The following is a 484,223-nucleotide window of genomic DNA, read 5'->3' on the forward strand; positions in this document are numbered from 1 at the left end:
CCTAGTGGGGTCTTTAATTTTATTTAAACTCTGTTTTCCGTTATTAACTTTAAAAAAAGAGTAGACTCCTCCCGCAGCAGAGTTCCAGCTCAGTCACGCCTCTGTGGCCACGGGGGTCTGAACACGCTGCCCAGAGAGAACGGGACTTTGTTCGGCTCTTCTCGCTCAGCTACTTATCTGGCCCCACCCCACAATAGCTGAGCGCCTCGTGGCCTGCAGCGTGTTTATGGTCCCTGCTCCTTGTCACGGAGTCCCTGGGCGATGCTCTGGAGCTGCTCCCCACAAAGCCAGGCCGGACTCTGGGGAAGTCTCCTCTCTGGGTGCAGCCTGTCTTCAGGACACACAGCTCACCCGGCTTCCACCTTCCTGGGTCTGACCTCGGAGCATTCAGCATCCTCTGCCCCTCCGTGCGCTTCCCCCAGCGAGTCCGCCCAGGCGGGGTCCTGGGGAAGCCAGATGGTCCTGCCCCCCAACTCCGCAGTCAGACTTGACTCTCAGCCAGCCAGAAAAACAGAAGTTTATTAGGAACACGGTCTAAACCAAAGCTTGTAGGTACAGAGAACAGGACCCCTCAGCTGGGTCCATGTTGGGGGGCCGTGAGCCAGACAACCACATCTGCACTTCACTCCATGTCTCCAGCCAGCCCCAAACTGAAACTCCCTCCAGCCCTTCCTCCTCTGGGCTTTGTCCCTTTCCCGGGCCAGGAGGTCTCCTGATTCCTTTGTTCTCCAACCCTTTAGCTCTCACCTTGCAGGGGGGAAGGGCCCAGGACATCAGTTGCCAGGACACAGTGTCAGCCATTTATGTACACTGGCCCTTTGCTCTGCAACAGTGAGACCCCCTGCTTTATCCCGCCACCTAGAGACTTAAGAAATGCATAGGGGAAACTGAGGCACACCTACAGTATTCAGAGGAAACATTAAGAACAGTCCCACTTCGTCACACCCCTGTGAGGCCAGGCAGGGCCACTCTCCTGTTTGCATAGATTGGAAGGTCCAGAGGCCCAGAGAGACTGAGTGACTTACCAAGGTCACACGGGGCAGAGGTGGTGATTGAACCAGGTCTCCCAAGCACCATCCTTGCTCCTGGGCCCAGCATGGGCTTTCCGCACGACACACGCATTCACCCCCCATTTCCTTTGCTGGCACTAGGGAGCACCTCAGCCTGGCTGCCCCCAGGCTGTGGGAACATAGAGCCCCCGGGAGCTCTGTCCCAGAAATCCCAGAGCAGGCCCTGCAGAGCCAGGGCACAGGTCCCCCCGTGCAGGTCTCCGTTCATCTCCGACCAGCACCGTTTCCCCTTTGCCTGTGGGGTCCCCAGCCAATGTGGCTGTGAGCTCCTGCCCGCTTCTCCAGGCCGACAAGAAGGGGGACTGGGGCATTAGCGCCAGGCCATCGTACGTTTGAGCTCAGAGCGTCTCCTGCTTTCCTCCCCAGCCCCTCCCTGCACAGTCCACCCCGGGTGTCACCCTCTGGGCCCCAGCGCCAACGCGCCCGGGCACTGACAGAGCCCTAGCGACGGTGGGAAGGGTGAGGCCCACCATGTTCCCTGGACCCCCACCGGCCACCTGTGAGCGCAAGCTGAGAGCCTGCGGCCCCGCAGCTGCCGGGTTATGAAAGAAAGAAGCTGGGAGAGGAACTCACGCCGAGCTCCCAGCTAGGCTTCTAGGGTTACAGCCTCATGGGCCAGGGAGTGTGTGGGGGGGGCGCTGCTCCCAGCCCCCAGCCCCTCACAGCTCAGCGCCATTTCACACTCTGCGCTTGGGACCCGTCCGAACCCCTGTGCTTCCGATGGGGTTGCAGGGAGAGAGACTCTGAGACTCCTCTTGAAATGCAGGACACGCCCATGGAGGGGAGGAAATGGAGCAGGAGCTGATCAGGGTGCTTGGGACGGGAGGAGGGGCACAGAGGGCAGGAGAGGGAGACAGCACCCAGACACCTTGGGGAGGGCTCAAGGCACCACCTCCTTTGTGGCAAAGGGTAGTTAAAGTGGTGGGTTTGAGTCCCACGTCCGGCTTGGGCTCTTCCCCAGTCCTTTCATCCTGCATCAGAGAGGATTAAAACACCGTAAAGGCTCAAAACCCTCCCGCTGCAGGGCACAGCTACTAACTTACAGGGTCAGGAGCGAATTTCATCTCTAGGCAAGTTATTCCAGTCGAAGGCTACTCAGCGGCATCTGGTACCGGCCACTGTCTGAGCCAGGACATGGGTGAGATGGATCCCCCGCCGGGCCATTCCCGTGGGGCTAGGCAGGGGGCGGACCATCTCTAAACCGCACCTTGTCCTGATCCTAGGGCAGGCAGCTGGGGGACGGGCCCAGCCGACTCCTCTCTTAATGAACAAGGCTCTGCTGGGGCAGAGCGACTGCTGTGTTTGCAGGTATAGCCACTACCTACCTCTGCGAGCCCAGCGCTCCCCACGGTGCCTGAGCCCAGAGCTGCGAGGAGATGTTCACCACTCAGCAGAGCATTAACATGAGCAGCGGCTCGGGTCCGTCCTTGCAAAACATGTTATTAATTATTTCTAATATTTTTGGTCATCCAATCAGGTGACAGAAACGATGCCATGTGACTTAGGAGCCCAATCGCACAGGAGCTGGGTTAGAAGAATATCGAGATAACCAAACAGTGGGGTTAACGTTGTAACCTGAATTATTTGTGACAAGACCCTGGAAGCAGCTCTGCCTGGCGCTAAGGAGGGTGGTCTCGGGACCGTCTTAGATTTTAAGGCCAGAAGGGACCATTATGATCCCCGAGTCTGACCTTCTGCATAACCAGGGACGGAGACCCTAGCCCAGTGAGTCCCGCTTCCAGCCCATACCTTGTGGCTGAGCTAGCTAGCTGTTGGAACAGTCCATGCTGGATTTCAAGAGTTCAAGTGATGAAGAATCCACCCCGCCCTGGGTAAATTGTCCCCGTGGTTCAGTCCCTTCCCTGTTACACATTTGCACCTTATTTCTAGTCTGAATTTGGCTAGTTTCAGCTTCCAGCCACGGGATCTCGTGCTGCCTGTCGCTGCCAGATTCCAGGGGCCTCCACTCTCCGAAATCTCTTCTCCGAGGGGGGACCAGGCGCAAGGCTCCTCTTCACCTTCTCTTGGATAAACGAAATAGATGACACTTCTTAAGTCTTTCTCCGTCAGGCAGGTTTTGCAGACCTTGAATCATTCTTGTAGCTCTTTTCTGATTTGGATTCCGTTCCCTGCCCTGCTCACACCCTGTGTGAACTGGGCAAGTCACATAATTTCTCTGGGCCTCAGTTTCCCCATCTATATGATGGCAGCTTTTGGGCTGCCTGTGCGCTGCACTGGCCCTGCTCCCAGCCCCCAGCCAAGGGGGCATGGCCAGAATGCACTGTGATCTGCTTCCCAATGTCCATAGGGAGCCATGGAAACAGTGTGTAGTTACAGCAGCCCTGAGGCTGCTCTAACTCACAGCAGGAGCTAGGCAGAATGTGGGGAGCACAAAGGTGTCTCAAGGCCCCCTTAACACTTCCCCCTCCCCCGCCCAAGCACAGGAATGGAGAAACTGAGGCATTGTCTACACAGGGAAGTTAGTGCACAATAAGCGAGGGTGTGACTGTAAAGTGCCCGACAACTCTGCACTAACTCTCTGTGTGGATGCTTGTACTGCACAGGGCGGTTTAGCTTTGTACACGTCCAAACACGCAGCTAATACTGACAAAGACACGCTTAGTGCATCCACCTGGGGAGTTTGTACAAAGTCACCAGTGTGCACCAGCTCCTGCCAGCTTTTCCCTGGGCAGACGAGCACTGAGAACTCAGCCTGTGGCAGGAGAGTATCTCTGAGCTACTGCGGACACAGGGCTAAATGCATCCCTGGCTGGTGTCTGACTTCAGAGGAGTTATGCCAAGGATGAATCTGGCCCCTGATGCAGAAGGGGATGTGGTACTGGCCCCGGCTCCCAGCAAACCAACCGTGGGGTGAGCGTGTGCGTACAGAGATACGGTATGTGGGGAGATGCAGGGATGATGGGTCAAGTGGCATTGGGTTCCTCTGTCCCTGCCCCGTGGAGACAGCAACTGCTCCCTGAGGCCGGCCCATGCCCATAGAATCATAGAATATCAGGGTTGGAAGGGACCTCAGGAGGTCATCTAGTCCAACCCCCTGCTCAAAGCAGGACCAATCCCCAACTAAATCATCCCAGCCAGGGCTTTGTCAAGCCTGACCTTAAAAACTTCTAAGGAAGGAGATTCTACCACCTCCCTAGGTAACGCATTCCAGTATTTCACCACCCTCCTAGTGAAAAAGTTTTGCCTAATATCCAACCTAAACCTCCCCCACTGCAACTTGAGACCATTACTCCTCGTTCTGTCATCTGCTACCATTGAGAACAGTCTAGAGCCATCCTCTTTGGAACCCCCTTTCAGGTAGTTGAAAGCAGCTATCAAATCCCCCCTCATTCTTCTCTTCTGCAGATTAAACAATCCCAGTTCCCTCAGCCTCTCCTCATAAGTCATGTGTTCCAGTCCCCCAACCATTTTTGTTGCCCTCCGCTGGACTCTTTCCAATTTTTCCACATCCTTCTTGTAGTGTGGGGCCCAAAACTGGACACAGTACTCCAGATGAGGCCTCACCAATGTCGAATAGAGGGGAACGATCACGTCCCTCGATCTGCTGGCAATGCCCCTACTTATACAGTCCAAAATGCTGTTAGTCTTCTTGGCAACAAGGGCACACTGTTGACTCATATCCAGCTTCTCGTCCACTGTCACCCCTAGGTCCTTCTCTGCAGAACTGCTGCCAAGCCATTCAGTCCCTAGTCTGTAGCGGTGAATGGGATTCTTCCGTCCCAAGTGCAGGACTCTGCACTTGTCCTTGTTGAACCTCATCAGATTTCCTTTGGCCCAATCCTCTAATTTGTCTAGGGCCCTCTGTATCCTATCCCTACCCGCCAGCGTATCTACCTCTCCTCCCAGTTTAGTGTCATCTGCAAACTTGCTGAGGATGCAATCCACACCATCCTCCAGATCATTAATGAAGATATTGAACAAAACTGGCCTGAAGACCAACCTTTGGGGCACTCCACTTGATACCGGCTGCCAGCTAGACATAGAGCCATTGATCACTACCCGTCTAGCCCGACAATCTAGCCAACTTTCTATCCACCTTATAGTCCATTCATCCAGCCCATATTTCTTTAACTTGCTGGCAAGAATACTGTGGGAGACCATGTCAAAAGCTTTGCTAAAGTCAAGGAACAACACGTCCACTGCTTTCCCCTCATCCACAGAGCCAGTTATCTCGTCATAGAAGGCAATTAGATTAGTCAGGCATGACTTGCCCTTGGTGAATCCAAGCTGACTGTTCCTGATCACTTTCCTCTCCTCTAAGTGCTTCAGAATTGATTCCTTGAGGACATCCTCCATGATTTTTCCAGGGACTGAGGTGAGGCTGACTGGCCTGTAGTTCCCAGGATCCTCCTTCTTCCCTTTTTTAAAGATGGGCACTACATTAGCCTTTCTCCAGTCGTCCGGGACTTCCCCCGATCGCCATGAGTTTTCAAAGATAATGGCCAATGGCTCTGCAATCACATCCGCCAACTCCTTCAGCACTCTCGGATGCAACGCATCCGGCCCCATGGACTTGTGCTCGTCCAGCTTTTCTAAATAGTCCCGAACCACTTCTTTCTCCACATAGGGCTGGTCACCTCCTCCCCATGCTGTGCTGCCCAGTGCAGTAGTCTGGGAGCTGACCTTGTTTGGGAAGACAGAGGCAAAAAAAGCATTGAGTACATTAGCTTTTTCCACATCCTCTGTCACTAGGTTGCCTCCCTCATTCAGTAAGGGGCTCACACTTTCCTTGACTTTCTTCTTGTTGCTAACATACCTGAAGAAACCCTTCGTGTTACTCTTAACATCTCTTGCTAGCTGCACCTCCAGGTGTGATTTGGCCTTCCTGATTTCACTCCTGCATGCCTGAGCAATATTTTTATACTCTTCCCTGGTCATTTGTCCAGTCTTCCACTTCTTGTAAGCTTCTTTTTTGTGTTTAAGATCAGCAAGGATCCCATGGGCTCTGACGGAGGCCAGATCAAGTTAACCGCGTGGCGCCAACAAGGTGGCTTTGGTGGCATTTCAGGATGTGACTGGTGATACGCTGTGGCAGGCGGCGATCATCTCATTAATGTGCCTTGGGCTCCGGCCACCTCTAATTGCCGAGGGGGAAGGTGGGGGAGAGCTGGTTTCTTTTTCTCTCTCTCTCCTTTTTTCCCTTTGCCCATTTTATTCTATTTTGGACATGTTTGACCATAACGAGAAGCAGCTGGGCCCGCCCGAGCCCTGCGCTTTTCACACCGCCCCCAGGCTGCGTTTCTCATCAAGGCCTCCCCGGAGCAGCCCTGAACCGCGCTGGGTAAATAAAGCCAGGCAATCAGCCTCTCGAGCCAGGTCCAAACCGCCGCCACAGCACAGTGAGGCCTCAGAAAGGCCTTCCTAGGGCGCTGCCCCCGTCGGACACGTCCCAACCGTGGCGGGTGGGGCCTCTCGCCGGCCTTGGTGAACCGGCTTGGTCCTTCATTCCTCGGCCGCTGCGTAAGGCCTTGCTCCAAAGGCTTCTGGGATTCGGGCCCCGAGCAGCTCGTGGGTCTGATCCTGCCAGCCCTTGTGGGGAGGGATTCTGAGTTATCGCAGCCTGCAGGAGAGCTGTGCGCAGAGCTCAGGAGGCTTTGGGCTGGAGGCTGCAGGCAACAGCTCCGCCAAGGGAGCAGAAGGGGGCTGCCCCAGACCAACTCAGGTGCTGTGCAGAACCGGTCTCTGCTGGGAGTCTGTTCCCCTGGGCCGAGCCGGTAGGAGTCACTCTGTGCGCACCTCAGTGTCGCCTCCCCCTGGGCCGAGCTGGGAGATGCACTGACCTGGAATCAGCTGGGACTCGTCTGCTTTTGCCCATGTTTCCCCCCCACCCCTTGGGACGGGGTCCTGGCTGTGAACCCTGCGTCGCCGGTAGCGAGTCCCCCAGCAAACCCCGGTTCTGCACGCTCCCCCATTCAGCCGTTGCTGCTTAGCAGCTCCCCATGGGGCACAACAAGTGGGGCCAGAGACGGGGGTGCGAGTGGCCCTGGTAGAGTTTGGAGAGCCCCTCCCTGAGGCGAGAACACACCAATGTCTTCCTGTTGGGCCGGCTGCCGCCTGAGGCTGCTGGAGAGCTCCTGCCCCTCAGGAAGGCATGCCCCTCCCCAAAGGTGGGGAGAGGCAGGTCACTGGGCTGTCCTTGTGGGCTGGATCTGGGGCAGCACCTCCAGGGGGTGGGAGTGCAGAGGCATGAGGGGGGTGAGAGGAGAAAGCAGGGAGAAGGACGCACAAATTCCCTATGCTCAGACGCCTCCCGAGGGAGGACTCAATGCAAAGATGCAGGGGCACCCCCTGGTCTGGGAAGAGCCCCACAGGGGCATGGCAGGACGAAGGGGGTCCCGCAGCACAGAGTTGTGCTGGCTGCCGGCCGAATGGCCGCCATTGCACATGACTAAGGCAGGATCATCCAGTTGTTAGAGCCCTGAAGAAACCTGGGTTCTGTCCCAGCTCTACTACAGAGTCCCTGTGTGGCCTTGGGTGAGTCCTTTAGCCTCTCCAGAGCTCAGTTCTCCCTCCACAGAACGTGGTTAACACCCTGCGCTGCGTCCCTGCGAGGAGACATACATCACTGAGTCTGAGATGCTCTGCTCCTCTGGTAATGGGGGCCAGAGATTGCTCCATCCAGCCCCATGTGCCATGCCCTGCAGAGTCACATCAGACCCTGGGTTTATCTAGCCTGTGTCCTGACTGCAGGGGTGGCCAACAGCACGACTGTGGGGAGGTGTGGGGGATGCTTTTCCTTCCCGAACTGTGCAGCGACCATTCAGGGCCTGAAGCATGGGGCTGGCTGGCCCTTAGCCGTGCTCACCCGCCAGCTTTGCTATTGGCCTGGTCATCATCCAGACCCATCCAGAATCCAAGCGGACAATGACCTTCCCCATCGCAGCCCTGGGCGGTTGGATTTCCGGCGTGGCTCACGAAGACAGTGCAACCCCGAGAAGAACATAGCTGAGTAGGAAGAAGGAGCCTCTCTGCAGGGACCAGCTATTCACGCGAGGAGCCTGTTTTCACCCTGCCAGCCAATAATTGTCAGTGCCCCAACTCTTCTGCCAGCCTCGCTCTACAGAACCTGCCTCTACATGCATCTCTGCACCTCCCCAGCCTCCTCTCCCTGTGAAGCAACCAAAGGCTGACCGATGCTTAGCCATTGCCCATCCAAGATCCCCTGTGGTATCTCCTCTCCCTCCTGTAAGGCACCCATTGGATGTTCTTGAACAGCTGCGGCACCTTGAGCGTTACCTTCCCCCCCACGACGCCTCAGATGCCCCGCCCAGCCTGCAGCAATGAGTTCTGGTCCGTGGCTCTCCAGTGCAGGGGGAGAGATGGTCTCCTTCCGCAGCATCTCTGGGGGCCAAGCAACCAGCCAGCTAACCCTGAGCCGGCTGCTCGTGGTTTTGTGGATTAGAGACAAAGCCATCCCAGCTGGTGGCTTGGAAGGCCAGCGGTATAATCAGAGCGTGAGGTTTTGCAACTCCCGGAGAGCTGCGGCCATGGGAGAGTTTATTTTCATACTTGACGAGGGTTCCTTAGCATGACATCAGAGCTTCAGCTTGTGGGTGGGAGGCATGTCAGGCTGGTTCCAACCAGCTGCGGGAAAGCTCGGCGGGGGTCTCATGGGCTTGGGGCAGCCAGGCGATCTGGATGTAGTCTCCGGGGCACTGCTGGGATGCAGGGGGAACCGTAAGCAATGCACAAGGGGCCGTACAATGAGCCAAGCCCCCTCCTGGCACTCACTGGACGCTACTGCTCTGCCTTGGGGCCACAAGCAGGGCCCAGAGCTTCCAGGGTGAGGAGCTCAGAGGCGTTATATTCCCCCAACACCTCCGCCATAGAGGAGCGTCTCCCACATCCCTGGACATGCAGGGGCTCCTGTGATCCTTCAGGCGCCCTGGGGGGCCCAATGCCCCCTTGGGTGGTGCGCTGGGCTCAGCTTCTCGGTGTTGCTGCTGGCTACACCGGGCAAGCAGCACCCGAACCATCACCGCAGCCTCTGGTGGGGGCTGCTCCCAAGGTCTCCGGCTGGAATGCTCAGCTCAGAGCTTCACCCTGCACAAGTGCTGGGGCTTTTCCTCCCTCTCCTCCAGCCCCATCTCACCCGCTGCCTGCAGGCCACTTTGCACGGTCGGGCTGAACGGATTCTTTAGGGGGAGGCATTGCAGCTTGTGTAGACGCACCCAAGGTAGCTCGACTCTAACGCACCCAGGCACCGGAGCGGTGACGCCGTGGAAGCACCGGCCGCGTGAGTCTGCCGGGAACACGGGGTGGTTGCTCCGGTGGCCAGTCTGCTGCCACCGTCTTCGGGTGCATCACACGTGGGTACCCGCCGGGCTTGAGGGGGAGCCCTCGCTCAGCCGGTGCCAGCACACCAGCGAATGGTCCTGGCTTGATGAGCCGCGCTGGGAGGTAGCTGTGTGATGTGTCTGGGAACGTTCATGTGGCTGGAGCCGGGGACTTGGATTCCTTGTGGGTTCAAGCCCTGCCCTGGCCTGCTGTGCGTGAGCGCTCGGGCAGGCTGGGTGTGGGGCGGGGCGCAGTGCAGCTTGCATGCCAGGATCTACCCGAGTTACAGCGAACCCAGCGGGGAATAGAATCAATATCACGAGCTCCTGGACCAGCCCCACAGCTGGACAATTTTCCCCCCCCCACACACACCCACACAACGGTGACCCTGCCCAGGGGGTGGCGTTTAGGTCCAGTTTCACTGCCGGCACCGGACGCATGAGTGCTGGGATGCCCTGGAAAGGGCGGGAGCCCCTGGAGCTGTTGCTCTGGGGGTCAAGCCATGCTCGTGGTATTTCTGACCTCGCTGGAAGCAGGCCCTGTTGGCTATTATCTAGTGGGTAGGGCCGTGAACTAGCAGTGTGGAGACCTGGGTTCGGTTCCTGACTCTGCTACTCACCTGCTGGGTGACCTTGGGCACCTCATTTCCCTGCTCTGTGCCTCAGTTTCCCCTCCCTCTTCTTTGTCTGTCTTGTCCCTTAGCACTGTAAGCTCTTTGGGACAGGAACTGTCTCTTACAGCTGAGCTGTACGTGGTGTTATTCAGGGATGACGCTGCACGTGGACTCTCTTATTCCAAAGCAAGCGTGCCTCGTTCCAGTTCAGCTAAACCCACAGTCACAGTGTTTATACAGCGCCTTGCATAAGGGGCCCCCCATCTTGGCTGCTGCTGCCGTAATCCTAGACCTGGCACTCCCGGCACCTTCTACAGCTGAGCCGGCGCGTGTGTCCTCCAGGGGTGCTCAGCCCTAGACTGCAGAGCTGGGAGTTCAGGACTCTGGCTGCTTCGGCCACCCAACCACAAACCCCATTCACCCACCCCTCCCGGCCGCAGCCCAGGGTGGGAATAACCTCCCTGCTGAGCCCCCGAGCCGGAGCTGACGCACAGCAGAGGGAATGCAGGGAAGGGCTAAATAAATAGCTCCTGGCACAAATGATCATTCACGTGCAGCTTCCCCTTGAAGGTTTGAATTTCCCCGCCCCACCCCCCTTTGGGTTTCGGAAAAGCTGCATGGAGTCAGCGCCCATTCATTGACCTCCCAGCACTGCCTCTGCCCCCATCCCACCACCCTGCTCCCACCCCTGGTCCCCCTCACCTCCTGGGGGCATGGGGCTTTGCTTCTGTCACTCCTAGTCCCTGGAGCCCAGCCCCCTCCCGTGCCCTGTGCTGAGCCCTCACAGCCTGGCCCTTCCTTTGTGCCTTGGCTCCGAGTGACTGTCCCACGCGGGGTGTTAGCAGGACCCAGCGAACAAGCCCCAGGGGACTCTCGGCAGACCAAGTGAGTGAAGGGTGGCTGCCTGCGGGATGTGGGTCCCCCATAGCCCCTCAGCGAAGGGTGGTTTGGCCGATGGGATGAGGCAGTGACCCAGGAGGTGGCTGGGTTAGGCTGCATGTTGAGTCCTGGACGTACATTTCGGTGCCCGGACTGGTCTGTGATGTTCATGTGGCTCCTTGCTGGGCCTTACCACGGCACCTCCCGAGCCCTGATTTCAGAGCTGGCCCCCTGGCATCATCATAACTGCAAAGAAATCAAATTCTTGTAGGAAATTCCATCCTGTCGGCCCCCGCACTGCACCTGTCCTCTCGGGCTGTGCCAGGTGTCACTGAGTCCCCGGGCGATGCTCTGAAACTGCTCCCCACGAAGCCAGGCCAGACTCTGGGGAAGTCTCCTCTCTGTGAGCAGCCTGTCTGCAGGACACACAGCTCACCCGGCTCCACCTTCCTGGGTCTGACCTCGGAGCATTCAGCATCCTCTGCCCCTCCCTGCGCTTCCCACAGCGAGTCCACCCAGGCAGGCTCCTGGGGAAGCCAGAGGGTCCTGCTCCCCAACTCTGCAGTCAGACGGGACTCTCAGCCAGCCAGTAAAACAGAAGGTTTATTAGACGACAGGAACATGGTCTAACACAGAGCTTGCAGGTGCAGAGAACCGGATCCCTCAGCTGGGTCCATGTTGGGGGTCAGTGAGCCAGACAACCACATCTGCACTTCACTCCATGTCCCAGCCAGTCCCAAGGGCCAGGAGGGCACCTGATTCCTTTGTTCTCCAACCCTTTAGCTCTCACCTTGCGGGGGGGGGGGGGGGGAAGGGCCCAGGCCATCAGTTGCCAGGAAACAGGGTGTCGGCCATTCTCTGTGTCCAGACCCCTGCACACACCTGCCCTCTAGGGCTCTGCAATGATCATACACCCTTACCCCACCCCCTAGATACTTAAGAACTGCCTAGGGGAAACTGAGGCACCCCCACAATATTCAGAGAAAACATTAAGAACAGTCCCACTTCGTCACACCAGGCAACCAGCTACCTGGGTGGGACAAAACCCTTGTGGTGTAGCCCATTGATGGGGCTTGTCAGGCACCAGGGGACTGATTGGGAAACGCAAAGCCACTTGGATGTTTATAGATCACGAGCTTTGGATCAGGGGCTGGTGCAGCCAGGCCAGCCTAGCTGGGAGGAAAAATCTGTGATGGGCAAAGAGACAGAGGAGACTGCGACTGGGAGATAAACGATCCTAGGGCAGGTTTCAGGGTAGCAGCCGTGTTAGTCTGTATTCGCAAAAAGAAAAGGAGTACTAGTGGCACCTTAGAGACTAATCAATTTATTTGAGCATAAGCTTTCGTGAGCTACAGCTCACTTCATCGGATGCGTTCAGTGGGAAATAAACCTAGGGCAGTCGGTGTGTGGGATTTAGCTACCACAGGGCCTTAGAAATGCCAGAGAGAGAGCAACACTAGGAACGAGGGACAGGTTAGATGAGATCTTTCCAAACCGCTATGAAAAATAAACTAAAGCCACAGAGAAGGAGTAACTTCTGCTCTCCCAAGTGATCTGTGAACAGAAAGGGGAGACAGAGGAGCGGAGAGCCAGAGAAAGGAAAACTGCCTGACGGTGCCCACCGGATGCAGCAGGGAGCCGTGTCTCTGCATGGCTGATTGCACTGCTGGGGATGTGGCAAACCCCAGCCTGCTGGAGCGGCCTGGGGGGTTCTTCCCCCTTGTTTCCAGAAGCTGGTTTCCTGCTGGAAGGGCCGAGCCCCTTGTCAGCAAAGCTGCTGTACGTGGGGCAGGCTCCTGGGAGCCCACGGTGGCGTCCTGACCGGGGGCAGCTCACGCTGTGCAGCACGTTATCCTGCCGTCGTGCGGAGCGCTGGGGTCTCTCTGGCGAAAGCGGCTCTGGGGGACGTCGGGTCCCAGCTGGCCACCGTGGGCCAGCGCATGGGGGCCACGGGCTGTACTGGTGCCGACGGACGGGGAGGTGAGTGTGTCACTGTTGCGGGACTGTGTGCACCCATCCCCCTGTGCTCCCTCTGAGTGCACCGGCCCTGGGGTCAGGCCTTGAGCCTTCACCGCTGCTGGGGTGGAACCCTGCATTCCCCTGCTGTCAGACCCCCCCGGGCTGCAGAGCCCTGACTGTCCATGCACCCCCCCAGCAGGTTTAGGACCCCGTCAGGCACCTGGGGCGGCGTGGGACCAGGCAGCCTTCTTACCCAGCCGTGTTTATCTCGACAGGGAATGGAGCCTCAGAGAGGGAGGATTTGCAAACAGCAAGATGTCTACACAAAGGTCTGTCGGAGCTAAACCCTGCTCCCCTAGGATGGCGGCCTAGGTAGGCCTAGCCGCTGCAGCCACCCCAGAGGGTACCTGTCTCCCTCTGGTGCCCCCGAACAATGCCCCCGCTCTTGGGAGGCCCCCCTTTTTAAGCTGCCAGCATTCCTCTGTTTTTCCATGTCCCTGGGCCTTGGCCCTACTTTTGCAAGGGAGGAGATAAAATCTTCCCATCTAACAGCCTGGGCATTGTCTCGTAACAACCCTCAAGTGTTTGTGGAGAACAGCTTATCTTGGGTCTTTCTTCTTCCTTCCTGCTTGTTTTTCCTCACAGCCCCTGTTAAGCCCCAGAGATTCTCTGGGAGCAGGCCAACATACAGCATTCATCCGTCACAGGGCACAGCGGGGCCAGCCAGCGATCATGCCCTGGTCTCTGCGATGGGAGGTGTTGTATTTGCACTAGGCTGCGTCCATCCACATCTGATCACCAGCCCTGGAGAGAGAGATGGGGAGGTGGGAACCAAACAGGGAGGCAAAGACTGGGCACCCCCTCTGAGCCCAATCGCCTTTGGCTTCTGTCTGGATCAGACTAATTGGAGCAGGGTCTGGGAGCCAGGACTGCTGGGTGCTGTCTATGGCTCTAGGATGGGGTGGGGTCTAGTGGTTAGAGCAGGGAGAGTGAGAACCAAGACTGCTGAGTTCTAGCCCTGTCTCTGGCAGAGCAGTGTCATCTAGTGATTAGAGCACAGGACTGGGAGCCAGGACTCCTGAGTGCTGTCTATGGCTTTGAGTGAGGAGCGGGGATCTAGTGATTAAAGCAGGGGGGGATTTCGTGCCAGGACTCCTGGGTTCCTGCTGACCTTTCTGTAGTACCACTTTGCTCCTAGTAGGTTAAAATAAATAACCCCAAAGCCGTAGTAGCTTTCACGTCCATCTGCCCCGGTGTTCGTAAGGGCCTTTGACAAAGCCAAACGGATGGTGGAAAACAATCCCGAGTGCTAATCTGTTCAACACCAGCACTTGCTGTCCCCATGGGTTCTGAGGTCAGTGACGCACACTCCAAACTATTCAGCCACCGTTCTTCTGCAAACACCTCCTCCCCTCTCCATTCGAGACTAGGTCCAGCCCAGGCTGCAGCCCTGCTCACGCACTGGCAGGACATGCCTTCATGTCTGGGCACTCTTCGGAGGCCTGCCTGGAGCACCGACACCATGCATGCAGGGGTGCGCGAGGGGGGTGGTGGGGAAGGGACATTCTCTGCAGGGGTCCCTGGAGAGAGCAGTTTGAATAACAACACTAAAAGCATTCTCCACTCACCACTACATCCCCCCAGGCCCCTTAGAGATGGAGACAAGGATGCACAAATCAGCAAAGTCACTGGCTTGAGGTCACATAGCAAGTCAGTGTCAGACTCCAGGAGTCCCCCTGCTGTGAGCACACACCCACCCAGAGCCAGGATAGAACCCAGGAGTCCTGGCTCCTAATTCCCCAGCCGCTACCCTCTCACCCTTGAAGCCAGAATAGAAGCCAGGAGTCCGTCTCCCATGATCTGAACATTAAACAACACTTGAACCCAGGAGTCCTGAGATCCAGCCTCCGGCTCTGACTGCTGGAGTGAGCTCCCTGCCACTCAAGGAGCAGCTGAGATTCTGCACCCCCTGATCTGGGGCAGCCTAGTGCTGTGTACTGGGATCTCCCTCCAGCGTGAGGTCCCCATGTGGGATCCTTCATGGACAATGAGCTCCAGGCAGGCTGAGCCCAGGCTGACATGGCTTTGGATCCCTGCAGGTGCTGACATGGGGCTGTGGGACTGGGACTGGCTGGCACTCATTGGGGGAGAGCACTTTCTGCCTGGAAAAATCTCAGCCCAATGGCTCGGGCAGTGCCTGTGGCTCATTGGGCAGGGTCCCAGCTCCCAAGCACGTGCAGCGAGAGAGGAAGATGCTCGTGTCTCCAACAGCCCCAGGGGTCACTTGCACAGTCAGCTTCCCACACGTGGATGGGCAGCTGAGGCACACGTGCTGTCCACTCCAGCCCTGGGAATGAGGAGAGCAGGAACGGAGCCATCCCAGCAGCAGGGTGGACCCAGGTTGCCTGGGACCGCAGGTTCAAAGCATCGTGCCAGCCCGTCACCCGTCCAGGGGGCAGTTCACCGTGGGTGGAAACCAGAAACCAGCTCAGCGTGGGCACTGTGAGAACAAGGGGTGGTTCACCTGGTTGTCCTTGGCCAACTTTTCCCCTGTATTGTGGGGGTGCTGAGAACCATTGAACCAAACTGTAAACCCTGTATATGATGGAAACCACTTCAAGCCACGGGGTGCTGCTGCACCCCCAGCACCCCTAGTTCCAGCAGCCCTGGTCCTCCCACACTTGTGCTGGAATGTGCCCCACCCCAGAAGCAGCTGCATTTCTGTAGCAGAGGGAGTCCGCTGGGGCTGGAGCAGTGTGTAATATGGACTGTATGAACTGGAACCATAAACTCACTGAACATTAAATCCCACCAAATGAGGGTAGATCCATCCCCATCATCGTATCCGCTCATTATACTTCAAACCTGAACATAGCCATTATATGGACGACATACCCCCATATCTCAATGTCTGTACTTTGACCGGTTAAACTTTCACCCCCAATCAGGGAGACTGCAGATTATGTATCCCTTACGCCACCCGTTCCTAAACCGAAATCCGAAATAAACTTGATAATCTGTACCTTATTCCCTGATAACCAGAAGCTTCTATGCTTGAACTCTGTACCGTTTTCTTTTTATTTCAACATTATCTTAATAAAATTATTAAGGGATCTGCGCTAGTGACAAAGGCCAGGGCCTACAGCCCAGTCGCTGAGGGGAAGGGACAGATGGAAAGGGCCAAGTGTCACAGCTGGGATGAACAGGCATGGGGAGGGGGAGCAAATTCCCAGAGCAGCTCAGCCCCCAGCAGCTCCCATTGATCTCCCTGGGAGGGGAGGGAGATAGTGATTGTTCTCACGGGGGAGGGAGATTTTCCATTATTCTCCAAGCAGGGGAGGGGGTGCTCCTTTGTTCTCAGTGGCTGCTGCTGGGCATGGAGGGCTATAGAAACCTTGGCCCTCTCTCACTGGGATCACCAGGACTTCGGTAGGGCCAGAGCACAAGCAGCCCCCTATCTAACGCCCTGCGGGCCCAGCACCTGGACCGGGGCCTCTGGGGGCTTTGCTCATACCAGTGAGCTGCCAGGTGGAGCTTGGCTTCTCTGCTGCACAGAACGGGGGCGAGTGGGGAGCTTGTCTGCTGGGAGCACCCATCCGTGCTTCCTCCTTGCCACAAACAGGCTGTGCTGACAGTGTGAACTCGGCCTTCTCACCCAGCAGGAGACCCCTTCAGCATGAATTCCATATGTGGCAAAGGCAAATGGCGGGGAACCTGGGGGAGAGCCCCTCTCTGACACCCTGTCAGGGTTCCCTCCCCATTCTGAACCCTGGGGTATAGATGTGGGGACCCATATGAAAGACCCCCTAAGATTAATTTTACCAGTTTAGGTTAAAAACTTCCCCAAGGCACAAATTCTGCCTTGCCCTTGGACAGTATCGCTGCCACCACCAAGTAAGTTAGACAAAGATTCAGGAAAAGGACCACTTGGTGTTCCTGTTTCCCCAAAATAGCCCCCCAAGCCCCTTCACCCCCTTTCCTGGGGAGGCTTGAGAATAATATACCAACCAAATAACCAAGGTGAGCACAGACCAGACCCTTGGGTTTTTAGCACACTAAAAACCAATCAGGTTTTTAAAAACAGAACTTTATTATAAAGAAAAAGTAAAAGAAGCACCTCTGTAAAATCAGGATGGAAGATAATTTTACAGGGTAATAAGATTTAAAACAGAGAGGATTCCCCTTTAGGCAAAACTTTAAAGTTACAAAAATCAGGACTAAACCTCCCTCTTAACATAGGGAAAATTCACAAGCTAAAACAAAAGATAATCTAACGCATTTCCTTGCTTTATTTACAATTTTTGTAATTTAGATGCTTATTTCCGGTAGGGTTTTAGGAGAGGGTTTGTTTTTTTTCTGCCCTGGTCTCTCTCTGCCCTGGAGAGAACAACAAAAGACCACAAATGAAAAAAAACCTCCCCCCACAGATCTGAAAGGATCTTCTTCCCTTATTGGTCCTTTTGGTCAGGTGCCAACCAGGTCATTTGAGCTTCTTAACCCTTTATAGGTAAAGGAGGGAGTTTATGCTCCCCTTAGCTGTATGTTTATGACACACCAGCACTGCTCCAACAGACACAGGGTGCTGCCAACCTCCCCTGGTTCAGTGCAGAGCTCTTACAGGACCCCCTCACCAACCTGGCATCAACCGGGCAAGGCAAACTCTGGAGAAGTAGGGGTGATGGATTGACAGGACAAGTCTTGCTCTGGTGCCCACATTACCTTAATGAAAAGTCACATTCTCCATGCACCTGGAGGAAAACCCCTGGTCGAGCTGAGCCTTGCAGAGAGTTACTACATGGTGCAGAATGGCCCCTCACTGCATGCAATTCCTTTGGCGTGTGTGTGTGTGTGGGGGGGTGGTCTAAGGCAAGCATGTGAATTGTTCGGCTGACGATCCAAGTCAGATAGCTCAGATCCACTGGCTCAAAATTTTTTGCAAGATATTTATAAGAATCTTTCTCCATGAGAAAAAATAAACAGCCTTCTTTAAGTCTGCTCGCTCCTTGCCATGGGAAGTCAGGGGCCTAGCGCTCTCCAAGGAGCTAGGGAGGTTGTTGTGAGTCATCCAGTGTTTACCCTACTTGCCTGGGGCTGGAGCAAGCCAGGTTTGACTCCCTGCTCTGCCCTCGCCTGCCTCAGTGACCTTGCAGCAAGGCACTGCAGGCTGGATTTCAATGGGGCGCGGGGGCTTTCCAAATCCCAGTTGGCGCCGCTCTGCAGCCTTTGGTGCCTAAACCCCTTTGATACTCTGGCCCTTCGTCTTGTGTTCCCCCTCTGTATAATGGGGATCATGACACTTCCCTGCTGCTCAGGGCAGCCATGTGGCTAAACCTCTCAAAGCTTGGGAGGGCTGGGTCGGTACAGTACGGCATGGTATGGGCTCACTGAGCGGTGCGCATTATCGCCTGCAGCTGCAAAGCATGAGGTGCTGTTGTGGTCATTAACCAAACACAATGTGTGCAGCGGCTTTGATTAGGCCCCTCCCTGGTGTCTCTCCTGCAGCTGCCAGGCCAGCTGTACTTGGGGTGCTCCAGGACTGAGACACGGCCGCCTGTATACAGGTACCCCCAGGTAGTTCACAGATGAGCGCCAAGTAGCTGGCACTCGAGAACACGGCGGGTAGCTGCCTGGGCCAACGAAACGCCGTGCAAACGGCTTCCTCTGAGCAGTAATGACGTGGCAGCCGGCTGAGGTGACCTGGCCCGGCCCCGCACCTTTACTTTTAAAAGCATTAAGAGGCAGCTTTGGGAATTTATTAGAGCAAAAGCTTTCGTGAGCTACAGCTCACTTCATCTGATTCATGCTGTAATAAATTGGTTAGTCTCTAAGGTGCCACAAGTCCTCCTTTTCTTTTTACGGATACAGACTAACACGGCTGCTACTCTGAAACCTTTGGGAATTGTTTACCTCGTCCCCACTGGCTGCCCCATCCCCTTTGATCTGGCAAAGGGCAGCATGGAGAGTCAGGCCAGAAAAATGCTCCAGACCGGCCAAACCATGTTTAAAAGGGAAAACATCGTCCCGTGAAGAGAAGGTGTTTTTCGACCTATAAACACAAGGAGACTTAGGCAGAAATTGGTCCATTTCTTTTTCTTTGAAGCTTTATCAACATCCCAGTCCCCCTCAGAAGCCAGTAACAAGCCGATGCCTCCCAGAACTGTCAGCTGCTGGCAAACTAATAAACTCTTGGGACGTGAGCCACTGGTGCTATCCTTGCTCTGTACAGGGGGAAACTGAGGCAGAGAGTGGGCAAGTGACTTGCCCAAAGTCACCCAGTAAATTAGTGTCAGAGCCGGAAATAGCCCCTGCAACTTCCCAACCCCTGGATTGAGGCAACGCTGGGTTTATGATCCTGTGTAGATCGAAGCCAGTGATATAATGATATCAGGCCCAGTTCTGTCACCCTTATTCCCATGAAAAGGTCCTTAACGTCACACTTCTCCACACGGGCGTGAGGGGCAAGCTCTGGCCCATAAGCAGGTGTACTTCGTGCGTCTGCAAGCCCTGGAGGCTGCTGTCTCTGTTTCTTCCTGTGGCCTGTGGGGACGCAGCAGAGCGAGACGCTTGTGACATTACGGGGATGCTGCTGCTTCTCCAGTGCTTTGAGATCTTGGCTGCTACACACTTGCCCAGGGTGTAATATAGCAGCATGCCCCCTTGCGTGGCCCGCGGCACACGAGCCCCTCGGCTCCCGGACCAAGGCACCGACTAGGAATTTGAATGAGCTTTTCAGGCAGCAGCAGGCATTTAGCCTCCCCATCAGCCAGTGACATTGGGGGCAGGCCTCCAGGCTGCCGCATTCACTCCCAATTACACCACCCCTCGGCTCAGTCAGCTGGAGCTTTGTTCCTAGGTGCGGTAGAAACAGCCAAGCCCCAAATTGTGAATTTAGAATCCAGGCTCCAGTTCAAATTACACCCCAGTTAGGCCAGAGCCAGGCTCCCATGCAATTAAATCCAGCACAATTAAGGCACTTTAATTAAATGCCACCACCGGTTTTTGTGCTTCTGTGGTTAACCCCTTCGGTGCTGGATTGAACCAAGTCCTCCGAAGCTGCACAGTTCTGGCTGTGTTGGGCGCTTCGGTGATGACATGCAGGTCCCATGCTTTGGCTGGTGGCACTAGCCTTTGCCAACATGACCCGGGCCGGGTGAGAAGTCTGCCTCTCCACCTCCACGACAGGTGGCAGCGTAACGCGTTCAGAGCTGCCAGCAGAGGGTGCTGAAGGGAACACAGCTATTTGTCTGGCAGTCTAGTACCAGGTTCTCCAGCCACTGGTATCTGGCATGCCAAGCTTGTGCGGCTGGTTACTTGGGCATTGGCTGTTCAGCCCATTCATGGCACAGCTTCTGGGTCCTTTGGACAGTGGAAACATTTAGCCAGAGCCACACCTTGACTCAAGGGATGGCTGGGTTTAGAGCTTGCTAGCTGGGCAGCGTGGAGCGGGGGTGGGGGGCACAGATTGATGCTCTCATGGGAGCTGTGTGTCTGAATGGGATTGATGGGTGGGGGGAGCAAAGCAAGGCTAGTCCCAGGAACAGGGCCGCGAGAGAGAGAGAGAGAGAGAGAGAGAGCGAGCAGGGTGTATATGGAGATTAGATTAGATATAGGGGGTGTATGAAGATAGATAGATAGATAGGGTTGTGACAAAGTGGGACTGTTCTTAATGTTTCCTCTGAATACTGTAGGGGTGCCTCAGTTTCTCCTATGCATTTCTTAAGTCTCTAGGTGGTGGGATAACTGGGTGTAATTGTTGCAGAGCAAAGGGCCAGGGTACATAAATGGCCAACACTCTATCTCCTGGTAACTGATGGCCTGGGCCCTTCCCCCCTGCAAGGTGAGAGCTAAAGGGTTGGAGAACAAAGGAATCAGGTGAGCTCCTGGTCCGGGAACAGGACAAAGCCGAGAGGAGGAGGGGGTGGAGAGTGAGTCAGTTGGGAGCTGGCTGGGGACGAGGAGTGAAGTGCAGATGTGGTTGTCTGGCTCACTGCCCCCCAAAATGGACCCGGCTGAGGGGTCTTGTTCTTTGTACCTACAAGCTCTGTTTTAGACCGTGTTCCTGTCGTCTAATAAACCTCTGTTTTACTGGCCGGCTAAGAGTCACGTCTGACTGTGAGGTGAGCGGGAGGTTGGATTGCTGGTGAACGGGTGGGAGGTTGGATTGCTGGTGAATGTGGGGTGAGGGGGAGTTAGGAATGGTGGTGAATGGGTGGGAGGTTGGATTGCTGGTGAATGGGTGGGAGGTTGGATTGCTGGTGAATGCGGGGTGAGGGGGAGGTTGGATTGCTGGTGAATGGGCGGGTGAGGGGGAGGTTGGATTGCTGGTGAATGCGGGGTGAGGGGGAGGTTGGATTGCTGGTGAATGCGGGGTGAGCGGGAGGTTGGATTGCTGGTGAACGGGCGGGAGGTTGGATTGCTGGTGAATGGGTGGTTCTGAGGAGCCCAGGGAGATGGACTCTACAGCCCAATCAGCCCTCTAAGAGCGATACCATAATTGCCTCCCTTGAGCCAGCGTCACTGCACGGCTTACAGCTTTGTGCCATGCAGGCACTCAGGTTCCTTCAGTTCCGGCTGGGCTGAGCCATGGGTTGGGAAATACTTAACAAGAGGGAGCCAGGGCCCGAGCAGTTTTGCTGAGAGAGAGAGAAAACGAGCACACACAATGGCCATGGCCGATACCTGCGTTCCAGCCCCGGCTCCAGCTCAGCTTGGGCCGATGCTGCACGCGGCGCAACCAGGGACACACCTCATCCAGACTGATGACAACACAGCCATATATTTTATAATAAATAATGTACAAATCTACACAATTTATCGACATGCCTTGGCAAACCAGACCGACCTACACAGACCGTTATCCCTAGCAGAACCCTGCCCCTGTGTCTCGACACACCAGGAGCAGCCAGGCTGGTGGACAGGCCCTTGCATTAATTCAGGCCAATTGCACTGAACTGTTCCATGGACCAACACTGGCCTGGAGCCAGCCAAGCAGAGCTGCTGGCTCTGGTGTGGGATGGTCCCTGGTTGAGCAGGGTGCTATGGACACAAGGCCGGAGATTTGCAAATCACTGCGCATTAAGGTTGTCTGGGGCAGCGAGTCCACGGATGGTATGTGCTGTATCCAGTTCTGGTGTGGACACCTGCTCAGGGTCTGTTTGCCAAGTGGGATTTTTTCCCCTACACACTTTTTCTTAATTTCCCCTCTTTTCCAGAGGGGAGGAACGTCATTATCAAATGCTGGGAGGACGTATTTTACCCATCCAACCCATAGGAAATTAGGAAAGAAAATAATTTTGGTTTTAATTTGTGGCCCTCCCACCAAAGAAAAGATTGCTTGAAAAAATGGCCTGGTGCCAACTGTCAGTGATGCTGTAGAGAAGCCCGTATCGAGGGGTACTGTGCTCTATTCTAGGGGAGACTCCATTTGCTTTGCTTTATAATTCTACTGCTTTCTGTACCCAGGCAGGGAGGATGGGGGGACACTATGAAATGGATGCCAAATTCCTGGTTTTTTTCCTTTCCCTTTAACACATCCCATGGGGTTTCATTTCTGGCCTGCTCTGCACTGACCCAAATGGAAGCATTGAAGAGGAGGCTGTCCGGCCCAGTGGCTATGGATTTCCTTATCTGCGGCACTCATCACCCTTTAGATCGTTAATATTAACACAGGAAGCATGTAAAAATATCTAATTTGCGTCTCTGTATTGTTCACTTTCCCAACCTGAAAACAGGGGCTGCTGGTCAGTTTCAGGTTTGTTTCTAGTCAGTTTCAGAGCAGGGAGCAGCTTAGGGGCTTGGCAGCACAGATGCTGGCTGCTATTCCTGTCAAATTCACCTGTTTCCACTGAAATTTCCTGTTTAAAAAATAACCTCAGAGGCTGGTTCTCTCCAGGCGAGGGTCTGTGCCCCTTGCTCTGAGAGCGTCCTCTGTAGCATATGATGGCTGGGTCAAAGTAAGTAACAGAAACCACCCTCTGGATCTGGCAGGTGCATGGTGCAAGCGGTGGGGAGCACGGGCATAGTCTGGGAGGAGTGAATGGGGGGCATTGCCCCCCCCCAAACTGAAAGCCTGAGGGCAGGTGCAGCATTTGCCCCTCCATGCACAGCCCCACTGGCCAGACTGGTGCTGCTCCCCAAACACAGACATCAAGCTGCGCCTATGGTGGGGCAGGGGGCAAAGCAGGGTTTGGGAGCAGATGTGTGGGGCTGAGCTAACTGCATGAATGCTGGGAAGCTCAGGCGGCTGGATAACACCGGGCAGCAGCCCTACCCGTCCGTGCTAGAGCAGGGCCATTGAGAGCCCCAGGCATGGGATGTTACCAGCGGGACAGAGAGAACGTAGCAGGGAGGAGTCAGTTTGGAGAGACCAGCAACGGATGCTGACTGTCCCGCTCTGGGCTCCGCTCCCAGCCACGAGGTGCTTCCCCCGTCTCAGCTGATTTTTCTAGTGATCGGGAACAAGGGTCCCCCCGCCCCCCACCGACACTTCATGCGAGGAAAGTCTGTGGGTTGGCGCCCCCCGCTGGCACTAGCAGAGTTTAGGGAGAAGCCATGGGGGACAGTGACTTGGGAGGGGGGACGGTTTCGGATTGGGGGCGAGGTGGTGCTCTGCGTTGGGGACCCCGGGGCATGTTGTGAAAGGGCCTTTAAACCAGAGTGGGGGCGTGGGGGGGCATGTGTGCGTTGGGGGGCAGCAGCACTGGTGCTGCTCATTGCTGAGCCCGGATCAGGCCCATCCTTCTCCGGCTGCTGGGGGTCCGGCGGGTCTGGGTGGAGACCCTGGTCCTGAGGCCAGCGGGGTAGGCCACCACCTGGGAGGGAGCCCGCAATTGCTCGTTGCCTCTCATCTCGCGGCGGATCTCGGTCAGGGTGTCTGTGGGCGAGCTGAGCAGGCGCTGGAAGAAGCTCTGATGGGTGACGGGCTTCTCCTGGCAGTAGAAGGTCATGGCCGTGCCCATGTCAGACTTCATCTCCCGGGAGAAGCCGTCCGACGTGCCGTCAAAGCACCGGCCGATGGCGATCTCCTTGGCTAGCCGGGGGTTCTGGTCGGTGACCGTGTAGATGCCATAGTTGTGGCCCAGCGGGTCCACCGGCGCCAGCATGTTGAAGACTGTGGTGTCGTTGTTCTCCACCACCGGCGGGTGGCGGCCCAGGTACTCCCGCAGAAGGCTGTTGATGGCGGTGCGGCGACAGCTGCCCTGAGGGACGATGGAGACCAAGGTGCGGTCAATCAGGCTCTGGTCGAAGAGCATCCCGCTGCATTTGAACTCCACGCAGGCAGCAGAGCTGTTGTAGATCTCCAGGTCCCGGACGCTGCGGGTGTCCCGTAGGCCGTACAGCCGGCCACGTGTCCGGGGGTGGCTGCCGCCCACGCTCCGGGACCTCACCATGTATTCCTGGGGCCCACTGATTTTCACCTTGATGTAGCAGGCCCTGAACTCCTGGGGGTTGGGCCACCAGGACAGGTAGTCCCCGGTCCAGGAGGCCAGGTCGCTCTCCTTGAAGGGCACGACGTTGTACTCGTACTTGTCCACCTCCACCCGGTAGAAGCGGAAGTGGTTGGCGTCAACAGGTGCCTCCTCACACTCCCTCAGGCTCCGGTAGGCATAGATGGGCCCGTTGACCTCATCTATGTTGTTGGGGTTGGGCTTGGCCAGGTTGATCTTGAAGGCTGTCTTCTTGAGGCTGGGGTCGTCGTGGTCCGTCCGGCGGTAGCCCAGCTTGTTTAGGTAGGGCTGGGACACTCCCACGGCGTTGGGGTTGAGCTTGGGGCTGGAGGGCACGGCCTCCAGCTCCTCCCCGCCCATGGTGGCGGTGACGTAGGCCGTGTAGGCATCTGCCCGCTGGCCATCGCAGAAGGCAGGCAAGCAGGCCCCGTTGGGCCCGGTGAGGACACTGTCGAAGCGCCCCCAGGCTCGGGGGTTGGAGGAGTAGCCGGGCTCGGGCTCCAGGTTGATGAGGGTGACGACCACTCCCTCCAGCTGCTCGCTGGGGATGAACTTCTCGTTGCCATAGGCCCGGACCTTGACGAAGCAGCGGCGGCTCTCGGGCACGTCCAGGTTGAAGAGCCGCCTCTCGCGGATCTCCACGTTGCCGATCAAGAAGGACCTCTCCTCTCGCTTGCCCCGCCGCTCCTTGGCCCGGCGGAAGGCGCCTTCCTCTTCCCACAGGCCTGTCTCAGGGTTCAGGGACCACAGCTTCATCTTCTGGAGGTGCTCGGGCATGTGGATCTGCTCCGCGTCTACCCGCACCTCCACCCGGCCCGTCCGCAGCACTTGGTTGGACTCGCTCTCCCGGAAGTCCGCGGAGAACATGCCGTAGGTCCTCAGCGGGACGAGATCCCCCTCGGCATTGATGAAGTTGAGGTCACTGGAAGCAGCAGCCACCGTGGTGATGTCCCGGGGGTCCAGGAAGGTCACGCTGGCCTTGACGGTGCCATTGTACACCTCCCCGTCGGGCCGGAGGAAGGAGCCAGCTGGTATAACCATCTCCCCCACCGGCTCCTGGCCCTCCAGCTCCCCCAGCAGGATGATATTGGCCTGTGTGGGGTCCAGGTCCACTGGCTCTTTCTTCCGCATCACCTTGATGTCCTGGTAGGTGGCACCACCCCGGGGGTCGAAGGGCAGGACCTTGACCGTGTCCACAAACTTCTGCAGCCGGTCCACGAACCGAACCACGAGCCGCCGCGTGTCCGGGGGCACATCAATGGTGAAGGTGCCCTTGTAGCTGGTGAAGCCAATTTTCTCTTTGCCCAGGAAGATCTGGCTGAAGCGCAGCGGCTCCCCGTCGTCAGCTGCCGTCACCCTGCCGTGCACCAGGATCTTGGGCCGGGCGCACCTCTCACAGCCGCACTCGGCCACCACCTTGATGGGCAGGATGGAGCCGGCGCACTGGATCTCCCGCACCTCCATGCGCCGGACCCTGCAGCAGCGGCCTGCCCCGTCCCGGCACTGCAGCTCATCCTTCAGGCTCCCAGCACAGCGGATGTCAGGGCAACGCCCCACATTGTAGTATGGAGAGCGCCCGGCCTCCTGGAAGCACTCGCTGGGCAGCTTGATGAGATATTCCTCCGGCTCGGCCTTGCAGCTCGGCTGCCCCTGGGCTGAGCCGGGGAGAGAAGAGACAAGTCACGTCAGGGGCTGTGAGACGAAATTCCTCCACCGCGCTTGACCGTTACCCGAGATGCCAAACACAGTGGTCTCTCCCCCACCAAGCACCAGATGCCCCCTCCCTGACCCGGCTCCTTCTACAGCAAGGAGTAAAGCATTACTCACCCTGAGTACGGTTGCTAGGGCCTGCCCCTGCCCCGCCACCCCCTCCTCAATCCCTCTGGGCAGCCAGCCCCCATGCTGCTGAGTGTCTGACCTGGGATCCAGTGGCAGAAGCAACCCTACAATAATAAACCAGGCTGGGTGAAGGCCTGGCAGCTTCAAGTAGCCCTGGGGCAAGCCCCAGTCTCAGCTGCTGGGGAGCGTAGGTGACAGCCCCCCACAGGACAGGAGCACGTCACAACCTAGCCGGGAGCTCCAGCTCATCCTGCAGCAGCTCCTGGTTCTGGCTGTGCCGGTGCTGGGTTCAGGCCCAGGTGGCCACCACAGCTGCCCCCTGCTTCTTGCCCCTCTCAGGGCCTGAGGCTCTACCCTGAGGGCAGCCTGGGCGCTGATCCAGCCCCCACTGGCATCATTGGAAAGTCTCTAACCAGAGTCAATGGCCTTTCGATCAGTGGCCTTCAGGACTGGAGGAGATTCTGTCCCCAGCTCTCCCCAAGACAGCTAGTGCAATGGCCGACTGGGGTGAGCTGGGGGTAGCGATCTGGTCTCCTGCCCAGCGCTGCCCCGCAGGGGGCACGGCTGCCCCGGGACTCACCAGTCACGGTCAGGAATGCAGGGGAGGATTTGATGGAGCCCACGTCAGTGCTGGCTTTGCAGTGATAGAATCCGGCCTGGCGCAGCCCCAGGTCCTGCAGCACCAAGCTGCTGTTGTATTTGTGGAGTTTCCTGTCCAGGAGCGTCCCGTTGTGGTACCTGCAGGAGACCGGCAAGCAGAGAGCGTCAGCAACTGGCGGGGCTGGAGCATCAGGTCAAGCCTGCTGCTCAGTCGGCTCCTGGAGGAGTTTCCCCTGTATGCACCGACCCATCCCTTCCATGCACACCCCCACAACCCCCCATCCCTTAACCCCCCCCACATAACCCCCCCTCCTGACACACCCAACCCCCTTTTAGCCCCCCCACAACACCCATCACCGCTCCAACCCCCACCCCCCCACAACCTCCCACCCCTCATCCTCCCACTACCCACACACTTAAGCCCCATGCACACACAATCCCCCACACCCCTAACACACAACCTCCCCCCCCCCCCCCCCCACACACACTCATGCTGCTGTCTGAACGTTAAAGCTGGTTCTGCCGACAAGAATGGGACACGGGACAGGCTGGTGAAATGCAGGGTTCCTGCACACAGCTGTGCCGGTGCCCCTCACTCCCGACCTGCAGCCCCTTCCCCTGCTATTCCTGTCCTACAACACTGCCCCCACCTCGGTCTGGGAGGCCAGTCTAAGCCGGGGGCAAACCCAGGTCTTTCCCCAAGGCCGATGGTGGTGGCCAAGGGCTGGCTCGTCCTGTTCCTGCAACTCACCAGTAATATTTCGTGGGCTGGGGGGTGCCGGAGGCTTCACAGCAGAGAGTCACGCGCTGGCCTGCCACCCGCACCTTGGACTCCGGGTGCTTCACCACGTAGGGCTTCTCTGCCGGACAGAGGGGGAGCAGAAAAGGTGACGATGCCCCAGCAATAGCAACAACCACCCTCCCACACCACTACTCCGCTCCCCTCCCCCCATCTGCTCCCACCCCACCCCCCGTGTTCTACCTCACTCAGGAATCAGGCCCTGAGTCTGCCCAGAATCCAGCTCCCGGCTCCCCCCAGTTCTGTCTTACCCCCCCACACACACACACTCGCTGTCAGCTCCCCAAGAAGGCTCATGGCGCCTTCAGTCAGGGGGATCCTGTGCTTCAAGGGATTCTTTTTGTAGCAACCCTCCCAGATGGGTCACCAGCAGGGCTTGAACCTGGGGCCTTCGTCCCTGCAGTGCAGACCTCTAGCCACTAGAGCTCAAAGAGCAACCCCGTTAGCTGGCAGCAGTAGCAGGCTGTTCCCCTCTAAGTGGAGCAGTCCCTAGAGGTGGACATGGGACCGCCCCACACACCGGGCAGGGCCCCTTACCCAGCCTCTGCAGCGTGACCTGCACCGATGATGTCCTGGAGCTGTTGGAGACAATCGGAGCCTCGCCCGGGGCGAACGTCTCCAGCTGGACGCTGACATTGGCCCCGCTGCCGGCACAGACCCCCCGGATGCTGAAGCCGCCCCGGCGGTTGGTCCTGGCCAGCACGGCCTGTGGCTTGGCCTTGAGGGAGACCCGGGCATTGGCGAGGGCAGCCCCCTCGGTGCTCAGGACGGTGCCCACCAGGGTGTGGTCCTGGCACATGCAATTGCCGCAGTTCTTGCTCACCTTGCCCTCGGTGCAGCTCATTTGGCAGGCTGAGGGGGGACAGAGGCGAATGCAATGAGAGTGGAACACTCTAGGCCCCCCACCCCACCCCACCAGGACAGAGCAGGAATGGGGACCCTCGGGGTTCTGAGATGGGCCTACGGGACCCATCACCCTCCCCAAAATATCCAGGTGGTAGCAACAGGGCTCCTGACCCTTCCAAGGGAGGATCAGCCCTTCCCGGGCACTTTCACCCAATGATCCTGGGGAATATGCCAGGAGTGGAACAAGGTGGCCCAGCCAGCTGGCCATTGTACGTCATTGGGAACAAGAGGCAGCTCGTGCTTAAAGGAGACCCATGGCTGGGATGCCAGGGTGGTGGTGGCGGGGCTTGGGGAGAGGTGGGGCGCACGCCCCCCGGTTGGGCCTGTGCTGCTCGGAGCTGGGTTCAGGCCTGTCTCTAAGTCCCGGAGTGGGGAATGCTGGGCTCTGCTCCGTGGCAGCAGGGCAGGTGTTTCCCCCTGCTATCACCTCCACCCTCTGGACATCTGAGCTTCCTAGGGTGGTTCTGCTTTCCCCAGGGCCGCAGGGAGGGGAGAGAGATTGGGACAGAGAAGAAACGGGGTGGGGTGGAGAGAGAATGGGGGTGAGGGGGGAGCTCACTTGCTGGGTCGTAACAGTCCTGCCTTTCTTACACACAGGTTTGGGCAAGATCTGAAAAGTGAGAGATTTCAAATTCCCCTCAGAGCTGAGGGGAAAACAAAGGGAGAGAGACGTGGACCTGGGTGAGTGGCTGGATTGGCTGGCTGGCTAGATGGGATGGATGAATGGATGGATAGATGAATGGATGAATGGAGTAGGACCTAGGGTAATAACGGACAAGGGGCTGAGCTCGGGTCCCAACCATCTCAACCAAATTCACAAATCCAGGGGATTTTTGGGCTGTCCTGAAGAACAACAGTTCCCCGCCCTTCCTGGACAGATACCCTGAAATGCCCTGCCAGATACCCCAAAATGCAGGTCAGGCATGACCTGCCCCCCAAACCCTGGCCCCCCTTGCTGTGGGTGGCCCAGGGAGGGAGCCCTGGCACAGCCAGTACCTGAGCAGGGTGTCCGGGCGCATTTCTGCACGTCCGAGGGGCGGCCGACGCAGCGGGACCTCTTGGATTTCTTGCAGCTCCGATGCCGGACTCGCTTCCCACCGCTACCGCAGCTCTTGGAGCAGGGGCTCCAGGCGCCCCACTCACTCCACCCAGCATCTGGGGGTGCAGACCCCAGAGACCCCATCAGGCAGCAGTTCCTCCATGTGCAGGATGCTGCACGGAGAATCCTGAGCCAGCGGCAGAGGCTGCCCACCAGCCCTGGAAACGGACCCGCCAGGAGAGCTCCCCCACCCTGCCCTGTGCATTGCCTGGAGAACACATCTGGTAGGGAAAGGGAGGGATCACCACCTGCAGCCCCCCCACTGCTGAGTCCTACTTGGGGGCAGACGTGACCCTCCAGGGAACCCAAGCTGGGTTTGGCCCTGAGCCCAGGGCATGCTGGGGCAGGGCTTTGAAGGCTCCATCTCCTCTGTCCTCGTTGACACCAGTGCAAAGTGAGCGCGAAACACAAGCAGAGTGCAAGGGCAGCCGTTCTCGCCTGTGTTCGCACTGGTGCAAATGACGACACAAGGAGACTTGGAACGCACCTTGCCTTGAGTCCCATTGTGCCCCAAACTGGGGATGTGACCAACCTTGGTTTCACAAGAACACCCCCACCCCTACCCCGGCACGGCCTGCGGTCCCGGCCCCCCCGAATTGGAGGATCATTCAAACCAAGCCTGGCATGCCTAGTGCCGGGACCCCCGGAACTGTTCGTTCCCAGCGTCAAGTTCACAGGCTCACCCTTCCGCACGCGCCTGCCAGACTGTTTTTATGTCCTAGGCCTGCTACTTCAATTACCCTGAACGGCTCCCAGAGAACAGATGGGGCGGAAGCTGCCCATATGGGCCCAGCGCCGGAGAGCTGCGTGTAAAGAAAACTTGCCATGCATTGGGCTAGGAGGGGGAGTCAACTGAAAAGACCCCCCCAGCTATGCAAAGATCTGGGGCCTGTTCCCACAGAGAACGTATCCAGCGCTCAGAGCTGCCAGCCACCCGAAATGAACACCAGGCTCCCTGAAAGAGTCCATTAAAAAGAGCCTTGGCCATAAAAAACCAGCCGTTCTAGACCACAAGCACATGTCTGACATTCCTGCCTGTTGATGCACCGGCTGCACTGAGGGCCTTTATTGTTTAAAATGGGGGGGGGGGCGGAGGTTTCCCTCCTTATTCCTGTTTTAATGAACGGGTGAAAGAAAAAGTCCTTTAAAATAATTCAGCTGGTGGCTGTAAGAAAAGCTGAATGTGCCATTGTGCCCAGAGGTGGCACGTGCAGGAGTCTGAAATAACTCGGCGTGTGTAGAGTGGGGCAGGCACGGACCAGCGAACGAGGCTGTACAAACAGAACAAAAAGACAGTCCCTGCCCCAAAGATCGTACAGTCGAAGGAGATTAAGTGAGTGTGTGTACGTGTGTGTGTGTACACTGCCCCCTGCTGGCTGAGACTGTTCATGTACGTGTGGAGGTGCCCTGCCCTCCCCGGGATGGAATCGCAGCTGCTCCGCTGAACACCACAGGCCCCATAGCGCGAGATCTTTGTCAGTCGCTTTTTGGTGGGAGGCTGACAACCCTGCTGGGGCCTCGCTGTCCATCCAGCGCGTGTCTCTCACCACGAACGATCGGCGCCCCCAGCGAGCCGGGAGTGCCCAGGCCTCACGCTGCGGCCAGCCGGCCCCACGGTGAACCCGAGGGCTGAGCTCGTATCACGGGACCAGGACCCGGACCCATGCACAAGCCCCCCTGGGTCGCCCAGCAGCACCACGACCCGTTACCTGCGCAGGGCCCACCGCTGCACCCCCTCCGCTGCGTGGCTTTCCCTGCACACTTGGGCAGCTGCAGCAGCGACAGGGGCTGGCTGTTGAGGCAGCTGCGCTGTCGGGTCTGGAGCCCGCTGCCCGCGCAGGCGGTTCTGGAACAGGCGCTCCAGGCTGACCAGTGCGACCAGTCGTCGTGCTCTGGGGAGGCCAGGGAGACAAGAGGGGTTACTGCGGGGAAGCGCCCAGGGCAGAGAATCCCGATGGAGTAATTTCATGGTGAGTAACCGTTCTCTCAAGACACCCGGCTGGCAGAAGGGTCCTCAGCCTTCAGGGCACAGGGGTCAGGAGGGAGGGCAGGGGCAGCCTGGGCCTCGCGCATCACTGGGACGGAGTGAAGCACCAGGGGCTGGCAATGAAGAGTGGAAGGGCCCAGCACCCGTGGGACCGCCCTAGGCTGACACAAAACGGCAGGGTGGCGGGGCTCAACACCCATGAGACCGGGGATCTGGAGGTGGCACTGCCTGGTGACCCTCAGAGCCAGCCCCCTCCCCAAGACACTCACTCACCCATGGGGCACAGGAAGCGGACGTGGTAGTTAGAGCAAGTTCTGCCCCCCGGCTGCTCCCGGTTGATGCACCAGAATCCCTTCTCGGGGCTGTAGTGCACGATCTCGCCCACATCCTCAGGCAGCTCCCACTCGGTGGTGCGGGCTTGGATGGAGACTGGCCGGGTGCACACCCGCTCCCGGTAGTAGAAGCGGACGGCCTCCAGGCTCTCGTAATCGCCCTCCCCGCCAGGGTGGTCCACATTGAACCAGGAGGTCCACTCGGTGGCGCCTAGGGGGCAGGGAAAGGAACCCATTGTTATCCCGCTCGGAGCTTGCGGGTGAGGGTGGTTGATCGTCATGCTTCAGGTCAGATTCCCCACTGGCATCAGGAAGGAATCCCCCCTCCCCCCCCGAGGTATAAGGCCACCCTACCAGGTGCAACAGCTAGGCAGCGCCAGGGCCCCGGATAGATGGGCCACTGCCTTGTTCCAGCCTGGCTGATTTCAGGGCTGGTTTTAATGGTCCCCGCTCTAGGTCAAAGTCCGTATGTTTGCTGGCTCTCTCACCAGCCTGGCAGGCAGCTGTGCTCCCCACAGCAGCTGCCATCACCCTGTGCACCAGCTCAGTGGCCTGCCTGGGCTCTGCCCCTCTGGGTATCCGTGCCCAATGCCCTGTCAGTTACCACCCTGGACGAATGCTTCCGTGGTTCAGTTTATAGCAGCAAATTGCCTCTTAGCGGGGCTATTCGGGGAACTCATTGGGGCAGGGCCTGGCTTTTTGTTTGAACAGCCCCTAGCACCAGTGATCCCGTGCAGGGGTCTGCAGTTGTGCGATGGACACTTGACAAAATTACCGGACTTAGTGAGGACATTGGCTGGGTGTTATGTCATTCAGTCATTCCATTTCTTGAAAAATTACCACAGACCTCAATTTTTTTTACTGCACGGACACGTTGCTGACACCTGGCTCCTGCGCTGGCCCCAGCTCCACAGCTCCTCCATGCCAGGGGACACAGACAATAAACAGCGTACTCTGTCTACGCGCCACACATCACCGCAATGGCTAGGGGACATGGGGACACCTGCAGGCCAGCTGCACCCCCTTTGCATCTTGCCATCGCAGATCCTGGAGGACTGGAGTGGGGCGGGGGGCCTCAGCTGGCACCATCCCGAGGGATTTGCTAAAGCCAGGAGTCAGGACCCGTCTGGGCTTTTGGATCCGGGGCCTTTAAGCTGCAGTTATTCTTTTTAAAATTATTTAAAAATATTTTATGAATTGAAAGGGAGGGGATATTGCTGCTTTGCCGGTGCCCCCAATCCCAACCCACAGCCCCCTGTGTGATGAAGTGGGACTGTTCTTAATGTTAACTCTGAATAGTGTGGGGGTGCCTCAGTTTCCCCTATGCAGTTCTTAAGTATCTAGGGGAAACTGAGGCACCCCCACACTATTCAGAGGTAACATTAAGAACAGTCCCACTTCAACACAGAGGGGGCTGTGGGTTGGGATTGGGGGCACCGGCAAAGCAGCAATAGGGGGTGGGGTAAGGGTGTATAATCACTGCAGAGCCCTAGAGGGCAGGTGTGTGTAGGAGTCTGGACACAGAGAATGGCCGACACCCTGTTTCCTGGCCACTGATGGCCTGGGCCCTTCCCCCTGCCAGGTGAGAGCTAAAGGGCTGGAGAACAAAGGAATCGGGTGACCTCCTGGCCCGGGAAAGGGACAAAGCCCAGAGGAGGAGGGGCTGGAGGGGGGTTTTCAGTTGGGGCCTGGCTGGGACATGGAATGAAGGGCAGACGGGGTTGTCTGGCTCACTGCCCCCCAAAATGGACCCAGCTGAGGGATCCCGTTCTCTGCGCCTACAAGCTCTGTGTTAGACCATGTTCCTGTCGTCTAATAAACCTTCTGTTTTACTGGCTGGCTGAGAGTCACGTCTGACTGCGAAGTTGGGGTGCAGGACCCTCTGGCTGCCCCAGGACCCCGCCTGGGCGGACTCGCTGGGGGAAGCGCACGGAGGGGCAGAGGATGCTGAATGCTCCGAGCTCAGACCCAGGAAGGTGGAAGCTGTGTGAGCTGTGTGTCCTGAAGACAGGCTGCTCACAGAAAGGCGACTGCCCCAGAGTCCTGACTGGCTTCATGGGGAGCCGTTCCAGAGCATCGCCCAGGGACCCCGTGACACCCTCCCAGCCCAGCCCTGGGCTGCCTCGAGAGGTCTGCCGGTGCCCCCCAGTCCCAACCCACAGCCCCCTGCTAGCCCAGCCCTGGACTGCCGCACTAGCTCAGCTGGTGCTTCCCCCCCCCCCCCGCACCCCCCAATCCCAACCTGCAGGTTTGTACTATGCCATCCCCCCTGACCATGGCATTTGGTTACTTCATAACAGGGCAGGCAGTGAACCTGCAAACAGGGCCAGCTATGGACGGCACCGCACCTGCTGTGTCCACGCTGAGAGGCTTTCTGCCAGGCCTCTTTTTCTGGTGTTTCCCCAGCACATTGGTCTTGGCCGGTCGGGAATCATCCTTCAGGGGCTCTGTTGAAAGAATCACACGATGGAAGTGTTTGTATCCCCCACCTCTGCTCCACTCCACTGCCCCACGCCAGGCCCCTCCTCCACTGGCCCAGAGAACCACTCTGAGCACAGGGCCCTTCTGAATTGCCGGATTTCGCCACAGCGAATAAACAAAAGGTTGGTTTCATAACAACAGTTGAGATTTGTTCGTACAGCGCCAGGCACAAGGTGGCCCTGGTAGGGCCGGGGCTCCCCAGTGCTAATGCAGCACCTGCAGTCCGTCAGAACGCATGGCTAAATGTATTTGGCTCGTTGATCTGATGAGCAGTTGCAATGGTTTGTCACGTTCTCTGGAGGGCCCTGACCCCCGGGTATTGGAGCTGGGCAGGAAACTGCACAGAAGTGGGTCCAACAGGAGATATGACCCCACCCACCTTGTCTCTCATCCTGGGAACATTTTCAAGCGATTGAAAAAAAAAATGTCCCTGTCCCGAATCAAGGCAAAAAGCGGAAACCTCAGAAAATTTTGTGAGCCAGAAATAAGAATAAAAAACAAGCTGAGAGTTTGTTCCAATCATTTCAAAACACTGGTTTGACTTTGAATTTCCCCCCCTTTTCACTATAATGAGCTGAAGCCTTGACACCCAAAGTCACTTCACGCTGGACACTCGTTCATTTCGAAAACGGGGCTCACAATTACAAATCTTTTAACGAAAACAAACTTGTAAGCTGAAAAATGTGTCCCAAACGGACCCTTCCCCAGGAAAAGTCTGGGCTTCAACCTGTCGGGGTTTGCCAAAGACAAAGCTTCTGTCAAAAGATTCTGACTTCATCCACTTGCTACTAAATCTCTGCGAGCGGGAAGTCCTGACAGCAAAGGAAGGACCTGTTCCCAAGGGCCTTTGTATTGCGTACAAACTCCAAAACCTGCCCAAGTGGAGAAGGGGCTCCTCAGTGATCTAACTGTAAAAGACACAACGGCTCCCACAGCAGGGACGCGTCTGTCTAGACGGGTGGTTCTCAGCTGATGGGTTGTGACCCCAGGGCTGTCATGACTCCTGGCTGGGGGTCAGGAGGCATGAAACGTTTATTTCAATCTAAAGCGAAATAATAGTCACTCCCAGCCCACACGCTGCCTTCCTGCCCCCAAGGCCCAGCATTCTCTGCCAGCTGCTCCCAATAGGCACACAAAGTCACTGTATGGGCCGAGCAGCCTTGTCAATACCTTTTATCATAAGGATAAGGAGATCGTGAAGGTTTTTGACTGTGAATAAGTGCTCGAGAATCTGGAACGTCTGAGAGACACAGGGCTGGAACTATTGGGCCGATATTGGCGGGAAAGGCGGGTTCCTGTAAGTGATGGGATCTGTGGCCCTGACGGTTCGGAGGTTGTGCTGATCAAAGCAGGATCGCAGCCCAAGGGCTGAACAGGAGTGAGGCCTCCTCGAAAATGCATCAGAGAGATAGGGCTGGATTCTGATTTCAACTGCACCAGCACAAATCCAGAGCCGCTCTACGCGAGTCGATGGGGTAACTCCAGATTTACACCGAAGCCGGCGAACAGGCTGGGAACCTGCAATGAGTTGGACTTCAAAGGCCAACAGGCTCGTGCGATAAGATGAGCCAAGGCTGCTGATGCGAAAATAACCCTCAGAGGGTTTCAGAGTAGCAGCCGTGTTAGTCTGTATTCGCAAAAAGAAAAGGAGGACTTGTGGCACCTTAGAGACTAACCAATTTATTTGAGCATAAGCTTTCGTGAGCTACAGCTCACTTCATCGGATGCTGTGACGAAGTGGGACTGCTCTTAATGTTTCCTCTGAATAGTGTGGGGGTGCCTCAGTTTCCTCTAGGCAGTTCTTAAGTATCTAGGGGGTGGAATAAGGGTGTATGATCATTGCAGAGCCCTAGAGGGCATGTGTGTGCAGGAGTCTGGACACAGAGGATGGCAGACACCCTGTTTCCTGGCAACTGATGGCCTGGGCCCTTCCGCCCTGCAAGGTGAGAGCTGAAGGGTTGGAGAACAAAGGAATCAGGTGACCACCTGGCCCGGGAAAGGAACAAAGCCCAGAGGAGGAGGGGCTGGAGGGGGTTTTCAGTTTGGGGCTGGCTGGGACATGGAGTGAAGTGCAGACGTGGTTGTCTGGCTCACTGCCCCCCAAAATGGACCCAGCTGAGGGGTCCCGTTCTCTGCACCTACAAGCTCTGTGTTAGACCATGTTCCTGTCGTCTAATAAACCTTCTGTTTTACTGGCTGGCTGAGAGTCACGTCTGACTGCGAAGTTGGGGTGCAGGACCCTCTGGCTTCCCCAGGAGCCCCGCCTGAGCGGACTCTCTGGGGGGAAGCGCACGGAGGGGCAGAGGATGCTGAATGCTCCGAGGTCAGACCCAGGAAGGTGGAAGCTGTGTGAGCTGTGTGTCCTGAAGACAGGCTGCTCACAGAAAGGCGACTGCCCCAGAGTCCTGACTGGCTTCATGGGGAGCAGTTCCAGAGCATCGCCCAGGGACTCCGTGACAGATGCATACCGTGGAAACTGCAGTATATATAATGTCTTCTGCAGTTTCCACAGTATGCATCCGATGAAGTGAGCTGTACCTCAGAGGGTGGCATTCTCTCTCCGGAGCCCCCTTGGCTGCTTGTTAATTTCATCTGGGCGGAATCTCCCTGCCAACAAATTGTTTGGCTCTTGATTTTTTAGGATGGGAAGGGGCAGGTCTATTTCTGCCTCCCAGTGGTGTGTATAAGTGATACTGTGCTCATGTGTCCCCCCCACACTGAACTGGGCTGGAGCCCCCCTTCCCATGGGGGTAGGGGGAGTCTGGTGGACACAACTGTGCAGCAGATGGCATCTGAAGGGCACAATGCAGGTCCCGATTGCAGGTGGCATGCACCATACAATTCACCCCTCTTCCCCTGGCAGGAGAGAAGAGCAGAAAAGACCTCACCCAGGGGAGCAAAGGGAGCTATGAGGGGTGAACAATCAATGGATCCTTTGTTTATTACACATCACAGGCCCCAGGCTGGGTTCACTAATGGTTCTGCCCGGTGTCCCTGCTGCGGGAAGCCTCCAAACTCCAATTTCTCTGGGCTTGTGTCCAGTAGGAACCAGAGAGGTTTGAAAAACAACTGATCCGGCTCTGAACCATGAGGGAGGTAACCCAGGGAATGTGGGTCCCTTGCAAATGGATGGTTAGGAGTCTGTGTCTGTGTGCAAGGTGTTAAAGGAATGCAGAGAGTGAGGACTCAGTATATACACACGCACACTCTATCAGAGGGGTAGCCGTGTTAGTCTGTATCCACAAAAAACAACAAGGAGTCCGGTGGCACCTTAAAGACTAACAGATTTATTTGGGCATAAGCTTTTGTGGGTAAAAACCCACTTCTTCAGATGCGTGCGTGTGTCAGTCCGTCGGTCAGTCTCTGTCTGTCTGTCAGTCAAACTGGCCCCAGTCTGAATCTCTGTCTAAAACTGAGTTCCAAAATGACCCCCAGTCTCCAACAGGGGGTGATAGGGTCTTCTGCACCATCAAGCCCTGACCTCAGGAGCCACCTGGCCCCTGCCTTCATGCCAGCAGATTACCGGGATCAGTGCTAAATAATGGAGGAAAAGCCCATTTCCCCATGCTTGACCCCGACACCAGGCATATTTCCATTCCCACACACTAGGGGGACCATACATCTGGTTTCAGCTGGGACGGTCCCTTTTTTTTAGTCCTGTCCCGTTTTTTTTTTTTTTTCTTCCCTTTTCTCCCCATAAGGAGGCATTTGTCCCTGCTCTTGCCGACTGGATCAGCTGACAAGAACAAACGGGACAGATGCCGACTTTTGCCAAAAAGAAGCCAGGTGGAGTGCGAAGGAGCATGCCGGGGAGAGGGGGTGTGAACGGAGACGCCAGTCACTCGCAGCTGGGGGGGGCAGGACTGGGCTGGGGAGGCAGTGTTCCAGCCATGGGCAACGGCCACAGGCAAGGTGAGGGGGCCTCAGGCAAGCAGCTGGGGGTGTCCTGTTTTCTCTTTGGGAAATATGGTCGCCCTGCCGCACACTGCTGGCAGAGCAGGAAGGTGCTGTGCTGGGGATCTCCCAAGGCATATGCCCAGGAGCTCTCCGGGCACACTCATGTCTACGCTACAAAGCCAAGTCGACATAAGGCAGCTTACGTCAACCTAACTATGTAAGCGTCCACACTACAGCCTCCCTCGCGCTGCTGTAACTCGCCCGCTTTGCAGACCTAGCGAATCCACCTCGCCAAGAGGCATCGGGCTTAGGGCGATGTCGTTTGGGTGACCTGGACATGAAAAACCACAGTCATGACTGCAGTGGCTGTAAAATCAACCTCACATAAGTCAGCGCTGCACAGGAGCCCCCTGACCCCCGGGCAGGTCCTGGCTCTTCCCCAGTATATTGAGGGGCTGGGGGAAGCTGCAGCATGGAGAGTCCTCCTGGGAGGCGAAAGTCTTGTCTGGGAGGCAGGTGCTTGGGGGTAGCAGCAGCTGGGGGGCTATCACTCAGGGCTTGGGCTGTGCCCAGCGTCTCCACTGGGGTCATGCCAAGCTTGGGCGAGGAGCAGAAATTGGGGGTCACTGGAACCTGCGGAGCAGCTCGTTCCCCTACCGGGCCCTATTGTGTCAGTTGACTCAACACCCCACCACCAAGCGTGAAGCCTCCCAGAGAGCTCCCCAAGGCCCAGCAAGCCAGAGGCCACTAGCCACAAGGGCCCCCCAGCCAGCCACGCTACCTCCGTGCACCCAGCACTCACCCACCAGCCGATCTGCAGGGGCAGGGAAGCTAAGAGCCAGGCACAGGGGTGAGGGTGGGGTGCAGAGATGGGGGGCCAATATTGCCCCTGCGGGTGTTGGGGTGAAGGGAGTGACCCCGCCAGTGGCTGGGTCTAAGCCGATGCAACCCCCAGCTGGCTAGGGAAGCCCCCTGGTGAAGCGGGAGGGGGGATTTTGTGTTTCTAACCTCGCCGCGCTTTGCATGCACACTCGGTGCACCCCGGGCGCTCCCCGGGTCGGCTTCCCCGCCCTGCCCCTGCCGAGGGAGCGGCGAGACACCCGGGGAGCCGGGCAGCGGCCAGGGATTCCCCGGAGGTCACGTGCAGCGAGTCAGCGACGGAACCAGCCAGGGAACCCAGGCGTCCCGGTGCTAGCAGCTCCCTTCTCTGGGCAGCCCCGCCGGCCACACTGTGAATGGGGGGCGGGGAGCAGCGAGCCGAGGGCGGGAGGGGCGAGGGGTCTCCCCGGCTGTGCCCCCGCCCCAGCCCAGCCAGGGTCCGGGGGTTCCCCAGCCGGGCCGCGCTGCGAGACCCCAGGAGACAGGCAGCCCAGTGCGCTGGGGGCTTCTCCCCGGAGCCGGCTCACCTGGGGCTGCCCCCGGCGGCGCAGGGACCTGCGGGCCCCCGCCGCGACTCACCCCCCAGGGCACCAGCCTTACCTCGGGCCAGGGCCAGGGCCAGGGCCAGGCTGGCGGCGAAGAGCAGCAGGGCCGGCGTGAGTGGCACCATCCCGCTGCGCCGGGCTCCGAATAACCCTCCTCCGGGAGCTCCGGCTGCGCGGGGCGGGGCGCTCCTGGAGCCGGCTCGGGGCGGACTGGGAGCGCAGCGGAGTCTCCGGGCTATATAGGAGGCCTGTCCCCCGCTCCCTCCACCATTGGTTTGCGCTGGGATCCCGCTCTGGCAGGAGAAATCGGACACTGGCCGTCGGGGTTTGTCGGCGCGGCTGGGGCTGGAAAGGTGTCAAGAGGAAAGGGGAGGGAAAAGCCCCGCTGGCGAGGTTTGGCCAGGCGCGGGGCTGCGGACCCTGGGGAGAAGGGGGCCGTGGCTTTGCAAAGGCGCTAAAACTGGCTCTGGGTTTGTGGATTGGAACCTACAGCGGCCCAGATCCCACCAACTCAACCCAGCCCCTGCCAGGACAAGAGATGCAAAAGCTGTCGAGGTCTGATCAGAAACACCCCCCTCAGCACCCCCCACCTTTGGAGACCCATGGGTCCCACACACGCCTGGCACAGGGTGGGGCGCACTTCGTCCAGCACACTGTGTGAAACCAGACAATCACCCCCCCCCCCCGCCCCAGTGAACCTACACAGGCAAACGATAACAGCCGGAAACACCCTGTCACCCCTGGCCCAAGGCGTCTCACAAAGTGATGGTTCTGTAGGGCCGGAGCAGTCAAAGGGAACCTGCCCAGGGCCTTCAAAAGACAAGCCTGAGAGCTTAAATGCATAAACTTTGGTAGACACTAATGATCATGGACTGCACTATCCACACACACACCCTTTCCCTCCCTCCTTCCTTTCCCCCCATCACTGGAGGGGGGTTAACCGGCCACTTCTCCAGCAATGGTCCCTTGAGAGACATTTTCACCCCTTACACTAAACAAGCGGCTCCGCCCGGTGACACAGTGCCCGTGTCCCAGCCCTGCGGGAGAGCTCTGGGGAGCGCCCAAGCTTGCGTCTCTCACCGGCAGAAGACGGTCCAACAAAAGATTCCCCCTCCTCCCCCACTCTGTCCGCTCCCGAGGAGTGAGGTCGTTCCGTGCCCAGGCAGCGCCAGCCTGGCAGGACTGGTGATGCGGTCACTCGCCAGTGACACAATTAGATACCTGCTTTGCCCAGACGGTGCTTCCCGCCCCCGGGCCCAGGGCGAAGAGGAAGGCCAGGGGAAGGAAGTGGCATTAGCAGGCTGGTGGAGAGCTCAACCCTGGGCACAACGGGGTACCCCCGGGGGCGGCAGTCCACGCGTGAGTGGGCATCACTCCGGCCCACATCAGAGGGTTTGTTCTCCATTCGCACTGGGGGTAAGATGCGCCTTTTAAACAGGGAGGGTAATTAAACTGGCTTCTCTGTCCCTTGGCATCTTCAAACCAGCACGGGGCAGTTCTCAAAAAGTGACACTCCCTTCTGTTGGGCGGGATGCAGGAATCCTGGGTACAGTTTGTTGGCCTGGGCGATGCAGGTGGTGGGATTTGGTGACCCAGTTGGCCTTAAGGGCTGTGAATCTCTCTGATGCCACCAGGAGCCTGTCGTCGGGTTCCTGAGAGGAAATTGAACTTTAAAAAAAAACCCCACGGTGCCGGGGGAATCGCTCCTGTTCCGCAAAGCTCCAAGGAATCAAACCCAATCCAACAGGCTGAGGGGCAGAGCGCCGGGCAGGGACTGGGGCATAACAGCCAGCACCCCTGCAAGCCCAGGAGATAGACCTTTTTCCTCCAGTAGGAAACCAGCCTGCAAGGCCTCAGCACCTGCTACCACTTGGCGGGAGGCAACAAGATGGAGTAGCCCCCTTCTGCAGATGCACAAGCTCAGGAGATGTCTGGAGATGATGCATTTCACAGAGATGGGACTGACTGGTTAACAACCCTCTCCACGATCACTCGGCCTTCTGGCAACACCAGGGACCAGGTTCTTTCAGTGTCTAAGCACCACTTGCGACCTGACCTTCAAGGTTAGAGCAGCCTTGGGGTTGCCAGGGCTGAGCAGAGGCTAAGGCGCATTGCTTTGACTTTGGCAGGATTTCAAACGGCAGCCTACGTACAGCCTGGGAGGTGACCCAATTGTTCCCCATCCACAGCCCCAGTTTGGTAATGGATTCATCATGCTCGAGCGGAGGCAAAAAGACAACGAAAACCAGCCCGGGTGGAAATGACAGCCCTGTGCTGTCTTAAGGGCCCCAGACAGCTCTTAACACCCAGCTGACATGCTGAATAAAAAGCCCAGGCACCTTGGGTCGGTTCCAAGCCCATCTTTATTAGCAGCGTTCTCCCCTGGCTCTCTGTCTGCACACAAATGACAAAGCTCCAGGAGCCCAGAGCCACAGAAACATTCAACACCCGCAGGAACAAATCCCAAGGGAGCCATCTCCCCCGCTGTTCTCCACCACACAATGCCTGGCCCGGATTCTCTAGTCCGTTCAGTTCCCCCTGCGGGGCAGACGCTGCTGTCACTGACTTGGATAATCCTCATTAAAAGAGCATATCACTGTCTACACACACACACACACACACACACACACACACACACACACACACGATTCCCCTGGCTCGCCCTGCCCAGCCTGCAGCTTACCTTGCGTGACCTCGGCAGGCGGCAGGGTTGGCAGAGCACAGCGGGTCGTGGGCCTCCCGTTTGTGGCTCAGTGGCATGCTCAGGTCAGGGGAGGTAAAGGCAGGAGCTGGAAAATCAGTGTCCAGACAGTGCCACAGGGCCTCCATCAGACAAACCAGAGTCCATGTGGGGAGTGGCCAAAGCATCCTGGAGCATAACCAGGCCAGAGCTGTGGCCCTGCGGAGCCACTAGGGGCCATCGAAGCAAGTCGCTTGCCTCATGTGCGTGGGGAGAAGGAAGCTGTAGGGAGGCTCCGGCCTTGATCTTGCTTCCAGTGAGGTCGAGGACAAAATTCTGCTTAGCTGCCCTGGTGGAGAATCAGGCCATGTGTGACTCACCCCAGGCCCCACCTTAAATGCTATGGGAGGGTGGGCGGGGGCAGGTCCTGCTGCCTTGGTGCCCCTGGCCTCTGTTTGCCAGAAGCTGGGAATGGGTGACAGGCAATGGGTCACTTGATGATTCCCTGGTCTGGTCACTCCCTCTGAGACACCTGGCACTGGCTGCTGTCGGAAAACAGGACACTGGGCTAGATGGACCTTTGGTCTGACCTAGTAGGGCCATTCTTATGTTCTTATGTTATCTGCTGGCACCGAGGTGTGACGAAGTGGGACTGTTCTTAATGTTTCCTCTGAATAGTGTGGGGGTGCCTCAGTTTCCCCTATGCAGTTCTTAAGTATCTAGGTGGTGGGGTAAGGGTGTATGATCATTGCAGAGCCCTAGAGGGCAGGTGTGTGCAGGGGTCTGGACACAGAGAATGGCCGACACCCTGTCTCCTGGCAACTGATGGCCTGGGCCCTTCCCCCCCTGCAAGGTGAGAGCTAAAGGGTTGGAGAACAAAGGAATCAGGTGACCTCCTGGCCTGGGAAAGGAACAAAGCCCAGGGGAGGAGGGGCTGGAGGGAGCTTCAGTTTGGGTCTGGATGGAGACATGGAATGAAGGGTAGACGTGGTTGTCTGGCTCACTGCCCCCCAAAATGGACCCAGCTGAGGGGTCCTGTTCTCTGCACCTACAAGCTCTGTTTTAGACCATGTTCCTGTAGTCTAATAAACCTCTGTTTTACTGGCTGGCTGAGAGTCACGTCTGACTGCGGAGTTGGGGGGCAGGACCCTCTGGCTTCCCCAGGAGCCCCGCCTGAGCGGACTCGCTGTGGGAAGCGCACGGAGGGGCAGAGGATGCTGAATGCTCTGAGGTCAGACCCAGGAAGGTGGAAGCCGGGTGAGCTGTGTGTCCTGCAGACAGGCTGCTCACAGAAAGGCGACTGCCCCAGAGTCCTGACTGGCTTCATGGGGAGCAGTTCCAGAGCATTGCCCAGGGACTCCGTGACACGAGGGCCCCAAGGCAGCATATTGGGCCAGATTTGGGGAGGCTGTGCAGCCCCCTGGACCGGGCAGTACGCTGCGTAAGCTTCCAAAGACCGAGCCATGCTCTCACTCAGCATCAACGCTCCCTGGCAAAGCAGCCAGGCTAGGAACAGCACCGGCCACCGCTTTGGGCAGGATTCACTGGGGAGCTGCCCAAATCGCTGTTGCCTGCGGTAGTTAGCCTGCTGGCCATGGTGCTAGCCTGGGTCCCTGTTACCTCTAGGGGAATCCTTTGCTAGTGACATGCGCTGGACCCCCGCCCCCATCACTGCACTGAGCCAGCGCTGGGGGACACCTGCTAAGCAGGGCGGTGCTGACCACCCCGTGAACCCACGGCCTTCCTCGGTGGTTACCCCTTGGGCGATGGCCACCCAGCCATTCCCCCAGCTCCGAGGTGGCTCAGTGACCCCTAGCTCTTGGCAGCTCGGGGAGAGCAACACAGAAACCTGCTCGGCCCAATGTCCAGAGCACACCAGGCCGCAGCCCAAGGAGAGCCCTGTTCTCTGGCTGAGGGGCAGCTGGGCAGTTACAGCAAGTGCAGAGGGAGGTCATTTCCTTCCCTTTCCACATGCGGGCAGATCGCCGACAAGAGCAGCAGCTGAGGCCCATGGGGCGAGAAGTAGGAAATCGCCTCCTGATCCTGCCTCTCTCTGCTCTTTCCTCGGCTCGCGGCAGCAGCAACCTGCCAACTGGTTGGCTACAGAGCAGGCTCCTGTTCACGAAGGATTCCTGCGAAAAGGGCACTGAGAAATCCCAACACGTGGATCAGGGCAGTGAGTGATGGGAAAGGCCTATGAGGTCAGCTGGGCCTGTCCTGCCAGGGGCCGAGCGCATGTTTCTTCCTGCTGTACATCCCCCACCTGCCTTTGGGAGACAATTCATCTTGGAGGGACCTATTCAGCAAGGCGCTTACATGGGTGCCCATTGCTGGGGTATCTGAGCTCCTGGCAGGAACAAGCCACCCGGCCTTCCTCACCCTGCCGCAAAATGACACAGTTGCCCCTGTGACTCCACAATTCAACCCCGCGGCCTGGGCTGAGACGCTGGGGGTGTGGGACCCATGGGAGGAGAGGGGTTCGGTTCAGTGCTGCCTTTGATCCCCTGGGCACCCCCCCCGAGTTTAAATGATCAACATGAAGGCTTGGTCACGGTGGCCTGAGGTGCCCAAGGACCTCCTGCCAGCAGACGCCCTCCCTGGGAGCTGCATGCCCTCTGGATGGGAAGCCAGGCCCTGCTGCCTGGACACAGTATCCCAGCAGGGAGTCACCCAGCTGCTCAAAAAATACAAAACGCTTTGAAGCCTTTTTATTCTGAAGGAGCTGGGTGGCTTTTCCTCTCTCCCCACCCCCAACTCCCCTCCCCGCCCCCGCTTCCCCCAGAGCCTTAAAGCGAAACCACACACTCTGTGCCTGAGTATTCGGGCAGGTTGAGCTCAAATTTCTTCTGCACATCGTAGGGCAGGAAGCGGCCAGCGAGGAAGTGGTGCCTGCCCAGGAAGCGGGTTGCGCACTGCTTGGGCGCGGTCAAGGAGACGAGGATGTCAGGGCTGATTCCCTCGCTGTTTCCTGTCTCCACGTCCCACCCTGCCGTGGCAAAGGAGAGAAAGGAAAGGTCAGAGGCAAGCCACAGCAAGGTGTGTCTGAAAGGCATTGACAGGGAGGGAGGAGTTAGGTGGGGAAAGGGGATACTCATTCCTACGTCTGCCTTTCCCCCCGTGTCACTAACAGGAGTGCCCAGAGCTCACGCACCTGCCCAGGGCCACGGGACGTTGCACTCCATCTCCTTTATAAAAACACGCTTATAAGTGTGAATATGATGTAACTGGAATATGCTTTATGCAAAAGTTCTCTTGTAAAGTATCGTTACAAAGCCTATGATCTACTGAGTGTGTTCCTCCTATTTGTGTGAATTTATCAGTCTTGTGTCTGAAACTAGGAATATGAAGTATAACTCTGAGGTCCTATTGTGGGTTAGAATCTCGTTGGCTCCCATTGACTAGGACAATTGGTTGTAAATGGTTTCTTTACCTGCAAGCCTTTCTGCATAGGTGCGGGCCAGCTCTGGAAGAATGGAGGGGGTCTCACAGGACATGTGAACGTGTCACCTGACACTCGAATCCCTCTTAAACCTGGGGCTTTTCCAGTTACAAGGAGGGGTGGGAACCCAGCGAGACAAAAGATTCCCGCCTTGTGCACCTGCTGAGCAGGTTTTGGTTAAAGTCTGCAGCGTTGGGGACGGGGAACAGACCCGGGTCTGGGTTGCAGCAGGCTGGCGTGTCTGGCTCAGCAAGGCAGGGGTCTGGAGTCCCAAGCTGGCAGGGAAAACGGGCTCAGAGGTAAATTCAGCACGTCAGGTAACAGTCCCAAGAGGGGTTCTGTGACCAAACCCATCACACCTCAGCTGGGTGAAGAGCCCCTTTGTGCCCCTCAGGAGCAGTCGGGGACACTGTGCTCTGGCTAGTCTCTCCTGCCTGACATGCAGACACTTCTAGTGTGGAACTCAGCAGCTGCGTGCCCTGCACACAGCAACGCTGCGGGCGAGGAAGCAAAGAAGGAAGTCGGATCCAGTTTTTGCCACTCAGGGAATTTAGAGAGAGGCAGAGTGCCTCTTCCTAGGCTGGAATTCAGCTAGGGTCAGTAAGCTGCGATGCCCCGTCAACCTCACCCAGGGCTATACAAATAAATAATCAGTGCAGAGTGCCAAGCAGCAGGATGGCGGATTTACATCCCACCCGATAGATTAATGAACTGAGTGGGTCCTCTGCCCACACCAGCTGGTCTTGCACCCACAACCCCCCGGACTGAGTGGAAGAGACAGCGGAGCTCCGCAGCGCCGTACCAATGGAGGGAGGCTTGTGTCCCTCCGCTCCACGGCAGCAGCCAGCCTAGGGGATGCGGGGCCAGGCAGAGTCAGAACAGCTTCTCCCTCACAGGCCCTGGCATTGGGTGAGAATTTGCACATTTACATCTCAAGGGCTCCTGTTTGTTCTTCCCCTGGCTGGGCTGCGCGGGGGTTTTCGCTGCAGTCTGATGGCAATACCAGGCCCGGCCACCAGACACGACTGTGTGTTGAAATTACATCATGTCTCGCTTCGGGGAGTGTAGTATTTATTACAAATGCCTTGAACGCAACGCTAGGCAGCTCCCTTTCAGCTGCTCTGCCAGAGCCGCTGGCAAGCAAAGAACGCCCAGGAATAGGGGAAGCTGGCACACAGGAGACAGGGTTCAAACGCTCCCCAGGGTCAGAGCCCTGAGGAGAAGCTAGGTCACTTTTGTAGGGAGGAGAAGGGACTGTTTTCGTGCCACGCATCAGCGCAGCATCCAGCTGCTTGTGTGGATCCCTGTCATGCGCCACCTCCTCCTTCATTTCACACAGGTGGGGAAAGTGCCCACCCATTGACGCGCCAGCTCATCCCTGGGCAAGGCACCAGCTCCAACCTCTGACAACACCCCCCGTCCCGATCGGCTGCACCCCCAAAAGACACGGCAGATTGGCTTTGTAACGTGAATGGATCCCTCTGTGGCTGGATCCCACTGTGGACTCACTTCTCACTAGCCCCCCAAGGCAGGATCCGAACCCAGACCTACAGGCAGCATTTGCACTCCCCGGGCCACCTGCTCAGCCACTCCTACAAACCCCATTGAACATCTCTCGTTAGCCCAGCAGAGACCAAGCAGTGCTTTCTGCTGGCTTTGCTCCCGATAATCTGCTTCTCTCCTCAGCGCTCCAGGTCACAGGCTCCCCACTGCACTGCTGCTTGGGAGGGCCCCAGTGTGGTCCCAGTTAAAGGGGAGGTCCTGGAATGGAAAAGGCTGAGAACCACTGCCCTAGTTCACCAGAATTCAAGGCCCTTTGCAAACATGTACAAATTTAGCCTCATGAGCCCCATTCCATGTTCCCTGGTCTACACAGGAAACTGAGGCACTAACCCACTAAACCTCACTTCCCTCCCAGACCTGAGAACAGAACCCAGGAGTCCTGACTCCCAGCCTCCCCTAGCTATCCCACTAAACCTCACTTCCCTCCCAGACCTGAGAACAGAACCCAGGAGTCCTGACTCCCAGCCTCCCCTAGCTATCCCACTAAACCTCACTTCTCTCTCAGACCTGAGAACAGAACCCAAGAGGCCTGACTCCCAGCCTCCCCTAGCTATCCCACTAAAACTTACTTCCCTCCCAGACCTGGGAACAGCGCCCAGGAGTCCTATCCGTCCTCTGCTCTTATGCACACGATGACATGACTGATCTGGCCTGGGGTTTGCTCTTCTTGAAGCTGCTCTTAGCATGTAACCAGTAACCCCAGGGGTCCCTGGCTGCAGAGGGTGTCAAGAGAGAAGCGGGAGGTGGAGGAGTCCTTACCGGAGTGGCTAGTGATCAGCCCTTCCTGAGGAAATAGTATTGTTAGACTGGCTGTGCCCAGCATTTTGCAACCCAGGACAAAGGCCCTGCCCCATGCCAGAGGACAAGACGACCATCCCTGGATGGGTCAGGGCTGCCTGGTGGATCGGATCCTGCTGGCTATTCCAAGGGCAGGAAAGGACAAGCAGGAAGGGGATGGGACCACAGAGAGGGGGTTGGGAGGACCAGAAGGGGAGGGGGAAGTAAGATCATGTGGCTGGTGGGGGGGAGACCTGCAGCCACATGGACATGATGTGGCGAAAGGCGGGTAACCAGGGCTGAGGACTCTCGGGTGCGCGGTGGGGAGAGCAAGTGCCAATAGGAGAGGATAAGGCGAGATGCGGGGATCCCCCCCGGGGAGGCTCTGGGATCCCCACCTGAGGGCACATCCAGGCTGATGATGGGGATCCGGATCTGTTTCAGGGTGCCTAAGATGCTGGCATAAGGCTCCTTCACCTCCCCCGGCTCAGCGTCGGCTCCTAGGATGGCGTCAATCACCATGTTGTAGGCGTCATTGATCAGCTGGACCTGGAGGGGACGGGACCCAGTCAGAAACCACCCATCTGCCAGCCCGAGCCTCACAGCACCTGGCAGGAAGGCTTCATCCAGCCCATAAGCCCCCTGTGGACTCCCGCGCACACAAAGGCCAAGGTGACCGAGTGCACCCGGTCCAGTGCACAGGGCTGCTGACTCACGGTCCTGGCCGCCCTCCCCCATGTTCTCCCTGTACAGACCCTCCTGCTGGGGCACAGCCCCATCCCCTCTGCCTGCCGAGCTCTCCGTGGCCACTTTCCCTCTCCCTGTTACTCCTATAGAGACAGAACAGATGCTGTCAGCCCACTGGCTCCATGAGAGCTGCAAGCCCCTAACATCTGACAGTACCATTCAATGAGAAAGAGAAGCATCTCACAGAGCCTTCTCCCCTCAGTGAAGTGTCCCCCTACAACATGCCCTGGATGCAGATAAAAGGACCAGCTGCCTTCCAGATTAGCTGGGAACTTTTGCCCAGCCCAGCACTGAAGATCAACCTCTGCAAACAGTCCAGCCAGCTCAGAGCAATGGAGAGAGAACAGCTGTGGGCAGTGTATATCTATTGCAGGGGGCTCAGGAAGGGGCTCGGCAGGAGAAGTAAGCACATGTGGCTTGTATCAAGCATTGTTCGGTGTTAGGGTGCGCACTCTAGCCGCAGGCCGGGTGGGGTGTCGGTAGGTGGTGGCTGCAGCTACTGGGTTCGGTTAGAAGCTGTAGCCATGAGCCATTGCCCCCGGTTGGTGTGACAGCAGTGGACTGGGTGTCATCCAACGGGCATGATGAAAGACCATCAGGCTCCAGCTGTCTAACTGCACGTAGCAACATGGCTTCTGCAGTTTAGGCCAGGAAGTGAAGACTAATCCCATGCAGGGGGCTATAGGAAAGCAAGCTGGAAATTGCCACACCTGGAGTCTGGGCAGCACACTCCGGCTCTTACAAAAATTCCCAGAGGATCTTTAATGATCACAAATGGCCGGGGCCCACAACGAAGAGGAACATTCCCTGGGGGATGTCTCCAAAGACGAAGGCAGAGCAAGAGAGAGCGCTCGGACTTCTGAATGCAGCAAGAAAGCCAGCTTGATTCATCTGTGTCATTTTCGATTGTTGTTCTCCCATGGAGGTTTCTCTTTAAGGCCTGACCACAGGCATTGGAGTGACAGGTGGCTTCCCGGAATGACGAAATCACAAGATTAAAGTTAGCAGGCCTGGTCTCCCAGAGGGTTAGTGAAAGCTGCTAACACCTAGGACGTCAGAGTGAAAACCTGGTGCGCTGGCCAGAAGCAAGGGTGTAAAAAATTATTTTTACAGGGTTTTTTATTTTTTTTCTGTCCTGATGCTGAACTTCTATGGCACAGCTTAAAAAAAACACTGCCCCCAAAAGGAGCCAGGTTGTAACAGGTTTTAAATTGAACATATTTGATCTTATTGTTGCTGTAACTAGAAACTTCTCCTACTGTGCATTTCCAGAGCCTGCGGCAGAATCTGGGACCAAAACCCCAAAGGGTTTTAAAGCAACTGTGCTCTTGCCCATACAGTGGAATGGAGCCACACAGGACAGTAATTTGAGGTCACATTCCTTTAACCGAGTCCAATGTTTAAAAAATAAAATATCTGGCAGTGTTTGTTTGGGAAGGTAGGAAATAAGACTCAGTAATTCCTTTTCCAGCAGCGAGCGGATCACACTCGCCGTTTGGCGTTTTTGGAACCCTGATGCTCGGATCAGATGCCTGAACAAAAGGCCATAACTGTCTCTGCACGGACTACACCTCAAATCTAGTCTGCACTCTCCTTTTCCCCATAATCTCAGCTTTTGGGTTCCCCTCACACCAGTATTAGACCCCGGGTGGTTTAACCTAGGAGCCCCTGTGCCTTCCTTCTTACCCGTATTGAGAGAACTGCATCTAAGTAGGATTATTAATTATTTGTATTACTATAGCGCTAGGAGACCCAGGCATGGCCCACACCCCCATTGTGCTAGACACTGTACAAACACAGAGAGAAAAGACAGTCCCTGCCCGGAGGAGAGTTAGAGCTGAGAGGCTCTGCTCGGACGCATGTGATTGGCACGGCCAAAAAACCCTTCCAAATCCCCCTCACTCCACCCATGCTCTGGGCTGGAGTCAGAGCCCAGGCTGCAGCAAGGCAGCCCACACCATTAGGGGGCGCTCTTTAAAAAGAGCTGAAAACCTGATGTTCTTTAAGCCCTTGGACACACCTGCCTCCCTGCAGCACCACCGTGTGCAGCCGCCAGACAAAGCCTCGCGGGGGCTGATCAGGGAAACCCCCTGGGCCGGCTCCCTTGGGAAAGGAGAGCTCGGCACGGCGCAGTTGAAATGATCCGAAGTCGCTTCCTTTAGGCACAGCAGCAGCTTGGTGAATCCTGCACCGAGGATGCCCCCAATGGCCATTTGAAAGTCTCCCAAGGTCCCCAGTGCCTATAAAGCCCCCACTGCGTCAGGTTGCAGAAACCTGCTCCCCGACACCCAGCACTAGCTCAAGCCAGACTTTGCTGCGGGGTGACGGCTCTAAACCCTGGAAGAACTTTGGCTGTTAAGTTTGGGTTTCTGGTGGGGCGCTTGTGCCTCCCACGTGGCTGGAGAGCGCGTGGGCTGGATCTGAATGGGGGACGGCTCAGCCGGCGGGGTGGGCAGAGTAAAGGGGAGGGGGACCGCGTGCACGCACGCACACACCCCCGTGCTCCGTGCCACCGGGGCGTCGCTCACCTCCGTCGGCAGGTACGAGAGGAAGGGGATGTCCATCTTTTCACACTGGGTGGTGAAATCCCGATACAGGGAATTCAGGGACCGCTTGGGGTAAAAGATGGTCGGCTCGTATTCCTGAGGGAGGAGAGAACACTTTAACCTGCACCCAAAAGGCCTCTTCCCACCCCAGCCCCTTCCTTCCTCTGCCCCACCTTGACTGGCAGCTGCAGGCAATCCAGCACCTTTGGACCTCTGCTTCCCCTCCCCCAGCATCTGAAAGGGCCACAGGCAGAAAGGGAATCTCCTGGGGCCCAGTATCAGAGAGGTAGCTGTGGTAGTCTGTATTCACAAAAACAACCTGGAGTCCGGTGGCACCTTAAAGATGAACAAATTTATTTGGGCAAAAGTTTTCCTGGGTAAAAAACCCCACTTCCTCCCGGGGCCCAGTCCAGCGCTCCCGGCATCACTAGAAAGACTCGCCCTGAGCCCAGTGGGCGCTGGCTCGGGAACCGCCATGGCACTAAGCCAACGGCTGCAGGGGGGTTATTCAGCTGGGAGGCCCACTCGGAATGACTGGCCCAGCAGATGGCTACCAGAGGGGTGGGAAGGGTGGTCTTGTTGCTGTGGAGAAGGGACTCAGGCTGACTCCTGGGTTCCACTGGAAGATGCAATTCCCTGAGCAACTTCAGGCAAGTCGCTTTGCCTCTCGGTGCCCCATCACCCCATTAGACGAGCAGGGAGAATCCTGCACCCCGCAGGGGAGTTGGGTTTTAATCACTCTTTGCAGAGCACTCAAAGCAGGGGCACGGGGCAGTGCTTTTCTCACCAGACCAGCTCCTGACCGTGCCCAGTGCTGGTCCTGGGCTTTTCTCTGGGGCGTGGAAATGGGCCTCTGGGTCGAGTTTGCAGCAGGCAAGTGGATGAGCTTTGTATTGAAAGAAGGAGCTGGGTCTAACCCGCTGGCAGAGCCCCAGGGGCTTGTCTGGGAGGGCTCCTGGGGGCTTCCCACAGCCCCTCAGGGATCAGGGGGAGGAATGGCTGGATGACGCTCGTGGTTACAGGACCCAGCTGGTTCCTCCCTGGGAGCCTGGCGTGATTCTAGCCTGAGTTAGCCAGGATTAATGGAGCAGGAGGTGCTCTTGCCCCTGATTGCTGGAATACAGGGAGCGCTGAAGAGACAGGCAGGTGGCGTTAGCAGGCGTCCAGGGAGATGCTGCATTTGCTCCCATTCGGTGTTTGCCGCTGGGCCTGCCTGGCTTTGCACCACGCTGGGACCTCTCCGACTGACAGCACTTACAAGAGATTGCAGCATGACATGGGACAGATCCCCCCTGCCCTTCCCGGGGTGTGAGAGAGCCGGGAAAGACAAGCCACCCCCGAGTTTACAGGGAGGGCGATCCCCAGCGCCCCCACACACCCCCTAACTCCCTGCTGCTGTGACATCTGGCAGGGAGACCGCTGCGCTCCTGGGACACAGAGAGTGGAGCACAGCTGAGCGGTGGGCAGCCCTTGGTCCAAGCTGGGAAAGTGCCGCTCAGCTAGCGAGCTCCCAGCACCAGCCTCATGCGTCTATCGCAGCAGCGTTCCTGGCCGCATCCTGCAGCGCATTGACTGTAACCGCTGTCCCGACCCCCTAGGAGACATGCCCTGGTCAGACGGATCACGCCACCGGGGCCCGGGGCTCTGGAGGAGCAGCCTGCGCTATTCTTAGCTTTCTCTGCTCCATTCCCTCGCGCCCTGCCCGACCCTTTCCCATGGGATTTTCGCTGAGAGTTGCTGTATTTAGCTTGTCTGATCTTTATTTGTCAGTCAGCTCTGGCAGCGTTTAGCGGCTCCTGAATTTCCTGCAGTGTTGCGACTGGCTTCTAGCCCAGAGCTGGACCCGGCGGACTCTGTGTGCAGCAGTACAGAGAAGGGGTCTCACCTAGAGCATGCTGGGATGCCTCTGCACATTGGACATAAAGGATCTGCACCAGCCCTGGCACTGGGGAGAGCACGCTGACTAGGGTTATCCTCCCATTCCTAGGGGCCACAGGAAGCAGAGCACAAATTAGAGCAGCCCTGGGGCTGCTCTCATTCGCTCTGGGAGCGTGGGGGTGCTCAGAACATGGTAAGCACAATGGTGGCTACAGCTCCTCAGCCACCCCGAAGTCCCACCTCCCCCAGCATGTCCCAGGGTGGGAATGGAGCAGCTGAGAATCGGGCCCATTGAATGCACAGGCTGCTGTCTGCCCTCTAGCAGATGGGATATCAGACCTGCTCATGTCACGCAGCCCCCAAACTGCATTAGCTTCCACTCTCTAGATCTCATTGCAAGATCAGGTTAGCTGCCCCCAGGCCCTTCCCTGGTTGCCCCAGGGCTCCAGTAACAAAGAAAGGTTGCTACAGGGGATTTTAGTACTGGCGAATGGCGCCTGTCCGCAGAACAGGTGGCCAGAGACAGTGAAAGCGGGGGCCTCACCCACCCCTAAGCTCTGAACGGATAGATAAGGGTCTAATCTCTCTGACCCACTCAGTCCTGGGTCTCTCTGCGAGGGCTGCCCACAGAGGTGCCAGGCCCCGCCAGGGGCACCGGTTGAGTTTGCCATGTGGAAATTTGTCCTCTGGGAAATAGTCTCAGCATTTCCTGGGCCCCCAAAGAGCCCCTAAGTGTCTCACCCTGGGCCCTGCGGATCTGAGTCAGGTGCCAACTGGTGATGCAGAACGGGGATCTGTCCCCGTCCTTGCATCTCCTGCTGCAGGTGAAGAACCTCTGATGAATGAATTAACAGGGGCAGCTATGCTGAGGAACCAAAGAGCTGCCTCTGTCCCGGCCGCTAGCATGGATCGAGAGGCCATGGGATCAAGTCTCCTCTCGCTTACACCCATGTTAATCAGGAGTGCGCTCACTGACGCCAATGGGAAGAGAAGAGAATCCAGCCAAGTGATAGTCAGGGCACCGGGAGGCCCAGAGAAGGGCTACTGAGATTGCAGCGTGGGGCCACCCACCCCTAGGAGCCACAAGGAAGGTGGCGGATGATTGATTTGTTAAGGATACTTACAAACACCCGCAAATGCCGCGCGCACACCAAGCCGATGGCACCGTTCTGATCGGGACCACACACCACAAGCACTGTGGGCTGCTTCCTTGGGAGGGATGGCAAAGGGAACACCTGCAGCGCAGAGAAAAACAATGGGATCAAAACCCTGCAGCGTCACTCAATCTGATCTCCGTCCCCATTCATATCAGCTTGGGCCCCATGGTAGGAAAAACCTCCCATGTCTCTCTCTGGCCTTCCATCCCCAAGGTGCCTAGATCCATAAGCAGAGACAGGAAAAACTGCATCCACTGCTGAAATGGAGCCACCTCTGGATTGGAACACAGCAGCTGTTTAACAGGGCACAGCAACGCTACACCAGTGGTTTAGAATAGGAAGTGGAGAAGTGTGCTGTATCCAGATGAAACTGCAATGGAGTGGGGAAGGCAGAATGGCGTTACACCGCCTGGAATTTAGCCAGGCCACCGGGATTCACACCTCAATGGTTGCACAACGTGGTCCCAGAGGGGCCGCCAGACTTATCTGAAAGACGGTGACCCCAGGAGCACGGGACCCGTTAGCCCCCACACTGGGACACGTAAGTCAGGCTGGAAGCACCCCGCGAGACATGATGTACTCCCAGCCCCAGCAGCCATCTAGCAAGCATGGAGCCCGTGCACAAAGGAGCTGATGCAGAGGAGCAGGGCAGCTTGGCAGGCTCCTAACTGTCTCACTCGCTGTGGCCCTGCTGGACGGAGCAAAAGCAGTCTGAAAATTACCCAGTTGCACAGAGACCGCAGGCAAAGCCTCCTATTTATCCATTGGCTGATTTTTCCTGCTCTTGGAGTCTGGCCTCTAGTTCCATCCAAACACCGGACACAACCAAACTGCACAAACTATTTATGGTTCCTGATGCCCTGAACAAGCTTTTCAGTCCCTGGGCCCTGGCTGGCTCCGCTGCACCTTGGCGGGGACTCCAGACTTTGGGCACTGCCATGTTTCCGGAGTCTCCTGGCTCCAGGAGGAGGGAATGTCACCATTGCTGGGAAGGAGGGGCAGAGACAGAGAGAAGACACTGCTCCATGAGCCCCCTCCTTGGGGCCTGAGACCGCTCTTTGCAGCCATGAGGCCGTTCCCGGCAAGCGCCGCGGTCGGGATTGGAGCTCAGGGATCGACGGATTTTTCAGTTCACCAGCAAGTCTGAATTGGTTTTAAACATTGTTTTGGGGCAAACTGAAAACATCATTTTTGGCAAATCAAAAAGTTGGGAAAAAATCCGTTTCAGGTCGAACATGGAGCGCTTCTTTTCTTTTTACATTTTCTAACAATAAAGACAAAGGAAATTTTGAAACAAAAAGTTGTTTCGAGTCAAAAAAATATCTGAACATTTTGATTTTTTTGGTTTGTTTTCAGGGGTTAGCTCAAGACTCAGCTGAAATTGATACAAATTCACAAAATGTTTTGGTGTCACCAAATCTGAATTTTTTGCCAAAACCATCTGGGTCAATGAACTTTGCTCAGTCCGTTCGGGATGTGCCCAGAGGCTTGGCAGGAAGGTGGAGAGTGAACCAGCTCTCACAGTGATGGCTGACTGGTTCTCAAGGTACATGATAGCATTAATGAAGACAATGTTACCCGCATTTCACACCTAGGTAAACTGAGGCAGCACAGCAACTAAAGGCCTGGAGTCCAGAGGGTGTTGAGGATTGCTTTTCTCCCCTAGATGCTTTGAGAGGAAGGCTAGCCTTGAGGGTAAGACACTGGGCTGGGAATCAGGAGCTCTTGGTTTAACCCTGGGCTTTGCCACAGATGCACTGGGTGACTTTGGGCAAGTCACTTTCCCGCTCTGGGCTTCCCCTCTGTCCGAGAGGGACAATGACGCTTCCTTTCTCCCATGGGTTGGCTAGTTAGACTGTGAGCCCTTTGGGGCGGGGACTGTGGCTCACGGTGTGTCTCTGCAGCCCCTGACACAGCAGGGCTGGCAGCTCAGCTGGGGACTTTAGTTGCTCCTCTATTACAAATAACAACAACTGCCCACGGTCACATGGTGGCAAAAGTTTGATTCTAGCCCAGGGGCCCGATTTTCACAGGGCCGGCGCACCCTTTCCTCCAGCTAAGTCCCCAGAGCTCCTGACCCTCAGGTTCCTGACCCCCAGGAGCGTGTCTCCAACCCGCCCTCCTCCTGCACAAATCGGTACCTTCCCCCGCCGCCTGCCACCCTCCCGGGCTGCAGAACAATTCATCGGCCAGGCTACAGAAATAAAGAGCCGCACTACCGGGCATGCGGCTCTCCCGGGGAGAATGCTTGGGCACGCCCAGCCAGCCTCGCGCAGCCAAGGCCACAGAGGATCGAGGAGCTCAACTCCCAAATGTTTCTCTTCCCAAAACAAATTGTTGTGCCCTTAAAGGGGGGGGGGGCACAGGCTGGCACAGAGGCTTAGAATGGAAAAGCTGAGCCAGCCCTAAATACAGTGGCGCTACTGAGCCTTCGCCCTCATAAGACACAAAGCTATCTTTGATCCATAAATCTTCTCTCTCTGTTTATGAAGGCCAAGCTGTACAAACACATGGGCACCTATTTTCTCCTGGAAACGGGGCGAGAATGACCTTCAGAGCTCTGTCCTGTCCTGCGCCATGTAAAAGGCAAGACTGAATCGCGTTTATCCCCCGAGCTTTCGTCGTGACAGAAACACGCAGTTGAGGACCTTACCCTGTCCAAAGGTGTCAGTGCGGTGAGCCAGGGCTCCGGGATCTGGATGCCATGAGACTGAACGGGGCATTGAGAAGCAATTATTCCCTGCCTGACGTACGGAGGAGACTTGTGGCTGGGAGGAAGTTTCTGCTACAATCTGTTCGTTTTTATTCCCCCTCATTAACACAGCTGAGGCCTCGTCTCCAGCAGAGAGGTCACCCTCTAATTGGGCACGCCTAGACGCAGCATTGCCTAGTGGCTAGAACATCAGACTAGGGGACCGCTGATCAATCCCTGGCTCTGTCAGTAAAGTCCCGCTGGGGTGCCTCTGTTTCCCGTCCTACCTTTTGTCTTGTCCATTTAGATTGTTAGCTCCTTGGGGCAGGGGCTGCCTAGGTGTACGTACAGCTCCTGGCACAATGGGACCCTGGTCTCTAGGTGCTGCTGTCATACAAATAAATAAGTTGATGTGGCAGACAAGGGGCGGAAATAACTTTTCACAGCCTGTCCATCAAGTGATTCCAGCCAGGGGTGAAGCCTTACTCAGGGACAAGGCTAGATTTACTCAACCTGGAAAACTTTGGGGCAGGGACTGTCTTTTTGTTCTGGCTTTGTGCAGAGCCCAGCACAACGTGGGCCTGGGCCATGCCTGGGCTCCTAGGTGTTATTGCAATACGGAGCATAAACAGAAACAAGTGGTCACTCAGTTGAGTCTTGGTGGAGAGGAAGTGTGCAAACAGCCCTCCCGCTGTGGTCCCACAATGCACTGCTCACTGCAGAGGTGGCCTGTCCGGTCACCTTTCTGCACTCCGCTGTCCAGGGGTCAGCTGTCCCCGTAGCCCTGGCACGGAGCTCACCTGCTAGCCATTGTCAGAGCCAGCGGTGCATTCCACGCAGCTGCTGGCGGGTGGGGCAGAGCTGGGCTGGGCCGACGATTCTGCCCCGGGAGACAGGGAGTGGGAAGTGAGCGGCTGTAGCCGATAAATGTGGAGCTAGGTCTCGGGGGAAGAGGGGTGAGTCAAATCGTGTGCAGGACAGTGAAGATCAGCTTCTAACTATAACCTTCTTGGCAGCTGCGCTTTGGAGGGTCCTGCACGTTCCCAGGCACTCTCCGCTCGGGAGTTTCCCTGGGGACTGGCTGAGCAGAAGCAGGAGCTGCTTCGAGGGGTTTTAAGCGACAGCTGAAAATAGAAGGGGCTGGTTTTATAAATCCCAGCGGCTGGCGGGTGTGCTTCTGAACAGACGGCCCATTGCCAGGGCCAGAATTAATCCTGCGGCTCAAAGATAGCAGAGGAAGGTGATTAATAAAAGCCTGCCTGGATAGGGAAGAATATCTGTCTAATACTCCTATTAACAACTGTCCGCTAGCCATGCTCTCCCACGGAGGGGTGTGCTTAATGCACCTTCTTTATATTTCCCCCCATTTACGTAACTGGATTTTGACAAAGCTTTGCACACGTGGGGCTGGAAAGAGACACTTTCAGGCCCCTGGGGAAAGGCCCCTGGCCACGTGGGCCTCCCCACAAATGCAAATCTGTTCTCCCCTCCTCTGCCTGCCGTATTCCTTGCCAGATGGCAAGTGAGGTATGCAGCTAGTCCATGGAGCCATGCGTCCCTTTGCTGGTACTCTCTCCCCTCTAATGTGTACTACATGCCCCTGGCGTGTCCTGTCTTTAATTAGATTGTAAGATCACTGGGCAGGGACCGTGCCTTTCTCTTTATCTGTGCAGCTCCGAGTCCATTCCTGACTGGGGCTCTGAGAGCTGCCACAGGAGAAATCCGGAAGGCTGCTAAGCTTCACCAGCTTTTGCAACAAAGACCGGTCAGGTTCAAACAGTCCCCAAAATAGAGCCAAATCTCATCTAGTAACAATAGAATCATAGAATATCAGGGTTGGAAGAGACCTTAGAAGGTCATCTAATCCAATCCCTTGCTTGAAGCAGGACCAACACCAACTAAATCACCCCAGCCAGGGCTTTGTCAAGCCAGGCCTTAAAAACCTCTAAGGAAGGAGATTCCACCACCTCCCGAGGTAACCCATTCCAGTGCTTCACCACCCTCCTAGTGAAATAGTGTATCCTAATATCCAACCTAAACCTCCCCCACTGCAACTTGAGACCATGGCTCCTTGTTCGGTCATCTGCTACCACTGAGAACAGCCGAGCTCCATCCTCTTTGGAACCCCCCTTCAGGTAGTTGAAGGCTGCTATCAAATCCCCCCTCACTCTTCTCTTCTACAGACTAAACAATTCCAGTTCCCTCAGCCTCTCCTCATGAGTCATGTGCCCCAGCTCCCTGATCATTTTTGTTGCCCTCTGCTGGATTCTCTCCAATTTGTCCACATCCGTTCTGTAGTGGGGGTCTCAAAACTGGACACAGTACTCCAGATGTGGGCTCCAGGCTTAAGATCTGCTGGCAATGCTCCTATTAATGCAGCCCAATATGCCATTAGCCTTCCTGGCAACAAGGGCACACTGTTGACTCATATCCAGCTTCTCATCCATTGTAATCCCCAGGTCCTTTTCTGCAGAACTGCCGGTTAGCCAGTCGGTCCCCAGCCTGTCGCAGTGCATGGGATTCTTCCTCAGTGCACTGCACTTGTCCTTGTTGAACCTCATCAGATTTCTTTTGGCCCAATCCTCCAATTTGTCTAGGTCCCTCTGGACCCTATCACTACCCTCCAGCGTATCTATCTATCCCCCCATCTTAGGGTCATCTGCGAACTTGCTGAAGGTGCAGTCCATCCCATCATCCAGATCACTGATAAAGATGTTGAACAAAACTGGCCCCAAGACTGACCCTTGGGGAACTCCGCTTGATAGCGGCTGCCAACTAGACACTGAGCCGTTGATCACTGCCCGTTGAGCCCGACAATCTAGCCAGCTTTCTATCCACTTTATAGTCCATCATCCAATCCATACTTCTTTAATTTCCTGGCAAGCATACTGTGGGATACTGTATCAAAAGCTTTGCTAAAGTCAAGATATATCATGTCCATTGCTTTTCCCTCATCCACAGAGCCAGTTATCTTATCATAGGGCCAACTTGGTGCAAAGCCAGGTGCAACTCGGTACTCTGCTTTGACCCAAGCATGTAGCTGAGATTTGGGGTTCGTTCGACCAGAAATTCAGAAGGCTGCAAACCCAGGTGGGTCAGAACCGCAAGAAAGGGACCGTGGCTTTTTTAGGCTGTTCTAATGGAAAACTGTGACCCTTGCATTCGCACCCTACAGGCCACTGTAATAATCTCTGTACAAAATACACCTGGTGAGGTGAAAACTAATAACTCGCCGCCGATCACTGATAGTCTTGGGACGTGTGTAGGCAGTGGGGAGTAAGCGCTATGGGGATACACACTGGAATGTGTTTGACCCAGGTATGGCGGGGGAGTTGGTAACCAGGCCTTTCCACAGGAACGTGTCTTTAAACTGAACTGTTTGGTAACTCCAGTTAAAGTAGCAAACTGTTGACTATTGACTCCTGAAAAGGGCAACGAACCTTAACATCTGATTGTCCCAGGACTGGGCTGGAGGCTTCAGAACACACCTTTCTGGGGCAGAGGGTGGAGTCACTGTACCAGGTGTGACCCAAGGCTGGGGGAAGCCAGGGGAAATCTGTGGCATTGCAGGCAGGCTCCAAAGCATCAGCCCAGGGCTTCCCAGTAGCAGGCAGAGTGCACACTTGGTGCTGGCTGTGGGCACCCCAGGCAGAGCGCCACCGTGGCCAGGCAGCGGGAGGCACTCAGGGTTACAGGGTAAGAGGTGCCAGCCCCTCACCAGTCTGGATTGCACCCCAGAACGTCACAGGAGCAATTGCAGCAAACGAGTCAAATGCCCCTACCCCTGGATTCCAAAAACATTTTCAGCCACCGGGACAAATCCCTGCCCCACGTGGCCCCGGTAGCAGAACGGGGCCGCTGGGCGTGAGCATGGCGGTGAGCTGGAGGAGTCTGATTTCTAGGCATCCCTGCTGCCGTCCATGAAGACAGAGCGTGCCTGAGCAAGCCCAGAGACCGACGAGCTCACCACTCTCACTCTGTGCACGGCAGCCGTCCTAAGTGGCATTCTCCCCGCCAACCCCAGGGAAACTCGTACATGTCGCCTGTCCCCTTGCAGGCCAGCCCTGTAGCCCGGGGGGCCTTTGCGACCAGAGACTAGCAAGGCGGCACAAGGCAGCCAGCCCCAGGAGCAGCCAGCTTAAGAATGGCCCATTATAAAGAGCGCGATCAACTATTTTAGCACGGACCAGCTGAGCCGTAGCCTCCCTCCCCCGCCTTGCAAATCTGACTGTCTCTACCAGGTTGCCAGGTCAGCGAGCCGTGCCAACTGGGTGAGCAGTAGGCTGGCAAAAGGGGGCCAGAGCAGGTGCAAATGGGGCCTGGAGTGGGCATGCTCCCCCTTTCCCAGATCCTGCAACAGCCTCTTCGTGTGGGGCCAGGGCTCTGTGTGTCCGGGGCAGCTGTGGCCAGGTGGGTCAGATTTCACGTGGCGTGGAACTTCCCCCTTCTCCCACCAGTGTGGTGAGTTTGGGGCAGGAGCCAGTGGAGGAGACAGGCAGCCCAGGGAGTGAAGCAGATGCCCCTGTCCTCTGTAGGGGTTCCACGAAGCCCACAGATCTTCAGGCGTCTGTGGGGTGGAAGGCCCCAGGTGCAACGGAAATCAGGCTCATGTCTCCACTGCCCTGGCATCATCTCCCAAGAGCCTCAAAAGCTCCGGGAGGGAAACAAAGCTCCCCGAGGTAACAGCCTCCTTCCCTGGGAGATCAGCCAGGGCTCGCTTGTTCTAATGCTGCAACCTTCGAGCCAGCGAACGACAAGATGCGGGCATTGTCTGCGGGCTCTTTGGGAAGTCTGCCACTGGCATCAGCAGATGGCACATGGTGCTCTCCATGGGGCTCCTGCTGTGCAATTCCTCCCTCCTAATAAACACAGCTGGGTTTTGGAATTCGTGGCTGGACTCTTGTTAACAATGCTCCGCTCCAAGCAACAAGCGGGGGCCAGGTAGGGATGAGGTGCCAAGCTGCCTTCCCCATGGATTCTGTTGATAGATGGGGAGGAAACTGGGCCATGCCTTCCTCCAGCTCCAGGCTCCCTGCCAGGGGAGGCCTGGTTTGCATGGATACACTGGATCCCCATGCAAGCAGCCGTCTCCCTAGGGCACTGGGTACCCCCAGTTCTGCCACAGGCACCGGGTAACAGGGCGCTGCAGCTGACTCCAGTGCTTGGAACATTGAATGGCTCACAATAAGCTTTGCATCCAGCAGAGACGGGTCCCCTTTCCCCCTCCAGCGGCCGGCCCGGCTCTCTGGGAACGGGAGAGCATTTTCCCCTGGAGTTCGTAACCTCAGATCACATTTTTTTAAAGAAAATAAAAAGTTGACGTCCTGCGCAAGCAGTTTAACCCAGATGAAATAATTGAAGGTGCCCAAGGAATCCAAAAACAACAGCGGGAGGAAGAAGGAGAATGGAAAGCCTTGGTCCCATTGCCATCTGCTTAATGTCCCAGCAAACAGCCAGCAGCTGACAGGAACGGCCACGGCTGAAGCAAATCTCTGCAGCACGACTGATTGCACCATGCAGTCAGGAGCCACCGGGTGCCAGTCCCAGCTCTGGCTGATGGGACCCCTCTCGGTGCCTCAGTTTCCCCATCTGTACGGGGAGGATGCTGCTGCTGAGCTCACTGCAGAGGGGATGCTGCTGAGGGTTAATCAGAACACTGGGCAGATTGTATTCGTGTGCGTAGGGCTTGGAGCTCTTGGGCAAGGACCGTCTTCACTGGGGTGGGGTCCTTAGGGCTCCAAAGGCCACATTTAACCAGGATGGAGCTGAGGATGAACCAGGGAATTCTGCTGTGCATTTCAAATGCCACAAAGTCAGTTTGTGGCTCAGCCCCACCCAGCCCCACAGCTGCACTTTGAGCCGCTGGAGGGTCGCTGACAACCACCCACCTCCATACCGTGGCTCTCTAAGGAGTCACCTTGGGGAAAGCGGACCTGACCACTGGGCTCTGAGCCTCCAGACCTGGAACACCAGACCCACAGCAACCAGGCCCAACCCCCAGCCCCAGAACACCAAACTCCATCTCCCAAAGGCTTGGGAACCTCAGAGCCGTGCCTGGATGTGGAGCCGAACTCTCCAGCTGGGGCCCAGCTGCAAGGCTGATCTGACTCCAAACGCCCCAGTGGCTCCCGGCGTCAGATGCTGATCTGGACCTGGAGCCTGACCTCGTGACTCAGGCCTCTCTCCATTTGGTTTCCAAACCCTTCTCCGCAGGAGAAATTGTTCAGGTGCTCACGTGTCCTGTCGAAAGGACCAAGGGGCCCACATGCAGCGGGGTTCTGGTTTGAAGGGGCTGCACGGGGCTCTCCTAATGCCGCAGAGGAGAGCGGGGGGATCGAATCCCACTTTGCGTATCACGCCGGACAAGTGAAGGGTTCATTTTTCCCCTTGGCAGGTTTGGCCTTCATTTGAGGCAGCGCTGATAGGATCTCGCCCCATCGGCTGTTTCAGGGCCTAGCTCAGCTCCTGGAACCGCTCTGCATGGCCCCCTACCTGTACTCTGCCACCCCAGGCATCCGTCACCCCCTGCAATGAATTTGTGGGGTTTGAGACTCTGAGTCCAGGATAGGGGGAATCGCGGCCCTGACAGGATACTCAGGAGACATGAGCGCTGCCCCTGCTCATTATTTCAGTAGCAGGGAGAAGCCCCACCTGAGCTGAGAACCCCACGGTGCCAGGCCCTGCATAGGCACAGGGGGAAGAGACAGACCCTAAGAGCTCACTGTTTAAATAGACAAGACGGCCACAGGAAGGATCATTAGCCCCAGGGTGGGGTGAGGCCCAGAGAGATGCAGTGACTTGCCCAAGGTCAGGGAGTCTAGCAGAGTCCAGAATCAAACCCACATCTCCTGAGCTCCAGCCCAGTGCCTTAGCCACAAGGCCAGGGCTTTCTGAGCGGAGAAGGGGGCAAAGGGAGGAAGACTCCTCCTCATGCTCTGATCAGCCTTTTAGCCTTTGCTGGAATCACCATTCAAACAGCTTGGTTCTGAGAGAGAAAAATGCAAAAACAAAAAACAAAACAAAAACAACCCCTGGGATATATTTATTGTTTTAGAACTCTCCAAATTCAGGTTCTTTGGTCTAAAAAGATAATTTAAGCTTGATCACACCCCAGCCCTACCCTCCGCCAGCCCCCCAGAGCAGTGATCTCATCAGACTTCCTGTGTGGAAGAGCCCTGTGGAAAACCCAGGTGTTCTGAGACGACGGGTTGGTGAGTCTCCCAGTTCACTGTGACAGCACAATCCTGGGTCCACAGTTCCAGTTAGTAGCTCTGAAGACTGCTACAGTTATAAAACTAACCACGGACCATTGACACTGGGCAGGGAAACTGAATTCTCAGACCCCCGTGCAGAACAGACAATACCCAGCCTGCATCTCTGAATGTGTTTGACATTTTACCACTGAAGTCTGCAGAATCTGGAGCTGCTTGTTAGAGCCGCCTGATTCCAGGTCAATATTTACTTACTGAGTTCTAGTTAAAAAGCAAGGTGTTTGTCGGATGATCTAAAGGTTGGAGGAAATCTTGGGCTAGCAGATGTACATCCCAGCTATAAATGCGGCAAGGGGCCCTCCCACACACAACTGTGATGCACCAAGAAGGAATATTCCCTGCTCGGTCTTGTGTGGGATAATCTCTCCTAGTGACAGACAAAATCCTGCTGAGGCTGAGTTCAGAAAAGCCACCCAAAAGTTTGGACACTTCTTCCAGCCACCGCTGGGCCACAAATGCTCTAGTTCCAAACTGCCCCCAAAATTCAGGGTCTCTGGATCCAGGGTTTGGGCTTGTCTCATTAATTTATTTATTAGCCCTGTAGTGAGTGGAGACTGGGGCTCAGTGAAGAACCGATTTTTCAGTTTGGTGGCCGAGCTGAAAAGAAATTCGGTCCCTTTCAAACCCAAACGGGCCCTTTTCCATTTTTCGCCTGAAGCTGAGAACATTTCATTCGCGTCAAAGGAAGCATCGATTCTGACTGACGTTTTCGAAGGGAAATGGTTTGTTTCTAGATGAAATGTCAAAATGAGCCATTTAGACTTTTAAAAATGAGGAATTTTATTTTATTTAACTGAAACTATTCACCCAATTTGGCCCAAATTCGCAAGTTGTTTCAGTCGCCCAAAATCTGCTTTTTTTTTTTTTGGAGAACTTTACTAAGTGTTTGCCCAGCTCCACTAGAGACCCCAAATAAAGTCACAGCCCCATTGCGCCCAGTACTAGGCCCGGACCCTGAGTAAGAGAATTCAGGACCCTGTAGAGGTCTGAGTTTTGATTTGAATCCCCTTACCCAGCTGTTGAACTACACTACACAGCAGCTTGAGACAGGAAGTGAAGAAGAATCCTACAGTCACTCAAAATGGGAGGAGAATGCTGTGGAGTCTGTCCGTCTGCCAACCTGCTCCGCCTGTCACCGTGTTTGGACTGCAGCACGGGGATGCTAACTCCAAAAAGATGCGGGGTGGAATCTGGTGGCACCAAAGAGCAGTTCCCAAAGAGGCTGCCTGGGCATAATACCTGCCTTGACCCAATTACAAAGAAGTGGGCTGCTAGATCTCACAGCAGCAGGACGGGAAGTGTCATCTCCCAGGTAAGTCAAGATGGGAGGGTCATACTTGAGGAGAACATCTGGCAGACAGATGGACTGAACTCCAGGCCTGACTCGCTACTACATCTCCAAGATCTTACCCAGCCGCTGGGCAAAGAACAAAACTGGCCGCTTGGTAAATACAGGCTCCCTTCTTGTGGGAGTAAAAGCTGATGTTACCGGCTGAGAACTGGAGAGCGTCGGCCTCCGAGCTTTGCAAACAGAAGGGAAAGGTGATGTTAATTTCAACAGAAAAGCAGCTCCCAGCTGCCTCCTCCAGTTTCCATGTAAATCATTTATTCTGCCCTAAGTTGGTATCAGCTCAGTATGGAAAGTGAGCACCAGGCAGGTTGGGAGCAGCTGGCTCTAGTCAGCTGTTGTTCTCTGGTTATCCTCAGCTGCCTTCTCCCTGGGTCTTCCCAGGGAATGGCCATGGCCAGTGGCCTGCTATGTTGTTGACTCAGCCAGTGGGGGCCAGCATTAGCCAAGCTCTGGTCCTGCTGGAAAGCACCCAGAGTTTGCCGTGAAAGGGTTGTAATTTACAGCTGCATTGGCTTCTCTAGGCAATGCAGCTCCAGAGAGGGAGGCCTTCAGAAAAGGATCTGGCCTCATCCCAGCGGTGGCAGAGAGGAGGGGAGGAGACCTTAGACAGAGTAGGCTGATCCAGTTCCTCTCTGACTCCACAAATGATCTCCTCTTTCCTCCCGGGGGGCGCCCGGGCCTTCTGTCTCTCTCTGGAAGCCTGGTGGCGACTGGCTGCTGTCCTGTAGGTTCACTGCCAGATGGGACTCCCCGCCAGCACCCTCCTGAATTGAGCACAGGAAGCACAGGGCCACCCGAGGGGCTGGTGATGCTGCTTCTGAAAGATGGAAGCCACCAGCAGGGTCAAGCTCGCCTCGCCTGGGGGGGACAGAGCTGGGAATTGCAGCCAGGCTGGCACAAGACCATTCCCCGCCGGAAGCTGCCAGTGGGGCGAGGAGGGTTTAGCCGCGTGGTTCACATTGTCTCTGATGGCAGCACCGTGACTGAGCCCCCTGTCCTGCCAGCACATCCCTAAGATGGCTAGGCACTGCCTTGGCATTTGTGGGGCCGGGGTGTGTGTGTGTGTGTTGGACAATGGGTGTCGGGTACACACCACATAGGGCTAGCTGGAAGGTTCAGGGTCCAGTGAGGACAGATTTGCGCTGCATCGCACCTGGGGAGGGGGAGGGCGCTGCTTTCCCAAGCTCCTGCACTCCCAACCATACAAACCCATCGCATGCACAATTAGTGCTCGTTACCCCACTTTACCATGCTCAGCTGGTTTCTGATCAGCTTACACCCCACACGGAACTTTCCCTGCTGCTTACATCACCATAGAATCTGGCCCCATCTTTGTTAAGGAAATATGAACCTTATTCTATTTCCACTAAGACCCCTTTTGCACCACACTGGCAGTGCGAAGGGGCTTTAAAGTGGGTACAAATGCCACATACAAGTGGCAGAGCCACATAGAAGGGCCTGGGCGTGAATGAGAATCAGGCCCCCTTCTCGTTACCTTCTCGCTCTTCACTCTGTCTCAGCCCCTGCTGAGCAAATTTGCTGTGGAAAGATCTCGAGCTAAATATTTATGAGCTGACATTTAGGTTTTGCATTAAAATCTGCTCCAGCAAAGGCCAGCCCGCACCTGGACTCGGGTTTTGCTGCGCTCAGGTGAAAGCAGGAATCAAAGACTGAACCGACTCAGACGTGGGGGCTTGTGACAGTTCGGCTGACGATCCAAAGTGAAAAGCAATAGTGTGTCACGGAACAGAAGTTTCTGCTGCAGTAGTTAGGAGGGGAGCTGACTCACCCACCCCCACACATACCTTTCAGTAGCTTTGCACCTCGCATCCCTTAGGGAAGCTGGGATGCAGCAGGAAAACATCTGTCTGCAGACAGGCTTCTTCCACTAACGAGCTGTTCGCTGCTAGACATCTGTTGACTCAAACCCTTTGAGGTGCGGTAGGGCTCGGGGCATCACACCCTGTGGCCTGGTAGAGTTTCAGTTTGGATCACTGCATTCTATCTCCTTAACTCCCACGCCTCCCTGCCCAGCCCACTCTTTAAATGGGAAGGTGGTATTTCCTTCACTTCCGGCCAGATCCCCAGTGGGTGTAAATCAGTCTATCTCCATTGGCGTCAATGGAGAGACAGGGGAGGAACTGGCCCTTCGGACATGGCATAGCAATGCGGTGTGGCTACTAAACAGCTGCCATGCTCCACGCCAGGGGCGGGTGCATTTCAGTGGCTGGCAAAGCAATGCCTGTACACACATTGGTAATGCACTCTGGTGTCCTTCAGGATGAATGGCGAGCTATAGCTCTAAGTCCTTTAAGCACGATAATAATTCTTAAGCAGGCCAAGGCAAGACTGCCTGTTGCAGATGCATGTGAGGATGCTAGATACTGCAGTATATTGACAGATGTTACACTCCATCCACAGTGACGTCCTCTATAAATCTTCTACATCGTGTCTCTGCAACAGCCCATAAAGCCTTGACAAGTGCCTGTGTCACACGCTATGGAATGACCTGGTCCAGGTAGGTTTGACCCACTTGTTAGTTCTGGCCTGTTGCTCAGTAGGTAGCAGGTGTGCGTGGGAGAGGAGATCTCCAACACATGGTCCTGGGTCAGGACGCCCTGCTCACCTTAGAAGCCGTGGGATAAAGAAGTGCAGAGATAATGCCACTGTTGGACCAGTGGCTGCGTAGTTACCCAGAATCCAGCCCCCAAAGGTGCTCAGTGACTTCCCCAAAACTCTCTTGGAAAGAGCCAGAAGGCTTTCTCCAGCCAGTAAGCACATCTCCAACAGGCGAATGACAGGGTTTTCGTTCGCCAACAATTCCATCCAAATCAGGGGGAAAATCTGTTTGGAGGTCGAACCAAAAATGGAATTTTTCCCTTTTTTTTTTTTGGTAAATTCCAAAAGTAAAAACCCCGGTGGTTCCTTTGATCGGATATTAAACGTTCAGGTTTGATTTGGGGGCACACTGAGATTTTTTTTGCAACCATCTGTGACGATGTGACTCAGCAGGGAGGGGGGACCTGGGAATGTGCCCTGGGGATGGGAGACCTGAGAGCCTGTCACCTGAGCCAGGAGGGGGAGGGGGAGGTAACACCTCTGCCCAGGAATGTGAAGACAGGCTGCAGGAGAGAGCCTGCTGGGGGGGTGGGGGGGGTTAGTTTCAGTTTGGGGCTGGGGGGAGGAACACAGGGAACCCCAGGGCTGGGGTCTAAGCTCCCTGCTCCCCCAGAAGGACTTGACTGAGGGGTCCTGGGTGTACCCACAAGCTCTGTTTTGAACTGTGTTCCTGTTGTCCAATAAACCTTCTGTTTTACTGGCTGGCTGAGAGTCTCAGTGAATCCCAGGAAAGGGGTGCAGGGCCTGGACTCCCCCACACTCCGTGACACCATCAAATCAAAGGAACTTTCCAAAGAGTCATTTTGAACCAAAAAATGGAAACGAATGTTGCAATGGAACATTTGGATCGGGGGGGAGAGGGTTAAAATGAACCATTTGACACAAATTCGTCAACTGCTTCAGGGTTGCTGAATCTGTTTTCTTGCCAAAAACAAAAAAAAGTTTGGGCCTAATAACGTTGCCCCGCTCCAGTGTCTTCCCAGGCCCCCTGGCTGATTCTCCCTGAAAGAGAGAGCGGTAATTCTGGAGCAAGAAGCCAGCTGGCCCCTTTTCTCTCAGGGTAGCAGCCTTGGGACTGAGGCTGCAACTGGGGAGAACCAGCCCCGCTTCGTAAAGAAGATAGGGCATTAAGAGCATTCCCCCACCCCCACATGACACAGGAGACCAGCAAGTGCACAAGACAAATCTTGGCCCTGTGGCAAGTTTATTCCCTCCGGTTTCCTCAGCACGTTTGCCAATTCCCAAAGCAAATCTGTGTGCAATAGCTGCACAGGGGTTACCCTAGCAACGGGCGAATGTGGACAGGTTCGCAGTTCGTGCTTGGTCCTGACGTTAGCCAAAACTTCTCGGAGATGCTGAAGCCTGCTGGAAAGAGCAGCCCTGGATGGAAAGACCACGAAAACGGCCGCGGGCTCAGACATTTCAGTTCTGGTCCCACATGGGAATGACCATGAAAACAGCCGATGCCAAGGGGCTTCGGATCCCGGCTGGCTCCAGGGAAGATGAAGATGGTAAAACCTACCGGTCAGTGCCTATTACATGTCCCTCCCTGAACCAGATCCTGCTCAAGAGTCTGACTGTAGCTCAACCTGTCGAGACTTGTGCTTCCAGCTCTGGAGGTCCCTGGGTCAATCCGTGCTTTGTTGGCCAAACACGGCAATGGAGGGGGAAGAACATTACCCAGACATTTCCGTGCCGCCAACAAACTGCACTTGAAGTTTGGTCCAGAACAGGGAAGCTAACAGAGAAGCCAGGCTGGGAGAGGGAAAGAGACCACAGGAAAAGGAAACACGTTTGATAACAGCCCAGGGGAGCACACTCGCATGACAGCCAAGCCCCTGGCTTTGCAGTCGGGGTCCCTCCAAGTAACGATCCCCAGAGCTCCGAGGGGAGAGCACCCTTGACGCACGCTGCTCTAAATCCTAGCATGCCCCCGTCATGGCACGGCGCTGCTCTTACCTTGGTCACAGCCATGGCGCTGGCGTGTCCCCAGATCTCAATCAGCTGCTGGCGACCAAATCTGTAATCTTCCAGCAGCTCCTTCTCGATGGCTTCCGCCTCCACGCGGCTGCAAGGCAAGAGGCAGAGGGGCTGTGAGGATGATGGTGGGATCCCCCATCACGCTGCAGCTTGTTATTGCACCTGCATGCTCAGGCCAAGACTTTCCAAAGCGGCTGCCTGCAGCCAAGCTCCTAGGTCCATGCGACCAGCTTTTGGCATGTGCCAATCAGCCAGGAACTCCCACTGGAGTCCACACCAGCAACTGGTCGTTTGCCACTTCGCATGCTAGGCCTGTGTTGTGACATGGGGCCCACCAAGCACCAGCCTAGGTAAAAATGATCCTGCTAGTGAGTTGCCTCAAAAGATTCCCTCTTGCAACTAATCTCCAGCCCCGCCGGCTTTCCCTTGTGCTGGGTAACATCACAGCTTGCCTCCCCTCCGCACCGACAGGGCAGTATTTTGTGGAAGAAGGGAATAAGTGGCTACGTATCCCAGACCTCAGCCATGCTCCCCATTGCCCCCTTCCTGCCCTCCCACCCGGCTGGTGCTCGTTCAGGAGTCAGACCTTCTGCTGGATCCTTCTGGGAGAGCTCTCCTCGCTCGTTTGCCAAATCCAGGTTTGGAGGGACCTGAGCTCCCACAGGTACCTGGCAGGGTTAATCTGGGCTCGGCTGTATCGAAAGGCAGAGCTGTGCACCCCTGGACCTTCTCTGCACCCAGCCCCGGCCACCTGTTTGTGGTACCGCGGTGGGAGAACATGGAAATCTGCGCGCCGAGGAATCTGCACGTTGCAAAAAGCTAAACAACGAGTCACTTGGTCATTCACGAGTGATCCCAGAATACTGACTTTGGAATTGGACAACGATTGTTCACATCTGCTGGGTCACCTGACTGCAGGAAGAGACAAGCAGGTGCTGCTTTCAGGACAGAGCCATTTTGCTTGTTACGAACGTGGAATGGGACATCGAATCCGCTGCGACGGCCACCAGACCGGGTTCTTTGGGGACGAGGCACCGGGACCCTGGGGTCACTGGCAAAGTCAGACTCGGTGCAAGCTGGGAAGTGGGGGGAGTCGTATTAATTCACACCAAGGATCCAGTTCTTCACTACCGTGCACACTGCATGTCACTGTCCCAGTGCAGAGCGGGCGTGAGAAGGGTTACCATTCTGAGCTGGTAGCATTTCACGCTCACTTTGCACGGCGGTCAATGGCACACAGTGTGCAAGGCAACAGGGAGTTTTTAAAAATATGTATCTATTTCTGTCTGTTAAACAGCTGCCACCCCCCACCCCCCAGAGGTGGCTGCCTCACTGTAGTGGGTGATCCTTGTATATCAGCCACCATTCACATACACTGCTACTACTCAGCACCTTCCACTTGCAAATCATTTTACGAGCCACACAACACCCCTGTGAAGCAGCCAAGTACCATCCCTGCTGTATCAACAGGGAAACTGAGACAGAGAGGGCGTCTTAAAGCCACAGATGTTGTTAGTGGCAAAAGAGGCAACCCCAGAACTTTTTCACCACAGCGGCGGCTAGGCTCTGGTCCACCAGGAGGGCTCCCCGCTCTGGGTGTTGCAACCCGGCGTAAGGGGTTTCAACACCACTCCAGTTTGGCTCAGCGGCCCCTCCATCAAGGAGCCACTGGCCCAAACCTGAGCAGAGCTGCGACCCCACAATGCCAGTTATGCCACTCGGTTTGGGGGCCCACTCAAACAAGGCAGCTGGGGCAAACTGCTCTGGGCAGCCCTATCCCCACCCATCGGCACCCATGCCAATGATATGCACTGTGCGTAATGCGCATAGGGCCACAGGCACCACTGAGCAGAAGAGCCGGGATTGGAACCCCCGCCATTCTAGCGCCCAGCCTCCTGCTCAAACCACGAGCCTACAATTGTCTCCCAAATAAAATCACAAACTCAGACAGTTAATTAGGCTCCTGGAAAAACAGGCACAAGGGACGCAGCTTCAGTGCGAAATGTCCTTGCTTTCAGTCAGCTTCCAGACCGGTTATTTAAATGCAGCCCTGAGAACTTAATGAGCATCCAAGGCCCCCCCAGACTTCTATATTCTGTCTAATCTGCACCGCGTGTTACCGGTGGTGCGAGGCCCCACAGATTCCGCTGGGTTAGAAACCGAAATATTTCTAGCGGGCGAGAGGCCCAACCTCACTGCTGGAAAGCGCCCGGGGGGTTTCTGAGCTCCAGCTCCAGCAGGTTGGGTTTATGGAGATTATTCACAGGACAGTAGCCCCTAGGCACGGTCTGAGATCAGAGGCCCATTGCAACCCAGACCAGGCCAACCAAGGAAGGGTCGTTATCCGAACTGAGCGACTGATCCAAGCTCACGCACGGAGCCAGTGGCACAGCTGGGAATTGCCCCCAGGGCTCTAGGGTCCCAACCCGGTGCCTTATCCCCCATGAGCTGCCTTCTCTGAAGCTGATGAGACCGTTCCAGCTCCCTGGGGCAGGGAGGGTACGTGCTCAGACACTAGACAGCCCGGAACGAGTGAGGCCAGGGCAGCGTCTCACCCACGCACAGCGCCCAGGTGAACTGAGGATATGCCTGTCTGTTCATGCAGATCCTGGCCCCCCCCCCCCGGCTTAAACTCTGTCCTGAAGGTCACTAAACCTGGGCTCAGACAGACAGCAGGGAGGTGGGGAATTCCACAGGCCCTGGCTTTCATCCCAGCATGCCTGGGGCAGGACCCCAGCCACTCCTTCGGGATCGATGGCAAGAGCTCTCCAGCTTATTTCACGGGCCATGACAGGGCCTAGGAGAAGAGGTCTGAGATAAAGACATCTGCCAGCCCTCCTGGACCAGGATCTTGCCTGCCCCCGCTGCGCATCGGAAGCCGGCGAAGCACCGGGCGGTAATGTGCTCTTGGCGGCCAGACTCAACGCAGAAGACGGGCAGCACCACGGAGCCACAAACACAGGGGCCTTTGGAAACTTCCCAAGCTATTCTCTCGGGTGCTTGGCGGGTTTGAAGTTGGAGCCGTTGTTCTGGCCTGGTTTTAGTTTCTACCCCGGCCCAAAAGATTCCTGTGGCCCAAACCCCCTGCAGAAAGCAGCGTCTCGTGTAACCTGGGCTCACGCCCTGTGGCTCTGCCCCCGCTAATGGCTAGTCGATGGGCAGCACTCTTTGAGCCGGCTGATGCCCTGAGCTAAGGGCGCTCGCTGCGGAGCTAAGGAGGAACGTGCACCCTGAGCCAGGGGTTCGAGCCCCCGACGCCCCTTCCCCTTGCAAACGGGATTCAGCGCCCGCGGTTTTCTAGATCATTAAGTTCACCGTAAGTTTTGCTATTGACAAAACGTCTGCGCGGCTGAGCTGATCCCAGCCCTCTGAAATAGGAGTCATCCCTGCACGCCTCCGCAGCCAGCTGCTGCTGTCGAGCAGAAGGGGCCTGGTCGCGACATTTCCACCATCTGCTTAATCGGCACTAAAATAGCCAACCGCAGCCTCTGCTCACTTGCCGAATCGGGCCCGGCGCACGCCCTGCGGTGCCAGCACGCCCAGCTAAACCTCACAGTGGATTGTCAGGGCCTGCAAACGCTTGGCTGTTTTGGCCTGGCTCCACCGGCGCTCTGGAGCCACGGAATGGTGGCGGTCGAGATCGGAGGCTGCCCCTCTTCTCCTGCGGCAGCTGCTCGGGGACTGGTTTGGGCCGTGCGCGTCTTTCTGGTTCGGACAGGAATCCGTCCCGTTCTCAAATACGGCTACCGAGCGCGGCCGCAGCCACGCCCAGCTCATTGCTGCCCCCAGAGCCAGCAGCCTGAGAAGCCATAAAGGGGCCAGCACCTGGCTCTCCCTCCCTGGAGCTAAAATGAAACAGACAGATCGGGGTCTTTCGCCCTACAGAGCAGTCCCACCCGGAGCCCCCCACCCCGTGGCAGCAAGCGGCACCGCCCCCTGTAGTACGTCAGCCACGGGGCACAGGGTTTTATTATTTATGATTTGTATTATTGTAGCAACCCCTAATGTAAACGGGCTCTGTTTTAGAACAAAATCCACCTGCAGGTTCCCAGATGTTCCGATCCCAGGCAGGGATTTATGCATCCGGACGGCTGGGTGTTTATCTGAGTCCAAACCCCCCTGTTCTCTTTGAGACTCGCCCATCCCAGCCACCTTCCCTGTTTTCTGGCATAGCACAAAGTCAATTCGATGTCCATCTGTTTGCATTTGGAAAGATGCACAAAGTCAATGGCAGCACCGGATCCGGGGTCAACTCTGAATAGCCTCTGAAGGCCCAGATTCTCTTTGCAGGACTCAGGCATAGAGGCATCAAGTGGCATAGCTGGTTCCTTGGCCAGCTGCCCCCTCACACTTGATGGAGTGCAGCGCCCCTGAAGGACTCGAATTCACAGCTGATGTAAGGTCCCCTAGAGACCATGGCCAGCTGGTGTACGAGACAGGGGCCCGAGGACACGACTTGATGGTGATGGGCTGGAGCTTCCACAGATGCACCATGCGAAGCAGGGCCGAGCTGCACTGAGCATATCTTAGTGCAAGAAGAGAGCATCTGGGCCAAAGAACTTAGTCAACAATCCTAGCCACACGCAGACACACACCCCATGGCTGCAGCTGGAACTTTATTGCAAAGGTCAGCAAGCTTTGGCTTATTGGGCCAGCTAGCTGAGAAGTGAATGACAGTCACGAAATAATGTTTGAAACCCAGAGAAAGCTGGAAGCTGCCAAAAGCATGATCAGAGCACGAGCGACCACGTCCTCTAACGAAATTTGGTGATGCAGTAGGATGTGAGCTAATTATCGCACACAAGAGACTAATTGACATACTGCACTCCTCGCTAAATTTATGCATACAATTAGTGGCTTTCACTGCAGCTCATCCCTGGATACAGATTTGTTTGATGAATTTGGGACAGCCAAGTTGAAATGAGTTTCTGAAATTCCTTCCCTACGTGTCTTGATGGGATTCCCTATAGTGCGGTCTACACATGCATCTACTGGGCCAGCCCCATAGCTGGTATGAACTGGTGAAATCAACGGAGCTACAACTGCTTTCCTGGACCCCAGGCCTCAGTGGCAAAGGCTGAATCACAATTAAAGAACGAAGGATACAGGCAGCAATTCAGATGCACTTTGCCGTTCCACTCCAATACTCCAAGAGACAACGTGCTACTGACACGACTCATTGTTCAAAACCTACGTCCGATATTAAGTCCCCATTGTGTGTAGCACTGAGAGGCCCCGGTAATTGCTTCAGAAAGATGCCATGAGTAACGGCAATTCTTGTTGTTAGACTAGATGGTACCCAGGGGTAACAGTAATAACACAGCTTCACAGGCGAAGTGGAAGTGTTCTTTTAGCGTTAATTTGCTGCTAACAACCTGATGCTTAAAGTCAATTCAGGCATTTCTTAGTTGCAAACTCATAGCTTCTTGGAATTTAATTATAAGTCAAAACAACAGATGGGCAAGAGGGTTTCCTCCAGCAGCTGATGTTCTAGCACAATTCCCCAAATTCATCGGCAATAGGAAATTGCAGAAGTTCCTTCTCATGTAACAGAAGGGCAGGCGATGCCCAAAGTGGGTGTCATTCAGAAGTAACTCCGCTGAACATAAAGGTGTTAGATCAGCGTACACGAGAGCAGAGGATTATCATCGCCAGTTGCACATGCTACAGGAGCCCCCGGAAGTCCCCGTTGATCAGGGCCCGGTCGCAGGAGGTACCACACAAAGCCAGAGACCCGAAGACACATGAAGTGGGAGGGGAAAGAACAGCATGGAGAAAGGCAGTGACTCACCTGGGGTCACTGCTGGGAATAGCACCAAGCTCCACAGCGTCATAATCCTCAGATCTCATCTAGCACTTTTCAGCCACGGATTGCCCCCATTTTACAGATGGAAAACTAAGGCGCAGAGAGGCAACGTGACTAGCCCAGTGCCAATATCTCAGTGGCAGAGCCAGGACCAGACCCCAGCTCAGCTAAGGCCCAGTCCCTAGGAGGCTGCATCAGGCCTGCCCTGTTCTCCCATCTCTCTTCCTTCAGAGGCTAACGGGGTTCCTGCTGATGGATGGCTCAAGAAAAGAAGAGCATTTTTCTAGTCCTTTGGTGCCCCCTAGTGAACTCCAGCCCAGGGCGAGCTCCCAATACAGAGACCTTGGCCCCTTAGTGGCATTCCTCTAAATCAATGGTTCTCAAACTTTTGTACCGGTGACCCCTTTCACACAGCAAGCCTCTGTGTGCAACCCCCACCCTTATAAATTAAAAACATTTTAAAACATTTAACACTGTTATAAATGCTGGAGGCAAAGCGGGGTTTGGGGTGGAGGCTGAGAGCTGGCGACCCCCCATGTAATAACCTTGTGACCCCCCTCAGGGGTCCCGACCCCCAGTTTGAGAACCTCTGCTCTAAATCCCAGGTTCGCGGCGCACACACACACGGAAGGAAATTGAAGGTTTGTATCACACAGGAAAGCTTAGTCCTGGCAAAGTGCTCCACAGCCCTGCAGCAATAAGCAGCCACCTGGAGACCTTCTCTGCAGGTTCCCTCCACTCCCAGCCACTGAAAGCCTGGCTTGAAAAGACACTGGTACCCACAAGCCTCCCTGAGCCCAGCCTCAGCGCCCAGCCCGACACAGCCCAAGGTTCAGTGCATCAGGGAACGTTTTAAAGCGGAGTGGATGAGATGGAGCATCATTCAGCTCTGGCAATTCCACACTCGGTCACCGCTGGGTTTTATTTCACAGCCCTTTGTGCCTCCTTTTTGGTTCCAAACACTTGTGCTGAAACCACTCATTGGAGCCCGGAGAAGCAGCCTGGAGTCTCGGAGCCACATGGCAGTTCTACCAGAGGGAAGGAGGATTGGGGGTTTACAGCTGATGAGCTAGATTGAGACTCAATTTCCAGCCCTGCCACTGACTCCCCTGGGTGACCTTGGACAGTCATTTGAGGAGCCCTTTGGAAAATTGGAGCCCTTGAAAATCATTTGAAGCTCCCCACCTGTAAAATGGGGATACTGATCCTGGCTTTCTCCACTCTCACTTCTGTCTTGTCTATTCTCTTACATGTATGTACAGCGCCTAGCACAATGGGCTCCAAACACAGCTGAGGCCTCTAGAGGATACGGTCATACAAATTATAATAATACTAACTAACTAGTTAACCTGGGGCAAGTCACTTAGCCTCTGTGCCTCAGTTTTCCCACCCACAAAAGTGGGATCCCCGAGGGTTGACTCTAAAGAGCTTCGAGATCATTTAGACAAAAGATGTTCTGGAAGCCCAAAGCATTAGTTTTTTGTGAAACGAGGAAAAATGAGCAAGGCTAAAAATAGCTGGATTGGTAGATTAGATAGAAGCTATTATCTCTCACTCCGCCTTACCAGACTCTTAAATACATTTCCCCATTTCCTCGCCCAGCACTGGGCTCTCTAGAGAGATTAATCTCATTCCATTTAATTCGCACAGGGAATTCAAGAACAGCAGAGCACAGAGGTACCTCTCAGCCAGGAGATGAGTGAATGTTTAATGGGTGGGTATTTTGGGATGCTGCACATCAGGAGCTGTAGGGGAGGCAGATATACAAATGTAACATTGAAATAATACAGTAAATGCTAAAGTCAATTTTCAATTAGTGTCAGAGCAGCACAGGGAGGTGGGGTGGGAGGGGACATCAATATTACAAAACCTGCACAAAGCATTTGCTTGCCAAAGATTGATCGGATTCTCCCCCTCCCCCTTCAAAGACAGTCGGAGAAAGGCAATTATTTTGGTCATTATGGGTATTGTTAACACCTGCGTTTGCACTCACACTCAACAAAAGCCCCTTATTACAGCCCTGGGTGTCTTTAAAAAAAGATTTTCTGCCTCCAAACCAGGGGAACCATGTCCTTAACTCCTGTGGGGCAGGGTCAGGCTGGGGAAAAACCCGGTGGCATTCTCCCAGGCTCCGCCCACCCCCCAGGTCTACCTACTGCAGGCACCCCACTCCCATCCCAGCATAGCATGCAGCCCTTCAGAGCATGGTCAACCTGCTAGTGTCTTGTGGGCACTGACAAGCAGTGAAAGAGTTAACAGTGTTGCCATTTACCTGCCCCCATTAGCTTTCAGGGAGCTGATGAGGCAAATGAATGGGAGAGGGATTTTGCTTAACGGACTCCCCCCCCCCCCTCCTTTCGATGGCACTTATTTAACTCGGAGGCCTAATTAACCATGGGGAGAAAAAGAGGGTTGTTAAAAAAAAATCCACACCCAGTATTTCCACCCTTTGCCTTCCAGGCGCAAGAACTCACCCCAGAGGCCTTCCGAGCCCTCCAACAAATGCTGTGCAGCACGGTTGGCTGCAATGCGTTGCCACCAAGGAGTCCTGCCGCCGGGGGCTGTGGCATGGTCCCTTCCAACCCTGATATTCTATGATTCTATGATTGGGGTCTGTGCCTTTAAGGGCTGAGTGCCCCAGACAGCCAGTCTGGACCGGGCGCTGTGAGCTCCTGTTGTCCTCAGCCAGCTGGAGCTGGACACAGCTGAGCTCTTGCAAGGACCTGACTGAGCCCCGAGCAGCACAAGCTGCAGGCCTAGCCAGGAGCGTTAGCCCAAAGGAAATGGCTCCCGCCCCCTGCCAGCCGCTGGAACGTGCCCCCCACCCGGATCCTGTCTCTGCTCCGCAGGAGGGGCTGGATTTGAAGGGAAATTGCCCCAGCGTAGAGTGTGCTCAGGGGGTAGCTGTGGGGGCTGCTCATTGGCCCGGCCCTGTTTTCATCAAGCTGTTTTTCACACCCGTTTCTCCAGCACTCAGCAGCATGGCCAGGTGCTTCGGGCGCAGCCCTAGGACCATGGGCGAGGCCCTTCCCCTCTCCCTGCCTTGCCTGGCTGATCTATTTAGAGTGTGAGCAATTAGAGGCAGAGACTGTCTGGCCCTGCGCCTGTGCGTCACACACCAGGAGTCAGTGGCAGGGATGGGACTCGAAGCCAGGTCTCATGAGTCCTAGCCTTGTACCTTCTCCACAAGTCCGGCCATCAGGTGGGATTTGGTACACCGTTGGGGCAGCATCTGAGCTGTCCAGCCCAGTTAGACACAATCATTCCCCCAAGTGAGCATCCACTGACCAGGATTCTGCTGAGCTGCCAAAACCCCTTTGAAGGGCAGGGCGGAGTAACTCAGGGCCCAAGGTTTTAATGTCCTGCCCATCAGCTGAGCAGCTTGGGCTGCTAATCCCCCACTGATAGGCCTTGCCTTTGCATACATGAATCTAGTAGCAACCAGGACGTGAAATGGCACAAACTGAAACTTCAGATCCCCCTCCCAGGGGCCACATTTGGATGTTCTGTCCCTTTCCCCCCACAAGTTTTGGTTCTTCGGTTCTCCTTTAGCATCCTCCTCCCTGCTGTTTGGAGAAGAGAAGGATAAACTCGTTGGAGGCGCAGGTGCAAACGCTGCGAATGTCGTTGTGTTGTTGTTTTTTAAGGCTGTCAGTTTCAGAACACCCACTAATAGTTGCTGTGGCAACTGACACAAAGGATATGTTAATGGTGGAACTGCACTTTCAGGTCACTCTTTGTAGCAAGGGGGTGTGTGAGTGAGAGAGACTTCTGGGGAAATTCATTACAACAAGGGAAAAAACGCTCACAATAATTTATACCCCTATTTACTCCCTGTTGGTCACTGTTGTTCTTTGAATGTAAGTAACCTCTCCTAGCAAAAGGAAACACAGGGCTGGGAGAAAATGTATTTGATGGATTCCAAATGCCAAACTGCAGCCCAGTTCAAGGAGGGCTGACAAGAGGTCTAAACCACCACCGTTTTCACTGGAAAAGGTTTCTAGACGCTTAGCGACAACGGAAATGTTTTTTTTTTTTAAAAGTCAGTGACGGTTTTCAGAGTTCCCGGCCAGCCTGGTTACAGGGAAAAGCTTGTGGCCTTTAAAGGCTGAAAGGCCAGAAGGCAAATAAACAGAACCCAACATATGTTCTTTTAAAAATCTCACGATCCTTAAGCCAAATCTCACACACTCATGAATGTCACCTAGATTCAAACACCGGCCCCCCCGCCCCAAACACCAGTGGGGCCTGGCTGTTGGAAATGCAGAACAGCCACAGCTCCAGCCAACACCAATGGAAACTGAACTGAAAAAAAAAAAAAAATCACCTGCCCTGTGTTGTGCGAAGTCTGGAGAAGCAGGGGGGCAATATGATATTATACTGGCCCCAGCTAAGTAAAAGGCTCCAAAAAAGCAAACCAAGGCAGCGCTTCATTTGTGCCAGGGCTGAGCCCCGGCACCTCCGGGCTTGCTGCCTCACTTATGAAAGTTAAAAAGACGGCTGGAGCCCCAGCGCCTCTTTCATTACAAATTAAGCCCTGAAGCGAGGCGCATTCCGCCCTGGGGTTGCAGCCAACCGAGCGGCAGGAGTGCAAAGCCCGAGGGTCGACGAGCCTGATGCTAGTGGACCTTGACTGGCCCAGACTCCGCTCACTCTGGGTTCGAACCGCTTTGCCAACCTAGATCCTCTGAGCTGAAAGTGCACCGGGGCCAGGCTCAGTGACAACCGCCCGCCGGAGGTGCTGTCCATCCGTCAGGCTGCTTTGCATGTGCAGAGGCAGCTGCCAGCCCAGTGGCAACCGGCTTACAGGAGACATGGAGACAGGCTCGTCCTCTGGAAGCAGAGCACAGGTCTAAGGGCTGAGCTGCCACCTGGGGCATATTAATGATTAATCAGCTCCCAGAACAGGCAATGGAAATGGAGACTCACGAGGGTCCAAAAGCAGTTTAACCCTGGACGACCAGCATGCAAGCAAAGCAGCCAGCCAGGCAGACCCTCCCTGCTGCCCTGTCCCCTCGGTGGGACGGGAAGATGTCTGGACCCGCCCCGGGGAGGATTGGGCCTGAGAGCCCAGCAGGAACCTATCGTAATGCCAGAAATGCAGATGCCGGGAGGCCTTTGGGGGAGGGGGAGATGGACATGGACGCAGCACAAATGCAAAGGGCACGAGCAAGGCCCCTCTCCCACCGCCTCCTCCACAGGGCGGATTCAGGGGCAGCCGGGGGGGCGGGGGGGAGGGCCTGCAATTCTATACCCAGGGTTTGTGAGATATCAGTTAAAAATAATCCCCCTATTTTAACCTTCAGCCCCTGGCGACAGGGGATCCACAACCTGGCATTACCCAGCCAGGACCCTGCCCCCCATGGCGTTCCCGTCTGCCTCACCCCATCCCCCACAGTGCTCCCCATCACAAACCGAGCCCCCCCCCCCCCCCCCCGAGACACACTCTGACCCCAGCCCTGGGCGAGGAGACGTGGGAGCAGCCTGGGTGTTGTCACGGTAAGAGCTGGGGGGCCAGCCACCCCCTCTCTGCTCCCTCACTGACAAGGAGGGAGCTGGGTGGGCGCCCACCAGCAAACACGCTGGATGAATCCATGGATACCCGGGAAGCAGTTTCCATAGCAACAGCAGCAGCTCCAGCTCTGAGCTCCTCCTCCACCCCCAGGAGGCTGAGGGAGGTCGGGGCTGACCAGTCCTGAATGTGGTGGGCACAAGGCCTTGCGCTGGCATTATCCCCACAGCACTGGGGAGCTGCGTGGTTCTTCCTGAGGCTAAGGGTTGGGGCCAGAGCAAAGGCAGGAGCTCAGGGATTTCTGGACTCTCAAGGGCCCTTTTGCCTGGGCTAAATTCACTCTCCCTGCACATCAGAGCATCTGCCAGGGGGACAGTCCCCACCAGGGTGGACTAAAATATCCAGAGCAACATCCCATTGGGGCGGGGAGCGGAACGGTGGGAGATCAGCCCCAGGAAAATCCTGGAGGGGGGAAGGAATCCACAAGGGGGCAGGACCATGTCTGCAGACACCCCAGGGGCCAGCACTATCCATATTCCCAGTCCCCAGAAGAGTGGGCCCAGCAGCGACGGGGAAGTATCAAGGCAGAACTGGCCGCGCCAAGCATCAGTTGATCTCGGCAGCATTTAGGGCTATGCCTGGGAGCAGCCAGAGGGATGATCAAAACCATCAAGATTTTAAGCAGCTCCGTGGCTGGCAGCCAAAGGCAGCTCAAGAGCTGACGAAGGGCTCCACCGGGGATACCCATCCCTGCTTCCAGTCCATCTGCAGGGACGGCTCCGGCAGCCACACCCCAGCTGGCTCAGCAGTTTCCCCCCGCCCCACTGGTGGCTCACTGCCTCAGAGCACTGACCAGAACGAAGTAACACCACAGCAGGGCACCGGGATTCAGGGTGAGGCAGATGCTCTCAAACCTGAGCCACAGCTCCCCAGCTATCCAGCCCTAGGCCTCCGAATGCCTCCGCTCCCAGCAGCAGCCACAGGCAGGTTCCTCTTTCAGCTAAGCCCGGGTTTGCCTCTCACAGCGAGCTCCCCTTCACATCCATCCATCTCCCCTCAATCGCTTTTTAATTTTGTAATTACAGCTAAACACATTGCAATTATCCGGGACGCTGCACTGCCTCCGGCTGCAGGCAGCAGCACCAAGCTGCTGAGAAGCTTCCACATGGAGTCACCCTTGTCCCTGATACCCGGCGCAGACGGGGGCTAGGGGCTGCCCTGGCTGCTTCCCAGCCTCTGTGCTCAGGTCAGAGGTCCAGCATGGTCCCCAGGCCTTGACTCAGGCAGGGGGAGCTGTGCGGACACTGGCCCAGCCCCCTGGTTCAGTGAGTAATGAAGGATTTGGTCTCCACTGCCCACACGGTCACCCCGAACTGGAGCTCCCAGCTCAGCGGGCAGCATATCTGCAAACCCCCTTAGTGTCCAGGCCCCCAGACCTTGGGCTGGACCAACACAAGACACTTTTGCTGGGGTAGCATGGTTGTTAGGGGGCTGACTGGTGACATTTCTAACCCAGCAAGAGCCCCAGTGCAGGTGCAGTGAGACCCACCCAGAAGTGCTTTTACAAGGATCGCGTATTTTGCTCAGGGAACTGGTCCAAAAGCCCCGTTTTTGTTTTTTTTTTTGGCCAGTATAAACTGCATTTACACCAGGAGAACGTGCTGGTATAGCTACGCTGAAATAACTGGTTCAGCCACTCTTCCCTAGTACTGACCCGGCCTAAGTCTCTCACACCAGAAACAGCATTAAATGGCTCTTCAATCGTAACCCGCAGCCCCTGGTATCCCGTTCCCAACCTAGAGCTCCCTACTCTTGCACTCAGAGGAGGCTGGCAAAGAGCTTTGTTTATAATGCAGACACATTTCCACCATGCACAGAGCAGAGAGGGCCCCCAAGAAGACATGGTAATTATGACCTGAGCCTGTTGATTAGATCTAGCCTGATTAATCACACAGTTCTGCCATGCCAATGTCCTGGTGCCAGGGGCCTCAGGAGAACAGAGCTGCAAGGAGCGGGAGCAACTGCTCAAGATGCTCATTGTATCATTGCCCCAGGCTGGTTCACCATGTGCTCACGCCTGGAGAAGCCCTGATGTGTGGGGAGAGACTTTCCCCTGCACTGCACCTGCTGGGGGCTTGCTCAGCTCTGACGTGCCTCAGCCAGGAGCCCAGTACCACCAGGGGGGCCCCCAACCTGGCACTAAAGGGACCTTTTTACCCGATCACGGCCATAGCAGGAGCAGAGCATCTGGAAATGGCTGCTGAGCGGTTCTGCATCTGCCCAGGCTCCCCCGCAACCCCGTCTGTACCTTGGACAGTTCCCAGAGCTGTTCCAGGCCCACCCACTGTTCCATCCACAGCACAGGCCCATCAGCCAAGGAAGAAGAGAAGCCTGGGAGGCCCAGAGGAGAGAAGGTGCCACCAGCACTCAGTGCTACCTGGAATCCATGTGAGGCAGCTAACAGCTGGCGAGGGGATGTGAGATGAAGTTTGTCCCATCACAACCCCTCACTGGCCACAGCTCTGTGCGTGCTGAGACGCAGCATTATAGGGGGAAGCTGCATTCTTCGGAAGCACCAGTTAGCAGCTGGCAGAGCAGACTGATGCCAAGACAGATGGAGCAGGTGGCTGGAGACTGCTGGGAAGGCCCAATGTGCCATCAGCTTAGGCTGTTATTTAGTGTGTGTATTATAGTCGCCCTATCTGAGATCAGGGCCCTGCTATGCCAGGCGCTGCACAGACAGTGAGCAGCAGTCTCTGCCCCAAAGAGCTCACCCTCTGAAAAGACAGAGTGGGAGGGGAAACTGAGGCACCAGGAGGGGAAGGGACATGCTCAGGGTCACCCAGAAGATCAGCAGCAGAGCTGGGAATAGAACCCCGGGCTCTCGAACCCCAGGCCAGCAGCCCTAACCCCTAGGCCACACTGCCTCCACCCTTTCCGCATCTCCTCTCACATGTTCTGTCCTGCTAGCACCATGGAAACAACATCCCTGCCCCTAGGGTGCCACTTGCCCCCACTGGGTGAGGCCAGGGTCCCATCTTGAGGGTACTGGTATCATCTTTCAGTGCAGCCGGCTGGGAGGCTGAAGAGGCAGCTGCAGGTCCAGAGCTTTCCTAAGGGCCGAGCCCACCCTGACGAGGGTTCCCTGCAGCCCCACCCACAAGGACTTGGCCAGTTCAACCCTCCCTGTGCAGCCAGGTCTGGAGAGGACGCAGCCAGCGCTCCCCAGCCCCATCTGCTGCAGGGACACTGGATTCTTCTCCCCAAGCCGCAGCCTCCGTAGGGGGAGGTCACGCTCCTCCTGAGCATCTGGCCATGCAGGAGCCACTGGTCTGGGTGGATGGAGCAGTGTTCGGGGCCCCACTCAGGAGGAAGCTGCCCCACCACAGCAGACAGAACAGGACCAGCGGGGGCAGAGCCTGGGGCAGGGACCAATCAGAGCCAGGACAGCGATATCTCTCAGTCCCTGCTATGAGTCCAGATGGGGCATGACCCCAGCATACAGCAGGTCCCCCCACCTGCCCTGGGCCAGCCTGCAGGAGTCACCCAGGAGGGGCGCAGCGGGTATCTAAGCAGGGCCCTGGCCCAGCTGGGGATATTCCAGCTCCAGCAGCAGCTTTCTCCGAGTGCTGGGAGTGGAAGAGGGCAGGCTCAGGGTCCCATTTCCAGGAGTGCTTGGCAGGTGGGTCCTTCCAGAGGGCAGGTTGATGCCAGCTGGCCCATCCCAGTAATCCTGGCTTTGAGATGATGCTCTGAGGTGTGCCCCATTCTAGGTCAGCCCATGGGGAACAGCTCTCATCAGGCTGTCCCGTCAGCATGAAGGCTGAGGTACATCGTTGTGTCCCTGATACAAGTGCCACATGATTTCTCTCTCCTTCCCGGAAGAGGTGTCCCTAGGAGAAGGGCCAGGAGCCCCGAGTAGCTGACAGCCCCTCTGCACGTGGGGGCAGGGCTGGGTGACACCCCCAGAGGCTGCAGGCCATACCTTGTGCTTCCTTCATGCCTCCCCTCTGCTTGAATGTGGAGGGGTGCAGCCAATCCTCCCGCCAGGGACAGAGAATGGAAGTCTCCTCTCTCCTTGGCCCTGGTACCCCTCCCTGGGCTCTACAGTGAGATCACAGCGACTGCCCTAATCCAGACCATCCCAGTGCTCTGGACACCTCCAGTGCACCAGAGACAAGGGGCTAACAACTGCTGCCAAAGGTGGCAGCTGGATGGCCCTGGATGTCCCAGTAGGTGCAGCCGATTAAGATTCTGTGCCAGCCCCGGGACCTGTCAACTGTGGAAATTGCTCATTTCAGCTACTGAAGTACTCACGGGGCTCATTGGCACAAGAGACAGCCCTGACTAACACAGCCAGGGGAGTGCTCGGCCCTGGCACCGGCTGCCCTCGGATCAGCCCAGAGCTAGCACCCGAGAACTGTACAGCTCACCCGCTGACCAGGCTCATCAAGGGTGTGGTGACAACAGGGAAAGGGTGCGATCAGAAACAGCAGCCAGTGTCAGCCATTGTGCCCCAGCTAGGGCCAGGAAGGGCACACTCTCATGGATCGAGGCAGCCCTGCCTCACCTGGAGAACCCGAAATAGCTCTGCATGCCCAAGGCTCCCTCAAACCGCATCCCAGTGCCTCAGCGAAGGGCAGGGACACACAGCAGGGGGCTCAGAGGAGAGCATCCAACACTGGCTTGCACCTCACACTAGCGTCTGGGGGCATGGCAGTGGGGGCTCTAGTGGGCAGGGTGGCAGGGCTGCGGCAAGCCCATTCCCTGCCCATGCCCGAGAACAGCTGTGGCATGGAAATCAGGGCAGAGGGTGGCACTTTCTCTTCTCTGTCCAGGAACAAACCCTCCAGCATCCCCAGGACTCCAACCCCTCTGGGTCAGCAACTCTGCTGTGTCCTGCCCGCTCCCTTGCAAGCTAGCCCAGACTGCGCCCACTCTGCCCACATCCAGCCTCATGTGCCCTGAAGAGCCAAACAGGAATTCAGCTTCCTAACCCAAGCTTGACAATAGCAAGAAAGAGGTGCGGGCAGGCAACCAGCAGCATGGGCACCTGCTCCAGCCATCCCTGCTTGTGCAGAAACTTTCCCTGCCCACCCTAATCCACTCTGCATCAGCGATGGAACTGCAGGCTCCCAACTACCTGGGGGTCCTGTCCCTTCCCATGGGCTCACACTGGGGCACCTTCTGATCCCACAGTGCCCGGAGCACCAGCGAGCAGGAGACCCTTTCCTGTAGCCCAGCTGCTCTCCCACCTGCAGCTCCACTCACCTGAGGTACCTGAGTGGCTCGATCTGCTCCCCGCTCTGGGTGGACGGGCAGCTCATTTTCCCTGGCTCAGCACGGGGCAGGGGGTACAGCTGTCCCCTCTCTGCCTTGGCTCCCAGCAGCTGGAGCTCCCTGCACTGCTGCTGCTTCTCTGCTCCTCTTCTTTATGGCTTCGAGAGCAGAGCCACCTTCCAGGAGACCGAGCCAGTCATGAGACAGCAGCTGCTGCACGGAAGGAGGGCGATTGGTTGGAGGAACAAGCAAAATCTCCCTCGCCCAATGGGAAACGGGGAATTGGTTAACTCCTTCCAGCCCACATGGCCATCGAGCAGCTTCAACAAGTCCCGTGGCTGGGTTTGCTCCTTAGACGGCGAGTACCCCAGGTTGAGTCGTGCCCACCCGAGGGAACTGGGGCATCGCTCTGGGGTGGAATGAGCTGGCAGGTCTCAGTACTGTCCTGCTATCACAAATGGAACAGATTGTGACTGGGCAGAGGGGCCAGCCAAGCCGCTAGAATTGGGTTTCCCCATCCACAGAGAGGCATGAAGTGGCACCTGGAGGGAAGCCTGCAACACTGTGCTCCATTCCCAACTGGCCACAGAGCGTGGGGAGAGCCAGAGCGCTCAGCCCGGTGCTGGCTTCACCCCCATGAGCACCAGGGTGGGAGCTCGGCAGATTCCAAACTGCCCTGCACAGAGCAGTTCCCAGGGGCAAGGGAGCCCAGCCCTGCTCGCCCTTACACCAGCGTCACTCCTTCGGCTGCAGTGGAGTCACTCCTGATTGACACTCCAGCGTGAGGTACAGCAGCCGGCTCAAGGCCACAGGGGAGGTTCTGCCCTGGGACGGGGTACCCAGCACAGCCACGGCTGGCAATAAAATAAGGAGAGATTAGTGGGGTCAGTCAAACCCCTGAAGGAGCCTTCATCCCCCACCACTCAGACCGACTCGAGGTCTGGGCATGGTTTGCAGCGAAGAGACCAATAGCCATTTCCTCAGCTGAGTTCTAGCTCCCCAAGGCACCTGCAGAGCCAGCGAGAAGCCGCCTGGAAAGGGCCCTTGCTCAGCTGGTGAAAGCAGCCACCTCGTTACCACCACCCACAATGCACCCAGCCTGGTTCAACCCTCCATATCCCTTCCTGATCCACACAGCAACCCTGAAGCACTATGTCCCCCACAATCCAGCCGGGCAGCTAGCAGGGCCACTCACCGAGCTCCTTGTAAAACGCAGCTCCGAGCCGTCTTCCTTCCCTCTGCAGCTGTTCCCCAATGGCCTCGGAGGCCTGCAGCCCTGCTTGCGGGAGAGAGCAGCAGTGGACAGGATGGGCTTCCGGCTCTGCAGAGAAGACGGCTCCTTCCCCAGCAGATCCTTGGGAGCGGGAGGGGCCTTCCCCAAGTCCCTCCCCCCCAGAGGCAATGCGCCCTCGGGCCCAGCAAGATCTCTTCCACCTGCAATAAGCCTCCTCCAAAGCATGGGGTAGATCATTTAGAACTAGGCAAAGCCCCAGCTACTAGAGTCTAAGGAATCAGACTGCTCCCTGGGTAGGGGCGTAGATGGGGATTTGCTCCTGTAAAGGAAGGGGACCCCAATCGCCACAACACAGAGTAAGTTGCTAAGAAAAGTCTCTCCCCTACGGATGGGAGGTGATTTAACAAAGAGGACGCTGCTGCCTGGACAGCCAAGATCTGACAACCTCCCCGTCGCTGTGAGCAGTTACTGGAGCCTGGCCTGTACGCTGGCTCCTTGCATGGGGGGTGAGTTTCACCCAGCTCAGTCCAGTCCTGCAAACACTTGCACACGTGCTTCACTGTCAGACAGGCAAGCTGCACCAGAGCTATTGTTCCCATGCTTAAAGTTCAGGCCGTTAACCCATCCTCTCTGCACTTGAGCAAGGCTCTTCCCACAGCCCCCGCCCTGGACTCTGACAGAAGCAGGAGGGTGCAGCCACAGCATTCTGAGCATTCAGAATCAGCACAGCCATCAGCGAGGCTACGGGCAGAACACGGTCAGAAATCTTCCCTCTCGGTCCCTAAAATGGGGAGGGTGAAATTAAGCATGTGTATATAAGTGTTTGTAGGATCCAGGCTTCACTATGCGCTCAAAGGGCAAGCTTCAGTTACCACAGCGGAAAGGCAGCCTAGCATCAGCCGGGGACAGCACCTCCTGCTGGGAAGGGTCGATAAAACAGCAGTTCCCACTAGGAAAGAAGCCCAGGACAATACAGGTACTGAAAGAGCAACAAGGTGGGGAGGGGGGTCCTTAAAATAAATTTAAAATTGCCTGTTTTTCAAAATTCATTTTAACAAATCCCTATAATATTTTGGGGGGTGGGGGTGACTGTAGACAGCTGCTAAGGTATTGGCCCTAAGCACTGGGGTTCTGTAGGCAGCACTAACATGCATTTCTAAGTGGGTTAGGCTTTGAATGGCTCTTTCCAGGATTTGCATAGAACAAGCCCCCATTCTTAGCCCCCTCACAGTCCTTTAATAGCCCAACAATGGCCTGCACTACAATTCCTAGAAGCTAAAAGGCCGCACAAGCCTAGTTATTTCCCTCCATGCAGTTCTGCCTGCTGTTAAGGATAAGCGTAAATTCAGTCTGCCAGCTTGACTTTCTCCTGCACTCATTAGATTGTGGCCGTGTTGTTTCAAAGTGAGGCTTTAATCAGGCAGCTGGAGAGACGCGTGCATTTCATGGACCTGATCTTGGTTACATTTTAAAAATACTGGAGCGGAGTTTGAAGTGGGGTTTGTTTTATCTTTTCTTTTTTTAGAAGGATGGAGGTTTCCTCCTTCGTAAGTTCACCACCCCCTTCTTTCCGCTTAACTAATTGCCAACTTGTTCCCTTTGGTTCTGCAGATGGAGGGGAAAAATCCCAGGCTTGCACTGGGTGGGAGGGGGAACCCATCTTTTACATTACACACTCACATCTATGGTACAAGGCAGACTGCTCTCACAGTTAGGACCCTGGTCTGCAATTCAGGAAAGCTGAATTTCTCGCTCTGAATCAGACTTTTCAGGCGACTTTGGCCTACATCTCTCTGGCCCAGATCCTCGAAAGGTATTTAGGTACACAACGTCCATGCCTTTGAGAATCCGGGTCTCTGCACCTAGGCAAAATGAGGACAACACTTCTCCCCACCCCAACTCAGCATTTCTTTCTCGGATGTTTAAACTGCAAAGTCTTCCAGGCAGGAACGGTCTCTCACTCAGTCCTGCACCTAGCACATTGGGGTCTTGATCTCAGCTGGCACCTCGAGACACAACTATAACACAATACTTGGCACTTGCAGATATTAGCCAATTAGCTAATGAAAACACTCGAAGTAGCAGCCTTCCACACCTGCCTTCCATTGCTAGCCCAATTTTGCAGAGGAAAGACTGGACATACTTAGAGGGCTGTGCTGGAAAGCTCCCCTCACCCACGAAGAATTTCAAGTTGACATTTCAGGCAGGTTAGGCTCAGTTGAAAGGAACAAACATTGAAAGAAGCAGAGGGTTATAGGCCCTGATCTGTATAGAAACTATTCGACATTGGTGAGGCCTCATCTGGAGTACTGTGTCCAGTTTTGGGCCCCACACTACAAGAAGGATGTGGATAAATTGGAGAGAGTCCAGCGAAGGGCAACAAAAATGATTAGGGGTCTAGAACACATGACTTATGAGGAGAGGCTGAGGGAGCTGGGATTGTTTAGCCTGCAGAAGAGAAGAATGAGGGGGGATTTGATAGCTGCTTTCAACTACCTGAAAGGGGGTTCCAAAGAGGATGGCTCTAGACTGTTCTCAATGGTAGCAGATGACAGAACAAGGAGTAATGGTCTCAAGTTGCAATGGGAGAGGTTTAGATTGGATATTAGGAAAAACTTTTTCACTATGAGGGTGGTGAAACACTGGAATGCGTTACCTAGGGAGGTGGTAGAATCTCCTTCCTTAGAGGTTTTTAAGGTCAGGCTTGACAAAGCCCTGGCTGGGATGATTTAACTGGGAATTGGTCCTGCTTCGAGCAGGGGGCTGGACTAGATGACCTTCTGGGGTCCCTTCCAACCCTGATATTCTATGATTCTATGAAATTGGTGGGATTTTTTTTTCTTGAATGTCAACTAAAAGGGACACGGTGGGAGAGGGAATATCTTTTATTAGATCAGCTTCTGCTGGTGAAAGAGACAAGCTTTCAAGCTTACAGCAAGCACCTGGACCTGAAGACCTCTGTGGAGCTCAAAAGCTTGTCTCTTTCCCCAACAGAAGTTGGTCCGGTAAATAGACCACCTTCCCCACCTTGTCCCTCTCATATCTGCAACCAACACAGGAAACTACTAAGGACATGCAGTTTAGATACAGAATTTGCCCTGCAGCAGTTATAGCCCAAGCACCAGAGCAGGTGCTAGGGTGGGAGAGCCAGAAAGGGAAACCAACGAATCAACAGACAAGGACCAACATATTCAGAAGCGACTTAGGCACTCAGATTGAAGTCTCACTGAAGTCACTGTTTTAAGTCTGCCTACACTGAAGCCGGGCATGTGATTGGCAGCTCATGTATATGTACTCCTGAGAGCCATGCTCCAGCTCGCTCGCTCGAAAGAGCAGTGAGGAACAGGCAGCATGGGCTGCACAAATGGGGAGGGGTGTGTGTGTCAGGTGGGATTGTGCAGCCCACAGTGAAGCCCCACACCATTGTGTCCTCTCTGCTATTTTTAGTGAACTAGATAGATTAAAGCTAGCACCGGCATGTCTCCACTCGCTGCAGATCACGCCGCCAACTCCAGTGCAGACATACCCTTATTGGCATAGCTGTGTGGGTTAGGGTTGGGGGTAAAAAAGTCACCCCCCGTAACCATAGTTGTGCCAGCGGAAGCCCTCGTGTAGCTGCAGTTACGCTGGGAAGGAAGTCCGAGTGCCATTATGACGTTCTGGGGAACCGGGTTAAGCAAAAAGAACTCTTCGGCATGGTAAGAGCAGCTCCCCCAAGAGGAGGATGTCCTGGGATAGCTTAATGCAGTTCTAGTAAGCCAGGATGGCTCTCCTGGCAAACACTTTTCAGCACAGGCAGAGACTGACACGTTTGAAAATAGGATCTGGACGCCTAAGTGACCCAGACACTTTTTAAAGTTTTACCTCCAAAGCAGAATTGTTAACAAGGAAAACACCACTGGAAATTCCTCCCTGGTGCCATAATTGCAAGTGATGGTGGTAACATAGCTAAGGAGATTTAAAATACCTCTGTGTTTTTTAATGCCACCTGCCCTTTAACACCCCAGGGAAGGGGTTTTAATCCGTTTCTCAGGGTTGTGAAGAACACTGACAGGTGTAATAAGGTGGATACCAGGCTCCCCTCTATCACCCTGGGTACGTGAGAGGGGCCTGCCAGATCCTGTTTAATGAGTCCCTCCACGTCCACCTGGTGCTACACTGGCTTTTTCCCATTTTCTAAAATGCCTATTCATGTCTCCCCTTTGCTCCTATTTCACAGCATCTTAGCTGCCAGCTTGTATTGCTTAGCAACCACACAGCTGTGAGGGTGTGTGTGTGTGGGGAGGGGCAGGCAACCACTCCTTAGATAGAAGTCTTATAGTGCTTTGCCAAGTGGATCCTGGCCAAATCAAGGCACAAGCTGACCTTCTGACTGATGAAAGCATCTGCAGTTTAAGTAACCAATGCTGCTCCTATGATGCACCCTTGCACCCAGGGTTTCAATTCAGCCAGAGCTGTTCGGAGCAGAGCTCCAGTAAATATTTTCAAACCCCATGGAGTTTTTATAGCATGTTGGGAAGGAGCACGGGGGACTCCAGGAAATACTCTCTAAGAATTAAAGCCCAGCCTGTGCCAGCGTGCTGCTCTGGCTAGAGCCCTATTGATTCTCTGAGCACACCTGCCAAGTTTCTGCTCGGCAGACCACATCTGGCCCTGCTGCACAGAAAAGGCAGGCCCTGCTCGTCTCCCTCTGGTGGCGCAAGGCTGTAAGTGAACGCTCAGGGGACAAGCCCGCAAACACAATTCCTTGCCTCCTGTTTGCACAATGCACCCGGGAAGCAACAGCCAGCTCCTCCTCCAGCTCTGCAAAGCCGGAATGACTGCCTGCAGTCCTGCTGCAAAGATCCCCTCCCCATTTCCTGTCTCAGACTCTTGGGTAATGCTGCTCTGCCCTGTTCCTCGCCAGACATGGTAGAAGCAATGCCTGTGTATCTCTAAATGTAGGAATTTCTAGTGCAGGGTCCATCCTGCCCCCTATCCATCAGCACCGGCAACTTCAGAGGAAAGTGCTAGGCACCCTGCAGGGCTAATCTACCCCCAAGGAAAAGCTCTTCCTGATCCCCACTAGAGATTGGGGCTCATGTCCCACAGCAGGAGGGTTTCCAGCTCTTCCAAAGCTGTAGCTATTGGGATAAAAAGATCCCAAATTAATGTCCAATCAACGCTAATCTCTTGGTTTCCAGCTTGTAGCAGTGAGTTGCACAGTCTAGCACCAGTGTGTGAAAGTCTTCCCTTATCCGCTTTTTAAAGTTGCTTTCAAAAAGCTTCTAAAACCCCTTAAGAGAAGGTGCCATGGGGCAATGGAAGAATTGCTTAATTCAAAGAAATAGAGTCAGCTCCTCTCCAACCTGCCAGCAGGATCCAGACCCATCACAAAAGCTACACCCCAGTCCCATAGACAAGGGTACTTGGCATCAGCTACAAAGAGAATTGCTCATTTTGGGGCCTGCATGGACATCTGTCGAGATTATTCCTGCTAAATAAAATTGCCCCTTAAAGTGGCAGAGAGAGATTTCCAGTAGCACAGCCATTTTCATTTCCCCCTCCAGTAAAGCGGCTACGATTGGTCGCACTGAGCCTTAGGACAGACACGTGCTGGGTTTTTAAAGCATACGGAAGAAATGAACATAACTTGGGATTTGACCGATCCTTTCTGACACTAGAAATGTGACCTTCTCCCCTCTAGGAGCTGGGAAGACTGAGCTATTGAAACAAGCCCTGGGATCCCCATGGCTAGGGAGGGGTGTGTGTGTGGGCATGTGTCAATTCTCACATTCGCTCTCTTAATAAGCAAGATCAGGAGGCCTTGACTGCGGGGGGATGGGACCCCAATATGTTGACTGCTGCCCAGACCCTTAGTGAGAGACCATGGCCCCAAAGATACTGCATTCTAAATAGGCCAGCCTGGAAAAGGAAGAATTATCTGTACATTCTGGATGGGGAGGCAGACAGGGAACATAAGGACAGATTAGGGGGCAGATTTAGGAGCTAGCCACAGGGTCACTGGGAAAATGAATCCAGCTCTCCCGAGTCCCAGCCCAGTGGCTTAAACACACACCCATCATCCTTTCTCCACATCTCCTCTCCCCAAGAGATACATAATTGAAGGCAAAGGTAGCTAATGGGTCTGGACAGAGCTGGGAGCGTGGCACCAGGACAGCCTGTTAAAGCAGGAGGCTTCGTGCCAAGGATGAAGAGCCCAGGAAGAAGTGCAGACAGCTGTTTAGGAAATAAATGCACACACACATTTCCACCAGACTGTTTAATGTCACACACTTGGAACACATGGCCTTTGAGCATTGCATCTGACATAGATAATGCTACCAGTGCAATAATTGGAGGAACCAGCGGGCTGGGGAGAGTCCTGGCCAAGCTTCAGACATACCACTGCAAGCCAAACTTCTCGTTGTCCAGCTCACTCATAGGCCTGAGGTAATACAGCTCATCTGATGTCGGAGGAACCCAGCGGTCAGTGTGGAATACAGACTCCCCCACCTAGAGAGAAAGAGCTGGTTACTGCAGCTCCTACCAGTACTCCACAGCAGGATCCCTGCAGCCCTGTGCCCTCACCTAGACAATGCAGAGCAGCATCCGGGGGCCCGTGTCTGTGCAGTAGCACCTCGAGTTTCCAAATGAGGGCACATGAAGAGGCACGGACTTGCTGCCACTCAGTTTCATCTTGAGCACAAAGCAGAGCCTCCACTGCAGAGGGGAAGGGGGGACAGGAGGTGCAGCACCCATAAAACACCTCAAAGAACTCAAGTTACCACAAGATAGGTAAACTCTCCTTCTTGGAGTATATGTCCCTCTGGGGGCTCCACTGGAGGAGACTCCCAAGCAGTAACTCAATGCGGAGGCAAATCCAAGATGCTTCAGAGGACTGCATCATCCCTGGAAGCTGGTGAGATGGCATACTGCTTGGCAAAGATATGAGGGAAGACCAAGGTGGAGTCCTACAGATTTCTGTTACGGGAACGCTTTCAGTAGAGCTACAGTTGTGGACGGAGCTCTGCTGGGATGTGCTGTCACTCTAGGAGGGGACTGCATGCACCCTAGCAGATTCATAAGTTAAAATGCGACCCAGAACCCATTTTGACAGTCTTTGGGTAGAAATATGTTGCGCCTTCATCCTCTCTGAAAATGATACAAATAGCCTAGAAGAGGGCCGGAAAGTCTTAGTCCTGTCAAGATAGAAGGCAAGGACCCTTCTGGCATCTAGCACACGTAGGCTAGTCTCCTCTCTGGAGGCATGAGGCTTTGGGTAGAATACTGGTAGGCGGATCTCTTCATTAAAGTGGCTTTCTAAAGAGATCTTCAGAAAGAAGCAAGGATGGGGATGCAGTGTAGCCATATCTCTAGGGAAGGAAGTAAATGGTGGGTCTGCCTTGAGGGCTCCAAGCTCTCCCATTCATCTAGCTGACATAATGACAATGAGGAACCAAGTCTTGAGGGGCAGTGGGAGGAGAGAACAGGTGGTCATTGGTTCAATGGGGGGTTTCTTCTGGGCTCTGAGAACCAAATGAAGGTCCTAGTGTGGAGCCAGGTTTCCTACAAGGGGAAACAAGTTATCTAAGCTCTTGAGGAATCTGGCCCCATAGAGCGGTGGGGAAAAACTGAGGAGCCCTCAGTGGGTTCATGGAAGGCTGTGACAGCACTATGAGTGAGCTCAATGATAGACCCAGTCTCTTTAAATCCAACAGGTAGCCTAGGATCTTGGAGAGTGGAACCTCTGAGGTTTGAGAAGAGTGAAGAGAATACCAGAAATGAAAACGTTCCCACTTCTGAAGGTACGTTTTGGGGGTACTAGATTTCCTGCTCTAGATAGGAGAACCAACTGAACCTTATTCGCACAGGTTAGCTCCTGACTCGAGAACCACCCAGGGACTACGTTCTCAGGTTTAGGGAGAAGTCGGGAGGGATCAGGGTCCCAGAGTTCTGTGATCCTTCCTGATGTGAAGTCAGAAAGGCATTGCCACTGAGAGGTGGAGGAGGTTCAAGTACCAAAAATTGCCTTGGCCGGTGTGGCACTAGGAGGATAATTCTAGCTCGGATGTGGTTTGATTAGGGTTTTGAGAATTAGAGTTAGAGGTGGACAAGCATACAGTGTTATCAAGGTCACAGTGTTATCAGGGTATCTCCCAATGAGTTGTAGCTATAGCCTCCCTTGGAGCAGAAAAGATGACATTGCATTGTCTGGTCTGGCAGAGGTCTGTTTCTGGAATACCCCAGGTCTGGCAGATGCTATGGATGACAGAATCGTTGAGCTCCCATTTGTGGTCCTGATGGAAGTTCCTGCTCAGGGAGCCTTTCAGGTTACTGGAATACAGCTGCAGACAAAAATCTCATTGGTCTGATGGGAAATGTACCAGTTCCACAGCTTTAGCGACTCTGCGCACAAGGACTGTGATCTTGCTCCACCCAGTCAGTTGTTAGAATACACTGCTGTCCTGTTGTCCTGATTTATCCTGACTGAGTGGCCCTGTGTGGTGTAATGTGAAAGAAGTTTTGACAAGCATATCAAACTGCTATTGGCTCCAGAATGTTGATGTGAAGCATGACCTCTTGTGCAAACTACTTGTCCAGGGCTGGATCCCCTTGGAGGTGAACCCTACATCCCTAAAGAGAAGTGTCTGTTGTGAGGATCTTTGAGGGCGGGAGGTATGTGAGAATGGGGTTTCCACACTTCAGTGGGTTCTTCCACCACCTGAGAGAGTCCAGAACTTTTTGAGGTACTGTGATGCACTGAGGGCAAATGCAGACCGTAACTTCATCTGAAGGAATCCGAGGTCCAAAGGTGGAGGCCAACATGTGGCCCAAGAATTGTACTTGGTTTCTTGCAGTTCTTTGCAGGCTGTGTTGTATCACCAAGATTAGACAGGACAGAGTGGAGAATCTCTCTTTCAGGAGACAGCATGCCTAGAGCAGCTCTGCTTAAGTCTATTCTTTGAACTGGGCTCAATGTAGACTTCTTCTGATTGATAAGAAGGCCCAGAGACTGAAACAGGGCTAGTGCCAAATAGATTCTAGAATTGATCGACCCCTGAGGAGACAGGGTTGGGGAGAAATACTGCCTTACCTGGGGTTGAAGAGGACTTTGCTGTTGGGGAGGAGTTTTCCTCCATCTATGGGTCCTCCTGTTCTCGGTTGCTTCCCAGTGCTGAAGGAAAAGAAGATACTGAGAGGGTGGTGGGGGGGAGGAGGATCCTAAAGTGCTTGCGAGTGATGTGCTACTTGTAGGTATTGGGGTCTTTCTGGTTGGTACATCAGACATAGGTGCCAGTACTGAAGATTGGAGGTCTGACTGCAGTTCAGTCCAGGAGGATTGCAGTTGCAGGAGTCTGAGCTGTACGGGGGAACGCCAATGCTGAGGTGGTGAGCCCAGTAATGGAGAGGCTTGTTGACGAACTTCTCTGACTTCAGAGCTCTGGTGCAGGAAAATCAATGGTACCGGAGCGTGAATAAGAGCCCTGTGCGCATCTTGATGCCAAGAGGTGTCAGTTGGTACAAGGTAGATGGCTCCCTGTGCTGGCTATTCTCCACAGGCTGCTTCCTGTGCAGTACTGGTGTCTCAGAGCTGGCACCAGATGGAGCCTCAGCTGTACCCCTCGAGCAATGTGAGGACTCCTTAGAGTGGGATTTATAGGGTGACCTACTCCTCTTCCTAGTTTCCCTGGTTTCTTCTTAAAAGGTGCTGCTGAAGCTGCCAACAGCCACGGGAGCAGCCTGAGATATTGAGGCCAATGTACAGGCTGGTGAAGCAGATCTCACTGGAGCTAGTGAGCGCTTCATTAGGAGGAGTTTCAGTTTAGCCTCTATCCTTTCAAGACATGCCTTTAAATCCCATGCAGACCTTCCACTTTGATGGGACATCTCTGAGGCAGCGGAGGCAGCTCAAATGGCCATCACTTTGGGGAAAAGCTGCCTGGCAGGGCTTAAAACCTGGGGTCTTCCGCATAACCCAGAGAGGTACTAGACCAAAAACAGGCAGTGTTAAGACTAAAAAGAAATAAAATAACTAAACAAAGCAACGGATAAACTAAGAGAATAGCTAGGTTAAGAAATGTGGGAAGCTGAGAATTAGCAGACATGCAATGGCTCCATCTCGAGCCACAGGCAGTTGCAAGGGAACTGAGTGGCAGCGGCCCTGTGCCTTCTTATATACTGTTGTTTGGAGGCATGAGGCGCTGCTCTGCCCAGGTGCGGCCCAAAGACACTGCTCTGCGTTCTCTGGTGGAGAGCGCATGGGTGCACATGCATCCTACCGTGGAGCACTCATAGGGACACACACTTGAAGAAAAATTCCCTGCTGCTGACTGCACTGTAGCTGCTCCCGGGATAAATAGGACTTCAGTTTGAGCTCCCCAGATGAAACTTTAGCAGGTGTCTCAAACAGCAGTGACCATTGCAAGGCTGAGACCCTGCATGTTCTGCAAACATCCCCTCGGGGCATTAACATACCGCAATCGAGAAGCCCTTGATTTCCCCTGTAGGCTCACAGAACATGCCAGTCTCTCCCAGCACAGAACACTATTTTTCCTCTAATCACATTCACTCCTGTCCTATGTATCAGGGCTCGAATGCAACCCAGCATGACTAGAATAAAGTGTTGGTCCCACCCTGCTTAGTATCAGCTGTGCATGCTCTCATTCATACCCTCTCCTTAGGCGGCCACCTGGCATTAATGCCTTCCTTCATAATCGCATTATCTGAGCCTGCTGAGAAAACCAAAAGGTAGACTGAACCAGCCTCTTGAATTATTAATTTCTACCACTGGTTATAAGTGACCTTTGGGATACTCATTACAAGTCACCTCCTCATGCACTATTGCCAAAAACACTAATGATCTGGTGTCAGTAACTTCCACCAACTTTCCTCCCACCCCACCCTCTATCCCAAACTGTATGTTACTCCCCCTTGCCCTTTGCTACTAGCATTGCAAGGCACAAACCTTCCACCCAGGAACATCTTTCATGATTTTGGCCTCCTCCTCGAGATTCTCCCGTAAGAGCCGCAGTGTCCTTAAGCAGAAAGAAAAGCCTGTGTCTGGATCAGAAGTCATTGGGTGGCAGTCTCTTCCCTGCACCATGCAGAAGTCAGACTAGAGGATCTTTACTGACCCTGCTAGCCCTAAGTTTGTTTCAGAGGCGATCAGGTTGCCATGGGCCACGTTTTAAACAGTATACTATTCTGTTTGAAGTACCCACAAACACCCAGTGAAATTAGCACAGGTACCTGGGGGAGCCTTAACCAACTTCTCTACAGATGACAACAACCAGGTTCACCTTTCATAAGGCACAGAATCCTGGCACAGCAGGCCTCAAGCTACAAAGAGATACTGTTTTTGTGGTCAAAGATTTTGCTCCTGAAGCGGTTTCCACATGCGGTCTGCAGTACTTTCAGGCCTTGCAAAGCAATGGACCTGTCAACACCCTTTGGAGAGATGAAGTGGTGCCTTGTCTCTGTTAACAGGGGTTCCTTCAATGCAGGAAGGAACCTTGCAGGGCTCCAAAGGATTCACATGCAGGGACCCACCAGGGTACCAGCTGGCACAGGTCTTCAGTCTGCATCCAGAATGATATGGGCCTTACACAGACTGGGCTCTGCCCTGAAGAGCTTCCAGTATAAGAGACAAAACAGAACATTGCTGGTGTGGGGGAATGGATACAACATATAAGCAAAATTAACGAGCTCATGTTATGCACCAGCTTTGGCATTTCCAGTCAGGTCCCGTCAGCCTGCTCACTCGCTGCTACCCCAATCCCCTCAAACACATGCCATTCACGGCCAGTAGTTAGGGTCAGGTTATGGAAGGGGGACAAGAAGCTAGGCCATCCCCTTACATTCATCTGCTGAGTCCTCTGGGACGGAAGCTTCCCTCACAGCTCATCAAATCAGAAGCTCCAGTCCCATCATGCAGTGTGAGGCAGAGCTAGTCCTGCATGGTTCTCTGGGTGCAAAAAAAGGACAGCATTGCCCTATGCAGGGGCATGGAGCCTGCAGCCCCTACAAATACCGGGACATCAGCAACAGCACAGTAAACCGCTGTTCAAGATATTAAGGTATACCTGGGTCTTTATACAATAGCTAGTAGGGGTATGACAGTGGTACAGCAACCATGACAAGGGCCCAGCAAGTGCAAAATATTACCCCTCCTTAGGGAAGACTGTTAGTCACCACAAGGCCCTCCCCAAAGCAAAGGCTGAGCAAGGCAGGTAAATGTGGTGGCATGTAGAGTCGGGTACCCTGAATCTAAATGATCAGCTTCAGGGTGGGGATGAACTTACCTTCGATCAGACTCTGCTTGCAGAAGGGGAAACAAAGCGATACGGGTTTCCAGATCCTCAATTTGCAGGCGCCTGGTACCAAAGATAAGGTTTGAAGAGTGGATTTCTTATCTGAGAATCCAAAGGACCATTTCTGTATCTTCATTTCAAAAACGCCTGTACTAAGAACACTAGACTACCACGCCACTCAGTTGTCACACACACATCAGCCAGAATTCCCAGCCTTCTGCAATACATCCTCACACTACACAAAGACAGGAGACCAGTCAGCCTGCGGATGCTCGCCCCTTTCTCCAGTCAGGCCACATTGTATAGCATACGGGGGAAGAACACAAAGATGCCCAACAGACATTTACCTTCTCTCTCTGTTCCACTTGACCAGGTTGTAGTAACCCAGGAGCAGGCTGCCAATGCCAATGGCAAACAAGCTATAACCTACCAGAAGAAAGAGGGAAATTCACTGGGCTGTCCTGGGTCAGAGCTTCCCTTTAGCCTCTCACCCCCTGCAAGCAGAGCCCCTCAAATGGCAGTACCTCATAAAAAGTTGTGGTAACTGCCTCGAAACGGGGGGGGGGGGGCGGGCATGACGATGGGGGCAAGGGCAGTAACAGCCCGGGGGGGTCGACATGGGGCGGGAGAGGAGCAAGACAGTAAGAGCCTGGAAGTGGAGGGAGACTGGGAGAGGTGCAGTAACAGCTCCAGGGGATGGAGATTGGGGGTGAGGGGCGGTAACACCCCCGGGGGGGGGAAATGGAGGGGAGGGGCGGTAACAGCCCGGGAAGGATGAGGGGGATGGAGATTGGGGGGAGAGGCGGTAACAGCCCCGGGGGGGGGGGGGAAGGAGAGGCAGACTACGGGGGGAGGGGCGGTAACAGCCCGGGAAGGATGAGGGGGATGGAGATTGGGGGGAGAGGCGGTAACAGCCCCGGGGGGGGAGAAGGAGAGGGAGACTGCGGGGGGAGGGGCGGTAACAGCCCCGGGGGGGGGAAGGGGAGGGAGACTGCGGGGGGAGGGGCGGTAACAGCCCCGGGGGGGGGAAGGGGAGGGAGACTGCGGGGGGAGGGGCGGTAACAGCCCCGGGGGGAGAAGGGGAGGGAGACTGGGGGGGAGGGGCGGTAACAGCCCCGGGGGGGGGAAGGGGAGGGAGACTGGGGGGGAGGGGCGGTAACAGCCCCGGGGGGGGGAAGGGGAGGGAGACTGGGGGGGAGGGGCGGTAACAGCCCCGGGGGGGGGAAGGGGAGGGAGACTGGGGGGGAGGGGCGGTAACAGCCCCGGGGGGGGAAGGGGAGGGAGACTGGGGGGGAGGGGCGGTAACAGCCCCAGGGGGGGGAAGGGGAGGGAGACTGCGGGGGGAGGGGCGGTAACAGCCCCGGGGGGGGAAGGGGAGGGAGACTGGGGGGGAGGGGCGGTAACAGCCCCGGGGGGGGGAAGGGGAGGGAGACTGCGGGGGGAGGGGCGGTAACAGCCCCGGGGGGGGAAGGGGAGGGAGACTGGGGGGGAGGGGCGGTAACAGCCCCGGGGGAGGAAGGGGAGGGAGACTGGGGGGGAGGGGCGGTAACAGCCCCGGGGGAGGAAGGGGAGGGAGACTGGGGGGGAGGGGCGGTAACAGCCCCGGGGGGGGGAGGGGAGGGAGACTGGGGGGGAGGGGCGGTAACAGCCCCGGGGGGGGAAGGGGAGGGAGACTGGGGGGGAGGGGCGGTAACAGCCCCGGGGGGGGAAGGGGAGGGAGACTGGGGGGGAGGGGCGGTAACAGCCCCGGGGGGGGAAGGGGAGGGAGACTGGGGGGGAGGGGCGGTAACAGCCCCGGGGGGGGAAGGGGAGGGAGACTGGGGGGGGAGGGGCGGTAACAGCCCCGGGGGGAAGGGGAGGGAGACTGCGGGGGGAGGGGCGGTAACAGCCCCGGGGGGGGGAAGGGGAGGGAGACTGGGGGGGAGGGGCGGTAACAGCCCCGGGGGGAAGGGGGGCTCCACCCCCCGCACTGACCCGAGAGCCCCCGGCGGGGCAGGTGCCGCTTGTAGTCGATGGGCCCGTAGCCCCCCGGGGGGGGCATGTCCTGCTTCACCTTCACCGCCGCCATCCTCGCCGCCCCCCCCCCCGCGCGCAGGCGCACGTCACTGCCGGCTCGTTACCACGCTCACCCGGAAGTGACGACGAGACGCTGCGCTGCCGCCATATTGGAAACGTGCTGTCTCGTCACGTGACCGCAGCGTCGGGCTCCTCCGCCTGAAAGGGCCTGCGGCGCTGCCGGCCTCGCGCCTTCCGCACCCCCACGAGCCACGGGCAGTTCGAGACCCGCCTTCCCCGCCCCGCCCCGGCCGAGGCTGCTGCGTTGGCCACAAACAACAACAGCAGGAGCCCGGGAGAGAACCCAGGAGTCCGGCCCCGCCCCCGCTCCTACCACTGGGCCTCGCTCCCCTCCCACAGCCAGGGAGAGAACCCAGGAGTCCGGCCCCTCCCCCGCTCTAACCACTAGGCCCCGCTCCCCTCCCAGAGCCAGGGAGAGAACCCAGGAGTCCGGCCCTGCCCCCGCTCTAACCACTAGTCCCTGCTCCCCTCCCACAGCCAGGGAGAGAACCCAGGAGTCCGGCCCCCCTGCTCTAACCACTAGGCCCCGCTCCCCTCCCACAGCCAGGGAGAGAACCCAGGAGTCCGGCCCCCCTGCTCTAACCACTAGGCCCCGCTCCCCTCCCACAGCCAGGGAGAGAACCCAGGAGTCCGGCCCCCCTGCTCTAACCACTAGGCCCCGCTCCCCTCCCACAGCCAGGGAGAGAACCCAGGAGTCCAGCCCCTCCCCCGCTCTAACCACTAGGCCCCGCTCCCCTCCCAGAGCCAGGGAGAGAACCCAGGAGTCCAGCCCCTCCCCCGCTCTAACCACTAGGCCCCGCTCCCCTCCCACAGCCAGGGAGAGAACCCAGGAGTCCGGCCCCCCTGCTCTAACCACTAGACCCCGCTCCCCTCCCACAGCCAGGGAGAGAACCCAGGAGTCCAGCCCCTCCCCCGCTCTAACCACTAGGCCCCGCTCCCCTCCCAGAGCCAGGGAGAGAACCCAGGAGTCCAGCCCCTCCCCCGCTCTAACCACTAGGCCCCGCTCCCCTCCCACAGCCAGGGAGAGAACCCAGGAGTCCGGCCCCCCCACTCTAACCACTAGTCCCTGCTCCCCTCCCACAACCAGGGAGAGAACCCAGAAGTCCGGCCTGCCCCTGCTCCCACCACTAGACCCCGCTCCCCTCCCAGAGCCAGGGAGAGAACCCAGGAGTCCGGCCCTGCCCCCGCTCCCACCACTAGGCCCCGCTCCCCTCCCACAGCCAAGGAGAGAGCACAGGAGTCTGGCCCCCCTGCTCTAACCACTAGACCCCGCTCCCCTCCCACAGCCAGGGAGAGAACCCAGGAGTCCGGCCCTGCCCCCGCTCCCACCACTAGGCCCCGCTCCCCTCCCACAGCCAAGGAGAGAACACAGGAGTCTGGCCCCTCTCTCGCTCTAACCACTAGACCCCGCTCCCTTCCCACAGCCAGGGAGAGAACCCAGGAGTCTGGCCCCGCCCCTGCTCTCACCACTAGACCCCGCTCCCCTCACAGAGCTGGACATACAAGGACCCCAGGCCTTTCCACCTTCAGAATGAAGTCCAGGCCCCAGCTTTTTCTCCTGCTTTCCCACACTAGCAGTGATCAGCAGGCAAGGCTGGGAACGTATCCGTTGATTGGACAGGATAATTAGCAGAGTCCAACAACCCCTTGGTGGAAAAGCCCTAGAAAATGGAATAGAAAATTATCACCTACCTTGGTTTTTAGTACCTCCTATAAAACGTAACTGAGGATTAAATCCCTGCAGTGGGATGGACTGCAAACCCAACTGTAAGTAGAAGTTACCACCTTTCTCTGTTTGATTAGGCTGGTTTAACAGAATGCTATCGGACGCTTAAGTTGTGCTGTGGCTAGATGGGCTTTCTCCATTTACCACTGAGAGTCAGTTTTGATACAGCCCTAGGCTGTTTATAGACAAGGACTGGTTCCACAGTATTTGTCTATAAACCCAAAATGCCAGTTTGAGAGTCAGATACATGGTGGCCTGGACGGGACCTTCTGTACCTAGGTCTGAGCTTAGCCACTGAGTTTTGGTCTTGACAGTGCATAGAACTGTCTGCAGGACGTAACAAAAGGAAGCTGAACTCATTCAGGTGCTTTTCCGTGGTTCTCAGCCAGGGCTTTGGGGGTCCCCTTCGGGGCCGCGAGCAGGTTTCTTGGGGGCTGCCAAACGGCACCAGTGTTAGACTCACTGGGGTCCAGAGAAGAAAGCTGAAGCGGGTAAGCCCTGAGCCCTGCCACCTGGGGCTGAAGCAGAAGCCTAAGAAACTTAGCTTCTCGGTGCTCCCTGGGGTTTTGGGCCCCGAAATGCCAGCTGTGGCTTTTATATGCAGAAAACCAGATGTTGTGCCACAAGTGGAGTTTTTGCGCAGTCAGGGGCCCTCCGAAAGACAAAGGTTGAGAACCCCTAGTCTAAGCGAGGCTGTGAAGGGTTATAGTGATCTGCAGCTCAGCCAGTGGCGCCTCCGATTGTTCTTTTCCTGGCACTAGATGGCGCCCCTCCCTCACCATTATTGCAGGGTACCCTTGGAATTGAAATGCCCCATGATTTTAAAAAGAGCATTTGCTCGGCCAGGGGTGACTAGGTTCCTTACAGATGCTGTGTTTTGGATGTATGTGATTTTCCAACCCCCGGGTACACACCAATCCGGAAGCTTGACTAAATAAAACCTGCAGGAGCCACAGCAGCCACCCCCCTCTCTCGTCACCCTCCATTCTCGGCACAGGGGGTAAACGTACAGGGCAGCAGAGCTGGGGAGTGGGCAGGAGGGCAGTGTCTCTGCACTAATTGCCTAGGCATGTTGTACACAAGCTTGAAGGCACTGCCTAATACCTAGTGTTTCTAGTGGATGTTAAAAACCCCTGGCTTCCCAAGGGAGTTACAGGAGCCCTAGCAACTCAACAGGGAAGGGGAGGGAATGAAGGAGTCACAGAGGAGCCATGGCTCTGCTAAGGGGAATGGCAAGAAAGGGTTAAAAAGAAGGGGGTAAACAGCCTGCATTTTGGGATGCGGGAAGGGACAATGCATGACCCTCACCATGCACAGATCCTAGAGACCACCGTCTCTGTGGTCTGTGCAGGGAGGGTGCTGCAGATGTGGCTGACCCTTCACCCCTCCCCCCCCCCCCACATGCTGGGGCCCCTCTGCACAGGATCGACTGGGCACCATTGCGCCCCGATGTTTAAAGAGCTGCTGTGTTCAGCACCAGAGGTGGCTGGATTTCAGCAGCAGGCAAATGGTGTAGGTTTGTATAACGTGTCGGGAGCTGGTTGATGATGTTTACATTGCTGTTAAGAGAAAATTGATTTGGAAGCCTGGGATTTTAACGTTATAAAGAGGTTGAAACTGTAGGTCCCAGGTGAACCTTGCTGTCACCTCACTGGGATAAAGGGAGCTGCTGTGTCCCCGAGGAATGTAGTGATGGCCCAGAGCCGTCAGCCGATACCAGGGTTTTGTTTGGTACAGCTCACGAGCCCCACAGCGAGGGAGGAGACCGACGTAGGTTGGAGGTTTGGTAAGGGCAGATACTCGGAGCTAGCCCTCACGCTCTGACTCCTGGTAGGGAGGAGGCTGTGTGTGCACACGTGCTATGCAGGCAGATTGGACAGGGTGCGGTAAAGCTTCTGCCAGGCAGAAAAACCTGGGTGTGAATTTAAGATCCTGACACAGCTGAGAAATGGCCAGAGCGGGGTCACATCTACCAGCTGCCCCGGGCCCTTGAAATGCCAGTGATACCAGGAGCGATGACGGTGTCAGAACAGGACTTTTTGCTGCTTTGGAGTTTAATTTTATCCCACATTATAGACTTATCTGTTCTTGACATTTTGTCACCCTGTTATTCCTGGCAACACTTTAAACATAAAGCAGTAACTCACAAGGGGGAAGGAAGTGTTGGCAGGTGCTTAGAGTGATGAGACCAGGGATCAAGACTGCTGGATTCTGCTGCCAGCCTGGGGTGGGAATTGAGGGCTACAGCAGGAAGATGGCGAGACAAGACTACTGGGTTCTGTTCCCAGCTTTTGGAGGGAGTAGGATCTAGGAAGCTGGTACGGAGGACTGGGAGATAGGACTCCTGGATCTGCTCCTGCCTGACTGTGTGATCTCAGGTAAATACTGTTAACCACTCCGTGCCTCAGTTTCCCCATTTGTACAATGGGGTCTAATGACATGCATCAAGTTCCTGAGTTCCCCAGCTGACAAGCTCTAGCAAAGGGAAAAGTAGTATTCATGCACCATTCTAATCATGCAATAGTGAACCTATCTGACAGCTTAGGGGAGGAGTAAGAGGGGAAAACTGCCATGGCACCTTGTCTAAAGTGCAAGGGTGGTCAAAACTGGTGCCCGACCCTCCCCGCCTAGGGATTGAAGCCAGCAGCTCTCAACAATGAGCCTGCGAGGAACTTTGCCCTGGCCAAACCAGTGGGAGCTGGGCTGAGCTGGTGGCAGGCGAGAGTATCCTTGCCGGAGGGGAGGAGCCAGGCCGAGCTGGCCAAGGCAGATGTCACTCTTTGCACAGCAGGAGCAGAATTAAAAGGAGCGTTCTGCTTGGAATTGGCCTGCAGGCTGATGGCAGCAACTCCCACAAGCAGCAATGGTGTCTGGGCAGGTGCGATCTGCTCCTCCCCAGAGAACTGCTCCCGTGCCCTGCCTCCCGCTCGCCCCCGGGCTCGGCTGGTCACTCCAGAAAACTCATTTTCGCACCTCCTACCCGTCGCTCTTTGGGGTTTATTTAAGGCTTTATTAAAAGCGCCCGTGGAGCGGCGCAGTGTAAACAGGCCCATGCAGTGCCTGGAGCAGCCCCGCCTCTCCAGCGCAGGAAGAGAGCCACGCCGCTGCGCCACTGGCCAGGAATCTCCTTGCACCCTTTCTGCTCCAGCACAGGCCCCACGGCGTGCCACCCGCTGGAAGAACTACATGGGCTTATGCAACCAGCCCTCCCTCCACGGGTTTCCCCTTCCCTCCCTGAGCCAGTGACCTCAGCCATAGCCTGGCTGCAGGGGATGATACAGCTCGAGAAGCCCAAGTCTTCTTACCGGCAGTTGCTGAGCTGCGGAACTCCTTGCCACAGGAGAAGAGACTGAGCCCTCTTCGGCTCCCGGCCACTTTCAGGTCAAGCTGCAGGCCTTCCCTCAGTAACCACACCATGGCCAAACTGCACTGGGGATCAAGAAGAGCAGAAGAGGGGGTAGCCTCTGGCATCTGGGAAGGAGGAGCCACTGGGTGTCAATTAAATCAGCATGTAGGGCACTTAGGTGCCACTGTAATTGGCATTTCACACGGCACTGAACCTGTCAGACAGGTCACTGCTAACCTGGGCTGGCTTTGAACAGCAACCTCCAGGTGAAACTCCCTGAGCCCCGGGTCCCTGAGCTGTCACGCCTCAGTCAGAGGCAGTGACCGTCCGTGGTGGGCAGCATTGCTCTGGGACCCAAGGGAGCAAGAGGAGTCCACAGCCCTTACGTGGCCCTGTATCCCCTACTCAGGGCTAGAGCAGCTGAGGCTGCTTGAGCACCTGCAGCCTGGCGGGAGGCTCCAGGAGGCCTAGAACCCCCCAACTGGAGGGTCACATTTGTCCTTCGTTGGGGGTTGGAGCATTGACCCAGAGCCTAGGGCTGGAAGGATGGGTGTGGGGAGGGAATCATTAAAGCAATTACTGGCTCCGGTTTGATTATTTTTATTTTATAAAAGTTCCTTCTTTGGCCACCAAGCTCCCTGCTGCTTCCTAAGCTGGTGAATGTTTCAGAGCAAGGTCACTCTTGGTTTAGCTCTAATCAGGGCTCATAATCACTCAGCTGCTGCAGACTTAACAACATTGCAGATGGTCAGACCAAGATCTCGCATAGCAGACAGGACCGGGTATCTCAGACGTGCAGCAGGCTCCTTCCCTGCAGGCTACAGCCATGGCTTCGCCGGAGCCCCCGCTCCCAGGGAGACGTGGGGTCTCTCCTGCTCCCCATGGAAGGAGAGGTAGTGACCAGGCATTCCCCAGCCAGCCAGAGCGCCCCTTCCCTCTAGCCCCTCAGCGGTACTGGAGACAAAGCACGCACGCTCGGTTGAGTTTGTGCCTCTGAGTGTGACGAGCACCCTGCAGGTCTGCGCTGTTCCCGCAACATCAGGCGGTCTTGGGGGCTGGGGTGGGAAACCATTGCTTCCTCGTGGGCCCCTCCCCCCCCATTTCTTGAGCACCCCAGGCACTTGCCTGGACGAGACACGGTGCAGCAGGGATGGGCTGCTACACACCACCACAACAACACACACACACACACACACACACACACACACACCAACAAACGTGGCTCTGCAGGGCAGGCAGTGCTGGGAGATGCCCTGCATCCAGCGACTCTGCCCCGCCCCGGATCTGGGCTTCTTGGCGCAGGGCCAAGCCGGTGCCTAGGCTGCAATGCAGCCTGCCTCCACTAGGGGGTAGATTGAGCTCACCCAGCTCAGCAGGGTTTCAGAGGCCACAGGGCTCCAGTTCCGCCCTCCCTCCCCCACCCTTACAGCATTCCCCCCCCCCCCGCCCCATTGTGCTAGGCCCCATGTGCCTGGCTGTGATTTTATAGATGCCACTTCTCCCACCCCCCTGCCCCCATTTCACAGGTGACGGCTAATCTGTGTCAGTGGAGGGCCAGAGCGCACTGTGTTAACCCTTGCACGGCCGGCGTTTTCCAGTCTGCCCGCTGAAGGAGGGTTTTCGAAAGGGGTGGGCGAGCATAGGCCACCATACTCGCAGCAGCCAAAGGGTTAAGCTCTAGATTTCACCCGCTCCTACTGGGCCGCACTGGCCTTTGCCCAGAGCCTGCCTTCTCCCTGGTGCTGCTGGGCCCGAGTCGGGGACGCTGCGACCTGCTCGGCCCTCTCCCGTGTTTATCCACTGGCTGGAAGAATGGTGCAGAGAGACTGGGCTGGAGCCCAAAATGATTTATTGGCTTAATCTATGGGAGCTTCCCTGGAGGGTCATTCCTCAGCTGGCGCTAGTGGCTCTGGATTCCTCCCCGTGGCAGGCTCTGTGTTTCAATCCTGGCTGTGACTTTGGGGGGGGAAGCGCAGGGAGCACTGGCAGCGTGATTGCAAAGGACTTTTGTGCGCTTGATTCCTACAGCTCTCCTGGGCTGCGGCTCCAGGGTGGGGCAGGGCGAGGGGTTGTGGGCGCCTGTGGTTTTCTTCCCCTTCAGTGACGCTGCACAAGCAAGCAGCCGCCTCAACTGTTTCCCGGGTGCGGGAGGGAGTGTTGGGAAAAGTGGGGGAGGGTAAAGGCTTAGCCCTGTCTGAAACTGTAGACGGGAGAGGCAGGCGGCAGAGCCCGTGAGCCCCACAGAGTCACATGCTGTGCAGAGCCTGGGGTGGCTCTGCTGGGCCTGCCCTCTTGGCTGGAGTACAGGAAAATGGAAGGACAAGAGAGCAGCAGTTCAACAAAATGGCTGCAGCTAAGCCCCACCCTTCCACCCTGCAGCTGCTGCCCTGGGGTAACCTCTGACAGGGAGGGGCAAAGGCAGGAGCAAGGCCTCCAAACCCCCACAGTGACTCTGATGGCGCTGCCTGGCTAACGCCCCTTGTTCAAGTAGCCACGGGGTGGAAGCCGATGGCGAGAGCAGCGAGCCTGGTTCTAAGGCTCCCCTGTTACACCCCAGGGCGACAGTCACGCGCCTTGCGGGCTCGCTCTGCCCAGAGGATGTCAGCTCCATGCGCTGTCCTGAGCCTCCTAGATAGTTAGCGGCATGAGCGTAGTGCAAGTCAGGCCCCATGGCACACCAGTGCCACTGGGCTAGCCTAGGAACTGCCTAGGGCTGGAAGAGAAGGGGCAAGGTGAGCTAGTATCCCGGTTAGGAGGGAGAGCGGTTGGCAGCACTGGGGGTGGAGGCCCAGAGCTGGAATAACCCTGGGGCTGCAACTCAGGATTAAGGTGCATTGTCAGAGCAGGATGCTGACATGCTCCAGGCCAAGCTCTGAACAACACCGGCAGCCTCCTACGTGCATGAGGACAGAAATCCAGCCGAGAACTCAGGCCTCACTCCTGCTGAGGTCAGTAGTCGCACCAAGAGGGTTTCCAGGCTGAATTAACTTGCTCCTCCTTCAGGTTAGAGCTGCTACTAGCCCAGCTCCTTTTTTCCTTTCTATATCAAAGAGGAAAGAGCTGAGAATGTGTCCATATAAGACCCCCACAGCAGTGACTCCCCATCCTAGCCCTTGGGGAGGGCAGCCACTGCTGGCTAAGGCATTTTGCTTTTAGTAGAAGGCATCAGTGTGGAAACACCCCATGCAGGAATTCAGGTAAAGGAGAAGTTTACAGCCAGCAGGTGGTTATACATTGATCTGAGAGGAGCCTAATGGCTCAGGAAAACCTGTCTGTCTTAGTCCTTATTTTATCACCCCCTCCCCCAGGACACATGAGCACCTCCCATCATTAAGGAGTGTATCCTCACTGCCTCTGCGGGGTAGTGGTGGCAAACAGAAACCCAGAGAAGTTAAGCGATTTGTCCAGGGAGTCAGTGGCAGAGCCAGGGAATTGAACCCCGCCCAGTTTGCTGGGGAGAACGCTCTGGGCCAGGCAAGCAGCCTTCAGGCTGGGCCCAGTGTGTTTTGCCCTTAGCTGGATGTACTGTTCCCTCAGTGAGCAATAGGACGAGACCAACCAGTCCCCAAGCACGCAGTGCCTGGGCCACTTGCAAATGGCTGAATCCAGGGGAGGCAGCTCTGGTTAATGATTCACGGGTGAGTTGACAGGGGCTTGAATCATGTTTTAGTTTAACAGCTGCTGTAAGTTAATGGCGTTTGGTCAGGAACTGCTACCAGCCCCGTTGTGCCAGCAAAACGGATGGCAACTGAGAACCAGGAAGTCATTTTTCTTCATCTTATGCTCAGTAATGGTTTCCCTCCTCCCTACCTTTGGAATAACACCCCTGCACCGCACACACACGAGTCAATGCCAACCCTGGTCCAGGGCTCACAGTAAAACAGAAAAACAACATCAGGATCTTGGGGTTGGAGAGAGAGGCAAATAAGGGAAGAGTTTCACAGACAAGAACGGAGTCAGGAATGGGTCTGGGCTCCCAGCATCTATGAGTAGCCCTAGAGTGGAGGAATCACTTTGATTCAGTCTAATATAGGAAATAACAGGCCCAGTTGGCACTAGCATGAAGGCCATTTGATTGCTCTCTAGCACTGTAAAAGGGCCTTAAAAGGGGAGACAAGGCCCTCAGCATAGCCCTGCATGCGGCTCCCTTCAGCTCGTGCAGAGCAAGCTTAAGAGCTCTGAGCCAGCCCTGCTCCCAGCCCCTTGCCACAGCTGGGCAGATCAGGGCACTACTAGAGCCATTGCCCTGTGGCTACCTGCTGCTTCCTAGGCTCCCAGGAGGTACAGACAGGCTAGGGCTCCATCTCAGGCAGAGACACTTGAGAAGGAACTGAGGGCAGTGCTCCCAAGCAGCCATATATACCGCGTGCACAGCCCAAAAGCGTATTGGATGCACGCACAGGCCGAATGGATGCTGCTAATGGAAAATCTCCAGTCGAGGGCTGGAGGTGCATGCGGACCTGAAACAGGGTGAGCCCAAGAATGCAGGGAACACTCAGGTTAACACCCCTTCTCCCCCCCCCTTACACACTGACCCCTGCGCAGAACAGCGTAACTGAGAATCAGGCCAAATGATTTTGATTCTGCTCTTACTGCTCTTCTGCTCACCAGCATCAAACTGGCGTGAGGCCACTGAAGTCACTACAACTATCTCCGTGTAAACCAGGTACAAGGGCCTTATTGGAAATCCGGGGAGGTGGGCGGGTACACGCCTGGCCGCGTCTAAAGGCCCCTCCCCCAAGCCTTGCCGGAGGGACCACTGGACCCGGGAACCAACTGAATTCGGGGAATGACTTGCCCAAGATGAGCCAGGAAGTCTGTGGTGGACCAGGGAATTGAACATGGATTTTCCAAGTCTTAGGCTAGTACACAAGCCCCTGGACCAGGTACAAGGGAAGGAGTCTGACCTATTGACTGCGGAGAAAAAGATACAAAGATCAACCCTGTTCACTTGGACCCCCTTCACTCTTCTCTAGAGTAAGTTGCAAACAACCGAAGAACTGTGTGTCCCCAGGGAAGGAAAATGAAATGACTAAAACTAAGCTGTAAAATGCCCACGTCTTGGTTTATTGTTCATGCACCACTTTGTGCCTGCTACTGAAAAATTAAAATGCATCGAGCCCTGACAAAGCAATTCAGTAGCCCCTAAGTTTTGTGGGACCTAGGTAAATACCTCAGTTGCCCCCCGCTGGCTTGGTTTCAATTGTTGCTGCAAATACTAAGTCCAGTGTTCTTCTGAGAAGTTGGATGATGGTGATGGAAGCTCCTTCACGTGGCTGGGGAGAATCAAAGGCAAAGAGCAGTCCTGCGTGGAAGCGTGATTCGAAGGAGGCTCCATGGAAGTTGCAGCCTGGTGAGTCCAGATTTGGTTTGCTGAGTTTACGAGTAGATATCTTTGCAAGTGGCAGTGCTGCAGTCTGGGAGCTGAGAGTCAAGCTGGGTTCGTAAAGCATGTTCTCAGCAAGGAAGATGCTGTAGATAAGGCCAAATTCTTCTTCACTCTCATCTGTGCAGACCCCGTGGCATGGCCCCGTAGGTCTGGGTTAACGAAGCCACCGGGCTCAGCCTCCTCGCGCTGCTGCAACTCTTCTGTGCCCAGGTCACTTCACTCCTGTCACAGAGGCTTCCTCTCCGGAACCTTGCCGCAGGCAGCCCGGCAGGGGGTAGCAAGACACAGTGGCACCAGCTGGATTCCTACCTTGGCAGTTGCGTTTCCTGTGGGGCCCTGGGGTAGTTTCAAGGGCCTGTTGGTTTCTGGGTTGGAGCCTGAACACAGGCTGGCTCTGGGATTTTGGCGTTTTCCCTTGGAGGAAAGCTTCAGTAAACAACCTGCAGGCAGCTACGCCGAGGGGGTTAAGTCATTAAATGCTACTTTGCCATCGCCCCATTCCCTTTGTTTTCCTACTCAGCCTGGTGACGGAGGTGATATAAGGCAATCGCTAGCTCATGATAAAGCTCCTAGAGGCTAAGAACCTAAAGAGTGGGGGTGGGGAGAGGAAAGGAAATAGCCTGGCTGAGCAGTTACCGAAAGCAGGATCTTTGCCTGCCTTGCGTAGAGCATAACCTTGCAGTCACGCCACACAGAGTCATGAGCTGGGTCCTTGATTTTGTCTCCCACGCCAGTCAAGCCTACTGAAAGCCAGAAGCAGATTGCATGTCCTGCTGGGAAGCTCTCCAGAGCCAGGGTGTGAAGAGGAGGGCACTGCATGCCTGTCAGAGGCGTTAGCCAGCTCCAGTGCAGAGAAGGTGGTTTATGGTCCAGGCAGTGAACTAAGAGTCAGTGGGGGAAGAAACGCTGTGTGACCTCACAGCGGACCCAGTGGCAGGAGGAAATTTCTTATGGAGGGTGAGTGTTTTCTGCACCCACATGGAGAGTTCACTTTTGCAATGGGATCCTGGTGAAAGCCAGGCTGTCATTACCACAACCTCCCTGCTCTCAACACCTCCACGCGGTGTTTGGTGGCTACTCGGGTTTTCTGAAAACAAGGACAGTGCTGCCAATTCCCATGAGTCTTGGGCTTTTCCTTAAAGCCCCAGCTCCTGGAGTCAAGGGGATATGTGATTATTTCAGCCTTCATTCTTAAAGGAAAAGTAAGTTTCCAGCCCTCCTGGCTGTGGAGAAAGCTTCAAAATGTAACCCTGGTGCACCCTCGAGGCTCAAAAAGGCAGCAGCAAATCTATTATTATACATAATCTCATGATTTCTGGTGACAATCCTGCAACTAGACCCTAGGTCTCTTGAGACCATAGTTTGCACAGAACAACTGCTAAGGGGAAGAGCATCCTCCCTTAAAGAGAGGGAGAGAAAGCAGAGTAGTTGGTTAATCTGCTCATTCAAAGGAAAAAGGCTCCTTTACCAAAGCCAGTCATCTCCGATGCCATTGCATTTGCCCTTTTCCATGGAGGACAGCTGCTTTTACAGCATCCGTTCGCTCAAAGCGCAGTTCTGCTCTGAGAAGGGACTTTGGAAGACACGGCATTCACTGGTTTTCCAGCCTTAGCGATTTCCCAGGTCAAGTTTGCTCCAGGAAGAAAACACAAAAACCAAACCCACCTTTTGACCTGCAGCCTTCCAGTCCAGCCACTCAGCCTTGGAGCTGGGCTCTTTCGTTAGCACTGATGATAATATGGGTCACAGTGCTGCCCCTTGTTCCAGCTGCGTGAATTCAGGGGAATTCACTCTTGCACTGCAGCACCTTTCTACCTGCTGAACAGGCAAAGGGGCTATAAGCCACTCAGATGTTGGCAGGCCCCACAGACGTTTTGCAGGTCTGTGCTGCCCAGGCCAGAGGCCCCAGTGCCTTGTGGACTGGGCGGTCCTGTACCTTGGTGATTTTGCATCAGTGCAATGGGCGACAACCAGGCCAATATTCAGAGCACATTATGACTTCTGCCCTCCCCCAGGGGATGTTACAGACTGAGCTTAACAGCTGTGCTTCCCAGACATCAGGGCCGCTGCCTCAGTGAGTTACCACCTTTCAAGCTGTTTTTAAATTAGGTTTTCAACGCCTGTCTTGAAATAGTATTTCGGTTACAAGGTGGATCCAGTGAATTGGGGCTGACTCCCAGCGTAGGAATTGAAAACTAAATTCGGTTTGGTAACTTCAGCTCCCAAATACACAGGGGAGCTAAGCTGGGAGTTTTTCACTACAATGCAAATGTTTTTTGTTTTTTTTAAAGTTGGCTCCAGTTCTGGAGGGTTTAGTGCTAGAATGCTGTTTATTAGGAGAAGTGTTCCACCCGGCCAGTGTAAAGTCCAGAGCTACCCCTTAGCAGAAGTGCATGGGAGCATCCTGCTTGCCAGCAGCTGGGAGTTCAGACGATGGTCACATGGCTGAACATCACGAGCTAGTTTCCATAAGCATGTGTTCCATTTCTGCCCTGTAGGAGATGAATGCATACAGTCGATCCGGCTCCCCAGCACTGCCAAAGGCCATTAGCCCTGATTTAGTTCTCCAGCCAGCTCATTGCTACTCCTGCATTTCCAGAAACTCTAGAAATCCTACATGCTTTACAAACAAGGCTATTATGAGACAGTGCACGATATGCATCTGAGGAAGTGAGCTGTAGCTCACGAAAGCTTATGCTCTAATAAAGTGGTTAGTCTCTAAGGTGCCACAAGTACTCCTTTTCTTTTTGCGAATACAGACTAACACGGCTGTTACTCTGAAACCCGCATGTAAACAGTCAGTGTGTTTATCAAATGTACTTGTAACTAGCCATAAACTGGAGGCCAGACTCAGCTCCCGCGTCTAAATAATTTAAGGATAATTTGGGTTACACATGGTTAATTTTGTACACAGTAGTTTACATTTATCCCTGTGTGGAGGCCAGCACAAGGGGTTTAAACAGGGCTTTAGCCTTGTTCTGGGCCCTCTAGACTAGGGTTAATTTCCCTCCTTATGCGTAGGCAAAGGAGAAGGAAACTGTTCTTATTCTTTTCTGAATATTGCTGCAAGCAGTAAGAATCTCTGCAACCCCATCTACAGAGGAGTGCTTGTCTAATTCTAACAGATTTTAAACTGGGCTACTGTGTTATAAAGGGGAAAACATTATTTTGCTTTTCAGAAGTAATTACTTAAAATGACTTTGTAAAACTCTTGTTCTGACATTTTCTCCTCATTAAAAAAGCAGCACCATTTAGTCTTAGAAATGCAATTATTGTGCACACAGAGTGAGAAGCTTGCTGTCAGTTTAAGGAAGATGCCTCCTTACTACGCAGCAGCTCAGCATTCGCTCCCATTCCCCTGGAAGGAGAGTCATCCTAGCTGGGTCTTGACCAGCGAAGTTTGACCTTATGGTCTCTCTGAAAATGTACATACCTATGTATTTGTGGAGCAGTAATTCCTAGAGGCCCCACTGAGAAGACCCCATTTGCAAGGCAATGCACATACAAACCTCTGCCCTGAAAAGCTTACAATTTAAGTAGGGTTGTTAGCCTCATTTTTGAAGATGAGTAACCAAGTGACTTGCCCAAGGCCTCACAAAGACTGTGGGAGAGCTGGGAGTAGAAGCTAGACCACACTCCCTGTGCATCAGGTCTGAAACCTGTCGAGCTGGTTCGGGAAATGCTCAGGAGAGGCAAGGAGTTGGAGCTAGTCTCCCCCTTTCTCTTAAAAGGGGTTTTGGCACAGACTTGAACACCACTGTGTTGAATACAGAAAAATATACTTGGGGAGCTAAGGCCTAGTGCTTCCCTGGCTCTAGCTTACAGCTTCATTTCTGGCCTAAGAGTAACAATGAATGTAAAATGTTACGGGGCAACTTCTACTTGCTCAGTGCTGGCCAAGGGTTTCGCTCTCAAGAGGCAGGACTAGGAATCCCCTTGGCTTTAAAGTTAAACGTCTTATGGGATGCACAATGCCCTAAGCAAGGTAAGAGTCTCCACCAACTTTCTATAGGGGCAGCTGCGTGTAATGGGCTGATGCAATCCTGGCCTGTTCTTGCATGGCAGCCACATCAGGCAAAGATCTTGGGCACCAAGCCAAATGTTTATAAGATTGAGGCAATGCTGGAATTGCTGTGTCCAAAGAGATGCCAGCAGCAGCTCTCAGTAGCAGGGAGAAAGGGTGGAAATCTAAAGCAACAATTGCACTATCCCATAGCGCAAAGGACCTCTTCCTCGTGCAAGTTGTCCTGCTGGATGGAGAAGAGAAGATAGCTGTGTGTTTAGCATCCATTGTGGCTGCTGGATTGTTTTTACAATAGGCAGAAACCTTTTGTATTTGCTAGGAGGAAACAGGGCTGTGGGGAAAGGAATCTGAGACAGGAGGCATTTTAAGCAATTTCCTAATGGAACTTTGCTTGCCAGGTGCAGGTCACCCCCCCGCCTGCAGAATCCCAACTAACCTGCCGCTAGCTGCAAAACTTGTGTGGTTTTAAGGTTTTAAAACCTAATATACAAAAAAGTTGCATTTGGTATTTCAAGGTTTCTAGGGGGCAGGTTACAACACTCCACTTACGCCATGTGCCCTGCCCCGGCTTCCTGGAGCTTGGGGGTGGTCGGGCAGCAGATAAAAGCTGCCGGAAGTGAGGGGAGAGGGCTGCAGAGCTGAAATCCTGTTAACGCTTCAGCGGAAGCACACTGGATTGCTCCAACCAGGTCAGCCCACTGTCAGAGGCTTCACAGAGGGCTGCCTGCCAATCCCAACAGATTCCTATCACATCACCTTTAAGAGTCGGCCTCACTGGTCTGCCTGCATCCACAGCAGACAGACAGAAGAATAATAAAAAGAGGGGAGTGAAATGGGGCACTAGGATTCCACCAAGGGGCTCTGGTGAGGTCACAGGCCTGAGCTGGAATGTTATCCAGGCAGGGTCTGGTTTGTTATTGCTTGGGCTACCCCGAGCAATTTAGCCTCCTTCCCCCACCCCCTCCTGCTGCAGCTGGCGGGTGGCCTCAAAAGGGCTATAATTCTCATTGGCTGAATTCTGTAACTCAGAGTAGTGCCCCACCCCCACATTATAACTCTGGAAGGACTATTGCGCTGGGTTTAACCCTTTGGAGGGTGGCAGATTCACCTGCCAACTAAGTCAAGGCTTAAAATGGATACACCTCAGGGCTTTTCCCACCTCTGCTCATCTGATACTACAGGATCTTCCTGATGCTTGTAACCTGGCTCAGACTGCTGTTCCTGCCTGCCAGCTTCATATATTACCACCTTCCACAACTTCACTCCATGGATCCGATTCCTAATGAGGCCGAAGAAACCTCTTTACCTGAAATAGATATTTTAGCAGAGATTTGTAACCTGCTCCCTGGAGCCTATCAAAGGACTAGGTTATTACAGTAGCATGGCTCTGACCAGGTTCTGTGACGTTATGGCGCTCTGAAGCCAGGCAGCTTCACCAGCTCTGGAAAGGAGGAATCGCTGTCTGCACAGCCCATGTGATTATCTACAGCCCCTAGAGTAAAGAAAGGTCCAGGGAGAAAGTACAAGTTGAGGAAATTGCATAGGAGATGGAGAGACAAGGAGACCACAGGCTTTCACCCTGGTTTGAACAGATTCTTCCATCTTTCTCCTTAATCACAGTTCAGTTTCAAGACTGACGTTACACGCCGAGAAAGTACAACTGTTACTGTGGCAGCAAGTAAACAGCTCTTTCCTTGGTGGTCTGAGGCATCTCTGGAGACAACAAGACCAGGCTCTGGCTAGTTGAAAAATGAGCATTATTGTAGGCCTCCCTGAGATGAAGTCTTCCCTCTTTGTAATAAGGTGAAGTTCCCAGTAGGTGGAATGTACTGTGTGAACGAAACTTTCCCTGGTGATAATCTTGTCCAGGCACAGAAATCTCAGCTGTTGGGAAGACCTGATCCAGAGTGGTATGGAAAGCAACATCCAAAAGTGAACATCAGATAGTCTCCTCAGCCTCTTCCTGTTCCAAGAATTTCTAATGTGAATACAAAATTTAAACCATTCCAAGAAGTTAAAGAGGGAAGAAATGAACTTGTACAAGGTCGTCATCGTCTCACTTTAGGAAACAAGAAAGTTAGAGCTGTCTAGAAGCCTAGAGGGAAAGGGAGTGGATGGAGCCATTAGCGATTGGAGAGAAGAGCATAGCTAGCGAGGGGAATTAATGGAGGACAGTTAAAGTAGGAATTTTGTCTGCTTTTGTAAGTCCTGCTGTAATGATATCCAGCCCACCTGTTTATGGCATTAGCACATTTAGTTTGATCTCATCAAAATTTAACAGACAAGGGACTGAGAGGAAGGTGCGGGAAAACATGTATAGGCATCCAAAAGCGATATGTAGCATTGACTAGAAAGGTGTTTTACTTACAGAATTGCATGTTGTCAGCAGGGTGGATTTAAAATCAAATTGATTTAAATCACTAGTCTGGAAACTCTATTTAATCATGGTTTTCTACATAAGAGTGCATTCTTGTTGGTTGTTATAACCTTAACACACATTCTTCACAACTCAGAGATGTAGGTGTCATTTTTAGAAAGTACACAATACATTTTTAAACAGTGATTTATTTTGAAAACTTTTCAGATTAGTTTTACAGCAATATCAAAAAATGAATGATTGTTTGGTTATTTCATTTACCAAACATAATTAAAGAAGATATTTATGAAATCATTGGGAGGTGAATGATCTCCAATTCAATAGGTTAATCATTAATATTTGGAAGATTTTCTTGCCGTGCTGTGTTAGAAGGAGAACATCGCCAGAGAGACATTTAAATGGTTTTAGTTAACTAAAACAACAACGTTATGGGTTCTGGATTTTTTCTTCAACAAAACAAACACGTCCCTCACTTCTCACACTTATCTCCAGACTTTCTCCTTGCCCAGATCTATTCCGCCCCCAACAATCTTCAATTCATTGAACTTTTTGAAACTTTGCACTTTTAGAGGTAAGGGATTGACGGTGTACATAAATGTGCAGAGGGACAATGGAGTTGAGGTCTGTTATTTCTCACCTCTGTATATTTATTTATTCTTGCTGTTAACAAACACGTTACCTCTGGGGAGACACGTCCACAGTTTGAGAACTGCAAAACTAAGCATCTCTGATGGTAGCTTCTAGACTGAGCACTGTGTCTCGTTGGGTAGATAGAAAGATTCACCTAAATAATCTGTACAGAAGCCTCTGGAACCCCATGAGATCGGGCCCCTAATCCATGAACTATTGGAACTCATTTACAAAATGTTTCTTAAACATGACATGACTGTATTGTCTCAACTGCAGAATTAGAATGTATAATCCCTGTACCATGATGAGGTCTCTTTGAGCTAGAATGTAGCTTTAGATAGGTTATCCAAAAAATCCGATTTAAATAAAAAAAATCCGATTTTTTATCCAGCCTGGCTGTCAGTGTGCTTTATGTTTCATGTTATGAAGTCTGTGGATTTTACTCACCCCCCAGTTCAGAAAAAAGTATTTTTTGGGGTAGGGAAAAAAAAAAACACCACAAAAACCAGCCTCCCTGTTCTAATGCAGAGGTCCTTCCTATGCGCATCCATAGCAATTGTGGACGTCAAGATTTTGAAAGCCTGCCTCATATTCTGCATGTAGTTAAAAAAAGAGCCAGTAATATGAACTGTTTTTAGACCCCTCAGATGAGTGCAGTGCACTGGTAGAACTGGCATGCCAGACCTGCAATGTAGCATCTTGAACTAGACAGCTCCAAAACATTTAAGCCCAAAGTCTGCTCTCAAATGCATACATGTAATTCCCAAGGACTTTGATCAGAGTGGTGTGCAAGCACATTTCTGGGAAAACAGGTCTCTAAAGAATTCAGAGCATGACTTGAATACCAAGCTTAGAAAAGCAAAGCAGACAGCAGTTTGTCCATTTGTTTATTGTCATTCAAATACTAAAAATCCCTCACAATACAATATACAGTTATTGATTTCAGGTTTTTCTTCCATTGAAATTGACTTATCAGGCTTTAGTGGGAATATTTTTTAAAATTTTTGTTTTATTATCAAAGATTTAGAGTCACAATAAATACGAGTGACAAAAAACATACCCTGCGCTTGCGTAACGTTACTCTGTTACAGTTTTTTCTTTGTTAAATGATTATAAATTTTTTTTAAAAAAGCACAATGCAAGTTATTTCGCTAAATGCAATATACAGCGTAACTCTGCCTTAAGCAGACAAACACTACTGCGGTTCCTTGAGGTCTTTTTGCATTATATATAGATATATATATTTATATATTTTCTAAAAAAAAAAAAAGACAACTGTGTCCCCCCCTTACAAAAGGAGAAAGTGACATATGAGCCAAATAGGGTTTCTGATGCGACCACTGTATAAGCCTTTTCCCTTCTACTGTGCTCTGAAACGAGTCTCCCATTTTCATTTTCTTAGCTGTACTTTGGTAAATCTTTTTTTTTTAGGAAGCAAAATTTGGTAACTAAATTTAATAATTAAGAGGTAACTGAATGGTTCCTAAAATAATGATCAAAAGTATCTATAGAAAACAAAACAAGGCTATCCAGAATTTAAGATTAACCAAAAAGAACCCTCCTCAGTATTACAGCTGGAATGCCATTTACAGGAATCCCTACAATACAAAAAAGTTAGCAAGTCAAACTTTACATGAACTGGAAAGCTGTCAAAATCTTCTACACTATAAAAATAAAAGGGTCAGCCAGGCCACTTTTCACGTTTCTGGGCAGAAAACAGGAATCTAGTCAATGCCCAAAATCAAACAGATAATAAATTAGGTTATAAAAAAATAAAATTAAAAAACCACACAGCTCCCAAATTTCAACACTGGTTCAAATGAAAGTCAGGGGTTTATTTCACAAGTTGCTAAAATCTAAGTACAATAGTTAGTCATTTTCATTATTACTGTATTATAAAATCTCGTAGTTGCAACGTCTCAAAGAAAGGTTATATGGCTTGCAAGAACCAACGCTGCTCTAACCCTCTCCCCAGGAGAGGGGGGAAGCAAGCAGCATTTGAGCAATGTCAAACCAGCTCATGCGGCAATTTGCAGCAAAGCAATGCAGGGTTGGGGGAATGGAATATGGGGCATGTTGCAATATGTACCACCTAAAGGAGATCAATTTGCATGTTGTACTATCAAATTGTACATCATCTCTTGCTCGGAGAGGAAGCTTTAGGTAAAATTATGCCTCACTTAAGAGGACTGGGGTGTGGGATACCTCTTTCCAGGCCCGTAAGAATGAGTCAGCAAACTACACTGCATTGGGCAGATCTGTAGGAGAAACAAATAGCCCTTCTGATGGCAGGAATTCCAAACATGACAGTAGTAAAAATAAACTGAAGATTTTGTTCTTACAACATCCCATAAGTTGAACAATAGATGTAGGTGTTGTTTTGTTATATATATTGTGGGAGGGCTGGAAGGGGCAGGTAAGGAGGAGAAATGCAAGTTATTTGGAAAGATTTGTTGCAAATCTTAATAGTTATTCTAAAGATAGTGTATAGAGTTTTAACTGGCCAGGTATAGCACATGCTCAACGGAATATATGCCTCTCAACCTACGGCCCGAGTAAGCCAATCTACCCACGTACACCACTTGAATCTTTTCTTGCTGCATTTTTAGCCAAACTTTTCAGAAACAGCATATGCAATAATTATCTTTAAATTACCTGCAACATCCCAAGAACAATAGATAAAAAACGATGTCAAAACTGTTTTTAGATCCATGCTGCATAATATCTGCAAAATGAGTTTTTGATCAATCTTTTACACTGTGTTCCTAAAATAATTCGGCCTCAGTATATTACTTTTAAGGGGAAAGAGAAAGTCCAAAATTATGCTGATACAATATGGTAGAGGGGGGTAAAGTCTACAAGATGCAATATGTGCAGGCTTTGATTTTTATTTAATCTTCTGGCCTTTGAGAGTTCTCATTATCCTGTCTACTGAAATTAAAGTTTTAAATGCTGCTATACCGATATGGGCACTCTCCAAAACAGCTTTGACATTGCTTTTAACAAGCAACTTTATTGCTTCTTCCCCTTCTTCCATCCCACTTCTGCAGCACTGGGCGAAACTACAGCTGCCCAACATCAGGAAGGGCACGCTTTTTGACCTTAGAAGTTGTTCATACCCTAGGTTTCCAAAAAGCCATTTGCGGGCACAAGATTGTAATTTGAGAAGTGAGATTTAAACTCAAACGCATTTTCGCCCAGGTCATTAAATAGAAATGGACAACTGTATTTGCGAGTGTGTAAGACAGGTATTTGTCAGGAACAAAAAAAATGCAAGGAACTGAAATACTTTCATACTGTGCAAAATAATATGCACGCTTTCTTTCTCCCCACCCCATCAAAACAAAACCCCCCACACCTTGGAATGAAAATAAAAAAAACAAAACAAAAAAAACCCCACAACCCCTCTTATCCTCATCTAGTTCTTAATACATTCAAAACAAAAAAGTCAAACAAATTCTAGGGCTTTATACAGCAAAAAATACCATTTTGCAAAACTAGGTCATCTATACTACTGGGTGTTTAAAAAAAATGTATCTAAATATTGATATTCACACAACAGAAGAGGGGTTAAAATAAACTTATCATAATGTGATAGGTGGATCTGAAAAGGGATGCCCTACACAGTAACTGTTTTAAATTAAGGATCTAACTGAAGCTGCTAAGAAAACAAATACCAGATTCAAAGTAGAAACTGGATAGTAACTCCCCCTTCCTCTATTTTTTTTTTATATATATATATATATATTTATAACTTTGAAAAGAATTCATATCAGCACTAGTTTTAGTACCAATATGCAATACAAGTAGCAAGGTATGTATTTCTGCCACTTGTAACCAACATAAAGTGAAAAAAACCAAACCCAAATGATTCTAAACGTATCCGTGTAATCCCAAAATATATTAAAACCACACAGAATCCTGTCCTTAAAGCAGGGTTACCTAAAGCTCTACCAAAACTGAAATATTGGAGTGATGTGATAGAGGGGAGCATGGAAGAATGGAATTCTAGGGATCAGGGTTAGGCAGTACTGCCTGAAGCATGCCCAACATGTGCTTGTACAGTCATCACACCACTAAAGCATGGACTAGGAAGGATTGCTTCTCCACTGATAACAGAGGGAAGAACCTGTTGCCCGACTCCTACCTTTCATCCTTCTGCTCCCTCCCCTCACCCTCCCCGATTACACACAGCTTCTGGAGCTCCTAGTTTTTGAATACAACTTCTCAAAAGAACAAAAAAAAACAAAAAAAAAAGTCTCTGGGAACTTTTGCAAGGGCCGACGCCTCTGTGCTGGATTAGAGAGACTGAACAAAGTACTGTTTATTGTTCAGAACATCAGGGTTTACACCATCAAGTGTCCACAAAGTCTATTTAACAGAATCCAATGAAAGTGAGAGGCCTACACTGCCTCCCACCTGCTGGGACTGTTGGGGCAGCAACCAGTCCATTAGAAATCACGACCAACTGGAATTTGAGTTTGCGCTTATTTATCATTAGCTCATTATTATAAATTGTAGATTGCCTTTCTGGGGTGGGGGAAAGAGGAGAAGCAAACATGAATTCAACCTGCTAAATGCATCTGCTATCACTGGGTTCATATTCCATTTTTCTTACAAGGAAGTGCATCCTTGATTGCCAGTGAACACTCTATGCTTGGTGACTAGCTAGCTCGTAAAGTAAAGAAACCAAAGGCAGATAGTCCTTTCAGTCCTCCTTTGTGCTGGTGACCACAAAACACCCCCAAACACCTAAATACACAAAGCCAAAAAAATAAGAATTTCTCCCCCTTCCTGACAGCCTTCACCATGAGCCAATCACAAGAATGTAATAGCCAAATGAGCTCAAGTCTGTTTCCACTCTCTTGGTATCATTTTCTCATAGCAAGGACAGCAGCACTCAATGGGATGAGGAACAATCTTCTTGCTTCCTACAAAGCTTGGGCAAATCCAGCTGGGTTTAAAGCAGATTCCACTGTATTGTGGTATTAAAAAAGAATGGCAGAAATAGGTAAGTCTTCCTCTTGGGCATTCCACTGCATTATTTCCATGTTGCAGATTGAGGGATGGATCGTGGGGGAATCATATCCAGGAGATATTCACGTTGACGGTCTACTGCTGAAGAAGTCTTGTGCACAGCTAAACTAGGGTTGACAAAAGCTAGAGCCCCACCTGACAAAATAGAAAAAGAGAAAGAAGTGAGTGTCACAGTATGCTTAGACTGTGAGACAAGAATAGTGGAAAATATACAGCTCAGTAAATGTCACCCAGATACTATGGGGATGGATGCTCTCAAAATATGAACACACCCTACCATCACCCAGAACAGGTCAGTCATTCAAAAGGAAAAGTCTCCACAACCATCTGCACAAATGGTAGCAAAACTTTCCTGATTGTTTAAAAGTCTTGTCATTAAGCTATCTGAGTTGACCAAATAATCAAATATTATTTCAATTCTAAATTAAATGGTATAAAAAGATTTCAATATGGGGCAGAAAAAACAAAGCCAGCAGAGAGCTAGCTGCTGCAGCAGCATCTCTTTCCTGGGGATTCCAAATACTGCTTAAAGGAAGAGACCAGAAGACATAACAGAAGTGAGGTCTCAGACCCTTTAACCTAAAAGGTTAAAATGCTAGTTTAACAGTTAAATATTCTGTGAAGCACATTGACAAGTATGTGTTGTAGCCTTTCCAACAGCAAAAGATCTATTATTTCCCACTTTCAGTAGAGGCAGATGATGTTTGTTTCAAAATTTTTGTTGATATTAACAGTACAGTATTAGCTGCATACCCAGGGCCTGACCCGTTCATTGCCCTACACCTTGGAAAATCATTTACACCGTAGGGTAAAACACAACCAACCATTCTCCTAGAGTAGAACTTTACAGCCACTTTGGACAGGTGTAAATAACTGTACCAAGTGTGAGGCGGTGGAGCAACAGGCCACTGCCCTTTATGCAAGGAGGTGCCAAAGAGTAACAAAGAATTAAGGTTGCTGGCCAACAAAATGCAACTAGCAACTACAAAGAAAAGAACACACAGAAAAAAAAGTCTACCTGTAGTGATGGGGGTCTTCTTCCAGGTAGTAGCATTGCTCTTGCTGACAGGTCTCTCAGCATGCTTACCTGGCCTACTACCAAGTGCTGCTGCAGTGGATGCATTCTGCAACTTGGGTGACTGACTAAATGCATGCAAGACTCCTCGGGTGGTTCCTGGGGGACCTCGGGACAGCTGGCTAGTCTAGTGCAAGAGAAGAATTAATTAGAAGGGCACAGGAATGCAAATTTGTGTACTGAACATTTTGCAAGACAACAGCTATGACAATCTTTTACTGGATTTCTCTTCTTCCTTTCCTCCTCCTACCACACCTGGTACTGGCCACAAACTTTATCTCTAAATCAAAATAAAAGCTGGCTTTTCTAGGTGTCAAAACCAGCTTATTTTTACCTTTTAAAAGTGAAATGCACATAAAAGGTGAGGCAGTCGTACTGAGCAGAAACAGCAAAGAAGGTAAGTACTGCGTAAACTTCCTCTCTCAGAAGCACCACCACACTGCAAGTCTGACCTACATTATCCATCCCTTGCCATTCCAGTTCTGGACTTCCTTGGCAGTGTTCCAATTCCATGGTGCTTTTGTGAGGTGTACAAGTGGGGACTGGGATTAGAAGACAACCAAGTGACTCAGTTTCATTTATGATCAGAGTTGCTATTTGAACCCAAGCCTCTGGCATGGACACGGGTTACACAACAACAGAGATCTTGCATCTCACAGCATCAGGAGTTCCTTTCACACCTCTCTATACGACGTTTCTAAGTGTTTCCTATCAAATTTGTGATTATCTAAATTAGGGAAATTTTTACGAGTAACTACACTGATGTACTTGCACTGAAGCAGAATTTCCTTGATTTAGACAAACCCAAAATTAAAGACATTTTTATATGCTACAAACTGTGCAAGAACGCAAGAACACAAAAACGGCCATACTAGGTAAGACCAATGGTCCATCTAGCTCAGCATCCTGTATTCCAACTGGTCAGTGCCAGATGCTTCAGTGGGAATGAACAGAACATGTCAATCATCAAGTGATCCATCCCATCATCCAGTCCCAGTTTCTGGCACTCAGAAGCTTAGGGTCACCCAGAGCATGGGATTGTGTCCCTGACCATCTTGGCTAATAGCCACTGATGGACCTATCCTCCATGAACTTATCCAATTCTTTTTTGGCTCTACAGTGTCACACAGAGCAGAGTTATTCTGCTCCTCTTGCCACCTCCCCTTCCAAAATAACACCCTGAGAACAACAAATGGACTCATTTTACCAGTGATATTGATTTTAAGTAGTAATCAAGCCATAAGTGAGCTAATCAACAGTTTATTATTTTGTACAAGTTTTTGCCTGTAATAGTTTTGCTGCTCTTTTATTCTTTCATTAATTGCTATTACAAATCTACACAGGGTCACTGGAATGTATCTGATCTGTACCAAGTTATAGGATGGCAGAGAGCTTGGTTGTGGTTTTAAAAGAATGCTGTCCCAAACGTGCTCCTTAGCGTGGGATTCTGGAGTTTACGTGGGAGCAGTTCAGTTGAAACAAGGTGAGAAGAGCGGTCTTTGAAATTGAAATATTTTAACTAAAATTAGAATTTAAGTGTCCTGTTGATACCCAACCTCCTGCCTAAACAACCATGAGTTCTTTAACATTTCAGTCAATATCTAAAAATGGAGCTCTTCCAAGCATTACAGCAATGGCTCTATGACCTCTGTCACTGGGCCCTCCCACTGGTGTTACAGCCAAGGACACATGCTATTTGGTGGCTACTAGAAGGTGGCGTAACACACCAGTGTTGATAAAAACCTTCTCTCCTTCCCTGGAGTGCTGGGGGCACCCTTCCCCTTTGAATATGCAGGCTTATGCCCTTATTTCTTAATAAGAGCTGGATGTGACTCTTCAGATTCATCAGTGTTCCTCCTCAATCTGCCAGAGAAGGTTTTTGAAACAGTGCAAGTGTCTCCCCATGATGCCTCTCCAGAAGTAAGTGTTTGTTCTCTGCTACTTTAGGAGCAGAGCTCACATCTCAACCTTAGGATTCCCTTACCATAGCACACTGGAGTATTAACAGGGCAGCCAAAAACTTAATTCAAAATACGCTTCAGAGCTTATACAACAAGCTCTTCTTGTATCAACTTTCACACCTGTGTGTGGTGCAAAACAAGTGCATGGGCTTTTAAAACGTATGGCAGGAGCACAATGGGCATGTACAGCAGAGGAAGCCTTGCTCGATTATCTGCAATGGCTAATTTAGTACTGAAGGATTCCTACCTGCTTGAGTGAGTGGTGCTGGACTACAGGTTCTGACTTGGTCTGTGCAGGAGAAGCAGTCTGTTGCAGTATCCGCTGCTCGATCTCCTGCTCTTGCTGCAGTGCTTTCACAAAGGCAGCCTTCAGCCGATTAGTGTGCTCAGCCTTGAGGGCCTTTTTCTGATTTGATGTCATACAGGTTTCACACATAATGGTTCCATTCTTCTCTTCCCTCCAGCGGCAAGTGAAGTCAGTCTTACATTGAGCACACATATAGGGCTCCTGAGATGAGGCTGTGACTGAAACTTTACCTGTGGAATGCAACCAGGTTAGCTCACCACTGCAGGTTCTAAAGAGTCTATGCTTTTGTTCACAAGCTCCCATCACTCCAAGTGGGTGTCCGTTTATGTTCCTATTTTATCCTTTTTATCCTCACACACAGTTTCATTTACTACTCTTAGTAATAATTTTAACCAATTTTTATCTGTGCATCAAGCAAGTCTGAATCTTGGCAACAAGGAGTTACTTACCAAAGCAGACTACCTAAAGAATACATAGTGGAGCCACACACCATCCCAGAGCCATGGGAGTTAAATAAAGCCCGCTCCTCACAAAAACTAGATCAGAAGATTTTTGCAAGAAAATACTGGCGTGTAATTCTTCCCTTACCCTTGTATTCAGACTTCTAAAAGTATCATTACTGGCCAGCAACTACTATGGCTTTATGCTTCTGGTTTCTAAATCCTTATCTGTGAAGTAAATTTTCCTCACTTTGTGCCCTCCCTCCTTTCCTACTGCTAAAATGAAAGCCAAAAATTACTATTTTAAACTGCCCCAAAGTATATTAGACACTTGAAAGGCAATATAGTCCTTGTGGCAAGGAAACGAACGTCTAATTTTTTGACATGACAAAATAAGTATGATCATTAAAAAATAAAGATGAGAGAAAGGGTTAAGGAAGGATAAGAGCTACATTTATAAAGTCACATGGCTATTTTGCACATCTGGACAGTTTTGTTCGGTTGGCAATACATCTTTCATCTCTTTTTTAAACTGAGGGACACTCCAGTCTTCATTCTAGACCCTGTCCACCAATATTAGTATAAAATTTTTTTTTAAAAATAGTCTAATTACCAAAATGCGTATATAAATCATGATCTTGGTCCTACCCTCTGCATTACTGTCATCCTTTGTTGCAATAGGTCTAACCTATTCTAGACAGGGACCTGTCAAGTCTATGGCATGAAAACCGTCTATTTAAGGTTATTTACAATTTTTCTCAATATCCAAACAATTGACTAAACCACATATACAACAACATTTGACAATAACCTCACAGGATCATCATGAAAGATTATGCATGGGTTAAAAATGGTCATCCCCCCCCCCCAAGAAACAAACCAACAGGTAGTACACACACGCGGATTCTTGAAGCCCATATAGTACAACCTCAATTTTCTGAAGGGTTTCAGACATCTGAAGTCTTCATAAAAAACCCAGGGTTTAGATGGGAAGCATTGCTGTCAAATGGACATGACCAATATTTAGTTAACCTGAAGTTAACTAAATGGGGTTATATTGTATGCAGAAGTTAGCTATGATGACCTGTATAAAGTCTCATAATACAAAGTAAATGCCTTTTAAAAAGTATTCTCCCTTCCTCATTCTTTAAAAACACTTGTATAAGCAAAACCTCTTTAAACATTTGTTTTCTGCATGTCTTTTCCCATCTCTCTCGGTTACCAATGTGTGTCTACATAAGACCTTCCTAATGTCTCATCACCCTGTCTTATGAAAGGAGACTCAAGGAGCTTTGCTTGTTTAGCCTAAGCAAAAGAAGGCTGAGGGGAGATATGACTGCTCTCTATAAATATACCAGAGGGATAAATACCAGGGAGGGAGAGGAATTATTTAAGCTCAGTACCAATGTGGACACAAGAACAAACTGATATAAACTGGCCATCAGGAAGTTTAGACTTTAAATTAGACGAAGGTTTCTAACCATCAGAGGAGTAAAGTTCTAGAACAGCCTTCCAAGGGAAGCAGTGGGGGCAAAAGACCTATCTGGCTTCAAGATTAAGCTCAATAAGTTTATGGAGGAGATGGTATGATTTTGGCAATTAATTGATCTTTGACTATTAGTGGTAAATAGGCCCAATGGCCTGTGATGGGATGTTAGATGGGGTGGGATCTGAGTTACTACAGAGAATTCTTTCCTGGATATCTGGTTGGTGAGTCTTCCCCACATGCTCAGGGTTTAGCTGATTGCCATATTTGGGGTCGGGAAGTAATTTTCCTCCAGGGCAGATTGGCAGAGGCCCTGGGGGTTTTTCACCTTCCCCTGCAGCATGGGGCATGGGTCACTTGCTGGACGATTCTCTGCACCTTGAAGTCTTTAAACTATTATTTGAGGACTTCAATAGCTCAGACATAGGTGACAGGTTTATCGCAGGAGTGGGTGGGTGAGATTCTGTGGCCTGTGTTGTGCAGGAGGTCAGCCTAGATGATCATAATGGTCCCTTCTGACCTTAATATCTATGAGTCTATCCTGCCCAAGTCCCCACAAGCTAGGATTAACAGCAAAAGAATGGTTTCCAGGAGGAAGATGGATTGTGACATCAGTGAATGGATTAGGTAAGAGACACAAGATTATTAGTAAGGGTGAAAGCTATTCATACCTAAATATTGATTTAAAAAAAGTATATTTTTAAACTTTACTGAAGTGTGGCAATGGATCTTTAGGGAAAAGAACCTTACAGAAGCTGAGCCCACCTAGCGACATACTAATAACCCACTTGTGACTAGCATGACTAACCTGCTAGGAGGAGAGAATAGTAAGAGGGTCACAATTCCCAAGGAAAGCCAGCTGTACTTTGGGGGTGGATTTGATGGCTCTGGATTAGACACAAAGCAGCCAATTGAAATCAGATCCATGTGAAGGGAGTCACTTTTAAGCACAGTTCTAGTAGTCACAAGTATTCAAGTCACCTCTCTGCCCCCACATGAAATCAATCATCATAAACTGCAGTCTTATTGGCTTATTCAGTCTCCGAGGCCAAAGACTGAACAGGCAATAGAAAGTGAACCACTTTCTTATTGTGTTTTAAGAGATGGTTGCCTCCAGGTCAAATTTATAACAAACTAGTGAGGCAGCATGGTGTGTGGTGTCCACTCTACCACCACTGACTGGAACAGTGAGTTTGTTCTTGGGGTGGTTTTTACTTTACTGTGCAAGCACTGCCTAAAAGCCTCAGAGTCAATGACCCAATGTGAAATTGAATAGGTGGTTGAATAAAAAAAAAAAAACACCTTCCAAAGGAACAGGAGGCAGATCTATGGGTCTTCAAGGTTATAACTTCAGAGGTTACCTGTGTAGAAATCTTTGTTGTCTAGCCAAGTCTTAACTACAGTCCTCATACTTAAAGCTCCATTGCAAAACAAAATGATCAGATCTAGGTCACGTTGAACGTGGAGGTCAACTTCCTTCATCTTCAGCAAGCAAATTAAAGCTTTTTCAATTACACAAATTCGGTTAATTTGGAAATGCAAATACTCTTTGCTTTTAGGAACAAGTTGGGATAGAAACCCACTGAGATTTCCAGGTAATGTCCACACCAGAATATTATTCTGAAACACGTCCTCTACCCAGTAAGATTCTCTGAGGAGGGCCACAGAGAATTGAAGATAAGGGCAAGGAAGCTTTCTAGAGCAGGGGTTCTCAAATTTCATTGTACCACGACCCCCTTCTGACAACAAAAATTACTATACGACCCCAGGAGGGGCTGCAGGGAGAGAACTGAAGCCTGAGCCCACCCAAGCCACACCGCTGCCTAAAGGCTTCAGCCCCAGACAGGAAGCGTGTAACCTGAGCCCCAGTGTCCAGGGCTGAACCGCTTGGGCTTTGGCTTCCACCCCAGACCCCAGCAAGTCTAAGCCAGCCCTGGTGACCCCATTAAAATGTTGTTGCGACCCACTTTGGGGTCCCGATCCACAGTTTGAGAACTGCTGTTCTAGAGAAAAAAGTTCTTACAATCAGTATCCAGCACCCAAGAATCCAGGATGATCGTGGGCTTCTAGAAAGCCCAGAATTAGAGAACACAAATTTGAAAGCCACAGAGATTACTGAAACCAATATTACATTTTTGTTCGCAGTTTACTTAACTACTGTGGGAGAACCCAAAATATTTCTTCTGAGACAGCCATGATTAAAAGGCATTACTACTCAAACTCTTCTTAGGAGATAAGGAAGGGCCAGCACCGTCTCTTTTCCCTGAGGCTAAGGAGGCATCCTCCACCACATAAACCAAGAATATTAAAGAAATAAATTGAGTACTTCTGCTGCACTTTGCATTTAAAACTGCTGTGCAAAACCACCACCTCTTTGAGGAAGGTATGTATTATTTCCATTTTTAAGATGAAGAAATTAAGGAAGAGATTGAGCAATTTGGAGAAATCCACATGGTATCAGTGACTGAACTAAGACTAAGTTGCATGCTCTCAACACTAACTCAGGCTGCTTCTAAAACAGGCGAGGGTGGTGAGAGAAGTCACAGCACTTGAAATCAATGTACTTATATTAACGAGTCTAGCATATTTTAAAGCCCTCAATAAGCAAGCCTAAATTATCTGGTACTATCTTACCTTGAGTTTCTAGCAAGTTCTGCACTACTTCCTCCAAACCAACCAGGTAAATGAATTCGTTGTTGGCTGCACTTGGCAGGAAATTCATCTCTGGTGCAGGTGGTTTAGGAGGTGGGATCTCCAGTAGCGTCTTCTCCAGCTGCTTGCGCAGTGCAAGTTTGGCAGCAGCTTGCCGGCTGGCTGGGGATTCACTGGAGTTCACTATAGAAGCAACACTGGTAGTAGTAGCATTAGCCTGAGCTGATGTCACTGTTGTACCTTTTATTGAAGTAGGTGAGGCCTTAAAGAAAATACAAACATGGTTATTGATCAGAATACAACTGCCTTGATAGTTTAATCCCTATAGCCCATTCTAATCTTGTCCTCTCAGAGATAACCAACGAAGAGCCAACTAGTATCAATTGTGATAGTAGACCAGCGTCCACATCACAAAAACTATTTGGAACTGGATTAAGCCACCTCTCACCAAAAAACTAATTTCACATACCCTGACGTCTATTCTGTGGGCTATGACTTGTGCCCTTGATATAAATGGGTCACCTATAAGTGCAATACTAGGCATTCCATTACCAGGCATCTAGTCCTAGCAAATACTTTTCCAGAGTTCTTAACTTTTGCTCATTGACCATTTTTTGCAGTGTATTCTTAGAAGCTTGAAAAGGCCATTTACAGTACTTCCCCTTAATATTTTGTCCTTTTTGATATGACAAATGCTGACTTTTCCCTGCATAGATTATGAATCATAAGCCAATAGTTTGCTTTTGTCTCCGTCACTGGTTCACTAACAGAAATGCACTGTGCATTTTGGGTTCTGCTTAAATAGTGGTTATTTTATTTATGTGAGAAAATGCTTCCTTAGAAGAGAGAAGGGGGTAGAAGGAAGGAAGAGAAGAGAAACTAAAACTGATTCTGGGTAACATTTCCAACTAAACATGCCCAGTATAGTAGCTGAGGCCCAAAATTTGTCCACAACATTTATGTTCCTTCCAAGTCTTGTTGTGTCATACCCCAGGACGTTACATATTTCCTCTGTCTTCTCAGAGACAATACAAAAAATGCACTAAATTTACAGGTTTCAGAGTAACAGCCGTGTTAGTCTGTATTCGCAAAAAGAAAAGGAGGACTTGTGGCACCTTAGAGACTAACCAATTTATTAGAGCATAAGCTTTCGTGAGCTACAGCTCACTTCTTCAGAAGTGTCAAAAGTTAAATGCATTTTAAATTAACTTAAATGAATAGATTTTTATTGGGAATGAACAAATTCATATGGACTGTTCTTTTCCCTCGTATGTGCATATATTATCTAGAGCTTTTGCAAACTTTGAATAAAGATACTGCCTGCAAGCAAAGAACAAAGAGCGGAGTAGTAACAATAATAACCACTTACATCAGTTAGGAGAGAAGACTGCAAACAGAGTAATGAGATGTAGCAACTGGACAAATCAGTAATTGTATTTAGTCTCAAAAGAACAGAAGTGAATAGTGTTCTGTATCTTTTGGATCTCACCTGTGGTATATTGACAAGCAGGCTGGTATTGGGAACATTGGCAATGCGGATTAAACCCTGTTGTATAATTCTCTGTCCCTGAATCTGTACACTGGGGACGGATGCCCGTGGTGCCAGAAGCAGTGGAGGTGGCCCCGTGCTGGAGTGCTGTCGGATGTTGTGGATTTGCTGGGGAGAAACAGAGATGGGCTGATGCAATGGTTCCATGAAGGATGGGATGGAGAGTGTTAGAGAAAGTGGAAAACAGTGCGTGAGAGGTGAGGTAGGATGAAATGATGTGATGGAAATGATGCAAGTCAGGGAACAAAAAACAAAAACACAACACAACAACATTAACATCATTGTCAAAAGCCGCAGCTTCATTTTGACTGTAAATGCATTCCCAGAGAAGCAACATAGAATGCAACATTAGAAAAGATGCTTAGCTTCAGACCATTGTGTTGATCAAGGCCAAAATGGTTAGATTTTTGGCTTAAGTTTTGAAGTCAACAGTTCTTTTCAAAAATGTATAGCTCCTAATAGTCTGTTTAAATTTTAAGATTATTAGTGCAGCTATTCTACTTTAGAGTGAACAAGTTTTTTGCATATTAATCAGGACTGAAAGGAAACTAAATCCCAGGTGCCATACCTTCTTTCTTAACATTAGCCATCCAGCAGGCACAGATGGTTTAGTTAAAAAAAAAAAAAAAAGTAGCCCCATGACTGCAAAATAAATCTGCACTGAGCGAGATAAAAGTTTCCCTGGATCACACAGTGATCACGTAAATTCAGTAAGATCCACTGGAGGCAACTCTCTCCCCTCCCCACCTTGCTTCTTTGGTGCAACCACTACTTTCCCCTCATAGACGACAAAAGGGCTTAAAAACAAGACACCTTCACAGCATTTTCCGTTCTCCAGTTTGCTGTCTCATTCTAGCAGCCCGTCAGTCAATTTGACAATGAAGGCATTGAGAGAGATTAAAACATACATCAGAGGTGAAACTGATAAAACAGGAAAAGTAAGTAGAAAAATGTTTTAAGAACCAAAAACACAGTAGGATTAAGTCTTCTACATTGATCTGCTGGGTAAAGCTTGCCTAATAGTAGTACTCTGCATCACCATAGGAGACCTGGATTAGTCCTCAGCATAAGTCTCTTAGGAGTGACAGTGCATTTAGTCAGCACACATTGGAAGGACCTTGCAACACGCAACAGTAATGCATCCAGTCTATTAAGGAGGGGGTCTTACAAGAACCTTATCCCACCCTCTTGGGTAAGGAGAATGGTGATCATGACTCAGAGCCTTGAAGTTGGAATGTAAAAGTGGAGAGAATTCATGAGACAATCCCCTAAGCCCTGCGGGGAATGGAAAGAAAGAACATACCTGATGCGGTGAGGGAGACCTTCCACCACACCAATTCTTACCTGTGCTCCTCTGACAAGAGGTGGCATTACTATCTGTGTATTCTGCTGAGATCCCAGTTTTGAAGATGCTTGTTGCCCTCCACGGACCAATGGAGGGGGAATAACAGTGCCCGGTATACGTGAAGAAGAGGTCTACAAAACAGAGGAGCATTTACTTTTAAATTTATTTTTTAGAAAAACAGAACATGCTTATCTATATAGATGTTTATATTTAGTTTCTCACAGTGGTATTTGACTGTATGCCTACGTCATTTGCAAACACTGCACTGCCATGCCTTCCTTGTGAATACCCAAAGAAATTTTTCTTTTTTCTACTTCCTCTCTCTCCTCTTTACTTGCCTTAATTTGTCTATCTGCTGAGCTGTTTTTGGTATTGAGGGAACGCTATAGGCGAGTCTCAGACCTTACACTGAACATAAAGGCACAGAGGTTCATTATTCAAAACTGCTTCAGTGAGAAAAACAAAGATTTCAATTATAATAGGGTATCCATTCTAGGGTGGATAACTTTTTACTACATGAAATACAGCTTTATACATCTGGGTATCTGTTCACTTAGAGAAGCCAAAAATTGGCCACTGTTCATGAGTTAAGGTTCTCACAAATGCACTGGAGCTTCCCCTTTCACTATTTATAGTAAGTAATAAAACTTCATACTTTGAAGGGCATAGGGGAAGCTAATGTTCACTTATATTGTGCTTTTCATTCAAGAATTCAAGAAATGCTTTACAAACATTAAATAAACTTTGCAAAATTCAGGAATTATTGCAATTTTACAGTTAAACAGATAGAGAGAGGTAAAGTAACTTGCCCCAAATTCGTACAGCAAGTAAGAGACAGAACAGCAACAGAACCCAGGAGTCCTGACTCTAACCACTAGACTATATGCCTTCCATGACTGAAAAAATTTCCACTGTCTTTGTTACTTGAAAATTTCATTTGTGGTGCAAGTTCCTCCTAAAATGCTGTCTTTAGTGAGGGCAGCTGTCTCTCTGTGCAATAGAAATAAAGAATCTGTCAACCTTTGAGTTGATCATTTTATTCTAGTGCCCTGAAACTTGCTTATGATGGTAGGATAGTTTCACAGCAAAATTAAGCAGCGTGCTCTTTGGCCAAAGGCTCTTTCAGCACCTCTTATCTTATCAGGCCCTAAATCAGTCAGGAAAGTGCACTTGGAATTTGACTAAAAATCAGCCACTGGAAGATATTATTATAGGGGTTTTCTCCCCCACTCCCAGTCTTAAAAGCTTATTGTAACTGGATTCATGGGGTTAGCACTGGTTTAATCAATAAAAAGAATGCCACTTGGAACCAAACTCTTTTTGTGACAACTAACCAGACTCTAGACATCCAGTCCTGTGAAATAAAACTTGCAGGATGCTTTTTGTGTTCATTACCTGCTACTGTACAACTTTGCTGGAATGTTTATTAAGATTAGAAGTAGGAGAGATGTCATCAACATATTACTATGTCTCCACCCAGCAATATATGGAGCAACTTTGCTAGATCTATATTGAAAATTATCCCTCCTATTACTATGCACTTTCATTTCCACTGCGTGCCCCAAACCTGGCAACATCTGAGGCCCCCATGCTAACCTGAAGGGATGGTTTGCCAGAAGGAACATTCTGTGTTCCCCGCACCAATGGGGGAGGGGTGGCCACAGCACTCCCAGAGGAACCAGGAGGCTGTAAGAGAAAAAACCAGAAAGACAGACCCGTGAGAGGGTATGAGCAGAATTGGAGCAATGAAGGAAAATAAAAATATTTGCTTCCTTATAACTCAATGATCTCTCTCTCACACACTCACAGTCTAACTGGCATGTTTAAATCCCTAAATTAGCGTTCAAGTATAGATAAGGGATTCATTCATTCTTACTCGTGTACACACACACACACACACCCCCCTTTGTAACGTCTTTAAAAGTAATTATATAAAAACAGTTTAGTAATTTACAATACATTTTAAAATGAGCTATTTAAAAATTAAATAGGTCTCAATATACAACCTAATTCAGTCCCCAATGCATGGGCAAACGTCATTAATTGTTAAGGACTGTTACCCAAAAACTAATCGGGATATTAAGAAAGCATTCTAAAAATGCGTTGTTCCATTCTACTTAGTCAATTCAATATCCAAAGTTCACTTCATGAGTGTTCAGCAGCAGATTATGTAATGCATGTACCCAACACATCTAATTGGTTTCAGTGAACAAAAATGTGAGTTTAAAAACAAAGGACTCCAAAAGAAAAATATCACAAAAAAGTCAGGGAAATAAAACAGTTCTCCTTTCCCACCTCCAATGTGAGCTGAAATGCATTTAAATATGTACAAAAACTGTTAAGATCCATAAAGTTACACAAATTTTAAAGTAAAGTTAAACAGGAAATGATTTTCAACTATTCATCTGCCAAGACTAGAATTCAGAATTTTGAGTTTCCCTTGCATGGGTTTATCAGTAACATCTAAAGCAGAGTAAGGGATACAGCACTTTGCTACTGGTTCTGTGTGTTTGTGACTCTTAGATGTTCATACCTTTCAAAAGTATTTTGGTGATATTAATGCGGGAAAATATTCTATTAAGGATTTGGATTATTTGTTTAAGGATTTTAAGTGCACAATATTCACACAGATGCTTAAACTGTCAACATGTCTTCAAATTAAAAAGCATAAAACTGATTAATGGACAGTTTTACAGTGTTTTATCAGGAAAACTAAAAACAGCGAAAACACGAAGACTAAGAGGACATGATGCACTAGGGAAGAGCCATATATTCAACAGCAAAGTTCTGGTAAACTATTGTATATAATTTTAAGAAGGGATATACTGCAAAGCTCTTACACTACAAATGCATATTCAAAGTCAGTGGAAAGGATACCACCTTTGAAAAGGTTAATTTAAATAAGTATTCTGAATACAAAGATTCCAAAAGATAACTTCTGTATTTAAAATGGGGAATACCACTGGAACTAGAATGAACTTTTAAAGTGCATTCTCTGTATATACTACCCATTTTGTAGAGAGGAAGAATAGATTTTAAAAGGCCTTTACTTTTACTGTTGTTGGACTGCCAGACTGGATTGTTTTGAGAAACAAGGAAATTCACTTAATGTTTGGAGAAAATAGCTTTTTCTGTTAAAGAGATATTCTGAAGTTTTACAGTACAATTCGATTTGAAAGTTATACAGGGTACCACAAATTATGGCAACAACCATGCTGGCAGTGTTTAGAAACCAAAAAACACAAGTTGTTAAAAATCTGTGGGGAAATCAATACCTTCTGAGTAGTGGTCTCTTTCTGTATTTGACTCTGCCGCAGCTTTTTCAATAAAACAAGTTTTGCTTCTTCTAACCGTAACTCTTCTTTTAGCTGTTTAATCATTCTCTCACGCTCCTCTGGGCTGCTCTTCTGTAAGGCCAGTTAAGATATTTGGGGGTGGGGTAGAAAGGAAAAAAGATGATAAAGTACAAGTAACAACAACCTACAGCAGAATAACTCAATGGGACTAACAGCATTCATCTGGAATCTGTGGACATAAAAACTAAGTGCTGAGAAAGAGCTCAAAGCAAAAGCAGGCTTTAAAATTCATCCTTTACTAAACTCAGAAAATTAACAACTCATTTTGCTTTAAACAAAAAAAGTTTCTACTTCTGAAGAGGGAATACTGTGCTATTTTAAAATACTGAACGGGTGGCTAACAAGTTTCCATATATTTCTCTGAAAAATTATGGGGCCAGGGGAGGAGAGGATGTAAGGAGTAGAAACCCAAACGGACAGACTGACTTCAGTCCTTAATACAGCCTCAAGCCCCGAGAGCTCAAACTGCATGAAGCTGTATATGAAAAAGGTGAAAACATCTGCTGAATCTTACATCCTGTAGTCCCAACTGCAACTCAGAATAATTAGTGCCTGTTTCAATATTTCTAAGTAACATAGCCTCTAGTGTATCAAAAAATGTGGACTCACCATGAGTGCCTCTGTGTTGGTCTCTCTTAATGCTATTTTTGTTAAACCATTCATTCTAGGGCTCGAAGGTTCATTGTCTGATAACACTATAATATCAGGTGAGGGGACTCTCTTTTCTCTCTTTAGATCACTGTAAATCAAAAGAAAGCAAGGCCATTTAACTTTTCCCCATAGCAAAGAACGTTACTTTTTTTAAGCTGTTACTGACAGATTAATCCTGAATGCCTCAAGTGTGAAAAAAGTGTTAAGTATCCAATGCAAGACCAGAGTTCACCCTCAGATTCCAATTTCCATCCGTAAGCATAAGACAACAATCATGATTACTCAATAAATAGCCATAATGAGAGTAGGAACAGGCCTTAATTCAGTGGTTATCAAATTGGGTCACGACCACAAATGTGGATCACACCACCAGCAGCGGATGGGGTCACAGTGATCCCTAGCGTGTAGCATATGGCATTTTGCTTTGCATGGCATGACATGACCTTGCATGCACCATATGTAAGAGGTGACTATGTGTCAAGGACGCCCATTTTGTAGAGTTAATTGGTATCTTTCATGCAGCACAACCTCACACGTATGCTGGGCAGAGGGTGCTATTTTGTTCTTCAAAAAACTGTATCCTCAATGCAGTCTGGAGTCCCAGCAGGAAACACTTCATTAAAATGGAGTTGAAACAGCAAAAAGTTTTGGAATCCCCTGCCTTAAATCCCTGGTGCCTCCATTGAGGCTGCCAAAAGAGGTGCCAAACATGGTGGTAGTTTGTACAATGGGGATACCCTCCCATTAGGAACTGTGCGGAGTCAGCAAATTCATTCACAAGGCAGATGGCAATGACTGTCAGTCACTGGTGACCAAAACTGCAACCAAACCAATGACCCAGAGGTGAAAGGGCCTATATCCCAGGACTAATCCAAAACCATCCCATTTGCTCACTGCACTTCTTTGAATGCTAAAAGGCCGAAAAACTCTTCAGCCTGTATGAGTATTCAATGACCAACATTTCATCAAGTTGCTTTCCTTATCCCTCCCCTAGAACAAATGTTTCTAGGTTATTATCCCCCACCCAAATGACAATTTTATTTACCAGAGTCCTACTGAAGCAGGAATAAAGGTGCACTACACATACAATTCACTGCAACACAGCACGTACAAGAAAAGCATTTGCATTTAAAGATTTTACAGCATAATATTCTATTAACACCACAAGTAGGTGCCCTATTACTTCGCAAGTTAAATGTCACAGCAGCCTAAATGCCCATAAGCATGCCCAATTTATATCCAAATCTATGGAAACTTTTTCCAGGTGTAGATACGATGTTATGCTTCATTTCATTTCACCTTAGAGACAATGTCTGGAATGTTAAGTGACAGAAGAGTCATTAGTTGTTTTGATGTGCTATATTTTAGCATTTGCTGGATTCAGAGACCTGAACTACCTTTTAACTAACAGTCAGACAAGAACATCGTTACTTAAATAACACCAGCCAAAAAGGACCGAGACAGATTACCATGCAGCGTAATGTAACAGCAGACTACAGTACCATTCTTTCCACTGCACCGCACAGCTTTCTGATTGGACAAACACTAACAGCCGATAAAACCTTCCTGGATTGGGATGTCCAGCAGAGGCCATTTGCCAAGTGAATTAAGAACTTGATCCGAAATGAGTCTTTAGTAAAATATAGCTGATCAGCTATATTAATCCACTGGTGCTAGGATTACGGATTTCAGATACCAAGTGTACAATTTTTCACAGCAAGGGTGGCAGCAGATTTAATAGATCGTCTTTTACTGAAACACAATAGCATAGCCTCCACCCTGCTGCCAAAAAAGAGTTACCTTTCTGTAACTGGTGTTCTTGGAGATGCGCTGCTCATGTCCATTCCACATTAGATGTGTGCGCTTGCCACATGTGCCAGTTGCGGTTTTTCCCTCAGCAATATCCGTAGGGGAGCGGCTCTGGTGCCCACATAGCGCGGTATAAGGGGCGCTGCTGGCTCCCCCGACCCTCAGTTCCTTCTTGCCGGAAACTCCGACAGCGGGGAAGGAGGGCGGGTTGTGGAATGGACATGAGCAACACATCTCAAGGAACACCAGTTACGGAAAGATAACTGTCCTTTCTTCTTCGAGTGCTTGCTCATGTCCATTCCACATTAGGTGACTCCCAGCAGTTCCCGTGGAGGCGGGTAGGAGTTCGCGGCTTTGCAGATTGTAATACAGCTCTGCCAAACCCATCGTCGTCTCTGGCCTGCTGAGTGATGGCATAATGAGACGCGAATGTGTGGACCGAGGACCACATCGTGGCTCTACAGATGTCCTGGATCGGGATGTGTGCCTGAAAGGCTACCGAAGACGCCTGTGCTCTAGTCAAATGGGCCCTAGCGATCGACGGCGGCGGCACATTTGTTAGCTTGTAACAGGTCTTCATGCAAGAGGTGATCTGGTTGGAAATCCTCGGTGAAGAAACCGGAAGGCCCTTCATCCTATCCGCTGGAGCGATGAAGAGCTGGGTCGATGTACGGAAAGGCTTGGTACACTCCAAGTAAAAAGCCAAGACCTCTGGTTGTCCAGCATGTGCAGACGCCTCTCCTCAGCAGTCTTGTGCAGCTTGGGACAGAACACAGGCAGGAACACATCCTGGCTCATGTGGAAGGAAGATACCACCTTCAGCAGGAAGGCTGGGTGGGCTGTAGCTGGACCGTGTCCTTATAAAACACTCTATAAGGCAGTTCCGAGGTCAAGGCCTTAATCTCAGACTACTCTTGCCGCTGTCACCACCACCAGGAAAGCGACGTTCCAGGACAAGTAGGAAAGGGAGCAGGAGCCCAGTGGCTTGAAAGGTGGGCAAGTGAGCCTGGAGAGGACCAGCTTAAGGTAAAGCCTCTTGAGGCCCCTCAGGAACCTGGCAGTCATGTCGTGAGAAAAGACCATCTGACCTTGGATCGGCTGAACGGTGGCGGGATGTCCCCTGCGATGGGGAGTGGTACCGTTGAGGCAAGGGTGGACAGAAAGGTCCCAAGGTGGGCTTACCCCAAGATCTGGGCACCGCTGGGGCCAGCATGGGCAGCACTGGGAGCGTCAGGATCTCCTGCGCAGCCTGGAGCGCTTCAGGCGTCGACGGCACCTGAAACTGATAAAGGCCCACCTCTGTGTCTGGGCTTCCAGGCAAGGAACGGGGTGGGCTTCACCACTCGACATGAGCTTAGGCCCGACTTCCTGACAGGGCAGATGAGCCTCCCGGCGCGGATCTTAGCTTGCCCCTAGCCCTGTCCTTCCCCTTGCGGGGAGTAGGAGACCATCCCCTACTGGCCTTCTTCGACTTCTTGGCTGGGGCCGTGGATTGGTGCCGGCTCATCAACGGCGCTCGCGGGGCACTATGCACTGATGCCGCAGTGCTCGGTGCAGAGTTGGACCTTTGCCTCGGGACTGGAGCGAGCCAGACTCCATCAGGAGGAGCATCATCTCATGCTCTTTCTTGGTCCTAGGTTTAAAGGACTTGCAGGTTCAACACTTATCACTTATGTGCCCTTCACCGAGGCACCCGAGACAGCTACTATGTGGATTGCTCATGGACATGGGCCGTTTGCAGCGATCGCAGGGCTTAAAGCCTGGGGACTGGGGCATGCCCCCTCCCCTGGCTAAGTCCCCAACGGGACTAACAAAACTAACTACTGCTAAGGGCTAACTCTCAAAAAGAAAAGGAGTACTTGTGGCACCTTAGAGACTAACAAATTTATTTGAGCATAAGCTTTCGTGAGCTACAGCTCACTTCGTTGGATGCATTCAGTGGAAAAAAAATGCATGCAATGCACTGAATGCATCCGACGAAATGAGCTGTAGCTCACGAAAGCTTATGCTCAAATAAATTTGTTAGTCTCTAAGGTGCCACAAGTACTCCTTTTCTTTTCGCGAATACAGACTAACATGGCTGCTGCTCTGAAACTTAATACTCACTCTGTTCACTAAATTTTACAAGAATTCTAGTTCGTACGAACGAAGCCTAAGCAACGCTAGTAAGCGCGGCGAACATTCTGTGCACCGTCACTGGCGGCAAGAAGGAACTGAGGGTGGGAGGAACCGGCGGCATCCCTTATACTGTGTCTTGTGGGCACCACCCCAGAGAGCACCAAAGCCACTCCCCTATGGATACTGCTGAGGGAAAAACTTCCGGCACCGGACGGTGCATGTGGAGAGCACAAACACCTAATGTGGAATGGACATGAGCAAGCACTTGAAGAAGAACTTACATTGTTTATGGGATAAGTATAATCACTTTAGAAGAGTATATCTTAAGAAATTGTGTTGCAAATCCAAACAAAAACTACAAGAATACAATGAAAGCCTTTTCAATAAGTATCCTGTAAATGAAATAACTTTTCAATGCATTATTGCTGACCAAATAATTTGGCAGGTTTAAATTTTTGAGACACAAACCAAAACAGTTTTTAAAACAGTGAAGCCAAAGGAAGCAAATATACAGGCAGCCATTAAAAAAAAAGCAAGCCTCTTGTGCAGCAAGGTTATGCACTTAACTACCTTTAATCTGTACTTTAGGGGGAAAACTCCCTTAATTCGCAACCTGGAAACATGGCAAATTAGCCCCATGTTCTCCTAAAATGAGGCAGTTTCTCCCCCACCTTAAATTGCAGCTTCGGGAGTTAACTGTAGTACCACCCTTTTTGACATACAGAAGTTACTTCAGGATTCTAGGTACTTAACAATAGAAACAAAAAAAAACATTTTATTTAGTGATGTACCAGATATAAGAGACACTAATACACTCAAAACAGGGACAGATTAACCTCACAGTTGCAGAGTACCTTTACTGTAGCTATATTTCTGTACCACTATTGATAAGTTATGTACTAATGTAAACTACACACCCTCAGTAAAGCCAGGCCAGTTCAAACAGTGTTCTGAAAACTAAAAGCTGGTTGCTACAAAAACACAGCTTTTGGTATCTCAGCTACAGCCCTATATTCAATGCTGCATTTAATGCAGTTGTCCACCTTGGTAAAAAAGGAGCAGAAAATGAATTTCAGTTTCCTCTAGGGGGCACAGTGAGCCAGTGAACCAATCTTTCAACTCTGAAGGGGTTTAAAAATAACCATCAGGGGCACAGGTGAAAGTTTTAAAGCCTGAGCTTTTCTCTGCTTAAGGTAGACTAAATTGGTTGCCTTGACTAAAACAAGATAGGGAGAGAAAAATTAAGAGTGCTTGCCATCAAGAGACTCAAGTTAAAAAGGTCTCAGTATAGACAAAGTCTAAAGTGCATCATCTCAAGTAACATCATTTTACTTTTTTTACCCATCCAGCTAAGAAGTGTGAAGAAAAAAAAAAGTCACCTGAAAATGATTTTTAAAGAATACTTAACTAAGGCAATAATCTCATTACTTAGGTAATGTAACACTTGTATTGATCTGGAAGAGTTGTAGAGTTTTTCATGTAGCTAAACCTAATCCAACATTTTTAAAAGACACAATAAATCTTCTCATAATCTATAAAATAATAAGGGGGATAGAGTTTATGCTTCTGCAGGGGGTAAAGCTATAAAAAGGTTCTTGCATAAGTGCCTTATGTATAACTGGCTTTTACAAGTATACTGTCACAAGGGACCATGCAGACTGTAGTTATTATGGCTGTGAACATAGTGTTGCAGAACTGAAGTTCTCTATCGCCCACCAGAAAAGCCATAAACTATTTGAAGTCATACAACCTTGAAAATTAAACACAATTTTGTAAAATGAAAGTAAATCAGACTACTGACTATCAGTTTCTGTAGCTGTGAAAGAAACAACTTAGGTAAACTTCTGAGTAGCAAGCTGGGCCACTGAAGTTTACTGTGATTGACACTATCAGTTTTTGAAAAATCTCCACGTGAGGACCAATAGATGCGATTTAGGAAAACTGAACCCATTTGAACTGAGTTCAGACTTCTACAACACCAGACTCCGATATGAAAGTTATCTTTTTATCCTCTTGGAGAAGGTCATCTTATCCCCACTAATGCCCTCCACAAGCGCACAAAATATGGCAGAAATTTGGGTTTGAAACAATTGTTGTTTAGAAAAATTTTATTGGCAGACTTAAGTCTGCTGAATCTCTCAGAGGTGATTAGCTACATGTAAACAGAAGATACTTGAACTTCATTTGTCAAAAAGGAAGTTGAATTCAAGACAACATTGCTAATCAGAGAATAGTGCATTGACAGAAAGCTCATAAAGGTCCTGTTTTAACTGTTCAATTCTCAAAGCAACGAGGCACAAGAATAATCAATATGTATGTGTAGCAAGCGTGATGTCACCCCATCAATTATCACAGCATCATAACAACTAGCAGGGAGCTAACTTCCTGTATTCTAATCAGGCCACCAAAGAGTCATGTGAGAAAGGCATTTCCCCCACTGGACATGTGACCCTTTAACTGTTCCTTCCACCCCGTGAAAACCATAGCAACAGCCAGTTCTAACCGGCTTGTGACACATAGCCTTCATTTTACGAAGTGAGGTAGGGTTCAGGTGCTGTAAGAAAATGGAGCAGACTTTAAGCTTAAGGGGCTGCCCTTGCACTATAAAAACTTCCGGGATCAGCTGCCCACTTGAAACTATTAATAAAAAGCACAATGTATTGCACAATAGAAAAACATTCACCCAACTGCACAGGAATGAGTTATGCTCAACTACTCTACTACTTTTTAAAGTTTAAGAACTTTTATAGTTGATTTGCTGGTTTGCTTCAAAACTCTGAAAGTACACACCATTAGTCCATTAGACTTTTAAAAAGCATTATCTATTTAGTCATGGAAACAAGTTTCAAGTAGTCAAATGAAAAAACCCCAAAAGGTGGCTTTTTTTTTTTTTGGACACAAAAGTTCTTTTCTACTTTTTAGGCCAGGTGAGAATGAGAAAGTGAAGTAGAAATTGAGAGACCATGAGTAACACAGAATTATTACAGTAGAACAGTTCTTTAATCAGACCCGCTAATACCACATTCTGTTTAGAAAAGGATGAAATTTCTACGGACTACATTTTGTTCTAGAAGTGTGTTCATCATGGTTTTTTGGATATCAAAATATCTTTGAAAAATTAAGTGATTTGTTGACAAGATTAAGACAGTAAGATAAGCAAGCATTACAGGTTCCAAGCTGAGAGAAGATACTTTGAAGTTCATAGTTAAGAACAGTTTTAACATGATCCACACAAAAGAGGGCCCCATATTAAAACTAATCACGTGGATATCAAAGAAAAATAATCATTCACCAGCTCCATCCCCTTCTACCTAACCAAGAAACAGAATCGGAAATCAGATTGCCTTGTTAACATGAACAGCAGTTTTGGACATTGGAGGAGTGAAGTGTAATCAAAAACACTTCCCTTTTAGAGAGAATACCAACATGCACCTCCATTTAAGTCTTCTGGAGTGCTCATTACAAGCTACGTTTGTCAGGGGGATGTACATGTATTGTAACATTCACACCTTTGGTATAAACAATTGCTTGATAAAAATTCCATTGTTTTGGCATTTTTTGAATAATGGTTTAAAATAGATCATAGCCATATAAAACCCAAAGCATTAAAAATTAAGATTCCACATTGAGAGGTTTTTATTAAATACTCACTAAATAAAAGGCTGCAGGCATTTTTAATCTGTTTTGTGGGTTAGTAGCTCTAATTTTTGAATTGGGGCTTGGCGTGGGAAAAGGTAATTCACAACTTCTGGCTTTGTAATAAGGACCGTGCTCCTTTAGACAGACCATGAAGGCAGAGCAAGTGATTTTTTCTGTTTCGTTTTAAGTTGTATCAAGCTCCACTGGTTAACCATTGCCTCCCTGCCCTTTAAAGTGTTTGCATAGAATCTATGAGATTTCCTCACCACTAGCATAGGTCACGTTACAAAATGGCTGATATTTATACAAAAATGGCACGGTTGAGTCTCACCATACTACACAGTCCACTTCCTACTATTTGTTCAGCTACTACTGGCCTCAAAGTTTCCTTGTTTCTCCTACAAGAGCAAGAGAGCAGCTGAGAAAGGATCATTTGCTTGTTAAATTGGTTTCTCCAAGTTTACACACTAGTACTAATTATTCTGTCAACTGACAGAAATAAAGTACAAGTAATGACAACCTACAGCAGAATAACCTGGTCATTCTTTTAATTTGAAGGGTTGAGGACATTAAAAAAAGGGGGGGCTTTTTCCTCTCTAGTGTCCTGAATTTAAAAGACACCCCATTTCCAAAAAAAACAAACAAAAAAACCCAAACCCCGTCTGCACAGTAAATCTAATTGACTAGATACCTGCTTTCTCAAATTCTGCTAATCAAGTCCAACTTGTTTATTGTTCTACAGAAAGTTAAACACTTAGGAATCCTTCTATAGTACAAAAAGAAAATAAAAAACCATCTACAGTGTTTATTTATGGGTGAGCGATTTAATTCTGATGGTATGAGATCTTGCAGATCTGGTGGAATACTACTTTTCAGTAGTATTTTGCAATAAGTTTTGCTCACAGAGCTAAAATAAGCCAACCATGATATGAAAGAGAAGCTTATCTATTCAGACCTCAACAACGTGACCAATTACATTGTGGATCAAAGTCCAAAAGATTGTGAAACGTATGAATCCAAACTAGATCTTCATAGTATAGTCTTCCTCTTAAAAAAGAGGCTTGCTATACTTTGTGTGTCTCACACACACACACACGTATCAACACTTTGCCAGGTACAACAGTGAACACAGAGACAGTGAATCTTTAGTCTCTGAGGTCAGACCCTTTAGCTGAAAGTGCTATAATGCTCCCAGGAGGTTTTATAAAGCCTCTTTAGACCAGCTTCTATGTTCCCATCCATTTTGGTCTCCATGTTAGAAGCCAGGCTCAGGAGGATGGATCTTTTTTCATCTGCATAGAAATGAATGTACAGCTATCTAACGGGTTACAGCAAGTAAAACATGCTCTTAGGCATAATTCAAAGAGTTTGTTAAGCCTTCTTTTTGAACCCCTTTGTTTTGTGTGGACCTCTCTATATCCAATTGCTTCCAAAATGCTTCTGGGAAAGATTTCCTGTACAATTTTTGAGCTGCTGAAACGAATGGAGCTTCCAGCTAAGATTTTAAAAAGCAATTTGGGTGTTTTAGACATGTAGCTTCCATTAATGGAAGATGCATCTAAATCATTTAGACTGCTTTGAAAATCTTATCCTCCATTTTTGTTCACTGATAGAAATGCCTATGACAGTACAGTCATCATAATACACAGTGCCTGTAAAATAAAATTATGATCAGAACACCCCTGTGAGGTAAGGAAGTATTATTTCTATTTTACAGATTGGTAAATCAGCGTGCTTCAATTTCCCCTAAGTTCACATAAAGTCTGTGCCAGAGCTGGAAAGAGAACACAGACCACACAAGTCACAGCTCAGTATCTAAGGCTGGAGGCCACCATCCCTCTAACTTACATCCATCCATCTGAACATTTTAAAGTTAGACATATTTGTTTTACAAGAAGAAAGATCAATCCGAAGTATCCTAGAGTCTCCTTGCTTCTCCAGCAGAATTTTGGTAGACAACTGCTCTTTAGACAAAAAGCATAACTCCCAACAGGACCAACCTACGTTTGTTGACTTCAGTAAAGAACAGAAGTTCATCCAATTCAACAGACTTCAGGTGGCAAAGTCTATTCTTGGAGGCTTTCTTCCATTTAGTTGGGACAGAAGCAGATTAATTATGCTTTTGTCTTGAAGAGGATACATCTAAGACCCAAAGTACCTTGTGACAGACAACTGCTGTAACGGCTCCCTCTTTCCTCCTAAGAGGTCAAGAATAGACCCTTTTCAAATGTATGGCAGGGGTCGGGAAACACTGTTTATATAATATTAAGCAAATGGAACAAGTTGTGCTTGTGCCCATTAGTGTGTGTATATGAAACTTCGTTAATGGTGATGCTGTTCTGAGATTTAGCTTTTTGGTCATGGTCCCCAATACAAGATTATACTAATCAGCTACATTTGTAAAGCATTAGATAACAGGCTAAACTGAGAAACATAAGGAAGCAGCAGGCTACAAGCTTATGCTGAGAGCTGGGATGGAGAAAAGAGAGAAGGACAACGTAGGAGCCATTGGGTCTGGTGGAGAATAAGTAAATTAAGTTTCATTCCAAAGGAGGGCTACTTCTGGAAAGGCTATGTAGGGAGTCAGAGGTAACTATATGTACCTAGTGGCACATTATTGGAAGAGATCCAAGACCTCTTAACAATTTAACAAGCAAGTCTGCTGTCTCCACAGACAAGTACAGAAGCATATTCCAAAATGGACTGTGCCAGGATGATCAAGATCCTAACAGTGCTACAAAATGCTATTTCACTTACTCTTCCAACTAACATTCCTTCTCACTTTAAAACCTCCCCCTTATTTGTTTCTAAATTACACTTAACTGTTGACCTGCAATGGAAGTAAAAGAAGGGGCCGGGAACATGAAAGTCACAAGTTGCAGTATGGGAGAGGTGAGCTCTGTAGCAAGGTCCAGGTCACAAGCAGTAACCCAAAATTCAGGAGTCCAAATGTCTTCCACCAGCTGGCCATATTACCTGCTTAAAAATTCTGATCTAAACCCTATCCTCCTCCTGGCCCCCAAAAGAAACAACCAACAAACAAATGATGCCTTGTGGTACGTTACCTGGCATAAAGTTCCTTCAGTAAAACCCATACTATCAAAGAGAGGCACTTTTAACCCTCAAAATGACTAGTTTTATAGGATGAGAAAAATAATTTTAGCAGTTTTAGTTTAAGTTAAAAAACCCAAACACATGGGAGAATCACTTCAGCTAGGAGGCTGTTAAAACAGTGATTCTGGATCCATCTTCTCCATTCAGGAAGGCCTCAGTCACAACATCACCATTGCAATGCAAATAGTAATTTTTGTAGCACTCTGTGACATGAACCATGAAATGCCACTAAATACAGAAGTCATGATTTTTTACTACTAGACATCTGAACGTCTTCCTCGTAAAACAGATTGGCAGCTCTCTCTTTTCAGGTAATGGAAAGCTCTGCTTGAGATTGGGTGGTTTTGGGATTATTTCTGTTTTGTTATATTATAGTGGCAATAAAGTACCTTCTTTGAATGTCACTAGGTCAAATTCAGACCTGTGTAAGTAGGCACAGCTCACTTAAGACAGGGGAATGGCGCTCATATAAGAGCTGAATCTAACTCTTTAAATTTTAAGCCTAAAAGAGTTAAAGGGCCCAGTTCCTCATTGTCCATCTTGTGCAGGGCAATAATGAAATGGACACCAAGAGTGACAACCCAATTACAGTGGATTTAACAGAACAAATGCCAAAAGCATATCTTGTTTTTTCAATTCAGATCCCAGACTTTTAAATAGGAACTCAGTAGCAATCCAGAATTAACTGATAACTTATCCAGATTGAGCTTTATGTTACGTTATTAACTGGTTCATATAACTCATGCCACAATGGCATGAAACAAAAAAGGAGAGTTGAAAAAACTCCAACTGTAAGCATAAAAAATTTGTGGAATGTCTAATTTTTTTCATCCAATAATCTACAATTCCATGACATCTGAGCAATACATCTCATTTACTTTCTAGTAGAAGAAGATTCATAGATAGTAAGGTCAGAAGGGACCATTATGATCATCTGGTCTGACCTCCTGCACAACGCAGGCCACAGAATCTCACCCACCCACTCCTGTGATAAACCTCTCACCTATGTCTGAGTTACTCAAGTCCTCACACCATGGTTTAAAGACTTCAAGGAGCAGAGAATCCTCCAGCAAGTGACCTGTGCCCCATGCTACAGAGGAAGGCGAAAAACCTCTAGGGCCTCTTCCAATCTGCCCTGGAAGAAAATTACTTCCCGATCCCAAATATGGTGATCAGCTGAACCCTGAGCATATGGGCAAGATTCACCAGCCAGATACACAGGAAAGAATTCTCTGTGGTAACTCAGATCCTACCCCATCTAACATCCCATCACAGGCCATTGGGCCTATTTATAACTAATAGTCAAAGATCAATTAATTGCCAAAATCATGTTATCCCATCATACCATCTCCTCCATAAACTTATCGAGTTTAATCTTAAAGGTCTTTTGCCCCAACTGCTTCCCTTGGAAGGCCATTCCAAAAAATATCAGAGTAACTGTCACTCAGGACTAATGCCTAACCCACAGCATTATTATATATTGACGTATGGAACAGGTTTCCCCCCATCCCTTATTCCACCCAACAACCTCTCCTACCTCCAATGTCTTCGGGGGGCAGGGGAGATGTAAGGAGGAAGGTGGCAGAAGATAACAAGGAACAACATTAGAGAGAGTTTTTGGAGATGTAATGTCTAAAAATGAATCCAAAATGTCAATGCAAGTCTCTGGATGTAGTGGTACAATACTGAAACAAAACATCAATAAAGTTTACTCCTTTCCCATCCCTACACTCCAAAAAAAAAAAAAAAAATTTATTGGAGCTGGCCTTGCATTTTAAAATAAGGCAGACAAGTTCACAAAAGCAAGAAACCTGTAAATCAGGTTTTCCACAGAATCTTTTAACTCAGATGTTTTGTACCTAAACCTCAGAACACACAATGTATTAGTGAGCCCTGGTAGAGAAATAGGCCATGTTGTAGAGGAGGTAAACTGGAACTATGAAGGTACAATTTATATTGTGCCAGCAGCCATATATTAAAAACTTCAATTATACACAGTTCCAGCTAAACCCCTTACAAACGTGGTTTGGCTAGTCAAAGTGCACTGTGTTAAAAATGCGCTTAAGAACACATTCTAGAGACACTGTTCTAGCACAGTCTGATCGCATGCTCAATGGCTGACCAGAGTTGGAAGCCAGTTTAACAAGTAGTGTTTCTTAATATTGTATTAAGCCTGAAATAGCCGAATTGGAGTGGGTTTTGTTTTTTTGTTCAATAGGGTAAAGCACCATCACTAGACTTGCCCCATTTTAAATGTTTCTTTTTTGAAACAAAACAATTGGCGTATCCTATTTCAAAAAGTACAGCATGTACGCAGTATGCCAGCGTGGCCCAACAGGCAGCCTTGGGCAAAAGTGCAGCATGCTTAAGACAAAAACAAATTAATATATATATATATACACACACACACACACCCCCCCCCCAGGCCATATTATTTTTATATCTATCTCTCTCCCTTAGATGGTTCTTCAAAAGTTTTTATATATAGTTTTGTATCCTCTTCTCTCTCCTTCTTTACTACTGTTCCTCTTCTTCCTACTCTCACTCTGGGGTCTTGACTTCCCACATAACTATACTGATATTGCTCTCCCCCATGCTCTGCTATTAGCTGCGTCACTAGGGAAGCAGAGAGTTGTACTAAAATCCTGTTCTTTGGAAGTGCTGTGTGCAGACACTTCAAGGATCACAATTATTGTACATTTAATTTTGTTCCCAGTCTGCTGTACCTAATGAAGCAGAACACGATAATACAGCATGTTCAAGACCATACCCTGTCAGATAAAAATCAAGACAACTCCCAGGGAAACAAACTCCAGGTTTTTCTGTATTCTGAACTACTTACATACAAAAATGTGTTGGGTTAAGCACATAGCCTTCATTCAGAATTTCATACATTTGTGGGTTTGACTTGACCTTAATTTATATATGCTCCATGTTTCCATCTTAGTCTTTAGAATCTCTCCATTTCCCTCACAATTAAGAGCCCATATTGCAACAACTATCAATCCAAGAACCGTATACCACTCCTATGGAGGAGGTGTTTGATAACAATAAAATTATTTCCCTTTCCCAAATAGCATGGGGAGTCGTGTAGGGGAAGGGCTGGGAATTTAGTGCCATGTCTCACACAACGTAGTTCAGACCACAACCATTACGTTAACTTTAAAATAATTCTGACACCTTTTTGTGTTTAATATGTACAGTTATTTTACATTTCACTGTATAACAAAAGAATGACATGATACTCTGCTGACCATGCGATTTTCCCAGAACTACCCATTGCAGTTCTTAGACAACAGCAACTTTTGCCAACACCTGCCCCCCTGGACGATAGCTAAGTAAACCCTGAAATAAAAGGAGCTATATACAGATAAATACAGATTAGGATGGGCTGGTTGGAAGAAAGCCATAAAACTGTTGGGAAGCCTTCAGATTCCCCACCCTCATTTTTCCTGGCAATTTGCATTTAGACAAACAAGCAGTGGCAAAAGCCAGCCAGTCTGCACGTAATTAAGAAAGCAGGATCTTAAAAACTAGAGGGTGTGTCAAAAAGCAATTTAAAAATAAAGTAAAGAAGTTTGCTGCTAAGGGTATCAATGACTTTAGCCTCCACTACATGAAATGCAAATTGTATAGCTCATCCACACTTTCATTTTTGATCGAAGGAAGAATTGTGCTTTGGGGAAGAAAAAAAAACAAACAAAAAAAACCAAGACAAAAACCACCACCTCAGGATGTTTGAGTCAAATGGAACATAATGGCTCACAGGATTAACGAAAAGTGTTCAATAATTATTTTTAGTTTTAACTACACTTCAGTTAGATATTTACTTCAGCTAATGTACCATTTGTTGCTAAAGGACATGTGTGGAGATACAAGATAATATATATCATGTATGGAGTTTTTAAAACCCATTGCTACCATAAACACGTCACAGAATTTTGACCGTCAAAATTCACAGACAAGTCAATTCCATGAAATTTTTTTTTAAATTTGTGTGTGTGTGTGTGTGTGTGTGTGTGTGTGTGTGTGTGTGTATTTATATATTATACACACACACACACACACACACGAAAAATTAAGACGCTAGAGTAATGTCTGAAGGAATACATTCAGGCATACTAAAGAGAAAAGGAAGGAGGAGATAATGGTAGGACTTTTTTAATGCTATTTTAAAAAAAAAATTTAAAAGGCAGCTTTAAAAAGTAAGGTAATAAATGTTATATTCAGCCTCTGAGGTATCATAGTATGTTCCAGCTTTGCCTTGCAGCCATACTAATTCCTTTCTGGCATTATAGCTTCTTACCTAGTTGCAAAGTTTTGTGACATGCTAAGAGATCCACAAATGTATCATTAGTCACAAACGTACTAACTATATTGGGCTTTACTTCTTAAGTATGTATATATAGTTTCAAACTCTTCCCTCATTCCCAAGTACATACGGTCAACTGGCAAGGACGGAGCTCAGTATAGGAAGTGTTACCTACATATTGTGGCATCCCATATCATAGCAGAATTTCTCTTGGATTACTAGAATTATTGTGTGAATTGAGCACATTATGAAGTTTAATTTGAGCAGGTCCCAGAATTAGCTTGATTTTCATTCATCCCTTGTGGAACACTGCTTTGTTTCTGCAAGGAACTAAGTACAGCGTATGGCTAAATCCTTCACTAACTAGCACAGCAATGGGGAGCAACATCCTCTGTAAAAAAGGATCCTTGCTCGCTAAAATGGGGTTTCTCTTGGAAGGCATAAGGAAAGTTACTCTGCAGTTGCACAAAACAGGAGCAGCGTGCTTCCCTACTGGCTGACTGCTAATACTTGTGTCAAGCGGTCGCACACACATTAACTGAGTTGCAGGTGGGTGGGACAGGAGGGGTCCACACAGGAAGTATCTCCTCAGCCTGCTGACTGTTTGCGTTAGCTGGCTCTCTCGAGTACATAGGGGAATACTGTTCTGCTGCCTGAAGTTTGGGAGAAGAGATAGGGAACTCCTCTCGCAAAGCAGGACAGGATTTAACCCTTGGTCTTTTGGTTAAATTCTGCATGCTTTATAGGAAGAGTTTTCTCGCTTCTTTGTAGGCTATGTCCCCTTTGCATAAAAAGTGTTCATATTTATAAATCCACATTGTCTTATTCTGGGGTATATCTACAGAGAGAAGGATTTTAGAAGGGCCCACTGACAACCTGAGTCTTTTTTTGTTGTTGCTGGTTTTTTTTAAACTGTTTTTAAGAAAGCATTTTGCTGTTCCCCTGCTGATGTTTGGAAAGGTGTTTCTTGCAAAGGAGAGTAGGTGGGGCCAAAAACAATATAAAACTGCTACAAGATGAGCAAGGAAGTTTAAGTTAAGCTTCTTTTTGGTCAAACTGATTATACACAAAGTGCTGTTGAATTCACTAATGTAAACAAACCGGAAGACAGCTGAAAATTTTTTCTTTTTAACTTCCTTAAGCTATAGCAATCTTCGTTATTTGTAACTACAGTAGGTAAAACACACGTTTCACTGAAATGTGGTTTACAAGTTGACAGCGTCTTTTAACATTAGAGCAGTATCATATACTTGAGTTTACACACAGTGGATGCTCTGTAGTGCAGAAGATGCCACACTTCAGAGGGACACTTACAGTTTTCTTGCCCTATGTGCTACAATTCTGTTCAGGAAAAGTGCACTTTTGCCTGAAGGCTGGCTCAAATGATGTTGAAAAAAATCTGGTAAGTTATTGTTGAACCTGAGCAAAAAACCAAACTTGATCGCAACCATACCACAAACATATGAGGTGCTGTTAAAGGTGATGAATTACTATTAACTACTTTGTTCATCTGTAAAGAGTTGACGTAAGCCAAATACTGTCAAACACTGTCCTCCCACTCATTAATGCTTATTTGTCTAAATCAACATATCTGTAAAAATTACTACATTGCAATTTTGCAACATCCACAGTAGAATGCCACTCGTGACTTTCTCAGAAGAGTGCAAAGACTCAAGTCACTTTCCTCAGTTTATTCTCTATAATAAGTCAGACCTAACTATGCAAGCTAAGCAGAGCTAGATACACAGCTACAACACCCCCTACCCTCACCGGCTGGCCTTGTGAGGCCTCATCATAAACTTTCACCACCACAGACTCTTCTGTTGAGCACGTTTTGTGACGCCAAAAGAAAGCCAGATAATTTTTATTTTTAAAGGAAACTAAAAATACTAAGATTAAAGTCAGAAAACTTTCAAAAACATTTTTTTAAAAATTCAGTGCGTCTTCAAGTTCAGATTTCAAATCTGAAAAAGCCAATGAGTGGATAATCTGCTGCAGATCAGGCAAAAGTAACAATCAATGAACGCTCTTGAAAAAGTTTCAGAGCAGCAGCCGTGATAGTCTGTATTCGCAAAAAGAAAAGGAGTACTTGTGGCACCTTAGAGAGACTAACAAATTTATTTGAGCAATCTGTAGCTCATGAAAGCTTATGCTCAAATAAATTTGTTAGTCTCTCTAAGGTGCCACAAGTACTCTTGAAAAAAATACATCTTCAATTAAATAACTTCTAAAGTTGTTTAGTAATGGACAGCATTTTGGCTTTTGATTATGAATTTACCAAAGCAGAAAGTTTTTACCAATGCAACAAAACAATCACTTTAAGAAATAGTTCTGTTTTACCTCTCAAAACTCAAATGTTTTAAGGGCTGCAAGTTATGGGTTCATCTATGTATCAGAAGTCTGGGAAAATATGAAAAGCTGAGTCCAAAATTAAGAGTCCCAATTTGAAACTTTAAGAGCCTTTTACCAAAATATCATGTAGTTACCTACAAAAATGACATCTTTTTTAAAAAAATAAGGGATCAAATTTATTCAGTGGAATCATGCATTTTAGATCAGCTGTTGCACTTGCCAAGATGTAAAGATCCTCTGTGTGCCCAGATATATGTCTTTATTGCCACCTACGTGCCCTACATCACATCTTGAAAGATTAAGAAATTCTCATCTATTTTGGACAGAGAAGTGGGGAGCAGGAAGGCAGAGATACTACTTGTAAAATCTGCAGAATTGTTCAGATTCACCTTCCATATGTAAGAAATGCCAATATTTTACTCCTCCACTTAAAAAGCATGGTCAAAATACAATCATAACCTATACTATCTGTACTTGGTAATCTAGGACCTGATCCAAATCCCATTGAAGTCAACTGAAAGATTCCCGTCAAAACTTCAATGGGTTTTGGATTATGCCTCCAATGCAGGGACAGTCTTATACAAGCAAGCTTTCCCTGCCATTTAGAAAATAGAAAAATCTTATTTGCTGTAGTAGTGATACTATAAAATGAAGGGGTGTCTCAGGTTCTCTAAATAGGATTATTTAGAATACTTATTTTTAAACAGAAGCTCTCTAGAAAGCAGAGCATGGATTCTCCCCCTCAAAGTCTAGTTTGTATAGGTTCTTTCACACCACAAAGGGGGAGCAGAAAGACATTTACCAAAAGATTGGAAAGTATTTATAAAGCCACAAATCATCAAGGGGACTCGGGGGCAGGTGTCACATGAGAAATCAAACGTTTTTAAAAGAAGATCCACTAGACTTCTAGCAGACACTGCCCTTTTAAAGTAACGTGCTTAGGTTTACACAGGAAGTTTGTTACAGAGCTAGGAACAGAACCCTTGGTATTCAGTTTACAACCTTGGTGTTTTAGCCACTAGACTATGCTTTCCCCTTTAAGAGAACTGAACACAACTATGCTAGTTGACAGGGCAGTGATAATGCCACAAAAGGTGTTACTACCTTCTGAAAAGGTTTACCCTTATTTAGCACCTGACCCGCCACCTCCTCTCATTCTTTGAGAAACAGAAAAGAAATTCCCTTACGTAGGAACCATCTAGCTATAGTATTACCCCTTCCTAAAGGATATTGTTATCAACACAGCTTTCATCCTGCTTTGAGCAGGGGGTTGGACTAGATGACCTCCTGAGGTCCCTTCCAATCCTGATATTCTATGATTCTATGATCAGACATACAAGTACATCCTAAATATCATCTTGAGCAAGCTCTGAAGATGCCATTTTTAACCAGTGAATTTATAGATGAAGCAGAACATGTCAAAGAAATTCAGTCAATCCAAGTTACTGGAAGAAATCTAGTATATTTGATGTATTGCTGAAAGTGATATTTGGACAAATTCATCGTTATAAGCAGCAGATAGTTTCTCATTTAAGCAGCAGGAACAGAGGAAAGCTGAATAATTCATACACTAGTTACAATTATGGAGTAAGGGCATATCAGTTTTTCCTGTACTATTTTTTAAGCTAGAGTGGGGGACAAAATACATTTAATATGTGAGAATTTGCATACTCGACAGGAACTTCAAGTTTCTGCTCCAACATATGAAACAAGTTAATAATTTACACTTCTATAGTACCTATCAGGCAAGGAAATAACTTTATACACTTTTTAAGACTTGCAACAATATTGGGAATATTTATTCCATTTTGCAGATAGGGAAACTAACACAAAAAGTTAACTGACTTTACCAAGATTAAACTGTCAGTGGCAGTGCTAGGAACAGGAGCCAAGAGTTCTGACTTCCTCTTCCATATTCCAAAAACTAGACCACATTGCACCCTAAAAATGAAAAATATTCATGTCTGTCCTTTGCGACAAAAAACTAAAAAAAGTCAGCATCACATGACCACCTGTAGTCTTGGCCCATAATGAACCCAAGGATAGGCAGCATACAGAATAGAATGGAAGTCTATAAACCAGTTTTTTGGTGGTGATTATGAATAAAATGTTTTCACGTACTAAAAAGCTTCCTAATTTAATTCTTATGTGATGTGTGTGTTTGAAAAGCCTTAGACTGGAGAAATAAGGAGAAGATTTTCCAAAATGACCAATGATTTTGGATACTTCCATTTTTAGGTGTCTAATTTAAGATTTCTTAAATTAAAAGGGGCCTAATTTTCAAAGTGCTACGCACTTACCTTTTGCAAAACCAGTGCCCTTTAAAGGGATCAGACTGGAGGCACCCTAACTAAACTGGTTAGTCTCTAAGGTGCCACAAGTACTCCTTTTCTTTTTGTTAAGTCATTAGTAACTTTTAAACAACTTTTTCCCACAACAGCTCTGAAGAGAGCAGTAAGATGCACCTAAACCACTTCCCTTGTTAACAGTCACAAAGACAAGTTATCCCTCCTTACCTGTATCACCCACACAATTACGGGCACGAGCAGCCCTTACCACATGGAAGTAATCTCTAGAGTCAGCTACTCAGAGAGTGCGCCCTGCCCTTTATGGTTTGCATCCACTCCTTCACTCAAGGTCATATTTCCCCATTTCAGTATTCATCTTTTATAGCTGCTGTCACAATGACAATACTCATGGGTAGAACAAGCAACAGCTACCTTTTGAGCCTACAGAACCATGGCTGATCTTAAGAGGAATGCTGAACACAAACCAATCTGTTTCAGAGGCTGAATATATACTTCACTCTTTTTGTCATCCCATAGATTAAAAAGTCTAGAAGTCTATTCCAAGTGATAGCCTACTGAATAGCTCGATAGACTATTTCCCCACCTTTTTGTGTGCAGGTAGTTCAAATACGGAAGCATGACAGCAGTTTCTAGGTAGCCACTCACCTTTTTGAGGTACTCATGTCAACAGGTTCATCACCTGTCTGCACCTCCACTTTAATAGTTGCTTTTACCTCCCCTCCTTTTAATAATCCTTGGACTTTCCCAGTTCCAGGATCAGTCTTTATTTTAATGTCACCTTCAGTCTTTATATCTGTTCCCAACAATCCTTTGTCCATTTTAATTTTTTTACTGTCCACGTCATTTTGGGTTATTTCTCGTTCTAGTGCTCGTTTCTGACTTCGTGTCCTGCATGCTTCCTCGGTCATTGTGAAGCTCTGGGGGAGGGGGGAAAAAAAAAAAAAGGAGATAAATCAGTAAAATGCATTTTGAGAAAAATAAATCACCTGTTAATTTCAAAAAAGGCCAAGATACGATGGTTGCTGCAAAAGAAGAAATCCTGAAAGAGCAATTAAAGTTTTGCAATGTGCTTACTCACCCTACCCTCAGAGCAGGTTTTACTCTGAAGTTACTATGGAGTCACTCACTTTTTTTTATTTAAAGCAACTACAGTTGTCAAATATAAACCCTAAAAAATATCTTGTAACAGAATGCAGGCGATTGTACAGGAATGCAACAAACAAAAAAAGTTTGGATGTTTATCAAAAAAGGGAAAAGAATTTCTATTTGCGTCACATGCAAATGAGTAATTTTTTTAAAATCTAGGATTAGAGGTTTTTGGGGATTTCTACCATGAACTTCTTAGCACCTGTATCTGATTACAAATTTCAGGAACCAGACATTGTGGGGAAAGGACTACCACGCCCTGAGTGAAGAGAATCTCTTCCATATTTCCCTATAGTTTGCCACTAGAGATTAAGGCACTGCCATTGTAATATTCAAGTTGATACTTTCTTCTCTCTTAATGAATGAGCCAGGCTTTTCCACTCGCTGCACAGGAAGTGCTTAACTCCTGTGGGATCACAGTTAACTCGTCGTATGCCAAAGTCAGAAACTTTTGCTTTTGGGGAGCTTTGGCATTTCAGTCTGCCACTTCACTGTACCTGCAGACACACATCTGATAAAAAAGCTGAGTCAGTTTTTGATCCCATGACATCACTGGGCTCCACATGACCCTTCCCAGGATTCAGTCTGAGAGACAAAGCACTTTCTAGAAAACCAGTCTGAACCGGTTCCAGACAACAAGCTAAAGTGTTGTTAACCCTCACAGAGACAGGACAGCAGCAATGTGTCTGCAAGACTGCTGCTGGCATTCCAAAACACAAGTCTGGGAGAGCATCACTGCTCTTAAAGGGACAGTGCTTTTCATTTCACATTACAACATAGCAGTGCATCTCTTATTCTGCTTGTCCCATCCCTTCAGGGGGAGCACCCAGCACTCACTTAAAAAAAAAAAAAATTGTTAAAAGTAGCTTAGTTTCTTAGAGATTAAATTAAGCACAAAAACCAATAACTAAAAGTCATCAATAGACCTTAAGCTTCAAAAAAAAAAAAAAATTTTCTAGTGTGTTTTGAAATGAGAGACAGTGGAGTAGTTATACCATATAATTTATTTCCTGTTCCAGTTTACACCTCCTGTTCCCATCAAGTCACAGTCCTATATCTACAGCATACAAAATTGTCATTTCAGACAGCTTTATAGGAAATTTTATGCAAGCAAAAGTAGACTCACAACAAGTTTCTTTACATAAACTTTTGTTTGGAAACTTAGCCAAAAATACTGATTTATATTAACTGACATCAGGTAGTTCACAATGAGGCCACATTTAAACTAAAATCTTTTAGAACAATGTGCTTTTAAATAGGAGACAGGTTGGGTAACGTTGGTGTTCATGAAACAGCACTGTCCAGGAAGAAAGCCAGGTGCGGTCAAGATTTTCTACATAGCTTAGCCAATACACCTCCATTCTAGCATGCAGCAACCCCGGCTATTCTAGCTCTGGGCCTCTCCGTACAGTTCTTCCAAAGCACCATAGTTCTTGCCTGCAGCATCCTTATTGCTCCACTAATATAGCCCAGGAACAATCTCACAAATGATGCCACAAAAAATGGCCCCACACAGACTAAAGCTTGGTCTAGCCTTAAATGTTAGGTCAGCACCATGGTCAGTCACAGATGTGAAAAAAAAAAAAAAACAAAAACAAAAAACCCACCGACATAGCTATGCTGACCTAATCTCCCAGTGTAGAAGACCGCTGCTGTTGATGGAGCTAATTTTGTTTGGGGAGGTGGTGGTCCTACACAGACCAAAGGGGTGCGTCTACATCATAGGGCTCTGCTGGCATAGCTATGGCAACATAGCTATGCTGGTAGTTTCCATTGTGTACAAACAGCCTAAGATGGCACCACTAAAAAAATCTTATCACTAATGACCCAAAGCAAGACAAATTTGAACCCAGGCCTCAAGACAGAAGGCCAGTCTACTAATCCAATGTATTGTCTAGTCTGCTTATACTAGAGTTGTTTGTTTGTCTGAAACCTTTGTTTGTTTTGTTTTTAATGTAAACATGCTGACTTTCTTGGTCAGTATTTCAAAACAAGTGTACTCATTCTATTGGCTATCTGCATTAGAATAAGGAAGGCTTGTGTTTATTTTCAATTTTTTCTTATTCTGTAGTCTAGCACAGCTGGAAGTGCTGCAGAGCTATGGTGTCACATAACCAACCCCTCTTGCCAGTGAAGCAAGACTGACTCCAAAAGTAATCTGGACCTGATTTTTGGTGAGAGATTGTGTTTTAAGTTCTGGGAGGAATGTAGAGCAAAGAAGGTAAATCAGAAGGGAGTGGGAGACAGGTTTCACGGCTCTGAAGGGCAAAAATCAAGACCCCCACCTCACAGAGACTAAGATAAAATTAAAACTCTTTAGCAGATCCAATCATACCACATGCTCCAATAAAGTGCTATGGCAAAGTGTCTAGTAATTAGAGCGTGGGACAAGGAATCAGGACTCTTAGGTTCTACACACAACTCTTATATGGACACACTGCATTACTGTGGAAAAGGCACAGCCCTCTCACACTCTTCTCATATCTCTCTAATACTCATAACACATATCGATATGGAAGCAATGGAAGACAAGGTGGGTGATGTAATATATCTTTTATTGGACCAACATCTATTGGTGAAAGAAACTTTCAAGTTTACACAGAACTCAAGAAGAGCTCTGTGTAAGCTTGAAGGCTTGTCTCTTTCACCAGCAGACGTTGATCCAAAATAAGATATTTCTTCACACACCTTGTCTTAAGATCATGAAACCAACATGGCTACAACACTGCAAAAACAAAACAAACAAAAACTTATGAGTACGATATTTATCTTGATGATTAACGTCAAATACTAAAAAGTGTAAAATTGTCATTGTGGCAGAAGAGACTAATGAGACCATTCAGTGGAAACAGCCTCCTCTTGCATATAAACCCCTCTTTTGAAAAAGGAGGAAGCTCTCTCCCCCACAGCCCTCCCAGCCACAAGTGTCCAGTGGAAGAAACTGGACACCAAAAGCCAGCTTTTCATAGATACTGAGTGCCCGCAGCTTCCTTTGACTTCAACTAAATTTTTATTGCTCAGCACAACTGGAAAGTCAGGCCCCATATTATGCTAAAATATATTCCAAAACATTCACTATTTCAGTTCTTTCATCTTCTCCAGTTACATGATATGGGTGGGTAAACCCAAGTGTTTTGACTAGCCTGTGTGATTCCACAATATTTTAAAAGTCACACGTGAACCCTCATTCTGCAAATGCCACAGTATATTTTCAAGTTCTGTGCATTCTCCTCTATGGCATGTAATACCACAAGCAACAAAAGGAAACCCAACTCTCTCACATGTGCACTTTGTGAACTTCCTTGATGCACCTGCCCCCATACATTTTAGAACAGAATTCAGAGTCATGGTTGTCAGTTTGTTAACAGCTTTTAGATTAGCTCTAGTTATTTCAGAGACCACCTCATTTCTTCTAACCCTCCAGGATAGAGACACTCCAACGATCAGGTGCTGGGGGCAGAGCGTTTTCCATGGTGGACCTTCCCCACACAACATCTCACCAACAGGTCAAACCCAAACCTGGACAGTCTCCACATCAAAATGGGAGATTCACCTTTTCAAGAAAGATTTTCCCACTGTTTTGTTCTGCATGATCGATACCTTAGACATTCAACCAGGCCCAAACTCCCTTTTTTTTTTTTTTGTTTACTGAAGCCACAGCTTCAAATTTTCTTCTTGAAAAGGAAATGTCATGTCATATGTAGATTCTCTCACTTCCAGGACCACACTGACTCTCCTCACATAGGGCTTAAAAATCACAGATCCATTTTCTAGCATGGATGGGACTTTAACTGTGGCCACTAACACAGAACTAAGTTTTAACTATTTCAGGGAACAAAAAAAACCTGTTGCAACTGGATTCCTCAAAATGGTTACAAATGTAGGCCGGACTTATATTTAGCGTGGCATGGGAAGGAGGGAAAGGAAATAAATCAGGAAGGTTTCTTAAAGAAACTGAAGAATAGAGTTTCCCAGGGGGAAGAGGTAGAAACCCCGTAACTTGAGTAGAGAGAATAGAATCTGTAAGGAACAATCCTGCAGGAGTTTGAAGGGATGATTGTTTTTTCTATTCATACTACAATACAAAAGTATATCACCTGTATGTTTTTGATAAAATAATACACAGTGAAATTGTTTATATTGACATTAGGCTTCAGGTTAGTATACAGTTGAAATAAATAGGCAATTCACACTTTTCTGAGCTATTGTTTCTGTCGGTAGACTTTTTGGACAACAACAATGCATCTTTTTACGTTGGGATGGTTATTTCCCCAGCACTAAGGGCTAGAATTTATTTGTCTGAAGGGTTAGATATATAAAAAAGAATGGAATCACCAGATTGTTGGTCCAAGTCACTCTGGACTCTAATAAATTTAGACCACCATTAAAATGTATTTTGAAAGATAGAAGGGGAAAATAGCATTATACAGAAGAGCTTCTCTCTCGCACATATACGCATTACAAATTTGCGCACAGCAATCCAACAGCCCTTTCACTGAACTGTCCAAAAAATTAGAGACACAAGTAAAGTGAAGTAAAATCTTTTATTGGTAAGACACAAAAGCTTTGGAGCTTACAAAGAGCTCTTCTTCAGACCTGAAGAAGAGCTCCAAAGTTTGTTTCTCACAAACAAATGCTGGTTCAACAACAGATCTTACCTCGCTCACCTTGTCTCTCTAATATCCTGGATCCAACACAGCTACAGAAACAAAAATAAAAGGTCTTTTCAATCAGAAATCCATTTATGCTAGTAGGTCAAATACCATGCACATCTATGGCACCAACAGCATTCCCACTGGCAAAGACAGCAACAGAAATGTTTCCTGGAACCTGTCAAAAGTTCTTCCCCAACCCCCTTCCTTCCAAAAAACAAAAACAGCAAAAATACAAGACAAACCTGGTTTGAATCAGCCAGTGTCTTTTCCAACATGGATGTGTATGAGAGACTCCTATCACATACTGCCCAGAACGCCTCCCACTTGCAAAGATGACAAAGGATTGCGAGATCCTGGAACAATTATCCGCTCGCTTTCTTTTGCCACTGTAGGGGAAAGTCACAGAACAGGAAAAAGTAGATAAGTTCCAGTTTAAGACTTGGGAAATTTGTGCTTTCCCCCCACCCCAGGTGTGTAGTCCAGCCAGGAATAACCAGATTCCCAGTGATAGTCTATTTGGAGACCTTTGTATACTAACGTCCTGAAAGACTAGAGCTAAACAAGCATATATCGGATTCAGGGAGTTGGGGAAAAAAAAATCAGACCTTCGCTTTGCTGTATTCCAAGACACACTGCAAATGGAAGTAAAAGTTGTCCAGTTAAAAATGGTCTGATCTGCTTTCATATATCTGCTTCCATAGTTTGGGAACCTGGCCACAGCTCACTTCCAAAAGTTCTCTCTTCGGGTGGCAGGCAAAACAAAGCAACCTCCCACCAGCACCATCACCTCACACCCCACATAACCCACCACACCCAGCTAAAATGCCAGCCCACTTTATGGAGGATTTCCAGATTCACGGTAGTTGTAAACAAGACCGACCCCTACTCTGACCAAAATCTTTCAAGCTTCTAACAAATATCAGTAAGGTCACATCTACGCTACAAACTGTGCAAGCTGCATTAGAATACGGCTGCTGAAATTTATATATCCCTTGGCTGCATCCAGGCTTGGCTGCTTGCATTGGCAATGCATGTACTCACCAGGAGTGCCTGTGTTGATGTACAGAACTCTGCATCACAGATAGGTATCCTAATGTTCCATGCGCAACCATCTGGCACAATGCCTTTCAGGAAATTTTTGCAATGTATTGTGGGACAGAAGTAACTTGTCCAGATCTCTGGGAGCTAGGGATCAAATTCACAGCCTGCAACTTTCTTCATCCCATAACACCATCAATATTGCATAATTTATTTTTTAAATCCCACAAACCCAGGAGGCACTTTTTGGTGTCTGCAATCTCTGACAGAAGCATGGAGTCCACAGAGCTCTGCACTATTCTCATGAACACTGCAAATACAGGACACACTATTCTCTGGTATTTGCAGACCTGCAGGAAAAGCCACAATAACGTGGGACATGAAGATTTCACCAAGGACAGTTTGCTGAGACACAAAGACAGACAATTCAAGATTGTTGTTGAGGTTCATGGAGCAGCTGCAGATGGTAAAGAGCCACTTCCGGGCCCAAGAAATGAGCACTGACTGGTGGATCACATAATGTAGGTTTGGGATGATGGGCAGTGGCTGCAGAACTTTCAGATGCTAGATGCATCCATGTGCTGAGCCCACCCCAGCCCTCTAGCGCATGGACACCCAAGGAGTGCTGCAGTGACAGCGGACAAGCAAGCGGTGATCACACTTTTGAACCCTACAACATCGGATTGCTACTGATCAGAGGGAAATCATTTTGGAGTCGGAGAATCCACAGTTGAAGGCCATTATCCAAGCACATAGGGCCACTAGTCATCTACTGCTATGCAGGACTCAGACTCTCTGCAATGTGCAATAAATCTGGATGGATCAGCAGCAACGGGGTTCCCAAATGGCAGTGGAGCAAAAGACGGCACGCCTATCCCTATTTTGGCACCAGCCCACTTTGCCAGACTACCTAAACAGAAAGGGCTACTTTTCTATGGTTAAGCAAGTATTGGTTGCTCACTAGGGAGCTTGGCTTGTTTAGCCTAACTAAAAGAAGGTTGAGGGGAGATAGGATTGCTCTCTATAAATATATCGGAGGGATAACTACCAGAGAGGGAGAGGAATTATTTAAGCTCAGTACCAATGTGGACACAAGAACAAATGGATATAAACTGGCCACTAGGAAATTTAGACTAGAAATTAGACGAAGGTTTTTAACCATCAGAGGAGTGAAGTTTTGGAATAGCCTTCCAAGACAAGCAGTGGGGGCAAAAGATCTATCTGGCTTTAAGATTAAACTCGATAAGTTTATGGAGGAGATGGTGTGATGGGATAACATGGTTTTGGTAATTAAATATTCATAAATAGGCCCAATGGCCTGTGATGGGCTATTAGATGGGGTGAGATCCAAGTTACCCAGGAAAGAATTTTCTGTAGTATCTGGCTGATGAATCTTGCCCATATGCTCAGGGTTTAGCTGATCGCCATATTTGGGGTCGGGAAGGAATTTTCCTCCAGGGCAGATTGGAAGAGGCCCTGGAAGTTTTTCGCCTTCCTCTGTAGCATGGGGCACGGGTCACTTGCTGGAGGATTCTCTGCTCCTTGAAGTCTTTAAACCATGGTTTGAGGACTTCAATAACACAGATATAGGTGTGAGGTTTTTTTTGTAGGAGTGGTGGGGGAAATTCTGTGGCCTGCGTTGTGCAGGAGGTCAGACTAGATGATCATAATGGTCCCTTCTGACCTAAATATCTATGAATCTATGTTTCACCAATCCCAATGTGGGCTGGTAGGGAATGTGCATGACACTCACCTCTTTAAGAGCACAGGACTCTTCGGAAAGCAGGAACATTCCTTCCCAACCAGGGGGATCACAACTAGCTATACTGAAATACCTATAGTGATTCTAGGAGACCCAGCCTACCCTTTATTCCCCAGCTCAAAGTTGTACACTGGCCACCTCAACAGCCCCAAGGAAAGACTGAGCTACCGGCTCAGTATGTGCAGAACAACTACTGAATGTGCTTTTGGTAAACTGAAGGGATGCTAGCGGTATTTACTCGCTAGATTGGATCTCAGCGAGAAAGATATCTCAATGGTTACAGCAGCCTGTTGTGTCCTGCATAACAACTGTGGGGCAAAGGGAGAAAGCTGCCACCAGGTGGAGGTGTAGCAGTCATCTGAGTTTCAACAGCCAGATACAAGGGCTATTATAGAAGCCTGATATGGAACTATGCGGCTGAGGGAGGCTTTGAAAGAGCCCTTTAGTGGTCAGCTGCAGTAGTGTTCTGTGCTGGAGGTTCTCTGAGCCTGGAGTTGTGGGTGCTGCTAAGAACTGTGTAGGGTTTGCTGTATGTGCACAAATGAGTGGGTATTTTCCTGAAGCTATGAATTCTGTGGTGCTTGGTGTGCATTTACAAGTACTGTTGTCTTTGATAATCACTATCGCAATATTTGTTGCGAACTAGTAAAGATACAGATAAAGTTCTATTTTTGGGTAATTAAATTGAGTGTGTGTGTGTGGTGGAAAACATCAGAAATTCAAAACACAAAAAACCCCACAGGTAATGTTATACAATTTTTAACATAATTAAAGGGGTGATCATTTTAAATTAGAAAGGATGTAAACATTTATATCTATTTGAGTACACAAAAGTAGTTGTATGTGTAGCCACAACAGACAACTGTGTTCTCATAGGTCAGTGCATGTGAAGCTGTGGCTTTCCTTGCTGTCCCCCAGCATAGAATAGTAGGGGACACTGATGGGTCCCTTGATACCATATAGTATGTTGGGGGAGGGAGGGGAAGAGATATAAGGACCAATGCTCATTGAGTTCAAGGGCTGCAAAGGATGAAGAGTCTGAGAGCATTTGGGTTTGCTGACTGAGAAGACCCTTTATGTCCTGCTGCATTTCCCTCTCCTTGCCCTGCCGGGACTCATGGGCCTTTCCTGTCCTCTGGGGTCTTTCTTCATGCTGTCGGTCATGCCAAGCCCTTAGTTCACAGTCTGATGAAATACTGTTTTGCAAGATCCTGAGAGCCATGTCCTCCCTAATCCTATTCTCTCTTGTCCTCATGGTCATGTGTTCTGTGAGTGGAAGGGGCACTCACCAAGTCAGAAGCTGCTGATAAAGACAGACAGGTGTATCACTGGATTTACAGTCAGTGGAAAGAGAAAGTAAGTTTCTAAACTCCCTTTTCTTATTCTTGTAAAAAACACAAGAAATGCTTATTGACACTTCAGCTTTGGAGCCCTTCAGCACAGCATAGCTCTCCAGCTCCAGCCCCAGCTATGGTACCAGGATCAAGGGATGATGGGGATTTTCTGTTGCAAGACGCTATATAATTTCAGTCCCTATTCCACAGATACAACTATAGGGCAGTGGCACTGAATATTTGCACTATTTTCCACGAGCAGTGATAATTTTAGCTGATATCTCATTCTTCAGGGTCACAGAGGCACAAAGAACACAGCTGTTACTGTCATCCTGAAGCTGCCTGGGCCTACATGCCACTAGCTTGTTTACTGCAATGGTGCCAGCTGAACTCCTCATGGAGTGGCATGGCAAAGTATCCTACCATAGAGGAAGAAATAAGGCAGTCATCTCTGGAAACCTTCAGGAGTAGATTACAGAGTATCTCCATGAAAGTTTCATAGAGATTTCTCAGGAGGATAAGAGGAATGTACCTATGCACATAGTGTACTGCATTGCCCACTCCACTTAACCCAACAGGGGAATGAAAAGCAGGTACCAATTCTAGCTCTTTCTTGTACATCTACCTCTTCTCCTAAAACTAAAACAATGAAGAGTGGATACCTTTGGTTTGTTAGCTTAGGGATGGGCTGGTGCCATCTTTAAATTTGATCACAACAAGAAAACACGTGCACAAATACTTGAGTTCCTCCATGTTTGCCTGATTGGACTGGCTACACTGTGGCAGAGCCTCAAACAGGTCCTGGTTTGCAGCATGGCTAGAGTCCTCCACTGTGTCTCCCCTCAACTCCCTTTCTTCCTCACTGTTCACAGTAGGGGTCTCTGGGTCAGGAAGTCTTCCAAGGTATCCACAGCAACGTTCCCTCTAATTTTTAACAGGCCGTGTGCGCAAAAAAACGTCTTCTGTGCAGTCGCTGAAGCAAAAAAAGAAAGCTGCTGCAAAAGCTGGAGTGCACGCAGTGTTTCGCCGTGTGCGCGGGGTTGAAGATCTGCGTGCGTGCGCACACGCGCCCGGCTTAGAGGGAACCATGATCCACAGTAGTCTGTGGGGAGCTGATGGGGGTTTCTGCCAAGTACGGCATGCAGTTCCTTGTAGAAGCGGCAGGTCTGCAGTGCAAGGCCAGATCTGTTGTGCTCCCTTGCCTTGTGGAATGCCTGGCAAAGTTCCTTTACTTTTATGTGGCACTGCTGCTGATCCCAGTCACATCTCTTTGCCTGCATTACCTGTGCAATCTGCTCCTAGATGTACATGTTTCTACAGCTGGTTCATGGCTGTGCTTGCACAGCCTCCTCTCTATGTAGGCCCAGGAGATCAGATACTTCCTGTCTACTCTGGGTGGGAGAGCATCTCATATGTGGAGCTGGTGGTCGGTTCAGCAGTTGCCCACAAGGGTGAGCTACTAGATGAGATTGCCAAGGTGGGTAATCAGGAAAGGTATTACAAAAAACATGGGGTGTGGGTAAAGGGTCAGTTGAGTGGCTTTTGGTCTTTCTGACCTCTGGGCAGTGGAGTTTAAAGTTGTGACAAGAGTGGTCAGTGTCACAGGGAACAGGACATTGTGGGACAGCTCATGGAGGACTGTTAGGGTTGACACAGGTCATGCAGTGTCTATACAGTACTTGCACTGTGTCAACCTCAGTAGGTCGACCATGGCTCTACACCATTCGGGGAGGTGGTTTTACTGTGTCACTGTAATGGAGTACTTACATCAGTAAGTGACAAATTCGAGTGTAGGCATACGCATACGTAGGTTGATTGTAAGTCGCCTTGCGTCGACCTAACTTGGTGGTGTGACTGTCAAAGTTTGCATTGTTGAGGAAACTATATGTAACAGAGGGCCTGTATATGAGAGTTCAAACTGCACCTTTTCTATGGCAAATTTGTTCTCCATTTCCAAAAAATGACTTGTAAATAATGAGCCTAGAACTGATAGAGGGATCATTTTTGGGGTTAGAAATACTTTGTAGTTTATTTCAAATGATTCTTTGGAACCAATATTATTTCTTACTCCTCCTCACCTCCACTACCACAAGAATTGCTGCCAAAATTTAAGAAGTCGTTAAGTAACCAACCCACGTAATTAAAGTAGATAAGCAGAGGTACCAGATGAGGTACTAGGTGATGTGTAATTTTAGGAACTCTTCAACAGTGACCAAATATGAGAGATAAAAAGCACTAGCAATTTATTACTACTGAAAGTAAAGAAGTCATTCTCAATTTATCCCCATAGTGTGGACTATATTTTCAGTGTCTCTCTCATAGGCTACCTGCTTCTCTCCACCCACCCACTTACGATCTCCCAGATCATCCTCTTCTTCCATTCACAACCTGTAACACCTATAGCAAGTACAGTAATTACTTGTACAGAAAAATATTAAGACATATTTAGTGGTCTTTTAGTGCCATTTAGCAACTAGAAAGGAGGAGCAGCTACTGGCATCACACAAGCAGCCAGTTTTCCATAAGCTACCAGAAAATGTTCTGCAGGTCTTCTGTTGCCCATGGACCACAAGTTAGGAAGCTCTGAAGTATAGAGATCTGCCTGCGTCTGTGTAACGCATCTGCGTAATGTCATCGAATGCATCCGATGAAGTGAGCTGTAGCTCATGAAAGCTTATGCTCAAATAAAATGTGTTAGTCGCTAAGGGGCCACAAGTACTTCTTTTCTTTTTGTGGATACAGACTAACATGGCTGCTACTCTGAAACCTGTGTAACTTTGTTACTGAACAGGTGCATAATTCAACTTTTCTTAAAATGATTTTTCAAAAGCCATAAGTCAAAGTGACAGTAATATAAGAAATGAAAGATTTCTCCTCCACACAGAATGCCTTCCCTTGAAGGGTACTGCTCTTTACAATTTGTGATTTCAAGGTTAGTCTAGACAGCAGAATACTCTGTTTGCATCACCTCAGCATGAGTACACCACTCTTAGGCTGCATACACCACCAAACACCAACCAACTAAAAGACCACAAGGGCAATACACAGTGCCATTTTTGTCAAACCTGATCTTATCAGCACAAGATCTATGACCAATAATAAGAACACTGAAGTCCCGACTGTCGACACTGACAGCATTTCCAGCATGCCTGTCTACAAGTTGCCATGGAAGCAATTCAAGTTTGCTAGCCCACAACCTCGAACGTAACAAAACGCAGGTGGATCAATGGTGATCCTAACAGTCACAGTATCAAATGGAACTATAGCATGACTAATGAAAATGGTGAACTAGTTGAGTTGCGGGCAGATTCCTGCTACTTGAACTTAATTCACAACCCTAAGCTCCACAGTTCTTTCAACAGCTGCCCATGGAAACAAGGCTGCAACCCAAGTCTGGCATTTGTCAGCAACAGCATAGCTGGTTTGCTGAACAAACTTAGTTTGGATCCAGTTCTACATTTGCAGCACCAGTACATCACCATCCAACTCCATGCAGCCATAATGCCAAACTCAGTACCATTCTGGCACTGTTTCAATTTAAGAAAGTGGAACGGAAGGGCTTCACTAATTACCTCGATGCCATTGTAAGAAAGACCAAACCAATACCAGAAAACTACGATCAGCTTATCAGCGTGGTTTGCACTCTCTCAAATAATCATATTCCACAAGGCCGGGACTAACATTGAGTTATTGGATTGGTATACAAAATACAAGCGGATGTTCGAAGCAGACCTATTAGCGGAGGAGACCATTGCAACTAGCGAAGACCTGGTCTCTGAACTAAAGAGGAAAAACAGAAGTCATGGCAGAATCTCAGTGTGGACATGACTAACAGCAGTAAGCAAGAAAGGATAGCCACCCAGGGAAGTCAGAGCAACACTACAATATTACTGCAGACCAGTGCCCTGCCATTTTCTAGGAATGTGTGCGCGATCTGAACAAACAGCCCAAGATAGGACTTAAGTGGCAAGAACACCAGAAGAATTATAATTCTGCAACACAGTCAGTGGCGTTGGCTTTCAGCACCCCTACTATAAAAATTGCTCCATTAAATAAAACTGTGAACCCTGTATATGATGGAAACCACTTCAAGCCAGGGAGTGTGCACCCCTAGTTCCAGCACCCCGGGCACATTATATAATGTTCAAATTAACCTCCAGAATTAATGTCCTCAAGAATGGCAAAGCTGCCAGCCTACATGACATTCATATTGTACAAATGAAAAAAACACTTCAGACCAGCAATAAAGAACTGGGTACTCAAATTGTTTAACACATGCTCAGCCACATACAAAGTACCCAAGAGTTGGGGGATGAGCACGTGTTGTGACACTCCTGAAGCCAGGGAAGGATGCAACAGAACCAAAGAATTTCAGGCTTATACCACTAAGTCACCTCTGCAAACTGGATGAGCCTCTCATCCTAACCTATTATCACTCATTGAAAAGCACCTAATCTCAGAGCAAGCTGGATTCCGACCAGTGCATGACTTGCCTGGGCAAGCGCTATACATCACTCAATACATCAAAGATGGCTTTGAAAAGGGGTTTGGTAACAGGTACCGTGTTTGTTGACTTGTCAGCAGCATACAACACAGTAAATCACCAAAGGCTCCTTCGTAAAATACACACCACCATGACAAGAGACCACCACCTCATGACAATTACAATGACAACTGCAACTAGAGAACAGATGTTTTTACCTCCAACTATGCAGGAAGCAGAGCTGACGGTGGTAATAGAAAGACAACCTACCACAAGAGAACATACTCTCACCAATACAAATGATCAGCTGATCCATCTTGGCACAAGAAGTTTTATCTATGCAGACAACTTATGCATCACTGCCCAAGCCAACGATCTTGCCCAGAATGAAACTACACTAACATTGGCAGTGTCTGGGCTCTCAGTCTATTATATCAAGAATCAACTGTGCACCAACCCAGCCAAATCACAAGTGACTCCCTTCCATCTTCACTGAGAGGCCAACAGACACCCCCTTCCAGATGATACTGAGTTATCACTTGCCCACTGCTGGAATCCTGTCTAACTTGGAGTGATGCTAAACCACTCTCTCCTTCAAAGCACACCATGGAGAAGACAAAAGGCAAAGTTGGCACCCAGAACAACATAGTGAGGAAGCTTGCAAGTTCAATATGGGGAACCAACGCAGCAACAGTAAGAACCACTGCACCTGCACTTAGCTATTCAATGGCCAAATATGCACATCCAGCATGGGAAAGATTGGCTCCACAAAGACGCTGGATCCTGTTCTGAGTGACAGCTACCATTAAATCACAGGATGTCTCACACCAACAAATGTGAACAGCCTTTATGTGCTTACTGGAGTTGCTTCAACAGATATCAGGAGAGAGGTCACAAGCAAAACTGAAGGATTACGACAGGTCAGAGATACCAGACATCTGCTACATGGCCACACCACAGCAGTTGGCTGCTTGAAAAAAATTGAGGAAAAGCTTCATCATGGCAACAGAACTGCTTAAATAAAAATCAAAACAAACAATCACTGACAGCTACACAACTAGAACTTTCAGAGTAGCAGCCGTGCTAGTCTGTATCCGCAAAAAGAAAAGGAGGACTTGTGGCACCTTAGAGACTAACCAATTTGAGCATAAGCTTTCGTGAGCTACAGCTCACTTCATCGGATACATTCAGTGGAAAATACAGTGGGGAGATTTATATATATAGAGAACATGAAACAATGGGTGTTACCATACACACTGTAATAAGAGTGATCACTTAAGGTGAGCTATTACCAGCGGCGGAAGGGGGGGGGAGGAGGAAGAGACCATTTGTAGTGATAATCAATGTGGACCATTTCCAGCAGTTGACAAGAACGTCTGAGGAACAGTGGGGAGTGGGGGGGAATAAACATGGGGAAATAGTTTTACTTTGTGTAATGACCCATCCACTCCCAGTCTCTATTCATGCCTAAGTTAATTGTATCCCATCTGCAAATTAATTCCAATTCAACAGTCTCTCATTGGAGTCTGTTTTAGAAGTTTTTTTTGTTGAAGTATTGCAACATTTAGGTCTGTAATCGAGTGACCAGAGAGATTGAAGCGTTCTCCAACTGGTTTTTGAACAGAACCACTAACCCAGGAACCTATCCTTGCAACAAAGCCCGTTGCAAACTGTGTCCACATATCTATTCAGGGGACACCATCATAGGGCCTAATCACATCAGTCACAGTATCAGAGGCTTGTTCACCTGCACATCTACCAATGTGATATATGCCATCATGTGCCAGCAATGCCCTTCTGCCATGTACATTGGTCAAACTGGACAGTCTCTACGTAAAAGGAATAAATGGACACAAAATCAGATGTCAAGAATTATAACATTCAATTGGAATTGTTTCATGTTCTCTGTGTATATAAATCGCCCCACTGTATTTTCCACTGAATGCATCCAATGAAGTGAGCTGTAGCTCACGAAAGCTTATGCTCAAATAAATTTTGAGTCTCTAAGGTGCCATAAGTACTCCTTTTCTTTTTACAACTAGAACTGTGGCGCACACTGCTCAGAATACTCAATGAGGACATCATAATGCATACAGATGTTACCAAATGCCTTCCCTCACGTGTGAAGGATTGGTCAGCCTTGAGATTGTTAAATCACCTCTGAACAAGAGTTGGCAGGTCAAAGGTCAATAAGCAGAAGTGAGGCTATTCCAATGACCCAGAACACATGACTGTGGTGAAATACAAACCATGGAACATCTGTTAGTCTGCTGGCTCCTGGAGGAACCATGCACCATGGAAGATCTCATCAGGGCTACATACCAGGCAGTAAAATGTGCCCTTATATGGTGTAAGCCTATACCACAACCAGCAACCAATATTACCAAAAAAGATACGTAAGCTACTCCTAGGCAGTTCATCTAGATTTTTTTTGGTGGCACTCAAGACAAAGTATTTTCTCTAGCTGCAGATTAGAATATGAATCAGAAGTAAAAAGTTTGATGAGCATCATATTAGGGAGAAGTAAAGCAAAGATGTAAGCCTAGCAATTTCTTGTATATTATTTTCCTCCCTTAACACAAGTGCCATTACTTCAGGCACACTTTTAAAGCTACAATGCAATATTGTTAGGTATCAAGAAAAATAAGCCTGCAGCTAAAATTCATGTGGCTTCCTATAACTAACATGAGGACACAGATCAGAAGTGATTTGGTCTGTGAAATCAGTATCTTAACTTTTGATTTTCATGTACCAGAGGGAAGCAATAGCAATGCTATAGTTAACAGTTGAGGAGACACTTCATTTCAGCCCCCCTTTTTCTTAGTTTTACAAATTACTAAAAAAACCTAACTTATCTCTAGGCTGAAATCCCATGCTTTCTCAGCCCAAAGCTTAAGTTTTCTCTTTCTTTGAAAGTTGGTGGAAGTTTGTTTGGCTGATCCTGAATTATCAGCATGGAGGATGGGGAGAAAAGAGAGGATAGGTATTCTCATGCTTAAAAAAAGTTCAGAGACATGCTTGTGTAACAATTTTTCTTTGTTTTGTTTTTAATCTTGCCCTAGATTCAACCCCAGTAAAGCCAAATGTTTTTATGTGACAGGAGAAATAGTTTCCCTCAGGAACCATGACTGAATTGGACTGCCACATGTAACATAATTACCCATACCCATGTGTCAATGGACATCTGAACATCATTTTAAGTAGGATACAATGTAGTATTTTAAAGTCATAAAACATAAGCAGTGTCTAGGTTCACTAAGAACTGGAGTTGCTTACTAGTTCTTGCTGGACAAAATGAACTTCATTCTTTAATGAACATTCTCCAAGATGAATTTGGAATTTCAGGGATTCTTCTTCTTCTTCTTCTTCTAGCTAAAATGCTTTCTTAGGTCATATATAATCTGTAGGAGTGATATGTCTCCCAGATTTATACAACATACCTCCTCTTCACCTTTCCTATGGAGGAAGAAGAGGAGAACATGTGTTCAAGATTCCTCCTCTTTCCAATTTCCACCATAAGGCATATGGTGGACCACCTATATAAAGTCAAACCATGAGTGGGGCAAAGTACCCCAGAGGCTTCAGAAGAGTATTCCATATACAGTAGAGCCCCTATTTTACGAGCTAATTAGGGATCAAGTTCTTAAAATTAAAGGAGTACTTTGGCACCTTAGAGACTAAACAAATTTATTTGCGCATAAGCTTTTGTGATGCATGAAGTGAGCTGTAGCTCACGAAAGCTTATGCTCAAATAAATTTGTTAGTCTCTAAGGTGCCACAAGTCCTCTTCTTTTTGCGAATACAGACTAACACGGCTGCTACTCTGAAACCTGTTCTTAAAATTGAACATCTCAAAATTACAGTAGATATAGTGCACAAGTTGTTGTATAGTTCACTATATCGCTTTGTTCTTCAGACAATGGCAAAGCAATTTCCAATACATTGAAGGCAGCAGAACGAGCAAGGATGTTGACTTAGAATCATAGAATATCAGGGTTGGAAGGGACCTCAGGAGGTCATCTAGTCCAACCCCCTGCTCAAAGCAGGACCAATCCCCAATTAAATCATCCCAGCCAGGGCTTTGTCAAGCCTGACCTTAGAAACTCTTAAGGAAGGAGATTCTACCACCTCCTTAGGTAACGCATTCCAGTGCCTCACCACCCTCCTAGTGAAAAAGTTTTTCCTAATATCCAACCTAAACCTCCCCCACTGTTCTTGTTCTTCATCAACATCACTTTTGTTAGGCGATTCTCCCCCCCCCCCACCACCACCACCATTAGGAAAAAATAGTTGGTATAACTGGTCGTTTGTAAGACTGGTGTTCATAAAAAAAAAAAATGCATAAAAAAGGAGGTTCTGTGATTCATACATAGATTTCTCATACCTCCTGTAGCTTGGACTCAAATATGAAATTGCTGGAAGAGCATTTTGGGTAGTTTAATGCAAATGAACATATCAAGCATTTTAAAAAGCTTCCCCCTATTTTTTAGGGCTCCTTTCCCCATACCCCCTCCAGCAAAAGGAGTGGATTAAACAAGAGAAGTAAACAACTAAATTGCTGAATTAAGTGGTGGCAGTGTTCCCCGATTCATTTGTCCAGCCTTTGGTGGTAGTCCTATTAGATAGAAAATGACTTGAGATCTACTGATCATTTTGGATTACTATATTTTTATTTACAAAGACTATAGTATTAAGTAAGAAAGTCCCAGTCAACATTATTTCTTTCTCCCCACCTTTATCTCATGTTGAAATTTACAAAGTCTTCTAAACTAAGGCCAGGAATTTGGAATAGCAGTACCCAAGTGAAAAGCCAAATATAGTACTTTTATGCTGCAATTGGAGGGGGGGAAAAAAGATTCGGGGGTGGGGGGAGGGAGGTTAGGGAAATAAGATTAAAAATACAGAAAAAAGATACTGTAAATAGAAATATCCCCATCATTTCAGAGTCTATGGGCAGCACAGAATAGTCTAAGAAACCAAGTCCAGGAAAACAGGAAGCTAGTCTTCGCATGCAAGTGCACAGCAAGTATTTTATATAATGCTGTTTGTCATACAAAGAAATATAAAACTTGAGATGTATTGCCTGCACCACCCATTGGGAAGTAGAGCTCTATTTCACTAAAGTTAATCAGTTGGCTATCAATACTGAGGAGTGAGAAGACAAAGCAGAACTGGTGAAGAGGAGGAGAGGGGGAAAAAGTGAATAAGCTTAGATCGCCAACAGCTGTCTCATGAGAACAGCTGGTGAAATTTCAGCTATATACTGTTTCTACAGGACCAGATATGCTACTGAATGAATCTGCTTAACTTCACTCATGCTTGCCAATAAAAAACAACAAACAAGTTAGCTGTTAAAATAAGTTCTCTCAAGACTTGAAATTGTATATATTTCTATCTCCTTGTGTACTAGGATATTAGCCACTTGCAATTTTAAGAGTACGTAACATATTCATAATATACCCACATGACTTAACTGCAATCATCAATACATACATTTTACAGATCTCAGTACTGCATCAGATGTAGCGTATTTTACATTTTTTTCCACGACCTCATATAAGCCAGGGGCCACCCATGCAGTTCTGTGAATTCCTGTAGCTGTAAGCACATCTGATTCCTAGTCATTATTAGTCAAGAAAAAAATTCAAGCCATACCACAGAATATTCTATAGAAAGCCTCTCATAACCATTACATAAACATCACCTTTTGTGTAGAGTCTAAACCTCAGCTGAAACTGAACAGAAAAAGATTCTCCAGTGCAAAGTTAAGACAGCCAGATTCTGGCAAAGCAGATGCTATAATGGTTCAAACGAGAACAAGGTGCAAGTATTGTTCTGCTATTAATGTACAGACCATCTACAGAAGAGTTTTAGGGATGCCTTTAAAAACTGTATGCTAAGGGTAAGATAAGTTATGTAGAATTTGCTGACAGCCAAAAAAAGGACTGAATACATTTTTTCCTTGGATGCATGAGCCTTATTCCTAGGACTGTTTCAAGGAGGCTGTGGGGGGGAAAAATTTGCTAGAAAAGGAAACAAGCAGGTCAAGCAACATTTGAGTGCATCTCCCTAAGTGAAGATGTTCAAAGAATACTGCAGTCTGTTTACTAAAAGTAGCTGGTTATTGATCAAAGTTAACTTATTGACTTGTAGTACTCCCATACGCCATGTTAGACTCAAAACCTAGAAAGGCTTCCCTTGAAGTGCAGCTTGTGTAAGTAACCAAGAGCTTTGACAACGAGGAGTCCTTGTGGCACCTTAGAGACTAACAAATTTATTTAGGCATAAGTTTTCGTGGGCTAAAACCCACTTCATCAGAAAGAGTGCCCAGGGTCCCCCACTTCACACCCCACTCACCAGGGGAAACAAGGGGTAATAATAACAATGGACTGTTCCAACTTAATTCTAGCCTCATTAAATCACTACTATTGTTTTTCTAATTCCCAGTGAAAGGAACTTCACAGAAATCTGCCACATTAAGTTAAAAAAAAAAAAAAAGAAAGCGCGCCACGATAATTATCAGCCACATTAAAAAAAAGCCAAAGGCCAAGATGCTGCCACTACAATGCCCCACCCCCACATTTATGTATTTATTGTTAAGAAACCCTTTATAAACAAAGCCAATGTGAGAGTTAAGAATTAATTTTTCTTTTTAAAGAAATCAATCTAGGAAATCTAGGACTAGAACACTGGTCACTTTATGCCTTAGACAGACCGTAGATGGATGCAGTCTGGTAACTCAAAATCTTTTCCTTATTTTATCAATTCAGTAATAAGAAAAGTAGCAACCAAAGGCAAGCTGATTAGTTCTATGGCATGAAAGTGACTATCAACAAAAATTTAAAAATGTTTAAAGTTTTTCTGGTATTGTTACTGAAGCAAAAGAACTAATCAGCAGGCCACATGCTACTTAAAACAAATCTTAAAAATAATAATAAAAAAAATAATAAAAATCCAAGTCTCAGTTTTAAAGAACAAACCTAGCTTCTGAGATGCATATTTCTGACTGCAAGGCACTACAGCTCACAAAGGGTTAAGCCCTGCCATTTTGGTGCCATTCACGGATATGTCCATTAAGGGTGTTACATAACAAAATGGCAGACCTTAACCCTTTGTGTCCCATACTTTCACCATGCCTGAGTCAGAAATGAACACACCAATCTGTTCAGGGAATCACCTTTTGGATTATGAATTTTTTATAGGTTTCAGGGGAAATAAGTGAGCTTGTTTAGGCTCATTAAATACCTAGGATTAAAAGCAACAGAACTTGCCTAGGAAGTTGTCATGCACACTTTACACAAAAATGCTAAGACACTTCAAAAAAAAAAAAAAAAAGTTTTAAGTCACCATCACTTTGCTAGCAAAGAAAAAATAAAATGTGCAAGTAGACCATTTATGATCTGCCATTAGATTTCAACCATCGCAGAGAACGTTGTGGTGACCCCAGTCCAACAAATTAGCTAAAGACAGACACGCTGCTCTGGTTTAATGTTTTTTAGGGAAGAATTCAGTCTTCGGCTTTGCTACAGTAAACTCACTACTAATCTTCTTGTGTTTTTTGGAGCACACATCTATGGTAATCCACTCATTCTATAACTTGTTTTTCTATATTGTCAAAGCTAGCTTTATTTCCGTCACAATAACTAAGCATCATGAGGTGGACTTAATATAAACATTGTGTTCACAATGCAACAGCTCACAATTCTTTTTTTTTTTAAAAATTGGTTATTATGATGTAATTCAGTTGTCAAATTTAAACTTGACAAAAAAATTACTCTAGAACATTTCTATTAAGATACCTTAAGTATTTCTTCTGAAATCAAGCTCAGAGCTTCATACTGCTATACATGAATGGTAAAGGGACTTCCCTAGCCGAATTCCCATGGAGTAACAATACCGCTGCCTGTGGTGCAAATTCGGTAACTATTCTACTGGCATGACCCCCTTTAAGCCAGTGGAGCTGCACCAGTACATCAAAAGCAGAATTTGGCACCAAGTTTTAAGAAGCCTATAATCCAATCGACTCTTAACGTACATAGTGATTAGGAGTGGGCCTTCCATTAACGGAAAATTAGATCATCTCATGTAATGTTAGTATCTGTAGTAAACATTTAATACATTTTGTTCTTGTTTTAACTATCATTAATTGCAGAACCCATCTGAAAATGCTAAACATTCTAACTTCAAGATGCCGTTGATAGTACATATTTCTTTCAACTGTGAACTACATAAAAGCCATTAAGTATTTTTCAAATCACATAATACATCACAGACACACATTACCCCTAGATGTTTTAATAACATGGGTGTTCAACACTCAGCCAGAGGACACAGCCTGACATTTTATAACATTCAGCTATGATTGTGTCATCCTGACACACATTTCCTAGCTTGTGCTGGAAAAGGGTTTTTCCTATGTTCTGAGGCAAAGATTTGTACCCACAGGTTTTCACCTCTGGGATGGAGATTTTCACTATGATCTGTTCTCCATTTTGGTAAAGCACCTTAAACAAGCTCAGAGATGACCACCTTACCATAAGACACAGCAAAACAACATTAAAATACTATACTAAGAATTCTATACATAAAGACAAAATAATATAGCTCAGGACACTTGAAATAGGTGGAGTATAGAGAAAACTTTATCAGACATTCTCCAACCATCAAATAAATTTGTTCATATTAATAAGTTAGCCTTCTCTGTAATAAAGCTAAAAATAAACTTTAAGCAGCTACTATTTAATATGTGGCCTGACTTAATTTCTAAGCAACAGAAAACCTCATCCTTAGTTTATGAATGACCGGGAGGAATTCTTTACTGATCTCCATCTCCTTGGTCATTAAAGGACAATTTAGAGGCACTGTCTTTACCTACCTGGTGAGAATTCTCTGAATAGTGGGATTTTGACTTAATAATAAATAATAATAAAGGGAGTCTTTCACTCACATGTAAATTAAAATGTTTAATTTCTTTTTTATAGACCAGTTTAAAGAAAAATAGCAGTGTTTCCTAGACAAACTTCTAGGAAAACATTTAAATATGTTAAGTTCACACTTCCTTATTAGAGACACTGATCAATGAACAGAGCAGCATTAGGACCTTCCATTTTCTTTAGTGAGAGATTAATACGCTCAGCATCCCAACAGAGACTCTCAGTGCTTTGGAAATTTGGGTTTATAGCAAGTGAAAATCTTTGAAAATGTTATAAGTAAAGTCAGAGTCACAGCAACAAATAAATACTAACATGAAGTCAACAGCTTATCTAGCAATCTCTGCAATGCACACTGAAATAAAGAACACAGGGGAGACATTCCCATTTTTGCACACAAGCTGCCTGAATGTGAGCAGAGTATTATCGGAGAAGGACCTGGGCTGGACAGACCATTTTTTAGGATTCATAATTAAGCCATTATTATTTGATCATTTATCTTGTGTATTCAGCACTGTCCAAGACATAAAATGCAAAAAGGTAGAAAGGCAGGGCACACAGAGACCCAGAGAAAGGTGCTGACCCTAAAAGGGATTCTCCACTTCCTCCACCCTCCCTTTTTTTTAATCATTATTAAATAAAATGAAAGCGTTGCCCTCATATTTTTGTCCTGAGACCCATGGCTTTGTGCTAAGGAGTTGTATGTATTTCTAGAAGGCATGTAGTATCACTACTTATGCTGGGATCAATTTGACTCCTTTTCCCCAAAAATAATCTCAGGATCAGGCCAAAAGACAGGTGGGTGTGAAATCTGCTGAAACCCCAAAAGTCTGGGCTGCAGCATTATAAGAGATTTCAAAACACAGAATGGCAGTTATGAAGCACAGTCAAAATTGTTACTTGATCATAGTCTACAAGTACCTGGGGAACTGAAATTTGACAAGAGGACTCTTCAGGCTAGCAGACAAAGGTGTCAGAAGAATCAATGGCTGGAAGTTGAAACTAGACAAATTCACACTAGAAAGAATGTGCAGATTTTTAACACTCAGGATAATAAATCATTGGAATCTCTTATCAAGTTTTGTTGTTGCTCCATCACTTCTTGATTTAAAAATTAAGACTGGACTTTAGAAAAAGATATGCTCTAGTTCAAGCACAGCTAGTGAACCTGAAGCAGGAATTAATACAGAGAAGTCCTATAGCCTGTATTATGCAGGCAGTCAGACTAGACAGTCTCTCTTTAATTGTGCAGAAACACGCTTTTCAGATGTTCTGTAGAGGTCTACATCACCATATGAAAACTCTAGGACTGAAACATTCACATGACCTTACGGTAAAGAATACCGAGGTGTGCCAGCAGAAACAGTTAACTGCAGCCTACTTCACATGTAGTTTTTCCACCAAGAGTCCAGTTTCTTAGTAGCTTAAATGTTACATATTAGTGAAAAATCTTCCCATTTCATTTAACTTTTTGGTCTCATGAAAGGTGAAGAGGTTACTTTTATTTTTTTTTTTTGCCCAGAAGTGTCCACTGCTTCCCGCCCCACTCCAAATTAAAAAAAAAAAAAAAATCATCATTTCTGCTTCTCAAGATTCTTTTCATAGTGCCACACTGTCCAGATTTGGGAACATATGAGAAAGAGAGAATGGGAGTCATACCATAAGGTAAGTAGTGCCTCACATTTGTCAGCTTGTTTGTAACATGTTGCTTTTAAAATTTGGTGCAAAGTTAATTTTTAAAATGCTTGGAAAAAGTGAGGATTACCTTTATGTAACAGGTTTCAAGAGTAGCAGCTGTGTTCATCTGTATCCGCAAAAAGAAAAGGAGGACTTGGGGCACCTTAGAGACTAACCAATTTATTTGAGCATAAGCTTTCGTGAGCTATAGCTGTAGCTCACGAAAGCTTATGCTCAAATAAATTGGTTAGTCTCTAAGGTGCCACAAGTCCTCCTTTTCTTTATGTAACAGATGCTAGCATCTGTGATTTGTTTTGTTAACTGGGAACAGAATCATTCTTAATGCACCTGCAGTCAGGTTTATGGGGGAAAACGCTGCAATTTGTTTTATTAAGATGATGGTCAGAATCATAGCAAGGTCAGACTGGAAGGGACCTCAAGAGGTCGTCTAGTCCATCCCTTAGGGCTGAGGCAGGATGAGTGTGTGTCCAGTTCTGGTGCCCAGAATGCACTGGCAGAGCGGAGATATAAACTCAGGAGTTCATTCCCATTCATACACACTTTCCTTTAAACCATACAGATTACTCTGACCAAGATTCAGGGGGAAGTGGAATTTGTGCTTACATTCCTGCTTCTCATGCTCTCAGGGACTGAAAATATACTGCAGTTGCTGTGATTTGCCCAACTGAAGAAACAGTAAGGACAACTCACTGAAATGTCTTTTGGCCTCAGTTTGCCCACCTGTAAATTAGGGATATTCATCTACTTCACTTGGGTTTTGATTAACTAGAGAGGAAAGATGTTCTTATTGTTACGGCACTGGAGTGGGAATTCAGGATCCACAGACTTCCTCTGTCACATTGGGCAAGTCATTTAACTTCTCTAGGCCTAAGTTCCCTATTTAAAAAAGGGGGAAATTGACTTTTCCCCCCAACCTCCCATGGATGTTAGAGTTTGCAAAATGCTACCTACCATAACAAAACACAGCATTATAGAGCAACTCCTACCTGTCAGAGAAGTTCATGGGTTCCAAAGAGAATCTTGTCCACTTCTCCTGGCTGGGCAATATGCCTGCAATGAAGGTTCTGGGGAGGAAGAAGGGATATTTTAGTACACCCCGAGCTGGACTATAGAGGCATTTGATGAAACCTCACTGGCAACAGAAAATGAATTTAACGGCAGAGTTTGTCCCCATCCTCTCAACGAAAGCGTTGTTTTCAAGCTATAATTTATTTTATTTCTGTAACCTGGTAGCATCAACCACTACCAATTTGCAACAAAAGGATACATCTGAATAGAGAGAAAAAAGAAAAATGCAACAAACATATGTTTTCTAAATTTAGAATTTTAACTGCTCTGATAGGGGAGCTCAAGACTTCCCACATGCACTGCCTGCTGTTAGTTGTAAGTCACTGATGAAGGGAATAGAGCTTTTTAAACTTAGTTACTTGAATCCAAGGATAAAACAAGAGGGTAGTTTTACCTGGACTTTTCTACACTACAGCTTCCACAGGTGGAGAATTACAGGTCCAATTTTTGCCAGTGTAGCCACAGCCTTTGTATTATGCTCAGATTAAAATGATACAATTCTTAGAAGTATTTAGAAGCTACTGTGTTTCTGCGTCACAAAAATCCCAGCACCACATTAGGTTAATATTCCAGGGTGTAGCCCAATGCTCTTAAATTCTTAATAATAAATGGTTTGATCCAAACACCTGTTAGAGTTGGAAACAACATGCCTGTTTCTGATCAACAGCTTCCCTTTAGGTGGATGAGACTCTATGCCAGCATATCGGGTCACACCAACGACTAGCACAGTAGGAGCTCACTACGAAGAAGTCCTGTGGCTTTGTCACTACCCATCTCCACCCATTCCCCCTCCCCTTGGCCAAAGAAAGGGCAAGACCATGTGGGGGATGGGTATTAGAAGACAGACCTTTTTTGTAAAAAAATTAAGTCCCCGTCCCCTAGCCTTGAGACAGTGCCTATGAAACACTGTCCTACACCAGCATGCTTGATTTAGGACAGGGACAAGACTGACGAACAGGGGAAAACAGCTTTATTTCAGGAAGGTTTCCAGCTGGTTTCAGTTGTTATTGTACCCAGTGAACCAGTGGACTCATTTTAGTAGCAGAGACAACTTAGCCAGATGCATGTAACAAGGCAATACTTGTCCAGTGCAGTATCGTTTAGTTTAGTTGGGCCTGTGACATGAACATGGCTGCTAATGGCAGAAGAGACACGAGATTTAAAAATGTTTAAATTTTAAACTGTTAGATTTAAACAGTTTGAAATGGGCCATCCTGATCACCACTACAAAAGGTTTTTTCCCTCCTGCTGATAATAGCCCACCTTAATTAATTGGTCTCATTACAATTGGTATGGCAACACCCATTTTTTCATGTTCTCTGTGTATATCTATCTTCCTACTGTATTTTCCACTGCATGCATCTGATGAAGGGGGTTTTAGCCCACGAAAGCTTAGTCCCAAATAAATTTGTTAGTCTTCAAGGTGCCACAAGGACTCCTCATTAAATTTAAAGGATTTCTCAAGGACAAACAAAAACATAAGAGTCTTTGTACTTAGCCAGATGAACAAAAACCTTGAGCTGTGTAACACAGAAAAGCAGCCTAAAAAACAGGATTTCTCTAATCTCTCCCTCTCTTTTTACCCAATTCAAAGAGTAGGAGCAAAATTTGGTAATGTAATATTTAATAGCTCACCTGACTTTACATCCAGAAGTTTCTATACTACTGAAGCCAAAATCTTAACATTTATTCAAGCATTAACTACCCATATCTCTGAATGTAATGAACAGATTCATCTTTGGAACTGGCAAAACAGCGAAGTACTTGAGAGGCTATACAGTCACCTATTTGGCAGCAACTTCCCATGCTAACACTTTAAATCTTTGCATTTCACTTTTTTGTTTTAAGTGACTTGGAAAGAACGGCTACAAAATGGTAAATGCAAACCACCGCCCCACAGTGCAGATGAAACAGGTTATCTACGTGACTGGTCACATCTGAGATTATAACCACAGTTTACAGTGGGAGTTTCCGTAGTGTCACATACGGAGAAAGGGGGGGGGGGTAACTTCTTATAGAAGCTTCCTCATATAGGAGGAGAAGACAGAAGTGCTAGCTCATGCTCTTTAGACTGGCTCATGTTTCCAGAGCAGTTCAAGGGTTGACATTAGTAGGATTCTACTCATGGAAGAGAATGCATTGATTTAAGGATAATCACAGTCAGTTATAAATGAGGAGACAGACTTGGGGCAGTGAGGAGGAATGGGGAGAAGACCCTTTAATTTTACTGTTCCTTAGAAAGGCATCTCACCCAACTTATTGTTCTACTTTGGATAATTATTTTTAGTACTCTTTTTTTAATTAAATGTTTTGCACCAATACTTTAAAATGAATGCTAACATATGGAAATATATCCTCACCCTAAAACAGCAAGTCTTGCAACAAAAGGGTCATGTGGATTCAGAAGTATGTCCATAGATGTTTATGGTAGTACAGTTTTTTAAAAAATAAAAGTTCTCTCATCCTTCACACACTGCATTACTAAATGCTTTAAAGCACTTAGTAGCCTGATTCCTATTTACACAGCCCACTGAACAGTTAAGTTTTTTTTTTTTTTTTAAATAAAAAACAACAAACTTTGCCATATTATTGGAGGGACAGCCACTTAAGTTGCATAATCTATTCAAACCTTCCCCCCCCACCTTATAGTTTACCATGTGTACTGTATGAAAAGTTAAAAACAAAACCAAAAAGTAAAAAGATGCAACCAGAAATTTAGCTGGGAGTATAACATAGTATCAGTTCCAAAGGTTAAGCACATCAGTACTGGACTGTAGGTGGAGAATAATATGCACACTGAGCACCAAAACTCCTCCTTGGAAGCTTGGCTTACAATTTCTGCTAAGCCACCAAGAATTCTGAGTCATTTCCCTCTTCAGAAAGATCCAGAACCATTTTCTTCTGTCCAGGAAGGCAGGGTAACTGCTGACTGCTCAACTGATGCCAGTGTCTCTCTTTGGATGAAAGAAAAATAGATGGTATGAAAGCAGCACACCTTTTCTGCACATCCCCCTGCACACTTAAATTGGGTTCTATTAGTTTAGTGACCAAACAAGCTACATCACTAAGGGTCAGTGTGCTCAGACACACACAAAACTGGGTCGGGTACTTAGCATCTTTTTTTTTTTAATTTCAAGATGATAAAGCAGAGTCTAACATAGGCTTCAACAGTTTAAAGAAACTGTTATGGAAGCACAGTTAAACAACAAAGTCCCCTGCCTAAGACTATATGAACAAGTATTTATTAGTTTCTGGGTCCTGATTAAACAAAAAGGGCAACCCTTACTAAGTATAGCTCATCCTATTAGTCCAATGCTTTTCTAATTACCGGTCAATTGAAAATCATTGCCATTGCTACTTCAGTGCTTTTATAAGGTTTCAGTAATGCTGTATAGACTAAAGAGAAGCCAGCTGCCTTTGAAGTATTCCATGCTGCATCCCAAACATCTGGCTTAGACAATAATAAATATTTCTTTTGCAATCAAAGACTACAAATAGTAATACACAATACAGCAGTGTAAACATGGAAAGAGCTACTGGACAGACTTGAACTACTAATTTATTTATTAAATTAAAAAGGTAACCACAAGTTGTAACAGTGCAACAGAAATTCATTATTCTACCCCCAGTCAAAGCCTCTTGGGCCAAATTCAGCAACATATGTCCTTGAAATGCCACTGAAGTCAGATGGATTGCAGAGGATAATATATCCCTTAACTAGGCCCACAGTTCATTGATCAATGTTGCCTCAGTTTTGGTATTAAATCCATTCAGCTTTCATCAGAGGACAAAACACTATGTCTCTATTAAAAACTACATTAAGTCATGCATCTTCACAAAGTCTTTACTGAAAGGCACAAGCATAGTTAACTTGATTTTTTTTTTTCCCCAGCAGCAAAAGATTTGTCAGAGATCTTAGTTTGAGGATATGTCTACACAGTGGAGACTATCCTGGCATAACTAAATTACCAGAGCTATGCCAGGACAATCCCATTGCACAGATATAGTTTACACCAATGGGGGGTTGAGGTGGGGAGGAAATCAACCAACCAACTACCTGACCCCCCCCAAAAACTCATCCTATTAGTGTAGGACCACCAGCTCCCTGAACAGCAGCAGCTAGAGTGATGGGAACATTTTTCCATTGACATTACTGACTTAACCCCCACATAGATGCAGTTTAGCTACATTGGTCAGGGCTGTGGATTCTTCATAGCCCTGACCAACAGAACTATGTCAATCCAACTTTTAAGCGTAGACCAGCCCTAAGAATGTGTTGCTCGAAGTGATAATTGCATTGGGTGTTAAGCAAACAAGGCCCAAGGGCAAGAAAAGGTAGAGGCACTTCAAAATGAACTTGAAATCTAAATTTCTGATTCATATCAGGTTTTTGAACTTCTAGCAGTCATCTTCCATCTTGGTGAATTTTGGCACTGGACTCCCATGTTGGCAGCCTCATGAGACTCAACCAATTGCTTGCTGGGTTAGCGGTTTAAGTGCTTCGCTGCTGCTTAACATACATAGGATATGGAACGTGGTCAGCACTAGAAGTGCACTCCCCTACAAAGTATGCCAGAGTTTCCACTGCAATGTTGAGGGTACGTTGGTACTGAAGTTTCAGGGAGGTAGCCTGCTCTAGTGGTCAGATCTAATCCTGCCTCATGCAGGCTCCTTCTGTATTTGGATGAAATCAGTAAGCCACTCTATGGCACCCCCTCAGCCATGAAGCGGGAATGATACCTGCCCCAAGTGAGGTATAGGGAATATATTAGTTAAGTGCTCAAAAGTTATAAAATTGTAATTAAGTAGCATTATTCAAACAATGTTACATTGGAGGCCAGCAGAGAAGTAGTTAACCAGAAGCCCACTTTACTGTTTAAATTAAAACTAGTAAACTTTAGTACTACTTCAGCTAGTAAAGGATCATTTTAAAATGGCATGGAAGTTAGTTTACAGTTTGACAAATGGATTGCACACCACATATAAAAAAAAACGAACAAAAAACACCCCCCCCCCCGCCAAAACTGATAAGGACAGTTTGCCTGCCCAATCTGTGAAATGCCATAACACGCTGTTACTGGCTCCCACGCCATCAATTTCTTCAGAGTTTAGGTTTTAGGATTTTTTTTTTTAAATGAGAAAAAAAATTACATTTCTAGCCTTCATTGCAGTGAAATCAACCCTGTAATTTAACATATGAAAATCACATGTTTATAGACAGAACCCCCCCTCCCAAATCCCCCCCAGCTCTGAAAAGGTATAAATAAATTGTACTCATTTATCCTAATGGGAGAGCAACTCTGAAGCCTAATGATAATGAAAAACAGAAACACAATTTGCTAGATTATTTTAGCTGAAACACCCAGCTACTCTAGAATTGTTTTCAGAGCTTTATTACCATCTTGTCTTCCACACCTCTTCAGAGTGCCTTACTCTTGATCGAAACTGCTGACAGCAGGAATGACTGATACTGTACTTTAAATTTGAAATATAAAATTTACACATTTGAGTTGATATGGTAATGAGGGTAAGTTTACAAGGAATTGTGCTGAATTAAAAATATTAAATATTTCTAGGTTATTGATTCTAAATGACAGCTGAAAAAATATTTTGATTTCCAATGAGGTGACAGAACGGAAGCTCTATCTAGGGATTTATCAAGAGAAGGAGGATGATGCAGGTATAAAAAAAGGATGGTTATCCAACAGCATTAGAGATGTGCACTGGGATTTTTAACATTTTGGACTTCAGAATACAAATCAAAACCAAATGTGAAACATCTCAAGGAGGTGATCTGTAGTCTAATCCCGTGAACTACATGCAGTTTATATGTATATACATATAGCCACCCCTATATCCCCCCTGCACCCCTATATCCCCTGCCCTCCTGCCCGGAAAAAGATTAGTCTATCTTTCAAACAGGAATTCCAGTGGAAGCAGTTTGGAGAGAGATTACAGCTACTGTGCATGCATTAGGATAATCTAAAGGATCACCATGGTAGTTTATGTAAATTGAACCAGATTGTTTCATTTTGGGCAGGTAAAGTACCTTTTTTTGGCCTTCCCACCCAAAAATCTATTTTTATTCAGTTTTTAAGTCAGATTTTGATTTCCTATTAAAATGATCGGGGGAAAAAAAAAAAGGGATATTTACATGAATTCCTATGAAGAGTTTCCATCCCCTATAGAACACATCTTGCAATGCATTTTCACATGCTCTTTATAGTCCTGAGGTAATTTGATTGTGAGAGGCCAGGTACGAACAATGGCAAAAGAACAAATCCTAGAGAGGGTGAAGTTAAGCAGTCACTCATTTTCAGTGCCACTAGTCCTTTTACTGTACTATGTAGTTAATATCAATGTCTGTGCAGGTACAGTTGTTTATGATGCACACACAAAGGGGGTGGGTTAGAGATGAAAGAATTTTTTTGGATTTTTTTTTTTTTTAAAGTATCTTGCTCAAAAGGGCCCAACTGGGACCCCTTTGTCCTAGCTACTTTACAACATACAGTAAGAAAAAGCCCATATCTCAGAGCATAGGGAGGGAGGAAACTGCAGCATGAGAGGCTGAAGCCATGTTCCCATTCCCCCCGTGACAATGTTTTGGTCCCATGAGGCGTTGCCAGCCCTTCACAAAACACCCTGCAACTAGTTGCGTTGAGACAGCTATCCACGGTGCACTGCTCTATGCAAGCACTCCACCAACACAATGAGCGTTGTTTAGACATGCATGACCAACTTAATTACTGCAGCGGCTGGATGTCAACTTTGCAGTGTAGACAAGCCCTGAGTGTCTGGACACACAAAATCTCTTACACACAACTCTCAGTTTCGAATTCACCTCTAGAAAAGTGCCTCACCCTGTGATTACAGGCACAGTTCCCTTTCATATACACTAAAAGTGCTACAATAAAATAATTAGTAACAAAACATCCAAATTTGCTTCTACAGTATTTTGCAATATAAAAAAAATCATTCCTAACAATTACTCCAGAGTCTGTACACTAGTGATATTACATACAATCCACACATGACACTTCTCCCTCTCCCAGGAGTATCAGCAGAATTTGAACTCTTAGCCTTCAGATCCACATCACAAACAGCTTTCCCTTCAGGTACAGATATAGTTAAATTGGGGAAGAAGGGCAGAGAAAAATGAGAAAGATGCTGTCATCCTGTGTGTAGATTAGACCTGCCCATGACACACTTTGCTAGTGGGTTATGCAACTGTTTAGGAGACAGTGGTAGAATGTTGGATTACTAACAGTTCTTTGAGAGTACCACCTCTGCAAATTTACACTTCTGGCTTTGAATTTATGCCAATTCCAAGCCAGAGGACCCAAAAGTGGGACCACAGAGGCCCTCAAAGAAGAGTCCTGGTTCTTATTCCTGGTTCTAGGAACAAAATGGTTTAGTGCTTACAGACAGCAGAACTAGGGCGTAGTAACACCCCTTTGTGGGTCCTCTGTGGGGACTGAACCCAAGACCTCTGGATTTAAAAAGGTATGAGATTACTACTTGAGCCAAAGAATCAAAGTCTATTAACATGGTGGGAGAAAGTCACAAACTTCTCTGCGGACAAATAAAAAGGGGACAGTCACACAGTGGTAGCATGAAAGGGTGCATAGCAAAATGGAGGAGACTTTGGGCTGTTATATTAGAGACCCAGGGTCTATTCCCAGCCCTGCTGGAAGCAACTTTAACTGCTGAGTAATGACATCTGCAACATTAGTGAATGATAGTTACCTCCCCTAACATAACAGTGAGGCCTTGGATAAGGGCTGTAATTGGCACAGAAATATTAGCAGCAATCAATGCAAGGGCAGGGGGATTAGAACTCTCGATCTCCTGGCTTCCAGACCAGTGCACTTTGCCCCCAAGTTACAGGGTACTGGGTCTCATGAGAATCTCTCTCACTTTGTATCCTCAAAATCCTGTTACAGGAGGAGCTTATTGAGCTGTTGCAAGAGTTACTGCATCAGGGGCCACAAGCACATTGCTCATGATCTATTTGAGAGATCTGAAGGCATAGATAGCGTTTTTGTTACATGATTTTTTAAAAAGCACACATTTCACATGATTCATACTCTTACATGCCAAGAATCAAGTTCAGCCCTTCTTTCCCCAAAATACTGCTACTCATGCTCCAGGGCATGGCAAGAAGGAAGAATGAAAAACTCAGATGCTCTAGACTCCCCAAAAGATCTAGGGTAAACCCTTCTGATATCACTAGTATAATCTAGAACCAAAACCTATGATTTCTAGACCCTGACTGCTAATGATTTGGGAGGTTTCAGAGTAACAGCCATGTTAGTCTGTATTCGCAAAAAGAAAAAGGAGTACTTGTGGCACCTTAGAGACTAACCAATTTATTTGAGCATGAGCTTTCGTGAGCTACAGCTCACTTCATCCGATGAAGTGAGCTGTAGCTCACGAAAGCTCATGCTCAAATAAATTGGTTAGTCTCTAAGGTGCCACAAGTACTCCTTTTCTTTTTTTAATGATTTGGGAGTATCTTCTAACACCAAATACATTGCCCAAAACACTACTATTTTACTCATACTGACCAGATTTTCTTAAAATTGCCAAGAAGTCAAAACAAAAAAAATTAAAAATGAAGATATGGGAGAGGCAAAGAGAAAGTTTTCAATAAATAGGGCTTAAAAGAAGGAAAAATTAACACCAACTCAGATTTCTCAGAAAGTTCATTACTCAAAAGTCTGGCTCTAGTTACAAAAAGCCAGGGATGCCCAAGGCTTGCTGCACCAGTCAGCAATTTACAAAGCCAAAGTGTACAGAACAAATGCAACAAAGAGGTCACAGATATTACATGGAAAAATGCAACACTGGCTAACCCCAGACAGAGACCTAACTCAGCACAAAATGGAGTGCATTTCTTTGCAGGTTGATTCAGAAGATCAGGCAGGCTCAAAATACCCAGATCACGATTTGGTTGACTACTCATGAATAGAAACACCCCTGATTGTCTTGGGTTGCGTCTCTATGGACTCCAACAGAAACACAAGCAAGCAGTCTGCTTTTCACTCCAGATGTAATTTGTTTCATGAAATGGGGGAAGAAGAGGGCAGCTTCCCAGGCAATCCCGAGAACAAAATTAGTCCCCCAAACCCAAGCAGTCTATGAGAAGCATCTATTGCCATCCCAGACACTGATACTCAACAAAATTCAGAATATGACATATTAGGTCATTCATCCCCTTGTCAAGATAGCAAAGGTGGCATTTTAGACAGAGGTAGTCTCATGACGACTCATTTTCTTTGGACAGATCAGTTTTGTTTGAACTAAATTTAAAATCAGTTCTCAAAAACAGAAACAAAGTTAACTGTAAAACTATATTCATCCTGCACGATTTATGGGGGGGGGGGGGGAGAGATCTTCTCTCCTCCCAGGGGGTACCCAGATGTCTGATAGAGGGTTTCACCAAAACATTATGTAGTGTACAAATAAATGTAACTGCAATAACATCTTACCCTCAGTGCTAGTTTTACAATTGCTATTTTAAAATTGACACAGTCATGGATAAAGTCAAAGTCATCTTCTCAATTCTGCCATCTAACACAAAAAGATGAACCAAAAAACCAAAACAATCCCCACCCTCTGTCCAAAAAAGGAATAAACAGCTGAAGAAGATCCACAGCCTCTTCAGAAAGGCCAGGTCAAGTCCAAGTCCAAAAAATTATGTACAGCTGTTTCACCTTTGTCTACCCAGATGTAGCTTCCTAGAGAATGTACTAGTAAGACTGAATCATTAACTCACAACAGGTCTTAGTGAGAGGCCGACTCATATGAAAAACAAACAGTTGTATCTTTTTGTTAAAAGAAGACAATAGCTAATAAGCAGACAAAAAAAGCTGTTGATTTAAAAAGAAACCGCAGTGCATTTTGTTAAATACAGAACTAGAGCAGACAGAACTAAAAGCCAGATTATACTTATTTACATTGCAGGAAGCAGTACAGTGTCAGCCTGATTGTCCAAGGGTACAGATCAATCAGTCATATTGACTTTGATCCTGCACTGAGCTCCATTGAAATCAATGCCTCTCATGCATACCTACCTGTGAGAAGCTCCTTGCAGGATCAGGACCTTTGTGACTAAAATACTTCCAAGGACGCTATTCTGGTGATGCTTCAACAATGCTACCAGACAGATTTTTATTTTTACTTCTATATAACTGACCCTGTCAGCTACTCTCTCCACTGGATTGTTGTGTTGACAAAGTGTGTTAGTGAAGGCATAATTAATAAACCTAGTGAGGTAAGTAATCTACAATAGCTATATAAACATTTTTCAAGAATTGGAATAACTATTTTCAGGAACATACATTTTATTTTTGAAGGGGGGGGTACCTACCATTTTCACACACACAAAATAGCTAACTTGACATTACAAAACAAGTCTTCAGCAATAATTTATATTTTCCATTCATATTTAATATATAATTTACTTATAGAACATCCACAGATTTAAAGTGATTAAAGAGAATAGAAGTCTTACTAGTGCAGGCTACAGACAATGGCAACATCCAAAACAAGAAAATAACCAGGTGGTAGACAGGACATTCCAACATGGCTGGCTGTAACTCTTTTTAAATCAGTAAGTGAAAAGAGTTGCTCTTTCATTTGTCTCTAAAGAATCCTCAGGGAATATATTCCATCATTCTCTCTGGTGTCTCCTGCTGTGATAGGCTGGGTTCAAGTTTCTGCCATTGCTCTACAGCCATTTATTGCTTATTGAATGCCAAAGCCTTTAACTAGCAGTCAGATACCAGATAAATCACTTTTCTTGCCACCCTCCTCCATTTAGCTTTAGCAACTGCTTGATTCCTCCTGAAAATTGGGTTTCCACATCCCCAGCTCCACTGCTGGTTACTTGAAATGTGGAAACAAGATTTCTGGAGTTGAGCATAACGCTTTACAGCAAAGAGAGATGAAAAACATTTATCATTAGCACATCAATACTTTTAACCACCCACACTTAAGTCTGAACAACAAATCTAGTTGAGACAACTTAGTGTTAAAATTAAGGAGGGGGGAGGGAAGAGAAAATCAGTAAGGACTGATTTAATGGAGGGAGTCCAAACAAGGGCCTGAGGGCCACACCTATTTGCACAAAATGAAGTTGACTGCAGCCACCATCATTAATACAGGTTTCAGAGTAGCAGCCGTGTTAGTCTGTATCCGCAAAAAGAAAAGGAGGACTTGTGGCACCTTAGAGACTAAATGCATCCGATGAAGTGAGCTGTAGTTCACGAAAGCTTATGCTCAAATAAATTTGTTAGTCTAAGGTGCCACAAGTCCTCCTTTTCTTTTTTCATCATTAATACAAAATTCCAAAATGTGGTGCCTCATCTTGATTCAGATTGCCTTCCAACATCATGATGGAGCACCACAAACTATGAGCTTGTGGTCACCACAGGCCATGCTTCTATATTATAATTAATAGATCTCTGTAGAGCTAGAGGGTTGTGGGTTACATCTGGCCCGTGGACTGCACTTTATCTTGGAGGGGGGAGGGAGACAACATTTTGTTGCCAACGGTTAGGAATTTTACCTTTTGAGGGAGTCTAAATGACGGTGATAAATTTGCAAGCATCCTTTGACACAGAGAAGACAGAGGGTAAAGAGATTCACACAATGAACACAACAGAACTTACAGGTTGAGGTAACTTTTTTCCTAGAGATGTTTGCTAAATAGATTAATGGGAAATGAATATAACTAATACAAAGGGATAAACTAACACCATAGTAATCCAGTGAACTGAACACATCTGATCAGTTATCAGAAGTTTGTGGCAGTCTATATCAACCATGAAACAGAATTTGAGGTTTAACCAATTGATCAGATTTCTTTCTGTAAGAGATGACTCTGAAGCCCCATCTACACTAGACAACAAATCATTACTGAAAAAAGTTCTTTAGGCGTTAGGCTTCATCTATACTGGCTGTTTAGGATCTATAATTCTCCACCAGTTGTAGGGGCTGTGGTGCAGTCAGGGGATGCATGCACTTTTACCTTCAAGGGAATAGAGAAATAATATTTTCTACCATTTGAAATACAGAAATTCAGATGGTCACTGGTTCCTTAAGCCAGCAATGTTATTTTGACACTTGTACAGACCTTGATATAGCAATACACATACCCACCCATCAGACAAATGCCATCTTTTCTCACTGCTAAAGATCAATGCAGATGGAAAGTTGGAGTACAATCTTATTTCTGTAAACCATTTTCATTCAATAGGTTTCAGAGTAGCAGCCGTGTTAGTCTGTATTTGCAAAAAGAAAAGGAGGGCTAGTGGCACCTTAGAGACTAACCAATTTATTTGAGCATAAGCTTTCGTGAGCTACAGCTCTCATCCGATGAAGTGAGCTGTAGCTCACGAAAGCTCATGCTCAAATAAATTGGTTAGTCTCTAAGGTGCCACTAGTACTCCTTTTCTTTTTTCATTCAATAGGATCCCAAACACATCACAAGATGTGGTTTTACAGTAAGCAGTTTGCCCAAAAACAAAAATGCAACCATTTCTGGGGTGGAAGACAGCAACCAGATAGGACATAATTACAAAGCAAAAATGTTCTGCGAAAGGGGTACTTTAATTAGGAGGTTAAGGCAAAACTATACTCTGATGAAGAGTCCTAGAAGACCATTAATGTACATACAAGACAGATTAAAAGAATCTTGCTCCTTTTTTTGTTTTTAAAAAGGTCTTTGGTCTAGTTACTTATATAGTCACAACTGTCATAGTATCTCAACACCTAACAACAGAGGTGCCTTTTCCAGAACTCCTTGAGCAGTGATCCATGTAGTTTAACTCAATTTACCAACTAGCACACCTACTTCAACTTCCAGGATTCAAACATGTGGTTCTAGGTGGTGAAGGGGCTTCATGAACCTTGATGTTTGGCTTGCTTACTAGGCCATCATCTCCAATTAGTGATGATAAATTTTTTTGTTGACCAAAATTGTAATACAACCATCTATGGAGAATTTTTATTAATTCTTATGAAACAATGCAGAACCAGAGGGAAGTTTCAAATGCCTTACGCATATACTACTGAAAAAGAAACTATTTTGAAAGTATACATAAAGAAAAAAAAAATCAATCACCCATTGCGCCTCTTTTCTCTGACCCCAGCTTCCCTGTACTACAGTGAAATACATGACCCCAAAAGTAAGAGTCGGAAGATACATCTTTAAATCAGCAAAGAGTACTAATATGCAAGAACCTTTACCTCTTGCAGACGCTGACAGAGTCCTGCGGAAGCTTTTCTATGTGCAAGTTGCTTTGAGAAGGTTATAAAATGAATGTATAGACCAGATCATTCCAGATTACACCATATACTTTCTCTCCCATCCCAAATATCTGACTTGTGAAGTTGAGAGAGACACTGTACTAAAAGCCTTCCAAAAATCATAAAAACCATTTGCAAGGTTCAGTATATCATTCTTTGGGATATTATGGAGAATCAAATGGGGGGAAGGGGAAGAGGGGCAGGGGGGAAGGAAGGGGAGATACTTCTTGCTTATTACCTATTCCACTAAAGGAAATAAGTAAAAGGTTTGTAGTGTACATCTCACTGTAACAGATAGATATCCAAGAGTATCTGTGTATCAGTCTCACTAGTTACAAACTATTTGGACTAAGGGTCATCCTCTCCTGTAAATGAGAACAGAATTTAAATTTGTCTCATGCATAGTTACACATACTAAAGTTTTAATGAGAACAGCAGTTTCCAGCTGATGTTGACACGGATGATTAGCGGATGATTGGCAGATGCTCAGCTTTGGAACCCTTAATTACACAAATTATGTTTTTCAAATACTGAAAAAACAGGTCATCCACTAGTTGACGCCCTTCCTTTCCAAAAGTGTTTGTTAAGGAAGCAACCTCAGGAATTCCACCTTCTTGAGCCCCTGAAGTCCTGTTGTGGTACTGTTGGTCTTCAAGGACTTGTCTTCATTGGGGAAAAAAAAGGAGCCATGCACATGAACATGTTAAAATCCTAGTGTAATAAGGAAAGTCATAGTTTTAACACATTAGTTGGTTGATATAAACCCCAGGGGGAGCCTAGAGTTTACCTCAGGTTATATTTGTGCAGTTAATGTGTTAAAAATTACACTTTTTCCCTACAGCAGATATGGCCCAAGAGGAAAGGGTGCCACCCACAGAACATCTTCCATGCTTCCTTCTAGCTAGTATCTAGTGAAGAATATACATGGGAGACCTGAGAGGAGGTTGTACCACTCATCTACCAGCACTAGTGTAGGTTTCTAATGAACAGCAGTAGAGCAAGATACTTTGAAACCAATTTACCAACGTAAACTACTTTCAAATATATGCATTTAAAGAGAAATGCATACATAGAGAATTTAGATTGGGCGGGGTGGAAGAGAAAGAGGGATGAGGATGACATCTTCACATTGTTAACCACCTGAGAAATTAAATCTGATCATCAGGGTATCAGGTAAGTAGAGCTTTCACAATTTTTGGAAGACAGGTGAAGGAAAGACTTCCTACCCATCCACTCACACAATCAGATCTAAGGCCAGAGTCCTAAGGAGAAACAGAATAATGGAATAATTAATATCTTAGATGTTTGATAGCATGATCTTGTTTGAAACCTAATGCATAAATAAAATGTGTTTAAGTCACCAAAGTCCTACTGTTGGTACAGCATATTCACCTCAGTGGACATTAGTCAGCTATTAAAAAAACAGAAAAAAGAACAAGTGAAATGGCAAGTCCATGTCAAATATAATTCTACACAGAGTGCCAACCTAATACTCACTTCATCGGATGACGTGAGCTGTAGCTCACCAAAGCTTATGCTCAAATAAATTTGTTAGTCTCTAAGGCGCCACAAGTACTCCTTTTCTTTTTGCGAATACAAACTAACACGGCTGCTACTCTAAAACCTAATACTGTACCCACCATCACCAGATATATAATCTGTTACTCACTATCCGATGAAAATGAAAGATAAGAATTGCAGGGTGATATTTTATATTAAATGTAATAGGTGGTTCTTATGTGTATGTATATACTTGATACATAAACACATTTATGTGGTTCACAGTTCAGTCCAAAACATTATTTGCTGCAAACTTATTAAAACATGAAAGCTTTTGGTTTACTTCCTCCTCTAATTCTAGGAAGTGTCTTAAAGCCTGTCAGTCATGTGACTTTCTGCAATGACCTATAGATTTATCCATGTTAGTTTGTGACATGACTGTCTAGTGATGAAATTAGTCATTTTTATATTGAGACTGTATGAATAATCATTGGCAAGAGACCAAATGATGTAGATCATATTCTAGTCTCCATAAAGGCTTTGGAAGTCCTCAGTATTAACATATATTAGACAAGGAAATTGACTTCTGATGATGAAGCAGCATAGAAAGTGACAACTGCTAGTGCAGATGGGATGGCACTGTTTTCAACAGCATTCTGTAATGGTGCTGGATGTGGTTTAGTCCCATCTACATTAATGGGAAACCCATTTTCAATATTGGTTGAGGGAAAGCGGATGCTGATGACCATTGTCAGTAATAGATCAGTTTTCTGATGCAAATGTAACTAGGGTGTTCATGAAAATATTGGTGGCTCACATCATATTAAGACTGAAGTCAGCGAAAAGAGTAAATTAAAATAACCAGACATCACCCAATTATAATTTCTTTCTCAAAGCCCTTCCCAGATTTATTACTGAAAGCTAACTTCTACAGGCATTGTGAGTTCTGAGGAATTAATATCTGTCCCTGTCTTTTGGCTCCTTCTCCAAGTCAAGTCAGAGGCAATTTCAGTACTGCTGGTGACATCATAAGCAGTTCCCTCCTCCCTCCACAGATAAGCTACAATGTAGCCAATTACTTAAGCAGAGAAAGAATACAACAATTCACTCCTCCTCTCAATTATCCACACTAAACAGAGGGTTCACTGGAAATAGGGAGGGAAGGAAAAGTTACTCTGCACTCACCATAATTGATCTCTAATCAAAGACAATATTTGTGTGCACCAAATACATTCCTTCTTATATTTAAAATATCCTTGTTTGGAAGGGCTATAAGAACAGTGACCACAGCAGTCATTTTAATTGTGTGGTGTGAAGGTATCCATGCTAAACACACACATTCTGAAATACTCCGGTCACACAAATTTCTGAAGCAAGTGGTTCTACCAAGTTTCTCAACAGTTAGCTCTATTAGGGAATGAAAAAATAAGATCAATTGATTTTCTTCTTGGGAAAATCAGTTTAGAATATACATTTCTAGACTTCCCTCCAGCATTCTCTAGATTTATTCCTGTAGTTAACTGGTGCTAGACAGTTTTCACTCTGGTGAAAAAAAAGTAGCAGGGAACAGTACTGTACAGCCTTACTCATTAACAGGTATTTAAATGCAATAAGGTGGTCCTCTTAAAAGAGTTAATTTTAACCAGGAACGCTGGAAATTAAGACATAAAAATAATCTGCACAGTAGAAGTCCACGTAGTGATAGGGCTCAGCCCAATCATGAAGAAAAACAAAGCTCAGTGTGTAGGCTCCCACTTAATTCTCAACTCCTCCAACCCCATATCTGAGCTGCTAGAGATGCAGTGACACATACAGAGCACTCCCTCCATGGATGCCTCTGGTTAACTGGTGGGCTTCAGTGTCTCTCCCAGATGCAAGAATTGTATAATGAGGCAGTAACTTCAAGGGCTTGTCTATAAGGACTAAGTAGAACTGAAATTAGGTCTGAATTTAAAATGAATTAGTTATTTTGGTTCAAGTTTCCATGTAGACAAGCCCTAAGTCAGGGATGATCCTCGGAGCACCAACAAGAACACAAGACCCCAGGTGTCTATAGACTGCTGTTTTTCAGTCTGGAAGAGATAACGGATCCCTCATTAGTTGCCTCCAACTCCATCTAACAATTACTACAAAACCATCCTCTTCCAAGTGCAGAAAAAGCAAAGCTTTTCATGCTGAACTGAAGCTAAAGCCCCACATCAGCTGGAAAGATACATACACCCCCATCCCCAAAAGAAAAAAAAGATTCAAGGGATAATGCAGTGAAGCAACCTTCTCTGAACACTACCCAGAAACAGTGACAACGTCTCACTTGGGCCCGTGCAAGGAGAAGTTGCAAAGGAGAGAGAGACACAACTAGCGCATCTGTATCTAGAATTCTTGTTCAAAAACAAACTGTTTATCTTTTCTGTCCTTCTGCGTGTTTGTGGATAAATTATGACTACACACACACACACACACACACTACTTTAAGCCTGTAGACCTGCAGTGATGCAAAATGTTAATTCTGTTGTCTTTAAATAAGGGAACAGCCAAGGCTTTCTCACTAATCAACAAGACTTATTATTAAGTAACTAAACAGATTTCTGGGTAGATTACTTCTTTTGTAGAAACAGCACAGGGGTGGGCAAACTACGGCCCAGGGGCCGCATCTGGCCCTTCAGATGTTTTAATCTGGCACTCGAGCACCCACTGGGGAGCTGAGTCTGGGGCTTGTCCCGCTCCAGTGCTCCAGCCGGGGAGCAGTGCTGAGGGCCTGCCCCGCTCTGCGCGGCTCCTGGAAGCAGTGGCATGTTCCCCCTCCAGCTCCTACGTGTAGGGGCAAGCAGGGGGCTCTGCATGCTGCCCCAAATGCCGTCCCCACAGCTCCCATTGGCCAGGAACAGTGGCCAATGGGAGCTGCAGGGGCAGAGCTTAACGGCTGAGGCAACACACAGAACCGCCTGGCTGTGCCTCTATGTAGGAGCCAGAGAGGGGACATGCCACTGCTTCCGGGAGCTGCTTGAGGTAAGCGTCGCCCAGAACCTGTACCCCTGCTGCCCGCCCCCCCCCCCCCCCCCCACCTGCTGCCCCAGCCCTGATCTCCCTCCCGCCCTCCGAACCACTCGGTCCCAGCCCGGAGCACCTTCCTGCCTCCCCAACCCATCATGCCCTGCCCCACCCCAGAGCCCTCACCCCCCTCACACCTCAACCTCCAATTTCATGAGCATTCATGGCCCGCCATACAATTTCCATACTCAGATGTGGCCCTTGGGCCAAAAGGTTTGCCCACCACTATAATAGTAACAGGAAAACACACAGTGGATGCTACAGATTCATAGATTTTGAGGCCAAAAGAAACCATTAAATCATCTAGTCTGACCTACACAGGCTACTGAATTTCAGTTACCCCAGTACTGAGCACCAAGCTTACGTATGATTAAAGCATACATTCAAGACAGACAAATTCAAATCAAGACTGGATACAAGATATGGTGCATGGACCACTTTCTTTGATAGTCTGTTCCAATTATTAATTGCCCTCATTGCTAAAAATGTGCACCTTATGTCTAATTTGAGCTTGTCAGGCTCTCACTTCCAGTCATTGTTTTGCCTTTCTCCTCTAGACCCTCCAAGAATTTGCGTTTCCTAAAACTATAAATGAACTTGCCATCTTATGAGGTAAATTCATTAAAATCTGTAAACAGGAAACAAATTATATTATTAATGATTACTAGAAAAATAATGAGCTAGTGGATCACAGGAAGTGCATGCATGCTGGCAGGATAAAGATTAGCTACCCATATCTTCATGAAATCATTTATTTAAAAAAAAAAAAAAGTAGTACTAGATGGAATTTTTGTTCCAAACAGTACTTTGCACTTCTATACTGTAACACCTGAAGTCTTTTATAGAGAAAAGTAGGTATCATTTTCCCCATTTTACAGACAAGTTAACCAAGGCATGGAGAGGTTTAAGCAGCTTGCCTAAGGTTATATAGCAATTCAGTGGCAAAGCCAGCAAGAGAACCCAAATTTCCAAGTTAACAGTCCTGTGCTAAACTAATCCATAAACTAGCCAGTTTTCATGATTATCCTTCATTTTTGACATCCTCTAGGATTGTAGTTTCTTTATTATAACGGAGAAGCAGGTCCTAAGGTCTATAGTCAGGTTGTCTAACACTCTCCATTAGAGAAAATTCCAGAGCCTTTGGGGAAGATGTGGGGGGGGGGGCACCATGGGAGGAGGAGATGGTTTAACACCTTCATTGTTTGTAGCAGAGACAAAGAACATTTGGTAGAGTAAAAGCCCTAGCACCAGAGAATTTTCTTTATCCCATGCTATTCCATTCAGGTTTAGTCAAGAAATAAACTTCTGAAAGTCACCGTTTCCTTTTTGTTGCTTGATATGATGGGGGTGGGAAGTTTACCAGAATGCCATAACAACTGAATTTTAACATTCTAATCTAAGACTGGGCCCACATAGCCACCAAAGCAGGGGCAGCAGCAAATAAACTGCTTACCTGGTTTCCAGTGCAGAGACAGCTTCTCCCGAGTGTGATGGGAGTAGAGAAAGGGCAAGGCCATGTTCCATCTGCCTCCCCTTCCCCTCCGCCCAGTCCATTTCCCCCTCCTGCCCCCAGAAGTCATGACATGGGGAAAGAGTTCCCTGCACCTCCTCAGAGGAGGTTGGCGGGGGTGGGGGGAGAAGAAAAAGACAGGCTGTGCTCCCCACCTCCAATTACCCCCTCGACCATTATATATATGGGCTGTTATACACACCAGATAACAGCTGTCTTCCATCGTCAGCTAGTTTGTCCTGCATTCCTGAAGGCTCTGTGTTCAAACCCTTCCGAAGATGCGTGATCAGGGTTGCAGGGGGGATTTTTTACAGTTGCACATGACATTTGTTCTTACTTTTTTCCTTTAGCCCATTTGAGACACCTGGGGCCTGATATGCAAAAGCATAGAGCTCTAATAACTGCAACTGAAGTCAATGGGAGCTGTGAGGCACAGCACATTGCGCAGTAAGGTAGTGTGGTCTGGAGCAACAAGCACAGAGATAGGAGTCATGAGTTCCTAAATTCTAATCTTGGCCCTGCTTTTGAGTAACTAAGTGGCCTCATGCAATCTCTGTCTCAGTTTCCCCATCAGAAAATTAGGGATAATACTCTTAACTCATACTGTTGATACTAATGTTTGTGATGCATTCAGATATAGCAATAAGTGCCCTAGCAAAGACCATGAAAAAATAAATAATTATGTATTCACTGCAGGCTCTGGATGGCATGCAGTAAATAAGGAAGGGACCACCAATTGAATGATGAGGATAAAAGTACTGAATAGCTACCTCATTCCCTGAGCATGGTTCACCCTATGCACTGAATGAGGCAGGGGTCCTGTGGAAAAACTGGTATGTGATCTTATAATTAAAGACTATATCACAACACATTTGCATGAGGGAGCAGAATTAAGGTCGTCCACACAACCTAAAATCTATCATTTCCCAGGTTTCAAGTGCTTGACTTTGAAACTAAGTAACATTCTTAACACAGGATTTTATTTTTTATATAGTCAATGTGGCATGGTGGAACAAACAAAGCTAGTGTTTCAGTGAGAATACATACAAATCGCAATGTGTTATCTGGTGTCCCAGTTATGTTCTCCTCAGTACTGGTTTGTACAGTAACTCCTGTTAATATTAAGAAAGTTACAGATGCACATCAACAGAATGTAGTCTCAAATATTTAACACTATACTAAGGCAAAGTTAACTGCACTTTTGTCTCAGGAAGGTTACAGGATCAAGTCTCTAGGGAGGACATGCACTCATTTTCAATGTTGGTGAAGAGATGCAACATTTCTGGGGGAGGGTGGGATGTGTCACTGTTAGACTCCAGTTTAATGTCTTGTTTAACAGGCAGATTGTCTATTTCCAATAGTGTCCAAATGTCAGTTAAAGACAACAGGGTGCTGATTTAAAGGGATGAGAGCAACATTTCCTCACCCAATTTTCTAATATCTAATGCCGTGAGGGAGCTACTATATTACGCTTTCCACACTCCTCTTGCAAAACACTGAGATACCTCAAATATGAAAGGCATATAAAAAGCAAGTTTTGGGGTTCCCCCAACCAAGTCTAAAAGCAAATCTACTGTTTTCATAAAGGTAGGGGCAACACTGCTAATTTTGGCTTTGTGAACACAGAGAAAGTGTTTGGGCCTCTTTAGAAATATTAGTTACATCACACCAAGAATTCACAAATATCCAATATGCTTGTCACTATCACTGGGTTGGTTTTTATTTTGTTAATTAATGACCAACTCTCACCCCAGTAAGGACACTGCCCCCAAGAGTCCCCGCCACCAAACTCAAACAGCTTCACAATCACCATTTATTCAACCTTTATTACCTCCTAATAAAAGCACACTGAGATCCTTGTTTGAAAGATACTATACACATTCAAAATGTTTTCTGTCTTGCTTTTTTGTTATGGGACTTATATAATATGTTACGCTAATTATATGGGAATTATAGAAAGTTTGTACTAGAAGGTATCTATATTGAAAAGATTTCCAGGCATGAGTGTCCAGTATATGCCATATAAATACCCTACAGAATTTGTAACCCTCCTCACACAACAGTTATAAAAGCCCCAGCTATAACATCTTGTGAAATATTAGAAAAGCAAGCATATTGTTTCCCTCAGATGGATATGTTACATAAGCATTAAAAAAAGTATCCAACACCTGGGATAGGATCTCTTTATAAATATATTTTTTTAAAAGTGCTATAGTTATTTTGATTTATAAATTAGACAAAATGTGCTCATGCCCAAGTCTTTTAACATGCATAGGTGAAACAAGAATTATTCAATAATATGCCCCAAGTAAACAGATTCAGTATCCCTACAAATGTTTTCAGCACCACAAAACAAAACTACTATAATGTTCTCCACTGGATCTACACATAGGGAATGGTGATGTTTTCCAAGGGCAAGTTAAACACAAAAAACTGACACTGACCTACCCATGAAGTAAAATTAAACTGCGTTCGAAACAGCCACCCTGTTGTCTCAGCCTGACTTCTAAATTTCTCAAGAGGGAGTCACCGAGGACTCTTCCAGTTGCCTAGCAACTGCCTTGGGGACCTCACAACATGGACACCATTTCAGAATGCACAATGTGCCATAATTCAAACAACTTTAAGTTCTCAAATCTGGGCTCATCACATTTGTAGTATTTTAATTTTCACAACTAACAAGTCCCACTTACAATTTTCTGCTTCATTTTATTTTCTTTAGCACTGCTGAAAGATGCCATTAGCAGAAGTTCTTAAAATTTATCCACAAAACAGGTAGAGCACAATTAGTGCATTGAAAGCCCTCATACTGCCCTGCCCATTTACATGAATTCTAGTTTAGACGGGCTCCCTTGGGAGTTAGGTTTATGGAGTTTAAGGCCAAAATGGACTATTAGATCATCTAGTCTTCCCTCCTGTAAATATCACCAGCCATTAAATTTCATTCAGATACCCCTATCCTGGACCCAATGATTTTAGTTTAACTAAAGTTTTTCAGTTCTCAGGAAACTAAGTTACCGTGTGCCACAGGCAGAGAACAGATGAGATCTAGGTATCACCAAAGCCTGAGGCCCCTGAAATGGCAGGGAACCGATTTGGAGAGATATGCCCAGATGATCCTCTGCACGATAGGGCATGGATCGCCTGCTACGGAAAAACAAAACAAAAATGCCAAGGCCTCTGCCAATCTGACCTAGGAGAAAATTCCTTCCTAACCCCGAATCATAGAAATCAGGGTTGGAAGGGACCCCAGAAGGTCATCTAGTCCAACCCCCTGCTCGAAGCAGGACCAATTCCCAGTTAAATCTGGGGATTGTTATGAGCAACCCATAACAGCCTGATATTTAAAGAAAGAGGATTCTCTATGCCATGCAAGAGCACTGGTCAACTCCATCAAGTGTCCAGTCTCTGCCTGTGTCCAATTTCTGATACTTCTGAGAAAGGCAAATAACCCCCAGAACACATCTGATTCCATGTGCCTGGGGAGGCATCCTTCCTCACTCCTGTAGGTGACTGGCTAAAGCCCTGGAGCATGAAATTTGATCTTAATGTAAAGCTGCAAGAGTTATGAGCTTGTTGCAATGTAGGCAGTCTTGTCCTTCCCACCACAGACCATGAAGGAAGGGATGAACTGGAAGATTCATAGATTCTAAGGCCAGAAGGGACCACTACAAACATTCACCTGAATTAAAAGCATATATCGTAAAATATCAGATCTCACTTTAAAGACTCCAGATGAAAAGCAGCTCAACTTCCACATCCACTCAATTCTTAGTCTATATCAGAGGTTCTCAAACTGTGGGTCAGGACCCCAAAGTGGGTCCCAACCCCATTTTTATGGGGTCACCAGTGCTGACTTAGGCTTGCTGGGACCCAGAGCTGAAACCCAAAACTTCAGCCCTTGATGGCAGGGATCAGGTTACAGTGCCCCCTCTCCCTCAGAGCAGTGGGGCTCAGGCTTTGGCCTCCCCTCACCTGGGGCAGTGGGGCTTGGGTGGGCTCCGACATCAATTCCGCACCCTCCAGGGTCATGTAGTAATTTTGGTTGTCAGAAGGGGGTCACGGTGCAATGAAGTTTGAGAAGCCTGGTCTATATGATGAAATCAGCAAAGGTGCCAGTTGCTATGTATATGGTTGTCCACTCAGAAGTGATCTTAGACTATCAGCTCAGTTCATGTAGGACTCTGAGACATTAGATGATAACCATATTCAACTATTACCGCGTTAGCTGGATTTGAACCAACTACTTTGAGGAGATGCCAAAATTAGATCAGTGGTAATCACCAGAGAACACCTGCAGATCACTAAAGGAAGTTGCAGAGAGCCACAAAATAGCTGCACTGAATTGTGATGTTTAGCAAATAATGCAGTACCTGTACATGATGTTGTTGCATTACACATTGATGTAACAACTTAACTCGGCAACATAAGCCTCTTTTCTTACTCTCCATTCTCAAATGCTAGGAAGGAGAGGGTTTTCCCCTCTCTTCCCATCCTACACCACCTGATAGCTACCAGCTACGAATAATCTCATGTGACTTGAGCATCACAAGTCGACTATCATATGCTAAGACATCCAGTCTTCCCAGTTCTCAATACATAACTCATTATATTACAGTCTATAGTCCAAAGACCAAAATACAAGAGCTGGGTTCTATTCCTACCCCTGCCACAGACTTCTTGTGTGATCCTGGCAAGTCACTTAACTTCAGGGTTTCTCAATTTGCAAATGTTTGTGAAGTGCTTTGAGATTTACACATGAAGAATGGTATACTAGTATTATAAAATATCATTCAGGTATATTTAATTCCCTGTAGCCATATATATCATAACCTGTGATAACTAAACATTTGAGTCTTATGCTGGAGAGAAGATAGCAAGCGTGAACAATTTTTCCCCCCACCAAGCTGTCAGATTGATAACACTTAATACAGTCACTGCTTATACTGCAACATGCATGTAGTGTTGTAGCCGTGTTAGTCCCAGGATAGTGTATATTGTACTGCAACTTGGCTTGTCTGTATTCTCCCTGTCTTTCATGCCAGAAGGTGTCACTGTGGCACCACTTCCACAAGAAGTGCAGCAGGGACTCCCAAATTTATATTATGTACCATTTCTTAATACAAAGTCAGTCGCATGGACTGCTCATTCATGGTGACACAACACCCCTGTGTCAACTACAGCATTTGCTTACATGGAAAAGCAATATTCTAGAAGTATTTAGTGTTTTTCCATCTGCCTTTAACATACTAACTTGGGGGTGGGGGGTTCTCTCCTTTCCCATCTGTTATGTTCTTCTTTTTCTCCCTCCCCTGCATGCACTTCTCTGCCACTTGGCCCTCTTTTCCAACTGCATACACTTCCCAGTTTCCTGCCCCTCCTCTTCCCATGCACATGCTTCCCTGCCACTCTGAATCCTCTTCTCCCCCAGACACTTAACTCTTTTCTCCTACTGATGGCTGGTAACTCCAGTGTCATTGGTGTCTCTCTTGTCCCCAAGGGTAGCTCACTTCCTCTCTTCCTGTGCAGCAGTGGTCTCCAGTAGAGGCAGCAAAGCTGTCGTCTCACTTACAGCTGCGTTTATAGGCCTCACTGTCCTTCTTTGCATCTAACAGAGCCTAAACACTTGTAGAAGCAGCTGGAAACAAGAATTAACACCATGTGCACATTTAATCTTGGTCAATGGACCAGTTTGAGAACTTCTGACTTTGGAAATGGGAGTCTACTGTATGGAAGATAAAAATGGAAAGGGCAGGGGTAGCTAGAAAAACACAAGAGAAAGTAAAACCTAAGTGAATCACTTAGACTTTCATATGAGAGTCTAAAGGCCACAGACTTAGCATGCATATATGTATCTAGGTCTGATCTGATTAAAGAGGGGAAAAGAAAAAACAAACAAAAAAAAACACAAAAAGATAAACACTCTAATGAACAGTACCAGAGGGACTCACAACACAGACTACCTCAGTGGTTTTGGGCAGGTGACTTAGTCTCTATGCCTCAGTTTCTCCAAAAAGGGATAATAATGCCTCAGGAGAACTTAATGTTTGACTTTGAAGATGTAACATATTAAGTACTAGCCTTCCAAATCCACCTCACCCTCCCCAGCAAACCTTTCCATAATTAATATAATTTAGAGCACTTATAAATAAGGAGGGTTCAGGGAAATATCCCCTTTAAAATTTACTGTATAAGGATCCCCCACACCTTCACTATTCATTATGTAAAGGATATGACCAATACAGACATCTAGGCAATAAGCCTATTTAAAAAAAAAATTTAAAGCAGCAGCTGTAGATCCATCTAGTCATTGCTGATCCATTATAGGTAGAAAAATCAATAGAGATCGCCTTGAGCAGCAAATTAAACTGAAAAACCCACCCTAAGGGGGAGGGTTTATAACCAGGAAGGGGAATCTTTGGCACGAATGTCTAAACTGCAGGCAAAAGCCTTGCCACCCTTTTGCCGGTTACACCTTTAGCAGCAGGAAGGACAGTCGAATGAAACAAGGCGAGGGGAGGAGGGAAAAAAAAAAAAAAGAGGGGGGACTCTTATTCTGACATGAGATTCAGTCTGGCTGCCAGCCGGGTTAAGTGCCACGACTGGGGCTCAACCAAGACACACAAATATGTCCACTCGCCTCCCCCTCAGCGCACCTTCCCCACCCTGAAGACCACTCCCCAACCCTTTGGGAGCTTATACTACACTTCTCCCAAGATAGGAGGAGGGACAAAGCAGCCACCCCGTTACTAACCCCCCCCCAAGAGACCGCAAACTGAAACGCACCCCACTTCTCAAACCACGCCTCCCCCACCCCCACTCCCACGCAAAATATGCGCCCACCCTTTAACAGAAGAGGCAGATCTGAGTCGGACCATTTTAAAATCGCGCCGTTCAAGGCAGTGGGCTTTCCCCTGCATCCAACTCCACTCCAGGCTCTTTCCAAGCCGGGAGGGACAGTGTGTGAGCGTGTGATGGTGGAAGAGGAGGAGGAGGAGGAAGAGGAAGGAGGCAGGGTTGAAAGCCTGTAGTAACTTTCCGAAACAAATGCTTTAAAGGCTTTTTAAAAAGCCCCACAAAACCCCAAACCATGATTTGCACCCAAACCAACCGCATTTTAAGACTCTCTTCCTGCCTGGAATTTTGGACCGAATCATACAGTAGAAACTTTTCAGGCACCCTGGAATTGCAACTCCCTAGTTTCTCTTTTATGGCCCCCACAAGCAAAGGTACAAAAGTGTTTCCTTTCCAAAAGTATAAATTAAAAAAAAAATCCAAGGCAGAAATAGTTAAATTTTAGCAGTCGGACAAGACTTTGCACTTTCCTCAGGTTAACGAGGGCTGGCTTTAGCCCCTTTATATTTGGGGAACGCTCTCTCCAGTTCCCTAAAAGCAAAAGGAGGGGCATCCATACCAATTTCCTTTTACAAATAACTTCTATTCCCTCCTTCCCCCAAAATAACCCCAATAAGAACTTTGAATCGGTGAACTTACAGTCAGAGGCACTACCCCGTAGCTCCCCACAGATCCTCACGATATAGATCCTTTTCTAGGATTAAATTACTAGTACCCCGAGGTTTTTGTGCAGCCGGGGATCCCTCACTAATCCTCTCCGCGGCTGCTCCCCTTGCCAAATAATGCGCTTCTTACACATGGAGTCGCGGCGTCACTCCTCAGAGCATGCGCACCGAGGCCAGCACACTTTAGCCCATTACTAGCTACCCCCCAAACACAAGGGAGCTCTTAATTAGCTCCAGCCATGCAGCTGGAGGCTCTTGCTGGGTGCCGGGACATATAGAGCAGCTGGGGGTGGAGCGGGTCGAGTTTCCGGGCAATGGTGGGCCAGGTCTGTGACCTGGGGCACCATTGGCAGAAGGGGTCAATGCACATGGCACAAGAACAGGGATTGGCTGGGGATTTGTGAGACGCCAAGGGAGGGGTCGAGATGGGTTTTAAGGAGTTGCTGCCTGCAGCAGGGGAGCGATTTCTCCTTTTGCTACGTATGCCTTTGGGCCACGTGGATAAGTAGCCCAGAGGAAGAGGAGGGTGCTGCTGGTAGTGGATTCAATAATGCTACTAGCCGGCCAGCCCTGGCAGGAGCTCCACGTGTTGGGGGTGAGTATTACAGTGGAGCGGTTGCATCCGTTCTGGTTACTAGTCTAATAACCAGGCGAGGTTTGCAGCCCGATTCCCTTTCCAGTGCGACTGCAGTTCGGGGCTTACTCCTAAATCCTGGGCGGTCGTGGCGCTGCTCAGGGTTTGGTGTGCGAAGGTTCACTGCTACCTCCTCTCCTGTTGAGGCAGTATGGTCTAGAACCCCAGCCACCCCGTGGCTTTTTAGGCCCCAGCACCTTACTGTCATGATGTGAGATTCTAGCTACAATCTATTGCAGGAGTCTCAAACTCAAATGACCGTGAGGACTAGTACATTGGCCCGACAACGGCACCACTGACCCCCTGCACTGCCCCACCCCCACTCCACCCCTTCCTTGAGGCCCTGCCTCTTCCCTGCCCCCATTCCAACCCCTTCCCTGAAATCTCAACCCCAACTCTGCCCCCTCCCTGCCCCCAGGGGGTGTGAGGTGCAGCAGGGGGTTGGGGTGCAGGAAGGGTGCAGGGTGTGGCAGGGGGTTGGGGTGCAGGGTGTGGCAGGAGGTTCAGGGCAAGGGGTTGGGCTTCAGGAGGGGTGTGAGATGCAGCAGGGGCTCAGGGCAGGGGGTCGGGGTGTGGGATGTGGTGCAGGGCTCAGGTTGGGGTGCAGGAGGGGTGCGGTGGGGGCTTAGGGGAGAGGGTTGGGGTGTGGGGTGCAGCAGGGGGTTCAGCTGCAGGAAGGGTTCAGGCCCAGCGTGCACCGGGGGCAGGGCAGGCTCCCTGCCTGCCCTACTCCCAGAACCTGGGGGGGAGGTTGCACAGGGGTCTGTGTGTTGCCCTGGTGGCTCCTCCAGGGACCTCCCCCGAAGCTCCAATTGGCTGGGAACGGGGAACTGCGGCCAATGGGAGCTTCGGGGCAGGTCCCTGGAGGAGCCGCCAGGGCAATACACAGACCCGTGTACCACCACCACCTCCTCCTCCTCCCCCAGGTACCAGCCATTTCCCCAAGCAGCGTGGGAGCAGGGCAGGCAGGCAGGGAGCTTGCCCTGCCCCCGCTGTGCGCTGGGACGGAGCTGCTCTAAGTAAATGCTGGGGGGGCAGGGGTGCCGCGGGGAGCTGGTGGGCCACAGAAAATAACACCGCGTGTTCGAGACCCCTGATATATTGGGCTACCTATTCCTGTGTTTGACTCCATGGTCTGGCCAGTGTAGCCTTCCTAGGCTTCCACCACCTGTGCCAAAAACTTCCCAGTGCTTCATGCTGGTGGAGCTTAACGTTTGGACAGCCAAGCGCTGAGATCTACCTTCTTTCCCCCTTTCTTAGTAGCCTATAGCCAACAGCCCTGAGGCAAGTAGGTGGTACCCTAGACCAGGAGCAGTCTTACCAAAAAACAAATCGTGTGGTGGCACGGGGCCCCCAAAATGCAGGACAAAATAGCTGACAACCCGCCCCTGAGTCCCAGCCAGCGATGCAGCAGGGTGCAGACAGGCTGTCTGCCTGAATGCTGTGGCCCCATGCCGCTCCCAGAAGTGGCTGGCTGCTGACACGTCTCTGCACGCCCCTGGTGGCGGGAAAGGCGGCTCCGCACACTGGCCCGGGCAGCACAAGTAGACCCGCTGCCCCCTTATCACCTAAGGGGCATGCAGAGATGTGCCAGCAGCAGGGCTAAGGCAGCTCCCTACTTGTGCTGCCTCCCTCGCTTTGCTCCCGGAAGCAGCCAGCATGTCCCTGTGGCCCCTGGGAGGAGGCGGGGTGTCTCTGCATGCTGCCCCGAATGCCGAATCCGCAGCTCCCATTGGCCGCAGTTGCTGGTCAATGGCAGCTGTGGGGGCGGTGCTTGCGGGCAGCAGCACATGGAGACCCCCTGACTCCAGCCACAGCTCCTAGGCAGGAGGGGTGTGTGCACCAGTCATTTTGGGAGCTTCACCACCCCCTTGCTCCCCTCCTGCACTCCAACCCCAGCCCAGAGCCTGCACCCGAGCCTGCACCCCAACTCCCTGCCCCAATCAAGGTACCTCACTTTATTTTCATATACTTCCTATTACTTAAAATATAGGAGAAGGATGAAGAAGGGGAAAAAAATGAAAAATGGGAGAGATAAAAGTGTTGGTTTTCTTGGCTGGGTCCCAAGGGGGGCCCCCAAAAATGAAGCTGTGCACAGGGCCCCACTAACCCTAAATCATCCACTGCCCTAGGGCTTTCCTTATTCTCTCAGCCTCTGGTGTTGGGGGATATGGGGTGGCAAGAGGGGCCTGGGTAGAAGAGCAAGAAAGGGCTAGGATGGTCATAGAGGTAGCAAGTTTCTCTTCAGGTCAAGTGGGAGAGACTCCTTTTGGTTGTAGATCTCAGCAGAGGTCAAGGAACGAGTAGTACTAGTACTCTGATACCTCACCCTGGATTGAGGGGGATAGGACTACAGCTGCTCCTAAAGCTGGAAGTTACTTGGAAGCTAGTATATAGTTTGCTGAGGACACTCTGGGCTTTGCCAGGATTGAATTAGTTTTATTATGCCACAGGTTGGTGTGGTATTAGAAGCTTGGAGGCTGAGGTCCAAAAGGTTGCTGGTTCACATAATCTATCTGTACATGTGCTGCACAGTACAATTCCCCCAACACAGAGAACTGATAATTCTGGATAGAAAGAGACTAAAATTGCCTAGCTAAGTTTGTTTAGTCTAGCAAAATGATGGCTGAGAGGATATGATTGCTCTCTCTCTCTAACCCCCTCATCCCCACACACTCTGAAACACCTAGGAGGGAAAAGAGATTGCTAAATGACAATGATGGCACAAGAATAAATGGCTATAAAGTGGCCATGAATAAACTTAGGCTGGAAATTAGAAGGCTTCTAATCATCAGAGAAGTGATGTTCTGGAACAGGTTTCCAATAGGAGTACTGGGGGCAAACAACATAACTAGCTATCAAATGGAGCCTGATACAGTTATGAATGGGATATGACAGGTTGCCTATGATAGCTGAGGACTGGACTAAGTGACCCTGGAGGTCCGTTCCAGGCCTCTGTAGGCAACCTACAGGATGCAGAGTCCTATCACAGAAAAATGGACTTGTGCAAATCACTCAGTCTCTAGGTCTCAGTCACCATCTATAAGACCAAGAAGGAAAAGACTTGGACAGCATCAGAAACTGAAATAGCTTCCCTGTTGTAAAGGAAGCAGCAACTGGGTTGATGGGAGGCTAGATATGAAGACTCCTATACCTAAGAATCTCAACATGGCCCAAATTACTGCTAACTGGAATTCCACACTGAGTTCATTCTGTCGTAACTAACAAAAAGCAGCCTGACAGATCTTTTTAAATACCTAGAAAAATATATCTGTTGTAGAGTACAAAATGAAGCTGCACCCTTTAGAAAGGTAAAGACTAGGGTGCCCTATTCAGTATGGAGGGAAGAGGTCCCACCCCAATTAACTTGCCCAGGATCTACATACACAAAAGGAAATCATACTTTTGAGTTGGCTTTATCTGTGTGTATGTTTACGATTCCTAATGAAGATCCTTTGACACACTATTGTGCCACATCTTAAGGCTGTCAGGTAGATTCAGGTGGGTCAAGTTATTACTGGAATTCCAAACTGGCTATGTTGCTGAGCTCTCTAACTTGTTTCCATTACTTAACCTTTGATGTGGTCCCTGAGAGAGACTCCAGGTAAGAATCCTCCTCTTTGCTAAATCAAAGGTAGCTCAGTGAATGACCTAACTGGCCCTGAGTTTGTTTGGTATGTTAAGGGTTCTGGCCAGATTATAGCTGTGATTCAGGACTACAAAAGAAGGGCTGTGATTAATAAATCAGCTTTTGGATTGTTACCAAGTCATTCCAGAGACTTGGATTTATCTGGTTTTGCCCTGGATGGGCATCTATGTTATAACAAGCCAATGCCAATAGGGATTTCTTGTGCAGCCTCTGAAAGGCTGCAGTTCACCTCACATCTAGACTAGGCTGTTTTTTGTGGGAGCTGATCTGTTGCCTGGAAGCTCATCGCCTTAATGGTTCAGAACAAAGTAAGGCAATGTTGAATCACTTTTAGCAGCAAATATCTTGTTAGGGTTTCTGATTGGCTTTGGAAGAATGAGGATCCTGCCCTCACATTCAAACCTCTACCACAGTATTTCTTTTAAAATCCAGGTGAGGCACTATATTGTGAAAGAAAATGAGCATACTGTAGGAGTTTGGCTGGCTACTTTCACCTCTCCAAGATAATGGAGTACTGACCTTTGCTTGTCAGGCCCTGAATCCAATCTGAGCATTCTCTTGGCATTTGTACTCTGCTGTGCAACCAGGGCCTTACTTCCATTACCATGTTAAGGTTACTAGGGATATGCAGAAAGACTTTTCCTCTGTCTGAGGTGTGGTGCTTTTTAACAGTTTACTGGTTTGTCATCCTAGTACTCCAAATGGGAGTGGCCTTCAGATCTACAACTGTATTATGCATCTGGGGGGGTTGTTTTGAGTGCTTCATTCTCAGGGGGTGGAATTGTTCTTGTTCTGTTGTTCCATAACACATTTGAATATAGTGTCTATCTAGTATGACAAAATGAGTTGCCAGCTCTCTCTCTCATATCCCTGATTCTAGGAATATGGTGTTTTGATGATTGGCTGTTTGAAGCAGACAGATTCTCATAGTGATGGCAGGGATACTGAGTAAAGTTTGGGTCTCTCTGTGGTCCGGCCTCTGCCTGTGGATCACATCCTGTAATTTATAGTCCACATAGAGGCTCAAGTGCTGGATTGTTTCAACAGCAGCACCTTATTTGCCAGCAGCGTCCTCTGTTTCCCAGGCAGCTGGGTATGGGGAATCTTGCAAAAGGTTGTTATCTGAAGAATGGGCTAGATCAAATCCTCTTTCAAAAGATTCATTGCCTTCTCATTATAAAACAACATGAGGACTTGGGAGCATATCGGGAAGGCTACAGCATCAGAAGTGGAGAGCCTCTTGTTCCACACAGTATTTACAGCAGCCATCTGACATTTTCAGGGTTTGAAACTTGGCAATGGGACCAGTTGGATGGCTTGCCTGGAACCTTATTGCCCAACAACCATTAGTTGGGGATCTGCCCCTTCTTCCCTCACCATCCCCCCAAAAATGCCTCCACAAAATAGACTAAGATTCCAAATTCAGTGGGGCACCTCTGCTAACAAAGGAAGAAACTGTGCCTGGTCGGTCTGGGACTGGAGGCTTATCTGCTTATAGAACTGGCACGAGGAGGGCTTGTTTGTCCTGCATGAGGATGGATGTCTGCTGACACTTTCATCTAATGGCAGTGCTCCAGAAGCCTTTTGGCTCTTCTTGGCTGCTTCCAGGTGAGCTTTAGTCCAATGCATTTTAGACTGAGGTGGTAATGTCTGCAGTGGTAGCTGATTTGCTGTAGGATGGTCTATGTTCTGGCTTTTGGTAGCTGGGAATTAAATTGCTGTAGTGTGTGTCTGTGCATCAAGAGGGATTGAGTAGAGGAGAGAGGATTTCTTTTGGTAGCTGTATCTCTCCATGCCCAGGATCTGTGGATGCAGTACTGTATTATGGGTGCACACACTAGTGGTGGAGCAGAAGTACATTTGCACACCATTCAGATGTGCGAGGGATAAGATAGGACCAGCTCCTACCCTTAATATATTCTCTGATAGAAGAAACTACTTAGTGATGCGGTATGGAGATCTGTTGGTTAAGCTTAAAAGACTAAGTGGTACTCAAACAGATGTATTTGTGGCAAACCTGGTGTGGCCAAAACTATTGCCATGGTTCATAGTAAGAGCGATTACAGAATTAGTAAAAGTAAACTAAAATAAAATGATCCAGGAAATCCAAACTGCAATTGGGGTGGCTTTTTGAAATATGACATTGTGTATGACTGCAGAGTTGTTCCACATTGTCTGGGTACAGATTTACAGATGGAAGAGAACACTTTTGCCTATCTGTATGCTGATGAACTTGTGGAGGTGAGGTGTGCCAGCTAAGTGATAGGCCAGTGGCATTTAGTAGGTAATGATTTGAGAGTGGATGTAGTTCAAGTGCAGCTACTATTGGTGTGGGAGGCAGGAGGTTGGTCTCCCTTTGATAGCAAAGTTCAAATCCTTTGTCAGATGCTGCTGTGGAGATGGAGGATTCTTTTCTCAAAGTGGGGTGGGAGGGTCCTTCAATCTTGAGACATGAAGAAAGAGTTGGGAAGCAAACTAGTACTGGAGTTTTTCAAGTAATCCCCACAGCTGACAAACCTTTAAAAGTTGTGCTGGTATTACAAATATTTAACCAATAAAGTTGCAGCCTGCTGCCATTTAAACCACAAATGATGTGTGTTGTAATTTTGTTGTACTCTTAGCAAAAGCAAAATACCAGTGCCACAGAATAGTGTGTGCCTGGGAATATGTAGACAAGGTGCAGTAACTCACTCACAACAGATCTGTGCAGGCTGCTGAAATGATATACCTCCCGACACTGACTTATGTGTAAAGTTCTATGAAACTACTACTAGCAAAGAGGAGAAATGCTAGAGCTTTAACTAAATCTTTATCTACCATATACACATTATGTAATATATATTTATATTTTTGGTACACAAATTTATAGTTAAATATAACCTGTTATTTTTCAGACAGTATCTTAGAAAGAAAAAAATTGGTAAGACTTAAGAGATGGCTAGTGATGCAAAATTTCTTATAACTGTAAGAATTCTGCTGGTCCACATTGTGTTTCTCCCATCTCTTTCCCACGTGCGCCCCCCCAAAAAAAGCTAGAACTACTTAGTTGCAAACAGCACAATAATCTGACACTTGAAACAAGGGTAGTCACAGAGGTGATTAATTACCCCGGCTTCTCTAAGTATCATTTAAATAACTTTTCAAGTGTGGGATGGAGGAGAGTGTCACTCTCCTGCATTAAAGAAGTGTCATTCAGGAACACACATTAGGTGTCCTAAATATCCAAGCTGATTCTGAAAAATTTCCTCCTGGCACTACTATAGTTCCTGATCATGCCAAGTCTGTGGTCACACCTACTGAATATTTGGGCACCTGCATGATCAGTTTGAAATTGCCTCACTGTCATGCAAGCAAGTAAACAGTGTTGTATCTACTCATGAGCCTTTGTTTGTGTTTATCATCTAGTATGCTGACAGACCTGGAACTTCTAAATAACTGCAAGAGTTCTTTTCAATTTTGCCCACAAAGGTTAGTTTGTAGCTTTAAACAAAGCTGTTTATATGGGCACTTAAAAATACATGAATAGATTCTTCATGCCTGGAGCCACACTGCCTTCCTTGCCTTTATGAACACCAAGTAGCGAGCAAGGTCAGTACGTGTAAAGACCTAAGTGGTGCAAAAAATGTTTCAGTAAGTGATGCTTTTCCCTGTGTCAGTAGCCAACAGAAACTGAGCATGGTGCTGGAAGTGCCTCCTTTCATAGACTTAGAGCTAAGGTGTTGACCCTTTCCCACAATCATGGTACTTCTCAGAAGATTAAGGATCTGTTGCTCCAGTATCCTAGTCAAATATCAATTTGCGTAACTATGCTCTCTACCTGCCTCAATTCCCTCTGTAGCTTCAGTTTGAGAAACTATTCACTATGTCCAAAAATATGTGGTTTTAAAGTTTCATAACAGAGGTGTTTGCATTTCAGTGGTGATGGAAGTGATCTTTATTTAAAAAGTAAAATGACTTGGGATCTTTCAGAGTGAAAGATGATAGAAATATGTGAAAAGAGAGCTTCTGCTTAACCTGATGGGGGAAGGCACAAGGACTTTGTCACTCTAACAGTTCCCTTCATGACTCGTGTGATGTGGTGCCTTTAGAGAAGAAATATAAAAGGATAAGGAGCTACAGGAATAACTTTGATCCCATTTTTTGTTGAAGTCTAAGTTACTGTGATAAGTATCACTTGACCACATAAGTTTGGTTACTGTAAGCCTTCAAATAAAATGAGCATTTTAAAACACCAGCAGTTTGAAGAGCTCAATGTCTAGCTTTAAATAGGCTTGAATCCTGCAAAATAGTGTGTAAACAAGTATTAAAGTTAGGCTTACACTGGTCTGAGGTGTGGTACTAAACTATCATCTTCAACAAATGTCAATTTTCAACAAAACCCAGAGCCTAATAAATACTTATTTTTAATCAAGTTTTTAAAAATCACTCTTGATGTTAAATGAAAATACTTCTAATATCTGAACTTTCACAATAAACAAAATCTTCCATATACCTTTGCCAGTTACTGTGCTGCAACGATGATTGAGGAACAAATTTTTATATAGGTACAGTTCCTAAATCTGAACTATAATCTGATAGCACAAAACTATACAGAAGCTATTTTAGTAAGCAACACCTGTATATTTTTCCCCAGTATCTTTGTTTACTGTGTGTGTGAAAGCAATGCCAGCAAAGTATTACCTCCCCACTCCTCATCTGGGCCTCAATTGCTGTGTTTGTACCTAACTGAGTACACAGTAAGGTGTGGACAAACAGGAGAATGAAGTCTGAGACAACCATCAGAATTCCAGAGGTGAAATTGGCAGGTTCTGGGTCTCACTAGGTGACAGTGTTCTGCAGAGGAGGGTACCAGCTGCACTTCATTAATTACTCTTATGTGGACTGGTGGGTGGCCCTTTCAGTGTTACCAGTTAGGCTAATGAGACAGAAGCAGGTGGGGGGGGGCTTTTGGGGGGGGGAATTTTAGGAAGAACTAGAATTAGCAGCAGTAAGCTCAAGTTGATCTTTATTCTAAGATGAGGTGGAACAGTTTCACTTATGAATGGGGCACAGATGCACAGGATAAAAGTGGCATACATATTCTGTTCCAATAATCAGAGCTGATGCAATATGATCCAGATTCCTGCTAAAACTGAGCATCTAATTAGGAAAGCAACGTGGTTGCAGCTGGAGCCATAAAGTCTTGCTATTAAAGGGCATTCTCCCTAAGGTCTTTCCCTAGTTCCAATTACGAATACTAACGTGGCTCTTGTCAACTTGAGCAGTAGCTCTCAACCTTTCCAGACTACTGTACCCCTTTCAGGAGTCTGATATGTCTTGCATACCCCAACTTTCACTTCATGTAAACTACTTGCTTACAAAAGACCTAAAAAGACAAGTGTCACAGTACACTACTACTGAAAAATTGCTTACTCTCTTTTACCATCTATCAGAACAGAAATTGTACTCAAATTTCAGTGTACAGTATACAGAGCACTATAAAGAAGTAATTGTAAGAAATTTTAGTTTGTACTGACTTTGCAAGTGCTTTTTTGGAGTAGCCTGTTCTAAAACTAGGCACCTATCTAGATGAGTTGATGTACTCCCTCAAATACAGTTCTCAAACAGGGATCCGAGGCCCCCTGGGGGGGCTGCCAAATAGGGCCAGCTTTAGACTCACAAGGGCTCAGGACAAAAAGCTAAAGCCCTGCCACCCTGAGCCCCACCACCACCAGGGCTTGACGGTGAAGCCTGAGCAGCTTAGCTTTGCGGAGGGCCCAGGCGATTGCCATGCTTGCTACCCTCTAATGTCAGCTCTGGCTTTTATATGCAGAAAAGCAGCTGTAGTAGCACAGGTGTGCCCTGGAGTTTTTAGGGGGGGCTCAGAAAGAAAGGTTGAGAACCCCTGCCCTAGAAGACCTCTGCATACCCCCAGGACTATGTGGATCCCTGATTGAGAAACCCTGAACTATGCTCTAGCACTTCATCCTTCTCACACCAATAACTCTACCATTTGGTACACCCTTTCACCAAACTGTACCTGGAACTTCTTGCTGTAATGATAGAGCAGAATTAAATAGTTGGGGAAATCTGGAAAGGGTGTATGGTTTAGGTAAAGCCTAATACATTGAAAGGCAGGTGCTCTGAATGCTGTGACTTCTACAGAAAAGTCTCTAAAGTACTGACAAGCAATGCTAATTACCTTATTAAATCCAGGATACTCTTGCACATCAGAGCTTACACTTTCACAAGCCCTTCAATAAGGAAAGGGACAGGATGGCTTAAAGGAATGGTGAAAGATGTTATGGCTTTCACCATTCAAGCCTTGTGGATGGTAGGGGAGCAGATGTGATGTATCTTGACTTTAGTAAGGCTTTTGGTACTGTCTCGCATGACCATCTCACAAATGAACTAGGGAAATACAACCTCAATAGAGTTACTATAAGGTGGGTGCTTGACTGGTTGGAAAACCATTCCCAGAGAGTACTTATCAGTGGTTCATAGATGGAAGGTCATATCAAGTGGGGTCCCATGAGGATTAGTTCTGGGTTCTGTTCTGTTCAATATCTTCATAAATGATTTAGAGAATGGCAGAGAGAGAGTACACTTACAAAGTTAGCAAAGGTTTCAGAGTAACAGCGGTGTTAGTCTGTATTCGCAAAAAGAAAAGGAGTACTTGTGGCACCTTAGAGACTAACCAATTTATTTGAGCATGAGCTTTCGTGAGCTACAGCTCACTTCATCAGATGCATGCCGTGGAAACTGCAGCAGACTTTATTTATACACAGAGAATATGAAAAAATACCTCCTCCCACCCCACTGTCCTGCTGGTAATAGCTTATCTAAAGTGATCATCAGGTGGGCCATTTCCAGCACAAATCCAGGTTCTCACCCTCCGCCCGCCCCACACACAAATTCACTCTCCTGCTGGTGATAGCCCATCCAAAGTGACAACTCTTTACACAATGTGCATGATAATAAAGTTAGGCCATTTCCTGCACAAATCCAGGTTCTCTCACCCCCTCTCCCCCCTCCCAAAAACCACACACACAAACTCACTCTCCTGCTGGTAATAGCTCATCCAAAGTGACCATTCTCCCTACAATGTGCATAATTAAGGTGGGCCATTTAGCAAATGATACTAAGATGGGAGGGGTGGCAAGTGCTTTGGCGAATAGGATTAAAATTCACAAGGATCTGGAGAAATGGTCTGAAATAAATAGGATGAAATTGAATAAGGACAAATGCAAAATACTCCACTTAGGAAGAAACAATCAGGTACGCATGCACAAAATGGGAAATGACTGCCTAGGAAGGAATACTGCAGAAAGGGATGTGACGTCCATAGTGGCTCACAAGCTAAATATGAGTCAACATTGTAACACTGTTGCAAAAAGGAAACATTCTGGGCTGGATTAGCAAGAGTGTTGTAAACCAGACACAAGAAGTAATTCTTCCGCTCTACTCCATACTGATTAGGCTTCAACTGGAGTACTGTCCAGTTCTGGATGCCAACATTTCACCAATTTGTCCACATCTTTCCTGAAAGTCCAGAGAAGAGCAACAAAAAGGAGTGAAGGTCTAGAAAACATAATTTGAGGGAAGATTGAAAAAAATTGGGTTTTAGTCTGGAGAAGACTGAGGGGGCACATGCTAACAACAAGGACCACATCCTGCATGGATTCAGAGTAGCAGCCATGTTAGTCTGTATTCGCAAAAAGAAAAGGAGGACTTGTGGCACCTTAGAGACTAACAAATTTATTTGAGCATAAGCTTTCGTGAGCTACAGCTCACTTCATCGGATGCATACCGATGAAGTGAGCTGTAGCTCACGAAAGCTTATGCTCAAATAAATGTTAGTCTCTAAGGTGCCACAAGTACTCCTTTTTATCCTGTACGGAGGTTCTTTATTGCTGCTTTTGAGGCCAATAATGAACATTTCCACCTGAATGCATTGTTCTTTGTTGAACACTTTGTACTCAAAGATTTAATTTTTCAGAGAAATGTCCATTCATAATCCACTAACAATCCAGCATTTATGCACCTGTGTTCAGAGATTTGGGACGTAAATAGAGAACCTGATCCTGCAACAGAAAATCTGAGAGAGCTGGCAATTGGAGCTCCCACTCTTACAGGCAAGTGCTCTGAGAGCCAAATGAATATAACCAAGCTGCAGCTACATTCATCGCATGGACCTTATCTTTTTTGTTCTTTGTGATCCTTTGAATATGAAGTAATGGAGAAAAGATATACACAATACTGTCAGGAATCCATAGTTCTTGCCAGGTCTGGAGCAAAAGTGACTGTACTTTGCATCCTCTTTCATGAGGAAGAAGCTCCATTTGTGGGTTACTCCATCCCTAGAAGACAGACATTACGATAGTGTCCTTGAGGGACTGAGTGGGCTGGTTGGTGTATTTCCTTGCTGAAATGTCTTCTTTTTCAGCAACATGAAGAAGCAGAGGCAATGTTGGCCCTGCACTGCAGACACCATGCCTAAAACCTTGACCATCTCCTGACCAGACTAATATACTCCCCCACCTATGACTGATGTAGCAAATGATTCTGGACTGATCTGCTCCTGACGTGAAAGAGGCTTTGAAAGTCCATCAGATTGTATGGTTTCAATACACTTGTGAAATTTTGACTCAGGATCTCACTTTGAATTGAAATTTTTCAGATGTGATCCCTTACAGGCTCAGAGTATGTCACCAGTGAGTGTCCTGAATCTTTAGGACATAGTTGCTATTCATTCCATGCTGGCATTGTTGCTAGTACACTATCCTTAACCAGACCTGCAAAAGCCTCCATTAAAGTCTAGCAGTCTGTCATATAGGGTGCAGGAAGGCATATCTCCTGAAGGATCTTGCTGTATTGTGACTGGTATCTCACAAGCTATTGATTTCTGAATATCTTGGAATGTGTGTGTGTGGGGGGGGAAATGTTTTTTTTTGGGGGGGGTTGGAATGAAGAACTGCTCCTAAACTGTGAGGTGGTCCTAGGATTTATGTTCAATCCAAGGGCACCTTGGATCCTTAGTAGAGATGATCTGTGGTAGCAGCTAGCCACATTTGCCCATAGAGAGTCCAAAGAAAGCACTCTCTGTACTTGTCAAGAGTTCTGGCCATACAGAACATTAGATCTGGTGAAAATGGGTGTCCTATCTGTAGAAATCCCAAGAAATGCAGTCAGATGTAACTCAATTTTCTTCTTTCTTCTGGAGTTCTTTGAATACAATGACTTTGAACAAGGCATCAAGCTTTCTTCTTTGCTAAAAACATTGCTGGCTACAGGCAGTTTGGCTCCTCAGACTGCACATGTAAAGTATTCTTCTGATGTAGGGATTAAAAACCATACATCATAAAACAGGACATTAATCTGAGCAGTGGAATTGTTGGTTAGTGACCGGCATAAGTGTCAAGCAAGATGGGGACAATCTGCACCCAGACTTCCTATTGGGATCATTCTTGTAATGCTACACCGATAAAAGTAGCAAGATGAAAAATACAAGGATAACCTTACAGTAAGTTAGACACAGAACTAAAGTCAAGTGTGGAAGTCTCGCAACAATGCAGAATAACTAGTACAACTCTACATATGTCAGTGCCTTTTAAGGCACAACTAAAGAGGGAGGGACTTTCTGACAATGACAGGGAATTGAGGAATGGTTATGATGTAGTTCCTTTTCTATCCTTGAATATTCAAAGTTATGAAGGGGCATATGCAAGGCCTCAACTATCTCTGCTTTTTAGAAGGTTTAGACTAGATGTCAACATTGCAAACACATCCCAAGTAGGGTGACCAGACAGCAAGTGTGAAAAATCAGGATGGGGGTGGGGGGTAATAGGAGCCTATATAAGAAAAAGCCCCAAATATCGGGACATCTGGTCACCCTACTCCTAAGGGAGAATCCCTTCTCACAGATAGCATCACTTAACCTCGATTTAAAGTCATAGCAATGAGTGTGTAGTTCTGTTGATGTGAGATCTGGGTTCTGTCTCACTTCCTATATTGTTTTGGGTCAATCACATAACGTATGTTTCCCCACTTGTAAAATGGGAGTATATTTTCCCATTGGGGCAGGCTTCAATAACAAATTGTAAAGAGCAGAGAGTTAGTGAGTGTACACAACTCAAACTTCTAGTTCCCTCAGCCATCTGTACATCCCCCTAGGCTAAAAGGGGCATCTTGGTTGAGAAGCTGGCAGTGTACTTGCTGCAGCTATTTCTACTAGAACCTTTGTTTCCTAGGGACATTAGGAAAAGGTTCTTAATCAGTATGGAGTACCTGGGAGACTGAGTTGAATGCAATTATCTTTTCTATGCATCTAGAATCAAACCTCCTTTAAAATACACAGCAACAGAGCTTACCAAAAAAATGGACATGTCAAATCAAAACCACTTTCTTCCAGGATAAAGCTGTGCACTGATCCTTAGGGAATACTATTTCCTTGTCTGACTTCAACCTCCAAACTATTCTGGATATAAGACTCTAAAAAAAATAAGTAGTGGGAGAAGAAAAATATCCTGCTCTCCTCTGTGCTCGGACCTTTTTTACTCTCATTTCCCTAAATCCATCTTCAGCTAGAGATCAAGCACAGAGCACTTTCAAAACCAAAAGTGAAAGCTTCAAAAAGTTGTGACTGAAAACAAGGCATTAGATTAGAACTATGATCTAACTAAATAGAGTCATGTCCACATTGTAAGAGGGTGTACTACAGACACTTGTGGACTTATTATAAAAATCCTCTCTTTGTTTGTAATTACTTTTAAAAAAAACTTTGTTTGCTCAAAATCAGACAATCATGTCAGTGTCTCTCAAGCCATGCGCTCCTGTCTTAGATGGGAAAGGTGACTAAGAGCTTCTGATAAGCTGTTTAGTTAGAGCATATTTAAAACAAACTAATATTTTTAAAGATGAAGACACTGCCTCCTTTGACTTTTCCCAGTTAACTCTTCCTTTAATGTTGAAAAGTTACCATGAATGTACAGTGAATATTTTCTATAAATATGTAAGGTCTAAAGTGTATCATAATAAAATTGACATTGCGTATTCTCAAGGATAGTTGTGAGTCTACCTAACATTTATATAAGCACTTCACAAACAACATATACATAAGAATTTCCCGTGAAAGTGGAATAGACTGTCTAACAGAGCACAGCAATTCTATAAAAGTTTTAACTAGGAAGAGAGGAAGAATACTGTACCCAGCTGAAACTACAGGTGGACTTTGGTAAACAGATTGTAATTACCCAAGTTGAAACTTGGCCAGGACACCAAAGCCGAACACCCCTACTGCTGCAATAAAAAGTGTCAGGGAATTTGCACATATGTGATCAGAATCTCTAATTTACATCACAGCCCAAAGATGATACCTCCAATAACAAACTATCCCTAATAGGACGGTGAGGTGTTGGCTGTGAGAGAAGAGTGCCATGTACTGCATCATCAAATCCTACAGTACCCTTGTTTTTTTTCCTCAGATAGGAAGGAAGCTCTTACCACACAGGTCTTATCCTGAATCTGTAAAGGGCATAAATCGTGCAACAGGAAGATGTTACAAGACAATCAAATTCTATGGTTCTAGTGTTCTCCTGAATGGATAAATTCTATACTTGTTTAATAATTCCAAAAAAGGACAGCAGAGCTCTTATCTGGGTCTCTAGAGATTTAACATCCTTGGCATTGTATCCAGAAGGAAGGAAATTTCTCACTTCCCCAGCTATTTCGGTTATATAAAATCAATTGTTGGATAGCTAACAGGTCCATGAATATGAATTGAAGTGATTACACTTGGACTTAGATGGTTGTTAAGTTATTGCTCATGTATATAAATAAGCAACTCTATCAGTAAACATACACATGTAAATTATTGCTAGGTCTCCATAGCCCTTTTATATATCCAAGAATTCTTCTAAAAATTGACACTTCTTGTTAGATAAAGACTCTCTCAACTTTGTATTGGCATCATAATTGATAAGTGCCAAAACTCTGTTATATGATAGTGGCAGCAGCATAACAGGTTCAAGAAATTTGGGCCTTTTGAAGTTACGTGTTTGGAGAAGGGGGGAGAGACACAAGGCCCAAGATTGTGTGACTACCCCACCACCTACCTCAAACTTTCATGCTTTGTCATCTAGGAGAGTGAGGTTCAGCTTCAAGAAAAATGGGGAAAATAGGGAATGTATCAAGAAATAGTGGAATAAAAGACAGAGGTTACTGTTAAATAAAGAAAATCTTCCAACATGCCCCAGCAAGAATAGTAATAAAGGTGGAGACATCCTGATGATCTAGTAGGTTCAAGTTGCTATCAAACAGCTGTTAGCACAAAGCCACTGATTCTATATGCAGCAAAGAAGCGAATGCACTAGACCCCCATACTAGCATTTCAACCTGTTTACTAGCAGGGCACTCCTTCACCCCAATTACCCATGTGCCCCTGCTGTTGCAGCTTTGGCAGCAATTGTCTGAATCGGCCTTAAACAACAGAATTCTAAAGGATGAATCGATGCCATGGCTGACTTATGTAGCTAATGTTCTAAAATGAAACTGTAATAAAGGCAGACAAATTGAAGTTCTGGTTCCATATGTGCTCTGTTCTATTTCTGGGGGAGTGTTCACTATAAGCATGTTTCACACCTGATCTTAATTTGCTGACTTTCCCTAATCTAGAAACCTGTCTTACTAAAAACTACAATTCAAGAAGTGAAAAGCATGAAGTCTTCAGTTAAAGTAAATGTAAAAGTGAATATGGGGGAAAGTGCTCCTCCAACTCCAACACAACCCCAAGTCACGCTAACCATCCTTTTAATCAAGTTGGGTTGTCCGATTGTGTTGATGTGGCTCTGGCACTTAGTGGGGGCCAACACAAAACATTTGTTTCCTTATTCTGAGGGCAAGCTAATGGCAACGCAATGCACAGTGGTGCAAGCAGGTAAACTTTGGTCCCAACACTGGTACTTCTGTGGGTTCAAGGAACCTTTGAGGAAGGACACCTCCAGCTACTCTTGTACAATTAGCCCCTGTTTGCATTAGCAGATACCTGCAGCTATTCTTCTCAACTGTCCTCATCCCTCTTGCATTGGCTTGGAACAGTGTTGGTGGGCTTTGCAGAAAAGTATATCCAGCCTTCCTCAGTGGGAGAGAGGAGTGCAAAGTGGACCTGTAAAGGGATATTATTCTTAGAAAGTGTGACCCTCACCACTGCCCCATGGATGTCACATCCATTTAGCTTTTTAATGTACCAAGACTGTGAGATGAGATACTCTTGATCAGGCCAAAAATGTGAAAGAGAGGTCAATAGTAAAAAAAAACCCTACCCCTCATTGCACTCTTATTTAGGAGAAAAAAAGATTGAATCCTGGTATCCTATAAGGGAATGGAGAGCACCTCCCCTGGCCAGGCTCAAGTACATTTTTGTTTCGAGTTTTTTTTCCTGAGGGATTCCTTCCTTTTCTCTTTTTCTTTCTTCCTCACTCTAGCCCACAATGCCCTGTGCAGACACTTCTTACTACTAAGTAGTGTTGGTTGTGAAGTCCATCAATACTTCTCAAAGTTTGAGGCAGAGATGAATCAATCACAAGTGCAAGTTACTTCTCTTTAGGTAAGATTAGTAATGCTAGTCCATGTTGGTCTAGTGAGCAAGAAACCTGAATTCTGATTCCACTGCATGATGCTGCTACTAAACATTTTTAGTATTGTCAAAATCCCACTGCACCTTTAAGATTGATCAAAATTAGACCCAAGGTCCATTTAACATGCCCCCACCCTTATTTTTTTTAATTTCCTACCTGCCTTTGGAAATGGGACTTAACTGACTCCCCAAGTTCAAGCACAAGAAGGCACTAGAGTCCAATGCACCTGAGCTGTACTGAAAGAGGCGCAAAAGATTCCAGGTTATTCCCAAATCTAGCACTGCCCTGTAATTTTTGCTGCAATAAAGAGGCTAAAGTGTTTTTTTACATACTGTACATGTAGCTTAAGAGGTTTAGGCTTTGTAGTGTCAGGAATTGTACTCTACTAGATAAAAGCTAATTCACATCTTTCAAGTGGCTTTTCAGAAATAGGGAAAATGCATTATGTACAAATATATATGAGTTACTTGCTTGGTTTAAAACAAGTTTCAGTTTCAGAGGCAGAGAGAAATGTTTTGCCATCTGAAAGTGGCAGCAGCAGTTAAATAAATCTACTATAGTGTAAGGTAGATTAACTTGGTTACTATTTGGAATGTGTGTGTTATTTTTCACACTTGCATGCCATGAGATTGTCTCAAAACTCTCCAAAAATTCATCATGGTACAAGAAGAGAGGTTAGAATGGAAATTGAACCTAAACCTTAAATAGGAACACTGTCCAATTGGAAAAAGTGACATTTTTATTAAACTGTTGCCCCTACTGCAAATGACACTAAAATTACTAAAAAGTTGGCGGCGGGGGGGGATTCATAAAATATCAGGGTTGGAAGGGACCTCAGGAGGTCCGACCCCTTGCTCAAAGCAGGACCAATCCCCAACTAAATCATCCCAGCCAGGGATTAAGTATTTTCAGTTTATTTTGTGCCTTTGAAAGCACTTTGTATACAATACATTTGATTAATCCTTTGTATAATCAATTTCTCCTTTTCTAACTATATAAACTGAAGAAACTTCAATAAATATCACTGGAGTAGAAAAACAGTTATACTTCTTTCTTAAAGGATTTTTTTTTTAAATTCAGGATATGCAGTTTAAACAATGCTCACTCAGAAAACAGGACTAGTCATTTTCAAATATTCAAGATGAGTGTTCTTTTAACTATAGCACCTGCTACAATATGCATCACAGAAAAAGATGTACATGTATGTAAGTATACAGACTGCATATACAGACCAAAAGTCATTTGTTATAAAGTGACAAACAAAATGCTGAGTTGACATCAATGCTGGGTTAAACTGAAAACTATCACCTGAGTACAACCTTTCTACCCCTTTCTGAGTTGGCACCCAGAACAGCTCTATTTTGTCCTCACTAGCTTTACCCTACGCTATTCTGGGGAGAAATGTTGTTCTGCTACAAGGACAGGGAATAGAAGGAAAAAATACAAGACAGAAAATTAATAAAAAAATTTTCTTTTAAAAAAAGCAACCTATAAACATTCTCCTAACCATAGCTGAGGGGTGAGAAGGTGGAAGACCACAGACACAATATAACTTTATTTTGTATAGAATTTGTCTTGTATACATATTGTATCACCCCCAAAGGTATTAGAGAGATACACACCAACAGAAAGTAGAAAAATTAAGACTGATAGTGACAAAGGAATAAGAGATGCTGTAAGATTAGAGGGGGGAAATTAACCCATTTTTTCACTAGATGGATACTTAAGTGCAGTTACCCATCTTTGGCAACAGCCCCACAAAAACACATCCATCTTAAACCCCATCATGAGCTCATCCCATCTGGCACTCCTCAACACACAACCAGTATTTTGCAGGTACTTTCTTCAAGTGGCCTCATATTGCCTGCATTCACCCTTCTTAAGCTTTTGTATGGGTCATGCAAGTCTGTCCATACCATGCCACTTTCCACAAACCTCACTTTCCCAAACATGCCACAGAAGCCTGTGCCAGTCTCATTACTCTGAAAAGTGCCCTCCATTTTCAGCATCCACCCTTCTCTTCCCATATCATAAATCTTCCCTCTGGCATGTCCTCCTACTCAATCTCACTTTGCTGCTGACTGTGACCCTCTCCGAAACCACAGCCTTATCCCCAAAGTTCTTCGCAAGATGCCCATCTTTGGCACATATACTGCCCCCAACCATGTCTCTGGCACCAATGATCTGTCTTTACCTCTGCTGGCTGTGTCCCTCGGGCAACTCCCAGGATGCACCCTTACCTCCTCCCTGCCACCGCCACCCCCAGCTTTGCCCACGTCCCTGGTACTTCCTGAGCTCTGTTCTCCCTTTAAATGTCTCTCTGCCCAGCTCTGGGGCTTCCTTAGGCCGATCTTCCCAGAATTCCCGCCACCCTTCTCCCAGCCCCCACTCCTGGAGCCCTGGCTCCCTCAGAACCGACCCCACCCCCAGCACTCGGCCTCCTGAATGCCCTTCCCTCCCCTCCCCCTCCTCTTCCCTCCGCTCTTCCTGGTTCCCTGAGCGCAGCACTTCCTCAGGCCTGGCCCCCGCCCCGTCCCTTTCCTCGGGCCTGGCCGGCCCCCCTCTTGGCTTTAACCCACCGCTCTCCTCAGCCTCGGTGCCCGCCTTTTCTTTCGCCCCCCCTCCCGCCCCCAGGCCTGTCCCCACATCCTGGTGCTCCCCTCCCTCATCGCTGCCCCCCGGTATCCCATGGCCCCAGACCGGCCCCCCTGCCGCTCCCTCCGTTCCAACGCCCCCCTTTCCTCAGCCCTGGCCACCCCCTTTCCCTCAGCCCGGCCCCCCTTTCCTGTCGCGCCCGCGCCCCGCGCCCCACAAGTTGCTGGGGGTGGGGGATGCCACTCACTCTCCTCAGCCCCCTCAGAGCCGCCTCCTCCTCCTCAGCGGGGCCCGGGCCGGACTGGGGCCGTGGGGGGAGGGGAGGCGGCTCCCTCAGGTGGCCACTGACAGGAGGAGGGAGGAGGAGGAGGGGGCTGCGCGCGCAGGGAGACCCGCCTCGCGCCGGGTTCCCTCCCCCTGCGCCGCGCGCCACCGGCGGCGCGGGACTCCCAGGGTGGCGCGCGCGCTACCAACCGTCACCTCCTCAGGACGCTTTTCCCGCCCACACCAGTTGCTAGGCAGATTTTACTGACTGCCCCTCTGCCTCTCCCTGGAGAAACTTGACAGCTACGACAGCCAATAAAGAGGCAAGATTATAATCCCGCCAACCAACCAGCTAGGGATGGGGGGCGCGTAAGCGGGGGGAGAAAAGGACGGCCTCCCGGTAGGTGGTGATCGACAGCCAAATCAGCCAATGAACAAACCCGGAAGCGGATAGCGGCTCAAAAGAAGGGGGGGGCTTCGTTTTAAAAGGGCCGGGACTGGCGATGTTTAATCCTCGTAGGCCAGTATGGAGGAGGGGGTTGTTGGGGTGGGGAGCAGGGAGGACAGGGCACAAGGGGATGTGGGGGGTCAGGGCAGGATGGGGGGGTTGGGCACTGGAGGGTGGCTGGCTGTGATGGGGGGGTGTTGGAGCAGTGGGGGGAAGAGGATGGGTTGCATGCGGGGGAATGGGGAGCAAAGGTGGGGGGCAGGGAGGACAGGACACACGGGGCTTTGGGTGGCGATGGGGAACAGGGTGTGGAGGTGGGGGACCCGGTGTTGGGTGGGGTTGCTGGGCAGGGGTGGGGGACAGTGTGGAGGATGGGGGTGGGGCGGCTGGCCCGTGTTGGGGGCAGGGAGGACAAGGTGTATGGGGGCGGCTGGCCCGTGGTGGGGGCAGGGAGAACAAGGTGTATGGGGGAAGGGGCGGCTGGCCTGTGTTGGGGGCAGGGCAGGGAGGACAAGGTGTATGGGGGTGGGGCAGCTGGCCTGTGTTGGGGGCAGGGCAGGGAGGACGAGGCGTATGGGGGTGGGGCAGCTGGCCTGTGTTGGGGGCAGGGCAGGGAGGACGAGGCGTATGGGGGTGGGGCAGCTGGCCCGTGTTGGGGGCAGGGAGGACGAGGCGTATGGGGGTGTTGGGTGGCTGGACAGCATGAGGGGCTGGGAGGATGAGGCGTGTGGGAGTGTTGGGTGGCAATGGGGAACAGCGTGTGAAGGTGTTGGGTGGGGTGGCTGGGCAGGGATGGGGGACAGTGTGGAGGGTGGGCAGTGATGGGGCAGGTGGGCAGTGATGGCAGAGCAGGGAGGAGAGTGGGGAGGCACATAATGAGCTGGCTGGTCCCTACAATCTGGTTTGTCTCATTTCCAGTGATTGAATGGGCGCACCTCAAACACATTTTAAGAGGAAGCACTCTACTCTAGTGCGAGGGACATGGGGCTGGGAGTCAGGTGATTTGGATTCTGGTCCACACTCTGCGATGGTCTGGCTGTGTGACCCGTGTCAAATCACTTCCTCTCACTGGGCCTCAGTTTCCAATAGGGTAAGGTTATGTTCAAATAGAACTGGATCAGAATTTGGACTCTTGGCCACCACTGTGCAGGGTTTCTAGCAATTCTTTTATGTAAAGACTTCATCTTGTTTAAGGTACCATTTCTTCAAGTCCCCAGTAACTGCTAGCATGCCTTCCTTAGCCACCCTGCTGAGCGTCAGTAAGTGTAGTTGGGCATTCCTTTGGTGTCAATACCATACAACAATCACACTATCTAACCCCATACATAGAGGCTTGGTCTAAAGACCATCATAAAACTCACCAGCTTCTGCTCCAACTGCAAGGCACGTTTCTTCGGTCTTCCCCAACGTAAACAAAGAGCAGCAAGTACATGGAAAAAACCACAAACCTTCCCAAAACAAAACACTTTACTGAACACAATTGTTCTCCCTGGAGAGAGGATGAGAGAACAAACCACATGTGACATATCAAGTCATGTTGCTTGGGTGTGTTACTGGAAGGCACTCAGATACTACAGAGTTGAGGGCAGTATAAGAACCCATGTAGAACAGACAGTACTGTTAATCTGAAAAATGAGTTCTGACGGATTGAGTAAAGGAGATCCTTTGCATTTGTCAAGACTAGAGAAATCTTGGCCTACTCATATCCATTCAGAATGCTGCTGCAAAGATCATTTTCATAGCCTGTCACTTTGACCATGTTACCCCTCTCTTTGCATCTCTCCACTGGCTTCTCCATCATATCAGATGTAAGCAGTTTGTATTTGCTTTCAAGGCTCTTCATGACCTATCCCTACCCAACCTATCGTGTCTCATTCACTACTGAGGTTGACTCGCACCTTGAATCAGGCCACAATCCTAGCCTCCATTGCCCATTTGTTATATTTTTAAACAAGCATCTTTGTGCTGTCCCTCACTCTTAGGAGAAGCTCCCTGCAAATATCTGCAAAACTGCCATTATCCTTCAGATCCCATCATACAACTCTTCTTTGCCATGATGCCTCCAAAAACCTTGACAGCGGTTAGCAAGCACTCCAGTTGCTGAGTTCACATTGGGTCAGCTGTGCTTCCGCAATGGAAATTGTGTTCAGTTTGTCCTTGGTTCTAGGTGATCAAGAGCCTAACGGTCATAGCACTGTACTCAAAAAGGCCTCTATGTTATACCTATCTAAGGAAGAGAGAAGCATTGCAAAGATGTCTAATGCTCTTATTCTCTAGAGTGAAACAAACTCATGAAGGGACATTCTACTTGCAGCTCAAATTGTTATTGGTTGGGTTGAAACTAGTGGGTGTCACAGCTGTTCCTTTCCAGTCAGGCTAAATGAGGGAGCAGGTTTGTGTATTTACTTAGGAGCCTGAATGCCTTTGTGGATTTGGGCCTAAGTGGCCACTGGAAAAGAGGCTTGGAGTTGTGAGCAAAGATGGTCTCTTGTTTGCTTCCTGCTGTGTTCAGGGAAACAGGACTTTGTACATTCTTTGTAAATAAACAGGATTGCATCAGAAAAATACCTGACTCTATCACCGATTTCCCCTCATGAGTGGAACAACCTGGAAAACCCTGAATTTTTGTCTAACCCTTTGGGTCAAAAGGAGTGAGAGTATCTTTCACCTTGCACCATGGGATGCATGCAAGCAGAATCTACCTCCCAGAATAGGATAACTAAAAATACTACCATCTTACCAGCATTTCCCTGGAATTTCCACATTACTTTAAGACACAGAGATCTAGACTTATTTATAATTGACAGCTTCCTTTCCGAAGGCTCAGGCATCATTTCTTTGATTTTCTGTCCATCACTTTGGAGATCTCTTATTCCACCAGAAGTGACTGGAACTACTAGCTCTGGGACAAAACAAAACCAAAAATGTCAAGCAGGCAAGCGGTCATGATAGTGAAAGGGCAGCTCCACATCCAGTTGTTAGGACAAGAAATGGCCTCTGTAGAAATGGGGAATCTGTTAGGAGTGACAGACATCTGCCTAGTGCCAATGGTCTCTGGAAGGATCTAGAGTCTTCATCATTACCCAAAAAATAAGAATGGTCAGAAGCAGCTTCCTCCACTTCAAAAGGGCCCTATTTGATACAGGTACTCTGATCTAAAAAGGTTATGACAAAGTGAATGCAGTCCCCATCACACAAAAGGGAAAGAACAGGGAAAATGAGCAAACTCATGCAGGGAATTTCCTTGCTTGGCCACATGGGTAGAGGCTACAACTCTTCACATTGAAGTGTGCCACTTAACAACCATGGGGAAGTATTCTATATTTCTAGGATTCAGGTAAACTGCTTGAACAATCCTTTTCATTTAGGGAAATACACACTTGAGCAAGCATCTAAACATGCTACAAAGTGCAGAGCCTCACAGAAAGTGTGCCTAGTGGTGAAAATGGGGGAGGGTATCTGGATTCCTGAGTTCATTTCCCACCTCTACTATTGATTTTCATTGTGACTTAGAGCAAATCTCAACATCTTTCCAAATGTGACTCAGTTTACACATCTGGAAAATGATATATACATTATCTCCTTCAGAAACAGCTGCACTTTGTAATCCTTAAAGTGTAGAGTAATCTCCACCCTGACAGAAAGGTTCTATAGAGCAGTAATTCTCTACTATGGGTATACGTACCTCTTCGGGTACACAGAGATCTTCCAGGGGGTAAATCAACTCATCTAAACATTTGCCTGGTTTTACAACAGGCTACATAAAAAGCTCCAGATCAGTCGGTACAAACTAAAATTTCATACAATGATTTATTTATAGTACTCTCAATACTATACACTGAAATGTAAGTACACTATTTTTATTCCAATTGATTTATTTTATAATTATATGGTCAAAATGAGAAAGGAAGCAATTTGTCAGTAATAGGGTGCTGTGATACTTTTGTATTTCTATGTCTGACTTTGTAAGCAAAATAGTTTGTAAGTGAGGTGAAAGTTGCAAGACAAATCAGGCTCCTGAAATGGATGAAGTATTCTAGAAAGATTGAGAGCCATTGCTAGGTAAGAAGTGGGGCCAAGTGGCTAGAGCACTGGACTGGGAGGCAGAATACCTGTGTTCTATTCCCAGCTCTCCTGCTTGGTAATCTTATGCAAGTCACTTCACCTCTCTGTGCCTCAGTTTCTCCATCTGTAAAATGGAGAAAAATGAGACTTCCCGCCTCTGTAAAAAAGTGCTTTGAGATCTATTGATAAGCGATAAGAACAACATATTATTACTAATCTTCAGCAGTAAATATCTGAAGCAAAAAGGCACCAAACCAACCATAAGTTATAGTTTAAATTTGCAGATGAGAGGTAACACCTCATTTAGAAATGGCCTTATTTACCAAGAGCAAAATACATCCACTTAGAAGTATATATTACAGTCTCAAACATGGAGGACAAGAGTACTCTTTTCCCCTGTAGATTTATTTAGCACCTTCCATAACAGTGCTTAGAAATTATTCATGATCCATCTTGTGTGTATAGAAAATGTCACTTACAAACTTTCCTTGGGTGGCAATAGAAGAAAAATAAAATTAAAGTTTTAAAATGCAAGTGACTTTCGTGTAGTGGGACATTATTCCTTCCGTGCATCCCCATTGTATATGCACTTGAGGTTTATGTTGAGTGGTACATACCACTCTTCAGTGGTCTGGTTCCTCCTGGCATTATCACTGATACATCATAGGCCTCCACTAATAGCTTGATAGAGCTTCATTGCATTCAAGGGTGTGTTTATAAGTGCTGAAGTATACTCTTTACTTACTTTGGTGCTCAGGAAGCAATTAAAGCTGATAATCATACACTGGCAAGGCTGGCACTGTTGTAAACCTGAAAGATGTATTCATTCTTCTAAATCTAAAGCCCACAGCAACACCTGCTGGCTGTGCATGGACTGCAAGATGAGGCAAGATCATTTGTGATAGATCAGACTGCAACTGTCAGTATTACACAGTGACTCACCCCCCTCTTCCTCCTTGTATCTAGGTCAAGAGTTTTCATACACCATGGACCACACCTCTTACCAGATGGGCCATAAGAATCTTCTCTCCAAGAGCTCTGAAAGGGATATTAACCCTTGGTGCTCCAGACCATGAGCCAACCTGTAACTAATGGGGGTTAGAAGGAAACTTTCTTGGGGTGGCGGACAAAGGGAGAAGAGGTGTTATCCCATCACTGCCTTCTGTAGGGTTTCTTCCACCTTCTTCTCAAGCATCTGAAACTGGCCCCCAGCAAACACAGGACAAAAAGGACTTACTGGTCTGATGGTATCTGGCAAGTCCTCTGTTCCCATATTTTCATGGACTACCCTCCTTCCGCTCTGTGATCCTATGGGTAAGGACCCTGTGGCAACCGTAACACTTACACAGAAGAGCATTTAGAAAGCATTTCAACATGCTCCTATCTTTAGACACCCTACTTATGAGCTTGTTAATGCAGCACGGGGTCAGGCAAGTTTATAATCACTATTTTATTTTCTTCACTTACAAGGGAAATGATAGGAACTGGGGTCTGTTTTAAAAGAGGTTTTTATTTTTACACATTGAAACTAGTCTTTCACCAGCTAATTTACACACACTAACAAGGTTCTTTCTGGGATTAGATGAGTCTTTAAATCAGATAATTCAGGTGCTTGTTTCAAAGAAATAGAAACAATTAATACTGAGCTCTTATCTAGAGCTTTTCATCCACAGATCTCAATGTTTAACAGAGACAGGTAAGTATTTTCCCCATTTTACTGAGGCAGGAAGGTGAAGTGACTTACCCAAGGTCACAAAATAAATCAGTAGAAGAGTTAGTAATAGACCACAGGGCTTCTAGTCCAGTGTCCTAGTTGGCAGAGCATCTACATCACCAAATAGCACATTTGAACAGATTCTACCTGTGATCAGGAAAACTATTTACTCATCTTCCTTTACCTGTACCCAATTCTATATGGAGTTTAATAACCAACACTGACCTCTCTACAACGCAATCTTTTTCTAAAGATATCTTGAAAATGGGTAATTTTTCCTAATATAGCTTTACAGCAGGTTTTTCACTTTCAAGAGCTCAACTGTAGTTTACAAATGATAACAGTTTAATAGCAGTAATTCACTTATAACTAGTTGGCTTCACCCCAAGCTATTGAGAACCTTATAGTTAACTACTGAGGAGGACAGATTCTTCTGAAGTTGTACTTTAAACACACATTTATTTGGGTTCTCCAACTTGTGCTATTTCATTTGTGTTGGCATCAGGGTTTAAAGTAATCTTTAGCACAAGAAGTGTTACACCATCTAGTGCAGTTTATTTAAAGAAAGGTGTAAAGAGTCTTTTGCTACCCTGCTTTATCAGAACTTGGCTCAGTCTAACACTGTAATAGGCTGTGGCCTCTGGAGCCCAGTTGAAAGCATGTGCTCTAATAGAGCTCTCATTCAGGTGTTTAAGGCTGTTTGGTCCATTTTACATTCATAACTAGACATCCTGCATGTCAAAGGTTAAGTGTAAAAAGCTAATAAGGGAAGGCAAGCTGCCTACTCCTAACAAAAGAATGACCCGCAGCAATTGAAGAGAGTGCCTGGCTGCCCTGTTAATGAAGTTATATCAGCACATGACACGCCTCTGTGCAGCTCCCAGTGAACAGGCTGCAGTAACACAAATAGAATTTGCCTGTATGAAAACTGGGATGTTTGTTCGGCAAGTACCTAACTACTGATAACTACCCGCAGCTCATCCACATAGACACTAATCATACTGCCAGGTAGGATCCTGAGCAGATCTGTAGTGATAACAGGGCTCTGGGAGTGATTGTGAAGGACTCAGGGGCACAGGTTGTGTTCTCATCCATCCTCCCTGGATTCCCTTTTAGTCTTGTTGCTTCAGATGAGTGGAGTGTGAGAACGCGGACACAGATCAAAAAAACACTGGGTGGTCCACTTCGACTACAACACACACAAACTTTATATTATACAATCAAGGAAAGCAGAACCATGTTAGGAGAACCTTGTTAGTTTAGGCATCAATGTTAACAGGCCCTAGAGCTGCATTCATAATAAAGTTTTGTACCTGATTTTGAGTAGCTGCACCAGTGCTATTATGTGAATATCAGCATAGACCAGGCTCAGACATTTTTAGCACTGTGTCATGAAACCCCAGGTTCACACTCTGAGACAGGAGCTCTCAACAGCAGTAAAATGAGGGGCAGCGTCACATTGAGCAGCCCTCCACCTCCCTGCATGCTGCCACATCACCCCTTTGCATGTACTGTGCTGGGATCCTGCTAGGGCACAGCTCTCTCTGAACAGTGTTTTGTCCCAAAGCAGCACCACCTTAAACTTTCAACGGCAGATCTGGAGGATGGGTTGAGTCACCACCTCCATATAAGAGGCCTTGGTAGTCATAGTTACCTACAACTAATGGAATTAGTATTTTACAAGTTACTAAAATTAGAGGCCAGATTAAACTTTATTAAAAATTCTTCTAATATAGAAAACGAGAGGAACCAAACGCAACAAACTAATGCCTAAAGTTATGTCTCCTTACATCAGTTATGGTATTTACAGTGTTAGACGGAAGTAGTAGTCCTGGTATTTAGGGAGAACTACAAACAATACGTTGTACAGACCTAATCTAACATTAACATTTCATGGCAGCAAATAATTCAACAAACTTGCTCAAACAGCAGGACAGTACAGACAAGTGATACTTCACTTTGTTTTCTTCACTGAAGGTTTTTCTGTACAAGCTGAAATACTGATTGGCTCCCTGCTCCACCCCTCTGGTGCAAAAGAGCTTCCATAATTGTGGCATGAATGCCATATATTATAAATGCTAATCAGGTTCATTTAGTGTGATATGTAGTTTTGTCAGCACCCCTGTACATTAAAGCAAAATGGTATACTAATTAGAATTTCTGTCACAAAAGAAAACTATCCATTCTCTGGGTAAATTGAAAAACTAAAATCAAAGCGGTAAAAACAACAGAGTGATGAACTGCATGTGTCTATAGGTAAGATAACAACTCAAGGCTCTAACACTGTTGTACCATCACAAATTTCTCTGTGCGTGCGCATGTGTACGTACATATGTACGTACGTACAGGGGGAATAAACTTCCTATCTACTTTTTCAAGAAACTGGGAGCTAATTTAAATGGTCTTTCCCAAGTATGCAATTTATTAGCTGAAACCCCTCTGAAGTCTGTACTACACAAAATGAAAATATAATAGACAAACACTGTTTCAGACTGCATTGTCTATACATATTGAAGTTTTTACACTACCCACATGACAATGATAAAATGGTTCTGTATAAGTTTTACTACTCATTTAAAAATGCTAAAGAAACTGTACAGGTTTTTTTTGTTTTTTTTTAAAGAAATTCATAAAAACGACCGTGTATGTTTCATATAAAGGGAATTAAGGGACAGGAGTCTGAAGACTAGAAATATGCAGTGTTGATCAAATCAATTTAAAGTCAGATCAAGCATTTAACCAAAAATTTCTAAATTGTAAATTTTAGTTTTCTGTTCATCTTGACATACAGATGACCAAAGATACTATGCATTTTAAAATTAGGAAGAACCTAAGTTATGAGACCCTTATTTTAATCTGCGCTACATACAAAATGTATTGAAAAGCAAATATGACTATTAAATAATTTAATACACAAGTGTAGTCAAAAAGCATTGTACATTGTAGCAAATGTACACTGAGTTTCAGAGATACAAAATTACCAGGTTAATTCAAATTTACACAGTGTGTGAAATTCTGCGCACAGAAGGAAGGCAGGAGAAAGGAAAGGGAGTTTGAATTCAAACAAAGCCTATGGTGGGTGATACGTCAGTTGTCAACAGATATGAACAAGCATACCACTCTGTTCAGAGAAGATTGGAAATGCAGCACCACCCTCCTATGAAGAAGCAAGTGTTGGCTAGTCAGGTAACAGGTGGAATTCCCATTGTTATTTTCTATAACTTTACAACAAGCTTTCTACAGATAGAACAAAGCAATCTATATGTGCCAAGGTATTGCCAACAAGAAGCTAGAAAATCACCACTGCAAACTGAAGAGCTGCACAGAGGATAATACATGGCCTTTTCATAACCTTTAGCCTTGAAAACCCAATTGCTTCCCCTGAAAGCTTGAAGGCAGTAATGCCACAGGAAGCAACGTACCTGTGTAGACTCAAGTGAACATGCCCAGCTTGTCTGGAGACACTTCATGTGAACCATACCTAATCCTCAGCCCACTACAAGTTTTTGTTTCCTCCCCCCTACATTGCTTCACAGAAGAGGCATTTAACGAACATTTATAATTGATTTCTTTCAGTTGAATGAGAACATGATTGGTGAACAAACAGCTTAGGGTGGATAACAGGAGCCTAGAAGTAAGGCAAAGGAACAATGCTTGGATCATCTGAATAGGCCAATCTTTGAAGGGAATTATTTAAAAATATTTGTATTAATTTGAATATTACATTACAGAACAAGAATGTTCCCTATCAGTGGGAAAGCAAAGAAGACAGACAGACAGAAGACAGACACTCCCACCCCATTTTGTAAAAGCTCCATTCTTTAACACACATCCAAATGCAAAGTATAAACACTTCTAAACCAAGATTCTTTCATAGGATTTTCAACTGAGCAGCACCCACAACTGGGGGCATATTTTTAAGACCAGTCAGCAACCAGAAGTGGAGAACCATGAGGGCGGGGTGGGGTGCTCAACATCTCTGAGAATATGGCCACTTTCCATAAGTGTTTCAATGGGAGGTGGTGTTCAGCACTTTTGGAAATCTGGCCATAGATGTACTAGACACTAATTGCTTCATGCCCCAGAGTAAAGGTTGTGGGCTTTAAGAAGGGATGTCCTAAGACAGGGGTCTGGATGGCACATGAAATATGGCACCATTCACCTGATCATCAATGGCTGAAATCCAGACAAAGTGACTGCAGTGACAGCTGCTTGATTGCCAGTATGAAAAGTCTATTGCGCCAGTACCCTTCCTAGTGACAGACACCCATACCACGATTTGGCACCTCTTCTGGCAGCCCCATCAGAGGACAGCAACAGAATCCACCTGGTGAGAACCGAAGCCACACTGGTACTGTGGTGCAAGCTTGCAGTGCTGCTGCCAAAGCTGTCTTATGAGGAGAGAGGATTTCTGTCCCCAGAGCTGTCAATCTGGGACCCTTCCTGGGGATGGCTGCACTGTGCTAAGTGTCAGTGATATAATTCAAAGGAACTCAGCAAAGTATACTCTAAGTAGCGTGTCTCATGATCAGCTCGCACAACCCTTCTTGGGTACAAGAATGGCATTCTAGCCTGGGTAAAAAAACCAGGTGACACACTGGAGATAGTGTCTCTTCTTTTATATCAACACAATCACAAATGTTGTGGAACAGTTTCTATATATATATATATATATATATATAACTATGAGAAACAAGAGATGCTTATTTGCATAAAAGTACCCATAAAGCCCTGTCAGCTCACAAATATGCTGTTATCTTTTGAGTTCTGGGAAAAAAACTAAGTTTATGCTGCATCAAGTACTGCTCCGCAGGCCTGAAGTTGAAGCATCTTCCACCTACATGAAGCCTAAAATTACCATGGCTTGTGCATCGGCACAGCTCTAAGAAAGAGGTTACACAGCGGCAGTACAGCAAGCAGAGGGATCACAAAACCCCACCGTTACATGGACAAAACAGATTTTTGTCCCATTAAAAATCTCTCTCTCTCTCTCTCTCAATGGTCAAGTAGTAGACTTTGATTTCTAGAAGGCAAATAACTATCAGGCAGATGCCAGATTGCTAAATAGGAGAACCACCACCCCAAGAGAGAAATTTCAAATACACTCCTGCTAGACTCAACAATTTTAAGGTCAGAAAGTTGCCCCAAACGTAAGATTAGCATTTCTTAAAAAAAACCCCACAAGTATTACTGGAATATCAGCAGTACTTGTTTGGTTAGAAATCTTAACACCACATATTTTTCTATTGAAATATGCAGAGCTACCAAAAAGGGGAAACATTTAACCCTGTATGACCACTTTTACACCATTCTGCACTCAGCATGTTGGAATCCCAGCTACAAGCTGTTGACACTGCTCCACAGAATTAACAACTGCCAAACTCCACTGTGCAGAATGGAAATGACCGAGCTGTGACCACATCTTTCCTATTTTGGTAGGCAGCTGGACAGCACACAGACAGAGAAACACAGTAACTTCACAGCAGCAAGGTTACAAAAATTGAGGTACCAAAACAGAAAAGTTGCCCAGCATATGGAAAAGTTTGGAAACGCAAGATTTCCCAGGTGCATGTGTTATTCTATTGTAAGCCTCTTCTATACAGATATTCATGTCAGATTTGGGGACTGTTTACCCTAAACCACACACTTTGATTTGCTTCTCTCTTCAACAGTCTAACTAGTAAATGAGCTAATTTTTACCTTCATTATGGGATTCCAATACTTCTGGCACTCTCAAAGCCTTGATACAGAAGAAGAAGAAGAAAGGATGCCACTTCATGAACCAACTTCTGAAACTTCTTGTACCCCTATGGCTAGTCATGATTCTATCCAATTACTCCCAGGGAGAGGAGAGCATAGAAAACAATAAAAGCAGGCATGCATCATTTCAGGTAGGGTTTAAATATTTAGATTATGATCACTGTTCCAATCTGAATACATTCTTCATTTTCTGTTATAGTCTTTTTTAAAAACAAACATCTAACCAATTTAAGGAACAAGTGTTCCTCTTTGTCTAAACCTTAATTCTGGATAAGAGGAAAACAAGTTAAAACCAGATGGTGAGTATACACACAAACTAGCTGTATGTTCACACAGGCTACATAAAAGCAGCTTAAAATGCCCTTCTCACTTTGTAAGTCTATGAAATGTACATTATGTGATCATCAATCCATTTCCTACGAGGCCCTCGCTAGAAGAGGAATTTGCTTTGTTTTCTTTGCAGAAAAATTTTTGGAAAAATGTTCTGGTTATTCCCCCCATTTTTGGCTACATTTTTTAAGCATTGTCCTGGTAGTTTCTCTCTTTCACAGGAGACTGGCTAGGCTGGTGGTGGGTCCATTCTGAGCCTGGAACTGTACAGGAGGCGGTCCATCTGTCCACTGAAAGACAATATACAATATGAAAATCCTATATACACTACATGGGAGGGAAAAAAAATCACAGGAAAATCAGAAATGAAGAGTTGGCCATATAATATTTACCACATTGAGATACTAAAAGACAGGGCATCAAAAGTAGTTGAGAACCAGAATGTTTGATTTTTATCAGCCAGGAGTCCATTACTAGGATATACCACAGAGACAAAATGCTGCTGTTCAAACGGCCAGTCAATCCTGGGTCCAGTTTAATTTCAGACATTGGTCTCTTACTTCATTTGACCTACGTTTGGCAAGTTACTGAGTGAATGCATTTCCTGTTCCTTTCCATAAGAATGTGAAGGTCCAATCCTGAAACCACTCCTAAGTACAGATTTGATGGATAGGGCCCCAAGTTGAGTTTGTCTGTACAAGTCTATTAAAATGCTCAAGCTACAACCAAAATTAAATTCAGTAAAGGCCTGTTTCTCACCCATCTTAATACATTTGCGTGTTTTATATTTTACGAAGTCTGCCGAGACAGAAAACTAATTTTTGTAATATACATTTTTTCCAATCCACATTATCTAGCCTATGCAATCAGAACATGGATTATGAAAAACTCAGCAATGCAGGTAGACATCAAACTGAAGTCACTAGCACAGCACCATCACTGAAATCTGTGCCCTCTGGGATTGCAGGTTATATACACATGCTCCTGGGAATCACAGTTACTGTGGGCATCTTTGTAAACAAGAGGTTATATCTCAAGCATTCCCTCCTCTGGGAAATCTGCAGACAAAGAGACATACTGCAGACAAAGCAATAAAATGATTTATTCCTATTCTCCATCTCATTTTGTCCCCAGAAAGTTAGACATTTAAATTATGATTAATTAAAAAAAAATTGGATTGACTTCTTTACCTCTTCAAAACAATCTGAGTGTCAGAACATTTTGACACAGACAGTCAAAGTTAGGGAGTCAGAGGTTAAGGTAATTCTCTGGATTCCAAAATAAAACACTGTATTTAGTTCTGTTAGACGTGAATCTAAGTGACTTCAGAAGACTAGCACATTCAAAGGGGTAAAAAACTTCAGTTTATGGCAACGTCTGTATAGATACAAAATGATACAAACCCTAGACTGGCTACCCGAAGACATTTCGATTTAGACATAGAAAATCTAAATATGGCAGAAATGTGAACAGTAGTGGATATTTCTTGCAATGTACAAGACAATATCTCTCAGACTGAAGATCTGGGTGTACTACCATAACCAAATAACATATCCAGAACATAAATGGTTTCTTGCTTTTGAAAGCAAGACCTGTAAGTAAAATGAACCATCTGACGGGTTACAAAAACCACTTTGCTCATGCAATAAATAATCATGTGACACTCAGGGAAAAGCACAGTTGAGAAATAAAGACATCACCAACCTAACAGCCTTTACAGAAGTTAACTCATTAATTTGACCTCCATTTCTCTTTTCTGTTATCCATCCATTGTAAATATTAGGAAGCAGCCTGAAGTTTGGCGACTCACTGAGATGCATGTGTGTCGGGGGAGTGGTGGCAGACAAGAGAAAAGATCAGTGTGTTGCTTTACACACACCATACTGTTGAAAGATGAAGACTACCTACCGTAATTAGGTTGTGTTCTGGAAGACTACAAGCTTCAATATGGTCCTGAAGAAGCTGCTGTGAAAAGTTCTGATGCATCTGTGCAGCCTCATGAGCGTCCATTGCATTTCCACAGGCTTTGTTCAGATCTGAAAGAGAAAAAAGTGGAGTGTATCACATTTTTGTACTGAGAGAAAGATTAAATGGCTGACAGTTTGGGCAGATGGGATTTTTTATTGCTTAAGAATGCCCCTTTTTATTGGCTGGAGAAAGAGGAGGTCACTTGTGTAGCCCCATGTGGAACTTCCTTCCTGTCTCCTACTTTTTATAAAGTCATTTTCAAGGAACACTGAATCCAAAGCTTTTAAAATTGATTATCCCCCCAAAAAAGTCTGCCCTTTAAACAGTATGCCCTGAAACTTTTATAACAACTCTGCAGAGAAGTTTAAAGGTGTTTCTGCTACTCTAGGGATGTTTAAAAGTTATTTTCAGCAAGGGAGAACAATGAAAATAATGAAACGGGGTTAGTCTACCTAGAAATACTGCAGTGGCACCACTATAACAGCACTGCCTTAGTGCTTCAGTGTTCACACTACCTACGCCAACAGGAAGGGCTCTCCCCTCAGCATAGGTAAACACCTCCCCAAGAGGCAGCAGCCAGGTTGAAAAAAGAATTCTTCCATTTACCTAGCACTGCCTACACTGAAGATTAGATCGGCTTAACTATGTCACTTGGGTATGGTACTCCAAGTGCTTTTACCTCAAGCTACTTAATGGAAAGGCAAGGTCAGACAGAACTGGACCACAACGGCCAAAAGTTACATTTGGTGCTAACTTTTACCCTCACAGGCACTCCCTCCCAGTGTCTTCAGTAGGAACTGCACACTTGCATCTGAGGGCAGATTAATCTTAGATACTGCATACAATAAAAATATTTAAAATATGCCTAAAATACTTGATGCTATTACACCAGCCACATTGAACATTCCCTGCTATTGCACTGTCCTATTCTGCACAATCAGAGGGCAGGAGAAAGTTTCACTTTTGCTGAATGGTCTGTTATCCTTCCCTGTTTCAAAACATTTATTCTCGTTTTATTTTCAACCTCTATGGACAATATGCCAGGAGCTCCACAAGGACCAGTAATTCTTACTTGAACAGAAAACATCTGCTTGTTGTCAACCTTTGACAGTGTCTAGTTTACAGTGCCATCTATTGGAAAAAAGTGTGCAACTGCAGGTCTTGGTAATTAGAGGAAATTATATGAATCTGACAGTAGTGCTGATTTTAATAGAAGTTGAATTATAATTTTCTATTACAAACCCCAAATTTTGTGGAGCTTTAAAACTGCGCTGTTTTAATTCACTATAGGCTGAAACTTGGCATCACAGTCTCACCCTATGTAATGTTTGCTCATTTAAACTAGTTCATCCCTTTTTAGCTCAGACTTGTGCCAAAAGAGCCCCACAACACAATTCTTGCTCTCACATTATGAAGCGCTGTCTGGTGCAGGAGAGGAGCACTTTGTATACAGGAGTCACGGTGCCTAGTGCCCCTTCTAGTATCTTTGCGTCTCTCCACATTTGTCATTAGCCTCTTTTTGGCATTGCTTGGGGGAAAGCAGTCATAGCTGCCTTCACATCACATCCCAGGCATTATCCACTTTGGATTCTGCCTTTCCTGAGATCAGTTTCTGCCACAGATGCCTGCCAGTCTCCTGCTCAACCCCAAACAGCATACACAATCCATTTGATTTTCCAAGCTGCTCTAATATTAGGTGACTGAAGAACTTTGTTTCAACACTAAATCTCTGTTTATACAGAAAATTCTCATCAGTATGACACTTAAGCAGAACGGAAGTTGGTGTATACATAGAATGGGTTCTCAGTGTAGTGTTTCAATAGGTAGTGTTTCAGCTAAACCATATTCCACCTCCAAAGTTAATATACAGCTGAAGTTAACTGATTCTGTGTTCACAAGAGAAAAAATTAAGTTTTCAAATGCAATCTGAAGACAGATGGAGAATCAACAAGGCCCAGAAATACAGAATGGCTATTCCCAATGTGATGAACTGCAGTGAAGAAGGCTCTCACCCCAAACAGCGGTAACATCGTGAAAAGTGATGAAGAGGAGGCCCATGCTAGACAAGCTGAGGAAAAGTAGGAAGAGGTGTAGAAAAATGTCAAAGGTAGGCAGGAGCACTGCAGCGTTTAGTAGCTGTGTGAAGTTTCAAAATGCTCTGCAGAGCAAAGTGGAAGGGACAGCTCTTAAGGGTGCCAATCCACCCTTAATACTTCCATTTTGCCAAGATACTCTCCATGACTAGTAGCCCAGTGCTTTTTCATCAGCAATTCTATGATGTGAACACAGGAGGAATTTATGAGATAAAGTTGCGTTATTTTGTGATCCAAAAGGGAAATCTGGGCTAAATAAGCAGCTATCATTATGCACAAATAACCTTCAGTTAAGCAAAAAGAATTCTTATATTTTCTATCATCAGAAACCTGAAGCAGTGCTATCCTGCAGTGAATACAATACTTATTAGCAATCAAGCTCTCCCTTAAGCACCTTAATTGTTTAAAAGATTACCAGGATGACAGCACCAAGATAAAGAGCCTCTGTGTGGTGTATTTTGCCATCATACTGATTTGACTCCTAAATATTTTGCCACATTCTAGTGTACTAACCCAGAGCTGTTTTTTCAGTATGGGCAATTCCACAAACTATCCATGTATATGGTTTTCTCATCCCCCATTACTGAAGAGCTTTAATCTATTTCAAGGTGACTGCCATTTCCTTGACAGAAACTTTATGAAAGACCTGTAATCACATACAAGGACTGCAGGCAAGAGGAAAATCTTATTGCAGTTGACTAGTGACTGAAAAATGGTACTCAGATGGCTGACTGCTTGGCAATCTATTCACAGTAAATTAATGAGCCACAGGCTAGTTACTAGTGGACAAGTATCCACACCATGAAACAAGTGGACCTCTTGTAGGCAGTCCCAGCAGGTAACGACTACTGAGACAGAGTTCCCCTCTCCACTCAATGTCTCTTCAAGGCATGGATAATGCACACTGATGGGACAGTGTGGGGGAAATTCATATTGCACCCGGACTAAGGATAAATTGAGGGTGTCAGCCTCTAGAGCCATCAACGCACCTCAGGCAAGAGCTACACTCACATAATAATTAGAAAAGTATTTCAGTTACTTGGAAGACATTTTTAACCAAAGCAGCAGGAAAAGAGGAGAATGTAAGTCTGGCCTTTCCTGCCTGCAGCGCTTAATGTGCAGCACAGGGTTTGTAGTAACGTGACTATTTATATTAAACTGAAGCTGCAGGATAAGTCAACTGTAGCATTAACACAGTCTGCCAAGAAACTAGTCAATATTTGTATAAAGCATCCTGGGTCTGATGGGAGTCAAATTAAATTATATGTATGTATGATGTGGTATATGGTATGATGTGTATGTATGATGAAAAGGGATACTTTGAGAGAGAATCAACTACAAAACATCCTCTAGAATCCTGCCTATTCATCCGCCCTCTCAGCTTTACAGCAGGCTAACCTGCCTTTCTAGTCAAGAACTAGATCAACCTCTCTCTGGATTAATTTAACACTGCTCTTGTGAGAGCCACATGGGATTGCTAGAGAGCAATATAAGATTCTCTCCCACCCCTTTTGCAAGACATTCATGGAGACACCATAAACTGCAAGCATTAGTGATTCTACTGTTGTAGCAAAACATGCAGGGATGACCTCGGCGTCCAAAAAATCTGGGGCTGGTGTCAATGTTAAAGATTCAATAGGCTCCTGGAACAGCCATTAGCATCTATCTGGTATTTTCTTGGGGTTTACTTTTTTGTTTTCCCACTTGACCACCCTGTCCCTCCTGGTTTAATTTACTTTCCTTTCTTTCACCTTGCACCCTAATGCTGAACTAGAAAAGGTGACATTAAAATTTGAGACTACCACTCCTGCTATCAGGCACTGAAAAGCCACTCAAACATTTCCCCTTTCTTTTTCAGACTGCTACACCGGCTCATAACTGTCACTACTGTAAGCCAATGTTTCCTGATCTTTTTCTCCTCTGTGAATCACACCTCTTTAGTGACTAACAGGTGGCGTTATTTCTGGGCAAATAAGGTCAGCATACAAGTTGGCTGATGGTGGGAACAGTTAGGAGCTAGTGCAATAATCTGAAAAAGTGGGAAAAAAAGTTTCTTAAAAATTACAGGCTTCCAATGAGACACCTAAGGCCAAGATTTTAAAAAGTGACTAGTGATTTTGGGTGCCCACCTGGAGACATTATGTGGGACTGATTTTCAGAGGATGGTTCTCAAAACTTTCTGAAAGTTAAGCCCCTCTAAGGTGGCAAGTTGGACATTCAAAAATCAACCTGTAACTTTTGAAAATTTTGGCCAAGATCATTCTGCCCAAAACCTGGGCATCAAGTCTGAACAGCTGCAAATGAGAGGCTACATTAGCTTATGCGAGCTGCTGCACAGCAGGACTGATAGTCGGGATTTCTGACACCCAAGTGACTGACACCAGCTTCTCCTGCAGAGCTTCTCTGGAAGAAGCACCTGATTTCCACACACTTTAAATATGAGCATATCAGGTCAGAAAATTAACTTTTCTTGTCTTTCAGACACATACACGCCTAAAAAAACTGGGGTCATAAGATGTTTATGCCACTAGCTTCTTGGTAAGCATTAGAATCGAAAAGCATGGTCTTTCCCCTCTCCCCAGTCCTAAGAACTCAACTTGCTACTTGTCTTGTATACAGACATATAGGAGCTACACTTTGACTAACTTACCTCGCAACAGAGCTGAAGACCATAGTTGCACAGACATGTCTGGGATCTTGCTAGCAAGTTGCATGGCTGGTACCACCATGTTATTACTTTCCTAGTCAAGAATGCATATTAAGGTCAAACACTCATTGTAGCCACAGATATTTTTCTTTAAGATATAAAGTGTTCCGTAAAATTTGTATAACAAGTCACACAATGGAATGCTCACAGCCCCCAGCTCCTCCCCTCCCACCTCGAAGATATTCACTGCCATCTAGAATATCTAGCTAACTCTTAACCCAACACTGTTCTCATGTATTAGTTAAAAGCTACTCAGGGCAATTTTCACCTATGCAATAACATGACAGACAGTGCCACTCCTGGGCTATTAGAACCGATCTCATGTGAGATTATATTCCTCTGTATAACCCCTGTTTTGTTATTTCATCATTTACTGGATCTGCTGCAGCAAACTAAATCCAAGCACCAGATATCAGGATGTATTTAGAAGAGACTACAAACACCTGAACACACACTATACATTATGTGTATGACAGACGGACGCAGACAGAGTACACAGAGGAAGTCCAGAGTTAAAGTTTACTGCTCCCTAATGCATAAGAAAAGCAAATGAGGACAGAGATGGCAAATATAGAGAACGGCTACAATATGCAAGGGGCCAATTAAGACTAGTAACTTTCAAAGCAAGTGACCTATTAAGGATTTTGTTTCAATATATGAATCACCCATAATTACATAAAAATTATTGCTGAAATTGAAACAACTTTGGTAACCACAGAATGGCTGCCAAGTTTCAACCCAGGGGGTGGCTGTGTTTCTGAGGTAGGACAGTAACCCCTAAAATACAGTCTAAAGTGGTCTAAGATCTTTCAACACAACAGGAATTAGAGTACATCTACTGGGCACATCAGGGAAAACATTGCATGCATCATCTTGCCACAGCATGAGGATTTAAAAAAAAAAAAGAGAATCTGAATTCAGAATCCTTTCCAAAACAATCCAGTTTAAACCATTTCTCCTCTACTTTGATCCTCTTTTCAAATGATTTTAAACATTATGAAAATACAATCTTCCGAAATAGATTTCAAATGTCACTGCTTGGTCAACGTACCATTAAACATGCAAATCACAAATTGAAAAGTCAATATGCTGCCAGCTTTACGTAGGATACTGCTACGTGTGGAACTCATAAGACAGATTAGTTTTACAAAACTCATTGATTTTTTTGGCAAATAGCAAGTAAAACAAGGGTCTCAGTAGTAATACTGAAGACTGTAAAGGCTTACCCTGTGATTCCCTAACACATAGAATATATGACCCAGGAGTACAAGAGAACATGCTGTTAATCGGTTCAAGTCTTCTGCATTTGACATTTTCAGTGTCTCTCGCAAAAATCGTCTATCAAAACAGAACAAAAATGAAACATTGTATAAAACATTCTCCTTTTCTTCGAATATGTAACAAATATGTAATAACCATAATCCAGAACAGAAAGACTAACTGCGGAAGTCAAGGGGCAAATACTGGGACTCTGGAGACCTAAGATCTGCTCCAAGCTCTGACACTGGCTGGTTGCGACACCTTGTGCAAGTCACTTGCTCTCTGTGCGCCTCAGTTTCCCTATCTGTAAAATGGGGATAACAATACAGACATTTGTAAAGCACTTTGAGATCTACCAACAAAGAGTGCTAGATATTGTCATTACTAGGAATCCAAAGCTGTAGAGAAGAAAATCTAAAGGGGAATTTCTCTAAACTGTTTGTCAATCCTATTTAGGCAAACAGCAGGTATTAAATCAACCTGGCCAAATTCAAGGGGAGAAGGATTCTGGTAGACCTGGAAGAGTCTCATCTTCCCTCTCTTTTGTATGAAAGAGCCATTTTTCCCTCTTGCTCATCCCTTCCAAATGGCACTGACTTTGCACTCACTTTGCTTCATTGTATCTTCCTTGGAAGAAGGAGAACAGTCCTCGGATGTAGAAAGCAGCTGCTCGGAGACAGTGAGAGCTGGGGACAAAGCGATAAACTTAAATCCACGAGTTTTACAATAATCAGATGCGTAATACAGGATACATTCTAGGAATTTATTTTCCAGCATTTCATAATCAAAGCAAAATTCTTTGTGCCAAAGATTGAAAAACCTGTATGCACTCATTCCTTGACTTCAAACCTGATCATTTGGTTTTCATGCTTGCTTTTTTTTATTTTAAGAATTTTACAAGGCAAGAGCCATAAAAACACCCTTGCAAAAATAGCATTTAGAAGATATCCAGAATCCCTACCTTACAGGGAAGTTGTGGTCTGGATTTATCCTTTCCAATAAACTGTAAAGCTGTAGTCAAGAAACAGAAATGGAAAAAAATTGTTTCTAACAAGTATTAGCTTACAGTATGGGATACAAATGTTTTAATGGGAGCAGTACATAAAGCAGAATGCTCAAGTTATATAAAAACATAGCAAACATTTGCTGTTACTGGCTAGAACACAAGATGGAACATTCCAACATTGGAAGGGTTCCATCAGCTCAATATTGGCTGGAAAAATCAGGTTTACATAGAACAATTTTCTATTTTTTTTAGACTTCGTAAGTGTTAGCATGAAACTTCAAATTTAACTGGAAAGACTTTTAATGGAAACATATGACAGGAGTGCTTGAAATCCAAAAGCTGAATCATCTTGCTGACTAACAAGAACCAGAACCTGACACTAAACAAAAATTAAGTTAACTAATTTTCATTCTCCAAGCATCCCCTTTTAACGTGCTTCAGCTTTTGCTTGTTCAAATTGACAATGTAATTGTCCATAAAAGACTAAGTATAACACTTGAAAGTATAACACTGTTTCTGAAAAATAGCTAAAGAACCCAATCATAAGTGCTAGAGAGAATACACAAATACTGCTGTACAAATGATAAATACTTGAAAGTTGATGTAAACTTCTTTGGGAAGAGGGTTGATTGATCAGTCCTCTGTGGGTAACAAACACCACCTGAAAATGTCCATTTCCAAACACTTCATAATCATTTAATTAATTCTTATTAAACTCCATGTAATGTAGATATTGCCCTTAGATACAGATGGAAACTGAAATGAACAATTTAAGTGATTGGCTCAAGATCACAGAGGGAGTCAGTGACAGGCCTGAGATTAGGACTCAAGTTCCTGACTCCCACTGCTGTGCTCCGACATCTAAATCACACCTCTCTGTAGGATCCAAAATGCTCGTTTCCTTTAATGGTCTGCCCCAGGCCAACTCATACCCTCAAGCCCCTGTAAGTAATATTATTAATACATGACGCCATGTTGATCAGATGGGTGGTTGCCCAACAAAGCACTCCCCCTTGTGGCAAAGCACACCAAGAATGAATAATCAAAGAGCTGTGCTAAAATTTTTTCCTCTTGCAAATATGCACCTTGTAAAGCCACAGATCAGAAGCAGCCAGTCACATACCTCTTGGTGTCTGTTGCCTTCCCTGATGTACACACTGGCCAGGTTTGTCACGATAAATGCCCACAATTCCTGATGTGTGGTGAGCTAAAATAGAAGAATATAAAACTAAACCAGAAATAGCTAGACTGGTATTAGTCACTAAGCAGCATGTTTACAGCCCTCACAAGACAAAGAAATAGCGCAGCCCAGAAGAGCCATGCCATCTAGACACTCAAAAGTGTGTTCATACACAGACTCATTTCTGAGAAGCTGTTAATAAATATTAAACCCAACAGCAGTCTGTAAAAGTCTCTAAAGCAAAATACACGACAGGCAGCATTTAAACACCCCATTCCTGAGGGGAGGCTTTTTTGTTTTGTTTCATTATTCCAAGCTCCTTAAGAATTTGCTGCTTCATCTTAGTTACTCTTATGTCTCTTCATATTAAAGTAATCTCAGTTTGGGTGAGATGGAACTGCTAAGCCAGCCCTTTGAGCACAGTGTCCTCTGATATTGCCCCATTCTAGTAAAGAGAGATTGTTGCGAGCACCAATGATAATATTCCCAAAAAGAAAAGGAGGACTTGTGGCACCTTAGAGACTAACCAATTTATTTGAGCATAAGCTTTCGTGAGCTACAGCTCACTTCATCGGATGCATCCTTTTCTTTTTGCGAATACAGACTAACACGGCTGCTACTCTGAAACCCATGATAATATTAAAGCACTCAGGCTCTGCGCCCCTCAAGTCTTAATCCTCCCCCTCTCAACAGGAATAGTGGAATGATCTATTCATACGTTTCACTGGGTAAGATAGCTTTGCCTTACCCAAGGAGCTGTAAAGCAAAACCCATGGCTGCTTCATAAAAGGTTACTAGAGGACACACCCTAGAGAAATTGAAGGTAAGTCTACTCTATGCCCACGTCTACATTTAATAGAGCTACAGCAAGTAGTTTTAGCATTAAATCTTACCCGCAATGCTGTAGTAAACTGTGCTTCTGCATTGTCCATGCAATTAACAGAAATGCAGTAAAGCCCCTGTAAAAAAAAGTGCATTTTAGACTAAGCATTCTAGTAACTGTAGCAAAATTGCAATTCTGCAAGTAAAGGAGATGGTTGCAAGTTTGATCCACTAAATCTTGAAGTTATGAGCAATGTTCCCTCTCATTTTTGACAGCCCATGTGCGCAAAAAAATTTCTTCTGTGCAAATTTTTGTGCGTGCGGTATTTCACTGTGTGCACAGGGTTTAGGATCTGTGCACACGCGCACAGCTTAGAGGGAACAGTGGTTATGAGGCATTAACAGGAAAACAATTTAATGTGTTATGCCAGACACCAACAAGCCTCAGTTTTGTTTGGTTCACTTGAGAAGATCAAGTAATTCCTGTATTGCCAACTTCTCATCAAATTATTGTAAAGTTCATTTCTTTTTAGAATCCGTTTGTTTCATATAACATTAAAAATACAAATTCTACATACAGTGAATCATCTTATGATTTTTCTGTTACCAAAATGCATTCCCTAACACATACAATATACCTTGTGGATGTTCACTTGCAAAGCTCCCATACTTAAATGTGCTGTATTTTTAAAGGAGAAGAGTTTAACTATTTAACTGTTCTATGGCTATTACAAAATGCTTGGTGTTTGCTTAAAAGACAGACTGAGGCAATTTACAAGATTTCTATAAAATTATTAAATGATCTTGCCTGGTGCAAGTGTAAAAATATGGCTGAGGTTTGCATCACTAGAACAGTTATCTGAAATAATTAAGATGGAACTCTAGTTATGGTGCCATGTATAGGTCAAAATTCAACAGTAATAGTGTGTACTCACTAGGAGAGTATGTAGCTGCGCAGCATGATTAGAAAACAGTCTGGGAGACTGCTGGCAGAGTTGACAGACTTGTGAGATCTGTTAGAAAAAATATTTTAAAAGATTAAACCAATTATTTCTTTATTACGTCTAGGCTGAGCCTGCCCCCACTTCCCAACTGCCTGAACTGTAAAAGCCAATTAGCTTATTGCTGTGCTTTGCTCAAATTTAAGTTAAGCTATGCTTTGCACCTTTAAAGTAGAGTCCAGACACGTTGCAAGCTAAGCCATACATAGATCAGTGTATATAGGCTCTTCCCTGTCTGGGATGTGTGCACCAGTCAGTTTTCAGAATTATTTGCTTTAGGGTAGATTCTATCATGTGCTGGGCACTATCCACCCACATGAAGTCATGGTTCCGGTCCTGAAGAGCTCACAATCCAAGACAACATGCGACAAAAGATGGAAGAGGGACAAAACATTCAAAGGGTTAAAAAAAACGAACTCATGAACCATCACCAACTGCTCCTTTATTTAGCCACTATTACTTGGCTAATTTCTTCTAAATGCTGTGGTAGGCAGTGTTAAAAGATTTGAAAGGTCAGTGGACCAATTCAGAAAGCGTATTCCATAAAAAAGGGATGGAATGGAAGACAATGCAGACATTTGGGGGAGGACTGGACAAAAGGGAAGCTGAGACCAGTATTACCATCAGAGGGGAGGAAGGAGGTGGTGACATAATTAGACAAAGATAAGTAGGGAAGGGCAGGGTTGTGAAGGGCTGGAAAAGCCAGTGCAATATGCCTGAGCTAGAGCCAAATAGAGAATGGGGAACCAGTCGAAGGATTCAAAAGGGGGATGACTTGATCAGAGGAACAAGTGAGGAAAATTAATCTTCAACTGCATTTTTTATGAACTATCAGGATGGAGAGGAGAGCCTGGATGACAGTTTTAGCTGTATGAATAGAAACAGTTGCATCTTATGTATGCACAGGTTGAAGTGTCATGTGGTGGACACTATATGGAAGTTAGGGAAAGAAGAGTTGAAGACAAATCTAGTTATGGGTTTGAGTGAAGGAAGTATGGTGGCATAGTTAAGGGTGACAGAAAAAGAGGATGAGGGGAAAAGTATCTGGAACTCAGTTCTGGCCATTAGCAACCTATACTATTTTAAAACCCTGTGAGTAAAATCTCTGAAGTGCTCTCAAATGAGGTATGGAACGTAGTTTAATTTCAAGGCTTAAGAACCTTGCCAGTGTCTTATTAAGGATTCCCAGACACTGCTATGCATTGTTCGTAGTTACACTAAGACTACTGGAATTCCAGCGAGAGTCTGAACATGTTATTTGGAAATTAAATGTCCATATTTTTTAACTAACATTTATTGCAAAGATTCATGAATATTCAAAAGATTAAACGAGCATGGAAGTGATCAAAAGAGTTTTACCTCCTGCAGTGCTGTAGCTTTGTGCCCAGTGACAAGCCGACACATGATAATATGTTCCAACAAAATAACTTGGAAAGATGACAAAATAGGACTGCAGTCCAACACTAAGAGGGAAGCAAAGGTAGTTCAGGAAATAAAGTTATATAGTATTAAAACATCCTAACCCCATTGCCTAGGCCCTAAATAACTACTACAAAGCTAGCTTCCCTGATGCTGACAGTTCAACAGAACTTCAGCACAAAGACTTCTGAGCAGAAGTCTATATGAACTATGTGGCATCAGAAAAGTCAGCTTGCTCCCACCTACTGTTTCAGTTGCCACTGGGGAAGTGAGCCTATTTTTAAAAGGAGAATTGTTCCTTGATCAGGGAAGAATGGTAGTCCAAGCTTCACTTAGCTGAACCCCTGGGGATCATGACTTTGCTTCCAATAAGTAGGATCTTGAATAGTCCAGTCATTTGGATAGCAAAGTTTCTGCAGAGCAGTTTAAAAACTGCTAGGAACTGATGAATTAATCTTTTTGTACTCCCATAACTCAGCAGGCTAATCAGTAAATTTGTACAGGAAAGAATTCTTGTTCTGGACTCAGATCTTAATAAACTAACCTTCAGACCGGAGCAAAATTCTTACAGCTGAGCAGTAAATCCTCATACATAGGCTTATGGAAGTAACCCCGAACAGATCAATAGCATTAGAGGTGCCTGTTCTTGCAGGCAGATTGCAGTTTTTGGTATTTTTATGTTAGCACCAGATAAAGGTGCCTTGCAACTCATCAAAAGTTTTAACCCTAATACTTACTTTTTAGCTTTTCTAGCTGCATGAGTGCTTTGTCTGTGTACTTTTGTGCCTTCTCCAGGTATCCTGCTTGCATGGAATGCATCACTGTCACCTGCCACAGAATGTAAGAAAGAGGGTCTGAAAGTCTAGAGTCACATTCCAGAACTGAAGTCAAAGCAATTTAAAATCAACTTGAAATCTAGTCAATTTCAAAAGATGAGTTAAGTATTTTCAGGCACATGGAGTCATATCTCCTTGCTTTGTTAAAAAGACAAGTTTCTGCCGCTGTCAGTCATGAAGAACCAACATAGCTCTAGGAGAATGAGCTGGATTCTACTTGGCTCATGTATTGATGTCATTGTTAACTAAGTTTCATTTTCAGGGCTTCTTGTACAACCCCTTTAAATGCTGCCATTACTGAAGGGAATAAAAAGTTGCATAGGTGTCACAGACCAGAATTTGAAGCTAATGGTAGAAGAAACACGCAGCCTGAAAAACCTTTATTACCGGTGATTATGGACAAGCTAGAAAAAACTGTGTGATTTTCAGATCCCAGGTTTAGTTGGCAGGGCTGATCCATCTGGATGCCATCTTTACAAAATCACTTTCTAGAGCAAAACTCCATAGATTATTAAACTTCCATGTAAGTTAACTGCTCTTCCAAGTGGAGTCTCCCACAACATAGAACATCCGCTGCTATTTAGAAGACCTTGATTGTCAACTGCAGCTTACCATGTGGTGACTTGGACCACTAGGAACTAAATTTGAGAGCACCAGATTCACACTTACTTGTGACCACTCTGGTTTCTAGAAGCAAAAGGCTATTGCATTAAAAACCACTGCATTTAAAACACACTACAACAGGGTGGGGAATGGCAAGCTCTCCTAGCCAATTCTTTCAGACCATGTTTGCCATCTGTTGGTTGTTTTAAGCCACATAAGTCACCATACTCTGACCTCAGTAAGTTTGAACTTACAGGATGAACTGCATCTTTTTGATCCCTGTGGAGAGCAAGGGTCAAGCATTAGATGAGAAGAAGTATGTACATGTGGGAGGGCAGAAGTAAAAACTCTTTGCTCTGTACTGTGCATTCAGTCCATACATAAAATGGTGAATTCCACAATCATTTGAAGAATTAAAGTGCTTGTACACTGGATCATACTCTGGATACAAGGTCCATCCTCACGTGAAATGAGCACACTTATCCCACACCCCATCAGTTAACAATGGCCGCTTAAGTAAAACAAAGCTTCTCACCAGGTAGACCAGCACACACATGTGCTCCTTCGGCAGCCAGTGAAAGAGATCTGCTGGGTTGCTGGGTAGAATTTCATCGTCATGAAGAGTCGATATGGTCTGAATGCACTGCTGGAGCTGCTTCAGACACGGTTTCACACTTTTCACCTGTGAAAGTTGATTCATATCAGACACAGGTCATGCTATTTGGGACAACACCTGAATATGTATACAGTTCAGTAAACGTGCCAACCAGTTAACAGTCATTGCCTTAAAGAGTTTAGTCTGCTTTAAGGCATAAGCTGATGCAGTAATTTCATAACACATCACAGCCTTTTGGACAGGAATCTTTCCCTGATTCCCAAACATATAACTTTGCACAATTATCATTCACATACCTGCCCAGCATCCAGGTAATGAGTCACCTGCAGCACCAAGAAGAACACACGCAATGATTCTTTCTGGATGGGATTTCCTTGCCAGTTTTCAACTATCTGTCCACACAGAGTAAGGAGTGGGTGCACTTCCTGCAGTTTCCGTTCCATTAAAAGAAGCTATAAGAAAAGCACTACGTATATAAACAGTGCAGAAAAAACAGCTTAAATGCTCAGTGAAGCTGAGTTGAAGCTGTTGAGTGCTCTTCCCTTTTGAATGTCGGGTCTCATTTATTTAAGTCTCTAAATGTAGACTTAAGATGTTAACTTTAAAGGTGTTCTTTTTTAAAAAAACTGGTCATTATATGTTATTGGACCTTTCATCCTGCATCACAAAAGGGCTTCTTCACTGATTATAATCAACTTCCCTAATCTGAGATATGCCAATAACTAACAGTGCTTGATTTCTTCATGAAATTACTTGTGTGTTGCTATTATGAGCAGGCAAGACATTGAACTACATAAGAATCCTGCATGCCAAAGAGCAGATTTCAGGTGCATTTCAAACATCATGCCTGCTTACAGAAATGAAGCAAAATATGGTTGGCACAAGGAAGGCACACAACTCACAAACTAGACAATTTCAAGAGCAAAGCCTTATTTTGTCCCGATAAAACGTATGAAGTAACAGTATTAACTTGCTTGCTTATTTGTTACACTTAAATATATCCAACTTACCATCCCTTTACTTAGCAGAAACAGTGCCCTGAAATAAAACAAAACTGTGTTACAGCTCTAAGAAGGTACAACACTGAACAAAGATATACTCATGAGAGAAAACTCAGGGTAAGAGACTGCTGCAGATCTTTTCAGCGTGGACTATACTAGGCCAGAGGAAACAAGCTATTCATATAGGCATCACACTTATAATGCTTAGACTGCCTGGGAGCCTGGGTCAGAAGTCTAGTAGAACCAACTCAGCCCTTCACCCTTTCATGGTAAATGAAGTCCATGCAATCTACCATCTGAAGACCTTTGAAATGAGATCTTACAAAAAGAGGTCCTGCCTGCTCTGCAAGGCCATCATCCCATGGTCCTACTTATCAAAGCACAAGTGTCCTCCTTCATTACTGTGCAGCATCCTGTGTGCATTGGCTGGGTGCGGCCACCCCAGTGGTGGCAGACCAGACTTTAGAGTATCTCCGACGTAAAAGACACAACATAAGGTAAATTATAAGGTAATGTGTGGGGTGGGAGAAGAGGGTTTAATCAAATTTTTGCAGTCTATGCACCAAAATATAGAAAACACCCATTGTCCTCTATCTCTGGGGCTCCACTCAAAGCAGCAATAAGGGGCCTGCCAGAGCTAGAAGAGGAAGGCAAGTTTAAAATTGGAAAAAGGAGTCCAAATCACAGTGCCAGGGAAATAAAGAGTCTGAGGCTTTAGGTCTGTATCTAAGCCTTGGAAGGTCCCCATTTGCAGGGGAGCTAAAGGCTAAAGCCTGCATGTTGGGAAGATGTGAGTAGATGAGGAGGGCAAACAAAGTTCTGTTTAAGAATAAGAATCTCCAGAACTTTGGTGCAGACTGCCGGTGTTTGTTTCCTGTTAAAAGCAGCCTTGGATGGGCGAGAGCAAGAGACTCAGATTTGAGAGAGAGAATACATGAGAAATGCTGCTTTGATTATGATGGATTTACAGAAGCTCATTTGCAACCAGCATCTCAATGTAGATTAGAATAAATTAAAATATTTCTGGGAAAGGTAGGTGAAGGCAACATACCTGGTATATTCTGATCCTACTACCCGGGCATATTCTGCTCCAACTCCTAGAAGGTCACATGCAGATACCAAATCTTTTTCAAGTGTGTGAAGTTGCTGAAGAGAAAAAAAAAGTCAGTTTTCAAGTTAGCATTTTTGATGACTCAAACTTCCAGTTATGTTTTTTTCTTTTGGTACTCCTGTTACAATAATTGGACATTTTGTTATGAAATTAAAGTTTGATACAACTGCTTGATAGGAGTTCTTTACATGTCACCTGAACACAACAGAAGGCCTTTTCATGAAACTTTTCCTATTCCTCTTCTAAAAAAGTTTTCAACATTTCAAAGAAAATCCCCTTCAAACCTTTTTTTTTTTAAAACACGTATCCAAGTTATCATAGAGTAGAGGTGGTCTACTCTACATACAGCCTCATCTAAACCTAACATACAGTCAAAAACAGCAGGGGTTCCTTTGGCAGGGAAGGCACTATCATAAAGTCGGTGAGCACGACCTGATATTCAATGCTCCAGGCCAGGGAAGAAGAGTGGTGTAGGTTTTTTTGTGATGCATCCTTAGTTTCTGAAATTGCAATTTTCCCAATCTCCAGTCAGAAAGCCAATTCATCTCAGTGAAATGTGCAACAGAATAAAGAATTCAGGCCTTTTGACCAGGAGGAAGCTAGAAAGAAACATGTCACAATACCAGCAACATATTTGGGGTTTGTAAGAAGAATCTTTCACAGAAGCACAGAATATAACTGGAGGTTAAGCTTCTTATACGTACACATACAACTCACTGATAAGTAAACATTTCCCCCTTAACTGACAGAAGTGCAAGGCTCTCAAAAATCTCAACTCAAATTACACAAACGAGTCATTTTCAAGGTTGCTGAAATAAGTTGTTGTTATTTGATTGAGCCTATACAGAATGGGGGAAGAAGAGGAGTACAGGTGAATGTTAACACATTCTTCAAGAGAATAGTTTGGCAAGCTCCCTTTTGAAAGAAAGTGCCTCTAAAGCGCAATTCCCTCAATCCTTATCAAACAGCCTTCATTGTATTCTGTGTATCTATCAGGCTGCTGAGAAAAGGCACATCTTGGAAGAGATATTGCTGAACAATGCTCTCTTGACTGTACAGGTCCAGCAGAGAGCAAGACCTGCCTCTCTCTCTACTTGGTTAGCCTGTAAACTCTTTGGATATGATGAGCTTCTAATCCTAACAGTCTGGGATACCCTATAGATCGGTTAAGTAGTATCCGCTGAACATATGTACAACAAAAGTAAGGACAAGATGTCAAGCACACCTCCTAATTCCAAGATTGTTCTCAGATGATGCCTAAAAACCAGTACTGCGTTAAACGTGCAACTGAAGCCATGCATAAGAACATTTACGAAAAGTGGAGAACAACATTTCTGATGTTGATCTGAAGCCTTCGTAGTAATTCCACTTTCCAACCCAGTTTAGCTTTGGATGTTAAGGCAAGTGGAAAACGGTGGAACCCACACTGCTCTCACACCATCCTCAAGTAGGAAACTCTCTATTCAATCCAGTCAGGCTGTGTGGGGAGGTATCTGTTTTATGTACATTTTGAAGGGGATTCTTCTACCTTTTCTCAGGATTCTATGTCCCTGCTAGAACCCTGAGGATCTCCCCCCCTTCTCCTGCCAGCCACATCACCACCCCTACAGGCAAGGAGGCCTGTACTAGACTCCATTTGAAGTCTATCACAATAGTACAACATGAAACACTCTCGGCAGTTCCATCTATGCACTAGTTCCAGCCACTGGATCAAGAGACAGACACCCAAGCCTTGCTGTGTCCTCAGTAATACAGAAGTATTCTCTCCTCTTTGCAAAAATCTAGAAATTTACATATAAATTATACTTTCTTCCTGACATTTTCACAGTCCTTTTATGCAGCTTTATAAGGCACCTGAATAATACTTACGGCAAGCTGAAAAAGTAGTCTACAGTGCCAGTACGGCGTCTGCTGTGAAATCTGGATGGCTTTACGCAACAAAGGCTTTGCTGCATCAACTGAATTCTGAAATAAAAATATGTACCTTAAAGTCAACAGTAAAACCAACCAAAATAATTAATCTTCAGCACTGAAAGCAGTTGAGATTTAATGAAAGATATTCTGGTTTGGTCCCAATTTAAAAAAGTCTGAAAGCAAAAAAAAAAACAAAAAAAATTGAAAACAAACATTGACATTAGTAATCAAATTTGCAGTCCTCAAAAGATGTGCTGAACAATATTAGAACATAAATCCATCTGTACACTCATAACCCTTCATGCGTGCACAAAAATGCATACTAGAGAACACAAATGGGCTTGCCTGCAAAAACTGAAGACCCCTTTTAAAGGTCTTTTAGTAAATCTAATCCAAAATATTCAAGGCACAAAACACAAGTATCTCAGAAAACTCCAAAAAAAAAGTTAGCCTGTATTTTCCTCCATGACTAATGGAATAAGTAAGGTTTGTAAACTCATTTTATCATAGAACTTCTTAATTGTAATGGTAATTGCAACCAGCATAATGGGATATATTGAAACACCTTGGAACTTCCATATTACTTCACTACAAATTAAGCTTCCCTGCACCAGAGATCACCCATAATCAGGAGTACGTTGTAACTGATGTGTGCACATGTGGTTCTAATACAAAAAATATTAGTAAATTGTCAAAAACCCTTCACCCCCTCGATAGGGCACTCATGATCAGCAAAGTACCATATTTTAGGAGCAGCCTCAATACACTTACCTCTTGACAGTACAGTTCAGACAGAAGGCTTGCTGCTTCAAATTTAACATCTTCAAACTGTGGAATCTAGCAGCATCAAAGTTAAGTAAATATTAAACTTTGCTGCAATATGTATTAGTCCACCCATCAATACTCAATATGCCAAGACAAAGCTTAAAGATTTAAGAAAAGCCCACGTCTGGGAACTGGTGAGAACAACCTACAAAATACTGAATCAGGTTCACTCTGGCCAGTTTTGTTTGTCGAAATACTTCACATTAAATCCAGGCTATAAACGTGAGTGTTCAGCTATTAAATTTCTACCGTCAGATGGTCAGGAAAGGATACTTGTTGTGATATCATCCACTGTAAGAGAAGACAACAGATGAGTCAGTGCACAGTCAACAATACGAAGGGGTTCATTTAAGAAACTGCCCCACGGCCACCCGTTCCTTCACACTACAATTTCTTTGGTAAACAGACAGAACATGGCTCATGGGCCTCAATCGAGGAGCCAGCACAGTCTCCCTCCATGGCATGAAACCCTTCACTCAGCCCACCAGACAACAGCCTGGCCCCCTTGCTCAGTAGGGCACCAAATCACAAGCTGGCTGGGGCAGAGAGCAGCCTGACTCCCGCGAAGGGCCGCGGGGAGAGTAGTCAGTGGCCGTCAGCCTCCACCCGTCAGCACCCTGCAGGACCCCAGCCGCCTGCCCTCCCCCAGCCCCTCACTGCCTCCTCTGGGGCCCGCTACCCCCCGGCCTGCGCCGCCCCTCACCGCCTTCTCCAGGTGCCCGCGGGCCTGGTCCCCGTTGCGGGTGTGGTGGTAGAGCACGGAGCCCAGCTGCAGGTGGGTGCGGGCCTCCATGCGGGCCGGCGGCTTGCGGGGCAGCACGGCCTGCAGGCAGTGCACGCACAGCCGCACCTTGGGCGGGCTCGACGTGCGGAAGTGCTCGGCCAGGCCCAGCAGCGCCAGGTACCACGACTCGCCCCCGCCTCCGGGCCCGGGCCCGGCCCCGCCGCCCGAGCCCGCCCCGGCCCCAGCGCCGCCCCCGCCGGCCTCCCCGGAGCCCGACCCCGCCGCGCCCCCCGCCGCCTGCTGCGGCGGCGGCGGCGGCGGCTGCTGCTGCTGCTGAGGGGCCGCCCCGGCGGCCGAGCCCGAGCCACCCGCAGCGACCGCCGCCATCTCAGGCCGCCGCCGCCACAACGCGGGGGCGGGGGCGGCTGCCCGCGCAAGGGCGCCTGGGACATGGAGTCGCGAGCCTGCCTCACAGGGCTGGGCGGCCCCGGCGCGCATAGGTCACGCGAGAACTCGGAGCAAATCACGCGCTGGCGAGCGGCCCTCGCCTCCCAGGAGGGCCTCGTCCCCGCCAACAGGCTCATGGGAAATGTTGTTCTTCACTCCCCGTTTCCCCCGCCTCCTTGGAGGCCTCGCCAAATCGCGCGAGAACTGCGCTCTCTCAACGGGACTTCCCGCGCGGAGTCTCATGGAAGTCGTAGTCCCTGCCTTCAGTCCTGCCCGGGAGGCCGAATCCGGCAGTTGGGGCGAGGGTGGGATCTTGGAGCACATACAGAAGAGAGAAGGCCTTTAATCCTTCCAGCTTCCCCACCCCATCCATCTCCCGCTTTCTGGATTTCGGACTACAACTCCCAGGCGCCTTTGCGGCGCATTAGCCCTGCCCTCCATTTCCATCCCATAAGCCCAGGTAACCGCGTTGCATTGTGGGATAACGACATCAAAATGGACAACTCCCGGGATGCTCCAGGTACCAATGTTGTCTCCGCAGCCTGGGCCTAGCCTCCCCCCGGCCCCGCTGCCTCCCCGCCTGTCTGAGAGAGAGCCCCTCCTCCAGCCCGGCCCCGGTCCTGCCCCCTTCCCCAGGCTCCCAAGCAGAGCCCGGCCCCTCGCAGGGGGCTTAACTCCTTCTAAGGGGGTTCAGCCCCCTTCGTCCTCTCCCCGCCCCTCCCCAGGCTCGAGCCCGGCATCCCGTCTAAAGGGGCCGCCCCTGCAGGCCCGGGCTCTCAGCAGCAGGGCTGGCGGGGCCCCCGACTGCTGTGGGTCTGCCATCAGTCACAGCCCAGCCCTGGAAGCGAAAAGCCTTTCCCCCTAGGCAGATCAGCAGCCACCTTCCCCGCCGCCCTCAGAACTCTGGCTGCCAAGCTGTAATTGTACAAATGAGGGAGACTTTTAAAAAGTGATGTTTTAAATGCCTGATTGATACACGTACAGCAAAGCCCTTCACCTTGGGAGAGAATGCACTGTCATCTCACATGTGAGAGTCTCTAGCCGAATATAAGAATGCTCTGTCTTTCTGTAACACCTTTTGTTTGAGGATTTCTAAAGCGCTCGCAAAATGTAGGTTAAGTCTCACGGATGTGTCCTGTTAGAGGGGGCGATCTAAGGGTATGTCTACACGACAAGCGCTGCAGCAAGGCTGCTGTAGTGTAGACACTCCAGTGATGGAAGGGATTTCTCGATTGCTGTTGTAAATCCACCCCCTCAAAAGGCAGTAGCTAGATTGATGGAAGAATTCGTCTGTTGATCTAGCGCATCTACAGTGGGGTTTAGGTTGACCTCAACATGTTGTATAGGATGTGAAGTTTTTCACAGTCCTGAGTAGTGTAGCTAGGGAGAACCAAGTTTTAGATGTAGACCAAGTCTGAGATAGAAGTTAAAGGACTTACCAAATGTCCCCTAGTCAGATGATGTAAAAGTCAGGAATAGTAGAAGTGGAAACGTGGTTTGTTTGATTTTTCTCTCATGCCCCTCCAGTTATTTATAAGCACTCTAATATTTCTCTAGATGATCTCATAAAGGGAAGAAAATTTTGATCCCACTTTGTTTCTCCAGGAAAAGCTAGCAGATGGTTTGGCGTTACACCATCTAAATCTGTGAAGATGAATATGAATATCCTTCATCAGGAGGAATTGATAGCACAAAAGAAGAAAGAAATTGAGGCCAAAATGGAGCAGCAAGCAAAACGGAATCACCTGGCCAGCCAACAACCCCCTCGGCTCAATGAGTGCGTAAGAATCATAAGGTTTTGTCACTAAATTTTGTTTCAGAAACCATTACATACAGGACTGATTTAAAAAAACCCTTTAGTAAAATTAAATTTAGTACTTTAGTACATCTTCCTTTTTATGCTAGGCAGTTTTCAGCGTCTTGTCTCCTTTCTAAAGTATTGTCCATGGTTGAGCAGCTAGCAACAACAATTAAACATGATTGTTGCTAGCAGAGACCTAGTTTGTTTTCCCTGGGGCTTTCTGCCTGATACTTTTATTCTGTAAACCTTGTTTTGGAAACTACTGTGGGGTTAGTCTCTAGCATGGTTTGGTTAATGTAGTCCTCTGAACAAATGCTGCTCAGGGAAATGATACAGAAACTCTGCTAGCAGCAGCCCTGTTTCAGTAGGGTGGGGAGTGAACTACATGGGATGCACAGATAATTCCATAATAGGCAAATTCTGTGGCTGTGGAGATTTAGAAAATGTAGGGGCATTTTGTACAGTGGGAGAGACGTAGTCCAAGCACTCAACTGGGAATCAGACACACCTGAATTCTAACTCCAGCTTCCGACCATGACTCATTGCAGGTTTAGAATAAGTGACTTACTCAACTTCCTGTTTCACTTTCCAATCCGTTAAGTAGGGTTACTAATACCTAACAGGGGTATCGTGGAGATTAATTAGTATCTAATATTTTGAAAATGCTATATTATTGGGAAGTGCTGAGACAAGTGGTCCCTTTCCACCTTGAGAGATTAGCAATTATTAGCATTTTATTTTGCTCTCTGAGCTACAAGGAAGGACATGAAGCATCTAATCTCCTTCTCTTCTTTTTTTCTATTTAGAGATGAAAGTGGTGAAAACGAAGCCTCTGTTTCCAACAAATTTGCCAATGACGGCAGCTTTCTCCAGCAGTTTCTTAAGCTGCAGAAGGAAAAATCAAGTACTGGTAAGTTGATTCTTGAGCAACAGAAAGTCCTCCCTCTTCTCCTTTGTGACACCAGCAGCATGAGAGCTGTTCTAAAGGTGTATTGACATGGAAGAGCCCAGTGTTAGAGAGTGCAAACTGTTTGCTAACATTGGTTACTTTAAATACTGAAATAGAAGTGGTCCCTCTAAACTAAGATGAAGGTGACTTGGTGAGGCAGTATGGGGTACAGAAGCTTGCATTGCTACCATCTGTATTTAGCAAGATATGTTCTCGAGCTTGAAATGTATTTTCTTAACATTTCCGGGAGATCCTAGTCTTCCTTAAACTCAGCTGCTTGGGTGAGATTGGTGTTTACCAACAAACATCTGTAAACCTAAAATTAAACACAGTCCACTGTGGTAACCATATTAGTGCCCTATGCAAACTACTCAGATCAAATCAGAAAGGATACACAGATTTTCCCACCCCACCCCCCTTCTTTTTTAAGAAGCTTCCCCAAGTTCTGGCAACGTTTCTGCAAACACCTCTGCTTCAAGCACCGGGAAGAAACCCATCCTGATTGGGAAACGTCCCAGCTTGGGCACGAGCAGCATGGTGAACCAAGTGAAGAATTACTCCCATTCCAAACAGATGCCAGTTGCTAACCGCCTCAGTGTGTTTCAGTCGCCAGATGATGATGAAGAGGAGGATTATGAGCAATGGTTGGAAATTAAAAGTAAGTTGCATCCTATTGAACTGAAATCACTTCTTATTTATTTTGCATGCAGGTTCAGTTAGGCTATCGGTAAGGGTTCAGATGGGAAACAGCTTGGTTTAATGCTTCTTCAGACTTCTGTTTACAGTCTTTCTTATGGGGAAAAGTTATTGCTTGATGCTTTCTCATTGGAAAGATCTTACCAAATCACAGCACATGAGAAAGTATTTTTCAGCCCAGATCCCAATGGGCAGGTGTCTGCATCACAAAATATAAACACTACAATTGACACTGATTGGCCCCCTTGTTGCCAACTTCATGACAGGGCTGAGGATTGAATTACTGGACCATGGAGAGTGAACTCCCTCCTCACCCTTAGATACTGTTCCTCTAGTTTGGGGCTGATACACATTTGTTAGCCAGAGTGGGAGACGCTCCCCCTACCATTGCCTGTGCTGTGAATAGAGGACTGTCTTCTCCAGGGCTGTCAAGCCAGCACCTTTCACCATTACAAAATTCACATACCCTAAGGAGTAGGGAGGGGAAGGGTGTGTTCTAATCTTTCCTCCACTTAGTTGAGCTTGCTTAGATGTTGGTGGTAGAAGGGTATCTGCCTTTGCAGCTAGAAAGCAGGCTGGATGGTGCACAATTCTTTTTTAAAAGGTGGTCTTGAGACATATCTGGTTTGTTTTAATCAATTGAAAATGAAAGGCTCCCTTTTCAGGAGTGGCTGTCTGAACACTAAGCATTTTATGGAGATCAGATAGAAGTGAAGCCCTCCCATCTTTCCAGAGTTTCATTAGGAAATCACCATTTTGGACATCTTGACTGTGAGCTTCTTTCCTTACCCTTTAAATCAAGATTGGATCCTTATTCTAAAAGAGAAGCTCTAGGAATTATTTTGGGGAAGTTTATGGCCTGTGTTATACAGGGAGTCAGACTAGATGATCACAATGGCCCCTTCTGGCCCTGGGATCTATGACTCCTTGATTAGGTTGGAATATCAAAGAGAATAAAGAATGCTGCAGCATATCAAATAACATAAAGTGTAATATAAATTTAGGGCCAAGATGATCTTAGAGAAACTTATTGAGCCCTGCTTCCCAGCTAGTAACTTGAATTTCCATTCATGTTTTGAACGAATGGTTTAGAAGGAGAGTCAGTCTGGGCATATTTACAGACCTCCTAGCTAGGCTTCATGTTACATGATTAAACAAAATGTGAAATGGTTTTAATGATGCATTAGAAAGACCACTTCTTGCTATATGGGATCTGCCTTATTGCTATTTCCATCAGAAACTTGAGCAAAATCTCAGGCAGATCTGCACATAACCGTGTAGAAACCAAAGCAGGAATTAAACATCCCTACAACAACTGAAAAACGAGTGTGGAAGACCAATTGGCTAATGGGATTGGTACTAGGATATGGACTTTTTTGCTTTTTGGTCATTGGGTCAAATCTAGTCTAGGTCAGTGCTGACAAATCTGTTACTGTCTGATAGCTGTTCAGTGGCCTGTGTGAAATTTGTCTGGTCTCTGTCTAGTTCCTAGTGAACATGTGTCCTTTATTGGACTTCCTCTGATACTTGAGATGAATTGGCCCCTTGTTGGCAGTCTCAATAGAGAGGCCAAAGGGTAACTTCTCAGAGAGTCAGCTCTCTCCCGTCTGGTAATGGTCCTTCCTGGTTAAGGCACACTGGCAGGTGCAGCATGCGGAAGCTTACGCTCCCACTGCCCAGACTGTGTCTGGTATGTGGATAAAGCCTGACATCTCAGGAGCTGAAATCCATGCCCCTTCGTGAACAATACATTATTTTAAAAAACAGCCACATTGTCCCCACCCCGTTGTGAGTGTGTATGTTAGAATTGTTAGTAGCTAATTACATAGCAAATTGCAATTGAACCCTAAACTGGAAGGAATCCAAATCTTCTATTTTCTCTCATAAAAGGTTCTAGTCAGATCGTTCCTTTCCCACTGGGAGGGTAAGGCCTGAGAGTAACTCGGATTTGTAACTTGTGCAGCTGTGTAAGACTGGCTCCCCATTTCATCGTTTTTCTCCTCATCCCCATCCCACTCTTGTCTACCGCTGTGGTTCTTAGAAGTAATGTGCCTGTTGGGTGTGTGAGTTGAACCCCAGTACTGACAGCCTGCTTAAAGTTTTACCCCCAGAGGATGCAGAGACCCGGAAAGTGGTGGAAAAGCTGGCTAGGTTCGTGGCCGAAGGGGGACCAGAATTAGAAAAGGTCGCTATGGAAGACTACAAGGATAATCCAGCATTTTCGTAAGTTTGGGGGCAAACTTAATTTGCTAAAGCAGCATAGTATATCTCAAGGTGAAGAACCTAGGCCCTGCATGCATAGAGCGGGGGCTTTGTGATCTTCTGGGAAGAGGGGGGTTTGATCTTTATGGTGTCATTTCCTTCATATGTTTTCACAAAGTACCATAAGAATACTCTGTGCATCTGGACAGCCTTCTAGCCATGGATCTCCAAGCGCTTTACAAACACCAGTCAGTTATGTCTCACTATCTCCTTTGAGGTAGCTGAGTGTTATTGGCCTTGTTTTATAGATGGGGAAACTGAGGTATAGAGAGGAAATGACTTTGCTGAGGACACGTCGCAAATCAGTAGCAGTTAGAAGGAGAACCCAGGAGCCCTGACTCTATGCTATTGTGGTCTAGCAGATAAGAGTGCTGGGCTGGGAGTCAGGAGACCGTAGGTTCACTCCTCTCTGTCTGCTGCGTGATCATTTCCCCGTCTGTAAAATGGGGCTACTGTTGCTTATGTTCCCAAAGTGCTGTGAGGTTTACAGGTATAAAGTGTTATAGTCCAGGGGTTCTCAACCTTTTTTTTGAGGGCCCTCCCCCCGCCCCAACATCTATAAAAACTCCACAGCCCACCTGTGCCACAAGAACTGGTTTTCTGAATACGAAAACCATGCCACAGGAACTCCGCAAGGTTACATTGCTCAGGTTTGACTTCAACCCTGGGTGGCGGGGCTCAGGGCTGTGGGGCTTTGGCTTTCTGCCATGGGCCCCAGCGAGTCTAACATTGGCCCTGCTTGACAGACACCCTGAAACCTGCTTGTGCCCCGCCAGACCCCGGTTGAGAAACACTGTGTTATGCTATACAATTTATAAATGGAGTCATTTAAGGTATTTTCAGAGTAGTTTATCTTCTGATTTTGTCTAGTCTAGTCTTTTTTTGTTTTGTACCAAGTGGGCAGAAACATTAACGTCTCAAAATATGCTTTAGTAACTTTTTTCTCCTCTCCACTCCAGATTTTTACATGATAAGAACAGCAGGGAATTCCTGTACTACAGAAAGAAAGTAGCAGAAATGAAAAAAGAGAATCAGAGTTTGCAGACGTCCTCTTGTCAGAAAGGTAAGTGAGGGGGTTGGGAGCACAACCTCTCAATCATGAAATGTAGATCATAAAGTCTTTTTCAGTGCTCTCAATAACTGCTAGTTAGACATTTTAAGAATCAATCGAAGTAGAATATGCAGCAGCTTTAGTCTTGCTGTTGGTCTCTTGCTGCCTGTAAGTAAAGCACTGTCACAAAGGGAGTTGTATGATGTTTCCTGGCATCGATCTCTGATGCCACTATATTCATTTCGTGAGTCAATAAGAGAGCCTGATTCTTAAGGGATGCCACTATATTCATTTCCTTAAGTCTATAAGGGAGCTCTCCACGCATGAAAGTCCCATTGAAATCAGTGCGAGTCCAACACACTGAGAGCTTGCAGGATTGCTTCCTGTGGAGGAAGAGTATCCTAGTATTTCCCAAACGTCTTCAGGAAAGTGAGCTAGAAGGAAGAAGATTCTGCATTGTTTGGTCCTGAAAATGATGTTCCAACTCTGAAAGACAATAGATTTAGAATCTGTCTTGCTTCTCAGGTACTCTCGTTCGCTTTCTAACTTCACTCTACATGAGTCAAGATGGAAACAGGGTCTTTGTTTCTTCAGCATTCATTCCCCTGTTTCTGCTGCTTATTCCCCATTGAAAGACATTACATTTAGCTTGCATCATAATTCCATAGCCAACAGATGGGTTCTTGCAAATTGGGAATTGTGGCTTTAGGTGGAGAAGCAGCAGGAGCAGATGATCTGCCAGTGAATTAATATCCAGGGCAGTGAAATGCAAAAAATTAAATATTTTGGGAAGGAGGGAGTTGCCTGGTGAGCTAAGCATGATTTTTGGGTCAGGAACATCTCGCTTCTAATCCAGCCTCTGGCACAGAAATCCTGTGTGACCATGGCAAATCACTTAACCTCTCTTCTCCATTTCTTAAGCTGTAAAAAAGGGATTAATGCTGTTTACCAGTGCAGGGTGTTGAAGGTTTATTAGTTAACACACAGTAGCAATGATTTTTATAGAGCTTTTTAGGTCCATAGTGCTCTGAAAACACCAGTTAATTAATCCTTGCAGCACCCTAATAGTTAAGTGGTATTATCCACCCTTTGCAGATGGGACATTGAGGCAAGGAAATGTTCTGACATGCCCAAGCCCATGCAACAAATCAGGTCGCCTGGACGCCTACTGCTGTGCTCTAACCATTAAGCCTTGTTGCCATAGTGCTCTGAAGATGAGAAGTACCGTATAAGGCAGTTGTATGTAAATAAAATACTTGTTTGATTGTTCATAAGGGGGAATTGCTCTGACAATATTCACGGTCAGAGCTTTCTCTGTACCATTGGACTAGGGCTGCAGTAGCTCCCTCCTCCAGTTAAGAGCGGGATGAAGGCTCTGTATGGAGCACTACTTTCCTCTTTTCCTCCAGAGTAGCCAGCACAACCATGAGAGTAACACAAACCACTCTCTCTCACATGTGACCTGCCACACTCATTTCTGAGGGCTGCAATCCTGGCAAAGCTGCCACTGACTTCAGAAGTGGGGGCCTTAACTAGAGATGACCGATTGCATTGTGGTTTTCTGCTATGGGCAAATATCCAGTACAGGAGGACAAAACTAGCTGCCTTCCTAAGTGCGAGAGATATGGGTTTTCAGAAAATATGGGTTTTCAGAAGGGGAAAGCTGCCTTGTGTATTAGTCTACTCACACCTGCCCCCTGGCATGCAGAAAATCAGAGAGTGAAAGTCCTGGCCATTCCCCTGGATACAGAGCCATCGCACTAGCTGATACCTCACTGCTTACCCAGTGATATGAACTCTTGACCATTTGACTGTGTTTCTTTACGTTATTCTTAAAAATAAACCCCTCCTCTTGCCCTTATTCCACTCTTGGGGTCCGTAGAACAGATAGGCTTTTGACTGTTGGGTGTGTGAGTTGGGCCCAGTATTGACAGCCTGCTTAAAGTTTCACCCCCAGAGGAGGAAGAGACCAAGAACTTTGCTGAGAAGCTGGCCAGGTTCATAGCAGACGGGGGTCCAGAGGTGGAAGCTATTGCCTTGCAGAACAACCGGGAGAACCATGCTTTCAGGTAAAGGAAGAAGCCTGCAGCTGAGTATGCATGTTTTTTGTGTTTGTTTTTAGCAGGGTTTACAGGGGACAAACCCCTATGAATAAGACTTAGGATACAAGAAACTGGGTATAGAGCCCGGGAGTCCTACTTCACAGTCCACTGCTCCAACCACTTAGCACCATCTTTAGTCATGTTAGTGCGATTTAATTGTCCTGAAGTCTGATCTTTGCTTTTTGCTATTTCCACTTTGCCAGACAGCGTTACCCGCATCGATACCCTGTGCGTTCACTTCTGTTTCATGTTCCCCTCTGTGCATGGAACACACTTCCTGAACGTGTTACCCTCTCCTCATTCATATTACTCCTTAGTCCCACTGCTGCTTCAGTGGCTGCTAGAAATGAGTCAATATTTATTATTTCATCTTCTCTTGTATTAGATATCATGGCACTGGAGTCATGCTGCCATCACCTGATCCCTCTGTGTGTATGTTATATCCCTTTTTGCTCCCTTTAGTCTGTTTTTGTTGTTGTCTTAGGCCTGGATTCTCCAGTGAGCTCTGCATGGGTACAGGGGTCCCTCTGCACAAAGCTCATTGGAGGATCAGGCATAGGATTGTAAATTTTGGGTGCTGGCGCTATTTCCCCTCTATGTCTGTTCAGCACATATTACAGTAGCACCCAAAACATGTTATAAATAACGGACGCTGCTTTGTGCCGGGTAGGTCACCCCTTTTCCAGTCCAAGCACTCCCGGTGCAACACAGCTGCTGTTCTACTTATTTCCTGCTATCGGACACTCCTAGAGCTGACCAAGCCTAGAACCCAAATCCCAGCCCAAGACTGCCATTTCTGACCAGAAAATACTCTAAACAAACTGGCATTTGATTACTATCTGATTTCCCTAATTGTGCATTCACTTCCTCCCTTCCATGGCAATGCGCTAGTATTCATTCTAATCCTTTACACCTTTCCCTGCAGCTCCCTTTCACCCATGACCATCATCTGGGGCTGATACTCACTGCCGCTTTGTAGGGCGCCTTAACTAAATTCCAGGAAGAGCCCCTCCTCCACCCTTTGGAAAATTTCTCATCAGTTTATCTGACAGACCCCATTACTCACAATCCCCACTGGGAAGTGCCTTGTTTTTCTTCTCACCCAAGCAGCTCATTGTTTCTGCCATTACAAGGAGTTACAATATGTTTCCTGGGAATGAAGCTAGACTCACCAGTTTTTAATTAGCCTGTTCCTTCTTGAAATCTTGGCATTATATTAACTGCCATCCTGCCCTCTGGAATCCCTGCCCCCTTGTGTTGAGTGGCATGTCAGACAGATGTACTAACGTCTGAGCCGCTTTGTCATTTAACTCTCTTAAAGCCCTGCTGGGAATCCCATCTGGGCCTGCTGCTTGGGTTACTTCATGTATTGCTCATGGAGGGTCTGATCCCGCTCTCCACGCGCTACCCTGAAACAATGCCCATTGAAGTGTGCAGCAGCTTTGTCTGAGTTAGGGAGTGCGAGGTCACACCTTGGTGAATTTTTGAATACAGCAGAGACACATGTGTGCGTGGGCCTGTGTAGAATCATGCAGTTATAGACAGAACGGACCTATTACCTAACTGAGTGTGTTCTCCTGCAAGAACACAACAGTCTCCTAATGAGAGGCTGTATCCAATAATAAACTGATCCTCTGAAGAGTGAGGGATGGGGAAGGTTGAAGGTAGTTATGGTTTTATGTTAAAATGCTTAAATTGAAAAGGGGATGGGGGAAGCGGTGGATAGATTTGTAACAAATCTGAGTGTGTCTAATCTGTGTGGCTGTTAGATTGCAGACACTTCCTATTCCTCCCACAGAGATTGAAATAGGATTTTCCCTCCACCCAAAAAGGAAAAGACATTATTTGTTCATGAGGTTACAGCCTATGGCAGTGAGCTCTGGGTGTGGGGGAGGGTGGGATTACATAAAATGACTTAGTGTCAGTAAGGTGAGTACTTGAGTGGGAGCTTGCTCTAACCACTAGTCCATTTTTCTGTTTGGTAAGGTGAAGATGCATCTCTTGTGAACTGGAACAGGCTGTGTGGAGTACAGCAGGGGGGATTGGGGGAAGATTTTATGTTTCCACTGACAATGTGATCTTGTAAAGGCATCAGATGCCTAACCAGAACAACCACTTCCTTATTATTTCTCTGTCTTTCTATGGTATTGTAACCATTAGCCATGGTGCATTTACAAACAGCCATAAAGTCCCTGTCCCAAGGGGCTCACAAGCTAACTTGCACCCCAGGCAAATGAGGCACCAGAGGGGAGAGAAGTATCCAGGGGTGAAGTGAAAGAAGTGGGTTTGAAGGAGGCAGGAGGTATTTCCAAGCACGTGGGGAGGAGAGTTCCTGGCCAAATCACGGTTAGACCTATCTCTGAATTGAACTGTTGCACGCAAAACTTTTTCTTTTTTAAACTTAGGTTTTTATATGAACCAAACAGCAAAGGCTACAAATATTACCGGCAGAAGCTGGAGGAGTTCCGTAAGGCCAAGAACAACTCCATAGGGACACCTTTTGTGCTGGAACCCAACCTGAAACACAAGAGCATTCCTGAAGCCACACCGTCCTCTTCATCCTCTCCAGCTTCCTCTAAACAGCCGGCTGCAGCTGCCTCTAAAAAGAGGAGGAAGAGCAGATGGGGGCCAGAGGAGGAAAAGGTTGACTTGCCCCCCCCAGAGCTTGCCCAGCAGGAGTTGAACTCTTCTCCCTCCCCATTGTCAGGTTAGTGGTTCTGTATTTGGGGTTGATTGGATTTTTTTTTCCTGGTAGCTTGTGATCTGTTCTAATTCAGTTGGCTCTGTAAACAGAATACACTGTGAGTCTATCTCTTGTTGTAATCTCCCCAGTCAGCAACCTTCTATCTCTCAGCGAAGTCTAGCAGCTAACTCTCATGTGCAAATCCAGATAAACCACTTTATCTCATTGACTCTGGGGATTGGAATCTTATCGCTTTCCAGCTATCTTTAAAACTCTGCTGAGCGGTAGCTCATTATAGCCTCAGCCTCCATGCTATTTAGGTTTCAGAGTAGAAGCCTTGTTAGTCTGTATTCGCAAAAAGAAAAGGAGTACTTGTGGCACCTTAGAGACTAACCAATTTATTTGAGCATAAGCTTTCGTAAGCTATAGCTCACGGTTAGTCTCTAAGGTGCCACAAGTACTCCTTTTCTTTATGCTATTTAGGGCTATTTCACTTCAGGAATAGAGACTGTCAGAAAACAAATGTTGAAGTATGAATTCCGCTTATTCCCCGTGGTGGGCTGACATCCTTGGGCAGCTCTTCTATCCTCTCTTTGATGATGATGGGTCAGAAAAATAACTAAACATAAATAGCTTTGCTCATGGTGCTAAGGCAGTGGCTCTCAACCTTTCCAGACTACTGTACCCCTTCAAGAGTCTTTGTGTTGTGTACCCCCAAGTTTCACCTCACTTAAAAACTTACAAAATCAGACACAAAAATACAGAAGTCACAGCACACTATTACTGAAAAATTGTTTACTTTCTCATTTTTACCATATAATTATAAAATAAATCAATTGGAATATAAATAGTGTACTTACATTTCAGTGTGTAGTATACAGAACAGTATAAACAAATCATTGTCTATGAAAGTTTAGTTTGTCCTGACTTCGCTAGTGCTTTTTATGTAGCCTGTTGTAAAACTAGGCAAATATCTAGATAAGTTGATGTACCCCTGGAAGTCCTCTGAATACCCCCAGAGGTACATGTACCCCTGGTTGAGAATCACTGCGCTGAGGGATGCAAGCAAAGCTGCCAGTTTCCAATTTTTGGTTTCCAGGACCTATTTCAAGTCATGGGACTGCTCCCTGATCCAGGGTTGTGATTTCTCTCTGAGGACAGCATGCTGCAGACCCCTTTAGGGGTGCAACTCACATCAAACATGAGAGGACTCTTTTTCCAATAGAGGCACTCTTACTGTGCCTGCAAAATTTAAACGCTTATGTCCCATGTATGCATGTGTAGATAGGTAATGAGTCCAACGGTGAGCTGGCTATGTGCACGTGAAAGCATGACTTTCAAGGGCCCCTGATGAATGCAAGCATTTTTCAGGTGCAACTGTCTTTGAATACTTTGCCCTTCTAGTGTGATGAGGGGAAAGGGTGTGGAGGGGTATTGGTGTGAGTATAGAGAGTGGAAATGTTGCACTCTTTCTAGAAAACAAGCTCTAATGTCATTCTGAGCTGCGGAGTGAGTTCACAAGTGCATACATTCAGCCTGTGGAGTTCACTGTCACAGCAAGTCATTGGGTCATGTACTGTGGCTGGGTTTTAAGAGAGACTGGATAATTGCATGGCCATTAATAACACTGGATGGCCAAGATAAAGGGTAAGATGCTTTGTAGTGTCAGCTGATGGCCACAGGGATCAGGAATAGAGCTGGTCAGACATCCTTTGTCAAAATGTTTTGATGAAAAACAGTTTCCATTGAAATCTAAACAGCTTAAAAAAAATGTTGATTTCAACAAAAATTCCTGGAGGGGGGATATTTTGAAACAACAAATGTTTCATTTTGGACAACTTCATTTAGAATTTTATTTTATGGGTTTTTTTATTTTTACATCAGTAGTAGAGATTTTTTTTTTTTTTTTTAAATCACAAAGGGCAGCTGCTACTTAGGACTCATTGACATGTTATCTTTTCTAGATCAGTGTCTCCTGTTTGTGTTGTAATGAAACAGTTTAGCACTGATACTGTTTGGAATTAAAACAAATTTTGAAACGTTGAAACTTCTCGCAAAATGGAAACTTTGAGTTTCAGCCAGCTCTGTCTGGAGGGAGGGGGAGGGAGGGAGATACCAGGCTAAATGGACCACTGGTCTGATCTTCTATTCCTTTTCCTAGTGAGACCGAAATCAAATGCCAAGGTCTCCCCTCATTCTGTATTGCTGGAGTCCTTCTTTCCTTCAGACATTTAATGTCTCTAACTTGTGTAAAAGGCAGGCTACATGGGTTGTCACACCTTCATTTATCTATTTTAATACATTTTTTAAAAAAAAAGTTAAAAAGCCAAAGCTGGGCAGATGCTTTCATAATAAAATAAGTGAATTCCTGCCTTGCGCATCATGCTGCATTTGGGGTCTGATAGAGTCTTACAGCCGCACATTCCTTTGCGTCTTCCTGCTAAAATTACTTGCTTTTTCCTTTAACCTCCGTGTTAGCTTCCTCTTAATTAGACAGGTGGCATGCTCACTTTCCACAGGGCGTTGTCAAGTAAAGGAAAAGACGGCAAACAATCTGCCAGTCATAAGAAATTGACCGTTAACACTGTGTTAATGCTCTGCAGGGAAAATGTTTATTGGTTCAGATAGAATAATCCTCTTCTAGCATTAACATCTTTAACTTGACAGATGACTAGAATACCAAATTATAGCCATGGCCCTGCTGGAGTTAGAGCCACAAAATGTGCTTTAGATGGTCCATGCCTCCCCAGCCCCATCTGCTTCGTAGATGTTGCTGCTTTGGAGCCTTGGACAGTTAGGCAAGGACTGTTTATTATTTCTCATTCATTCCATGTCAGTTTTCAGTCTTAAATCAGTATCATGCGGAGTGAAGAGTGTAGTATGGCCCTTTTGGACACATATGATGCTCCTCTTACATATATTGATGTTTAGACACTTAGCAGCTTGTATACTACAGTGAGTATTCAAAATGCTGAATAGAACAGGGGTGCTATTAATTAGTAAAGTCTCGGAACTACAGGAAAATTCGTGAGTGTTGTCTGGGCACGTCTGGTGCTAACTTTGGATTGGGGGCGGAGCGCTGGTTTGGATCTGTCTAGTTGTAATTAATATGATCTTCAGAACACTGAGTCAAAAGTCAGGCAGCTAATGGCTCCCTTTGGCTATAGAGTGATTGCACTTGTTGTGAAAGGAAGGGAGACCTCCTCTCCAGACATGTGGGTAGGGGTAAACTTTCCGGTAGTCTTCTGCTCGATGCTGCAAATGCAAATGGCACCATTCACCTGGTTGTGGCCAAAGGTAATGTTTTGCAAGGCACACTTTTCCGAGGATGAAAGCAGCTCTTTATCCCAGCTGAGGAGCAGTTCCGCATCTTCTGCCTGTTTTCATGGCACGAGCGTGCCCTGGCTAACACTCTCAGTCCCGTGGCCCGGTTTAGGTAAGCGTGCTGATGTCTTTGCAATATGTGCAGATTGATACAAGTTGCCCAGGCACCTGTCTTGGCTTTGTTCTACAATAGTTTTCCCACCTGCACCAAAGACTTTCTTCCTTCTGTCTACTTTGCCTGGATATAATAGGTGTCACTTTGAGGGATTTTTTAATTAGCCTTGGTGCACCGAGCTAAACACGTACAATAGGTCTTTCAGCAGGTTATTGTCATGTTGGCCTGGAGCTGCAAGATCATATGTTGGTTCCATGAAACCGGATGTACAGTTTTAGTGCAAAGAGGAGCAAAGGCATGCACTGTATGTCTGGGATGGAAAAAAAGATGCCTCTCTATCTCACCCTTCTCCTTTTAAGGCTGTCCCTGGAAGCTTGCCGATACATTGGCCTCATGAGCTGTGTTGTGCTGTTAGCCTGAGAGTTTATGCCATCTAGAACTAAGTCAAACAGCTGCTGACCTTCTCTGTGAAGGTCGAACGGATTTCTTCAATGTAGCCAAAGAGGCTTCCTGTTCCTTGAGAACGGGGCTGACCCTGTGTTTGGCGCTGCCACTAAAGTCTCCCATAGGACATTTTGAGCCTGATTCTCCTCTCACCAGTCTTCCATCAGTGACTTCCATCAGTGGAGCTGCTCCTGATTCTCACTGGTGTATGTGAGAGAAGAATCATGTGCTTTATTTAAAGGGCCTCTGTCCGATAATTTTATGTATAGGTTTGTTTTTTTATTTGCTATTATTTCATTGGGAATTGAGGGCATACTCAATACTTCACAGGGCCTGGAGTGAGCCAGTTTATCTCTAACTCTGTCTTAGAATATCTCTTGCCATGTTTCTGCTGAACTCGATATACACAGTTTGCTCTTAAGACTGATTATATGAGTATCCAAGTGCTCTCGGCCATATGAGCATGAACTGCTGGACTGCTTTATGCTCTTGTTTGGAGGCAGGTGCTAAGGAAGCCACTTTCCAGATCATCAAAAAGAACGAGGAGTACTTGTGGCACCTTAGAGACTAACTGCCACAAATAGTCCTTGTTCTTTTTGCTGATACAGAGTAACATGGCTACCACTCTGAAACCAATTTCCAAATCATGACATGCTTGGCAAAAACCATATGGGGAAGGGGATAATGCACTTTGATCAATTGCCCTAAGTGAGAGTGAGAGAACTGGAGAGATGACCCCTGGGACCTAATTACCATCTGCACAGACATTTGGTGTCATGAACAATGATCCTATTATTATCAGGCTTCATAATTAATTGGTAGTGAATAATTAATGAAGCATAATTTAGCCATAGCCTGGGTTCACATTAAATATGAGGGGTTTCAGAGTAGCAGCCGTGTTAGTCTGTATTCGCAAAAAGAAAAGGAGTACTTGTGGCACCTTAGAGACCAACCAAGCTTATGCTCAGATAAATTGGTTAGTCTCTAAGGTGCCACAAGTACTCCTTTTTTTTAATTAAATATGAGGTTTTTGTAGCCACTAGGAAAAAATCCTTCCCCTTGTACTGAAAAACATAATGTACTTTCAAGTGCAGGGTTTGTGGGGGTTTTTTTGCAATCCTTTAAATACTTAACTGCAACTCTTAGATGTTTAACAGGGGAGCTGTCAGCCCAGTTAGTTAGAAATAGACTAGCCTTGCAAGTTGCTCTTCATTGTAAATCTTGGCTTCACCACCCCAGGAATATTTTTGTTTGTTGTTTTTATTGCTGCAGAAATATTTTCTTAAAGAGAGATCATTATGCAATTTTAAAATGCCCCTATGAACGCACAGCACTGAATGGCCTTTCAAAATCAGCAGGGGCCTGCCTTACTGAGCTTAAAACCTACTTGCAGGGCCTTTCCAATACAACAGCAGGTAAAATCATTTCAAAACAGGAGCTTGAGACCCAGACGAAGAAGAACAGGGATACACCAACGGAGACATCAAGCTTAGACTTAAAATATGTCTCCTCTTTGAAGGCAGGAGGCCTGATGTCCTTGTCCTTCTGAATTCTGTAGCTGAGAAATTAAACATGTAGTAGGGAGTGGTAATTTCCAAAAAAGGTGTGATCATTTATCATTCTGAATGACTGGTAGCTATTCATATAGTAAACACAGTACAGTTACTGGATAGATGTACTGAGCACTACACTGACAGACTGAAATCTGCTGGGCACTTAATGCTGTATAATTAAATACCAGTTTATTTGTGGTAGGGAGATTCATAAAGGAGCTTAATGAAAAGAAATAAGCTTAAATTAAGAGAGGGTAACGTTAGCCTGCCTGGGAGGACAGAGTTCCTGACTCTGTGATCTCCAAGACTGTAGAATAGTTTCCCAAGGGAAGCTGGGGAATATCTGAAACTAGACAGAACAAAGCCCTAGAGAATACAAATGTGGAGAACAGTTCTGAGTTGGCCAGGAGGTGGAGTGTGACCTAATGAGTCTTTCTTCTGTGAGTCTTTAGAGTACTACTGGGAGTTGTGCAGCTTAGCATCTTAATGCTGGAGTTATGAAACAGACTGTAAGATTTAAATGGATAGGATGTTGGGATATGGTTCTGCTGTCTTGAATGGCTGGCTCAGTTTTTTGAAAATCTTTGACATTTGCTTATTTCAGTTCAGGACCTCAAGGGTCTTGGTTATGAAAAAGGGAAACCGGTTGGACTAGTGGGTGTGACAGAGCTCTCTGATGCGCAGAAGAAACAGCTGAAGGAGCAGCAGGAGGTAATGCCATGAAATGATTTCTAAGCTAATTTGTGCAGCAGTACATTGCATTGCAGCATGGTTGGGTTAGGGGTGGAGATAGACAACAGAGATTTTCCCAGGGGCTGAACAAACAAAACCTCTTGGATTCATATTGGATTTGTAAGTATCAGATGATGCTGTGGTCAGCAGAAATGCATTATAGAGCATAGGGGGACATGAGCAAAATCCAGCCAACCCATCTCCCCGCTAAACAAAAAAATGTTCTGGCTGTGAGCTCACCTTTCCTCTTATATGCTATCCATGTAGGACTTAATGCCCTTTCCAACTAAAGCCCAATGTCTGCAAGGCTTATTGTGTCACTTTTCTTCCCTGCTGAGATTTGTGTTACTGTAGTTCAGGGTATCATTACTGGCCACTTTTGGGATCCTGAGGGCTGCATTTAAACTACAAACTACATAAAAAGGGTCACATGGCAGCTGCCCACATTGTTAATGTATGGGTGCAGCTCTCAAAGATGCCAGCAGGTGATGCTCCTGTTTGACCTGAGTGGTAAGCTGCTTGCAGTTGGATTCAGCATTGCCTGCTGGGATTTGTAGTCTTCATGGCCTGCTTTTCTGTCTCATCGATAAGGCAGCCATGTGCTCTACTGCAGAACTTAGGGACCTCTCTGTGTCCACTCTGCTGCCTACAGACTAGCTGCCTCACTGAGCAGGCTACTGTTTTGCTTCCCTAGATGCAGCAGATGTATGACATGATCATGAAACACAAGCGAGCCATGCAGGAAATGCAGGTGATGTGGGAAAAAGCGGTTCAGCAGCACCAGCATGATTATGACAGCGATGAGGAGGTAGACAATGAACTGGGGACATGGGAACATCAGCTTCGACGCATGGAAATGGACAAGACACGAGGTGGGTGGGAAAGCCTCAGCACCGAATTTCCTTTTGTTCTGCTGCTGTGCTGAGACTTCCATAGAAAGGAGTATGAGGTCTTGTGGCTAGAGCAGGGGATTAGTCAGGACATTCCTAGCTCTGCCACCGACTCACTGAGTGCCCTTGGGCAAGTCATTTAACCTCTGTGCTTCGTTTTCCCCACCCGTAGAATGGAGATAACACCCACTTCACATGGGGTTGTGAAGCACTTTGAGATTCTGAAGTCAAAGGTGCTATAAAAGAACATTTCTTTATCATTACTATGCTTTTTTTTCTCCCCTCCATGTCTTGAGCAGAGTGGGCCGAGCAACTGACCCAGATGGGCAGAGGGAAGCATTTCATCGGGGACTTCCTGCCACCTGATGAGCTGGAGAAGTTCATGGAGACGTTCAAGGCATTAAAGGTGAAATGAGCGACAGTTTCCTAGGCCACAGTGGAACTCTCCAGCAGAAATCTGACCTGTCTGGTAGCACTGAGGGAAAGTACTCAAGCATTTTCAGCCATTTACCAGAGTAGGCTGCCTGCAGTTCTGTGAGCCACTTACTGGTATAGCTTCTTTGCAAGCAAGTTTTTGGGTTTTTTTTTAATACTTCAAGCCTGTACAGGCTCCCCATCCACTTGCAGAAATGTCTGCACTTTGTTCTGAACCCCTTGGCATCAGCCTTTGAAAAGAGCTGGTGTCCTGATTCAGCACAGCTGTGGGATGCTGGTGTTCTTCCACCGCTGGAGACTAAAGGAAAAACAACTCCATCCCCCAGGGGTCTTGTCACTAAAGGAGGTGGGGGGCTGATCTATTGTGATTCACGGGGAAGCCTGGCTGACAAAACAGTACGTCAGCAAGGGGTACAGGGCACTAGGTGACATTACAGTGAAACAGACAGAGCTTTCAGACTGCTTGCCGACAAATCTGCAGTTCCAGTGTCCGAGCAGGATGAGGAATCACTAATACCAGGTAGGGAAAATTGGAATTTTTAGCCAGACAAATGTAATAAAGCAAAAATATAAAGCCTATGCAGAGCCCTTGGCTCCTGCCAACTCTGCTGGCATCCTTGATAGTGTTCCTTTGTAGCCAGCACTGGAGATGGGGCCTGAGGTAAGATCTCTTTTTAAATAAGAGCCATCTTTGGAGCCAGCCCAGTGAGCAGCTTTCAATTCAGAAGCCTGATACGTCTCAATTTAATCTCATAGTTGCACTCCCTGCACCTTGCAGATTACATTTTGGACTCTGGGTGGCTCTGCTGTGCTGTATCGCTTACCTGTTTCCTCCCCTGTGGTGGACGAGCAATGGAATCCCAAGAAGTTTTGTTAAAATTATTAACTGTCCCTGACTCTTTGCCCGGCCCACACTAATCTCCCCTACGTGGTTCTTTCCCTGCTCCCCTACTCGAGTGGAGTAATGCAGTGTAACTCGTGTTGCCTTTTGTTGCCCTGCAGGAAGGTCGCGAACCAGATTATTCTGAGTACAAGGAATTCAAACTGACCGTGGAGAATATAGGTTACCAAATGCTGATGAAGATGGGCTGGAAGGAGGGTGATGGGCTTGGCTCCGATGGACAGGGGATTAAAAATCCAGTCAGCAAGTAAGCAAAACGTTGTATTTTCTTTCTGTTGATTCAGTCCTTTTCTGTCAGGTAGGTGCTGATGCTCGCTTCCCAGCTTGTTGGAAGCAGCTGGAATGAATATGGCTGAGGTTCATAATTTGGACGGTGCATAGAACCTTTTTCATAAAGAGGGGAAAAAAAATCTACTGGGGTGTTTCTGGTTCCAGAATTAGATAGATGATCTGTGCTCTGAGCATGGGCCAGGAGCTTCTGAATTCTAACCTTGACTCTCACAGTGCCATCCTCTGAGACACATACTCTGTTCCTCAGTTTCCCCATCTTTAAAATGGGGGTAGTGCTTACTTCCTCACACAGGCCACGTGAGGATTGATCAATGTTTGTAAAGTGCTGTATGTGATTAAATATCCAATGCATGCCTTATGCAGCTGGAGAACTCTGAAGCAGACTTGCTGGTCTCTGGTGCGCTGTCCATCAAGGGCAGTTACCAGATGGTACTGCTCCAACTGTTTTTAAAAGCCACGTCAGTACCAAGCAGAAAGCTTTGTGTGTACATGCCATCCCTCTGGACATCAGTCTGTTTCTTTACTCAAGTGTTTTTGGGATAATAAAGAGTAATTGCATCCAAAGTGGATCAGAATGACCAGCTGCTTGTGGTGTATGCTGGACTATAGGGAAACTAAATATTGATAATGAAAGCAATTAAGAATGTTTCCCATCCAGTGGGTCCTTTGTAAACTACAGTTGTGCATATCTAGTGGAAACCACAGATGAAGTGTCTCTACAAAGCATTTCAGCTCCTTTCTCTCAGGAATATCTGTCTGGTGAAGTGGTGGCCCACTTAAATCAAGAGCTGTGGGGAGAGATTATTGTGTACAGAATAATGAGGCTTCCACTGCACCTTTCCCAAATGTGCTGCAGGGAGCAATCCTGCACTGCACAGTTGGGCAAAATGTGACTTAAGAGGCTCTGTCATCTCTGATGTCTATGACTTGGCAAGGCAAGGGAGCTGTCTGATGCACAGGGAAGAATACTGATTTATCTTCCAGTGACTCCCTTTTGGGGGTGTGAGGTAGCCACCTTCTGTTTCATGCTCATTCCTTAAATAAGCAAGGTCCAGATCATTGCGTTTGGTCACCTTAACTGCCAGAGGCTAATAAGCATGGCAGGGGATCCTTCACTAGAGAGGCACCCAAAGCACTGAGAATTATCCCTGTTACATGCTTAATTAACCCTTTGTTTAACTAGCGCTGTATTTACGCCACAGCTTCTCACTACAGCAGCGGGGTTTGCTGGTTGGAGGAATGAGCTTGCAATGCTGTAATAGCACTGCACTGTTCTGAGGTCAAAACTAGCTACCCTGATTGCTGCAGATCTGTCTTCGCCTGTGCAATGCAAACATGGTCCCTTTGTCTTGGTCTCTGTGCTCTGGTTAGGAGGGCAGATCCTATGAGGTGGTGGGTTCTTTTGATTAGCAGAGAGATGTTCTGTTAGCATCTGCTTAACTAGAAGGGGTTTTTTTGTGGTTGTTTTTTTAAACAGGGGTACCACTGCAGTGGACGGAGCTGGGTTTGGGATCGATCGTCCCGCTGAGCTATCGAAGGAGGATGACGAGTATGAGGCATTTCGTAAAAGAATGATGTTGGCCTACAGGTTCCGACCCAACCCTTTGGTGAGGTGACTCCTAACACACTTCCGACATAGTGAAGCTTCAATAGTGTCTCTGCCCATATCCTATAAGGGGGAGGACGGGGAGTATTAGTGCTCCAGAATACTTTATGGCCAATTTTGCCTTGTGTAAAAACAGAGAGGACACAGTATGGCCCTTCATCTTCAAAGTGTTTCCCAAATACCAACTAATCTCCACAGCACCCCTCTGAGGCAGGCTCCAGCTAGCACGGGGACCTAGGAGTTGGGACTCTGGGGCCTCATTCTCCTTTGTCCTGCCCATTGTGCAGCCATTTACACAGTATAAAGTGGGTGTAAAATAGTATCAAATGTGGGTGTTGGGAGTTTCCACTCCCTTGATAGTGATGTAAATGACTGCACAAGGGGCAGAGCCATGGAGATCTGCGCCCCAAGAGTTTATTCCCAACTCTGCTACTGGCTCACTCTACAACCTGGGGCAAATCACCTGCCTGTAGTTGTTTCCCTACATGTAAAATATAAATGCTGAGTCTAACCTACTCCTTCACCTCAGGAAAGTGTATTGTACCTTTTCATCAGAGGATATTCCTAAATATCCCCAAGAGTTACATTTTAATTGAGCAAATAAAGTAACAGTCACAGGGAAATGAACTGTAACAATTCACACTAAGAGATTTTCCTTTTGGTTCTGTTCTTGTGTTGAATCAAATCATGAATACCACAACACCCCGGACAGTCAGCTCTCCTGGCTATTATTTTTAATACAAAAGTTCCTGTGTTTAGCTGGAAGCTGTATGTGCCAAGTATAAATACTGCCTACAAAAGAAGCTGATGGGTTGTCCTTGAATCCCAGCTTGTTTTATGTTGAATAACCATTCTTATGGCAAAAAGCTTATCAGTTTGCATGTGACTCTGCATTACATCCAGCAGGCCAATGCACTTAGTCTTGCATTCCATTTGTAATTTTCCAGAGAAAACCTCAGATTTCACCCCTTGAAACCTCCTATTTCAGTGGAGTCCTTCAATTAATATTAATTAAGCTCACATAGTCATTGTTCTGTTCAAATTGCAATTTTAATTAATCTTCTGTTGTTGTTCCCTTTTCTACAGAACAATCCGAGGAGACCTTACTACTGATAGCGTTTTCAGGACAAAGTATTTTCAATACTGTTGTAATTTTACTGTGAAATGTTACAAAACTGCATTATCATCCTTTTTTTGCAAATATTGTAAAATCTATTAAAGTCACAATGACATCTTCACCCAGAACAAAGGCCTAGAAGCCCACTCACTGCACACTTGAGTGCCATGACAACTGCATCAAACAAGGCCTGGGATGGTATTCAAAAAGGAGAAGAGAGCAGGTGAGAATGGAGGTTTTTATCCGGTGCCCTCCTGTACAGAAGGGTAGCACCAAAGATACTAATGGGAATAGTTCAGGGACTCCATTGGTTTATTGCTCAGTGCCATGTTACTTGCCAAGAAATACATTTTTTTGTGTTTTTTTGCATCCACTGCTCAGATATGCAGCCTATTCTGCCTTGGCCGTAGCTTTATTAAAAATATATACGAGGCAGCCCCCTTAGCCCCCAAAGGTGAGTATCAGTTAGTTGACTAGCCTTTTCCCCCGAAGATCTGAGTTCAAATCCTGTATTAAGTCACAAGTATAAAGAGTCTGGCCTCCAGCTGAAACTGCAAACCCAGTGCCTATTTGTTTTATCTCTGCTTCGTAGAAAAACAAAGTCTGGAGCAGAGCGACACAGTGGGGGATTGAGGCCTGCTGTGGAAATTTGCCCAGTGCCAGTGCCATTCGTCCCTCACTTTCCTGAACACTAAATTCACACACAGCTTTCAGCAAAACAAGAGGCCCACATATCCTTTCTGTGGATGTGGGTGGCAGAGAACCAGGCCTTCAAACCTGAGTTATTAAAGGCCAGTGGATTTTTATTGGTCTGTGAAACACCGCTGCATTGCAACTCTCCTCTGCTCTGGCTGTAAACAAACTCACACCCATCTGCCCCCTAGCTTTTTATCAGTCTGATCAGAAGCAGTGGCCTTGCCACAGGTTTTTGTGGGTGAACATACAGCCCCATGGTAGTATTCTTTCAAAACATCTCAAATTGTAAGATTTTTTTTCCCCTCCCCATGTTTGTTGTTTGCCCCTTCTGCCCTGATACCAAAATCTTACCATTTAGTATGTGATTCACCTTTCTCAGTGATGTAGAGTTAATGGCTTGGCTTTCAATAAAAAATAAAAACAGAGACTGGTCAATTTGATATGAGTTCATCATGGGAAAATTAAATGTATGGGCACCTCGGAAACACAGGCAGTCAGGCTTGCAACTAAGAAATATGTGATCCATTCCTGGCAGTGATATATGCCAGGGTAACAGGTGCGCTTATTACAGCTTGCACACTGGGGTATTGCAGCTGATGTGGCTAATCAGCACATGGGCAATAACTATGAAACATTAGGTAATAAAGGTAGGAAATTTTGGCAGGCCACTGGCGAGGCTGAGCTTCTCCCAAAACTATTAAGGCTGCTGTAACATTCAGGCTTTCCTGGGGTGTTTAGTTGATCCATTTAGTTTATGAGCCTCACAGTTTTAGGGTGTGCTGCTCTCTTCTTGTTTCTCCTCTCCACCTGCTGGGTCTTTGGGCATGAATGAAACTAAGCAGAACTTCTTAACAACGTTTCCACATTTATGAAAGACCAAAAGCACTGCAGGGAACAGAGCTTGCTGCTCAAGTCACCTGGGCTTCGTAAAGTTAACTTACAGCATTGAATTCCAGTGACTGTACCTTTGTGGGCTGAAGGCCCAATCCCAATAGCCGTGAGGATGGCTGCTGTAGACATGGGCACATTATCAGAATGTTCACTTCAAGTATAGGTGCAATAATATATTGAGAATCCCTCGTAGCCAGCCATTAGGGATGTTTTTTTAAGGCAGTGCAGACTGGTGCTTGTGCAGGTTTCCTCTTTTAAACAGCTGGTGAAATATCTACAGCTAATCAAATGCTGCAGAGACTGCCAAGTGTTTTCACTCTTCCATGGTTTGCAAATCTCTCTTGAAAAGTGAGTATACCCTGCTTTTCCTGCCCACTCTTCTGTTGGCAGATGTCCTGTATGCCTCTTTTTCAGCACACACCAATATGGCAATGGCCTTGTTTCTCAGAAGCACCCGGTACAAGCTTTGTTCCTCTGTGTGGGCATCTCTGGCTCAACTTTTATTTATTTCAATTTAAATAATTAAAAACACCAAATGCGCCATTAACACGACATCTCTATCTTAACAATATTAAATGATCAATTCAACGGGAGCTCAGCCCACGACCTCCACAAACACCTTTCTGTCCCTTTATCAGCTCAAAGCCTGTCCTCAGTCTTCTCCCTGAATCCTACCAAACCACTGCCTCTTTTTAGTGTGCCCAGGTCTATTCCTAACCAAAGGAGAGCACGTTCCAGAGTCTTGAATCCACACAGAGAATGCCTTGCCATTCACCCACTCTAGTTTATAAGAAGGGATTTCCCTGCTGACCGCAGCTATGGCCAAAGGCATGGGGACAGAGACATGTGAAGCAAGGGATAGATGTATTGATACTTCAATGTTCACGTGGATCATTAGAATGCAGAAAAGATTCCTTGTAATAGTAATTCTAAAGTGTGCTTAAATTTGGAGCCTAAGGTCTGTGCCTGTCATTTTGTTATTTTACTTTATTGTCCAGTACTTGTGGGAGCGGCCAGTGGTCACAGTCAGGATGCATGCCCCGTCCCGTGCCAGTGGGAGCTGGGCAATGACTGCCTTCCCTGAGGCGTTTACAGTCAGAATGTAAAGTTACACACTTTAACCACTGGATGGCCCAGGGAGATCGAACTCCCCTCTCCGTCCCGGATAGTGCAGTGCTGGGGGGAGGCTTACGCTTCTGTGCTTGTGTGGGAGCAAATGGGACTTTGGCCTCTGTGGCTGATAATCCGGTACCTTTCACAAGCGCTAAAACCCCACAAATGTGTGAGGTGGGGCAGAGCTGTATTCACGCCCCCTGCTATTAATCAGTGCATGTACAACTGCCTGTACTTTGAATTGTTGCTTAATAAGATGAATTGTCATCGCGGGGCATATACAAAGTAACTTCCACTTCTGCTGCCGCATAACGAAGCAATGAAACAGTGCAGGGCAAAGTGCACAGCCACTAATTCATCCGTGGACTCTGAATCGTGATGGAGCAAAGGAATGACACAATGGCTCAGATGGAAAGCTTTTGGAAGCAAGGTGAAAGGTCACATGACAGCAACTTTGTTTTTTTGAATGTCTGACAAACAACACTTCGTTCTTGGAACGTTTCTGGCACATTCTACGTGCTACCATTCAACCAGGTCCCTCCCCCGACAACTGGCATTGACTCTCAATTTCTGAAAAGAGGTTAAATGGAGAGGTCACAATCTTGCTGGAAACTGAGCCTTGCCTCAACAGAGACCTTGAAATACCTGCTCTACCTCTGCTGATTAAAATTCTCTCAAAGGCATGTAAAAAGTGGTTGCTTTCATGGGCTTTTTATTCTCTCTCTCTCAAAATCTGAAGATGTTTTTTCTCTTGAGCTGTTTGGATGCTACAGATTTCCAGGATGAATGGGAAGAAAATGCTTCAGTCACCAAGCTTTTCAAAACACCTTGTGGAGTACATCTTAGTCTTTCTGGACAGCATTTCCACGTGAATGTCAAGGAGACCAGCGTGACCCCTTTGTGTATAAACTTAAGCAGTCTATGTAGTGGGGCTAGTAAACAAGGAGGAAGGATGGTCTTATAGTTAATGCATTGGCTTGGGACTCAGGAGATCTGGGTTCAATTCGGCACCTGCCATAGCCTCCCTGGGTGACCTTAAGAATCTATGCCTTATTTCCCCATCGGCACAATAGAGCTATTACTTGCTATGAGGATGCATTCATTAATGTTTGTGAGGAGCTCAGATGCTGCAATGATAAGGTGTGAGCTCTATAAACCCCAAGATGAATTAGATTAAATGAAGAAAAACTGCATAGTAGAGGGAAAACACCATAGATGGGTTGAGACTGTGGAAACAGCTGCCCAGGGACAGAAGCAGAGACTGCAGCCCTGGATACTTAGAGAGACTGGACAGAGCTCTCAATGTGCACCAAGGAGCAATCTTATACTGCCTTGGCAACGTGATCTGATTACCACTGAAATAGGTCTTTTTGTTTCCCTGGCAGAGGATGCTGACCTGCAGGCTTTTTCTAACTTTTTTGGGGGGGGAGGTTTATGTTCTTGAACCAACGCTGAATTATCTCATTCAAGGTCAGCAAGAAGCCTGGGTTGCTCAGTAAAGTACTTAGAGCAGTTACAGAGTAATGGAATGTAATCAGACTATCGGGGTCAAAAGCAGTAAGATGTCAAGGGTGAAGAGATGCAATATTCTTGGCTGTCACTTCCATGGGAGAGAGCATTTAGGGAGCAGACAGGAACCCAAATGCATCCTTTTAAGAACCTAGAGGCATTTGTGACATAAACCCAATGAAGTCAGAGTAGGAATAAATTGGGGCCAGAGAGAGAGAGGGACTGTCAGATGTTCAGCCTCATGATTATGAAAGCAGGAAGTAGAATAGCCAGCCTGGATCCAACTCATGGTCCATCTAGTCCAGTATCCACTCTCTTCAGAGGATGGTGCAAGAAGCCCCGCAGTAGGCAGATGTGGGGTAATTTCCTCCCATAAAGGTCTCTCCTGCGTCCTAATAGAAATTGGCTTAACTCCTAATAAATGAGGTTTCATCGCCCTTCCAAAACTCTTTCCATTAGCATTAACTACCATTAACTCTGGTTATTCTCCTTACCAGATAAATGTCCAATCCCTCTTTGAATTTTGCTAGGTTCTTTCTCTCAAAACCATCCTTTGGCAATGAGTTCCACAGACTTAAGTAAGGACATTTATTTTGCTAAGGACAATCTTACGTAAGCAAAATCAGGACTCTCAACATTGCAAGCGCCTCTAATGGGCATATCTGTGCGATTGTATCTGAGCAACTTAGACCTGATGGAATCTCTGGGGACTAACTGGAAAATGTGGGTTTCCAGGGCACAGAAACTGGCGCCCAGCAACCAGCCTCTTCTTCAGAGCTGTAGTTGATCAGCTTGGAAATGAAGACCTCAGCTGAAAAGACACCGCCTCCCAAGATGTAGGAGTGATTCTGTTTGGTGAGATGATGATAGTGCTTAGGACCACTTCAGGCCACTTGGCTGTGAAGCCCTTTCTCCTTGTCAATGGTCCCGACAGCATGGGGCGATGCTGCTGCCATCCCGGACGATAAAGAATATTATTGAAGGCATCCGTGTTGCAGCTTCCTCCATCTGCCACTGGAGAAGGTGCCATTACCAGCAGGATGCGAGGGCAGGCCGGAGGTGGGCTGGGGGTAGTTGCTAACCAGATATCAATGTCTCTGCATCTGAAACTAACGAATAGCCCAGCTGGCTCTGAGTGCAGCAGAGGCTGGGTGGGCACCTGGTGAGTTGGAGCCAGGCGTGGCGGGTGCCTGCCTGGGTTGTGTTTTGCAGGGGGGGTCGCAGGAGCTGGCTAAGGAGGCCGGCAGGTTTCCAAGTCCTTTCCCGCTGACTCTTGCTGGGATAGCCCTTGTCTTCCCAACGCTGCTCAAGCACTGGGCAAAGGTGGACTGAACTGCCAGGCAGCCCTGTGTGAATGTTCTAGCAGGCCAGGCTCCAGGTGGGGGAAACACAGGCTGACTTGTCTTGTCTAAGGTCACCAAAGGAGTCGGGGGGGACGAGGACGGATAGAACCCAGGAGTCCCAACGCCTGGCTCTAACCGGGGGCGAGGTGGGAATCGAACCCAGGAGTCCCAGCGCCTGGCTCTAACCGAGCGGGGGAAGGAGCCTCCCGGCCTCGATCTTACTGTTTCTGAAAACTTCCTTGGCAGACGCTGCAAAGCGGAGGAGCTGAAGCAAAGCGGCAGGCGGGGCAAAGGCTCCGGCTCCGCCTCTGGGCGAGCAGCTCCACCCGGGAGCGCGCCGTGTTGACTCAGGCTGGGCACGAGAGAGTCGCCCGGGGGACGAAAGTCTGCGACCTTTGCATGGAGGCCGGGGATCATGCGCGGCGGGCTGGGTTGGACTCGGGGCAACTGACTGGCCCGGGCGCTTCTGGGGGACTTTTGTCCGCTTCCCTCTGGCCCCAGCGGGGAGCGCGGGTGGGAGGCTGCTGGCAGCGGGCTGGCAGCGGGGCCCCTCCGCCATGCAGCTGCCTGCGGTCCCGGGAGCCGTCGGCTTGTCGCTCGCCGCCTTCCCGGTGTCCTGCGCGCTGAACTCCATCGCCGCCTTGGCGCAGTAAGTACCCGGCCTGCGCTGCGCTGCGCTCCCGGGGGCGCGCAGGCTTTGGGGCTGCGCCTGCCGGGCTTGCGGGGCCGCCCCGGCCTGAGTCCCCTGCCTTGTGCAATCGCTGGGGAAGCCTTTGCCCCAGCCTGGCGCTGGGAGTTTTAAAGCCAGAGCAGGAGAGTTTCCCTCTTTCTTCTTAACAACCCCTTGCCTGGCGCCTGGCGAGGGCCCGTCCCTGTGCCCCTAGGACTGGGTGCCCAGCTGTAGGACCTGTTTCTAGTCTTTCCCCCCAGACAAGGGAACAACAAAGAAGGAGGGGTTTGGGGGCAGTTCTCTGGCTTTGTGTTATCCGGGTCAGACCAGGTGATCACAAGGGTCCCTTCTGGCCTTGGAATCTACCTAGCTGTGATTTCCCTGTAGTGTAAAGGTGGAAACAAAGCGTGTGCAAATCTGCCTTTATTATTTGTATTCCAGTCTGCTCAGGGCCCCACCATGCCGGGCGCTGCACAGAGGCAGGCTGAGAGCCACCCCTGCCCTGAAGAGTTTGCCCTCTAATGAAGACAAGGCAGCCAAAGGGTGGGAGAAAGGAAGGATCTCCGTCCCCGAACAGAGATGGGGACACAGCATGTGTTTATCTAGTGCCATTGTGAGCTCTTTGGCCGAGGGCCTAGTCTGTCTGTGCAGCGCCTGGCACAACGGGGCCCTGGTCTCTTGGGAGCCTGTGGGTGTTATTGTAATTACTGACAGTGGCGGGGTAGCCTCTACGGGGCACTTTAGACAGCACTTACTCACATCTCCCCCATCACTGGTATTTTGGGGGTTACTTCTTAAGGCCAGGCACAGACTGTTCTCCGCCCCTTGCAGTACTGGAGCATGGCTGCATTAAATATACCCAGAGACTTGTTCACACCCCGGGTTTTTAGCCTGACCTCCGCTCCTCTGTGTGAGCTTGGGCCGGGGGACCCTCAGCCTTGCTTAATTGAGGCTGTTCTCTGCTGTCCCGCAGTCTGTGGGCCGCAGATGAGCTCCCTGGCTGATGGGTGATACTTTCGGAGTGTAAGCTGTTAACCCCGCCTGTTGAATGCCAGGATTAGCAATGGCTTTCTCTTTTTTTGCAACAGGGTGAAAGGCTTTATTGGAAAATGCCTTAATATTTTCGGCTTTATAGCTCACAAAGCAAAAAGGGTAGCTCTGCTGGTCTTGTAGCTATTACAGCTAATGAAATTGCTTCTTGGAAGAGCAGAAGAGAGCTCGGGATGGATTTCCCTCTGTCCTAGCACAAATTTGCAGTATCTATCCCCTCATTATAGATTCACTTTCTAATCGGTTTACATGGTCTCTGATAACAGTGCATCAGCTCATGGCCATCCATATTCCTGTGTGAAGGCAGTGCCGCACCTGGGAAGGGAGATGGAAATCTTAATGATTTCAACTATAATGACATTTCAGAATAAAACCCAGCATGTGGCCCCTGCTTTGGCATTTTGCCCATTGTAACAATGGCCTGGACGGTTGAGAGACGAGGCCCTATCTTTGTACTTGTGCAGGAGACTTCTCGAAGCAGCTCCTTCTGGGGTGCTGGGTCTGAATTTCAGGAGGAGAAAGTGCCTGTCATTTCCCTCCATGCTCAGTTATGTCACACCTTGGGCATTTCCCTTCTTTTGCCTCAGTTTCCCCTCCCACCCTTTGCCCTGTCTACTTAGACTGTAGGCTCTTTGGGGCAGGAACCATCCCTCATGTGTCTCTGTAGTGCCTTGATCTTGGCTAGGGTTTCTAGGTGCGACCATAATATAAATAATAATTGACATGGACCTATGGTTCTCTCTCTTCTCCTGCTTCCCAAGTGCTACCTTCATCTCCCGAGTTATGGAATCGCCTCGTATTCATCACAAAGCCCCTTGTCACCGAGCAGAGCTCTGTCCTGTACCCATGGGAGCAAAGGGGTGACCTGGCTCCAAGAAAAGCAAAGTTGGATGGGTGAATGGGGGTTGCAGCACTGTAAACCTCTGCTTGTTCCTAGTACCCTGCATGTTGGGGGCATTTCCCCACCCCGGGTCCCGCCCAACCCCACAAAGTCAGCAGACAGGCAGGACTCCCTCTGACTGCAGGGGATGTTGGATCAGGTCCTTCCTAAGTGTTTGAACTCAATCTGCCTGGCTCTGATCTGATCGGACCTGCTCTGCCGCATGGATGCTGCCGTGTGCTCTGCTCAGCCTGAGGGCTCGGCTTTTGGCCTGCCCCGGCTTGTAGACTGGATGTACTTTGAACCCTGCTGCATCGAGCCTGCTGTTGGCAAAACCCCTCCTGTCCCCCACCCCTTCCAAAAGCAAAACCCTAGGCAGCAGGAGGATCCTTTGCTCTGCTACAAGAGGCCCCTCCCTCCACCCAAGGAGGCTGTGCTCCACAGGATCCCAGCTGGGAGCTGCCGCCCAGTGGGTTTGCCCAAGGGATCCCAGCCAGACAGTTGTACTTTATTGGGGGTCCAGGCACCACTATCTAGAGTAACCCCTCAGAATTCAGCAGGAGTGAGCAAGATCAGACCCCAGGCTGTGGCCTCTTACCCACTCTGCCAACAGGGTCATGGGGAGTGGTGGAAACTGAGGCACGGGGGGAAAGCCTGGTCTCATTGAACTCAATGGCAAAACTCCCATTTACTCCATCCACTGTCTTCAGTCTCCTCTTCGGATGGGCTCCATCCCCACGTTAAGAGGAGATGGGGCAGTTAATTGGGCCAGAGGCTGGGCAGGGGCGTTGCCCTGCCCTCAGCAGCCCCTTGCGTCACACTGCGAGAGTCTGACCTGTCCCTTGTCGGCGTGTATTACAGCCCAGTGGCTATCGCGGTGATGGGGGTACTGGTGCTGCTGCTTCTGTTCTCCATGGTGTATCTTCTGGGCGAAGGGAGCCGTTCCCAGGATCCCCTTTTCTATGGTGAGTCTCGGCAGGGCGGCCTTGCTTAGTGACCCCCTCCTGTCTCCTGTTTCACCTACCTGGGCAAGAGAGGCAGCAAGCCAATGTGGTTGGATGAGCCCTGTGTCTCTGTTGGTGGCAGGTGGGTGGGCGAGATTCGGGGGAATTGAAGACGCGTCTGAGCCGGTGCCGGTGGCTCTGGATGGTGCAGGGGATGCGTAGTGGCACTGAAGAACCCACGTCAGGCCCAGATCTAGCCCTGGCTGCCAGTGACTGGAGGCTGCTCCTATGTGACAGCTGTCAGGCAGCCCATGCAGGGTGAGGGCACATCTCAGTCCCCTGGTGAAAGGTGCCTGCCTGGCAAAAACATCACATCAGCAGGCACACGCTGGCTCCTGGCATGACAGCTTGTGCAGGGCGTGGCGAGGGCTGCAATGCCTGCGAGAGGCGGGGTGGGGGGGGCTCTGCAACAAGGGAGTGAGGTTGGACGGGGTTTCAATTGCCAAAGAATCAATGAACGAACCTCCCACCGAGGGTAGTTCCGGGGCTGAGCTCCACAAGCAGGGCGGACAGTGGGTGGCTCCTGCCCCATGCCTGCTCCACCTGGCTTGTGCCCCTTATGCTTTAGGGAGCAGAGAATTCCCCTGCTGACAGGTGAGGCTGGGACTTGTCACTGCAATTGCAGGTCCCCTCTGAGCTGGGGAGAGGCCTGTGTGTTTGGGGGACCCAGGGCAGCCTGGCAGGGAAGTGGCTGGGGGCCCCCTACAGAGGTGAGCCTGCCTCCCTCTCTCCCCACCTGCAGTGTTCACGGTGTTCTCCTTCACCTCTGTCATCGACCTGATCATCTCACTGGAGGAGGATGGCTACATCAGCGGCTTCATGGAGTTCTACATGAAGGAGGTACCACCCCGGCTGCCGTCACCTGCCCATTCCCAGTGGGATGCCTGCCAGCGAGGCTAGAACATCACACTGCCCTGGCCAGACCTCGTGGCGTCCCATCCCTGCTCCCTTACAAACACCATGGGCCTGATCCCCTGCGGGGAGGCACTTCCCCCGGTGCAAAGGGAATTTAAAGCCATGCTGCACTTATTGGCAGAGGTCTAAGCAACCATGTTGGAGATCTGACCCCTTGTTCCTTTAAATGAGCTGTGGCTTAAGCTCAGTGCGTATGTTAAACAGGGGCACAGCTCCATCTCCTAAGCCACCGGCAGCTCCCCATGCCCGTCAGGGAACGGGGAGGAGCACTGGTCCCTGGGTAGAGTAGCCAGATAGGGGCAGGAGCATGTGGGCATTGGGCTGAGCGGATCCATCTCTGGAGCCTGCGTCGTCATGCCCAGCTGGGGAAGTGACTTGATGCCTTTCTGGTGGGCAGGGCGAGCCGTACCTACGCACGGCTTACGGCATCATGATCTGTTACTGGGATGGCATTGTGCACTACCTTCTCTACCTCGCCATGATCATAGCCATCACACAAAGGTAAGAGGGGACTGGGGCTGCAGCCAGTTGGGGTCTCCTGTTCACTCACTGGGCTTCTCACTGGCAGGGCACTGCATGGCTGCTTCCAAGTGGTGGGTGGAGGAGAGTGGGGGTTGCTTTTTGCTGGAACAGTCTGGGGAGGGGGGCAAGGGGGGGGCGCTAAGAGAACCATAGTCAGCTGTCCAGTAGTATTTTGCACAAGGTCCCAGCCAGGATTGGAAGCGGCAGGAATCTCCTGTGTGGGCCTGTTCTCAGGGGACCTTCCGGCCATGGGCATGGAGAGCCGGGCTGAGTAACCGACCCGAACTCCAGCCCTCTTATCATTTGATTCTAGTGCAGGAACAGTGGGGAGCTTCAGTCGGTACAGGGCAACAGCCCAGGGTGGGCGAGGGAAACTCCGGGCATGGATGTGCCCTGCCCAGCTGGTAGCAGCCCTGTGAGCAATGGGCAGCTCCTGGAGCCAATGTGAGGAAGAATTCCCGGGCTGGTGGGGGCCTGCAGCCAGGGCGCTCTGGTGGTGGGAAGCCAGGCAGGGTAGCAGTCCCTTCCCAGTGCTGGGATGCTGCAAGGGAGGAGCGGCTGTTGGAGGGGAGGCTGCTCTGGGGTGGTGGAGTGCGCTTCTGAACCCACATGCTGTGAGCATGGCAGGGCTGACCCCACCTTGCCACTAACGCCGGAGAGCAGGCGAGGGGAAGAAACCTATGAATGCAGCAGGGGTTGAATGATGGGGTGAGCCCCAAGAGGGTGTTGAATTTCCACTGTCTCCCCAGGAAGAACTACAGGACCCTGGGTCTCTACTGGCTGGGCTCCCTGATGATGAGCGTTGTTGTCTTCCTGCCTGGGAACATGTTAGGTATGGGGTGCCTGCCAGCAACAAGCCCTGGGGAGCTACCCTCCGCTCTGAGCTCTGGTCTCTGTGTCCTTCCCGTGTTGCCGTTGCTCCGCTCTGCCTCTGCAGGGACACACCCCAGAGTTGCAGGTTTAAGTCCAGCATGCATCACTAAAACTGGCAGACAGGCCCCCTTGGTGGCAGAGAAGCTGGGGTGTGCGTGGGGCAGTAACCCCCTTTTCCCACCCCATAGGGGTGGAATGTTGCAGGGAGGAATGTGGGAGGAGTGGGGTGTTGCTACGTACTCTCCATGGGGTTAACCAAAGGTGCCAGTCTCTAGGGTTGGTCTTGCTCCACGCACAACCGGGGACTCTTCTCTCTTAGGGAAGTACAGCTCTGAGATCCGCCCCTCCTTTCTGCTCAATGTGCCCTACATCCTGATCCCAATCTGGGCTGGGATGAGACTCTTCAGCCAGCCAAAATCCCTTCCCTGCTGCACTGCTGAGAAGGTAGGCGGGTCGGTGGGCTGGGGGTCCCCAGCTGGGGCAGGTGGCCTGCAAGGAACATGCGGGTGTTGGTGACTGGGCAGGGGGTGCCCTGGGCCTGTGCGGAGCCAACCCCCCTGCCTGTGGCTAGGGAATCTGCAGGTGACATCTTCCTTTGGGGCTGGGACACTGAGCTCCTGGCCCCTTGGGATCATTACCGAGCCTTGGGGCGCTGTTCTCGGAGCCGGGTCCCCCTTCTCCATCACTGGCCTCCATCCGAGCTAAGGGCTCGGTTCGGGTTCAAGCCGCTGATTGGTTTTTCCCATATTCCAGCCCCGTATTTTACACCGTTGTTTGAGAAAACCCCCGTTTTGGAGGCTGGGGGTGGATGAGCGAACCCGGCAGGAATTGCCCCGATCCCTTACCCAGCCCTCATCGCAGGCACAGCTGGCTGGCACCCTTTCGCCAGGAGGACAACTGCAGTTGCTTTTGGTGCCGGGTCCAAACTCTCTCCCTGTTAATGTGTCTGTGCGCTGCTGCCCTCTGCTGGTTGGTGTGCGTCTCACCCGCTCCGGCTTGTCCGCTCCCCTGGCTAGCTGAGCGGAGATGCTGCTTTGGCACCACTAGGCCTGGGGGCGTCTTCCAGCGCCCGTTGTGCCAGGCGCTGCACAGACCCGGCGAGAGACAGGCCGGGCTGCTCCAAGCTGAGTAGACAAGACGGGCCCAGGATCACTGAACAGAACCCAGGTCTCGTGCCTCCCATTCCGGTCCTGGCCTCTAGCCCAGTGTTTCTCAACTGTTTTGATACCAGGGACCGGCTTGCTGCCATCCTAAACTGTGTCAGGGAGACCTCCGGGACCGGTGCCGGTCCACGGACTGGTCCTTGAGAAACACTGCACTAGCCCACGCAGAGCTGTAGATGTGAGTCCAATGCAGCGTGGACGGGAGAAGGGCCCTGGGCATGTCTGATTGCCCTGCCTAGGGATGGCTGCAGAGCCCTTTATCCTTAACTCACTGGGCTCAGGACGGGGGGAACCACCCCCTCCTTTTATTCTTTTAAGGGACTTTAATTTAAAAAATGTTTTTTGCATCTGAATGGGGGATGAACGCAGCCCTGTCCATCCTCGTCCCCCTCCCTTCCCGCGGAGCAAGGCCTCTCTCTGGAAACCTCAGTCTCCAGAGCAGCCCTGGCAGGAGGTTCCCGCCACTCACTGCCTGTTTAAAAGCAGAATGTGCTGAGGCTGGGAATGGATCCGCCCTTCAAAGGGAGGAGACGCTGCCTGTCCTGAGCTAGACGCCCCCGGGGCTACTGGCCCTGGATCGAGGTTTCTGCCCAGCCAGGGGGAGGCAAAGAGAACTGGCTTTTTAAATTTGGCCCTTTCAAGTTTCCCACTTAAAGGGCCAGCGTCCCAGGCCCTGACACCCACAGCGGCTGCTTGTGTTCAGGTTGTGGCGGAGCAGCAGAGAAGTCTGTATCAGCGGCCCCTGGATTTGGGCTTGATCCTGTTCCTGCTGGTGGCTGCGACGTTCACGTTCTTCAGAGGGCTGGTAAGGGCTGGCCAGTCGGTGACTCAGCCAGAGGGTTGGGCTCTATTACAGGGGAGAAGTAGGGAAGGGGAGGTTCTGGGGCCTGCAATGTGCAGAAGGTTGGACTACATGAACATGGTGGTCCCTTCTGGCTTTAAAGTCTGTGAGTCAGTGGGGCATGTGGGAGGGGCCAGATCTCCCATGCACTCTGCTTATCTCAGAGGGGCAGCTTGGCCTGGGGTTGATGTGAGGGTGGGGAATGGCCGTGGGCTCTCAGATCTGGCTGTCCCATGCACTCTGTATCTCCTGGGGGCAACTGGGTGAGGGGTCGGTGTGGGGGGATCAGAGATGGCTCTCCCATGCACTCTGCTTGTGTCTCCAGGTGGTCCTGGACTGTCCGTCCGATTCCTGCTTCAACTACATTTACCAGTACGAGCCATATCTGCGTGACCCCGTCGCCTACCCCAAAGTGCAGGTGAGTGTGGAGCCCACTGGGTCCAGCTGCTCTCCGTGCAGGTTCTTGGAGGCTGCCGGACAAAGGGTAGGAGAATGGCGGAATCAGTATCCCCATTGTCCAGGCAGGGAATTCAGGCCCAGAGAGATTCAGGGGGAGGCTCTATAAAGGGCCGTATGGGATGTTGGAGTGTATAGACTTGTGCACCTAAATCCCTTAGGAGAGGGTGCTGCTTATTTATTTATTTTAACTACCTGGGAACATTGGGGCTGCTTGTAGGTGTCCCTGGGGGCCTGGGATTTTGAGCATCCTGCTGGGCATTCCTGCAAGCCCAGGGCAGTTTTGCATCCAGGGCTCCGGTCCAGGCCTACCTCTGTTCTTGGACTCGCTTCCTTACTTCTCCCAGTCCCTGCCCTGTGCTCACAGTTTGCCCTGGCTCAGGCCTGTGCTGACCTCTCTCCCTTTGCTCCCAGATGCTGGTCTACATGTTCTACGTCCTCCCGTTCTTCTGCCTTGGCATTTATGGGCTCCTGCGGCCTGGCTGCACATGGCTGCCCGACTGGGCCCTGGTGTTTGCTGGGGCCGTAGCGCAGGTAACGAGGGGCTGGGGCTGGGATTTGTTGCACAGCCCCTGGGGAGCAGCAGACCCTGGGCCTGTTAGTAGGGGTATTGCAGTAGAGACTGTGGATGAGAACAGGGCCCCGTTCTGCTGGGGCTTCATCAACGGCGAGTGAGAGACAGTCCCTGCCCCCAGGTGCTCACAGTTTAGAGGGAGATGGGAGGGGTTGGGGGCGGCAGGTGACTGGGCCAAGGCCACCCAGCCAGTCTGCGGCAGAGCTAGGAATAGAACCCAAGTGTCCTGGTGGTTTTTTTCTTTAACTCGGTCCGCTGTAAAACGAGGGGAGGGGCAAGGGGTGGGTCCAGCCCTGTCCACTGGGGTCCCACAGATGCTGGGAACCCAGGCTCTCCTCACTGCTAAGCCACACGAGGGCTCCAGCTCTGGAGTCGGGGGACGAGATAAAACTGAGGCTTATCCCTCTTGTTTTGTCTGGAGTTGCAGGGACGTTTGATTCCTGCCTTGGGTTCTGCGCTGTTCTTGCCTCCGGGTCTCCCTGTGGGTGTAGGAGGGGACAGGCCTGGGGACACGATGTTCTGGAACCACAGTCACCCCTGTTTACACCTGGAAATCGCGCTCTGCTCAAAGCACAGCCGGAGGTTGCTCTGAAGCTTACCACTGGGATGGAGTGGCAGATTCAGCTGTCAGTGCCAGCTTCCCAGATCTTTCCTTGAGCCCGTGTCTCGGGGGAGGCCTAGGTTTCAGGCCATGGTCCCAGCAGCCTTCACACCCCTCCTCCGGGCTGGCACAGGGCTCTGAACTGCAAGCAGCGTCTGCCACTGCACCGAGCCACCTAGCTACTAGTCAGCCCCGCTCCTAGCCCCGCTCCGTGGTTCAGCAAGAGCAATGCTGTCTGTAGGCGGGAGCCACGGGCAGTGCAGGGCCAATGCATTAAAGGGCTGGTGTGTCACTGGGCCAGTGCCCCTGCACTAGGCTCCTGGACAAGCATGTTCTGACCTCTCACGATTCCCCCGTCCTTGGGTTTGCATATGGAGCAGTTTCTATGGCAACGAGCAGAGCCTTATAATTACTCTCTCAGCGGATGTTAATGGCGGACGTGGATTAGTTTCACAGAAAGAGACTTGAGCCAGCGCCCCGTGTAGCTATCAATAGGGCATAGGGGAACATGCAGCCCTGCTATCAGCATGGGCACGGCTGCCCCAGTGTAGCCCTGGGGCCGGCTAGCCCAAACCCCTTGGCCCAACAGGGACCAGTGCTGGATTCCCCTGGGGACAAACCCCATTGTGTGCCTGGCTGTGCACCATTATCTTCCCAAGGCAATTCCTTCCTGACCCCAGCTGCTGATGCACTTTTATGCCCTGGTGCATGAGGATGGGGCTTACCCTCTTTAATCCCTAGTTCTTGGCCCTGCTGGATTTATGCATAACAGGGTCTAACCCTCTTGTGACACTTGGGCTGCAGGGGTGGGGAATGGGACCAGCACTTGAAAGGAGATCAGCCCTCAGCAATCCCTGTTGCTCTAAATGGAGAATCTGCCCCTGCCCCTGTTGTTTGCGGTGGAGCTGCTGGGTGCAGAGCAGTGTGAGAAGCCGCCCCCGTTGTTTGGGCAGGTTGCTGGAGCTGAGATGGGAGCGTCTGGCCCTTACAGTCTTGTGGACATGAGTTCTGTTGGCTATGTCTCCATGGTGCAATAGAATCAAAGGTGCTTTCCCTTCAGCCTTCCTCTCGAACCTGGGGCCTGCGCCCAGGGGTGGGAGCCAGCACTGTCCTCTGGCACCCGCTCACTGCCCCTTAGCCAAGTCATTTCGCTGGGGCCCCACCAGGGCAAGGCTTCCCACTCACTGCAGAGGGAGGGGCTGGCAGGGGGCTCATGGGGCAGGTGCCGTGGGCAGCGTCTCCCATCACCCTGCCCCTCTTGTGCATTTCAGGCCCAGTTCTCCCACGTGGGCTCCTCCCTGCACCACCGCACCCCCTACCCCTACCGCACCCCAGAGGAGGTCTGGTGGATCTTCCTCCTCACCAACATCCTCTATGCGCTGGGCCCGCACCTCCTCGCCTACCGCTGTCTCCACAGCCCTGGCTTCTTCCAGCCAGCTGCTCCCACTGGCCAGGATGGGATCAAGAAGCATCAGTGAGGAGAAAGCCTGGCTCCTGCCTCCAGTGCCAGGACACTGCAAGGGGGAGCTGCTACCCTCCCTCCCCGAACACCCCCCCCCCCGGGCCCCAATATGCTCAGCCTGGATGGAGGCAGCAGGATGACGAAATCTCCGTCCCTGCTGGGTTAATAGCCGGGCCATGTGGCTCCAGGGGACAAGCCACTGAAGGGAAGGAGGATCCCTGCTTTGGGTGTGGGGGGGGAGTTTCACAGCAGGCAGTCAGGGATTTTGTGCATGGCAGGGTCTTGTTCCTCCTCTTTGGCCCTGGGCTACCCCTGCCCCCCCATCCTTCATGGAGCTCTGAAGTTCTTTTCCAGGCCTGATTGGCACTTCAACCCCTCAGCGGCACTCCTCACCCTGCCAGAAGGGAGCGCTCTGGAGTGAGAGCGTGTGTCTCCCTCCCCTCCCTAGCACCAACCACCAGGCCCAGGGTGCCGAGTGGTTGCTCTGAGCCCTCTTCCCCCTGCCTCCCTGTTGGCCTTTGCCTTGGAGTCCTTAATGGTGTTGGCAGCTGTGGGCCCTTCTGCCGGGACGGCCCTTGGGGTCCAGGCTGCCCTGGCACCAGGGGAAAGGTGATGGAGGCAGAGGTGCCTTGAGGCTGTGCTGGCTGCTGTGACCCTGGTGGTGTTTAGGGGCTTGGCTCTGGAGTGACTGGCCATGTCCTGGCTTGGGGGAACCTGTCTCCCGTTCCAAAGCCTGCTCCCACTGCCCTGCCCCTGTCGGTGCCATGGGGCACCCTGCAGCCTGTGTCTCCCTAAGGATTGCTGCTCACAGGGTCCTCTTGTTCTGCAAAGCCATGTCGGGTGGGTGGGGGAGGCTTTGTTCCCTAGTCATGCTGCAATGCTTAAAGAAGGGAGGTGCCAGAGACCCTCCGTAACAAACCGTTTACAGAATAAAATCATTTTGTGCTGTGACTTTTTAACCCTGCTGTGGCTGGATACTTTTTCAGGTGCTCACAGTTTCTGCTGCGGGGGGTGGATCGATTTCCTGAACTGTGCTGTGTGGTTCTGACAAGGGTGCTCACTGAGAAGTCTCCCCGCCCCCCACAGTCTCCAGCCCCTGAGGGGATGCTAGGTCCTCATCTGCCCTGAGCTCCAGTGCGCGGTTTGCTACAGAATAGGGCCCTCCTGCTTTCCACAGTGGCTACTGGCAGGGCCTAGCTGAGCCCACCCCCACCCCCCAGCTGCAGCCAGGAGCAGTGGGGTTTGGCCCCCCTAAGGAGCAGGTGCTCAGTGTCTCACGTTGGGCCACCACAACCTGCACAGCTCCAAATCAATGAGCCCTTGTGGGACGGTGCCTGCCCAGGGGAGGCAGAAGCTGGGCCCCTTCCCCACCCTTATCTCTTCACAGCCTCCATGGGCTGCAGTGTACCAGAGAGGGCTCAGGTGTGGGGGTGGGGTGGGGGGGCAGGGCTGGGTCTGTCCAGGGTGTCCTGAGGGTTCCAGCCCAGGATGCAGAATGGGGGGATGATGTCCCATGTGCCTGCTGCTCCCCTGTCTGAGCCCCGCGCTCCCCCTTCTCGTGTGCTGCCCTGAGGCTCTGCTCAGGCCCGACTCAAACGCTCCCCAGTCCAGGTCTGCGCCAGGGTCCCCCTCCCAGAAAAATGGGGCATGGGCAACCCAGCCCTCTGGGAGACAGCGGGGAGCAAAACGTCTCGAGCTGGGGCCAGGCTTTTGTGCACGGTTGCCAACTTTCACGCAGTGAATAAGCACCCGACTTTCACAGTAAGCCCAAAATCAAGCGAATCCCATTTCAAAACAAGCCAGTCCCTAAGAATCCCAACACTTTATGTGACTAGATCCGCCCGGCCTGCAGTCTGGGACTGTGGTGGGCCTGCTGTGCACCCCTGACTCTCTCCCCCCTTGCCCCTGCTTGCCCCCCACCCCACTTGCCCCTTCTTGCTGGGAGCTGATAAAAAAAAAAAAAGGGAAAAAAAAGCAATAAGCTTTGAGCCAAACAAGCTACAAGCCAAAAACTAGCCAACAAGCAGCTCACAAGCCAATTAAGCCAAAAACAAGCCCAGTTTCTGCATTTTGTTGGCGGGTTTGGCATGTCTGTGTTTGTGCTGCAGCTCTGAGCACTTGGCCCCTTGACTCGGAGAGCTGCCCAGCCCAGCCGGGGCTTAGGGACCCACCATGCTAAGAACACAGCATGGTGCAGGCCAGGGCGAGAGGCTGACAGGGACCAGCTCCAGCAACCCCCCCCCATCTCCCTCCCCCACACCAGATCAAAGTCGTGGCCCCTCCCATTAACGTGCATTCCCTGCACACATGCCGGCTAACACAGAAGCCTGGTGTGTGGGCCAGAGACCAAGACCCATGCAACCAATTTAAGTTCTGAGGGCTGCACTGGGAGCTAGAACTCCTGGCTTTGGAAGAGAGTGGGGTGAAGTGGTTAGAGCAGGTACTTGGGCGTCAGGATTCCTATCCCCAGCTTTGATGATTCCACTAACCTGTCTGTGCCTCAGTTTCCACATCCATAAAGTCTAACGTGTCCCTACCTCCAGCAGGGGCAGCTGTGGAGTGTATCTGCATGTCCATCACTGTGTGAGTCTGTGTCTAACCACTCATGGCTGGGTGCCTGGAGCTGTGCGTGCGTGTGCGTATTCACACATGCTCCTGTATGGTGTGCATGCCCGAGGGACCTGCAGGCGCACTAGTTCCTAGGGGTGCGGGTCCACAGCTGCGAGTCACTCACTTGTTTATGCCAAGGCTTGGGGGCGGTTTTGTAGAATTCAAGCGAGTTTCCTGAAGCTTGGTGCTTTGGTGGGTTGGTTTGAAAGCCTGGGAGCTTCTGGGTGAGCCCAGCGACCCATGGGGCTCGCTACCTCTGCTGAACCTGGCGCTTCCCCCACTCGGTGCCCTACGGCCCCAGGGCCTTAATTAGCACATGTCTGAAAAACAGACAGAGGCTGGGGCGTGATCCCCCCATCCTGTCGCTCATGCCGCCGCAGCGTGAGCCCCGAATCCCAGGGGCCTACTCCCAGCAGCGGGAGCCACCCCCACACGGGGCCTGCGGCAGTGACATGCGGGGAGCAGGGCGAGGGTCTCTGCCCTCAGAAGGCCCCGGTGCAGCGGCTGAGAAGTGGGGCACGGAGTGAGCAACGCCTGGGGGACTCGGCAGCCAGGCTGCAGGGTCGCAGCCCAGCCGGCGCTCAAGGGGCTCAGGCGAAATGCAGCCTTGGCCTGCTGCGTGTTAGCTCCTTCTCCTCTAACCGCTGAATGCCCCTGTCTCCCTGTGACCCCGCGGCACCCCCCGGAGATGAGGATTGAGGCCAGGCCGCCTGACTCCCAGCCCCTGGCTCCAGCCTGCAATGATGGCCGTGCAATGCCACCTGGCCCTTCCCCTGCCTCACCAGTGCCGCAGCCTGGGCAGAAGTCGGGGGGGGGGCTCCGGAGATGCCGTGATCAGTGAGGGGATCATGTCCTCCGCAGCCCGGGAAAACAGTGGCTGGAGGGGGGGCCACAGCCAGCTCCCCTTGCCCTACCGGGGCAACCCCTTTCAGGTTACAGGTATCCCATCAGCCTGTCTGCTGCCCCCTAGCGGCCACAGCCCGGGACAGCGCGCACCTGCTCTGCCTGTCGCGCAGGAGGGCAGGTGGTTTGGGGGAGCTGGGCAGCACAGGCAGGAGGGAGCCCTGGGGAAAGAGAATGAAGGAGCCCAGGGGGCTTGTGGTTAAGGGCCCTGGGCCTGGGTTCAGGAGCTCTGGGTTTAATGCCCAGCTCTGCCACTGACTCGCTGGGTGGTCCTGGGCGAGTCACTGGGTCTCTCTGGGGCTCAGTGCTCCAGCTGTAAAATGGGGTGAATGATCCTTCCTTTGTCTGTCTGGTGCATTCAGGCTGTGGGCTCTAGGGTCAGGGACTGTCTCCTGCTGGGTCTGCTAGTGCCCGGCACGAGGGGCCCTGATCGGGGTGGGGGGTCTCTAGGAGCTCCCCTTTTCGCTGTAGCAGACCCACCCCATGTCTCCCCCCACGGGCAGAGCATCCTGCTGTCTGCGGCACAGCCCCAGCTGCCAGCTCCCGGCAGTGACCGAGCCCGGCTCCTTTCTCCTTCCCAAGTCGTCCCCCCCCGCCCCCTCCGTCCCTCCCAGCCCATCCGCAGCCGATAACTGCAGCGGCTCCAGTCCCCCGCCGGCCCCGCTCCTCGCCTGGCTGCGGAACTTTCTCTCCGAGCAGGGACCCGGCGCCCCCCTCGCAGATCCGGCTGGGGGCGGCCCAGGCAGGGGGAAGGAGCCAAGCCCGCGGGCCCCTCGGATGCACCGAGCCCACCTCCGCCAGCCAGGGGCTGCCCTGGGCCGGACCCCGCGCGCCCTGCCCCGGGACAATGGTGAGTGCGCCCCGCGGGGTCACCTTGGGCTGGGCGCGGTCTGCGGGGCCGGATCGGGGCCCGGGGGGGGGGGAGCGACAGAGAGCAGGACTCGCGGGGGGGGACACAGAGAGCAGGACTCGCGGGGGGGGACACAGAGAGCAGGACTCGCGGGGGGACACAGAGAGCAGGACTCGCGGGGGGCGGAATGGCCTTTGATTACCCCCCACACACCCCGGACCGATCTGCAGCTGGGGACCGGGCAGCTGAGCAGAGAGGATCCGTCCGTCCGTCCGTCCCCCACACCCGAGCTCAGGGAGCTGCAGATGGAGCTGGTAACCCTGCGGGGCCCTGAGCCTGGAGGAATCTGGGTCCCCTCTGCCCAGCTGCTGCCCCTGGATTCAGCTCGTGCACAGGCACAGCGGCCCCCAGGGGATCGGCCCCCACGCCGCGGCCCGGATTGGGGCCTGCCGGGTACCCCGGGGCGCGCAGCTCCGCCATCCGCTGCAGTGCAGCGCCTTGGCCCTGGCTGTCCCCAGCGGGGCCGGCTGCCGGGACCTCCCTGCCAGCAGCTGCGGAGGTTGCGTGTGGGGTTAGCGGAGCCAGAGGCATAGCAGCTGCCCTGTACCCCACTGACACGCTGCATGCCCAGCCGGCTGGGGGAGCTGGGGCCCGGGGCACCATGCCATCCCAGCCCGCTCTGATGAGACTGCCCTGGCAGCCCCTGCGGCTGAGACCCGTCAAACTCATTCCGCAGAGAGCAGCTGCCAGCCGGCAGATCTCCCCTGTGGGCCAGAGCGGGGTTTGTGCCAGGAACAAAGGCAAAGCGGCCTTACAGCCTGCCCCAGCCCGCAGCAGCATCTGCAGCGTGACCCCCAGCTCTTCCCTGCTAGGACCCCCTAGCCTAAGGCCAGAAGGGACCCGCATGATCCTCCATCCCCGTACCCCACAGGCCGCCCCCACCGCCCTGCACCCGGAACCCAACAACTGGACTTAGACCCCCAGGGGACTAGGCCTTTGTGTGGCAAGGAACAGGAGGGATCCAGGTGCACCAGTGACCCCCCACCCCCACAATGGCAGGGAAATGGTTAAGTGAGATACACCGAGCTAATCCGGGCAAGTGACCCACACCCCATGCTGCAGAGGAAGGTGACTCCCCCCACCCCAAGGTCCCTGAGACTCTGACCTGGGGAAAATTCCTGCCCGACCCCATCCCTGGCCAACGATTAGACCCTGCCTGAGCATGTGGGCCTGAGAGAGAGAATATTCGGTGCCACCTTGTCTTTGTTGTGGCTGGATCCCCCAGCCCCCATGGCTTTGTCCTTCCAGGTGTGGGAACTGAACCCCTGCATGTTCCTTCTTTCTAAGGGGCACGGCAGATGCCCTGGCTCTGGTTGCCAAGGGCAGAAAGGCCACAGGTCCCAGCCTGGAGGGGATGTTTGTGTGTCAGCAAAGCTGCCCCACTCTGCCCAAGGCCAGTGCTCTGCTCTGCTGCTCAGGGGCTGGCAATGACCCCGGGCCAAGCGGGCAGGACTCACCAGCATTCCACACCCACATGGCACGCCTGTCGCACAGGTGCAAGTGACTGGGAATCACCGTCCCTTGGCACGGCCTCTTCCCACGCAGTTGGAGGGACCCAGGGCTGCACAGGGGAGCTGCCCCCCAGGGGCAGTGGCCATCCTAGGGATGGACCATTCCAACCGGCCACGCTCAGCAAGAGTCAGTCTCCTCTCCTGCCCCAAGACTTGTCCCCTCTCATGTGTCCAGCAGGTTCAGTGCTGGGAGGCTGGGTTCTGCCTTGGCAGCCACAGGGCAGGCTGGGACCTGGGCACCTACACCCCACCCCCTTGCTGGTGAGGTCCCCTTGAACCCTCCGTGAGGAAGGGGTCAGTGAGTGCAGGAATAGCCTCCCAACATTACACTGGGCCAGAGGGAGGAATTGGGAACGGCCCTCAACCTTTCCGAGCTGCACGAGGAGTGTGTCTGGGCGGGGGGAGCATTCAGGAAGCAGACACTGTAGCCCAGCCCCACGAAAGGAGGGAAGTGAGAGCAATTCCCAAGGAGTCCTGGTCCCAGAAACTACCTGCCAGCTGCTTTCTGTGGCCAGCAGGGCCTAGTGGTCAGAGGAGAGCTGGGCTCTAGCCCAGACTCTGAACGCAGCACTCTGATGGCCGGGGCTGGAAAAGCAGGGGGGCTGTGGGTTAGGACTGAGGGTACCAGCAAAGCGGGGTGTGCGGGGGAGCCCACAGCTGGGATAGCAGGGGGCTGCAGGTCAGGATTGAGGGGCACTGGAAGAGTGTGGGCGGGGGGAGAGGGGAGCCCAGGGCTAGGATAGCACTGGGGCTGGGGGTGAGGACTGAAGAGCATCAGCTGAGTTATAATAGCAAGAATTAAAAAATAACAAGAGTTTGGGAAAAGAAAAGGAGGACTTGTGGCACCTTAGAGACTAACCAATTTATTTGACTAACACGGCTGTTACTCTGAAAAGAGTTTGGGACTGGCTCGAAAGCCTCCTGTTTCAGGACATGCGCTGCCCTCTAGCTAACGGGGGTCAGGAGAGGACTTTCCCTGGGAGCAGGTTGTCCCGTCACCGTAGGGCTTTTACTGGAGCTGCTGGTGACAGGACACTGGCCTGGATGGACCCCATGGTGGATCCAGTGGTTAATCATCACCCTCACTTAACCATTTCCCATCTGAATGGGACACAGGAATCTGAGAATTGCTGCATCGGGACAGTTTAGCAGGGGTTGTGGTGGATTCTCCATCACTGACAATTTTTACATCAAGATGGGATGTTTTTCTAACAGATCTGATCTAGGAATTACTTCGTGGCAGGTCTCTGGCTTGTGTTATACAGGGGATCAGATGACAGGATCACAATGGTCCCTTTTGGCCTTGGGATCTAGGAACTGATGAATCTCTGTGTAGCCAGGATGCGGTCACGGCCCACGCTGGCCGGGAGAAGGAACACGAACATCTAAGTTTGGGAACAGCTGATCGGCCCCCTCTCATACACAGACTCCAGCTTCCATCCCACCAACTACATCCTCATTCCGAGGAGTGGCCCACGTAGATGCTCAGAGCAAAGGGGAGCAGTTGGGGGCTCAGAGAGCCCCATGGTGCAGCCTCCCTGGGGTGGAGCGGGCAGCCCAGTTCGGTGGAGGAGCCAGCTGGGCACCATTCCCTCACGCAGTGCAATTAACCGGCTTCAGAAATAACAGTTTCGAGCAAAAGCTGAGCGCCCCTGCTCAGCAGGGCAGGTAATAGGTGCATTAGAGCTAATTTCATCACCTGCTCTTGATTCAATTTGCTTTAATCAGCCGGCGTAATGGTGTATGGCGCTCCGAGCTGGAGACAGCGAGGGGACAACACCTCCTTTCCCTCGTGTGGGCATCCCCTGCCAAGCAAGGATGGCACGGGCCTGCGCGGCAGTGAGATTCAGGCAGCACTGGCTGGGAGCTAGCTGTGATATCGTGCGCTTGGGGACCGCCCAGCACCCTGCGAGCACAACCAAAATCTACAGAGTAACTTGGGACGCTGGGACCCGCTGCAGGCTGGGCTGGGAGCCACGTGTCCAGCTGGGTGCAGCCCGCCTCATAATGGTACCCAGCTGCTGATGGGAGCGGCTGAGTATGTGTAACTCACATGGATGCCACGGGGCACTGTCTGGTGACACTTAAACTGAGTCAGAGGGGGAGTGGTGCCCACCCGCACTGCCCAGCTCCCGGTCTTAAGGCACTTTAGAAACATCCATCTCTCTCTCTCCATCCATCCCTGGCCATATCTAGCTATCTATCCATCCACCCTTCTGTTTCTGCATCTGTCAATACCTTGTCATCTGTACCTCTCTGCTGTCTGTCTCTCATACTCTCAATCCGTCTATCCGAAACTCCACCCTCCCTCTCTCTCTTGCACTCACCCCCAGTATCTGCCCCCGTCCCCTTTGCGTACTGGGTCACTCACGCTCGATGCCAGGAAAGCCACTGTCCTGGGCGCTTTGGCCTGGGCCTGGTTCTGCCCTAGCCTCGAAGGAGTCCCTGCAGGTTGTGTCACTGTCCAACATCCCTTTGCACAAGGGTCAGCCAATGGAACCTCCACGCCCCCTTTGCTCTTCAACCCTGCGTAGGCTCCGGGGGCTCTGGGGCAGGCCTGTAGGGGGCGCCGGTCTCTCTAGGGCATTAGAGCTCTGAGCCAGGCCTGCCAGCCAGGGGTGAATGGGGGTTTCCTCTTCTCTCTGCTAGATGCAGCCTGTGTGCCGGGCAGCCACCCTGCTGCTTCTCATCGCCGTCCTCTCCTCCCCGCCAGCACTCAGCGAGAGGGGGCGCAAGAAGGTCATCCACGTGTCAGGTGAGTGAGGGGCTGGCTCAGCCAGCTCCCCCAAGATGGGGTCTCCCCCCCACTTTGCTCGCTAAGGAGGTCTCAAGCGCGCCCACCCCAAGGGAATGGTCACCTCAGGGGAAGGGAACAAAAAACGATCCACACAGGGCTGGGAAGGGATGGTTCCAGCCCAGAGACATGGGGAACTGTTGCCATAGAAATATCACCCAAACGTTTTCCCTGAGGCACCAAATGGGGAAACTGAGGCACCGAGCAGAGTCACATGGCCAGTCAGCGGCAGAGCTGGGAACACAACCCTAGAGTGCCAGTACCCAGCACTGGCCCCCTGCTCCAGCCCATCTCTCACAACTGCACCTTTAATTCTAAGGGCCTCACTCACTCTCCCCCCTCAGGATAAGACAGGAGGCTGGGGAGGGGAGTGGGGGGCTCTGCACCCAGCACCCCACAGGTAGATTTGATTTCCACCTGCAAAAGTGTATAAGACCCTCTTTCCCCTTAAATGGACAGGGCAATTGTCTAGTGCCTTTTAGGCTGGGATGTGGGAGATCCAGTTTCTATTCCTGACCTACTGCGAGACCTTGGCAAGTCACTTCCTTGCTTGGTGCCTCAGTTTCCCCTCCCACCCTTTATGTATTTAGTCTGTAACATGTTTGGGGGCAGGGAGTGTCTCTCACTCTGTGTCTGTGCAGCCTTTGTCTCCTACACAACAGGCCAGCTGAGGTCTCCAGGGGCTGCTTGGCTACAGGTACTGGTCTCACTTTATAGGAAGGCAGTGTTTCTAAAGGGTGCATACATGAACATGAGATGTTATAAGAATATTACTGACTCAGCGAGTACTTTGTGGGATGGTGATAGGAGCAGTTGGCTGGTACAGGTGGTTCTAAGAACTGGTCAAATTTTAATGAAACCAGATTTTCCCATGAAATTGTATAGTTCTGACAAAATTTCCTTTTGAATGTTTGTTTGTTTTAAACCTGCTTTCAAACTATCGATATTTTCAAAAGGGGAAATTTTGATTTGTCATTTCAAAGTGACTTTGTGTGCAGACATTGACTTTATTTTCTACATCAACCAACAAAACAACAACAATAAAAAACATAAGTTAAACAACAAGCACAAATTAAAAGTCATCATTTTAAAAAGGGTCAAAATCAAAATGAAATGTTTCAACTGACCAAACATGAATTTTTTTTAAATTTTCATTTAGTGCAAAAATTCAAAATTTTGGCTTTTGGTCCCAATTTGAGCTGAATTTTTTATTTTTTAAATCTCAACATTTGTCATGAGGTGCCATCTCTGGTTGTGAGCACGTCCTTCGCAGTGTTAGAGAGGGTTATAAACTACGGTGCCACATACCATTGATCTGTTGGACTCTGACAATCACGTAACCACAATTAAAGCATCTAATCCTCAGTTATTAACCCTTGATAAACTATTTATAAATGGAACCTTCCTATACAGTGTCACCCAGGCAATAATGGCTCTTGGGCAGGTTTTTGCCCCACTACCATTCTGTTGGCACTGCTGGCACCCAGCTTGGGACCGATGTTCCCTCTAATTTTTGACAGGCCGTGTGCACAAAAAATTTCTTCTGTGCAAATGTCTGTGCGTGCGGTGTTTTGCCGTGAGCGCAGGGTTTAGGATCTGTGTGTGAGCGCACCCGTGCATGGCTTCGAGGGAACGGTGCTTGGGACTGCATCAGCCAGGCACTGAATCTGCAGTGCAAGTCCCCTGGCGGAACCCCAGCCCCTGGGACCCTGCTTGGGAATGACCTGCCTGCAGGAATGACTCCTGGGAGGGAGGTGGCCGTTAACGCGCCCAGCCACCCTGGCTCTGCTGTGTGACAGGCTCCACCGCTGGGAGCGAGCACCTTCCCTCCGCCTTATTCTGGGGATGCTGCTTTGCCCATGGGATTGAGGCCTCCAGCAAGCAGTGTCTTTGTTCAGCCTGTCGGATGGGTCCCCTCTCGCTCCCCCTCACCCCAATTTCTCCGTTGTATCACATCTCATTAGAGATCAATCTCATTCTCAACTGGGCCATCTCCTTTGTGCTACCAGAATTGTACCAGGTCCAGAAGGGTTAATAAACTCCCTGTCCCCACCATAGGGCATCAGCAAGGTTTGAACCCAGGACTTCAGCACATGCCTCTGTCTTCTGAGCTACAGGAGTAACTCCATCAGCTACTAGGAGTAATAGGCTGTTATACTACAATGGATGAGCTGCAAAAGGCCTCAGCCAAGACTGGGCAACCCTCGTGCTGATGCTACACAGACACAGTGAGAGACAGGCCCTGCCCCAAACTGCTGACAGTCTAAACAGACAAAGGGTGTGAGGTCTGAGGCACAAGGACATTAAGGACCGTGGCCAAGGTCACACAGGGAGTCTGTGGCATAGCTGGGAAATGGACCCAGACTTCTGTAATCGCAACCTGCTGCCTGCAGCCCAAGCCCAGCCATCTTCTTCACGCCCCTAATGCAGATGCACTCCAATCACTTTAAATCTGGTTCATATCCCTTTAGCGCCATTCAGTGACATTTAATATCGATTTAGTTAAACGGGTGCAATTTCCTAGGATAGCCAAGGCCAGCCGGAGAGCAAGGGAGCGTGATGCAGAGAGACTTGGAGTCAGAGAGTCCCAGACGAGCGGTGGAGAGAGCATGAATCACCTTGTTTTCTTCCCCAATAACAAGGAAGCTTTATTTCCTCTCTCTGGAAATTTGTGGTGCATTTGCAGGGGTGGATTCGTTCTTCCAAACCCCCCCACCCCCATCCCCACCCCCCAGCATCCATTAAGGAGCTGAATCGCTGACAATGGACACAAGCTTTTCCTAAGGTTGGGTCCGTTTGTCTCCGGTCACCTCTCTAAGGGCTGTCTGGCCGTGTGACAGATGGACACCCTCCATGAACGCTTCCCCCAGTGCTGCAGGCCATCCTAGGGCAGACAGCTCCCAACACACGTGTTCGTGTCCTCATGTGACATGGAGAAGCGGCAGCTTTCTCATTTCCAAGCAACCCGGGAGGTCGAGATGGAAAAGCCCAGTCAGACCATCCAGCCCTTCTCCCAGCCAGTGTGTGAAACTCACACCCTGGAACGTTAGCAGAAGAGTTTTGTACTTTTGGTTCCCTGGTTGGTTTGCGGTTTGGTGCAGCGGGTCAGGGCAGAAGGTGGTGTGCTGGCTGGAGGAAGGGTGTGTGTCCTCCAAAGCCACCACTAGCCTTTGTGTCTGTGTGCAGAGGATGAGAGTGGGGCCGTGGTCGTCCAGACGGCGCCTGGGAAGGTGGTCACCCACCGGGGCGGGACCATCATCCTTCCCTGCCGGTACCACTATGACATGTCAGCCCACGACCCAGCCGAGATCCGCCTCAAGTGGACCAAAGTGATGGACCCGATGTCTTTTGTGGACGTCTTCGTGGCCATGGGGAAGGAGCGCAGGGCTTTTGGGAGCTACCGGGGGCGCACGGCCCTGCAGGAGGATGGGACAGGGGACGCCTCCCTCATCATCCGCAACGTCACCCTGCAGGATTACGGGCAGTATGAGTGCGAGGTCACCAATGAGCTGGAGGACGACACGGGCATGGTGAAGCTGGATCTGGAAGGTAAAGGGAATCCCGGAGACACTAGCAGGGCCGCATTCTCCGGGGGCCTGCGAGCCCCAGGCTGCATTGCACACCCAGTTTTGTGTGCGCCGTTTTGCACGCACACATGGCCTGACCACCCAGCGTGTGCTCATAAATCCTGTTCGCCAAAGCTCTGAACTGCCGCGCCCTGCTACCGTATGGAGACAAAACGACCGTGCTCACCCACCTAGGCCACGTCTACACTACCACTCACGCTGGCGAAACGTATGTAGCAGTGCAGGTGTGGGCTTGCTAGCGTAGGCATGGCCTGAGAGTCTGGTTTTGCAAATTTTACTCCCGCTGACATAGCGCCATCTACACCGGCGCTAAGGTGGGTGTAATTTAGGTCGCTCAGGGGTGTGGATTATGCACACTCCCGAATGAGGTAAATTATACTGGAGTAACCTGGAGTGTCCACAAGGTCCCGGTGTGGCGTCCATGCAATCAGAACCCTGAGTGGCGGCACATGTCCAAGCGAGGTCATTAGCATACACCTTGTGTCTGAGGTTCTCAAAGCATTGTTGCAAACAATCGCTTAGCCTGGGGAGGGAGGAGTCACCCTCTCTTTGCAGCCAGCCAGCCGGAGAGATACGTGACTTGGCCAAGGTCAGAGAGAATGACACAGCCAGGAATAGAACCCAGGAGTCCTGACTGCCCCGTCCTGTGCTCTAACCACTAGATTTCACTGCCCCCAGGCGGCCAGACTCCCTTCTGCCCTGCTGTAATCACTGCCACACTTGGTTTGCTTTCCTCAGAGCTCATCCACCTTGCTTCAGGCTGGCTAATGCTGGATCGGCGGGAGGGTGATGTGAATGAGCGTGGGAGGACAGCACGACCTGGAGCATGCCTCTCTATCACCTCACTCTGCAGCCTGGCAGAACCCGGGCCCCGGCTCCGGGCAAGGTGGCGGAGGAGCCGATGCCTGGGGTGGCAGGGCTGAGAGATGCATCCGTCACTCCGGGCTGCGGCGCCGCTCACCTTGTCCTACTTTCTTTTCAAAAGCAAGCATTACGTGCCCGTGCCGGAGAAAAACCCAGCAGCTGCCAGGGCAGATAAGTCCCATCACCCACGCCGTGCCTGCCACGCGGACAGCAGCCCCACGGCTGGCGTCGGCTGGTATTAGGCTCAAGCTTTGGGTGAAAGTTCAGGCGGTTCCTATTTTACACAGGGGGGCAGGTCTCCCCGGGGGTCAGAGCAGGGTGCGGGGACAGATGGGCACTGGGAGGAGAACGTGGTCATGTGACTAGAGCAGAGGACAGGGAGCCAGGCCGCCTGAGTCCTAGATCCAGCTCTGGGAAGGGAGTGGGGGCTAGTGGAGAGAGGAGAGGGGCGGGGTGACAAGGAGTCTTAAGTTCTCTTCCTGATTCTGCAAGGAGGCGTGGGCTGGAGGTCGGCTCACAGGATCAGGAGGCAGGAGGCCAGGCTTCCCCTGCCAGCCCCAGAACAGACCATTGGTCCCTCTAGCCTGGTATCCCTCCTCCAGCAGCGGCCAATAACCGATGCTTCGGGGGGGGGGGGGACCCGTAATACACTTGAGAAATTGTAAAGTAATGTCCTTGAGGAGGTGGGGGGAGAAATCCCTTCCTGACCCCTTCAGTGCACAGCTAGGGCCCTGAAGCCTGAGAGCCAACGGGCCTTCACCCACCCCCCGTGCAGCTCCCCATTTGGCGATTGCTGTAGGACCCCCCCAGCCAGCGCCTTGCTCTGCTTGCGTGTCCCTGTAGGAGTGATCTTCCCGTACCACCCGCGCCTTGGCCGCTACACCCTCAACTTCCAGGAGGCCCAGGAGGCGTGTCTGGCCCAGGACGGCATCCTGGCCTCCTACGACCAGCTGCACAAGGCCTGGGTGGAGGGCATGGACTGGTGCAACGCCGGCTGGCTGGAGGATGGCTCCGTGCAGTACCCCATCTCCAGGCCCCGAGACGAGTGCGGCCGCAAAGACACCCCAGTCGGGGTCAGGAGCTACGGGTACCGGCACAAGGAGGACGAGCGCTACGATGCCTTCTGCTTCACGTCCAACCTGAACGGTAACAGCCCCCTTCCCTCTGTGGGGCAGGGCCAAGGGGGCAGGTGCTGAGAGACGCGGGGCAGCTGCACGCTGAATGCTCAGCAAGAACGTAATACTTAGTGCACGTTGGGTTTAGCAGAGCGGGTCACGGTCATTATCCTCGCTTTACAAAGGGGGAAACTGAGGCACGTCGTGTGGGGTGGGGGGGGAAGGGAGTGACCTGCACAGGGTCACACAGGCAGCTGTGGGAGAGCCAACTCCCCAGCCTAGTGCTTTGCCTAACAAGCCGTGCTCCTTGATGCTGTATTTTCTTACCCCCCCCCGCCCCACAGCTTCAACTCAGGTGCCCCATTCTACTAGGGGCTCATCCTGCCGCGTCTCAGTGCCATACAGCTGGGCACTAAGCTGTGTGACTCACATCTGTCACATGGGATTTGGTGTCTCTCCCCTCCCCAACGGGGGGATTGTGCACACCAGGGAGGGCTTTGGGATCTCTAGAGGTCTGCACTGCTGTGTTTGTGTTGGAGAAAGCAGGGCAGAGCACCACCTGGAGTGGTGGGCTGGTTTGGGATGGCCCCTTGTTCCTGCGGGAGTTCATCCTGCTGCTTGGGAGTGGCCCCTGAGGAAGTTCTGGCCCCTGCCCAGACGAGTGTTACCCTTGTGGCAGAGAGTTCCACAGGGCCTGATGAATGGAGCTGCCGGCCACTGTCCCCTTCCTGGAGCTTGAGGCTCTTTTCTTCCCTTGCTGAGAAGGCCTGAGCCCTTGAACATGACTCCTCTGTGGGCTATGGTCGCTCAGCACTACTTTCTAAGCGGATCCCCCTCCCTGCCTGGGATTGGGAGGCTCCCCTCCCTGCTGGTGCGTGCCCCGCGGGTCCCCTGGGGGCACGGGGCTGGTGGAGCTGCAGGGAGGTCTCATCAATGGGCCGCTGTCGCCTCTCAGCACGGGCATGCTGATCTTGCTCTGGGGAGAGCAGAAATCCTCCTTTAGGCCATGCATCTCTCCCTGCCAGACCCCCGCCCCACCTAATCCCAGCCCCCCAGGGCAGCGGCTGTTCTCTGTCCCACCCAGGCACTGAAGGACCAGGCTGCATTCCCAGATCACAGGAGGCTGAATGGGGAAGAGAACGGCCCATCCCGGACCCTGGGCAATAGCCCTGGCCTCAGTGGGTTTTGGCCCTTTAATTTTATTTATTCCTAGCCTAGCCTTGGCATCATCCCCTCCTTCTCCTCTCCCGTACTCCAATCCAGCAGGTTTCAACCTTGTTTCATTTGCAGACCCCTAAAACGTTTCAAATGCTGGTGCGGACCCCTTTGGAAATCTCAGACACAGTCTGAAGACCCCCAATCCACAGGCTGAAAGCCAGTAGCCCAGCCCATCACCCAAAGACTCCAACAGCCTGAAATGCTAGGGAAAGGGGGGAGGGCTGAGGCCCCAGGGAATTTAAACACTCTGTACCTGGCTGCAGCCCCCGGAGCTCAGGTGCGGCTGGTGGCGTCCTCCCTGCCTATTAGCCCAGGGTGATTGGCTGCTGAACGTGCCTGGTTCATTGCCTTGGGATTACGGGGAGTTAATTAGGCACTAAAGCTGGTGAATGAGCAGCACACTGGGTGGTTACAGCTCTCCTGGGCCTATTATGCCTTTAATAGTCACGGCCACTGCTGTGGGGTGGAAGTGGAGGGCACGGATTAAAAGAAGGGGTGGGAGGAACGCCAGCACCCCCCAAGCGTGGGTCAGCCTACGCTGCCTCTGAGCCCCTGTGCTGCCCCGGTCCCGGCGCACAGACTGTGGGATCGGGCCTAGATCCTCAAAGCAGAATTGAACCTACCCACTGGACTACGCTGCCTCCCTGGGCAGTGGCGTGGGGATCGGCTCAGAACTGAGGCAGCTCATCACCTGAATGGTGCAGCCCTCTGCACTCTACCCCCGTCCCCTGCTGTGGATCAGTGTCACACGATGGCTTTTAAGCACCCAAAGGCTTCCCAGGGCTCCTTCCCGCCCCGCCCCCCAGCCATTGATCTGGGCCCCTCAGCTGCTGGGGTCTCGGCCTGCCTGCCCTCGGTGCTGCGTCCTGTGGAAGTCAGTGAGTTCACTCAGCTCTCCCTGGGGCGGGGGGGATGGGACAGGGGAGGGGTTGCTGTCAGGGCAGCCCCATGGCTCCCCCTGCCCCTCAGCCTTGAGTCTCAGCCCCCCCCACCCCCCGCTTCCTGGCCCCAGGAAGCACCAGCTATTATTGCTAAAGGGATTGTTTGTATCCACCCCCTGCCACCTAAGGGAGGAGGGAACTGCAAAGGGGTCCCTGCTGACACGAGCTAGGCAGTGCTCAGCCTCTGGGCAGGGTGCTTTGGAGAGAAGAGACCCTTCCACCACCCCCCTCCCCCCAGCTCTCTGTAGCAATGACAGAAGGAGCCCAGGGGTCTCCGGTGGGACCAGGGGATGTAAACATGGTGTTGGTGGGAGGTGCCCCGAGTCCCAAATCCTCTCTGTACCCACACGAGAGGGTGGGATGCCGCGGCAAAAGCCTCTCCCCTCCCCACGCCCCCGTCTCGCCTTTGGGGGTTCCGTCCCCATGGCCTGCTCAGCCCTCGGCCTCTCCGCTCAGCTTGCCAATGAGGGGGCCCAACTGCCGGGGAACCCCAGCGGGAAGTGGCTGAGACCCTTCCAACTCGTTCCCCTCTATTCGACATTGGTGAGGCCTCATCTGGAGTACTGTGTCCAGTTTTGGGTCCCACACTACAAGAAGGATGTAGAAAAATTGGAGAGAGTCCAGCGGAGGGCAACAAAAATGATTAGGGGACTGGAACACATGACATATGAGGAGAGGCTGAGGGGACTGGGATTGTTTAGTCCGCAGAAGAGAAGAATGAGGGGGGATTTGACAGCTGCCTTCAACTACCTGAAAGGGGGTTCCAAAGAGGATGGTTCTAGACTGTTCTCAATGGTGGCAGATGACAGGACAAGGAGTAAGGGTCTCAAGTTGCAGTGGGGGAGGTTTAGGTTGGATATTAGGCAAAACTTTTTCACTAGGAGGGTGGTGAAACACTGGAATGCGTTACCTAGGGAGGTGGTGGAATCTCCTTCCTTAGAAGTTTTTAAGGTCAGGCTTGACAAAGCCCTGGCTGGGATGATTTAATTGGGGATGGGTCCTGCTTTGAGCAGGGGGTTGGACTAGATGACCTTCTGGGGTCCCTTCCAACCCTGATATTCTATGATTCTATGAACTCATCTCACAGCTGGAGCTGGAGCATGGCGCTCCGCCTGCCGTCCCCAGCCCCGGCCTTCTCTCTCTCTCTCTCTGTTAAAGGTGATGGGGGTTTTAAGCTGTCGGCCCCCTTCTCCACACAGAGGAAGGAATCCCAGCTGGGATTTGGGGCTGGGCTAACAGCAGGAGGGAGCGAACCCGAGGGCTCTCGCTTCCAGCAGCTCTGGTGCTGCTAAGTGGCGAAGAGGGAGGCATCTCTTGGTGTCTTTTAACGATGGCTTTTATTGCCAGGACAGCTTGACGGCTGCCACATAAATCTCCTCCCTTAGCGCTGGTTTATTTCGCCGTCGTGGTGTGTGGCTGCTGGGCGCAATGGCAGTCCCCCCCGCCCCCCGGCGAAGCACTCGCTCGGGCTCTGAAAAGCCCAGCCTCCATCGGGGGCTTCCTGACGGGCCAGAGCTGGGGACCAGGGGGCTCTTTCGCTGGCCTGTGTGCGGTGAGTTTGATGAGCCTCAGCCAAGCTCCTCATGCAGGGGAGTCCACCCCACTACAGCCAGTGGTCTCAGGGTGGGGGGTACCTCCTTGCTCGAGCCCACGCTGTATCCACCCCCCTTCGTCAGGAATTGAACCCCCGGCCCCTGCCCCTCCAAGGCACTGAGGGACAAGAGCGGCTGCCCCCCCTTTTGCAAAGCCACCCCCAGCCCTCACAAATCCCAGAAGGACTCAATGCAGACAGAGCCGCCCCACACCTTGGGGGGGGAACCTCTCCCCCAGGGCAACAGCGGGAGAAGCACCAGCATGTCCACCATCACCTGACTCTTCAGAGCGGCTCGGGGCGCCGTGGTGGCACAGATGCAGGTGCCGTTTACACTAGCTCCTGCTGTCAGCAGCACTGGCTTTAGTGCAAAGAGGCGAGGTTTCCGCGATGGACAAGGTCCTTTGTGCTGTAATTCCTGCCTCCCCGGGGCAGAAACAGGGGAAGGAGAAGCAGGTAATTACAACGGAGAGAGGCACGGATGATGGATGAAGCCAGGGCTACACAAGACAAATCTGAGCTAGAGGGGCTGTCCCTGTGCGTAAATTACAATACTCTTTGGCTGGCAGGGCTGGGGGCGGGGGGGAAGGGAGGTGGAGTGCGGGAGAGGGGCCTCTGTGGATGTTTATTTAATCATGGCAGGCGGGATAAATAGCGGATGTAATAGCTACAGGGACTCATCACCGGACGCAGTGCTGCATCCCCCATCAATCTCGATGTGTCTAGGAATTAATTTCCAGGAGCTGCCTTTATTCCTCTGCAGCCAGGCTGGCTCAGCGTTCCCCTGTTCGCTCCCCACCTCTGGCTGATGAAGGCCTAGCCCTGCCTGTGTGCCCCTCCCATCCGGCTGGGACTGATAGGGCTCCTTTGCCAGTTTGCCCATGGGCGGAGGGATCGGGAGAGGCAGTGTGGCATGGCTGGATCCCAAAGCCGGGGCGGGGAGCCAAGCTGCACCAGTGTCCTGTAGGGCAGAGAGGGGACCAGGCTCGGGTGTCGTGGCTGAAAAGGGGATTCTTTCTCAAGGCTGCTGGACACAGATCCACCCTGGGGTCCTCTCGGACTCCTCGGCTCCCTTGTGCTCCCAAGTGTCTACAGCTCATGGACCCAGGGGGCGTGGGAGAGATCCTAATTCAACATCCCAGTGGGGCTGGAGCTCTGTCCTGGCCTCAGCTGCCGCGGCCCCCAGCACAGGGGATGTTGGCAATGAAGCCACAGATCCTGCTCCCTCCCGGTCTCTGAGACCCATGGCTAACGGGGGCTAGTCACTGCCTTGACATGACCCAGCACGGCACCGTTCCTTGCTTTCTTTCTTCCAACAGATGCTAGACAGGGCCATTCAAGCCCCTCGAGAGGCCGTGTCCCCCTGCTAGGTCTGAGACCTGCCCTGGCATCTTTGGTCATGGAGAGGCCGATCCTGGAGCTAGACGTGTAACTAGTCCCTCCTGGCTGCGCTCACGCTTCATGCCATGGTGACAACGACAGGGTCCCATGGCGGGGACCCCTCCCACCAGTTACAGGCATGATCCACAGAGGTGCCAAGCACCCATGGTTCCCCCAGAAGCCAATGGGAGCTGTGGGTGCCAGGCCTTATGGGCTTAAGTCCTGCCCACTGTACGTGGTTGATGCCCCGGGCCCGGCATGGCCAGTCTCGGGCCTGGTGCCCTGCACCTCTTGGCGGGGGAGAGGCGGGAGGGAGCTCCATCCCTTTAACCCAGCTCCTTCTCTTCCCCCTCCAGGCAAAGTTTACTTCCTGAAGACCTACCGCAAGCTGAGCTACCCTGAGGCCCTCCAGGCCTGCAAGAAGAACGGCGCCAGGGTGGCCAAGGTGGGCCAGCTCTATGCTGCCTGGAAGATCCAGCTGCTGGACAAGTGTGAGGCGGGCTGGGTGGAGGATGGCAGTATCCGCTACCCCATCGTCAACCCCCGGGCACGCTGTGGGGGCCGGGAGCCCGGCGTCCGCAACTTGGGCTTCCCGGACAAAAAGTACAAGCTCTTCGGGGTCTACTGCTACAAGAAGGCCAGCGAAGGGCCCCCCAAGGACGGCAGGGAGGAGCCGGGCAAGTGGAGGCCTCTCCAGGTATAAGAGGCAGCCATGGCCGCTCTGCTGGGGACAGAACCGCTCTTGCAACCATCAGACGAACGCCGCAGCTGGAGAGCTGCTACCATAGTAATTCGCTCCCGCCCCCCCATCCCTTCTCACCTGGAGCCGGCTGTGAGCCAGGACTGTGGTACTGGCCACCGAGCCCCAGGGACCGGGCATTTCTTGGTAACAGCATCACAGGAAACAGAAGGGAACACCCCACCCCCCTTATCCCTTTCCATAGCAGGTGGGGACGGTCCCACGGCATGGCAGGCTGGGGAGGGGCTCTGTGGTAGAGAAGGGAAGAGGGCTGGAGGGGGGACCATGCCAGCTTCAATTCACTTGCTTTCTCCTGCAAACCGACATCCAGCCCCTGCACTCGTAGGGGCCGCTCCTGCCACGCTCTGGTGCAGCCGCTGCCCCCCTCGCTAACCCAACCTCCGGATTCCTTCTTGGCTTCACGCTGCTGTGGCTAGCGCTGGGAATCTAGTTTTTGGCCTTTCTCTGCTTGCGGAGGGGGCAGGGCCGGGCTGCCGCCCCTGCAGCTTTCCCAGGATCCCCCAGGCCAATGCCACGCTCCTGTCTGGGGCTGGGGGCTGTTCAGATGTGGTGCACACCCGCAGCGCTAGGGTGGGTCCTGCTGAACCGGACAGGCCTTGGGCCCTGCTCCTCCCATGACTGTGGAGGATGGAAACTCAGAGGGGGCGTAAATGGGAGTGTAGCTCTCGCCCCACGCATGGGGGGCGGATGCCCAGAAGATTAATGCCCTGGTTGGGGAGCGGGTGGATGGTGCAAAGTGTCCGCGTGGGATGGCACCGCCCTGTGCAGTTTACGGCCCACGCGCTCCCTGTCAGTGCTTCAGCTAACGGCACCGGAGCAAAATCAACAGCGTCCCCCTGACCGCAGCGCTGCGAAGAGAAACAAGCGTGAGGGTGTCGGAAGAGACCAGCTGCTCCCCTTGCTCCCCTGGATCTGCGCAGCTCGGCACGGGTCCTGCTGACAAAGCTCCCTAAGGGACCAGACGGCGCATACTCAGCACTAGGTTCAATGCAAAGCCCTTGAAACACCCATGGAAAGGCCTATGCTCCTTGAATGTACCCGGCGCAGGAGGGACAGGAAAGCAGGCACGTTGAGAGCTGGACTCACTAGCGTAAGCTTTTCTAGAGCAAAAACCCTTTGAGGTACATGTAAAACATCTGGCTGAATAATCCCATCTGTGGAGTTTAGTTTAACATTGTAACATAGCCATGCAGGAACTATGCCATGGTCAAGCAGCTGATCTAACTTTACAGGGACAGAACTCTGACCCTCCCCCTTCGAAAACCCACTTTGAGCTGAAGGAGAATCCCCTTAGCGCTATACAGTACAGGGCATATGGTACTCAGTGGTACAGCTCAGATTCCATCTGTGGGCGGTCGTCGTGCTCCACCCACACCAGCCTGTTCATTACGATAGGTGGGGTGAATCACCTTGCCACTGAGCACATGAAGCTAGGCACTATGGGAAAGCAGGAATCTGGCAAATCGGGCGTGGTTAAGCTCAAACAGGCACTGACCACTGCAGTAGGAAATTGGTGTGTGGGTGCTTTGCCGTGAGCTGCAGTGTCCAGGGCTCGCCCAGGGCTGATGCTTGCTGCTGTCCCTTAAACAACCAAAGCGCAGGTGGGGTTTTCCCCCCTCCCGGGCAAAGAAAAAAGTGACCGGATTTTTCAGTCTCCACAGTGCTGTCCTAAGAGATCCCCAGCCAGGGGCCCCCGTGATAGTCCCCTGAGAAAGGGGAGCTACTCTGTGGAGTCGGGGCGACCGATGGGGATTAATACAGCATTGTGATATAGGGCCCAATCCTGCCAGGGGCTGAGTGCCCTCAGCCGCCGCTGAAATCAGCACCACGCAGGATGGGCTCGGCGTGGGAGAGAAATCTAGTGAGGGGGAGGAGCCAGGAGAAAGGGGAGGAGCCAGGGAAAGGGGGCAGGGATTTGGCTTCCCCCTGCCCTGCAGATGCGCGTTGCCTCCCAGGCCAGGGCAAGTGCAGGGGGTCGGCTGTGGTCACCCCGGTGGCTCGCAGTGTGTTTCCCTGCTCGAGGCACAGAGCCCGTCCCGCTGGCTGGGGCTATCTGCCCGCCCCCGATGCATGCAGTCCATGTGCCGCCTCCCGCTCTCGCTACAATGCTGCGTTGCTCAGAGATGCCGTGCCTGTCTTCGTTTTCAGCTGCAAGCGTGGCCGGGCGAGGGACACCACCCACGACAGGGGAGGGAGCTCCGGGTTCCTCTGCTCTGAGTGGAGCAGCAGAACTGATCAAGGTCTCCGTTCCCGCGACTTAGGGCCAGACGGCAACTGGGACGGGCCTGCAGGAGGCTCTCAGAGCCAGAGGTCACAAATAGGCTCCCCAGATCCACTGGGGCTTCCCTTCTGGCCAGTGGGGGGTCGGTTGTGGTCGGGGAGCTAATGAAATAAAGGCTTGGCTGTTGAGTGAGAATGAACTGTGGACTCACGTCTCTGTACCTGGCTCTCCGGCTCCTGGGTCTCTCAGGCAGGGCCTGGCTCCAGTCGAACTTCCTGGCTAATAGGAACAAGGCACATTGATGTGCAAGGTGCTGCACGATGCGCAGGAGAAACAAACATGCCGCGGCTCTGGGGTGCAGCGCAGACGCTTTTTAATGGTGCGGGGGGGGTGTTTGAGAGCCAGTTCAAGCTGCGGTGGGAAAGAGGGAGGGAGGTGGGGCCCGCATTCCTGCTCCTCTGGGATCGCTTGGGAACACAAGGTGGAGGGGCTCTGAGAGGGGGCTGCATTAGCAGCACCGTGCCCCCCAGAGCATGTGGGTCAGCGCCCACTTGAGGGGGGGCAAGCTCAACCCAGATCAGTCACTCACCCTGGAGCTCTCTCCCCCCAGCCCAGCCCCTGCCTGACTGAGCGCGGCCCCAGCCGGAGGTGGCTGGTGGCAGGATGGGTGTGTCCCCCAGTTGGGCCTGCTCAGTGCAGGACCAGGAGCTCCTCTCCCACTTTGCAGCCTGGGGGCCTGTCAGGCAGCATTCGGTGAGCAACCAGCTTTGTTTAAACTTCGGGCAACCGGGGATTCCCCGGGGCCAGCCACCCTGCTGGGGGAACCTGCAGCCAAACCAGCGCCGCTCCCTCTCCCTCTCCACGGCCCTGCCTCTGCTCTCGCGTCTCTGGGTCACTCCGCCAGCGCCGGGAAGGCCGGGAGTGGGCCTGGCATCGCTGCCCTCTGCCGCAGAACCCGCGTGTCATCAGCGCAGCCGGGAGAGCGCCAAATGCAAGCGAGGCGGGGAGCTAATTTGCATGATTGCAGATAATTTGCATACTTGGCCTGGTGGGGGGTTGCTGGGCGAGTTTGCTCCCACTGCATAGGGTGTGTTGGGGAGTCCACAAGCCAGTGCAACATTCCGGGGGCTCCCTAGGAGTGTGGCGCCCCCACGGTGGCTTATTTGCATAATTTATGCTGCAGGAAATGCCCTGACAGCTGAGCCATTGATGACAAGCCGGGACTGCTGGGCCGGGCTGCATGGGGGGTGCCTGCTCTCAGCAAAATTCACATGGGCTGATCCAGTTACACTGCTCACCAACGGGGTGGGGGCCTCTGAGCCAAGACAGCTCAGGGGGCTGAGAGGGGGTGAGCGCACCCCAGCCCCTTGGCTCTCCAGGCGCCCTCCCCTTCCCCGCCATGGAGGCTGAACCATGACCCCTCAATCAGGATGGGGAATTGGGGTTCTGGTTTGCTGCATTATAGATATATGGGTCTGACCCCAAGCTCTGATCTGGACCCAGCCTAGTCCAGGAGGGAGGTTCAGGCCCACAGCGAGAAGATCCCAACTGCCAGCAAGTGTGGCAGGGTCCGCTCCCCTCCTCTGGTCTGGTCCTGGTGTGCCAGATCCAGTCTCTGGCCCTGGTGGGCTCTGGAGCATAGAGGGCTGGCTGTCAGGAGTGATTCTCCCCACTCCCTCTGCAACAGGCAGCTGCCGAGATAGCTGGGCATGTCAGGCTGATAGCACCTGCCGGCACCTTTGAGGGCCTGTTTGCAGCCGCGAAGTGGCCTCTGGAAAACGCAGACTTTGCCTGAGTGTGCTGAGCACAGCTCCCGGTGAGTGGCTTCCCGGCCCGCCCGACGTTCCCAGGGCTTTGCCAAAGGGCAGCGGGGCTAAGCAGATATCGTACATGCCATCAGTAGCAGTGTCAGGATCTGGCTGGGCAGGGATCAAGCTTCCACATGCTGCTCCTGGCTGCAGCCCTGGGCGCTAACCCCCACAGGGGCACCCAGGGCTGCGAAGGGGCGTCGAGCAGCTTCGCGAAAGGTTCGTGTCCCTCCCATTGTGAGTGTCTGTGAGCGTGTGCACGTGTGACCTGCTGAGCTGTCAGGCGAGCCCCAGAGCTGCCGCAGGAATTGCTCTGCCAGGATGACTTGCAGATGGTGGAAGATACCCGATGGGCAGCCCCGCTGGCTGATGCCACAGGATGGGGATAGCCAAAGTGCAGATTCCACCCACTCCCCATGCCCCATCCCAGCAGGGGGGGGCAGTGAGTTGCAGACGGCCTGGGTCTCAGTGCGGGGGGCACCTGGCCATGTGGAAAGGGACCAGGACCCATCAGACAGCCGCAACGGCGGGTCACCATCCCGGGTTGGGTTGGAACCAGCCACCGAGAGGCGAAAAGCCCCGCAGCCCTTTCCACCCCCTCTGGGTCAGGTCCTGCTTCTTGTTTTTGCCTTTGCCCTGTTATTGCAGTTGCCCCGAGAAGCTTGAGCTGCATTCAGGGCCCCGTTGGGCCAGCGCTGTACAAACACAGGTGGGAGTCCAGCTCTCCTGAGGCCCAGCCCAGTGGCCTAACCACAAGCCCCCACTTTCTGCCCTCCTGGCCAGCCGGCCCTTGCTCCACCAGGGACGAGGTGGCCACGTCTTGTTGGGTAAAACCAGCCTCCCAGCTGCAATCGGCGCTGCCCTTTAGCAGAGCGCTAACTCTGACGGAGAATGGCCAAAGCGCTTGTTTTCCACCTAGTGACGTTGCTCAATAACTGGCCTAATTCTCTGGAGTTTGGGAGCGAGGTGCCCCCCACCCCGCTCTTCCTTTCTTCTTTCCTCCCAGCTCTCTGCTGCTGTGTGAGAAGAGGTGCTGAATGCTGGTGCCCGGCGGCTCTGGTTGGGGCTGGCGAAGCAGGCAGGCCTGGATTCTGGTGGCGTTTTATCTCCTGCCAGGGGGGCTTGAGCACGTTTCATTCATCATGTTTATTGACTCCAAACGCTGGTGGAAATAAATAGCTGCCGGAATTTGAAGCACTGGCAAGCTGGCCCCGGCTCTGCTCACAGCAGCTCTGCCATGGCGAAGGGGCGGGGGACCGGAGCTCTGCTGTGCTGGGTCTGGATTTCGCTGTTCGAAAGGGGATGTGAACTGACGAGAGCGAGGGGACGGCCACAGGGCCCTGTAGCAGGATGGATCAAGCGCACGAAGGGGTCTAAAATAAGGCGCCTCATTTTGCAAAGCGAAGAGAGAGGCTCCCCCTGCCCTGCTCCCCCATAGCTCCCTCCCCCCTGGAGCAGTGTCCAGGGGGTGGAGGGGAGGAACTGGCAACATCCCTCCGGGAAGGGGGGTGGCTTTGAGAGGCAGCGCGGGCCGGTCCCACAGCCTCATGTCAGGCGCTGTCCCAGCTCCACGCTGCTCGGTGCGGGTAGATCTATCTAGTCATCACAGCTGCTGGGTGACCGGGCGCTGGCCGCGATGGTGCCGGAGAAGGGAGCAGAGCCAGGAGCCAGGACTAGGGCTATTCCACTGGGGACTAAGGTCAGCAGAGACAGGCGCTGGGGAAAACCCAGCTTAGCAACGTCGGGCCTCCATGCTGGGGGTTTGTGCTGTGGCTTGTTGAACGAAATGGGACTGTTCTTAATGTTTCCTCTGAATAGTGTGGGGGTGCCTCTGTTTCCCCTAGGCAGTTCTTAAGTATCTGGGGGGTGGGATAAGGGTGTATGATCATTGCAGAGCCCTAGAGGGCAGGTGTGTGCAGGGGTCTGGACACAGAGAACGGCCGACACCCTGTTTCCTGGCAACTGATGGCCTGGGCTCTTCCTCCCTGCAAGGTGAGAGCTAAAGGGTTGGAGAACAAAGGAATCAGGTGACCTCCTGGCCTGGGAAAGGGACAAAGCCCAGAGGAGGAGAGGCTGGAGGGAATTTCAGTTTTGGGGCTGGCTGGGACATGGAGTGAAGTGCAGATGTGATTGTCTGGCTCACTGCCCCCCGAAAATGGACCCAGCTGAGGGGTCCTGTTCTCTGCACCTACAAACTCTGTTTTAGACCATGTTCCTGTCGTCTAATAAACCTTCTGTTTTACTGGCTGGCTGAGAGTCACGTCTGACTGCGGAGTTGGCGGGTAGGACCCTCTGGCTTCCCCAGGAGCCTGCCTGGGCGGACTCGCTGGGGGAAGCACACGGAGGGGCAGAGGAGGCTGAATGCTCCGAGGTCAGACCCAGGAAGGTGGAAGCCGGGTGAGCTGTGTGTCCTGAAGACAGGCTGCTCCCAGAGAGGAGACTTCCCCAGAGTCCTGCCTGGCTTCATGGGGAGCAGTTCCAGAGCATCGCCCAGGGGACTCCGTGACACACGGATGGAGCAGCCCCGTGCACCACGGGAAGAGGGGGCCTCACCAGCGTGACATAAGCCCATGAGGTGCCAGGCACAGGCCCTGTTTTGCAAGAATGCAGCAGCATGTCGCCACTGGGGGTTTGCACGGGGGCAGGTGCACCAGCCGCATTGCACTGGGCCCTGTTCTAGTTCCAGTTCCATCCCAAGCCAGCGGACGGAGGCTTTGCAGAGGGGGTTTAAGGGCCGTTTGCCTTGGTCTCGTGCATGCAGATCCAGCTGGCGGACCGTCTCCTGGCCTGGGAAGGGGCGGTGGGGATGGGTGCACCTGGGTTCCCCCCTTCTGCATCCCCAAGCAGATGTGAAGCCCCTTCTCTCTGCCCATCCCAGAGGCAGCTCTCACAAGTGTGCATGGCTTCAGTGGAGCCAAGCTGCCTCCTTTGTACAAGTGCCATCTGCCCCCCAACCTCCTCTGCCCCCCAGGTCCCATCCACTGCCTTCGAAGCAGCAAAGCCGGGGCCCCTCTGGCTTCGGGAAGAATGACCTGTCGCTCGCCAGGGAGGCTCAGTGGAATGAGCATGCTCAAGCAAGGCAGGTCGTGTGGCTAGAGCCATTAGAGCGGAGTGTGGGGGTGGGGTGGTGTCAGGGCTCCTGGGTTCTATTCCTGCCTGTAGGACAAGATTAGGGGCAGCTGGTTAGATGAGGCAACGGGCAGGTCCAGACTCCTGGGTTCTCTTTCCCAGCTGTGAGAGGAGAGCGGCGTCTAATGGTCAGAGATAGGACTGGGCTCCTGGATTTTTTCCTGGCTCTGGGTGATCTGGGCCACTCCAGGACTCTGCCCAGGTGGCAGCAGCTGTAGGCAGAGCGCCCTGCGCAGGGGGCTGGGTCCGCCAAGCCTGCTGGGGTCCCTGCCCAGAGGAGGGCAGCAGATGCCCACTGGCCCACTGATGAAGCAGAACTGACGGATGGCATCGTGCTCAGGTGAGGCAGGAACCCAGGATTCATGTTTTATGCAGGTAGCTCCCCGACAAATTCATTAATGCCTCTGTGTCTTCTCCGAAGTGGCAAAATAAAGTTGCCCGTTGTGTATGGAAGGCCAGCGCTGCTGTATTATTCATGGCTGGGTGAGCTCGCGGCCTGCATCCACCGCACAGAGCTGCCCCAGCCGCGACGCGGGACTGATTCATTCCCGCTCACTTTACAAGGAGACAGGAAAAGGAGCGCTCCCAGAAGCATTATGTTTGCTTCAAATTAATTTAGTGCCGGTGAAAGGAACCGGATTGGCAGCCCTGGAGATGAAAGGCTTTTGTTGCTCAGAGTGGTGGCAGGATGAGCTCCCCACCATCCTGGGCCTGCTCAGGGGCCCGTGCAAGGCTCAGTTCCCTGGGCCCTTCCATCCCTTGGCCTCTCTGCTGAGCCTGCCCACACAGGGCCAGGCGATGGTGGTGCCCGCTGAGCTGTCCCCAGGTTATTGTGCACAAGCCACTCCACGGCCGTCAGACAGGAACCGCGCCCAGGTGCTGGACCGGAGCAGAACCAGGGGCCGAGCTGTGGAAGGCTCCATCCACCTCAGTGCTGGTCCCATCGACGTTTGGGAGAGATGTTTCCCAAGGTGAACGTGCTGGGGTCCAGGGCGCCTATTTGCTGCCTCTGCGCCATGGGCTCCTGTGACCTGCGCTCGCAGGAGATGGGGCTGGATGAGCTAACCTGTCTGTAAGTCTGCCCAGGGCCATCACCGCAGTATCTAGGCAGTGGCAGATTAGCCACTGGGCTAACGGGGCCTGTGTCTAGGGGCCCCGGCCAATTGGGGTGCCCCTGCGCCCCGACCTGCTCTGCCTGGCGCTCCTGCGGGGAGCAGGGGAAGCCCCTGAGCCTCGATCTTGCTCCCCGGCAGGAGTGCTCTGGGGGGACTGGAAGGGGTGGGGAGGGCCCCCCACTTGCTCTGGCCCAGGGCCCCACAAACCCCTTATCCGCCTCTGTGTCTAGGCAAATGAGAGCTTCGTGCCGGTGTCTATGAAGCCCATCACCGCAGCATCTGAGCACGAGGAACGTACACAAGCTCTCCATGTTGGAGTCTACAGAACCTGTCACTACAGGGTCTGCGGGCTGGGCAGGTACGTGAAATCTCTGTGCCAGCAGCTTTAGTGCCCATCACTGCTGCGTCTGAGCACCGGGCAGGGCCAGGAGAGCCCCTGGCTGGGTCCCTAGGGGTCTCTCCCAACTCCAGCTCCCGTGACCCTGTGTATCTGGGATCAGTGAGCTCTGGCGTGTCCGGATGAGACAGGCCCAGGGCAGGGGTGTGACGAAGCGGGACTGTTCTTAATGTTTCCTCTGAATACTGTGGGGGTGCCTCAGTTTCCCCTAGGCAGTTCTTAAGTATCTAGGTGGTGGGATAAGGGTGTATGATCATTGCAGAGCCCTAGAGGGCAGGTGTGTGCAGGCGTCTGGACACAGAGAACGGCCGACACCCTGTTTCCTGGCAACTGATGGCCTGGGCCCTTCCCCCCTGCAAGGTGAGAGCTAAAGGGTTGGAGAACAAAGGAATCAGGTGACCTCCTGACCCAGGAAAGGGACAAAGCCCAGAGAAAGGGGGCCTAGAGGGGGAGGCAGTTTGGGGCTGACTGGGGACATGGAGTGAAGAGACGGGATTGTCTGGCTCACTGCCCCCCAAAATGGACCCGGCTGAGGGGTCCTGTTCTCTGCACCTACAAGCTCTGTGTTAGACCATGTTCCTGTCATCTAATAAACCATCTGTTTTACTGGCTGGCTGAGAGTCACGTCTGACTGCAGAGTTGGGGGGCAGGATCCTCTGGCTTCCCCAGGAGCCCCACCTGCGTGGACTCGCTGTGGGAAGCGCACGGAGGGGCAGAGGATGCTGAATGCTCCGAGCTCAGACCCAGGAAGGTGGAGCCGGGTGAGCTGCGTGTCCTGCAGACAGGCTGCTCCCAGAAAGGAGACTTCCCCAGAGACCTGACTGGCTTCATGGGGAGCAGTTCCAGAGCATCGCCCGGGGACTCCGTGACAACGGGATACTGGGCCAAGCAAACTAGGGGGATTGAGGAAAATATTCCAGTGTCTGTGACGCTTGCTCCCTTTGCCTGCTAAGACATCCCACTGTTATTCGTGATTAATTATTGAACACTGGCTGGAGGGGGATTGGGGTGTCAGTAACAGTCCTCAGACGGCGCTCCCCTCCCCTCTTCCCCGCCAGGCCCTGCACATCGATTCCCTGCCTCCTTCACAGGCCAGCACAGCCAGGGAATCGATGTGCAGGGCCTGGAGGGGAAGATCTGAAGAGCTCCCGGAATAGCAGGGTGGCAGAATCAAAGGAGGAGACTCCCAGGGCCTCCTCTGATCTCCAGCCACCTTGTTTTGTCCAGGGGGCGGATGGGAACCTGAGCCCCAGCTACAGAAGGGATCAGAGATGGGAAGAGGCCTCGCGGATGGTCATGCCTGTGTCCCCTTCCCTGCCCCAGAGAGAAATAGGAGGAACAAAAGAAGGGATACAAATAAACAAGGAGGTGGTTAAAAATCGAAAACCTGCTACTTGTGCTCAGTGGCAGGCAGCGGCTGGGCCAGGGCACCTGGGCGTGAGTGTGTGGAAACCTCACGGTGTGAGACAGAACGGAAGAAGGGGAAATGCACCCCTCTGTGCTTAGCCCAGCACCCACGGCCCAAGCGCCCGGTGCAGCCTGACGCTCCCCGTGGCTCCACACAGGCCTGTTGCTCGGAGACTGATCTGCTGAAGGGCCCGGGCACTTGACCATCACCAGCAGCCTTCTGATCACTCTGGATGAACTGTGCCGTTGAAATCCAACCTCCAGCTCCCTCACCGGCCACCTGGCTTGATCTCCTGCCCCTTCCTCAGGCCTCCCTTCCCGGCCCTGCTGGGACCCAGATCATTCTTAGCCCAGAGCCAGGTGATGGCTGAAGGCGCATCTTCCGGCCCCTCCCAGACTGATGTGAGGCTGGGATACGGGGCAGGGAATCTCCCCGGCTGCTGCCCCTGGAGCCCGGAACCCACCCGCTTCTACATGCCAACACCTATGGGGAGAGAGTCTGTACTGCGCCCCCTGGAGGCAGAGCGCAGAAGGAGCAGCCTGGGGGCAGAAGGTGGCTTTCAGCCACTCTAGCACCCTCCCATTTCTGGGCTGCCAGAGGCCAGGGTCTGTTCTAATGTATGGCAGCCTATTAGCTGCTCCACAGCTCTGAGCAGCAGAGACCAGCTGTAGCCTAGCCTAGCATGCCCCCTCCCACCTCCAGACACGCCCCCTGCACTGAGGCTTGGGGTGGGGGACAGCACATGGCTGCTTCCAGCTGCCCAACATAGTACCTGCCCTGGGGGTGTGCGGTTGCTTCTCTCCCAGTTCCTGCAAGGCTCTTGTAGCTAGTGGGACCTTTCCCTTGCATCAAAGAAGGGCAGCTGCAGGTGTCAATTTGTTTTTAGCTTGAAATATGTCATGCCTACATCTTGCCCTTTCCCCACCCCTTGAGACATTTCAAGTCTTTGGAGTTTTAGGCTGGAACAGCCAAAAAAAAAAAAATTCAATTTTTTTCAAGGCTCATTTAAATGGAAATAGGAAGACAGGAATTTTTTTTTTTGAAAAGAATGACAGAATATAATTATGTGCAGTAGCAATCCAGCGGCAGTGAAGTTTGGAATTAGCGGCAGAAAGATGCCCTCGCAGCATTAAATTAGCCGAGCGCGGGAGCCAGGAGTCTCAGCTGTGTCACTGCATCTGGGAAAGGAAATGGAAGGCAAAAAAATAATAACAATAATAATAAAAGGCAAAGCAGATTGCAGGGGCTTATTAACTGTTAAAAAAATTTATTAAAATGTCCAGCAATACAGAAACGCAGAGTGTCATCAATGCCACGGGGGGTTGGGGATACAGGACACTGCGGTCACATCGCAAACAGCAGAGACGGGAAAGCGGCTGGCTGCGTTGTCACACACACGCGCACACACCAAATCAACCCGAATGACGACAAACAGAAAAAAAAACCCAACCACAAAACAAAGCGGGAGGGCCTCGATCCTGCAAAGGCATTGGGACTGATTCTGCCAACCTTGGGGGAAATTCAGCCCCCTCCCCGTGTGAAATGCCCAGCACAAGGCCTATGTGCCATGCAAGGCTACGACTGCTCTGGAGCTGAAGGTGTCATTTGCAACGAGCCGCAGCAGTGCGGGCAGTGGGATGGCCCAGCTGGCCCGGGGATGAGCCCGTCTGTGGCCCTAGGTAACACGTCCAGGGGTACATTCCCATTTCAGGTGCACTGGCATGATCAGGTGCAGCCACACGAGTTGGATATGACACCTCCAGCTCCGGCCCAGACCCACCCTCCCTTGGTGTAAGTCAGTCCAGCTCCTTTGGATGCAAAGGAGAGGCAGCGGGGCTAGTGGACAGGACTGGGGCGGGCGGGGTTCCAGTCCTGCTACCGCCTTGGGGGGGTCACTTCCCGCCTCGGGGCCTCTGCTTCGCCTTCTGCGCTTTGTCTGTTCAGGCCGTGAGCTCTGTGGAGCTGGGCCAGCTCTGCTGTGCAGCGACTCGCACAATGGGGCCCAATCTCAGTTGGGGGCTCCAGGTGCTGCCATTCAAAAGGGGAGACTCTCAGTTTGGATCGGTGCATAGTCCTTGTGCCGACCTCGGTCCACAGCTGAATTTCACTTGGGCAAGTTCCCTATTGCTCGAGGAATCCCATTGAAATCGGCCAGGCAGCTCCAGTGAGGGTGGCAGAATCCAGCCCTTATGCGCCGGGGTAACTTTACTCACCCAAGCAGCCCCACTGAAGTCAATGGGGCCAGAGCCCCAGATGCTGTAAATCAGCCCCGCTCCCCTGGCGTCAACAGGCCAGATCTGCAGCTGGTATAAACTGGTGCAGCTGCACCAGCGCTGATTTACCTCCGCTGAGGGCCTGGCCCGAGGGGATTGCTCACGTCACCTTTGTAAGATCCGTGCTTTAAAATGAAAAGCAGACCCTGGATCCTTGGTACGTCTGTCCTGGGGCAGGGGCTGGAGACAGGAAGAACCATCAGCACAGAAATAAAGCGTAATGGCCTGCTGCTGCCTACGCTCCCAGACCCCAGGGGGAAGGGACGGAAAGGCGAGAACAGACCCCACCCTGGAGGGTTTTCCTTTGTTTTCGGTTGAGAAGCATCCCAACACCACAGCAATACTGGCTATCAAGGGACGCCTGCTCCCTCTTGTCTTTCCCACAGTGCGTTTTCTACCCGTTGCCTTTTGCCCCGGGGAAAGGAAGATAGCAAATAAAATGAAGACAGATGGAAGCGAAGGGATTCCGAGACGACCACTGCGTTGTAACCCATCGGTGGCTGGGATTTGCTTTGCTTTCCCGGTCTGTCGGGGAGACCGAAGCTGGAAAAGGATTGTCACCTATTCAGACAGGACTCTGGTGTGGGCTCCTAGGGGACCTGCCCTTGGTTTTAGTAAGGACATTTGTTTCCCAATATGGAGAAAGCTTCAGTGCTTTGAGTGTGAGCATGTGTCCTGCTCTGAGCTTCTGTACTTCTAGCCAGTCAGGAAACCACTGGGTCCGAAAGGAAGAGAACGGAACATAGATGCCACCGGGGTGGAGGAGCGGAAGAGGCAGGAGGGGACTATAGGGACCTGCTACTTGGGGAGGGAGGGAAGGGAGGGCAAAAAGGAAGGGGGGGGGGTTGTTTATTAAAAAACTGGAGTCTCCCTTGCAGAAGGCCAGAGCGATTGGGGATGAGGAGTCACACTGGGGTTTTGCCCAGAAGAGGAGCCCAAGCAAAGGAGCCAGAGATGGGGAGGGGAACAGTCTGTCCTGCCTCCCTGGGAACAAGGCTGAGATCCCAGCTGGAGTGAATCCGCCCGGCTCCACTGGAGTTAGCGGGGATGTCGACATTCCCAAAACAACCCCCTGCAGTCAGTCTCTGAGGCTGGGCTCTGAGACTCGCTGCTGCGGGGTTGTTTTGCTGTGTAGACGTACCAAACCGGGCCAAAGCCCTCCCCTCCCTCCACCGGTGTGAATCGGTGTAAAGCCACTGAAGTGGACAGTGGCCTCAGGTTACAGTGGCTGAGGATCAGGCCCTGTACGGACGTGCAAGGACAGTATGGACCCGTCCTGGGAGCCTGGCCTGGCCTTTGCGCTCAGTGGGAGCCGGGATGGGTGGGGCCCAACAACTTGACCCTACGTGGTGCTGAGCGGCTCCTGGGAGGGACTGAGCACCTAGCAGGGTCAAGGCCTTGTGTATGCACAGAGGGACACAAATGCACACACACGTACCCCCCCAGGGACGCAGGCGATGGGGACTGGGGGCGTCCTAAGGAATTAAAACAAAGGGGTTTAGAAAAGGGGGGCTGGGGGGGGTCAGTAAAAGTTGCCCTTTCCCATCACACACACGTGCCCGGCTCATCCCGGGGCGGGGGGGGGGAGGGGACTTGTGCTTGCTCGTCACCAGCCTCTAGAAGTAGTTGCCTTCCTCCATCCAGTCCAACTGGAGCTGCTTCCTGTGTTTTCTCCTCTCCTTGCGGGAGCCGTGGTGGTGACGCGGGTGGTTATGGTGGCGACGGCGGTGGCGCCGGGTTCTGTGGGACCTTCTGGCTAACGGAGGCAAAGAGGAGAAGGGGGAGGCGTCACCGTGGGGCTAAGCCACAAACGCCCCCCACCCCCGGGGGTCGAAGCCGAAGAAGAGAGGACAGGACACTGGAGTCCTCCCACGCCGGTGCTGCAGGGTGGGGCGGCGGAGGGGCATTGCACTGCGACAGGTGGCAGCTTTGGGGCGGGACAGCAGACGAAGGCTCGTCTTCACTGCAGTATTAGCTCGAGGTCCAGCTCCAGCGTGGCCCCACCTCGACTCCCGTCCACACACGCAAGCAGGTTAAGTGGTGCTTTAAACTGGAGGGATCTGACCCAGGCGCGTGTGCGCGGACGTTTGAAAGCTGTGGCTGCAGTGGGGATGAGTTACAACAGCCCAGCAGCTGCTAACCCGACCCCTCTGCCCAGCCCCAGCCCCAGCCCCGGTGAGATCACGCCCATTTGAGTGGAGGAACCCGCGCTAATCAGCAGTGAAGACAAGGCCTGAGGGCTACTCCGGTGCAGCCACTTCTGGGGTGGAAGGCAGCAGCTGCTCAGCATTCTCCATTTGAGAGCGCAGGGCAGTGTAAGCATGGAGAGACGCCCCTGGGATCTGGCCAGGACATTGGGGCTAAATGCCTCCTCCCTCCGGGGACGGAGCCCGGTGTTTCACCCCCAGCACAGCTACCTTCAGCGCCCAGTGAGTAATGGTGGGTTTGTCTATAGAGAGGCTGGAGAGGCCCTGAGAACTGCCCCCTCCCTCAGCCCCCCGGGAAGGGGTGGGAAGCCGGCACTAACGTTTTGTGCAGAGGATTTTTGGTCTGTCCCACTTCCCGTTGCTGTGGCACTTGATGGTGGGGACGTGCCTTTGGGTGAAGCCATCCCCACACTGGTACCGGACGGTCGAGTGGATACTGTACTTCTCCTTCTGCTTGCCGATGGGGACGGCATTCTCCACGGCTGGGGGCGGCCCGCACAGCACTGCACAGGGGGCAAGGCCGCAGTTACAAGAGAGCAGGGGCAGAAGGGGCTGCGGACAGTGCCCTCCGTTGGATGCAAATGGGTCGTGGCCTGTGGCTTGCTGGCAGGATACCAGAGCAGCCCTTGATTGGGCAAAGCACGGGCACCAGAGGCCCTACACGGGTCTGCAAACCACCAGCTTTTGGACTCAGCTGGAGAGCTGCCTCTACCCCCTGCATCTGAGTTCATGGAGTTTGGGGAGGGCCAGCCAGACCCACTTCACTGCACTTTGCAGGTTCCTCAGCTCCATCGCTCCGGGCTATGGATGGAGGCTGGACTTAGCAAGCCGTGGGGCTGGGTTTGGGACCACAGAGCACCAGCGGAGCTGTGTGTGGGGAGCCCAGGGCTAGGAGCGCAGGGGTTTCACTGAAGCTGCCAGTCAGTGGGACCCAGTGGTGCTGGTGGGGCAAACCCTATTTTCTGTGCAGTATCTGAGCCCCTCACAATGCAATGCTCACAGCACCCCACGGGGCAGGGCTACGCTATTATTCCCATTGTACAGATGGGGAACTGAGGCCCAGAGAGGCCTAGAGCCGGACCATTCAAGGTATTTAGGTGCCTAAAGATGCAGATAGATTCTTCTGAAAACCCCACTAGGTGCCTAACTCCCAGTGGTTTCAGTACCTTGACAAATCCAATGCTAAGTGACTCACCCATGGAGTCCATGGCGGGGCAGGGAACTGAACCCAGCATAGGGCCCTGAATAGCTGGCAGAATAACCCAGGCCCTGCCCCCTACAGCAGCCAAGGGGCCCATGTGGTCCACTGTCATGCCTCCTGCAGTACGTGAGACCAGATGCCTTCAGAGGAAGGTGCAATTGTGGCAGAGCCCAAAGAGGAAGATGGAGCAGAACCTGGGCGCGTCTGCCCAGCCCCCGCATCCTGTCCTTAAACGCCTGTTCAGAGCCTTCACGTTTTCTCCATTCCATCAGGCTCCCTATGAAATACGCCCGTTGTCTCCCACTCTGCCCTGCAGGTCCACCGCACTGCTTATGGAATACAGGACGCGTCAGGAAGCTGCTGGCGGCTGCTGCATAAATCCAGTCTACGGAGAGGGCTCCTTTGAAAGATTTGCGCCAAGGTGTTCCGGAGGATTTACATATTTAATTAATGGCCTTATCGGGACAAAATATATCATTACATACAGTGGCTGGGATTCCGGAGCGTCTTTCTCGGCTCACCGGCAACAGCTGGAGGTTAATATAACTTTCAAGATAAGGAATGAGAACGTAATCGTTTTAATGGTGGCCTATTAAGCAATATAAAGCAGAGGGGGGAGAATTAAGCAGTAAAAAATACGAGATTAAGTGAGGTTATTTGGATTTTCTTTGTTGAGGGGTACAAAGGGTAGCAAAAGGGAACGAGGGGGGAAAGCCACGTGTGACTTGGGCTTTTTCTTTGCACAGTCTAGCCTGAATCTGATTTGCCACCTTCCACTGAGAGGCAGCATGAGTCCACGCAGAAATCTCTCTCCCGGGTGGGGGGGGAGCGCCGGATTTACAGCCGTAAAATGGGTCTGGCTGGCAACCAGCAAAACTCTCCTCTGAGGGGGATTAGATTGAATGCAGCCGGGCTGGCACTGACAGGCCCTCAAAATTCATGACCCGTCCCCCAAATCAGGAGGTTGGCTTAAACATCAAGTTCTTTTTCATTTGCCTCCTGAAATTTGAGACCTTTGGAGCCCTATGTTCCTGCTCTTCTCTGCAGCTGAGAGGGCTAACATGTCACTTTAGAAAAGAAAAGAAAGCTGAGATTCTCACATGACTCTAGGAGCTGGGACTTGAAGAAAACCACCAAGTATTGCGAGTTTTGTGATGAACAGTGAGAGTTGGAAAAGCAGCCCACTTCTAAGCTGACTTCCTCACCAGCTAGCCTCCCTGGGCTGCCCCACCCTGCAGCACTGACCTCTCTGGCTCCCTGCCTGCACCCCCCTGCTAGAAGTCATCCCTCTGTTTCAACAAGGCCCATTTCGGCCCGGAGTCGGACTGAGCCCTGAGGCAAGTGCAGCCGAGGGCCACTGCTGCAGCTCGCTGGAGCCTCCCTTGGCCCAGCAACTCACTTGCTGCGGACTTGTCAACAGGGGTTAATTTAATTCTGCATTGTTGTCAATGGGGGAGGGGAGGAGGGACTTCTCATTGTTCTCAGTGGGCGCTACTGACTCTTGAAACCCAACCCAACCCCAACCCCTTCCCACCCAGGTACCATCCCCAGCCACCTCCAGCTCACCAGGTGCAAACAGCCAATTTATAGTTCCACTGGCCCCACCCCTCTTTCCCCTTCTGCCAGTCAGAGGCTGACCCTGGTCACCTGCCCAGGGGAGCTGCCTCCTCCTGCCCCCAGCCAGCTGCAGCTGGGGGAGGCTGGGGGAGGGGGCTGCGGGGCAGGGGCTCTGGCGGGGTTACCTGTGCCTTTCTTGCAGATGTATGGCAGGTTGTAGTTGCAGGGGACATCGTTCCACTTGCCGATCTCGTGGGACACCAGCACCACGCAGTCCTCGCCACCCGCAAAGAAGTTGTCGGGCTGGTTCTCCCTCCAGTTCTCATATTGCTGGGGGGAAAGAGGGTGGCAATCACAGCCCCTTGCTCGCGGGCCCCTGCCCCCCCCGCCCCACCAGGGGAACAGCCAGCCCTGCAGGGACCCTCTGCACCGCTCTCTGCCGGGCAAAGCGGGGGCAGCAGCCGGGGTGGGAGCCCCTTGGAGCAGGGCACAGGTTGCCCCAGGCCCTGGCCGTGCCCCCTCCATTTACACTAGTGATAATACCACTGTTTATTCCAGGGGGTCTTCCAGAAATTAGAGGGGGACTGAGCCAGCTGCTGGCCAGACTCACCATGTGGTGTCCTGCACCGATAGCTGAGTATTAGGCTCAGGGCTGCTCAGGGCTGTTTGCCCCCCACCTCCCCCCGTGGTTCGGCTGGGTTGTATCCTCCTGCCCAAACTCAAAGTGATGCCCATGTGAGCCAGAGGCAGAGGCTCGCCTGGCTGGGCCAGAGCGAGGCCTCTGAGGCTGCTAGCTCCTGGGGGTGGCACGCTGCATTCTGTGACTGCATGGAGTGGGGAGGCCAGGCCCGTGGTCACACGCTCACACACGCTGTCTTGCACACCCACCCACCCACAATCACAGGTTATCACACACTTGTGCACACCCACACCCATGTGCATACCCATGCTTACACAGTGGCACACACATTCATGTGCACACTCACGCTTGCACGCATTGGCACGTGTGCACACTCATGCACACTGAACCCCTCCACACACCTCCCAGTCCCCTCCCTCTTTCTCTTCCACATTCCTCAGACACGCACACATTCACACTCACTCCCCTGTGACTCCAGGTATGCACTCCCTTGCATGCTCTCCCCCCACCTCACCACTCCCCTGGGGCTCCCCTCTCCCCTCCCCTTTATATCGGGCACTTGCATGTTCTCAAGCTGGGCCCAAGTGGCCAATGGGCATTTTATAACCCCAATCCCTTGGGCCAAGGCTGGATCAAACAGGACAATGCCATGCTGGGGCCCGGGGCAGCAAAGGCGCTCCCTGCCAGAAGTGCTCCAAACTCACCAGGCCAGTGTTATCCGTCCACTGGAAATCCTGCTCCACAATCCGGTCATTGAGCCCGATCCAGGTGTTCTCGTGCCCAAAGCCTGGGGAGAGTCACACAAGAGACACACGTGACTGTCTCAGAGGGACTGGCGCCCAAGTCACTGCGTAGGCAGCAGCTGTGTTACACAACCGGGAAAGCACTTGCTAGAGCAGATCACTGTTCTTGGCAGGGATCACATGAAATGCTACTGGATGGTATGTTCCAGGGCACTAGAACTTGGCACCAAGCTCTGCTTCTCTTCCTGTGCTAAGCTGTGTAATACTAGACAGCTAGTGTGTCATGCTCCACCCCAGTGATGGCTGCATTTCCGTGATGGGTGATATTTACCTACTGATTTACCAACTGCACCCAGAGTCTACCTGGGGCACTTCTGCTGGATGGGCCTGTGGGTTTTCATCCATAGACCTCAATGCACTTTCAAAGATTGTGTTAGTGTCGTTTTACAGATGGGGAAACTGAGGCATATAGCAGGGCTGTGCCTGGCCCAATGTCACACACTGAGTCCAGTGAGAGAGCTGGGAATAGAACCCAGGAGTCCTGACCTCCAGCTCTCAGGTCTAACACCAGAGCTTGGGATAAAACCCAGGAGTCCTGATGGCCTGATGTGGACTGAGTTTTGGTGGGGCTCAGCCAAGGTCCCATGCCCCAGGAAACACCAGCACTGCTGGCACGAATTGAGACGTCAGTGCTAGGGCTGGGAATAGAGCCCAGGGGTCCCGGCTCCCTCTTTGTCATCCCTCCCCACAACAACTCCCACCCTCCCACTGGATCCTTTGCAGAGGCTGCTGGAGATGGGATGCTGCCCACTGGCAGGGGGGTCCCTAGTGCCGGTTCTGTTGGGTCGAGGAAGAATCAGCGGACAGTCAGTGCTCAGCTACTACGGAGCCCTTCAGCGCCCCAGAGACCCGAGAGAGAGACTTGGAACTGGTTTTGTTGTTCAGGGTCATCTGTTCATAGTGGGGCCAATCCTGCAAGAAACTGAGCACCTCAGTACGAAACTGTAGAAAAACCTGAGTGTCTCTGGATTAAGTTTAGAAGTGTGTGCAACAAGAGTGATGTAGTGGTGGGAGTCTGCTATAGACCACCGGACCAGGGGGATGAGGTGGATGAGGCTTTCTTCCGGCAGCTCACGGAAGCTACTAGATCGCATGCCCTGATTCTCATGGGTGACTTTAATTTTCCTGATATCTGCTGGGAGAGCAATACAGCGGTGCATAGACAATCCAGGAAGTTTTTGGAAAGCGTAGGGGACAATTTCCTGGCGCAAGTGCTAGAGGAGCCAACTAGGGGGGGGCGCTTTTCTTGACCTGCTGCTCATAAACCGGGTAGAATTAGTAGGGGAAGCAAAAGTGGATGGGAATCTGGGAGGCAGTGACCATGAGTTGGTTGAGTTCAGGATCCTGACGCAGGGAAGAAAGGTAAGCAGCAGGATACGGACCCTGGACTTCAGGAAAGCAGACTTCGACTCCCTCAGGGAACGGATGGCCAGGATCCCCTGGGGGACTAACATGAAGGGGAAAGGAGTCCAGGAGAGCTGGCTGTATTTCAAGGAATCCCTGTTGAGGTTACAGGGACAAACCATCCCGATGAGTCGAAAGAATAGTAAATATGGCAGGCGACCAGCTTGGCTTAATGGTGAAATCCTAGCGGATCTTAAACATAAAAAAGAAGCTTACAAGAAGTGGAAGGTTGGACATATGACCAGGGAAGAGTATAAAAATATTGCTCGGGCATGTAGGAATGATATCAGGAGGCCCAAATCGCACCTGGAGCTGCAGCTAGCAAGAAATGTCAAGAGTAACAAGAAGGGTTTCTTCAGGTATGTTGGCAACAAGAAGAAAGCCAAGGAAAGTGTGGGCCCCTTACTGAATGAGGGAGGCAACCTAGTGACAGAGGATGTGGAAAAAGCTAATGTACTCAATGCTTTTTTTGCCTCTGTTTTCACTAACAAGGTCAGCTCCCAGACTGCTGCGCTGGGCATCACAAAATGGGGAAGAGATGGCCAGCCCTCTGTGGAGATAGAGGTGGTTAGGGACTATTTAGAAAAGCTGGACGTGCACAAGTCCATGGGGCCGGACGAGTTGCATCCGAGAGTGCTGAAGGAATTGGCGGCTGTGATTGCAGAGCCATTGGCCATTATCTTTGAAAACTCGTGGCGAACCGGGGAAGTCCCGGATGACTGGAAAAAGGCTAATGTAGTGCCAATCTTTAAAAAAGGGAAGAAGGAGGATCCTGGGAACTACAGGCCAGTCAGCCTCACCTCAGTCCCTGGAAAAATCATGGAGCAGGTCCTCAAAGAATCAATCCTGAAGCACTTGCATGAGAGGAAAGTGATCAGGAACAGCCAGCATGGATTCACCAAGGGAAGGTCATGCCTGACTAATCTAATCGCCTTTTATGATGAGATTACTGGTTCTGTGGATGAAGGGAAAGCAGTGGATGTATTGTTTCTTGACTTTAGCAAAGCTTTTGACACGGTCTCCCACAGTATTCTTGTCAGCAAGTTAAGGAAGTATGGGCTGGATGAATGCACTATAAGATGGGTAGAAAGCTGGCTAGATTGTTGGGCTCAATGGGTAGTGATCAATGGCTCCATGTCTAGTTGGCAGCCGGTGTCAAGTGGAGTGCCCCAGGGGTCGGTCCTGGGGCCGGTTTTGTTCAATATCTTCATAAATGATCTGGAGGATGGTGTGGATTGCACTCTCAGCAAATTTGCGGATGATACTAAACTGGGAGGAGTGGTAGATACGCTGGAGGGTAGGGATAGGATACAGAAGGACCTAGACAAATTGGAGGATTGGGCCAAAAGAAATCTGATGAGGTTCAATAAGGATAAGTGCAGGGTCCTGCACTTAGGACGGAAGAATCCAATGCACCACTACAGACTAGGGGCCGAATGGCTAGGCAGCAGTTCTGCGGAAAACTATGGCTAGGGGTGACAGTGGATGAGAAGCTGGATATGAGTCAGCAGTGTGCCCTTGTTGCCAAGAAGGCCAATGGCATTTTGGGATGTATAAGTAGGGGCATAGCGAGCAGATCGAGGGATGTGATCGTTCCCCTCTATTCGACATTGGTGAGGCCTCATCTGGAGTGCTGTGTCCAGTTTTGGGCCCCACACTACAAGAAGGATGTGGATAAATTGGAGAGAGTCCAGCGAAGGGCAACAAAAATGATTAGGGGTCTAGAACACATGACTTATGAGGAGAGGCTGAGGGAGCTGGGATTGTTTAGCCTGCAGAAGAGAAGAATGAGGGGGGATTTGATAGCTGCTTTCAACTACCTGAAAGGGGGTTCCAAAGAGGATGGCTCTAGACTGTTCTCAATGGTAGCAGATGACAGAACGAGGAGTAATGGTCTCAAGTTGCAGTGGGGGAGGTTTAGATTGGATATTAGGAAAAACTTTTTCACTATGAGGGTGGTGAAACACTGGAATGCGTTACCTAGGGAGGTGGTAGAATCTCCTTCCTTAGAGGTTTTTAAGGTCAGGCTTGACAAAGCCCTGGCTGGGATGATTTAACTGGGAATTGGTCCTGCTTCGAGCAGGGGGTTGGACTAGATGACCTTCTGGGGTCCCTTCCAACCCTGATATTCTATGATTCTATGATTCATAGGAGGGGCTGAGTGCCCTGATTTCCCATTGGCGCCAGTGCTCAGCTCAGCACCTAGCAGGATGTGAGACCGGACAATTCCTAGTGGCAGGACGGGCCTTGGGCAGGGCAGCCCATGCCCCGTGCAGGCCTTTCCCGACTGCACAGCGGTGGATGGAAAAGGCAGAGCAGAGACTGAGCAAAAAATAAAAAATAAAGAGGCCAACCTTCATTTCCCAGTGTGGCTGGCTCCCCTCTGCAGCACCCACTCCACTGACCGGGTACATGGCCCAAGTAAAGAAGAAGCATTGAACAGACGCCCCTGCCTGCAAAGTGGTGCAGGGATGGCTCCACGGATGGTTACTTGACCCTGGGCTCTCAGCGGGCAGGTGCACTGGGCAGGGGAAGAGGTTGGATGGGCGCCAGCTTGGCGTCAGGGCTGGAAGAGAGCTGGGGCCTGCCGAGACCTGCGGGAGGCGTGTGTGCAGGGGAGGGGCTGAGCGGAGGAAGAGGCACCAGGAGCTTGGCCAAACCAAAAGGGTTTGTGCAGGAGGCTGGATTGGGGCCATTGGAGAACGAAGTCCTCTGTTTAGCTGCAGGCACGGGCAATGGGGCAGCCCCGTGCCAATGTGCTGGACCCAGTGGGACCCGCTCTAGGGGGGAGCAGGGCACTGAGATGGCAGAATTGGTGCCAATGGGGACGAAGGCTTTATGGTGTGTGTGCTCTGAGGCCCAGCAAACTCACTCCACACAGATCCCTGAGCCACCCATCAGAGAGCAACATATCCTGGCCGTGCTGCCCCATGCCACTTCCCTCCAGCCCCAGCAACATGCGGGATGCTCCGTTTCAATGACGAGCCCCCGAGCTGGCCAGGCCCCCACAGCACCTCTTTGGCTCTTGGCCCAGTAAACGCCTGGCAGAGAACGGCCTCTCCCAGCCAGAGCGGGTCCGAACATGGAGCTTCTCTCGCATGGGAGACTCAGCACTTGGCGAATCAGAACAAACCTGAGGGGGCCGGAAATCTCCCCCGAGGCTCCCGCTGGCCAGGTTTTGTGTCTGAAAAATTCCCCAATTTTGTTTCCAAAACAAACTTTTTGCTTTAGAATTCCCCCCCCCCCCCCGTTTTTATATCACCCGCCTCGTTCTGTCCATTATTTCATGCCAGGGCAGTAATGACCGTAGATCAAGGCACGTTGTGCGAGGCACCAGAGCTACTGCCGATTTCTGACATCATGTAACCAGGGGCATTGGAACAATGTGTATAGTGGGGGGGGAGGGGAGAGAGCCATTGAACCAAACTGTAAGCCCTGTATACGATGGAGACCACTTCAAGCCAGGGGGTGCTGCCGTGCCCCCAGCACCCCTAGTTCCAGCACCCCTAGTTCCAGCGCCCCCTCCCACATCTGGCTGTGTGACCCACCCCCAGTGGGCAGGAAAACGTGCATTTCGGAGTATTCCCTATTCGAAAGGGAGATGCTCTTGAGAGAAGGGAGTGCTTTCATTTCACAGACAAAAGTGGGACATGGTGCAAGAGCTGGGAGCTGAAGTCAGACTTGAGATAAGAGGCACATTTCACCAGCAAGGGTAATTAACCATGGGGACAGCTCCGCAGGGGAGGTGGTAAATTCTCCATCCCTTGGAGTCTTTACATCAAGAGTGGGCGTCTCAGCCACACGTCCCTCAGCTCATGCAAGAGTGAGATTCTCTGGCCTGTGCTTTGCAGGACGCCGAGCTAGATCATCCCAAAACCCTGCTCGTCTGCAGCGCTTTCAGCGGCAGATCCCAGTGCGCTTTACAAAGAGGTCAGGATCCTTATCCCCATTTGACAGAAACCAAGGCACGGAGCGGCCATGTGTGATTTGCCCAAGGTCACCCAGCAGGGCAGTGGCAGAGCCAGGGGGTGAATCTAAGTCTCCCAAGTCCAAGTCCAGACTAGACTGGTCAGACTGGTCTCTTCTGGCCTTGGGAATCAGTTTGAGGTTTCCAAGCATGACTAGAACCATTTCCTAAAAATTGCAACGGACCCACTGCACCGGGCGTGGTTTCTGATTCCCTGCGAACCAGCGCCCTCTAAATACCACTCACGAGGCTTGTGCTCCGCGCATCGCTGGGATTCGAGGGCCCGGCGCCCGCATAGGCGGTGAGGACTTGGAGGCTTTCTACAATGCTTAACCCTGCATCCCTCAGCACACGGTCCCACTACAGAGTTGAGCTGCTCTAACTAGCCTGGGAGAGGATCCTGTATATTTCCCTGCACCGATCTCGTGAACGCAGTGCAGCTCTCCTTAGCATGAACACAGCTATACTGGGGGGACGGGGTTTATACCAGCGTAATCCTGTGCGGGAAGGTGAACGTGCTCGACCAGGACAAGGCGCCTTTACACCAGTGTAACTGCCCCACACTGGGACACCACTCTCTAACCGACAAGTGTAGAATAACCCCTGCTAGCATTGAAGCCGGGCTCTGCCCACCGCCCTCCCGGCCCAGTCAAGCTCCAGGAGAAGGGAAGCACCCGCCCTACTGTTAATGAAGCCGTGCTCCTCAGGGGAGTGGATGCTGGCCAGGTGGCCGGCACGCTGGCGGCAGTCCCGCTCTGCGTCCTCCCAGGAGCGCCGGTGCGCAAAGTAGCGGTAGCAGTGGCCCTGGAACTTGTGCCAGCCGTGATCACATCCCTCCGTGTCTGCCGCCGAGCGGGGAGAAACGGAATAGGTTAGCAAATCCCGTCAGCACCCCAGCAGCGGCGCCATTCTCCAGCTCAGAGCACTGGGGGCAGGACTTCTGGGTTCTAGGCCCAGCTCTGACTGGCTGGGTGGTGCTGGGGCAGTGCCCGGCCTGCCCTGTGACTCGCTTTCCCCATCTCTCACTCGGGGGAAACGAGCCGTGACACGAAGCCCCAGTGTCTGCACAGCACCGACGCTCGCGGCATGGAAGTTGCCGGCCAGCAGAGCCCAGGTCTGATAAACGCCCGGCAGAGGTGGGTGGATTTTCCCCAGAGTGCAGAGCAAGGGAGCTGGGAAGGCAGGCAAAGCCCCATTCCCCATTGTGCTCCGCTGCTCAGTGGTACGGAGCGTGCCGCTGACCCAGAGGGGAGCAGACGGCTCATTCCCTGGCCTCAGAGCTGGGGCTTTGCTCACACAGATCTTATTAAAAGAGTCCTTGTCTCTGGCAGCCAGGATGACAGCACCTGAGACGAGGCAGGGGCCTTGTGGCTGGTGCCAGGTGGGATGTCGCTGCAGGGGGGTTTCTTTCCTCAGTTCTGGTCTGGGGCTGCCAGGGCAGGGCTGATGCTGGGGAAGCGCAAGCTCTGAATCGCACATGGACCAACAGTTTGGGATGAACCCCAAATCACCTGGAAATTCACTTGAAACTAGAGATCTGCTCCGGCCTAATTTTAAAGTCCAACCTGGCTCCGAGCTGAGCGGAACCTGACCCGAGGGCATCGAGACATTTTCAGAACCGGCCCAACACCTCCCCTGAACCTGTGTCAGCACCGATGCCTCAGCCTAGTCGGGACTCCCTGCTCCCCCTGCTCCGCATCCGCAATCCGTCCCTGGCTGTCTCCTGCCCGTGGAATGGCAGGAGACCCGACCCTCTCGTGCTGTGCTGTGAACGCTGTGGAGCGAGGGGTGCTGCAACCCCTTGGCCTCGCTCACTTTGCAACATGCCCAGCACTCAGCGAAGGGGCAGCGCCTGGGAGGAGCTGCGCCCCCCCTGCCAGGAGGAGTTACCAGAGACGGCCTGGCTCAAGGGGTCTGGCTGGTCTCAGACCTGAGCGACCCAAACCCAAAACTTGTACCCGGTCCTTTTGAGGTTGGGTTGGGCTGCAAGGCTCCACTTGAAAGTGAGTTTCACCTGGCTGCTCCATCAGGTGCTTCCGTCTGTCTGTGTCCATCCCTAGAGTCTTATCTATCCACCTCCTAGATCCTGGTCTGTCTGTCTATCCATGCTTTCATTTCCAACGCCCCCGTCCAATTCCCAATATCCTGATCACTCTCTGGCTCACTCTCTCTCCCTAGATGCTAGGGTATCAAGCTGTCCATCTGTCTGTCTGTCTTTCTATCCTGCACTCATCACGATGGAACCTGAGCGACAAGATTCGGGGTCCCCTCCTCCCATCTCCACACTTCGCAGTTGTGAGGCCAACCTACAAACAGATCCCAGAGAGCCCCACTCAGGCTGGCCCCAAAGCAAAACCCCAGATCCTGATCCCGGATCGAGACCTGATGTGGAACTTCCCTCCCCGGGGCTGTCTCTGATTTAACTTCATCCAGTCTAGGGTTGTTAAAGGGCCATGTTGCTAAGTGTGTTCCCAAGATCACCCTGCAGGCTGGGCCCTGGGATGCCTCGGCTCTTACCTTTCTCGCACAGGCTGTCCCCATAGCTGGGCAGGCAGAGGCAGACGAAGGAGTTTATCTCGTCGATGCAGGTGCCTCCGTTCTGACACGGGCTGGACAGGCAGTCGTCAATGTCTGCACGAGAGGCACACGACGGCTCAGGGCCCGGCAGCGATAGGCCCTCCCAGGCAGTGTCTGCGTTGGGGATGCACACGCGCACACACACTTCCACACACTTGTACACACATACGTGTCCACACACATGCTTGCTCTGCCTGACACGCTGAGGCTGACGGCATGGGCGTTAAAGCCGTGGCCCTCGCTGGGGGAGCTGCCTGGGCGAGGAACTGATTCTGGGGGTGGGTATGTGCCGGCAGCTGGGATGCAACTTGACACAGCTTCTCTGGGGAGATAAAAGGGCTTTAACGAGCTCTAATGAGGCAGGGTGTCCCATGGAACACAGCCTCTGCCTGTCTGTCCTGCTGACAGGACGTGGTGCTGTGGCCCCCAGGATCGGGCCCTGTGCCCCTGGGGCTTGGCCCCTGCCCTCCTTTATTTATGTGGGTGGGGTTTCCAGCAGCTCCCCCCTCCACCGTGGAAACCAGAGCTGGGGAAAACCTGTTGGGCCCCATCGGGTGGGGTCGCTGTCCCTGGGGTACACGCTTCCTTTGGGGCCCCCCAGCAGTGGCCTCCCCTCTGGCTCAGAGACCTCCTACTCTCCAGCCCATTCCACCCCAGTGACACACACACTCCTGGGGCCACCGTCAATTCTCCCCCCTGCCTGCAGCCCAGGCAGCTGCCTGCAGATGGTGCCCATGCCCCTGAGTCTATGTCACCGGGCCCTGTCACTTGGGCATGGCTCTCCCTGACCAGGTGCCAGCGGCCAGTCCCCTCTCCCACTGGCCTGAGCCAGCCCTGCGATAGCCCATCCTGCTCTGGGAGCGAGGGACTGGGGGATGGATGGAAGGCAGGGCCACGGCACCCCAGAGTAGCTGCCAAGGAAGCCTGGGATGCTGGATGTCACCTGCAGCAGGACTGGGGAGGATGTGGCTCTGGGCTGCTGCTGGAAACGCTTCCTGATACATTGGTATCAGGGACTTTAGGAACAAACCAACCAATCAACACCCCCACCCCCCACCCCGCCACTGACTCCTGCTCCCAACGCCCTGGCCACCCCAGAGAAAACACGGCTTGGTCAGCTGCAAATCTGTTCCTAGCTCGCTGCCCGGGTAGCAGGGTTATGCCGGGGGAGGCTGCCTGTTGGGTTTGCTTTATGGAAAAGGAGCTGCTCTAAACAAGGATCTGGAGGGCCCATAGTCATAGATAGACACAGAATTTAAAGGGACCTGCTGTACGTTGCAGGCCACCTCCCCCAGCCTGCCCCCCCCACTAACCCCAACAATTGACATGAGACCAAAGTGTCACAACCCCCTAGTCTCTAGTGCCACAGGCAGAGAACAGGAGGGACCCAGGGGCACCAGCACCCAAGTTCCCCACAATGGCAGGGAAATGGTTAAGTGAGACACACCCAGACTGCAGCCCATGTTGCAGAGGAAGGCAGAACCTCCCCGCCCATCTCCCTGCCTGTCTGACCTGGGGAAAAGTCCAGCCTGACTCCACACCTACTGACCGGGTAGACCCTGAGCATGTGGGCAAGAACCAGCCAGCCACGCGCCCGGGCGAGGGAATCCCTCTGAGCCAGGGACCAGCAGATCCCTCCTCTGCAGCTGGGCAAGGAACCCCAAGGCGCCCAGTTGGATGGCAGCTGAGGCAGCTCACGGGTCATACGTGCTGCCAGGCTATGAGGCGTGGGGTTGGGGAGCTCGGTTCTCAGTCCGTCGCAGCCTCCAGCTGCCCACAGACAGGATACGCCAGGGCCACAGTTTAGCGATTTTGGGTGTCACAATGCCTTTCCAACAAACGAGGGCAGCCATCTCCTGATGGCGCTGAGGAGCTGGTGCTGTCAGTGGTGGTTTGACGCCATGGTGATGGACACCTTGGAGAAACCATGGCGAGAGAGAGAGACCAGGATCAAGGGCTGGAGATGGCTGGATGGATAGGTAAACACTAGGGATGGAGATAAACAGACAACCAGGAGCCAGGGCCGGGGCTAGTGAAATGATTGATCGGAGGGGATTGAGCTGACGCTGTCTCTTTCAGGCAGGGAAAGGGCACAGCTGTCTGCATCCTAAGTAAGAGATTAAACCCAGAGGAAATCGATCGGGTTGATGGGCAAGAGTGGCTGGGTCTCCGTGGAGCAGCTCGGCAGCTGGCACACAAGCCCCACTGCTACCCCACTTTAATATTGCTGGGTGCTCGCTCAGCAGCCCCGTCCCGGCTGGGAGACTAACATGGCCGAGTCACAGACACAAGAGCGGGATTTTTGGGCGGGCCCCAGGCTGTTGTTACCGCTGGTCCTGTCCCTCCCCACGGCTGTATTTTTGCAGCTGGTCACTTGGGCAATGGGGGGGGTGGAGAGACGGTTTGGGATCGAGAGCAAGCGCCAGAGAAGGCAAAGGGCAGCAGCAGCCATCGCCCATGCAGCCCAGGAAGAAGCAGGATCCCTGGGTGCCCCCCAGCACGCACACACAGCACTCCGCAATCCCCTCTCGGCGAGAGCAAAGACCACCAGGACTGGACACACAGGGCACCAGCTCCTGAGCTTTCTGGGCGGGGGTTCAGTGCAGATGGAAGTGAAAGACAAGCAGCCAACAGTGCACGCCTTGCTGCTGATGGCCCTCAATCCAGACCCACAACGCCCCTGCCTTCCAAGCCTGCCCTCCCTGCTCTGTCCATGTGCCAAGGTCCAGACCCACAATGCCCAGCCAGCCAGACCTGCCCCCTGCTCTGTCCATGTGCCACAATCCAGACCCACAATGCCCCTGGGGCTCCCGCACAGTTCTCATGCACCTTGATCTGGACTTGCAGCCCTTGGAGGCCTCTCCTGTTGCTGTACGCCCCACTGGGCCCCAGCATCCCACCCGCCCCAGGACTGTGCAACCAGACACCAAGCTGATGTCTGCCGAGGGGGAAACCCCGCTGGAGGAAGCTACTTTAGGCCTAGAGCGTGATGAGAACAGAGACATCCCTCCCACGCAGTGGGGTGGGGCAGGCTGATCCCTCCCCAGGCAGCCGCCCCAAGGGATCCCAGAAGTGGGGTGAGGTGGCTGCTTAGCCCCAAGAGGCCCGGGGCTGAGTGTGCCACGTGCCACCAGGCTGATGACTTCACTAATGGGGTATCGGATTCTCCCGGACAAGGATGGAGTGCACCTGCCATCGCAGCTGAGGCCGCTGAGCCGCGGCTGCCCCACTCAATAGTGCTAATTGGAGCTGATTTATCTGTCGCTAATGAATTATCAGGCTGACGCTTTCAGTTCTGACACCTGGCCCAGCGCTGGTGCCGAGGGCTGGGTGGTGCGGGCAGCTGGCCAGGGGGCACCCGGGTGGGACCAGTGATGGGAGACTCTGGGAGAGCACCCAAAGGGGCAGACATCTGTGTGGACCAGGGCTGGGCTGGGGCTCCCTGGCGGGATCGCCAGGCCTCTCGGCAGCTGGTGCTGCAGGAAGTGTTGAAGATGGCCCGTGCTGTTGATATTTCCAGCCCCGCTTCCTGGACAAGTTCCCCAGCCATTCTGGGTCAATTCTCCGGCGGGACGCAAATACCTGTCTGCTCCAAACCCCCTGCCATCACACAGACTCCTGAGGCCTGATCCTAACCCACTGGAGCTCATGGAAAGGCTCCCATTGGCTTCAGTGGGCTTTGGATCAGGGGCTTGGTCACTGCTGGAGCCTGAGCTGGGGCATAAGGTGGGTGCCATGACCCTCTACCCCAGTGGGAGCTCAGTGGAAGGATGGTCCAGAGGTTAGGGCTTTATCTCAGAAGACCTGGGGTCAGTGCTGCGCTCTGCTACAAACTCACCATGTGTCCTTGGGCAAGTTCTTTAGTCCCTCTGGACATCAGCTCCCCACCTGTAAATGAGCTAATCTCCCTGCTTTGCCTCCTGGGGTGGGTGAGGAGAAATCCACCGCTGTGTGCCCTTTGCTCAGCTGCCACAGCAGTGGGGGCCCGGTGAGCCCCCCACAACAGCCAGCTGGCGTGTGCGCAGTCAGACCAGAGCCTGCCCCCCCGCAGGAGGCACCGATCCCATCTGGGAAGGCGCTGAGCGGTTCGTTACCGCTTACTGAGCTGTAACAGGGAAATCGATGCTGCTTAAACGTTATTACCTGGCTCTGGAAAGGTTTTTTCTCCCCATGTGTATCTCAGCCTCTCTGGTTTTAAGCCTGATATTCCAGTGCCGGCTGCCCCAGGCCCTGGGCTGGCCTGCGAAGCACGGCAGATGGGCAGGGCCCAGTCCTTTGTGGGAGACGCAACGGGCTCCCATGGCAGCCCTTGTGCATAGTCAGGAGCCAGTGTCTCCTCCATCAGCCCCTGACCTTGGGGAAAGGCACCGCAAGGGGAACCCGGAGAGCTGCCTCTGCCACAGACTCCGTTAGGCCACATCACTCTGTCTCTCAGAGCCTCAATTCCCTTGCTGGGCAATAAGGATCCTCCCTCTGTCTGTCCGGGGCCGTCGCTCATGTTGGGTTCGTGCAGCACTCTGCACAGCAGGGCCTCTAGCTTGTACTGTGAGAGAAACAGCTGCAGCAGGCAGGTCCCTGCAGGGAAATGAATCCGCTTGGAAAGCAAGATCTTCCCCTCCCTAGGGTCCCCCCTGGGTGGAGTTTGGGGCTCCCCCATATCCCACTGTACACCCTGGGAGTGCTGCCCAGGGGGAAGCACAAGGAGATTGGGGGCAGGTGGGGAGGAGATTATTAGAAGAGAGGCTTAAAGAGGAATCAGCGAGGTGCTGTTCCCTTGCCAGCTTCCGAGCCAATTTGAAATCAGCGAGTGTGGAGGCCCCAGCACTGGGATAATAGCCTGGAGCCTGCGGTGCTTCATCACGGCACAAGCGCGGCGTGATTTAGGGGGGCGAGATCGTCCCAGCCAACCATTAACACTCCCTGCCCCCTCGCTGGGGAATGGTGCCAACTCTTCGCGAGGCAGCAGGAGTCAGCTCGCAGCTGGATTGCCAGCAACACACCCAAGGGTCATTATCCAACACACCCAAGGTGGGGGGTCCACTGGATCAGAGAGGTTTCTAACGAGCAGCCTGCAGCCCCTACATCCTGCTGTGCCAAGCCCTGATACAAGGGACGGACTCAAAACAGCAGGGCAGGGAGCATGAAATGCCTTCAAGCTGCTTCCATCCTGCCTGAGGCCCAGCTGTCCGGGGCAGGGACTGCCTGCTTCATTCCCTGTCCATGCATCCCCCAGCTCTATGGGCCCGGGGCTCCTAGCACCACCCTGAAAGGAACACTGCTGACAGTAACAAATCTAGGGTGAAATGGCCTTTCCAGCCCTGGATTAGCCTTCGTTTTTAGCCAGGGGTTTTCCTTTTCTCCTGGGGCAGAAACATTCCCAGGATGGCTTCCTCCAGCCCCCAGAACCACCAGAAAGATTTTATAAAAAACCGCAAAAAGAAAAGGAGTACTTGTGGCACCTTAGAGACTAACCAATTTATTTGAGCATAAGCTTTCTTAAGCTACAGTGAAGTGAAGTGAGCTGTAGCTCACGAAAGCTCATGCTCAAATAAATTGGTTAGTCTCTAAGGTGCCACAAGTACTCCTTTTCTTTTGCGAATACAGACTAACACGGCTGTTACTCTGAAACCTATAAAAAACCGGACGCTAACGTCCCTCTGGGACGGTGAAACCCAACCACAGCCACCTCCCGTTACGGGGGGCAAACCAGGGAGTGAAATGCACCCGGCTGGTTTTGCTGGGCTCCGCTCTCAGATCCCCTGTCCCTGCACTTGGAGATGGGATAGGAGCCTCACGCAACCAATGTGCTCTCTGTAATTTGGGTCCATGCATGGCCTTGGCCAGGTCCCAGTGTAAATTAGAGCCACTTCAGGGTGTCTGGAAATTATGCTCCTCTCCCTACTGCCTCCTACGGGTGCTGGAAAGTAAAAAACAGACAGCACAGTGAGCTCCAGTTACAACCCCCATCTTCCCATTTGGGACTGGGACTAGGAGCGGGGTGGGTGCAGGGATCTTAAGTCAGCTCCACATCAGCTGGAGAGGCCCCCTGTGCTAGGGGGGATGCTCAGAGAACCCGTTCATGCTGCCAGAGGGTATGTCTGCACTCCAGTCAAGGGGTGTGACTGCGGCTGGTGTAAATGGACCCACGCTAGCTTTAATCTAGATACCTTGGGTCCCGGCACAGCACAGGCCGTACAAGCTTGCGGGGAACACGGGGTTATGACGCGGGTGGCTTGTTCGTGCCGCAGCCCGCGCTTCACTGCTCCAGCACCTGAGCCTGTTCGATTAAAGCCAGCTCAGGGATGTCTACACAAGCTGCGATCACCCCTGGTGACTGCAGTGCAGACAGACCCTTCGTGTAACCGGGACGTTAACACAGGCTGAGACGATCTGCTCCCTACAGCTCCCCTGGCCTCTGGCCGCGGGTGGGGAGCTGGCATCCCGGGGTCTCTCTTGAGCAGCATGGCCGGGGAGAAGCTGGGTGGGTTGGAGGTACAGGCGGGAGGGTGGCCCTGCAGCCAGCTGGCAGAGCCGTGCTGCAGTCTCACCTTGGGAACTGGACTGGCTGTGAACGAAGGGCCGGCTGCGACCAGTGCCACCTGTGACATGACATTTACCAGCCTCTGCCCGCAGCCTGAGCAGCGCAGCCGCCATCAATGCCCGGCAGAGAGGCACTGAGGGGCCAGGCCAGGCGGGTGTGTGCCGGGAACTGGGGGGTGTGGGTGGGACGTGACATTGTGAAAATGAGGAGGTAAAATAAAAGGTGCTTTAAAGGACAGAGCCTGGGGCTCCCTCTCACCGATGAAGGGATTAGCAGGTGTCCGCAACCTGGCTGGAGATTGAGATCCCCGCCCGGGCAGGGGGAGCAGCAGACTGAGCTCTGCACCCACCTTTTCCCAGAGGAGGACTCAGCCTCCGTGGCTCACTCCATCCTCGCTGCATCTGCCAGCCAGCAGTCAATCAGTGCCCATGGGCACTGCACTCCCGTCCCCAGCATGGCACCTTTGCAGAGACCAGGCAACAGCCATCAAGTGCCACGCCTGCCCTTGGCTGGATTTGAACTGGCGACTCAGTGCCCAGACCCCTGCCCCACCTGTGATTGGCCGGGCGGCTGTTCTTAGCCCCTCCTGACTCTGCAGGGCAGGGCCGTGGTTGTGGGGCAGAGGCCACTCACCTATTTCGCAGTTCTCCCCGGTGAAGCCCTGGTCGCAGCTGCAGCTGTAGACGGTTCCATTGGCCTGGCAGGTCCCGCCGTGCAGGCAGGGATTAGTCTCGCAGGGGTCGGCCTGAGCTGCAAGACACGAGCATAAGGCACGGGCGCATGGGCACGGGGCCCTTTGGAGACGGGCGCTGAGGCAGAGACCCAAGACCTGCTGCTCAGGCTCCCCCCCTTCCCCAGCCTCCCTCAGGCCCCCAGGACCCACAGAGATCATGCCACACATGGGCCATCAGTAATCTGTGTGGGCTCCTCATGAGTAGGGTTTGCTCTCCAGCTCCACTGGGCAGCCTCCCTGCATCTCTGCTGCAGCCATGAGCACTAGCGGTTCCTTCCCCCACCCACCTGGTACTGTTGGGGACACTGGGGCATGGCCACTAGGTAAAAGACCACAAGTGTCGATGAAGCCCCCTCGCACTAGGCCCAGGTGTCCTTGGCCCCCCCTGCCGCCTGGAGGCACTCGCAGCAGCTCTGCGTACTAGGCCCAAGTGTCCTTGGCCCCCCCGCCTGGAGGCACACACAGCAGTTATGCTGAGGATCTGCAACAATATGCTGCGGAGTCAGATTGCCTGAAACTAAGCAAGGCCACACAGGGCAGATATGGAAGAACAATGCTGAATAAAGCAGCTTTATGTATAGTTTAACAAATGATACAGAGAATCAGGGAACTAGCTGGGAACTGGATTGGCTGGCTATATGGATACTTGGGGCAGCTTGCTATTGGATAAGTATGCTGGGAAAAAGGATGTATAAAAGCCTGTGCAACTTCCTGCTCTGTGTACAGGATTTGAGATTTTATTCTCCCTGTACCTTTTTGCAGCTGCAAATAAACTTTTCTGCTTCTCCACCCCGTTGTGATTATTGGGTGTAGCACACCGGGTAACGAACCAACTCAAGCTGTTGTTCAGCCTCTCGGCACTGGGTGCCGGCAACAGCTTCAACCAGGGGGTTGCTCTGTGGCACCCCCCTTCAGAGCGAGAGACCCAGGGCTTGTCTGCACTTCAGTTATCTCTGGTTCTCTGCCAGCGCTGCCCCTAACCTGAGTCCCAGCCACACCCAAAGGCCTCTGGCTCAAGCACGGGGGTGCTTTGCACAAAGCTGGCCGGCCGACAGGGCACTGTCTAAACCCACACTGGAGCGGCTGTCGTCACTGCTCTGCAGCGTGGATACAGGCCTGAGCCAACTCAGTGCTGGTAGTCCTCCAGTGCCGTCCCACAATTCCTTGCCATCTCCCTCCTCCCTGCTTCCAGTCTAGTTCAGCGTTTGAACCCCACGCAGCTCTGCCCCTGCAGCAGGGCTTCCACGAGGCCCTGAGCGAACTCCAGGAGAGAGCCACATTTGCACACTATGGTAATGTGCTTGCACGTGGCCATCTGCTCCCACCCAGGCCCACCCACTCCGCTCCCCAAATGAAAGCACAGCTCCGCGGCCCTCTCTCTCCTTCTGGTCCTGGTACATGTCTAGCTGTTAAGCCGAGACAGGTTCTGTGCTCTTGATCTCTGCAAACTGGGATTTTTCTCCCGGTTTTATTTTGGGCCTGCGTGCGGGACCCGTCGTGCACGCCCAGCACCCAAAGGCAGCGTTAAAATATGCAAAAGACTTGCAGCTCAGGCACCTGCCAGCTGGCTCGAGTCGGAATCTAATTCTTTCTTTTTATAATTAGCTCTGACTGACTTCAAACAGTCTCTGGGGGAAACAGCAGGCAGCCCTCGCATGGCAATGAGGCGCGCGCCAGCAGCCCTGCAAAGTCCGAGATAGGCGAGCAGACTCTTCTGCTGGCTGAAGTGGAGGAATCTCGCTCCATTTATCTACACAGCAGCACTTAGTGAGCAGAGAGGACACAGCAGGCAAAGCAGCAGCTGAGCCCTCCGTCAGGAGCTTTGCAATGCGCACCGGGAGAGCGACTGGATGAGCTGAACGGCGGAAGATGGCTCCTCCAGGCAGCTTTGCCGTGCTGTGCGCTATTGCTTGGGCCATCAGCTACGCCAGCTGAGGCTCCACTCCCTGTCGGGTGCATCTACACTGCAAATGACGGTGTGTTGGTAGCGTGGGTAGGAATCCCCCACTAGCTTTACTCCACCAGCACAGGTGACAACAGCAGGGAAGACGCTGCCACAGAGGCTCGCACCCCAAGCATGTGCTCAGGGTCCCCAGAGTGGGGTTGTGCCTTGGAGTCCATCCCTGTCCCCTGCTTCCCACGGCTGCCTCCAGAGCCCCCTGCTAAAGGCTGAGTTTTCAAGCACACAACGCCTAGAATTGGGGCCAGATTTTTGCAAGAGCTCAGCATGGGTAATCACGAGTTCCTGTAAAACAGGCACATTCTTCCTACAGGAATATTAAAGCACTGCAAGACCAGAATCTCTCTCTTTCCCCCTACTTCCTTCCATCCATGGTACCTAGTTCTGTATCAATTCAAACGAGAGGTGGCAAATTTAAAACCAATCAGGAAATACTCCATTACACATTCATCATTAACTGTGAAACTCCTTGCCACAATATAACACACCCATCTATCTATCTGTCCCAATACACATCTATCTAAACTAATCTATCTATCCTCGTACACCCCATCTATCTGTCCCCATCCACCCCTTCTATCTATCTATCTATCCCTATCCACCCCCTCTATCTAATCTAATCAATCTATCTCATCTCTTTGTTAGATTCTCATCTTTCTGTCTCTCCCCAAGATGGAAGAAAGTGGCTCCCTTTGATTTAGATGCCAGCAGGTGACCCCGAAGGGATATAATGCAGACACTAATGATGCCCCCTAACCTTTGATTGTGTCTCCCGGGAGCTACGTCTGCAGCCATCTTATTTTTTGAGCTGATTAACAGTGGCTGCGTGGGGCGCTGTGTCCAGCGCAGGAGCTGGGCCTGACCAGGGGCGGAATGAGTTCACAGCCAATCCTGGGAACAGCTGGAGCTGCACAGGCTGGGCCAGGGCAAGCCACTCTCAGCCCTTGAGGCCCCAGCTGATAGAAATAGAGCCTGCTGGGCCCTGCACAATCACAGCCAAGAGCTGGCAGAGGCGGGATCAGGGAAGGCTTGGTGGTTAGTGGGGGACTGACAGGATCGTGTGGAGGGCTTGGTGCCGGCATGGGGCGGTGCAATGAGCAGGGGCAAAGAGGCCTCAACTGGCATGCCGCCAAATTCCCCCAGGCCTTTTCCGCCAGAGTCATCGCCCTCCCGCAGCCTGCTTCTCAATCTGAGCTCAGGGAGCCATGTACGGAAGCGAGGCCCTTCGGTCCCATTTCCAGCCGTTGGGGTCATTTGCATCCAGTGTGTAATGCCTGCCCGGCTGTGGCTGGGCTCAGCCAGCTCTCCAGTGCTGATTGCTGTGTTCCTGCGCTGTCCCACCGCCCCAGGAAGGGCTGAATTAGGACCTAGGGACCCAACAGCAAGTGTCACCAGGCGCTCGTGAACCTCCAGGTTAATGGTAGAGCAGCCTCGTTTCCTACCCTTCTGCTGCCCAACATACCTGGCTTGCAGCTGCCGGGGCTCTGCATGGCTGCCAGACTGCACACCTGAGTTTGTAAGTGCAGGGCTGCCTAGGGGTGCTCTGCTGTGTACCCTGGTTTGTTATTGTAGGGATGCCCATTGGTGCTGGGCTTCCCACTTCTCCTCCTCCCCACCCCAGTCAGAAAGCAGAAGGGGAAACAGAGGAGAGCAGGGCCTGGTGGTAGCTGGGACGGGGGAGAGCTGGGGCCAGCGCAGGTGCAGCAAACCCCAGCAACCAGGCAGTCGCAGCAGCCCTAGCCAGCCAGGGCAGGCAGATGTGCTGGAGACAGGGAAAAGAATCCAGGAGCCCTGCGGAGGTTTGTTTGCTCGGCAGGCATCAGTGCTGCCAGCTCCCACAGCACGGCGGGGGATGCGCCATCCCCGCCGGCAATGGGAATGGAGCAGAGACGCTGCTCGAGAGCGGCCAGGAAAGCATGCATGTGAAGCGGGCACTGAGCGTGCGGGTGAAGGTGCGCTGCACCCTGGGTGGTGATGGAGGGAGAGCGGGCATGCTGGAGCCGGGTGCAGGAAGAACAGCTCCGCTTTAAGAAAAGGAGGACTTGTGGCACCTTAGAGACTAACCAATTTATTTGAGCATGAGCTTTCGTGAGCTACAGCTCACTTCATCGGATGCAAACCGTGGAAACTGCAGCTTTGAGTGTTTGTGTCTCTCGTTATAAATCCACCAAGACCCAGTGATAGGGGGCTAACCATAGGAGAGAAAGAAAGAAAGACTCAACATCCCTTTCCAGGCTGAGCAGTGTCTTGGCCCTGTGAAACCCCATCCTGTCCAAGCTGCTTCCCCTCGGAGCTGTAAGTGCTTTACCAGGAAGATGTGTTCAACAGCAAAGCCCCAAGTGCACCTTATTAAAACCATCTCACATCTTGCCCTGGGCTCGCTGGGATCTATTAGCAGGGATGCAGGGGGGCCCGGGCCTGCCCATCAGTATGCAGGAGAGCACAGCCCCCCTTTCCCAGGTGCCGTTCTGTGGCCAGCTTGGATTTGTGTGTAGTGGGCGGTCCCCTGGATCTGGACACCCGTAAGGCCTGTGCGGAGAATGCTGAGGCTGCAGCAAAAGGCTGTAACAAAGCCCTTGGATGGGCGGGTAAATTCCAGACCTCTGAAAGGCAGCATTCTGGGGCCAGGCTCCAGGCACCACTCACCGGGATCCACAATAAACACCCTGCGGGGCTGATCAGAGCAACACCCTGCAGAGGGAAGGGACATGCCTGGGGCTTCTCTATCGCAGTTTATACACGTGCACCAGGTGGCTCCACCCAGGATGAGGTGCTCCCTGCTGCTTGCACTGCTGCCGGAGACCCAGCCCGGATAAGGTGAAGAGGTTACTCTGGGACTGGACCGTAGCCAGGGCTACCTGTCCCCAGCAACCCCACAGCATGGCCAGCTTCCACACAGGGATGTCTCTGCAATCTGGGACGGCGTGGCCAGGGAACTGTCGCCAGGATGGGGGAGTAAGGGATAGGGGCCAGGAGGGTGGGTCTACACTAGGTGTGTGTGTGGTGGGGGGGGGGGGGAGGGCAGTTTGGAGATGGGACCTGCCTGGCTCACTCCACAGGCCGGCAAGGAGGGACACTGAGTGTTATACCCAGAGCTGTAACATGGGGAACTCCTGGCCTGTGGGAAATTCTAACAGTTCATAATCTGGTTTTGCCCCCAAATCTGACAAAAAAAGTCAAAATCTGGGAATTTTTCATGAAATGAAACATTCCAAAAATAGTTTGAACGTATTGTTGGGACTATTCATTGATGACATTATAGGCTAGCACGGTGTAGCATATTGACGTCAAAGTCTGAAGGATCAAATGGAAACAAAAAATTTCTGGTGAAAATTTAGATGAAATTGTTACGTTCCCGCAAAACATTTTGATTTCATGGAATCAGCATTTTCCAATGGAAAATTTCTGGCTGGCTCTTGTAACTAAGAGGCCAGTTCCGATTCAGGCCTAGCGAGAACCAAGCTGCAGCCCCCACTCAGCCACCCACCCACACTCAGCGCTGGGGAAAGAAACCCACCTGGGTCAGGTCAAGAGCCGGGGCAGTGGGGAGGGTTGGGGAATCGCTCCAGGTATGAGTCCCAGTCTGACCTACCTCCCCGCTGGGGGAAGCTCTGACTGCTTCTCTGCCCCACCCCCAGCATTACCACAGCCACAGGACAGAGTCTGTATTGTCCCCAAAACAATACAGTCGTGTCAGGTTCCTGCCAAGGTGCCACAGCGCATTTGGCCATCAGGGAGCTGTTTGCAGGGGCTCAGCACAGCAGCAGCTCCAGCTCCCAGCGCTGATGCATATTTCACCAGCAGCGCAGAGCCCTCAGACTGCTGAATATTAACCGTGTTGACTTTCCCGCCTCTCAGTGGCTCCAAACTTCAAAAATATTTGTTGTCTTTTTCCCAGATACTAAAAGTCTTTGGATGCTTAAATATTCCCTGCCAGGAGCTGCCTCTCTAGCTATTATTATTAGCAACTGCAAATATTAAATATTTAAAACCATGGGTTCCCGGCTCACTCTAACAGCACGGAGCACGTTGAGAAATCCAGGCTTTGCCTGCAGCCCTGTCACGGTTGGAAGGAGAGCTCTGTATAAAACTCAGCACTGAGGAAATGGGTGCTAATAAAATAAGGACCCCTGAACCCTGGCCTTAGCATTGAATCAATCTGTCTATATCCGTATGTGTCTATCTGTCGCCATTCCTAGAGTCTAGTCTCTCTCTCCCAAAATCCTAATCTAATCTATCTATCTATCCCAATACACCCCCTTTATCTGTCATCTATCTATCCATTCCCATACCCACCCTGCTATCTACCGCCTTAAATCCTAGTAACTATCTATCCATTCCTAGAGCCTAGAGGGCCTATCGACTGTTTTCTCCATTGTTCTCTGAATGTACCCTGGTTTTTAGCAGCTGGGCAGACTTGCTCGCTGGGCTACTCTCGGCTGTGTTTCCCCCTCAGAGGAGCCAGCATGCCAGGAGCCTGCCAGCGTGGAGGAGAAGCTGAGGCTATGTTTTGCCAAGTTGACTGTATCTGAGTTGCATTTCATCAGCGGGGCCACGCAGTTCATTCCAACCCATTTGGAGAACCTCTGTGCAGGGCACTGGGATAGCTGCCCGGGCAGCAGAGCCAGGAAACTAAGATGGATATTTTTGCTCCTTGTTCCATGTGAATCGAGATGGGGGACCTCGCCCACTGCCAGGGCAGGGTCCTGCATCCCCAGACGTCCCCCATGACTTCATCAGGCTTTTGGTCAGGCCCTGGGATGGAGGGAGAAGTGCAGGGGTGGGATGCAGCTACCCAGAAACCTGGGATCAGGAGCAGCAGCAAGCAAGGGAAGAGAAGTGGGGGGGGGGACACAGAATGGCATCTTGCAATGTGCAGACTGCTTCCTATCTCAGAACTGAGTGGCTTCTGGGGGACTGGCTTTGCCAGCCTGGCTGTGAAGACCTGGGTTCAAATCCTGGGGAAGGTCCTAGGGTTTCAGGAATGGCAGGCAAGCCACACAGCCACTGCATTGAGTAGCACAATTCAGCATGACTCAGGGGCATCGGCAGAGCTGGAGGGGGAGCCCAGGACTGGGATAGGAGGAGGGGGCTACAGGTTGGGAGTGGGGAGCACGGGTAGAACTTGCTCAGTTCCTGCACATGCTCTGCCTGGCTCCAGCGGGTGCCACCCCCCCTCTGCTCACAGCCTTGACCCCATTCCCGGCTCTGCGGGCTGTCACTTACCCAGTGCGCTGGCCTTGCTCTCCCCAGTCCAGGTCAGGCTCTCCTTCTCCCCCACAAAGGGCAGCACTTGCTCCTCTCCGCTCCCGCTGTCAGCCTCCCTGTCCGCCAGTGAAAGCCCTGGGACCCCGGCCAGGATGCCCTCTTGGGCCGTGTCAATCACGGGCTGGAGAATGAATCTGTCCAGCTCCGCCTTGGGTACCTTGAAGGCCTGGCTGGCGCGCACCAGGGGCTCCGGGACGCCTTCCTCCCGGGACCCAGGAACCAGCAGGGATAAATCAGTAGGCAAGCTGGGCAGGGGGTCCTGAGGGCTGGTGCTCACCCACATCCTTTGTTCCAGCTGGGGCGGCCCAGCTGCAGAGCCCCATGGCGTCGGTGGCTCATCCCTCTTGGCTTCCCCCAAGACATCCTCTGCATTGGGCTCTGTGTGGCTTGGAGCAGCCGGTGCGGAGGGCGAGCTCTCGAGCCCCATGACTCCTGGCAGCCTGGTCATTGTGACAGCAGCCTGGGCTGGTCCTGCTACAGGGGCTCGGTTAGCAACTGTGCCAGGGAGTGTGGGACCTGGTAGGGGGGAGTGGGCAGGCTCCGTGATTGTCAGCGATGGCTGTAGGAGGTTGATGGCTCCTTCTGCCATCTGCCCCCTCCTGGTCACCGGCCAGTTGGTCCCTGCAGGCTTGTAGGGGTCCAGAGCCGTGGTCTGGGTGGTGCCAAAAGGGAGTGTCGGGGGACCCACAGTTTGCTCCGCTGACCCATCCCCGGACAGTGCTGCAGCCAAGTTCATGTCCTCGCCTTCCCCCTCCAGCTCCCGTGGCTGTGGCCAGCCGGCCGTCATTGCTGAGGCTGGGCTGGGCTGCGTGGCAGGTTCGCGGCTGGCTGGCTCGCTGTTGCTGGCTGGAAACTCGGCTGGTGGCACCCAAGGGCCAGAGCGGGCAGGTGCTGGGGCCGGAATCTCCTCAGCGGGATGAGTGACCGCGCCTTCGCCTTGCAGCTCAGCCTGCCCATCCTCTGCACGCTCCTCTCTCAGCTCCCAGGCTGGGCCAGGCAGTGTTTCCTCCAGGCCTGGGGGTTCATCCAGAGACTCCAAGGCCAGAGCCCTGTGGGTGTCCATGCCAGCTCTCTCCCTGGGCTCCTTGGAGCCGGAGCTCTCGGCGCAGCCAGGCAAGGAAATGAACCTCTCAGTAAAGGTCACGTCTTTGCCCTTCCTCTCCGGGAAGCTGAACTCCGCAGCGCCGCTGCCTTCGCTGCCCCCAGGGTGGGGATGGGGGGAGGGGGGCGCCCCCGGATCCTCAGCGCGGGGGGGGAGTAGAGCATGCATGTGGGCCCTGGGGAGGGCAGATAGCGGCGGGATGGGGGTGGCACCCTCCTCATTGGAGGTGACCTCCCCAGAGGAATCCTCCACATCCTCCCCAGGGGGCGGCAGCCCCAGGCCTCCCGCCTGGGGGTAGTCGCCTCGGACGCTGGAGCTGGGGAGCAGCGGATTGAGAGCGGCCTCCTCCAGTGGACTGAGAGTGTCTCCTGGGGTCAGGGTGCCAGCCGGGCGCAGAGACAGCCCACTGGCTGCCGGCGTTGGCTCAGCCAGCATCGGGGTGCTCTCAGAGCTCCAGTCCCGTCTTCCCTCCTCCGTGCTGGCTGCTGTCTCTGCCACCCCCCAAGTACCCATCAGTGACTCTCCCACCCCGATGGTGTTGGCCGCACGCGCCGCCCAAGGACCGTCGCTGGCTGGGGGTTGGTCAGTGGGAGCCCAGCGGCTGTGCTGGGGGAGCGGTGGTGTCAGGCGGAGGGTCCATTGTGGCTTTTTTTCCTGGTCGGGAGCGGATGGTGAGGGGGGTGCTGGGGCTGTCCCCGTCTGCGAGTGCCCTTGGTTGGTTGATCCCCTTCGCTCTGCAAAAAGCCAGAGATGTTGGTTAGCAGAAGGCCCTGGGACATGGGCAAAGGAGCAGTGAGGGGGTGTGGATCATACAACCGGATACACCGGGAGCCCCCCTCTAAATACAGGTTTCAGAGTAACAGCCGTGTTAGTCTGTATTCACAAAAAGAAAAGGAGGACTTGTGGCACCTTAGAGACTAACCAATTTATTTGAGCATAAGCTTTTGTGAGCTACAGCTCACTTAAATACAATAATCAGACAACAACAGGTCCCACACAGGCCACGTGCCCTGGCTCTGCCCAGCTCCTCAGCCACGGGCCAGGAGCTCTCAGGGGCAGGGTGTGGGTATACAGTGCGGGGGGATCCTGGGACGGAAAGCACCGTCTGTGCACAAGGGTCTGAGGAGAGGTGCTATTGAGTGGATGGATGCCCAGCACCCCGGCCCCTCTCCTTGGGCTGTGACGAGCGCTTTGCGCTGCTATATCATCATAAGGACTTGACAATGGCCTCTCGTGATGAGCAGCAGCAGATCCCAGCTAGGCAAGGTTGCCATGGCTACTGGCTCCTCATGACTCAGGCAGCATCTGGGGAGGAGGCTCCCCCACTCTGAAGGCCTGGTTAATTGCCAGGTGATGGGGGGATGCACATGATGCTCTCTCTCCTGGCGGGGCAGGGGGGAAAGATGGCCCTTTGTCCAGGGGAGCCTTCCTCAGATGTGTGAGGGAGGGGGAATTGTGGGAAATGGGGTGGGTAAGGGGGCAGAAAGGGCTCAGGTCACCAACAGTCCCTGGGAGCAGGGGACGGGGAGTGGGGGGAAGCGAGAACAAGGGAGTTGTTTCCATACAGATGATGAATTCAGTGCAGATGGGAGGGGATGGGCAGCACCCTGGAGGGGGCGGGGGGAAGGGAGGAGTGCCCTTGCATGGGGAGAGGGAGTCTGTGGATAAGGAGGGAAGGGGGCAGAGTGAGGCGGGGGGCTGGTGTTGTATTGTTGAGGCTCTCTGGCTCACTGCCCCCCATCTCCCTGAGCTCCTCACAGGGACCTGGTCCTGTCTGTGCCATGCCTGGCCCAACGGGCCCCTGATCTCAGCCAGTGTCTGCGCCGGGCCGGGCCTGATGGGCACCAGATCTCGCCTGGGGTCTGTGAGTCTCCCAGCATGACGGGATCCCGATCCTTGGGAGTGTAGATGCTCCCATGATAGAGCGAACAGGAAGTCAGACCACGGCAGATCAGGCATAACCCTGCAGACATCAGTGAAACTGCAGGTGTAACGAGCGAAACAGACTGTCCTCCGAATGGGGTGAAACTGGCACAACTGGGAGGGAAACGCTTCTCTCTGTCTAGATACAAATCGCTCAGATCAGGGGGCTGCCCCGGCCAACGCATGGGCAAATGGCCAGTCCTGCATTATAAAGCTGCAGCGGCCGCAAAGAATTCCACTTCACCCCCCCCTCAGAAAGAGGTTAATCAGAGATACTCACTGTGGCCGGCCTGACCCTCGGCCTGCTCATCTACTTCGTTGGAGAGGGGGTAGGCGCGGTCCCTTGCATGGGCCTTGGCGGTGGGCTTGGACATGGGGAGGATCTCGACAGCATTGTCTGCCGGACCTGTCATCTCCCACGCCAGGCCAGGGGCGGGCGTGACACCCCCCAAAGCGTTCCCATCCACACCCTGGGCTTGTCCCTTGCGCTGCAGCTGGAAGTACCGGCCATTCAGCCCCGAGGAGACACTCTTCTTGGTGGATTCAGGGCCGTGGGGCAGATGGCTGGGTTCATCCAGAGTGGCAGGGCTCAACTGCTCAGGCTCCTTGGCAGCAGATGAGAGCCCCAGGCCATCCTGGGCCACGGTGCTAGCAACATGTTCCTGGGGGAGCTCTGGGGCAGGTCTTTGGGAAGGCGGCTGCAGATCAGCTGACAGGGGCCCCTGTGTGATGCCACCACGCCAGGTTGGCTGGAAGGCATCGGTGGTTTCCCCCAGGGCTGGGGCATCTCTTTCCACAGAGGTCAACTGGCTGGGGCCAGGTGTCTCCTCCCAGCGACCTGTGGTGAAGCCCAGCGGCTCGTGGGCTCCCTGGTCACTGCTCACCCCTTGCACTGGTGCCTGGTCGACCATATTCAGAGACTGATCTTCCCCCGGCCCAGCCGAAAAGGAGACTGAAGAGGGTTTCGGAGACACATTCTCAGCCAGAACCTCGGCCCCTTCCAGAATGGGAGCTACTGTGGCAGCTGCCCTCTGGGATCCCACCTGGGGAGGCTCTGGGTCTTTCCCAGCTGGGCCAGCCGTCACCAGCTGCAGCTGCTCGTCCTCTGACAGGACTGGCCCCAGCAGCTTGTGTTGCAGGCTGTAGTGATCGCGGGTGATCTCCCTGGAGTCCCCGGACACGCTGGGGTCCTTGCGCTCTTTGGGGATCAGCTCGTTTCGCTCCAGAGGCAGCTGCTCCTCGGCATGTTCCACCAAGACGTTGTCAATGCCCAGAGGGTCAGGCCCCGCCGGCTCCAACCCATCCAGATCCTGCTCCGGCTGCCCATGATTCAGGCTGCTCTCTGTTTTTTCAGGACTCAACTCGTCTGGTTTCTTCTGTGAAGGGGATGGCTGCTGACCCACTGCAAAGAGATGAATGAGCAGGAGCTGACATGGGCTGCTCTGACCCGAACGGACACAGAGACGAGAACTGGGTGTGTGCTAACAGGGACTCAGTGGGATTCACCCAGCGAGGGCGGGAAGCCGCCCTGCGAACCAGACCTGGACCCAGAGCCAGGTGAAACCTGGGGGCCTGGAGGTCTCGTTTGGCTCTGGACCCTTATGGGGTTGCAGGAGCGTGGGGGAGCCGAAGCCTTGTGAGTGAACGCAGGGTCGCGGGGGGAGGCGGGGGGGACAGGAATGCCAGAACGAGCCCGTTTCCTGTTTGAGTCTCTAATGGACTGTGTGAGAGGCAGCTGGCACTGGGAGAGGTGCTGGGCCCAGCGACTTGCACCATCCCCAGGGAGTAATGGAGGGATTTCCGAGCCTCACGCCAGGGTCGTTAACGGAGGGGTGACCGCACGCAGAGCAAAACCATGGCACAGGTGGGGAACCGAGCCATGGGAGGTGTGTAAAGGGATTCAGGGGTCCGACGATGCAGGTAGGCACCTTGTGGGACTTCTCCAGGTGCCCGAGACACAACCGCTCCGCATCTCAGGTACCTAAACCCCTTTAACACTCCCGGCCTGGCTCTGCTGGGTGCTAGGAGCACTAGTCCGGACACTTGAGGCTGCTCAGTGCCAGGGGGATTCGGACAAAGGCGCCGGCCGGGTGATTTATGGGGCCTGCAGAAGGGAGCTGTCTCCAGTTCGCTGCTGCGACATGAAATAGGTCAGCTGTATTTCCACACAGGTGTTGGGGGGCTCTGGCCGGCAGGCTCCCTCAGCAGCCCATAGCCCAGCAGGGCTCGTGTATTTCCCCATGGGGGCATGGGCTGGTTCCTTCTGTTCCCTAACCCTCACCCCCTTCAACTCCACCCACAAGGAGCTAGCCCACAGGTGCCCTTCTCCCAGCTGAGGGGTTTGTGCCTCTGTCTGGGAGCCAATCCCTGCCACTCCTGCCTGGTGTGGGGCTGCCGGGCAATAGAAGGAGCCCTCAGCGCCCCAGCCAGGCCAGCAGCAGCACGGGACACAGGGAATGTGGGGTTCGGGCAGAGCCTGCGACTATTGCTCGGCCAGAGACAGAGGGGAGGGGACCAGAGCATCGAAAGGGCTGATTTTCTCAGCATAACCCCCAGGAGGCAGTCAGAGGGCTTGGGTGGAACATGGGGGGCACCTCTGAAGAGCTGAATTGCTCTCCCTTCCTCCCCCCACATCCTCTCCCTGCCCCAATGTGGTCCCCTCCCCTGCTCCAGGCTCTCAGCTCCAACCTTCGCACCGGGACAGGTTTATTCGCACAGTGACAGGGCCAGGCTGCCCTGACTGGAGTTCCCCGCATTTCTCTGATTAATTCCCCAACCAAACATTCATCCGAGGCAATTCTGCTGGCCATGCCCATCAATTCCCAGGCAGCCCAGGGCACCGGTGCTGCTCTGTCATGTCTCGCTGCCTGCCCAGAGGAGGGGGAGCCCTGTGCATGTGGTGGGAATTAACAGGGGAGCAGAAACCAGCACCCAAAGGGCTGGAGGCCCTGCTTGTTCCCAGGGTAGGTCTGAGCTTCACCTCCAAAATCTATCCACCCGGCCCCATGGCCTTTGTGTCTATGAGACAGACAGGTTTAGGCGGCACCAGGGTGGTGGGGCGGGCGGGCGGCACGGGGACAGGTGGGCACCAGGGTGGTGGGGCGGGCGGGCGGCACGGGGACAGGTGGGCACCAGGGTCGTGGGGCGGGCAGGAGCTTTTAACGACACGTAGGGTGATTCTGGATCAGAAACTGGACTAGCCCATCATCCTTGGTCCGATCTGTCCCCGGAAGGGGTGCCCTCCTTCCCACCTACCTTTGTAGCAGTAGGCATCAAACTTCATGGCCGGGCCCGGGAAGCCAGTCCGGTTGGGGAACTGGTACACGGTCCTCACGCCTGGCTCATCCCCTCCACATTTTTTACGTGGGGTCCTGATCGGGTATCGAACGCTTCCGTCTGCCAGCCAGCCTGGGTCGCACTGGTCCAAGCCATCCCTCCAAGCTAAATACAGCTGGCCTGTGGTGGCTAGCGAGGCCCCCTGGGTCTGGCAGTGCCTCCTGGCTCCTTGGGACGTCAGCCGTCCGGCCGTGGAGACGTAGAACACTTTCCCTGCAAGGGGAAGAAAAGCCCATTGATGCATGCAGCTCCCCATTCTCCCAGTGCAGCTGCCTCTGGGGTAGAATGCACCCGCAGCTTAACAGTGCTGTACAACAGCTGGGATGTGAACTGAAGCCGAGTGGAGCAACAGAGCCATTGACTTTACTAGAGTGATGCTGACTTACGCCAGTTGAGGATCTGGGCCTCTTGCATCCAATAAAACCCACACAAGGGATGTCAGGTTCATGCTGGCATCCAGCCAAGATACGGGGGCTCGCGTTGCCTAGGTGTGACGCAGCAGGGACGGGGGAGTGCTGACCTGGGGATGTGGCAGGGGGGTTTCACTGGGGATGGGAGACCTGAGAGCCTGTCACCTGAGCCAGGAGGGGGAGGTAACACCTCGGCCCGGGAAACTGGACAAAGGCTGCAGGAGGGAGCCTGCTGGGGGGTTTTGGTTGTAGTTTGGGGCTGGGTGGAGGAACGCAGGGAACCCCAGGGCTGGGGTCTAAGCTCCCTGCCCCCCAAGAAGGACTTGACTGAGGGGTCCTGGGTGTACCCACAAGCTCTGTTTTAGACTGTGTTCCTGTTGTCCAATAAACCTTCCATTTTACTGGCTGGCTGAGAGTCATGGAGAATCCCAGGAAGAGGGGTGCAGGGCCCAGACTCCCCCACACTCCATGACAACAGGCCTGGGAACCTTTGCTACCGATCAGCACTCAGGGCCCCACCTTCCCCTCTCATCTGAAGAAAAGCCCCTCCAGCAGCACAGCGCCCGCTGTCATCCTACCAGGAAACTGGTGCAGGACTGGCTCCAAAGGGCAAACATCACCTCCACTTGCTGAGAGACCCTAGGGTCTCCCCTCCAAGCACTGACCAGGTCTACTCCTGCTTAGCTTGCACAGCCTGCCAAAGCACAAATCCCAGGGGGTGCAGCTATCACATCCCTGAGCCACCCCACCGCTCAAGGTAACCAGAAGGGCTTCAGGGGCAAAGAGGCAATAAATTCTCCTTTGCTCCGTTTGCTGACACGGCCGTGAAATCAGCATCCGTCAGCCTGGGGAGCTCGGAGAGGAGGAATGCATTTTTAAAGTCTTCATTGCTTAAGCAATAAGGCACAGCCAGGTGCACGGTGCTCCTTGGTTTATCACTGTCCCCTGGGGGCGGCGTGCAGCCAGCGGTGCATCGCCAATCCAGGAGCCACCCGGCGCTGGCTGCGGAACGGCCCTCACAGAGCCTTTTATTGACTCTCAAAGAGCAGCAGGGGAGGCTGCGGGTGGAGGGGAGATGGCCAGGGCTTGGCACCAAAGAGCCCGCTCCCTGCCCTGAACCTCTTGGGGTAGAAATCCTCCTGGCTTCTCTGCACCCAGCAGGGACTGGGGACCCTGCCGGAGAGACGCTTCCAGCCCAGAGATGCCGGGTGCAATTATCTGCCCACCTCCAGCCAGGTCCCAGACCCGCTTCCCAGACCCCGAAAGCAGGTGGCAGGAGGGGCCCTTTGGGGCTGCCTAGGAAAGCGTCGTCGGGAAGGGGCCCGTGCCCCGGGCTTGCCTTGGAGCTCCCTGGCGTAGCAGTAGACATCATAGGCTTCACTGGCTTCCCGCTCCCCGTAGCTGCGGATGCCTGGCAGGCTGCTGCGGTCTCCGTAACAGCCAGGTCTGGAGAGCGTGATGGGGTACCTGCGGGGAGAAGGTGCAGAGCAGCAGTCACAGGCCTGGATCAGCCCTTGTCCTGCCCATCCCACAAGCCTCGGACAGCCACAGAACAGATGCTCCCTCCGTGCTGCTATGCTTTAAAGCAGGAAACCTAGCGTACAAAGCGGGAAATGGGGGGGGGGTCACGGCTTCACAGCATCCCCACCGGTTTCTGCAGGGAGCTGGGGTGGCGGTAGGGGCCTGGTGTCTCTGCAGGGGGCCCTTTGACAGCAGAGATGCCGAGCCCCGGCTCTCAGGATTTGTGACGGATCTGGCTGCATGACACTCAGATCTAGCAGAGAATCACTCGCCACAGGGAACCGCACTGGAATCAAGCAGCCGTCACTTTGATTCAGGTCAGAAGCTGAGGGTGTCTGATGGCAATTTCAACTATAACGGAGAAGAGGTGGAGGGGGAAAAAATCTCTTTATATATCCAAGGGGATGGAGACAGGCTGAGGGAGAGATGGAGTGGGGCAGGGGGAGCTGGAGATTTATAGATGGGAGATGTAAGTGCAGATCTGTGTCCTGAACCCAAAGGAGAGCAATCCTCTGTGGTTAGCTGTTTGCTAACAGCAGAAGTGCAGCTTCAAAGTGCTTGGCAGGGATTAACCACCTTCCACCCCCCACTCTCAGGCTTGCCAGGGTTATTCTCCCCAGTTTTCAGATGGGGAAAGGGAAGCACAGTGCAGGGACATGACTCACTCAAGGTCACACGGCGAATCAGTGACAGAGCTGGGAGCAGATCTGTGTGCATGGAACAGGCCTGCGTGTGGAAAGGCACCACTGTACACAAGTAACCAAACCCCTTGCCTGATCTGCAGACACAATGGTGTTTTCCACACTCATTTTGTATGTGCAAGCCCCTGCACGGGATCCTGCTTTGGGCAGATTTTGCAGGCTGCTGCTATCTGAATATATGGCTCAGTGGCTTCTGCTTAGCTGGGTGCCTCTGGGCCACTGGCATGGCTGCTTTGCTGGGTCAGGGCTGTGTTATGGGAGCCTGGGCCCACAGGGAAACAGGGATCTAGGGTCTCCAAAGGAGGGGTACGACGTCACATGGATTCCCAGGGCTCCGGTGCTGCCAGGTGTGGTGCAAGATGCAGAAACAAAGCAGCCACGTTGCACTGAGAAGCTGTCCCATAGTCCCACCCCCATCACCAAGCAAGTCCCACCACTCTCCAATAGGGCGACTCCACAAGCCGCATCCTGACAGCGCCCAGGATCCGGGGGCTCCCCCGTTTACCGGACGGTCTGGTCGGCCAGCCAACCAGCGTCGCAGTTGTCGTAGCCATCTTCAAAGGCAGCCTGCAGGTGACGTGGGGAGGCGATGACGGCGGAGTTCTCCTGGCAGGTGCGCTGGGCCTCGGGGAAAGTCAGCGCGTAGCGGTTGCTGGCTGCTCGGTAGTGGAACACCACACCTGGGGAGAAGGGGACACGCAGGGCATGAGCAGGGGGACAATGCTGACAGGGGCTGCGCAGGGAGGAAGGAGCCCCCCCCCCCATCATAGAATATCAGGGTTGGAAGAGACCTCAGGAGATCATCTAGTCCAACCCCCTGCTCAAAGCAGGACCAATCCCCAACTATATCATCCCAGCCAGGGCTTTGTCAAGCCAGGCCTTAAAAACCTCTAAGGCTGGAGATTCCACCCCCTCCCTAGGGAACCCATTCCAGTGCTTCACCACCCTCCTAGTGAAATAGTGTTTCCTAATATCCAACCTAAACCTGCCCCACTGCAACTTGAGACCATGGCTCCTTGTTCTGTCATCTGCCACCACTGAGAACAGCCGAGCTCCATCCTCATTGGAACCCCCCTTCAGGTAGCTGAAGGCTGCTCTCAACTCCCCCCTCACTCTTCTCTTCTGCCCAGAGTCAGTTTGTCTTAGGGACAAAGTAAATTCCATGCTGGTGAAAGGGGCTGGATTGATAGCTCTGGAGCCTGCCGTTTTCTGTTTAACCACAGAGAAGGTGTTTGCCCAAAGTGACACAGTGACAGAGCTGGGGACATGAGGCAGCTGTCTGGATTCCCAGCCCCCCCAGTCACACTCACCTCCCAGCACTGGGAATAGAACCCAGGGTTTCTGACTCCCAGTCCTCCCTTTGCTGTAACCCACTAGACCCCACTCCCCTCCCTGAGCCAGAGACAGATCCCAGGAGATCTGGCTCCCAGCCCCCCCTGCTCTAACCCACTAGACCTCACTCCCCTCCCGGAGCCAGTAGCAGACCCTTCTGAAAGAGCAAAGCAAACCACGAGCAAGGCCCCAGTCTGTAAGTACTACAGCCCTGCGGAGCCACTAGATCTCCAGGGGGAAGCCCCAGGAGGAGGCTGAGAAGCAGCAGGGATGCAAAGCCAGCAGCGTTTGCTCAGCCCCAGAGCGGGGCTGTGCGTATATAGAGCAGGAGTCGCTGGCCATGTGCTCTCCGGGTGGAGAGATTCCATCAGTTCCCCTTTGGACATCAGCTGGACGTGCAGCCTGAGCACGAGCCATTAGCATCCACAGGAAGCTGCTACTGGGGGCACCCAAGTGACTACACTACATGCTATGGGGACTCCAGCGTACTGGGGAGACGAGACGGTACACCCCTGCTCAGTACGCACGGACACACACACACACACGTATACATACGGCCAGACAGTCCTGCAGACAAAGGAGAGAGACCCAGAGACAGCGGCCCCAGAGCCAGGGCTGCCGTGAGAGATGCCAGCCCCACTGCCTACCCTGCTATTATACCGTGCAGCAGCAGCTGCAGTGACCCCTCCTGCCCCCAGGGCTGAGTTCACCTCCAGCTCCTGGGACTGGCAGCACGCAGTGGTGGCTGTGCTCTGGCCAGCCTGGAGTAGCCAACACTCCCGCAGCGCCTCTCCCATAGTTTCCCATTGGATGCCTAATCACCCGCTGACTAGGTCCCTAATCACGACCTCCAATCCTGCCGGCGTCCCCACTGCCAGCACCCAACTCACCTGTGACCTCCAGGGGCAGCAGGTCCTGCTCATCGTCGATGCCAGCCACCACCTCGCAGCGGTACAGCCCGGCGTCACTGGCCCGCGCTGCACCAATCACCAGGGTGGCATTGTAGCGGTTGCTGGGGTAGCCAGGCAGGGACACCCTCCCTTCATAGGCTTTCACCACCTTCACCACGTTCTCCTTGGCCACCAGGATGGGCACGTCCTCCTTCTGGCCAGATGCCGACTGCACCTTGCTCCATTTGATGCGAGGCGGGTCCGGCGGCTCGTTGGGCCCCAGTGAGGCTGAAGGCTGGAGCAAGAAGAGGCAGGGGAGGGCCACTGGCTCAGCCAGCCCCACGCGCAGCGGCTGGTGCTGGACCTTGTTGATGCGAATCACCGGCCCATTGTCCTGGGAGCCTGCAGGAGAGAGACAAAGAAGAGGGGGGGATCAGAGGGAGGTGTAAGTCTGGGGGGAGAGGGAGCATGATATCACGGGGATGGGCACAGCAGAGAGACACATGTTCTGGCCAAACCATTTCAGACTCAGAACCAACCTGCAGCTCAAATCAGAACTGGACTCCAGGATGCAGAAAAGTCCCTTGCATTTCCCCCCAATAGTTTCATTCTCGCTTCGTCCAGCTGGGATCTGGCAGTGCCAGGCTGCCACCGGGAAGCTACTTGGCATCCATTTCCAGCCCCCAGCCCCATGATGATGAGCATTCTGCCCAGATCTCCCACATGATCCCCACGCTCCTGCAATCCGTTCCCACTGGGCGACTCTCAGAGAGTCCATTCCCTGGAAGCATCACATGGCGAGGACAGGGCAAGATCAAGCAGCCCTGTTAATCCCTCGCTGACACCTGCAGACTCACCCGCAGGCAAGGGGCAGCTTGTACCAGTGCCGGTGGCTGCACCCCTCCTCATTGGTATCCATTCCCCCCGTGGACCCAGGGTCACTCCCACAGTGGGTTTGGCTGGCACTGCAGACACCTGGGGGCTTTCTGGATGACTGGTATAAATCAAGTGAGCTGCGGCGGGGAGCAGGATCCTGGTTTCAGCTCTGGTTTCTAGCTTTCATCCTCCTTGGCCCTGGGGCTGCGGCAGGTGCCGTGACAGCCTGAACCAGACCCGCCAGGTCGGAAGGCCCCTGGGCTGCGGCAGTGTCCCCAGTCAAAGCCCAGGTCCGGGTTTAAGGTGATCTGCAGCACTGAGCTGGAAACGCACTCTGCAGAACAGCGCGGTAGGCTCCCACTAAGCCAGGCTGGGAGTGCAGAGCAAGGCCTGGACCCTGCAGCCTTTGCTCACAAGAAGAGCCCTGTAGAAGTCAACGGGCCCCAGCATGACCTCACTGCCAGCAGTCACTCCGGGGGAGGGTACCAGTTACCTGGGGGCAGGTGAGAGCAGGATCAGCAGAGTGAGCCCATAGTCAGCATACACTGGAAATCAGGGATGTGCTTTGCTCACTCGAAACAGCACCCGCTGCTGCACCTCCAGCCAGCCCCCAGGTTCTCTAGCACTGCAGAGCTATCGGCTACCTCTGCAGCTGGGAGCACAGAGCATGGCTGGAAACAGGCCTCTGGGCTAGGCCGGATGGCCCACGACTCTCTTCTGCTAGGGCCCTTTTCTGTGCTCTCGCATAGCATGCACAGTGCTGGAGATGCTGGTATGGATTTAGCAGCAGGGCTGTCTGGGCATAAAAGGGTGTCAGGCAATCTGGTCCAGGCAGGCAGCTAGGTTGATTGGCCCAAGCTGTGCTTAATTGCATGAGTGCTGACACTGGCAGCAGGGAGCCAGGTATAAAAGCAGCCCTGGCAAACTCAGGCTATTGTATCACTGGGGGCTGGGATGCAGGTGCAATGAAGGAGTGCGGTGCGGTGCGGTGCTCTGGGCAGGGCTCTTTAGAGCATGGAAGATAAAGTAGCTAAATATCAGCTTAGATCAGGAGTCCTTTCTAAGCTGCAATTAACAATTCTCCTTCTTAATTGCATGTTTGCAACCCTCTTCTCTCCTCTCAAACATACTCCGAAAACCCCCAGGGCTCTGCTTTGCCGTAGGCAAGAATAAAAGCTAAATCTCTGGTGAGAGAACGCAGCATATGCCTCCTCCGGAGAGGGTTTTCTGAATGCGAAATAGCAGGTGCTTCTGAAGGAAGGAGGCACAGGCCTGAGGGATCTGGGCTCCAGTCCTGGCAGGGTGTAACTCTGGGCAAGTCCCTGCATCTCCTTCTCTGGAAGATGGGGTGAATGACCCTTCCTTTTCCCTGGCCAGTATTGTGAACCTCAAATGATCAGAGCCTATAAGCCAGGCACCAAAGATTATGAGTTTGGCTTCCAGGTGAAGAGATTTAAACAGGATGATAACTAGTGGGTTCTTTCCCTTTGCTTTCTGGTCCTGGAGCCATTTTCCATCTCTTTTCTACAACCAGCGGAGTCAGAAACTTACCCTTTTTTAATAAAATGAAAATAGAGACTTGCACTTAATCCCGTGAATCCAGAAGTTGAGGCTTAAAGAAAATGCTGTGAGGCTGGAGATACAACTGGGAGCGCTGCCCTGAAGAGCTGCCTGGCGCAGTGGGGGCCTGACCTAGGTTGGGGCTTCTAGGAGCTACCCCAATTCACATGATAAGGAGGGAGGGGGTCTTTTTGAGATATAGGCCAGAGACTGTACCCTCTTCCCACCCCCCTTGCCCCCAACTACCTGATGTGGAACTACCTAACTAGTAATGCAACCCCATCTCCCTGAGCTTGTTCTAGCCAAATGGTGTTGTCCCGGAGTCCCCCGGCAAGGCTCTGGAGCTGCTCCCCATGAAGCCAGGCAGGACTCTGGGGAAGTCTCCTCTCTGGGAGAAGCCTGTCTGCAGGACACACAGCTCACACAGCTTCCACCTTCCTGGGTCTGACCTCGGAGCATTCAGCATCCTCTGCCCCTCCCTGAGCTTCCCACAGCGAGTCCACTCAGGTGGGGTCCTGGGGAAGCCAGAGGGTCCTGCCCCCCAACTTCGCAGTCAGACGTGACTCTCAGCCAGCCAGTAAAACAGAAGGTTTATTAGACGACAGGAACATGGTCTAAAACAGAGCTTGCAGGTGCAGAGAACAGGACCCCTCAGCTGGGTCCATTTTGGGGGGCAGTGAGCCAGACAACCACGTCTGCACTTCACTCCATGTCCCCAACCAGCCCCAAACTGAAACTGTCTCCAGCCCCCCTTCCTCTGGGCTTTGTCCCTTTCCGGGCCAGGAGGTCACCTGATTTCTTTGTTCTCTGACCCTTCAGCTCTCACCTTGCAGGGGGGAAGGGCCCAGGCCATTAGTTGCCAGGAAACAGGGTGTCGGCCATTCTCTGTGTCCAGACTCCTGCACACACCTGCCCTCTAGGGCTCTGCAATGATCATACACCCTTATCCCACCCCCTAGATACTTAAGAACTGCATAGAGGAAACTGAGGCATCCCCACACTATTCAGAGGAAACATTAAGAACAGTCCCGCTTCGCCACACATGTTATCAGCCTGTCCTTGCCAAATGTGATGGGCCCAGGCTGGAGGCTCTGTTCCTCCCCATGTCCCTGCAGCCTGGGCCCCACTGCTAAGAGCCTCCTGTGGTGGCCAGACTATTGAGTTGACAGTGGAAAGGGGGCCCTGAGCTAAAGGTCCATCCCCAGGCCTGTTGGTTGCCATAGCACCCACGCTATTTAAAGCAACACAGTCCACCCCTGCCCCAGGGTGTGGAATGGGGACAGCGAGAGGTCTGGGTCCTGGGGTGAATAACAAAGGTCCCATGGATGCAGTGGGCTGGTCTATGGAGGTGCCAAGACCAGAAACCAAGGCTCGTTGGTGCACAGGCCAGCACGCAGTGTGGTGGGGGGGAAGCCGTGCTGGGAAATCTTTGAGCTGCAAATTGACCTGGTCTCTCTGAGGCCCGAGTACCAACTGTAACTGTGAGGTTTGTGTTTGCACGCTCCCTGCCTGCCATCCCCACTACAGCTCCCTGCACTTGGCCCTCCAGCCCCACCAGGAATTGAGCTGTATGCAGAGCAGCGCCCCAGAGAAAGCCGTGTCCCGCTCCATAGGAGTAACCCAGAACCCGCCAGGCTCTCTGGCTGGGATGGCGTTCCCTAGGGGGGCATTGAAGAACTACACTGCAAGGATTAATCTACCTCAAGGCATTTATCAAACGCCATAGAGTCTAGGTGGGGACCCCTCCATTTGGTGCCATCAGTTTCTACGTGGCGCCAGCACACATGAAAATAGAAACCACGTGCAAATGGAAACCCCCATGGTGGTATCCCCTGGCGCCATGCTTGATGCCCTTAGCATCTTTGTGTGCTCTAAGCTGGATCTTAGAGCTTGCAATAAATGCTGTTGTCACCCCTCTTCTGAGCCATATCCTTGCAGGTCAGTTTCCACTGGAGGAGGAATAAGTGAAGTGGAGTCGCTGTATTTTCCTAGTGTAACTATTTATGTCATATATACCTGTCCTGGAACAGAGGTGGCCACAAATGGTACACAGCCACTCCCCTCTGTCCGAACTTTTGTTCAAATGTAAAGTCCTACATCTAGGAGCAAAGAATGCAGGCCATACCCAGAGCACAGGGTACTATCCTGGGAAGCAGTGACTCTGAAAAGGATTTGTGAGTCACGGTGGATAATCCTCTGAGCATGAGCTCCCAGTACAATCCTGGGATGCATAAAGAGAGGAATCTCAAGTAGGAGTAGAGAGGTTAGTTTGCTTCCAGATTTGGCACTGATGCGACCACTACTGGAATACTTTGTGAAGTTCTGGTGCCCACAGTTCAAGAAGGATGTTGATAAATTGAAGAGGGTTCGGAGATGAGCCACGAGAATAATTAGAAAACTTGCCTTGTAGTGATAGACTCAAGGAGCTCAGTCTATTTAGTTTAACAGAGAGAAGGCAAAGAAGCAACTTATCAGTCTACAAGTACCTCCATGGGGAGCCCAAATTCGATAACACAGGGCTCTTCAGTCTAGCAGACAAAGGTCTAACCAGCTCCAATGGCTGGAAATTGAACCTAGAGAAATTCAGACTAGAAACGAGGCACGATTGTTTTTAAACACTGACAGAACAATTTACCAAGGGTCGTGGTGGATTCTCCAGCACTAGACATTTGAAAATCAAGACTGGCTATTTTTCTCAAAGACGCGCTCTGAGTTCAAACAGGAGTTAATTCAGGGCAGTCTCTGGCCTGTGCTACGCAGGAGGTCAGACAAGATGATCACAGGGGTCGATGCGCCCATAGAATCTATGAACTCTCAGCCCAAACGCCAGGGGACTAGTTCCCGGGGAGCCACTCTGCCCTAGGAACTGACTGACTCCAATGAGAGCTCCACTCCCCTGTTGCTTGCTACAGTGCCCCGAAGTATCACCAGACTAACAACAACACAGTGTGGCTTCAAGGACACTGCTCACTCACGAAGCAAAATATCTGGAGACGGTAATGGCACCGCTCAGTGACCCCTGGTATGATGGTATTGACCTGGTGCCTCTCAGCCCAAACACCAGGGCCACATTCCAGATTAAGGGACTTGGGAAAAACTGGGGTAGAAATTTCCCTCCCAGCTTGTACAGCAGAGCACAGTCCACATCAGGATGGCCTGGAACTGTTTCAGGTAGATTCCAATTAATCCTGGGTCTGCCGCATATCCCGTCACTGCTTCACCACTGAATGTTAGCCAATTCATGCCAGGCTGCCGGCAGCCTGGAGGAGATACCCCCACACTGGCATGAGATCCCGCAGTGCATGGAACTTGGTAGCTGGCACCAGGCTTCATGCTGAAGCTTTCTCCGCATGGCTGGATCTATCCGTAATGCTCAGCTCCAATCTGTCTCCAGGTGCAGCCTCACCTGAGTCAAAGCCTTTGCAGACTTTCCCACACCCTTGTTGAGCGGACCCCATAACCCGGCAGGTGGGCTTGATCCCCATTCCCTTCCCCTGTGACCCTGCAGCATGGGCTTCGATCGTCCGGCATCAGCTAAGCCTATCTCGGAGGGAGAGGGCCTGGCTTGGTGTTGACTCCACAGCTTCACTGCTGCCCGTGGCTCACCCGTCCGTCTGTACCTGCAGCAATTCCAGAAACCACCGGGAAAGAGCCAAGGGTCTTGCTGCTGACCAGGCTGTTAGCAGAGACTCTGCCTGGCTGGCTGCGGATGGCAATTAGGGCACCAGGACTCAGCCTCGTCAGAATTAACGACACACACAATGGCGCTCCCCAGCCTGTGCTGTGATTGATTTTTCCCCCAATTACAGCACAAGAGCAACAGCAAAATGATCCGCTGAGGCACATCCCAGCGCATCCCTGTGGGTAACTCCCTAACCTCCAGCGGCAGGCAGCCAGCCAGCTGCCACCACCACCGGCCCTGCCTGGTGAGCCCGGGGAACTAGCTTGGGTAACTAGCGAGATCTCCCCTTTAGACAGCGCCTCTCCTGCCGCATGATGGCTAAGCTGGCACCAGTTCTGCAGGGCAGGATGGGAAGTGATGAGCGATGTGGGACGCGGCTAACACCACGGGGAGGCAAATGGAGCTGTAATGGAACCAGGACACCAAGGTTAATACCCTGCCCCTTAAGGCAAACACCACATGGGATCTTTAGTGACCACACGCAGCCTGGAGATTGGTTTGACTTCGCCTCCAGAGGGCAGAGCGGACCCACTGCCACCCCCCCTCCCCCCCGCCAATACATAAGAATGGCCATACAGCATCAGACCAATGGTCCATCTAGCCCCGTATCCTGTCTTCCTTCAGTGGCCGATGCCAGGGGGAATGGACAGAACAGGGCAATTTATCAAGTGACCCATCCCCTGTCATTCAGTCCCAGTCTCTGGCAGCCAGATACAAACCCAGTAGGAGGAGCTCCATGTTCTGAATCCCCAACATCGTCTATTGCCCTGGTTCTTCGGAGAACCCCTCCTGAGCCCCCAGCCCAACCCTGTGTCGCTCGTAAGAACGGACACAGCATGGCGGGGACGACACATGGCTCTACAGCCAGCCTACGCACCTCCATCAGGGTGGGAGTAAGCTCCCCCTGAGGCTCCGAGTCTGTGATTATCTCTTCCCCCTTCACATGCACTCCTGGGTGTGTTGGGCTCTTCATTGACACGGCCAAGGTGCTAACTCCCCGCTAGGGCCTTGGATTCTTTATCTCGGCAGAACAGGCCGCCCTGAATGCAAATGGCTTCCAGGGGACTCAAGCGCCCAGACCCAGCGACAAATTAATTACTGGATCCCGGGAGGGACAGGGAGGAGCTGCGAGCCCCGTGGCAGATGCATGGATGGCATTTCTCAGCCAGCTGTGACAAACACCCCAGCACCGGAGTCCCATTCTAAGGGGTGAGGTGGGCTGTGCTGTCTGAGATATCAGCAAGGCCCCCGGGGGAAGAGCATAAAAAAGCCTGGCTAATCCCCCCCATGGACCCACGAGCCACTCCCCATCCGGCACTTGGAGGCGGACTTTGCTATTTAAACCCATCCCTCCAAGGCTGAATCTCCAGGGTTCACACCCTCTGCCACTAAGCCATGGTACAGAACTTCCCAGTCAGAGCCCCCTCCACGGGCTGCGGGCTGATGGAGCTACCCATGGCCCGAAGGTATCACTGGGCAGAGCGAGCCCAATGGGGAGAGCACAAGAAACACAGAGGTGAGAAATCAGCAAGCTCAGAGACTCCATGGAAGGCCCTGCTCCCTGCACGCACACCCCCCACGGGGGGACTGGGCTGCATGTGGCTAGATTTCAATCAGCATGCCTTAGGGCATGCCCAAGTGCCCCAGGTCATAATTACCGGGCTGTAATCTCTCTAGGACAACCTGCTGTCCCAGCTGAATTCTAGAGTCAGCAGCTCCGAAAAGACCCACCTCATTTAGTTTGTGTTCTAAACAATTCTAAATTGTGTTCTAAAGAATTCTAAACAATGTTTAGAAGGGGTCCTGATCTCTGGGGGCTTTTGGGGATCTGTAACGTCCTCTCTCTCTTCATAATGCCCCTCCCCCGCAGCTTTGGGTTTCTTTCTGTACCGTTCTCTCTCTGTCTGCCCCACTCTGTCGCACAGTCCAGTAGCTTAGCTACTGTAGGGGCCCTTGAAAACACTGGAGTTGTGAGGTGGGGATTCTTACGCTAGCGCCCAGGAACTGCCAGCCTGGATCAGACCACTGAGACATCCGACCCAGAAGTCCCTCTCGGACAGAGGGCAGTGCCACTTGCTAAAGATGGTCTGCACGGGGCTGCACTGGGATAAAATTCCCCCGGGGAGGTTCCCTCCTGACCCCCATTAATTCGGGACCAGCTGATGCCCTGGAGCCAGGAAGACTTGTTCCATCCCTTCCACACTTGGAGAAAGATTTTTCCCTCAGCTGAAGCCACAAGGTTTGGGGCTTTTATTTTTGCCCCATCTCCATTTTGGCCATGGCCTGGCTGTAGAGGGAAGCAGCATGATTTAATGGTGAGCACAAGACTCAGGACTCCTGGGTTCTATTCCAAGCTCTGTTGCTGACCCTCTAAGTAGCCTTAAGCAGGGCACTTCCCCATTCCTGTGCATCAGTTTCCCACTCTATGGAGTGGTAGCAGGCATGGGGAGGTGCGGGAGGCTGCAGATCAGTTCCTGTTGAGGAGAAATCAGTGATACGGAATCTGGGTATTTTCAGAGAGTAACTGGTTTATTTACCCTATACATACCAGTCCTGGAAAAGAGGTGGCCACAAACAGCATGCAGCCAATCCCCTTTGTCAGGACTCTCAGCCCAAACATCAATGCCTGGCTGCTTGGGAGCAACTCCACCCTGAGAAATTACTCTAGTTACGAAGGTTACAGCAGGCAACAAACTCCTGCTGTTTGCGACTGCTTCCCCCAAAGCTTTAACATAACAAAACAACAATGCTGTGTTTCCTCATGGACGGTACACTGAGACAAAGAACTTGTGAGGTGACGTAGAACGGTGCCACCTGATGACTGCCCACCATAACATGAATACCCTGCAGTTCACATTTTTCCACCAGCCCTGCACAGCCTTGGCATTTTCAGATCCCGCATTTTCTCCAGCTACTTTGAAAGCTGTGTTCCTTTCCCCTATAGAATAACCCTGCCCTACACATTTTGGTTCCTCTTCCCATGCATGGCTGTGCAGTGAGATATACACTGCCCCACCCTTCCTCTTGGCACACCTGTTTTGCCACCCTCTGTGTGCCCCCCTCCCAGCCTTCCTGCTCACTGGCCTCTCTTTCTGTTATGCTTGTGTTTGAAGCAGTCATTCATCTAGGAAGGGATATCCATGAGGAGCAATCTGAGCTCTGCAACTGGAGAGGAGGGACTTTGACTGGCTGCATAAATTGCTTTAAAATAGAAGGGAGAAGAAATAAGCAAGCAAGGCTGCACTCCCCTTCAGGGATAAAAACCTGGCATCAATGCATCTAATTATGTAAAGCCATAAACTGTTTTTATGCCCTTCAGAAATGACCGGGTAGTGAGTTGAATCACTTGTTGAGGGCATTTGCTGAAATAGTTCATCCCTCTGGAGAGGGGCTGATTTATAGACTGAATGGGAGGACTAAAGGGATCTCGGGGAGCGTGTGCGAAGCAGACACTCCCAGACAACCATCGTTATTAAAATCTTACTAGTGTTTTATTTCTATGGTGGCAGCACCTGGGAGCCTCAGTCATGCACCAGGAGCCCATTGTGCTAGGTGCTGTACTTTATTATTATGCTTTTATTGCTGGGATAGAATCACAGAATCATAGAAGATTAGGGTTGGAAGAGAGCTCAGGAGGTCATCTAGTCCAACCCCCTGCTCAAAGCAGGACCAATCCCCAACTAAATCATCCCAGCCAGGGCTTTGTCAAGCCGAGCCTTAAAAACCTCTAAGGATGGAGATTCCACCACCTTCCTAGGTAACCCATTCCAGTGTTTCACCACCCTCCTAGTGAAATAGTGTTTCCTAAAATCCAATCTATACCTCCCCCACTGCACCTTGAGACCATTGCTCCTTGTTCTGTCATCTGCCACCACTGAGAACAGCCAAGCTCCATCCTCTTTGGAACCCCCCTTCAGGTAGTTGAAGGCTGCTATCAAATCCCCCCTCCACTCTTCTCTTCTGCAGACTAAATAACACCAGTTCCCTCAGCCTCTCCTCATAAATCATGTGTTCCAGGCCCCTAATCATTTTTGTTGCCCTCCGCTGGACTCTCTCCAATTTGTCCACATCCCTTCTGTAGTGGGGGGGCCCAAAACTAGACACAGTACTCCAAGCGTGGCCTCACCAGTGCCGAATAGAGGGGAATAATCACTTCCCTCGATCTGCTGGCAACGCTCCTAGTAATGCAGCCCAATATGCCGTCGGCCTTCTTGGCCACAAGGGCTCACTGCTGACAGGATCTGACATGCTGAGAGCAGCTGAGTTCATCTTGGGAATCTCTGACGCCCACATGACTCCAGCGTGTCCTATTCTGCTCAGGACACTTTCCTGGGGATCCCCTCTGATCCACAGCTCCCGGGGCTGAGCACTGCGATGTTCGCTCCCACCTTCCAAAGGAGGTGGATCTGACAGCATCTCCTCAGAGTCCCATGCTCCTGAGTGCTCCCGCTCAGGACAGATGCATGCATAGGAGAAGGGTGAGATGAGTCATCTGAGCACAGGCCTGGGTGCCGGGAACTCCTGCGTTCTAATCCCACTGCTGACACCAGCTTCAACCTTGGGCAAGGCACGTGTGACTCTGTAAACCGGGCATGAGATAATTAATTTCTGTGCTGTACTCTATGGGCCATGGAATAACAGCCAGCCCCACAAAGTCACCAGGCCACCACATGAGGAGGTGCCCAATTCCTGCCAGCATAAGCAGTACCATGCCATTGCCTGGGCTAGAATTGTACCCCCTTCTGCCAGCCAGAAATCTGCTCCTGCCTACATACAGAGTGCCAGGCAGGAAAGTCATTCCCAGACCACCTCCAGCCCTCACAGTGATAAAGTCCTTCTCACCCAGCTAATCCACCGCCAGGCAGCACAAGGATGGGGCTCCGGGACTGCAAATCTCTAGTTCTCCTCCTGGTGAAATGGCTCTTGCGAATGCACAGGCTAATATGCTCTGCTCTCCTGACAACTCTGACGCAGGAGACGTACGGTAATAATTAATGCTCCTCATTACGGCCGCTCTCTACTTAGCTTAATACCCAGTGACCCTGCTTTGCAATCCTATTAATGCGCTGCCCCCCTCATTACATCTCTCTGCACCAGGGAGTGTGGGGATGGGTTTTCACAGCGCAGGCCACGGGGGAGGCGGGGGGATGTTTTATTCATATTCCATTTCAGTCTCTTCCTATGCTCCTGTTCCGCCACCTGAGAGTTGCTCTGGGAACCTAGAGGATGGAACACAGAGCCTTTCACCTTTGGGTCACAGGTTCAAATCCAGCCCCAGGTCAGGTGTTACATGCTAAGGGCTCACTCCTGGCCTGGAGGGTGGAATGAGTTTGATGGGTCTCAGCCCCACGATCCCGAGCAACCCTATGATTACAAAGCAGACTGAGGAGCCAGAGGATCTGGTTTTGGTAGCAGGGAGCTGGGAAGATGCCCCAGGTGACTAGGTTAAAAGCCCCGATGCCAGTGAATGCACAGCCGGCTGCAGCGTGTAGGCAATTTGCATGATGAGCAGAGCCCCACAGCAAGGACCATGCTTTAGACTCACCCCACAGTCCCCACCCTCACTGCTGCTGCCCCCAGAATGTTTCGAAGCTCAGATTTTATCTTTCTATGCACCCGGTTAGAACTCCCCACAGGCCCCTCACCATCTCCTCTGGCCTCAGTCACCGCCCCCTCCTCGCTGGCTTCCCCGACCCCTGCGTCACCTCCCCTCAGCATCGCTCCCCCTACAGCAGCCCGGTCAAGCATCTCAACCTCCCCTTGACAGCCCTGCGCTGCCAACCCACCCTCATTGCTGCCTCAAGGTGTCGACCAACTTCTTCCACCACCACCTCCACGTGCCCCGACCCCGGTGCCATTGCCCACCTCTCCTTCACAGCTCTTCATAGGGCCCGCTGCTCTCCTCACCCTTGCAAGGAACTGTGGCCGGGCAGAGGGGCAGGTGGTGGAGAGCTGCCAGTAGCAAGTGCGTATAAAACCAGTCCCGGCCGGGTTTGACTCCGGCGGCCCCTGCCCTGGGGTGAAGAGTCTCGTTGTCCGAGGTGGTGAGCTGGGCAGGGCAGGAACCGTGTCTCCCCAGGGCTGGGCCGACGGCGCTGATGGCACCGTGTGTGCCCCGAGCATGTCCCGGGGCAGCCGGAGGCTCCTGAGTCACGTCCCGAGAGCAGAGTCCTGGCCGCAGCACGGCGCGAGGTGTTCAGGTGACGGGGGGCGCTGGCTTTAAACCTGGGCAGGTCCAGGGCAGGGCCTGGAACCCCACCCCCAGAGAGATCCCTGCACCATGGCTGGCCCTAGTTGGGGCAGTGCAGGGGTGTTATCTCCAGCAGCTGGCCAGGGGCAGCACCGGACCCAAAGGAACCCACCCTACGCCGGGCAGGCACCCAGGCGAGGGGTGGGATGGGCAGGGCTGAAGCCTGCACTTTACGGCTCCCTGCACTGTCCTTGGCCTCTGGGTAAATGCCCATTCAGCAGCAGCCGCAGCAGAGCCACAAATAATCCCCGAGGGGGAGCCCCTGACGCATGCCGAGCGGGCGGCTAATCCTGGCCGGGTGAGGGCTCAAGCTGTGAGGAGCTGCTAGCGCAGGGCATTCGCCGACCCGATCCCAGCTGACGGGCTCGGCGACAGGGAGAGAATGGGATCAAGGGTTTAAAGATTCGCCCGGGGAGGATTCTGGGGCCGCCAGGGAGAACGCGAACTGGGGATGGCTTTTCTTTTGCTACTTTTCCTCTTGCCTCCTTGTCCCGCTCCTTGCCCTGTGCCCACACTTGGTGCACAGCCCCTCCTGCCCCACAGTCTCTGCCCCATGAGGCCAGCAATCACTCTGAAGTGTTCAGACTCAAACCTACTTTGCCAGCTGCATTATTTCCCTGCATTGAGGGAGTCAAAATGGTGTAAACATGTAACCTGCCACAGGGGCTGATAGGGTGCTGGGGGCACCCTCATTAGGATGCTCAGTGCACTCTGCTGGCTGGGGGCTTTCCAGCTGACTCCAGTCAGAAGGGCAAGGGGAGCGGTTGTGTGTACCAGGAGCTCCCGGGGTCCTTGCACTAGGCACACGAGGGTGCACAATGGTGCATGTGGACCCCGCATCTCCGCTGCCCCAGGTGAAGTTGGGGATTGGTCCTGCTTTAAGCAGGGGGTTGGACTAGACGACCTCCTGAGGTCCCTTCCAACCCTGATATTCTATGATTCTAAGTCACGGCTGCGTCCAGTCAGCTGTGCCAAACCCCTCTGCTCTTGGACACTGCAGACGCCAGACCGCCGGGGACAAATCAATTCCGGTGCAGCTCGGCGGCAGGCGGCTCTGAGCCGACTCTTGTCAGCAGGCAAAGATCTCCCTGTGTCAGGACAGGTGGAGCCCCCCAGCCTGGCAGAGCCTTCAGAGCAAATAGTAGCCATCAAGCAAGGCCCCACATGGCTGGGCAATGAGACTGATCTTAGGGAACAGTAACGCCCCTCTGTGGACTGCTGGGAAAGGAGATCCTGGAAGGGAGAGGAGCATATGGGTGCCTAGGCCTGGAGCGGTGCTAATGACCTGGGGGGGGCGGGGAAGTACCCCTTGCAATGCCTGCATATCAGCCACTGCATCCTCCCCCGCTAGTCAGCAAGGAGCAGAACCAGCCTCTCCACTCCAGGCCTGCAGCTGTTACCAGTTATTTAGTGTCTAATTCTGCAACTTGGATACTAAAGCTGAGTCTGGTTTTACTGTCCCCAGCACGAGCCCCGACAGAAGCCAGCGATTGTTCTGATTGTTCATTAGGAACCATTGCTGCCTGTTAATGCATTGTTATTGGCTAATTATTGTGGGCGATTTGTTACTGATCATTAGCAGTTTATTCTTTGCTATTTTTTATGAGGGATCGTTAATACTGATTCTCTCCCGAAGTCCTCTGCGTGTGGGGCCATCCACAGGCGCGAACCTTGGGAATGTCTTTCCATAGCAGCCACGCACACATCGGTGGTTTGAGAAGTTACGGAGTGAAAGAGGATGGTGGCTGAGGCTGTCGGGAGCAGAGAGGGTCTCACCCCCAGGAAAGGGAGGAAGGGCAGGGTGTGGTTCCCAGCGGCCCCGGCCTCATGTTCTGTGGCTTGCTCGGCAAACTCCTGCTTCCGGGGGGAACTGTAAATATAAAAGCACATCCTGGGAGGAACAGCAGAGTGACCAGAGGCTGCAGGCAGCTCTAGGAAGAGCCAGAGCTGCTGGGCTAAAGCTGAATAAATGAAAACGTAAAGTCCGTGTAAGAGACCTTCACCCAGCAGAGGGGACGGGCAGGTCACAGGAAGGCCAAGGCCATCCCCTGTATGCTTGCCCCAAACGACAAGGCAGGGGAACTGTGGAGAGAAAATGTGCCCCACCTAGCTGTCCGAACCAGCAATCTGTGAGCGTGTCCAAAGGACAAGGGATGCAAATCTTGGAGTCTGAGAAACTGACGGAGGCCCCAGTTCTGAGGTTCGATGACGGACAATAAGCACCAACGAGGGGCCTGGCACATCCCTCTTACAGCAGCAGGGTCCCAACAGGAGACAATCGGCTTCTGCGTCACATCGTGTCATAACCATAGGGGTAGCCTAAATTCCTCCTTACCTGTAAGGGGTTAAGAAGCTCAAGTAACCTGGTTGGCACCTGACCAAAGGAACCAATGGGGACAAAAGATACTTTCAAATCTGGTGGGGGGGGGCAGAGATTTTGTTTTGGGTTCTTTGTTTCTGTGGCCGTTGGCTCTTGGGACTAAGAGGGACTGGACCGGACATCAATCCATGTTCTCCAAATCTTCCTGAACAAATCGCTCCTATTTTAGACTTGTAAGTAACAGCCAGGCAAGGTGTTTGAGTTTATCTTTGTTTTCTCAACTTGTGAATTTTCCCTTTGCTAGAGGAAGGTTTATCCCTGTTTTGTTGTAACTTTGAAACTAAGGCTAGAGAGGGTTCCTCTGTGCTCTTTGAATTTTCTGATACTCTGTAACGCTAACTACCAGCCTAAGTTTACAGAGGTGATTCTTTTACCTTTTTCTCTTTAAATAAAATCCTTTTTTTTTAAGAACCTGACTGATTTTTCCATTGTTCTAAGACCCAGGGATTTGGGTCTGTCGTTCATTTGTAACCAATTGGTGAGGATATATGCTCAAGCCTTCCCCAGGAAAGGGGGTGTAGGCTTGGGGAAATATTTTGGGGGGAATAGGACTCCAGGTGGTCCTTTCCAATCACTTGGTGGTGGCAAGGTTTCCAATCACTTGGTCCAATCACTTGGTGGTGGCAGTGATCCCAAGGCAAGAAAGAAATCTGTGCCTTGGGGAAATTTTAACCTAAGCTGGTAAGAATAAGCTTAGGGGGTCTTTCATGTGGGTCCCCACAACTGTACCTCAGAGTTCAGAGTGGGGAAGGAACCCTGACACAGTCGCTAACAAAACCTGAGTATCAATGTGCTCAGATAGAGAAGGCGGCTTTGGCCTGAGTCCCGGGGCATAAAAAGTTTCATGACTCTATTGATGGGAGGCCAGCGCTAGCTGAAACTGACCATAAACTGCTTACAGCGATGGCCAAGGTGGACAGGTGGACGGGCTCCCCTGAGCATACGGAGATCAGTTGTTCAGCTCCAGGGACAGGGTTTGCACGTTGAATACAAACCCGGGAGAGAGCTGCTGATTACGGAGGCTTTTGTCAAAAGGGCGCTGCAGCTGAGTCCAGAGCTAGACAGTGTACATGTCGATCTGATTAAAAAACACCCCTCCAGCCTCCCACAAACGGTGAGCATATTCCCAGCCCCTAGCGTAACGCCCCACCTGGACTGGAGGCTGCTGGGCCCAAACAGCAAAGGGAGCAGCGCAGGCTGGTGGTTAGGAGGCAGCCTCGTGGGGCTCACAGTGTTTTTGTTCAAGAGGGAAGCCCAGGACAGCTGTTCGTGGGGAGTCCCAGGAACTCCAGATGGTGTCTCAGGACAGTTGAAGCAGGGTGAGCTCCAGCCCGGGAGAGGAAAAGGGGAAAAAACAGCGAGTGAGAGCAGACGGTGGCTCCTGCCCTCCTCCTGAAGCCCTGCTGCAAGCAGGTGAAATAGGCAGTGGCAGAAACAGCTGGGGGAGTGAGAGGGAGGCTGCCCAGTGCTGGGGGGCAGAGAGGCCAGTCGCCAGTGGGGCAGCAGTCGGCACCAGAAAAGAAGGGATGCAGCAAGTGGCTAGGGCCCAGTCGTGTCGTCGGAGGGGTGCCAGGAACAGAGCTGAAAGGGAGAAAGTCCTGTTCAGGAGGGAGAGGAAAGACCGAGCCTGGGGAATAGCAGGGCTAGCCACAAAAAGGACAGTAAGAGACAAGGCAGAGGTAGAACAGGAAAAAAAGGAAAGTTAAAGGAAGAAGAGTGCAGATAAACAAGGGCCAAACTTACAGAAGAATCTCTAAGAAATCATCAGACAAACATTGTTAGCAAATGGTGAGAAAAGCTGAGCAAGAATGAAATGGGAGGGAAATAAGATGTAATAAAAGATAAACTGTAATTAAAGGGGAATAGACTTAGGAAATAAGGAGGAAGTGAGCTGGAGTGAAGATAAGAAAACAGGAAGCACTGTTTCACAACTTCTGGTGAGCGTCCGAAGGTATCCAAAGGGCAGTGACAGGAACAGAGAAATTCTCAGAGAGCAAAGGGACTGTAAGCCAGAAAGGAGCCAAGGGACTGATCAGTCAAGAAGCCAACACATGGCATCGAGGAACAGCTGTCTTTCTTGCAGTTGGAACTCCAAACAGCAACCAAAGATTGCACAAGAGAGAACTAACTGGCCTCAGAACTCTTCCTCCGAACTCCGGGCTTGCAGAGGCTGAATGCTGAGGAACTGAAAAGGGAGCGAACACCGGTGGGGTTTATGTTCTAGTGCATGGTATCTTCTAATTCCAAATTCTGTCATTCCATAAATGTTCATTGTTACCTATAAAGTGAATTTAATGAAGATACTAGCAGATAATAGAGCAGAGGAAGAGTTTACAGTAATTTATGGTGTAAACCTAAATAGTTCCTGCTAAAACAACTACTTTTGATTTAGTTGGGATTATTCCCCATGTCATTGACTTATACCGTACCCCAACTGGTTGACAGAACATAATTTGGACTCTTAGATTCACTCTGCCTCCCCTCAGCGCTCTGATTCAGAACAGCCCTCCATCAGGCCAATTATGCTCGCACCAACCCAGGGAGGAACTCTCTGTAGGAGATGGGAATTTTTTTTCAAAGCAGCAGGGTGGGGATTCCTGAATTGTTGCAAAAGAAGATGTTAAAGGACACATGAAGGTCATTTAGACATAGAAAAATCTAAGCGAAGGGCCAGAGGTGTTTTTTATACTGGCCCCAAATGAACAGCGACATTCAGGAAGCTGTTAGACCTTATTGCCTAGCTAAAAAATACAGGAAAAGTCAAGAAAAAGAACCCTGCTGGTGACACAGGACAAACTGCCCCCCTGGAGCAAAATAGGTACAGATTTATTTATGCTGGCTGGGGGAAAAAAAGCCTGCACTAATCCCAGGCAATTATTCTCACTTCCCTGAGAGAGCCTTACTGGCAGATACTCCCGCTGACCATGGGATTGAGCGTATCAAACCTATTTTTGCTAGACGCAGTGTGTATCGCATTGTGATGGCTGACGGTGGGCTGCAGCGCAGTGGGTGTGAGTTTAAGCAGTTTGCAGTGGTGTCTGGGTTTAGACAGGTGACCCCCAGGCCCCGTTATCTTCAATCCACTGGGCTGGTTAAAAATTGTGTCAGCATCATAAAGCATCGACTGAAAGAGGCTGCAGTGCCAGGCTGATCCCTACTTAGCACTGCGGCGTCCCGCCAGCGAAGCTGGGGTGTCACTTGCTGACATTTTGTTCAACAGGAAACTGACACCTGGAGTGCCGGCACGGTTAGAAACCGATGTCAAGAGTCACAGGGGACTTGCAGACGTCTACAGAGACAGACAAGGCAAACAAAAAATCTGGGGTCGCTGGGTGTCTCTGTGATGGGAAACAATGGTGCTAAGCAGCAGGAGTGTCACAAACAGGTAGCGCTGGGGTCAGATGGGGTTGTCCCCCTGGACAGAGACATTCGCCGGGGGAATGGGCGGCACCTTCTCCAAATCCCAGAAGGGAGGGAGATGAGGAGCACTGAGTCGGTCCCTGTGTCCTAGAGCATCTCAGACACGCAACAACCATGGCAGGGTGGGACAACGGAGCCCCAGGCCATGGCACTCCCAGGAGAAGTGGGACCAGCCACCTCCTGCCAGCGGCGGTGATGGTGTTCCAGGGCAGCCCACAGGCCGAGACAACTGCCCTGGGCGCTCCAGACGCTCCCTGAAGATTGGTTTCAGAGCAGCAGCCGTGTTAGTCTGTATCCGCAAAAAGAACAGGAGGACTTGGGGCACCTTAGAGACGAACCAATTTATCTGAGCATGGGCTTTCGTGCGCTGCATCCGATGAAGCGAGCTGTAGCTCACGAAAGCTCATGCTCCGATAAATTGGTTCGTCTCTAAGGTGCCACTAGTCCTCCTGTTCTTCCTTGAAGATTGTTAGTGGGGTTCGCTGTTGGGTTGGCTGTAAGCATTTGCACACGTGTGCTATGGCCATGTTGGTTTACGTTTTGGCTGGGGAGGGAAGGCGCGGTACTGGGGACTGAGCTTCCCAGAGAGAGACTCTGGGCAGGGCACTGTGACACTTTTGCTTGGGCTGCACCTGTAGCTAGAACCTGCCTGAATGCCACTGGGGGACACCTCAAACAGGCGGAGGGATACAGGCTCTGGCCACACTCCAACAGGCGGAGGGATACTGGGCTCCTCGGTGGGCAAACGGAAACAGGCGGAGGGATACAGGTTCTGACCACATTCCAACCCGCGGAGGGATACTGGGCTCCTCGGTGGGGAAAGGGAAACAGGCCCCCATCCCATGACGGGTGGAGGGATACGGGACTCTACAATGGACAGAAGGAGACGAGCCCCCAGAATGGCTGCAGGGATAAGGACCCAGTAATGGGCTGAGTGTTCTGGTGGGTCATGAGTCACACATTACAGGGGTGGGTGTCTACATAGGGCATTGCTGGGTCTGGTAGGCTCCATGTGCTGCCAGGACAGTCGTGCGCTCTCTGTCAGGCACGTGCCATCTGCAGTGAGGCCAAAGAGTTTTACAAATCAGGGTCAGTGTCATTGTCCTTGTTTTACAGATGGGGAAACTGAGGCATGGAGGGGGGCAGTGACTAGCCCAAGGTCACAGAGGAAATCGGTGGCAGGGCTGGGAATAGAACTGGGGGTCCTGACTCCCAGACCATGCTGCCTTCCTCTCCCAGGGACTAGATCTGTGACCGTGGAGTGAACCTGTGGGGGCTCGGGAGGTGGTGGGTACAACACGAAGTCATTCACCCCAGGGCACCGGCTCTTCTGCAGCCAGGAAGTAGCTACCTGGGGCCAAGTGCGTTGGCCTCTTTGGTGCAAGCTAGCACATCGTAGCGGGGTCCCAGCTGTCGGGGTCTCAGTTCCCCCTGCCCCCAAACACACACACAATTAGCAGGAATTGCCAGAGAGACCAAGCCCCTGTCCCCTCCCCCATCCCACATACACACCCTGCCAGAGCAGGGCCGGAGCCATGTGTGTGGGCAGTGGGGTGTAGGGGAGGCTCCTTGGCAATGCATGGGGGGCAGCTCTCCCTATTTAGAGGGGTCAGGAGGGGGCCCCACTCCACAGCACTTATTGCAGCGGGACAATAACCCTCTCCCCATCCTCCTGCACTGCTGCTCCTGCCAGGGGGCCGCATTGCACTGGGCTGGGGGGGCCTTCATGAAGCCAGACATCCCAGCAAAGCTCCCCCCACTTCCCCTGAGGCCCCACTGGCTTTCTCAGCCCACCCCGCCCCCTTTGGGGAAGGAACCCCCCTTCCCCATTGGGCGCGCAACAGGAGCTGTGGCAATCCCCTTGGCATGCGCTCGCCCGGCCTGGCGTCACTTACCCAGCCCAAAGACAGGGAGGAGGGACAACCCGAGCAGGAGCCAGCAGCCGGCATCACCCATCACATTTACCATCCTTAACCTGCCAGGAGAGAGAGATTTTTGAAGACAAATTCGCCCCGTACCCCGCTCCCTGTTTGTTTAGTGCCTGCACCAGCTCGTAAATCACCAGTGGGCACTGAGGCCCCCGTGACACCCAACCTCCCGGTGAGTAATGGAGAAGAAATGGCCTGCGGTGCAATATCATCTCCACTTAGGGAGACGGCTTTAAACGGAGAGGATTTAATCCCATTCTCGGTGAGAAGATGCCTCTGGAACTGGGTGCTTGGAGAGGCGGCTGGATGGGGCCAGGAGAGCAGCCGGCGGGTGGGGTCAGGCAGGAGGAGGGATCGAAAGCCATGGGCGAACAGCGCCCTGTGCAGTGACACGGGAACGGGCCACCCGACCCGCCTTCGAACCCAGGCTGAGGCCATCCACCAAAGGAGACGGAGGAGTTAGTTCGTGCTCCCAAGGGAGGTTTGTCCCCAGCATGCCACTGCTGTCTGTCTCTGCTCAGTAAGGGCTGGGGCTGGGAGAGCAGGGGACGGCAGGCTGGGATTGAGGGGCATTGGCAGAGCTGTGCGTGGGGCGCCCAGGGCTGCAATAGCCCAGCCAGCCCCTGGCCCAACATTTGCCCCTGTCTCTTCCTGCTGCTTGGATCGATTTCAGGGCCCCAAAGCTACCTCCTCACCCTCGCCCATTGGTGCCACTCTAGAAATGCAAAAGGCTTAAAACTCAAGGTGTTTTGGACATTTCTTGTTCTCCCTGCTGGCCCGAGACCTGCAGCCCCATCACAGAGCCCTACATGTAGGGGGCAGGCTCAGGAGATCTGGGTTCAAGTCCCAGCTCGGCCATAGCCTCCCTATGGGATAGCTCAGTGGTTTGAGCACTGGCCTGCTAAACCCAGGCTTGTGAGCTCAATCCTTGAGGGGGCCGTTTAGGGATCTGGGGCAAAAATTGGGGATTGGTCCTGCTTTGAGCAGGGGGTTGGACTAGATGACCTCTTGAGGTCCCTTCCAACCCTGCTATTCTATGACCTTGGGCCAGTCCCTGCCTCTCTCAAGGGCCTCAGCTGTAAACAGGGGATAATGGGCCTGCACCGCTCTGAGCAGAACTGTCTCACTCTGTCTGTGCTGCGCCCAGCAAAGCGATGGACTCTCCCTCTCCCTGTGGGTTCTCTGGAGTCGCTAACGGGTGATGTGCTGAGGGGGGAGAGAGCTCCCCACAAAGAGGATGGGCCCCCTCTTTCCTCCATGTCACTGGGGCTTTGTGAAGCCTGATCTTCTGCATTACGGACCCGCCAGGGCTGCAGAGCCAGATCTTGGTGTCCCACCCTGCAGGGACCCTGACAGGCTCGCTCACTGAGCTGCTTGCTGGAGTGAGCATGGATTGTTGCAGCAGAGGACCTGCCCCCAACACACACACAGTCCCATGGCTTGTTTGCGGGACAGCAGGGGGCCTGTGGGTCGGGACTGAGGGGATCAGCAGAGCCATGCCCGGCAGCTGGCGTGCTCCAGATCTCCTGTTCCCGAGCGTTACCATTCAGCAGCGGCCTCCTGCTGTGGCTGCGCGTGCCGCACAAAGACGGCAACACTGCTTGCTTAAAATCTCCCATTAATCTGTTTTACTGCAGCGCCAATTACGATTTTCTAAATCATTTGCTCTCCAATCTAGGAGAGGAAGTTCAGACAAATCATTCTCCCATCCCAGCATGCGGCGACGCAACTGCCGGCTGCTTTTACAGCCCCGGTTGGCCTCAATGCACCTTGCTGCTCTTTGTTCAGGATACAAAATGCAGCAATTTTAACCAGCCCGCAGTCCTCCTCCTGCCCCCCGCACCCCAGGCTCCCACACACAATGGCCAGCAAGGAGGCCAGGCCATTCCAGGAGCCAGCTGTCTGGGCAGAGAGAGACTAGGACCTGGGCTTGTAACTGCCCCTTTCGGGGATTCTTGCCCCGGCTATGCAGCAGCTGGTGCTGTCGGAGATAGGACGCTGGCTCTGAGCTGCGTCTAGGGCTGCAGTTGGATACTTGTGTAAATCCACTGAAATCAACAGTCACTCTGGATTTACGCCAGTGTCACCAAGAGCAGGATGTGGCCCTGACTCTGAATTTACACCAGGGTCACCGAGATCAGACCCCAGCTGCGATTTCCCCCCCTCCTGTGTTGGGGCTTCTCCTTCCCCCAGAAGGAAGGAGATCCTCCATCCGGATGGCTCTAGCCATTGGCATTAGTTACTGGGGGGCCTTCCAGCCCAGGGGTCGGCTCTGCTGGAGAAGAACCCCCCACCATGTGAGCACTCTGTGACCTGTGCAGCTGGAGAATCCAGCCAGGCGCTGCCCCAGGATTCACAGCAACATCCCCTCCCCATCCTGGAGGCCCCCCTGCCCCTCCGAGGTGGGTGGATTCCTTGTCTCCAGGCCTCAGCCCTTTGGCACAATCGCAGCCCCGGCTGCTCCTGTGCCCCACTCTCCCTGGAGTAAGGCTGGAGCCGGCACACAGTGACCGATGCTCCCTCCCCACTGGGCTCAGGAGACTCCACAGGGCTCAGATTCGCCCGGGTGGTAGAACCTTGTTGGTCCCGTCCTATCTGGCACCCTCTGTGGCTGTGGAAGGCAGGCCAGGGCTACTGCCCCAGGTGCATTGCCCAAGGGATGCCATGAGGCTGGGCTCTGCAGAGCCCTGAGACCTCAGGATTCCAGGTGGTGGGTGGATTCCCACCAGGCCACGCCACTCTCCAATGAGCGCCACGTGGCAGCTGCTGCTGGCAGTGCAGGGTCGCTAGCTCCCACCCTGCTGGGATATCCTGGTGCCTGATCAGATCTAATAATGTCTCCATAGGCAGGAGGTGCCAGGTGATGGCGCCGGGGCCCCTGGTGGTGGCAGGGGCAGGGATGTTATTGGGAGGAGATGTAATTAGCCCAGTGGCAGTGTTGTGTCTGGGAGGCGTCCACTCAGCGCCCCGCTGCTGGCACCAGGATGCTGGCGTCTCATGGCACTACCCGGGCACCCAGCCCGGACACTTATTGCTCTGGCACATGGGCTGTGCACTTGAGCTGGTGATGGCTCCTGACAGATGGGAAAGGAGGCTCCAGTTAGTGCCACGTTCTGCTGACATACAGCCCATCCAAAGCTCGCCTGGTGTCTCTCCATTGCCTTGGGACAAGGCGCATACCTTATGTTTGTCTGGTCCCCCCACTCTGTCACTTACAGTACCATCCAGAGGACATAACTGAGATCAGGGCCCCATCGTGCAGCACGCTGCACAGACATGGAGCAGGAGACTGTCCCTGCCCCAGAGAGCTCAGTCGCGATAGATAGAGGGTGGGAGAGGAAACTGAGGCACCTAGAGGGAAAGTGACTTTCCCAAGGCCACCCTGCAGGTCCGTGGCAAAGACAGGAACAGCTCCTAAGTCTCCTGGCTCCTCATCCATGCAGCCTCCCTATACGCGGCTGTCAAAGCAGATGGATTATAGCATTTCCCCACTAGCCATGCCCAGATCCCTTCTGCGGTCTCTGTCCAGTTTGTAAACGGCTCAGCTCTGGCACACTGTCTGAGGGAAGCCAGTGGGAGCAGGGAGGAGCATGGGAGCTCACAGACAGAGAGTTTATTTCTCACAAAACCATCAGTGTGGTCGCATGTCCAGCGCTCATCAAGGGCGCGTCATCTTAACTGGGGGGGAAATCTGGCTGCAAACACAGCACGTGACAGCGCTCCTCCGAGTCACAGGACCACAGATGAGATGGAGAGATTCAGAGAGCAGAAGCCCGTCTGTGTGTCTGTCTGTCCAACCATCCATCTGCCCCCCGCACTATAAGGTGCGCATGGCAGAGAACGGGCAAAATGTCTCAAATGGCATATTTTTTCCATGAAAAAAAGTGGCCATTGGTGGGGCAAAAGTCAGGACAAATGTGTGTGAGGAGGCTGGGGGCTGGCACATTCTGGGGGTTTTTTTTGACATAAACGTTAATGTTAAATTTTCAGATTTATTTTTTTCCTTTTCCCTCCTCCTTTTTCTGTGGCGAAAAGGAAAAGGAGGCAGAGGGGAGGGGAAATGCAAAGACTGAATAGGCAACACTGGAAAATTTTGGTCAAATGTTTTGCAAAAAATAACCCCCCCACCCCCCAACAAATTTCTTTTCACAGCTTGTAAATAAAAATGTTTTTGACGTTTCAACAAATTTCTCTCCCCACCTGGCCCTGCTTTTCCAGCTCCACGGGGCAGTGTCTCTCACCTCCAGGAATCTTTACAAGTAAATATAGGAGATCAAGAGGTGCCTTGATCATGGTGTATAAGGGTTTTCATGGGGAGGAAATACTGGTTGCCAAAGGGCTCTTTAATCTAGCAGAGAGAGGCCAAACAAAATCCAGTGGCTGGAAGCGGAAGCCAGCCAAATTCCAAGGAGAAATAAGGCCCCGATGTTTAACAATGATGGTGATTAACCCTGGACCAAACTCCCAAGGGCAGTGGTTCATTCTCCATCTCTTGATATAGTCAGCTCCAGACCAAATGCCTTCCTGGAGATGTATTAGTCAAACCCAAGTTATTGGACTGAACACAGCAGGACTGACTGGCATGTGTTATCCAGGAGCACAGATCAGATGATCAAATGGTCCCGTCTGGCCTTAAACTCTTTGTATCTGTGAATCATTGTATTGTTTGGAAAGGCTGTGCTGTGCTGGGACATTCCCAGCTGGTGGAGGGAGCCATCTGTGACCGGGCTGATTGCTGCCGGTGCCCCTTGCCTCTCTCGCTTTGATGCAGAACCTGTTCACGCAACCCCTGCTCAGCCCTCAGCCTTCATCTCTGCAGGGTAACGGGGTCTTTCCTCCTGCAGATTCCTCCCAGACCTGGAGTCAGAGCCTCCCTCAGGCTTTCGGACTTGTGCAAAGGGCTGGTGAAGCTGGGGAGTGGCCGAGCAGAGGGTCCCCTTTGACATGGGGGAGTCCCCAAGATGAGGTAAGGCCAGTGTAGTCCCCTTCTCTGCCGTCCACCTGCACAGCGTGTGTGGGGGGTTGTCCCGAATGCAGCTGCCAGGGCCATTTAGAGCAGCCCTGAGGCTGCTCTGTGCTACGGTGAGGACTGGGCTGGCAGAACTGGGGAGTTGCAGGCCCCCTGAGCTACGGATACTGGGCACTGCTGAGAACTGGGCCCAAGATCCCCTCACTGGCTCAGCAGCAACACTTGTTCCCCACAAAACAGCCGGCCCAGAGGTGAAAGTATCAGGGCTGTGGAAGGAATGATCCTGCATCCCACGGAGCTTCGAGCTTGAGCCCACCCCTCAATCATGAGGCACGGCTGGGCTCAGTCAATGGGCAGTCAGTGGGTTCCTAGCAAAGGGGCCATACCCCTCCCAAGTCAGGAGTTGCCGTTCACGCCTGCTCTCAGAGAGCAATGGGGCCATGGTCCACTCAGCAGCCGCTTCCCTCCAAACGTCCCTTGGAGTGGCCAGACAACAGCTGGGCTCTGGGCCTGCGGGAGGTCCGAAACAGACAAGCCCAGAGAGCAGCTGCTGGGATGCTGCACCTCTCTGATGAGAAGGTTGGATATCCTCAGGGATTGGATATGCGCCTTTCCCCTCTAGCGGGCACTGGCTCTGAGCCAGTCCCAGGGTAGGAGGGACTGGGACACAGGGCTTTCCCCTCTATGGGGGTGCTGGCTCCCATCTGGCCCCCAGGGTGGGGAACTGGTTGGCTCGGGGGAAGGGAGAAAGGAATATGGGCCAGTTTGGGGTGGACTGGCTGGCTTAGGGAATGGCATATACAGAGCCTCTAGCCTGAGCTGGAATCCAGTCCCAAGCTGCAGTGACAAAAGTGTCCATGTGCCATTAGTCTGGTGGTCATGAAGCTGGTGGGTCTCGATCCATCTCCTGGCACTAATTGGCTCCCTTGACAGCAATCTAAGCAGAGACTCAGTCACGGATGGGCTGGGGTTGATGCGAGGTTGGCTGCTGGCATTCTCCAGGGGCAGACAGCACTTTGGCAGCTCACCCCTTTCAGATCAGCGCAAACCCAGACTTTACCCAGCACTTCAGTTCCGCAAAGGGGGCTCTTAAAGGGGCATGTGCCAAACCCTGATTCCGTGCACCAGGCCGGAGAGCCCCAAGCTTCGGCCGAGGCCCAGATCATTAGCAAGAAGCAAAGTCCCCTAGGCTGGAATTCAGCTTTCCAGTCGAGACAAAAAGCGGCTCTAAACTTTCCCTTTCCTTCCCGTTTAAAGAAAAAATAACTTGACATTATCAAGCTCTGAATGTTGCACATTTCTAAATCCTCCCCATTGAAGTGCTAATTTTGACTTTCTCTGAGGCCTCAGGAGAGAAAAAGCTTTTCCATCCCAAACAATTAATGTCTGACGGGCAGCCTGCTTTGGGGAATGAGGCATCTCCTGGGGCGCCCCAGGGCTCCCACCCATTCCCCGCCCTTCCCCCATGGGTTTGAAACTCCTCGCTCAGTCTGAAGGCTTTACAATAACCGTTAGGGTTTAGGCTGTTGGAATGCAGCCGCAAACCAGTCGTGACTGTCCGGAGAAGCCACAGCAGGAGGAAATGAAACTCCTTGAGGCCAGAGCCCCCCAGCTGGTGGGACTCACTCAGGGAGTCGAGGGAGCAGAGCCCATTCACACCAGCTGATGTTCTGACCCATGGTGGTGAAAGTGGCACAGGTGAAAAGCCAGCACCTGTCAGTAGAGGCCAGGTGACAAAGCCCTGGAGAGCTTGCTCGGATGATGTAATGTGTGTACCTCCAAATCTTGCAGTGGGGAGAGGGGGAAACCTTGTGGATGGAATTTCCTTGGGCCCAATCGGAGCTGGGATTCTCCTGCCTCCCCGGGATCCTTTGGTTACAACTCAGCTTGGTTGATTTTAGCTCTTAATACAAGAGCACTGGTTTTGTTTTTTCTTGTCTGCCTCCAAATCCGTATGCACAGAGCTAGCAGCACCCACCCCTTCATGGTGCTGGCTCCCAGGGGCTGCTCCGAATTCAGTGATAAGCAGGGACTGACCTCACAGCTCCCTCCCCCTTGAACTAAAGGAGAACCTCGCTAGCGGTACAGGGCCTATGAAACACAGCTAAGCAATTCCGATTCCATCCAGCAGCAGGCCAAGAGGGAGCTGACCACAGCAGGATCCTTGTCTGTAACAACGGCTGGCCCTGGCCCTGGCCCTGAACACTGAGCTGTGAAATGCACATGACAGTACCCTGGCCCCTGGAAGCCCGTGTTTCTGAGCAGTCTCTTGTCGGTCACGTCTACAGCCGGCGAGAGTTTTTGAAAAGCCTTTTTTAGGGTGAACAATCCCGATTGGTTGAAACCAAATGGTTCCTGGGAAAGGGGCCGGTTTTGATGATTTTCCCGTTTCAGAATCATCCGGGTCACGTTTCGATATTTTCTAAGCTTTAAGTTAATTTATAGTTAAGTCAAAACTGAACCAAAAAGTCTCAATTGACCCCACCTGAAATGTTCAGATTTTCAACTTATAAAAGTTCTTGAGATTTTGAATTTTTGTCTCATTTCAGGAGGGGATTTTTTTTTTCAAATCTGTGAAATTCTCATGGAACAGGAAAACCATTTCCCACCTACATCTCGATACATCTGCTAAATTTGGGTCCAGATTTCCAGCAGGCCAAAGGTCAGTGGTTTTTGGATGTAGCTATTCAGCCTCAATCACACACATCAGTGAATGTGCCCTCCCAACACTTCACCAAGACAGATCACTGCTATCACTCCCCATTTACAGATGGGGAAACTGAGGCATGGAGCCGGGAAAGGACTTCCCTAAAGTCATCCACTCTGGCTGCAGATTTTGAGCCTTCGTCACAAGACCATCCTCCCCCTCGCTTAGAAAGGAAGGCATCAATGGTATATTGCAGACCAAGATCTGGCTAAGGCCTAATTCTCCCGACCAGAAGGATTGTCTGGGAACCAGGCGGAGCAGGGCTGTAGGAACCTCCCAGCTGACAGGAGCCCTGGTTTAAGAATCTGAAGAGCAGCTTTAATGTGCAAATGTATAAATACTCCAGTAAGTCCTTCCCTGTGTACCCAGCAAGTTGTTTTGGATAGTGGCTCCCGGATGAGCAAACGACAAGCCAGCACGGCTGGGGAAACATTTAGTATTTTATTTAAATGTTAAACATGAAAGTTGCTCTTTGGATTGTGAACCCAGCATCCAAGAGGACTGGGAAGTGGATTGAAGGGGAGCCGGGCTGAGCCCCAGGTAGATTAATGCAGCCTGTATCCTAGGTTCACTGCGAACCCCGGCTGGGGACAGGGGACAGTTTGCCACCTGTGTTACCTGCCAGGTGGAGACGCTCACCTCCTTGTGCTGAGATGGGGCAAAAAGGCAGCTGCTCCCGGTGCCAGGAGGTAGCTTTTGTGTTTCCACACAAACAGTGGGGCAGCTGCCTTCTGAGCCAAAGGTCCAGGGTTGGGGCCAAATTTCAGATGAACCTGGGCCCAGCTTGGGGCACCCAGGAAGGACTCCGCAGGGATCACCTACCTAGCATGTGGCTGGGAGCAGATTTAAGTTAGTGCTTCACGCCAGAGTCTTCACTGAAGCTCAGAGGAGTCATGGGGTTTTGGGGGGGGGGAGTTGTTCAAACTCAAGGCACCAGAGAGGGGAGGCTTCTTCCCCCACCACCCCCAGAAGCCACATCCATGCGCTTGGCACTGACTCCCATTGACATCAGCAAGGTTCTTCCCAGGGACGTCAGGCCCAAGGCCTTTGGCTCCCGAGAGGCCGGTGGGGGGTGGGGCTGGACAGCTTTAAAATGCCAGTTTATCCCCACACATTAAATCTTGTTGCCTGGCTCCCAGCTCCGGCACCAGCTCCCTCTCCCAGCTCAGTGGCAAGGGCCTGCGTCTATAGGGCCTGGGGAAGAGTGACACCAATGGAGTTTCTTTGTCTGACCCAAACATAGGTTGCATGCTGCTGCCCATCCCCGTGGCGTCTGGGCATGTCCCATGTCAAACTGGTAGGAACAGCCAAGTCCCCAGCAGACTCCGTGGCATGGCACATTGTGATGCTGTGTCAGCCTCTGATCAACTGGGTGGGCATGTGGGGCCAAGGGATCCCTGGGGGCGATCTGCATTGCGCAGACCCCCCTGCTGGGGGGCTGGAGGAGACGTGGACACCAGGGCCACCCCTGGGTGTTCCCCGTGGCACTGGGAGGCAGGGCGCTAGCAAGGCCACAGGTGCCCGAGCGTGTGAGGCCCGGAGCAGAGCCATCGGGGGCAGTGGGGAGTTTCCCAGGCCCTGTGACTTGGCAGGTGGGGCAGGGACAGGGGCTTTTGGGGATCGGTTATGTTTCCTGCAGGGATCCTGCACCCAGTGGTTAGAGCCGGGAGCCTGGCTATGGCAGAGGGGCTGCACCCTTGTCCGTGGTGCTGACACCATTGAGGATGCAGAGCTTGCCGTGGGGCGCTTCCCGGGGCAAGCAGACACCTACTGGGGGGTGGGTCTGATCCCCTGCCCACACACAGACCGTGCAGCCCACACCCCCTCGACCCTCTCACAGGGGGCCTGGCTCTCAGCTCCCTGACCTGGTGTAAATACGGAGTGAGCCCGTGCCGCTGCTCACCACACTGGTGTCAAGCAGCGCACGTGTGCGGAGAATCAGACCCAGAGAACGCAGAGAGCCTGCCCCTCCCCCAGTGCACCCCCAATTGTGTACAACCCCCCCACGGCCCAGCAAACACCTGTCACAGCCCTGCCCCCTACCACACCCCCATTTGTGTACAACGCCCCACAACCCTGCACGCCCATGGCCCAGCAAACACATTCACAGCCCTGCCCCCCCGAGCATCCCCATTTGTGTACACCCCCGTACACCCACAGGCCCAGCAAACACGTCACAGCCCTGCCCCCACAATTGTGTACAACTTCCCACAACGCTGCTCACCCACAGCCCAGCAAACACATATCACAACCCTGCCCCCACAGCACCCTCCATTTGTGTATAACACACACAATGCACAGCCAAACACACATCCCAGCCAGCTCCCTCCACACACCCACACACAGCACCTCATTGTGCTGACACAACACAGCCAGACAACCATCCCCAGCAGGCAGTGCAGGCCCCCAGCCAGCTACAACTACCAAGGGCTCGAGTGGGAGTGGGGGCTGGACTGTGACAGTTTCACACCCTCCCAGCCACCCACACATGGGCCGAGTTCCCTTCAGGCAGCTCAGGTGCTCAGCATCATTACCAACGAGCCAGGGTCCACACTGCCCGGCGCTCCCCACAAAGCCGACACAGCCCTGACAGAGGGAAAATTGCTTCAGTTCTGACACGTTCTGAAGTAATAAAAAGGAGAAGATGGGAAATAAACTGCTAATAAGTCACTGAGACTCACCTGGGAGTCAGAGCCGGCTCTGGCGGCTGCGGTGTGGAGAAAGGCTGCAAAGCCTGGCACGGGGCTGTCCCTCCCCAGAGCCTGGGGGCTGCAGGGAAGGAGGCCAGATGCTGCTCAAGGGAGGCCAGTGTGAGTTTCAGGGCCGCCCCCCAACCCTCGGTGGCTGGACACAACCTGCGGGCTGACAGCCCAGGAGACAAAGGGCCAGGGGCTTACCGGGGTGTGGGCGGAACGTGAGCCATCCAGGGCTGGGGTTTGTTCTGCTCAGGTTGTCTCTGGCCTTTATCTCTTGGCCGGTGGAGCAGCAGGGTGGCCGTGTACCTTGTGGTGACGGGCTGGTTGTTCTGCTCCTCGTCGGGCCCTTCGTTAGCACCCTGCCAGGCCTCCTCCTCTGGCAACAGTACGTGTAACCGCTGCCTGGCCCGTTCCCTCCGGGCCCCATTTCACCCTCCCCTCTCAGATTGCAAACTCCCTGCAGCAGGGAGCGTGTCTGCGTGTGTATATACAGCGCCAAGCACAGCAGGGCCACAATCCTGCCCGGGAGCCTTTGGGTGCTACTTGGACTATCAATAATCTCCCTTAACGAGCCCATGCTGAGAGTGTCCTGCCTGGGTCTCCCGACTCCAGCCTTTCACTGGCCTGGATTTGGTTAAAACCTTAGCACTAAACTTTGGGGGAAAGGGCCCAGCCCACAAGGCTGTTCCACTGGGGACACCGGGAGTGGGGAGGATTAAAGGCCTGTCAGTCCCTACTCCCATCTCCCATATTGCTGCTGGGGGCCTTTTTCACCAGCCATGGCATGTGAATCATAAAACGCAGCTGTCAGCCTCTGAGGGCAAGGAGATGGGGCCTGCACAGCTCTGGGCTCAGAGATGGGTTTAGAGTTCAGACCCTAAGCAAAGGGGCATTTTAGTTCCCCCAGTCCCAGAGGGGGATGCACCCCATCTTGAGCCCTTCTAGAGTTCAGGCTGCATCCCACCACCCACAGACTAGCCCACCTGCGGGAAGTGGCTGGGGCCTACGTCTCGGAAAGTTTCCCTAGGAACTTAGACCCTGTGGTAATGGGCCCAGATAGAGGGGGATACACGGGCCTGGGAGACAGGTGGACAGACAGACATGGCAGGATGGAGGAATGGGGTTGGAGGTGGTTGGATGGATGGACACAGGGATGGGGGTGTAAGGGGTTGGCTGGATAGGTAGGCAGGGAACCAGGCCAGGCTTCCTGTCTGCCCCAGATCTGGCGGGGAGGGGGCTCGTTCAGTGGCAAGACCCTCCCGGAGAGACGTGGCACTAAACAGGGTGCAGCCCCAGTGTGGCCAGGGCAGGAGGAATGCTAACAGCCATCGGCCTCCACCGGAGATGGTGGCTTCAGGCTTCTTGCTGGTGACATGGGCAAAGGGCTCAGTTGGTTCCCACATCCTCCTGCTGGGGAGGGAAGCCAATCCTCAGGGGTGTCACCCACATGTGTGGACACTGCAGACAATGGGGGATGAATACATCCACATGCGCAAATCTGCTTCCTTCACAGCTGAGCTGACATTTTACAGTGGGATCCTATTTCAGCTCCCCTCCTCCGCGCCCCGATTCCCCGCTCTGATCACACACCCTGGTCAGGAACTGCAGCCGGCTGTCCCCGGGCATGGCCCAGTTTTCCCCTTCCACCTGAGGGTGAAATCCCATTCCCCCAGCTCCTGTCCTAAATTCTGGGTTGCCCAGTGTGGGTCCTTCTCCGATACAGCGTGCTGGTCTTTGGGTGGATGGATGGGTGCTCATGCACAGTCTTCTGTCCTCTCCTAGATGCAACCAGAACTGCTCAGCTGTGAATCATAGGCCCTATACTGTCCATCGGCGAGGAGTCTCCTTATAGCTCAAGCGGTGGGGGCCTGTGCTTTCGGTTCTGAGCTCCAGTACCACCTGCACGCACAACGCCCAGCACAAACATGGCCAGGGCATGTCACCCCCGTGCTGCTGCTCGGTACGGCTGGACAGGGAGCCCCCCACCCGCTGGGATCACGGGGCTCCACCCCACCCCGGGCTGTGGGGAGGACTGGCCCCCCTGTGCTTGGAGATGCAGCAGCCACCCCCAGTCTGTCCGGTTTCACAGGCAAAGCCGGGTGTAAGGCAGATCCTCCCTCCGCCCAGAGGGGGAGGCCGGGGCTGGAGCCTGGCAGTGGCTGAGGCCAGGGGGCCGCAGTAAAATGCTTCGCTGTTCGATGTTAACTAATGCGCCCGCTCAGCTGTGACGCCCCATCCCCCTGACATCAGCATTCCTGCAGGTTTCACGGAAGCAGCAGGGAAGATCAAGCAGCCCCAGGGGAGTGGGGTGAAGAAACTGCCTCCAAGATCTGATCAGGCTCTGAACTGGAGTTAGGAGTTGCGGGGGGGGGTGTTATTTTTTGGGGATGGGGAAGACTCTGTCTCCCCCCCAGCCAATCTGTTCCTGGATCTGCCTACTTAGGGCCAAATGCTCAGTGTAAATGGGCTCTGCCCGACTGAAGCCACTGCCCCAGCCAGGACACATCCTTGTCCCCAGGGGTTTGCATTACAGTTTTGCTAAATGATGCAGCTTCTCCCTCCCCTCTGCTCCCGGGAACATCCCTGCTAACCGCCTTTGGGGCTGGGGGGGGCCTCAGCAATGGGTACGCCTGAGCCAGGAATTTCATGAAATTAATTCAGAGCCAGAGGCGCAGCTCAGCAGGGGGCTGAAATGGCCCCGGGCTCCCCCCCCCTTGAGTCCAGTAAGGGTCCCAAGCCACAGCCCTGATCCCATCTGTCCAGGTGTTCCCCAGCCACGGGGCTGTGCAGACACAGTCCCACTCTCCACCCCAGAGCAGGCTTCAATTCACAGCCAAGGAAGGCAAAGACCAAACCTAAGGAGGGACGCCCTGTTTTCACTGGCTTCTAACTAAACGCAGCCCACAGGGCCCGGCCCAGCTTGGCTGTGACCTGCTAGGGGAGCCCAGAAAGCAGCTGCAACCAGGCTTGGGACTAAAAACAGCTGCCGTTGCAAAATACAAGTTTGGTCAGAGGAAAAGGTCACCGCAGCTACTGTCCTTCCCAGCTCCCCCGCCCCTGGAAGGTTGGTTCCTTCGCCAAGCAGCTGCCTGATCCGATTCCTTTGGGGAAACTGATGAAGGTAAAGCGGTCCCAGGGGAGAGCACGGGGGGGTGGCTGTCCATTCTTGCGGTGTAGGTGGCTCAGGGTGCTGGGGATGAGATATGGCGCCCCAGGTCACTGGCTGGGAGGCAGCTCAGAGTCATTCCTGGGAATCAGAGTGGAGGGAGCAGGGGGAGCTTCCCCTCCTCTCTCTGGCCTGGGGAGCAGCCCCCCTCCCCCCACAAGTGAATGAGAGCTCATCACAACCTCATAGCCATTGTGTGGAATGAGTCAGTGGATCTCAGTCCAGCCCCCAGGCATCCATTCATGGACTGTCTTCCTCCCCCACCCTGCAACCCGGCAGGGTCAGAGGGGCCAAGCACTGAGCGTATCACAAGGGACTTACCCCCCATCCCCACACCAGAGGGGGTCCCTCCAGGGCAGGGCTGAGGTCCAGAGGTGGGAGCAGCTGGCCCTGCCCGTCGGATGAACAGAGCATTTCAAGAGTGTAAACCTGGCACTGTTCACCAGCAATAGATTCACTTAGGTCTTTTTTTTTTTTAACATGCCTTTAATTGGGAGAGCATGTGGACCAGCTTTGCCCCCCCCAATGTACTTAACTCTGAGCAACAGCGAGAATATCCATAGATCCCTATCGACCCTCCAGCCAACAAGCCAGCTTCATATTTCCGCCGAGTGCTGACAGCTCATTAATTATTGAGATCTCTCTTGCTCTCTCCCTCCCCATGCCTCGTTGATCCACTAACCTGCAATCAAAACTCCAACCAGCCTCCTGTGTAGTGGACTAGTCCTTGCCCAACACAGAAATGCTGCTAAGGACTGATCCCAACCCATCTGACCTCTGTGGAGCAAAGAAAGACACTCTGTGAAGCCAACACCAAGGCTGAAAAGGGTGAAGGAGATGTGCAAAAGGGTGGGTATTGCAAGGTTTTAGCCTGAGAGATAAAGGGTTCTAGGTTTGGCTATAGCAGGTTGGAGTAAGGTGACCTAGAACCCAGATGTCTGGGGAAAGTAATGGGCTAGGCTGAGCTACAGCAAGTGGTGGGGCAACCTAGAATCTGGACAGCTAGAAGAGATAGGGTTCTAGATTTGGCTATGAGATGTGGGATAGGGAAACCTAGAACCTGGATGTCTGGAAAGGGTGTTCTAGGTTAGGTAACAGCAGGAGTCATGAAACATAGAACACAGGTGATAGGTAGAGAAAGGCTTCTAGATCTTCCTATGGCACGTGACAGGGCTAATTAGAATCCATAAGAACATAAGACTGGCCATACTAGGTCAGTATCCTAACTTCCAGCACTGGCCACTGCCAGATGCTTCAGAAGGAATGAACAGAACAGGGCAATTTATCAAGTGATCTATCATCCCCTGCCATCCAGTCCCAGCTTCTGGCTGTCACAAGTTTAAGGATACCTGGAGCACAGAGTTACATCCCTGACCATCTTGGCTAATAGCCATTGCTGGACCTGTCCTCCAGGAACTCAGCTAATTATTTTTTGAACCCAGTTATGCTTTTGGCCTTCACAACATCCCCTGGCAACGAATTCCGCAGGCTGACTATGAGTTGTGTGAAGAAACACTTCCTTTTGTTTGTTTAAAACCTGCTGCCTAGTCATTTCATCGGGTGACCCCTGGTTCTTGTGTTATGGGACGAGGTAAATAACACGTCCTTATTCACTTTCTCCACACCAGCCATGATTTTATCGACCTCTGTCATATCCCCTCTTAGTTGTCTCTTTGCTAAGCTGAACATTGCCAGTCTTTTTAATCTCTTTATATGGAAGCTGTTCCGTACCCGTCATCATTTTGTTGCCCTTGTCTGTACTCTTTCCAATTCTAATACATCTTTTTTGAGATGGGGGAACCAGAACTGCATGCAGTATTAGAGGCGTGTGTGTATCATGGATTTATATAGTGGCATTATGCTATCTTCTGTCTTATTAGCTATCCCTTTCCTAATGGTTGCTAACATTCTGTTAGATTATTTGTTTGCCACTTCACATTGAGCAGATGTTTTCAGAGAATTATCCACAGTGACTCCCAGATCTCTTTCTTGAGTGGTAACAGCTAATTTAGACCCCATCATTTGTATGTACAGTTGGGATTCTGTTTTCCAATGTGCATTACTTTGCATTTATCAACATTGAATTTCATCTGCCATTTTCTTGTCCAGTCACCCAATTTTATGAGATCCCTTTGTAACTCTTCACAGCCAGCTTTGGACTTAATTATGTTAAATAATTTTGTATTGTCTGCAAATTTTGCCACCACCCTGTTTACCCTTTCCCCCCAGATCATTTAACCAGGTGTCTGACGGAGGCATACAGAATTTTGCTTCCACCAGGAGTTGGCTTCTCTTTACAAAAGGATCTGGATCTCTCTGAATAGAATGCCATTGTCCCCACCAAGGCAGAGCTTACACAGAGCAGACATGAAACAGAAACGCTTCCCTTTCATGCCTTTTCATTGTTGTTTCTTTCTAATTTTTTTGGTACTGCACTTCGCACCTCAAAGGGCTCCTGGAAAGCACCTCACCGCAGAGAGAAGAATGAGCAAAGGGTGGCCTGGATTGTTTGACTTGGATGCTGGCTAATTTCACTTCACTCTGACCTGAAATTCTAGGGGGAAAGTCATTCCTGGATGAAGCACTGAGGAGGCCAGGAGACGCTGCCTCTCCCGCTTCATTGCCCACCCCACCCTCCACCCCATGCCTCTGTGTCTCACAAGAAGGATCACTGTGCCCATCTCAGGTGTGCACAAACTCATGCTCACCATCTCGGCCTGAACTTTACAGATGCCTCTGATTAAAAGTCCCCTTTGCTTATGGACTTGTCTCTCCCTCTAGTGGTTAGAGGCCTCTAATGCAATGTAAGTACTTCTACGTGTCCCTCCGCAGGGTGGTGGAGCAGCTGGTTCCTGAGGCACAAAGGTGGGGAGGTTGAACCCCTCCACACTCTTATGTTGACTGCTGTGGCCGTTCCTGGGGAGATTTTTCTGGGTGAGGAAGAAAGGTCGTTTGGGCCGCCCTTTCCAGGGCAGGAGGATGCTGCTAGAGGTGGGAACAACCTCACCATCTTATTTGCCACCATCTAGAGCTTTAGTTTAAGCCACGTGACTCAGCAGGGGGCAAACTGCCTGTCGAGTCAGTGCTGAAACAATCCCCCACCCCCGCTCGACACTAGGAGGTGCTGTGTGGCAGGACCGTCTTGCTGTGGGAGCATATGTCTCTGTGACTCACTAGTGAACCAATTCCCCAGTGTACTCCTTTCCCTGTGTATGGCTTAAACCCAGCAATGTTAGATAGCCAAGACTCAGCTGGCGATCTGAGTGAGCTGTCATTGGAGGTTTTTAAGAGCAGCTTAGACAAACACCTGTCAGGGTGTCCTGGAGAATACTTAGCCCTGTGTTGAATGCAGGGGTCTGGACTAGATGACCTCTCCAGGTCCCTTCCAGGCCTATGGTTCTGTTGCTTATGGGTGTGAACAGCAGAGACACCAGCAGGATCGGCTGGCCTGGGACAGGGGTGGATGAGATGTTCCATAGTGTAAAGTCCATTTCTGCAGTCACAGATTGGATTGGGTTTCGGATTCAAGCACATCTGCTATGCATGGGGTCAGTGCGGGATGGACTGGGGTGTCAATTAGCCACAACAGAAGCCACTCCTGGTCATTAGGGTCCTCTCCCTTTGCCACAGTGACCCATGTGCGAGCAGATAATTAAGAAGAGCAGTTTAATTAATTAATACTAGCTGGGATCGCCCTCAGAGCTAATGTTAAGGTTATTAAACCAAACCAAACTGAACCAAACCAAACAAGAAAGGAGTGGTTCCAAACAGAACAAAGCAGATTATTTCCCCCTCCTCTTAGCAAAGAAATGAAATTCCAAGGCGGCTTGTCATGGCATAACAGTGTTAGCGAAAAAAAAATAAAAAATAAACCCCAAATCCCTGAAACGCCTGCTGTCTGGGCCCTTGTGTGATAGACAATAATTCACTCATCCGGCAGCTTTTTGCAATTAGGGAGACATTTGTAGGCAGTTGTTTGGCACACGACGCATAAATACATGCCATTATTTCCACTAGCCGGAGAAGACGGGGCTCGGCTGCTAAACACGCCTCTTGGACGCCTGGGAATCTCATCCCTGCCTCACGCGGGACCAGCCCTCGGACCACCGTCTGCCTTTTAAACCCGGGAGAAACCCCGAATTCTATTGATTTTAAAAAACACCCACAAAGCTCCCCGAGCAGCGGTGAGCATTTTCACATCCGTCAAGGGCTGTCGCCTCATGAATAATTCATCCACCTCATGAATATGCAAAGCTTGGGGCCTGGGCGTCCCTGCTAGTTTTCACCGCCCAGTTCCAAACCCCGAAGCCACATGGGTGCGGGCAGAAGGGATTCATCGCCCTAGTGAGCTTGGGGAGCTCTCCCCGTGCTGATGCCTCAGTCATGAGGCCATCGCGGGGAGGAGGGACTCTGGCAGGTCCCTTTGCCACGCCTGGGGAATGAACCCCTTTCGTCCAGAAAGCCCCTGGGTGACTCTGGCCTGAGTGGAAAGGCGGGGGACGGCACCGGCTGGAGCTGACGGGTTGTAGGCTGGTTTCATCCCAGCACCAGTCCTGCCCCGTACACACACATGCACCCCAGCCCGGATCAGCAGCGAGACCATGGCTGGACCCTGCCATGCCACCCATCCACCGGGCTCGGCCAGTGCCCTTCAGACCGACCTTCAGGCCAGAATCCACTCCTCTTCCTGGATCTCTACAACTGCCCTCGGCCCCCACGGCCGCTCCAGCGCAGAGCCTGTCCCAGGGGCTGGGATGAGACCTGACCAACTCAGTTCAACCGACATGAAACATTTCTCGACTCTCTGTGGGGACCGCCCTCCAACCGGCCCATCTGATCTCTGGGGGAGGCCAGCGTCTCCCAGCTGCTCCAGGGGGAGTCTCGGGCTCCCGTTTAGGGGCTGGGGCAGGCTGTAACGCAGAGCCCGGCGGCGGCTGGAATTAAACATTCTGGGCCTGAATCGAAGGGGAGGAAATCCCTGGAGCCCAGAATCCAGGCTGAGGTGCTGTGCAGCTGGTGTAGGGATCACCCTTGGCAGGACACTCCCAGGAGCCCCATACCGGACTCCCTTTATTTGCTCCTGGCCCTGCACTCTGACTTGGAGCTGGGGACGGGGGGCACCAGCTGCCTTTTCCCAGCCAAACCGCCTATCCGGTGTAAATCTCACCACTCACGTTTGCTCATCCACACTGCAGGCGTGCGGGGAACGACTCGCTGCGTTTCAGACAGGAATGGTACTGGGCATGCTCCGGTCCAAACGGGAACCACTGCGGCGCAGTCCTACGACCTGTGCTGTGCAGCCAGGGAGCCCATGATCACAGTGCCCCCTTCCGGCCTTGGGGTCTACGCGCTCCCCTTTGGCCGGTCACTGGACTGGGCGATAAGAGAACAGCTCTGCCACTGACCCCCCTATGTGACCTTGGTTGAACCCTCCCGCCTGTATCCACGTGCCTCTGTTTCTCCTCCCGCCCTGTGTCTGTCTCGTCTATTTAGATGTAAGATCGCTGGGGTTGGCACTGTCTGATCACACGGTGTCCAGCACAATGGGGCCCTGGTCTCATCTCAGCCTCTAGGTGCTCCTGGAACCTACATAATTAATGGTGTAAATCAGCGTTCGATGGAGCTGCCCCACTTTAGACCGAGCAACCGGCCCATTGCGGCTGAGCCCCACAACCAGTGGCTGAGGTTGGGGTAACAGGGATGCATCTGCCCCAGAGGACCTTAAAGTGGGACCGGAGATTATTCTGTATCGGGAATAGCCCTCCCCCGACCAAGGGGGCCCTGACTCCTTCCTCACTCCAGCCAGGTACCTCTGCTCTGGAGAGCTACTGGCACACAAGAGGGATTGTAGAGTAGGCGATGGAGCTGGCTGGGAATTGTGTCCCAAGGGAAGGGAGGAGAGCAGTGGCTCTTGGCACGTTTGTAGGGAGCAATCCTGCACTGCCTGGGGAATGGGCCTGGCAGGTCACTTCCACCTCTCTGGCGCCACGCCATGTGGCCACCTAAGACGATGGAATCTTGGGGGCAGCTGGATGCACCATGTGGTTGCTGTGGCCCTGGGATGGGGCAGCAGAAGCCAAGGATCAGCGAGGTCCATTCACGCTGCCGAGGGCCTCTGGGACTGACCAGCCCTCCCTGCCGCTTGTGCATCTCTGTCACCTGGGCTGCAGGGCTCCGGCACAGCTCCTGGAGCAGCCAGAGAGCCCCACCCCCCATTGCTCCCAAACCTGCTCAGCTTGTTCCCAGGAGGTGACAGAGTGGGGGGCCGCCTCCTTCCTCAGCTGGGCCAGTCAATGATTGGGAGGGGGGCTACTCCGCCGACTGGCCAGCTGGGGGAGCTGTTGGAGAGGGTGTCATTCATGCTGAACCGCCCCGATTGGATGTGCCCTGCAATCTGAGGCTTCAACCAATTTTACAGAGGAGGGGGTGAGCCAAGTTGTGCAGATCTCTCCACAAAAAGACCCTGCCCACTGCTGCCTCGCACAAGAGGAGGGTGGCAGTTAGAGACCGAAGAGACCTCTTAGCTCACTGGCAAGATACGAGCCCTTGAGAAATGCATCTCCCAGCACCCACCTCCAGTAACAAACTTGCTTCTGCCTTCCAGGGAGGGGGTGGGGTTTTGCTTCCATCCATATGTCGATATCAACCGGCGAAGGACAAGAATCAGAAAGACAGAAATCCAGACGCAAATCCCAGCGCTTCCTTTTCTACCTTCGCTGCCCACCATCCACAACAAAAGGATTTTGCAAAACTCGCTGTCCCCGTATCCTTCAAGCAATGAGAGATTTTCCCCTCCACTCTGCTAGAGTAAATTAGCACCTTGGAAAGCTGCGATCTTGTCCAATATGGGCTCTTTAATAGGTGTGATTTGTATTGGGCTTGCAGTCTGCATCCTTTATTTCAGAAGAGTATTTATCTTTATTTTATTTTGCTTTTTCTATCACGTGGTAGGAGCTACCCAGGAACAAAATACATTAAAGGAATGATAATGTTCAGACCCCACCTTCAGCCTGAGTTATTTTCCTCCTGTTAAACAAACATGCATCTGATCCCCCAATACACACACACTAAACACAAGCTCATCCAAACAGCAAAACAAGTATCTCCCCTTGAACTGCTGCTGAACCCATGCAGGTAGGAATGCCTTCAAGCTGGCATGCAGGATGGCAGGTGCAAAGAGTAGCTTTCAAAAAGACACAGATCCCTATTGCTAGACTGCAAATATTTTGCACTGGGAAAATGTGTTAGCAAATGAACCAAGCCTCTTAGCGAAGTTAGCAAAGGTTCGGTCATTTGTATGGTTTCTTTTCTTTCTTTGAAAGCGCTGCAATTAAATCCAGCCCAATTAATCCTCTAGAGAGCTGGCTACCCCCCTTCTTTGTGTCTTCTGGGAAGGCATAGCCAAAAGTCTTGGAGTTTCCGGCCTGGCCTGCCACTGCTGTCTCTGTTTAGGTATTCTGCAATGGAAAACCAGCCTTGGCTCTTGGCACTTTGATATACGCAACCCTGATCTCCTGCCCTGCCGATTGAAATTCCAGGATGTGTACCTTCTAGGCAATCTCCTCCAGCAATGCACGACATCACAACCGACCTCATCACACCCACCCTTGACTAATCTCAAAGCAGGAAACGTGAAGGGGCTTCAGCTTTGCTCTCTGCCCATCAGACTACGTGGGGGGGCGAGTTGCAATGCCCTTGGCTCCGAAAGTTTTGATTTCTTTCTTTCTTTGAAATAAACAGTTCCACTGTCACAAACCCCCGCTTCCACCGTCTGGAGAACAGGAACACGAGAACGGCCAGGCTGGGCCAGACCAACAGTCCATCTAGCCCCGTGTTTCTGTCTCTGACCGTGGCCACTGCCAAGTGCTCCAGCGGGAATGCACAGAACAGGGCAGCTAGGGGGTGATCCATCCCCCCTCCTTGAATCTCGTAACAAAGGCCGTGGAGATGAGGCTATAGACACAGCTAGCTCCTTTGTAAGCTGATGCTGTCTCTGTGTCGGATTAGCTACCTCCGAGCGAGTTCCACAGGACTGGGAAGGAGGGGGAAAGGACTCGGAGGCAGAGCCATAGATCTTCACAACGTTATTTGACATTCTCTCCTCTCTGGATTGCGTTGGTGTTGCATTATTGCCCGGCCCACCCCCCTGGCTTGCAAGGCTCCAGTGTGATTTAACAGGGTATAGTCCTCTCTAATGATATTTCTCCCATCCTGCCAGCCTGGAATCAATTCCTGCTCCTGCCTCACCAACTCTCCCCCTCACACACACACATACACTCCCCCTTAGCTGAAATTTTAGTTTCAGCATTTTCCTACTAACAAGAATAAATTATTCAGCATCTCTCTACCTGTCTCATTAGCGCCCATCTCTCTCCTTCTTCTACCACCGTGTCTTATCTTGGCTTGGCTCGAGCCTCCCCGCTCTGAACCGAGTTACTTGAGGCTTATTTTCATTCAGTTGGAGACTCTTGTCTCTCACCAATAATTTCAGTGCCCCGGGGTTGTGTCGGGAGGAAGGGGGCCTCATCCACCACCTTTCCTTCTATTTTCTCCCACTTTCTCTCTCCCCGTGTGTGTGTGTTTCACACTCACAGAAAACCGGCTCATTTGGAACCAATCCATCCAGTCCGCTCTCCATTCACCAGAGCTAACGTTTTGCCAGCCTCTCTTGAACTCCCTGCATTCTCTGTCCCACCGGGATTGCTGGATCTCCCACCAAGTCAGCCTCACTTACCGCCTCTTAACACGCCGCTAGGCTGCAAACCAATATACCCAACGCCTCCAGTCGCCACAATACATTAATTAAAAAGAAAGCAACCCCCTAAATCCATTGCAACCAGAGACAACCCGGCTTTGTTCGGATGAGATGCTCAGTTACAAGGCAATGAGCAATAGCCATAATGTATCATGCAAACAACCCCGGTACCAACTCTTTTTTAAAAAAAGGGGGGGCAGCAAAGGGGAGGTAAGGGGAGATTTCCCCCTTCTTAAAAATCTGTGCCGCGAGCCAGTTGTTCTGCAAAGAAAAGTCAGCCATGCACGCGCCAGACAATGCTCCTCCGGAGATGCCTAGAAGTCCAAGCAAAGGGGTGAGGGTGGGGGGTCATTTGAAGCAGCTTGAGAAAGGTGCCTGGCAAGTGCTGTGACTTTTGGTGGCTCGGCTGGGAGAGGCAGCGGCGGGGCCAGGGCTAAGCGAAGCCACCCGCGGAGAGCCCCGAGAGGGGGCGAGGGGAGAAATTCGGGCTGTAAAGGCGAACGGGGGGAGAGGGAGGCAGAGAGCCACGTACCTGCTGCAGAGGGGGAGCCCCGCCGCGCGCTCCAGGGTCTGCAGGAATGCACCCCCGTGCCGCCCGGAGAGAGGGGCCGCGGTCAGCGCCGGCTGGGGAGCGATCGCATCTCGGAGCGCAGGCGGGAGGGTTCGGGAAGAACTGGGGGGGGGGGCGGGGGGAGGGGCCGGGGGCTACCCCAGGCGGGGGCAGAGCTCCATGCCCAGCCCCGTCAGTGGCTCCTGCAGCGGGCTGGGGGGCAGAGCCAATCCCGGCTCATCCTAGGCAGCAGGGTGGGAACAAAGGGGGCACCAAGCCCAGCGCGCCGCCTGCTGCTGCTGGGCCCCGGGGCTGCTCGCGTCCCCGCCCGCAGCCATGGGCCGCGAGCCCCCTGCCCCGGCTGCCCGGTCCCCGTCACCTGCCCGGAGCCGGGAGGCAAAGATGCTCAATGGCTCTTTCCAGGGGAGGGCGTGTGTCCGCGCTGCGCATGCGTCGCTGGTTCTCCCTTCCTCACCACACCTCCATCCCCCCTCAAACTCCTGGCCGCGCCAGCACCCCGCCCCCCCAAATCACCCACGCGGAAGCGGGGCGCAGTCCCCCCCGGAACTTTTGTAAAGCTTTCCCAGATTATTGGGGGGCTGGAGGGGGGGCTCGTTCGATCCGGGGGGTGTTGGGAGCTGCATATTTATTTGGATTCTGTTTTGCTTTGCTCTTTGAGGGATGCAAAACCTAAGAAGAGACCCCCCCCCCACCGCTGCTCAGCTGCCTTAGCCAGCTTTAAAGTTGCAAACAACCTGACCAGCAAGAAAACAAAATAGACTGAAATCCTGCAGGTTCAGCCAGCTCTGGTGTGGGTGCCCAGCAGTGCTCCCCATGCTGGGCCGCCGAGCAGGGGTCAGAAGGTAATGCTGATAAATCAATAGAGTGCCCATTTCTAGTGCTTTGAATTTAGGGGGCAACTGGGAGGCAGAGATCTGAGACCCGATGGCAGGACAGTCATTGGCAGGGCGGGTGGAAGGACAAAGTCCTGGGTTTACGCTGGGTTTCTTTGCGTTTTTAATACCACCCGCTTGGTGCATTGCTGCTGTTCATTATTTATATTCCAGTAGCATACAGAGACTCCCCCTCCCCCTGCCAGGATCAGGGGCAACTATGCCAGTGGTGCCGGGACACACTGAGAGACAGGTCCTGCCCCAGAGAGCCACAGGAAGGATCATGATCCCCATTTTACAGATGGGGAAACTGAGGCCCGGACAGATCATGTGACTTGCCCAAGAGTCCAGCTTGGCCATAGTTAAGCGTAGGAAAGCAGCTAGTGTTTAAATATAGAAATAATAATGGAAAAAAAATCCAGGAAGGTGACAAGAATGGGTAAAGGTCAAGAAATGAAGGTGAAGAGCTGGAGTTAAACTAATACAAATTTACAGCAGTAGGAAGCAGGGATCCACTGCCAACCCCTTTGGGTATCCGCCTGCCCCTGGCCCAGACCTCACTCCAGTGCAAGGGAACGGAGAACCCTCCCGTGCTGATTTGCCCCAGGGTAAATGACTACACAGGGCAATGGAAACCCGGGTCTCTGGTGTTCAGCGCGGCAGCCCGGACTCCTGGGGTCTAGTCCTGGCTCTGCCGCTGCCTCCCTGTGCGAGGCCGGGCCAGTCACATCCTGTTTACCAATCTGGAAAATGGGTCTTAAGCTCAGCCAGCGGTCACTGGGCCGCTGCCTCTGAAACACCAGAGCGGGGACCCAGCCGATAGCAGGAACCAGTGGGTAAGTGCGGCTTTGGGGTGAAAGTTACATCTCCCCATGGGAAGAGCCCCGGCATTCAGTGGAGATGATTAAACCAGTTGTGGCCTATCCACCCTCTAGATGTGAATGGAGAATGGGGGCTTTTCTGCCGTTCTTTGGCACCAGCCTACGGAATTCTATAGCTGGGCAGAATTGTCTCTTCACCTCTGAGGGCCAGGCGAGGAAACCCGACCGAAACTTTCTCCTTTCCTGTTCCCACGCATAGGACTTGTCCATAAGAGCCAGGCGCCACTTCCTGCTTTTGTGAGTCACTGTCACAGGCCTAATATTATTTAAGCACAGAGCCCTTCTGTTCCCCCCTCCGCTGCGTGAGCGCAGCTGCAGGGGGGCTGCTCTCCTCCGGAGGTCCCCAGGCAGAGGGAAAAGGGGCAGAGAGGTTAACTGGCTTGCTCAAAATCGCACACTGAGTGAGAACTGAAAAGAGAACCCAGGAGTCCTGACACTTATTCCAGTGTCTCTAACCACTTACCCTCACAGCCCTGACTCCACAGTGGCCGGGCTCTAACCCACTCGACCCAACTCCCTGGGCTACAAAGAGCCCGGCACCTCCAGCCCCCAAGCAGTTTCCTGCTCTGGCCATTAGATCACACTCACACCTAGAGGCAGCCATAGAACCCAGGAGTCTGGAGTTCCAGTCCCCGACACTAACCCCTACACCCCACTATCGCCTGGAACCAAGGGTAGAGGCCTGGAGCTTTGATGCCCACGGAGTCCTTTGCTCTCCCTACTAGACCCAGCTCTCTCCCAGAGCTGAGAGCCAAAATCAGGAGTCCTGCCTCCCGGTGTGACCGGGAACAGCCAATGCGATTTCAGCACCATCCACTCCAAGCCTGAGATTTACCCTGGCCTGGTCCAAACCACTGAGCTGAGCCCTGCCCCAGCCAGCCCCCGGCTTCTCACCTGTGTCTAGTCTTTGCCAACATGTGAAGGACTTTGGGGGAACAGAAATCATCTGGCCTTTGACAGCCGCGCTCTGTCTTTGCTCCAACAGGGAAATAGTGTTCGAGCCAAAGTAGCTTCTGCCTTGCCAGATAAATCCCTGATACACGGAAGAAACACACACGGAAGGAGAGACGCACACACCGAGCTCAGAAATCAACTAGCTCCCAGACATCTGCCTCCTCGCTGGCCCTGCTATTGCTTTCCCCTTTGTTCTTGGCGCTCTCTGTTCAAACCCTTTCCCTTCCCTTGTCTTTATTTTTCTAAGCTGCAGATGAAAAGCCAGAGGCTAGGACATAGCCTCTGATCTGCACAATGGATCAGACATGAGTGTGTGAGGGAGGAAGTGGGGGGTTGTATTAGTTAATTTATTAAACCATGCTTCTTCCCCTTGTCTCGGGGAGGTGCATGGCTCTGGGCGTGCGTTCTCCTGTCTTCACTGCCCCCCCCCCCAATGCAGACATGGCTTTCGGAAATGGCAAACCCTCGCCCGGCTGGGGCTCCCAGGGGAGCGGGCGGGGCGCAGGGGAGTTCCATACGGGTGGAGGCTGCTCCTGCTGCTGTAAGAGTGAGAAATATCAAGCCGTGTTCCTGTTTAGTTACGGCCCGGAGCGCAGCTGGAGGGACCTGGGGGGCCCACTGGGCAATTCTGAGCCACGGGCCCGGCCTCCCATTGCTCTGCTCGTCCGAATCCAGCCCTCCGGATCTGAACAATCCAGGCGCGTGGGCTGGCGGAGGTGCAGATTTACACACCCCTGCGCTTGATTCTCCGTCGCCCTGCACTTCGCCCAGCCCCGTACCCGGAGCCGAGGAGGGCGATCCGCTCCCAGGCCAGAAGGGACGTTGCCCGGGTGTGAATAGCTGCGTGGAGGTCCCTGCGTCTCCACAAGCGTCGCCCCGTCAAAGCCCTGGGGAGGTGTTTGGTTTGTCGGAGGCTTTGTCGCTCCAAGCTCCACTCAGCTCAGCTGAACCTTTGTCCATAAACCTGTCAGAAAAGCAGGTGAAATCTCACCAGGTTGGAGGTTTCCAATAATCCTCGGTCAGGAGGGGGATTTATGGCTCATTAGCTTTATTAGCAGACGTCTGGTTAATTGCTGTTGCACCGTCTCCTCAGCGGGCGTGCAGCAGCCTGCTCCCGTGAGGCCAGCGGAGCGCTGCTGATTTACACGGCCCGAGGATCGGGCCCCCCGTGTTTGCCGCTCACAGACTCTGCTTCGCAGCGCAGCCCAGGGCTCTGGCTCCAGCCATGAAGAGCTGACACGTCCAGGGACCTGAGGCGGCAACCAAGCACTTGCTTAGCCCTCAGCATGGGAGTGCAAGTGGCCGGGCTCGCAGGGTCAGGGCTGGATTCCACAGGGCTGCAATGTGGGGTGGGGACAGACCAGAGCTGGGGGAGACACAAAGAAAGAGGTGGAGGCCATCATGGCTGGCCGGAGCCCGTGGGCCCCTTGGTGGCCGGAGCCCGTGGGCCCCTTGGTGGCCGGAGCCCGTGCGCGGAAGGCCTGGCTGACCTCACTCCATCTTCCAGCAGGACAAGCTTCTTAGCGCCGACCCCGCGGTCCGCAGCGAGGCCAAGGAGCAATGCAGGGGCCAAGACCTCGCCCGACTCAGGGCTGAGACGCGGTGGGAGTGGGTGGGTGGTAGGTGTGCGGGGGGGGGGCTGCCCTTGCCTGTGTTCTGCCCAGGCATGGACCGTCAGGGGCCCCTTTCCCCAGCGCCGGGGTCACACCCAGAGCGTCGCCAGACTCCTGCCCAGTCCAGACGCGATTCTGGTTGCGGGGTGAGGGATGGCTGGATTCTTCGGCCCGCTTTGCTCACCCCTCCCCCCTGGCTGCCCCCTCCCCCATGCCTTAACAAAACTGCCTCTCCAGCATCCCTCCTGCCCCCACCAGCAACCCTCCTTCCCCAGCCCAACCTTCTCCCTCTGCCCGACTTCCTAATTGCCTCCCCACCTGCCCGTGTCTCTCGCTTCCCTGCTCCATCCATATCGCTGTCAGCAGCCGCAGGGAGCGAGCGAGCGCGTCTGAAGGGCTTTAATGAGAGGGCACGTTCGGAAAGTGATTATGCGCCGCGTGGAAAGAGAAGGGGGGAGATTGCCGGGCCAGACAGAGTCGCCGTCACGGAGCTGATCGGAAGCAATCAACAAGCGGGTGATTAATAAAGGCGGAAAGCTGCTGAGAGTGGAGAGTTGCCGTGCCGAGGATCCGCGGAGCCGGAGGGGAGCAGGCCGCATGAGGGGAGAATGGAGATGGGTTTATTTCTGCTTCTTCCGCCCAGGGCTGCCTACCCCTCCGGCCCACCACGTTGCAACTGGAACACAGAGCTCGGGCTCCGGGAGGCTGCTGGGGGTCAGCCGGGCGCCCTGCAGCGGCCCGGGCTGAAAGCCGTAGGGCTCTGGGGGAAACCAGCTGCACGCTGATGGATTTTTGTAGCGCTCTGGAGCCTGGGGCAGGTGAGCCCGGAGCGGCTCTGTCAAGGAGCAGGTAGAATTCAGGGGCAATACCCAAACTCTTCCCCCCTGGGCCATCCTGGACAGGGGGCAGGGGGCACAGCCCTGGGTCCCACCGGGGAAAAGAGAGCAGCATGGCTGAGGTTTGCAGCGGGGGCCTTGTTTAAATGCCCCCTGCGGCCCGAGGGAGCCATGAGAGGCGGCAGGCACAGGTCTGTGCAGGTAGCGAGAGGGAGCCGGAGCTACGGAGCCCCGGGACCTGGAGTCAGAACACGTGGTTTAGTCTAAAAGCATGTCACAAACTCCTGTTTGCAGCGATTGCGGCGACACCGCATCATAGCCAGGCCCCTCCCCTTCTTGCGCCGAGGCCCCGCCCCTTCTTGCGCCGAGGCCCCGCCCCTTCTTGCGCCGAGGCCCCGCCCCTTTCTCCTGTCTACCTAGACCGAGAGCTCCGTGGGGCGGGGGCTGGGTCTGTGCAGCTCCCCGCACAGCGGGGCCCTGATCTCTCTCGGTGCTACTGTCAGACAAATAACGATCAATATTTTATCTGCTGAATCTGCCTCCAGAGCTAAGGGGGATGGTACGTGGGGGGGGGGGGGGAAGGAGGCGCTTTAAACTCAATCAAAGGAATAAACAGACTTTCGGCAGGCGTTCTTCCCCCGCAGACAGCGCCTTGAGCAGCTGCCGCTGTCTCCTGCCTTGCCGGCGCGTTGGTGTGCCAAGCAGAAACTTCCTTTGTCACAACTTGTCAGCAAGCTGGGATTCCTGCTGGGCTGGAGCCGCAAGGTGGTCGCTCTCCGCAGGGGACGGACGGGCTCAGCGCACGGCTAGGGAGCCGCTGGCACATGACAGGCTCCCGGGGGTCTCCAAGGGGCTCTGGGAATGTATTTATGTTGCCCCTTTTCCACCGGAGCGGCCCTGCGGGTGTTCCAGGAGGGATGGAAAGTGGGGGCAGCCGGGTGTTTCTCGGAGCCGGTTTCGTTTCGTTTCAAAGGATGGATAAAGTCCTGGGTCTGTGGACTCAACCAGGGGGAAACAGCCTCTTGTCCTCCCAGCACCAAGCGCAATCTTCTCCGCCGGACCCAAACACCTCTGCCCGGGTCTCTTCTGGGGTCAGACATCAGGCTTCCAGCTGCTCCTTCTGGCTGGCTGGCGCTCCGAGTCTTTCCCCATTTTCTGTCTCCTGCCTTCCCTCATTGCCCCCTCCCCCCCCCCCCAATAAAACAATACTCGTCAGAAAACCCTCCACCCACAGAACCAGAACTCCTGGGCAGGCCCCATGAGGTTTCGGTGTCGTGCAGCTCTCGGAAGTGAAGGGCGCGTTCACACACCCGTTCCCATGGGGTTTCAAGGCAGCCCCTAGCAAGGTTTCACCCCGCCCATAACCAGTGTCAATATTGGTTTGGCTGTTGGAGGCACTAGGGCTGACTCTTGGTCTCCCACCCCCGCGGCTCTTAGGGTGAACATCATCGATGGACAGCACCAAGCCCTGGGCCCCCTTAATCCCTCAGCTCTGGGGCGAATTGCGCGCATCAGTGCAACACAAAGAGGTCAAGGGGTCTCCCAAGGTCACCGTGGTAGAGCAGGAAATCGGACCCAGGAGTCCTGAAACTTGTTGGAGTAACGCTGTCAACATCAGCAAGGTTGCACCAATGTAAGTGGGAGCAGAATCAGACCCTGTGGCTGTCATGCCCAGATGCTCTGGGCCCAATTCTCCGTGGCCATGCGCTTTCTGTGGCCGGTCACACTGGCGCAGAATGCCCATCGGTCCCAGTCCCGAGTCCAGTGAGCCGGAAGAAAACATTAAATTCTTGCTGGTAGGGTTTGCAGGGGACACTGAGGTCGGTGTGTGTGTGTGTTTAATAATGATAAAGACCAGTTATAAGTGCCAGTTATGCAGGGCAAAGTGGATCGCTTGGGGAGCTGGGCTCACTTGATCAATGTGTTTTAACGCAGCCAAATGCAAGGTCAGACTGCTCCGACCCCCGCGTGGCGGTCACACAGGATGAGGGACAGCATCCTGAAAGGCAGTCGCCCTGCAAAGGACTGTGGGGGTCACGGAGGATAATCAGCGGAACGTGAGTTCTGCGTACGGCATTGTTGCGACCTGTCCTGGAGGCAGTGCCCAGTTCCAGGGTCCGCACTTCAGAAAGGATGTGGATGACCTGGAAAGAGTTCAGAACAGAGCTCCCAGGAGGCCTGGCACAGAGAGAGGCTCGGGAAGCTCAATCTATTTCACTTATCAAAGAGGAGGTTAAGAGGTGACTTGATCAGAGGCGAGAGGTACCTACAGGGAAGGACGGCTTCTGAGAGCAGCGGGCTCTTTCATCCAGCAGGCAAAGGCAGAGCGGGATCCAAGGGCTCGGTGCTGAAGATGGGTCCATTCAGACCAGAACTAGGGCACAGTGTTTTAGGACAAGGAGAGGAACTGGAACAGCTTGCGCAGGGATGTGGCGGGTTCTCCAGCGCTCGGGGTCTTTACACCCAGACCAGATGCCGTTCTAAAAGATAGCTGCAAATTCTGGGCTACAAGCTGGAAACGCGTTAAACGAAATGATGGCCGTGGTCCCGTCTAGCCATGCAACCGATGGCTCTATGGTTGGGTACCATTGAACTCCCACTTTGCCTGGATGTAACTGACTGGACAAGGGGCTCTGGAGAACCAGGCCTGCCCCCTCTGACCTCACCCCGTCTGTTGCCTCTCCTCCACCGCCCCTGGATTTGTTTATTCGAACCCAGGGCTGCACAAGTGAAGGTGCAGGGAGACTCAGCAGCCGGGGGGACCATCTCCACTTCAAAGTCAGGAGTGGCTGGAGTGCAGCAGAAGGACCCAGGCCCGCGCGGGGGACTGCCGGGGACAGGGAAACCCCCCTGGATCCTCTGTGGTGGCTGCTTGCGGGCTGCTCCCTCCAGGGGCCCAGGGCAGGCAGCCTGCTGAGTCCCAGGGCTGGAGCTGGGGACCCTACTTTGCTCCAGTTAGCTCTCATCTGGCCAATGTTTCTGTTTGGGAGCTTGGGGCCAATGGTTAGAGCAGCCCAGACCTTTGAAGGAACATGTGAGCGGGGGAAGCCCTGGGGCACCCCTCGGAGAAGGGACTCGGAAGAGGAGAGCGAGGTAAGACACCAGCTTTTTGCCCTGTACAGGGTGCGATGTTCCCTCCCTTCCAAGCTGCTGCAGGGCTGGGTCACTCGCGTGTGGCAGGCACCAGGCTGTCCTCAGGGCCGGTGCCAGCTAAGCCGGGTGCGACGGTCGGGATCCCCTGCCACCCCCAGCTGGCCCAGAGCCCTTCGCAGCGTTTCTGGTCAGCAGCAGGCGGCAACGAGGGGTTTCTGGGGGAAGCAAATGCCCCGGCCCTGGTTTTGTACTTGCTCAAAGTTCCATAGGCTGCAGAGCTGGGGGCCATGGTCTGGCCACTTCTAAGCAGTGGTCCTAGTACGGCCACTGCCAGTGTCCGGAGATCGCTCTGGCTGCATGGTCCCAACGCCACTGACATGTGACCCGGCTGCTGCTGTCCAGGCAGAGGGGCAGCCAAGCCACACCTCAATGAGCGGTGCTGTGAGCTGGCCAGCGGGGTCTCAGTGCCCTCCAGGCAGAGGGGCAGCCAGGCCAGCGGTGCTGCTGCCCGGCGCCCAGGGAGTCTGTTCCTGATCAGTGGAGTGCGGGGTGGGGGGTCTGCTCCTGGGGGCACCGGCTCCTGCGCTGTGTGAATGGGGCGGGGGACTCCCCGACCCAGGGAGACTTGGGCTCCCTGTGGGAGGAGGGGGGAGATGCATGGGGACGAGAATATCTGAATGGGTGCCCCGACCCTGGTAAGCAGACAGGTGACAGGGGCCGGTGACTGAGGGGGGGGATGCCTCAATCTCCCACGGGGCTCCCGTTCTGCTCCCTACCAGACTGAGTAGGAAGCAGCTAGGTGGCATTTGAGCCCTTCTCCACTGAGGCTGAGACCCAGGGGCTGCGGCCGTATCATTGAATCATAGAATATCAGGGTTGGAAGGGACCTCAGGAGGTCATCTAGTCCAACCCCCTGCTCAAAGCAGGACCGATCCCCAGTTAAATCAGCTGGTAGCTGGTTCGGTTCAAAGCATTAGCCAGGAGCCAGACGCCAGCCTGGAGCGGCTCCCTTAGCTGGGATCGCAGCAACCAGGCATCCAGCTCGGCATCTGCACTGCGGGCCTCGGCCTGCTCCCAGCGATCCCCCTGGCAAACCCCAGTGACGTGGGCGATCGCTGCACAAACGGAGCCCTGTCTCTATGCCCTCTGCTCCCTGGGCCTGGCTCGCACGCTGTCTTCCAGCCTGACCTTTCCCCATCCCCCATTCCCCATCCTTCCCCCGACCCCACTGCTGCGTTCTCCTCTTGCCTGTTGCTCCAGCGCCCCCGCCGGCCCCCCGCCCGCCCCTGCTGTATGAGCAGCAAACCCTCTATGGCTAATCTGCCCGTGGCCATTTGTCTTCATGAGTGAGGGCGCCGGCAGTGAGTTATCTGTGCTGTTCTCTCGAGTGATGATAAATGTTATAACAGGCACCAGCCATCATGGCTTATAGATGGGGATATAATAGACACCCTGCCCCCTTGCTCACAGCTCTTCCCCACGGCAGCAGCTGCAGCTAACAGGTTCCCGGGAGGGAAGGGGAAACCAGCAGCCTCTAATGAACTTGAGGTGCAAATCCTGGCCAGGCTCTGCACTCATACCTCAGTAACCAGCAATTGCAACCCATGGGGATGGGGGTTCAGCTCCTTTTCCAACCCTGCCCCACCTGGGCCACCAGCCGTAGCCCTGAAGTGTGAGTGCTGATTGCTGGTGGATTAGCTGGTGTAGCTGCAAATGATCTGGTTTGCTATTACATCCAGCCAGGGTGTTTGTCTCTTGCAGCATGGAGTTCCGCAGGGGTACTACGCTCTGGGGAAGCGGCTGCACTGTGCCAGGCTCCCCCACGCTAAGGGAAATGGCCAGTGGATGGGAGCTGGCTCCGAATGAGGGCAGGCCATGGAGGCAGGGAGGACATTACCAGCCCCTCACACTGCTTGGTTCCTTCCACGCATTCTCTGGGCTGGCTCCTCACCCCAGCTCCTCACAGCCGGTTAGCAGGTGCCTCTCCCACAGGGGGCAAAGCCCTGAGCTGGGGCTGAGCTTCTGCAGCAGGTGAGGGGCTGGCAACGTGAACCCAGGTTCTCCCCAGAGTTCTGGGAAGACAAGCCCGTGTTATTAACCAAACCCGCAACGGGCACAGGAGTCCACTGCTCCCGCCCCACTCCGAGCTCTCGCTCCGCCCAGCCCCTGCCAGAAGCAAAACTTCAGTGTGTGGCCCCCTCCTTCCCGTGACAGGTTCTCAGCGCACTGCGCCACCCCAGCCAGCGTGTCACCCCTAGCAATGCTGTGAGCCTTGCCTGGGGAGGGGCATGCTCCTGGACCCTGCTGGGATCCAGCCCTGGAGCCTGAGATTCATGCTTCCCTTTGCAGCTGGCACAGGGCGTTGAGTGACTTTCAGCCCCAACACGACCCAGCTCAGAATGTTTCTACTGGTGCCGGGGAAATTCCGTCCGATGGGGAATCCTGCCGTTTCGGAATAAGGCCAGGGGCATCTCAGGAGACATCCCTCCTGCTCCCCTGGGTCAAACCAGGAGCACCTGCAAACTCACCGCCAGGTAGAAATTTACCCTTCTCTGTGCCCCAGACTCTCGTCCCCTGGCAGCCAGACCGTGGCTTCCTGGCTGTGAGCTCTGCACCGTTCATGAGAGCTGCTACACCTGTCACTGCTCCCAAAGCCCTACATGGGAGGCTGGGACGTGGCCGGGCAGATCCCTGAAACCATTCACCCCACTGGGCAGAAGCTCCCAGCCAAGGCTCCTCTGGGGCATGGCTCATTAAGCTTCAGCCTCCCCATTTGAAATCAGTGAGGCCCAAGTGATGCTGCCGATCTGGCTCCGCCCTGGGGAGTTCCTAGTAACTGACACCTGTCTTTGAAAGAAGACTCATCCGCACGTGCCCGTTACCAGACCCCTGCCTGGTGGGATCGAGGGATGAAATGCTCCAGCCGCTGGAACCGGCGCTCACCTCTCCCCAAACCACAAACCCAGCCTCCGCCTCCTATTCCACTGAGGGGCTGACAAGTTTAGGTAACTTGGCCCCTGGTTTTTCACCATCTGTGCACTTCCAGCAGGGCCTAGCTACAGCCATTCTGCTAGGCAGCCAGAGGGCCTGGTGCTGCCTTCCCAGCCGGGAGCACCAGGAACCAGCAATCCTGGAGCAGGAGAAGCCGCATTCAGATCCCGCTTCCATGGTGTGAATCAAGGGGAACTCCTGTGGAGCAGCGGCTGGTGTTGCACCGGTTTGTGGGAGAGGAGAATGGGCATTGGAGAGTGTCTGAAAGCTGGAGACAACCCATCTCGCTCTGGAAACCAGCCGCGGCGTTGCCTTGGTGACCCTCCTGCAGCTCCTGGTACAGATGATTTCCCTTTGTTGTGACAGAGAGAGAAGAGGGCTGGGCATTTGGGGGAAGACAATTAACCCCTCAAAGTTGGGCCCTTTAACAGGAGATTCCTTGCCCTGGGGCCAGCGCCCTCCCTGCTCACACAAGAGCTTTGAACCATCAGGGCCCAGCCATCCTATGTCGGCTGCAACGTGACAGCTCAGAGGCGGGTCAGAGGACCCTGAGCGTGTTCCCGCGTTGAATCCATGGCAGGGATCCTCAGACAAAAGGGGCTAGAGAGATGCAGAGTTGCCAGGAGTCAGAGCCATCTCACAGCCAGGTGTGCAATGTGTTTGGTGGGTCTCAGCCTGGTTCCTAAACACCACCACCGCCCCTGGTAGCTGACTCAGCCCGGACGCTTAAGGGCTGAATGGGTCCTGGAGCTGGAATTCACCTCCCGTCCTCACTGCTGAGAGAAGGAAGGATGGTCCAGTGGACAGGATGCTAATCTAGGACTTGGAGAGCTGGGTCCGTGTCCCGACTGTGCCGCAGATTCCCTGTATGACCTTGGGCTCATCACTTAGCCACTCGGTGCCTCAGTTCCCCATCCGTAAAGTGGGGGTAATAGCACTGCAGGGAGCGGTGAGGATAAATAGGTTCAAGTGTGTGAAGCACTCTATGGAAATCAGGACCGGTTAGGTAGACGAGCCGGTGGGTTTGGGGGCAAAGGTGGAGGGGCCCAGGCAGCCGTTATCTGGACAAAAAGAACAGGAGGACTTGTGGCACCTTAGAGACTAACCCATTTATTTGAGCATGAGCTTTCGTGTGCTACAGCCGTAGCTGCTCTCTAGCTAGGCCTGTCGGCTGGGGCTGTGTGCACCCGGCCCCGTCCACCAGCAGTCAATTCACGTTAGACAACAAACACCAAGCGAACCGGTTCCAATCTTTCTAGATTTTTAGAGAAGCGAATCAGGGATGCTGCTGACATCTCCCATGGAAACCCTGGTCCCCGCGCCCTGGCAAGGCGGGCACCTTTGTGCATGGCAGGCAGGGAGCTGGGTCCGGATAGGTACTGGGGAACTGACTGCTCAGGATCAATGGGCCTCTCCCCCCCATGGCGCAGTTCGAGCACCCAAGCCCAGCTGTCAGAGTCTGCGCCTCCCGCCCAGCTGCCACTAGGGAGTGAAAGGGAACATCTTGGTCTGGCCACATCAGTGTCCCTGGGGCTGGCCTTTGAATGGAGCAGGGAGTAGAGTAGTTTGTAACCTGGGGCAAATTGCCCCCAGGAGCAAAGCTGCAGGATCCGGGAGTCCTAGCTAGCTAGAGGGGGTGTGTACGGGGATGGAGGGAGGAGTGGACAGACACTGGAAGTGAGGGACATAGATGGACGGAGGGAGCTGTGTGGGGATGGTTGGATGGGCAGGCTCACTGGGATCTGGGCGGGGGTTGATAGATGGACACACTAGGATCTAGACAGATAATGCAGTTTGCATGGCCGGTGTCTGCCGACTCACACGTGCTCTTGCTCTGTGGAAGGGTGGAGGCAGCCAGGCTCCTATGGGAAGAGGTACCTGATCCCTTTACCCCCACAGCAGTTCCCCGTGTGCCCTTGTTTGCACGGATGATGTTTGTGTGCGGACACGTGTCCCCCTCCCGGAGCGGTCTCGTCCCCGATTGCTGGATCCCCACAGGGAGGCCGTGTGACATCCTCGGTCTATTGTCATGGCAATGGAGATGATGTCACCCACTGTGACTCAGGATGGCCTCACCGAGGTTGCTGGAGAGCGTGCTTCATGCATTAGGGTCAGCAACAGGGAAGAGAAGGAAGGGTACTGGCAATGCTTGAGGGAGGCAAGACTGACTCCTGCTGGTGAGACCAGAGACTACTAGCCCCAGCCCAGCAGCCAGGCAGCTTCCCTCTCATCTCCCAGCCCTCCCCCCCCTCTGCCGTCCCACCCCGGGGAGACGCCAGGAGGGGAGTTCAGTCTTCGTGGCCCATTCAGTCCTTGGCCAGCACAGAGGCTGGTTAGTGCCCTCAGCTCTGGTGGAGTTTGGTGCCATGGATACCTGCCCCCTCGGAACCGCTGTGACCCACCCAACTCATCTCCTCCGGGGCACGGCCATGTGCTGGCAGCCTGGCAGGGTCTGTGTCCCATTCCCTGGCCCGGGAGCCGCTTTGGCCTGCAAAGGCCTGGTCCAGCACCCCCGCTGGCTCCGGTCTGCGCTCCATGAACGGACTCCTCAGCAGCCCCCTGGCTCGGAAGTGCCCAGAGCGGGGAGCACGCAGGGTAAGAGGCTGCCCTGGCAGGAATCGGCCTGTCCTACCCCAGCGGCTGCCGTGGCTGGACTCTCTGACGCGCTGTAGATAAGCCAGGAGACTGATTTGGCAAACAAAGGGCAGCAGGTGAAAGCACCGTCTTCTGCAGGAGACCCAGCGGTGCGAGGCGCGGCCCAGGGGAAGAGGGGAAAACCAGACAGACGGGGGGGTTTTCTGCCCCCCGCAAGATGACCTGTCCCAGCAGCCCAGCCTTGCAGCATGTGCTGCAGGCCCAGCAGGGGCGTCCCCCACAGCTGGTGCCTCCCTGGCTAGTGGTTGGCGGCGGGGGCTGGCTGGCTCTGGGTGCAGTTGTGCTCAGCGACCGCCCCGGGGTCCAGCGGGAGGAACTCTGCGGCTGGGCGGATCTCAGCACCAGCCGCAAGTAGACCCTGTTACAGACTGAGCCAGCGCCAGGCTTTAATGTTTAATTCAGCGTTGCCTGGAGTGCAACCCCCTTCCCTGGAAAGCCGCCAGCCCCAGCTGGGTTTGCATCTGGGAGGGAGCGGGCCCGGCGGGGAGAACAGGGCGCGGAGGACGGGGATCTGTGCTAAGAGTTTGCACTGAAGTGGCTACACACATGCCAAAGCAGAGACCTGCCTAGACAAGGCCAAAGAGTCAGGACTCTCGGGCCTATTCCCAGCCCCCTCTGTGGCCATGGGAAGGCCCTGCCCCTGCTCTGCCTCAGTCCCCACCCCCGTACGATGAAGATGATGAGAGTTTGGGGCTGGGGGGAGTGGGGGTTGGCATGTGAGAACAGGGTGGGGGCGATTGGCAGGGGCCCTTGTGCCACTATATCCTTAAAAGTCGCCCTGTTGTCTGAGACATGGGGGAGTCCTGGTGGGGGGCAGGGACAGGAAGGGGTGGAATGGACACAGAAAGTCTGCACAGAAAGTCCGTGAGTAGTGTCCCAGGTGGCTGCTTGGGCCACACTCGCCAGGCCAGGGTGCCCGCGCTCTCACGGTGGTGCTGACCCCCTGGAGGGCTGAGCACGGGGCTTCCCGGCCCTCCCCCCCGCCATCCCGTGGAGACGCTTGTTATTCTGCTCGTGTTCCCCGGCTGCTAATGAAGCCTGTTCCAGGAGAACGGCCACATTCATTCGGAGACTGGCTTATTAATGAGGCCACTGCAGCTGGGGCCAGTGCCCGGGGTGCGAGCGAAAGGGAAGAGAGGCGCCTCCAGGATGGACAGACAGACGGACACCTCCCCCCTGGTATCTCGCTGCACCAGGAAGGGGGCAAGAGGTGCCCCACCGGCCTCAGAGGTGGGAGAGGACAGAGTGCTGTTTGGGCCTGGTCCTGCCCATGGTGGGGAACTTCTGTCTGGCCGGCGCACAGGGAGGGGCAGACGGGGGTTTACAAAAGCCATGGCCCAGCCCCGAAGCCCCCAGGCTCTCCCCCTGAGATGGCCCCAGCACAGGAGGAGCTGCTCACCTCCCAGCTTCCCCCCCAGATAGCAGGGCTGGCAACTGAGAAGCCCCGGGGCGGTCCCGCCCAGACAGGATGCCAGGAGAAGAGCTCGGTGGCTCGACAGCTTGTCTCTTACCAACACACACTGTTCAATAAAAGAGATTCCCTCCCCCACCTTGTGTGTCAGGTTTTTATCCAGCTATTAGGAAATGGGGTGGATGCCCCGACCTTGCACCCCTTCGCCCGGACGGACGGCGATCCTCCTGCTTGGGAGCACCAAGCTTTTCGCAAAGGCACGTAGAGCCCCTGTTGGACAGATGGGGAAACCGAGGCACAGGTGGGGGGGAACTTTGCCGACGTCACCCAGCGAGCATAGGCACGCCCTCCCCCATGTGCAGTCGCGCATGTGCACAGCCCCTTGCACTGAGTGCAGAGTTACTCAGGAGCTACCTGCTCCGGAATGGGAGGGTTCTTCTCGGCGGGAAGCGGAGCGGGTTCCCGCTGCTCTGAACGGATGCGGCAACACCCCCGGCTTGCGGTAACTGTGCCGACGGCAGTGCGGGTACCTGGACGCATCCATGACACCCTGAAACCAGGGCCACCGCCTCCTGCCAGAGCTGGGGCTAGAACCCCGGACTCCGCTCACCCCCCTGGGGCCCACTCCCACCCCTTCAAAGGCTTCCTCCTCTGTACAACTATTTCCTTGTGGAAAACTGACCCTCACTTTCCTCCTAGTCCCCACTTGCCATGCATCATGCCGTCCATCAGCCTCAGCCAGGACCGTGCGCCCTGTGTACTGGAGCTTTGGCTAGTGGTGAAGGCAGGGGATGGGAGCCAGGACTCCTGAGTTCTATTCCTCATTCTACCGTGGACTCATTTGTGTGACCTGATGCTTCCCCTCCAGGTGCCTCAGTTTCCACAGTTGCAGCAATAAGGCAATAAGCCCGTAATGGGATCTGAAGTGTGATTGGTGCGTTGAGGCAGGTGACAGGGTTGAGCTCCCCCCTGGAAGGTGCTGGAGAAGGGCCAAGGGGCTGTCATCACTCCAAGCCTCTGCTGGCTGAATCCTGCTCAGCAGCATCCATCACCCGAGAGGCTGGAAGATGCTAATCACGCGCTGAGCCAGCCTGGCGAGGCGATAATCCGTGTGCTGCGCCGGTCGTCACTCCAGCTGACAGAGACTCCCAGGCGGCACTCCTTTCCCCCCATCCCGCTGTGGTTGCGGCCTGTGGCCCATCCACATATTGCAGGATCGGGGCCCGAATTAGTCTTGGGGACGCCACATCCCCTCGCTTCCCTCTTCCCCTTCGACCCTGATCCAGGCACTCAGTCTGCAAGAGCCTTGCCTTACATCCAAGACCGACAAACACCACGAGGAATCACTTCCTACAGCCTGAAGTGCAGCTGCCTCTGGGGTGGAGCTGACAGTGCACAGCAGCGAAGAGGAATGTCCCAGCCAGTTGGATGCAGCTAGGAATCAGGGAGGCAAGCTGGGTTTATCCAGTGCAGAGTTTGTCTGGGTCCCAGCTTAGCATGATCACTCGTGACTCCAAGGGGACAGGACATTTGTCTCCCCATGTCCTTCAGTGGCAAATATCTGAGGTGGCCGAAGCTGCCTTTGCAGTCCCACCCCCCCCCACCGCTCTGGCCGCCTCTGCTTCCCGACCTGGTAAAAAGGGAGGCCAATGCATGTTCTTCCCCTCCCCCTCCTTGCAAAACGCTTTGATGTCGGGGTGCCGGATGAGAGCGCAGCCCGGTGCATCTCATGCTCCATTATGCTATAATAAGAGCAATAATTTAACCCGACCCAGCCCAGGTCCCAGCTCCCCTTTCAGCGGACGCTGGGCGACTTCAGATTAATTGCATCTGATTCTCTCCCATCCTGCTCCCGCGTATCTGCCAGAGCTAATCACGGAGCTGGCGATGCCTTGCGACTGCCGCATAAATGCAGCCCCAGTGGCCCATAAATTCCCCCCAAGGTGACGCTTACCCCGGGTGACAGAGCAGCCTGACCCCTGGCCTGACCCCTGCCTTTCAAATACGCCATCATCCCCCAACCCCGCGTCAGCACGGAGGCGCTGGTGTGTGCAGAGCAGCCCCTGATCCAGCGGTCGGGACCCCTGGGTTAATTCTGGCTCCTATTGTTTGGTGATACATGACAGCAGCTGGTCAGATACATGGACCCACTTCGTTCCTGGGGAGCTCCTCCCGCCCCCCTCCAAACCCTGCTGGGAGCTGAGATTATTCTTATGTGTGTTACAGTGGTCAGTGCCTAGAGACCCCGATCGAGACCAGGGCTGCATGGTGCCAGGCGCTGCATAGACACCGTGACACCCCCTCCCTACCCAAAGACCCTGCAATATAAATAGACAAGAAAGACATGGGGTGGGTGCAAAGAAGGCTCATTACCCCAGTTTCCCAGATGGGGAAACTGAGGCAGAGAGCAATTAAGGGCAGATTTTCTTCAGACCTTGGAAATCAGTGGGGATGGAGGATTGGGGCCACAGGGATGGAGGCCTGGGGGACTGGGTCTGTTTGTCCATCCTTCTTGATTCACTGGGAGCAAATGGATCATTTCTCTCCTGTCCCTCCAGCCATTCCCCCACCCCAGACCGTAAGGGGTTTCCGGGGCATCTCTCCCTCCCCCAAGCCCTGACCTGGCCTGTCTGCACAATGGCCAAGGGAGTGTGGCACTGTCTGTCTGTCCTGCCTTCCTGTCTGTCTGCGGAGGGTGAGGCCCTGCAGGAGCAGCCCGGAGGATTTTCGTCTCTCTCCCTTCAGGCTTCTGCTCCACCCTTCCCTGGGCTGGTGGCTCAGCCAGGGCTTATCTAGCCAAGGGTCTCTGGCCCCTGCTTTGCTGCAAGTTCCCCGCTGGCTTTGCCCAGAACCGCAGTCGAAGGCACAGACATTCCAGCTGCTTTGCCCCCAGCCACAGGGGGGCTAGCAAAGGCTCTGGCCAAACCTCTCCAGCCCCGCTGGGCAAGTTCTGCCTTGGACAGCAAGTCAGCAATGGCATCCAGAGGGAGCAAGCCTAGTGCAGCTCCGACCGCCTCCAGTCTTGCCAACTCTCATGGTTTCCTCATGATAATTATGATTTTCCTTGAAGCCCCAGCTCCTGGAGTCACGTGGCGATGTGCTGATTTCAGCCTTTGTTCCTCAAGAAAGTTTCTAAATGCGACCCCAGTGCACCCCACAGGCTCAAAAAGCAAATACAGATCTATTGCTTTTATACAATCTCCTGATTTCTGGGGAGCCTGACTCCGGATTTTTGATCATTGGGGGCTGGCAATCCTGCGGCTCAGCTCAGGGCATGGCAGCATGGAGACTGGCCCAGCATGACTCCCCGAGGATCTGCACTAGGGGGCAATACCCAGCTCCCGGCAGCTGCCACCAGCTCAGCTGCCTTGAGAAAAATCCTCTGTGCAGCTCCTCCTGGTCTAAGCCTTGTGACGGAGGATCCATTGGACCCAGGTCCCCATCCACACGGTGCTGGTAATGAAACTGCAAAGGACAATTGATCCGAGCACCCTGAGGGGCAGGCCACACGGGAGCAGGAGTAGACCCAGACCCTGCGCTGTTTCCTGCAGGACTGGCTGCATGTCGGTCCCTGCTGTTATTAACAGGGACTGGAAGAGAAAACCAACCTGTCCCCCTCCTTAGGAACCCCCTTCTGCCCGACTGAGGAAATAAGCTGGGCCAACATCTGTCAAAGTTCTCCCCACTGAGAGTGGGGTGGGGGGGATCCCGCTGTGCCGCTGCAATCCGTTCCCCGCTGCCAGCTGAAATGCCATTAGCCGTCTATTTGTTTTGCTTTGCTACGTCCCTGAGTCTCATTATGCTCCTGGCAGTGAGATCGCATGTGAAAAATGAAGTGCCCGGCCCCTTGTTTAATTTGCAATCAGAATTACATTCCCAGGGGGAGGACGCTGGGGAAGTGGGGGGCTCCAGCCCACAGGGGGCGGCAGTGTCTCTTCATAAAGGAGATGGAAGAGCATGGGGCTGCCTTGGGGTCAAAGCCAGGCCCAGGGGGGGTGGGAGGGGGCAAAGATCCTTGGCGAGGCTGGGAGAGCTGGAGAGGGAAAGGCCTTAGAATGGCTAGTCAGGGATTCTCCCTCTGCTGGGGGGCCCAGCTGCCAGGATCCTCAGCTGTGCCCCCCCCCCACCACCTAGTCATCATCCTGCTCTGCCCCAGTGGCCACCAGCCCCCTCATCTCACTCTGCCCTGGCTCCCTTTCCTCACCTTGGCCCCCCAACCCCTTGCTCTGGCCTGGCCATGCTGCAGCCCGGCCTCCTGGCAGGTTGGTTGTGTTTGAAATAGCAACACCCAGGGGCCCCCAAATAACCCCTTGCCCCCCAGTAATGGGACCCTAGAACCGACCCTGGATGAGGGCCCCTCTCTTTGGTCCTGCTCCTCAGGGGCTCTGTCCAAGCCCTTCTCTGGTGCGTTGGGGCTAAGCCTCCCCGCCCGGCTCCATTCCTTGGTGCTGCCAGGGAGCCAGCTGAAGTAACGGACAAGGACAAGCCCCTGGCCGGTGAACAGTCTAGATCCATCCTCTTTGGAACCCCCTTTCAGACAGTTGAAAGCAGCTGTCAAATCCCCCCTCACTCTTTTCTTCTGCAGACTAAATAACCCCAGTTCCCTCAGCCTCTCCTCCATTTCCATGAGGACACCAGGGAAGGCCCCACTCCCACTGCAGCAGCTGTTCACTGCGGCTGCAAAGCAAGGAAGCAGGGCAGGGATTTAAAGGGGGAGCAGCTCCTCGCTGAGCTGGAATGGGGATTTTTCATGGCGTCGGGAAATCTGCAGCAGAGGCAAAATGCGCCCTGGAAAGGAGCCGAGTGGGCAGTTGCCAGCACGCTGGGGGTCGCAGGCAGGGACACGAGCAGTGCAGCCGCATGGTATGGGGCAGGGGGCCTGGACCCCAGGATAACACACACACACATGCTGCAGCTGATCCAGAGCTGCTCCAGGCCGGGTCCCCCTGCACAGACATCACTGAGCAGGTTTGCTAGGGGAGCAGGACTGGCCCAGCCCTTGTTTTTCTTGGCTCCAATTCCCCAGGCTCCAGAGAGCGCGTGGCGGGAGGGGTTCTAATATCAGGGGTCCTCCGAGGGGATCGCGCCCTCAAACTCTTGGTCTCTTTTACATGGTGCAGAGGACACGAAAGGCGTGGGAATAACCCTGGGGCCGTCTCTGCATGACTATCTGCTGCTGCTGTGCCTGGTCGCTGGGATCCCCCTCCTGCTCCGTTGCCTGGTGCAGAGCCCACCTTTGTGCACCTCGGGTGCCCTCCATCAGCAGACTGGATACCGCATGAGGCTACCAGAAGCTCAGAGTGAATTTCCCCACCTCACATATGGGGAAACTGAGGCACAGAGAGGTGATGGGACTGACCCCAGGGGACCCAGAGACACATGATCAGGACAGTTCTCCCCCAGCCTCTAGGATCCCAGGAGCATCTGCCCTGTGCGGATGTGCTAGTCCAGATTGTAACTTGTGGTCCCAGTAGGAGAGAGCCCTGCCAAGAACCGGGGATGATCAGCCCAGGGATGGGGCAGCGGTGCTGGCAAAATGCACACTCACCGAGATCCCATTATCCATCCCAGGCTCGTTAATTGCGCTGTTGGCTCTGCCGGTGCCCGTAGGCAGAATAGCATCTCCAGTTAGCAAAGCAAGCGGTCATTAATGGTCAAGGATACACTGACATCTGCTCAGAATTGGAGCTTTTGTCCTTCATTGCCGTGCTGTGCTCCAAGTATCCCCAGACTGCTGGCAACTTAGGCTAGTGCCAAGGAACACTATCCTGCTCGGGGAACCAGCCACCCACTGCCGATGGGGCCCGCTGCGTGATAGAGACACGGGCCTGCTAGGGGAACCAGTCACCCGCTGCCCATGGGGCCCGCTGAGTGATAGAGACACGAGCCTGCTAGGGGAACTAGCCATTCGCTGCCGATGGGACCCGCTGCGTGACAGAGATACGGGCTTGCTAGGGGAACTAGCCATTCGCTGCTGATGGGACCCGCTGCATGACAGAGATACGGGCTTGCTAGGGGAACTAGCCACCCACTGTCGATGGGGCCCGCTGCGTGATAGAGACACGAGCCTGCTAGGGGAACTAGCCATTCGCTGCTGATGGGACCCGCTGCATGACAGAGATACGGGCCTGCTAGGGGAACTAGCCATTCACTGCCCATGGGGCCCGCTGCGTGATAGAGACACGGGCCTGCTAGGGGAACTAGCCATTCACTGCCCATGGGGCCCGCTGCGTGATAGAGACACGGGCCTGTGCTGCACAGTCTGGCTCTACAGCCAGGTCTCAGCTTTCCCAGGCTCCCTTCTCCCGCACATTAAATAGGAACATGGGACTTGCCAGATGGGATCAGCAACAGGGTCCAACCCAGGCCAGCCCAGTATTCTGTCTCTAACAGTGGCTGGCACCAGCTGTTCCAGGGGATGGTGCAAGGGGCCCTGCCATGACGGGACAACCTGCCCCTGGGGGAAGACCTCTCCTGATCCCTCAATCAGAGACTGAAGTAGGAGGCTTCATATCCCTTGTGGGGGGAAACTCCTGGCCCCAGGAAGCCCATGGGATTCTTGCCCTTAATTTCTCTGGGGCCAGGATTTCACCCTGGGGGGTGTTACACTGAGTTCTGACTCTGCATGATCACGCTATGTAAATGTCAGAACTCTTTGACGAATCCTGCTGAGCGAATCCCCTTGGCCTCAGCGCTACCTTGTGACAGTGAGTTCCACAGGCCAACTGTGCGCTGTGCTGAAAAAGAACATCCCTACATCGGTTTGAAATTAGCCACCTGTCCGTCTTATTACACTCCCCATTTTGCGCCCTGTGGTGAGATCCAGCCATCATGGGCTGAAGGGAACATCCTTCCCAGCTCAGCTGTGTCTGGGCTGGAGCAATCCGACTGGCAAGAGTGAGCCCATTCTCTGCCTCACCCCACTAGAAGAGACTGGTTTGTGGCCTTAGTTGCACGGTTCTAATCATAGAATCATAGAATATCAGGGTTGGAAGGGACCTCAGGAGGTCATCTAGTCCAACCCCCTGCTCAAAGCAGGACCAATCCCCAACTAAATCATCCCAGCCAGGGCTTTGTCAAGCCTGACCTTAAAAACTTCTAAGGAAGGAGATTCCCCCACCTCCCTAGGTAATGCATTCCAGTGCTTCACCGCCCTCCTAGTGAAAAAGTTTTTCCCAATATCCAACCTAGACCTCCCCCACTGCAACTTGAGACCATTACTCCTCGTTCTGTCATCTGCTACCACTGAGAACAGTCTAGATCCATCCTCTTTGGAACCCCCTTTCTGATAGTTGAAAGCAGCTATCAAATCCCCCCTCATTCTTCTCTTCTGCAGACTAAACAATCCCAGTTCCCTCAGCCTCTCCTCATAAGTCATGTGTTCCAGTCCCCTAACCATTTTTGTTGCCCTCTGCTGGACTCTTTCCAATTTTTCCACATCCTTCTTGTAGTGTGGGTCCCAAACTGGACACAGTACTCCAGATGAGGCCTCACCAATGTTGAACAGAGGGGAACGATCACGTCCCTCGATCTGCTGGCAATGCCCCTACTTATACAGCCCAAAATGCCATTGGCCTTCTTGGCAACAAGGGCACACTGTTGACTCATATCCAGCTTCTCGTCCACTGTAATCCCTAGGTCCTTTTCTGCAGAACTGCTGCCGAGCCATTCGGTCCCTAGTCTGTAGCGGTGCATGGGATTCTTCCGTCCTAAGTGCAGGACTCTGCACTTGGCCTTGTTGAACCTCCTCAGATTAATAAGATAATTATAATGATATCCCCTAATCTGTCTCTTTCCAGGGGGAGATATTAGTCTCTGCTCTAGAGAGCTCCTTCCCAGCACAGAGAGCTGCTTGTGAAATGCCGCCGCATTATTACTATGATCATCCTATTTAGCAAAGATCATTAATTACGGAACTGCGTTCCCTAGCGGCTCCATGATGACTGGTCAGCGGGCACGGAAGGCAGTGAATCCTGCCCGGTCTGCGCCCCCCAAAGCATCTTGTCCCCGAGATTGATACCCCAAGTTTGGCAATGGCAGAGGGACAGTCCTGCTGGGATAATTGCGGGGAGAAAGGAGCAAGGGGGTCAGGGCAGGGCATGGGGTCGAAGGATGCCAGCACTGCTGTGATGCGACTGCTCTGGGCAGTGCCAGTCTGCCCCTGTTGAGCAGTACTTGTCTGCATGGTGCTTTGCAAACAGAAGCTGAATAATTCTCCCCGTTTCCCTGGGTGTGGGGGTCTTGCTGTCATCAATCTCTCTATCACAGGGCTGCCTCAAGGCCCTGACTGAGATTGGGGCCTGGCTGCTCTGGGGGCTGCACCGACAGGATGAGAGACAGCGCCTGCCCCAGAAAGCACGTTACCGACCGTCCTCTAAGTATTGCTACAGATGGGGAAATTGAGGCACATAATGACCATAAGAACGGCCACACTGGGTCAGACCAAAGGTCCATCTGACCCAGGATCCTATCTTCTGACAATGGCTGGTGCCAGGTGCTTTGGAGGGAATGAAGAGAACAGGGCAATTATTGAGTGACCCATCCTCTGGTGTCCAGTCCCAGCTCCTGGCAATTGTTAAGTGCCTTGCCTAGGGTCTCCTGGGGAGGCAGTGGTGGGAACGGGATTAGAACACAGGGGCTCCTGGCTCCCAGCCCTGTGCTCTGGCCATTAGAATGGGCTCCAGGATTCCCCTGATCCCCTCAGGGTGGCTGAGCCATGTCTGCTTTGGTGGGAGCCAGGAGACCCCTTGTGTCAGGGGGCTTGAACACCAGAAACCGTGGGGGGTTTTCTGACCGTGGAGCCACCAGTTGCTGTCACTGGCCCAGGGCAGCACCGGGCATGTGGCCTCCCCTGCAGTCCCATCCGCTCCATGACGCTGACAGTGACACTGTGGAATAGAGCTGAAGGGAGCAGGTGCAGGACCCAGGGAGAGGAAGCTCTGGCCCAGATCTGAGTTTACTGGGGTGGGGAGACTTCAGTTTAACCCTCCCTGAAATCCCGGCTGTGAGGCTGAAGGCTCATTTTCTTGTGGCTGGCGACTGGGTTAACTGAGTGAGTCCAGTGCAGCATCTGGCCACCTCTCCCCTGACACAGCATCACTTCCCCCCGCCCACACCCTGCCCACGCCCTGCCCTCCGCCCCCAGGGCATGCGCTGTCTCTTCCGTCATGAATCACATCCCTGGGCATGGTTTGACCACGTCCCCCACAATGCACTGCAGCCCCCGCGACAGGTCAGCTGCTTCCTCAGTCTGCCAGTGCGGCCCAGAAAATCAAGGCGAAGGGCCAGTTTGCAGAGGCCCTGTCCCTTTGAGGGAGGAGGTTCTGAACAGCCCCTGTGCTGCGGTCAGCTCTCCCCTTCAGTGTTTACAGCTAATTAATCGAAAAGGGCACAACACCCACGTCTGGTTTGGAAACCGCTCGCTGCGCCAGCCCGGGGGTTGCCCAGCAAAGCTCAGGCATTGAGACCCCGGCACACAGAAGACACCGGTGCTGGCTTCCTGGGCACTCGGCTTCCCGGTCAATAGTTAGCCCCCATCAGCTCCCTTCCAGCAAAGAAAAGCCTCTTGAGCTGCCTGCACAGCCGCCCCTAAGCAACGCGGATTCCTGGGGCTGGGGGGGTGGGGCTTTTTGTGTTATCGGCACTATTGTTCCTCACATATGGACTGGATCCTGCCAGGTGCTGGGCACCCTCCCACTGACTTCAATGAGAGCTCAGAGCTCTTGCGGCCTTGAAGGATTAGGTCCTTCCAGAATGGTTTCAGTGTCCTTACCAGGATGGAGATGCTAAGCACCGATCTTGCAGGTGCACCCGGGCCCCACGGACCTAGCAACAGAACCCCAGCCAGCTCCTTGTTAAACACCAGCTTTTCTATTAGCTGTTTTATAAAATGAAAACTACCCCCCGACGGGCTGCTAAGTGCCGGGCTGGAACGCAGCCTGGAATCCCTGCCACAGGAGCCTCTCTGTTCACTTTCAACCGCCTTTTGAGCGGCTCTCGCTGGAGGAGAAAACTAAGCAGCTGCATTTACTGTCCGCATTGTTCCTAGAGAGCACCGAGCTGGAGCGAGACTTCCTGGAAATGGGGATGATTAGCACAGAGAAAATAGCTGTTTGCAAACATGACTTAGCCCTCCCCAGCCACTCTGAACGAGGCGGGGTGGGGTGGGGCCTCAGTATCGTCTTCTGGGGTTGCCAACTCTGCCTGAAGCTATTCCAGGAGATTTCCCCCCCAGAAAACTGACGTAAAGCTGTTTTCTTAAAATATCCTATTAAAATCTCCCGGTTGCTTTCAATAGTCGCTGGGAGATGGATGCCGATTCCGGGAGACTCCAGCCCAAACCTGGAGTGTTGGCAACCCTATTGTCTTCCTGGTTTTACAGGTGGGGACAGGGAGGCCTGGAGTGGAGAAATGGCTTGGCCAAAGTCACAAAAGGACTCAGGGGTGGAACTGGGACAAGAGCTGCAGAATTCTTAGCTCCACGCCTGCCAGGAGCACAAAGAGAGCAAAGATCTAATTCACGGGTGCCCCGCACAATGTAAAATGATGCAGCCCATAGTAACGTGGGTGCCAGTTGTTGCCATTCTGATCTGGCACAGGGTGACGGTGCCCTGGGTTCTCTGGTGACAGGGAATTGGCTACGTGGAATTCAGTGTTTTGGGCCCATTCAATCCTTCGTCTCTCTGGGTATGCCTACACTGCTTACTAAGCCTGGGCCTGTGGGACCCGGGCTTGTGGGCTTGGTGTTTCCAAGCCCATGCTTGGGTGTCCTGGGTTTACAATGCTGGACCCGGGTCTCAGAACTGCGCTAACATGTCTGCACTGCATTAGGCAGACCTTCTGGCTTGGGCCTGCGGCTAGACCTGCATCCACACTACACGATGACAGGGCTTGGACCCAAGTCACGGCAGGACTTAGACTCTGACCCACCCTTCTAGCAGGGGTCTAGGACCTGGGTACTGACCGCTTAGTGACTTGAGTCAGATTGATTGGTATGTGCATGGAATGGGGGTGCGGACTCAAACCAGAGTCAGAGCCTGCACTTAGTGTGCAGTGTAGACATCCCCTCTGTCAATCAGTGCCAGCTTCAATAGTGGCAGAACAGAGACCTAGCAAACTCATCTCACCCAGGCCACTGATACAGCCACTGGCAGGACTGAGAATTCTCTCTCTCAGCTGCTTGGCTGGCTGCTGCTTGCTCACTCAGGGGCTAACTGATCACCAGATGCGGGGCCCGGAAGGAATTTGCCCCCAGGTCAGGTTGGCAGGAACCGTGGGGTGTTTTCACCTTTCTTTTTAGCATGGGGTGGGTATTGCCTGCTGTGGTCACCTGGGCATATCTCACCTAAGCAGTTACCTGCCATGTGCTGTGGCAGGGCCCTCAGGCATTGGCAGCACCGTGGTCCCTCCCGTTCTTTGCCTGTGGTGTGGGTCTCCTGAGGGCTGTAATTCTTTGGCCCTATTCTGGTTGTTGGCTTGGGGCAGGGATGCTGGGTGTGGCGGTGGCTGGTGATACATAGGTGAGATGATCTGCTGGTCCCGTCTGCCCTTAAACTCAGACTCTGTGACAGAAACAACTTTCATCCAGATGATCCACCGCTCCCCACGTGGGGGAGTTTTCTCCCTGCAAAAGGAGATGCACCTCACCCCCACCCACGGGGCCTTGCAGCAGTCATGGTGCTGGGACGTTGCTTTCCCTGCAATCAGCATCAGAGGGGTAATTTTCTCCTGCAGGCAAAAAATAGATTTGCATGGCAATCCTGGGGCTGACAGCTCTGTGTCTGCATACAGACAGCCTGTAAAACACTGGGGGAACAGCCATCTGCCTGTAAATGTCCATCATAAAATGCTGTGTTGTCCATAAAAAATAGTCCCTGGGAAGCAGAGCTGCTTTCTGGCTGCTCTCTCCTGCTTTTATTGGGCGCAGGGTGTTGGGTTCCGTTATCCTTTTTAGTTTATAGCAGGGGAAACAGTAACATGGGATGTAGGTGTGAAATTGACTAGGAACTTTGCCCTCCTTTTATTAAGGGCCCAACCCAGCGCCCACTGAAGGCAAGGAAAAGTCCTGTGTCATTTTCAAGTGGCTTTGAGGAAGGCTCTAGGATCCAGACCCTGGTTTCAGGTTTTCCTTGATGTCTTTGCTTTTTATGCCAGCAAAGCATTGTCAAAAAATAACGTAAACGGTGGGTGTCTGGAGCAATGCGGCAGCCACTCATCACTGGATTGTTTGTCTCTAGCTTGGCAGCTCCAGATAATAAGCATTGAATGTGATATTTTTTGTGCACAGCTTTGAATTTGCCATTGCAGGCACTGGCCATCCCCAGTTTCCAGATGCCAGGTTGGGAGATGTCTATTTATCGTGAGCACTCTCTAAACTGGTCAGAATAACAGATAATTTGCTGAGAAGGCTTTGGAGAGGAAATTACTGGCGGGTGAAAGGCACCAGGGTGATGGAAGACCTTGGTTCTTTTTTTCCTTCCCCTTTTGCCTCAGTGTTTAAGTGAAGCTCACGCTGGATCAGAAAAATGACAGGGAGCCCCCAGAAAACCCAGAGCAGAAGTTAAAATGCCGGGGCTGCAGCAAAGACACAATAGATCAGACGGACTGTCTGTGAAGGGGCTGCTGGCTATTTAAAAAGTTAATTTCACCTGCCTTTCCCAGCAGAGATATCGGTGGGAGGAACCGCGGGCTGCCACTCAGATAGGGCCAAGGATGGGGCTCCAGAGGTAGCAGCCCCAGCCCCAGTGTGTGATTAGCCGAGCTACAGTTAAGATGCTTTCCCTTCGACCCAGCTTCCAAAGCAAAATAAGGGGGAGGGCGGATGAAGAGTTACAAGGAGCATCGTCTACTGCTGAGACCAGCTTACCCTGGGGGAGCGACACTGCCCAGAGTGGCTTGGCCCAGGGTAGGTAACGACCAGCTCAGCCCTGCGGGAGATGATGCCCAGCCCAGCCCATTGCTGCTCCTTCCAGTTCACCCCCAGGCAGGCTGTGCTGGGCAGCTGGAGCCTACGGCCCATGGCTGTCCCATGCAGCGTTCTGGTGAAAGCAATGGGCTAGCTATGTAAGCAGCAAGTCCTGGATGCAGACTAGGGGCTGTGCTAATGGACTGAGCCCCACAGCAGGGTCAGGGCCAGAACGGGCAAATACACCAGAGCAGACTGTCTAAGGGGCTGTAGGGATGCACCCACTCCTAAGCTCTAAGTGGGAGCTGTGCTCTATGCACAGGATGAGTACAGTCTGGGCAGAGCCAGGGCAAGCGTCCCGCAAGCATTGTCCGTTAGGTGCCTCAGCCTCTATGGGCCACAAGGGTGCACCCCCTGGATGGTCCATTCAGACCTTGGTGGGTCTGCCACGTGAACCCCAGAACACCAGGAGCTGGGCTGAGAGCCACCAAACCCAGTTCAAGTTGGCCATGAAATGGCAGTGAGCGATTTCCAGCCATTACTGACCCTAGCTGAATTGGAACAGAGTCTCGGGTCTAAACTTAAACCAGGAATCTGGAGCTGTTCACCCACCACTTGACAGGCAGGGAAGATGGTCTGGGGCTTTGGAGCCCTGGGCTGGAGTCCTGGTGCTGCACAGACTCACTGTTCGTTAATTTCTCTGAGCCTCAATAATGCTTTTTGTCTGTTTTGTTTGTGAGCTTTTGGAGGGCAGGCCTGTCCCTTGATGTGTATCTGCAGTACCCAGCACAATGGGACTCTGATCTGGGTCAGGGTAGGGACTGTCTCTCGCCGTGTGTATCTGCAGAACCCAGCACAATGAGGCTCTGATCTCTGTCAGAGTCTGGAGGTGCTACCATGCCACAGCGATAAGAGGGGTCCTGGGGCTGGCTCACAGCAATTGAGCTTGCCAGTCAGAAGACCTGACCACTGCTCGGTGCCAATACGTTTGCCATAAAGGCACTGTTATTGTTAAAGACTTCTTTTTGCTTCTGCAAGAATGTTTTCTTTTAAAAGGAACCTGAGCCAAATGAGCCCTTAATTACCAGCATATTAAGAGCTGCCTCCTAAAGGAGGAAGAGAATAAAAAGGCAACCTTCCATTCTGCACAGTTGTCATAGAAAAAACGAGGACAAAACACACATCAGAAGTGGCTCAATTAGCAATCTCTAGGAGCTGGGTGGGGTTTTTTTCCTCCGCTGCACTCCAAGCTGCTGACATGATGGATAAATAGTCCTGAAAAGTTGCTAATTGAACAGATTTCAAACATGATTGCCAGATATTTTGCAACTCCCAGGCCTTCATTACTATGCAAATTCTGCTCGCTTGGCGCTGGGGATTGGGCGGAGGGGGGGTGTGTGAATCACCAGGGAGAAGGGACAATGTCTCTCAGTGGGGGATGGGCAGCAGGGAAGAAGGAAAGAAGGTAGTAAAATTAGGGGGAAGGTTTATAACAGATCCTGGGAAATTTAAGGAAATTGCTCCAGCACCTGGCTAAAGCCCCTTTACTACACTCTGGCAGCATAAAGGGGAGAATCCCCCCTGCGCAGCGCTCTGCTCCCAGTCCCTGGCCAAGCAGGGCCCTGGGCATGGCCAGAGGGCACTGCACTCTGGCTATTCTCTGCATCTCAGCAGCCATGGGGAGTGGAGTGCAAGGCAGAGTAGCCCTGAGGTGGCTCTAACTGATACCAGAAGCCAGGCAGGGCCCTGCAGTGCCCCAGAACGTGGGCAGCACAAAGTCCCACTCCAAGCCCAGGGAAAAGGGAACAGAGAATCAGCCCCCCACCCCACCCCAGCTGGAATCTGGTCCGTAGCCCCATGAAGCTTCCCCTCCTGCCATTGCATGCACGTCTCCCCAGCGAGGCCCCGTGGGAGCTGGGATTGGCCGCGCCAGGGACTGGCTGCCGACGGCTCAGGCAGCAGGTTTCTCACCTTCCCCGTCCTGGCTCAGGGGGCAGGAATCCCACAGCCAGCGAGCGCCCTCTAATCTGAGCCTACAGACGCTGCCCCGAGCAACCGTCTCTCCCCATTAGCCTCTGCTGAGGGACACGGGCACGGGCTCGGGAGTGGCACTCTGTGGCGGTTTCCCTTAAGCGGCTGGGAAGGGGCCCTGGCTCTGCTGTGTGTATGTGTGTGTGCGAGTGGGGGGTTACACCAGCTTTAGGGGAAGTAAACACCGCCCTAGGTGAGCATGGGGAGAGCTGGGCTGGAAGGGCCGATCTCCCCTCTGGCAGCAGAGTGTCCGGGAGGCACGTGTGCTCTGGCAGAGGGGTGATGCCTGAGCTGGGGGTCCGATCGAAGGACTGGGCGCTCCTGAGCCCGAAGCCTGGCTCTGCCACCGACTCCCCCTGTGGCTCAGAATGTGCCCGGGCCCCCTTCTTGCTCAGCCAGGCCTCCCCGGGAAGAGCCCTTTCTCTTGGCCTGGGCACTACCCCAGGCACTTTTGCCTCCCGCACGCGCCAGAGAGCCAGAGCCCCAGTGGGTTCAAGTTCTTGTAATCGTGGAGAAAAGCTTGAAAATGGATCCCCTAAAGACTCTACACCCCAAAGGCAAACGAAAAAGACCCAGCGTTTAGTATGGTTAAAGTCTCATGATTTGATTTTGGGGGGACTTCTGATATTTGCAAGCTTGGAGCTGGCTGGCACAGCAACAGAGCGGCGGTAAAGCTGTGGCCCATGGGAGAACACGGTGCGTAGGGTGTCGGATCCCAATCTGCGAAACAGGGAGCAGCTTTCCTCCTGCTCGGCAAGGCTGGGGCCGAGTCAGGGGCTTGGGAGCCCGTGCTCGGTATTGCTGTTCGTTCATTAAATTCATCTGAATTTAAAATTTTGCTTCGCAGATTGGAACAAAGTGGCACATTCCAGGGTTAATAATTCACCTAGCACAGAAATCCATCCCACCCCCCCCCCCCCCCGGCAAAACCAGCTGGGTTAACCCCCTGGGACACGCTCCTGTCCATCCCAATAAGACCCCTAGCAGGCCGGTGCAGAGCGCCCATCCTTGCTTGTCTCAGATGTCGGCAGTGCTGCACATTGCTTGACAAGCCCTTGGCCTGGCTGCCGAACTTTGCTAACTCAGAGATCGTTAAGCTGAATAAACTTGATTGCTGCTTCCCTCTCATCAAGCATGTTTTTTTCTTTTTTCTCCTTGATCTGACATGAACCTCATTCTCAGCCCTCAGCTCTCCCCTGCTGGGGCCACCTTCAAAATTCCTCCAGATGCTCTGTCCATTCTCCACTGCCGGCCACTCCTCCGCAGCCTGGCTCAGGGAGGGGAAAGGAACTGAGGCCCAAGGACTCACAGTCTTTAATGATCTCGGGGATGTTAACCTTGGTGTCCTTCCCCACCCCCACTCCAGCTCCCTGCTGCAGTGTCAAGCGGATGCAATTCTCCTCTTTTTCAGCCCTAAGCGGCTGTTTTGTTAAGCCCAGGCAGGCCGCACCCCAAGGTGGCTATGGGTACCTTGCATGCAGGTATATGCAATCGATAAACACTTTGGGATCTTTGGGGATGAAAGACATTATAACCCTGTAAGCCAGCATTGCCTCTCTCCTCATGGGCAGGGGCACATCGGCCTCCCCTGGGCATCCCAGCTGCCATCTTGCAGCTCCCCTGGGCCGCAGCACTCCCACAGCTGCTTGAATCGATGCCACAGGCCTGGCTTGACTGATGCATTTTGCCATCACCCTGCACTGTGAACTCTGCTTCCCCCAGAAGACACCCCCAGTCCAGCATCTGTGGCCTCAGCTCTCCAGACCAGCTGTCTGCTCCCGCTGGGGAGGGGCCATCAGAGCACCCTGAGTGGGCAGCAGTATTCATCACTGGATCTGGGGGTACGTAAAACTGTTCCCCCCAACTCCAGCCCAGGTGGCTGGGGACTGGCTCCATTATCAGCTGGTGCTGTTGGGTGGCCTTCGTGAAATGGGGGGGCTGGGCCCACTTCAGTTCCCAACTCCCCTGACAAATTGGCTGTGACCACCTTCCTCATTAGCAGCCTCAGTCCATGGACCAGAGGCTGGCTCGCCGTGCTTCGGACTTGAAGCCCGTTGGTTGAGCAGTGGTGTGAATGGGCGCCTGTGTGTGTGTGCACGCCACTGGGAGTGTGCACGTGAGGCTCTGTGCATATGTATGCGTGCACCTGTGTACGTTTGTATGTGGGTCTGTGCGTGCATGCATGTGTGTGTGTACAAGCCTGCACCACCCACGCCCTGCTGCACTGTCTGGTGGTCCCTGGCTGGCTCATCCGGCTCCTGTAAGCAGTGGGAAGATGATGCCTAACAAACCAAGCATGGACGCAGCACCAGGGGCTGACAGGGGATCTGGGGTATCGGTTACTGCTGCATTCGACGCAGTGCTGCACAAGAGGCTCACCAGAGAGTCCAGTCATGGGTGAGCAGCTCTGGCAAGGATGTGCCTGGCCCAGCCATGGCAGGCAGTGGGCAGCTCCACAGGGGTTGGGCTTGGGTCTGATTTAGCTCATTCCACACGTCAGTGACCTGGAAGAAAGGAGCAGGCAGGACAGGGCTGCCGGGGAAGGGGGTGCGGAGTGAGCGCTAAGTGCCGGGGGCAGACAGGGGGCTCCCGGACACAGACATGCCCTGTGTGTCTCTTGAGCTGGGCACCTGTATCCGCCACTAACACCGAAGGCTCAGCATTGCTGTGGGTTTGGCCTCCTGAGAGGTGCTGTGGAAGCATAAGACTGTCGGTCTGTGTGTCTGTCAGTGCTACGCTCTGGGGAATGATGTCTCCACGGCTGCATTCCCCTGGCTCCAACTGAGAGGCAGCATAGCCCAATGGGCAGGGCATGGGCTGGGGGCTCCGGAGAACTGAGGTCTAATCCCCTCTCTGCTGCAGGAGGACCTCGGGCAAGTCTGTCGCCCCCTCCAAGCCTCTGTCTATTTAAATTGTCCGTTCTGGGTCTGAGCAGCACCGGGCACTGCAGGGCCTCTGGGTGCTACTGTAATACGTGTGCCAGCAGTTCTCAGTGGCTGTGGGCAGGCAGCACCCCAGGATCAAAGCTGAGCAGGAAGTACCAAGGCAGCTGTGATGTCTTGGGCCTGGCTGGCTCCTTGGGCAGGAGATTCCATTGCCCCAGCTGTTACCAGGTCATGGTCAATGCTGAGCAGAGCTGAGAATCCCAGCTAGGCCTGTAAGAGATCCCCTCCCTACCTTACGGCTGTGAAGTTGCCGGGGGTGGGGGGCGGTTATCCTCTCCAATTAGCAGCAAGTCTGTGGCCGAGGGTCAGCGATCCTCATGGACTGGTGCTGCTCCTGCAGTCTGGTTAATTATTCCACCGCTCATTAACTGTGCGGCTTTCTTGCTTTGTTAATTTGCTCACTGCCAGTGACTAGGTGCATGGCACATTGGCCACCAGATGATGTCCATTTAGTGCCCTGTGCTGTGTTGTCGTCGTCCCCACCTCTTCCCCCCGTGCAGGGCACTGCCTAGTGTCTGTGCTCCCTGGCTCAGCGAGCTAGAGCCATCTCCCTGCAGTGCCCCAGGGCTGGCTGGAGAGGGCACAGGCCAGCTTGCCAAACACCATGGGGGCGTGGTCCAAAGCACAGGGCCGATGCACCAGCCTGGGAAGCAAGACTTCAGTCAGACTTAGGCCCCATGCTGGCTCGGTGCAGAAAAGGCCCTGACCAGCCGTTGTCCCTCACCAAGGGCCGCCAACGCTGGAGATGCACAGCCCCTGGCTTGTGTCAGAGGCTGGGCCCTTCCAGACGCGTTGTGTCAGGACAATTCAGTGCTGGAGCCCTGAGATGGGACACGATGGAAGTGAGCTGTGGGAGTCAGAGGTGGCTGGGAGCTGGGGAGCAGGCTGAGCCTGCTAGGAGCCCACTTGCCCCCTGGCTCCCCATTGCAGCCCTGCAGGCCCTAGGCCACGTGTGACATACCACGGACCACACCCAGCTCCCACGTCAGCCAGCCACTGAGTCCTGTTGCAGAATGGGGACGGTGACCGGGATTTGGATTGGGCAGAGCTCAAGCACTTGTGATTTTCAAGAGCGGACCCTGAGTAGGGAGGCCTCCAGTTTCTCTGAGCCCAGCGTGAGCTGTCTGATTTTTCTGAGGCACTGTGTGTGTGTGCGTGTACACACACGTGTGTGGGGGGACTCCAGTTGTGGTCACCGGGGACCCAAGGGTGATTGCCCCAGACCCCAAGCCCTGGACTCAGCCTTGGCCTGGGTCCATTCGTGCTGATCACACGAGGAGGAAAGCTTTGGGGTGGGGGTCGATTTGCTTTTTGCTTTTCAGCAAGCCCAGGCAGGCTGCGTGCACTCAGAGCGTGACTCATCCAGACACAGCGACGGGGGGGGGGGGAAACCTGGAGGCTCGGGAGTGCTGCGGATAATGCGTTTGGGTTTGGTTTTGATTTCCTCTTGCAGCGCGTCGGCTGGGAAGATTGCCTAAGGCAGGGGGGTTCTGGGGACTGGCGATCAAGTGCCTGGAGCTGACTCATTGTATTCCAAGGGCGCCTCTGCAAAGCTGCAGGTAAATTGGAGAAGTGAGAATGCACCATATGCCAGGGAAGGTTAATTTTAGACAGCTGCTGCTGGTGCCTGTGTGTAAGCGTGTGTGTGGGGTGATTATTTCTCTCTTTCGCAGTTGTTCCCTGCTTCTCCGCCACCGCTGGCTGCTCTGCCCCGGCAGGTCCCAGTTTAATAATGTGCAGCAGCGAACTGGGGCAAATCCAGGTGTTGCCTCCAGATGTGGCTGCGCTTTTGTTGGCTGAGATGCAGCCAGACAGAGGAAGAAAAGGGGCCGGGCAATTACCTGGCCTGCTGGCTTTTCTCTGCTGTGGGCCACCAGTGCCACCTACTGCTCAGGCCCAGCCTGGGACCAACCCGTCCCTAGCAGGCCCTGCGGTTCAAAGGCCGAATTCCTGCCTCCCCAGGTTCAGATCTGTGCTGGTGTGATCCCACTGAAGTCAGTGGATGAATTCGGGCTCGGGGGGAATAGGAGAGGCATGGTGCCTCTGTTTGGTGAATACTTCGAGCCAGGTGAGAGCCTGCAGTGCTCCTGCTTGAGAGTGAGGGGAGGCAGGTGTCGGTCCCGAGGGCTCTCGAGAAGTTTCTGTATCTAGAATATTTGAATAAAGAGGAGGGGTCCCATGCAATGCCCCACAACCACGAGTTCTTGGCAGGGACTGAACCGGTGCTAAAAACAGGGCCTCCAGCACTTTAGCAGAAGGAGAGACTCTATTAGCCGCTCCCAGTAGTAGGCTGTAATCCTCATAGGAGGACCAGCCTCTAAGGGGTGACCGGCAATGAGCATAGAACCAGTGGGTTACACTGGCTTTGCCTTTCTCTGGATAAGGGTTGGCGCAGGGTGGGGGGTATTTGATGCGGTCTGATTGCTCTTCAGGGAGGTGCTGGGGGCTCTTTGCTGGGTTCCTGTGGGACCAGACATTTAGCCTGACCCCTCCCCATGGCAAGGTATTGGGGACCCCTCCCTCCATTCAGCCCTGACATTTGAATCCAGTGGTTGCCTGCTGCCCCTGACCTGGCAGTCCTGCAAACCTGAGCTGGCTGGCTGAGGTTGGTGGGGCCGGACGGTGAGATCTATGCACCGGTGATGAGGGCAGCTCACAGCTTAGGAAAGGGAAAACCTTCGAACTCCCCTCTCTGTCTGGGCTCCTGGGGCCTCGGAGGGCAGAGCCGGAGCATTTCCTGCTCAGATTGCACCAGCAGCCGGCAGGGCACATGCCCCAGATGTGATGGCAAAGATGGCGTGGGATGAGGTGAGTTGTAAAGGCTTGAGGTAGTGCTGATTGTCATGGGCACACATCACCAATATACGTGCAAACTCCCATTCACAAACATATGCACACACCCTCCCTCTACCCCCCCGCATGGCAGTACACAAACACACACACACACTTACCCTGGTGCACACTCCGCAAGCCACTGGCAGCCACTGGCCCCACCACGTGGTTCAAAGGAAGTGACATGCAGCCACCTATTTCCAAGGAGTGCCGCGCCTCCCGCACCGTCCAGACAAGACTGTTGTGGATTGGTTCTGAGCCCGTCTCAGTCTCCGGTGACTGGGTTGCAGCGAGAGCTTAGCGGGGTCTTGGCCATGTAATTCCCAGTGTAACAAACGCTCAATGGGTGCCATTTCCCCCCAGGTTCTCCCCCAGCCCTTGGCTCACAGCAATCCAGGGTGCCCGTTTGCGTGTCGGGACGCAGCTCCACATCCTGGATTGTTGATGCTCAGCTTCCCCGGTGCTCAATCAACTTGTGCCTCCAGCTTGGATTTCCCATTGGCTAACAGGCAATTTGACCAGCTGGCCCAGGCCCTGGCAGCGCCTCCCCCAGTGGAGACCACTCCGGCCTCATCTCGTTGGCCAGCCCTCGCGTGCAAGTGGCAGGTGTTGGCAGAACTCCACATTGTCCCTCGCTGGCAGCACCACTTGGGAACCTTCTGCTGAGGAAGAGGAATTCCCCTGTGGTTGGGCTGGGAATCAGGAGAGCTGGGGTCGGTTTCTGGCTCTGCCACAGAACCCTCGGTCAAGTCACTGGGCCTTGCTCCAGGTGTGAAACGGGATAATAATCCTTCCTTCGTCCCAGACATCAGGGGCTGGGTTCCCCAGTCTGCTGAGTGAACCTGCACTGGCTGGCAGTTGCCATTGGGAAATTCTGGTAGAAGTGGCTCTTCTGGAACCCCCATAGGGAGGAGGGGGTGTGTGGCGGGGAGAGAACCCTTTATCCGTGGCATAAATTAAATCTGTCCCCTGCAGGACGATCTGGTGGGACAGAGTTTGGGGAGCGCTGGAATGGAAACATCCTCCAGGATCAATCTCTGCCTCTCAGTTCTGCTTCTGTCTTTGGCTCTCTGGTCATTCATTCCTGTGCAACCGAGTCCTTAGTGCCTGAGGGATCTGTCGGGAATGCTGGCTGCACAGACCCCTTTTGATCAGCTCTAGGAAGGATATTTCCTCCCCTCCCCTCCTGTTCTCCTTACTCCAACCATCCTGGAGTGTTGAGGGGGGCCCTGGTGTGGAGGGTGGGAGTGCTTAGACAGTGACAGTGCTTAGAGTGGCAGGATGAGGGATGCTGCAAAATAAGAGGTTGTATTTGCAACATTAAGTGACACCCGACAAATGTCTAACCTGGGAACTGAAGGAACTGGGACATTCCTTGATTGGCTGGGGTCATTATGTTCAAGCAATTTCCAGATCATCATTTCAATTTGTTTAATTCCTTCCCTGATTGTTCTGCTCTGAGTAATTCCCCTGCCATCATGCTGCATGTAATGGGCCATTACAGAGCCTTCCCCAGGAGGCTGGTGTACACTTCCACAATCACTGGGTGGCTGCGTGGAACAGGATTACAATCCGGGAGCTGGCCCCAGAAGTCAGAAAGCAGCCAGTGGGATGAGCCCTGTGTGCATTCTCCCCCGGCGCAGCACCAGGAACCCCCAAAGCTGTGCAATAGTAACCATAAACATTCCTGAGCTCTGCAGACAGAGGAAGAGGGCTCTGCCATGAGCCACATTTGGAGCCCTTTCTTTGCAGCTGTAAGCACTAGAGACCATTAAGGGGTTGTAAAATTAAATTTGACTTCGACTTAAAGTGATGGGCCAAAGCACTGGAAAGACAATCTAGCTGCTCATAAACCACCCGCCCTGGCTCTGTCTGACACCTGCCGTCATGATCACAAACATGTTTAGGAAAAACTGCCCCGGTGCCTGTTTAATGCGGAGCAAAAATGTTTCCATTTTTCCCCACTTTGTTCCTCCAAAATGTCCCATGTGTCTGGTCACCCAGGCTGGGATTGGCTGCTCAGGGCGAGGACAGGGCACAGGAAGAAATGCACCGGCTTCCCCGGGATTTCTCCCTTCTTGTTCACCTTCTGTGGGATTGCATCCGCCCGCACACACCGCACGCCTGGGGTCTCGGTCGTGCACGCGCAGCGAGCTGTGCTCAGACACTTTCCAGCGCGTGGCGGGCACGGGCGCCAGGGGCCCCTCCACTCACAGGCGGAGAGGCCTTGCGGTAGCTGCATTTCGCAAGGCGCTTTCTGGCGGGCAGGGAGTTGCGCAGCTTGGGGCTGACGGTGAAACGCTTCCAGGGCAACGTTTGCAGCCTTCAGCCAGAGGGCGCTTTCTCACGACACTCGCGTCCTCCTCTTGCATCCAGTCTGCTCCGGCCCTGGCCCGGTTCGGTGAGCTTTCCAGGCGTGGCAGCGTCTTGTCACCTTCTTCTGCGCGCCGGGGGAGCAGCATTACCCCCATTTAAGTCAGGGACACAGGCTGGTTCAAGCCAGGAGTGGGAAGTCGGGACTGCTGAAGACCACCCTTTGCTGCTCTAAGCACCAGTCCACACTCCATCCCAAAGGCAGGCACAGAACCCAGGAGTCCTGGCACCAAGCCCCCCCCACACACACACACGCCCTTTAATAGCTTTCTCACAGTGGCGTCCTGGAGGCAATGAAATGGTCCTGGAGGATTCGCATGTGACATTGAGGGTCCCCTGCAGGGCTTAGTTTGCGCCAGGGCCTGCCAGGGCTGAGCCCCGGCACCTTTGGGCTTGGCGGTTCGCGGCCCCCCGGCACCTCTGGGTTTGCTGCATGTTATGAAAGCAAAAAAATTCCGTGGCCCAGCACCTCTTTCGTTACAAAGTCAGCTGGGTCCCGGCCTGCTCCGGCTGCGCTAGGGACAGCCTGGTACTAGGTGAGCTGTGAGCGGTCTAATGCCTAAAGCGGGGGCGGTGACCCGGGAGTCTCGGGTTCTCCGCCCACCTCTGACAGCCTGGCCCTTTTGGCCGGGGTAGGAGGACTGAGAGCCAGGACGCCTGGGTTCCTTTGCTAACCTTGACAGGGGAGTGGGCACTGGGACGGCCCGGAGGGGGCTTGGAGTCCTGTGTGCTCCAAACTAGCTGCGTGACCGTGGCGGAGTCACCGGCCGCCCCCTCCCAGCGGGAAGGCAGGGTTGGAGCCCCCCATCCGGAGGCGGGGACAGAGGGGCCCGAACCGGCGCAGCGCTCCCCACGGGGCTGTGTCTCTTTAAGAGTCCCCGGCAGCCCCAGGAAGCAGTTCAGGGCTTCCTGAGCAGCCCCGCCCCGGCCGGCGTGCGCCTCCCTCCGGTAGCCGGCCCATCTCCCCGGGGCGCACGGCGAGGGCGCAGCCTGCAGCGCGCTCGGGAGCCGGGGTAGGTCCGCGGGAGGCCAGGGGGCGCTTCCTTCTCTAATCCCGGGTTCTGCCTTGGAGCTGGGCGGGGGGCTTTGGTGACCCCCTGAGCGCTGAGCTGGGACGGGGGCGCACAGCGTCTGAGGCCAGAGACCATTGGGGTCAGCTCCTCCTGGGGCCCCAGCCTTTCCCCCAGAGCTAGGGTGAGGAGACAGCAAATGTGAAAAATCGGGACAGGGGGTGGGGGGTAATAGAAGCCTATATAAGAAAAAGACTCCAAAATCGGGACTGTCCCTGTAAAATCAGGACATCTGGTCACCCTACCCGGAGCTGATCTTTTAGGAAAACGTCCCGTGCGATTTAAGCATTGGCCGTGATGGAGAATGCAGCCCCCCGCCCTTGGTAAATTCCACTGGTTAATTTACTGCCCGCCCCCTTAGCCGCCTGCAGCTATGTCTACACTATCACTTTTGTCAATCGGGGTGTGAATAAACACCCCCGAGGGACGTACGTTTCACCGACAGACACGCCCGAGTGGGCAGCGCAATGTAGGCGGGAGACGCTGTCCTGTGGATGTAGCTGGGGCCGCTCATTGGGGTGGTTTAATGTAAGTGGAGCCCTCTCCCACCGCCAGGGAGCGGCTACATGGGAGACCTCACAGCGATGGAGCTGTAAGGTCTGTAGTGGAGACATATCTTGCTTCAACTTCCCGCCCTTTTTTCCTGTGTTAGATCTTTCCCTGCTAGACTGAAGAGCCCCTTATTAAATGTTTGTTCCTCAGGTAGATAATGACACACTGGGACCAACACCCCCCTTCACCTTCTCTGTTAAGCTAAATAGACTGAGCTCCAGTGGAGTCTATCGCTCTAAGGCAGGTTTTCTAACCCTTTAATCTCTCTTGTGACTCTTCTCTGAGCCCTCTCCAATGTGTCACTATCCTTCCTGAATTTGTGGGCACCGGAACTGGACACAGGATTCCAGCCCTGGTTGCACCAGCACCAAATACAGAGACAAAAATATCCTCTCTCCTCCTACTCCAGAGTCCCCTGTTTGTGTATCCCAGGATCGCATTCGCTCTTATACCCACAGTGGCAGGGCAGGAATCCGTATTCAGCTGACTATTCACCATGACCCTCAGATCTTTTTCAGCATCCTTGCTTCCTGGGATAGACTCCCGCCCCCCCTTAGGCTTGTTATTGATTTTACGCAGAAGGGCTCAGAGGCTGCAGTGGATAAAACCCAAGTACGTGATGCTAAACCCCTGGGGACGCTCTCAGCATGGCTGCGCTAGGAGCTGGCATTTTCCAGTTTTGGTCTGAGCCTGAAAGTGGATTTTTTTGGGGGGGGCGGGGGATTATTAGGGTACATTACATTGGTGCCCAGAGGTGCCAACTAAGAGAGAGCGTGGGGGTGGGGGGAGGTAGGTATGGAAAAGATCGTTCCAGCATTTTATTGAGTTCATTGAGTTAAATGAACACCGGGATGGAAATCCTCCAGTTCTCTGCTTGGCGGAAATAGCTGGGCGGTGTTTTGTGCATGGATTGTTAATGTTCTCAGGGTGATTTCTTTGCCCGAGAGGTGCCGGGTTTTCAGCCTCTGTTTGTTTTCGTGCTGCCTCCTCTTGTTTGCACGCAGTCCGTGATTAACTGTTTTGTTTGGGTGATGTTTTAATCTTATTTCTGTTTGGGGGTTGCAGATGGTGGGTTGGATCAAAATAGGATCTAGGCAAGTGCTTCACATGGGCCCCAATCTCTGCAGGTGGGCTCCTGTACCTGCTTGCAGCCCCACTGACTTCAGGTTCTGCCCTGTGCAGGACTGGGGTCGTGGTACTGACCCAGGGTGGGGCAGCCTCTGCAGTGACCCACACGGTACCGCACATCGTTCCCGACCCCCCAGCCAAGGCACGGCTGGCTGGCTAAGGCTACTGTGTGCATAGTGCTACCTGTCTCCTGGAGACTCTGCAACTGATTCTGGGGAGTGTTTCCTTCATTTCAGGACCCGGGTTCTGTGACGTTACCAGAGCAGCAAACAGAGCAGGGCAGAGAACGGATTCTCTTTCCCCTCTGAACCCCGCAACTCTGCTGCGGCCCCATTATCAGGCGCCCCTCCATCGCAGGCTGCACCTAGGTGCTTTGGCACCGAACCTCATCAGTGGCGTGTGCTGGAGAGGAGCGATACTTCCAGCAGCGCCATGCCCACGGCACCCTTGATCTGCAGTGAGACTGTGAGCAGGTGAGTTTTCCTTTCTGCCTCCCGAAGAACCCACTGCCCTGAATTTTTCCATGCTGTAGTGAACTTGTCCTTGGTGGACGAGTCAGAGTAGGGGGGGGCGCGGGAAGGTAAATCCCGCCAGCCTCTGAGAAAGTGAACTCTCGGGGGGCTGGTTTCCCCTGGTGTACCTGTCAGCCCTGGGTCAGAGCACTCACGGATTATGGCTTATTTGTTAATGCCAGCAGCTGGCTACGCTCTCCACACACAGATCTGAAGCCCAGAGGAGCTAAAGGACTTGGAGAGGCTCTTGTTGTTACCACCTGGTGGCTCTCTGCTGCTCTGAGTGAACCAAGCTTGATGGCTCTCAGCCTCGTTCCTGCTCAGCGAATGCTCCTGAAGCCGCTTGTTATCGGGGTCGGCAGAGACGGGTGGCTCCTGAACTCCCCTTCCCGCCCTCGGAGGGGCTCTGAAGGGTCCGTGTTGTGGGGGACGGGGGTCCGGGGCAGCTTGTTCTGCTGTCAGCATTGCACCTGCTCTGTGGGATTCAGGCTCTGGGGCTGCGTAGTTGGCACCTTTCCCAAACACCTGGCTCCATCCCAGAGGGGTTTGTTCTGCCTGGTCTTGTTGGTGCAGAGCCCGTTGTTCTAGACGGTCTCCTGAGAAGCTTGGCCTTGTGTCTGCGGATACCAGGGCTCACCGTGGGAGTGGGGCGCTCTCTGTACTGGGCATCAGAGCCCCGTCCCCTAGCATCACCCCTCGCGAGTCTGGTTTCTGTCCCTGCAGAGTGAGCTCCGTGCTCAACCGGGACACCAAGCAGTTCGGGAAGAAGCACATGTTCGACGCGAGCGAGGAGACCTGCTGGAACTCGGACCAGGTGAGCTGCACGGATGACCCCCTGTGCTTGCTCTGTCGGGGCAACCATGGGAAATGGAGTGACGGCACGTCCCCCCGCTGGAGCAGACGTCCCGTCTGAGAATCAGGGAAGGGAGTTCTACCGGCCCAGCTTACGTGGGGGCTATTGCTGAGCACGGAATGGCTGCCAGGCTTGCCTCCCCGGGCCCTGCCGCTGTGGCATTGCTGTCTTAAGCACTCCACTGCGCTGGGTACATGCTGTACTGTGCTCTGCTGTGCCCTAGCTCTGCCCCGGGGGCTAACCATGGCGGGGGGCACTTTAACCGGTGCTCACTCCCACCTTTATGGGCCTTACAGGGCTCCCTGCGGAATCCGCCCGTGCTGGGTGTAACGGGGTGGCCCCTATGGAAGCTGACTGTAACCTGTGCTCCCATTTCATTCCTGGCTCCAGGGCTCCTCCCAGTGGGTGATGCTGGAATTTCCACAGACTGTCAAGGTGTCCCAACTCCAGATTCAGTTCCAGGGTGGATTTGCAAGCCAGCTGTGTACACTGGAAGGTAAAGAGCCTCCCCCGCTGGGGAACAACGTGTGGCATTCTGTGCCATTCATCATGTCGATTGCAGGGTCACTCATCTTTCAGGAATTGGAAGGGCTCTAATTACAGGATAGAGGCAGACTGGGGCTCAGACAATGTTCTATTGATGCTGCGGTCATGCCAGATGAACTGAACAACAACTAATCCAGAGAAAGATCTGTGGCCGATGCACTATAATTATTTTCAGTTGTGAATGCACTTTTCTGGTGCCTTTCATGTGAAAGCACCTTCCCAAAGAGTCTGCGACACACTGGATCGCAAATCCACAGCACGGCGTGTTCACTTCTGCAGCTCAGTTCCTGGCAGTATATCCAGATGCAGAGGATTGCATTGAACTAGATGTTACAGTATCGACTGTATTTAATTCAGCGTACATCTCTGTGTGGAATGTCTTTCCCCAGTGCTGGTGTGTGGGAGAACTTTGGTTCAATTTTTGAATTCACAGGGCTAGGCTGGTCGCATTTTATAACCAGGAAAACAGAAGCAACTTGTCTAGGCAAGAGTAATGAGGGCTATACGGGTACCTGGACAGATAGCACTGGAGAGATTAAGTGGCAGAACGAGGACTGAAACCCAGTTCTTGGCCTGACCTCCAGTCCTGAACTAAAGCTATAGGGGTGGGATTTTTCAGAAGCACCAAAGACACTTGGACATCCAGTTCCCAGCGTAGATCCAGTGATCATGCTAATCTAACTCTGCAACCAGCACAGACATTTCCATCCTCTCCTCTTGCTTCTTAGGTGGCAGAAAAGGTGAAGAACTTGTGAAGATATCAGACTTCTACCCTGAAGACATCAATGCCCTGCAGATATCCTTTCATTCTCACTGGGGGCTAGGTCTTCTAAGCGTATGCACCACGTGTCACAGGTGGCATGTGACCAGGATTCGTCACCAGATTTGGTCTGTTAGTCGGATCGTTAGCGTCCCTGGCTAGGGCAATGTGAATCCTGATCCCTGGGAACCCCTGGGGGCTAGGTTAGAATGGCTCTTCCATAGAAGAAAGCACCACTGTCATCACTTGGTCTGACTTCCTGTGTGGCACAGGCCACAAGACTTGGAGAATCTACCGCAGCCCTGCGGGAGTTATTTCAATGCTGCACAACGTCAATAGGGCAGGGTCTGTCTAACACGGGCCTGGCGAGAGGCAGGTGGCCTTAAATCTGTTGGAGCAGTTGCTGGATGGAATCCTTGCACTCTGTGCAGTGTGCAGGAGGGTAGCAGGGAAGCTGGGGGATGTGAAGTGAACCCCAGTTTTGGTGAGAATATAGCACGTGCCCTAGCTCCCTACCTGCATTGATTGGGTTGTGCTGGGTGAGTGACTCTCTTGCTGTACTGGAAGTTGTGTGTGTGTCATGTACCCCATTGCCCTTGTTTCTTCCTTTACTGCTCCATCCACAGCTTCAGGACAGAAGAAACAATGCTGGATAAATTGAAAATCACCTTTGAGAACAGCACGGATTTCTTTGGGAGAATCATCGTGTATCACCTCAGCGTCCTCGGGGAAAAGCTCTAACTTGGGACAGGAATGGCAGAACTGCAGCTCATCACCCCGAATGGATTTGTTCCCCTGGTGTTTGATCAGCCGGCACTCTGCCTTCCCACCCTGTCCAATAGGGCCCAGTGGCATGAACTGGCACGAGGTGGCATATTTGCCTTGGCAGACAGCGCCTCTTATGAGGGAGGAGAGATGCCAGACTTGTTCTGCAATTGAAATGTAGCCACTTGGAAGTAAACCAGGGAACGCTCAGACAGAAAACAGCGCTGGGCATTAACAGAACAAGGCTGAGATCCTGCCCTCTCCCCACCTAGCTGCGGCCTCTCAGCGGGATCTAAAGCCCCTGGGCGCACACCGTGGTGCTCATGGGCTGCCAGAATAGTGCAGACCAGTGCATGACAATCCACATGCTGTAATCTAGTGGCTTATCACGTGATGAAGCTCATGTTTAATGGCTGAATAAATGCTTCCCGCCTCCCGGACCACACTGGATTTGGGGCAAGCGAGTGGTTCTGTTCTGTAGAGATTAAACTAATCACATACTGAATTTGGAAACTGCCTCCTTCCCCCCAGCTCGGGCCCACTCTGCCCGTCCAGTGGGGTCACAGAGGTGGCAGCTCCAGGCTTTGTTCAGGAAGTGGTGTTGAAGAGCTGGGAAGTGGATGTTCCCCCAGGAACACCTGCTTCCTCAGGGTTCCTGCTCTTAGGGTGCAGCCCATGCAGCCTGGTGAGTTTCAGACCCTCGTCAGGCGTGAGAATTCCACTCTGCTCTTTCCTGGTAGGGTGAGGGCTCAGCTGCTCCAGCAAACTGATCAGCCTTTGGCCCAGGTGGGGAGGGTGGCAGGTGCCAGGGGACAGCTGGGATCATGCACTCAAGGGCTTTCAGAGAGAGTGGGGATAATCCTGCTCCTATAGGAAAGAGAACTAAGAAATATCACGGGGCTGCTTCCTACATGGTAGGACTAATGGCACCTGTCATGGCTCGCCTCAAGCCTCTAACACTCAGCTGTGATGGAGAATGGGGCTAGCTGCCCTCGTCTCTGCAGGGGGCGAGATAAGACTAGCAGTAAATTTACCAGAGGGCCTGTGCCCAGTTGTCCAAAATATCATGAGTACTTCCATAAAAACACAATCAGCCACCATTCAACTCTCTCCAGGCCTTTTACTCGTGGGGAATGGCATATGGGGGAAACAATGCCACTGAGCCCAATGATCAAGGCTGCCTGCCCCAGAGCGTCCTGTGTCAGCATTGGGGCAATGCACGATCTGCTGAATGCGTGCAGTACCTCAGCCCATCTGCATGCAGCCTCTGTGCTGTTTGGTAAAGGGCCCGAGCAACAATGAGTGTAAGTAGCAGAAGATTCCCCCGTTGGGGTTTTTTTTTTTTCTTTTGGGCGGGGGAGGAGGGGTCCTGATTCTGGTACTGAGCCCAGCCCCCATCACAGAGGCCAGATTCCCTTAGAGCTCGTTTCTAATCGAAACCCATTTATACCGATCACCCTAAGCCAACCCGTTCCCACTTAGGACACTCTCCGGTTCTCTCTCTGAAATGGGTCGTTTCTGTTATTTTGTTTTTAAACACGACGACAATCCCATTTCTCTAAAGCCGCTCTCCCCAAAGCCTCATCGTGTAACTTCAGCACTCGCAGGAAAAGCGATAAACAAGCCACCACAACCAGGTAGATTAGCCGGGTTCTGGTTCGTTTGGTTTTGCCGTTATTCGACACTGTAGTCCCTTGGTTAAGTGAGGCAGCGTGCTAGTTATGTGCAAGAAGCTTTCCTGTCTAATACAAGTTAGGTTTCTTTGGGTTCAAAGCTAATGGCTTTGCATATAAGTCAGGTGGTTTTTCTTCTAACTGAAGTCCTGGCTTCAACTGCAGCTGGCAGAGGGTGGCGTTGCACACAAGCATGGACCAGGCCATGGCTACCTATTGACACGTCTACAGCACCTTCAACGGTCTCATGCCACTTATGTGATGCAGGGGCTGGTGCAGATGATGCCCTGGTTCTGGGCCTGGGAGAAGGCAGATGGGCTAGGGGAGGTTTCCTCGCAGCAATGGACACTGAAGGAGAAAATGCGGGAGCTCAGCTTGGACCATGTGGACTTCAACGCTGGTGGCCGGATGCTGTCGATGAGCAGACAGAGCTGTGCGCAGAGATGAGCCAACTGGACGGATGGAGGCGGCATGGAGCTGTCTACAGAGGGAGCCCTAGAGGGCCTGCACTGAGAACTAAAGAGGGAGGTACCTCTGACCCCAGCACTGAAAGGGATGAATGGAAAAAGGAAGACAGCTGGTGGGGAAGAGTCAAGAGGATGGTGTTTGATGGGGGAAGCTAAAATAGGAATGCAGAAAGGGGTGGAAGTGGGGGGTGGTGGTGGCGGGGACAGGTGGGGGGGTTGCAGGTGATGAACAGGAAAGGACCCTCAGTGTGGGGGGCTGGGAGCATGTGTTGATCGTGTCCGGGAAGAAGCTGCGGGGGGAAGGAAGTCTGCTCCCTGGGGAAGCTCTGAACAATGCTGCGAAGATGCAGCTTGGTCGCTGGAGGGGGCCAGGCCGAAACCGCGGCTAACGCTTCCTGCAACGTGCATGGGGTGGCCAACGGTCCAGCAGCGCGTGCACTGGTCCCAGCGGTCCGACGCAGCAGCTGCCGGAAGGAGAGATGGTGGCTTGCTCACCGGGGCTGCCATGCAGGCCAGGACAGAACAGCGGCTCAGGGCTTCCCTGGGATCACACAGGGACGCCTTGTTTTAATCACAGTTGAACTAGAGCGGATAACTGGCCCTTCAAAGAGGTGAGATTTGACACACATGCAGCCTTGGCGAGGGCTGGGGGTGTGTGTGTGATCTAACCATCTACTAACATGTCAAGGGCATAAACCTCAATCAGTGTCATGGGGGGGGACTGGCCCTTTAAGGGGATTTGCAGCCCCACTTGTAACTAATTAGCTGCCTCCCAGCTGATGCTGCAAGGTCCGAAGATACAAGCAGCATGTTTCTCTCCTCCAAAGATACAACAGCTGCCAGGGAGGAACCTGCGTGAAGAACAGTTGCTGGGTGTAGCTGTATTTCTCCCCAAGCACCATGGGGGAGGGAAGCCCCTAGCCCGCCGGGGTTGCTAGTGGGACAGGACTCCCAGGGCTGCTGCCTGTTCTGTCCACGCTGGGCGTGATGGTAAGTGCAGCAGGGAGTTGTTTTCGAGCCCTACAAGGCTGGTATGAACAGCAAGGTGGGCGGGGGCTCTGGTTAGAGCAGCTAACAGAGTTTCACCCAGGGAGGTAGGGAATTGTTGAGCAGTCTCCCCCCCAACCTGCTTCCACCAGAGCTGGATGCAGTGTGATCAGCATGCTGTGCCCTGACCTGAACTCTCCCTAAGCCACTGCAAGATGCATGGTCACTGGCTGGGGCGTGGGCCGGGGGAAGAGGGCTGCTCCAGCAGGGCAGACTTTATGGCCTCCCTTTCGAAGGCGGCATGGTTCATCCTCGCCCCATCTGAGGAACAGGCAGCATCCCCGAGAGCATTTCACTGGGCAAGCCCCAGTTCCCAGCACAACCCCCACCCCGCGGCTATCGCATTCAGGCAGAGCTGCTTTAGGCAACGTTTACTACACACACAGAGGGGGCAGAGGGAGGTGGCTTGCAGTCTTGTTTGCAGCAGAAATGCAGCTACCTGGACAATTCAGTGTCTCGCTGTGTGTGGGATGCTTCTCCTTTACGCCTGGCCTGGAGAGTAAATAGCTCCTCATCAGGGATTTCCTCCCAGCCCGGCTTCTAAAGCTCCCTCCACGCCGGCTCGGCCAGATCTGCTGCAGGAGCGTCAGCCCTTGGAAAGAGACAGCGCGTCTGGCCACCTTGTTCCCATGCAGCATCCGGAGAGCTGACCGAGAGAGCAAAGCCCTGGTTCCTTCAGCCAGGGAGCACGAGCCAGCGTCACTCCGGTTTCTTGGTCTGAAACAGCTTGAGGATGTGGTTCTCAATAACCTGTTGAACTAACGGGCACAAAGAGAAGAGACACCAGTAAAGTTTCAAACAGGCACGGCTGGAGTGCGGCCAGCTTATATGGCAGCAACCACTGGGGTTCGGTTTCCAGTATCCCCTTGGAAGTTGGCAATTTAGACTTGTTTCTGTTTGGCTGACCACTTACAGCACCCAACCCCTCCCTGGCTTGGCCCCTGTGAGCAGCTGGGTGTGAGCTGTGTCCTGTTAACGCCCTCTCTAGAGAATCTGATTTTCTGGGCCAAATTCAGCAAGCAGCAAAGTGGGACGAGCCTGTGTCCGTGCAGATTAGGGAACGCCCCGGGTGGCACTCAGCACTGAGGAACCGCACTGGAGCGGAGCAGGGTTCAGTTCCAACCCCCACATTCTAGACAGTCCGAAGGGCAGGACACTTGCCTTTCTTGTGTCCCAATGCCACAGCCAGATCCATGGGGGTGTAGCCAGAGTCTGCTTCCGTTGTCAGATCAGCACCGCGAGCTGAAAGCAGACAGGAGCACGTGCTCAGGGGTTGATCCCTCTCTACACAGACAACTCAACTAACTCTAGTGGGCAACGGGCTCTAGGGCCGGCCTGGATGCTTTGATCTGCCCCGGATGGGGCTGGGTGACCACTCCGGGGAAACAGCAGGACCATTGTATATGCTCGGAGTTTAGATGCCAGAGCTGAATGACTTGGCAAGTGACACCCAGGCTTTGCCTATCTTGGCCATTCCATGCAGAGACCCAGGACAAGGAGCAAGCAATGGAAAGCTGCTGCAGCTTTGGATCTCAGGAGCTCTGGCTTTGGCCCATCTGTCATGTGTTACTATTTGTCCAGGGATCCACATCACCTTCTGATATCCAAATAACTCCATGCCTCTCCCCACGTCAGCTGCCCCAGGTTAGCACTTCCAGGCAGAGTTAGCAGTGAACAGTTACTTAAAAACCAGCATGTGAAAGTCTGTCTCATTACCTAGTAAAGCCTCGACACACTTCACATGGTTGCCACGCACAGCATACAGCAACGGGGTGCCTCCGTTCTGCAGGGAGACAGGAGAAGGCAGCCCTGAGCGCGCGCCCCGAATTTCACCTGGACGCCAAACACTCAGATACCTTCAGAACTCGAAGTTTCACAGGGTGTCATGCGGCAGCAGCTGTGGGGTGGGCTCAGCTGGCCAGCCAGCTCCCACCACCCACCCGCCATACCAGCGCCCCGAGCAAGTCGCACCAGAAGAACTGTGTAAACGAAGCACTCGATTCTGCTGCTCTTCAGGCTGAGCGGGGAGCTCTGTCTGAGGGGGTGAGATCTCAGAGGCATACCAGGCCTGCCCTTGGGCCACGTCTCTTGGTTGTGACTCGCTGGGCTGGCTGGAGCTTTGGTTTTGATTTTTCAAGGCTCTGCATTCTCTGGAGCTTTAGGTGGATTAGAAGTTTACTTTAAAAGTCATTTTATTTCTAAATGCTTTGGCTTGTAGTTTGTAAAACCTCCCCAGAGAATGAGCAATTTGCCTGTCTGAAGAGGCCACTTTAAAGTCTCCCTAAGTTCCCCAGGACGGGCAGTTCATGTCTTTAAAGAACTCTCTCCACCAGACAAATGATTTTGGCTGGTCCCTGCAGGGGGCATTCAAGACACTACTGTCCTGTGTGGAATCTTAACTGAAAACAGACCAACAGGCTTGATAGGGGCCAATGAATTTCTCCCCAGCTTGGCAATGGTGTTTCCTTTTAAAATTAATTTCTTTAACCTCAGTCATAAGCAGTATATAGATTTTTTTTAAAGCCAACCTTTAGCAACAGCAAAAGCCCAGGATGGCTGTTACAGAGAGTGATATTGGCAATAAGCAACAGTGCATTTACCCAGTCATATATATTGATATCTACGTCTCTTTCCAGCAGCATGATCACGATGTCAGTGTATCCTCCGGTGCTGGCCAGCGACAAAGCGCTCTCCCGCTCCTTTGCCAGTACATGGGGGTCAGCGCCCTAGGAACAGGACAAGGGGTAAACCAGCAATGCAGAAGAAAGCAGGTCACACACAAGGGCACTGGGATGGTCAACACTCTGTTTGCTCACGGTTTCCACTGCGTGATGTGCCACTTCGCCAGCACGCGCATGCCCAGGCTTATCCGCTCACCTGGGCGGCTCCAATTCACAGGTGTGTTGTCTGAACTCTGAGATCAGACTGAACCGTCTGGGCATTGCTTCCCAGCATGCCGGATTCTTTTCTGTAGGGCAGAAACGACGAGGGCTTCCCATCCCACTTAAAGAAACTGGATATTGGAAAAGCCCCACGCAGCTACCGAGACCTTCTCCCTATAGTATAGGTCATTCGTAGATTCATAAATTCCAAGGCCCGAAGGACCACCATGATCACCTAGTCTGAGCTCCTGGACAGCATGGGTCAGAGAACGTCTCCAAAATAATTCCGAGAGCAGATCGTTTAGAAAAACACCCAATCTTGACTGAAAACATGTCCGTACCAGAGAACCCATCACGACCTCAGTAAGTTGTTCCAATGGTTAATTACCCTCCCTGTCAAAAATGCATGCCTGATTTCCAGTCTGAATTTGTCTAGCTTCTACTTCCAGCCACTGGATGGTGTTTGACCTTTCTCTGCTCCATTAAAGAGCCCATTATGAAATACAATAAAAGCGGTGTTATCCAGCCCTGTACCAACCGGAAAGCTCTATAAACCGGCATTTCTAATCTCCATAGAAAGTCTGGTTTATAGTCCCGGTTGGAGTGGAGCCGCCAGGCTCCCTGCCTGGCTCCACATGACGCCCTGGAAACAGCGACATGTCCCTGCTGCTCCTAGGCAGAGGAACGGCCATGAGGGGTTTGGAGTGCAGGAGGACGCGCGGGGTTAGGGTGTTGGATCCGGGGTGCGCTTAGCTTGGGCAGCTCCCCGCAAGCAGTGATGTGTCCCGGCTGCCGCTAGGCGGAGGTGTGGCAGGCGGCTCTGCCCCAAGTGCTGGCTCAGCAGCTCCCATTGGCCAGGAACTGCGGCCAATGGGAGCTGCGGGGGTGGCGCCTGTGGGTGGAGGCAGCATGCAGACCTGCCTGCCGCACCTCTGCCTAGGAGCAGCCGGGACAGGTCGCCGCTTGCAGGGAGCCGCCCAAGGTGAGCGCCCCGCGGATCCAGCACCCTGAGACCCCTCCTATGCCCCAACCCCCTACCCCAAGCCCCATCCCTCACCCAAATTCCCACCCCCTCCCATGCCCCAACCCACTGCCCCACACCCAAACTCCCTCCCTCTTAGTTAACTGGGACTTTTCACTTATCAGCACCGCCCATTCCCCCAACATGCTGAATAAAACAGCTTTTACTGTATTTGTTTCCGGGGTAGATACTTAGACTGTGATCAAGTCACTTCTTAACCTTCTTTTTGTTAAAATAAATACATTGAGCTCCTGGAGTCTGTCACTATCAGGCAGGTTTTCTAATCCTTTAACCATTCTTGTGGCTCTTCTCTGAACCCTCTCCAATTTATCAACCAACTTCTGGGGTGGCAGTTTCCCCCTGGATTAAACACCCCATGCAGCAAGGAATTTTGCTTTATCCAAAAGCTAACAATAAACCCTCCACTGCTTCAGGAACGTAACTGACAAATTTCTAAATGCCCCAATCACATGGGGGTGCAGCCCAAGGACAATGCAGCACGGAGTTTATTAAACATAAAAATAATGGTGGATTATGCAGCCCAGTGATAAGGCGGATCTCAAATTACCAATATGCAGATCTTTAATTACAAACAGCTATTGCGAGTCACAAGATAAGGCTCTTTACGCTCCTGACTTAGCCCACAGACGGCCTGAGCAGAACTCTCAGATAACAGAGGTTACGTTAACCTGGCAAAATTGTTTTTCTATCCGTTTTGTTCCCCTGGAAAAAAATCAGCTGATAAATCCATCAGTAAAAACCACCCTTCTGTGAAGACCTGAGAGGGAGATGGCATGGCCGTCTGCCTGGCTGGCCGTCTGTCTGTCTGAATTGCCCTGGGGTCGGCAGAGGCTTTTCAGCTACAATGATCTTGCTGTCAGATTGATACCATAACTAGCGCAACGGGAAGAGATGTTGTGGGGGTGGGGGGGAGAGATGGGTGCTCAAAGTGTAGGAGCAAGTTTTGTTACCAGCTTTCCAGGGTTAAGTACAACAGAGGTGGCCCCTTCCACCCAGAGCGGGTGGGGGAGAGCAAGGGAAAGCACTTTGCTTTGTTCCATCAAAACATGGCTGACTATGCCCAGTGGTTGCCAGGCGCATCTACACGCTGTGCTTTGTGGCCAGGAGAGATCAGTGCAGGGCACTCAATTTTGGGAGAAATCCAGAGGGGCATCTTTGCCCAACCACCGGCCAATACAACCCCCCAGGCTGGCGCTGGGCTCTTACCCGGTCTAGCAGATGACGGACTGTTTCAATCTCCCCGAAGGCAGAGGCCCAGATCAGAGGAGTGAAGCCTCTCTCATCAGGTTTGTTCACCAAGTTCTCCCCTGAACAGACAAGAACACAGAGCCTTGTACATATGTACCATCCACCATTTGCTCCCGTGGTTACAAGAACTCGGCCTTCCAGAGGGCTTTGCAGTCATAAGAATATTCCTCTCCACCCCCTGGATGTGGTTCAGTAGCATTAGATGCATTTCGCACATGGGGAAACTGAGGCACGGACCAGCAGAGTGACTTGCTCAAGGTCACAGAGCAGGAGAAGAGGTCAGAGGGGTTCCTGGCTGCCACTCCTATGCTCAGGCCACATGTCACCTGTCCCCCACTGCTCCCCGGGGAGCATTTGTGTCCTTAAAAAAATTCAGTGCTTCCAAAGAGAGAGGCGTTTCCCAGTTCGATCATGTACCACTCTGTCTATTGCTCTCTTGGGCCTGGAACACTGGCTCAGAGCCTGGCCCCAGGAAGGAAGAGAACAACAAGGCTCCAGGAGGGATATGGGGGAAGGAAAACAAATTGAGAAGCAAGAAGATAATGAAGGGAAAATACAAAATGAATTTTAGAGAAGAATTGGTGCTACAAAGTATGGGAGCACTACCTGATCCCTGGGGAAGAAGGGGTTAATCTCAGCCTCCCCTTAGCCTGCCTCTGTGCAAGGCTATCTACTGGCTACTTGGAAGATGGGTCGTTATCAGTGGGGGAGAAGAATACTACCCCGCTGATGCTCCAACCAGAGGAGTCCGGGGTTCTGTGAACTGGGCTTGGCTTCCAGTTAGAACGAGCCTCCCTTGAGGAAAACCTGTGATGGCACCTGGGGTTTGTTCCTGCTAAATTCTCACACCAGGTATTCAGTGCAATAAACGCAAAGGGAGGGCTGGAGCTGGGGAGAGGCTCTGACCTTGCAGCTCCCGCTGTGGCCTCCTTTGGCAGTCTGACCATTTGCCATGTCTCTAGCCTCTCACTCAGAGTCAAACTTCACAAGGCAGCTCCCTTGTGATTGATGTGCTATAGCGTGTCTCACGCTTCACTACTCCAGGAGAGGCCTCTTGAAGCAATGGGGGAGAGCCAGCCAGGTACGTGCTTAGGACTCTGTGCAGCCATTAAAGTTCTACATCAAAAACTTAAATTGTCCCTAAAAACCAGGATAAAGTGGGGGAAGGAGACTGAGAGACAGACTTGCAGTTCGATGCACACACCTTTTCTGAGATACTCTTTCAGCTGACTGAGTTCACCCTGAGCCGCCAACTGGTGGATGGACAAAGCTAGCGTTGGAAAGGAAACAAAATCTTAGAATTACATGTTCCCCTGACTGCTTAGTATTTGCTGTCTGGAGATACAGGTAAGTACGTGGTACAGCCTATGCAAGATCATAGCTGTCCTAAGCAGGATGTTGCATTATGGCTTCACATTCTGTGCTCTGGTGGGAGTGCGAGGTAGAATCAACTGAGCCAAAATGGATGAATTAGGAGTTGGGGTTTTTTTTCTCCTCACTAATCCTGCTCAGAAAACTTGCTCTCACTGAAACAGGGGATCTTATAATAAACATTATTGGGATAAAGATCACATCTTTAAAAACAACAACAAAAACCCCTTTACTTATTAATAGCTCTACTCCCGGCCATCACAACAAAAATAATTCTGAGATCCCATTGTAGGGCCACGTGCTGCAGATGCCAATGCCCCCATGTGTAACTTCCCACTGAGTCACTGCAACTATTCATGCATATTAGTTACACACGTGTCTAAATGTCTGCAGGACTGAGGCCTGGCCTTTTACCACCAGTGCTGCTGCTTGGCATCAATTTGCACAATTTGCCCCAAACTGATTGTCTTTAGCTAGTTTTGCATTCACGTCCCTCTGTACTAGCTCTACCCTGCAATGGCTGGGGTGCAGAAACCGCAGGGATGTTCACCTCTGAACAAAAACAATCATGGATTTTTGTTTTTTAGTTTCATACAAACATTTCTATGTTGACGTTTCAGTTTTATAAACATGTTGTTTTTAAAAATTTATCTGTTCAACCTAATCTTTAACTAGCGGAGTGGCCCATTAATAAGAGGCAAATACAAACAACACAAATACAATAAAATATCAGACCCGATCTTGTCTGAAAGATTTACAACGATGTTCACAGCTACTGGGGAGCTATAAAAACATGGGGAAATGGCTCTTTTTTCCTACCATCACTTACCAGGCTAGTTGTTTTAAAACTACCTTGCTAATTGTTAACTAGTGCAGGCGAGGAGCGCTGACATATAATTAAAACAAATGGGACACAGTAAAAATGCTCTGGGAACAATTTCACTGTAAGAAGGAAATGCAAGGACAGTGTTCTGCTGGATGCCCTGATTAATACCCCATTGTGGAAACACTGGTAGTTCCCCATGTGACTTGCAGGAGAACAAGGAGGAAGAGTGGACATCTACTGGTATCTTAGCCGCCAAAGCTTCTCTCTCCTCTGCCCTGGCTGAAAAACTCAAAGCTCCCCCACAGGGCTGAGGGGACAGCCTAGCGCGGTGTTTCTCAGTGACCGGTCTTTGGACCGGTGCCGGTCCCCGAGATCTCCCTGACACAGTTTAGGAAGGCAGCAAGCTGGTCCCTGGTATCAAAAAAGGTTGAGAGACACTGGCCTTAGCACACAAGCGTCTTTCCCGTTGGAAGCGGCACCTCTGAGTGTGTGATCTTGCAGCCCTGGAATACTCACTGTCGAGGGTTGCTGGGAGGGCAGAAATCTCGTTGCCTCTCTGTCTGTTTGTCAGGGTGGTCGAGTGCTTCAGCGATGTACCTGCCTCATTTAAAAAAAAAAAAAAGAGTTGAAGTGGTGACATGTTGCAGAGCAGAACTGGGGTTAGCTCCACCTGGGGGAGATTTCACCAACAAGGGGCAGATAGCACAAAAATCTATCCCGCAGGATTCTGGGATGGTCACTGTGAGGCCTACTCAGCGTGAAGCGAGGGAAGCAGCTACAAGCGTGACGGAGGACTCTGTGTTCGGAATATCGCAGGGTCAATCGTCCGTGGGGCTCGCGGTTTGTTATCACCCAGGAAGTTCTCAGCCATTCTGACTTTACAGAAGACACTGGGGGCAGCATGGGTGTTCAGCCACAGTAAAGCATGTGTCCATGCCAAAGCAGGAGTCCTAGACCATTGTGATATCAGAGGTAACCATATTGTGAGGCAGCCACCTAGCCTGAGAGATGGACGCAGGTGTTGAGGGGGCAGGGAGGCACAAGGAGTCCAAGGGGGAAGACTAGACTGGCTAGACGAGGAGACTGGACTGGGGGGGGGGGAGGGCGAAGAGGGGACAAGCTGGACGGGACAGAGGCAGAAGGCTTTGTGTCCATTACAGCACATTCCCCTCTAGACCATGGAAGTTCCCTGGCTCTCAATGTTCCTTTGCTGTTAGCAAACAGCTGTGATTCCCAGGGTATTTTTTCCACAGGCCCCCGGCCTTATTTACTGCATAGGCTGGATGTACTTGGGTTGTGCAGAGGAGGCTGTTGTCTGCAAGGCCCCTGTCTCATTTGTTGCAGAAGCTGGCAAGTGGGCAGTGAAGGAGGCAGGGGACTGCAGGAAGAGCGTGCAGGGTCTCATGGTTCAGGCGGTTGAATGCAGCCCTGGAGAACTGGATTCTACCACCACCTCTGCCACAGAGTTCCCGTGTGATGCTGGATAAGTCACTTACATCAGACTTTACACAGGTGGCCACTGATTGTGCCCGCCTCGTTTCCTGGGAGCCCACTCTGAGCCCCTGGGGTCTGTCACACCGAAGAGCGGAACCCTCACAGCTCCAATTGAAGTCAATGGGTGCAGTTCTTTGAATGTCTGAAATGTTCTTTAATGCTAAGGACTCTGAAAAATCAGCCCTAGCCATTTCAGTTTGGGCACCCACAATTATTGGATCTTATTCTCTCTCTGCTTCAGTTCCCCGCCTGTAATACGGTAACAACAAACCCCTCAGCTCACAGGGGTGTTATGAAGCCCAATTCATTAAGGTTTGTAAAACACTCCAATACCATAGTGAACAGAACTGCAGGTAATATTGCAGAAAAGCCCATGAGGAAATTATTATTCTGTATTCAGAGCAGGGTTAGAAATAGTGTGCAGTAAATAAGGCCTGGGGCCACACACCGAACAGCGAGAAGAAAGCAGAATATTGAATAGCTGCTCATTTGCTTAGCAACAGCTATCCTGAGCACTGCATGAGGCAGGGTTTCTATGTTAAAATAGCATGTGACCATGTAATTAAATACTGTGTCATAATGCACATGCACACAGCAGGCACTTCCTAACTTCTGAAAGCTTGAATTTCTAACCTGAATGTTTATTTACCATATTTTAATGCAATTTCCTAAGGTCTTTAAAAAAGGAAAACTTGGAAAAATAAACATACCACCCAAAAAAATCCATGATCTTTGGATTCACAGCATTGTCCTCTACTCTGTGAGCTAATGGAGTAACTGGCAGCACTAGAAAGCTATTATCTTCTATGTGGCCCTGCCCCTAGAGGGGGACAAGACACACCTTTTGTTAGTGGGATTCACAGTTATTTGCTGAACACCAAAGAAATGCCAAGACTACGGAGTCTTGGATCACTGCCTTTCACAGCAGACGTTGTGCCTCTGAGTTTGAGATCTTGAAGACCTGCAATACTCACTGTCGAGGGTTGCTGGGAGGGCAGAGACCTCGTTGCCTCTCTGTCTGTTTGTCAGGGTGGTCGAGTGCTTCAGGGAAACACCTGCTTTGTTTAAAAAAAAAAAAAAAAAGTTAAACACTGGTTGAGAATGGGAGGGAGAGTTTTCTTGTTGAAGAACAGAATCTGGGCTAGTGATGTTTCCCAAAAAGGGACTGATAGTATATAACATAATGCAATGACCAAGATTACACAGCACCCATTTTCCAAGCACTACACGTTTACTAGCTAGCCCTTAGGGAATAAATACATCTTCCTCCCTGTTTTACAGAGAGGAACCAGACTGGAGTTTAAGGCCCAAATCTTCAAAAGTAGCTGTTGGCTTTTGGGTGCCCAGCTTGAGATACTGGGGCCTGTGTTTTCCATCAGTGCCACTCCCTTAGAAGTCAATGAAGGCTGCACCGGTAAATGCCAGGCCTGAGGGGTCTCAAACAAAAACCCACAAACTGTGACATTCACAAATCCATGACCACTTTTGCTACCTTTGACCTGAGTGACTTGGTCAAGGCTGCACAGAGCTACGATTAGAATTCAGGAGCTTCGAGTTCCCAGTCCTATGTTCACTCCTCTAATAACATAACCCAGATGTCCTGACCCCCACGCTCCTGCTCCAACCACGGTAGACTTTGCTGCTGCTTCTCACTTGTACCTTTGTGGAACAGCTGTCCCAGAGGCGGAGGGTCCTTTGGGTGTTATTTGTGCACTGCTTGTACGAAGGCACCACTTACTATCAATTTGTTCCTCTGTTATTTGAATTCTAGAAGTGGGTTTAGTTCACAGCTGCTGGCCAGAGTCCCCCTGGGGTGGGCTTTATAAGCCCAGGAAGTATGTAAAGGGATGGGTTAATAAAGTGGCATAGAGATTTCCAGACAAAATTCTTCCTTCACTCCCTCTTCTTCTCTCCTAAGAACACAGTGAGGGATTTTCCTCCGCTGCTGGGTTTATCTCCCACTCATGGTGCCCAGTGACTACCAGCTTCTGGATTCATTCCTCCCAGCCAATTCCCACCCTACCAACCCCAAGGAACTAACCAGTTTGTGCAGCAAGGCCTTGGTCAAGATCTGGATTGGAATCATCCTGAGTGCCTGGATACAAATGTAGATGCACTGTCGCTGAGCTGTTCTCATCCCCACCAGCAGCCTTGTCCAGATCTCTTGGTGGGATATCTTCCATCGTTATGTTCCTTCAGGCACTTAGCAGTGCTTCTGCTGCTTACAGAGCCCTCCACAGAGGGGTTGGTGACGGTTTTTTCGCCTTCCCCGGATACAGCTGCTGTTACTTTCCAGTCCTTAATATTTCCTTATGTAACAGACAAAATATCTTTTACAGAGATGGACGTAGGCCTATGTATGCACACTCCTACCAGGGAATGGGCTTCCGAAGAGCTTGACCAGAGTGAAACTCCCCGTGTAACTAATAACTTATTAAAGCAGGAGCCCAGCTGGAGATTGCAGGGTATGTGCTGCAAATACAGTTAAAAGTGGATCTGTTCTGCAGAGCCTGTCTGTGGGCATAATCCGGAGCCAATTGAAATCAAGAGGAGTTCTGGCACTGGGTTAAAGGGGATTAGGATTGGGAAAAATCAGAGATTTGTGCCCGCACACTCGCTGGTGCACTTCTCCAGGCCAAATCACTTGCTCTCAGCGCTGAGTCTTGAGCAAGTCAGTGTAGTTCAGAAACTCGGGAGTTCATTTGTGAAGTCCTATTATGCCAATTACTAACTACACGTAGTGGTAGCTGTGTGGCTCCCAGGATATTAGAGAGATAAGGTGGGGGAGACCATATCTTATCTTATAGTTGGTCCAATTAAAGATATGACCTCACCCACCCTGGCTCTCTAGTTACTCTCCGAGATACTTATATGGCACCCATTACTACAGTATGTGAGCACCTCACCATCTTTAAATGCAGTTTGTCCCCCCTCCCCCTTCTGTAAAGGCATGCAATTCATCCCATTATACAGATGGGAAAACTGAGGCACAGAGAAGCCAAGTGACTTGCCCAATGCCATGCAGGAAGTCTTTGACAGAACTAGGAATTGAACCTGGGGCTCCCAAGTCCCAGGAGTCAGTACCCAAAAATTGGACTCTCAGGATTTCCAGCTCCAACCATCAGACTCACTTTGGCCTCTTGCACGGAAGAGTTTACATTAACGTCCCCAGGCCCCTGTAGAAATGCTTCTAGGTCAACACAAGAAATCGCCAAGGGAAGGAAAAACCTTCCAGTGGCAACAGTTGAGTTTAACGGCACTTAACTAGCAAAGCGCCCAAGTTGTGCAAAGCCTGGACCCCAATCCTAACCCCTCCCCTGGGCCAGCCCCAGGCTGCATCTTAGGTCCACATCAGGCGTGCAGAGGACACTAGTCAGCGAGTCCCAGCCCCTTGGGGAGGCGACTCCCAGCCCAGATTGGCTCAGTGCTTGCTGGCTGGGGCCATGGGGAGCTGCTGGCTCCAGACCCTCCATTGCAGTAACTTGCAAAGCCTGGCCACGCAGCCAATCCATCTGCCAGAGGGCAAGGACTCCGCTAATGGGTATGGTCCCCTTGGGCATGTGGGCACCTGTTGGCACCTCCCACTGCAAGGGGGAAGGCAGGGCCTAGCGGGGCTGAAGGCAGCATGGGCATCGCCCCCTTCCTGCCCCCAAGCCACAACCTGGCGAGCTGCACCAACTTCTCTCTTTGCATCCGCTCCCCACGCCCCCCAGCGACCCTTCCCCGCCTGCTGCACTGTCTACCCGCTTCTCGCGCCCAGACCGAGCCCCGCGCTGCCCCCGCGGCTGGAGGGCACCCACCGCCTCCTTGCACCCGGCCGGGCCAGCGCAGCTCCCCCGGGCCCCCCTCTTTCCCCTTCCTCACTCCGAACTGAAAGTAACTTTTGTTGTCCCACAATGCACCTGAGCCCCGCGGCGGCGGCTGCTGGTGCAGAGCCGGAGCCCGCCTGGCCCTTTAAGAGTTCCGGTGGGGCTGCAATGGGGAGAGCAGCTCTGAGTGGGGCGCGTGCATTGCCAAACCGGGGTGCGGGGGAGAAGGCTGCTCTGCACCGGCTTGGCACCCCTATCAGCTGACCCGGTGTGGGAAGGGCTTCGCACGCAGCCTGGCTTTAAAGGGACAGTCCCTCTCTTTCGGACCTTGCCATGCAGCCCCGTAGCAAGGGGTGACAGCGGGGTTGCCATCCGGCTGGAGATGCACAGATGTCAAGGGTGTGTGTGTGTGTGTGTGTGGTGTTTATACTGACAGTAGCCAGACTCGCTTTCCCCGTTCTTGCAGGATAGGTCTGTGGACTCCCTGGGGGTGGAAATAGTACTAAATCTGGACTGATGATGGGCCCTTATTAATGCTTGAACTGGTGCGGTCTGTGCAAACTGCCCGGAGAGCTCAAACCAGATTGATACAAACCCAGAATTTAGCTTTGAAACCCTCGCTCTCTGGGCTCCCTGGATCCACTAAAATCTGTCACCTGGATTATTGCTGTTTGTAACACACTCTTGCCCGGAGGTGCCAGTTGTTGGTTCCCATTGCGGCAGGTGCTGGAGGAAGCCAGGCCTTCAGCTAGCATGGGAGGGCGGCATGGGCAGGAGACAGGGCGGGTGTGGTTCTAGTTTAGATGCCAAGGTGCCTGGATTCCAGATCTTGTTTATTAGTATTGCATCCTGCACAGGGCGAAAACTAGTCCCACTCCCTGCCAGTCCTCTCTGTCATTTGCTGCTGCTTCCAGCTGCTCTGTGATGTTAAGAACAACTGTTCTGCCCTCCCTGCTAGGGGGTCTTCTTAAGCTTTCTTTTGGGCACCCTCCTTTCCTCACACCAGTTGGTGAACAGCTTCCTGGGGAGTCTGTGTTGGTCTCCAGAGTACATGCCCTACGTATGTCGAGCACTTCCTTCTGATTCTAGTGGAGACGAGCTGCTGATTGGTGATTTCTTGTCTCTCTCTGTGGGTGATGAAATCTTCCCATACAATGCCCAGGATATTTCATAGGCACTTATTTTCAAAGGTGTCTAGTTTTCTGTCTAACGTTTTGGTAGATGTTCTGCTCTTGCATCTGTATGTTAGCACTGAAATTACATTTGAGTTAAAAATCTCTTTACCAATTGCTAATTAAAATCTCCACTGAAAATCCCTCCTCTCCCCCACGTCATAATCCATGTGTGTTCTGTCTGGGGAATCGGAATAATGGTATGTTGCCCTTCTTTCTGTCCTGGGATCTCAGAGCTTTATGTACTTATTGAATGAAGGTGGGTAATGGCAGATTACTTCTCTGCTATTCTGCTTCTTGGATCATCTCATCGGATTCTCACTGCTGGGTCTCGTGCCTCCAGTGTGAGACATGCAAGCATCTCACTCCACAAGAATATAAACAAC

General features: G+C 51.0%; 10 protein-coding genes and 1 long non-coding RNA gene across 51 annotated transcripts; 5 read left to right on the forward strand and 6 right to left on the reverse strand.

Moving 5' to 3' along the window:
• Positions 1–21,478: 21,478 nt before the first annotated feature.
• CILP2 (cartilage intermediate layer protein 2) lies at positions 21,479–39,876 on the reverse strand. The gene is made up of 9 exons (XM_073324206.1): positions 39,686–39,876; positions 34,177–34,275; positions 31,770–32,039; positions 31,219–31,401; positions 29,407–29,565; positions 28,042–28,356; positions 27,457–27,565; positions 26,686–26,843; positions 21,479–25,921 (listed from the first exon to the last, which is right to left on the reverse strand). Exons 1-9 carry the CDS (start codon positions 39,753–39,755, stop codon positions 23,529–23,531), a joined length of 3,756 nt encoding a protein of 1,251 aa, XP_073180307.1. The 5' UTR covers positions 39,756–39,876; the 3' UTR covers positions 21,479–23,528.
• Positions 39,877–45,071: 5,195 nt separating this feature from the next.
• On the reverse strand, positions 45,072–102,581 carry LOC140903134 (NADH dehydrogenase [ubiquinone] 1 alpha subcomplex subunit 13-like). Of its 4 annotated transcripts, XM_073323968.1 has the most exons (8): positions 102,430–102,581; positions 100,803–100,881; positions 100,447–100,518; positions 70,310–70,418; positions 54,385–54,495; positions 51,365–51,478; positions 48,488–48,638; positions 45,072–45,296 (listed from the first exon to the last, which is right to left on the reverse strand). In XM_073323968.1, exons 1-8 carry the CDS (start codon positions 102,521–102,523, stop codon positions 45,097–45,099), a joined length of 930 nt encoding a protein of 309 aa, XP_073180069.1. In that variant the 5' UTR covers positions 102,524–102,581; the 3' UTR covers positions 45,072–45,096. The 4 variants fall into 4 exon arrangements, with proteins under 4 accessions (XP_073180069.1, XP_073180071.1, XP_073180070.1 ...); XM_073323970.1 differs by lacking the exons at positions 100,447–100,518; positions 100,803–100,881; positions 102,430–102,581 and adding an exon at positions 86,929–87,183; XM_073323969.1 differs by lacking the exons at positions 100,447–100,518; positions 100,803–100,881; positions 102,430–102,581 and adding an exon at positions 86,920–87,183.
• A 16,982-nt stretch (positions 102,582–119,563) lies between these two features.
• Positions 119,564–233,538, reverse strand: GATAD2A (GATA zinc finger domain containing 2A). Of its 17 annotated transcripts, none has more exons than XM_073323946.1 (14): positions 233,280–233,538; positions 229,846–229,965; positions 185,568–185,645; positions 165,579–165,722; positions 160,181–160,452; positions 139,840–139,970; positions 139,151–139,290; positions 137,472–137,561; positions 135,875–136,006; positions 134,471–134,659; positions 132,964–133,243; positions 128,344–128,633; positions 126,079–126,262; positions 119,564–125,195 (listed from the first exon to the last, which is right to left on the reverse strand). In XM_073323946.1, exons 4-14 carry the CDS (start codon positions 165,609–165,611, stop codon positions 125,065–125,067), a joined length of 1,872 nt encoding a protein of 623 aa, XP_073180047.1. In that variant the 5' UTR covers positions 165,612–165,722; positions 185,568–185,645; positions 229,846–229,965; positions 233,280–233,538; the 3' UTR covers positions 119,564–125,064. The 17 variants fall into 17 exon arrangements, with proteins under 17 accessions (XP_073180047.1, XP_073180058.1, XP_073180050.1 ...); XM_073323957.1 differs by lacking the exons at positions 229,846–229,965; positions 233,280–233,538 and adding exons at positions 165,340–165,380; positions 212,516–212,839; XM_073323949.1 differs by lacking the exons at positions 229,846–229,965; positions 233,280–233,538 and adding exons at positions 210,462–210,659; positions 212,516–212,838.
• Positions 212,516–247,786, forward strand: LOC140903137 (uncharacterized). Its single transcript, XR_012156161.1, has 3 exons — positions 212,516–213,136; positions 220,230–220,412; positions 247,397–247,786. It is a non-coding gene; the product is annotated as an uncharacterized lncRNA (long non-coding RNA).
• On the reverse strand, positions 240,703–267,110 carry MAU2 (MAU2 sister chromatid cohesion factor). Of its 2 annotated transcripts, XM_073323941.1 has the most exons (19): positions 266,679–267,110; positions 266,249–266,266; positions 265,922–265,987; positions 265,106–265,201; positions 263,177–263,271; positions 262,135–262,162; positions 261,421–261,576; positions 261,044–261,190; positions 259,807–259,897; positions 259,010–259,113; positions 257,585–257,662; positions 256,721–256,786; positions 255,771–255,854; positions 254,603–254,652; positions 254,250–254,327; positions 253,608–253,719; positions 252,325–252,415; positions 247,522–247,649; positions 240,703–245,903 (listed from the first exon to the last, which is right to left on the reverse strand). In XM_073323941.1, exons 1-19 carry the CDS (start codon positions 267,084–267,086, stop codon positions 245,829–245,831), a joined length of 1,971 nt encoding a protein of 656 aa, XP_073180042.1. In that variant the 5' UTR covers positions 267,087–267,110; the 3' UTR covers positions 240,703–245,828. The 2 variants fall into 2 exon arrangements, with proteins under 2 accessions (XP_073180042.1, XP_073180044.1); XM_073323943.1 differs by lacking the exons at positions 240,703–245,903; positions 252,325–252,415 and having other exon boundaries at positions 247,562–247,649.
• Positions 267,111–267,584: 474 nt separating this feature from the next.
• SUGP1 (SURP and G-patch domain containing 1) lies at positions 267,585–291,219 on the forward strand. 2 transcript variants are annotated; one of them, XM_073324465.1, is made up of 14 exons: positions 267,585–267,666; positions 268,752–268,923; positions 269,754–269,857; positions 270,327–270,554; positions 272,692–272,815; positions 273,814–273,917; positions 275,851–275,974; positions 278,413–278,714; positions 284,731–284,837; positions 285,553–285,730; positions 286,048–286,154; positions 287,186–287,331; positions 288,853–288,982; positions 290,068–291,219. In XM_073324465.1, exons 1-14 carry the CDS (start codon positions 267,642–267,644, stop codon positions 290,092–290,094), a joined length of 1,878 nt encoding a protein of 625 aa, XP_073180566.1. In that variant the 5' UTR covers positions 267,585–267,641; the 3' UTR covers positions 290,095–291,219. The 2 variants fall into 2 exon arrangements, with proteins under 2 accessions (XP_073180566.1, XP_073180567.1); XM_073324466.1 differs by having other exon boundaries at positions 270,330–270,554.
• A 4,668-nt stretch (positions 291,220–295,887) lies between these two features.
• Positions 295,888–307,620, forward strand: TM6SF2 (transmembrane 6 superfamily member 2). The gene is made up of 10 exons (XM_073324467.1): positions 295,888–296,299; positions 299,112–299,215; positions 299,997–300,094; positions 300,567–300,670; positions 301,441–301,523; positions 301,884–302,008; positions 303,431–303,532; positions 303,894–303,986; positions 304,439–304,558; positions 306,471–307,620. The coding sequence occupies exons 1-10, from the start codon at positions 296,208–296,210 to the stop codon at positions 306,675–306,677; spliced, it is 1,128 nt and encodes a 375-aa protein (XP_073180568.1). The 5' UTR covers positions 295,888–296,207; the 3' UTR covers positions 306,678–307,620.
• Positions 307,621–308,147: 527 nt separating this feature from the next.
• HAPLN4 (hyaluronan and proteoglycan link protein 4) lies at positions 308,148–329,261 on the forward strand. Of its 8 annotated transcripts, XM_073324123.1 has the most exons (7): positions 308,148–311,024; positions 314,324–314,605; positions 315,245–315,350; positions 318,576–318,938; positions 320,684–320,986; positions 324,500–324,666; positions 326,442–326,557. In XM_073324123.1, exons 2-7 carry the CDS (start codon positions 314,339–314,341, stop codon positions 326,457–326,459), a joined length of 1,224 nt encoding a protein of 407 aa, XP_073180224.1. In that variant the 5' UTR covers positions 308,148–311,024; positions 314,324–314,338; the 3' UTR covers positions 326,460–326,557. The 8 variants fall into 8 exon arrangements, with proteins under 8 accessions (XP_073180224.1, XP_073180221.1, XP_073180223.1 ...); XM_073324120.1 differs by lacking the exon at positions 324,500–324,666 and having other exon boundaries at positions 326,442–329,261; XM_073324122.1 differs by lacking the exon at positions 324,500–324,666 and having other exon boundaries at positions 314,324–314,527; positions 326,442–329,261.
• An 8,666-nt stretch (positions 329,262–337,927) lies between these two features.
• On the reverse strand, positions 337,928–422,636 carry NCAN (neurocan). 4 transcript variants are annotated; one of them, XM_073323876.1, is made up of 16 exons: positions 422,191–422,636; positions 399,333–399,412; positions 379,270–379,671; positions 377,553–377,727; positions 376,165–376,292; positions 374,335–374,628; positions 371,360–372,481; positions 368,013–369,890; positions 360,727–360,843; positions 353,493–353,606; positions 351,659–351,817; positions 345,506–345,588; positions 344,347–344,491; positions 341,724–341,906; positions 340,811–340,952; positions 337,928–338,101 (listed from the first exon to the last, which is right to left on the reverse strand). In XM_073323876.1, the coding sequence occupies exons 2-15, from the start codon at positions 399,403–399,405 to the stop codon at positions 340,813–340,815; spliced, it is 5,013 nt and encodes a 1,670-aa protein (XP_073179977.1). In that variant the 5' UTR covers positions 399,406–399,412; positions 422,191–422,636; the 3' UTR covers positions 337,928–338,101; positions 340,811–340,812. The 4 variants fall into 4 exon arrangements, with proteins under 4 accessions (XP_073179977.1, XP_073179976.1, XP_073179975.1 ...); XM_073323875.1 differs by having other exon boundaries at positions 340,807–340,952; XM_073323874.1 differs by lacking the exon at positions 337,928–338,101 and having other exon boundaries at positions 338,169–340,952.
• A 34,241-nt stretch (positions 422,637–456,877) lies between these two features.
• On the forward strand, positions 456,878–467,254 carry NR2C2AP (nuclear receptor 2C2 associated protein). Of its 6 annotated transcripts, none has more exons than XM_073324005.1 (6): positions 456,878–456,974; positions 463,607–463,843; positions 464,606–464,696; positions 465,126–465,231; positions 466,010–466,077; positions 466,666–467,254. In XM_073324005.1, exons 2-6 carry the CDS (start codon positions 463,803–463,805, stop codon positions 466,780–466,782), a joined length of 423 nt encoding a protein of 140 aa, XP_073180106.1. In that variant the 5' UTR covers positions 456,878–456,974; positions 463,607–463,802; the 3' UTR covers positions 466,783–467,254. The 6 variants fall into 6 exon arrangements, with proteins under 6 accessions (XP_073180106.1, XP_073180111.1, XP_073180105.1 ...); XM_073324010.1 differs by lacking the exon at positions 456,878–456,974 and adding an exon at positions 460,439–460,648; XM_073324004.1 differs by lacking the exon at positions 456,878–456,974 and adding an exon at positions 461,242–461,633.
• A 2,533-nt stretch (positions 467,255–469,787) lies between these two features.
• On the reverse strand, positions 469,788–482,938 carry RFXANK (regulatory factor X associated ankyrin containing protein). 5 transcript variants are annotated; one of them, XM_073324030.1, is made up of 11 exons: positions 482,759–482,938; positions 481,941–482,032; positions 480,898–481,165; positions 479,831–479,914; positions 477,879–477,959; positions 476,370–476,435; positions 475,124–475,224; positions 472,594–472,719; positions 471,710–471,776; positions 471,155–471,235; positions 469,788–470,751 (listed from the first exon to the last, which is right to left on the reverse strand). In XM_073324030.1, the coding sequence occupies exons 3-11, from the start codon at positions 481,037–481,039 to the stop codon at positions 470,693–470,695; spliced, it is 807 nt and encodes a 268-aa protein (XP_073180131.1). In that variant the 5' UTR covers positions 481,040–481,165; positions 481,941–482,032; positions 482,759–482,938; the 3' UTR covers positions 469,788–470,692. The 5 variants fall into 5 exon arrangements, with proteins under 5 accessions (XP_073180131.1, XP_073180134.1, XP_073180130.1 ...); XM_073324033.1 differs by lacking the exon at positions 481,941–482,032 and having other exon boundaries at positions 479,831–479,911; XM_073324029.1 differs by lacking the exon at positions 481,941–482,032.
• Positions 482,939–484,223: the final 1,285 nt, after the last annotated feature.

Source organism: Lepidochelys kempii, chromosome 25 (genome assembly GCF_965140265.1).
Source record: "Lepidochelys kempii isolate rLepKem1 chromosome 25, rLepKem1.hap2, whole genome shotgun sequence".
Lineage (NCBI taxonomy): Eukaryota > Metazoa > Chordata > Testudines > Cheloniidae > Lepidochelys > Lepidochelys kempii.

Excerpts from the sequence above, each read along its gene's own strand:
- CILP2 (XM_073324206.1), bottom strand. The coding sequence starts at position 39,755 with ATGGTGCCACTCACGCCGGCCCTGCTGCTCTTCGCCGCCAGCCTGGCC. Across the intron at positions 32,040-34,176 it reads TCTCAGCGTGGACACAGCAG|GCGCCACCGAGTGGACCTCC; the intron begins GTGCGGTGCCGT and ends CCTGCCCCCTAG. Across the intron at positions 27,566-28,041 it reads GGTCACGCTGCAGAGGCTGG|AGAAGCCCTACGTGGTGAAG; the intron begins GTAAGGGGCCCT and ends TCTGTCCGGCAG.
- LOC140903134 (XM_073323968.1), bottom strand. The coding sequence starts at position 102,523 with ATGGCGGCGGTGAAGGTGAAGCAGGACATGCCCCCCCCGGGGGGCTAC. Across the intron at positions 70,419-100,446 it reads CAAGCAGAGTCTGATCGAAG|CCGCGTGGAGGCGGAAGCCA; the intron begins GTAAGTTCATCC and ends CTTGCCTTGCAG. Across the intron at positions 45,297-48,487 it reads CAGCCTGGATGTGCCCTCAG|GGTGGGACGTGGAGACAGGA; the intron begins GTGGGGATCCCA and ends TTGCCACGGCAG.
- GATAD2A (XM_073323950.1), bottom strand. The coding sequence starts at position 165,611 with ATGTTGGAAAAGACACTGGCTGATTCAAACCAG. Across the intron at positions 139,971-160,180 it reads GACATGAGTACCTCAAAAAG|TGATCTAAAGAGAGAAAAGA; the intron begins GTGAGTGGCTAC and ends TTTGATTTACAG. Across the intron at positions 137,562-139,150 it reads AAGAGACCACTACTCAGAAG|CCTCCTGGTTCCTCTGGGAG; the intron begins GTATTGATTTCC and ends TTTCTCTTACAG.
- MAU2 (XM_073323941.1), bottom strand. The coding sequence starts at position 267,086 with ATGGCGGCGGTCGCTGCGGGTGGCTCGGGCTCGGCCGCCGGGGCGGCC. Across the intron at positions 259,898-261,043 it reads TGTGTGTGCTGGTCTACCTG|GTGACAGTGATGCATTCCAT; the intron begins GTGAGAAGCTTT and ends ATTCTGTGGCAG. Across the intron at positions 254,653-255,770 it reads AAGGCAACAGACACCAAGAG|CTTTACAGTTTATTGGAAAG; the intron begins GTATGTGACTGG and ends TCTTGACTACAG.
- SUGP1 (XM_073324465.1), top strand. The coding sequence starts at position 267,642 with ATGGACAACTCCCGGGATGCTCCAG. Across the intron at positions 278,715-284,730 it reads TTCTCCCTCCCCATTGTCAG|TTCAGGACCTCAAGGGTCTT; the intron begins GTTAGTGGTTCT and ends TGCTTATTTCAG. Across the intron at positions 288,983-290,067 it reads GGTTCCGACCCAACCCTTTG|AACAATCCGAGGAGACCTTA; the intron begins GTGAGGTGACTC and ends CCTTTTCTACAG.
- TM6SF2 (XM_073324467.1), top strand. The coding sequence starts at position 296,208 with ATGCAGCTGCCTGCGGTCCCGGGAGCCGTCGGCTTGTCGCTCGCCGCC. Across the intron at positions 303,533-303,893 it reads TCACGTTCTTCAGAGGGCTG|GTGGTCCTGGACTGTCCGTC; the intron begins GTAAGGGCTGGC and ends TTGTGTCTCCAG. Across the intron at positions 304,559-306,470 it reads TTGCTGGGGCCGTAGCGCAG|GCCCAGTTCTCCCACGTGGG; the intron begins GTAACGAGGGGC and ends TGTGCATTTCAG.
- HAPLN4 (XM_073324120.1), top strand. The coding sequence starts at position 314,339 with ATGGCGCTCCGAGCTGGAGACAGCGAGGGGACAACACCTCCTTTCCCT. Across the intron at positions 314,606-315,244 it reads GTGCAGCCCGCCTCATAATG|ATGCAGCCTGTGTGCCGGGC; the intron begins GTACCCAGCTGC and ends TCTCTCTGCTAG. Across the intron at positions 318,939-320,683 it reads GGTGAAGCTGGATCTGGAAG|GAGTGATCTTCCCGTACCAC; the intron begins GTAAAGGGAATC and ends GTGTCCCTGTAG.
- NCAN (XM_073323876.1), bottom strand. The coding sequence starts at position 399,405 with ATGGTAAATGTGATGGGTGATGCCGGCTGCTGGCTCCTGCTCGGGTTG. Across the intron at positions 377,728-379,269 it reads GCTGCCCCTGGAGGTCACAG|GTGTGGTGTTCCACTACCGA; the intron begins GTGAGTTGGGTG and ends CCTTCTCCCCAG. Across the intron at positions 374,629-376,164 it reads CTACGCCAGGGAGCTCCAAG|GGAAAGTGTTCTACGTCTCC; the intron begins GCAAGCCCGGGG and ends TTCCCCTTGCAG.
- NR2C2AP (XM_073324005.1), top strand. The coding sequence starts at position 463,803 with ATGCCCACGGCACCCTTGATCTGCAGTGAGACTGTGAGCAG. Across the intron at positions 465,232-466,009 it reads CCAGCTGTGTACACTGGAAG|GTGGCAGAAAAGGTGAAGAA; the intron begins GTAAAGAGCCTC and ends CTTGCTTCTTAG. Across the intron at positions 466,078-466,665 it reads AAGACATCAATGCCCTGCAG|AGCTTCAGGACAGAAGAAAC; the intron begins ATATCCTTTCAT and ends TGCTCCATCCAC.
- RFXANK (XM_073324029.1), bottom strand. The coding sequence starts at position 481,039 with ATGGAAGATATCCCACCAAGAGATCTGGACAAGGCTGCTGGTGGGGAT. Across the intron at positions 471,236-471,709 it reads GTGTGTCGAGGCTTTACTAG|CTCGCGGTGCTGATCTGACA; the intron begins GTAATGAGACAG and ends GTCTGCTTTCAG. Across the intron at positions 470,752-471,154 it reads GGCATTGGGACACAAGAAAG|TTCAACAGGTTATTGAGAAC; the intron begins GCAAGTGTCCTG and ends TGTGCCCGTTAG.